This window comes from Prinia subflava, chromosome 3 (assembly GCF_021018805.1).
Source record: "Prinia subflava isolate CZ2003 ecotype Zambia chromosome 3, Cam_Psub_1.2, whole genome shotgun sequence".
NCBI classification, from domain to species: Eukaryota; Metazoa; Chordata; class Aves; order Passeriformes; family Cisticolidae; genus Prinia; species Prinia subflava.
Window position 1 is genome coordinate 68451182 of NC_086249.1, and position 407688 is coordinate 68858869.

Here is a 407688-nt window from a genome sequence, read left to right on the forward strand (position 1 = left end):
AATATCCTGTTGATGAGCTTGTTGAATTTATGAGTGTCTGTGATACAGACAACGGTGCAAGTGATGCCGCTCAACTGGCCTCTTCTCCCCAGGCTACGGGCCGGCCACACTCCCCCTCCTCGCCCCGCACCTCGTCCCCTTGCTGCGTTGGAAGGCTGAATTTTGGGGGAAAGACCCTCTTCCCCCTTTCCCCCTCTCTCTCACATGCACACACACCCGTCCCCGGTGCGTCCTTCCGCCTCTCTTTCCCGACGAGGCCGTCGCCAGCAGCATCCTCCCGTGGGCAGAGCCCCCGGCCCCACCACAGCCTGCGCCCCACTGCGGCACCCATGGCTGCCAGGGAGCGGGGGATGGAGAGAGGGGACGCGGAGCCTCCCCAGAGGGCGGTGGCACCTCTCGGGAAAAGGGTTAGAAGGAGAAGACGATATATACGGTCCAGGGGAAGCAAGAAATTGCTCTCCCCTCGTCCCGCCTCCCCCCCTCCACACCCCCTTCCAGCTCCCTCCGCATCACCAGCCGGTAAGAACAAGAGAAGAGCAGTTTTCAAGCGAATTTCGGAAAACTTACAAAGACGGGAAAGCTTTCCCGGGGAAGCTGATGTGTGCTCTGTAGGTCTGGCACCTCCAGAAACCTGTTGAAAAACTTCTTTCAATAAACCGGTTTAGCAGCGAGTTTGGGTGACCGCTTGCTTTCCTCCCTCGAAAGCTGCCGTGAGCCGCAGGCTGTGTTCGTGGCGGTGGCCCGACGAGAGAGTGCGTGGCTGGCTGCCGGTGCCTCTGCCCCCCTCCCTTCCTCCCTTCCTCCCTCGCTCCCTTCCCTTGTTACCCTGTAACATGGGGGAAAGGGGTTTTGCGGTTCAGAGGCAAATAAAGCACTTCTTAGGAGGGACGGCGACGTGACTTTGAACTTGGATCAGCTCCTCTGTTTCCTGCAGAGAGAGTAGGGCTGGAGCCCTGAAAGAATAGCAGAGAGCGGCCAGCCCGCGGGGGCTCCGGCTGGAATTCACTGCGTCCCCCGAAAGTGCCCCGATGCCGGCACCGCTGAGCAGGCAGAGCGAGGGGCGAGGGGAGGGGAGGCAGGAAATGCAGAAAATTAAGGTAAGGAGAAGAAAGAAGAAGGAGACAAGATAATAAGGGATGAGGAAAAAAATGAATAACAGAGAAAGGAAAAAAAAGAAAGGGAAGGAAGAAAGAAAGGGAAGGAAGAAAGGGAAAGAAGAAAGGGAAGGAAGGAAGGGAAGGAAGGAAGGGAAGGAAGGAAGGAAGGGAAGGAAGGAAGGGAGGGAAGGAAGGAAGGAAGGAAGGAAGGAAGGAAGGAAGGAAGGAAGGAAGGAAGGAAGGAAGGAAGGAAGGAAGGAAGGAAGGAAGGAAGGAAGGAAGGAAGGAAGGAAGGAAGGAAGGAAGGAAGGAAGGAAGGAAGGAAGGAAGGAAGGAAGGAAGGAAGGAAGGAAGGAAGGAAGGAAGGAAGGAAGGAAGGAAGGAAGGAAGGAAGGAAGGAAGGAAGGAAGGAAGGAAGGAAGGAAGGAAGGAAGGAAGGAAGGAAGGAAGGAAGGAAGGAAGGGAGAAAGAAAGAAAGAAAGAAAGAAAGAAAGAAAGAAAGAAAGAAAGAAAGAAAGAAGAAGAAAGAAAGAAAGAAAGAAAGAAAGAAAGAAAGAAAGAAAAGAAAAAAGAAAGAAAAGAAAGAAAAGAACGAAAAGAAAGAAAAAAAGAAAAAAAGAAAAGAAAGAAAAAAAGAAAAGAAAAAAAGAAAAGAAAGAAAAGAAAGAAAAGAAAAGAAAAGAAAAGAAAAGAAAGAAAGAAAGAAAGAAAGAAAGAAAGAAAGAAAGAAAGAAAGAAAGAAAGAAAGAAAGAAAGAAAGAAAGAAAGAAAGAAAGAAAGAAAGAAAGAAAGAAAGAAAGAAAGAAGAAGAAAGAAAGAAAGAAAGAAAGAAAGAAAGAAAGAAAGAAAGAAAGAAAGAACAAGGGGGGAAATGCAGAGGGTAGATATTTGTATGAATATTCACCTTTGTTATTATTTGTTTCCAAAACAGGTTTGAACAGCCAATTTCCTTGCACATATTTGTTCTTTTTCTAATCTCAGATGTAATAAATTCTTTAAATCGGAGAGAGGGGGGAATGTGTATTCAAACGTCTAGTTTTCTATGTGATTTTTTTCACTAATCTGGAGGCAGACGATGCAGGAGACCAAGCTTTCTCTTCAGCTTGGGCTCTCGAAATCCCCAGCAACGGTGGAGGACTCCTCACAGACCTCCGCCTCGAAATCTTTTCAGAGAAGGAAAATAGAATTTGTTTGCGGTCTGTTCCTAGGAGCCTGGGGGGTCAGGACAAGGACAGCATATGCTCCCAAGCTACAGCCTGGAAGGGCAAGATCTGGGGAGCAGACACTCTTGCCTGCAAAGGCAGGACCGAATGACAGCGAGCAAAGAGAAAAAGGCTGTTTGCATCAGAGGTGCAGCTCTGCATTAATATTCTGTTTATCTCCTATTGCCTATTTCAGATTGCCCACTTGTTCCCAATTTACATCCTCACCTTGTTCAGAGACTAATGTCTGGTACCGGCACATTTCAAACACTTTCGGACAGTCTTGGAAATATTTTAACCATTTAGTGACAATGATGGGAAAGACCTTAATTGGTAGGCAGTATTACCTTTGCCTTCCTGCCTGTCTGCCTTCCTGCTTTCCATCCATCCATCCATCCATCCATCCATCCATCCATCCATCCATCCATCCATCCATCATCTCTCCTTGTAAAACTGCTCGGACTCTGAGGGTCTAGGTTTGAGCCTGCCTGTGTCTGATGTAGGATTTAATGCCATGAGGAGACATAGGAGGAATGTCAAAGGGAGAATTTCAAAAAGACCCCCCAAACCACACAAACCCTTATATTTTGGGTCGCTTTTCCGCCAGCACATAACTGATGGGCGTGGAGGCACAAGATTTCGTGCAGGGTGGTTAAGACGGCAAATGTTATGCTAAGGTTTGATTTTTACAAAGCCTTATTTATTGGTGAGCTGCTGGCCCAGAGATGATTATTTTTCAGCCACTACAAAACAAACCGAATCAGGGGCCAGACGTGTATTTACTGGAGGGGGAGGGGAAGGGGACTTGTTTGCTCTCTGTGTGTGCGGGTGCGTGTGTGTGTGTGCCGGCTTTATGCTTTTTTATTCCTGCCATGTAAGGATCCGGTTTCCAAATAACAATGGCAGGGTGAGGTTTTGGGTAGGGATTTTTTTTCGGGTTTGTTTTTGTTTCTTTTTCGAGAAAGGGAAGAGACAAGGAAAACTCCTAAAGCATCTGCTCTCAGACACACATTCACAACACATGCAGATCGCAGATCGACTTCTCTGCTTCCACATAAGTGGTTTAAAAGCCCAGCCAGCCAGGACGACCGTTCCCTCTTATATTTTAATTTTTATTTGATTTGGGTTTTTTTTTGTCCCAGCCACCCTCGCCCTGTCAACGTGACTTTTATATGATTCCCCCCTCGCTCCCTTTATCGATCACGGGCTTTATCTGCTTTAGCCGAAATGGGGAAAGGGGCTGCAGGGGTTATATTTTAAGCCCCTCGCTTTGTTTGTTTGCCTCCCGAGGCAGGATCACATGCCAAAGCGTACATCGATATTTTCCGAGATCGGCGCGCCTCTCCCCGCACCACCCCTTCCCCTCGCCGCGGGGGAGGAGGGCGGGGGGGGTTGTGTGTGACTCCCCCCAAAAATCAAGAAGCCACCGGCAGCGCGGGGCTGAAGGCGGCCACCGGTGCCGAGCGAGGCCGTGCGGAGCGGGGCCGTGCGGGGGCCGGGCGGCCGCGGGGCGATCGGCGGCGGCACGGCGGGGCGCGGGGCGGGCGGTGGGGCGGGCAGGGCTCGGGGCGGCCGCTCCGCCATTAGCCGGTGGCCGGGGACGCCCGGATGGACGGGGCGGCTCGGGCCAATGAGCGGGAGCCGGGAGAGCGGCCGGGCAGCGGGTGAAGGCGGCGTCGGGAGAGGAGCCGCCAGTGCGGGCGGGGAGAAGGAGAGAGGCCGGGGGAGGGAGGGAAGAAAAAGAGGGGGGGGGGGGGTGCGAATAAAAAGCTGCCGCCTCAGCAGCGCCCACCGAAATAAACAGAAGAGCGAAAGGCAGCGAGGGCCCGGGCGGAGCGGGGCTGCAACTCCGCCGCCCCGGCCGCGGCGCTCCGGCACTCCCCGGCCCCTTCCCGCCCCCCGTCTCCCCTCCCCACCCCCACCGCCGCCCTTATTGTTTTTAATCCGCCTCCGGCACCCCCCCCCCTCGCCCCCCTCCTCACGCCCCTCCGCCGCGGCGGGCGGGGGCGGCGCGGCGAGGGGCACCCCCCGGGTCCCTTCGCTCCGTGGGAACCCGCGGCTGCAAGTTTTTCTCCGTGAGAGACACCGCTAATGCCCGGCGGAGGATAAAACGAGGAGCGGAGGCCCGGGAGCGGCGGGGGGCTCGGGGAGGGCCGCGGCCCACGCGGGGAGCGGCGCGGGTCCGGGCGGGCGGGGGTCGGCGGCGCTGACATCCCGGTGGCGGCGGAGGAAGCGGGGGGGCGGCGGCGGCGTGTGCGCGGGTCTGTGTGTGTGAGTGTGTGTGTGCGTGCGTGTGTGCCGCAGGGAACGGCGAGGCGAGCCTTGCCCCCCCTCCGTCCCCAGCCCCGTCCCTCCCCTGCTCCCCCTCCCCTCCCCGCCCCCCGCCTCAGCTCCTTTAATACACTTTGGTTCTCCGCTCGCCTTTGGACTCTGCTCTGCCTGGCTCCGGATACGGCTCCGCCGGCGGCGGCAGCGGCGGCATCGGGCCGGTGCGGGAGCGGGCGGCGGCGGGGGGACGCGGCGGCTGCCGGGGGGAAGCGGAGCGGAGCGGCGGCGGCCCCGCGCCCGGGCGGGCGGGCAGCGCAGCCCGGAGGCGGAGGCGGTAGCGGGGAGGCGGCAGCGGCGGCGGCGGCTGCGTCCCCGGAGCGGCGCGGACCATGCTGCTGGACGCCGGCCCGCAGTTCCCGGCCCTCGGAGTGGGCACCTTCGCCCGGCACCACCACTCGGCCGCGGCGGAGATGCAGGACCGGGAGCTGAGCCTGGCGGCTCAGAACAGCTTCGTGGACTCGGCGGCGGCGCACATGGGCGCCTTCAAGCTCAACGCCGGCGCCCACGACCTCTCCCCCGGGCAGAGCTCGGCGTTCACCTCGCAGGCGCCCGGTTACCCAGCCGCCGCCCTGGGCCCCCACGCCGCTCATGTCGGCTCCTACTCCGGGGCGCCCTTCAACTCTACCCGGGACTTCTTGTTTCGCAGCCGGGGCTTCGGGGACTCGTCGCCGGCCGGCGGACAGCACGGCATCTTCGGCCCTGCGGCCGGCAGCCTGCACCACCCGCACACGGACGCTCAGAGCCACCTCCTCTTCCCGGGCATCCACGACCAGCACGGCCCCCACGCCTCCCAAAATGTTCTCAACGGGCAGATGCGACTGGGCTTGCCGGGGGAGGTATTCGCGCGGTCGGACCAGTACCGCCAGGTTTCCAGCCCCAGGACTGACCCTTACTCGGCGGCTCAGCTGCACAACCAGTACGGCCCCATGAATATGAATATGGGCATGAACATGGCAGCCCACCACCACCACCACCCAGGTGCCTTTTTCCGCTACATGCGGCAGCAGTGCATCAAGCAAGAGCTCATCTGCAAGTGGATCGATCCCGAACAGCTGAACAACCCCAAAAAAAGTTGCAATAAAACTTTCAGCACCATGCACGAGTTGGTCACCCATGTCTCGGTGGAGCACGTTGGGGGACCCGAGCAGAGCAACCATGTCTGCTACTGGGAGGAGTGTCCCCGCGAAGGCAAGCCCTTCAAAGCGAAATACAAACTGGTCAATCATATCCGAGTGCACACGGGAGAAAAACCCTTCCCCTGCCCCTTCCCTGGCTGCGGAAAAGTTTTCGCCAGATCAGAAAATCTCAAAATTCACAAAAGGACGCACACAGGTAATTCGGATTTCTTTCGGCAGATTTCCTCCCTCTGCCCGTGCATATAGATGTGTGTGTATATATATATGTAAACTGTTAGATACTCAAACAGAATGGTGTTAAATTAGGTGAGTGATAAAATAAGCTTCCAGTGGATTTTTTAACCCTCTCCATCACACTGCTGCGTTTGTTTTGGTTTCTTCCCCAGCACCATATACCCCCCTCCATTCCAGATTTCGAAAGGATATTTTACTTATTTGTTTTAATTTGGGAGTGAGAGCTGTAGTTTCGTGCTGAGGGTCAGCGAGTCTTTCTGCAGAAACGCGGGATACAGCGGGAACCAAATTTTGCAGTCTTGCTAAAATACGGGAAGACATCCATCCGTCTATCCATCCACCCATCTGAAACGCCTTAGTCATTTGCTCTATGCAACGTATTTGAATACAATTTAAGGGCTCGTGAGCATGGCTTTTATTTATACCGAGAGAAACTACATAAATACGGGCAAAATCAATCATTAGTCCTAAATCCCGTTAGAAGTGGCAAAAAGTCCCTTTCTGGGAATGCTTTCCATTAAATTTAAACGGTGTGAGCAAGGCAATAAAATTTTCTCATTTTAAAAAAATTGTTTTTAAAGTCTCACTCGATGTGATTTAAGGTGTTTTTGCAACAGTTTATTAAATTATATAATAGGGAACAGAGGATTTGAGGTTCGGAAACTTCCACCCAAATCAGGTGGAAGAGGATCGAGGGAGCCCAGGCTTTCCTGATGGAAAATCGCCTGAGCCGAAGGGTAACAAAAATAAACGCATCCTCCCGCCTCATCTATTATTCATTTACTACTCCTGCCGGCTCAAACCGTGCCAGACTATTTCATAAAAGACGGCCAAATATTTTAGCGACTTCCACTCCAAATATTTACCCGGAGAAAGGCTAAAAATCTCGAGGCCTATTGTTTTCTCAAGTGCTAAGCCCGATGCGAGGTGCGAGACGAGCTTTAACAAGGTTTAAAATTTGAGAAATGTATTTGCATGAGATGCCCGCACTGAAGTCATTGTGTCTGAGCGGATGTCTTTAAGAAACAATTTAGGTGCTAATGGAATCTAATGTTAAATGCTTCCCCCTCCAAAGGCAGGGGAATGTGGAGTTCTCACCTCCAAAGTACTCCCCGGCATTTGGAGTCCTGGCAGCCGGGGGAGAGGAATCCCTATGAAAATTAAATGAAGTATTTTACAGACGTTTAGTTTTCCCAGAGGATGTGCGTTTATCTCGAATATCCATACACGAAACAATATGCTCGGCCTTAAATCTGTCGGTAATGGTTTCCAGTTTAACAGGATAGCGGATTTGGTACCGAGGAGAAACGGCTCGATGATGCTTGCTGCCTTTTTTTTTTTTTTTTTTTTTTTTAATTGTCTTTTTTCTTCAATCTCTTTCGGGGCTGGCTATGCGTGTCGGGAAATAAAATTAGGCAAGATGCCGGGACGGGGATATCCCCGGGGTTTTGGTAGGAAAACCTGCTGGGGGACGGGGGTTGCCTCGCTTCAGCGGCCCTCCGGCGCTGCGGGTACCGGGACACAGGCGGCTCCTTTATTTGGGAAAGTGCTGGACGGAGCGCCTGGGAGAGGAGGACGAGGGCGGGGAATGCAGGCGCGGGGCTGCGCGGGGTTTGCGCGGGGGCGGCCGCGCTCACCCCGCTGCTGCGCCGCTCTCTTGCAGGGGAGAAGCCCTTCCAGTGCGAGTTCGAAGGCTGCGACCGGCGCTTCGCCAACAGCAGCGACCGCAAGAAGCACATGCACGTCCACACCTCGGATAAGCCCTACCTGTGCAAGATGTGCGACAAGTCCTACACCCACCCCAGCTCCCTGCGGAAGCACATGAAGGTACCCGGCCCCGCAGACGGCGGCGGGAGGCGGGAGGGCGGCCGCCCCGCGCCGGGAGCCCCGACGGGGCGGCGGGGGGCGGGCGCGGGGCCCAGGGGCGGCGGAGGGCCGGGCCGGCGGCGGGGGGCGCTCCCCGGGGGCGGCCGCGGCCTCGCCATCCCCCCTCCACCCGGCCGTGTTGCCTTTGCCCCCCAGGTGCACGAGTCGTCCCCGCAAGGCTCCGAATCCTCCCCGGCCGCCAGCTCCGGCTACGAGTCCTCCACCCCCCCGGGGCTGGTGTCCCCTAGCGCCGAGTCGCAGAGCACCAACAACCTCTCCCCTGCGGCGGCGGCGGCGGCAGCGGCGGCGGCCGTGTCCGCCGTGCACCGGGGCGGCGGCGGCGGCAGTGGCGGCGGCGGCGGCGGCCACAGCGGCCTTTCCTCCAACTTCAACGAGTGGTACGTGTAGGGCCCGCCGGACTGCTCTGCACGGCCCCGCCGCGCCTTCCCCGCCCCGGTGGCGGCGGTGGCGGCGGGCAGGAGGGACCGAGCGAGCCCGCCGGAGACGCGCCGGGAGATGCCGCCGCACCCGCCGGCAGCGAAATGACGGCCGAGCAGGATGGGGACAGGGGGCCATCATCTCCCCACACCCTCCCGCCTTCGCGTCTTTTTTTTTTTCTTTCTTTCTTTCTGGTTGTATTTTTTCTTTTTCCTTTTGAAAACATTTTGAACCAGAAAAAAAAAATCCAAAAACTACATGCTGAAAAAACATAAGAAAATTAGTAAATCAACGGAGGAACAGAAAGGGGAGAGAGAAAGGGAAAGAAACAACCCCAAGCGCCACCAACACATCACCCAGCTAAAAGCTTCCCAAGCCGGCGGAAAGAAACTCTCCCTCCGGAGTCTTCAGACAAAAGATCAGAGACTCAAACTCCTCTGGTCCCCGCGCCTCCCCTCCCGGAGCAGCCAGAGCCCTCCCGCCCCACGAACAGTGTACATAGTGGCCCTCTCCTTCCTCCGGCGAGGTGGGGAACGAGGTTTTCCTGGATTCTCGGTGTATAGAAGTTCGTCCCGTTTGTAAACCGCAGATTGGTCCCTTTCTTCTTCCTCTTCTTTTTTTTTTTTTTTTCCTCTTTCTTTTATTCCTCCTCTTTCTCCCTCCCCGAGAAAGTGATGGACTTGTTTTATTTTCTCCTACTCTCCCTCCCCACTTCCTTCTCTTCTCCTTTTTTTTAGTTCATCCCTTGAAAAAAAAAGTAACGTGGAAGAAAAAAAAAATGGTTTCTTTTGTAATTGTGATATCTTGAATATTGTGTTCCTTTTTAAGAAGCAACTTGATTGTAAACTGCATTTCAACTATAGACTGGGGAAGAAATACCGTGCCAAAGTCTCCATTCTGTTATTCACACACACACACGAACAACAACGCTTGTGAATGTATTTTTCTGTTAGCTGGGTTTACATGTGATGTTTTAGTGCTTTTGCAAGTTCAATTTGTTAGTTCCTGTTCGAAAGATTGTGAGGAAAAATAAACGTTGTGCCGTTAGCTTTTCCATAATAACGCCCTTCCTCCTGTAAATACCTGTTACCATATTTATCCATTTGTAATTAAATTATGGTATTAACTTGCTACAGAGGAAACAGTATTTATAAAGAATGTTTCTTAACTATAAATATGTACAATTGTGAGCATAAACTGTTTCAGATTTTTTATTTGAAGGTTTAAGTGGTTTCATCATTTCTTGTGATATGTTTTGAGAGTAATGCATACAGAAATATAATAAAACGTGTTGAAACTGCACGACCTGTTTCCTTTTTATGCCAAATGCTCTGTAAGATCTGCTATAAGGTATGTGATGAGCTGGGCGGCGACTGCAAAACAAATGCTTTTAAAACTTCCGCTGGTTTCTGGAACAGGAGGATTCCTTCCAGCTGGGCTCTCCCGTCCAGAAGAAAAAAAAAAAAAAAAAAAAAAAAAAAAAAAAAAAAAAAAAAAAAAAAAAAAAAAGGCCACAATAGTCCCTAAAACTTTATGAAGCCTCTGTACTGAAAGAAAAGGGTGAGCGAGGGTATGCATATTCTCCAAATGATTTGCAAAGCAAGATCTCCTTTAGTAAGAGATTTACACGGCGAGAGTACATCTTCCTCCTGCTCCTGCCTTCCTGGGGCTCACCCCTCTCTCTCCGGTGCCTGTCTGGCTGGGGAGATCATTGCCCCGCAGGCTGAGAAAGCGGGGCGTTTCGGGACAGAGGTGGAGGTGCAATGATCAGGCTCTGAGCTCGGCTGCTTTGAGCTGTAGATTGTCCTTGCCTCCCGTCTTGTCATCTTTTTGGTAGCCTCCACGCAGCCAGGCAGAGGAGAAAGTTGTGATGACCGAGAGCTCACATTTCCTCTTCGAGTTTTTCTCTCTCTCTCTTTTTTTTTTTTAATCTTTTTTTTTTTTTTTCTTCTTTTTTTTCTTTTTTTCTAAGTCTAGCCCAGAGAGCGGTTTGGGTTGCCAGATCTGTTCAGGGAGGACGCAGGGCCGCCGGGAGATGACTTTCCCGGGATGCTGGCCCGGGGTTTGGCTCCACGAGCGCCGTCGGGGCCCGGCCGGCAGAGCTGCCCGTGCAGAGCACGGACAGCAGCTCTCCGGGCACCGGGACAGACAAGGCGAGGGTGACAGCGGCCGGGAAATAGTGGGAAAAGTTCGGCCTTATCAAGCCACCGAAATACGCCTTGCGAAGAGGCAGTGCTGTGAGCCGGGCTCCGAGCGCCCTGCGGTGGCTGCGCTGCCTTCAGCGGCAGCTTGTGCAGCCCGGGAAAACCTGTGCTCCTCAGCCGGCCAAGCCCATCGCTCAGGCCCCCCTGGGCCAGTGGTCGCTTTGGGTTTTTCGGGCTTTTCCCCGTGTATTCAAATATCGGCAGAGCTGCCTCCAGCCGGTGTGAGGGAGTTAGGTGAGGAGATGAGGATGCACCGGGCCCTGCTCACTTCTGGGGTGAGATGAGGGTTACCTACACCCAGGGGAAGGGGAGGAGGGAGGAAAGGACACCCCCTCCCTCCCGTCCCGCCGCTGGCAAGGAAGTTTAGAGGGGGAGCGGATCCGAAGCTTCCTCGGCGGCTGTGCTCCCTCCAAGCGGCCGTCCCCACGCACACGGCAGCTCCCCGGCTAATCAAACGGCTATTAAAACCTAATTTATGTTCGGTAGTAATATTACGTTAAAAAATATTTATTAAAATCGTTGGCATATGCCGCCTGCCCCTTGGAGACATCCGTGGGAAATGCAGCTGAGAGGATCCCTCCTTGTCCTGCCGGCCTCCCCGCAGCTGAAAAACCGTACAGAGGTCCTGCTTCGGAGCCAGTCCCTGCCAGTCACCGTCAGCCCAAATCCCCTCCCAGGCCCAGGGGCGCACGAGCAGCCCTGCCCAGGGGCCACCAACCCCGCTCCGCCGTCACCTGCCCCCGTGGGCTCAGCTCCGGCCGAGGAGAAGCGCTCGGGAGCTGGGCTCCGCTTCTCCTTCCCCTCGGAGCCGTTCTGGCTTCTGGGGAGCCCAGGGACGATCCTTGAGGGGGGCAAGTGGCCTCCCTCTGGCCAAAGCACTGGTCGTGTGGCAGCAGGGGCAGCCACAGTCCCTCCGGCGGGGATGCCTCTCCTCCGTCAGGCCCAGGGATGCTGCCGTGGCGGCTGTGGCAGTGGGAAAGCTCCCCCCCTTCCCTGTCCTACCCAGACTGACCTTGAACTTGACCCTGGCCTTGGCGCATCCAGCCCGCAGCCCCTCTCCACCCGCCTCCCTCGTGCCCTGACCCTGGCCCGGCCCTGACACGCTTAAGGGAGAGCAGTAAGGCATCGGGTTCAGGGGTTGGGTTTTTTAGGGGGTAGAGCAGCCAAGATCCCTCTCACAGCCTTGTGAAAGGGTGGCCCACTGGCTCCGCAGTCCTCCTCTTCGCCCCTCTCCTTTGTCCACCTCGACACCCTCAGCCCCCAAATCCCTCCCTCCCCCCACCTTTGTATTCTACTCTGAACCTGAACTTGCCAAGTCTTCCTGCCCCGGCCCTGAAGACAACTTGGGAACCAATCTGGAGGGAGGCCCGAGGCTTCCCCAGCGGTCCCGAGCCTGCCCCGGCATCCCACACTGCCCTCATACCCAGCCACAGCGGGCGGGTGCCCCGCGCTCCCCGACCACCCTGCCCCGACGGCTCCGGGTCGCCTCGGTCCCCGGCCCCGGCCGCCGGCGGGCAGTGGGAGGCACGGCACTGCCCGCTGCTGGCATCCCGTGCCCAGCTGTGGCAGCCCCATTTGGGCGGCAATCCTGCTGCGGTGTGATTCTCCCCTTACACCATGAAAAGCAGCATGGAGGGGTGGGTTTAATGTTTATCGTTATTATTAATAATGAAATTCTCTCCTAACTCTTCCTGCGGATCCCCTGAAAAGACGGGTTGATTTCCCTGGGAGTTACTCTCTCCTCTCAAGCCAAAAAAAAAGAGGGTCCGTCCATAAAACAGGCTGTGCTTTGCCCCCCGCACCCGCAACTGAAGGGCAGTTCAGGGCTCTGCCTTCAGCTGCCTCCGCTCTGCTTCACCTGGCTCGGCTGCTCCAGTGGCTTTGGGTTGCAGCCTGTGGTGGCAGAAAAAAACAGAACTCAAACCCAAAGGTAAACCAGCCTCCCAACAAACAAACAGACGTGACAGCAGCCCGGACCGAAATAGAATAAAATGCAGGAGCTCTCGCCCGAACCCGAGCGTGGAACGGCTGCTGAGGCCGACCGTGCCGCCGGCGCTGCCGGTGCCGGCGGAGCTCCGCAGCGGGCAAAGAGCTGCCCCTGCACGGCGAAGCCCCGCTGCCGGTGCCGGGGGGACAGCAGCCCGGGCTGCGGCAGCTCCGTTTGGCTCTGGCCAGACCTTCCCAAACCCTTAGCAGCCTTTTAAGTTTCCCCTTTGTTTTCAGAAACTCGGACACGTTTCCTGCCCGCTATGAAGACATAGCAGGCTCCCCCAAACCTCTCCCCAGCCACAAGTGCACGCTAGACGTGCTCCCGGGCACAGCGAGGTATGTATATTTTTCTATTTGTCATCTTCACGCATGGTTGTGAGGGGTTTTTTTGTTGGTGTTTTTTAATTTCGTGGGTCGCTTTTTTTTCTTCTCCTTCTTTTTACCCCCCTCTTTTTATTTTTTTTTAATTTTTTTTTTTAAATTCCTCTTAGCTTTGGGGTTTTTTTCCCCCCTATTGTTTTTCGGTTTTTTCCTCTTTTCCCCGAGCCAGACGAGCGGGGATGGAGCTGCATATTAGCTGCAGAGCAAGCTGAAGAACTATTGTCCCACCCTGCAGGGCACGGTGCTCCCCTCTGTCCTGAAGTGCAAGTCTTCCTCAGTGCTTGAGGTTTCCTCATTTTTCTTTCTTTTTCTTTCTTTCTTTTTCTTTCTTTCTTTCTTTCTTTCTTTCTTTCTTTCTTTCTTTCTTTCTTTCTTTCTTTCTTTCTTTCTTTCTTTCTTTCTTTCTTTCTTTCTTTCTTTCTTTCTTTCTTTCTTTCTTTCTTTCTTTCTTTCTTTCTTTCTTTCTTTCTTTCTTTCTTTCTTTCTTTCTTTCTTTCTTTCTTTCTTTCTTTCTTTCTTTCTTTCTTTCTTTCTTTCTTTCTTTCTTTCTTTCTTTCTTTCTTATTTATTTTCTGGACGGTTTATCTGTTCTTAATACTTTGCGGGGGAGAGAAAAAAAAAAGGAGAAGAAGAAGGAGAAGCATAAGACGATGGGGTGAGGGAAGACCATCGCTAGCGGTTTCATGTCTTTAATAAACACTTCAGAGTGGCTGTCTAACTGCTGTCCCGAGAAAAGGAAGTGCGGCACCGAACGGACCGCGGATCCCACTTCCTCGCAGCTCAGGAAACACGAGCAGGTTCCCCCGCGTCCCTCGCCCGCGGTCCCAAGTGCTTTTCCGTGAGGAGCGCGGGGGAGCTGGCAGGGACGAGCGGCGGGACCCGGAGCGGAGCCAGGGCTCCTCCACTCCAGCGGCCCCCGGCCGCGCCGGGGCCCCACGCGCGGGATCAGCTGTTGCGTTCCGGAGGGGGAAGGAGCCTCTTTTGGTGTTAAAAAGAAAATAATCGGCCACTAAAGCAGAGGAGGGGGGTGGGGAGTAATTCAAGCGCCCGTAAGCGATTGAGCGGGTGTTTTACACGCGCGGCGTCGCACCTCGCAGGGGGCTGGGGCGGCCGTGGGCTCCGCGGGGGGCACCCGGCGTGACCCGGCCCGAGGCGGGCAGAGCTGGCGGCCCCGGGACGGGATGTCCCCCACACCTGTCCGGGGGTCCGCCGGAACAGGGGCTGGGGCCCTGCACAGCGCCCCGAACGCCGCAGGTCCGTGGGTGGCCGCGGGCGGGGCGACCCGGGGGCAGCAGGGCCGGAGCTCAGCCCCACCCGCGCTCCTGGCCGCGGAGCCCCCGCAGGAGACGAGCGAGGCTGTGCGGCTGTGCGCGGGTTCGGGCTGGATCTCGGTGTACAGCATTTCGCGGCAGGGAAAAAAAAAGGGGAAAAAAAAAAAAAAAAAGGGAAAAAAAAAAGAAAAGGAAAAAAAAAGAAAAAAAAAAGGACAAAAAAAAGAGCAATTTTCATTCCAACTTTTTTCCCCCTTCTTCTTCCTAGACGGCTAATTCCTCTGTGTGGGCAAACACCCCTTCTCCTTTGATTCTTAGTCACAACTCCTAGATTAAATGCCGGTTTTAATGAGAGTCGTGGCTGTGGCCGCATTAGGTGATGATAGTTATGAAGACGATCTGACCTGTTTTGATGAAGACGATCTGACCTGTAGGGAGAGAGGGAAAGGTCAGCCACATGCAGTGGCCAGATTTCTGCTTGTTCCCGGCACATGCTGCTACAATATTGATCCGCGGAGAAAGATAAACATAAAAGATAGATCGTATGTGCTGAATACTAATGAACGTGGCTTCCAGATTTTAATTGTTGTTGACTTCTTATTTCCACCGTAAACATTTGCTGACGTCCGTAGGGCATTTTCCTCAGGTTTTTTTGTTTGTTTGTTTTGATTTTTTTTGTTGTTGTTGTTTTGGTTTTGTTTTTGGTTTTTGTTCTATTTTATCTTATTTTGCTTTTTAAAAATTTTTCTCCCAATCTCTCAATGTGTTTCTTGATGGTAACCTTCCCAGCAAGTTACTTTCCCTGTCAGCCGAGGTGCAACTACCCGAAAGTCACGGCCAGCATCTCCTTTCCAGCGAAGGAAACTGCTCCTGGAAACAGGGAAAGCTCCTCTGAAAGGCAACATCTCGACTTGGGATGCTCCTTTCTGATTCCTACTTCATTGCTTGCTCCATTCCTTTGCAGGAAAACACTGTGGATGTCACTGGAGTTGAGGGTTAATTTCCCCCCCCTGCTCTGCCGGACTGGACTGCTGCAAACGCAGCAGTTACGCTGGAAGAGAGCTCTCCTTTCAAAGCCTCCCCAGTTTCCCAACTGCTACCAGACTAATACACCTACAGGAGGCAAAGAGATGGAAACACGCCGTGTCTCGGGGAGAGAGGCATGGCAGAGGCGCCATACCCTCAGCTGTGCAGAGGAAGGAGGCTCTTTTCCGAGAGTTTTCGCTGCGATACAAAATTGTTGAGATCATTCACTGCCCTGACTTTCTCTTTAATTTTTTTTTTCTTCGAGATGGTCAAAATTAGCTGTAAACTGGGTAAAGCAGTCAATGAAACAGCTATCCCCCAAACACGCGTTTCAAGTTTCTGTTGCTTCGCCAACGACCGAGAGTAAGCACCATCGGCTATATAGTGGCAATTAACTATATCAGCTTCACATTTAAGAAAATGAGGGAGATATTAAACTCTTAATTCCCATCATTACAAATAATTTTCATGAAGGGAACTTCTGAAAGATTTTTTCCCCTCCTTTACACTTCCCAGCCTATTTTTTAACCCCTGAGTGATTTACTACGTAAGTAATTTTAGAGGATACAGTTTACAGCTTGAGTTATTAGACTGAACACCTCTGGCTGACACCACAACACCTTTTTTTTCTGCCTGCAGCTGTGAGTCACAACCCCATTTTCATACCAAACTGCTGCACATTCCTTTACAATATAGGCTTCCTTCTTGCAAAGATCAAACACTCCGCAGCCAACGTGTTTATTTTAAAATACAGGAAAATTAAAACTAAACATGGACTTAAAAGAAAAAAAACAAACGCATAATTTCTTTCCCTGCTGTCTCTCCTACTAAAATAAATGAAAATAAAATTAGGAGGGAATGGAGTAGACTGCTCCAATAAAATAATACAGTGACAGCGCCAAAACAGTTGTTTTCGACAGGAACGATCCCTTCTGTTTCCTGTTATTTATTTATGTATTATTGTGGCTATGGTTTTAATTATATGTGGGAATATCAGGCCAAGATGCTGTAACTGTAACCGAAGCCTCCCTTTAACACACTTTTCTTATTTGTTTAGTACCAGCGCTACAAGGCAAGAATAGGCACCATAAGGAAAATGTTTTCAATATTCTGTTTAAGAGCTTACAACAGGGAATCCCGGAATTACAGGAAAACCTGCAGGCCTGCTCCGTGGAGGTGCCCGGCAGGACCAGGCAGATTTCGTGCTCCTCGGCAGGTTTCGGGGTGGGAGGAGGAGGAGGAATTGCGGGAGAGGTGCCCGGAGTAATTTTTACCCAGCAAAGCGGCTTTTTGAAAGCCTCCTTGCTGTTCAGCAGCACGGACACTAGGATGCTCCTTAATTTTGAGCATGGTAAAGGTAGACTTAATCTCTGCTCCTTCCGGTAGCGTACTGCCTACTCCTCCCTTGGGGCTTGAGAAGGGGGCTTTGCTCCAAGTCTTTTTTCTTCCATCCTCTATTTTTTTTTTCCTGGAGGAATGTACTCGGTGGTGTTTGCGCTGCCCATAATTTCCTCTTGCTCCTTCGCTAGTCTTTCCTCACGTCACCGGAGTGATGGGTGAGGCGGGGGGAGCGGGGCATACCTGCCCACGTTTATTTATCTTTGGTACTCATATCGAAAAAGAGATTACTTTAGAGGAGGAAAAAAAAAAAAAAAAAAAAAAAAAAGGAAATAAAAAGCAAAGCGAAGTATCGATCGCTTTTGGAAACAGATAAAATAACTTCTCCTTTCATCCCTCCAAATTATCCGCGATCCAAGTGGCTCCGAAGAGCTGAGCGAAGCAAGCGACAAGCCCGCACTGCGCTCTGGGCCGTCTTTGCGCAGCGAGGGGGAGCAGGACCAGCCCTTGCCAAGCGGGGCCAGGCACCCCAGGGTCGCTGCCCGGGCCGAGGGCTCTCTGACCGCTCGCCGTCGCTGCCCGACGTGAGCCCATGAGCAAAGAGGAGCGGCAGGGGCTTTTCCCGCTGAAAGCCCTCCCGTGCCGCAGGGATCCTTGCTGCCGTTCCTGGGGCCTCTCTGTCCGCACCCGCCCGAGCTCTCTCCCCTCCGCGCTCCCGCGGCCGCTTTCCTTGGCCACCTGCGCGCTCGCTGCGCGCACCGCGGGGGCGGCCGCGCCGGGACGGGCGGCAGCGGGGCGCGGGGCCTTTCCCGTCTGCGACAAACGACACCCGCCAAGACGGACGGCTGTGGCCACCAAGCCTCCTCCCCACCCTCCTATCCCCCAGCCCTCCCCCTCCCCCCAAAAAAAAAGAAAACAGAGGAGTTCCTCGTTTCCAGCTCTTAGATGAAGTTCTGGGACTTGGCAAAGACAGCGCAGGTATCTACGGACGGCCCGTTCCGCCCGCGGAGGCTGCGGGGTCTCACGGGGGCGTTTCTAGCGTGGTTCCCCCCGCGGGGTTTCCCCTCCACCCGCGCCCCTCAGCTCAGAGGGCAATGTCGCTGCGATCCCTGACGGGACGCGCGTCGTAGCTGCCCGAGGCAGCAGCTCACCTGGCCTCACACCCCCGGCCATCCTGAGTGCCTCCCCTGCTCTCCCGCCACGGGCTGACCCCTGCGCTCCTCTCCGCGTTTTCTGCGCAGCAGCCGCGCGGGTGCCCCGAGGTATTTGGGGTATCTACTGTACGTGGACTGTTGGTCCGGGAGAGGGGTCCAGATCCTGCCCGCCGAACCCTTCCTTTAATGGATTTGTAACAAACTGGCTCAACAGCCCCACGTCTCTCCCTGACAAGGAGCTTCGTGCACACAGAGCTGGCAGGGGTGCACTTAGCGGCTGCCCCGCCCTGGACGGAGAGCCCGGTGCTCAGCGGCCAGAACACGCCGCCTGCCTCCCGACAAGTAGGAGCCTAACCCTTCTCGGCGGGGTTTTAACAAAAAGGGGCAGTTGAGTGTAATTAAAAGCATCGACAGAGGCCAGGGGAAGCCGGGTTCAGGAGGTGCCCTCGCTGCTGAGGGGGATCTGACTCGCTAGTCCCTCAGGGTGCTACCGCCCGCCTGGAAAGGTTCCTGTTTCTGCGGCATTAGGAGCAATGAACGTAAAAGTCAGAGACAGCTTTTGTCCCCAAACCCGATGAACGCGATTTTGCAAAGCAATTAGGAGTTTAATTTTTTTTTCTTTTTTTTTTCTTTTTTCCTTTGGTCGGTTTGTCCTCCCTGGGAAAGCACTGGAAGCGGCTCGAAAGAACGCAAAGGGGATGTCCGTCCTGGCGCTTCCAGGATTCGATCCCCGAGCCCGGCGACACGCAGCCCCGCAGGCACGGGGACAGCTCCCCCAGAGCGCCCAGGCTCTACAGCGGCACTGTCCGTCCTGCTCCCGCTTCTCCCGTGGCGGTAACAGCGGGATGCCTCCGCCCCACGGAGCCCGTGCATCCTGCTGCCCTCAATTTCACTGCCGGACTCCCACCCGGGCGATATCACCCAGGGCCACCGGGTGATAAGTCCCTGAGTCCGCTCCGGTGCACCGGGGGGGTTTCGGGTCGCGTTTCCCTGTGCCCGTCATCTTGGCATTTCGGCATTTCGTGGCGACCTTTAGACGTCCGCCGCACTAGGTATGTAAGGTGCCCTCGGCTTTTGGGGAGGATGTTCCCGCCTCCGGGGCGACTTGGGCAACGAGGGGTGAAGTCTTCGCGGAACGCCTCAGCTCTCGGGAGGTACACGCGGGGCACACGCACACGCTGTGCCATCACTTTGTGAAATGTGCCTGCCAGGCTCCGGAGCCTCCCAGCAACCTCCCACGGTTAATCCCGGCCCCTCGCCCCCTCCAGCTCTTGAAGCAGGAGGGACTTGAACTAACAGGGCTGCGGCTCCCTCCCGGTTTCCGGCATCCTCCAGGGCCCTCTCCCCAGTGCCCCCGATGCCGGGAGCTCCTGGGGGCCCCTGGTTACCCCCGCATCGCTGGGCGGGATCCCGTACGCGCCTTCGGAAGAAGCAGCGGGCAAGAAACCTCAGGGATGTTCGAGGCGGGCTCTGAGGGGCCGGCCAGGTGTCCCCCACCCCGTGTGTGTGTGTGTGTCCGTGTCTGTGTGTCTGTCTGTCTGTGTCTGTGTGTCCGTCTGTGTCTGTGTGTCCATCTGTGTCTGTGTGTCTGTGTATCGGTATGTTTCTCTGTGTGTGTCTGTGTGTGTCTGTCTGTCTGTGTGTCTGTGTGTCTGTGTCTGCGTGTCTGTGTCTGTGTCTGTGTGTTTGTGTCTGTGTGTCTGTGTCTGTGTGTCTGTCTGTGTGTCTGTGTCTGTTTGTGTGTGTGCGCGGCGTTGTGCCAAGAAGCGGTGTGGATGTGGCAGTGGCGGCTGCCGGGGCTCAGCCCCTCTCCCGGGCACGGGCAGGTTGAGAGGCCGTGCCAGTGTCTGGAGGCCGGTACCAGAAACCAGACCATTGGAAACCAGACCATTGATAGCATGCCTGTGAAACAGCGGGAGAAGGGAAGAGGCAGTCTTTGCTACACTATTTCTTATTTTGGTGGGATACATCCACACGCAGGAGCCCTTTCAAATTAATGCCCTTTATCTTACACTTTCAATGCTTTCTAAGGGCACCCATGCAGGCGCATCCCACACAGCGTGTGGGCTCCTCCAGTGCCAGCTCAGCAGACCCTGTGGCATCTCAGGCCCCCAGCTTGCTGGCCCTATCTGCCCTCAAACAGCCATGGAAACCCACACCTCCTTGGAGACACGGATAAGATGGAAAAAAGATGCTCCTTGACACACAAGGTAATGTAAAATGTAATGGTAACCTAGTACTGCAACAGTTACATGGGAAACCCCCCTCATTTCCTTTGTCTGTACAGTGGCAATGTTTTCTTTCCAGAAAGGAGAATAACAAGCAGAAGGCACACATGGAGGTGCAAAAAACCTGCTTTATGGTCAGGTTCTTGCTTCTCAAGCAAAACCGACCAACCACCACTACCAGCCAAAAGAAATCTCATATGTTTTATTTGCCTTCCACAGACTTGTATATTTAGCACATCTTTTATTGCCCCACTGTGCTTCCAGAAAGTTGCTATACCTTAGCCTGAAATCACAGGCTATGGCATGAGCTTTTGGCAACTCCCTCCTGCTACAGCTGTGAAAGGAGGTTTGGCTTCCAGCAGCATTCATTCATCCCACTACTCACGCCAGATATTAAGTGACTAAATCAGCCAAAATGATCAGCTCCCATGTGTAGCACACCAGAGATCTCACCATCTAAGCCAAAATGACACTAACATACAAAACTCCCCCAGCCAATGGCTGGATTTTAATAAACAATGATTACACCATATGCAGCTCATACCAGTTTTGCTGTTATCAAAGAACAGCAGAAGCTATGTGAGAGAATGTAACAGCAAAAGTTCTCGCGTTAGCCCAAGTTAGGGGCCTGAGCATTGAAATTAATGGGTGTGTTAATCCTTCATCTTAATTTCTGCAGGAGATGAAGCAATAAGAAATCACATAGGGATTTTTATCTTTAAAACATGTTCCTTTAATACTCTCAAATAATAATCCTTAAATACATGACTTCTTACCTTCATGGGGTTTAAGTGGATTTTAAATATTTTCTAGACCTTGCACAGTCCTTTTATAGATAAATACCTTTTATCCTCTGCATGTATTTTGCTAAGCAAGTATCACGGTGGGGGTATATCAAAAATATCCAGATGGGCAATGCCATCATCTGTAGTACTATCAGGAGTTGCTGAAGAGATAATTGAGGTGTCAAGAGGCCACAGTGGGGATTGAGTAGCAAGAACTTATAAAATTTAAGAGCAAACAGACCATTTTAATTCAATATTCTTGAATGGGAAAGACAAATAGAAACACCCCAGCAGAACTGTTTTCAAAGAATGTTTTGTATGAAATCTCAATGGTGTTATGGGCATATTCCATTTGCTTGAGAATATTTACTTTTCTGTTGGTTATTTGAGAGTCTTTGATGTTTACTCAGCTGACCCATCCTGATTTCTTGCCCTTTGCTGCCCGTAGGCACCTTTTGTCACTGCATGCCTACATGCTTTATATTCAGTTTCCATACGGATCAGAGTTGTCTCTTGGGCAAGCCAGACAAAATGAAACCTCCAGGTTTATTTCAGCTGATTTGAACTGCTGCCAAGGCAAGGGCCACAATGTCTCAGGGACTGAGTTTTAAAAATCTAGTAAAGAACAGAACAGTCAATTACTATTTATTTCCAGAAGGTATTTCTGCATCTTCTTATGGTTGAATTTTTATGAAGACTCACCCCATCAAATTCTAGCCCCAAGCTGTGGTTTGGTTTTACACATGTCAGGGAGGCAGTTTTCCTTCTAAAAAAAATTTTTTTAAAATAAGGCCCCTGATGGTCTTAAATCTAGCATGATTTAATATTTGATTGTGGTCATTGTGAATGGGACCTGGAGTTTAATAAATAAATAGACAATCAAATTTTTTTCTTTTCAGGATAGGTGTTAGTGAAATGGAAAGGTTTCTATAAAACAAGGACATTACTACTCTGCTTCAAAAATCTATATAAAATACTGAATTTTATAAAAACTCTGCAAAATTGTTTGTTGAGACATATCCTAATTCTGAGTATGCTAAAGAAAACTGAATTTTAGGCTTCTATGTCTATAGAATTAACAGATTAACAAACAAAAAGTCTTCAACCAGTTCTTCCATGTAGATGCCCAAACCACACTGCATACCCTGAGAAGTGGTCTTGCTTGCTGGTTTTGTGAGCAGTCTTCAGTGAAGAAGACAGGTGCCAGCAGGGGATGAAGAGTGACCATCTTTCTCTCCCCAGGAGGTGATTTCATCAGGTCAGGATTAAGGAAAATAGCAGGGCAGGTTGGAATATCTTGCAGGACTGTCAATCTAACATCTTCCAAGAACATTACATTCCCACAAAACTATAAATGAGAAAAAAATGTGCTAACTGCAGCATATGAGCAGAAAACCTATTATGAACCTTTAAAAAAAGAAATCATCTGTCTATTTGGGAAAAGTAAAAAAGTATATGCTTGAAGTTGTTATCATATAAACACATGTCTAGAACATGAGCTTTTCCAGCAAATAAATTGACTAGTCACTCAACATAGTCTCTATGCACTGAAATTTAAAGTAATTAGAGGAGAGTTGCTGGCTGCATTCACAAATATTTTATTTTAATAACACTCAGGATATTTTCTGTCTTTTCAGAGGTACTAGATTTCAGTTTGCTACCGTTAATGTAATAGAAAATTCTGTACTCATTATTAACTGCAACCGCCAACATACAATTTGAGAATTAAAGTCCAGTGTGGATATCTGGTGATGGATGTTGAAAGTAGTTTGTGCTCATACTCCACCTTATAACCCACAGTTATAACGAGTTGGTTTTTGAGGAGACAGAAGGGGACGTGGAAGCTGGTTTCAGAGAAAACCAAACAGTTACAGACATAGCACTGTGTCTGCAATCAGTGGCTTGGTCTGTGAGTTCAGGCTGGTTTGGTCTGACAGGAACAGATAACCGGAATTTAAAGTTTATGACAATGGATTTGATAGTATGTGATGTTATTCAACATATCCTCCTGCATTAGTGTGACTGCCCATTTCTCATTAGGGTCAGAATTAGTTCTCATTAGTAAATTGGCCTGCATGATGCAGAAGTGCTTTCCCTGTGGGCTGAAATGAAGTTCTGCCCTGGGGAGAAGGAGCGTGGGGGTTACTAAGCCCCAGCCTTCTCTACTTGGGGCCCTTCAGCATTGTGCCAAGCACAGACTGGTGAGATCTGAAGCACACCCCTGTCCCTGTGCCAGGCAGGGGTTTGGCCCTTCCGCACAAACCAGCTTGGTGCGCTCTTTGCAGTCCAACATCCCTGTGATCTGTCTTTCTTTTCTTTTCTGCAAAGATACAGAGGCTCAGGCTTATGACTCAAATTGTAGGGGACTCCAAAGAACTCTTGATGCAAGGGGAACCTGCCTGTTCCTATCACCTGGTCATGGGGCTTAAAAGGGACCTAAATACCTGTGTTTCCATTGACACTGTGACTAGGGCCTTTTGTCCTTTATTAAATTTTACCTGAAATTGTAATAGGAAAAACATTAAACTTTTTCTTGACAAGAAGATGGAGGCAGTGTCTGGCTGTGTCCTGCTGGTAGCCAGAGCTCAGTACCTTCCCTGTCCACTTCCCAGGAACCTCTTGGGTGACCTGGTTTGGGTGTCCACTGACTAGCAGGATATAATGACCACTACTCACCTGTCAACATTTCACTGTCCCCACATAAATGGCTGTGCTGTGACAGTCGATGGAAAAATTGCGAGGCTTTAGAAACAGTCAGGGTTCCCAAGCATGAAGGGCCATGAGCCTGTTTTTCTATGTGGGGCTTCCCTCTGGAAAACAAAACCACCTAAACTGGAGAGGCACTCAGTCATCTCTCAGGAAGTGATCAGTCACTTAAAAGATGGAGATCCCCTCCAACAAATTAATACAGCCTTTCTCCTCTGACATCAGCAGATTATCCCTGCGAATACCCATGGGCCCACGGAGTTGGGTAAACTTTCCCTTTCAATGATACAGTTAACCTCAAAGGTATAATTTCTTTGGGAAGACATTTTCCATATTCCATATGCTTTTGGGAACTGTCTTGGTTTGGAAAGACAGGTATCTGTCAGGGAAAACTGGAGTTTCCCTTGGAATGGAGAATGTAAAAACCCCCTCCCTACAAATTATTATGATTTTGCAATTAGGAGCTTTCAGGCAAAAATATGGGAATAGGAATAACAGTTGTTCACTAGGAATATTAAAAATACAAATGCAGTAGTACAAAAAAAACAAACAAGCAAACAAAGAAGTCCTAGAAAACCTTGACAGAGTCAGAGATATGACCTGACACCCTGTTGTCAGGGTGTTGGAAGCAGTCCAAATAAGTCTTCCTGGAGTAACAGATGTGGTTCTGTGGAGTAGAGATGATCCTGTAGAAAGAAGGTTTGGGTGGCGAGTGCTGGCGAGATGAGTCTGGTCTTCCTCCAAGAGTCCAGTGGAAAACAGGCTGCTTGGTGTTCCTACAGCTCAGTTTTCATCTTGGTAGAAATGGTTGGCTCCCCCCTCACTGGATAATGTAATGTGTCATGTCACTGGTGAGACTTAATGGCCCATTAACAGAAGATATCCCTGAGGGTGGACAAAGCTGATGAAAGAGATAAGGAACACTGCCCCACCTGGTTTTAACAGCTGACCTATTGTCAGAAGGCATCTGCCCCCGTCCCTCCTGGAGTTACAAGAGATAAAGGAAAAAAACCCCATCTCTCCAACTGGTTTCAAAAGATGAAATAGAATATACATTTTTTGGGTTACATAACCCAAGACAGGAACATTGTTGAGAAAACACACATTTCTGGGAATCATAAGGCAACGAACACATAACCTGGCTCACACCTGAAATCTGACATATTGTATATATTTAGCTCGTTCATGGGCAGCTTATACAGTAAACACATCAGCAAATGATTACTGGTCTCTATTATACTTAAGGTTGCCAAATATTTTCAATTTAATCATCTCCTTTCCTGTTTTCACGTGATCAGTTTTCAAAAAAAATGTTCCATGGCTTTGAATTTCCTTTCTGTGGCTTTTGCCCCTAAATTATTTTCCTAAGTCTTTTTTTACAGTGCTCTTTCATCCACTTTTGAAGTGGCAATGGTTAAAAAAACCCCGACAAAACAAAAAAACACAACAGAAAAAAAATGATTTCCACATAGACTAAACCTCTCAAACTATGAGAGTCACAGCAAAGTTAATGTGGACATAACCTGCATTGTAGACCAGTGTCCTCCAGTCAGGTTTTCATTAATTTTCCACTAATTTTGACTGTTTAGTAGTGGGAACCTTTAATTTTGGGAAAGAAATTTAAGAGATTTGACTGGAAAGATACTTCAACATAGGTTGTCCTCAGTCTGAAGCCTCCAGATATATTATGCTCATTAAGTGTCCCATTCCTCTGTCTGCATTTTTGTTTCTAAGAGGCAGAGCCTGTACCCTCTTTAGGATGAATAACTTGGAAAGAAAGAATTTACAAGCTCCACAAGTTTATTGGTTCCAGATTTCTTTCCTTTCCTTTCCCCCCTCCACACATAATTTGAGATGCCTTCTCCTTAAAAGTTTAGATAAATATGTTGAAAACATTAATACATCATAAAGGTCAAAAGATTAAACATCCAGGAGTCAGCCAAACTCAAGAACTATTGTAGCAAGACTTACATGATCTATCTCAAAAGACATAGAATATCAAGGACAATTACAAACTTGTCCAGCATTTTGATCTGTTTTCTGAGCTGCCTGTAAGTTCATATCCTGTTTAATTCTTTGCTGAAACATAAACTAGAGTGAAAAGACATTACCATATTACCAAAAATTAACATGAGAGTCCTCTGCTGTTAGTCGGCAAAGAGGAATAACACTGAACAAACAGTGCATTGTGACTGGAACCCTGGCATTTTTCAGGTATGCTTTCAGCCATTGAGAGACTGAGCTCAGAGAAAAAGTCTATTACTTTTCACAGTGGCATAAATAATTTCAGGAAAATAAATTGATGCTCCATATACAGCAAACTGAATGAATTATGGTTCAGGAAATAAAAAACCAAAACAACAACAACCCAACCAAAACTTAAAAAAACAAAATTTATTGTACCTTCTAACAGTGGCTGCCAGGTATGTATATCCAGTTAGCAATGTCTCTACTGATTAGTTCTGTTAATCTGAAACTCTGCACCAGTTGTACTGACCAAGACAAGCTAGGAGGGACTTTGCCATCTCTTTCAACTCAGAATGATGGCTACTCTGCATTCTTCTCCTTTTAAGGACTTCAGGACAGCAGCGTTGGGCCAGCTGTGAGGAACTAATTACTTTTCCCTATTGCGCTGCAGCTGAGTCGGGCTGCACTGGTGCTGTTTTAAAGTGCAGTTAAGCGCCATTTTCTCTCTAATCCTTATTTTCTAATAAAGTGATGGTTAGGACTGATAAATGCTCAGCATGGCTGTGGGTAAAGCCTGAATCTAAACTAAACTTTGTTTTGGGGTGAATCTGAAATTAAAATTGCTCCATGTTTTCCTCACCCCTAAACAGAACTAAATTCTGACTCCCAATCTGCTCTGATGGAGAGCAGCAACAGCAGCAGGAGTCAGAAGCAGACCAGCTGCTAAAAATTAGGAAGGATGAAGAGTATACCATGACAGACATCACCTGGCAGTTGTCATGGGTAGCACTATGAGAGACAGGTACAGGGATGTGATGGTAAAAACCTTCCTTTCCCTCTAAAGAATACCCCAAACTTGTATTTTACAGCTAACGGAAAAGCTATTTACATTTTCCAAACACACCATGGAAGTCGATGTTACTGTACAAACCTGTCTCAGATCATTTATAGGCACACTGGCTTAAGAAAGTTGCTTTAACTAACTCTGAGTAGAAAAAATAGCTTTTTGTCTTCTGTACACCTTTTGCTAGAATGCTCTGTTTTGAACAATGAGAAGCCAGTACAGCTTTTCAATAGTTTTTGTATTTCCCCACTCCACAGCTGCAGTGCCAAGATATTATTTAACTGCAGCTTTTTGTCATTTCTAATGTCATCATTTGGATCTTCCAAGAACCATCTAACTCTTTTCCCTTATCAATTAGGAAAATAACTGCAGACCAGGGAACAGCACAGTATTTGGGTGTATTTTCCCAGATATTCACATTACCTGTGAGTAAGGACTGAGAAATCTATCTCTTCCTCAACTCTGCTTACATCTGAATGAAATTACAATTCCTATTTGACTGTAAGCTTTATTTCTTAATAGTTTTTCTTCCTTCTCGACAATTACAAAAACATAAAGAAAAGGTGGAATTGCTGATGTGAAGCAAAAGCAGTGTAGCATCCGTAGGAAAAACACACACCTTTATATATAGCGGGTTTTAAAGAAAAGTAAATTTAATGAAATAGTTTACAAAATAATAAATGAAACATAATGCAGCTTGTTAGAAAGGTCAACTCTTCTCCCTCACAAATTTTATCAACATTTTCATGCTACCTTAGAAGTGTTGAAACCCTTACATTCCACCTACAAAATCTACTGAAAGATGTAGTATGGAGAACCAAAAAAAAAAAAGTGAATAAAGAAAATCTATCCCTTGGGGCAGTTTCTAAGGAGGCAAGAGCTTCTTTCCTGCCAAGAACCAGTGTCTTCAAGGATCACGCAGCACTCAGTGCCAAATGTTTTATGGCACCACACTCCAGCTGGCAATGGGTTTTGGACCACAGCTTTGGCAGTGGGAGCAGGGTGAGCTGACTGCTGTGTTTCTGAATGTAGCATGGTTCTGATCTGACAACCCTGGTGTGATCCAGAAAGGCATCTTATTACTTCCTGGGGAGGTTTCACAAGCGGATTAGGTGCATGGTCATATGGGGTGAAATATTTAAAATTAAACACTCACATTCAAAAGGTAATCTACCCACTGGCCAATATTGGTCAGGGAGCTCTTCACAGCTGGGTAAGAAATGCTGTGCTTCAGTCCTCACCCCTCGTTAGGCTTAGCAGCCTGATTTGCCCTGGATTTGGAGTTTGAATTAGTTTTCAGAGACAGTCTGACTGATGAGGGAGAAGTTCTAAGTGAGGTGAGCTGAGGGCTGTTGAAGGGTCGAGAGGTACGGCATGCCTTTTTCCTGGGGAGCCTTGTAAGTGGAGAGTGGCTGAGAGGGGGCCACATCCTCTACCCCTGGATTGCGGCAGAGACAGGAATGCAAGAGTTATGAGGCCAGGAGGAAGGCAGGCAAGAAGAAACATCAAATAAAAACCTAGGGGGTAGGGCAGCCAGCCAGAAGAGAGAAGACACCCAGCCAAATACATAAATAATCCTGGGAAGCTAGAGTAGAAGTCAGTAATTCCCCAGTGCCTGCAAGCCTGTGGTTGAGGAGCTGAGACTGGATCTTCTGAGGCAAAGGACTGCCTATAGCCATGTCCTGCAGAAGACAGCCTCCAGCCACCCTGACCACCTTGTACAGGGATCCAGATGAAGAATATTTTTTTACTGAAATCACATTTTTGTGCCATTTTTATCCCCAGTGCAATATCCCCAGGCACAGTAAATAATTCCAGTTTGCCTTATTATACGGCCTACCTGACAAGCAAAGACAAACATGTATTTGAAGAAGCAGAACCAAGAGAGTGTATTAGATCTCCATACCAAGAGTGTCCCAAACTCAGCAAACTTGCTGTCTTTAGTTTAACATGGTGTTAAATACAGAACCTACTCAAATAAGAACCTGGTGCATTACCATCTGAGTAGGTGCAAACCGTGGATTGCATAGTTCTCAAAAAAACCTTTTCATAGACATACATCGAAGTTTTTGGTAGGAGGGGAAAGCTAACACAACACAAAACAATAATTTTGGAAATAGGTGTGAGGTTTATTCCTTCTTTTCTTTAAAGTGATGTGGATAAATGCCAATATTTCTTATATACCTCTAATAAATGGGTGCACATAAACAAAATTATTTCTGGAAAGTTTGAAAACTCCACAGCTTGTAACTCCAAAGAGTCAGTGGCTGTGGTCTTTATACCTTAGCCAGGTATGTACTGAAAGACAGCCAAATGTTTACTTTTGAGATATATTTCCCCATATGCCAAGTTTCCTATCTCTTTCTGTAATGACATTTTGTCACAAACCCCCAAGAACGTCCACCTGAAAAAAAATGCTAAATAGCTGAAATGCCAATGATCTGATTTACCTGCTACAAGTAGGTGATATATGTCTGGATATCTGTCCCAAAAAAGAAGTGGAGGCAAAAACATTAAAATGGCAAGCCAATGCTCTGTCATTGGCAGGAACTACTTTGTCACCAACTGTGACAGAGTTTCCAAAACTTATTAAGACATCAGATGTGTAAATAACCAAGAAAAACACATTGTAAGTGTATTTTATGGAACAAAGATCTCATTGCCATAATGCCTTTAAAAACCTTAATACTCTGAAAACAAGACGTTGTAGATGCATTAACTTAGACCCTTAAGTTTTGAAATAAAGGCAGGGACTTATGCAGACTACAAAAAGTCTGAGAAACAACAGTAATAAATGTATTGGAAAAACAAAAAGCAAGCTGTAATTTTCTGCAATAATCCCCTGTTTCATGTGGGACACACTCTCTGAAGTTAATGGGAATTAAGGTGGATCAACAGAAGGACATGGCCTGAATTTGATCTACAGGGGGACCTTCAAGAGGAAAAGGCTGTTTGTAAAGGAATCAGGCTTGAGACACACCCATTTAAAATGCTGCATAGTATGTTTTTAAGTGGATGTTTACTAAACAGTAACATATTACAGCATAAAAGTCATGATCTAGTCCTGTGAGGTGTCACAAAGAGATGTGACCCTTCACTCCTTTTCCGGCTGGGTCAGAGAGCTCAGTGTTTTGGAGACGCTCTCGGGCACACGCCGTGCTGCAGGGCTGCTAACACAGCACTGCCCCACGGACCTGAGGCCCTCATCAGCATGGTCCTCGGGGAACACAGCCATTCCCCATGCAGGAGAGATCTGTGGCAATCCGCCTTTTCTCAATGCAGATGAAGAGCAACTATTCCCTCTGCTGCACAAGGTACAATTGTCAAGGACTGCTGGGTCAGTCATACCTCAACCAACATCCCTTGGGTTATTCATAGATACTTTTCAATAAAGAAGTATTCTATCAAATGTTATCCTTTTAACTCCCAGACCTTTATTCCATAGAACAGGATAAAAAACTGCTTGCAATTTTTGTAAAAAGAAAAAAAAAAAGAGTATTTTGCACTGTCTCGAGACTTGAGGATTTCTGCATTGTCTTGATCAAAAATCCCATAAAATTTCCATTGAGGAGACTTCAAGAAAGCAGGTGTTTGAGTAGAATAGATCAGGAAGCTGTATGGAATAAAAGATGGTGATAACATGGGCTACAGCTTTGCTACATCAGCTGTAATAAGTTATTATTGACATTTGGTCCTTTAAAACATATTTTCTTCTCCACTGCAGTCTAGAAGAATGGAGTACAAAAATGTTTAATCAAAACTGGAGACATAATACTATATCTTAAGTAAAGCAAATAAGAACAGCTGAGGAAATAAAACATCTAGGTTTAGAGAAAAGTGTGAACTCAATATTCTTTAAAATATGTCAAATTTATCTGTCAATTTCTCAGATAGAAGCCCCCAAGCCATCAGAAAAATAATAAAATTTGGGATTTAGGAACTGAAGCTAGGAGGGATCCAATTCTTGGCCCTTGTGAGGGTTTGATTCTCATAACCTGAGGGTTATGAGCACCATGTTTTCAAACATAATGAAATGTGTATATTACACCAGTAGATGAAGTTTTGAGAAGAGAGTGAAAAAAAAAGCTGGAAAAGAAAACAGACATCAAAAGAAACTTCAGTTCCATGTGATAGAAAACTGTTTGGATACACAGAAACGGTATAGCCACATCTGTGAATATAAAAACAACAGTGAAAAGGACAAATTTTCCATTTTTTACCACCCCCTGACCTGAAGGTACAGTTTGCACAGGAAACCACAGTTGTTCTGGGTTCGTTATGTTCGGGTGAGACTGATGGTTGCTATCCCTGCCCCTCATTCTGGGCTGTTGCCAAAACCAGATGTTCTGTGGGGTGCAGCAGGAGCGGGGCTGTTCCATGAGTGGGGTGGGTGCCACATGGAGCCCAGGGCTGGCCATGACCCCTGATGGATGCTGTCCCATGGGTGCCAAGAGCCCTTGACACTTTTGGGAACCAGTGAACCCGGGAGAAAAGCTCCCCGTGGTGCTGGGCCCAGCCCTGGCCAGAGATGTGGCTGAGATGGGGCATGGCTGGGCCAAAAGAGAATCCTGTGCCCTGGGTGGAGTGGTGTGCATGGAGGTCACTGGGAAGACTGTTGAGGAGAGTAGGTGTTGAAGGTACCCTCAGGGACCTGACACAGAAGTTACAAGTCAAACCAGAAGCATTAGTGTGCTCAGGAATTTGATGCATTCTGGTAAAGGCAGTTTTGGGGGAGGTACTTGAGACAAAATGTGCCTTGCTGTTGTCTTCTCCACTCAAGCACTTGCTAGCACAGCCCAGGAGATTATTTCTCATTATTTCTTATTTCCCTTGATTAGAAAAGCAGGATCTCTTACATCATCTCAAAGTAACAAATACACAACGGCACTGCTGAAATAATAATGTAGGCAAATATTTCCTCACCAGCACAGCAATGCAGGCAAGCTCCAGTTCTTGCCTGGTTGCTCTGGTTCCCAGTCAGAGGACAGTCCACTGCAGCTGTGCAACCCAACACCCAATTCCATGTGCAGATTCCCACTTTCCGCTTTTGAAAACTCAGTCCAGGTTTCCTTTCACTCTGGGGCTTCATGAGCTGTGGATGTGTTTTCAAATACCAAACACACTGACTGCATTTTGGAAGGGTCTCACTGTAAACACTCAAGGAGTTTTTCCTGCAAACTTCATTGTTACAAAATTACAAATGACATGGAAATGAAAACAGGTCAAACCAAATTACAAACATGCATTTTCTGTTAAGAGTCCATTTCTCAATGTATGAACTCATTTTTTGGGAAGTACGCCAAAGCGTTGTTTTGAATTTATGTCTATCTCTACCAACATGGGATTACAAATATGAAAAAGGCACCAGAACTTATTGTAGGCAGAAGAATGCGGAAATGAGGATAAACTTCTGCATAAGTCTGCTATACAATATTTTGTATCTGTGTCTATTAGTGGTTTTATGGGATACTCTGGACATTTTTAATTCAAATCTCTGTCAGGTGTGATAAAATGTCTGGTATTATAAAATGCCAACAATCCAAGTAGCACATGTCCAAGAGGTAAGAAAGATCTCCTTTAATGGCACAGTCATTGGCAAGGAGCCTTCATTAGAGGCTGGTAATGTCCTGCTCCTTGTGGGCACACATTCATCATCTGATTTAGTGTTCACATATAGCTTTGAAGACCATGGCCTGACTACCTTCCTTCCTTCCTAGATTAAAAGTTTCTACTGTTCCATCTTCCAAACTGGACACTTAAAGTTTCTCAGTGGAGCACAAGTCCTTCATTGGCTCTGGACTATTTGTGAGCTCTAACTCCCTCTTGTATACATACAGTCATTTATTCTGAAATGTCCCTACCTCCTAAAAAATATTTCAACTAAATATTACATGTTGTTAAAATATTAGTAAAAGGACTAATATACTAAAAATATCTGTTTTCGGAAGCTGAAAACCACAAAAATACCTGCTGACACATTTTTCCTGGGGATGCTTAAAGCAGCTCAAGAGCAAATTTAATTAGGGTGCTGTAAATTGGAATGACTCTGCTGATAACCGTTCAGTTCTTGTTTCAGTGTAATTGGTATAAAACCTTTTTCTGCCTTCCAAATAATTGTTTTGAAAGTGGAACTTCCATGACTACAAAAACTACCAGCAGAAGCAGAGGAGCAGGTGGAGTAATCTGACAATATATTACTAGACTATACATTACAAACTTCTGTGGAAGGCGAGGTCAGACTACAAGAGACTACTTGTATGATGACATTATTTGCAGAAAGCTGCTGTTGATACCATAACATCAAGCATGGCTGAAGTAAACTTTCAAGTCTAATGTAAAAAGTTTCATTTCTCTTGAGATCTGCTTCTGTAGGGGTGACACTGCAGGATGCCTTGAGGACAATACCACTGTCACAGTATCAGTCTCACTAGCATCTTTCTCAGATAAAAAATGCCTGTCCCTGTTGTTCAGAAAACTGGTATGAGTAATCAGTAAATCACCAAATAGTAAACTGATTTAAGCAAAGGAACTGATGCTGTGGTTTGAGATTTAAAAGAGTTATAAAACACATACCTGCCTCTTCCTACAACTATAAAAGGGCTTTGTGCTGGACAGAAATCTCTCCGAGGGCAATGGACAGCTGGACTTGAGCCATGCTGCAGCATGAAGGGATGGAGTGGTAGAGGCTGTGGTGGCTGGGCCATCACGACACAGAGCTGTGTTCACTTCCAGGTGCATACCAAGGAGCTGTGCTGTCACGTGCCTCTGAGCTATTCCTGCAGTTTCCCTGTTGCTCAGGTCTTCAGGGTGTGTGGGATCCATCCTGCACTCCTCAGCCCCAAGCAAGTCTGGGTGCAGGGCTCATAGGATCACAAGACTTGGTCCTCTAAGAGGAGACATTTTAAGGGAGGTGTCCTCTTGTGTTTATAAAAATACTATTTTGCAACATTTATTACACAGCTGCATGCACTATATCAAGCAAAATAATGTAATAACTATTTTATGTAATACACAGTAAGTATTTAGTATTTCCTATAGGCTTTCTTGTCAAAACCTCTAGCTGATTTTTACTTATATTCTTTGTTCACAAAATAAAGCCATAGTATGGCCAGAGCTGTTTCTTGTAAGGATAAACCAGCTAGCATTTATACTGTATTTTTAAATGTTACATGCTGTTTTGGTTAATAAGTCATGATCTCTATTAGTGAGGGCATGAAGAAAACTAGCCAAACCTCTGTGGTAGAGTACTGCACTGCACACCTGCTCAGCAAGCACCAAACATGTTTTATGTACTTCACAAAAGGATAATATTTTTCTTTTAGCAACATTTTTTGCTTTGACCACAGTGAGTTTTGCTTTATTATCCTGCTGGTATTTTGATATTCAGGAACAAGTCTCAAAACAGTTTTAAAACCTGTTTTAAAGGAGTAATTCAGCAGTAGAAAACAACAGAGCCTCTGTCTACATATATCTTCTGCAGCATTCAGCCTCTTCCCTGAGGTGTTGGACTTCAGACACGTTTTATTAACATTCTGGAGTTGTACCCTCCTGACTAACCAGCCATTAGCTGGCTCACTGATCCTTAACTGCAGATCACTTTCTCTCTTATATAGGCTGCATTTCCCTTAGGTTCCAAAATAATTAGTCTCCCGGCTATGGATGTGATTTCTGTTTAAAGGAAAGCAGAAGAAGCACATCAGCCACTGCTGGCAAGCATCTTTATTCATGCTAAGCTCCTTCTCTGGTTGAGATTCACAGAGCACAGGATTCTAATTCTACTTAATAATTAGACTAATACCAGACATACTTACATTTGCCTTCCAGAGCAATTTTCGACACAGTAAGCAAGGAGGTGCATGCACAGAGCTCCCATAGCAACATGTTATTGTTAACCAAAGTTGTGTGCACAGCTCCATGTGCTAAAAATTCACTGAGGACCAATTCAGCTGTCAGATACACAGGGGCAACTCCCATGGGATGTCAGTGGAAGGCTCAGAGGGCAGAATAACCTTATAAAAATATATTATTGTGTTATGATAATAATCACCCAAAGATCTGCTAAGTCAATACTGTGAGCTGACCTGTTTTGGATCACAGAGATTAATGCCTGTGCCCTCTCTTTTGCCAGAGTTGAATATAAGGGCATTGTCATTACCAAATATTTGAATGCTGTTTATTAAAATGTGCTCTAGGTGTGATACCTGTACACTTCCTTTGTGTACAGGTATCGCACCTAGAGCACATTTTAATAAACATCCTTGGTGCATCCTTATGAACTGTGTGACTGCAAGCATCACTTTAGAGAACGGAAATGGAAAAAACATGCTCTTTATCTCAGACTACTCAAAAAAATACTGCAAGTGATGCCAGAATGAGACAAGATAAGCTCAATGTAAATAATCATAAAATAAAATAATAAAAGTATTTTCTTCCATGGCATATACTGACCTCTTCATTTAGGAAAAGAAAAAAAAGGCAATAAAAATGCTGTGCCTGAGGAGCCACTTTTGCATAGAGTCACAAAAATACAGTGGACTTTCCCTAAGCATTTAATAGTCACTTTTTTTTTGATTGCCTTTTAATAATATTATGCTTTTTGATTTGGCTTCCTATTTCTTGAATATATCAAAAGCAATCTGAGTTGTAAAAGACTGAAAACATTTTACAAAAAGGATAGGTAACTAGTAAGTAACCTTTGCTTCTCATACTTTCTTCATTGCATAATTTGAATGACTCTAGGAATATATTTTAACTTAAGTTACTGGACAACGTGAACCAGTGAGAACAGCCATAATAAGTGGCAGATCCCTGTAGAAGGTACTGAGCAAATTCAGCTCCCCTGCACCCATACACAGAAGTATGAGAGCTATTGCCCTCTTCATGTTTGCATCCTCCTAAGGTAGGCAGGACTAGGCTCCCTCTGTCCCCCTACTAAGATTCCTCTGAGTGATGGGGCTCTGTGCTGTTGCAAGTCCAATTACATCTTCCATTTCTAGGTGCCTTCTTGTATCACAGTCAATCATAGCTGTAAATGCTGAGATTCAGGCTGAGATTACCTTACTTGCAAATACAGTAATGTAATCCATAATAGCAGCCCTACTTTTGCAAAAGTAACCTGGAAAACAACATTTTCTTTTAGAGACACAAAAAGTCCACTGTCTTTCTCTGTATATGTGCATATACCAGGTCTGACATATCTATTTCATACAAGGATGTCTGATTTTTCAGTCAAGCACATGAAGCCAGGGAGGGAGTCTTCTTAATTCCCTGGGAGAGGAGTACTAGGCCAATCTGCATATTTACTTTCTTTCCACCCTTATTTTATTGGATTCTATCTTCCTTGATAAGTCATTTTAAAAGGTACATTTCAGGCATTTACTTTGATCTGTTTTCCTGGTAATTAAATTGCCAGTCTTTAAATTGACAATTTAAAATAATCCTAATTAAGACAACTTCCCCAAACTTCAAATACTGGTTTTGAATTCTAGTGTGAAGAGAATGAATAATGATTCTCTGAGTATTCACTTTAACACTGTCTACTTTTCCACCACAAGGAAATTGATTTTCTCACCTGTCATGTTAACTAAGGGCACAATCCTGCAAATTCTTACTTCTGCAAGTCGGTCTTAGTCAGACAGCAATTTGCTGGAACTAATTACAAGATTTGCTCATGTGAATAAGGATGGCCTGGATAAGATAATTTGGATAAATGTGCAAGTATATAAGCGCACTGGCTAAGCCTGTGCAATGAACATTTCATACATACTGATGCTTAAGAAGCTCTCCCTTGCGAAACAGTAACTGCAGTTCACAAAGGAAGTGGAAATAAAGATTTTTACAGGTTGAAATAAAAATAATTATCATGGACACATAGATATGTGCAGCGGATTGCTGTCAATCTGTATCTGAATAATTTATGATCAGATGATCTGACTGTAAATCATACATAAAAGCCTGCAGTACTTTATTTTAACCAACTATAAGCATTATTGTGTACTGTGCTATTATAACACAGAACACTAAGACAGATGAGCTTATGAGCAACTGTGACGGTCAGGAGAATATGAAAAGTATGTAATCTGAATGCTCAACTACTAATAGTTTACAGAGGCTGTGAAACAATTATACATTATTATGTTTACCTCAGCCTTTTATATTTACATATTGGAATGTATGTTGGAGGGTTTAATTGTGAGGTTGTCAAAAGTAAAAGCACTTTTAGAAAACCAAACCATGCAATATTACAGGGAGAAAAAAAGATTCAAAAGTCTTTTGTTCAAATGGAAATACAGAAAACAACATGTTGTTTAAGCAGGATTTTATTTTCTTCTACTCAAGTGATGAAGAGGCTTTTGTAAAGAAAGGCTTTCATCTTACACATGCAGTACTCCATCACAACATAATTACCCTAATTTGTATTCCACTGTAGAAATAGGCTTTTTCAGCTTAAACAAATTAAGCAACAATCACTAAGTGTACATGATCGGCATTCTTTCAAGTAACCTGTTATCAGCTCCGGCTACAGCTTTATCTTGATAAAATGGAAATCCTTTTCTATTTTCCTACTTTCCCAGCCCCACCCCCCCCCGCCCCCCTCCAGGATTATGCCAGTCAGATTGCATGGAGAGGCACCATGACTCACTGGCTGGAGAAAGGGCCAGTGCCTTCAGAGATTATTTCCTACAGCCTCACTAAATCATTATGTGATCTGGGTGAAATCCTGACTGCTTTTGGGCCCCTATTTAGGAGGGAGCCTAAGTACACACTTAGTTCTGCACATGTGAATAACCCGGCCACACTTACAAGGTCTTTTAAACAGCTGAATGTGCTCTCTGCTGAATAGAGGCTATTCTGCTGCTCTTTTCCTCTGTCTTTGGTTGATATTATGTGTCCTGACAGGACAAGCTCCATCTTTATTTATATTGCTTGTCCTTTAGCTGTGTAACTAAGGATATCCCTGCTTTTTGTACACATTCTTCTAAATATTAATTTCACTCTGATCTGATGGATCACTTCAGTGAGGCTTTGCCTTCATCACCTTCTCCTCCTCAGTTCCTCCAAGGATGACCAGGGTACCTTCTCCACTGCTGGATCTGGATGAGATGAAGTCTCACTGGTGCCCACTTTACAAGGTGCAGCTGTGGAAATGGCATCTGGCTTCATATGGGCTTGTTAAGATACTTATATAAAAAAAACCCAGAAGACAACAACAAAAAAGAGGAGAAATAAGGCCATTCCAGAAGTGTGCTAGGAGGATAGAGGTATCTGTCTGTTCACAAGGCAGTAGTTACCAGAATTTGGACATTTTCCCAGGGAATAAAATGGTCTTTTGTCAATCCTAAAGGAGGCTGACCCCACTCTGTGACCCACCACACAGAGATCTTTACAAAGTAGGTAGCTCTCAGCAGGAACAAGATGAATGGGAAGAGAATGTACCTAGCTCCAAAGAGTGGGAACTATTGCTGCTTCTCCTGAAGTGCTGGAGAAACAGCACATTTGTTGTGATCTTTTCTGACACAGCTGAGATCAGCTGTCAGAAATATGAGAATTAGTGGTGGTGGCTGGGGAATGCTACCTTCCCCAGAGTTCTCCCATCTCCCTCTCTTTCCCAGCAGTCCCTTGCAGACTTCCCTTTCTCCTACAATCCCTACAGTCTGTCAGAGAGGAGCAATCTCAAGGCTGCTTCACGAGGGAAGGTGAGCTGAGGATGATCATAGCACAGGCATGGCAGTGCCCTCACTGTTGGGTGAGGAACACAACAGTTTTGAAGGCAACAGGTCTCATCAACAGTCCAGCAAACTGCAATGGGGCTCCTAAACGTGGGTAGAGGGTGTGGTGCTTTAGGGGAGGAGGCATGAAAAATGAGGTGAGTTTTCAGGGATCATGTAAGCTGAGGGTGGATACAACCTAAGTGAGGCAGTCTCACAGCAGCCCAGTGGGGTCATGACAGCAAAAAGTTCCATTGACAGTCCAACCATCATCAGGCAGAGACAAGTTCATGAGTTGGGTGCAAGGTCAACCCAGAAAATATGAACAATAATTCAGGAACAGGCAGCTCAGAGCAGGCCTAATGACCCAGACTTGAGCTGAAAAGGGATAATTGGGCTGATAACATGGGTGCAGTGAGGCTGACCAGGACAATTAGGGCCCCATCCCAGCCTTGCCCAGTCACCAATTTGGATCATGGATTGAATGAAGAACCCTCTTTTTCTTAGAAAAGGAAGAGAGAGAGCAAGTAGTGGTTGTAGTGCTCCTCCCTCAGTGTTTAACACCTTGTTTGTGCTCTGGAGTTCCTGAAATTAATACCTCAAAATACCTCTTTGTTAACTCCACCACCCTTTGACCTACCAAAATCCTAACTACCAAAGCACTTCCTAGCACCTTATGGTGAATGCTTTGTCCTCCCTTGTCATCACTGGATCCAAGAAGGAATATGAAGCTTCCAATACGAAATATGTGGGTGTTGGGAAATTCATACCAGAGAAAAGTTGTAAAGACAGGGGTCTTAAATAGCCTTCACAGGCAAAGTACAGACCTGCCAGGAGTAGCCTCATGCTTGATACGAGGATTATCACTCATATGTTGTGCCACATACAGAAGATACTAATCATTCTGAGGAAAATGGGATGGGAAAATCCACACAATAGGGACCCCTTTGTGTCAGAGAGCTGTGACTAAATGAATATGCTGCTTGACCTTGAGACTCAGCCTTCTTGATCTCCTTTTTACAAGTTTGAAATTTCCAATGCATCCATCAGAAATTAGAGGAGATGGGTGAGAACATATGTCTTTGCTGCAATAGCAAGACAAGTTGTAACCCACTGGAGATTGCTTCAACTGCCAGTTCTGGCTGCCACTATCAGGAACAGAGCTGAGCAAATATTTCTGTCATGCCTGTTCCCCTCTCCTCCCTCGGAGTTTCACTTCCATCTCTGTAGTTAGGGGTATGGTTGTACTATGTACTCAAGAAGAAAGCTTCTTTTCCTTTCGATCAAACCAACCTTGCTCCAAGCTTTCATGCCATGGCTGGAATTCAAATAAATGATTTAGCCCTGTTGAATTTACTGCCTCTTTTAAGGAATTCCATCATCTCCTTTAGCCTGTCCATGCCCAGGAGTAGCAAATTCTAAAAGCAATCTTAAATTTAAATGTACCATTCTGTTTACTGAGCAGTGAACCTTCAGGCAATAAATACTACAGCAAGAATTCATCAGGACTCTGTTAGGGCTTGACAGCCCCGACAGCCATTGCGCAAATCTTTGTTAGTCCTGACAACATGCTTTTTTTTTTCAACCAAATGAATTACAAATTTGTTTTTAATCTTTGGGGTTACTCCTAATGCCTTAGAAAGAATCCAAAGCTGTTTAAAACTGTATTCACATTACAAGCAGGCAGTAAATTTCAGACTACTAGGCAAGCCCATTGTCACTCAATGTGAACAGCGAAGCATAGAGAACCGCAGAGAAGCAACTCAGCAAAACTTTTGTCCATGTGCTAGAGTTTTTAAATGCATTTTATACACAATGAGTGCTCTGGACCTCTCTGGTTTTAAAAGTCACTTTCCTGGTTCCCAGACAGATGACCTGCTCATCATGCAGAACCTCTAGAGGCATCATTGCATCAACAGCAATTATAGCAATCATATGATTGTGTTAACTTTTCCTTGGTCTTACAAGTGTGACAGCTCCAGGAGTTGTTCAGCAAGGTTCCAAGGCAAAGCTAATTTCTGTACAACACAGTGAATAACACTATGAGTTCGTATTTGCTCAGACTTGTAGAGCCATCGTGGTTATCCTGGTTCTGTAACACTCTTGTCCCAAGGCTCCTGAAGAGGAAGTAAGACCTTTACATTGGCACAGTCTGAGCTCTCCTCAGACTATGAGTCTCTTTCACTATTTCATTAAGGTGGCATATACTTCCAGGCTACACTGGAATACTTTTTTTTTTTGCCTTTTTGCCTTCTCTCTGTGGATTTCAGATTTTCATCCTTTTTCTCCTTAAAGAACTCTCTGGATTTCTGCTACTTTGATGCAGCCTTGCAGAACCCTTCAGTCCATGAAATCAAAGGAAAAACACAATTCCCACAGAGACATCACTTCTTGGTGTTAAAGCAGTTGAGATTCCTGTGCTAACCTCAATTTCATTAAGCAGTATCACTTCATCACATCCAAGTGTGATGCCCTCCCGAAAGGGATTTTGCCATTTAGAGCTTGTGCCATTTAGAGCTACACCTCATGAGCTGCTTGGAATTATCTGATAGGTGCTCTGCTTCCCTGCTGCAGGCTCTGTGCTGACTCCAGCTAGGCCTGAAGCAGGCAGTGTTAACTCCTAGATTTTACATCATGCTTCTGCCATTGGGCTTCTAACATCCTGAGGATGTGAAAAAGCTAAAAGTTATGTTTGATCCAAATCATCAGAGTGGAGGAAGCCAGACATGGTCCCCAAGGACCATGGACTAAAGGACTCTCAGTCTGCTAATGTGTGAGCTCCTTTCTGCATCTTTCCATATCCAGCCCTGTGTTGCAGCGAGCAACTTTGACAGGGTGTTGGGGCACTGAATGCACCAACAGCCTTTAATGTCCCCGATCAGCCTCACCTGGGCCCTTCACCCATATCCTCTGCCCATATCCTGGGGAATCCATTTAAGCTCAGGCCTGAGACTTCAGCCTTGCTTCAAGCTATATTGTTGGAGGTGTATTTGTCTCCAGTCTCTGTTCCTGTCTTCTGGCTGAACCTTGCACTACTGTCATGGCTTTGTGTTCAGCCCTGCCTCTTGCTGCTCCACCTGACAGGAATTCCAGGATAGACCTCCACCCAAGTGGAGGACGTCACCAGCCTTCAGCAGTCTGGAACTGTTGATGGACCTCGCTACCAGCTCCCAAGTCTGCCCACCCTGTTCAGATCCTACAGGATTGTGCCTTGTAGGTGAGAGCTCCCCGAGTCACCCTTGCCTAGGCTTTGAGGCTCTCCTGGGGTGGCTGGGGCCAGTTCATGCTGCCCCCAAAGAGTTGTAGAGACTGAAGGGCTGGTGTGGGTGGAATGGGTGTGGGGGTGTGTGACCAGCAGCAGGAAACTTGGGTTGAGCAAGAGCTGGAAAATCCAAATTTCCCTGAACTCCACTCTTAAACTGTATGGTTGCAGAGGTTAAAGTTGTCCCTGGGGGCCAAGGGGATCACAGAACAAGGCAATCTGGCTTGGGGACGCTACCCCTGAAGCCAGGTAGAGGATGAGGTTAAGCCCCTCTAAGAATGGACTAGTGGTACTTGAGTTGCCTCCAAGAAGCTTCTGAGGCCAGGGAGGTTCAGGACTTTCCTGAGGCGACTTGAAGGCTGGGGAATTTGAATGATGATGCCTAGGTGGTTTGTGTTCCTGGAGAAAGAGAGACCACACGGCATGCAAAGCTTCAAGATACCCCTGAGGCTAGGAGGCCAATTTAAGGATCAAGTCAGCTCTGAAGCATGTGTTTATGTGGTAGGGTCAACCCTGAGGAGCCTTAGCAGGCTGGGGTGTTCCTGACACCTCCAAAGAGCCACACCATACTCCAAAGCCTGGGCAGCTGGGCATGGTGCCCCAGATGGGTAGGGAGCTGTTAGCTTGCACCCTCTCCTGGTTTCTCAGGGTCTGTGGCTGGGCTTTGGGGTCTCTCTGGGGTGCCTGAAAACCCCTCCAGCTCTTCACTCTTTTAGGTGAATCTGGCATAAGGGATCTTTCCTCACAGTCAAGGTTTTTCTGTAGGTACACAGCAGAGATGTAAGGAGATATTGACTAGTCTGATTCTAAGGCTGAATTTTTGTCTCTTGCAGAGTGTTGAACAGAATGCTGATAGAAGAAAAGGCTGTTTACAGAATATATAACAGATACTTCAAAGAATTTTTCTAGCTTTGAGTTCTTCAGGCACATGCTTTTGTGCATAAGGCATTTCATGTTCAGTAAACCCGATACAATATATTCCCTATTAGATGAAGGATTGCAATTGCTCCAGTTTTCTCCCTGGGCTGCAGCTTAAAATTTAGGTGATGATACAACAACTTACGATTTCTGTCTGAATTTGGGGTTATGTTAGAAGATGAAGGTAACTCTCTGCTCTAATGAAAGGATCAAAGAAATTCTCAGTACTCAAAGCTGCAGTTCTCTAGGACCCCCTTAAAATAATGAGAGAATAAGTTGCATAGTGTTCCAGTGTCTTATAAACCTGCTTAAATTTCTGCATATTAACAGCCTCACTAACTGACACAGGAGGGTATATTGACTTATTGCATTATAAATGTGCTTGCAGGCATGCAGAACCATGGTGTTTGTTTTTATCCAAACTCATATATCCTTTAATTATTCTAGATATTTTAGTTTTGCAATTTAATTTTTGAATGTCTAGAATTTCTTTAGCAGTGGTGATGTATGTTAAGTTCTCTTTTTTTTAAAATGTTCAATAGTAGTTGTGTATGATCTTGAGCCATTACATATCTTCCTCTTCTGACAGAAGCAAGATTTTATATGTTGTGTACACTACCCATTTCAAAACAGAATAGGCAAAAAGACTGCTAGTAGAAATCTATCAGAATCAAATAACACCGAAAGCAGAAAACTTCATGTGCAGAGAGATTAACATTTTTTTTCTTTTTTCCCCCCAGTCCCTTCGACTCGTGAGGAGCCTTAGCTTCACTTGGAAATAGGCTTGCATTAGGCCATTTCTCATCAAGTTCTTTATGCACCCAGCTGGCAGGGTCTGTGTGTAATCCCAGACAGTTTCCCTTTGCAGCTGTGGGGGGCCTCCTTTGATGCGCCTCTGTAGGTGGCTGCCGATCCCTCAACTGGGGCTGGCAAACAGAATCTCCTCCACAGAGGAAAAGAAAACACCCCGGTGATGCCATGTGACTGTTTGCTTTATGCCTGCAGGAGGAACTGACGTCAGGTGCCTCAGGATATTGTTCTAATGCAGTAACACGGTGTTGTGGTGTGTATCTGTGCATCTGATACACCTAAGGCAGTGCCTGTGGTGAATGTGGTCAGCCTACCTGCCTTCTGCTCTTGGTCTCTTTTACTTTCAAGGCTCTCCACGTGTACTGAGAAAAAAAATCTGCAGGGTCTGCTTGTGACTATCAAGTGAAAATACAGTGACCTCCTGCAGACATATTAAGAAGAGTTTTCTTGCATTGTTCCTACCTGTGTGGTTGTAGGCATTGTTAATGCAGCAGAGCAAATGCGTAAGTGTGCAACAGAGGGGAACCAATGCCGATTTCATTTTTGCTAGTCGCCTGGGAGGAAAGGGAGAGAAGTTATTTCACGAATCTTTGGTATGCAGCAGAGTTCACAGAATGGTGAGAAGGGACCACTGGATGTCTTCTGGTCCAAACTCCTTGCTCAGGCAGACCCCTACAGCACGATACTCAGGATTGTTTCCAGATGGCTTTTGAGTAACTCCAGGGAAGGAGAATCTGCAACCTCTCTGGGGATTCTCTTCCAAAGTTCAGTCACCCTTATAGTAAAGATCTTCCTCATGTTCAGATGGAACTTGCTGTGTTTCAGCTTCTCCTTTTGCCTCTCATCTTATTGACCAGCACCACTGAGAAGATCCTAGCTCTCTATCCTCTTGACACTCTCCCTTCAGATACTACTGTTCTCTCTCTCTCTCTTTTTTTTTTTTTTTTTTTTTTTTTTTGGCATGGCTTTCAGTTTGAATGTAAATACTGATACAAGATGTTTAAAAAGTGGTGCCAAACAATGATATCAGGCAAAATTTTCAGTATTAAGTGTAAATGCAAGTAGGGACTTGTGCTTTGCTGAGGGCAGCATGAGCTAGGGTACTATGAAAATATCCACATTTGGGTGAACCCAGTGGCCCAGGAGCTTCTGCCCTCCTCTGGTGTCTCCCTGCAGCATGGGAATATGCAGAATGTGATTGTACATATAGTATATATAGCCTGAGAGAATTTATTGAGGACTATAAAAGCATAAAATATAAGGGTTGTTATGTAATGACGTGTGAATTGAGGTGGTGATGTAAGCTGGTAAAACTTGCACTTATATAATCATCTGGCTGTACAGGAAGCACTTTCTTACCTGCCCAAGGACCTAGACTGTTCTAAAGTCTAAGGGCCTTATTCCTAATCTAAATGTGTGTACTGCTCATATACATTTTCCTTATAGATGTAATAATTTTTGCTGTCTTCTAACCCTATCAGGAGCTTATTGTAAAGCATGTCTTGGGTGAACTGCAAACTATGACCTACTCTTTTTTCTTAACTGAGAATAATTGTCTTTCAGCCTCAGAAAATGTAGTTTTGATCTGCTACTGTAGTAAGGAGAGTACTGAAGAGGAGGCTTGGGTCTACCCTCATCTCCCACATCACCATTGTAGGGAAAAAAGTGTAGAAATAATGCTGTTTAAAGAAAAAAAATCCTGTTATTCCTATGCTTTGTGAACAGTTGTTAGGATATCTTGGATTGTGTCTTATCTATGCGTCAGTGCTGTGGGCAGTTTATGCCTCTGTTGTACTTTAACAGAGGTCTGAGATGGTAACAGCGATACTTCTCATGCACTCTCTTCATGGCAAAACCTTCACAGTGTTTCCTGGGATGACGATTTACGTGGGGCTCGCCATCTGTACTCTGTCATGTCCATCAGCTGAGATCCAGCACACCTGCAGCAGAGAACCCGGACTCAGCCGCACAGGTCATTTCAGAAGGAGCTGATTCGGAGTTTCTCACGTGCTAGGAAGTCAAGCAGTAAGTACCTCCTGCAGATGATGAGAAGTAGAGGATGATCAGCATCTCTCTCATGCCGACCGCGCTTGTGTTTCATAGGAAAGGAACTTGGATCAGGCACGCTGTCACAGGTGTGCTTTTCACCCTGTCCCCACGGAAGCCCAGGGAAGGGATGGATCCCTGCCCGGTGCTGCTGTAGCTTCTGGCAGGTGCACAGGAGCAGGCAGCCGCGTATGTTCAGGGTGACGGCACGAAGGTGTGTCAGGGGAGGTTCAGGCTGGCTATTAAGAAAAGGTTTTTCACCCACAGAGTGGTTGGGCCCTGGAACAGGCTCCCCAGGGCAGCGGTCACACCGCCAGGCTGGCAGAGTTCAAGAAGCCTTAGGGCAATGCTCTCAGGCACACGGAGCGCCTCGGGGGCTGTCCTGTGCAGGGCCAGCAGTTGCCCTGGGGTGACCCTTGCGGGTCCCTGTACTGTATGTGTCCCATGGGGGTCCTGTGGCTCCGTGTGCGCGCACAGCGCGCGGCCCCGCCGGCCTCAGCCCCACGCGCCGGGCGCGCACGGACGCAGCGCGAGCGTGGCGCAGGGGCGCGCGCTGCCGCGGCCGGAGCGGCACGCGCAAGCGCGGCCCCGAGGGCCACGTGCCGCGCGCGGCGGGCGCCTCGCGCCCCTCCCCGCCCCCGGCGGGCGGGCGCGCGCCGGGATTGGCTGCGCGCGGCCCGGCCCCGGCGGCGCGGGTGAAAGGGCGGCCGGGCAGCGGCGGCCGCGGACATGGCGGTGGCTCCGCTCCTGCGCTGGGGCGGCCGGCGGGCGCGGCTGCCAGGGGTGAGCGTCGCCTTCGGGGCCGGCCCGAGAGTGGCGGCAGCCTGGGAGCACCGAGCTGCGGGTGGTGGAGGCTCCCCGTGGCTGGGGTCGGATGGGGTCGCCGGGCGGGAGCTGTTCTGTGTGCGAGAGGGCGGGGGGTGGGTGGTGTCTCTCCCCCAGGAGCTTCCCCGTGTGACCGGCGGGGACCCCTGGCTGGCTGAGCGGCTTCGGGGGCTCTGTGTGTGCTGGGCCGCGGCCCCGGGCCGGCGCCGGGAGCGGCCGTGCGGCCGGGGATGGTCGGCGGGTGCCGGCCGGGAGCAGGCGGCTGCCGGGGGCTGTGGAGCCTGGCTCCTGGCTTCTGTGCCTGCGGGCTCCCGGCATCCCAGAGGCCCTTCCTTGGTGTATCCCGTCGGCGTGTTGCCAGGAGACCGTGATTTTTTTTGTTGTTGTTGTTTATTTTGGCTTTTTTCTAAGGGTAATTTTCTGCTGGTGAGCCGGGTTATGTGATACTTTGGGAGGGTGGAGTCAGCGTCCCCGGCGGTGTTCATTGAATGACTGGACGTGTCACTTAGTGCCGTGGTCTGGTTGACGTGATGTTTGGCTATAGGTTTGACTCGGTGATTTCAGGGGTCTTTTTTGAGCTGATTGATTCTGAGGTTCTGTGATTTCAGTTACCTTCTGCCCTTTCCCTCTGTTAAACACAAGCTTATGAAAACTCTGGGGTAGAGGGTGGTTTTGTGCTATTTTTAGTTGTAAAGTATTAGCTAACAGGGAAAGGAGTTGTCTCTTCCCCCCCACCTCCCCCTTTACCCCAGATACTTATCGAACTTGCAGCTGTTACTTAAAGCTTTACTGTGGTTTTCTCTTTCTTGCTTTTCATGGAAAGGCAATAAACTTGTTGCCGAGCCATACCAGTGTTTCTGATGAAGAACTGAAATGATCAAGAAAACCTTATTCCATGTGGAGTAACTTCACTGAGGCACCTGCTGTGTTTTCATCTCTGTTACTTCTACAGATTGTATTAAGAGAAAGATAGTATTTTAGATAAGAACAAACAGCATTTGCACATTGTGTTGTGTAACCAGTTGAATGACACTGCAGTTTGTTTCTTCATGGGAAAAGTAGTGCAACATACTTCTAATTGTTTACTGTTGAAAGAATTTACTTTTTTTTTTTCCCTGAGAAGGAGAATTTGTATAGAGTTCCAGTGGAGAAGAGTGCAATGAATTACAGAAAGTGTTTTGCCCAGTGCACCCCTGAGGGTGTGGGATGGCCTTCTCTCTAGAAATGTTGCCTCCTAGCAATACTGTAAAGAACTCCTCACCTGTTTCTAGCAATCATGTAAAATAGATGGTTTCTGTGGGCAGGGGATTTTGAAAAGGAGTTAAAGAGGAAAAGAGCATGTGTTTTACCCAAGTATTTTTCCTTATGAAATATTTATAAATAGTAAACCTGTTTTCCTGTGAAGGTGTACACAAGAGAAGCTTTTTGAAAACCAAAGTTGTTTTATTGGACGTGACTTCACATTAACAGGGGGCTCATCCTGTTTGCCAACTTCATTTTTGGTAGCCATGAGCATGTGTGTATAGATGTGGAAGGCTTCTGCTCTTCCTACTAAGTTCTAAGACTTTGATGTCAGTTCTTTGAAGCCTCCAGAAGGCCTGTAAAAGGCCTACTGTTTCCTTTTTTCTGACATCTCAAGGGTGTTGTCTGACAGCACCAGTGCATGCAGTATTGAAAATCTTGCATTAGTGGCACCTCTGTAAAACAAAATGTTTTTGTAGCTACTTAGTAGCACTCATGAATTATGTCACTTGAAGTGATTTCTAGCCCTGAAGGTCACCATCAAGACAACAGCACATTGAGAAACCTATAATTAAATGAATTTGCATGGAAATTGCTTTCATAGATTCTTTTATATTTTGCTAACATAGACAAATAATAAATTAATGTCTTCAAACTTGGCTGTGTTCAGAACTCCTACATTTTTTTCAAGGGCTGGTAGCTACTGAGATGTCCATAACTTCATGTGCTGCTTTCATGTGAGAAGCAGTAAAGGACCTGAGAAAGGTGCAGAAACACTGAGCTGGGGATTTGACTCTTTGCTGTGTTTGTAATGTAGTGCCTGTCACTTCTGTTTAGGTTTTATGCAGAACAGGTTCTGCTTAGAATATAACCAAAATTTCATTTTCAGTGCTTTGTACTTCTGGAGCTGTGACAAAACCTGATGTTGAAAGAAGGCTGTAATCAGAGAACGAGGGTGGGACATGGCTTTTGATATTTCAGTTATGAAACTCTTTTGAGAGAGCTGCTGGACTGTTTAAAATAACATAAAACAAAGTGATAAATACTGTACATCATGACTTCAAGAGTAGACTGCTGGTATAGATTTTATCAGTGTAGGTAAGTTTTCTAATCATTGAATTAAACGTATGGAAAGTTTTTCTGCCATCTGTGCACCAAACATTTTAAAGTCATGGAAGTTATCTGTACAGTGGGAGCTCTTTCCTTTCTTCTCTAATGTTATTTTTAGTGTGCTGTTATTCCAGGGAAATATTTTCACCCTTGTTCATAAGTGCAGAAGTATCAGGCTGATGGGATAGCAGGGTTTGTTATCATTTGCCACTAGAGAAGGGAGTTCAAATGATTGCCAATCTGTGGAGATGAATGTAGCCATAAACTTCTGGATTTTAGTGTTTGTTTCTAGCATGTAAACTATGGATTTTAGTACTGACAAACACTCTTAAAGCATAATTCACGTAGAGATTTCTGGTTCCAGGAGTAGCTTTTTGGAATTTGGAAGGCAGGTATGCTGTGCTATGTACTGTGGGCAAAAAGTACAACTTAAAATTTTGAAAGCAAAAAAATTGAGAGTTCAATAAAGTTTATATTGGGTAAAAAATGTCACTCTTCTTCTGAAACACTCTTTGTGTTTTAATTTATGTTGTCTGTCCCCAACTTGCATAGAATGCTCCAGTACTATTTGAGCACTGTTTCACTGTGCCTGTGATCTATTTCACAGGTGCCAGCCAGCCTTACTGGACCTCTTAGAGCTGCTGCCATTAGAAGCTGCTCCAACTCTCTGTAGCTGCCAGGTCTTGATCACACATTGCTGCCTTTGAGCTCCTGCCTCCCTCCAACTTGTGCCAGCATTATGCATGAATATCTTGGATAAGCTGGACTGAAATCTGGCTGAGAATACATTTTTCCCACTCCTTATGAGTTGCTTCTCAACTGGTTGTATTCCCATGCCTGGTTCACTATACAAACTTTAGGGACTGGCACAGAGGAGAAGCTACCTGGATATAGGAATGATTTAGCTTAAAAAAATAGCCTTAGATGGATGAGTGTTTCCTTGTTTGTAGTTTGTATGCTGTGTTGGCAAATATGAAAGAAATTTTCTGTTCTTAGAATTGCGGGTGTTTGTCAGTCTGGTCAACGAGAAGAAACTGTGAAGTGCAGTGTGTGTTACAGAGCCTTGTACCACAGCTGTGTTTGCAGTTGGCTTCAGGGGAATCAGCATACAGCTACAAGGCCGTGGCTGTTCAGCACTCTGAGTATACAAAGGAAGGGAAAGTGCATCCTTGGAGAAAAGAAATACAGCAGCATTTCTCTTCCCATTTATGAGATTTGTACAATATTGTATTACAAAGCTATGTTTTCAGCCTTACAGATTAAAAGTATTGCAGTCATCTGAAGTTGTCTGCTTCCTATGTGCTTTATACCTACTCCATCAGTAGAGTTCCACATACAGGAAATCATGTTGTCAAATAAATTAAAATAAATATTTGGGAACAGTGCTGTGTAATCAAAGTATAAAGAAAGAAATAATCATTTTAGTCAGTTTTGTGGCTGCTCAGGAATACTGATGGATAATACTACATGCAACACAAAGATAAAGAGGTTATTTTCATGGTATCTTACACCTGAAACTCTGAAAGCATAGGGGCAAAAATCTTAGGAGAGGTAGAATTTGTCTAGTGAAAAGAAATGTGCTAGTCTGGCTGTTACTTTTGGGTATTGCTTACTGTATTTTTTAGTAATACTAAAATACACATTTCTTTCCATACCAGACTTCTTACAGCAAATATTGATACATGATGCTTTTCCTGCCTGAAATCTGCAGCTCTGTGTCTCCGTTTCAACACTGAGACCTTTTCTGCCTCTAAAGCTCAATATCAGTGACTTATTTACAAGCTGGTCGGCATGGCAGGGAGATTTCCTTCCGTCATGAGGGCATGTAAACCTTTAAAAACGCACATATAAGCCCTATCTAAATGGCAAGCTAATTTTCTGTTTTGCTGTTGTATGCTGTGTCCTTAAACCACCTCAGAAGGTTTCCTAGGGTTGGGTGCCCAAGAAGGAGGCAGGTTGTCTGTGAGGTCTCAAAGTGGCAGTGTGCAGTGGACATACTGTTCTACAAGGTACTCTGTAGTTTGATTTTTTTAATATGAATTTTTTTATAACTTACAACTATTTTAGCTCAGTTTGGCGATTTTGCAATTGATAAGACAAAGCAGGATGCTTTTCCAAAATATAACTGATACTGTTTTCCAAAAATTTGCTAGATGTGGGAAACACCAAGCCAAATGCAGAAGTCCAGAATTGAGTTCTCGTAAATGAATAGCCTGCATTCCTGGCCTTTCAGGAGTCCAAAGCTTTATCAAATGGAGGTAACAAATCATGACAAAAATAGGTTATATCAGATGACTCTTCTGCACTCTCCTAGTTTTACAAGATGCAAGGAAGTCTTTAGGTCAAGCTGAGCACTCTGGGCTGTGTTCTGAGGAAATGTCTGTGGAAGGTGTAATAGCTAGGGCAGGTGTGGTTTGGGGGAGGCAGCCAATTAAGGATGGAGCTTGAGAGTTAGATTGGCTTTGCTGGGTGGTCTTTAGGGGTTTGATGTAGCCCTTAAAGAACCTACCTATGGCAGGAGCCTGGGAGCCAAGGGGCTGGAGATGCTACCTTCACAGCTGTAGAGTTGGAGATAGCAATCTAGTAGTGTTCCTTTGTGGCTTTAGATGTGCATTATTTACAAAACACTTGTATATTTTTAAGTAATTATTCAGTTGCTCATAGTGGCTAGGAACAGATCTCCAAAGAGATTTTTCTTGAAGTGGGTGCTAGATTAAGCAAGCTCTTAAACCTTAATGTATTTTGGTATAGATGCGTACAGAACCCCTTCTTTTAAAAGCTGTGAACTAGAGTTGGAATTTCACATCTGACTGGAGCAATATACTTGATTTGTTTTAGGAAATTACCCCACAAATACTCAATTCAGGGCTGAACCTGGCTTTCTAAGTGATTTGCTTGTGTGTGTGAGAGGAGGCAGTTAAGTTTTTAAACATAGGTACATAATTAGGTTAGGCTATTACAAGATTTTTATGTGGAATCTGTCTAATTCTGTAGTGTAAAACCAGAGCTGAGTGTGCTTTAAAGTTTTTCCAAGTTTTTTTAATTGCTTGGTAATTTTGTTCTTTCTGCATAAAAAGTTTTAACAGGGCTTTTTTTTTTTTTTTTTTTTTTTTAAGATTGCTAATATTCTGCTGCATAATGCTAACTAATTTCCCACATCATAGCCTTCCCTTCCAGTCTCCTGTGCATAGCTCTTCTGGCTTTTCATAGGCATCCAAAACTAGTTTTGTATTAAAGGTATTTACAAGAAAGTTCAGAAGCTTTTCCTTCCTTGCCTGGTTGTCACCTTTTCCCTGCTAACTGCAAGTATTGAGATTAGCCCCACTGACCCTTAACAAGCACTTTCTCCAATGAATAATATTAACTCAACGGAGAGTTTTTGTGTGTGTCCTGTATGACCTTCTTTAGACTATTTGTGGTCCCTCAAGCACTTCTGTCAATATTGTTTTCGAGGAGAGGGACTCAATGTGCTTAACTGTGTGTATTCTGGAGCAGGAGAGTGGACTCTGCTGCTTCTCTAGGTATCCTTGCTCTGCCCTCTGACAATATGTAGATCACAGTACAGTCACTGAAGGTGTGACAATTGTGCTGTAAACTTGGGATAATGACCAGCTGGCAGGTGTGATTGCAGCTTGCAGAATTCTGTCTTTAACTCCGTCTCTTTTAATGCCTGAAACAGTTTGTACTGTCACACCCTCAGATGAGGAATAATGTACTCCTGCAAAAAAAAAAAAAAACCCCAGCGAAACCACCAATCAAAAAACCAAAGAAACCTCTAGCAGATTTGATTCTAGCATATCAAATGATTTGTGTTTCAGGTTGGTTTGGATTTTATCTTTGAGGAATGAAGTGAAAGAAATAAAAGAAGCAAAAACCCCCACCAAAACAAACAAACAAAATGGAATGGGAAACAACTCAGTGAAACAAGGTGGAATGGTTGCTTTCCACTAACCTTTTTTTAGTTTCAGAAAAATTAAACATATATGAGTTGTTTGGAAGAATTAAGGTGGATTCATAGGTGGATTATCTGGGATTAATTCTGATTCATAGGTGGATTATCTGGGACCAGTGTATGCTATGTTTGCCATTAGCGACTGGCAACTAAACAATTTGTGTAACTATAGTAGCTCTCTGCACGTGAGGTTTGGTTGGAGCTGGCAAGAGATGGTATGGCTCTAAGGCTTCCTTTATGTGTGTTGAAATAATATTGTTTTTCCTTTATAACATTAAAGGATCAGCTGCATTACAAATGTGATGGCCTTCTCAGTCCTGGACTGGTTTCTGCTTTCTGATGCAACATGAGAAGTATTTTCAAACTTGATCAGGCTAGAGGGCTCTATAAGGGAGTGTTCACATTCCAGTTACTGACTAGAGCCACTGTTACTTCAAAATCAATATGAGCTTACAGTAAACTTAAAAGTTTATCAATTTTTGAACTATCTTAAGTTCACTACTCTTGTGGAAGGTGCAAATGAATTCTCTAATTAAGCTCTTTATGTGAACATATGCTTCCTTATTTTTTTATCTTTTTTCTAATGTAGTCCATATTTGTGCCTTTTTTCCCTAGTCTTTTCACAGGACAGCCTTTACTTTGTACTACTTCCTCAGATTTCTGCAGCTTTTGAAAACAGTTCTTTAAGACAGAATTGACAGATTCTGAGTTCTGGCAGTTGCCCTCACTGCTGTTTCATGTTTCCTACTAGACAATATTTATTGTTAGGGCTTTTTATAGTCTTTTTGATTCCAAGTGAGTGATTAAGTGTGACCTTGCCAGAGCTGTCTGTACTGATGCATCTTTGGTGTGGTATCATTTTATCTGTGTGATTATTTTTGTTTATGGCTAACTGCCATTATGTTGTGAAATGACTTGCTTAAGTAATACCTATCTGAATCTCCTTTCTAATTTACTTACAAATCTGGTATCATGTATTTTGTTTTCTTTGAAATAGCATGTGTATACTGCTTTTTCCTGTGTTGTGCAAAAATATTAAACTATAGGAGCTGTCTTGGTAGAAGTTGGTTCAGAGCAGAAGTCTAAGAGAAAAAGACCTCTTTTCCTCAGACTGCTGGCAGGAAGCTGTGATAGGGAAGACTGAGAGCTTAGCCAGCACCTAAAGTCTGTTCTCCCCTCTGTATGGTCCCAGTCTGCTGCCTGCTGTGTGCCTAAGAGTTCCCTAGCAGTGAAGGCCTCTCCCCATCACCACTGTGTACAGACATATGCATGCATGCTCTTTTGAGAATTGCTTGTAGATATTTCTTGGAACAAGAAGGAAAGAAGGTGGTAGAGAGTATATTACAAGAAAACTTATGCTTAAGCTAATGACCTCATATCTAGAGCATCCGAATTGTTTCTGGTTACTGTTTATGGATGTTTGCTTGGAGAAGGGCAGTTCTCTGTGAACTTTAATCCACCTGGTGAGGGAATGAAAGGCTATGGAAGTTTCCTCAAGATGTTAGTGTATGAAATGTTTTTAATTTAATGGCATACTGTAACAGGCTTAACTCCCTGTTTTTTCTGTAGTGGGAAACACTGTGCTCAAGATGGTGCCTTATAACTTCACATAAACTCTACTCATCTGTGTATGACCCAAATGAAAACGTAAGTAGTATGGTGCATGTTTTCTTTTTGACATCTTACTGTAATACTGACATTTGGCTTTTTAAACTGCCCTCTTCTTTGTGCTGCTGCTAACAGTGGTAGTTCTCTTGGTATAACCCATGACTGATATAATAGCATGTTTTTCTTTCTAAACCAGAAAGAAAGTTGCTTTTGCAGGATACATGTCAAGCAAGATTGGATACTACTTTGGGTGTATACCAACAGGCTTAGTAAATGATTGTGAGCTTGGGAAAGTTACATACTGGCCTGAACATGTTATAATTATGAAACAACTCTTCAGAAAAGTTACTAGCTCCTGTGGTGGTCTTAAAGTATTTGTACCTCTGCTAATTGAGCTTGTTTAAGGATGTTTAAGATCCGTCTGAGTCGGGTATGCCTGTGCACTGGGCGGTGGTATTCAGGAGATCTGGCTGAATTTACTGTATAAGCTTGCTGCAGCTCTCAGCTGGAGGGGTTTCTTATCACCTAATTTCCATAGGGTGGTAGTATTTTTAAACTGGTCATGTGATGTCAGGTCAGCCCTGACATTGAACTAAGAGATTTGGTCAAGGGCACCTTGAGTTTCTCTGGAGTATAGCGCAAATAACGTGTTCTGGTCTGTCAACAGCAGTTCCTGGTGGGGTTTGGCAGAGTTCCTTCCTCTCCTCTGGCACCTATCTTCCCCTCCTCAAATTAGCTGATGACTGTGGTGCTAGTAAACTGTTTAGTTGTTGTGGTGGCAATACTTCTCCTTCCTTAGTCCATAGCAAAACAAGCTGTTTGGTGTAGTGGAGGAAAAATAGCTGTCAAATGTCTTTGGGTGTCGTTTAATAAACCTGATATGGTGCAGACTGTCCCTGAAGGAGAGAGTCTTTCTGATTCCTTATCCTACATCTTTCATTTGGAGCATGGGAGGCAGACTAGGGTTGTTCGATTACTGCATTAAACTTGTGACATGTCCTGGAGCTGCATCCCTGTGGTGTGGGGTGTGGAAAGCACTGGAGTGTCACGCAGGATGGTCCATTTCAGTGGCAGTCTGTATTTATATCTGAGCAGGTGCAGTTCCAAAGTGCACCTGTGTGTTTATTAGCAAGGCCCGTGTCAGCAACAACCCTCACTCCTAGCAATGAGATTTGAATGCTGAGCAACTGTTCTGATTCACCATTCTTTTCAGAATGGAAAAGGGTGCAAGGCCTATTGACTTCCAACAGCTTTATCTCCTTCTTACAGGCATGATATAGAAGTGTTGAAGGTACGTTTGCAGCATTAGTGCACTCCAGTGTGAAAGGTGACAGTGAATTTCAGGGTAGTAATAAGTTTTATTTGCTATTCTGTTGCATTGTGGTTGCTACCTAGTATTGAGTGTGTAACAATGTCTTGAGGGCCATGCAGAATTTTGCCAGGTTCCTCAGGTGAGGCTGAGATAGGAGAAGGGGCAAGGCTGGTACAGCTCAGCAGGTGTGCCTGTTACAGTGTCAAACTGCTGGTCTTTTACCCTCCATGACCTAGGCATGGTGGAGCCTCTTTTCCTTATGATTGGAATGAATTTTAAATGGTTCCCTAAGAGATGAGTGTTGTGTTCCAGGTCGTCTATACTGGCTGGCAGTGACCGCTGTAGCTGCCAGCATTGTACCAATATGTACCTGTGCTGCTTCCAGTGCTGCCTGGTGCTACCTGCACCTCTTCCCTGGGCTTGACTGACTTCTAGAGCTGCTGTAGGATTCTAGTTGGCAAGGAGATCCAAGTAATGCTGGTGTGAATAGTCAAAGCATTTTTCTTCTGAACCTGTGTGTGTGCAAGGTAGATCTAGTATAGCATTTTGTTTATGTCATCATTTAAATCAGGAGAACCCTTCTAAAAGCCGGTGATCTCAGAATTACAAGCTCATGGATAAACCATAGTTTTAGTGGAAGTGGAGGAGAAAAGAATGCATGTTTCAGGAGGGAGAAAAATCTGTGTTCTGTTTGTCTCTCAAGATTCTTATTGTTCTTTTAGACTTTTGAAAAACTCCTTATTGCCAACAGAGGAGAGATTGCATGCCGAGTAAGTATGTAACATTTTGATTTTTTGATACTTATTTCTAAAACTATTGTATTTAAATATTGGTAATTGTCACTTCTTATGTGGTAGGTCATCAAAACGTGTAAGAAGATGGGGATTAAAACAGTTGCCATACACAGTGATGTCGACGCCGATGCTGTGAGTACTACTTAATTCAAGTGGTAGATGAGGTTTAGTGATTCAGCAAAGCTTGCAGCTGTTACGCAGTCTTGTTGGTTATTGTTGTAGGCATTGGCAATTCTGAAGTATCTTCCTATGTCCTTTTCCTCTATGTGCTGCTTGAAGTGAGTGGAGATACTGAGGTGGAAGAAGGATTGGACAAGTATTTAGCTTGTTTTTTTCTGTGAACTCTTCAGTGTTTTACTTGTGTAAAAGCTACCTTCCTCTTTGTGTGGATTAAGCTAGATGCACATGCACATAGGTAGATGTGGGCAACAAGTGTGAGAGTGGTAGTGGAACCTAAATTTTGTTCTGCTAATATGCACAAAAAGGCAATGAAGAGTGGATCCTAGAAGAAGATATAATTTTTTCCTGTGTCTGGTAAATCTTTTTCATTACTTCCTATTTTCCAGAGAAATGTCCCCTTCTACCAGGTATGCTAAACAGGCGTAATGGTGCTGTTCCATTTGTTGAGGATATTGATGTGCCTTCAGTATTCATCATCATAGCAGGAAGGTGGTAAAATGGCTTTTTAGACAAGTAAGGTACCTTTCTTGCCCATTTTCAGGTTTTGTAGTCTCTTCATTATAATTCATGGCAACAACAGCAGGATGATTACTTACGTGGTGTAACAGCAAGTGTAGTTGTACTTGCATATTCTTGTTGACTAGAGAGAGCACAGTATTATTCTTTGCCTACAAGAATTGCTACTAGGAGAAATGACTGGGGGTATCCCCAAGTCCCAGAAAAGTTTGTTGAAATCTGGAAGGGAGTTAAACCCCTGTATTATGATTTAATAAGAAGTCACTCAGACAAGCTACCAGAAAAAAAAAGTGTATTTTAAGCAGGACAGGTCTTGTGAAAATAGGTGGTGAGTTACTCAACATTATAAAAACAGACATGGTTGATGAAATCTGAAAGTAGTTAGAACTTAGGTATTTTCAGAGTTAAATGAAAGGTGAGAACTGTTGGAAGCTTTGGACTTTGACACAGCTGTTTTCTGAATCCCTTTGTGGTCCTATTACTACTACATGGCCATCTCAGCTCATATGAATAGGGTGTAGATTGAGCAAGGGACTGAAATGGGACTTTCTGAAATGCTCTACTGATGGATTTTTATGCCAAGTATTTCCTTCTTTGAAGTGAATGGAAAGTACACTTGGTCTGGATTTCAACTGGTAGCCATAACTGGTAATGTAGTAGCTTGTGGGTGCTCAATGGGCTGTGAAATGAATTCTTAATGGATGGATGTCAGATATCATGATAAAGTCTAATTCTTTTGGAAGCCAAGGGTTATGTGAATATGAATACAAACTACTCTGTATGATCTATGATTCCTCTAGTAAAACTGAAGCATGCTGATGGGTACTTGAATTCCATCTTATGTACATAGTATCTGCTGTTAGGATAAATGGATTCACTGCACAGCTTTGTTCACTGGATTGGATTAATCATGAAAATAGACTTAAAAAGCACTTAAAAAAAAACCCCACATGTTTTTTCACCAGTCCATAACAGACTTGAGAAAATGAATTGGTCTTCTCTCTGGTGTGTCTGTTTATCGTGTGGATTCTGCTATAAAGTGGAAACTGTGAAAAACTCTGAAAGCAGTAAGTAAAAACCAAGATTGGAGAACCTAATGAAAGAGTAATAATGGCATGAAAAAGTGCAACTCATCACCTTAGGGAGAAGGGTGTACAAATAGTGCATTATAAAAAGAAAATTGAAAATATGTCTATGCTGCTTTGATCCACAGTGCTGTTTTAGCTTTAAAATACAAATAGGGTCTTTAATTTGTAATAGTTCCCAAGAGAAAGAAAATCCAAGCTGGTAGCACAGAAATGCATTATATACTTGTGGCAGTTCATAAAGATAACATTAAGTGTGTTAGAGGGGCTGCTGACATTTTGAGTTTATGGATGAGAGATGAGGCTCTAACAAATGCTGTAAGGATGATGTAGTGTCTGCTTAGCTCTTTGGAGCCTTACATAAAGACTGACCAAACTTACCTGTACAAGGTTAAGCATTAGCTGTGTGCATTGAAGAAGCTCCAGGTATTTGAAGGAAAATGAGAGGAAGGCTACTTGAAAAATTATTCTATGTACTTAAGGTGGCGTTATTAAGTCTAAGCTAGTTTTTTGGGTCTAATTACACATGTTGTTTATGTCTACCATAAATCCTTCAGTCACTACCTTGTTTGCTTGCACTGGGAAATAGTTTAGTTAATGCTGTCTGTTTTAATGACTTGGATACCTCTAGTTATTCACTGTGGGAATGACCTGGCCCATTGCAGTGATGTATGTGATTGCCATTTTGGATAACTTGGTAGATGAGTCCACAGGCCAAATTCTTTGACTCTGTTACTTACCGTAAAATAACCAACAATAGTTGTCCATAATTCTGTCCAAGGTTTCATCAACAGCATCCTTCTTGGTTGTATTGGTCATAGCAAAATCTCAAATGCTCTGAAGTCATACTCAGGAGCTGATGCAACCTGCCAAAGGAACCTCTGTCCTTATGGAGCTAGGAAAAGCATGTTTGTTCAGTGATGGGGTGCTGCAATTGAGTTGTTAATATTCTTTTGATTTTGTGCTTGACAGGGTATCTCACTCCTTCACGATTTCTGTTGCAAAAACAATGAGTATGATAGGCAGCTCCCCTGATGATGATGGCCATTGAACCAGACATAAATAGATGTAAAGACATGTGGTTAAACTAGGTGCCCATCTCAACACTCTCTTTACTAAAAATAGTGGCACTTGGCTTTAAGTAACCAAAGTAGGTAGGGATATCTTACAAAATAATTTTTATTAACATGTTTAGAAGTAGCACTAACTACAGTAGATAAAATTTATGTTTAGAACTTGGAGTAACCTTTGAGGTGTAATAAGAGCTCCTTATTACATTACCTGTCATTTGTATAGCTACTTACTGAAAAGTAGGTAGCCTGATACTCTTAATATGAATTAATTGTAACTAATATAACTGTGAAAGGAGGCAGTCCAGCTGGTCTGCTACAGCTCTCTGGTTTTGTCATACTGTTTGCAAACACAACGGAGATTGAACAGAAGCAAAGTTCCTTCAGAGTGCTCACTAAATATTTAAGGTGAGAAGGAAAACAGGTATCACAAGATATTTAGCAATTCAGGCTCCTCAGTGATAGCTTCTAATTTATTCCTTATCTAGTGGTATGCATAAATGATTCAAGCAGGCATTTTCACTAATGTTTGTATAAGAATTGTGTGCACAGTCTTAGAAAAATGGTCTTTGAATAAAAGTACTGTAAGACTTGCAAGCGAGTTAACTTGTCCTAGAGCTTTATTTTAGATATCTCTTGGTTGAATATTCAATTTTTAAAAAAATTTTCGGATTACTGAAATCCTTGTGGAATTTGCAGTGCTGAATAGAGGTGGTGGGAATAGACAAAATGCATATAAACTTTCAGTGAAACAGCTTTTCCTTGTTCTTCACACGTAGTTTCTGTGCAGCACCATGGCAAATGCCTTGAGTGTGCTGTTAGAGCAATATCAGTCTGGACATACTTACCATTAATAGATAAAACTAGTAACCAGGCTATAAGAGCACAAAACAATTTTCATTTCAAGGAATTTAAACTTTGGTTTTATGAGGAGGAAGCAGCAGAGAGGACTGTTATAAACTGGGAATATGGCAAAAATGGAACAACCTGATGAGAACCAAATAAAGCCTACCTGGAGAGGGAAAAACAAAAAACAAAATATACTGTTTTGTGCTATTAATTTAAAAAATGACCAAAGATCTTGAAGATTTTTATAGGTGAAAATTGTTATAGTGATAGGGAAGAGAACATTAACAAAATTTAAAAGGAGATGGGTTACTTCAGAGACTTTTGGATACTTCTGTATTAATGCAAATTCACAGATAGCTGGAAATGGTATTAAATGGGATTGAATTGCGTTTAGCTCTGTGGAGGTGGGAGGGCGTGTGATCTGGTGGGAAAAACAGCCTGACAAAATGGCTGCTGAGACCCCCCTAGAGTGTTACAGTTGCTCATATGGTACCGAATAAAATAGGTCATAATAGATGCTTTCAGATTCTGGAAAATAGTGGCTAATACTCTGATTGCATCTGTTATTTTGGGAAAAGCAGAGAAAAAAGTTGTATGCTATTTAAAATGCAGAGATTTGTTGGGTTTTTTTAACTTTGGTGTTCAACTTTCAAAACACTGATTCTTTACATTTGAATAGGTAAAGTGGGGAAGGACCAGTAAAATTCAGATTTTTTTAATTGAAACATCTGGTGGAATTATTTTTGATATGAGAAAACAAGCAAAGAAGTTTTGTCTGAACAAGAGTAATCATATGTACTTTTCCCCCTGAACTGATTGGAATAGAGAGTTAAGATGAAAGAGCCTCCTCAACCATAAATGTAACACTGATGGTGCAAACATTGTCAAGGAAAGCTAGAGAACTATTGTAATGCCTAATGTAATCAGCTAAAAGTATGATAAATGAAGAACAAGCTTTCACTAATTGGATATGAACAAAAGAAGGTATAGCATAAAGCAGTGAATGAGATATAATTTTACTTGGCATTTTTTAACACAGCAGGGATTCTATAGCCATATGAAGCAATGAACTATAAATGACTGAAAAAATCCCATGGGAAAGTAATGTAAACTACTAAAACTTAACAGAGTAGTGGGCAGTGAGTTATACTTCTTTCATATAAGGTTTTTCCTGTCAGCCACTTAAGACTTCAGGTGTTACTGTATTAAATTGCCTGTTCTAAATCTTGTTCTGCCACATAATATAAAAGGAAAAATAATGCAAATAAACTTTTTGATGTAAAAGTAATTGCACAGCATGGAGCTGTTCTCCAGAAACTGTAGCCTTTTGAGTGACAGAAAATTGAAAAGATAACTAGAAATGGAAGATCCTTGGCATTCCTTTCCTAACTTTTTTTAAGCTTGGCATCTGAGACAGTATTTCAGAAGGAGGTTGGGGAAAAATCTGATTTAGGGAAACTGCAAAGTTGATTAGGGTTGTAAGTTTCTATACCATGTCTTGAGTGATCTGAGTGAATTTGAGTGAGATACGTTTTTTTCTGAAAAAATAGAAACTTAGAATTTTTCTGAAGACTTCTCCATAGCTTAGTGAGACGCTGTCAGGTTCTTTTGTTAAGAAATCTAGGTGGCAAAAGTAAGTGTTGGAGGGGAATTTGGCATTTAAGTTTAATCTAAAAAATTGTTTTAAAAAGTGGGGGTTCATCTAAAACTGAGGAGTTTTATTGACTTGTAACTAACTTAGAGGTTTTAACATTTGTCCAAACTCTCATTTGCCTTTTTTTTTTTTTTTGCTGCTTTGTCTTTTAAAATGTGCAAAGCTCTCTTGCATCATCTGCTACAAAACTAGAAATTCAGTCATTTTGACAGCTCATTGTCTCCCAATGGCATATCAGGGATTTGTACTTGGAAAACTTGGAGAGATCTGTTTTGAGTACTTATATAAAAATGAAACTAATATTTTAATGCCTTTTTGAAATACCTGACTCCTGGGCTGTTGTCCAGAGTGTATAGAGTGGACTCTGCCTTCATCTACTGCCTGGAAAAATTTGCTCTTCTTAAGTGGTGGTGTTTGCAAAGTGTGCAGAACGGGAGTGGGCCAGATCATACCAAGGAAATATTAGGGTCAGGTTTGCATTGCTCTTCTGGTCTTCCTTCAGTGTATTTGCCTTTTGTTTCAAAAGCTAGACAGCATGTTTTTCATCTCTTCCTGAGAGTGGATGGAGATAATGTTAGTATCCTGTCCCCATGCTTTATTGAGTGAACTCCTGGGCAGTTTTGTAAAGCATGGGAAATGCACATGGTGGTAATCTCATGAAGGGAAAAACCCCTGTGGAAGGAGTGTGCTTTTGTTCAGAATTGTAGCTTGCTTGCCAAGTATTTTGGTTTTTTTTTTTTAAGTTTATCATTGCTTTAAAACTGAGCGGGTTGCAGGAGGAAGTAATTAATTTTTCATTGGCTCTAATGAAAAGTGCAAGCTTGATATACAATTTTAAAAGTTGGAGGGGCTCTTAGAGCTCTAGAATCCTGAAGTTTCAGCCTTTTAATGTGTTTTAATCAGTGATATGATGATGTGAAATGCATATATGACCTCTGAAACGAGTCAGACTCCTGTTGCATTGTTCGATGGTTAAGCTGAAATGTCACTTTTGTTGGATTCTTGCTGAAACTCTACCACTGAGTAGCAGAGGAAGGATGTAGAATAGAATGCTTTAAGCATCACACTGCAGTGCTACTGGGGACACTGCCTTGGAGGTGGAAAGTATATGTTGGAAAGAGGGAAGTGATACCAGATCTTTCGACCTTTGATGGCGATGGTTATTTAATTACCAAGCTATTTTATCTGGATTTATCTGGATTAAAAATAATTTCCTGTCACAAAGCTCATTTAGGGAAAGTGGCTGTTGTCAGAAGTACTGATCTACCCTTGGGAGAGGAAAGTGTGGGAGCCCAGTCAGCAAAGTTAACTGCAGCTTAAAGATGCAGGTCCTCAGTGCTGTGGAGAGTCAAGTGGTGGCTCTGTGGTGTTATGACTGTCAGTAGGTAGTGGGGAGTAGCAGGAGTGTGTATCTGTGGAGTGAAATGGTTCATACTGAAGACATGGTGTTCTTCCTTTCTGCCTTTCAGTGTGCTTGGTTCTAGTCTGGTGCTGAGGGCTTGTTGTCTGCTTGAGGTGGTTTGCTGTGCCCAAGAGGTATCTGGTTCATGTGCTTTCGGACAGCTGAGTATTAGAGACAAATGGGTTTTAAGTGGGGGTGATTGGGAGATTTACTTAAAAAAAAAAAAAAAGCAGGCCTGATTTGAACCTAAATACTGATGTGTACTGAAGTCACTCTAATTGCTTGCTTGGGACTGCCTTCCTGGTGCCTTAGCACTTCTCTGATCTTGTGCTGGGTTGTTTCCATGCTCTGAATACACCAGACACCTCATTGATCAAAATATTAAGAACTTTTTTCTAGTGACTTTTTTATATTATAATATTTCATTGGAATGTGTGATAGATGCTGTAGCCATGTACAGAAACAAACAGAGTTTGAGTAGGTCAGAAAAGTGACTTTTGTTGCTTTGGTTGTCTGCAGGGCTCTGATGCTGTACCCAGACCTAGGGGGTTTGGAGAGATGTACAGGCATCTCAGTGATCAAGCCTTAAGCTTTAGGCTGAGCAGGGCGGAAGTCATTAGGCTTCACTTGTTCTAGAGATTTGCCTCTCTTGGGCAGCAGTGGCAGAGAGCAGGCAGTTCCTTCCTCTGAGGCCACAGCTATATGCTGAGGGCACTGCCATCAGCAGTTCTGGATCAGTGTCTTCTGCTGCCATAGTTCTGGCTCAGACTTACTGATGTTATTACAATGGGTTTCCCCAAGAAACCAAGGTGGTGTACATCTGTTGTAGCCTGTTTGCTTTGTGCTGATCTCTAGACCTCTTCAGAGGTGCTGGAAAGTGCCGCATGTAGTAATTTTAATGCAATTGAACATTGTCAGTGTGACTAAAAAAAGATAGTTTTAGCATCTTCCTGTGTACGAAAGGGGCTCCAGCAGCATGGTTTCCTGCTGCCTCACCTCCTTGGATACAGACCGTAAGGTCCCTTGGATTCCTCTTTTGAAGCTTTGAGAATGTCCTTTTTCATCACTTCATCCTTTGCTCATGTCCTCAGCAGCGACTACTTCATTGTGCAGATTCATTGCCCCTGTGGTTCATATTGTCCCAGTTGTGCTATTTGTTATCAGCTGTGGTTTGTGGTTATTCAAGGATGCTCTGTTTTCAGGCACTATTCATGAACAATACTATTTGGTAATATTGTCTCTAATTTCTTGTCTATGTGGGTGTAAGTACTGGTGAACAGGCCCCGGACTGAATTCCTTTTTAGTATTTGGATGAGCTCTAGACAGAGGGACTTAAGGCAGGTTTTCTGTGAGTAGTTTCACAAGTACTTAGAAAATGACTTTTACAACTGATGTGCTGTCTACTAAGAGTAGTTCTCTTCCTATCTTTTGTGTACCTACTACATGTGCAGCCTTTTGTTAAATGTTAAATTTGCTGCTTCTCTGTGTGAGAACAGTGGAGGAAAGAAAAGAAAGAAATGTGGATCAGCAAGCTGATGTGACTCTTTGCATAGGTTAATGAATGCTGAAGCTCATGGTATCAGGACACATGGTTGGGGACAAGGAGAATGAATACCTGATTAACCTTTTGAGAGGCAGTGTAATTTAGTGTCTTGAGTTAATGTCATCACGTCCTAATAGTGGATGATGTGGGGAAAAGGGAGCACGGAAGGAAATAGGTATCAGAGATACAGGTTCGCACTATGTGAAGAGCTGGATTGGTGAGCAGAGCCATTTAGAAGATCCTAGTAAGAAGCAATGTATTTAAAACCAAATTCTTTCCTTAGTTGTTAGCTGTATTGCTCAACAAACAGCTGCCAGGCAGTTTCTGCAGATGATTCTGCAGATGAGATCCTGGTGCCATTTTTCTAGGGAGGAATATTAAATAAGAAACTAAATTGCTTATGAGGTGTCTGAAAGATTGAAAAACTCAGGATAGGAGACAGGAAATGAAGACACAATTTGTCATCTATAAGGTATAGATGTGTATGTCCCTTTACCGTTGTTACGGTTTTACCTTGTTCACAAAAAGTGTCTGTCACTTGTTTACTTTCAACAAGCAAACACTATATAAAGGATGAGTATGAGATACTGTTTTACCTGTTACTGCTGAATTGTCTGTAGACAGCAACTAGCATTATTTGATAGCTGTTTGAAACCAACCACCCTCCCAAACCCTTCACGTATCTTGTTTATTATACTGGAAGAATGGTAATCAGTGTTTGACTAGTTGGTGCAAGCTAATAGGCATACTGAGTGGTGACTTGGACCTATAGAAATGCATGTATTCTGGTTAGATATAGTACCTCCTGGTTTCTGCCTCTGTCTTGCTGTGCTAATTGGGCAGTGCTTCAAGTTTTATTCCTGGACTTTAATTGGCTATATAACGTTGCATGAATTCTCACAGTCCCTTTGTAGTTGACGTTTAATGTCAGCTTACCTGTTGACCTGTAATGTTACTGGCCTTGTAAACTAGGCTGCTGACAGTTCTGAAAGTGAAATTGTTTTCAATGTGAGTTTAGCTGTTGACAAATTTGTGACAGCATATCATCTCCCTTGTCTGCTTTTTTTAGCAAAGGAACATCCCTGTCCAGGAAGTGTATCTCCTAGATTGATCTCTTGTAATTTTGTTTGGATGGGGGCCCTGCATCAAAGAGGTATTCTATGCATTTAGTAAGAAGCCAGGAGAGCTTAGCAGTTCTTTGTATAATGTGATTACTTTCTTAAAACTTTTTAATAGATATTTGTCTGTTCTTGAATGATGTCAACACTGTATTTCTAAAGGATACTTTGAAAGTAACATTAGTCAAATATTGGGTTTTGGTTTCTTATGATACTTCCTGCAAAAGTTTTCCACTGCCCTCATTGATTCCTTATTAGGAATAGTAAGAGTAGAAGAAAAGCATCTTTATGTAACTTAGCACGTGCTAATAATAAATCTCTCCAGCAGCCATAAGTTGGTATGAAAAAGTTTGTGGAAGGAGTAGGGCTATGACCTTTTTTATGTCTTGAACTCTAGCAATTGCCTGGTGCTTCCCTCTGAGACTGAGAGCAGGAGCTAGGGGCCCTTAGATGTGTGAGTTATGCTCTGGTCCAGGCACTGAGTTGTATGGGAAGAAACTACAGGGAGATGAGCTGACTTGCAGGATCAGGAAGGACAAACATACTGACAGGCCCTTTGCAGAGAAGCTGCAGAGCCAACAGATTTGCATGAGACAGATTTGCTTGAGTAAGTGGAGGACAGAGATCTTCAGGGGAGGCTGGCTCCTGCCACAAGGCCAGGTGGTGTTGGATGCCACAGACCTGATCATGAATAAGAAGCAGATAAAGTCAGCTCTAGAAAACTGGACGAAATGTCATCATTCCAAGACACTAGTACACATGTGTGTCTTGGTTTGGAAAGACAGGTATCTGTCAGGGAAAACTGGAGTTTCCCTTGGAATGGAGAATGTAAAACCCCCTCCCTCCATATTGTTAGATTTTGCAATTAGGAGCTTTCAGGCAAAAATATGGGAATAGGAATAACAGTTCTTTACTAGGAATGTTAAAAATGCAAATGCAGTAATACAAAAAAGCAAGCAAGCAAACAAGCAAAAGTCCTAGAAAGCCCTGATAGTCAGGCATATGAACTGACACCCTGTTGGCCCAGGTGTTGGAAGCAGTCCAAATAAGTCCCCCTGGAGTTACAGATGTGGTTCTGTTGGAGTAGAGATGATCCTGTAGACAGGATTCAGTGGTGGTGAGATGAGTCTGGTTTTCCTCTGGGAATCCAGTGGAAAAACAGGGTGCCTGGGGTCTCTGGGCCCCCATTTTAATCTGGGTAGGGAATGGTTGGCTCCTCCCCACTGGGTGGTGCATCTCACAATGGGATGATGTAATGTGTCATGTCATTGGTGAGCCTTAATGGCCCATTAGCAGAAGATATCCCCTGAGGGTGGACAAAGCTGATGAAAGAGATAAGGAACACTGCCCCACCTGGTTTTAACAGCTGGCCTATTATCAGAAGGCATCTGCCCCCGTCCCTCCTGGAGTTACAAGAGATAAAGAGAAAAGAAACCACCTCCCAACTGCCTTCTACAGATGAAATAAAATATACCTTTTTTTGGTTACCTAACCCAAGACAATATGGGACAGTGAAAACAATTGAGGAATCTTCTTGAATGGGTGGAGAACGATTTCTTGATGCAAATGATTGAACTAAGTAGAGGAGGTGCTGTGCTGGACATCTTACAAAGAGGGAAGAGGTAATCAGGGATGTGAAGCCTGGGATTACTGTGAAATGGTGATGTTTAGGTTTCCAAGAGGAGTAAGACAAACAGCGAAATTGCAACTATGGACTTTGGAAGTGCAATATTTTTTTTCCCAAACCAAGGATTTGCTTGCTAGAGTATCATAAAAGGCTGTTTTGGAAGTCAAAGAGGCTTGGTAGAGCTTGTTTATACTCAATATAGTCTTCTCCAGCGGAACTTGGGCAGAGTTCAAATGTATAGAGCAGATTAAGGCAGGTGTAGGTTTCCTGGAGATGGAGTATGCAGAGGCATAATTAAGGAAAGCAAAGCTCTGTTGATGCTGACTGTATATTGAAGGATGTGAAGGGACAGGAGGAAGTTCTTGTGTAGAAGCTGAATTTGTGAGGTAGTCAACTTAGGTAAACTACTATTTGATTGAAAAAATTGATCAGCTCTGAGAGGTCCAGTCCAGCTGTAATTGTTGTTCAATTTTGTTTACTGCTTTTTTTAAAAAAGCTCGCACAGTGGGAGAAGAACTTGCGAAGCAGAACAGACTAAATTTATTTCTGTTATATTGGCAAATGGGCAGGTACATGATTAATCAATAGTCCTTGGTTATGCAATGTGAAAGAAAGATGCTATCTGACCGATGGTTTATTGCACCATATTTGATGAGAAGAGGAAGCTTCTTCACTGATAATTTAAAAGCTTATTATGGAACTATGACCTATAATGTTTGTTTAGTTATTTATTTAATGATTTTTAAACTTGGGGGTTGTTATAAATTGCTTGTCACCTGTAGCAGAATTATCAGGTTCAGCTTTGGGGAAGCCTTTTTCACTGAATACTTTCATTGGCATAATAAAATTACCAAAATAATGATGTGATTCTGAGAAGGTATAAAAAGGTAATAATGAAAGTACATGTAAGTCTCCACTTGTATCTTAATTTTAATAATAGTTGTGTGTAAAATTTCAAGAATAATGTCCAGGGAAATTTAATAATAGCTCATATTTATGACAAACTTTTGTTTATAATTTTGCTGATCTTGTGGTTAATGCTTTCCAGTTTTGTATATGGTGCTTTAACTGTTTGAAAACTGTTCAGTTCAACTTTCAGCAGATGGTTTTGTTCCAACATACACAGCTATCGTGCTTAGCTAGCACTTCTGGATGATGCTGCTGGTTTAAGTATTGGAACTGTCAGTCCCCTAGAAATGCTCCTGAACCCAAGAAAAAGTTAATTTGCTGACCTTGAGTCAGATATTTTTTCCTTAAAGGCCTTTCCTCAATATACCGGAGGTGGTTGTATTGCTTGACTAATGTTCGTGCTCTGTGGAAGTGAGAAACTCTACTTGAAATGTGTCAGAGATGAACATGGAAAAAAAAAAAATGGGCAAGGAGGAGGCAGCAAAAAGAAAAAAGCTGTGATAACAAGTTTTAGGTACTGTGACACTTGTGTAGCATTAGGGTTTTGGCAGGTCTGCTGTCTGCTGCAGTGAAGGCTTGGTGCTGGAAGCCTGCCCGGCTTTGCCTGCCTGTTGGCACTCCTAGATCACTCACTTGTGCTGTGAGAAAGGATCCCCAGTGCCTCTGAGTGTGGATGACTTAGTACTGCTTGCGTGTATGCATTTAGCAGCTGCAAACCTTGTGTATGTGGGAGGGAAGGGACTGTGCTTGAGAGGCTGTCTTTGAGTGCTATTGCCTGATAAAATCAGACCCTGGGTTTTGTGAACCTTTCGTTTTGTAAAAGAGTGAAATGTAGAATGGTTGAGCTTGGGCAGCCTCACTGCCTGCCACAGTGAGTGGCTGTGGGGATTTGAAAACCCACTGCTGTTCTTTTCTCTTATGCTTTCAGCAAGATCCTGCTTTGCTTGCTCCTAAATTTTAGGTAGACTAAACTTAACTATTTGTGTTTGCTTGTGTTATTTACTTTAAGCATAGCAAAGTTTTTGAGAACTGTGGAAACCACTGTTGTGTCTCTTGTACTTTTAATTTGAGAAGCCAGTTTTTGGTTTGGTTCTAATACTTGATAAAATCAGGAACTGGTGATTCTCTGTGCAGTAATTAAACAAATTCAAAGCTTTATTTTTATAAGACTAGTGCCAGTAAGGATCTTGCTATTGGATTTTTTTTTATTTTTTTCAGATGCTAGCTTTTATTTGATAAAAGTATGTAGAGGGTCTTTAGGTACCTTAAATAGATTACTGGTCTCTGTACATACAAAGTTATGACTAATGTGGGAGAGATTTTAGATGTATGATTGATAGGGTTTTTGATAATAACCTGAATTTGAATAGCAAATGTAATTTTTATTTTTCTTGTGATAGTTAGTTAAAGTGTAATTTGTATTTGATTTCTACTTGATGAATGTTTTGAAGAGTTTTTATTATCATGCTTGAATAGGGGTTGAACTGAGCCTGAAGTTTTGTCATGTGCTTCTTGTTCAGTGTCTGTGGAGCCCAAAAATTGACAGATAAACTGTGAACTCTGCAGTACTGACACTTGTTGACAGCTGTTTCCCATTTACTCTTTTCTTTTTTCCTTTAGAGGAAGTACTGTAACTCTGCTGCAAGTTAATTTCAATAACTTAAGAGTAAGGTGTGGGATTTTCTTATGTCTTAATGTGTTTAACTCAGTATTCTTCTGATAATAAAGTTTTGCTTCTTTGCTAGTTTTTTTCCTTCTTTTGTGTGGAGAATTTTCCAATTTAACTAACAAAAACTGTAATGGGTGTTTTCTGTCAATGAGTTCTGAAAGCTGTTTTTTGTAATTAGAGTGCTGAGATTCCAGAAGTGATACTACTGTGTTAAGATTTTTTTTAGTAAAGCTCTAACATAAGGAAGCCCATCAGCTGAACCAAAGCTTAGAAGTATTTTTTCCTGCCTTTAGATTTCTGTGAGTACAGCTAACAAATTAACTTTGGTAAATTCATTTTGTAGGCATGCATGCCTGTGTATTCTCTGCACCAATATTCTTTCTGCAGAAGCAATTTCTGTTGTATGCCTTCAAGCACTTAAGCCAACAGTAGCCTTCTCACAGCACAAATAGATCACATGTTCTTTAAGAAACCTGAGGTGTGGTAGGTCTGGGATGAAGGTGGCTGTTTGCTTTTAAGTTTGCTTCTAAAATTTAACTTCTGAGCTTGTTTGGAGTGATGCTTTTGATTTTGTTGCTATTATATTTGTTCACAGCCCTTCTTTAAAGATAGGAAGGAAAACACTGAGGTTGTGTTCAGTGGAAAAAGGTTCTGTTTTTGCTCATATTTCTGCCCTGTTTCATGTGCTACACTGAAGAGGTTAGGTTTTATTTTTGAGCTCTCTTTTTCTTTAGAGGAAAATGCTTTGCATTCCATTTTCCAAGCATGTAGTGGTTCATGTTTCTTGGACAAGTTGCTGTAAAATCTGTTGTACTTAGCATGATTGGTAGGGTTGGTAACGTATGTTTGATAAGCCAAAGAGGTGAGGGGTCTGGGTCATAGATTTGAGAGTAAGAAACCTACATATGTGGTCTAGAAATTGGCTCTTTTTTTTTAGTGAGAGTACAGGAAGCTTATGAAGAGCTCTTGAGTTTGGAACTTTGTAGTGATCCATACTTGCTTTGAAAAGTAGACTCTTGAGTAGTTTGTCTCAGGTATGTAGTGCATCCATACCTAAATTACTTCATTCAGGGTTTTTTATGGTGCTTTGCTTTTGTTGTATTTGCATTTACATATATTTTAGAACACTTAGAACATTTGAAGGAGAAACCTTGGAATTTCTTCTTGAAAAATGTTATGTTAACATTATCTGAACAGGAGCCTGTAAGTTGCTGCCTGCCCTGTGTAGCCCCACGGGGGGAGAGTACTTTGAAATGGGACAAGGGTTTCATTGTGAGCCTGTGATCGTATTTCAAACAGTCTGGGGCAGCGGAGGTGCAGGGAAGTGTGTGTGAGGGTTCCCGCCAAGTTCAGGCACACTGGTGTGGGCAGGCAGCCGCTGGATGCAGGGCCAGTGTGCCTGCAGCAGCACTACCATCCACACCTGCAAGAGAGCGCCCTGCTGCTCTGGCTTGTACTGAGCATTTAAAGGATCTTCAGCCACAAGTAAACTGTGGCATGGTAGAAAGTGCATCTTTGTACTTTCTTTGTTCTCCTGTTGTCTACTCTACATTTTTTCTAGTGTTCTCAATTTCTGATCCTTAGTTTTTGCTGCTTTTTTTTTTCTCCATGATAATACCTAGCACAAGTAGACGTGGTTGTGGAATTTCTTCACGTTTTCCCTCCGTATTCTTTCAGTATTGTTTTCTTTTTCCTTCATTTGTTGTGTAAGTGATGCACCATACATTGAAGAACATGATCAGCCATTGTACAAGTTTAGTGATGGTGCACGATGACCTTGGGCAAGAAAATGGAGTGTATTACAGACCTAGAAGATGGTGGTGTTTGTAGTTCCCTCTCTAGAACAACTTTAAGATTCTGTGCTAGATAGCAAGCCCTGGCCTTTACAGTTAGAGATTGCTTTAGTTATATAGGTAATTGGACTGAGAGAGGTGCAAGGGTGATACTATTTTGGAAGTAGGTAAAGAAGTAATATTTTCTGAGAAAGCAGCTACTACTAGGTTCTTATTTTGCTTCTTGACTGATCACCCCACCCACCCCCACCAGCTATTTATTGAAGCAAGAATGTTATCTTGTATCTGCTTTACATCATGGAAAGTGAACTTTGCATATGTCAATGAGTTTCAAAGCTAGCATTTCTTCTTTCAGACCTCTGAATACATTTATGTTGTTTCAGCAGGAAGGATGCCTTAATTGTCAAACTGAACTTTGAAACTTTAGGTAGCTTGATAAATTTTCTTCTTAAATTAAGAAAATTTACCTGTCCTTCTCCTCCCCTCCAAAGAACGTAGATTTCCTTTTTTCTCGCTTGAACCCTTGAGATGAATTGCCTTGCTTTCAGCATGTCCTTTTCTGCCAGCCTATATACACATGGTAAAATGGATGAATATTTGGCATTTACCATGTTAAAACAAAAAGCCAACAAAATTCATGAAAATCTCCGAGAGCTGCATCTTATCCAGGTGGCCTGCTGTTTGAAATATGACTCCTGGTGTGTATTGTACTCTTAGCCCTAGGATTCAGTAATGAGATTGAGCGGTATCTTGCGTGAGCACTTCTGGATGATTGACAGTGAGGTGATGTGAATCATCATTTATCAGGATATTATCATGCCTACCCTTGATAATTTCTCCCTGCTGTCTGGGGAGGTGGTGAAGACAGATAGGACTTTGTGATGTCAAAGTAATTAGTGTGTGTTGGTTTCCAGCTGAACAAACTGGAAACTAATGATCAGGTAAATGAAGATGAAGTGCATTAGTGTAAGGATGAAGGTGCAAGGACCTTGGGGAAGAGCTTATCAAAATTTCATGGGGGTTATTTGAATATCTTACAATTAGTGCAGTTGCAAGCAATATTTTTAAACTACTAAAGGATACTTCTGCAACAGTCTATTTACATGTCCTTTGTTGATATCTCTTCTAGTGAGAGGGTCAGCACTAGGGTTAAGGACACTGGACTCACTCCTGTAAGGACTGGGAACTCCTTATGATTTTCATAAAATCTAAATAGTCAATTTCCAGCTAATGGCAGCAATTTTCAGTTAAATGTTAAGGCATTTCAGTGTACACTGAAAAGATTAGATTTTTCAGTGACTACTCATTTTAAGGTGGGTGGATTACTATCATTTGGCTTTTTTATGTTTGACCCATGACTGGATCTGTTATATTATTAAAATATTTTACTGTCGCTTGGTACAGTGGTAAATATCTTTAAAAATGTGGACTTCACTACATAATCTGTGCTACTGCAACAGGCTTTTAACAGGCCTGGTAGTTTCTTGGTGCAAGTTCTGAAAATTTTGTGGATGTGCCATTAGTGAAATATTTTTATAACCTGAAATAACTTTGTGTAGGTGTGTACAGCTATGCCAATATTTCAAATAATGCTTAATGTACAAGACTGGCTGAATATAATTGCTGTACCAGCAGCAAGTGATCTGAGTTAATTTTATCACATATTATTAGATATTGCTAATTGTAATTAACTGATTGAAAAGCTATCTGTTTTACATGCTTCCTTTTCAATTATTAAAATGGTAATTTACTCTTTGCCATTTATCAGCAAACTTGCATTAAAATGCCAGTTTCCCAGATACCTCCAAAAATAACATACTTGTGACAGCAAACTTTTGTAATTAAAGCCTCATGGTAAAATAATTATTTTGCCTAATTTTTATGTTCACAGCTTTTTTCTTTTTATTTCAGTCCTTCTTTGGTGGAAGTGAGTGGGCTAGAATCTCTGGTAGGAATTTGTCCGTATTAATATGGCTCATCAGAGACATTATATTTAATTGGAGAGCCTGCGGTATAGTCGCAGGAGGCTGGAGGGAATTATTTAGCATTAGCAATGGCTCGTCTGGGAGTTGTGCACTAATCAAGGAGCTTGTGTGTTAACTGTAGGGATGATGGCAGTTATGACGATTATGACATGTGAGCACATGTCTGAATGAGAACTGGACAGGCAATGAGTTAATCAAGAAATATATTAAATGGCTCCCATGCTGCTTCATTATTACTCTGTAGAGTGTCTGTCAGATTGTGTACTTTAACAAAAAATAAAATGATCTCCAGCAAATGGATGTTTTTGCAGGTAAAGTTACTACCAAATTTTTAAACCAAGAACCTCTTTCCTCTCTCTGTTTTTGAAGCGAATGTGTGCTCTTAAGTGCTGTGTTGCAAAAGATAAAGTGAATGCTTGGCCTGCAGAATTTATTTAAACGCTGCAATCTGCAAGCTTTTGTCAGTGAATATTTCCCACTTTCAACTAGATGTTTTTAACATCTTTCAGCTTTTACATAATTAATAGCTTGGTAAAATATAAAATTTATTGTTAGCAACTTAGCTTCAAGAAAATAGGAATGCTAATATTTTCCATTATTAGGATGCTGCAAAGCTTGTAAAGTAAAGAAACCAAACACAGCACCCTTCAACTGTAACACATGGACTGTTTATGCCAGGTAGACACATTCTGTGCTCAGCATGGTTAGAGGCATCCATTTCCTATCTGTCATGAAATTATCAGTTATGCTGGAAAAATTCATGTTTAGAGGAAATGGAATTAATAAATTGAGTCTACCTTAAAAAAAGTTAAACCCAACTGAATTGTATCAGTAGGCAAATTTATCCCAGAGCTATTGGACAGATGAACATGTGCACTTTTCCTGCTATTGTAAGCACTGCCAAATTTAATACAACTTTCTACCAAACTATAACCTTCATGTATTAGCTTAATTAAAGCAGTATCATGGCTACTACCCAAAGTGTTAACCTGTAGGAGGTTGTTATTGAAATCCATTATCTGTGGAGTCAGTATTAGTGGTCAGCAGCAGCAGAAGTAAAACTGCAAGTAAGACCCTCCCTTGGGTGCTCTGAGCTCAGCAGGTTAAACTGTCAAAGCTTCTTAAAGGATGGATAGTTAAACCCCCTGGAGTTAAAGGTAAACCAATCATTTGCTGTCAGCAGGAAATACGACTTTATTTAGCAGGTTGGTGGGGGAAAAAAACCCAAACCTAAATGCTAACAGGAAAGAGGATTTAGAAGGAACCATTCTGTAAGAGTGTGTGTTGCTGTGCTATGTAGATTCCATGCAGCCTGGAAAGATTTTTAGAATTCCAGGCTTTTTTGAAATAGGAATTTTATATAGATGTTTACGCTAATGGCTTATAAAACTATGCATAAGGTTGGGTTAATTTATTAAACCTGTGAATATTATCTATATGTTGTAAGGAATGCAAAACTTTGTGCCTCTTAAATAGAAACAGTTGTCACCTTGCAGAAATAGGTTTTCTTTCCTTTGGTGTTGTGTAGGTGTTGTCTGTATAGCATGTAGTTATCTCTCATATGTAATTTTACCATATGAAATATATTTAACATTGACCAAATGTGCTGTATTGAAGATCTAAATATGTATTAATAGAATTTGTATGTATAGGCCACGTGTATTTATGATACTGTAATCAGGCTATTCTGATAGTGGTACATTTTGTATAGTTTTTACTTAATCTTCTAAGGTGAAGATCTGGAGCATTTGTCTTAGCACTTCTGAAATTCTTGCCTCAAGACAGAGAGTCCCAGAAGTGATAGCTTGTCCTAGAAGAGTGGGGACTAGGTGGTAGGGGAGTACTTTACTATCATTCTGTTCATTGGAACAAGATCAGTGCTTGGGTGGGTAAAACTTTGTAGTGTCCTGAAAAGAATGCTCTTTTATATATCGACATGTTTCTTCAATGCATGCACTGTTTTTAGACTAATCTGCTTGATGTGCTGGAATAGTACTAAGATTAATGGGATGCAATTGAGGTGAAGGTTCTGCTTACTATCCTTGAGTTAACTTAAGTTGGAAAAGTGTGTATCATAGGAAATATGCTAGGAGGTGGAAATGTTGTTAGGGAAAACACTCAATAAATTAAAAAACCCAAAGAGAATAAAGGATTTTTCTAGAGTCACACGAAAACAAAATTTTTACAATTTGAGTTGTAGCTATGGCAGAACACTGAGGGGGAAAAATTGTTGAAAATACTTCTGTCAGATGATCTGGAAAAGTCTGGGACCACATAAAGTCTGGCATCTGCAACAATGAATGAATTATCCAGTGTTGGTAGGAACTGCGTGAAAACTGTATTTGGACAGTGCCGGTTTCCTTATCTATTCCTGTTTGTTAGAGTGTGCACGATCCTTCCAGTCTTCTTGGGCTGGCTGCTTGTCTGTGCAGTCATTTTCAGGAGTGCTTGCTGCTTTTTCTCTGTTGCGCTGTTTTTATAGACTTCATCTTGACATCTGCTTCTTAAAATCTCAAAGCTGTCTTGTCTTTCAAAAGAAGACTTCTGAGGGTAGAAAACTTAGGATGACTTGTATGTAGAGGACTGTCTTCGAAGTTGTGCTATAACGAATAGTTACTATAAACTGGCAGAGAAGCAATTTTCTTGCAAAATTAACAATTTTATTTAAGAACTAAGCAAAGAATCATTTTAAAGAAATCTAAACATTCACATTAGTGGGATTTTGAAGGAAACATGCTCTACTTTTGTAAATGGCATGTAATAAGTACAAATATTTTGTGAGGCATTTTAAAGTATTTAATTCCTTGTAAAAGCATAAGGTTATGCTGGCTATGATGGTAATGTTGAGATTTTATGATGCAATTTTTGTTAATTATATATACTGCTTTAGTATTTAGCCTTAGTGGAAAAACCCCTCTTACTGGGTACCTAGAAATGGTTAAGGGGTGTGTGTATGTACATATATACATACTTACATGTGCATATACATTTTCCGTTCCGCATATATGTATTGCATAGATGTGAGGAAAAGCTATGTTTTAGGAAACCTGCTCTGAAATTTTGTCATCCTTAAGATATTCTCCTTTCACTCACAAACTGTTTTTTGTTATTTTTTTTGGATTATTTGACACTGTAGAACTTGCTTCATATTATGTCTAGATTAATATAAGTCTAAACTACTTGTGAAAGGAGTGCTTGGGCTCTCCTGCCCCCTCTTATTCATTCACTGTATGGGATCTGATGGTCATGTGGCTGGGAGATGGTTCAACTTGCTGATCTGACAGAAGGTTAATTTCCCCTCCCCTTAGATTACTTTTCCACTGTGTCTGTTCAGTTCATTGATCTGTCTCAGCAGCATTGTAATTGCTGGAGCTGAGTGTGGAGGAGAGTTTAGGGGTGGGATCATCCTTTGAGTGGCATTTTGTATATGCCTAAAGTGAGGCTTATTGTGGAATTTTATGTAATCTCAATATATGGTTCATTTTTAGCCTGAAGTTAGTCCACACTGGGAAGAGCATTACTCACTGTAGCTCTGCATCTTGCATTTGTGATAAAAAAAAAAAGTCAATCTTGCACCTACTGACCCAGAATATGCTGCATTTAGTTGATGTCCACATTTCCCTTTTCACATTTCTGTGAAGTACTGCTGTGTAGTTAAAGTGCCAAGTAGCTGTGAATTCACTTTGCTGTTGTTGTGATCTGTTCTGTGAACACTAGAATTGGTTTTAGGAATCTCTGATCTTAGGATGCTGGAGAAACTTCTGCACTCCATCCATCTGTAGACATCTGAATGGCTGTGTACTGTGTTCACCTGTCTGAAAGGGGAACTCAATCCAAACTAGAGCTGAAAATGCTGGATAGGAGCATGTTACCAGTGCATATTGTGTTGCTTTGTACTGGGGCCGAGTTTAACCTACTTCTTCTGAATCCCAAGTATCTTCTGGAATAGCTAGCTTAATTAAGATATCTAAATATCTACTATATGAAGTTCTGTAGTTGACTGCCCTTCCTACCATGTGATACTGTTTCCCAGATCTGTTTAACTACCAGTTTTTCCATCTCCTACATGTCTTAAACTCTTTAGAAAGCAAAACAAAGAAGCATGCATCAAATGCATTCCTTGGTGAGCTTGTTTTTGGGAGAGGCAGGAAAAAGGAACAGCATGAGAAAGATCTGTCCTATTGCTTTGCTAATGTGCTTAGAAGCTGAGATTCCATTAGGGAAAGGCTGACATGTGGGTGCAGATGTGTTTGAAATGCAGGGAGGCTGCTAAAAACACTGTAGGGCATCACTATTTTGTTAACATCACAAAAAACCTTAATTCTTTTTCTAAAACACCTTAAGTGCGGAATCGCATTACACTGCAGAGATGAAACCGAGCATCCTCGCAGAGCATAGTGGACTGCTCGAAATAAATATGATGAATTGCTCAATTTCTGCAACAGATGGAGACTCTTTATTTGGATAATACATTTATTAAGTGTCTTCCCAAATTGTTAGCGTGTGCTCTGAACAAAAAAATCTCCTATTTGTCCTGGAGACTTGCTCTAGATAATGTATTCCAAAGTAAAAATATGCAGGCATATGAGTGCAGTTGCAAGCTTGCAGACTTTCTTCACAGCACCCCAGACATCAGCAAAGACTGTGTTGAGTAGCTGTGTTGCCTTCAATATTCATTTGAGCAAAGGAACTTGGTAGCTCTTCCACCAAGGGAAACACCAGTGGAAGGAGACAAGAGGAATGCTTTTCCCTCGAGATTGTTAATGTGTTCTGCTACTGATGGAATGGCTTGGAGTTAAAGATTGGGACATTCTGGTTTTCCCCTTCTGATTGCTCTACCTCTGTGAATTGTTCAGTCCTTTTCTCTTCAAGATGCAAGTAAATTTGTGTGTCTTTTTTAGCAGCAGTGTTCCAGAGCTTCATCCATGGAAGAGAGAATGTAGATTTACTTCTTTTTTTAAGTCTAAAAAATTCATGTGTATAAGTGAGAATGCAAAAAGATAAAAATCTTGATATGTGTTGAAATGTGCTTTCTCTTAGTATTGGTTAAAAATGCAGTCTTCCTTGCCTGATTCATGTTGCGTGTCTTTTAGTGAATGCTCAGTTCAACCTGGATCCATTCCTTTTAATTTTAGTAGAAAATTCCGGATTTTTGAGGCCCTTGGTTGCTGAGGTTATTTACTGTCTTCATTTCTTGATCAGTTGGCAAACTTGAAGGGCAAGACTGGGAAGTAAAGGAAAGGATATTATTTTTTAAAATTTATCTTTCTCAGCTAGTGTCCATGAATGAGGGATCTAATCCTGCAGATGCTAATGAATGGGCTGTTTTGAGGGTCACTGTAGACTTGGAGAGGAATGTAAGTAAGTGCCCTTCACCAAAACATGTTTGAAGGCCACTGAAGAATTGTTTTACAGAGTCCTTGTATAACTGTTTGTGGACTATCAAATTAGTTTAAAACAGGCTTGCAGAGAAATCTATTTATATTGACTCTGCAGCTTGACCTGTTTATTTGCATTAACTTTTATTTAGGTTTCTGTAATGCTAAGTAAAATTAAATATAGGAAATATAGGATATTTATGTCCTTCACAGTTTTGTTTTTAGTATGATTTAGACATGTTTCCATTATTTTGTTTTAGGGTTAAGTGCTGTAATGGTGTGGCAGTATTTCTTTGCAGATAGCACTTTAAAGGCTGTATGAATACTGCATACTGTGTGCTCATACTTGTATTACTGGTGTGTGTGTTTTAATGTCAAGCTGCCAAAGACACTTAGGTCAGATGAAAGATGTGTTTTTGGCAAAGCAGTAAATTTGAATCTTTTTTTCGCATCTGTTTGATTTTTCTTTTTTTTAACTCAAGACTGTTCAATGCCACAGGCTTTTTGTTCTGTTTTGTTTCTCTTTTGGCAATGGTGCTGGCAAGGTTTAAGGTGGTTGGGTTTTTTTAGCTACCTTACAAAGGATTTACTCATTAGCCCTATTTTATGGGTTGAGCTAATTGTGATTTGTCTTGCTGAGCAGTATTATGCAGTTTGGGCCAATTAAGTGAATCCACTTACACCAACGGATGTTGTTCCAATGTGTAATATTGATTTGAGCTATAAAAGGAGAATGAGTTGTTTGATTAGATTTCTTTGTCTAAACAATGCTCAATCTTATCTAATGTACCAAACAGAAGTGTTCTCTTCACTGAGGTTGTTTTAATTGCTTCTTAGGTTTGGTTAGCACTGTATATGCAGCTAAAACAGTTTCCCTATAATATGAATTCTGAAACAGCTCAGAAGAATTAGGGGGAAAATGCAGCCTGCAACTCAGTATAACTGTCTCTGCTGCATGAATATCAACTTGTGTTGAGACCTGGGGATGTGTAGGCTGACCTACTCTGAAAAACAGGGACACTGGGGAATCCCAGACACTTACCTCCTCTGAGATGGAGGAAAAGGGGAGTGTGTGTGTGTATGTGTTAATTAGACATTTACACTGAAGTAAATTACATCTGTCACATAAACCTCAGAAACTGCTGAAGTATATAAAATCATCTGTAGAAACTGTGCAGATGATACTAAACACTCTATTAGGAAATGCATGTATATTTTTCCTTGTTGACAAAGTCAGCCTTTACTTTTTGGAGTTAGTAAATGAGAATGATTGATTGTGAAACAAACTGGGGAGAGAAACACTTTTTGTCATGAACTAGATCTATAAGAAGGTAACAAACTTGAGCTGCTGAATAATTATAATGCTAGGGATCAGTAAAATTTCTTGGTGTCTTTGATTGCTTTATAGACTGTATATGCAGTGAAAATAAGTGGTTTACTTCTTTGCCTTAAAATAATTTTAAATACATTCTGTATTCATACTGAGAACTTCTCTGTGTTTAAATGTTGAGAGACGTGCATATTTAAATGTAATTTGTTTATAATGTAGATTTCAACTAGTGATCTGCAGCAGCAGAGTGGCCCTAGAGAAGATTACCTTGATACTGCTGTGTTAAACAGAACAGGAGACCTGTGGGGAGACCTATGTATATTTTATGTAGGAGACCTGTGTATATGTCTCTAAGAGACTTATGTATGTTTTAGGAAGCAAGTTATTAATTTTGATTTCTTGAAATGATTATTTGTGATACAGGTTTAATTATGAGGATAATTCAGTAAATTCATAGTATGGCTGTGCAAGAGAGCACGTTACTGTCAAATGTGTCACTCTCCAGGACAAAGGAGAGCTAACGTAATTTAGGTAGTTTGGGTATCTACTAGTTCTGATTCAGTGCAGTCCTTCTAAATTGGGTTATCTGCAAGGCAGATATTGACTATTTATCCAAAACTTTGGGTTATGGACATATTTGTCTTCTGGAGTATCATGCCAAGCCTGGCACCAAACCTGGTTTATATATCCACCTGGAATATTGAAACATAGTGTAGAAGGATTTCCAAACCCAATTGCTGCTACTGTTATCACCTCTTACTGCACTCTGCACCCTGTGAGCTGCTGCACCTTGGAGTGGGGCTTGAAACCAGTCAAGGCCGAAAATGACACGTCACCTCCAAGGGACTCCTTGCTGTACTTGCCTATTTGCTGGAAAGGTGGTGAAGAAACATGAAGCTGTTCCTGTGTAAAGATCTGGCAGGATGTGCTGATTTGGGTGCCTTGCAGTGAAAGTGGCTCCTGGGCCTAAACTAGTTTTGTAACCAGTGGCCACTTCTGTGCAGTTTGCTTCTGAATGAATAAGCTTGATGGACTTCAGCTAGTTCCTGTGTGCTTGTTGTCAGGAAGACTTGTGTAATGAAATAATTGCTGTACTTTGAATTATTTCCAGTTGACTTTGGATCTTAATCCAAAAATAGTTACAACTGTTTAATAGTGTTCATTCTAATGTTGTTCTGCTAGGACTCCTTGTTAAATCCAGAGTTTTATTATTAGTAGCTTATTTTTCATACATACAGGGTCTGTGATGAACTGGTTGGCTGTTTGTGATTGGTTTGGATTTCCAAAGATGACTGTATTTAGTTTCTAGTTTTTGAATTAGGTTGGGGTTCTATAAAATGAAGATTCAGTAGGTGTTGCTTTTGTTGTTTTTGAAATATAATTAGCCTTTTTGAAATAGACTAGTTAAAGTATAAGACTTCTACAGAAATTAAACCGCTCTTACACACAAGGTATCTTTCCATGGTTTCTAGTAGTCTGTATTCTCTAACATAAGCCCTTGATAGCTGCTTGAGACCTCTCTTGAGGCCCAGGTAGCTCAATATGATTAAAACCTGCAGTATAAAACATTAAGCACTTAGTTTCAACTGTTTTCCAGCCTTTGTTGTTATCCATTCATGCTTGAGATTGCAGGGTCAATTCAGATATTTATGAAGGAATTGCTTTTTTTCAAGAACCTCCTGGGACTTGGTTCTTTGTTTTTGTTGACATTGGGTTTTTTGGTGAACTAAAACAGAAAAGGGAGATATTACACCTCTGAGGTTTTAGCTGCTAGGCACAGGTTTTGAATACCTAGGATTGTGTGATTCAAGTCAAATAATTAATCAATCCTTGAATTTGAAAATCAATATATTTGAAATTTGTGGTGTTTGAGAAAGAGAAGTTGCTGAATTCTTTGGAACTGTCTAGAAATATTGCATTATAAATTACCTTCTGCAGAGGTAAAGGTTTAGTGAATTACTGTTGAAAGTAGGCAGCACTTGCTAATAAGCTGAAAGTTTCAGTTGTCATGTGGAATCAAATGATGGCTTTTGTTATAGTGTTTGCTACTAATTACATTTGTACTATACTAAAAAAATCTATGATGTATTTGTGTTACATGTACTACAGTGCATTGTCAAAGAAATCTAAATGCTATGGGGAATTGTCATTATGAATTACTAAGTAGCAGATTTTCAGTTTATATATGTGCTGGTTTACTCACAATAAAAGTAGATATGAACTCATACTAAAAGTAGATATGAGAAGCCCCCTTCTCATAGATGGAACAGCTGTCACAGGATCCTGAAAATCTGGAGATTTTGAAGTAGTTGAAGTGGAATGGAGACAATTTTTTTTTTTTTTTAGAGATTTGCCTGGTGCATTCAAGGCTGAACTGGCACTGAACTAGAGAATGCAGCAACAGTTGCAGTAAGGTGAACAAGGAGAAATGGATTTACCAGTTTATTGGGTAATGTGGGACACAGAGTTGAAACTCTAAAGAGTTCAATAGCAGTGAAGCATTTCAGAAAGGAGTGGGGGAATATTGGGGAAAAGTGCATAAGATGGTTTATGTGTATAAAATTAATTGGTTTGCAATATCTTCTATGGCTGCTTTTAGTACTGTAGTGGGTACTGTACTGGTGTCTTAGTGCAAGATGTGGGTGTATGGGGGGTTTTCATCTTGATACATAGAAGTAACTAAGGATATTTAGTCCTTTTTTATAAGGAGGCTTTTGGTTTTCTAAAACATACATTCTTAATTAAGCTTAAGCTTGAATGACTTCGTTTAAAAATGTAAACCACATTAGGATTCAGAAAACTTTAAGCATATAAACTGATCTTGAACATAAAGGAGCACATCCTGTTTCTTCAACTTAGTGCTGCAGGAAGGATGACACAGGCTAATCTTGATAGCATTTGATCAAAATAAATTACTTAGTTGCCAAGGTCTAGAAAGCGCTAAAACCTGCTGCATGATAGTCTGTGCTAGTGCTCTAAGATTTGTTTTGTTTTGTTTTGCTCTGTTTATATTGTGAGACCAGTGCTGTGGTGATAAAACAAAACAGTTGTGACTTTGTAGAAGCAATAGTTGAAATGTGAAATGTGTGATGATTCCAGGAGGTTATGTGCACTCTCATATACTTGGGAATACAGCAAATTCAGAAGCTATTTAAGAGATGCCTCCAGAAAGAAACCTGGAATTAGGTGGCAAGTAAATATGCTTCTTGTTGGTAGGATTAACTTTTACCAAGTTCAGAAAAGGTCAATAAAACTGAAGAAAAAAATTAAAATGCTTAATAAGTGACTCTCTGCCTTGTCATATGTTTGTTATATTTACTTGCTACTTATTTCTCATTGTATTGTTCAAAATACTGTCTGCTGCCTGTCAGTGGTTTTTTTTTTTTGCTGGCCTTGTTTCTTCTGAATGAGCCAATAGTGTATCCAGACTATGTAACTTCTAATTACTTTCATGCACTTTTGACAGCCTTCATACTACTTGCAGATAAAATTCCTTTTCACAAAGAACAAAATTTCCTGTTAATAAATGAAAAACATTATGCAGAATCATGGAATACTGTGAGTTGAAGGGACCTACAAACATTACAGAGTCCAGCTCTTAAATGAATCACCCATACAGGGATTAAGACCACAAACTTGGTGTTATTTGCGTCTTGCTCTGACCAACTGAACTCATCTCAGGGTCTTATATTTCTCAAATGTTAATACTAATTTTTCTAAAAGAACTCTATTTTTAGATAATATATTCTTAGTTTCAACTGCTGATGATATCAAATAGTTTTATAAATTAGTAAGCACTGGAAATGTCAAATTGTCATTCTAAACAATTTTTACTAACTACTAACAATCTTACACAATGGCATACTTTCTTAAATATGTACTGAAAGTGAGCTTACCAAAAGCAGAATGAGGAAAAACTAGTTCTTTGGTTTCACAGTTATATGTGTATTTTACTTCAAAGACAAGTATTCTGAACTCTGAAAATATGTTAAAGACCAATCTAATTAAACTTTTTAAACTTAAAGGTAAGCATTCATGTGAGATGTAAGAAGACTTCTAACTTCAAACCTAGCTATTTTAGTATTCTTGGTAAAATGCTGGAGATATTTGTCCCTTTTTTGTTTGACTAAAATATATTTGGCAAATGCATATAAATGAGGATACAATGGATTAGAAGTTAAACATGAGCCTGCTTAAATAATTCTCAAGATTTTCTGGTTCACGTGTAGTGATATTGAACTCTTTAGTCATAGGCTTTAATTTGTGCATGGTGCTGACCTGATGCTGTGCAGGGACACTCATTGCATCCCTTCATTCAATTCACTCTAATTATCCCCAACTTCCTGGGGAGCGTGCTTAGAACTGGTCATGAATGTTTGTTATTAAGTATTAAGATATTAGACTGCCCTGGTTACAAGTAACAAAGTAGTTTTTAGTCTGAATTTACATATAGATGATCAGTATAGGAAGCTGAAATTATATTTGTTTTGATTTTATTTAATCAAATTCAAAATAATGTATTAGAACAATAAAACATTTTGACAGTGACTTAAGCTCAGAGTTAAATGAAATCAGATTTATTGTGCAAGTACTTATATGCCAGTGTTGATAATTTCAGTGTGAGTTTTAGAGTGGTTATGGTATGTAAATGATCTTTGACACAATCAGATTTGTGTGCATGTAACTGGGTGATGTTAATTATTTTTGCTGGGAGCATCTGTTAATGCAGAATATTGCCTCTTCAGGTTCACGTGAAAATGGCGGATGAAGCTGTCTGTGTTGGCCCAGCTCCCACCAGCAAAAGCTACCTCAACATGGATGCCATCATGGAAGTCATTAGGAAAACCAGGGCCCAAGCTGTGAGTCTGAATGTGTCTATCTGCTGCAGCTGTTACGTATATAGAAAGCAGAAAAGCCAGAGTTTGTGTGGTTTTTTTTTTTAAGGTGTGTGTGGGGGAAGTGATTGAATATGCTATTCCAGTTAGTTCATGTCACATGAGTTAAATGTGTCTGAAATCGCTACTGGAAATCAAAGGCTTTGTAGCATCTGGCAGCACTGGTCGCTGATCCTGCAGGTGGCTGCTGGATTCAGCTTTCACACCAGGGAGCAGCTTCAGTTCATTTCCAAATTTGCTGGGGGAAAAAAAAAATCCCAATTAGTTTTGAGTGCTAACCCTTTATATGCCATAATGGCTTTTTTGAATGCTTTACAAAGTGTGTCCAGAAAGGCTTTTGCTTAAACGTCATTTGAATCAATTTCTATACTGTATAAATGTTACTTGTACGAAGGTACATGGTGCATCCCATAATTGTTTTTGTTTCAGAATGTTGACAAAATGCACGTTAGCTTATTTGTGTAAATGTGGGCACGTCTGCCTATTTTCTCTCCAAGCTGGCCAGAGATTCAAAGCTTAACAGGAATCAGTAGGAAAAACTAATATGTAGTCATGTTCACATTCCTAATGTTCTTTGTTCTGTTACTGAAATAAATATATTTTTCAGAGCTATTGTACACAGAGCACTTATTAAAATAAAATTTGATGTGTATATATCAGCAGCACTAATTACCCTTGAACAGTTGGATACAGCAGTGTGATCTCTTTCAAACATGATGTTTTGGTACAATGCCGTTAGGGCCCAGAAGCTTTTTAATGAAGAAAAATAGTATTTTCTTCTCTGAATTTCTGAATATGAAACCCAGTCATTGGCTCTTTAAAAGAGGTGAATAAAATGGCTTATGCTTTGTCTGTCAGAGTAGATTAGATCAAGAATCTTATGTGGCTTGCAAGAAGTAAAATGAAAACTTTCTCATGCTCCTCTGAAGTAATCAGGCTGAATGTATATTGGGGTGTGAGTAGCAAATGAGGCACACAGGATGCTTGACTTAGACTAATGAAGAGAGTATATTGTGCTCTCTAGGCAGGGTCACTAGAAGTAGGGGGCTTATGACTGTGAACCTGTGCACCATTGTTATGGTTAGTGCTGGTAGTATTTTGGGATGCAGAGTACTTTATAGTGGTTATTGAGGAGAGTGTGGATGAGCATATTTGGGGAAATCTGCAATGGAGCTAAAAAGAGCAAAAGGCAAATCACCAGAGGGAATGTCCATTTGCTCTACAAATAGCTCCATTTGCTCTGCAAGCGACCCTGTTCTCCCTAGTTAAAAAAGGAAAGTGTTTCAGAAATGGTAGCTCAACAACTTGACTTTGGACAGAAAAATCAGTGTATTAAGAGGGTTTAAGGTATTCAACATATTTAAATGCTTAGTGGTCTACTTCACTATCCCCAGTATCTGAAAATGTGCTAGCAGTTTTCGTGTCTGGTTTCAGAACTAGATCAGCTTGAATTTTTTCTTTTGTCTTCCAAGGTACACCCAGGATACGGATTTCTTTCAGAAAATAAAGAATTTGCTAGACGTTTGGTAAGTTACTTTTATTTGCTTGGCTGTGACTGATGCACTAGGTGGCACATACTCATTTCAAGGTATCTGAGGAAGCAAGCTACCAACTCAAGGCAAATCTAAAAGATACCTTAATGTAGGGGATTTCAGTATGCTTTCTGTACACTTGGATTTCTTGCATTTTGAGAATGTATTTGCAGCCTGAAATTTCTTTTGGGAGAAGTTTGTAAGAACTTTAACCAGGATGTAAAAGCCTCTCAGGATTTTCACTAATGCCTGGACTGTTTATGGGGCTGCTCTGCAGAATTGGGTCACTGAAATGATCTAGGTTAAAAGTATCTGGTTTTAAGTGATCATTTTGGTGATTCGTAGCACAGCTGGTGAACAGCTGTATCAGCAGCCCTGAGAAGGTGCTGAACTGCACTTTGGGATGGGAATGGAAAGCGCTTTAATAATTGGCTTCTCTGCTGGTGGTATCATGGAGCTGCATTTGCTGAAAGGACCAAAGAGTCAAGAGGGTGCTGTTTTCACTTTGTTGAAATTTATAAAATTATTGTTCAAAACCTCTTTACTTCAGTGAAGTTTTTGTATATCACAAACTGATATGGTCTGATTTTATTTTTTTCGAAGAGTTTTCATGCAGCTGCTTGAAAATGTGAGCAACATTCACAATGTTTGAGCAAAGTCCTGGGTGGATGCTGTATGTGTAGACACTGCAGATTGTGTGTTATTGTCTACTGGTTTTGCTCAGAATAAGGACAAGCACATACTACATTGAAGTTCAAAGTAAAAAGCCATTGCAGCTACCAACTTTGTTATGGAGTAAATGAACCATGTAGCTGAAGAAATAGCTTGTTTTACAGGCAGCAAGATAAATTTGTTTCTGCTTTTGAGTAAAATTTGCACCTTTTTGATTCAGGATAAAAAACTTAGATGAAGAATCTGATTTTTAGAATGAAGATCTGATTTTTGTCCTTAGCATTTGTAGAAAAGCTCTTCCACGTGCCTTCCTTGACTATGTTCCTTTAGGCTTGAGTTCTAGTTGCAATACAGACCCTTGCTATTTAGTTGATTATTTGGTCATTAAGGAGACTATTTGAGAATGAAATCTAAAAATTTCATATTTCCAAGTTGCTGTGATTTTTTTTTTTAAGTCCCTAGACAAAAACAACTGCATGTTCTGTGGGATGCTGAGTACACCCTGCTGGGTGCCGGTGATGTTAAAGTTGAAAGGAATTCTAAACACTTGGTGTTTGCCGGGATTTACCCAATCTGGGGTAATCTCTTACATGTTATTTTCATGCAGTTTAGCAGTTCTTTTATCACTGTTCTGCTCTGTGGACCGGAGGTTCTTTTTACAGAGAAGATTCCTGGCTTAATTTATAACAAACTCTGTTCTCAATGGATTAGACCGACAGGATAACTGGCTTTAGTTGGCAGTTCCTGTTTCTTTAGTAACAAAAAAATTTAATGAAATGGAAGCATTCACTTATGCTATTTTGCTTTATTTTGCTGCTGAATATGGAAATTTGGTAGTTATTACTCTGAACTGGACACATTCTGTAGTGGTGTAGTTTTGGCAATTTTTTTGGCAGGATTAAGCAGAAATGGAGGAAGTACAAACATTCCTGTAGATCCTCTCTACCCTCCTATTTCTTATCTTTTCACTCAGTTCCTAGAAAAGTTTGACAATTTCCTGAAATAATGTGGTGACTAAAAAGATTACAAAAACAAAACGTTTGAACTGTTGGTTGGTGCTGCAGTCTCAAAATAGCTTTAATTATGTTTCAGAAAACCAGTGTGTTCTAAAAATATAATAAAAAAGGTAATGTGATTTTGCTTTCTAAAATGCACTATTTAAAGTCTCAGTTAAGGCATCATTATGCTTCCTTTGATGTCAGTGGATCTAGAAGATCAATCCCCTAGTGAGAACTGGTGAAATGATCTTTTTTTATCTCTAAGGCTGCTTATATTTTTTTCAAGACACTCTGATTAATGCAGTTAGGAGGAAAACTTGCCTGCTGTTTCTTCCCTTTATTGAAGACTGTAACTGTTATGTTGTTAAACTGTTATGAAGTTGCTGAAGATGCTTTTGTTCTGTTTTCTTTCTCCCTATCCCATTCTTTGTGTATATGCTATTTTTTTCTTTTGCAATGAATGTAGTGATGAAACTTATGCAACTTGGGCTCATTTCCTGATATGCATCTGTACTTCTAAAACAAACTGCTTCAATTGAGAAACTGAGAAGGACACTGAACTTCCTGAACTTGCCAGTCTATCTGTAAGAGCAGTAATGAGCTCAAAGCAAAGCTTCATCTTCAATTAATGCATGGAGAGTCAGCTCACATGTAATCCCACTGTGTGTGATTTAAACAAAAATGTTTTGTTCATTATGGTCTGAATGACTCTTGGAGTAGTAAACAGCTATAGACAGTACTTTTGAAAAATTTGGTAGATACTTTTAGAGTATTGAAAATTGCTGGTCTTTAATTGTTTTCTTCTTTAGAAACTTGATTTTGTTCTCTTAAAATGGGCAAGGGAGACACATAAATGATCCTTTATTTCCAAAACAAAATTTCCAAAAAACTATCAGTGAGTGAATATCTGGCATGTTGTTTATCCTGATTCAGTAGACAAATTGGTGCATTCAGTCCTGTCTTTGTGTATCTGTTCTGGTTGCTGTTGTTGGCTGACAGAAAAGAGATCCATGGCATTTATACTGAGTGAGTCTGTCAAAGATTTTATAAATATTAAGGTTAACTTCTTAAAGATTGGTATTTGAACACAGAATCTTTTGATGAATTTTTAAAAGTGCTGATATTACTATGTGGAATAACAAAATATGGGTTTATGCAAGTGAATGTATTTTATTAGAATCAGCAAATTATTTGATACTTTTAGTTTATGCATGCAAATATATTTCCATGCAAGTAATTTCCCTTCTTCAAGGAATAATTGCATGATATTTAGTATTGTCATAAATGTTAAGGTGAAGTTAAAATCTATTGCTGCATTAAAAAAAAAAATGCTAGTATCCTTTGCCAGATGCTATGCAGAATTGCAAGAGCAGTTTGTTCCTTTCCTGCTTTAGAAGAGTTTGCTATTGACCTCTGTATTTAGGTTAGCTTGCCTAATGTTTCCCATTTATTAAAAATTAATGCAGACCTTTTCTGAGAAGCTCTGTCACCTCTTACCTAAAGCAGGTCTTTGGAATTTGGGAAGGAGAAAGACCTGAGACTAAGATGAGCCTTTTGGCTGACCTGTAATTGAAAGATAAACTTTTCTGAAATTTCTGTTTTTCTTTCCTCGCTTGCAAACCTCCAGAGCAGCTTGTTTTGGTGGGGGCATGGGGGTGCTGAGTCAGGTTCCTTAACATGCTGAATAGTTCGGGAGGATTGGCCCATGGTCCCAGTGACTGTGTTTCCTTTTTTTTTTTTTAAGTCTAGGTGAGAAAAGAATGAGAAGAAAGTGAATGTGTGATTGGGTTGCAGTTATTATTCCAGAGTCAGAGACAGCTGCTTGTCCAGCTGATGTTAGTAGCAAGCAGGAGTCTTACTCCTGCAGTTGAGGTTATGTTCCTTTTCTGCTTCCTAGTAATGATTATAAGCTTAAACCTTGATGCATGGTGACTCTGCATTGCAGTTAGTCATAATGGGACCAGTTTTCTTTTTAATTTAAAGAAACACGAATGAACTTCCACTTTACTGACTGCCACGAAAGTCCCTTGGGATCATAAATGTTAAAAATGAAGCAAACAAAAAGTCAGCTGAATTATTATTTTGCAAGCCTCATATGAAAAATATCAGTTTGCAAGATTATAAATCTTCAGACTATTTTAGTGTCTTGTATGTATGTGATAGAGTTCATGCTTTCATAAAAGGTTGTGTATTGTGTGTATTTCCTCCAAGAAAATGATTTAATATGTGCATAAAATTATCTCAAAATAATAGCAGTTTAAGTTACAACTGCAACCTTTATCTGGAATATTCTTTTCTGAATGCAGCCTTGACAATATTCTGATGCTCTTGTTTCTTGGTGCAAAAATAGCCAGCCACTACCTCCAGCCAAAATCCACTCCTTGGGATAGAAGCCATAAACATGGCAAGAAAAAAGCATTCAGTTTTGGAATAAGATATGAATATTTTTGGAGTTCCTAGTGAAACCTGGTTGTATACATCTTTTGTACCTTTCTAGCAACTACTCTTTGACATGACTGGGGGAGAACAAAGCAGCCTGTGCTATTTCTGTTTACCTTTGAACCTAGATTAACATTCTTGGTGGAATTAAAAATCCCAACAAAGTACTGTCTGAAATAAGTGGGCAAACAATGTATATGGAAATGGTTGATCACATGTTTGTAAATGGCTGCTAAGTTTGAGAAGGAAAAGGTAAACCAAAGAACAACTTGTGTCACCTCCTGTAAGGGGACATACATCTCATCTGTGAAGAGCTTTGTGCAGGTGGCTCTGTGGACCTATGCACAGCTAATTATGGGATTCTCACCATTTAAAATGTAAACTCTTACTGGCAGGCTTGTTTCTTTACCATTGTTGTGCATGGGTTTGTTACTTGTAAGCAAATTGTGAAGTTCCTTTATTGTGATTCAGTGGCTGTTACATTTTTGAGAAACATTTGGTATGATTCTCATGCTGTTCTCACATGCATTAGCTTTGTACCCGACAACTCTTGTGACTGATTAGCATTTGTGTTTGCCAAATTGTGAAAAGGTGGTCAAGAAAAGGCAGTGGAAGCTTGGTATCAAGAAGCTGCTTATGGCAGAGATTGTATACTTCAAGGAGCAGGGAAGACAGAGCTTTTAATGTGTGTTTTGTACTCTATGCCGTGCAGGCCAGAGTTTCATTGCCTACCAAAGCCACAATATTTGCTACCACTGCCTGTGGTAGCTTAGGGTGCTTTGTCTGTTGGAGAGTGGAGCTTTTGTCTGTACAGGGTAATAGAGGTTAGGCAATGTACTGGCCTAAACGAACAGGTCACTTGGCTGTCCAGAAGAGCTCTGCCTGTCAGTCTATAAGTTTGCTACTTATTTTGTTCTGGGGCAGGATGCTTCTGAGTGTTACTTGTATTCTTGTAAATAATTCTGAGCAAACTTTTTTTCATAGAAAAATAATCTAAATCTGCTGTGTTGGGTTGGGTGAAATCCATGGGAGAGACAAATAGTGTGTGAGTTAAATCATGGGCAGCGTTTGTCAGACATTACTAGTCCATATGAGCCAGAAAAATGAAATTGAGTCATCTGAACTGTCAGCTTAGCCCATACTAGTGTGGAAGTAGGAAGGCTGTATTACTCCTTTACTGTAGAAAGCTTCAAATACCTTTGCTGAAAGCCTTTGATGGCTTATGTTATGTCATCAGTGTCCTGTTTAAGACTGCTGTGCCATAGAACAAATTGCTGCCAGTTCTACCCTGTTGCAAATTTCAAATAGCAATCTAGAGAACTACTGTATATTGCTAGAGCATTTCTTTCAGGTGCGGGTGTATGCCTAAACTTAAAAGTCTCAGGATGCATATCTACAGATCTTGTGGGTATACACGTATATAACCCATATGCATGTATTTAAAGATGCAGAGGGTAGTGTTTTGTCAAAGATTCATGTAATTTGATAAAAGTACTCTCCTCTCTTTTTATTTTGCCTAAACTTCATAATCCTAATGTTTTTTTCTTTTGATCTCCTTTGTAATTAGGCAACTTCCTATGATGTGGCAGTCTTGACCTTGTTTTTCACTTATTTTTATTTTTAATTTTTTTAACTTGTGTTTTTCAAAGCTGTGTCTTTTCTTCAACTGGTTTAGTTTGAAAGCTGTAAAATGTGCAACTGTCCTTAGGAAAAATAGAAACACGAAACCTCTTGATTTGAATAGTAGTGCCTGGCATCATGAGACTCTTAGTGGATGAACTGTGGACTTGCATGGCTTCTGGAGGAATGATTTAATGCTGTGCATGTGATTAAAGAATATATTAGAGGTGTTTTTGCCTATATGGGCTATGATAAGTCATTTAATGTTTCTCATGAGATGCCTTTCAAAAGCAGTACTTTAGCATGCTTATTAGGATGTGTGGTTCTGCAGATGGATGGATGTATGGACTCCTGATTTGTAAAACTTCATTGTTTCTTGGTGTGCAGTGTCATTGCAATAGTACTGGATACTTCCAGACTTACAGGAATCCTTCCTGTTTCTTCAGAAATGCTTTGTTCTGTTCTCTATTTTTCACTGTTGCTGATTGTGATAATGAAAATGTACTGCTCAGTTTCCACAATTGCAATTATATTAAATGTGTATACTTGTGTCTTTCCTCATTGTAATAATAGAAGACATGCAAACAAAATGCTATATAATTGTCTTCTTACATAGGTAATATTGTTTCCTTTCGCTTTCTGCCTCTTTACTATTGACCTGCAATTGTGCAGACAACTTTGTCTGGTTGTGGTCAATTCTGTCCATTCTGATCTATGGTGATTTGTTAATTTGTCCTATTCTGTATAACTGATGTAAGCTTGTGTGGTAACCTTGCAAATGTGATGTCCTTTTCTGTTTCTAAAATAAGTTTTAAATACCCATTAATAATAGTGGAGTTGGATTTAACATGAATGATTAAGAGATATGTCTTTGAAACAGGAACTTCTATTGCTCTGTGGATTCTAATTTACTTTTGTGACCAGGCAGATGAAGCTTCAGCTTAGAATTCAACAATGTTTGCTTAATAATCACTTCTGTTTTCTGTCTGCTTTTTAAGAAGTGATGTGTTTTATAGTGGTTGATGATCTATGTTCAGTAGATCTTCATTACATATTGAATACTTAAGAGTTTATATGCATTCTTCATAAAATATGCGTATCAAGAAAATTAGTTCTGACTTTAAAGATGAATGCAACTTAGAAAAGAGGGGGTTTTTTGTGCACTCTTACAGTTGAAATACATTGAAGCAATAATGTGTGTGGTAGGATAATTTTCCCTATCACAATGTGACTATTCTGTTCTCTACTGTAGATGAAAACTAATTGCAACAGGACCAAAATCAGTCTACTGAATACACACTTTATGAGCTAAGATGTCTACTTAAAACATGCTGTATTTTTGTACACAAGGGCTTTTGTTATTGACAGCGGTGTGTTACATGAGGAGGGATATGAACATGCAATGTATCTTTTATCCCAAGGCTAGGAGGTGATTACTTTTGAGGGAAGTTTTGAGGAAGTTTTTTAAATTTAATTCTTGAAGCCTGTTTAGCTTGGGTTGACCTGCTGGAAAGCAGCTCTGAGAAGGAGGACCTGGAGGTCTTGGTGGACAGCATGCTGTCTGTGTGCCAGCAGTGCCCTTGCGGCCAAGAAGGTCAGTGGTATCCTGTGGTGCATCAGGAAGAGCATTCCCAGCAGGCTGAGGGAGGTGATCCTGCTCCTCTCCTCAGCCCTGGTGAGATCACACCTGGAGTGCTGGGTCCAGTTCTGGGCTTCTCAGTACAAGAGAGACTGGAACTCCTGGAGTGGGTCCAGTGGAACGCAACAAAGATGATCAAGGGACTGGAGCATCTCTCTGGGAGCTGGACCTGTTCAGCCTTGGGAAGAGATATGGAGACGGGACCTCATCAGTGTCTGCAAGTATCTGAAAGGAGGGTGCCAAGAGGATGGAGCCAGGCTCTTGGTGGTAGAAGTAGGACAAGAGGAAATGGGCAGAAACTGATGGACAGGAAATTTTACATGAACGTAATAATCTTTACTGTAGGGTGATTGAGCACTGGTGTAGGTTGCTGAGAGAAGTGGAGTCTCCTTCCCTGGAGATATTCAAAGATTGGAAGTAGTCCTGATTAATGTGCTCTAGGGGTCCCTTCTTGAGCAGGGAGGTTGCAATAGAAGACTTCCAGTGGTCCCCTTCTTACCTCAGTCTTGTGTGGTTGTTGTGATAAGTGGTAGAATGTAATTGTGTCTTTTGGTTTTGTGACTTAAAAATGACAACACCCTGCTGAGTCTTCATTCCTAATTCACACCCTATAGTTGGCTCTTTCTGATTTCAATTTTAGTGGATTCTGAAATTTGAGTAACTTCTTCACTAGCTTGGAAAAGGATGCTAGCTGAAATATTTTTGGATAACATGCTTCTAAAGATGACCTATTATCCTGGACTGGGCAAATTTTTTTGCAGGGGTCTCTGTTTTTCATGATACATATTTTGATTGTAATCTTATTTCAGGAAATATTTTCTAGAAATTAGGGATTAACATCATGTTGAATTATTAGAACTTAGCTTTATAAACATAAGAATTTATTTTATACATCTGTTTTGTTTGTTGTCATGTTTGTCTTGATTAAAACTTTTGTATAGGTGTTTAATATCTGTACAGTATGTAATGTTGGTCCCGTACTGTAAAGTTTTCAAATATTTTGAATAGTTTCTGCAGCAGAGAGACTTAACTTACTCGTTTTTTTAGTATACTATAGGATTCCTTTGTTTCAGTATTATTTCCTGGGCTGGAGACTGTCATGTAACCTCACTGGGTGATTGTTCTCTGTGGTGTGAACTGCTCCAGTTACCTCTGCATGTTGAGAGATATGCTAATATGCCAGATACAGGTGGTTACTGAAAGTGAATTAAGACACTCTATTCAGGCGTGCCAGGATTAGATATGGTTTTTCAGTCTTTAACGTGTTTACTGACACTTTAACTTCTTAGCCATTCAGTTAATATCCTCTAGGTTGTTACAATATCTTCCAGGTGGTTGCATGTTTTTATTCTATAGTTGTAGAATACATAATTCAGTTGGACCTGGTTTCTACTTTAGCTATCAAATACAGTCTTTATTTCACAGAATGATGGAGATTGGCAGGTATCTCTGGGGATCGATAGCTGGTTCAACTCCTCTGCTGAAGTGGGGATCTCAGAGCCATCACTATGCAGAGCCTGGCTCAGTCCTGTTGGCACTCTCCCTTCGGGCATTTATATACATTGATGAGCTCCCTTTTAGCCTTCAGGTTGAACAGTCTCACCTTCCTCAACCTTTCCACATAGGAAAGTTGCTAAAAAAAAAAATCTATGAACATATCAACATAAGCACTACTTGATAGTAGCATACCTGGTTTGTCAGTTGTCAATGAAAGCTTTTACTGAATTCAACAGGAATCATGACCCCCAGGTAAGAGTAAGAATAGGTTGCTTGCAGCCACCTTATTGTGCTTAGTGGTTCATTTGTTCATTTTGCAAGTCTTTTAAAGAATTTTGCTGGAATTCTTTAAAATTCTTTTAACTCTTTTAAAATACTTCCTGCTCATTCTTACGAATGTATCTGCCTTTTCACTTTGATTCTATTTGAAGGTTTGCTTACAAATAAGCTTTGCCTATTTTCACAGCATAGTTCATTCATTTCTGTTTCAGACTGATTCAAAGTGATCAATAACATTGGTAGCTTAAAGTACTGCATCTACTGAACAATTCCTTCTAAAGTTATGGGGAAAGTCGCTAAAATACTTAGCAGTTGAAATGGTGTCAGCAGTGAAGTTTTGAATTAACACAAGTGTAAAAGTTGATTGCCTAAAGTTAGGTGATGTGTTTTAAGTAGAACCTAGTAAATGCTTCCTTCTCCCTGAAGGCCCACTCGTGTTCAGCTCCTGAAGATCAGGTTACTGAGCTTTGGTTCGACTGCCCTTCTGACTGTGACCAAGAGGTTGCTGCTCCCAGTGGCTTGTTCCTGCCTGTCCCTGTGAGGGGATGCCTTCCTTGGATCTGCTGGGATGAGAGTGACACCTAGTCACTTTGTAAACCTGTCCTGTTATAATTATCTTTGTTTAAACAAATCATATATCCCCTGCTCCTAACTCCCCTCTTAAAGTCTTCAGGCTAGTACAGCTGATTCTAGCAGAAACAAGTTAACAAGTTTCTGCCTTACTCAGAATGAGGGCAAACTCAAAGGGATGGTAGCTTGGGATTGGGGGAAAGGGAGAAAAAAGCAACCAAAGTTGATAAACTTAACTTATTTATAGTTGAACTGGTATTTGGCAGAAACCTTATTGAGAGGGATTAAGTTACTTAATTTAGGCTGGTTTGGGTACCTAATTTAGGTTTTGAAAGTCAGTTCTGGGTGCCATCTGCTTATGATGTGTCCTTATCAAAAATGTTATTTAGTAAATCATTTGAAGAACTTGATTAACCAATTAATCTTTAAATAATTTCTTTCATCTACAAAATATGAAGATCCCCTTTGTGTGTGGGTGTGGTTCTTCATCAAAAATTGTCTCCCCCTTCTCCAGCATATGTTTACAGTAGCTTCTTGCAACACTGATAGTGTGAATTTTTAAAAGCTTTGATACTTGGAGTGAGTGTATAGTTGATAAGGCTTTTATTGCACTATGGAGTGCATCACTGTGAGATGCTGTGGAGGCAAAGGTGTTTTCTGTGACTCTGCAGGCCACTGCTGTTTTGAGAAGATTATTTTCAGGGTCTTTACCTCCCTGTGAGCATAATAGATAGGGAAAAGTTGCTACAAGTTGACTTCCTAACCTTGGGGCTTATTGGCAGCTAATCCTGTTTTATTTGATCACCTAAGACACTTCTAATGTTGTAAAACTGGAAGTTTATGTATGTTGTCTACATACATAAACTTTTATTATTTTATATAATAAAATATATAATATTTTATTATATGTTTATTATTTTTTTACTGATGTCTTGAAAAGTTTAATGGAATATTAAAAATAAGGCTGTTTTCAGTGTGTCCATCATCCTGATTTTTGTATCAGAACTGTGTTGGAAGCACACACCTGCTGAATAGTGTCTCACTGTTTAGAGATGGGTTCTTTAATTAATACTCAGTTATGGTTTTCAGTACACATAGGGTTAAGTGAAAAGGTTGCAGTAATATCTAGTGAGCTTTTTTCCTTTAATGTGCTCATTAGCAGTGGCAAGTGCAGGTTTTAGCACACATCAGTAATTTACATTTCACTGCTGAGTGGCTGCCCTTGTTCAAGAGTTGTTTTTAAGCCTGATGAATATACTTGTGTTGGGAATAAACTGGGTAGAAGAATTGAAAGCCAAATACCCTGCCAGGCTTTTCAGTTGGTGCTAAAGTTTCTAGTGGGCCACTGATTAGTAATGCATGAAGCAGCAGAAAAATGCAAAGATAATGTCTAGAAGGTTACTTCAGGTAGATTTACCCTCAAACCCCTCTTCCTTTGTAAATACTTTTACAATAATTTTCCTCAAAATTTTTCCTTTAGCAGGCCTTTTCTTAATACAAGAATGTGGTACATTAGATGGACATCCCACCTAGTTTACTTATTTAGAAGTGGTACAGAAACTGCACTGCTTGTGCAGTGAGTCCTAGAAACAGATGATCTTACAGGCTGTGCAGTTTTTTCCTCTCAGATCCTGATGATAGGGATCTCAGTGAATATTTGCTCTTGTACTTTCTTCTTTCCTCTGCCTCATCTCCTACTGACTGGCTTGAAGATGTGTGTGGTTCACTGCAGTAATGGCAAAATATGTGTGTTGGGATGCAGTAACTTTGTGGTTGGCGATTCACATGCAAAATAAAGGTTGCTTTTGGAGGAAAATTGATGCTTTTATGTAACAACAGCTTAGTTTGGTAATAAAACCGTATGATTAGCTAAATGTATTCTTGATGGAGTGATATTCTTGCTATTTTCCAAGCTACTCTATTTTCAGAGCACTATGTGGAAACTTATACTGTGAAATTATACTTTCCTTTGTACAGAGGCCTGCATATATTTTCTGTCTGAGAGGACAGATATTGCTGAATTTACATATGTACACAGACAACGAAGCATTTTTATTCCAGATGCCTGTTAGGATCATACTGACATGTTCTTCAGAGCTCTTGGAAAAGAGTACTGGTGCTTACTCTCCCACTACTCTTTCACTCTTAGGTATTGTGAACACTGTTTATATTCAAGTTACTTATTATACAGTTTGGGGATGGGGAATGCATTAAACATTTAGAATGGGGCAAAACCAGCAAAAGATATTCCAGAACATTCTTGTGAATAAAAACTGCCAGTTTATTGTGTAAGAATTTGTGAACCCTTTTATTACCCTATCTGAACATGGGGTGCACATATTTAAATGAGAATGTTTGTAGAAAGTAGAGCCATTTGAATATTTTTCACATGCTGAAAATATTTTCATAGCTGCCTTGGTCAGGTTTGGAATTCCTATTGTTAATTTGCAAAGTAGCTGTTCGGGTTGTCTGGTAAAGCTAAGTCCTTTACCTTTCCTGTGTTAGCATGGAGCTATCTGCAGTTGTAATTCAATGATTGAAATTGTGATTAGACAACAAATACTAGCTTGAGTTAACAAATAGTAAGGTATCTATGGATGTTACTGGAAAAACTTGGTTGTGACCTGCAATTTTTTTCATGGCTTTTTACAAAAAAACTGAGGGAAATTATGCTTTTCTTGTGGAAAAAAACAACTTATGTGAGATACTTTGCCTCATGGTTAGGACACTTGTACATTCTCTAAGAACTCTGGAGATACTTGTGTGGCAAAGCTGTTGAGACTAGCAAACAGTTGAGGTTGCCTCAGTAGAGCTTGCACAAAAGTGGGGAAAACATTTTATCTTTTAAACTTAGAAGGGTTTTAGTTTCTTTTTCAGTCACAACTGAAGTCAATAAAGTATTTGCAGATTATGTCTTAGAACTGGACTGTGGTTCTGAATGGATCAAATGGAAAGGGGACTAAGAGTGCTTTAAATGACAGTTTCTTCTTGGCGGTTCATGGTAGGGCAGGCTTCTGGGCTGAGGGCTTAGTCTCTACTGAATAAGGCCTCTAGCTCTCACCTACTCCTGTCTGGCTGAATGTGCTTCCTGATGGCTACCAGAGCACATCCTGTGGCTCTTGAGGGTGCCACTGCCCTCCCTAGTCATTCAAGCAATGAAGTTGTATCCTAAGGGATTGATTGTTTGCTGTATATATTTGTGTGCAGGATTATGCAGTTGTTAAGGGGAGGGGAACTGTTTGTTTTCTGGATCTTATGACTTTTTGAAGCATTGATCCACATTTTGATTGAGCATCTTTTACCTTCCTGTATATGCTCTGGTAGGAATAGATTATAACTGTGAATGCTGGGGCAAAGGTGTTACCACACTAAAGGTGGTTCTGAGTAGATGAATGATCCTTTGGTCTTTGGAACAGGATCTGATCTCAAAATGTAGGATGTTCCTACAGGTTAGTCATTTAGCTATTTTTTGGGGAGCGAGTTGCTTGTTCTCTTAGTTTAAATTTAGATTTGGCTTTCTATGGAGCAAAAGGCAGATTCTGATCAGACAAACTGGTACGATCCATAACTATATCTGTCTTCAAGATTTTTGGTAGAAGGCATTTAGGGAATTCAACACCCATGCAGCTCATACTGCAATGTTCAAAGGATAATTTTCAAGTTGCTCAATTTAAATAGTTGATATTGTGACATATGTGGTATTTCAGGCATTAATTGTTGTATCCCAAGCTGTGATTGAAAAATTTTAGTCTTTGGGAAGACAATATGTATATGTAAGTTAGGAATGAGTTTAGGAAGCCAGAGAACCATATTTATATGGACTATGGCAATCTCTTATTTTCAGTGTATGTTTTTATTCTTCTTGCAGGAAGAACGTGTTATTTTACAGTGGTACCAAACAGAAACACTTGCATTTTGTAAGATTGGGACTTTTTTCATGGGTTCTGTTTCAATAATGTAGATTAATAATTCCCACAGCAGCCATACTCTCAAGCTGTGATGACTTTTGGTATAGTGGACTATGCAAATACTGTGTGAGCTGTTGCATGTACAAAAGCTGAAAGTACATTATGTCTGTATATGGAGAACATGCCTCTTAGCACAAAAGGCTGCTCAGGAGTCCCATGTGTAAATTTGCTTTTCAAAGGCAGGCAGCAGGTGTGCTGCAGAGTGGTGCTTCCGCCTATCCCACCAAGAGAAGTAGTTTAATTTGCTCAGGCTGGAATTCGGGAAGAATAAGTTCCCTGCCTGGACTTTTGGGCAAGGCATCTTGCTGGCAAGTTGTGCTTAATTTTAAATTCAAAGCCACCATACTAAAATAATATCAGGCTATTTAAAAACAAGTTACTCAAAAGGTTAAAAAATGCCTGAATGAAGAATGAATTGACATAATTTTGACATATGAATTGACATAGTTTTGTATAACATAGTTACTTGCTTGTTTACATTGGACTCCCACCTTGCTTGGAGGCTGAGTATTTCTTTGTGTTCATTCTTCAGTGTTTGGCTTCAGACAGTATTCAAACCTTGCACTGGGCATGTCTATATTTCATTTATCTGGGAAACTTTGTCCATTTCTATAATATTTGTGAATTTATACATGTTAATATATTTAATCTCAAAGTGTCGTGTTGCTCTAGAAGCTGAGCAGGAGAGGATCCTGTCCTGCTACTTCCTTGCATGTTGTTTTGTCTTTCTGTGTTCAAGAATGTCATGGCTCTTCATCTAGAAGGCACAGGAAGATCAGGAGATAAGTGGCCTTATTTGCAGTTATTTCCAGCTACCAGGACCAATTTCAGATAGTCTGGGCATCTCGTGGGTGGAATGTGTTGTGTTCTGACTGTAATGAATTTTCATAGTACTTGACAGCTAGACTCTCCCTAGAACTTGTGGTGCAAATTGAGGTTTTCCATGGCTTATGAACTGAAATGTGACTAGCTTTTTCATGAGAATAGTAATGGCTTTATCTATGATATATCATACTTAGCATGGTACAGTGTTGCTTCCCTTCTGCTTTCACAGTTGCAAACTGAAGCCTCCAAGCTACTTCAGTTGAAAACTGAAGTATGAAACTCCTTTTCACCTTATTGTGGATAACACTTTAAACACGGTTATTACCACTGTTCTTTCTGAACTCTTTTTACTGAAAGTTCTAGCCTTTTGCAGATGCTGAGTGAAATTCCTGTGCAAGAAATCTTTGGAGTGAAGGACTGGAGTCCAGTGAGATAGACTTTGACAAATGTATATTCAAGTAAGAGTTTCCAAAGAGTGAATAAAGGGCACTCTGGGTTCTGCTCTTGTATAGACTGTCTCTATCTTTCTATTATACTTTTTACCAAAATGTCTGTGTGGTAAGAAATGAATGGTTTATCTGCAAGGTTTTGTTTCAGATACGTTAGGTTATGTAGTAAGTTATAATTGTATCATCTTTTGTTTACAAGAGGTTTTGGGTTTTTTTGTATTTACTTATTTCCAACTATACAAAACAATTTTTCAGTCATTTCAGTGCTTGATAACTTTAGGCTTCATTGCCTCTGTACATTTTTCAAATTATTAGTTTCCTAATGCTTATGGCTTTAATTTACCCCCTACTGGTGTCTTTAAATGGATTTTCAGAATTTTGAAAGTGGGCTACTATGGCTGTATTTCAGTTTTGGTCCTGACTGACACAGAATTTCTTAAGTAGCCGCCACAATTAAAGGGGTGGGAGGTTTGAACAACTCCTATAGCAAGATGCCAAAAATTCTCATAAATAAATTTGTATTTGGTTTCTTAGAATGTTTTTGCTTTGATTATTTCTGGTAATTTGCCTGTTGCTTTTGGAGGTGCTTTTCTCTCAGATGGAACTTAAATATGTTAATTTCAGTATCTGTCCTGCTAATGCAATATACTTAATGTTAAAGCATTTGCTTTGTTTAGAAAATAACAGGTACAAATTTGACACACTGCTTGCCTCACAGCACCACAATATCCATAAAGGATGGCCTAAAGAGTTGAGTACACGTATTGTATCCATGGATAATGTATTAATTGTGTGTTTGCACATTATGTTCTAAATATAATTCAGGCTATTGTTTAGCTCCAAGTGCCAGAACTATTTTTCTTTGAATTTACAGTTTGAATTTTCCATTACTTAAAATTGAAGAAGCACTGATAAAATATCTGCAGTATGTTCATACATGGACTGTAGTCTATATAACTTTTAACCATTTAGCATTCTGCTACATTTCTGTGGAAAAAGTGTCATTCATTAGGACTTGAAAATCAGGCATTCTTCTTGCATTTAAAGCCCAATGTTACCTTTCCCTCTCCCTCTTGAATCTGTTTTCTGGTATGTTTTCTTTTTGCCAGTTTCTGCCTACTGTATGGCTTAGGGGAAATAGACAAATATGTTTTAATATTTCCACAGTACAGGAGACTAGGAAATCTGTGACCAAAGTTCAAAACTGATTAAAGAGCAGCCAAGGAAAAGGGGATGGTAAAACCCTACTAACCAAATCTCCCAGAAGTTCTTGTCTGTGTATTAAGATTCCAGTCCAACTAATTCTTAAAAAGCCTGCATTACCATTCAGTGCAGAAATGGTTTCCTTAATCTGTGACTCCATGAATGAAATACTTATATTGCTGTGTAGTCTCAATGTCATGTAATGGCACATCAGTCTTGATAGACAGTACTATAAAAGTACAACTATTGCAACTGGCTTTGAAAAATAATGAAAGAAAACAGAGCCTTTAGGAATAAGAAAATTATTCCCTTTTAAGGAGTTTCTAGTGTAGCATGTTTATATCTTGGTCTGGTGGAGTGAAATAAAATCTGATAATTGTATTCCATTCAAGGAGTGACAAATTTTCTTAAAATATTTGGACTGAAAAGCTACTGCAGGGATAACTTAGAGGACTGGAAATGGAGGTGGAACTAATGAAAAGTCTAGGTAATGATTAGGTTTCAGCATGGATATATAAAACTTTGTAGCCTGTGTTCCTGTAATAGTTGAATGCTAGTGATACAAGTGATGTAAAATAATTAATGTTACTATTAAGAGTTTAAATTTAACTTCTGGTTGCTTACTCTTACTTGAGTGGAAGACTCCTGGTTTGATCTTGTATTTTCCTATATAAGATATCTGGACTTTGGCCTTTGTTACTGTCTTGTAACAAAATTATAAGCCTGAAATTTCTCATTCACGTTGGACCTCATTTTGAGGATTGCTGTGAAAGCTACAGGTATCACTACATTGTAGTAGCTTATGCTAGTTATTCCAAAACAGAGGTTGGTCAGAATGCTGTACTGTTGCAAAGTACAAAAACTTGAACCTCAGTCTTAAAATTGTCACAAAGCTCTTGCCCTATAACTTTGAAGTTAGCTTTTGAGTAGTAATATTTTTTTTGTTTTGAGAATAGAAAACAACTGAGATGCTTTGGTGAGCAGGAAAGGAAATTCTTTTAGGCATCAGGAAGTTGGTATGTCTTGCTGCTTTTTTGAATTGTGTGCTTTAAAGGAATTTAGCATTCAGCTACATTATCTGCATTGTAATAGCTGGTAATGGAGATACTTCCTTAAAACAAGGATCCAGTGTGATCTTCCAGGCAGTTTTGAAACAGCTCAAATGTCATGTGATTTAAAAAAAACCCCACCAGTCTGAACTGTTTATAAACTATAAGTTTCCATTACTAAGGCAGCTGACATTTACTGCATAATAATGTTTATGTATGATAGTTAAGGGTCTTAATTCTACATGCCTTTCTAAAAACTAAACTGGCTTTAAGACAATACGTGAAGTGATGTATATATTCCTTTTTGGATTACAAAAGCATATCATAATATGAATAAGTGATATAAGTATTCGGACAAAGAAAAGAATGTTTAATATATTGAGCATTGTCAAATTAATTTTTCTTTATTGATTAAAATAATGAGGTTCAAATTTCTTGTGGAATTGGAGCTCCATTATGAGTGAGTAAAACAGAAGCTGTCCTTTCTCCAGTATATTCAACCTCTTCCTGAGAAGATGTGGTAAATGGACCATAACTAATCATTATTAGACAGCAGAATTGTAAAATACCTTTAAAAATATGTAGGCTTTTGTAAACTAGTTGAGAGAGAATACATTGAAAGATGACCTTGAGGTTATAGAGTGAATGTAGTTTTAATTTTTGTAAATGGCAAGAGCTCTTGTCTGAACCATTCACAGATCTGCCATGAAGAGATTTGCTTCTTGCACAGAGGTCACTCTGTGTTTTCTGATCTAATGTTAAAGAATAAATAGCAGTGAAGATGTAGTCCTGGAGCTGAAGAAAATTTACTTGGAAGATCAAAGACAGAAATAATTTCAATCACATTTTTGACTGTTTAATGCTTAACTGGCTCTCCATTTTTAAAGTGTAATGATGGATATTGCAAATTATAATAAATGTAATTACCTTACAGTAACACTGTCTGTTGTTGACTGCATCTGTATTACAGCAAAATCCAAAGAACCCAATTATGCACACCACATTCCCATTGTGCTCGATGTCACATGCACATGTGTAGTGAAAAGCTGGTTTATACCTTTTCCCCTTCCTCCAATTCTGTTAGCATCTGAAAGAAAAAAAACCAAAAAGGGGTAAGCTAAAAAAATAAGCGGGGAAGAAAAACCTGGGGTTCCAAATTGAGGAAGACCTTAATACTTGCAACCACAAAAAGGTCTCAGTCCTCACCATTTTTTAAAAAATGGCAACATGCATGCAGTCCTTGTGACTGGGTAAAACAGTAGTTAAAGGTATGGGCATTTGTCTCTCCTCTTTTCAGTTACCTCCTAAGCTTCTGTAGTGGGAGGAGTCTTGTGCTCTGCATTAATAGCAGCTTTTCGACATCAAACTTGTTTAAAATGTGACCAGCAAAGGCCAAGAAGTATGACTCAATATAATGCAATATGATGCTTGTGATACAATGTAAGCTTAAGAGACTACTTAATGCAAATTTTGTTTTGTTTTCTTAAAGCATAAGCTCTTTATGTTAATTCATACAACCCTACTGATTTAAGTACCTGATATCTGTACTGTAGTCCTTAAAATAAGAAGGTATAGTTGCCTGGAAAAGTGACAATCTTGGTTTTGTTTCTGTATTTTTGGAACTTTCCCTTCCTATACATAATATTTTTGAATTCTTTTGGAATGTGTATATATTCAGAGTGGAAAACATTATTTATTCCAGACATGAGTTAATGAGTTCCTTATTTTCACATTTCTTTCCTGTATTGAAAATCTTGGGAGCCGGGATTTTTGTTTGTTTATTCTTCTAAAAGAAGTTGGTCCCAAGCACCAGCTCTAGTTCATAAGTACTTTTCTGTAGGTGAATATCTTCTGTCAAATTATTTAAATTTTTTTCATGGCTAGCTCCCTTGTCAGTTCAAATTTAGTTTTGGGTTCTTAAAAAAAAAATTAATTTCTAATTTGTTGGAGAGATGAGCATCAATTTTACACACACATTTATACATCCATGCTTTAGGTTGTGTTTTTGTTCAAAAAGATACACAGACTGAAACTTGGATAGAGAAAAGGAGTAAATTTAACTTGTCTCCAAGCAGTTGATGAAATCTTTTATTGCAATAAATGTAGAGAGATCATTGTGACATCATATTTAAAATAATGACTTATTTCTCACTGAAAGTGGTGATTCTTACTTACTTTAAAACATTGCCAAGATAATCTTTTACGTTCATAGTATCATGCTTAATTTGTATCCACTTGAGATTGTGACAATTCATGTAGAGCCTGATGTATGAGGCTTGGGGAAGGAGTTCTGCTGATCTGTTTTTCACCAATAGCTCTGCAACTTGTCAAAATTTCTAATTTGGAGCAGGTCTTCCCCATCGTTCAGCTAATTAAAGGCATACTTGTTTTGGAATTGGGAAAAACAGTTATTTTAACAAGTGATTAACAGGCACTGTTAATTTTTTTAGATGTTTCAATGATGGGACCTGTTACTGTTTAGGAGGATGCTACAGAGCTTGCATAGTAAATTCCTTTCTGTCCTAGCCTTTCCTCCTTCTGGGACTCCAGAGTGAATGTTTCAAATCCTGCTCTAGCTCTTGCTGCCAATGGTACATGAATTGCTCCTACAAAGCAAGGAATGGGAGCTGTAATACTACTTATATCTTGTGCACATTTCTGCAAAGATGCAGTGTCATAATCTCTATAAACAAAAGTTTTCCTACTGTGATAAGGAGGTGTTGGCCCTGGTTACATGTTCCTGCCATCTCCCTTGTGCTGGGATGACTACTTATGTAGTCATCTAAAGGAAACTTAAAACTAATCTGGAAAGAGAAGTTACCAAAATGTGATGGCCAAAGTGTGAAAAATGAAAAGCCTGGAGGTCAGAACCCCACTTTTTTGTGGCATAATGGCACTAGATTCTGACTTTGTATCCATGGTAGAGCACTTCTCACTGTTGACAGCTGAATTTCCTCTTGGGCTGAGCCCATCAGAACAAACCTCTTGCTGCTACCTAGTGTCTTGTTAGCAGGTGACCACAAGGATGGTGAAGGAACTTTAAAACTGTAAAATCGACCTTTCAAGGGTTAGAGCATGTTGGGATTAGAATTGCTCTGCCGTGCTGTGCTTGTTCTCTGGATACGTTTGTGCTGTGATGCAGTTGTGGTGCAGAAAGATTGCCTTAATTCAACAGGCTGATTTCCTCTCTAGGCTAAAATTTTGAAATTTAGAGCCTGTAACTGTTTAAGCATGCTTAATTTCAAGCACATGCTTATTTACAGGATCCAGATTTGTTTGTCTAATTACTTTATAGCATGAGTGAAGCCAGACTGTCCAACTCTCAGGCCCATCTGTTGGGAAGGGGGAAGGAGGAGCTCGACTCTGTCTGTTCCAAAAAGCTGTTTCGCCCCTAGTCACCAGATGAAATTTGTTTCAGATTCAGAGTTGGTGGTATTCGGGAATACATGGTAGATACTTTTGTCATAATATGTTATCCTGAGATCAGAATGGTTGTGGTTCATAGGAGCAGGACCACAAGGGCATCTCATGGATTGCTTCATTTTAAGTGCCTGTAAATTCTCTGGTGCTACATATTGGAACAATTTATTGACTTGTTTTATTTATGACACTGAGATAGTGAGAGGTTGTTGTCTCAAAGCTGTAGCATTTTGAATGATGTAATATTGTCTGTCCGTCACATTTTGTTCCATAGATTTAAATATGCCAAATTCTACTGTTACTTCCTCATGCTAGCCAAGAAGTTTAACTTACACATACTTTGAAAATAATTTGAAACTTTTATAACATTCAGTGATGTTTATTATCACATGTAATTCTTTGCCTTCAGTATAAAAATAAAATTAAATGGCCAAATTTGCATGTTTCATTTATGTGAGAATATGTGTGAGTAAAAACAGGGCTTGGTGCAAAACTCCAAATTTATATATAACAGTATACAAGTCCTCTTACTTAAAAGAAAATTATTATTCCTAATTTTATGAAGTTTAGGTATAAAAGCACCTGAACCTTTTTTCTTAATTTTACTTGAACATCAACATTTAAGAGGACAACATAATCACACATCTCTGCCCATAATATCTAACGTAAAGTTCATATAAGTAGAGCAAAAATAGAAATTGGAGGGAGAGCTATGTATATTGATGGTTAAAACATACAGGAAAAAAAAAGGAATATTTTCCGAGAGTAATTTCCAAGGGGAAAAAAAAATCAATGAATTTTTCATTTATATAAATGTAGTGTATTGGGCCTCTCTTGGTGGGCAGCTGTAAGAGCTAGTTATCTTTCATTACAGGGTAATTAATCCACAGTTTTCTCCAAGGAGCTGTGTGTGAGATTTGAATAAGAACATCTTCTATTTGCAATACTACTACATGCATCTTTTTGCGAAGAAGCAGTGAGGGAGACGACACAGTGTGCTTTGTGGAATTCCATGGAATGGTATCTTTGCTGTGACCCTGTTACCTGATGTTATCCCATATGTACACTAGTGCTTGCTCAGCTGATGAGAGGGTGTCACAGAAGTGCTCCATTACCATCCTCTCTCAGATGGTAGCAGCTTCTCCCAACTTCTTCCATGCCTGTGCTGGTCTAAGGAGTTCCCTCTTGTCCCTGCTTGCCTCCCAGCTGTGTTCTCCCAGCACCGTGCTGTATCCTGTGTTGGCCTAACACAATTGGATAAGCTTGCCTTTCAGAGACAGGAACCTTTGGATTTTTTTTTAAAACAATTATTTTGTTGATCTAATGATTATCACTTGTCTGCAAAGCTAAAGGAACAGCATACTTTAGTACAGTGTAGAAATAAATGGCTAGAGATATCAGTACCACCAGTTGTTAGAGAAGAAAGATCAGTATGACAAGCCTTTGTTTCTCTTGAAGAAATGGATGTTGTGAGATTCAGTAGGAAGATACATATCCCTTTATCTCAGACAAAATATGCACGTCTTGTCTATTCTGTGACAAGGATTGTGCTTTTAGTTGCTGTCCCTGTCTAGAGATTGTGATCTTCCTGATATTCTTCACCTAGCTCTGTGGAACAAATGAGTTTACAAGGGAACTCGGGAGACCAGTCCCTTTCTTGAGGTGGCATCAGCTGGAATGGGTTGCTTAGGTTCATAACCAGTTGAGTTTGGAATATCTCTAAGGATGGAGACTCCACAGCTTGTTTCAGCTATGCATTTCTGTGTTTGATCAACATCTTCCAGTATTCCTTGCCTTTCTAGATGCAGCTATCTCGTGTGTCTTATCACCATTGCCATGACAGTACCTTTGTAACTCCCAGTTTTTCCCTTCTAGTGACTGCCGCAGGCACCTCTGATGACAAATTCAGTTTTCAGTCAGCCTCCCTCAGTCTCTCCTGCATGCTTTCCCCCATGTACCCTGTTAAATGTCTGGTGACAGTGTATTTGTTGACAGTTGTCCCTACTGCCGTTAACCCTTCTGGGGACTGTCCATCAAAATCCTCTAAGTGCCCCCTGCCCCTTTAGCTGTTTTTAGCTCATATGGTTCCCAAACTGATGGCTGCACAACTGCTGCTTGTGGCGTGAGAGTCAGGAGGAATTGAACTGTGGGGTGGGGGTACTGACTTTTTGGGTCACTACTCTGTGACAGATTACTGTGACCTATGGGATAGCATCCTGTCCTTGGGTTTTATAATGACTTTATGCTTGAGCAGCTATTGCCCCAGATCTATCCTTCCCTTACTTATGTGATGTTTTTTGTTTTTTAGTAATTGTAGGGTCAATATATCCTGGCTTTGGTGAAAGACAGTCCATTGGTTCAGTGAATTGAAACCTGGTTTGGTGTGGTGATGACAAACAAACTAAACAACAAACAAATGTTTGCCCGTGCACATTTTGTTACTGATATTTACTGCTTCTTTGGTTCTTAAATAATTGTGATTACCCTAACTGACAAAGTGATATTTATTTGTTCATAGTTATGCCTGTTTGTAATTTAATGTTTTTTGAGTGTCAGAAATTTAATGCTGTTTAATGACTCTCTTCTTGTGGGAAAGTAATTCCAGTTTACTAACAAGATGTAGATGCTTCCCTTTTTTTGAAGTGAACTTGATGGTTTGCTGTGTGTCTTCTAATGTAGTTTAGGGAGTCTTTATAAACTCTCTGAAGGTCTTCAAAACAATCTTTATCAAACGTTTGATGACACTAACACTTGTCTAAATATGAGCAATTGCAGCTGTTTGATAGGAATTAAATTAGTAAACTTGTGAGGACAGTGGTGAGGATTTTTAAGTCCACTGGCCACATGAGAAAAGGGCACTGTAGGTCAGAATGACATTACCCACGTCAGGATTTGGTTAGGGCAATGGGCTTTTAACAGTCTTGTTTTCATCAAGAGTGTTGCTTATTCAGTGTCTTTGTCTGTTACAATGTCTGAGAAATGGCTCTTTTTCAATGTAGTTATTAGAGAAGATGATTATTAGGAAGATAATTCTAGGGTCACTTACCTTCCTGCCTGTCAACACCAGGGTTCCTTATGCTTAAATCATCAGTAAATTCAGGATTGTGTGAGCTTGGATATTCATCATAAGTTTTCATTTGGTTTCTGAATGTGCAATATAAATATAATTATAGTCACCTAACTTTGAAAGCATTGTAGAATGTCTGGGAAAATACCAGACAGATTTTTTTCAACACACGGGCATACAATTAATACCCTTTGGCTGCAAGCTCAATGTAACATCTCAGTATCACAGTACTAATTTTTCATTACTCATTCACTTCTAAATATATTCTCATGTTTTAATTATTAATTTGGCCTCTCCTTTGAAAAGTACAAGCCATGGTATTGCTAAGTGTACTTACTGATCAAGCTATATGTTAGTGTTCTCTATTAATTTACAAAGCTTCATGAGCAGCTTTAGGACAGGAGAAATAGTATGGCTGTATTAAGAGTATGTCTTGTGTCCATACATTTCCTTCATTTGCCCTAACACTGGAGTTTTTGAACTGTTTCTTACTCTACTTGTCTTCCCTACTGAACTTTCAGTTTGATACAAAATTTTTTGTATATGCCATAAACTTGGGTCTTTGGTATTGTGAGGTATTGCTTTGGCTAGAATGACGCTCCCCTGTTTTTCACTCTCATCATTGTCCTGTTTTTTCTCCATGACTGCCTGGTTTTAGTTTAGACTAATGTATATTTTTTATTGAACATCTCATGAAGTATTTTCTGCCAAGCTGAAGGCTTTTTCCACACTGAAAGCCAAATGACCTAGAAAATAAAGTGCTGCTAACTTTCTCTGCCGAATTCAACACAGTAATTCCGAGCGCTTTCCCTCCTTCAAACAAATTAAAAATACGGAGCTTGAATCCTAATTTTCAGAAAAGTAAAGAGCTGATACGCTCCAAGAGTAAATAGTACTTGATTGGGTTCTGAAATTAAGTAGTTACTAGGTTTGACTAGTTGTGTCTCAAATGTATTCTTTAATTGATAAGATGGAGTACTTATCGACAAGCAAGGACTCTTTCTTAACCTTGCTAACGTATTCAGGCTGACTTTGTGCAACACTGACAGATTACATTTTAAACTAAGTTTGAATTAATGATTAAACAAATGCTGCTTATACATCAGGCAAAATCTTATGTGGTCATGAAACTGGTGGAACTATTTTGTGTTGCATGAAAAATGAAATGGTCTTCCTGAGGCTGGATGATCGGGAAGACTGAGATTAGCTTGTGTTTGCCATTTCCTTTGTGCATACCTGATTTCTTCTCTTTATCTTCGTGTAATCAGCAGCTATATCCATTGCCAGGATCTAATTGAACTTAATGAAGAAAGAGGTTCTGCTGTTAAGCTTCTGCATTTTCTGCTCTTTGTGCTGCTCACTGGTGCTAAAAAGAGATGAGTTAACATAAACCTGAGTAGGCTGTTTAACCTTCTTTCTCTTCTGGAAATGTAGATGCAATAACATTTGCAGCTGAAAAGGCTCATTCGCAGTTTCTAATGTTTAAGGATGCAAATGAAGCATTTTGTCTTTTCTGTCGCCTGGAGGTGTTAAGCAAGGAAACAGAGAGAGGTTTCTAGGATTAGTTCCACAGATTTCTATTATCATGTAAAAATCAAGGGTGGTTTCAATGCCATGAACTGAAGAAAAGCAATATGGAAACCATCCAGGGAAAATTCTTAAGTTTAGTTTGTTTCTCCCTAAATTTTCTGGGCATTCGTTACTACTGATATAGGTGACTACTTAAAACTCTTTCTAGCATACCAGGGCTAAGTTCCTGTGCCTTGGTGGTGTCTATGTAGCGTTTCATACATGGTGAAGTAATAAATCACTTACAGTGGCATATTATGCAAACTCCTGTATGTTCAAATTTTACAGTTTGTATTTGAGAGATGCTTCTGAACTCAGTTAATTCAATATTGCATTTAGGTTCCGGACAAACGTATAATATATAGACCATCTAGAGCCTTAAATTGTTTCAAAATGAAATTATCAAGTAAGACTTCCAGTTGCTGATCAGATCCATAGTGAAAACTTGTAAATACAGAGCCACAGAGGTGGTGCTTGTTCTCAGGTTCTTGTGCTTTGAGCTCTTGGAAAAGGCTGACTTGGCTTCTTTTCACTTGCAAAGGTATGACTGGGAACTGTGTCTTCCACTTACAAGTTACAATATACACTATGAACTTCTTGGTAAAGGAGAGTTTTTAATTTCAAAATGCAGAATTAAATCAATGCAAGCGCACTTACCCTTTGTACATATAGTCAATGCTAATAATAGTTCACAACTTGTATCTTGTTAGGACATTGTCTACAGATCAGTCTGGTTCTTAGTTTTGACTTTGTAAATTCACCACTTCTGTGGAATTAGAGGAGATTACTTTAAAGTTTATTTAAAAACGATTTTCCCTGCAGCATTAGTGCTTAAGGTGGTGCTGACTATTTGGAGTTATTCTGGCCATTCGCTGGTGTTTATGCAGAAGGTTGTGTACCTTTTCTGTAGTGTACACTTTTTTTGGACACTGGAGTTAAGTTGCTTTAGATTATTTATATTGGCTTGACAACTGAGCCTTTTGCTTAAGCTGAGCTTTATAATAGTCTAACAAACGGAGTCCTCTCCACCTCCAGTATTTGAATATACACATATTACATTTTAAATAACATAATTATGGCTACCTCTCTCTGTATTATATATAGCTATGTGCTGTTCCTGCATTCTAATTCCAGCCTGCTTTAAAGAAGACAGGTTTGGGGCCTGGATAAGACTTGTTTTCATTTAGTCCTGCAGAGTTTGTCTGGCCCTACTGGTAACTGATTAGGGGTTTTCATGCCTCTGCGTATTTGAAACTATACTTTGGAGACAGATAGTAACAGATTCATACCAGGGTTAATTAAATCAGTTAATGTTTCTTAGAATGATGGTTTAAAGGGAGTATATTAACACATCTCCCTCCCCATGGTAAAGGTTAAACATGGAAATTGCCATCAATTGGTTTATTTTCAAGTAAATGAGTGTATTCTAGTTTTCGTATTTTTTTGGGTTTTGCTGCCCAGCGATTTCTTCTTTTCTTAACGTGTGGTTGGAAAATGCTTTAGTGTTCTTTAAATTCAGTTTTAAGAGGTGAGACAAACTTCTTGCAGCTGTGTTCAATTTTAGATAAAGCCTTTTTATTCTGCTAGCTGTTTCTTTTCGAAGGAAACACTTTCAATGTATTACTTTCTCTTACAGTGCATACTCCTGTTTGAGACAGTGAGTACAGATATTTAAAGTGGCACAGTGTAGTGTTGCAGGTAGTGACATAGCTTGCGTGGGGAGCTCTGACTTCTACACTGTAGTGTCTTTTGGAGCCAAGTAACAGTTCTGATTTTGAAGAAGAATTTGGAAGAAGCCACAAGATCTGACAGGCTAGGCAGCACTGTTCTTTATTACCACCTTCCTCTGCGAGTTGCCTCAGGCACTGTTACTTTTCCTACTGCCAGTATATATTTTGCATTTGAGGCTACTTGCTATCACAGTCTACCTGCCTTGTGCTTCTGTAGCTCAAGGTGATTGTAGTGATCCATCTCCTTCCACAGACCTCAAACAAAACAAAAGCCAAGCCTCTGCAGAAATAACTGCAGTAGTCAAAGGCAGGTGTAGTCAGAGAACAGCAGGATGCTACAGCCCTTTCCTCCTGCATACCTGTGTTTTTGCTTACATCACACACTGTCTTCACTCTGGTATAAGCCTGTACAGAAGGCTTTAATTTACTTCAGCATGGCTCATTTTGTAAAAATACTTGTTCTAATGAAGGATGCTACTTGTTTGTGTTGTCTTTTCTCTCATGTGTGTTTGTATAAATGTGTGTGCATTGTAAAGACCTTTTGTCTTCAAAAGTTCTGCTTATTTCATTGTAAACAAGATTAGAGGAATTTCTCATGACTGGATTGCTGGAGTTACTGCTCTTGGTGATCCATAACAATACCTAGGCTTTTTACTGATTCAGGCCCTTTGCAGCTTAAAATTAAACAGCAGGGAATTAAATTTTCTATTTATTGGTACTAAATTTGCGGGTTGATGTCCACACAGATCATTGGTCACTCCTGTGTATGCTCCTAATTCTGAGCCTTCAAGACAGCAGCAACAAGGCCCAAGTGTTTGAGCTGATAGGTCGTTTCTGTGCATCTAGCAGAAAGCTTCAGGATGTTTTTTCATGTCCACCGCATTCTATTGTAGAGCATTTTACAGTTTAGTGTTTCCTAAGTTATTGAGTGGGTGCTTTGTATTATAAATTCTTATAGTAGATTTCCTTGAGGGATTCATTCTCAATGTTGAATCGAGAGTTCCTGAATTCTGAAGTGTTTTATGTACCTGCCTTTTTCAACTGATATCAGTGTGCCTGTGTTGGTGATGGTGTTTGTCTTTTGTTTGTTGTGGGTTTTTTTTCTTACCCTTTTTCCCTGGTAGTACTCCTGAATCTTGTCTGTATTTGGGATGGTTCATCTGGATTTTTCTGTTCTGCTTGGTTTTTTCCTAGGTTGTTTGTACCTCTGTTGGACCTTCCTTTTGCTGCCAGCTCAGCTTTTCAGCCCTGCATTTAGGCCATGTGACTTAGAGGCTTTTTATCCCAGCTGTCTGTTTCTGCCATCTTTGAGGTATACTGCTTATCTGCTCTGCTTTGTATATGTCTGCAGGAAGCTGCACATACAGGTTTGTGTCCTTCTGGTGATCTGTGAGCTGTACGTGGGGGACTGTATTTGTGGATGATCTCAATTTTTCTGGAATACTCTGGCTACCAGACTACTTGTGGCTGTTTGCGTCTCCCTTGGGTCTGCCTTCTTGACTGGTTGTGTGTCAAGAGGGAGGAGTACAATGGTGAAAGAATTAATCAGCTGCATGTATGGATTTCATGGAAACCTTTTCTAGTTTCTCCCGTGAAGAAAATTTGAGGGTTAAGACAGAACTCCTTTGAAAAACAGACCTATAATGAAGTTTCTACTGAAGTTCTTTCTTATCTTTGGACCTTCCATCATAATTTTACCAATAAATACTTCAGTAAGTGTGGTAACTTGTGCTGCCCACACTTGATCTTGCTGTTACCTCACTGCCACAGAATCTTGTTTCTGTTTCTCTTCTGCTCCATAGTTGTTGGAATACTTAACACCACATGTCAGAGTTGTTTTAAGCAATGACTTTGGTGCTTCAAACTTGAGCCGTTCTGTGATTCAAACAGTGCTCCTTAGAGAAGCATCATGTTGGATTTTTACAATCTTAAAACAGTAATGGGGATTTGACAAGAAGAGCAGGTCAATATGGCAGCATGCAGCCCCCCTCCAGAGCACCTCAGTTTGAAGATGTGCCATCCTTCCAAAGAAGGTTCTTATTCCCAGTTGCATGCACCAGCACCTCGTGGTCCTTCCTTGAGTGCCCATTAAGCTTCTCAATTTAGATCATTTTGTCTCATGAAAGTGTTGGAAAACAATTCTTACAGAAAAAAATAGGCCATTATCTGCCACGTGTGTCAGCTGGGTCAGCTGAGGAGTGTTTAAGCCTGCCTTTACAGAAGGGGGAGAGATAGAACTATGGGAAGGAGAGAGAATGAGGGAAGAGGAACTCGGTCCTCAGTCACTTGAGGGCTGTTACTATCTTCTGTAATTATTACTCAGTTTCAACTATCAAAGTTGAAAATGTCATTATATAAGTCTGAATTTGAGAACCTATGTTTCAGTGGCAGCAACAGATTGTTTGGGTTGTCCTGTAAGTTTCATGAGTTTCATTGAGCTCTGTTTTTATATAGAAAAGCTTATTTTCAGTAAAGCAGAGCATCTACAAATACTTCTGAGATCTCTCTGTCCTCTCAGCCATTTCTTCCTCAGAGATGGGAAATACTTCCTTAAAACTAGTCATTTCAGGTACTAGGGAATGAACAAGCACAAAGCCTGCATTATTGTCACTGCTTCTGTGTGGTAAGATAACTATAGGCGCTCTTGCACCTGGAAACAGCTGGGCACTTGGAGTGCTTTGCCCCAGCAGCATGCTGTGAGTGGAAAAATCCCCTCATCAAATGATCCTGAAAGAGAAAACACAAGATAGCAGTGTTTTCGTACCTGACATATCTCCTTGTTGGTTGAAGCTGCTCCTCTTAAGCTGATATTACATGCAGATTCAAATACTTTGGCTCAAATGAGGACACCAAAAACTGTGTTTAATTGCCCATAACTAACATAGTAAAAGACAGAGGATAAGTTTTAGTATCGCTTGTTTTGTCTAAAGCTGAGTTAGAACTGTTCGATAATTTCCTGCAGCTCCAGGAGGCCTGGCAGTGAGTTGGCTGCTTTGCCACAGATTCATAAGCCCACAGAAGAGTATATGTTGCCAACTATACGTGTGTAAAAGTTGTTTATGCAGTTTTCCTTCCTTCATGCTTTCTATCTTTAGTTCTGCTTAGGCTATCACTGAGACTGAATCCACTACTGACTGTATAATACAGTGATTGTGAATGTCTACATTCATAATTTTCAGAAGGAGGTGCAAAGGAAACTCCTCTTCTAGATTCTGTCTCTTCAATTACCTCAGGTCCACAGGAGTTTGTTGGATGGGCAGGTCCTCTCCAGATGTTGAGAGTATGATGACTTACACTGCCATAGGGCTGTTTGGCCCACTCTGTTCCCAGAGCAGTCAGATGTTTGACAGACTCTGACGGTCATGTAAACTCAATCAGGAACTTCCCAAATGGATTTTCCAAATCTTGCCTTTGCTTGTACTTTGACACTGTGTTCGGTTTTTACTTTATTGGGGTCCTGCATTCCCTGAGGGTAGACTGAGGGTTTTGTCTGGCTTAGAAGAACCAACCACCAAACCAAAAGGAGGGGAGAGTAAACTGCTTGCAATTCTTATGGCATGACTATTAGACTTATTGTTACTGCTTTCAAAAATAGTGGGCTGTTGGAGAAAACTCTTCAATATCTACTACTTAAGACAATTAAAATTTAACTTTTTAAGCACAATTTTATTATGAAATTGTTGTTTTATAAATTTTCCCTTTTATTTACCTATACCTTTGATTATGCAAAGTAGAGCAGTGATACACAGATATGACAGGTATGTTTCTAAACAAAATGCTGGTGCATGTTTATGGTGAAACTTGATGTGTTTTCTGCAGCCAGATAATTAATCTTCAAGGCTGAAATATGCTGCTGAATATGTGGAAGAGTAACAGAAGTTTTGAAATAACTTGTTTGATATGCAGTGTGTAAGCTTGTATATGTACAACAGAAGTTTTAGTACTTGCTGCCACACTGACAAGTCTGTGTGAACAAACTGGTGTAAATCTTTGTGGGAGCTGAAGATATTGCCACCACATTCTTTCTTATGGTCTGTTTTTGGTATTATCAGTATTAGGCAGTGGACTTTTGAATGGATTGTTTTAATACATAGTGTGAGTGTGGGCAGTGAAGAAGCTGGGGCACTTTTCTGGTGATGAGCTGAGAAAGTTTGGCAGAAGGCTTGAACAAGCATCTTTGAGTAGTGGGGCATTAAATTACTGTAGCAAGACTTGCAAGACTTTGTTTAGTAGTGCCTTAAACTGACAAAGTCTTCTTTTTATGTGCTTAACTGAAGTTAGTTGCGAGTCAGAGAATGCATGCCTTTCCTGTGTAAGAGATGGTTAGACACACTGCTTGGAAACCAGAACCTCCCAGGTTTTGTTAACTTATTTTTGATTTGTGGATGTTGCAGAATTATATGGTTTTAGGTGTCCTGTGATATCATCTTGAGTTAAACTATTTTGTTTCAGATTGTTGATGGAGAAGTAACTGGCTGTGGTGACTGCCCCAGCTGACTGATGTTATGAGAGAATAGCTGGTGGTACTATGCTTACTGCTTGTTCACCATGAAAGAGCTGATCTGTGGAAGGTACAAAGGTTCAAAGCAATTAAAGCCAAAAGCTGCATATGTAGACAAGTGCAGTCTGTAAATTCTGAGTTATGGAAAGTGCACATTAAAAAAAGACAAAGATGCAGGTTGCAACAGGTGGTATTTGCATTAGAGTAATGTGAATCTGCTGCACATTTTCTGGTACTTAATTTTTAGTAAGTAGTATGGGCTGTATCCATGTGGAATATTAATGCTCTGCAGGATTCATGTAACAAATATATTGGATGCAGAGATGAATTTCTTGAAATGGCCTGCAGTGATCCTTCTCAGCTGGTTCATGAATCTCTCCTGAATGGTACTGTCCTCTTCCCAGCTATCTGGACAGGAGCAGGGAGTGAACTGGACACTTTAAAAGTCCATGCCACAAATCAGGGAGATGAGAAAGTAGGTCAAGCATGGTGTCCCCTGTGAGCATTTGGCTGGAAATTCTTGCTGATGCCATCAATGTAATTTTTACCATCCCCTGTGACCTCCAGTTTGAATGAAGAAATTTTAATTTTCTTTCAGAACAAAGAGAAGAAAAGAGAAATACTGTAAGAGTATGGAAGTAGACTGCAAGCTACAAGTCCAGGATGGTCTGTTATGGCAGCAGAAGTTTTGAACCTGCTATCTTGACCTCCAGAGATCTCATGTTTTTGTTGGTAAACTCTGAGAAGAAAGTGGGGACAGGAATCAATACATGGTGAAGTTTGAAGTGGTATTGGTCAGGATGCAAATGCCAGTGTTGTGGCAGAAGCTGTGGAAACCTGGTGTTGCCAGGTTAGAAGTGATACAAGAGGGACTGTAAGCTCCACTTGTCAAGTATGTAAGCGATCCTTTTCTACAAGGCTTTTTGAGATTGGAATGCAGTCTGATGACAGAAGAGAGCTCTGCCCTACCTCTAGTTGTATACAGGCACCTATTTGTGCCTCTTGTTAAGAAAGGAAGAAGTATCAGTTTTCAGGTTGTTTCTGAAACAGTCAGCTCCAAACTTTGTGTCAGTGGTTTCACACATCAGCTCCTTGCTTTGTTTCCCTTCTCCTTTAAAAAGCAAATTTCTTAAAGTGCCAAAGGATCTGAACAGTAAATAATTATAGATCTGCACCCTTGTTTTGGCACTCCTATCTCTTCCTTCTTATTGCAGTCTTCCCAACTTTGTGAGACAGCTATTAATCAAGTTGTTAATTCCTGAGTTGCTAAGCTAAGAAGCCCAATGCAGTAGAGAAGAGGTGGGCAGAGATAAACCCCCAGATGGCTCATTGTGAGTCAAAGCTAACAATCCTTTGATGTAGCAGAACTGATGCGCTGCATTTGGTTTGGGTGCCTTTGCTCTGAGCTTCCTTGTGTATCTGTAATGCTCACCTGATCCTTTCTGGATGATCTCTAGCACCCTGTTAGCTAGGACAGTATGAAATAATCTACACAGAGCTGCTGGTGTTACACTGGTTCTGCTAGGAAGCTGCTGACAGTGCAAATGTTGACTCCCGAGCATGTTGAGCTCTGTTGGCTCTTATAAGATCACAAATAGAAGGATGTTTTCCAGCTTAAACATATTTTTCTTATATTCTGGGATTGGATCATGTACTACCGTCGCATAAATACACAAAGCTTCAACAAATGACTTTTTCTTGTTAGTGACTGTGACTGTATGGGATGTGTAGCACAAATATGTGACAGAAAAACAAAATACTAAGGTATAAATTGCGATATAAGAAACTGCTATTTGCCATTTTGTTACTTTTGGTATAAAGTTAGCTGCCCATTGGCTAGAAACAAGTTGTTTTTAGACCCTTTACAGGTATTTTAGAGTTGGGGAGAAAAAAAAAAACCTTGGGAAAATTGTGCAAGGCTTGATTTATAACAAAAGATTTTTTTTTTTTTTAAATCCTTACCCCCTCTTTCATCTTCTCTTTCCCCATCCAGTACAAAAGATGTAAAATTTTCAGGGAATAATAATAATAACAATTCTGATAGAATTGCCTTTAACTTACTGTAGTACTGACATGAAGAGATTTAAAAAATGCCTCTATCTGAATAACCTCGCTGAAGTCTATTGTTGGCATAGAGACACAGGAGGAAGAAACATGCAGTTCAGTGTTTTACCTACATATTGATGTTGAAGTATTAAAACATTTTATCTTAACCCCTTTCCACATTATTAATGGAGAAGTTGCCTGAAAGAATCAGGAAATGTTATTTCACTTTACTGCTTTATTTTCAAGGTCTTAAATATGTCGAATAAAAGACTGCATTTCATTGTGATGTTTCATTGAGGTTTGGTTTTAGGGATGCATACTAAATAGAAATTTAAACTGTGTTATCATTTGGCAAGTGCATCTTTGTAAATCACTTTTGGTTATTTCAGTGGTGAATTAACAAGCCTCTGTTTTCTGAAGGGATATTTCTAACTTTCAGGCTGGAGTACTTCCACTTGCAGCTATTTTTCTTTGGCCTGGCTTTTGATTTATACAAATGCTAATTATAGGGCTTTGAATCTTTGTGTACACATAGTTTCACAAGGTCATACACATTTTTAATGAACTGTCTGAAATATTTATATATTGCTCTGTTATGTAAAGAGATCACTGCCAGCCATATAAGTCTTGTTGCATTAGTCAGCTCAAAAAGAGAAAAAAGTTAATAGTAATATCTCTATATAGAAAAGCTGAGTTTTATTTTTTTATCTTCATTGTCTTTGCAGGCATCAGAAGGTGTCACCTTCATTGGACCTGACACACACGCTATTCAAGCTATGGGAGACAAGATTGAAAGCAAATTGTTAGCCAAGAATGCAAAGGTCAACACCATCCCTGGCTTTGATGGAGTAGTCAAGGTGAGAAATCATTTAATTACTGTCTGCCCACTGTAGGAACAGTGTTTAAATCAAAGTACACCTATTGAAGGTCTGATACAGAATCTAATTATAATTTCCTCTTCTTTTTCAGTAAAATATAATTAAAAAATCAAGTACAGTTTTACTAACAAGAGAGCTTTGGAGAAGAGGAGAAAATCCTTGATAATAAATGATATATTAGGAGTTCTTCAGTGGAGTATCTAAAAATACTTTGCTTTAAATCTAACACGAAGGCAGGTAGATGTGTTAAATGTCAGGCATGGATTTGACTTATTTGCACATCTTTACATTTCTCGGGTCTTTTTGTTGGCCAAGACCTTGACAGCTCTGAGTTAAGCCAAGTTTGTTAAACTGTGTGAAGTTTCCATTTTGTGATCTGTTCTGATGGTGCATATTTCCATGTGTTGCAAAATTCAGGATGAGGATGGGATGGGGGGGGATTTGGTGACTATCAGAATTTACAGCTAATGCTCCTTGTGAGGCTTTAGAGGGAATGTCTTCCAACAGTTTTGTAAAAAAAAAAAATCGTTGTTTTTTTATAGTTTGTAAGGTTAAGTAAAATATATCTTAGTTTTTGTTTATTTTCTGCTATAGTGATTGTGTTGGACTTTTACAAGCTTTCCTGTGTGTCTTAATATATTGTCTATGTTAATGTAATTAAGCTTTTTTCTTTTAAAACCTTCCTTGTATAAAACTAAAATGTAGTGCATTATAAAATGTTGACCTCCTGGGTTGAAAATTTTTATGCTTTACATGTCAAATGAGATTTTTTTCAAATGAAGTTTTACTCAAACTTTAAGTTGCATGAACAAGAGTGCAGTAGCTAATCTGGATTTTAAACTCTGGTAAGAGACAAAATAACCCCCAAAACCCAACTAAAAGTGAAAGGTAGAGTTCAAAAGGGCTAAATCTCCACAGAATTACCTGGTCCAGTGAGGTTGCCTGGAGAACTTGGCTAGTGAGAGAGAATGATAAAATCACAAGATAGCTGAGGTCAAAATACCCAAGAGAATTTTTCAGTACTTGTGATGGAAATGTGTGATGTTTGTATTGTCTGGTGGCAGGATAATGCTGCAACAGGTAAAAGTGCAAGGACTTCTTTCTCTTCTGGAGGACTCCATATGAGTTTTGGACTGGCATTCATGGCCATGCCGAAAGTCTGGGAATAGCAAATTGGCAAATTTTAGGGTTTTGTTGCATGTTTTAGCAATCTCTTGTGTATGTGGTCCTTTAGCCTCACAAGATTTAACAGCAGCCAAGCTGTTCTGTGTAACAGTTGCTGTTCTGATATCCTGTGTTTTCTTCTAGAAATCCTGAAAATAACTTTCAGAAAAGCATCTAGCTAGGAGATAACTTTGAATTAATCATTTGAACACCACAAAACATTCTCTAATGCACAATTAAATACTCAAAATACTGGTTTTGTCATTGTATTGAGTTAAAACTTATGTAAGGGTCTGTTATTCTGCTAACAAAGAACCCCAAACCTGACAAAGTAGGATAACGGTTAATGAAGAGATAGACCTATACCCAGTGCAGCTGAACTGCTTTCTTGTATGCACTTGTTTTGTAGACCTTCAATTGCACTGTTTTTGACAATTATCTGAAGTTCCTGACACAAAAAGGAAACTAAAGTGATGTGGTTGGTAATGGGCTATATGCAACAATACCCTTAAACCAAATGAACTGGAATGTAGGACTGAGTTGACAACTCCAGTCCTCTGCTGTTGAAAGGAGCTATGTGGTAGTTGCTTAATCTTGAAGTGTCCATGTCATACCAGTTTCACATACCTCAGCCCTGCATGAGTTCTGATTATCTGAAGAGTGTTAATGAGAGTATATATATATATAAAAAAAACCCCAAACAAACAAAAAAACCCCCACACCCAAACTCAAACGTGCAGTGTGCCCACCAGATAAGAAAAAAGAAAGTCCACAGACATTGCCAGCATTGTAGTCTCCATCAAAAAGTGCAGTTGCAAATTTTAGGTTAACCAGTGCTTTGATTACCAATTATAGGAAATTAAGCTTCTGATAATTGGTGTGCCATACTTGCTGTGGATCTAAATATGTGCCTGTGTTTGTTCTGATTTCCTTCCTGTGACAATGTCTTTTGCTCAAATGAACACCCAAATAATTAGATCATACAGGATGCCTGATCTTTGGTTAGAACTGGATATACTATTTTGCCAATTCAGACTAAAATAGGAAGGACAAAGCTATATGATACCATCTCTAATCAGAGCAACACACAAGGAACTGGAGACTGTTTAGGATTTCTGCCATTCTGTAGGAGACCTATTTTAGTTATGAAACTTGCAAGATCTTTGAGAGCTCTTTTTCCTGAGAAATAAAAATTTAGAGGTCTTAGGAAGGAGTTAGTGTCTGCTTGATGCTTAAGGTGGTTAGAGGTGGCTTCAGCTTTAAAGTGGAGTTTAGTAAAGCTGGAGGAAAACTGCATTCATGCCTCTGACAATGCTAGAAATTAAGACAGATCCGTTGCATGTATTCTGTGTGGATGAATAGTTAAAGCAAACACAGAGTAACAACTTCTAGTGCTTAATTATTCAACCCAGGACTGCACTGAAAATCTTTGTTTACTAGAAGAGTTGTCTTTATCCTTGTTAAATAGTTCTGCAGATACTTAGGTCCTTCATGAATAAAGGCTATTTTTCCTTTCTTATATTGCTTAGCGCTTACACATAGGAGACACTGTAGTTGCTAAGATTTTGCAATAACATCCCGGAGAAGTTGCATGCAGAAGAATTCCCAGTGACTAGAAATTAAATTAGAAATTTAAAGGAAGGAAGGCCTTCAACAGGATACTTAAAGCTGGAAGGATTGAAGAGGGGAATGCTTGGTGTAACAGACACAACTAACTGTTCTTGTACTGGCAAATGCTCTAGCAAATATGAAACTGAGAGTGGAAAGATGTGGAATGAAGAGGGCAGTTTGACAAAGAATAATTTTCTTCTCATCCCTGGTTCAGTTTCTCAGTTGGCTAGGGCAAGGGTTATCCAGTCTGAACATGTAAGGTACCAGAGTCTTGTGCTGTCAAATATAGAGCCAACAAAAACATTCAAAGGTAATTAATTTCAAGATGTGTAACTACAATTAGTTTTTTAAAACCCAGTTGGGAGAGGTAGTGGTAAATACTTTTAATCAAAAGAATTAGCATTAATCAATGTGAGCAATGGCTATGCTTAAGTTAGGGTTGAGATGATGTATTGACTGTAAACAACTAAAGGGGCATAAAAGACTAGAAAGTGGAGGCTGAGTAATGAGCATAAGAACATGCTGTGGTGAAAAACTGGCAAAGGAATGGCAAGGGAAGAATGATTTTTGTGTTGTTTCACCATATACAGCCAGTTTGATTTTATGGCTTGTAGAACACAGCTGGATGTAGACACAGGAGAATGTCTGTGTCTACTTAGTTTCACTGATGTCAGTAAGCACATTAGAGGTCTTCAGCAAGGCTCTGAATTTACTGTAGAAAAGTTTGGGTACCTGTTTCAGCTGAATTTTTGCATTGGGATATTGACATTAGGATCGAGTGATCACTGTTTAGTTGGAGAAGTGAAGAGGCTGGTTCTGGAGACTGAACCGGAGTTTCTCTAACACCCTCAGCCATGAAAACCATTATGCAGTCCTTCATAATGCAACGTTTCACAGTTCTAGGAGTCACTTAATCAGCTTTATCTTGCCAGTCCCCTACATCAAGACAGTTTTCTTTTTCTGTCTCCACCTGCTGGTACCTGGTAGAGAGGCATGCACATGAAAGTAGGAGGTTAGGAATTCTTATGCTAAAGGAGTATTTTATGTCTCTTTAACTTAATAGAATCACCTATTTGTGAAAACGCTATGCCATAATTTTATAACTCTTAGAATTTTTATACCCTCTACCATTATTTGAACCATTTTTATTTGTACAATAAAAGGTGGTGCTAAAATTGTATATTTCTTTATGGTCTCCAGTTTATTTTGGGAAAATGGTAGTGTAGGTAATGTGCTTTTGGAGGAAACAGCAGTAAATCATTGAGGACTTTCGCTTTTAAAAAAACAATTTAAAATGTTTTCAGTACCGGTGCGGTTTTATATATTTTGCACATATGGACGTGTGTGTTTGGCAGTATCATAGCATTCGGTTTTTTGCGCCTCTTGTGCTAATATTGTGTATCTGTCATAAGTTCTATGTACCAAAAAGTTAAAATAACTGTCCTAATTTTTTCTGATTACTCAAACTGCTTCTGTATTTATGTAATCAGAAGTGAAATTCATGATATTTTAAACATACATTCAACATACCTTCTTATGGAAAAAGATCAAAAGACTTACCAGGGATTGCAATATGTCAATTTTTTTTATTATTCGTTTTCCTCTTTAAATCACAGCATATTTTTGTTGTTTGGCTCAGAAATGCTCTTTGAAAGCGAAAATTTGAGTGTGCAGGAATTTTTTTTCCTCGTATCTTAGAGTTTGGGTTCTAATATGTTAGAACTGTAGAAGAAACAGATGTTGAAACAGTGTAAATTAATAACTGTGCTGGGCAGATGAGTAAAGTCTTTTCAAGCCAGAACTAGGACAATTAGTGCTGCTGATACCAATCTGCTTGTTACTTTGACTTGTTGTATGCATGTGTAAAAATACAGTGGCAGTGAAAAGTTCCCCTGTAATGATTTGCAGCTTGTCTTCCTGTGGACTAGTGTATCAGTTAGCCACTTGTTTGCAGGTAACTAAGTGAAAAAAGATTACCCTGTTTGCTTCCCCCCCTTAATTCTATTTTGCAAATATATGGGGGAATTTGCAAGAGAAAAGAAATGTAAAAGTTTCCTTCTCAACTATAATCGTGGCTCTTTATCAGTCATCACTCTTCCTGCATTTTGTTCAAGAGGCTCTAATTGTCTGCATTTGGCAGGTTTAACACTTCCTGACAGAGAGGCTATTAAGGGGAAGTATTCTCGCATAACTGTCACAGGCAGGAACAAAGAACCTTCAAACTCAATGTGTGGAAACCACTAACATTCTTAAATGACCCTTTTCATGCATTTTATCCCTTTAAGCTAAAATTTGGAGGGTGTAGGGTCATAGAAAGCAGCAAGGTGTAATAAAACAGTAAACTCTTGAGGTTTTTTTTTTTGGGGGGTGGGTGGGGGAGGGCCAGTTTTTTTTTTTTTCTAGATTTATCTCTTGAGTTAAAACCAATTGTTATTTGGAAAAATCTCATTAACAGATGTGACTGGAGTAAAAAGACTTAAAACTGATGTTGCTTTCAGGACTGCTTTGAACTTAACAAGCACCGATTTGTGGAGCAGACTAGCTAATGAAAGGAAATTAAATTTTTTGACAACTTCCCCTGCCAGCCCCCTTATTCTTCATGGGGCTGTTACTAGGTCCTGAAGACTTTTAAAGAGGATTTTGTTTTATTATCGGACATAAATGAACCAGGTATGAACATTTCTTATGTATTTTTTTAAAGTTCTGACCTGGGTGCTTTTAAAATGGATTGCCTTGAAAGCTTTAAAAATATCAGGTTTCAGTTTAATGTTCATAAGTCAGCCCCCATAGCTTCAGACACACTTAGCAGCTGGTGGTTTCCAGACATTACTGCCTTCTATACAAATTTTTTAATGTATGTCATGGGATAGTATAAATATTAGCAAATTTGGATGGAATTTTCAAGCTTAACCCATACCACTGGAATTTAACCCCTTTTTCTTTCTAATTTTGTGTAATGGAAACATACTGTTATCAGTGGAAATAATCAGAATTAACTAACTACTGCAGATGAAGTGATTTGGTTATTGAAATGTAAGTAATTCAAGTATTCTGGTTTTTATTCTGCGAGTTTCCCAGGAGTGTTTTTTGTACCAGACTGCAGGAGTATGATACAGCTGAAGTAATAGGGTGGCATCAACAAAAGGATCTGTAAAGTTGGCTTATGCAACTCTTAAATGCAAACAATTATGGGAATCTTCTCCTTTCAGATACAGTTTAAAATGATGCATTTAAGGTTTATTTTGTATTCAGAATGCAGAACTTTCACAACTGAAGTGCTTGTGTTCTTTCTTGAGTAAACAAAACCCATTTGTCTTTGAAGAAGTTCTCCAAGGGTTTTATTTTTTTTTTTTCCCTGAACTTGAATTACTCTCAAACAATAGAGAATCAACTCCCCCTACTGACAGCAACCAGGAAAACACAAGGAATACCTGTGAGGACAGAAACAAGCTGGTAGTGGACAAACTTTAACGATCTGATTTATGGTCCATTATTGATTGTAAGCTTCTAAATTCTAGCATTAAATTCCTACAACTGCAGAAAATAATTTTGCGATCCTGGTTGTGTTTCCTGTCAGCTGATTCCTCGTTGCTTTGAGTTTCTCAGTGCACTAATGATGAGGTAGAATTTACATTCCACTTATGGTATTAATTTTACATTCCTCTGGCTGAAAAGGGTCAGAAGGTTGTAAAATCAAACATTAAATGAATCGGAGGAGACAGTAGTGCAATATATGACTGCCCTCAGGACACAGTGCAATGGCTGATGGGATTAACGTTGGGTCTCATTTCCTGCTTTTACAGGATGCAGATGAAGCTGTCAGAATTGCAAGGGAAATTGGTAAGTTCTTAAATTAGCTATGGTGGGATTTGTGTGCCTCTCAGTAGACATGGTTGACTAAATTGAATGTGTAATAAGTAATCCCTATAGAACAAATAATGTTTTAATAGTTTTTAAGTTCCCTGTTGCCCATAGGGCTGGAGGAATCTAGGCATTAACCCCCTGTCTCTTAAATCATCACATTTGAGCTTTTCAGACTGGACTTTACAGAACAAGTGCAGCCATGATTTGTGGAATGAATAAAATATGCAGTAATGAGTACCTCACTGAAGGAGTTATCTAAAAGTAGATCTGCAATTGGACAAGATAGTCAGAGGTTAGGCATGGTACCCATCTCTTTATATGGAGACTGATACCAGTGATGTTATGATCTTCATTCTTCATCACTGTGTGGACTGCAGCTAGCTTGAATATGATCCAGAGCACCCGCCTTCTGTGCTTACTGGAATAAAGTCATTATTCAGCTTCTGAATATCTTACAGAATGGTGAAAAGAGCAACCAGCAAATGAGTCTGGGACTTATTTTGATGAAGGTTAAGTGTAATATGTGTTTAATGAGTTTTGGCTTTTATTTACTAAAGCGTGATAGTAGTGAAAATACTAAACCATATGCTTGAAATTACACGTTTTAAATGCTTTCTAGAAGAAGAATCTAATTTAGTAAGATATCTGGTTTTCCTTAAGATTTTTCTTTAATTTTCCCTTTGAGACTGCAACCATGAGACGCTATTTAGGTTTATCACAGGTAGATAAACAGCTTTTCACCTGTGTCAAGAGCTATTTCTGTGTTCTTACGTGCCAGATAGAAAGTGGGAGTGCACTTCTACAGATAACTTCTAAGCAGCGTAAGATCTTTCTGCTTTCAGTTTAAGTTGGGGCTTTTACCCTGCAGTGGTTAACTGCCCTGAAAACCCTCCTAGGTTTGTCTGACTTTTAGACTGATATAATTGAAGTCAGCATTTCTGTGAGTCAGGCTTGTGTCCTGGTTGTGGAATCCAGTGATAACTGATCACTGTCATGGGAGCATTACCAAAAGAAAGAAGTTATTAACCAAATGGGAACATTTAGAAAAGAATGGTAAATAAAGTTGGGTTTAGTCCTGCATAAAGACATAATAATGTGATTTTATTTCAGTTCACTTTCACTTCAATAATCTTTCTTGCTCTTGTGTTTTAAAGATTTCCTGCAAGTATTTTTTTAAGCAGTTTTGATGAATGTAAGTCAGAAGGCATGCAGTGGCTTTCTAGGCACCCTTTAAAATACATTCTCTTAATTTTTTTTCTGAGTTCTTCTGGTGTTCTGTTGAATGGTTCCTGTCTTTCATATCAGTAGCACTTTGGAGGTCATTATATCAAGGCAGTCTGAAATCTGTGATAATAAAGTCAATTACAGACAGCTGGGTGGTGCTTTATTTAGATGGAAAATTCTTAAACTGTTTTGATACACGAAGGGTTTGTACTATGATGCCATGTATTAAAAGAAAAATGTCCCTTCTAGCTTTTTCCCCACCCATGTTTTGACAAGTTGATCAATTTGGTTAAGCTTCTGTCTAATTGCAACCACTGACCAGAATAAAATGTAGTGATTTTAATTTCAAAGGATCTGAGATAGAATGAAATTATAGTCTCTTGTGTATATAATACAATGTATTTGTCCTTGTGTATAGAGCGCTTGATATGCAGTGGAATACCTTCAGATTGTTTCTAATTTCACTAATCCAGAGTTTCAGTCATCTAAGAAAGCTTAAATAATTTTTAAAAAAATAGCCATTGGTCAGCGCCTAAAACAGTAAAACTCTGTGTTGCTCTCTTGCTGCCTGTGGTTTTTTTCTGGTTCTCCTGTCCGTTTTTTGGCCAAATATCCAGTAGTAGTGGAGCGTGGTACCTCAGGGTTGAGAACACAGCCTTTACCTGTTTCAGTGACTATTATCTATGGATACACATTTGCTAAGTGTGGGAGTGAAACCTTCTTTTTGCCCCTGATTTGAGATGTTTTCTTGCGTTGTATAGAGAGATTGTGATGGGGAAACTAGACTAAATCAGAAATTGGAAGAAATTCAGGCACAAATTGCTGTATTGGCTCCTTTCTACTGTCTCTCTTCTCTATTTGTTGGTGTGGGCTGTTGTGCTCTTCTGATCCTTTCTGTAGTGCTTAATTACATTGGCCCTTTTCCCATGCTGCTTTTAGGTCTGTTTGTAGAACTGTACATTAAGAACTGTTGGATTCTTAATTCTGAAGCATCGATGAAACTCCAGAAAATTTGACTCTAATTGAAAGAATTGAACAGCTATGGACTGCAGGCAGATAAATAAAACTAAATGGAAGTCTGTGCAAAACTGAAGAGAAGAACAAGATGGGTTTTTTTTGTCATGTTTCATTTGACATGGGTTTAGTTAGTGCTAGCATTTAATAATGGATATTGAAAAGAATCTTTTATTGCCACATGCAATATTGCTCAAACTGGTCTGTGGTCTACTACCTGCGCTTTATAAAAATGGGTAAGTGACATCCAAAAACCATGGTGGCAAAGGGTGGGAGCTAACAGCTGCAAGACATCAAAAGTTTGTTTACTCCTTTTATCATTCAGATTCTCAGGACAGTAACTGTCCTGGAAACAAAGCAGTTCTAACTTATGAGTACCTACTTAGCAGCAAAAGCAGGTTCAGTGATCTTCAAATCTGACTGCTTTTTGCTTTCTTGCCTCCTGAGATCTTTAGACCCATACTTAAGAGCCAACATAAGAATGGAAAACTATAAAACAAGAGTAGGTCTTACTCTCAGGTGGAATTTTAATTTCACATAAATTGGCATCTAATTTGAGGGAAGGATTGAAAATGTAACACCTACACAAAAATGTGTCTGCTTTGTGAGTATTTTCATTGCTGTTGTTGTGGGTACTTAAAAATGGTGTTAGGAGTTGTTTGCATGCCTTTCCCTTCCCACAACTAATCCAACCAATCCATGTGAACATACTTTAGCAATTTTGATTGCTGCTGAATAGTACAAAAGTGGAGAGTGTTGAGTGATACATTCTGATCCCAGTATCCTATACCCAATATATATGCAAAACTTAAATTTTACAAGGCCTTCCTTTCAGTCTTTGGTATTGGCTAAAGAGCTGCTCTAAAGCTTTGTTCAGTGCCCCCAAGAGCAAGGAGTATGTAACCTCATATTTGAGCAAAAGCTCCAGTACCCTTATTTTTAGGGGACTGGCTAAGTTACAAGCATAGGTGTAGAGGTCTGTTGCAATTTTTCCTTCTCAACCAGAACAACTATATCTATTTTTTCAAAACAGGTGTTACTTCATTTTTTTAAAACTTATTTTATTTTCATGTATATAGTGGCTCTTGAGAGTCTTTAACTGCCTTGCCTACAAGCATGGCTGACATATTAATCACTATATATAAAAGGTGTGAGGGCGTGGAAGCAAAGTAGTGCTAGACTTGGCGAATGATACTTGTAACCTATGTATACTCTCTGATAATTTAACCATGTAAGTTGTGATATATGAATTACATACAAAGACTTACCAAGGCTCATTTTCAGCATGCCTGTTTTGCTTTGGAGACTAAAGAACAGTAAATTAGGGCTAGATTCTGCTTACAGAATTAAAATCAGCAAACCATTCAGGAGACTGATATTGTTAGACTGAAATTGGTAGCATAATTAATGATGACTTTTTCAAGTACATGTAACACTAAAAAAAATAGATTAAGTGATGGAAATTGCCTTAGTGCATTTGCCATAATAAGGCTTAAAACAATGCTTGTTTCAAAATTTTACTCTTGCAGCTTTTTGGTTTGGACAGAGTCTCCAGATGGTGATAGTATTGTCAGAGATTCACTAGTGTTATCCAGTAAAATCCTATTTCTTGCATGGAAATTATACGAAATGTGCATTTAGCTTTATTTCAAGATAACCAGTGACTTGTGTAGAAGCCTGGCAGCTGCCAGGGATGTGGAGATGCAGCTACAGCATCAATAAAATCTCTTCTATAGGTATTGCAAATACTGCATTTCATGAAAATTGGGTGAACTTCACTGTTGCTACATGCAATCTAGAGTTATTTTGCCTTTACCCTTTAATCTCTGGGATTGTAGAGGCCTGGATCAAGCTCATTGTTACTCTGTGGTTTATCCTGTACCCTTCCATGGGCACTATCAGATATTTAATAAAATCTACGAGAGACTCTAGAAAGGTTGTTTGTATGTCTCTGTTTGGTCTTAACCTTCTATCTTGTAACAAGAGACTACTTTAGACTCCAAGGCATGGAGGCATTTATAGCCTTGTGGTAATCCATGCCTATAGGAGCTTGGCTTGTGCTCTTCGTATATTTAACTATTACCTCTCTACAGCTTTCAGCCATGTGAATGCTTTACAGCCTGGGGTTTCACAGTCTAATGTGTTAAGTTGGAAAGTATTTTATTGATTTTTTTTTTTCTGTTTCTTTGTTAATTTATTGTTATCTTGCACTGTTGCTGCTTTCCTGCCTTCCAATCAAAAGTACTGTTTCTTACGCTTGTCTAGTGCCTTTTTTTGAGTATCTGTTTCAGACTTTGTAAGAAAACAAATGTTTACCAGATATTGCTGATTTAAATTATCTTCTTCTGAACCTCCTTTCAGTTAGATCACTGTGAGGAGGAGGTGGGAATATTGTATTGCTGTCACTTGACAGAGCAAGAGTAGATCTACATTCCAGAAAGAAACTGTAAATATCGGTAACATGTATGACGGTTGACCGGACCACTTCTAGGAGCTATTTTCAAATTTCTCTTTATGTCCTCTGATCAAAGCTTTTTATAGAATATATCTTCATTTCTCAAGGACCTGTAGACTCTTCTTGGCAGCCGATATCAGCTGGGCTCATTTTGCCTAATGTTGTGATTTTCATGAAACATACTGGAGACCAAAGGCATGAAGAATTTTCTGCTATCCTAGAAATGTCAAAAGCATTTTAATCAGATTCTCAATTTTTAATTTTCTGCATGTTCATTTAGAGAAAGATGAAGTTCTCTGGTATGACAAAATTATTTCAGGAAGTTGCTTTGAATTAAGTGATTTATATTAAAAGGGAAACAATCATTACTAAATCTGCATTTAAACTGTGTAATTTTTGAACTTTCAGAAAAGGAAGGTCCTGCCTCATATCTGTATTACAGTTTCTTGTTCTACGAGTAAGATATTGCCAGTTATGTACAATGCTGACAGATTTATACTCCTTGTTTTTTCTTACTACATGGCAGTTTGGGGAGAATATTTTTTTTGTCAATAAAAGTAATCTGTTTTCTGATGCTATTACATAATATCTAAGCAGCACAGCTCTTGAGCTGCTCTGTTATTTAGAATGTACTGCTCTAGAAGTGTTAAGATATGTATTTGTTTACTCAATCTTTAGACTTAATTTATGAAAACCTACTCATTTTTGCTATTAATTAAAAATATTATTTTAATAAGGAAAAAGCTACAGAGATAAAAGGCAAAAATTTACAAAGGAAAAAGAAATTGTTGCTAAACAAATATCAAATGCTTTATTCATAAATCACTTCATTATTTGGGAATAGTTCATTCAGTGGTTTTTTGGTTTAAATGAGTTGGAGAAGACAGCCTTTCTTGGCTGTAGAAATTACTGCACTGACAGCTAAGTTTTGAAAATAAGTATTTCTCCTCTGTTCTCTCTGCAAACAAAGTGTTTTAATAAACAAAGTTATTGTCTACTGGCTTTATTGGACATGTGGTCAGTTGTCATGTTCCTCTGACCAACTGAACAAAGTTTGAACTTCTGTCTAATTGTTCCCCGCTGTTAGGCTACCCTGTCATGATCAAGGCCTCAGCAGGTGGTGGTGGGAAAGGCATGAGAATCGCTTGGGATGATGAAGAGACCAGGTGAGATGCTGTCCAAAAGCTTGCCTTGATGAATGCTGCAGTTACTGAAGTTCCATTAAGCCGTTGTGAGCTGACAGTTGAGCAGATATGAAATGTTAGACAGAGAAATTGGATATTATTTGGCTTTCTCTCTTTGGCATAGTGAGAAATACACTTTGGAAGTTTGCATGTACCTATTTCTAATTAATTATTGCAAAAACTTCACAAAACATTGTCCATTAATTTGAGTAAAAACCCAGTATTTACAACTGCTGTTAGTCCAGTGTTAGACTGTAAATAATGTTTCGCTGTATGCCTTTCAGAATGCTGATTTATTAATTCTGTGTTAGATAGGATGTTTATTGGCCCTGATTCACAAACATTAATATATACCATTAGTTCTGTTAAAGTTGATGTGACTGATAATTCATGTGTGGAAATACATACGGTGTTACCAGAATGTACTCTAATAAATTGCATACTTCTGTGTTTAAAGCATTTGTATCACCAAACTATTGTACTTTTGTCTGTTTTGAAACAATACACGTTTCAACACACAGATATTTTCATGTCTCTTATTGGTTGTCTGAATCCTGAACATTTGAAGATGCTTTGTTGTTGGCTTGGAATTTTGCAATCCACTCTCTGCTGATGTTCTGGCAACAAAGAGCCTGAATTCAACTCTGTGTGCTGCTGATCTTAGAGAAAAGTGTATTTTCTGATTTTTCAAAACTTGTAGTGAAAAGCCTATTTGATCCATAGTAACCTGAATGTTTTCCTTTCTGCACAGAGTAAGCAGCACATGTACTGGAGTCAACTCAATGTACAACTGAAATTTGCATTAGTTTAATTTAGACACCTGCAAGACTTCCCTGTCCCCTATTAAATTTTTGTTTGTCAAAACCTAAAAATAGGATGAAAGAACAATGAATGTCTAGCAGTTAAATTTTAGATTTAAAGAAAACATGGTGGGTTTATTTGTACCTTGCTCTGTCTAGTCAATTTATATTCAAATCTAAACAGGAGAACAGTGTTTCGTGCATTAGAATGAAGATCTAGAATAACCTGCTTTCTTAAAAGGATACTTTGTTGCTACTGCTTTAGAATCCAAAATTACTGCCTTGATCTTGTTCGGGCAGCAGTTCCATCTGTTGGACTTGAAGGGATGGCATTCATTTCTTGTTCAGTTCAGAAAGGAGTGAAGGAGCTTGATTAAAGTAACTGTTTTAAAGCAGAAGTGGATCTAAAATCATGATTCCAAACTTATTTTGGAGAAAGGCTGTGGTTATAGTTTAGACAGTCACCTGGTAAAGCTGATTGGTACCAGTAGAAGCTATCTAGATAGATTCTTTTACATACATTTGCATATCACTAAATTAATTTAGTGATATTACTTTGACTCAGTCCTATTAATGATAATTTGAACTACTTGCCTTGCTTATGGAAAGCCTTTGAATGATAGAATATCTGGAATTGGATGGGACCCACTAGGATCATTAAGTCCAATTCAACTCTGAAGTATCTTTCAGCCCCACATTATTTGGAGTGGAGTCGTTATAATTATCATCCTCGTTACTTATGCAAGCCTTATCTTTATAGGGTAGTGTTAAATCTAAGAGGTGCTCAGAAGAACACCCAGACATTCAAAGATCTGTACTATGTATTGAACCTAAATCAAGGAAAAATGCTTACTTTAACATTTTTGAATAAGTGAAATTAAATTGACAAAATACTTGTTGCAGGAAGAGGAAAGTGAGTTTTAACAGAACTTGAAGACGAACAGATTTACTTTGCAAGTGAAATAGAGCATTTGGGTTTCTCTTCCAGTCTGTATTTAAGAATACCTATGAGATTGTAAAAGATTTGTTGTACATGTCCATTAGTTGTGTTATGGATCTAAAATTGTTGCTTTTTATGTGTCTAGAAAACATCTGACTTGAGTGTTTTGAAGGTAACTCAGTTATTACTGACAAAATGATATATCTGATAGTTTTAATGCTGCATAAAACTACTGTATAGTAGTATTTAGTATTACATAGACCTGCTGCATTCAGGTCTAGGTGATACTAAAAATAAATAATTTATCTGCAATGGGCAGACTCTGGAAAAACCAATATCTGAATGGCCTTTTGCATTTTAGGATTCATAAATGCAAGGTGAGTGTGAAAATGGTTGGTAATATTTGATCTGTAAACTTGTTTTGGGTTTTGTCTCATGAGATTATTTGAAAATACTACTTGAAAACAAAAGTCTTTATATAGAATCATTCCTGTTTCGGAAGGGATCCACAAGGATCGTGGAGTCTAACCTCTAGCCTTGCATAGGACCGTCGCCAAGAGTCACAGCATGCAACTGAGAGCATTATTCGAACGCTTCTTGAACTCTTTGAGGCTTGGTGCTGTGACCACTGCCCTGGGGTGGCTGTTCCAGTGCCCAACCACTCTCTGGGTGAAGAATCTTCTCCTTGTTTGAAACATACTTTTGGAGTTTCAGGCTAGTTGAAAACCTTTCTTGTTTCAACTGGCTATGCGTACAATACGGAGGCTTAAATGTATGTGTGACATGATGTGGATATAGCCACCAGAAGTGAAAAAGACCAATCTGAGGAACTTAATTGCTATTCTTCTAGAATTATTCACTGTGGTAAACTTGCTGCTTCATCTTTCACTTCCCTTAAATATGCCAAGTGATGACAGTTGTTTTAGATCCTCTGTAATTACTATGTTATTCCACATATAGCTAAGATTTCTGTTAATTTTCAGATAGTATTTCTAAAAGAAATAACTGGTAGAGTTTTGTCAATGTTACAATTTGTTTTTTGGAATAGCTGTTCACGTGCCCTTTACTGTGGAGAGCTGCAGTGTTAGCCCCATCTCTGGGTAGGGCTGCTGTTGTGTTTAAGATCTGGGTCCCTCCCAATTCTCACTTCTGTTGCTATTTTCCAAATTTTAGTCAAGTTCTAGAGTGGAATTTTGTGTACAGTTCAAGCCACTGACCCTCATCTGAAATTAAAGTAGCCCTATGTTCACTCTAATGTAATCCCTAGCCAGTTTTCTTGGTTTGGAGAAGTATAATTTAGCATGCCTTTTCTTCACCTAATAAATGCCCTTACTTCACCTTATAAATGCAATTATATTGAAAGTGAAGGGCAGATTTCTGAAAAGCAGTTTGCCTTAAGTTCCGGATGGTAGATTTTTTACAGCCTGAGAAAGTTCTGCTGTGGTCTGTATCTAAAAGTATTTTTAACTTAGTCACTGATCATCCCAACTCTGGTCTTGTATGTGAACAGCCTCTGTGCTTGCATCCCAGCAAACTTGATCTGAAAGTGCTTTCTAGGTAGAGGGAATGTGAAGTTCATGGTGCAGTACAGCAAAACATGACTAGGGCACGTATCTGACTACACCGCATCTGTATCGTTCCCTCTTTGTGGAGAAATGGAACGCTTCTTCCTTCCAGTGTGCTCATAACAACTGTACCTTTAACTAGCTAACCAAATCTTTGGAGCCTCATGGCTCCAAATGGTGGCCTAGCAGTTCTGAAAAGGAATTTAATTCAGGACTCTATCTTTTCCAAAGAACAGATTGAAATTTTCTGGCAGAGGTTGTGATAGATTTTTGCATGTAAAGGCACTCACTGGATTGTAGGTTCAGTATTGGAGGTCATCATACAGGAGCTATTGGCTCATGTTTTAAAGTCTGTGGATTTACAGATAGAAATTAGTTTCTTTAGCTACTAACTTGAGCTGCAGACATGACAACCTCCAAGTTGGAAATTTGTACTAAATTATTTTTTTAAGATTTACCTTTGAAAAAAAGGGAGCTTTGTGTTAGTAATTCCCCCCTATTGTCTCTCCTTCTGTAACTTTTCTTAGATATTGAAGTCTTGCATGCTTAGTGGGTATTTGTTTTGGAAGTTTTTACCAAGGCAGCTTTCAGCAACAGATATTTAGAGAGATGAAAAGGTTTTGTCTTTTGACCTTTAATAATAGGACTGTTTCTGAAATTCTTTCTTGGTGCTTATGCCAGTTCTGTGAAGAGAAATCAAACATCTGTTCTCAGATTCCAAGAACACCTTATAATTTCTCTTCTGTGGTCTTGTGCTTGGAATGAGTAGCGAGACTGGAAGAAGTTAATCTGAAATAATAAGTAGCAAATCATTCAGAATCTTCCACCTCCTAAAGCAAAGGATATATGAAGTGTGCAGTATAAGGGGACAATGCTTTAAAAGCTCAACAGCATTACCTATTACAAGCCTGTGCATTGAGTTTATTATCTTCCCAAAGCATTTCATTTGGCCTGTGCAAAACCAGGATTGTATGGGCTTGACATCTTTGGTCTGTCCTGCACAGGTATGTCCTGTTCAGTTAAGGGGGAGGAATCTATTGGATGAGTAAAGAACAGTGTTTCCTAAAACCCTATTTCTTAAAAACCCCACATATTCACATACCATCTACATGTGCAAACATATGTTAAATGCCGTGACTGGATAATTTTAGTTGATTTTTTTTTTTAAATTTGGAGTTAAGCTGAAGCAATCTATATTGGTTCTGTGTGTGAAATCAACAACATTTGAGTATCTATTGGCTACTTAACTCATCAGGGTTTTAGAGGGCTTCTACAATGCTAATGGCTATCAAACATCTACTTTTTAACTAGATGGCCCTTCTAATGCTGGCCTTGACAAGAAAAAAACCTGTTCTTTTACTATTTCCTGATTCTGAAAACTGAAATTTTACATAATGAGTAGACTCTTTTGTTAGTGTCTGACTGCCTCGAAAGAAAATTGTTTTAATTAAAGCAGCACTGCTGATCTCAGAGCTGGAGGCAGAAAATTGGCACGGCTGTTTCACTTCAGACAACCACAGGAAGGCTTGTGGCAGCATCAGTAATGCTTTTGTACAACTCAAACTTCAGTGAGTAAATGTACAGTAGGGAGAGAGATCCTGTTTTTCCTCTTTATAACTGTGTGTGTTTCAAGGATCTAGAGACAGCATCTTGTCCAGCTTCATCCTGTGAGCAGCATCAGGTCTTAGTTTAAATTGATTGCTTATAGCTTTGCCTGATTGGGTCTTGCATCGAGATTACACAGCTCCCTAAAAAGCCTTCTCTGCTTCTTCATTCTTTCCAGTAACTATTTTTCTCACATCAATTTGGAAGTAATTTTTTATCACTGGACAATTGGAACTGCACAGTTTTGTAAGATAAAACAAGGTCAGAATATCTGAGACTGTAATTTCTATTAGATATAATTTAAAATGGTTTACAGATGTATGGATGAGATGATTAGGCACTTGTCTTTTTTTAACAAGTATTGCAGTTTAGATTTCTAATTAGCACACTTCCTTCAGTGCAAGAAAAAGTCAATTATGAGTAATTGTGCATAAAACTATGTGACACAAAAATGTTTACAAAACAAAACAAAGCCTTTGATAGAGGAGTTAAAATAGCTGTAAATCAGTTTCAATAAGAAACCCTGTGTATGGCTGTTTGATACAGCACTTTTTTTTTTTTTTTGACAGATCAGGTAGTGCACAGAATTGCTAATTTTGATGTCCCTTTTGTATTTTTACTAGTTAATTAAATGTATTAGTTAAGTTGGAATTTGTGAAATTTGTACATTAGGTGTAATATCTCAAAATTACAACATTGTTGAGAAAATGTGAGGATACACTTTTAAATTTACACATTTCTCTACTTTAGATTTACCTGTCTTGTGAATTTGTGGTCTGCGTTAACTTACATCGAAGAGGTGGAAAGCATGAAAATTTCAACTCAGTTGTGCTGTAGTTCTTATTCTGGGCACAAGTGTCAGGGATGCTGTTTCAGTGGTCAGTCACACAGAAATTTGACCAAGCTTTCCATGTGTATCAACATGAATGGCACTAAAATGCCACTTACAGAGCCTGTAGAAAATTTCAGTGAAGCCTTTGGGTCCCTAGATTATGTTCTGTCTCACTCTGAGAATGGCTGCTCATGAAGTTGTTTGTCAGAGCTTGTCCTTGACCCAAGGAGTATTCTTTCTGCTATTTAGAGGAAAAAAAGTTAATAAATGAACTATCTTGCAATCTGTATTTTGTTTGACTACATATGTAAGAGAATTAACAAAGGGAAGCATACAGAATGCTCTATATGAGACACTTCTAAGGCAGAGAGAAACTACTAGTACAGCTGGTGTGTTCTGTGAGGTCAAGTATTGCATCTTTAGGTTGTCTTTAGTGGTGGAATGTGCAATGTCTGTAATATCACGTTTGCAGTTCTTTAATGCAGAATTAACCAACCTCTGCTGTTCTTGAATATTAAGAGGGTTGTGTGCTCTTCAGTAATGGGGAGTTTCTGTATAGCAAGTACTTGGTAATAACTGGGTCTTAAAATTATTTTATTACTTTTACAGATGAAAATGCCAACAAAGAAAATGAATATGTAATTGTTATTCAGGGTTTTTAAACACACTGACATTATTTGTGCTTTGAGAATGATTTGGTTTGTGGTTGGTTGGGATTCTTTCGTCTTTGTAAGAAAAGCATGAAAAAAGGGATACTCATTGCAGAATGAGCTGCAAATGTTATAATTTGGTTTTTGGATGTGTGTGTTGATCAGTGAAGATTGACTGTTTATGAAATCAGCAAGTGTTCTTTCTTGTATGCTTGAGGACTTTTTAAATACAGATTATTCTTTCTGTTCTCATTATTTAAGGGAAGGTTTTAGGTTTTCATCTCAAGAAGCTGCTTCAAGTTTTGGTGATGATCGCTTACTGATAGAAAAGTTCATTGATAACCCACGTCACATAGAAATCCAGGTTTGTACTATTATTATTGCTACTGTTAATCACTGTGTATTTATTTAATGGGGTTTGAACTCATAAATAAATGAAAGTTCAAAATGTTTCAAACACTCCACTAAAAAAGGCCTAGGGTCTTGTGTTTTCCGGTGTCTTGGGTCATTGCTCAAACTACATAGCTATCATGTACAATACAGCCTTCCTGTTTTTATTCTCTAGCCTTTCTTTGGCAGGAAGACTGTGAGCAGTGCTCAGTTTGTTGGGGGAGAAAAAAAATGTTATAGGGATCTGTCCTGAAGGCTGGAGGTTTGAACTCTGGATCCTGTTGGAGTGCTTGAGTGCAGAAGAGGATGTAGGAGTTGAGGAACTGCCATGCTTGACAATTTGTTGCAAGGTCTAGGTGGTTTTGTCAGTATTTTTGAATTCTGTTCTGAAGTATCTAATTCTGCTTGAGAACTCAAGAGGATTTGTGTTCCATTTTGGGCAGTGTGTGGTTCAAAATCAGGTGTATCCTCTTCAACTTCTGCATTATTTCCATTTCTGTCATTTCTTGGATTTAGAGTTAAGTCAGATCTGCTGATGCAGAACAAAAGTTGTTTCTTTTAGGCACTTGTTTACAAAATTATGATTTCAAAATTTGTGATGTTTGATCTTATGTAGGTAGCTGAATTGTGTTTGTCAATAGCCTTGAGGTATTTCCTGACAAGAAATCTATAATGGAGTATATTCATTTCCTCAACAGAAATTTCCTTTTTTTTATGCAGAAATTTCTCTTCTTTTTGTGCAGAATCTAAACCCTTTCCATGTTGTGGCACATGGTTGTTTGTTTTATTTTTAAATAGTGAAGTAGCTTAATAACTGAGTGAAACAACAGCAGGAAACTTGATAGTGTGGAATGATTTCTAAGAGAGATATATTTAACATTTTTCACTCTGCCAGATGTGTGCCCACAGCCTGATGCTTCCTATGGGGCTAACTTGCATATCATAGAATCTTAGAATAGTTTGAGTTGGAAGGGACCTTTAATGGTCATCTAGTCCAACCCCCTGCAATGAGCAGGGACATCTTCAACTAGATCAGGCTGCTCAGAGCCCTGTCCAACCTGATCTTGAATGTTTCTGGGGATGGGGCATCTACCACCTCTCTAGGCAACTTGTTTTGTTGTTTCACCACTCTTACAATGAAAGATTTCTCCCTTATAGCTAGTCTAAATCTATTATTTTGTAGTTTAAAGCCATTACCCCCTTTCCCTCTTGCTATAGGCCCTGCTAAAAAGTTTCTCATCTTTCTTGTCAGCCCCCCTCTAAATACTGAAAAGCTGCAATTAGGTCTCCCCAGAGTCTTTTTTCCAGGCTGAACTACCCCAGATCTCTCAGCCTTTCCTCACAGGAGAGGTGTTTAGTCCCTCTGATCATTTTTGTGGCTCTACTCTGGACCTATTCCAACAGGTCCATGTCTTTCCTGTACTGAAGACTCCAGAGCTGGATGTAATACTCCTGGTATGGTCTCAGCAGAGAGGAGTAGAAGGGAAGAAGGAGGAGTGAAATGAAGAAATGGTCTGTAAACAGTGAAACAGCAAAATGGAGAAACAGTGTAGAAATTTAAACCCCACCTTATTCTCTATTGAAAAGCCATGGAAAGGTATATAGTGAACTCAGTTTCAGCACTGATCTCAGGGTTCAAAAGTGGTCAGATTGCTAGAGCATCTTTCTGTATTCTCTTGCAATGGCTAATAATTTTTGGCTATGTATGTCTTTTTTCCTTTATCTCTGTGCAGATCAGTATACCTTAAAGATCTCTTTCTTTCAATAGAGTGCAGTACTGGGAGATTAAGCAGGTTCCTACCCATTCTTCAATGACAAAGGTAGATGGGATCGATTCCTCCATACTTCCATGAGTTCAGGGCAGATTTTACATGGTCTTGATTCCTTTGGGTTTAAAAAAGGGTTACTCCAAAAAATTAAGTAGTACTGTATTTAGGAAATGTTGAATAATGTCAGCAAAATGGCTTTGCTATTAATAATGTATAGTTTTATTTATAATGGGTATACAGTGAATGTTGTTTTCCTTAAACGAGCACTTTGATGGTACCTTTTAACAATATCATAGCATATCATTTTAACTTCATGTTCTAATCAGCTTTAGGACGTTGACCTTGGTTCATTTTCAAACTGCTGAATATACAAACAATTTGAGACCAGATGCCAAATATTTATTAATTCAGCAGTGACTTTTAAATAGAACTTTTTTTAGCTTTCTTATATTTCTCCAAAGCATTGGTACTTAAAATTATTAAATAAGAAGTTTCCTGTGTCTAGCTATAAAACAATCACTTTGTAAAACATGAGAAAAGACTAAAACAATTAACAGGAAAATAGAGTCCAAATACACTTTATGCTTGAACTGATTTGAAGTCTTGTTCTCCTGAAGTATCTGATAAAAAGTTTAAAGAGTAAGAGTACATGGAATGTCTGCTACTTGGCCAGACTCTTTCCTACAACCGGAAACAGAATTTAGCTGAATCATGTAGGAGGGATTCCACTACATAATATTTAATTATTTTGGCACGTAGAGGTACGTAGCGTGTACTAATGTCCTAATCATCTAATCCTGCAAAATGGGGTGTTTTCTGTTACAAATGTTTAGATAAACAAAAGCTGTAGCTGGGACAGGCATTTTTAGTGAGATGTGTACTGGAATCTCACATCATCTCAGCAATGATTATTTCAGAATGGTGCAAATGTCTTCTGAGATACAATCGTTTTATGGTTAGTTTCTTTTACTGGAAACAGTGGACACAGAATAAAAATAAAAGTCTAATGTTGCATGTTGTTGGCTTATTCTATTCGTAATTACTTTCTCATAGTAGATGCTCATGCCTGTCTCTGTTTTCCATTAACTAATAATGAAAAAACATTTCTTTCAAGATCCAGGTTGCTGAAATTTAGTAGGATATGAGAAATGTCCTGAATTGAAAAAAAACCCTACTGCTTGGATTGAAAAAATGTATTGTGCTGATCTCCTCTCTCTCTCGCTCTCTCTCCCCCTCTCTGTATTTTTTAGAAGAGGGATATCTTCTTTCGAAGAGAGAGGAGAGAAGTACAATGACCAATTGTAATGTTCGAAGGGTTTGTTTGTTTGTTTGACGAGAGAATTCTGTGGAAAGTTGTAGGCTTTCAACAGTGAAGCAGAAGTGCTCACAAGCAATTATTCTACTTACAGGACAGTGATTTCTCCATCAAGTACCATGCTGTGCTCTAGAGGTACTGCTTTAATACTAAAATAACCCCCACAAAAAATGAGTCCAAAAATCTTCAGATCTCCCAAATGATTTCTTGTAGAGCCCCATGAGTTAGTAGAGCTCCACTCATCTGGATTGGATGGTTGAGCCCTTAGTAGGAAGTACCTGCTTTTCCCCCTTTTCCCCCTTTTCCCCCTTTTCCCCCTTTTCCCCCTTTTCCCCCTTTTCCCCCTTTTCCCCCTTTTCCCCCTTTTCCCCCTTTTCCCCCTTTTCCCCCTTTTCCCCCTTTTCCCCCTTTTCCCCCTTTTCCCCCTTTTCCCCCTTTTCCCCCTTTTCCCCCTTTTCCCCCTTTTCCCCCTTTTCCCCCTTTTCCCCCTTTTCCCCCTTTTCCCCCTTTTCCCCCTTTTCCCCCTTTTCCCCCTTTTCCCCCTTTTCCCCCTTTTCCCCCTTTTCCCCCTTTTCCCCCTTTTCCCCCTTTTCCCCCTTTTCCCCCTTTTCCCCCTTTTCCCCCTTTTCCCCCTTTTCCCCCTTTTCCCCCTTTTCCCCCTTTTCCCCCTTTTCCCCCTTTTCCCCCTTTTCCCCCTTTTCCCCCTTTTCCCCCTTTTCCCCCTTTTCCCCCTTTTCCCCCTTTTCCCCCTTTTCCCCCTTTTCCCCCTTTTCCCCCTTTTCCCCCTTTTCCCCCTTTTCCCCCTTTTCCCCCTTTTCCCCCTTTTCCCCCTTTTCCCCCTTTTCCCCCTTTTCCCCCTTTTCCCCCTTTTCCCCCTTTTCCCCCTTTTCCCCCTTTTCCCCCTTTTCCCCCTTTTCCCCCTTTTCCCCCTTTTCCCCCTTTTCCCCCTTTTCCCCCTTTTCCCCCTTTTCCCCCTTTTCCCCCTTTTCCCCCTTTTCCCCCTTTTCCCCCTTTTCCCCCTTTTCCCCCTTTTCCCCCTTTTCCCCCTTTTCCCCCTTTTCCCCCTTTTCCCCCTTTTCCCCCTTTTCCCCCTTTTCCCCCTTTTCCCCCTTTTCCCCCTTTTCCCCCTTTTCCCCCTTTTCCCCCTTTTCCCCCTTTTCCCCCTTTTCCCCCTTTTCCCCCTTTTCCCCCTTTTCCCCCTTTTCCCCCTTTTCCCCCTTTTCCCCCTTTTCCCCCTTTTCCCCCTTTTCCCCCTTTTCCCCCTTTTCCCCCTTTTCCCCCTTTTCCCCCTTTTCCCCCTTTTCCCCCTTTTCCCCCTTTTCCCCCTTTTCCCCCTTTTCCCCCTTTTCCCCCTTTTCCCCCTTTTCCCCCTTTTCCCCCTTTTCCCCCTTTTCCCCCTTTTCCCCCTTTTCCCCCTTTTCCCCCTTTTCCCCCTTTTCCCCCTTTTCCCCCTTTTCCCCCTTTTCCCCCTTTTCCCCCTTTTCCCCCTTTTCCCCCTTTTCCCCCTTTTCCCCCTTTTCCCCCTTTTCCCCCTTTTCCCCCTTTTCCCCCTTTTCCCCCTTTTCCCCCTTTTCCCCCTTTTCCCCCTTTTCCCCCTTTTCCCCCTTTTCCCCCTTTTCCCCCTTTTCCCCCTTTTCCCCCTTTTCCCCCTTTTCCCCCTTTTCCCCCTTTTCCCCCTTTTCCCCCTTTTCCCCCTTTTCCCCCCTTTTCCCCCTTTTCCCCCTTTTCCCCCTTTTCCCCCTTTTCCCCCTTTTCCCCCTTTTCCCCCTTTTCCCCCTTTTCCCCCTTCCCCTTGTTAGGGAATCTAGCAGTTTTCTGGAGCATCCTGGTGTTACTGCTGCTGCTAAACATCCCCCTGGACAGGCAAGACAGTTCTGGGAGATGCTGTAGTTTAAGAAATCCGAAAGTCATCTCTCTGCTAGACTCCCCTTTTCATTAGAAAGCTCCATACATTTGTGGAAGCACAACAGAATTTTTTAGGAGGGAAAATAGCTGATCTTACCAGAATACCCTGGATCTGATGCTGCACAGTGCACATGAGTTGTCTTCATGAGTTCACTGCCTTGTTTTCAGTCACATCTACCCAGATTTTTCACGCCTTAGCAACCATTGGTGTCATAGATGCAGGAATTCATCTTGCCTAGTGCCATAGTTGCTCTTTGATGCTAAAAGGAATAATAAATAATACAGATTCGTTGTCACAAATGTGAGTAGATATGGTTGAGTTCACACAGTTTGAGGAAGATTGTCTCCTTGTTTTATCGTGTCGGTTTTCAGTGTAGAACTGAGCTATTAAAGAATGAAGCATGAATATTGGCATGGGTTCCCGCAGATCAGAGCAGGAAGATAAATGGAAAAAAATGGATTAGAAGAAAATTTTTATAAGGAAGAAAAGGGAGCAGGTGTGGTCTGCGTTAAAAGAAATTGTTCTAAGAATAAGTGTAGAGTTATCGTCGTAAGATGGGAAGAAGTCTACTCGAATCTTCAAATCTAGTATTTGGTATTTGAAATGGCTGCATCATACCATCAGTTTCATAAAGGGACAGAGTTCCTTTTCTTACTTTCACCTCTAGTTTGAAGCTGAAGAATCAATAAAGAGTTCTGCTATGCTCAACTTGTTGGCTTTTTTCTAGCATGTAATTTATGTAGTTGGATCTAGATACTTGATTTTGTTACCTCTTCCATGAACTGAAGCTGCAGCCAAGAACTGTAGTTAATGATTTTTAAAAGATTTCTTGAAACTACTGCTTTTATTTCCTTTGAAAGTACAGAGGTAGGTGGAAATTTTACTCTCCTTAATGAAGGACAACAAAGTTTCTGAATTTTTTTTTTTCTTCATTAAAGACAGGGCACTGTGGTTTGCCTACTAAGAAAGATACACTAGACATTTTTTTCTGGAAGCTTTTGTATGTATTTCAGGAGCAAAATTTGGCATCCTTTGAGATTTATTTTGTTGATGCGATATTTTGCTTTTGTGTAATTTCGTAATGCAGTGCAATTTTAAATGCTTGAAAATGTAGTTTTAATCTTATTTCAGCCTTTTGTAAGAAGATCCCTTATATTCAAAAATCAAATTTTGAAGTGAGAAGATGTTTTGCTTTGTAGAGACTCTACAAAGCTCTAAAGCTTTAGGCTTTAGAATAGTCCTACTCAGAACTTGAAGGAATGTTCAAGTTAGTATTTCATATTAATTTTCTACATAATCTTTTCCCCCCAAGCTTTATTTTTAGATTGGAAAAAAATCCCAAACCCTAAATGCTGCATAACAGTATTATGTCAAAAGACCATATGCTTACATCTGTTTGTTAATAGCAGTGTGTTATTGTTTCAGGTTTTGGCAGATAAACATGGCAATGCCTTGTGGTTGAATGAAAGAGAATGCTCCATTCAAAGGAGAAACCAGAAAGTTGTGGAGGAAGCACCAAGGTGTGTATATTGGATTCTTGATGCAGCTTCATAGTAACTGAAAGCACTTTTGGAAGCCTGCTGGTTCCATTTATTGTACAAACACAATCAAGTTTTATTCTATTAAAAAGCACAAAGAAATGTTTGTTACAGTGATTTGCAATTCTGATGTTGCTCTTCAGGGTGTTTTGATTTTGCTTTACAGTGTCTTTCTGTTAGAAAACTGGTGTTGTGCAGTTAATTTTTTTTCATGATCTTGTATAAAATGGGTTTGGATCTTACCAATCCACTGTATATGATTTGGCTTTGTTTATATATATGAGATTTTTCTTTGATATTCACTTCTGGATGTAAAAATCAAATAAATATGAAATAAATATGAATTTTACTACAGACACAGGTATTTGACAGAGTAATTGTGTAAAGGCCACATAATACTGTATATTTCCATTTGAATTGGAATATCAAGTACAAAATACTCTGCAGCACTTTTAGTGCCATTCATGGTAGTGAGCTGGAGATCTAGGTGTCTAGATCAAAAGTGCAAAATTATTTTAATGTTACTGGTTTAATGTGAAGCTGAATTACCTTGCTGCTGTGCAAGATATGGCCTTGCTATGTTTTCTGTTGCATAGTAGTCATCAGCGAAGACGTGTATAAAAAGAACAGCAAGAAATTCTGATTTCAAAAAGACAGACACAGGTATATCACTGCCTGTGGGAATTACCAGTGTACTATATTCACCAGCTGGGATGGGTTTGCTGTGTTTTTTTATAGCACAGAACTGTGTGATGCAACAATATGGGATGTGAGGAAAAGCACATCACCCAAATTACATTTCTTTTGAGGTGCCTCATTAGTTAATGTTGAATCATAATTGCAGAACTGCTACTGTTTGGCCTGTACTTTAAATAAATGAACAAAGTTTAAATCCAAAGATACAAATCCACTTATAAATGCTTCCTGCTAGTGCTTGTGGATTTCTTGGAAGCCCTGTGCTGCTTATGCCTAAAGATCTTACTGTGTTATTGTGGAAAGTGAATACTTCAGGTCCTGATATAATGCACATGTGCATGTATGTGTACCTAAGCACTTTAAGAGAGGAGGATCTGCTGCCTCATGAGTATATGTAAGGCAATGCCTGTTACTCCTGCCTGCTCCTTCTCCATGCCTGTGGTCAGTTCAAGAGATGCGATACATCTTTCTCTTACCAGCCAGCTGTGATCAGAGTGTTTTCTTTCATCAGGAATAACAGCCTTCTAACTTTCTTGGGCTTCTCTGTTGGAGTTTTCTCCTTGCCAGTAAGTTTTCTCATCCCCTCCTGTAACTCTACAAGACTGTGGGCAAGTCAGTAACTTCCAAAATTTGGCGTGAAAACTTTACTTCCTTTGTGTTGTTGAATGTTTTAGACTCTGCCAGACTTCTGCTGGCAGCTTTGGAAGCATTACCTGCCTTACAGCCACTTGTACTTGGCTGCAGAATCCATTAATTTTCAAAGGGTTACAAGACTTGCAGATAAGCAGGGCACTAACTTCTGTGAGACACCAGAGAGAGCCTCAAGTTCTAAAGACACACTAAAGCCTCAAGTTAACCCTTCCTGTGAATGATTTTTCAGTCTGATTGCTTAAGGAGTCCTGGGCACACCTCTTCTGGTATGGCTGGATGTAGGAAATAGACTGTCCTTTTTTCTCCTGTTTTAAATGGTAGCTGCTATTAAGAGGTCTGAGATAGGTCAAACTTTTTTAATGTCTTTCATGAAGCCTAGGAGATAGGGGTGTTATGGGTTAAAATGTTGGGGGTTTTTTGTCTTCTGGACAATTTAGGGCTTTTGACATTGGCCTCTTGTCATGCCTTTTTTGATTTTCTCTATTATGATGGCATTTTCCTAAGTATCTAATTTGAGAGACTGAGGGCTTGGAAAGTAATCTATGATTTTCTTAAAATTAAATCTGCAGCTGCTGAGCTTATCCTTATGGATCATTTTGTGGTTTTGTCTCCAGTTTTACTAGGGAAGTTTAGTCTTTTGTTAAAAACAAACAACAAACAAAAAATGCTGTCTTTTGCCAAGAGAAACCCCTTCAGTTCACACACTAATGAGGTTACAATATTCAAGGGATCTCTGGTGTTCATGGTGGTCAGTCCCCCAGATGCAAATAGGAGACCAAAAACTTCACTCATACCCTTTTTACATGGTGAGTTGTCCTCTTTTGGGAAGCACAGACAATACGACACATGCAATCATCACTAGTTTTTTAGTTTGTGGTCGGCAAAGTTAGTGATGACAAAGCTTCCAGTGAGGTATCATAATTTTATCTGCTTTTACTTTCACACATTTTTGGATGTGCTGTTGCCCTCTCATTTCACAGAGGCTGACATTCAAAGAGATAAGTGACATAAGTGGCATTTAATAGTCTTAGTGTTGTTCCTTAATTGAGTTTTTGTTCCTCTACTGCCCGAGCTCTTCTCTGTTCATTGTCACAGTTGCCATGAGAAACTACTTTGGCAAGAAAAAATACAAAGGTGTGGTTGTATTTTCCTGTTGCTGGAGTGATTAATAAGAGATGTTTCCCATGTGGGCAAACAAGGCCTATAAGTCTATCTGAAAATCCACAGATCCTTTAGGATTAATCAAAATTGAATGAAGAAGAGCATTAACTGACATCCTATTCAATAATTGGAGTAGTAACTCTGAGGAGTGCTCTAAAACTTTACTTTGGTGAGCATGTGTCTTATCTAATAATTTCTGAGCCTGTTAGAAACTTCTTAAAGCAGTTCAAATTTGCCTCACTACTATTGTGAAAGAATGGTCATCTGTTCAGAGGCACTGACAATTTAATAAATGTATATCGGCAGGAACTTAGCAGAAAGGTGCGTTATTGAATTAGTCTCTATCTACGGGTTCTTCTTAGAGTTGTTACGCATGTATGTGTGCCAGACTGTGCATTTCCTCTCGCTGTCTAGAAATCCATGAAGGATTTTGGATCAAGAGAAATGTGAACCTGTTCTGTTTGTGACTGTTCATGTGCTTCATAGGTGGGCACCATTTAGATGTGGGGGCAGAACTGCATACTCAAATCCTTTAACCTGTTTATGTCCATGGTCTGGTAGTATATAATGAATATCTTAAAGGATAATGCTTTGTGTAGGTAAGTAATTTTTTTAAACAAACAATATGCTTGGAGCAAGGAAACTGACCTTGACATTTAGAAAACTGAGGTTCACTCCCCCAGCGTGGTAGAATTTTCAGAGGACGTGTAAGGGTTGTTGATCATTTATTTTTTGTCCAAACTGAGTAGTAAATGTCCACTGATGTTGTAACTGCTTGTATTTTTCAAAATCTCAGCTTTGTCTGTGAGTGAAGGTGATAGCTGTATTTTGGGACACCTTATCTGATGAACTAGCAGTGGAGAGGTAACATCTTGCTCATGTGGTTCATCTCCCTGGCTGTAGAAACAAAGTGACAAACCAATTGTATTCCCTTTGATTAACTTTACAATAAGTTCATGAAGGTCTTATGAATGAAGTGTCAGGTCTGATTTATTTTTTCTTTTTGATGCTTTTATTTTGTGAATATTTTTTATGGTACCTTTGTGCTGCCATAGGAGCTAAGGAAAAACAGATGTATGTGTGAGAAAAAGATTTGAAGTCAGGTTTAAAATGCTGTGTTTTCAAGTGATGCCTAATTAGACTGGAGAAGATTTATCTTGGTTATAAAAGGTGCATGGTTAAAAAAGAGAGAAACAGTGTATTTGAAAGGTAAAGCAGTAGAGGGGAATATGAAAACTTTGTTTAATTAACCTAGCCAATGGCAGGGATGTTCCAGTCATTTCAGAGAGTAAAACTTAACTCTGTGGCAGAGATCAAGTTTAGCAATGTGACACCTGTGTTCCATTCTCTGGCTACAGCAGGAGGTGAACAGTGATATCTCAGACTTACATTTAACAAGTACAGGGAAGACACCACTGTAATGAAGGGGAGTAACTGTCTTTCATCTATATGAGAAGTAATGGTTATTCTAGAAACAGAGTATGAAGCTGATATTGAGAATGTTTTGTTCTTCATAAGCCACTCATTGACCTTTCATGATCAAAGTCCTGCAGAAACTCCACACTGAATTACAGAATGTTGATTTCCTGTAATGTATTATCCTCTTACTGAATCAAAATAAGAATATTATGAACCTATTTTACCTTTACCAGTGCCTATTTTTGTAGGTAGGACACAGTTTTTATGTCTTCTGGTCTTCCCTTTCATCTGATGTAGGATCTCATACAGCTTTCTTGAATGAGACTTTACTTCCTTTTTGTGTTAGTCTCATTGTTTGAGACTCAGACAAGTCAACAACATTGTTTGAGTCTCATTGACAAGAATTTTTTTTTTCCTAAATTCTGAAAATGTGTGCCTTATGGTCCGTCAGAATCTGCCTGTGTGGGCCTGCCTGGAAGGACAGAGGTGGGAAATAGCACTTTTCCAGTGAAGAGAAGGATTCCACTGTCTCCTACTTTGCCTAGATGTTTGCTCACTTCTTGTGTCATGTCAAATATGGTTTGTTGTGGCAGAAGTCTAGCTCTTTGGTGAGTTTGGGTCTCAGTGAAAAACACCACAGTAAGTGCTGAAAGATAAGTTCTGACCTGGCATTGATTTCTGTCTGAGTGCAGTCTGGGGCTCCAGATGAAGCTTCATTGGCTTTGAGACCACTTTAGATAGGTGGGGGCTCCTGATTGCTCCTTTGCAGAATTAGAGCCCACTGTTGAAGCCATCTCAAGAAATATGTAGCGCTTGGTGTTTTAGTTTTAAAGAGTATTTACTCTGCTAGACTGTCTATTCCCTTGCAAAAGTACTTTTAAAATGATAGCTGACTTCTGTGCCTAATGTAAGTCAAAGCAAATATAAATAAGTGTATTTACAAGCTTATTTGAGATGAATAGCTACATGTTCTTTCATTGAAAAATCAATGGATCAGATTGAGGGGCAACTGGTTTCAAGGCTTTGGTGAAATACTGCAGGACAAAAAAAATCTATATGTCTAAATAATCTGCACAGGTTAGTCTAAATCTGAATTTATGGTACAGATGAGGCTAACAAGCAAAATGTGTTACTTCCAGAAAGACTTCCACAGTCTTTTGATTCACTGGCCCAGTGGAAGTTGTGGGGTGCTCTCCTAGAATGAGGGACATTGTCATTTGGGCAATTCACAGTGGCTCCCAAGGTAGTAGCTGAGCTGCTCTTTGGGTGCCCTTGAGTGTGTCCAAGATTTGTGGAAAAGAATGTATTGCAATTAATGTAGACAATAAATATGTCTTCTAAGATTGCATCATTTGTATACCTTTTTTTCATTTAATTTGCATTCTTCTAGAGCTCACTAGTCTAAGACTGTTGTGTTCTATTATTTTGTATTTTAGAGAATATGGTTATTTATCCTGAATTTCCTGTACATTGGCAGTAATTGTAAAGCATGCAATGTGTCTACTTAGGAGCAATATAAATGTACAGACATACATTTGACAGTCTTGACATGTTTTCATAACTTTAATAATGATGCTGTCATCTTTTGACCATAGTTTAAACAGAAGATTATGTGATAGAATAATTATTTTTTAACTAAAAAAGTCATTGTTTCTATATTGTAGCACATTTCTAGACCCTGAAACTCGAAGAGCAATGGGAGAACAAGCAGTAGCTCTTGCAAAAGCCGTAAAGTATTCCTCTGCTGGAACAGTAGAATTCCTTGTGGACTCCAGTAAGAATTTCTACTTTTTGGAAATGAATACTAGACTTCAGGTAAGAAAAACAACTCTTCAGATTCAGAAAAATGTTATTTAAATAAACAGACATAACCTTCTCCCATATTTAAGGGTCTGCTCCTGCAAAGATTTAAACATAAGTGTCTTGATGCATGTGAGCACTTCCCAATGAACTTAAAAGATCTGCTCACTGAAAAGCTCTACTCACATAAGCCTGCCTATGCAAGACTTTGCAGCAGTGAGCCCTTGCACAGCACTCAAGTGCATGTTCAAAGCTTTTGCTCTTTGTTACACTTGACCTAAAGACCTTGCAAAAGGTCACTGATAAGTGCCACGGTGAGTTCACAGTAAGTGGCTAGCCACTGTGCTCTGAGACTTTCCTGAAGTCTACTGGTCCCTGAAGTTTCTTTCTTATTTTTTGTACTTTGATGGTGACGATTTGCTGAGTTTCTCTAGGAGGATGATTGGAACTGTATGTGTATATGAGCCTAGCAATATAAACTAAAACCCTAGCAATCTAAATATGATTGAAATTGTGACTTGAATGCAACTGAGTAAAAAAAGCATGCTGACACAATGTAGGGTTTCTGTGACGATTCACGTAGTCAGTAGAAGCTGTTCTAATGTACAGTACAAGTGAACAGATGAACAGTGTTTTATGGAAAACCCCCTCTACCATGTTTTTGATTGTTTGATGGATTTCTGGTCATAATCTAAGAAAACAAATAAGTAATTTGAAGTCTGAATATCATTCTTGAAGACCAGAAGAGTATTCAACTTGGAAGCAAGTCCATACTGTTGCCTTTATCCTTGTGCCATTTCTCACTTTTTAAATAACACCAGAAAGACTGAAATGTGGAATCAAGCACCGGTTTGATAAGCTTCCCATTCTGTTTTAGCTATATTAGGGTTATGTCCTGTGTGCTGCTTGTACATGTGGGCAATGATAGAGCATAAAGAGATCCTCATAGTCTGACATCTTTGCATGAACGTGTAATAACTGGGTAAATTCATGATTTACCTAAGTTTATGCTTTGCATAAAGAAGTTAAAGAGGATTTGGGGCATGTTACAATCTTCTGTGCCAGGGGAAGACTGCTACTAAATTTTTTCTTGCCTTGCAGGACAGCAGTGGTATTGGAATTAGCCATGAGAGTCATTTCACATGCCTTTGGCTAGGCACTATTAGGTCCACCTTAGATTCAGTTTGAGGATGTGGTGGTTACTGGTAATGTACATTAAAATATTTTGAAGAGTTCTCTCACTTTGGTCATGTTCTTTGCCTTCCCCTGTCTTGTAGCTTTTGAGCCAACATTTTTTCAGTGAATCCACATTCTTGTTTACATAAAAGAAAATTAATATATGGTTTTCTGCATAACCCACCAGAACTTCAAAACCAGTTCTTTGCTGTACTGTAATTGACCATGAGTTCCTAAATGGAATTTGTGGTGGAATATCCTTGGACTCCTTTTTGTGGGTTGTTTTTAAGACATTATCTTTGCTGTTTTGCAGTGTCTTCCCTCTGCAATAACCACTGGTACATGTTTGTAGTCCCAGATTTCTAAGGTCTCCACATAGGCAGGAAGAAATCTTTCTTCACAATTCTGTCTTCAAGGACTTACAGACTGCTTTTGAAATATAGCCTAAGCAGTTTAACAATCCCCTATAATAGCAAACTCATTCTTTCCAACTCTTAAAGAAATTTACTAATCTTAAATTAGACTACTTGTTTAGATATTCTCTATTTCTTCTATCCTGATGGTGTATTGTCTCTAATTAGCGTTTCAGCTTGAGTCTGGAGTAGTAATTTTCTCTGATTTTTCCCCAGTCTTACCCAATTGATCTCTCACTTCTCCCAAGTCTCAAGATTTACTTTCTGTTCAGCTAACAATTATGCAACTCATGTATTGTACTTGCTCCCTACTATTAAGAGCCAAGCCTAGAAACTCTACTGAGCTTGTCCAGCTTAACTTCAGGGCCAGGATAGTCTCCAGATATCCCTGTATTGCTTCAGTCTTTTTTTTTCTTTTGCATCTCCTGACTGTGATCAGTGACTAAGAGATTCACTTGTTCTTGCTGAACGCCCCACTGCTGGAAGAACTTTACAAAATGATGGGTGTCTGATCCATAAATGATCCTCTTAAGGTATTTGTCAGTGTGCATTAGACACAGCTACATGTCAACATCATCAGAACATTTCTACTAAATTATGCAGTTTTCTGTTTGTTTTAATGTTTCAGCAATCTCTGATCAGATCCCTGGAACATTTTTTTTTTTAGATACAGACTTCAGAATATACGTGCAAACTTAATTGTGTCCAGTATTTTGCCTGTTAATTTCTCCCCTCCCCTCCCTCCCTCTGCTCTATCTTTTGGATGCCTTTCAGTCTTTCTGGTAAATTGTTTTGCAGTAATCAGAGTTGTATTGTTACTTTGCTGTTTTTTAAGGGGACTCTTTGGGAGTATACCTTTTCTGTTGTATAGTTACACAAAAGAAGTGTAAATAGCACCTTGGAGGAAGTTTATATTTTATTTAGTTTTTGTTTTAAATGTTGCTGCAATACTATACAAGATTGAGAAGCAAAAGAAAACTGGTGAATCAACTCCATTGTGTCTCTTGTATGCTACACAAATTTATTACAGATGTTTTACTGCCTCTAACTGGTTCAGCTAGAAGGGCTTAATATTTGCTGTTGGCAATGTTCTTTCTGTTCTGTCTGCTTTTCTGTCATCTTTCAGAGGCTGGCTGGGAAGTATGAGACGTAAAATTGAGGACTGGATAATTGCATAGTAAAACTAGTTGTTCTTACTTTCCACAAGAGAACAGAGATGTCTGCCCTAGCAGCTACCAGAGAACTTGTGTGCAGTGTCATTTATGTCACTTTTGCAGTGGTTTTCAGGCAGTTAGTGCTGTTGAAATTGAGGCAGACCAGATGTCAAATATCTGATTCTTCATAGCTGCTCGTAGTGTGGTGTTTTTTCTGTTACCTAGTTGTCAGCAACCTAATCAAGGGCAGTCATGGTCCAAAACTTAACAACTTATCAAGAGCTTTGCAATAAATACAAAGTTTCTGACCCCTTAGACTCATAGCCTTTCTGGCTTCCAAGTTATGTCAGAATTTCATAAGGCACTTCAGAAGTGCTGGCTTTCACTAGAAAAGTTTCTTCTTTTCTTCACTGGAAGAATAGATGATGTTTCTCTTGGATTTTATATGAAAGGAGTCTGTGGTCTGTACTTAAGAAATATCTGTTAATACAGATACATGTATGTAATGTAGCTAGATTTCATACATGTGAATCAATTAGTGACAGCAAAGGGAAAATAGCCCATATTTTGCATGTTTGTAGTACCTTGACATGAGAAGCAACCCATGTTAGTTAAACACTGAGAAATGTATGAGTGATGTGAATTGAGCACTTACACTCAATACAATTAGTATGTTTGTGTCTCAGGCCTGTTCCCAACCTTCTGCTTCCCTCATGAGTTGTGGGATTTAAATAACCTGTGAGTACTCCCTTCCTCCTCAAAATGTGACTGAATTTGCTTAATGTAATTGAAAAGATAATTTATGTAGACTTGAGTTGATAACTATGGTAATTTCAGTAGCAGTGGGTTTTCTCTTCGTGTGTCAGTTTGAGTATTTTTGTCACAACTTTTTAGGAAATAAAAATTAATTTTTTAGAATAATCTGATGTGTTTGTGAGAGATTTACTTACCTATGTTTTTAGTTTACAGTTGTCACAACAGTATTTTATGTAAATGTTTTTAAGTTCTGTCTTGGTTTGAAAGACAGATATCTGCTAGGAAGGGGGCAGGACCTCCCTAGAGATGGAGAATTCAAATCCCCTCCCTCCAAATTATTCCAATTAAAAAAAATTAAAGGAGCTTTCAGACAGAGGTATGGGGGTAGGAATAACAGTTCTTTACTAGTATATATGTCAAAACGACAAACAAACAACAACTACAGCATCAATAATAAACAGAACCAAGAACCTTGAGGGCTTTCTTTTACAAAAGCCCAGAGCAGTTTGATCTCGGCGCCCCTGCAGGACTCCGAGAGGCCAAACTGGAAGGGAGGAAAGTCCCGGGCTGGTGGATGAGATGAGGAGCTCTGCGCTGGCAGCTGGAACAGCAGGGGTGTCCCGGCAGGGCTGGGCAGTGCAGGGCTACAGAGTAGCAGGGGAACCTCCAAGCTCCGAAGAAGCAGCGGCGGTGGGGGGGAGGCTGGAGAAAGAGAGCTCAGGATTCCCGGGTACACAGCAGATGACGATAGATTTCCCAGGATGAGGCAGAGGCAGAGGGCAGCCTGACCGTCCTCCTCGGCGCTGAGAGCAAGAGTGCCTCCCCCTCCCCCAGATCTGTCTTTTTGCCTTTCCCAAAGCTCATCATCTCTCCCCTCTGAGGGACACTCCCAGGGACTCAGAAACAATAGGTGTAGCCTTGTGCTGCCATATCCCTCAAGTACTCCTTTTGTTCTGACTAAGTAGTCATCAAGGCCTCTTGGAAACTTATGACAAAAAATTCTGTGAGAAGAAAAAAAAACCAAATCTAACCCCCAACAAGTTCTTTTAAAGTAACTTGATTCTAAGGCATGAAGTAAACATAACCTTCCATAGACCAGTAAAACATTACCCAGTGCTAAGACTTTTGTTTATCAGTTTTTAGATTTTCATCAGATTTTACTGACCCTTTGTAAAATTATACATTCCAGAACTTTGTGCAAAACTGACTGTGACTAGTGTAAAACATGGAAAGAATTTTTACATGCAACGTGTCTTTCCTTCTCATGTTTGTCCACCCATGAAAATATACAAAGTGTGGTTGGAAAATGTCTAAAAGTAGATAGAAATCCTGTTGTAAATGGTTTGGATCTCCACTGCATATGAACTCCTAGTTCTAACAGCCTCTTAATGGTATCTCTATTCTGTTGCTCATCAGGAGCTGGCATTTGCTACATATTTGCTTAGCGAAGGTTAATAGTGCTGGAAAATATTGCAGCTGCACTATATGTAACAGTAACAATGAAATACAAATAGCGAGGTGGTGAGCTGAGTCCAGATTGCCACCTAAAGCCACAGATACTATAGCAGAGCCATGGGATGGCAAGCAGTGATCTTGCTGTCTTGGTTGTGGGTAGCTGCCTGGAGGATGACTTGTGATAGGTGAGCAGGAGTATGGGAGCAGAGAAAGGGCCTGTCAGGAATTAGAGGAGTAGATTTCTATGGTGAGATTTCAAAGTAAATTCTCAAGCTACTGTTTCTGCTGTTTGCTGAGACTCTTCATATTTCTTAATACTGGAATCTTGTTTTACTGTGACAACACTTCGCTTCAGTCATTTTAAATAGTCTAATGAACAGTGTCAGATGGTAAAGACTTTCAATTGCTGCTAACCTGGGCTGAATTTGAACTACTGACCTAAAGGTGAAAGGTCTCTTATCCCATTACCAATCTGCTAAGCCCACCAGAATCCATTCTGCACACAGTTTATACCAGCTCTTCATGGCCATTTTTAGAGCCGAAAGAAAAGGTGATTTTCCTGCCGAACAACACTTCTTCACAGAAGAGGGTCAGCCGACAACAGTTAACCAAATTTTTGCCACATTCTTGCCTCCTAATGCAACTTCCATTATGTATCTACTGGTTGTCCGCTTTTCAGGATTCCCAAAAGAACTACGGAAAAGCATTGCTAATTGTTGTTGACAGAAGAGAACAACATTGTTTGTGTAAGTCATTGAATCTGAAAGATGCCATTAACAGTGCTGCCGAGGCATGGAGTGATATCTTAGAGACGACATTCCCATGTAACTCTCAAAAAATACTATCAAAAAAAGTAGAGAAAGAGGAGACTACTTAATAAGTAGAGAAACAAAAGGTCATTCTTCAAAGGGTACATTAGTTTCTTTGCTTTCGTGCATTTGATGTAAAGCAACCCAAAGAATAGCTGCAGTGTGACCAGAGCCACTTCTTGAATGAAGTGTTCTGAGAAGGCTTTAATACTACAGTAAAAGAAGGAATGACGCCTTTAGGAAAGAAACTATTGGTGTTGTGGATGCTTGTTTCTTTAATTTCTTATGTGGTGTATGTAGTGGAAAGAAAATTGTGTAGAATTACTGAATTTCAATAAATTTTTTTTCAAGTGCAGGATGTTAATTGAGAAAGTTATGTTGAAATTGTGAGCTAATTAACTTGTTGACCTAAAGTGTGTGCTATTTGTCTAAAACACAGATTCATAGGCCACATAAGATGTGTCTGTCTCATACAATGTAGAAACAAATCATTGCAAAAAAAAATTGAGAGCTCTGTCAATGATTATTGGAGTATAACTTCCTATGAAGAAGTAAATACTTTTTCAAAGTTATATGCTACAATTAAAAAAATAGTTTGTACCAAATGTCTGTGCATTATTTTTTATTTCTACATCTTACTTGGGAAACAATAAAAGAAGTCTACATGAACATCTTAGCTGATGGAATTTTTTGTGGTTTCGTTGCCTTCAGTTCTTCAATTGTATACTAATAAATCAGAAAACAAACAGCAAATGTTGTTGTATAGGATGTCTATAGGTTATATGCCAGTTATGCATTCCTGCTTTCCATTCATTCTGTACATTAATCCAACCATGGTCTGTTTTCAGTTGCCTTTATGAAAAGCTGTTTTTTGCTGTGTGCTCCCAAACCCATGTACATGAGAACTATTTTGCAGAAAGATGTGACCCCAGTGTGCTCCTGCTCATAGCAGTCAGGAAGCTTGCATGCCTGAAGAGCAGAACATGTGTGCACCTCTGTTGCTGTTCAGCTCTCCGAAATAGAAACCAGGCTTACTGAAATACAGGGGGCAAGAAGCATCTGTATATTGGTGTGTTTGGGTCAATTGATACTGGATTTGGCTGCAGCAGCAAAGCCTGTGGGACTCCAGGTGAATCACATTTCCTGGAAACTGAGGTGTATGTTGAAAGTTAGTTTTGAGATTATTTATCTGAATGTAAAGGGATATATGACACCAACTAGGGACTTACAGTAGTAGGGGTGACATAGGCTGTAGTTTTAAGTCTACAAAAATTTAGATTTTCTTGGCTGATTTGACATGCTTGAATGTTCCAACTGGTGTGTGAGTAACTTGATGCCTTATACACACAGGGACAAGAGCAGCCTGTGAGTGTCCAGAAGTGTTTGCTGTTAGATCTGAGTACCTTGATAGTCTTGAGAAAAATGTGCCCAGAATTATTCCCCTGAATATAAGGGGAGCAGTCATCACTAATTTAACTCTTAGCTCCAACTGTCCATAAAAACTGCATGACTATTTTTGTAGCTGTGGCTGAACCCCAGTTTGGTAAAGCTTTAAAACCACTGGCAGTCACAGAACAGGGGGAGAATTAGGAACCTTTGCATACTGTTCTGGTGATGGATGCTAACTGGCCTGTGATGTTGGTAGGTTCCCCAACTCTTGTACACCTGCTGTACCATCTATCAACTGGGACATAATTATTTTTTTCTGACAGGCTTTGCCACTAGTTTCTCTTGCTGTATAAATGGGAAGGGGTTAGTGAAGCAAAAACACTTGCAATGCTCATGGGGAGTCTGGTTGCTGTGATATGTCTTAAGAGCAGTAGATCCAGTATGAAGGGGAAGCAATTCCCCTTTACTATATATAGCTATTGCTGGTCATAGCAGGTGTAGCTTTGTGGACTTGAAAGCAGGAGTATAAGTGGCATTTTATGGAGACTTAAGACTTTTTAAAGGAGGTATATATTGTTCTTAAGTGCATTGAAATGATGACTTGTTATAAACTGTTTATGAGCAGACTTGGTATAAGTAAAGGAACTGATAGTAAAGCTGTTACTTTTGGCAGCTAATTAATTCAGAGTCCTTGCTGATCAATTTTTTTGTCTTGTTGAGAAGAAGGTGCCTTGATACAACTATGATTGCTTGCTGCAGACATGTCTGGTTTTGCCCTTTGTGCTGAAGACAGCAATAATGTGTGAATGTAGTCACTATCATATAACCATACTAACACTGGCCCTTTAATGGCTAGGGTTCACTGGCAACATCTTGGATTGGTCGACTGCAAAACTGAGTATGGCCTAAAGCTAAAGGACTCGATCAATTGAGTGAGATTCAGCTCGATTTGTGAGCAAACTTGCATTCATCTCATCAAAAATGTAGTACTTGACTTATGTCCGTAAAATGGCAAGTAAAGACTTAATGGACAAGAGATACAGCATAAAATGAATAGAAGAAAATACAACAGACAGGCAAAATAAAGATGGCACCTGAAGTAGAAAGTGGAAAAGAGGGAAGTGATTGCAGTGTAGCTTTTAAGAGTGATTTTTATAACAGATACAATTACTTTAGTCAATTGACTGTTATAGTTGTTGAAGAGATTTTGAGATGAAAGTTCTTTTCTGTCATATTTTGGTCATCTGATGGTCTTAATGGATATTAAAATGCATTTAAAATGCATGTACCCCAAATTAATGCTATGATTGGAATGGTCTGTGTTATGCCTATATAGTAGTAGTTGAAGCACAGTCCTAATATAAAGTAGGACAACTCCTCCCCACTCTGCCCCCCCCCCCCCCAACAAAACCCTCAACATTTTTTCCTATACATATTTTCTGAATGCTGTTTTGTATGGAGAGACAAAGGGAGTATTTTGAAGAAACAGAAGAAAATATTGACCAAGTCAAAGATCTGTATTGAAGAATGGATTAAATAAATGTTTGTGAGTCGTAAGAACCAAACAACAAAAATATTTTTCTTTTCAGAGACATTCCATCTTATTTTGATCATCAACAATAAAACTGAAAACAACAATGAAGCTATTGAATCTGGAATGCCAATTGCTATCCAAGAAAAATGGCAGTATAACTAAATAATGCAAATGTCTTTGGAAAAATAAAAAGTATTTTAATTATCTGGAATGTTAAAATTCCAAACATGTTCTCAGCTCAAAGGTAATCTTTTAAAACTTAAATTCCAAAGTAGGAAAATAAGTTCTGTTGTACAAATATGAATGTGTGAAGTACCTTTCTATTAAAACTTAGGGAGTTTTAATAGAAACTTCAAGTCTTAATAGAAAATGAATTGCTTCAATTTAACACTGCAGGATCGATGAGATGTTTCATAGATTCTCAAAATACTGTTATTAAGCTTGACATGCTGGAGAGTATCATGTGTTAGGTAGACTCAAGACTGAATCCCAAAGGTACATCCTTAAACTGTTTAATCAGATTCCCATTTCAATGTCACTTTTGTCCTTCAAAGAATAGGTGCTTGTTTCAGTAATGATTTATCATTAAAATTGTGTCAAAACGTCTTAAAATGTTGTTGAAACTCTAAACAAACTCACAGCACACACAGGGCTAATTGTGGATGCCATCTGTTTATTTTTACAAAGCTTTTTTCTTAAAGACCAAAACATCTACTTGGTCTGGTAAGCTACAATGTTGTTACAATGACTGAATGTTTTCCTTAATACTATATACTTGAAGGAAGAAAGACAAGTGGTTTGGTCAGTGACCTTTTCCTGTGTCAGAAAAGGTACATAGTATGACATCTCACAATAAACCATTGCAAAGTGCATTTTCTTGAGGTATTTTCCCCCTTGGAGCACAAACATTTTATAACAAAACTGGCAGTTCTGTCATGATTTCTATATGGAAGGTGGTATAGCTGTTTCTGTGTGAAGAACGTGCTTTCAGCATGCCTACCTTTTACTTGATTGATGTGGTGGTGATCAGAGGAACCACCTTGGTTGCTTTTTACTGTCCTGCGCCTAGTTAAAGGCTTTTTAAAGTTAATCAACGTGCTCGTTTCTCCTCCCATTTGGAGGCAGAAGCGTGTGTGCATGTGTGCGCCCATGTGTGCATGCTCGTATGCACATCCCACGTGAGCGCCAGCGATGGCAATTCCCAGGGTGGCGTCTTCCAAAGCTGTTAGCGGCAATTTGCTGAGCACACAGAGCCACTCTTCTGGTCCAGCCCAGCTATTGTGCATGCTAAGCACTAAACAGATAAGTCTGGAGGGGGGAAAAAAATTGAAGGATCCATCTGCTCACTTCTGCTACACTGCGCTGATGCAAGATTACGCTAATCTGGTTGCTTGTCAGGACAGGTTAGTGAAAGAAGGCGAATGGATGAGATATAGGCTACGCCGGTTCTGTGGAAAATTGGTAGCGGCTCCTGTATGTGCCGTGTTAAGTGTAGCAGAATGGGTTGATTATCAGCTACTTCGAGATTTTCAGTTAAAAGATAGTTATGGCTACAGTGTGAGTCTCTTCAAAACAATATTGAATGGGAAAAGCTTCCAGACAAAGAAAAATTAACTCGTTGCCACCAGATGCATTTGAATTTGTAAAATAAGTGAAAAAAAACCAAACAAAAACACCCTACAAATCTTCCCAGGTCACCTCTCTAGTTTTCCTTTTGCATGCTGCTCCGAGTTATTGTAATCTGCTAATTATTGTTTTGTGTTTTCCATGCAAAGACAGCAGTTGCTGGAGTTTAAGTAGATTCTTTTTTTGCAGAAGAAGATCAAAATAGGAACATTCTTTCTCTGTTCTTTGGCTGGTCGAATTTCTTGTTTATCTGTTTGTTTACAGAGAGGTGCATTTGTTGGTTTGTTTGTTTTGTTACCTACTGACTGACAGTTCTTGACCTTGCAGGTTGAACATCCCGTCACAGAATGCATTACCGGCCTGGACTTAGTCCAAGAAATGATCCGTGTTGCTAAGGGTTACCCTCTCAGGCACAAACAGGCTGATATTCCCATCAACGGCTGGGCGGTTGAATGTCGAGTTTATGCTGAGGTAAATGAGTGGTAGTGGGGAGGAGGGGGTGGGTGGTTGAATTGTGGCGTAATAATACCCAGGTGTGGATAGATGCCAAGGTGAAATCAAGGAATATCATATGAAAGTCATGCTTTTAGAGCATGTAACATGAATGGTTAATGAGGTTTTGTAGAACTGTCGAGTTCTTATTTTTTAATTAAAAATATGGTGTATGTTTCAACATAGCTTTTTCCTGAAAAGTGACAGTAAAGATGGTGAAACAGAGAGGTAAGCAAATATCATAGAAATAAGCCTGCATGTTCAGTTCACAGTTAATGATGCTGGAGTTATCTACCTGAGTTCACTACTCTTTCCAGGTTTCTGAAATGTGTAGTTGAAACTTCTTCACTTAAAAAGACAGATGAAATTTATTGTCTTACAGAATTTTTGTTGTTTTAATAAAACTTTTGAAGAAGTTGTTGAAAAGCCAAGTTACACATCTTCTGAAACAATAGTATATAGAATAAGCATTCGAAGCACATTCCAAAACAGTAACTATAATTATGGTATGACTGTCTGTCTCACCTCAGAGAAGCTTACGAATATTTAAACCCCATTTTCAAGCACCTTCAAGACATTTTGACATAATGTCTTTTTGTTGTCACTTTCAATACATGAAAATGAAAATTTGTTAAGTTAAAAAAAAAAAAGAAGTCATTGAATGACAAAGTGGTTTGGGTTGGAGAGGACCTTGATGATAATCTAGTCCCAATCCTCCTGCCATGGGCAGGGACAACTTCTGCTGGACCAGGTTGCTCAGAGTCCATGCAGTCTGGCCTTGAACATTTTCAGGGATGGGGACTGGAAAATAATGCCTGTCTTCCTTCATTTAGTTTCAGGAACATTTTAAGTAACTCTGCATTTCAAAAGTAATTCAGCACCTTGAGACATTTTTTCCCTTGCTTAACTATTGGGAATTTTGTTACCTAGACCATCTTATTCGATGTTGTGGGTTTTCTTTCCCCTTCATGACATGCACATAACCTCCAAATTGGTCTACTGAATCCAAATTGTACAGACTGTTTTGATAAAGAATAAATATTTGCCCTGTGACTGGCATGGAAGCTATTCTGAGTTTTAGTAGGCTTTATGCTGGAGTAACTGATACTTGGGCTTTTTATTTTGTTCGGCTTAAATCCCCTCACATTTTAAAGTAGTGGATCCAACTACTTGCCATGAATTGGGTTATTCTGTAGGCCATATATTTATTTGTTTTCCTATTAAGTTTGTGTTGGTGTTGCATTATCTACATTAATGTAGGAGGTTTCCAGTGGCATAAAGTTCAGTTTGACTTCTTAAGATAATTGAAATTCTAACTGCCCTTTTTATCTCTGAAAATTTTTACTTACACTGTCCTTTCAAGCCTGGCCTCCTGAATACTTTTCTATCTTCTTCCAAGTGTATCTAATGAAAATGGCATGTTTGTGTGTTTTATTTTGGTATATTGTAACTGGGTGCAGAATACTTTTTTTTTTAACTGACGCAAGAGAATTTAAATACTTCCATTTCTTTATTTGGAGTTGCAGGAGCAGATGGATGAAGAAATGTTCTTCGACACAAGTAATTCTAGGCAAGAAAAGAGAGTCATTCCAGTAGCAGTTTCTTTTATACTTAAGGATTTTAAACATTATCTGCTCCACATCTGTAAAAGCTTAATGCTTTCTCATGTTGAATTTTTTTTCCAGGACCCCTACAAATCTTTTGGCCTGCCATCCATTGGTAAACTGTCTCAGTATCAGGAACCATTGCATGTGCCAAGTGTAAGTAACTCTGTTCTGGTTTTCGTAGGTTCTGAGTGTCTCACATAAAGACTATAAATACTCAGCAGCTTTGTAGACTTTTTTCCAGCTGTTTGCCAGAGTGGGGATGGGACATGGCAGTACCAATTTGTGCAGCCTGAAAAACTGCTTAAAAGTGAACAGTTCCAAACTGGGTCAAAAACGTTCGGATTGGGTATAACTAGAAACCAGTACATGTTGAAATAGTTTGTTCTATAACTTTCAGCTTAAGTTTTTCAAACACAGCTTTAGTAAATGTACTTGTGGTCATTAGAAATGACAGTAAACTGTTGAGTCAGCTCTTTAAGCACAGAGAACTGGGGACACTGGTGAGAAACCGCCAGTGCTTTTGGTTTAGCTTTGTAGACTTTAAAGAAGAGTTTCCTAAAGTGGTTATTACGTATTTCAGGATGCAGCCTAACTATACAGAATAGATGTTTAACAAACAGTGTGTTCTGCTTGATTTAAAGAGCACATACACTGCCTTTCTGTAAAATCAAGGTAGTCTTAAATTGTAAATGCACATAAACATGAATGACACTGTGTCAGTGCAATGATGCAACTGTACCATCTGTGAATACAATTATTCAGTCTGATTGCTTGCACGGAAAATACTGAGAGATTACAGGAGGGATCTTAAATGTGGAGTTGTTATTGGATATATGATTTATTTCGCTTTTTAAATTGTTTTTGCCCGTGTACTTTCCAAAGGGACCTGACCCTTTCTGGTCTTTAAGGCTTCATGCTGTGTTCAAAGCCTGAAAGCAGAAAAAAATTGTGAAGATCTAAAAGGCATTATGTGCTCTTAAAGAGGAGATGAGGGGGAAAAGGTATCACTGGATGTATCTAAACTTCTTTTTAATGAAACAAAGAGTGTATTTAATAAGAATTTATAATGAATACTCCAGTGGTTGTTAGAAGTTTTCACCATGTTGTAATAGCTAACACGATGTCAAACATTTTGCCCTTGCAAGTTTTTGCAATTTGCAATTTTCCAAACGTGAGACCTGTTGAAAGTACAAGTGATAATGGACAAACTATACCCCCTACAGTCTTTGTCCCACCAAATCTTTCTTCAATTAATGCTGCAGCAGGAGTTTTATGTAATAACATTTGCGCTTGTGAGCCATCCATACAAAGAAAAAACAATTAAAATGCCTTAAATGTTCTGCTTACTGCTGTTATTTGCTTGTGTGAATGTTGCATGTCAGCTAAATGGACCACGGAATAGATAAAGTGATTGGGTGTAGGAGAGTGCACACTAAGCTTTGTCTATCATTATTGCTGGGAGCAATCAAATTGATGCCAGCAGGACAGTAGACGCGTTGACAGCTGTAATTATGTATCTCCATGGTGATCACTTTTGGCCTGTCATGGAGGCCCATGAGTCCCCTCCCTTGCAAGCATTTAATCAGATTGGGCTGTCACTTGTCAGGTAGACAGGATGGGCTGGGAGTTGTGCTTAGGGGGAGAGGTGAATTGAAAATGAAGGGTGGGAGATGCCTGATTGCTTCACGTAGTCCATCATGGTACCAAAGAAAGAGATTTTAATTACACTGGAGGCTTCAGAGCAATGGTTTGAGGAGCTCATATGGAGTCTCTAGGCTTTCTCTTCCTGTTTGCTTCCACTGTCATATTAAAAAATAGAAAAACTATTTTTATGTAGACGCATGATTTGGTGTCTTAATACATATATTTGTGCTACCATGAAACTAATTTCTCTTGTGAGAATGTCATGCTGCTAAGAACAAAATTAATATGGCTAAAAAGGTACAGTGTTACAGGCCCATTGTGCTGTGGTGTTTGTTTTCTGCATTTTTGTTTTAGAATTGTCAACAATTTGGCTTGAGAAAAATTAGCAGAGACTTGTAGTGTGTCACAGCAAGTTCAGCTTATGTGTATTACCAAATGTATTGCAATTCATTTCTTCTGTGTCTCAAGTTCGCTCTGATTGTCTACCTTGCCTGGATGTCAGCTGCTCATGCTGGTGGAACTGGTGAGCATAGCTGTGTGAGAGATTTTACCTAGCCATAGGGAAGAATATGGTGACTGCTTTTGTGTCAGATAGTTTGTAATTTCCTTAGAACATGGTGCTCATAAGTACCAATTTTTTTTTGTCTTTGGTAACGAAGCTTAAGACTGGTGACTATGAACCAGCCCCTTATGTGTGATAGTGAGCTTTGATGTTTGGTGCTCCTTCACAACATGTTCTGCTATATCTGCAGAGCTCCAGCATTGCTCTCTGTCAGTGTGAGCAGCAGTCTGGTATTTTAATGACTTACAAGGAAAAGAAAAGTCTTAGACTCAGATATAGCGAAGAATTGAGAAATACTGGAATCTATTTGGGTTCCTAAGTGGAATTTGATACATTGAGAGTTCACTGCAGAACTAAGACACAGATTGTGCTTCCCCACCCCCCCCAAAATTTTTCATTCATTTTGCTGTTGTCCTAATGTAATAACACAGGAGGATAGTACAACAGCAATAAAGTGTTAGGGCTGTAATATGAATGAGCTCTAGGCTGCAGCAGGACCTTTAACTCTAGCTTTTCCTAAATATCTTAAATAGTGAGTAAAAGAAAGGAAATATGTTAAACAGAAGTAAATGCTAGAGGTCTAATACATGTTGCCACTATTTATCAAGTTTAGCACATTATAGTGAGTATCTGTTGAATTAGGGTTCCTTGTTCATCCAATATTCATTAAGTTCTGTCACACCATATAGTTTATAAAATCACCTACTGTTACCAGGCTCTGAAGATGTAAGCACTGCAGGGAGAATTGAAGATAGTATAAATGTATTTCTTTTTTGCTGTCATTTTTTCAGTCATCTTGAATTTATTTTATGAAAATTAACTTCTATAGAGGACTCAGATTTTTTTAAAAGGCAGTTATGCAGTAGTTTAAGTAGTTTATATTCACTGTAGCCTTTTCAAGATATTATAGTTAGGGAAAAATGTGAATTTTGCAGGGGTCATGTACATGTGTTGTACATGAATAGAAACATAGAGCCAGGCAGAGTGTATAGCTGGTAGCCTCAGGAGTCTTAGTTAACTTTAGGGTCTGACTAACCTACTTATTGTGGGTCTGAATGCATCTTTTGTATGTTTTTTCTTTGTTGAAAGATGACATACATGTGTCAGTACTTACCTGTACATATGTAAAGCACCCCTGAACAGTTTTGTGAAGTCACTTTATAGATACTGCTTCAGAGACAAAAGTCACAGTACAGTTCAAGTATGTGTGGAATGTGTATGTCATACCTTGTCTTATCTATGTATTTATTGAGTATTACAAAAAAAATATCATGGGCAGGGGATTTATCTGGAACTGAGTAGGTAAATTAAATAGTTCTGATTTAAATGTGAGAACATGTGCATTGACTTTATACATAGGCAGTCATTCTGTGAGAAAGGGTGGTTTAGCAGCTGGAAGAAAGGAAGCTGAGAAATACCCTGCATGTTTTTTCTGTAATCATGACATGTCTGAACTACCTTCTCATCAGTAGCTAATGTTAAATGTACCTGATGCGAGTAGTGGGGAGCCCAGTTAAGCACAGATAAAGCACATTCAGATAAGATACTATTAAAGTGGTACAGAAGCAATACTGCCTTTACTTGTGAATAGACAAAATAATATGTAAATATAAATAAATGAATACAAAAATATGAATAAGTGAATTTCTTCTTGAAATAAATAAAATGTCCTAAAAACTAGTCAGACAATTTTTCTTACTGAAGAAAGTGAATACACCTGCTAGGGTATCTTTTTATGTCATTTGGATAATAAAGTCATCATCATGCCCTCATGTGGATTCTCTAGACAAGAGGTTCTACATGTGGTCCCTTGATAATTGCCTAAATTAAAATATTAAAGGCCTAACAGCCGTTGTGTTGACCTTTTTCTGCCTTGCTGCAGACAGATGAGCTGCTGTTTATTACAAAGGTTCCTTCCCACAGGTGAAGATTTAAGTGAGATTCCAGGACCCTCTTTCCCACCCCCTTTACAATGCAGTATATCAGAGCCCTGCTGTTTCAACAGCTTTGATTAGAGCCCTCCATCCTTATGATCCCCAGAATGCATTTATCACTCGAGTTATTTTGATTAGTTTAAAAAAATATTTCGGATTCCAGTGCTCAAACATGGCAATTTAATAAATATTTATTCCCCAGAAATTGCTCATTTGAAAAGTTTTGTATGGCTAACCTCATTGTTACAGTGATGAAATCAAACTGAGAGATGAAAACAAGAATCAGCAATATACAAACTAACTTGTTGGCTGGTTAACAGCAATCAGCCTCTTCAAAAGAAATTTTTGAACTCGTGTTATTTTTTTCCATGAATATTGCAGAATCAGAGCTTTAATTGGGGCTGTGTCCTTACAAAGCAAAGCCATGGAAAAAGCTGTGTAAACATTAAAGCCTCGGGGGAAGAGCAGCAACAGAAAAAAAAAAAGTGTTTAACAGTTGAGAGGGTGAGACAGAGAAGGAAAGTGTTACATACATGAAAACCATAGGCTCAGTATTCCTATGGAGCTGATAAGCAGAGCTCCAAAGTTCCTGCTGAATGCTCCCTACTTCTATTCCTACTGAAGCCCTTGGAAGGGCTGTAGCAGAACATGAGGGATGTGATTACATATAGATGCAGAAAGGGTGTGATTATAAGGGTCATCCCTCATGCCAGGTGTCAGTCAGAAAAATAATTACAACTGTATTTTATTACAGGGATTAAATTAGAATTGAATGTGTTTAGAGTTAAAGCAAGTGTAACAGCTGAAATTCTTAGATTTACTGTGTTTACTATGCATTCTAGAGAAAAAAAGAGAATTTTGACTATGAACTCAAGATTACAGTCAAGTTTCTCATAAAGAAGAGACTAATTTGCAAATGTTTTTGCTGGTGAAGAAAAAGGCTTCCCTTCCCTCCTCCCAGATTCTCTGAAAATGAATAATTATCCTAGACTTTCCAGAGGGAAGAATGCATTTGATAAGTTTTGTGGGGGTTATGGTTTAAGGCTGATGGGTAGGTTTGATTCCTATGTAGAATTTTTTTTTCCAGTAATATATAACTATTTTTACTTATTTTTGAAGGTACGTGTTGACAGTGGTATACAACAAGGAAGTGACATTAGCATTTATTATGATCCCATGATCTCAAAAGTGAGTTGATTATTATTTCTCAATATTTTAAAGGTATGAAGTACTGATTTGGTGCATACGTCTTTTAAATGAGAGAAAGCATATTAAAGGATTGGTAAATCAGTATTTTAAAGGTGCCAGGCATAACATCCCTCAAAGGAATATAAAAGAAGTGAAGGAAGATGTGGAGTAGAGGAAATCTAGTGTCACTCGTAAATAAAATTATTTCACCTTTTGACACTGTAATTATTTGTCTTGCAGTTTGTAATTATTAAGAAGATTCTGATTTAAACACCAGCCTTTATTGTCTGACTTAGTTGCTGCCAATCTATCTTTTTAAATATAGCCTAGCCTGGATGTAAATGCCAATAATTCTGGCTTCCAAAAAAACCATTGACAGAAATGCTTGATTGTCTCTCTTTGTGTCTCTTATTCATCAGGAATATATTGGTAAAATTAAAATATGACATGGTAGAGTTCAGACCTCAAGAAAATGGTATCTTAGGAGTTTGTTGGGCATTAGGAATCTGGGGAGTCAGCATGAATATTGAACCTCTCATCTGATTTTCTGAGAGCTTGTTTAGATGCTTTAAGTTTTATGAAGGAAAAGTGACCGGTCTTCTTTCGTTGAATTAAAGTTCAGTGATCTTAGCTTTTTCTTAATGTTTCAGGGAGCCTTTGTAGCACAAATGCAGAAATGGTCAAGAAATGGTTTTATGACTGCAGAAGTTCTGCAGACCTATTTAATTTTTAAATGCTATTCAAATTCTTGAGATAAACATCTAATTTCTAGGTAATGTAAATATCTTTTTTTTTTCTTTAGCTGATTACTTATGGCTCTAATAGAGCTGAAGCACTGAAAAGAATGGAAGAGGCTTTGGACAACTACGTAATCCGAGGTAACTAGAGAAATTTGGATTCCTAGTGTGATAGGCTGTCATCTATTTCAAGAAAACAGCTTGAAAATGTAGTAATTAGCAAATTGAGTAAAGTTCCCACTTCTTAAGTGCAAATTAAAACAGGAGAACCTTGTGTTAATTAAGCTGAGAAGATACATCAACTCTAAAGAGACTTTTTTTCTCCATTTTTCTCTTGAATATTATAGGATAAATATTTAACCTTCTTAAAACACATATTTCTCACTGAATGGTGGCATGTAATTGATTTATGATGTTGTAGAGGGGGAAAAAAAGGCTGCTGCACTGTAAGAAATGTAAAGTAATTGCCATTTTTAGGAGTTTAATACATTGATTGCAATTAAATATTATAACAATGCAGTAGTTGATTGTGTGTATATATATATTCTCTTATTTTCAAGGTCATTGTTTAGGTTTTGGGCAGAGACAGATGTAGGCTGTTGACCAGCATGTGTTTCAGCTCTTGCGTACTGATTGCATAGGAGATGCAGCCATCCTTCCAGGCTTTCCAGGCAGCAGGGGTAAAACAGCCCTGACCACTTCCACTCTTTTAAAAAGTTTTGGTGAGAGAAGTCATGTTTTGTGTGGGAGAAATCTAGATCTTCCTCTGTGTGTTATGGAAAATAGGAAGGACAACTCAGGATAAGGGAGGTAAAAAATTCTGTGAAGTTTCTGTAAGACTTGATTTGGCTTTAATGCTGGGCTGCTGAATGGTACAGTTGCCCTGGCAAACTTGAAAGATTTATCTGTCTAGGGGAAAATGAACATTCCTCTACCACAGTGTAGTTAGATACATGGTAGGATTAGCCATTGTAAATGAACTGCTAACTCAAACATAGATTTATATTAGTGCAACTTGAGCCATTAGACTGTAGCAGTACAATGTGCTGATGTAAACCCCTGCCGTATAACAGCTGAGTAAATTTATATGAGAGAGAAATTTATACTGCTTTAGTTAGACTGATGTGAGGTGGGATTTGTTGGTGTTGTTCTTAATGGAGACAGGCTCTGGATTCACACTCTTGGATTGATAGCAAGTGATGCTAAAAGTATTTTGTTTATGAGACTATTGCAAATGTGTGTGGAGCATTGTCTTTTATTGTGTGCTATAACATGGTATTGAAAGTGATAGTTTGTGCTTAGGTGTTTTACACAGATGTACCTAATAACAGTTCCACATATTATGAATACTTGTGAAGGACATGACACTTTACACCTGAAAAGTATTAATTTGTATTCTTGAGGTTTTTACGGTCTTTTATTAAAATTAAAATTAAATTTTTAAATTTAATTAAAATTAAAATAATGCATGTATCCATCATATCTAATATTTCTGTAGTATTTCTATCTGAGAAAGCTTTTAGTTAATTAAAAACATTTAAAGAGGTAATTAGTGAACTACAGGGGGATTTTTTTTTCCTAAAGTACTTCAAACTACAAAATTTAATGTACTACAGGTTTCAAAAGTAGATGAATTTCAGAACACATTTAGTTCAGTGGCCAGTGGTTTCCATTTGAAAACCACCAGGATTTTTGTGTAGTTTTACACAGCTCGTAGTTTCTTCTCAGTGTTTATTTAAAATGGAACATTTGTGGATATTAAAGTATCTCTTCTCTTGCCTAGTGTGAATGACTCTTGGTAGGGTACTTAGTAGAAACTGCCCAGTCTGTAATGTTCTAAACTCCATTGACATGTGCAGAATTCCTTTTTTGGTCGGTGGTTTGTTTGTTTTTTTGTTTGTTTGGGTTTTTGTTGGTTTTGTTTTTGCCCCCTAAAATCATGGTGTATATTGTTTACTTTACAATGTTGGGTTTCTATGTAAGAAAATATTAAACTACCTTGATCTTAATGTGCCTCACATGAAGTCTTTTCTGACTTGAGTTTTTGTTAGTAGTAAAAGATAGAGAACAATTTTTTACCTAGTTTTGAAGTTACTTGGTTTTATGTTTGAATAGTGAACTTGTACATAACTATTTAGAGATTACCAGTCTTCCTGAATAGTATGCTCCAGATCACTATTTCTCAACCCCTTGTCCCTCTGATTTCCTGGGAAGCAGCATTTATGTTTGCATGGTGTTCTAGAGACTGTGTTTTTCCCTGCAAGTAATGAAGTATCTCTTCTGAGTTACAAAGCATTTTAGATAAGCAATGCCAGCTGAAGTCAGTGTCAGCTGTAGTGATGATGTGCTCTGTGAGAATTTTAGATTTAAAATCCCAATGTTTGCAATTTCTGTAAACAAAGGTGCTTGTTCACTCACCTAGGATGGGAATGGGATGTAGGGTGACTGGGTAACAGGTCAAGGACCATCTAATATGTAGCTTAGGGACTGCTAATGGAGGATGGAGTCTTCCTCATCACTTCTGTGTCACCAGTTCAAAGCAGACAAAACTTGGTAAGGAATTTTAGTCACTACTGTTTTGATAGTTGCTCGCTGACCTGCATGAAATCAGTGGTTTTTATCCAGTTCCTAGAAGACAAATGTCTTCTTGGAGCAAATGCCACTGTACAATGTCATTCATGGCAGTCCCGGCAGAGACGCCAGGACCGAAGCAGCACAGTGACCCTTCAGGAGGTGACTCATCTAGGCTGGGTTGAGGCATGTTGGCAGTGTGAAGGGCAAGGTCTTACTCTGCTGCTCCTTGTCTATTGGCTGTGTGAGAAGACATTCAGTTTCTGCTGTTGTGGCTTTGGGATATTCACAAGTTACCCCATTCCTTTTTAGCTCCATTCCATTTGCAGGGAACAAGTCCCCAGACAAGCCTTTATTGACTTGTTTTCTTTGGCTGGATACTACCTGGCCTTGAATTCATGGTGTAGCTGTCCTTCTCAGTTAAATCTGCTTGACAAGATCATGAGGGAAATTAAAATAATTAAATTTTAAAAATAGTCCAATACTTGCAAAGAAAGTAGGCCTAAACAAAATTTGAGTAATACCTTAATCAACCAAGGCTGCATCATATAGTGCCTATAATAGCACTATCTTCATTAAAAATGTTGACTAAAGCAAATTGAAGTATTTGCAACAATGCTGTGCTCTGAAAATGCCTGCTGTGTTAATATTTTATTACACTTTGGGCTGATGACAACTATACACAGTGAAAAAGGAAATGCTATGATCTGTTCATTGGTAGATGCTAAGAGTATGACTAATTCCAGATTGAGTCAAGATAGAGTCAATCTGATCATGAGAACATAATCTCCATCTTTTTTCCTGTGTAACATCTTCGTTGCTTTGAATGGGAGCAGATGAAAGTCTAGGATAGTGTTTCTTTGAGTTGTGGATTAGATTAAATGATCTCTTGAGGTTCTTTACAGTCTAAATTATTCTGACAGGAACTGACTCGTCCACTGAGAACTGATCTGAATTCAAAATCTCAGCTGAGACTTTGGAATGACAAATGGGCTGATCAGGTAACATTTTTATCTGAGTCCTGCAGTATAGTTAGGGGTGGTTAATGTTAAGGGTCCAACCCAGATTTGTCTCAAGAAAAGACACTTCTTGTTTTGTGCAGTGGTTTCTGGAGAATTTATGAATATTGAAAAGCTCAAGATTCCAGTCAAGCAGAGAGGCACCGTTGCTCATTGGGATGAGGCGTGATTTATTTCTTTTGAGTATGCACTGTTGTTAGTGATTCATCTCTGTCTCTTATGGTACTTTTTTCAGAAACTCTTTGTTTTTGTTTATTCTGGAGGGATTTAATTTGAACAACAGAAATGGGGTATTGAAATAATGCCTTTCATTGTATCTCCTGTGTGTGTAAACATGGTGTTGGTGTGCTTTCCTTCTCAGTTTTTCTTAAGTTTTAATATGTTTTTGTCATTTCTGGTGCTGGACAATCTGTTCATTTGAAGACATATATAAATCCCAGTATGGAGTTCTGGAAAGTTTGTGTATGAAAGTTATTTTTATATATTTAAATAAAAGAAATGGTTATATTTATGCAGCAAGTAGAATACATTATCAATTCACTAGAGGTCTGATTGGACAGATAGCTCATATCCTTAAGTGTGGATTCCTGTAATCTTTCCTTTGACCTCTGCTTTTTATCTTCCCTGAGTATTCAAAAGTAAAGCAATAACATGAAGTTTAAGTCTTTGTATAAAGTCAACCCTTCTCTGTTGAGATCCTGCTTGCTCCGTGGAGAGAGGAATGTATTAAACCATTTAGGAGGAAGAAGAGTGGAAAAAGGAGCCTCTGAGGAAGAGAGTAAGGAGCAGTAGAAATGAGCAGGAAATAAGGGAGCCACCAGCTGCGGTTGGGGGAATCTTCCAGTATGAGGTGAAAGAGCATACAGAAAACTGAAAAGTATTAAAAAAATATGGTGAATGTTTGAGGGGAAGAAAAATGCAGAAGTTAACTCTCTGAGTGGAGACTTGCCAGAATAGTGGCAGCAGAAACTGATGTCTTGAGCTTTTGCAACTGTAAACATGCTAATTTAGGGGAAAAAGGAGAGCTGTACTTAGTGTTGTGAGAAGGCCTTGGCTTTCCAAGAATCACAGAATGAGTAAGATTGGAAGGGATCACAGTGGATCATGTGGTCCAACCTCTCTGCTCAAGCAGGATCATCCTAGACCACAAGGAAAAACATCCAACTCCAGTTTTAGTATTTAATCGTATATTGAAATAAATTAATTTCAGGTACAAAGCTTTTCACAGTTAAATAAAGTAAGCTTTAATTTAGATCTAAACATCATAAATTATTGAGTTATTTAGTTTTAACTTAGAAGATATTTCTCAATGGCAGTATACATGTAAGTTTTAGTAGACTGTCCTGTATCTCCCTGATATTGTGAACAAAACAACCTTTGCAGGGAAACAGGCTTCTTACACACAAAGACAGTGTATAGTGTCTGTTCTTAAAAGAAATGAGCTTTTGTTTTTTTGGTTGTACTTTTAAAAAATGCTTCAACAAGTCATACAACTTTTGCATACTGGTAGTTCTGCAAGAGTATTTTTATTCTCACTTGCGGATTCCCAAGTGTGTTGATGTAGAAAGCAAAACTGGAGAAGGAATGGAAAAAACTTAGTTCAAAATCACTAGAAGGGACCATTTCAGAATGCTTAGTAGTACCAGCTTGGAGCTCCTATTCTGCTCTTGTACTCTCCTTTTTTTAAGCCAGTCACAAGGGAGGGTGTAGGAATGCCAGTGTCTCAGTGAAATGTTGTGGGCTGTACTTTAGGAAGGGTTACAAATTACCAATGTCCTGTGGAGAAGAAAGAATGAAGGGCAATTGAAGTACAGACTTATCAGGTAAAAGAGGAAGGCACTGTTACTGGTGCAGAAGGGGAAATTAAAATAAGATACCTTTTTTTTTTTGCCAGTTAAGTTTTTTGTTTGATTGATTTTTTTCTCTCCCTTTTATTAAGGAGAAAGAACTGGGGTAGTGAAAAACAAGAAATGTGTCCAGTTGAGAAGGCATTGAGAACCAAGTGCTATTATTTCTCTAGATATGAAGTTGTCCTAGTGTTGTATTCCCCATCTTTAGGGTAAAAGGATATCTGAGGAGAGGATGATGGTTGAATGGCCATTTATTTTCTTTCATTTTCCTTGACAAAGCTTGCTTAGCCTTTGCTTCCAATTCTACTGATTCAAGCATTCATATAGTTTGCTAACACCATAGATAAAGGTTCTCTAAGTTCTAAGAAGTTCAGAACCACATGCAGTTACAAAATTTAGAGTTTGAACATATGATTTTACAGTATGATATTACCATATATTATCTCCTTTTACCTCATTTTCTTTCCCCCTTTATCCTGGTGTGAGTTCAGTGAGCTCCAGACTTTTGTATCTGAAAGAATTGTTGTTTTTGATTGGAGTACATACTTAGCTCTTAGGGTCAGTGGTGTACTGATCCCATTTTTTGTGAGAATTTTTTTTTGTGAGAATTTTATATGGATGTTTGTGTATTAGAATTAAAAGCTAAAAGCCCTTTTTTTCTTGCTTTTGGGATGGGATTTTGTGTGCAGATAGCCAGCTCTGAAGCGAGTTGTAGCAAAATACAAGCTTTGAAAGACAGTTGGATGTTGAGGGTTTTAGGGAATAATATGAAAACTTTTGGAATTACAAACATGGAGGCTTGCTGGGTAATAATCGCAGACTTGAGAAGTTCATGTGTTGAAAGTCGTGTTTCCATTGTCTGCAAATCCGATAATGTTCTTGTTTTAAGTGAACATTAGCATAATCAGTGTTTTGTGCTTGGTGCTTGGTGAAGAGCTTAGTTAATATTTTTTATATTTTGCTTGGAGAAATAACTGAGATACCTCCTCAGCTTCATCACGTTTATTCGTATTAAGCATTTAAATTGTTGAGTGATAGTTTAGCTTTGCTGGCTTGTTGAAAGAGAAACCTCTAGTCCTGTACTCCACATGTTGGTTTTGCAGTCAGTAAGTGTGCAGATAAAGTTCTTTCTGTTCCACTTAGCACCATTTGAAATTATCAGCAAGTCTATTCAAGTGCTTATCTACAGAGGGGCATGTAGGACTCCAATTAAGTTTACATGGATAAATGCAGATTTGTGTTTGCAGGCATCAAGATGACAGAAGCTTAATACTGTAAAAAGGCTAATCAACACTGAATATGTTTAGTGTCAGTAAATATTTATAGTGAAAACATTGCCTATGATTTTGTGCTTTGGCATTCTAAGTTCTGATTTTTAGTGAGTAAAAATGTGGTGTGATAGCCTCTTCACAAACCTGTTATTAAACTGTTTTCTGTAAAATGCATTTTATTGTTGTCTTTGGGTTTGCTTGTGAGGACGGGATAGGAGTTAGGCTACAGTATGCAAGTTAATGAAAGGTCTGGTGTACTTGGCAGAGTTTTTAAGGCAGAGAATGAAGAAGGGAAGGAAGCAAGATAGAGACAGGCAGTATGGGGAATAATTTCTTCTGATTATAATTTAATTTTTTTTTAATGAGTGCTTCTTCAAACAGGGGGTTGCTAATAAGCTCTGGTGAGCAGTGTGATTTTTAGTGTGTTCCTGTATTCATTAGGCAATAATGACAATTTAACTAGAAAATTAATTGAACCTCAGGAATATGTGATCTATATAAAGCATAGGAATATGTAGTTTTTAAAAATTTTATTAGCTCTCCATAATTTAAATGCTACTCTGCTTTCTTTTACAAGGATATTCTGGAAAATAGTGTGTAAAAATTGAAATCAAGAAGCATATCTTAAACTGAGCTTTTGCTGATGTAATGCTGTATGAAAACTACAGCCACGTAAAATGAAAAAATAGAGGTACAAAGAATGGCGATTATTATATTTGATTGTATTTTGACTCAGAGGAAAGAAGAATATAACTGTAACTACAGTTCTGCATCAGCCTTAACAATGTAAAAATCGTGATGCTGAAGTGAAATTTTGTTTTCTGGAGGAGAAATAAATTGATATAGTTTAGGATTTTGCTTGTTTGTTGAAAATGTCATGGCTTGTCAGGCTAACAAATGTGATTTTGTTCCTGGCAGTCTGCAGATCTGTTCAAGAAAAAGAAAAATTCTCTGAAAAACCGCTGCAACATAAATACAATATACTTCAGTTTAGTGTCTAACTTTGCATGAAATAAGCACTGCCTGTTAGCCTCTGTTTGATCCTGTGAGAGTGTGAGGCTGATGTCTGGCCAGTGTTTTGGAAGCAGCAGGTAGCCAGGAGCAAGCTGCTCTAGGGGTCCATATTTCTGTAGCCTAGTAGTTACTCACACACAGATGGAGACCTTATGAACTTTGACAGAGGTCACACTAAATTGCAAATCTAAAACTTCTAGACTTCTGAAGGATTACACTGGTAGTTTTTTTTAAAGCCATATGATTTGGTACATCACTAAAAGTATCAACTCAGTCTTGAGAAGCAGATCAACCATGCAGTTGTTGCTCACATAATGATCACAGGGACTGATAAAGATAGCCTTTCATGATACTTTAATGGGAACTTGTTTATTACATTTTTAATTCATGTATGTAAAATGCATTTTTTATATTGCTTCCCAAACACCTAGGCTTGTCTGCTCTATTGAACTTACTAAAGGAATTTTGGAGTTTAAAACATTGCTGAAGCCTCATTTTTTCAGATGCACATGTGGCAGAAATACATAAGAATACTCACAGTATTTTTTTGATTTTAGATCTTTGGGGCAGTCAGTTGAGACACCAAGCTCTGTCATCTGTCATCAGCCATCACCTCACCAGGGATCTTATAGCAGTTTAGAAAAGAAAAATATGAGATGATCTGGTTACACATTGTAGCCTGTTTAAATCCTGGATTCAAAGTTGGGCAGCACTGAAGAACTCCTCCTTTTCTTGATGCTGTAATAGATGAGGTCTCTGGGATATTTCAATTTACTATTCGGATGAGAAATTTTGGGGGAATTTGTAGCAGTTAAAGACAGACATTATTTGTTTCCAAGTTATGTTCATTTAGCATAAGATTTTTAATTATTTTGTTTAGTGGAGATGCAGTGTGCCTTTCATTCGGTGTTTATGAAATCAGGGTCTGTGAATAATTATTTAGGTTGCAAACAGCAAGGATCTTCTTTTAATCAAATGGATAAATTTCTGTCATGTCATCATTGCTCTGCTTGTGTCATTTGCTATTTAATGGCTCTTGATTGAGTCTGAAGCTGTGACTTCATGATTCAATGAGGCTGAGTCTGACTCAGTGCGTTTAAAGTGATTTCAGTGATGGCCACACAGAGAGCTTGAAAATTCACACCAGCAGCAGACTAGTAGGGGAAGAAAGCTTTGAAAGTGTTTGAACTGGCCTGCATATAAAATAAGGAGAATGTTGTTCATGCTTCTAAACTGGAAAAACACAAAAGAAAAAGGAGTGTAAAAGAATCTCCTGTAGCCTCAGCAATTTGCATGCTCTGTAATGCTAGTGTCTTTGCTTTGGTGAGATCTCAACATGGAAAAAAATCCAAATAACCTAATTTACAGCTGGAATACCTGAGTTTGCAATGAATTATTTTAAACTGGAGCTATTAGAAAAAAAGTGCAAATAATTGAGTCATGTCGTCTCTAATCCTGATCATATCACAATGATAATAACTTGTGAGTAAACATACGTGAAGTACAGAATTTTTTGCTTTGGAAAAGATATGGATAAACAGACAAATTTTTGCCATAAACTGTTTTGTGATGTGTTCAGTATTTTATACTTAACATATGCAGCTAAAGCCAAAGTTAATGTGATATGGCAAATGCAATGTGACTTGGAGTTACCTGTTCCTCTGACAGTGACAAAAGAATGTGATTACTTTGTATTTCCAGAGGGTTGAGAATGTGCACAGTTGAGGTTAGATAATCTCTTTCCTATAGGAGCTCCTCATTTATCCATACCTAGAATAAATCAACACCTGTCATGCTCCTGAACTGCATGTCTATTCCAACTTTTCTTAAGAAATATTATTTATGAGCCAGTGTTATTGTATGTAGTCATATTAAGATGGAACTCTTCTGGCTCATCAGAATTTGTGTGATCTCTCTAAAATTGAGAAGAGAATGGAGATAAAGATGGTGGTTTTCTGACCTGTTATCTTAAACTTTCCATAAATCACCTGTATACTATCTCAAAAGAAAGAGTACCTTCTTTTTGAAAATTGTTTGCACTAAGAAGAAGATAATTTAAATGCTCTAGAGAGTTTTTTCTCAAGGATTTTTTACACCATCTTTCCTCTCCCACCTCCTGTAAGGACTTCTTTGTATTTGCTATTTCAACAAAAGGACTTTTAGTGACCATCATATTCAGTGCGAAGCTGCAAGGACTTCTGGCGAAGTGCAGTTTAGCATTAGCAGTAAGTCACTAACTTAGTTACACAGAAGTTATTAAATAAAAAATAAAATCATTAGGAGATGGAAGGAGACAGGCCGAGAAGGGGAATGAGAAAGATGAAGAAATGCAGAAAATAGAAAGTTGCATAATATTCAAAGAAAGTAAAGGATGAGGGTGTCTCTAAAGCTTCTGTGATAAGTAATTCTAAAACTAAGTATTTTAATTAAATAATTATATAATTAAATAAAATTTAATTTTAAAATTAAAATCTTTTCTGTGGGCTATATGCCTAACAAGAGTCACAGAGTGGTGCTAAAGGGGAATCAGAGTATTCAATAAAAGAATTGTCCAGGCAAGGTTGGATAAATACATGTGGGGGAAGCAATACATTTCTTTGTTTTGTAAGTTATACAGGAGTTTATGTGTTACAAATGATAAAAATGTTGTAAAATGGTATTTCAAGTGGTAAAAGTTTTTACTGTATTTCATTACTGTGATTGAGGTGTAACATGGTGCATATCTTCCATTCAGGGTTCAGTGGAATTGAGCTAATATTTACTGTCATGACTAATTTGTCATTTCAAAGGAGATGGCTCTGGTCCTACATCTTCTAGAACTGAACCAAAAGTCTCTTGGTTGCACTTGCTGTCCCTAACTCAACTAGTGTTTGAACTGGGCTTAATGAGGTGAAAATTTCGATTGTTTATATAATAGTTAAACTCAGTGTTTAAAAGGGTTTTGAGGCACGAGTGAAACAAAACTGGTAAATCTGCACTGATTACATCAGTACTATGATATCTAAGCTGTGAACAAATATTTATTCCAGAAAGATAGGAGTTCATATTTTTTAAGTCCTTTCCTAATGTAATTTGTGATTAATATTACCTGATTTTGTATTGATTTGGGTTTTTTTTTGTTTTCAGGTGTGGCTCACAATATTTCTTTACTGCGAGAAGTGATCGTCCATCCACGCTTCGTTCAAGGAGACATCAGTACTAAATTCCTCCCTGAAGTCTATCCTGAGGGTTTTAAAGGTTTGTTCCATTTGGAAATGTTTCTTTTCTTGAACAGTGTTGTTTTGATTATTGCTCCTTTATGTTTTTAGACTGATATGCTCCCCAGTCTTTGCTTTTTCTTCAAATATATCTGTGCATACACACAATTAGAGTTTTTAAATAATGCATAAAGTTGAAATAGTTATTTTTTTTTATTTTCAAGAAGACAAAATACATACTTCTAGTGATAAAACAGCAAATTAAATGCACCCAAAGTCAAGAAAAAACATTTATAGGTGGTATGAAATATGTAAAATAAACATCAGTTCAATTCTGCTATCTGATCATGCTTCACTCTACTGTTAACTATAGTCAGGTAAGATTTCTTTTTACTCAGCACTGTTACTTCTTCAGTAAATTATTGTAGCACCTTTAGAATTGCCTTTTGGCACCCTTTATTTTCACTCTAGCCTTGTCTGGAGGATCTGGCATTTTATCAGAGTATGTTGGTACCCTGGTCTTCATACTCATTACACACAGTAATGGGCATTGTTTTGAAGCTCTTAACTCATACACTAGGTTAAGATAAACACAAATGCAATTATTTCTTTACAACATCTCAAACTACTCAAACATTTCAAAAATGTTTACCAATGGTTACTTGAAAAATATAAGGAAACAAATAAATTGATTTCCTTTCACAAGGACCAGGTTTTAAGAGGTTCTCTTCTCTTAGCCAATCTGCTGTAGATGCTTTCTTGACCTGTGTGGTCAGAGACTCGGTTCTCCCATACAGATCTCCCACCTCAGCTGGCATTCATCAGGCAGAACATCTTTCTTATTAAAAAAAAGACAGTATTTATAGTTCATCATTCATGGGTCCTTTATGAATCCCGTGGAGATTCCTTTTCCCCCATTCATCATTAATCCAATGTGGCAGAATCCTCATCCCACTTTGGAGGCAGCACTGCCAGATTGGCAGTCACTGGACATGACTGGCATCTTGCCAAATTCTAGTCTCATTAAGGAGCAGAACAGATTTTTCTTACCTCAGGACTCAGTGTGTGAGTGTGTGGATGACTATTCTTTGCACCGGAGCTACTTGATATTGTGATGTAATTGACAACTCTGTGTGTGATACAGTTCTACATATGGGATTAATGCATCCTGCTTGTTCCTGGCTCCTGCCTGAGACCACAGGAGCAGGTGTTAGCCACCTTGAGTGGCAGTGGGCTTGTGATGCTTCAAGCTGAAAAGTTCCTTTGTTGTTTTTGCTAGGGGGTGCTTAGCTAATCTTTGGGTAACTCCTCTGGCTTTCATCCAGCAGAGGTTCCAAGGTACTCTGATCATCTGCCCTTGAAGGCTTGGTGCTGCTGTAGCTGGTCTCTCTCCCTTCCCCGACACCTGAATACAGAATCTCATGCCTTGTCTTGCTGATGTTTTTGGGACTCTTCAGTCATTTTCCTGAGTAGATCCAGATCTCTAAACTGCCATGATACCTTCATTTTTTTACTGCTGCTGCTTGTGTTGGGGCAGTTTTTTTGTAAGTTCCTGGGTTGACTTAGCTTGTGAAGGAATCCGGTGAACTTCAGTAGATGTGCAAAGTGAGCGGCAGACTGGGAATGGGGAGAGGGGAAGGGAGGAAAAAAGGCAAGGAGGCAACATGCTAGAGTCACCATACCATATTGTGAGAAGGCAGCCTCACCTGGCACATAACTGGGAATAATAAAAATATAAGGCAAATAGCAGTATTGTGTTAACAGATTTGTAAGGATATGCTTTTTCTCTGGACACCAGAGGACGCAAGAATAGATATTGTGACGCTTCATAATAGAAACTAATGATTGGCACATGTGAAATACCTAGACTTTGTTCTTGCTGTATGAAAAGTCTTGCTCATCTCCTTCCACATATCAAACACAAGTGCACATTAGCCTTCTTAATTATAAATAATGAAACAGATTATGGCATTGTACTTCAAGAATAGTTACTTGTGAATAGTGATTAAAAGCTCATAAAAGAAACTGAGAGCCCTTTTAATCATGTAGTTTGCACTGGATCGAAGCTTTCATGTTAAAAAAAATTGATTACTTGAATTTGAGGATAGTTTTTTAAGTACTTGTTGAAAAATATTTCTACAAATCCAAGGACTCAAATGGGAACTGTTGAAGGCAAGCAAGGATGGGCAGATGACAGCTAGAATCTCAGTAAGAGAAGCAAAGGCAAAAATTAACTTAAGTGTAACGTTTTTAATCACTTAAACTAACTTTTTGATATAAATATCCAGGGTAAACTTTGCTAGGAGGATTTGAAAATTAAGTAGCTTCATATATCTTACTATTGCTAATAGAAGATGAATAGCTGTAAAAAAAGAGCTGTGACAATCTGCAAAATTAGAGCAATGTATGGCCAACATAGATCTGGAAATACGTAAAAATACATGCTGTTGTTAACAGTAGGAATTCATACGAGAAGTGTTCTAAATTTGGAAAACTTAAAAAATAGAAACCTTTTAATAGAGATATGTGTACTATTAATGCTCAACAACCCCATGTGTTTCTTTTGTGACCTGCACAATTGACACTACAGTTGTAGTGATCTACACTGATGATAAGTAATGAATCTCAGCTGTGTTCTCTCTGGTGGCTGCATGAAGTACTGGCCCATTTTGTATGTGCATTCTTCAAGTATAAATATTGAGTCTTAAGAGTAAAATAAGAGATGCTTTGTTTTACAGTCTCATTTTTGAGTTCGATTATAATCATTTGTTAGAAGATCTTTATTCTAAGTTAAGAAAAAATGAATTATTAGATTTATCTTGGGTACTTTTCCATTAACCTATGCGATGCTCTCTTCAAATTACATGTAGAATGGGCATGTTTAGCAATTTTCATGATTTAACTCTTTCTTCCCTTCTTTAAGTAAATATTCGCTACCAGAGGAAGTTTATTTATTGCAAGTTATTTTAACATAATAGCTGTGCTGAAAGTAACCTTGTGCAGAGTTTCATTAGTGTGGGAAAGCAGCTGCTGTCATGTGTTGTTATGAATTTTTTTGGTTTGCTGAGCGTTCATATTAAAGGGTTATCACCGTGGAGGCCTAGCCAGAAAACAGACTGGGGACACAGATCTGGGTGCATCAGAGCATGCCGGGCAGAAGACCCGGTTTATTTACAAAAACCTACTTTTATACTTTTTCTATGAGGCCTGTGGATTGGAGGAAGGCATTCCTACCTCCACACTACATTGGTCTAGGAGGCTGTCATTCAACCTCCCCTTCTCTTGGAGAAAGAGTTCATAACATTGCCAATATTTACAAAACATGGTCCTGTATTTACAATTCACCAGCGTGAGAAACTGCACATTTCTCCTTTAATATGAACGCTCGGCAAACCAGGAAAATTCATGGCAATAGTCATGCCCTTTTCTGTCCATGTCCATGTGTCCAGGATGGCTGGCTGGAATGCTGGCAGGCAGTAGGTGATCTGGGGTGGGTGGGTTGTTGCTCAGAGCACCCATGCATGTTTTGGGAGGTGTGTGGGTCTGAGGGTGGGTGCAGAAACTCTGATCAGGTCAGGTGGCACTGGGACACCTCTCACGGAGTGGCCTCCAAGCACTTTGCTTACAGAATAAAAATGTCTGCTAGGCATGCAGGAGTCAGATGCGCTGTTCTTCTACAGCTTCCAAACAACCTGGGAAGTCCCTGTACTTTCTAGTCTGCATGATGAGAAGGAAATTTCCTGTGTATTATCCCTATTTTATAGGTACAGAAGGTGTATCTCTATTTTCACAAAGATCCAAGAGGAGTCTTGGACAAAAGACAAATTAAAGGATCTTTAGGTTAGTGTACCCTGTTCATATGATTAGTTATTGCGGTTCAATGTGTTTCCCACTTTATATTTTCCTAGTTTTCTTTTTAAGGATTGAGATTTTCTTTTTCTTGATGTTCCACTTTTCCTGGTTATTAAAGGATGTCTGAAATCAGTCACTCTCTTTGGGAGACACATCCTGTGCCAGTGAAAGGTAGGGCATTTTCCAAGAGATTGTCACAGAAGTCACCCAAAATATGTGAGGAAAAAAAAGGAAAAGGAATCATTTGCTTTCCTTCTTCTAGCATGTTTACATCATTTGGATGAAAAGGAAGAACAGAAATTCTGATGGACAATCCTTTATATTTCTAATACAGAAAGGAATAAAGAGGAAACACTTCTCTTCTCTAGAGACTGTGTATGAGGTGGAGACTTTTAGATATGTTGTGTTTATCATAATTATGTGGGTTGGACGAAATGATTACTCTGCTTAACACTTACTAACCATCTCTGGAATACTGTGTCCAGTTTTAAGCCTCATGCATGTAAGAAAGATGGAAATAAATGTGAGTAAGTCTAATGAAGAGCCACAAAGGTGCTGCTGGGATTGGAAAAGATGACCTGTAGGGGGAAGCTGGGAGAACCAGTCTTGTTTTGCCTGGAAGCAGGAAAGCTTAGAGTGGACCTAAGGACAGCCTTCTAGGACCTCGAGGGGGTTCCCAAGGTTATGAAGCCAGGCTCTTCAACGAGTTGCACAGCAGCACAGCAAGAATCAGGGGTCATAAACTGGACATTTTAAAGGTCTCACTGCACAAACCTCTAAGCAATCTATTCTGAATTTGATATTGAGATTGCTTGGTGGGGAAAGGGGACACACTGAATAAACTAAGGACCTTTCAAGCTCCCTTCAACTTTCAACCAATTCCATGATCCTGAGTGAAAGTGCTTTTTAAGGTGAATTGGGACTGCAGATATGACTTTTAAGTTTGTCTGGAGGCTTCTGCTGTTGGAGGGGGGAACGCAACTTCCTCTGTCACTGTTAGAAGATGGAAGATGCTTGCTGCTAAATTCCCTTTATTTTCTCTGCATTAGAGTCTAATATTCGTTTTAACCTTAAGAAGCTACTGGATTATACAAGTTGATTGAACAGTTTACTTTCTTCTTTCTGGCAGGTGAGGCAAAAAACCCCATTTCTTGGTCTGCCACTATTTCCTTTATAATTCAAAATAGTAGAGGCTTCCTTTCTGTATGTTGTAGCATCCATCTTAGAAGTGGCCATGTGTTCTCTGAGACAGACTTCTTCATTACTCTGAATGGTTTGAGATTGCTTATGCCCATCTTTTACCATGCCTGTTTGGATGGAACAAAGCTGTGCTTGACTTCACAAGAAATTAAACCCCTTAATAACATTCAACTGTGTTTTCTGCCTCAGCCTACTTTGTATATGTGCCATTTGTAATGGTTAACTTCAAAATTCATCAGGAAAAACCTCAGCTGAAACAGAACCTAGGAATGTTATAAACATTGCCTACATTGGTGTTGATCTGAATTATGCATTGCACTTTTTATCTTGCCCATTATGCTTTTAATTTTTATTCTTTCCAACCAGAAAACAGTCACTCTTCAAGTATTAAATAACCAACTGGGGCACATAACCAGGGCTTGTTTGTTTTGTTTTTTTCACTGTAATTGATAGTAGGAAACACGTTTCTAGGACAAAATGCAAATGAGACTGTTATGGGAAAAATGACCTTTTATGTAATTTAATTTGAAGTTGGTTATGTAAAGTAATTGCATGAACCTTTTTGACTCAGCTTGGGGGATACTGGGATAATATTGATTTAAGCAATCATAACATCAGGGAAATGAGAGAGAAATACTTTCTTTTCTTGTCTTCCTTCCGACCAGGGTTCTGTGATTTAGTAGTAATGGTTGTGTGCAGTCTAGTTTTAAATAGTATGAACAACGCTGCTTCCACTGCTTTAGTTGTGACTTAATTTTATAACCACTCGTCCTGTTTTGCATTCACCTTATGTATTCAGCTGATAATTCAGTGATGATGCAGAAGTATATCCCAGGTTAAACAGTGAGACTAGAGAGCTGCCAGTTCCACGTTTTATTGTGGAGGCCAAATTTTTGTGTAAGCCATCTCACTGATAAGAGCATGGAAAAGCAATGGTGTAACCTCCTATATTGGAAGTTGAGGGACCTTTGCTACTTACTCATTTTATTCCCTTTCAAGGAAACACTTGGACAGCTGCGCCTGAGGTAGCTTTGTTACTCTTCAAAGCAATCTGTATGGTGAACAGGAAGAGCTGTGTTGATATACCTTTATTGATGGCGAATATTAACTTATTCCTCAAGACACCCCACTGCAATCCTGAGGAGCAGCTTCTGAAGGGAAATAATACTTGATGGGAAAGAAAAGTATTAATATCTGGAATGTTGGTCTATTTCCTAATATAGTAATGTAATTGTAAGTTTGACTTCGAAACTATTTATAATTCAGCTTGAGTGTAGCAGCAGAGCAAAAGCAGACTGCAAGGGAAATGGGACTGGAGTTCAGAGAACTAAGGCAGTATTGACAGCAGTCTGTCCTGTGTAATAAAGGTAGATTCCCATCCTTAAGAAGCAGCCTTTAATCAAACTTCTGAGATATGCCTCCAAGTTTATGCTAAGGACATTCTGTGGTAGGGTTGTATGTTTATTGCCAGGCACCAAAACCTAATTTTGGTATGTTCCTGCTAACAGTTTCTATTCCAGAAATCCTACATTGGCTACTACAGTCATAACTGGTTTTCTGCTTACCACATCTGACACAACTGGTGTAAATAGCATAACTATTCTTTTCATGTTGGCAGAAGTGAGTGTGAATGTTCACCAGTTGTTAACCTGTTTCAACTTACTGACCTTTGTTTGCTGTTTGGAGTTTGATTTTTATTGACGATAGAGGCAGAAAATAGTTTTTGCAGCACAGCAAGCGCGAAAGTAATTATTTTATCCAAGACATAGATCATGCAATAAACCTTTGAAATGGGATCTTTCTAGTTTTACCTTGTTCCTTTATTTTAGTTGGTTCTAATTGTGTGTGTTGGAGCAGGTGGGAACGTGCAGTTTAGGACACACGGTCTTGTCTTGAGTCTTGGGCAGGGAGACTGAAAGGCAAAGGCTTTAGGGCAGATTCCTGATGTGCCTTTAGCTGAGGTATATAAACAAATCATCAGTTTTAGATTCTGTGTTTTGAAGGAGTGATCTCAGAGTTTCTTGACTGTGTGTAAACAATGGGAAAATTGGCTCATCTCAGGTCCAGATAATTGATGTTATTGAAATGTATAATTACATAAGGCTTTTTTATATATACACATATATGTGTGTATGTATATGTACAAACAGTACAAAAGTTCAGTGCTTTTTGAATTTTGCCTCGCAATCAGTTTTTCTAGTAACTGGCAAAGGAAGGATCGAGTTTGTTTCTGAAGCCAGGTTCTCAACCTTTTAGCATTTGTATTTCTGCATGTGTTTGTTGAAGTAAAGACAGTTTCCATTTCAAGGCAGATAAAAAAATAAACACTGAGCAAAGGAACTTGCAGAAATATTCAGCCAAAATATGTTAATGTGGACTAAATTAAAAAGAGATCGATGCAGATTTTCTGAGTTTTGTTATTTTTAAATTTACATTTTTTGGCCTATGACAACTTCTTTGTACTGTTAGCTGGACTTTAATGAATGTATTCCCATCACTGTGGCATGATTGCATTTCTGAGGTGGACTCTAACTAGCCTCTTTACCTAACCCTGTTTAGTATGCCCAGTGAAATGATGGGTTCTGTGCAGAAGACATCCTGTTTTGAAATAGTGACTTCGTTGCTGTAGAGTCTACTCTAGTTCTTTACAGCAGTCTCCATTCTGGATTTTCTCCAGGATCTCATTAGTCTTATTTTATTCTACTGATAGAAATTGTCGCTGGCTAGTAACCAGTACTGTGGAATGTGAATTTACATTACATAGCACTGAAGTGATGGGAGGGTGGAGATATAGAAGGGATCTGTGTAACTGTTTGTCTGCTGCAGGACTGGAAGCAAATGTATCCCCCTGGAGAGAGTTCCTCTGGGAGATAGAGCCTTCTGAAGCTCTTCCCTCATCCTTTCATGTGAAATCTGTACTTGTTCTGGATGTGCCGTGATACGTACACATAGAGCACTTTTTGAGAAACCTGTGTTGTGACCGAGTTCAGCAAAGTCTTTCAGTTCTCAACCTTTATCTTTTGTTAACTTTGTGTAATCCTCCTCTCTTCATTGTGAAACACTCTTGCTTTCACTTGTGCAAAATCTTTCTCAAGGATAAAGTTTGCCTCTTTTCTTCGTAACAATTTAGCTTTGCAGTTCTTTTCCTGTTTTATGTCAATTTTAACTTCCTGGCTTGTGGACTGAGTACTTTGTCTTTTTGTTCTCTCTCACAGAATCAGAGTGGCTTGGGCTTCAAGGGACCTTAAAAATCACCTGGTTCCAACCCCCCTGCCATAGGCAGGGATACCTTCCACTAGAGCAGATTGCTCAGTACTCCATCCATCTTGGCCTTAGGACCTCCAGGGATGGGGCATCCATGACAGGACAACCTGTTCCAGTGCCTCACTATCCTTGCAGTAAAGGATATCTTCCTAATGTCTAAACTCTTCTAGTTTGAACATATTCCCCCTTGTCCTTTAAGATGCTCTTGTAAATAATTCTCCTTCTTTATAGCAGGCACCTTTCAGGTACTGGACAGCTGCACTTAAGTCACCCTGAAGCCTCCTCTTTTCCAGGCTGAACAATCCCTGTTCTCTCCTCATAGGAGAGGTGCTCCATTTCTCTGCTCATCTTTAGTGGCCCTTCTCTGGAGTCTCGCATCATTCTTGGCCACCTATTTGCCATCTTTTCATACCAAATCTGTGTTGTGTGATTTCTGACCTAAAGATGGGGAGGGCAGAGTTCTGTCACATGCTCTTTTAGCCTGTAGATGGACAATTGAATCTCTATTTACCCTTCACTTTCTGGAGCAAGACCAGATTGGCAGAAAACCTGCTTCATATCACCCCAGTTATATCTTTTTGCCAAATATTTATTAGGTTGCCTGCCTTCAGATTATAGACTGCTTTGAGCCACTTTCTGCTTCTGAAGTGTCAAAGATGACATTGACTCCATTAGTTGTGAACTAATGATTACACAAATAGCACTTAATGACCCAGGGCTTACGAGTAGCCTTATCTGCATTTATTTTTTGGGTTTATACTATTGTGCTGTCCCTTTTGTTTGAAAGATCTGCAGCCTTTGCCTCAGATAAAGTACTGAGAGTGTTCTATATTTTGAGTAAGTTCTAATGTACAGATGGATTCCTTACCAACATGAGGCACAATATGTAAACCAGTGACATTTTGGTAACGAAAACAAGATGCTGCAGCATCATTCAGTTTCTTTTCTTTCACTTGTCAAATTGTTTTTAACAGAGATACCAGTGTTAGCAGTTGGACTGATTTGTATGAAAACATGCAATTTAAACTCTGAAACTCAGAGCGTCTGCTATGCTACGCCTCATCTTAATTTAGAGGGAAAGAAATGTAGCTTTCATGTATAAGGACTGAGCAGTGTCTTTACTGGTAGTTGTTACTTTTTGTATCTGTGTTGGTCTATGGAATCTAATTTTTTTAAAACTTCTCTCTGAAAACTAGGACACAAGTTAACAGATCTTGAACGAAGACAACTACTGGCAACAGCAGCGTCTTTGTATGTGGCTGAACAACTGAGATCACAGCGATTTCTAGGGACTCCAAGGTAAGTTCATTTCTACGAACTCAGATGTGCTGATGCATTTTGTTAATGGCATCTTCTCACACACAAGAATAACTGTTGAGAAACTGCATGGTTTCTTAATATTGTCCGTTTTTTCTAAATTCAAATGAGCTGTGGCTTACATTTCCCTACTCGCACAAGTCATACATGATTATTTTTATTCTAAGTATTAGCAAACTAATAGGCACCAAGATGTGTTACAAGCCAGTACAGTAATTAATGCACATCAGGAGTTTCATTAATGCAAAATGTTGCTGCATTAGTAACTAACCACAAATTGAGCATCACAAATTTCCCATGTGCCCATTTGAAGCAATCTAAGCACTTTGGCATAATATGAATATTCAGCTACAGAGCTTTAAAATATTGTAGATTTGTGAGTAACTTGCTACCTTGACGGAGAACCTTAATAGTTTAGGGTCTTAATTCTGAAAACACTTTCAGAGTGTAAAGGTGGAAGGTAATTGATGGAAGAGTCAATTGGTGGAATTATGGTGGTTTTTTTGTGCTTTTTTTCCCCTACTCCCCTGTTTTCTTGAATCATAGCTGCTAGTAACCTAGGCAGGAATGTTAATTGATAAGCAATTGCAGTAGCCCATATCAAAATGCTAATTCACTTCTTTGACTTTTTTGAACATTATGCTTTTTTCCTGTAGGATGTCTAGCTTTTCTTGTCCTCTGGCCCATCACTCTCAGTGCCTTGAGACATTCTGTTAAAATTAACTCAATTTGTGGAGCTTGTTTGTGTAGTTGGTGTTAGCAATGGCTGTATACAGGGAATCCTGGCTTCAGCATAACTCCCCTTGCCTCATGGTTTGGAATGTAGTTGCATATATGTTTGTGTGTGAGGGAAGTCATAGTGCAGGGTAGACATTATTCACATTCCATGCCAGTGGTTTGACAGTGTATTCTATTACTGATTTTACAGTGGTCAGGAATAAATCAAATGTGGTTTCAAGAAGTCTTCATTTTTATTTGTACCCACAAAGATAATTAATACCATATGGTATTAGAAAAAAAGAAAAGAAAAAGAAAGAGACACTTAGGGCAAGCATAACAGCTTTGTAATGTATAGCATATGCAGGGCTGGGTCATTGCTTGCCTTATGCATCTATAGGGGAAAGTAAAGCACCTTTTTATTTTCTTCCACAACTTATGTCCTCCATAGTGAATGGCATAAGGAGCAGAGCAGACACACAGAGGCCACTGTTACCTAAAAAAAGATGAATCAGGGAAAATGAGCAGGAGCCTTGATTGTCATTTTTACTCACCAGAATAGGAAGTTGTCTGGTACTGCTGCAGAGAAACAATGGATTACTTTGTACTTAGAATAAGGATAAGAATTATTAATTTAAGCAGTGATGATCAAACTGAGATTGCATTTCCTGCTCTGATTTGTGATTTATTTTTTTCTTTTCCCTGTAAAATGCTCTAACTAGCTAAAAAGAAAAGAAAAGCAACACTTTTCAGTACATACACTTTCTCTTGCCATGATGGGGTGTACTTATGAATCCTTCAGAAGTCAAGCCTTAGAATTTTCTCCAAGTGATGGCTGAATGTGGTTCTTATTGAATGTGTCACGGTTTCAATACATACATGCTGTTAGATCTACTTGCTTTAATGATGGCAAAGCTGCCTATTTGAGGCCAAGTAAGGACGAGCTAATGGAAGAATGCTTACTGGTGAGTAACTTCTGAAGAAACCAAACCTGATAATGATACCCTTTCCCCAAAATCGTACAGCTTGTTCTAAGGAAAAAGGAAAGAAGCAAAGGCAGAATGAGGTTGAAGGATTGTGCAGTGTTCTCCATTCCTTAGAGCAGTTAGTGGACTCCCTCTAGAGGGGACTGAGCACTGTGGAGCATATGAGTTACTGTAGTCCCATCAAGGATTCTTCACCATGTCCTTAACTTACCCAAACTGCACCTGACTTGTTTTTGAAGGTGTTCCAAATTGGGTTTTTTTTAATGAGCAGGGTTATGGCCAGAGAAAAAGCACATCTTTATTCATAATACTTCACTCTGCTTAAATAATACTTGTAATCAAAAAGTTCAGAGTAGGAACCTATGCTACAACAAATTAAAGAGGCCAGTTGTAATCTTGGGTGCAATCTTTGCTGTGGCAGAATTGGGCATTTGGAGTCTGTGTTTTAAATCCATGTTGGAGGATGTGAGCAAATTAGACAGACTGCGACTGCATGCTCCAAAGTTGATCCGTAACATTCTCCTAATGGGTTGGAGAAGTGCATTGATAAGTTGATCATCACCTACAGAATTCGAGCTCTCTGGCACTATTTACATTGACAGCAATTTTTTAAAATCTGCACTGAAAGCAATCGAGCAATTATTGTGCGAAAAACTACTGAAGAGTAGTATTTTGAAATCATACATTATTTCTTCTAAACTTGTCACAGCTGTCAAACAGACAGTTTTCTGCTAAACTTGAGTTATGTGCTTATCTTTGCTTTAATTTCACAACTGCAGGGGTATTTTGTGTTCCTTTTTTTTCCTGTGATTTACTCAGCCTGTGATCAGGATTGTTATTCTGGTCAGATAGACAGAAAGTACCATGCTTGGAGCTCTTCACAGAAGCTCCAGCTTTCGCTGTCAGGGTTACTGAGACTGTAATCAGATGAGCCAAATTAAGGAACCTTGTTGCAAGCTGCTCCTCCCTTGCTCTCTGTCTTTCCTTCTCCTCCCCAGGTATGCAGGTGTGATTTTGTGTGTAGTTGCATTCCACTCTGGTTCTGCAAAAATGACCTATGGAAACTATTTAAGAATGGTTTACTTTGGATCATTCTGTCAGAAGCAGGTTACTTCTGACAAGTGAAATTATTCTGGAAGAGGTACTAGAGTGGGAATGTGTAGCAAGGAGGGAGATGTGAGCTCATAAAGGGGACTTAGAGGTGGGCCTTAGCTCTGTACCACTAGTCAAACTAGCAGCAGCCTCAAGAGGGGAATTTCTCTATAACTTCTGATATTTTCTGGGATGTGACTGGAAATATGTATTTTGCAGTCCCCTGAGTGACTGAATAATCAACTGTAAGGTTCTTGCTGTAAAATATTTTGATGACCAGCAAGCTATCTCCACCTTTGGCACCCAACTTCCTTCAGCTAGTTTCAGCCAACCTGACCACTGTAGTGGCAGTCTTCATTGCAGGAGGTTATCTAATGTTGAGGTTTATGCAGGCTACAAGCCCAAGGTTCATCTGCCTTTCCTGTGTTTGAATAAATGGTCTTATGATTTGGGTAGGGCACTTACAGGTGAGTTTCCACTGTCTGTATTGTTATATAGTGCCCCTGGCCTCACCAACAGTCTCCTAGAACTAACTTGCTAGGCTTTAGAACAGCTGTTGGAGATCCATGCATGCTCAGATTTACAGGAATGTGGGCATTTACTTTTGTGATGCAATCAAGTATTTAGAGCATTTTCCTCTAATGATTTTTTAAAATTATTTTTAATTTAACTGTTTTTTATTTAACCCATTTTCTTGGGAAAAATTGGATGTGGGATGGTTTGGTTTTTTGGGATTCTTTCTGGTTGGGGTGTTTTTTCAAGTGTTTTTGAAAGACGATTTGCTAATTGAAGTGTTTGGTATTTTGTGAGCCACGTACTAATGTGAATATTTTACTGTGATATACAGATAATAGGAGCACATATTTCCTACAGGAAAGAGCCATGGATGATTAATGATTGTTTCATTGTTCAGCTTTTAGTTATTTTACCTAAGACTTTTCCTACTTACTTCATAGTCCACTTTATTGTGAGACTGGTGCCACCCACAGCTGCTGAACAGATTTACAGCATCTAGTAAAACCCCAAGGTCTTCTAGACAGAACTTGATCTTGTTTCAAGTGGAAACATATTTTGGCTGAAGTGAATCCAGCTTATTTTATGTCTGTTTGATGTAGTTAGCCTTTGAGACCAGAAATGATGTTGTACAGTTGAATCTTCACATTTTGGCTTCAGACTTGTTTTCATTAGTGGGTTGGGAGGGGAATAGGAGAGTGTCTCTCCAGGTGTGGCTACATCACGCTATCTCATGGGTCTACTAATGTGATGTTTATACTTCTAAACCCAATTGCCTACAGCACTTCCTATGTGTTGCTTGTGTTGGCTGCTAAGTGTATTTTCCTAATTTTTCTATGGATTTTACCCTTTCATCATTTATGACTTGGAAAAAAACCAGTGAGGCTGTATGCCCATATTACCTGACACTACACACAAAAAGATGGTAACACACTGGAAATGTTTTAAATTGCTAGCAAGAAAAAAAACACTGAAGGTTTTTCTTGCTTGTGTGTTTAATATAGAAGACTGGATTGGGAGTTTTGAGTTAAACTGTTCTTGTGGGACCTTAGAGGAGTCAGTTGAATTTGGCCTCAGTTTAGAAAAAGACAAAGTGGCCTTAATACTTTACTGCACTGTTGAGGTTTCATAAATATCTGCTTATCAACATGTATGAAGTATTTTGAGATGTAAACTGGATTATGCTTTCTAAACATATTTTCCTGGGAAGGAAAGTTACAGTGAAAAGTTAAAATACAAACAAGTTTTTGTCAAGTTTTGAAATAGCTGGGCTAAATTTTTGTTTTAACATTCTGAAATCTAGGGGTCCAGTGCAGTGTGCATAAAATGACTGGTGAATTGCAAGAACAGAAATAAATTTATTTAGCTTTATGTTTACTAAATTATTCTAGGTTCCTGTCTGGGTTGATTCAGTACAGCTATACTGATGTTTGCCTTGCCATTGCTTGATTATAGGGCAGCAAGGGAGCTGCTCAGAGAGCAATAAAGCCCCACACCTCTCAGGCATCCTTGCTCTCACACAGAGTACACCTATTACCCTGCTGGAGTCTGGGACAGAGCCAGCTCTTTGCCAGCCTAGGGCTTCCCCATATGGAAGAATGGTCAGCTGCCCAATAGGAGAGTTTTCTGGCTCTCCTGCACTGCTGGAGCAGCACAAAATAAGGTTATGTTACGTGAATTTTAGAAAGAATGAAGATGATGTCAGGAAAATTCACTGGTGTCATCTGAACCGGCCTCTTGGAAGGGCAAAGAGTTCTTACTGTCAGCACAGGCACTGCTAAACTGTATCAATTGTGTTGTGTGAATTTCATTTTTATTTCTTCCCAGAACTGCAGTATTAACATGAACAGTTATTGCAAGTGCAGCTAAACATATATACTTCTCTCTATCTTCAGATACCCTCTATACAGAGATAAGCTGCTTTGTTTTCATCTGTTGATCAAGTCAAGCTGACTTGTGGCTTTCTTCATTCCCCCTCTTTCGAGCTATGCAGTCATCCTTAGCCCATGAAAACAACACTGTCTTATCCTTACTGTTCTGGTCCCCTGCTCAGCAAGTCGAGCATTCTTCCCATGATTTACAGTTAGGCCTTTGAAAGCCTTTGGTCTGTTTGTGTACCTAGTGCAGCTTCACACCATTAGTCACTGTGTAATCTTCTCTTTTGCCACAGACTCACAAGGTACTAAGGTCCTGTTCTCCTCTTTTTCATGTGAAATCCTTGTTTGTAATGGGCTTTCCTGGTTGTGGCAACCCTCTTCTCCCTGTAGCTCTTATCTAGCTGTTATCTATGTTGTTCTTTTGACCTCTCAAAAGAATTTACAGTCATTACTGGGTTTTTTGGTAATCTTGCTTAATAACTACAAAACCAGATGCCCAATATAATATTCTAGATGTCTTTAACATCTGGTATTATTTACCCTTCTCAGTTGTTCAGTTGCTTATCACAGAAAGAGGATTATATGTGCTAGAAACAAACAAGTAGCTGCAAATATATGAAAGAGACATTTTTTTGCCAGTTGGGAATGAACTTCTATGGAAAATATAAAAGTTGAAATGGGACATTAAGGTAGCATTTATGACTCTACAGAGTGTATGTATGATATTTTTTTCTTTGATTTGATTAAGTCAATGCAGTCAGATTGATAACACAAGTAATATAAGGTGTTTCTACAGTTGTTTGAAAGCAGAGTCATTGTTCCATATTATTCCTTAAACATCTATTCCAGGAACAGAGCAATCTGTCATGGGAAATTTTCATAGCTTGTCATCGCTGTCATTTGTAGGGAAAACTATATTCTGGGCACTCAGGAATCCACACTTGCTCAGTCTTTAGAGTTGCTAACCATTAGGAAATCATTATGAAGATAATAATTACTTAAAGTTTGAATCTCAATGAACATCTCTTGGGAAGATCCACACATCTTGCTGAGGTGATTGCTGGTGGGAAAGGCATTCACTAAAGTAAATGGACCTGGCTAAGTCCCTATGTTTATTTTTTATTTTCACTGTGTCTTCTGGGAAAACAGCATCTGCTGTAGGAGCTTTAGAGCTTCTGTAGCTACTGTTCACTTAATGCTGAAACTTGAATTTGCATAATATAGACATGTGAATGTTTTCTATTGTGCTGCCAAATTCCTGTCCCTTTTTTAGTTGTTAATCTGGCCCTTTTCTCATCTGTGCTTTGCTTATGACCTCTTCTGCAAGATCCTCTCTTTACAAGACCTCTCTCTATTTAATTTACTTTGATCTTCTCTATAAGCCCAATGATTATTTCCTCTCATGCAGGTTTACACCTCCCAAACCTGTTCTTTAGTATTTGTCTGTGTGTAAAATGTGTATGTGTGAAACTGTGGAACTGACAAGGTGTGTCTTAATTGCCATGTGCTCCCTGGTCATTTACAGGTATTTTTAGGGTATGTTTTTGTCTTCCTCTCTGTATTTTACTGGGAGATTCCAAGGCCAGAAATGAAGCTGTGTAGGATAATTTTATGGAAGGGCAACATTTTTCTTGACTTCTGAGGTCTCTAAGCTCAGTAAATACATCTGTAATTGCATACGCATGAGAAGTTTTGCTGATGTTTCTTTCCTAGGATTATTAAAGATAAGCATGACCATCAGCACCTGACCTTCTGTAGTTCCTTGAGGCACTGGTTGTGTCCTGCTGATTGTTTGTGTAGTGTATAGCTTATTCTGGATGCTGTTGCTATAGAAATGTTGTCAACAAAATATATGGGAAGCAAGTCTCATTCAATATTGTCTGCATACTTCTACATGTATGTGTCTCTATTTGTCCATTCTTTAGCATGCTTGCTTCATTCACATTCACAGAGTCTGTAGTTAAATACAAGATACTGATTGAAGGGATAGGTAGTTCATTTTTACCTTTGTTGTTGAGTATTACAATTTGCAACCATTCCTTTTCCCTTTGATTCAACTGCAAAAGTGGGATGGGACACAGAATGGCCTCATTATTGTAGGAATATTTCTCTGTTCCCTGCAATGATTCCAAAAGCTCTTGCACACTTCATCAGTATTATTGTAATTCTTTGGCTGCAGGATATTTGGCAGCTGTTGCACCCCACTGGCAAATCCTATTCAGACTTCACTTCCATTCACCATTGCCATTGGAGAATTGATTTCTCTCTCCTCTGCTCTAACCTTTCCCAATTCATTTTGGATTGTTCAATGTGAAACATTTTAATTTCATATCATACAGCCATTCAGCTCACAATCCTTTTTTAACCTGTCACCAGGGTAACAGCATAGCATGCTTGCTTTAGGCAATCAAGTTTTTATTTCACATGCTTAATGTTGCATTAAATGTTTGCATTTTATTTAACCCTCTTAAATACTTTAAAATGTGGATATGTTTTGCAGGATAATGAAGTCTCTGATTTTAGTGTCAAGTCTTCACAGAAATTGTCTTACTTAAAATAAAAATCAGAAGATGAATACAGTAATGAGAAGATTATTAATAAAATCCCAAATGGCTAAATGAGGCAAACATCCATAGAATGGTAAAAAATATTTTTCCTCTGGTAAAACCTTCCAGAGGCTTATTATTATAATCTTTAGACCTACACTTTGGGTTTATTTTTACCTGTAAGTGCTTGTATCAAATTAATGCAAATATAGGATTAACCATGCAATAACATGACTTTAAGAAGTGAAATGTCTGGCCTATACGTGTCAACCTACTTCACACTGCTTGCCAGATATGTGTGGAACTGTAAGCTGAATAATAAGTATTTTTTTAAACATCCAAATTAGAATTTATTGGGATGATGCAGTTGATTAAAGAAATACAAAATTTTTAAGTATCTGTTTTTTCTCTAAATGCCAACCATCATGGCATGAAGAATTTGCTATAACCATTTTATTGGAAATAAGAATAATAATAATAAATTTGTTATCATAGATGATTACAAACATAAAATAAAATGGACATTTTCATATCTGAATAAACATTGATTTCCTACAACTAATACTACAGAGCAAGTCCTGACTGTCTTGGTAAAGGAATAGAACAAGCCAGGTTTGCCCTCACTTTTTTTGTTGGTATTAAAGTCTGTAATAGATGTCCTTAAAATACCCAGTCTAAAACTATAATTAGAGGTGTAGTGTTAAAGGCTTTTTACCTGTCACAATCTAGTCTCAATTACATAGGTATAAAAGATATGGGGGGAAGGAGTGGGAAGTATTTAATTTTATAAGTAAAATCTAACAACGTTGCATTCCAAATGAGCCCAGACTTTCTCATTTATAATGAAATAAACCCATAATGAAAGCACTGATAATATGCATGTTAACACTTTAGAACACTAATGTTACAAACCCCTGTTTTCAAAAAAATAGGTCATACATATCTATCGTTGTTTAAAAAAACTAAATGCAGAATATTTGATTATTGTACTAGCCAGTGTGTGAGTTCCTTGAGAAGACAACTGTTTGCTATAGATCAGATCCATAAAGTTGACTTTGTTAGAATTTTTCTTCCAAACAGCATGTAGCTAAGTATAGAAGTATATAAATGAAGTTTCTTCTATTAGTTTCCAAGCTTTCGGTCCAGTTCTCTATTTTCCCAAGTTGTGCTATAAGCTACCAAATATTATTAGCCACCTAAAAAGGTTTGGCAGTTTTGTTACTGAATTTTGCCAAAAGGAGCCAAGCATATGGTAACAGTTAATTTATTGGTTCTTCTAACCTCCAGGGAACTCTTTACAGAGAGCATATTACCTTTTTATCTAACATATTTAAAATAAAAGAGCTGTTGACTTGAAATTTGATATGCCAGTGTAGAAGCTAAACTTTCAGTGCGATTATGCTCAATTCATTCTTGTTTAAGGGTAAGACTAAAAGTGTAAACATACAAGATTGAGCTAAGACTCCTTTCTTTTCAACTTTCAGAGAGGCAGGTCTCTTCTGTATAATTTTACTCTGTGTGTGTTTAAATAACAATACTGAAAAGACATTTTCATTAGAAAAATAAGCCCTACCTTTGTCTCAGAAGACTTGGAGATCTTCGCTTCTGTTTTAAGATATTCCTGCTATGCGCATTACCGAGGAACGATAAAAGAAAAGCACATTTTTCATTTCTTTGTATGTAAGACCACAGGCCTATTAGTTGGTTTGTGACAACGTAGCTTTGTATAATTCTAATGGGAGAATTTTTTGAGAGGCAACATTGCTCATAGTGTTGCTATGTGCTGTCTTGGAGCTGAATCTCATCCCTGATATTTGCACAACTCAAAATCAGTAGTCTACTACCGGCATTAGAGGTAGCCTTCTTTGTTCTATATTAGGTACTATATATTTTTGATTTTGTAACTGGGAGGTATTGTGAATCTTAAAAGGAAAGCTACTTGGATATGTCATCCTATTTTCAACGGGATACTTGGGATAGATGATGCGTGAAGTAAAAAAATTCTTAATACTGATTTCTGTTGTTTCTTCATAAATATTCAAAGACCTGGATATTTTTCCCTGGATCCATGTTGAGACTGCTCAGATTTTTTCTTTTATGATTATGGATGATTCTTTAATATCTTTCACAGACCATTCTTTAGTAGTTTACTTTTCTGTGTAATTAGATGTGGTGCTTGGAGTTTGTTTTGGCTGTGGCTTCCCTTTAACATATATCTTCAAAGTCTGTAGTGTGAGAAAGACTGGGCAGGAAAGAACAGCACAGGACCTCATTCTTTTGAAACCAGGGATGTTTACCCATGGATTTAGAAAGGAGATGACAGGTCTTTATCCTGTCTCTGGTGCTTAGTAAAATTAGTCTTTCTGCAGTTAGAAGTGACATGATACAAATAAATTATTTGCACATTAATTCCAGTTTAAAAAACAAAAAAAAAGCTTCTAAAAAATCTGGGTTCCTAGGCTTTAAGCTTTTGTCTTTACCCCTGTGTGTTCTGATACGTGTTTCTGAATCTCCTCTGTCTGGCATGATGGTGGCAGAGATGGTGACATACCTTGGTGACACATAATTATATTCTCTAGGTCCTGCTGCCCATTTTTCTACCAGACACTGGGATTAAAGCAGGTTCTCATCTGGCTACACCTAGCTGTTAATGTCCTTAGACAACTTTACCCTGTTTGTTTCCTTGAGCTACTGAGAGCACTTTTCTTTAAATACTTTGTTGCCTGCCCTGCTCCCTCCCCTGCAGCAAAGCCTTTGTTCTTGTTACCTGTATCTTCAAATCACAATAATTTTAAGATGCTTACTAATATTAAGTCAAGTTTATTCCTCTATTTGTTGTGGTTTTTTTCCTATTCTTTGGTCTTGGTCATTGTATTAGTCTGCCTCTACTACAGGCTGCCTTTTCCTAGGTCTTAGCATTTGTATTTAAATAAACCCTTTTGAGTAAATAGGCTGCAACTCTGTTTCAGTGATTTCCAAACTCTAGTAGTCTGACAGTCATTTAAGCTTATGTTGGGTAGTGTAGCACCTTTCCACAGCCCACTTCTCTTGAGTTCCCTTAGCTTTCTCCTTCATATGTATCTTCCCAGAAGCAAGGGGTAGCGAGAGCTGATAGCATTTTGCTGTTTCACAATTTAAAAAAGTTGGATTGCAATGAAAAATTGTTGTGTTTAAGGCCTGTAAAGGGTGGAGCATAACTCTTCAGGGGTAACGACTTTTGCGATTTAACGCCAGCCACCAAATATGAAGAGAATTACCTCTACCCTACCCAAAATCAGCACACAAGGCTAGGTTGTCTCACCTAGGAAGGTCCAGAGGGGCTGCGGTATTTTGCATTTTAGAAAAATTATGTTGAGTGTAAACAAGGAAACTTTGGACTGAGGGAGAACATGGATGTTGTGCATGGATTCCTGCAGCAGATGAAGTGCACAGGAAAGATTGGGGCTGAAGGCACAGTTGTGAGAACTAATTCTGAACATCTTCTTTAGATAGCCTCTTTCATCTGCCACATACTACGGCTGAAAGTGTATTTCAGAAATACTTTGGATCTTCCTCATGTTTGTGCAACAGCTTTATTTCACCTTTTAGCATTTCTGTTCAAAATGAGTCTGTCTTTTTGAGTCAGGAAAATCTTAATGTTCTTTTTAGCATCTTTTTGGTCACATACAATTTGTTTGGTCATGCTTGTTTATAGAATAGAAACATTCACAGAAAAATACATGAGTATTGGGTTAATAAGAAAGAAGAACACTATCATCTATGTGTAATTATAGTCATTAAATCATAACTGGATGTGTAAAAGGTAATGTTTAAAGAATTTTTTTCCATAGCACTTTAAAATGTACTTATATAGTACATTTTAATATATTGTGTTATTTATATATTTTATATTTAGGACATGAATTCTTTGCCTACTGAACTGCATTGATTAGTGCTAGTTATCTGGGCAAAAAGGAAAGGAAGGAGACAGAACTTATAGTTAAGTACATTGTAGAAGTGTAACTATATTCTTATACTCTTAGACCTTATTTAACTTTCTACTGTTTATCATTGAATATTGGATTAGGTGGATATTTAGGCCAGTCAGTACAGCAATTTTTATGTCCCCATCCTGTATTCATTGTGATTATGCTAAAATAACCATCATCAAAAAGGTTCATCCCACCTACACAGCCTGGCTTCTCTAACTCTGCCCTTAGTCAGCAGAAAGTTTAGTGGGCAAAAGTTTTTGTATTAGCACTGAGAATGAGGCTAGCTGTTAGCTGAAATGTTGGCTGTTACAAGTCTTTTGTCCTTCACATTCAACCCTAGTTTAATAATTCTCAAATTCCTTCATTCAGGTCTGTTGTATGTAACTTCAGCAAAGTTGGAAGTCTTTCTTATTGTCTTTCTTCTCTTTACTTGTGAGACCATAATATGAACAATGGCAGATGTCTTATTAAAAGGATAAAAATACATAGAGGGCAATAGATATTTACCATCTTTTGAATATGTATCACTCTTAAATAATTAGATGCCTGTGTTTCTGTGGCCTTGAATTGTAATGCCTAAGTAATGTGAAAAATATAGGTAATCATTACCTAAAGATAGTTCAGCCAATTTCAGGTCTAACTCATTGTGAGAGGTACCTTTCTCTTTCCATTAGTTAAGAAGGGAAAGGATGGTTAATATTAGGTAGTGAAAGCTCAGTGGTGTGAGTGCTAGATGTAAGCTGAAGGTGTACGGGGTGGTATGTGGAAGGTAGTGAGAGTCACTGAGCTCTGCTATGTGCTGTAATTGTCTAGACATGACGTGTGGGTGTTTGTTGGAGAGACGCATGTTTTATGTTATCTAATATAATTTTTAATGAACTTCTGGGGGTTTTCCTATCTCTTATGTTTCTTCTCTTTAACTGAACAGAATTAGTGGCATCAATCTGTTTCATAGGAATCTAGTGCAGAAGAAACAGAGAGTAAACCTTTAGAATCCGTGAAATATGCCACATTTCTTATGGGTGGGGGCCAAAAGTAGCTGTCACATTGCCTGTTGGAAACTGGCTTGAGTACTTCTAGCCAAATGCTGTAATTGTATTTACCTGTGGTTTGGTAAAAACATTGTTTATACCTGTGTTGTCACCCAGCACTGGTTCCTGTGCATGGCTTTTGAAAAGCCAGGTGCTGTCTAGAAAAACAGAGTTCCAAATGAATCATGGCTCTTGGCCAGTTCTGTTTCTTACACTATGGCATTAGGATGGCTAGCAAGGAAAATCTGGTCATCTTTTTTCAGGACTGTGTGCTGTCCTGAATGTGCATTCTGTGTATTGCCTGAATTAAGTCTCTTAAAGCACAACAGAAAAATGTGATCAACACAGCTGTATTCCAAAACTGATTTCATTTGCATGAGATGGCTAAGATCTTGGATGGACTCTTGGTTCTGCTGCAACAAGTTTGTGAGAGGTGATAAACTCTATGTGATGGCTGAGCTCTTACAATACTCTGGAACTCTACTAAAATCTGGTGCAAACATTGTGTTTTCCAAGATGCACAAAAACATGAGTGTAATTATGTTTTAAACAATGACCCTCGAGATATTGCATATGTGACAGGCTTTAGAGAAACCAGGTCAAATCACGAGTCCTACAAAGTGTGGCAGAAATTCCATACTTCTGGCAATACAATCTGGTTAGTCCCCTAGTTCCAAAGGGACTGACAGATCAAAAGGGTGAGAGACCTAAATGAAACTGTAAACCACAGGAAAGACAGCATTCAATACAAAGCTCTTAAAAAACCCTCAAAAAGATTATTGGAGATGGTGTTTTCAAAAAAGGTGTGTTTTCAGTTTGGCCAAAGACAGTTTGGGGGTTTTATTTTGATTAGTTAGTATAATTTAAAATTTTTCCTTGGTTTACACGCTATACGCCTTGTGGGCCTTAAAGAAGGCCATGTTCTTGCTCTCTCTGCTATTGCCAAATTTCCTCAGAGATGGATTTATTCTGACATCTTTTCTTTTTCCTTGACTGTAGCAGTTGTCTCTCACTCCTGATAGTGTGCCTCCTTTAGTAAGTCCAGCAGGTACTGAAAAGTTTTACTGTATTGGGTCTTAAAAACTTTGTTCTTTAAGGAAACACTGTATTTCAGTTTGTTGTTAGTGCCTGTGGGTCAGATACATATCTCTGAATAAGAAAGACATAGGTTAATGTGTTTTTTTGGATTAAGTTTGTAAATTAGTGATAGTTGGGGAAATGGCAATCTGTTCAAGAAGGTATTAACTAACAAGATAAAGGCCGCTCAGGCCATTTTTTTTTCAAAATGGAATTTAAAAATTTGATTCTAAAATACGCATTTTTTTCCTCCAAAATGGCAGAACAATTTTTCAAATATACTGCACTTTACAGTATTTTCTTTGCTTTCTGCTGGCAGGAGCTGGTAGGTATTAAACACTTCTTAACATAAATTTTACTGGGGCAACTAAATAAGAGGGGTTGAGCTTGACCCTCTTAAATGCCAGAGTTTTTTTGTTGGTTTTCTTTTCCTGAATATCTAGACTAAATACCAAACTTAGGATTTCGAGGGAATGCAATTGCAGAAATTTTCATTAAGATTAAAATCTTTTCATGTGAATAAAGCATTCTTCAAGAATTAATCTAGCTGTCATTAGAGAGTGTACCAGTACAAGTGTACCGTCTTGTTCATGATGAGGAGCTCATACTCTCGCTGTGTGTATTTGACTTTTGGTTAAATTTAGTCCAGTCCTGTGAACTGAATGCCCATTTGTGACTGGAGTGTGCTGGGTGCAGTTCTGTTTCCTGGTTTCTGCCTTTCTTCATCAGAAAGGGACCTGGTTTGCACGTCCCAAGGCTGTTCTGCGGTGTGATCAAAGCAATCTAAATGCAGATGGTTGGGTTCTCAAATGCTTTGAGAACTACTCCTGGCCTGAGCTGCAACACTGATATTCTCAAAGCCCTTGTCCTGTTACTTCTGAGTTATCATACTCTCCAGAACTTCTGTTACAAAAGGGTGTGAATACCTGAAATTCTGATGGAAGGGATGACAGATTAAAGCACTAAATGTGTTTTAATTCAGGTTTGAGCTCAAGATTAGTAGACAGATTTCACTGCTGGGATGAGTACAGCAACCCTAGCACATTGCCTGGATGTCTCAAAAAAAAGAGAGTATGGAAAGTAGTCTTATATGTAGAAGTAAAATTAGATTATTTCCTTATCAAACTTAGAGGTAATTTTTAATTACTTCCCCTCATTTTCATATTAGTAGGTTAGCATTTCCTTCTGCCTCTTTTTCATGTGGACAGCAAATCTGTAGTATTCTAAACTTAATACAAAGTGAAAAATAGCACATTATTACTAGTAACAGCCCTTCTTTGAATGGAGGTGTAGGGCACAGACTGCCCAAGAGGCAGCTACATCCCAATACCATCAGGTTATATGAAAGTATGGGACTGCTACTGGGTGATATTAACAGATTGCTTTAGTCCTCCCTACTGCTGCATCACAGTGGTTTGTTCTGAAGCTCTTTGCACATAAAAAGAAAGTGAGATAATTATTGTAAGACTATTCTTAAATATCTGCACAATAAGTTTCTTTGTTTAAGGAAATAAGGGAAGATTTGTATAGGAGAAGGCGTTTGCTGTTTTCCTTTTATGGAGTAAATTATTATTATTAGTTTTGCCAAGTGCCCAAAGTTATCTCTTAATAAAAATAAAAAAAATGTTTTGGAAAACAACAAAGTTATGAAATTAAGTACTTTAATAGGAGGAGAAATAGCCCCAACTTTTTTTGATGACAAACAGATTTTTAGATTTTTCTCTCCCTAACAGTTGTTAGCATGCACAAGTCAGTATTGTTGACTGATCTGATTAAAAACACCTGCTTGCAAGTGGTTCCTCCTTTCGTAGATAAAAGATGGTTTAAAAACAGATTAGAAGCACAGACTTGTTAATTATATTAAAAATAAATGTCTTTTCTCTGTACTTGTGAACACTTGATTTGAGTGTTCCTTGCTTCTTATTTCATACATGCTTGCAATGAGACAAATAGCAACATCCAGCATTAATGGTTATGATGTTTGCTTTTTCAAACAGAAACCAATTACTAAAATAGGCCCTAATGTCATAGGAGAAGAAGTCAGTTTTGGGTATGTTTTACATTTATTTATTTGAAACTGTCAAGGTATGCTGTTGCCTGCTGAAGGACTGGGCAGTGTGACCCTTTTGTGAAACTGAGAGGTCTTGGCTTCCACTTGCAGCTCATAGGGTTACTGTGCTTCATCCAGTTTATTAATGCAAAGTGCATAGAAATTTCCTGGCATTGGAACCAAGTGCCAGAATGTTTTGTCCCAAAGAATGCATCACTAGGCTGCAGACCTGAGTCTCCATGAATCTCTCATTCCTTCCTGCCATCCCCAGTGCTTGCCTGGGCCCTTGCTCTTTCTCTTGAGATATGGGAGGTGGATGTGAACCTCTACAGGCTGAGAAAGACTGGTAGCATGGATCTTGGATTCTTTGGACATCCACTCTGCAAACATGACTCTGTTAAATCAAGATAGGCAATTAACAGCAATCCTACTTAATTGACCCAATAGATTTAAAACTAAAAGAGCAATGAAAGCTCTTTCAAGAATCTTAAAATTGTTGTTTGCCTGCATGTTTGGAGGATAATTTCTTGTTAAGACTGTGGAGACACCTTTGGCAGAGGAGCCCCTAGTTTCTTGCCCCTGCCAGGCTGCTGAGGATGCTGGCTGTAAAACATTGGGTTAGGGTGTTTCTCTTTGCAGGACATAAACCTTGCACGTTCAGAGGCCTCCACAGTGGAAGCAGGTTAGCCAGGGTGAGCTCAGGTTCTCTGCAAGATTATTTCCCAGTTAAATGAAGATGAAAGGCATTGAGCCACACTCTGATTTGGGCAGTTAAATTCACCCTAGATTTATAAGAACTAGCTTAACTGTTTCTTTAGCTCTCATCTGGGTTTCGCTGCTGAAGGCACTGGAGGTTTTCATTGGTCACTGGATTGCAGGCTTTTATGTCCATGCAAATTGCACAAATAGCTTCTGTTAAAGGAAAAGGGAACATCCAGATGTATGCTGTTCTGAATCAAAGCACAGTGTGCTCCATAGCATCCTTGTAAAGCATTGCTTTTTATTTTATAGTTTACCTTCCGTGTGATTTCATTTTTTCCTGCGGTCACTATTCAGATAGAGTATAGGCTATAAATATGCATATTTGTTATTGATCTCAATGTGATATGTAAGAAAATGTAATGTAAAAACCTTTTTGATATAACTATTGAGTAATTCTTTCAGTCTTTGTCTGATCAGCTGGCACACAGGCTAGTAGAGGTTATTATTTTGTATGACATATGAAGTACTATAATTTAGTCTAATGATGGTATATTTTCATATTCACAGTGAAAGGGGTACATGTATATGTATGCACATATAAAGCAGGAAGAAGGAAAACCTATTTTTATGTAAAAGGGTACATCATATGTATAGATGGACCAGTCTGAATATATGTAGAAAATGTGTGTGAATAGATACAGAAAATACTTCAGATTGTTGAATAAAATATTCCCAGATTCTTAGGTCCCTTGCACATAATTTTTGGTTCTTAAAATAATCCTGTGAAAGTGCTGCTTTTATCTTTTCTGTGTGATGATGAACTTTTATGTTGGAAAGTGTTGAAAGTACTCAGATACTAAAGCTTAGATTTGTGTTTTGTTTGGCAGTACACTTCTGTTTAGAATTCTTTTAATCTATCCATTCCCTGCTTTTATATTCATCTGATAGTTGAAGGTTCTGTGAAGGATATTTGTTTGCATATGAACTTATTAAACCAATAATGCACAAAAGTGAGATTTACTTCCCTTTTTTTGAGTTTTTTTTGGTTTTTTTTCATCACAAGATAGGCTCTTGTTTGAGTTGTTAAATTTCTATTTGCTTTCTTGTTTTTCGGGGTGGTGTTTTGTTTTTTTTTTGGTTTTTTTTGTGGTTTTTTTTTTTTTTTTTTTTTTTTTTTTTTTTTTTTTTTTTTGAGGAGTAGGGGGAGGGCAGGGAAAATAAGAAACAATTTATATGGTAGATCTAAAGTTTCATTAAAATTGCTTATGCCCTGTCCCAGGCATTTTAAGTGGACCATCTGTCTAAACATCTCTGCATTTTTTTCTGATCATTTCCTCGACTTATTCATGAGCCATGGGAGGGCTCCTTTGTAGTCTCCATGTAGCTGGTTCAGTCTACCCCCACTGAATACATCTATGTGCTTGCATAACATGTCTTTTCACAGTGCTGGAAATTCTCTGAACTTGGTTCAGATGAATGGCCCACTTTCTGAAGGTCTTTTTTTCTCCCTTTGCAAGATTTGTATGCAGAAACTGACCTTGGTGGCTACAGAATCCAGCACATTATTCTTGATCATTTTACAGGCCACCTGCTGTGAAAGTTATGATGAAGGATTTCTTAATGATTCTTTGACCATTAACATTGTTTTAAGTCAATATTTCACTTTTATTTAACTGCTGAATAGGTAATTGCACAATTGAAAAACAGCTTTATGGAGTGTCATATAATGTGGTTTTCAAACACTTGTAATCTTTCAAACAGGAGGATTTGTTATGATAGTTTGGGATTTCTCTGTTTACATAAAGTATTATGCAGCAAAAATATCAGATGTGAAGAGGAATTTTTAAGTGTTTTCCCTCTCAGCATTAGAACGCATACTTTGAATTGGAAGTAAAAAAATCTATACTCAATTTTCTGATCCTTTAGGAGCTGATGACATCCTAACTCATTTACATCATCACTGCTAATCAGAAGATGGAAGTTTATTTGCCACAAACTGCAGAAAATTGTAGTTTTTATTGAGTTCCCTCTCTCTGGTGACAATCAAAATGGCCAGGCCAGAGTTATTACTTGATATGCTTTTGTGAGTGTCTGTTTTCTTTCATTACTTGTTTTTGACTAGAATAGATAATAGTTTAATTAATGTTTTCCATGAGCACAGTAAGTATGTGTCGACCTGAAATATTTATCAGTTGTCTGCTTTCCTCACTGAAAACTTGCAAAGGAACCAGGAGCTTTGGTTGCTGCCTTATTGTCAAGCATCTCCCTCTCCCACACATGACATTTGGGGGTGAAAGGGACATAATACATTCTACACAGACATCATCTCTTGTTGAAGAAATGGCAGTAGAGCTTGAAAATAAGTAAGCAGGAAAATGATGCTGTTTTTCTTGTTGCATTGCTTACATGTTTTTGTAATTGGTGCTTTGGAGTAAAGCCTTTATGACTTAAAGCCAGGCCGTCGCTGCTCAGCTGTGTTCCTGTGCTTGTGATGCTTCCCCTTAGAAGGCAATTTGGAGTGGAGAGGTTCAGAACTGCCCTTTTTTTTGTGGAAGGAGTTTATAACACCCTTCTCCACCCATCTCCTGTTGTTGTGACTGCAGTGCTGCCTTTGCTCTCTCTGTCCCTTTGTGTGTAATGCTCCTGGCAAGGATCAGCAGCACACAGTTCTCCATGGCCCTGCTCCTCATCCACCTGGCAGTCATCTTGGTCTGAAACTTCAGTGTCTTCCTGCAGCCAGTGATCTTTATATGCAAATGAAGTAATTTTGTTGGATGATATGTCATTTGCCAAAACTGGGAGAAAAAAGGGAGGGCATGTTGAACCCTAGGAAAGACCTAGTGTATATATTCCGAATCTAGGGTTGGAGGAGAAGTGCCTTATATTTTCTTTGTCTTTTATGATGGCAAAAATTACACTTTTTATTTTCAGTGGGACTTTTTGTATGACTATAATATGTTGGATTTCAGCCCATTATGTAGAATTTTAGAAGTTCTACATTTTGAGAGTAGCCAGAAGTTTGGGGAGTTTGCTGTGAACTAGTGTGAAATATATTTGGAGTTCAGATGCTTTGTCTGGGAGGACTTAAAAGTCTTCTCAGCTAAGGAAGCAACCTTGGCCAAGAACAAAGATAATTTCCCATGCACTGGGGCTTCTCAGATATTAAAAAAAACCACTCCAAACACCGCAAAACAACAGAAAACCCCACCGCAAATCTCCTTTCTTAGCCTGGTAGAAACTTCTGCATTTCTAAAGTAGTTCATGGATGTGAGCAACTTCCTTTTCATATTCAACAAACTTAGGATTTGATCCTTACTTTTGGACTTTGTAATCCTTATTTATATGAATGTTCCCTATCCGCAAATCCTATCAGAATGGAGTCTACTACAAGATGATTTCTTTGAAAGAAATTTGGTTTAATGAAGAATTAGGATTGTCATGAGCTGATGTGTCTGCCCTAGCCAGTGTCAGTTATAATTACAAAACCACAGGTAAAGTTCATTAGCAAAGCTGAAAAATGTCCCTGTGCAAATGGATCTAGCAATTCCAGGAGGGAAGTGCAACTTGCTGTGTACTTGGTGTTAGATGCAGCTCTGGACCTTGCCTTCCTGGCCACTGGTGTTGGAGCGAGAGGAATTATGTGGCTGTTTGAAACCCAGGCAAAGCAGTGATGATAGTCATGCCTTTCAAGAGGCATGCATCCTGTTTGGAGATACACTTGACAAAGCTCAGCAAGACAGGACTGAACAAAAATAATCCCTGCTGGAGAACAAGACTGTCTTTCCTTTGATGGCCAGCAGCCAGATTCATGAGGTCACTTCCAGTCAAATGCAATATGAAGCAGGGCTGTGCCAGCAAGGCTGTAAGGAATCTCATGACACCAGTGAAGCTGGTCTACTACGCTGAGTTTGTGGTGAGGTCCTAGTTCTAATATAAGAAACATGATGTTGCTATAAACCACTAAATCCTGTTGGTTATTGCAGTGATGTGTCATGGAGAACTTAACCAGGTGCTGCCTGTGTTTCTTCTTACTGGTGCTCTGGAACCAGGAAGTGCAATGAAAACATCTCTCAGCTTGGTGCCTGCTACCTGTGCAGGAAATTCCTCTTCCTCTTCTTCAGGAACTCCTGTGTCTGTCGCGTTTCCTATCAGCCAGTCTAAATGTTTGGTGACATACAGGAATTCCAATCTGAGTTGCTGAGAAATGACATTGCACCCAATAAATCATAGATAATTCCTCAGATTTATTGTTTTGACAGTTGTCACTATATTGAATGGGAAAGGTGACACTTGCCATCGGTAGCACCGGAACAGGTTATTTTCAATATCTGTCTTGTGAACTTTTAGGGTAGTGATAAAGGTGAGCTAAGGTGTTTGGTGAAATTTCATGTAGTCCTTACTTGGCTTGCATCCAGAAGTAACTAAGGATAACTATGCATCTGTTTGTGTCTGATATATTTAGCATTTCCATTTCCCCTTTTCAGGCACATGGCAAGGCACAATTTTTGGAAGCTCCTTGCCTCATTAAGTACTTGAAGTTGTACTTTCTTAAGTTTTCTAAAAACCCAGTGTTCATAAAATAAGTGCTGAAATCCTTAGCAAGTCAGTGTGTTATCCTTGGCTTGGGCAGATAATTCCTCCTCCTGTGGCCTCTGGAGGCCTCACAGATGCTTCTCCCTGTTGATTCCACAGGAAACCTGAGCACTGTCTTTGGTCACCTGAATCCTCTGGAGGATGCATGTGGCATAATGTGTTCACAGGTTTTAAGACTCTGAAGGCTTCAATAAAAGGTGTAGTAAGCGCTATAATGTACAAGAGGTTAATGTTATAGCAGAAATGATCCTTAGAGGAGATGCAAAGGTGATAAAATTATTATACCTATAGATTTCTTACAGAAAAATCTAAATATGTAAGAGTCAGTGTGGAAGAAAAGCTATACCAAAATGTGTTTTTGTTTTAATTGAGTTTAGGTCACACCTTCCTGCCTTCCCTTTAGGCCATGTGGTGCATGCTCATGGTAATATATGGTGACCACTAATTAGAAAAGTTGTAGTATACTTTTAAACACCAGTTGTTGTGGCAAAGTGGAAGAGACTCAAGAAGTTAGAATGAGGAAATTGAAAATGAATATACATTTAAATAAAATAGCTGAAAATTGCATGTTTCTCTCTGAATTGCTGAGAGTGGAGGCTCAGTTCTCATCCTTTGCTGCCAGGTGTGTGCTTTTTTAAGTTGAAAAGATTCAGGTTGCCTGTATTACTTGATAAATGGTGCAGCCACAGAATGCTGCAGGAATTGGTATAATCCTGCATGTGGGCTGTGATGATACATCATTATTTTTCCAGTGTGCTTGAAGGGCTCTGTGGATGAGATACTTAAAAATGTATATTACTTATAAAATTATTTGTATTACTTGTTAGGCGGAATCTTTTGTCTGTAATTGGCTTTTAATTAAGGTTTACTGAGAATGAGATTAAAGAAATAATGATTATATCTTGCCCTTGAAAAGACTGCTCCAGTTATCACTGTTGCTATTCTCCTGCCAACCCACTTTCTCATCTGCTTTTCATCCTGTTTGAGCTAATTCTGCAGCAAGTGCTGGCTGCATTCAAGGGCCTCCTATAACTTTATCAGCATACCCAGTGCGTCAAGGCAAATCTAGAAAGAAAGTAAGAATGTATTTTCTCCTTATATGCTGTCTGACAGAAAAATGTATTTAGTGTATTTTTTTTCAAATATGCTCTCCAACTGTGTCTATAGATTAATGGTATTTTATATCCTTCATGACCATCCTATGAGGCAAGTGCCTCTAGTTAACTTGGGAGAAGCATGAAATCTCTGTTAAAATTTTTTCTTCCACCTGTTTCTTTTTTAGAATTCCTATTGCCAAATCAAAGAGAAGTAGCTGGGAGCTCTCTGTGCATCTAGGAGATGGAACTTACCCAGTTGCAGTTTCAAAGGATGGCTCATCGTTTTCTGTAAGTTCTGCTCATTTTCTAAGAAATTCAGTGCATGAAGGCAATATATATTATCCTTGACACCTGCTAAAATTCTCCATCTTTTCATTGGCTAAGGATGGATGTGTGGTTTGTCTTTAGTAGGCATTGCTGTGAATTACCAAAGAAGACTCTGGCAGTTAAATAGTGCTAATGTCCTGTATTCTCAGGGCTCATGCCTGTGGAACATTTTTATATATAATTGTTTATTAAATTAGTTTCCAAATTATTCTGTTTAGTGTCTTGTTTAGAAGTAGCATCTTAACTCCATTGTGCATATATGAGAGCAAGAAAATAAATGCAGTATTGACAAAAATTGCATTACCTGAAGCTACTGTTTAGAAAAAAACATCTAAGAGCCAAGTGAATTGAATAAGCAATCATACAGGAATGGAATTATTCAGCACTCTGTGGTAGAACTGTATGTGGTCACAGTAAAATGCTAGTGTTTCAAGATGTGCTTATTCACTTCAGATGAATGTGTATAGACTATTGTTTTTCACAAATATTCTAAGGTAATTACTTAAGCACTTAATGTTGTCAGCATGAAAGGCAGAAGGACAGACCATGACAGTAGAAGAACAGTAGTGCTGTGTTTGGTAATTCAACCATTCAGTGGAATAAGGCCAAGAAACAAGCTGGTTGAAGTATTAAGAAAATAAATTTATAGGGAGAACTGTAAATACTATAAAAACTTATGTCTGCTAATGGTGATCCCACAACCAAAATGAGATTTTAATTTTTTTTAAATAGGCAGCTGACTTGTATAGTATTTGTTGACTCTTGAGCAAAAGGTTTCAAAAAGGCTTTAATAAGGCAGATTTTCTTAGTATGGCAATGATACACTCTGCTTGCCGAATTGTTGTTTCAGAAGCAAAGGCCAAGCCTGCATGCAGTTTTTAAAATCTACATAATGCTCCTAACAGGCATCCTGTGAACTTGGATACAGCCCATTCAAACAACAGAATTCCTCTGTCAGATTTCAGCCCAGTTTGGAGTTGGGCTGGCACTGGCTTGTGTGACTGAGATAGCCCTTCCCAGGAGCAGTCATTGCCCTCAGCCTTTCCACCTTTTTTGCTGCAGCCTTGCTGCTGTGTTGCAGCTGCTGTGGGGATGAGCCTGCTGGTTGCTGTGAGTGCTGCGTAGGCCCTGGCTGCTGTGAGCTCAGAAATCTAATTCCCACAGTCAGACTTCTCCAAAGCAGGGAGCTGTTTAGCACAGGCAATTACACAAGCATACATCTGCATATGTGCACACATTTTTGAGGGCTTTGCTTGAGCCCAAACCTGTCTCTCACTCTAAATGGAACTGCTAACAGTTGTGATGTCTTGCAACAGTATGAGAATTACAGCTAGTATAAACCGGTTTGACAAGGTGTATGTGGAACCTGATTTCTGATTATTTGGTTTGTTATTCAAACAATAACAAATGTGAAAGTTTTTTCTCATATCCTTCTGTCCCTGCAGAAAGTTACTGCTGTTACCTTCTACTGCTAGGCAAGGAGGCAGGAGCATCTCTCAGTGGCAGAGAAGGGGTGCCTAAGCTCTAGGGAGAAATTAAGGGTGCCAGGTTAGGACTGGGTTTGTGCCCAAAAGCCTGGGCTGGAGGGATTTGTGACAATTGCTTTTGCATTTTATTTCCACCTTAACCATGCCTGTATACTTGGGGAGATGTAATTCCTGATTTATTTGTGTCTGGAAAGTACCTGGTGAAATAAATCACATTAGGTGGATTTCAGAAGTCAGTTTCACTTAAACGACATACCTATAAAGATATAGTGTATTGAAATTGTGTCTGAGCTTGGGTATGTAAAAAGCAGGCAGCTCTTTTTTAATAGCAGGATTGTTTAAATTTATTTTTTATTGTTATTGGATAAATAGCAGAGGACACGTGATTCTTCATCAATAATTCTTTTTCCTGGGGTTCTCCTGTGATTGTGCTGCAGATAATAGTATGTAGTAAACACAGCACCGTCAAAAATGTGAATTGTTATTCAAAACTTTACAATGGAAAACCAACTGCCTTAAAACTTCAAAGAAGAGAAGTCAAGACTAGGAATGAGAAATCTTGTTTCTGATCAGGAGGTATAATGTACCATCAGGAAAAAAAAGGGGAAATTCAAAGCTGGCTTTATTAATTTTGCTGTCAGAAACACAAGCCTCACTTTTTGAACTTCTGCATTTACTTTTTGCTATTAAGTTGGTGTGACACAGGCTCCTGCCTTTGTGGGTTGTGTCCCCTCGTGGCTTGTGACAAGGATAGCTGAGTCTGTGGTGCAGTTCGCTAGCCCAGTGGGAGGGCCACCTTCACATTCCCCTTCAGAAGTTAACTCGTGCTGCAAACTGTGCTTTGCGGCAGCAGCATTCGCATCCTGATTTACTTTGTTTACCACAGGGACTCCTCCAGCAGTGACTCCTTTCTTGTTTCCCTGTAACTCTGCTGCTCTCACCAGCCAAAAGCCCCGAGCTGGCAGTGTGCAGTGCTCGGCGCTGTGTGCAGGGAGTGTGAGCAGCAGGCTTCTGCGTGGCTCCCGCTGTTCCGCGCGGAGCACTCGTCAGCAGTTTGGGCTATGGGTCATCTGTGGGTTTCTTCGTTTAGCATGAGGTTCTTAATGAATTGTGCAGTGTTAACTGCTCTTCGCTGCTCTTTATTTTTCAGATTTTTGAGTTTTGAAACCATCTGTTTTTAACTATTTTGCTTGTAACAGAGGTCCTTGATGGGGGCTGGCTTTAGGCCACTTTAGCAGCCTTGCTTCCCAAAACTGAAGGATTTAAAGGGGACGTGGTCAAGTGTGAGTGATGGTCTTTGCCTGAAGCGCACTGCAAACAAAAATATTTATTTTTATGGTTCCAGTAGAGGTTAAAAACTTCTGTGAATCCGAATTTGATTTTTTTTTTTTTTTAGAACAGGAGTAACTTGATTTTTATGCTGAAGCCAGCAACATATATGCTAGTACTTAAGTTTATATAAAATTATTCTACTAGAATTTTTAGTACCAGACACTTTTTTCTGGTGAAGCATATCAACATAGCAAATGCTTTTGCAATTAAAAGATTCCAATGACCTGACTTGAGAATTAAAATTTAGCAGCTTTGGTAGGACCTGCTTGCTTGTGTACAAAGAACTTGCCAACTAAATTGATGTAAATGTCATTTATTATTTTTTTCTTTGTTCTATATATTAATTGCTAGAAGAATATTTAAACTAACTGCTTGTCATATATACCAGAGTTTTTTGGAGGACAGATGGTCAGATTCTTAGCTTTGATTAGTGTTCTTCTTATGCTTAACATTTTTTCTCTTGTTAATTGAATTAAAGATCTTACAATCAAGATTACTGTTAAAATACAATTTGAAGGAAGAATATCTTCCTTTACATGAGACTAATGCAAAACAGCAACAAGCAGCCCAGAAGCACCCCTCCCACCAGACTCTGGAATCTTTTGTTTACTTTGATTACAAACATGAGTCTTTCCCATCTTGCCATTTTCAATTGCTAGTCTGGCTATCAAATGTATTTATTTTTTTGATTTCATTGAGTTTTGCTGTTGAAAGTTGGAATCTGTTCTTCCTTTACAAAACTCGACGGTTCTGCAGGGTACTGAAGGGTGAGAGAGACAAAATCAAATGGGAACCTACATGTATTGAGGAAACCTGGTTAGCTGTGTGATTTCCCTGTAGCATATGAATATGACCCTTCAAAACCAGATGTCTGCTGCCAAGGATGGTCTAGTTCCCTGTGATGGTGGCATTGTTTATTCATAGGATGGTTTGAGTTGGAAGGGACCCTAAAGGTCATTTAGTTCTAACCCTCCTTCCAACCTAATTTTAGTTCAATGAGGAACTTGTAACTGTATTCTATGCAATAAACTTAATTCTTGAAAACCTTTTTGCCATTGCCCGTTTTCTGATTATTTGCTACAGTGTAGGAATACTCTCTCTTGAGAATTCTTTATTGATGATTTGCATGTTTTCTCTGCAAGTAGTTGTTACTCTCCTTTTTCATGTTGGAAAACAGTCCTTTCTCTTAGAGTTCTTCATCTCTGTAGTAAATGCATACCTTCCCAGGCCGCTTAGCCTCATCTTCTCATCAGTTTTCAAAGAATTTTCAGATGTTTTCAGTTAAAAAGTAGCTTCTTATCATTGAAGTTGTTTGTTTTTTATTTTTTTTTTAAGCATAAGGTGTCATAGTTCAGAAGTAACTTTGGGCAAATGGAAATTCGATATATTTCTAGAGGGACCTGTATAGGTCAAATGCTAAATAAGAGGAATAGAGAAAGCTAAATTCCTTAATTCAGGTTGTTACTAGAATGGGCTACCACTTTCACAAAACACTGTATCACTTCCTAAATCCAAAGTTAAGAACAGATAAATGTAGTACAGCTATGAAATATTTAGAAATTTTTTGATGCTTGTTCAGTCCAGTCAGAAATGAATGTTTTATGTAATTTTTAGGTAAAAAGACAGGTTTTTCCCCTAATCCTTTTCTTGAGAAGTAAAGAATTTATTAGATACCCGTGTGGGTAGAAAATCAGCCTATGAACCTCTTAAAGAGGTCTTACTTCCAAGAGGAAACCTATTGTATGGTACAAAATGCCAGAATAAAAATAAAATCTAAAGCATTACTGTCATCATTTGAATACATCCTATATGATCAATATAGAGTAGGTGCGTGTTTATGTGAATGCTTTGCTTTAGTTTAGTTTTAGATTCATGTTTATCTAATTATGGCTAAGCTTTGAGTTCAAATATAATAAACATTTAATTTGGAGAACTTTGGTATATTCATTTATTGTAAATTTCATGAGTGATGGGTAAGTTGATTTGAAAACTACTTCAGGAAATGTTTTCATTGTGTTGTAAGGGGGAGGAAAAAATACCGCCCAAAAATCACATGGAAGTATGCAAAGCATCAAGTGGAACAAGGAATAGTATAATGGAAAATCAGAACAAGGATACAGAAAGTTGCTGTAAGCAAGCTTAGTTCACATTTAATTCCTTAAACACAAATGTGAGTGGAGTGGGACAGTAATTCAGTGCATGTTAAGTTCTGTCTTTCCAGTAGTCCGTGTAGAAGAATAACATTGCCCATCTATCACTATAAAATTAATAACCTTGTTAAGAGGATCAATAAAATACCAGAATTATTATTACTAGTATTTTACATTTCTTATGTGCCTCAGGCACATAATAATTAATTGGTCCTATGAAAGAAATATGAATATTGTATTCGTAGGGATGAAATGCAGTACCTGTAGGAATTAAAACAATAAGAGGGGCAGCCAGCTGTAGTATAAATTAACATATATCCCTAGAAGCAGTAGATGAAGCTTTCTGCTTAGACTAGTTCTAAGTATATATTGTTACATGTTATAGATTTGAAATAAAATGTATTGTTCCCATGTCCAATATTAGTTTGAATGAAAGGGAAGTGCACGTGTAAAGGCACTGGTGGGTGGGACAAAATCTGTTAGATAATCCTTACATCTGTAAGCAGAAAACTTTCCCTGCCTTTTTCCACATGGTTGTTTGCATTTTAATTGCAGCATAGCACACAAGCTCTTCATTGCAGTACATGTACAGTTGTGCAAACAAAACTCTGTTACAGAGTGCTATGGGTTATTTATGTATAGAAACTATTGTTGTAAAGATTGTATACCTACTTTCAATCTCTTAGTTCAGGTTCAAATCTGGAGCATTTTCTGTTTGTAAGACCTGTGTATTGTGTATAATGTCATTTTAATGCAATATGCATAATCTAGTGCTGTGGTGAGAGCAAAACCCTAATTTCCACCCTTGTAAAGCACTGGCTATAGGAGTTGTACTCCTCCTTGTTGATGGACTCTGTGGCTTTACAGATCCTGCAGTCCTTTTCCTGTAGTGGCAGATTTACTGTATGGGTAGAGGTTGGCCCATCCTGTCCTGATGGGATGGGGACAAGTGCTCCTGGGAGGCAAGCACTTTGCACTTGAATCTTTCAATCCGAGGAGAGCATTGATCCCTGAGTTTTGACTCTGTGTCAAGTGCTTTAGTTGGTACATTTCTGTGACTGCTGACGTTGTGTTTTTTTAAATGAAAGTGGCCTTGGCCTCAATATCTTGTTGTGAACTCAGTGTTTCTGACATGCATTTCCACTCTGCCTCATTGAGTGTCTCAGAAAGTTTAAGTGCTGGGAATCCCTTACATGAAATAGAAGTAAATATTGTGTATACTCATATAATATCTTTATGTACTTGTGTGTGCTTTGGTACTAAACCAGAGGAGAAGCAGGGTGTGTCTGGATTGTACAGTTTTTTAAAAAAACATTCCAGTTTAGCATGTGTTTAAGTATATGATGGTACATATTTGCTTCGTAGAGAGAGATTGTTGGTGTGGGTTTGTATGTCTCAGATTAGTTTGTTCACATAGTACTCTGTAAACATACAGAGATAATACCTACAAGGTTGGGAATTAAAAATTACTTGAGTAATGTATTCACTGTGTGGCTTTAAATATGCTCATTCCTCTGTGTCAGGGCAGTGTAGTAGCTTGGTTATAGTAGTTTTTGGAGATTTGTATTCTGCTAGAAACTTCACAGTAACATGGTCTGGCGCTGGTATGTAGCCTACATGACGTTTTTAAAAAGAAAATGCAATGAAAGGTCTTAAGTGCTAAAATGCAAAATATTTTAAATGCAGGTATGGTCAATTTGGGTGTATATTTTCCTTGTGTTAGAATCTGACTTCACTGCTTTAAAATATATTCCTTAGTAGGCAGAGGAGGACTTAGATTTTTACAATGATTAATTCTAAATTACCTAATGAAGAGTTTTACCCGCACAGGTGGCTTCATAGCATGAATTCCTGTGGTATGACAATGCAGACTATGTTCTGCCATGGGTAATGATCCAATGGTTCCGGGAATTCCAGTGACAGTAAACTGAAATATAAATTAAAGCTCTGTAACAATACAGAGCAATAACATACCATTTTCCTTCTTCAGAAAATCATGTTTCTGGCACACAGCAGTTAATTATCCTGTCACCCTTTAGTCTTCCTGTGGTGTTTTGGTGTAAGACTGAAAACACCTTGAGGCATGGGTGTTGCTTCAGTTCGTTTGTGTGCCATGCATACTTGACATCCTGCACCACAATAGTCATATAATGATTTTCTAATTTCTAAAAGCAGTGCTTACATGAACATTACTTGGATGCTTTTCTTACCACTGATTTCTCATCCAACAAAACGGGAAATAAAATACCCAACCAAATCCTTCCTACGCCCAGAAATGCCTCTAACATCCCAACCCTCTTCTCAAATTTTGTAGAATGAATAGATTAAAAAATGTTGTGAGCTCCTCCTGCTGGTTCAGTAGAAGCAATAATTGCATTTAAAAGGCTGCTAATACAGTATTAAGAGCCTGGCTTATTACCACAAAAGCCATAGTTAACTCTGCAGCTCCTGGATGCTGCTTCACCTTTAATTCTGTTCTCTGAGCAAATTTTAGCACATTTAATATTCAGTGTAAGACTATTTTTTTGGATCTCTTGATCCTTTAGCATAAGGAAGAACTATAAAGTCATTGCTGTTTTGAGTTCCTTTCTTAGCTCTAAATTTCTTTGCTGCTTTTCCCCCCTTTCCTTTAATTTTTAAGTAAACTAGACTATTAAAATTACTTAAATGTAGCTTTTATGGCTTATGAAAAATAGTGCTCCTGTCATGGATAGATGTGCGTCAGCTGTGACTAAATGTTTTGATGTAGTCTTCTCAAAAGATAGACTAGAAGAGCTTTCCTTTGAAATATGTGAAGCAGTTTTAGACACAGCTTCTCAGATGGATCTAATTAGTCTTTCATGCAGACTGGATGTCCGTTTGTTGCAGCTGAATTCTCATTTCATTCACCCATAACTAGAAACACCTCGCTTCAAACGTGTTTCTTCAAAGAAAGAAGGGTTTAGGGTTCCGTGTTTTACTGCTTTTTGATGTTGGTTTCCCTTTAACTGAGAAGACCTTATGTTTATACAACTGTTATTATTAAGAAAACACAGCTTTGTTCGTGAGAGTTCATTCGGTATCAGTGTTGGCTATTGGTGGCAGTTGGAGATCTGTGGAATAGATCTTGCTCTACAAGACTAGTGGGACAGCTGTATGGCTGGTTACTAAGCTTGTTGTAACAAAGGTTTGAATGCAAGCAGGATATTCTAATCAGACCACGGAACCTGGTTTGTGGGAAGATGAAAATTAAGATTGGAGTACAAATGATCAGGCCCATTGGGGGATAGCAGTGCTGTTTGTTATCTACATACAGTGTAACGTCACCCAAGAGATGCTGTGCTCTGTTCCCCATTTAGGATGCGTTTACATGGCGCAGTTTAGTGCAGCACAAAGAAGCCTGTGCTGACTAACCTTGTTTGGGCAGTGCTGCATTAATGCTGCTGTACTGCTCCTAGTTGGAGTAACTTGTTAAGAGCTGGCATGTGCAACTCCGGGAAACACTGTGTTGTGCCGTGTTGTGACACTTCTGCAATAAAGAATATCATTAAAACTGTAGTGGGAAGTGTCTGATCAGTGTTAAATAATCAGTGTGATACTTGGATACAGCTGTGGTTGATCTTTAAGGAAAATGAGTGGAAGGAGGGCAAGATGTCAGATGCTCTGCCCGTATATATCCCCCACTGGCTGCTTTGTGGACATGATGTCATTTAGACTAAGTGGAGTTTGCAGCAACAGGCTGGTGGTGCTGGCTTTACTTCTCTGCTTTCCAGAAGCGTAGCTGAGCTGGTTTTGCCACCGGACATTGCTATTGGCCTCTCATCTTCCCTGTGAAAGGAGGGGCAGTCCAGCCTTCCTGCCTCAGATGGTGGCACCTAGGACACCTTGGTAAGAGATGGAGTGGGCTGTGAGCAGCCTCGCCTTAGTGGAACTGGCTGCTCTTGGGTCCCTGTTGCTTGTTCACATCAATAACTCCAGCACACTTTTGTGTTTGCTGGGAATCACTTACTGTAATACCTCCTCCTGCCCTGTGCCTCACTCAGTCATTTCCTCCATTTGCCTCTCACCCTCCTTTTTTTCAATCTTCTGTCCACAGAGGCTTCACATTCCCCTTTGTCCTGCCAGAAAGCAGGACTGAGTCTGCTGTGTATTCACTCACAGGTTGGCCAGTCCAGCTATAGGGTGACAACCAAATTGCCCTTGTCTGTCCAAGAGCTGAATAGAAGCACTCATTTTGTCCACTCTGCAGATTTTCATTTTCATAAAACTTAAAGGGATTTTAATATGTCTGGTTAATACTGACCTGTTGGTGGTTCACAAGTTGACAGTGTGCCAGGAATTTATAGGAGGGACATGCAAATAAACTGTACATTTTGTTAGCCTCTTTTTCCTTTTGAGATCAGGCTAAAGGTAGTATTACTGAAAGGGTTAAGAAAGAAGACAAGGCTGTTAGGAATGCAGGAGGAGGGAAATTATTTTGAATTATTAACAATGTGTCACATTGCTGTCTGTGGAGTATCAAGAATAGAAAATGGAATCATATTTAACTAGTCATAATCTATTGCAAATATTTCGAGTTCTGGAGAAAATCTGCATATCTCAAAGACATACAATAAATTGAAATCAATTAGAAACCAAAATAAACCTATAGCTCCATAATTCTAGAATTATTTCAGGTCATGTTGTATGCACCAGTATGACGTATTGATGTTGGCTGAACACTAGATATCACCAAGCTGCCCTATCACTTCCCCTCTTCAGCTGGACAGGGCAGAGAGAATAAGATGAAATATAACTCATAGGTTGAGATAAGGCAGTTAAGTAAACAAAAGTGAAAAGTTTGACATGAAAACAAAGGAAAAGACAAAAGTGTTATTCTCTGCTTTCCATCAGCAAGTGATATCTGGCTACTTCCTGGAAAGAATCCATTCCTAAAAGGGGATCATGCATTGAGCAGCTGTACGTTCTGCCTGTTAACATCTTTTTCCTCGCTGCTACTAATGTGTAATTTTTCAAGTCCTGCGTCTTTCGAGTTTGTTCTGGTTTCATTCTTCTGGTTTCCATTCCTCAGTTGTCTTGCCTGGTTCATGCTCATTGTCTGAGTCTCCCCTTTGGACTTCCACATCAGTTAGCAGTTAGTCTTAGTTCTCTTCTATAGAACTTCTGCATCTGTACCCTGCTCCACAGGCCTACAGGCTTTCATCCATGTATTGGTCCTTATTTTCCAGGGCCTCAATATTGATTTTGCTTATCCCATTTGTTCTACCATACAGTTTGATAGTTCTGTTTCTAATATCACTCTTTGATTTTTTAGGTAGTTCTCTCTTTACCCTCATCCTGTACTTCTAGCTCCTTCTCTTGAGCAATCTGTGCATACTTCACTTGCTTCCAATCTCTGAGATAGGGTTTCATGTGTTTCTGTTACCACTTCCATTTCTTTCCTCTGTTTTTAGTTGTCCTGCTCAGTGAGTTCCCCCCTGCCTCCTCACTTCTTGCTCCAAGTTTTCCTCACCATCTTCTCTGCACTGCCCTCCCAGACACATCTAATCTTTGTCCCAGCCTGCTTTCTCCAGTTGTGGGGCCCTCAGTATCCAGTTTTTGTTGTGTGTGGGTTGTTTATGCCTCTGCTTCTTCCTTTGCTGCTCAGCCCTAGCAGGAGTGAGCACTGAAACTCCAGGGGTGATAGTCTTATTAGTTTCATTCTTGACCTGATATTCCGCAAGCCAAACTCAAAATTTCAGTGGGAACCTGTGTTCCTCCCCAGGCTAGTATATATTAAATGCAAGAAAGAATCTTATAGAACTGTGGCTGTGAAGTTAGTGACCCACAGATATAGATAGGATTTGCCTTTTGAAATGCACAGAACTTGCCCAAAGTTATGCAGGTTGTAGGAGAATAGTAGAGGTGCATTCCAACTGTTTTACTTCCCAGGCAGATTTTCAAGCCTCTGTTCTAAATCATAAAGGAGATGTTTCAGCCTTGCATAGAAAAGTCAATAAAATTTAGTAATCTGGCCAAAAATGTACTCTTGTTCTGTGTCAGAAATAGCTGCATATTTCTCTCTGAAATTTCTCCTCTCTGAAATCACTCCTGAATGACTGTTCAGCCTAAATAGAATCCATCTGAGTTATAAGAAGCTGAAAATGCAATGTGATAATGGACAACTTTGGTACTAAGGCTCTTCCCTTCCCCCTCATTCTGTAGCTGTGTCCCCGCCCCATGCCTTTTGGCAGGCTCTTCCTCTGCTTCTCCCATGCTCCTGTCTTCATTCCAGCCTTGTCTTTCTGTTGTAGATGCCCTCTTGTTTCCATCACCTAACCTCTATCAGCTGTTTCCTTTATTGCTGTAATCGCTGTGTGTTTTCACACAGTGACCTCTTTGTCACTGTTGGAGCAGCCCAGCTGTTTGATGGCAACAGACTAGTTTGCATGCGTTGTTTATCCTGTTTTAATTTAATATTTTCTCCTAGCTGTTAGAAGAGGAGGGAAATAACAATACACCCAAGCCAAACAGGCATCTTGATTTTGATGATAGTAAGGTTTCCATACTGCTAATTTATAACAAACATAATTTTGAATAACTTAGGTTCTTTAGTATTAGTTTTATCAACTAAACTGTCAAAGGAAAGCTACATTGGTGGCAGATCATCATAACAAAAACACAGAATGGTTTGGGTTAGAAAAAGGCCTTTAAAGATCTGGTTACACACAGAGTCACCCCTGCCATGGGCAAGGACATCTTCCACTAGATCAGGTTGCTCAAAGCCCCATCCAGCCTGGCTTTGAACATTTAATATGCAAAAAGCAAGAATGAAGACTGATTTTGTTGTCTAAAGATGAACAGCAATAAATGAAGAGAAAGGTAGAGATAGACAGATAGATAGCATATCCAAATCTCAGAAAACTGGAAACGTGAGCTTCTTTTGTTTAACAGTTAAACAGACCAAGAACAAAATGTCGGGAATAAGATAGCAGCAATTTTCAAGATAAAAAAGAAATAGATGCTCTTCTTTACACAGCTAATGGATGTTTCCTCTTCTTGGCAAAGGAAAACTTGCAAGAAATAGATTGGTTAATAGGAGCATAGGGGAAAAGGCCAAGGGATGATCATTGTCAGTCACAACCAATCAGTCTATGCAGCCAAAGTCTGTGATGAGATCAAGTTGTTTTGGCCCCTTATGTGGCCTACATCTGCAATCCGAAGTGAACCACTGGTGATGTAAAATTGCTCAGGCTGGCTTTGCAGTGTACAAATCTTCATTACTTCTTTTATTGTAGTTTATATAATAAATCCCAATTCCCAAGATGTGGTTTTGCTGTGTAAAATTGTGCTTGGAAAAACTGAAGTGCCATATGGCTGTAAGAATGAAGGCGTTTAGAAGTGTTACAGAGTGGGATCTTTTGAACCTGTTGAACAATTCACATTCCCGACAGAAGCTGGTTCAATAGCTCTGGGTGTGTCCCAGAAAATTCAGCATTAGTAATGCTTTCCAGAATAGGTGGGAAATTGTTTTGAAAATGGCAGTGGGAAGTATGTTCAATGTTGCACAAAACTCTGTTATTTTTCAGTCATTTGGGACTATTAATCTGCTTTCCTAGATCTGCATGGCTCTTTCTGTGGGTATTCTTCAGATGGAATTTTTTAATGGTCTTCATTAGTTTATCATTTTAACAAGTGTACAGGTAGCTGGAGTGATTAGCAGATGAAATAACTTCAGAGTATAAATTTTCATTTGCTCTTTGAGGTTATATTTCATCTCTGTTGTATGCCTTCCTAATTACAAGCTTATTTCAATACTTAAAGTTAGAATTTAAAAGACGTATTATTCAACTTCTCCAGCTCAGAATTAAAAACATGGGCTGACATGTTGTATTATTTCTTCAAAATCTGATAATCTTTCTATTTTCTTTCTCATTTAAGCTTAATTATATTTTAAAAAAATATTAAAGCAAGAATTGTTTTAAGCCACATGGCAAAATTTTGGTGTATTTTTCAATTAAACTTACTTTTGGGTGGATTGTTTTGGTACAACGCTATGCTGTGTTGCATTTTCAGTGGAACGTAGCAGTTTATCTCTGAACCTCCATCAGTGTGTCCTGTCATCGGTGGCAGCACTGAAGAAAGCTCAGTGCAAGTTTTGCAAATTTTGCAATTTTGTCTTGTCTTCAAGAAATGTCTGAAGACTAAATAAAAAGTACAGGTAACTGTTGGAACAATATGATTTAGATACAGCTTTAGTAACTTCAGATAATCTTAGAGTATATCTTAACTGTGCTGGATTTTTAACTTGTGAAGTAGTATCATTAAAACCAAATCTGTGCAAAGCATGTAGAAGATTAATTAACATTGGGAAGAAAAGAGATGTCTGAGCCTTTCACCTGTAAGGTACCCTTTATCTCCAGCTGAGTTTGCCAGCCTTTAATGCTATTTGCCATCTTCCACAATAGGTATCTTGGTATTTTTTTCCACAGTGCCTTTTATACTTTGAATGACTCCTGTAATGCCAGTACCTTAGAATATTATCTTCTCACACTGAAGGGTTTAAATATTTTTTTGGCTTACAAAAAAGGACACATTCATTTAACTGTATACTGCCTTTTACAAACATGTACTTCAGGGGAGCATTGAGAAAGATAAAATGTCTATCCCAGTTTAAGGATGTCGTATATACAGATTCAAGGCCTGTCTGTTACAATTATTTTTATATAACTGTTTTTTACAGAGAGGATGATGTTCATTATTTTCTGCTAAATGAAACACACACAAGGATAGTTCTACATACAGCTTTGCTGTGGTGTTAAGTGCACACTTGTGGTGGTCTTCACAAGGATGCAAGGAGCCATCTTGGCTTCTGCTGTTGGATTGTAAGGAATGAAATGGGTTATTGTAGACAAGGACTCCTTTAATGAATAATGTTCTTATGTGGTGATCATTAGGGCGAGATGGACCTGTGGGGCTGCTTCTAGATGTGATTTAATTTTTTGTTAATGGTAAAGCTGTTATATGATTTGCAGTAAAGGAATGGTGGGATCATTCTCTTTGTGCTTCTGTTTTACATTGATGCTTCTTTTGTGATATTTACATGAATATTTACACTTTAAACTTTACATTTTTGGTATATGTGTGTTAAGTGCATATTGATATAAATGTATGCATCATATTTAATTATATTTTAGCACATTATTGAAAAAGCATAGCATTATTGTGGTGCTTTTTCATAGTATATTAAATCTCTCAGTCAGGGAGAACTGATTTTTTGGTATGCTTTTTTTCCTTTTTTTCTTTTTTTCTCTGGTTGTACCTTTTGGCCTTCCATAAGGAAATATATTTTGTCTGAGCAACCTCTTGGGTTTAGATAACCTTGAGCTTCAGTGCTTGTAGGAATCCTGCCCTGAGCTGCATGCTGTCTGTTAACATCTGTGGAAACCTTATCATAAGCACAGTCTTCTTCTTCTCCTTGTTCCAGTGTCAGGCATCTGTAGTTAAAATCTCCATTATGGTTGCATGCGTCTAAGGCTAAAAAAGTTGTGGTTGCAGTATATCTTACTTTAAAAAAGTGATTTTTGCAAGTCCCAGGATGGCATAAAACATAACAATATTTATTTTTCTGGGATTGATGTTTTTGTTTTGTTTCTGTAAATTTAATGGTAATATGGTTATATTAGATCATTTTGCATTATGTTACATGACAGAGGAAATGGGGCTTTTACAGATGTGAGCTATTGACAGTTTAGGTATCAGACCTAATACAATGAAATGTCTTATTAGGCTCATGGGAGGCTCTAAAGTTCTTGTATTGTCACTGAATCTTCATGGTATGTGCAACTCTATAGTATTGCCAGTTTTAATGGAAATACGTGATCAATTGTTTTAATTGTGTGAGAAAGTATTTAAATCTTCTTTTAGTTGGTTGTTAGTTGCTGATAGGTAGAAGGATTCTAATCATACCAAAGTGTCTGCTCACTGAGGAACCGCTGGTTATCTGGCACTGGTTACTCCATGGATCAGAAGCACGTTTGTCTTGCAGGAAAATCCTGCCCAAAATTTCTCTCCAACTGTTTGTTTTCCCCCCAAAGTGCTTCAATGTGCAAGATCTTGTAAAAACTGTGTAATTCCATATGGAAGAGTACATACAATGTCTACTTTAGTTACAGTATACCTGAGTTACCATTTTTCAGTTCTGCCTGGATTCCTGAGTGACAATGGAAAAGTCAGTGATGAGATTTTAAATTACTTGTAGTGCTTGTACTTTGTTGTCTCGGTGCCAAGGATCAGATACATCCTCATGACTGAAGGAGCTTGTCTGGTGAAGGAGCTGTCCAGTGTCAGCATCCACACATCTCTGTGTATATTTAGGCAAAGATCCCATTTAGTGTAAAGAGCACACCCCACTTGACACCCCGTACTCTGGTCTGGCTTGAGTCCAGTGAGCAGGAGGAAACAGGCTCTGCCAGAGTAAGTATAACTTGGAAACTTCTCCTTTTTCTCTTCCACCTTTCTTAGTAGTGAGTTTATTGCAGTTTCTTTTCATCATTGAGAACTGAAACCTAGTGAACGTGTAATGAGAGCTGCCAGCTTTTTATGTTAGGGAGGCAGGCAGCCCTATGAAGAGAACATGGTTTAAGCTGGTTCAGAAAGGCAGCTTTATCTGGTTTGGGTTGAAGCGTACTACACTGTCATTATCAAGTCTCAGAAACTTTTTTTTTTTGTGGAAAAGTAGGCTCTTAACATGATCAACAGCACAGCAGCAGCAAGCAGCACCTATGTAAATGGCACAGTCTTAATTTAAAGAAAAAGCAAGGGATACCTTTTCATGGAGAGAAATCTGACCATGAAGTATTTACACCAGAAGCTGGCAAATGGATTTTGCACTGAGAAATTGAATTAAGGGAACAGTAACAGTGTGTGGCCTCATTTAGGCAAATCTTAAGCCTTTGGAAGCTTAACAAGAGAGAAAGTGTTTTAAAGTTCCAGGGGCAAGGAGGACTGGCAGATTCCACCACTGCAAATGGTCATGTAACTGTCAAAGTTGCTCTTGAAGTATTGACTGCCAAAATAGTGTATTTTTAGGAAATCTGGGAGTAGATATAGTCTGAGTAGGAGCACTGTCTTACGCTATCCCTGTTATTGTTGCAATTCTGTAAAGAACTTGTAAGACCTTCAGATATTTTCTCCTAAAATTACTACAATTGATTTTGTGATTGGCTAAACTTAAACTTATCATACCTTATGTCCCATTAGGCACCTGTTTTTCCAAGTCTCAATTCAAGCATGTTTGACTGCAGAAGTCCTATATGGAATAAAATGTAGATTTCATTTTTAGGGCTATTATAAAGCAATCACTGCAGGGGAAAAGAAAAAGCATCAGTAAATAGTTGTGGAATTACACCTATTTGGAATCACATCAAAGGATTGATTAATTCCATAAAGTCCACATTTGCTTACATGTCAAAGTCACAGCAATGGATAAAGTAAAGGCTGTTAAACCAGGGTTCCTATTGATATGACTCCATCTTGACATTCTCCTAATCCATGACTAGGTTAACTGGGTGAGCAAAGTACTTCCAACTTCTCTTTTCTGCCTAGTTGAGCTGCTTTATTCAGTATTTCTCTGCTTCTGAATGTGTAAGCTTCCTTTCTGTATAACATAATGGTCAGGAGGATTTTGTAATTTTGAGCTTTATTAACTGAATTAATGCCTTCAGCAAGACTGCAGATACAGAATGTGTGCTTTTACTGAAAGTATGTTTAATTTTTATCACTTTTATGACAGTTCTGCTGTCTTTTGTCTGGAAACAAAATGGATGAAGATGAAAAAATTGGCATATAATGTAATGCTAATGTATCTATATTGTGATTTTTTTTTTTCTTAGTAGCAAGTAGTGTAATGGCTTGATACCTTGAAAGAATTGGAGAATTTGAAAAGAGAGATCCCTCCTTTGTTTTACATTATCTAGCTCTGCTGAGGAAAAAATGTATGAAAAGTTTTCATTGTGAGGTGGGTGAAATTCTTTTTATCAGAGAATATCAGTTCCCAGGGCCTCACTCTTAATGGCATCAAAGCTAATTCAACCTGAACAATCCGCAGTCTATGGGTAGGAAGATCGTAGATTTCTGTAAAAAGATGTGCAAAGCTACAAAATAATCAGATATTGCAGTTATTAACAAAGAGAAGACCTGTACTTAATGCAATAACTGGCAATTTCTTGGACAGAAAGTTCACCAAGCTCTGAATATTTTGAGAGATTCCTTTTGCTAGTTCTGAATATTAATTTTTCCCAGTCCTACTTGCCAATACTATCATTAGACATCACCTTTGTTGTGGTTATAACAAGGAAACTCCCCACAGTGAAGATCAATGCAGAGTCAGGTAATTACAGTTTATGTTAACAAGCTTTGATTATTTTGTAGTCAACTGGTGCTGTCATGCAACATAGAAGTATTCCACAACTTTTTTTAAAAAAATCTTAAATTTTAAGCTATTTTTGTAGAAAATGTAGAGATCATTCATTGTAGGCAACAGGAGTTAGCAGTAAAACCAAATGACGGATGCTCCAGCTCATGGAGTCTGTTGTTGCAGAATGAAGTTGTCTGAACTCAGTTTTCCTAGAAAGATTATTCAGGAATGCATCAAAATTTTTATGAGACTGCTGAGAAATTAAATTCATAAAATATACCTGATTTTCTTATTATGTTATCTTCATGTAGTTATAAAAATTCAGTATTAGAATTTTAGCATTTCATTATGCATTTAGGGCTTTGACAGCTGGTCTTGTTAGTTGTTCAAGGTGTTTTGACCTTTCCTAGACACTTCACCTGTGAACTGTCAGAGGTGTCTGTGTGTTTTAGACTTCATAGCTGGCAGTCATGAGTATGATTGCTTTGAAAATTTGTATAGATAGGTAGACAGGTTTTGTTTCCTGGATCATTTTAAGAGCAGAAAAAATAGGCTTTTTTGTCAACCTCAGTTGTCTGTGCTGAAGGATTTTTACTGTTAAGTTATTGTTTCCTAAGTGTCCCTGAGCTTACTGATTAAGTTGTACGTTCTACCATCTATTGACTAAAAAGACAACAGATACTGTCTAGGTTTACCCATTAAAGTTACTATTTCTCCAGTCCTTCACCAAAGCTTTCCTGTTAGTATGCCTGCAAAACGTTGAACCAGAGGTTAAGCAACAACCATGCTGTGGCCAATTTCATCTTAACAAACGGTGCCATTGCCAAGTCCTCATCAGGCAGACATGAAGTGTTCATTTTATGGGGAGAGGGGATGTGTATGGCTAAGGGCAAAGACTCTGTTTTCATGAAAATAACCTTTGCAGGTAAAAGAGAGGGAAGCAGACCTAAACCCTGTGTTTTGGATATTTTTTACTTAGAGAAATATTCTTCAGTTTTCCTTGAAGAAGGAGTGTTTGACTGTCCCTGGCCAGTAGCTGGGGCAGAAGGAGGATGGTGTAGCTTAGTTCTCTAAATTTGTCTGGTATTGCCGTAGTCTTGGCTGACCATGCGATGATGAACATGACAAATGGTTCACTGTGCAAACCAAAGAACCAACGTAGCTCTTCCGTAGAAGAAATCAGTTGTTCCAACAACAAAAGTTGTTCATCCATCTCTGTCATATGCATGTTGATCTTTCATTCCTTGGGAGGGTCTTCATCAAAATCCAGGATTAACCTTCAGTATATCTGAGTTTCCAGTATCATGCCTGGGCTGAAGTGCTGGAATCTCTCTTCCACATATTGCTGTAGACAAACAATGGCTTGGCTGTTCCTATACAAGCCTCCTGTAGACTAACAAACACTACTAGTGTAGAATTCAGCATGAGAGCCAGCAGCCACTCACCCATCTGCCAGTTTTGTGTAGTGGGAAGTAATTAGAGCCTTTCTTTTGTTGAAGCTTTACTGGTGTAGTGAGGAATACCAGATTCTTGGGGCCAGAGTCTGAATGCCTGAGGAAGAATGTGATGCAGGATGGCCATGGGGCTGGAAGGCTTGGAAGTAAGGGAGCCTTGGCCGGGCTCCTCCTCTGGGACTGCTTAGAGATTTTGCCCAGTGACTGGTTTTGACACAACTGAGTAAACACAAAATTTAGCTTAGGTTTTGTGGTCTTGCAATAAACACTGTGTGCTAAGTAAAATAATTTTTGAGTGATTTATATACTTGGGTATTGCCATTAATCTATGAACGTGAAACACTTGTTCAGCATTAAGTTTTAAGAGTCGCCTGAACAAAATGCCATTTTTACCCCTTAAAAATTGAATGTAGCATCTATTTAAAATATACCTTATGGTTTGTATCTGCTAAAATCAGCTGTTCCACTTCTTGAAGGCTTTCCAGTTCTAAAAAGACCATCTTTTCTGTAGGGGAATGAATAATGTAGGTTAGCTTGTTTCTGTGGGCATTTATTACAGCCATGCAGAACAGTTCCTGGAGAGGTTTTCTATTTCTTATTTAGCAGCAGTGAAAATTGCAATTATTCTATTTACTTGGCTTGCCATTATGGCAAAGAGTAACTCTGTGGACTGTGAGGAGGAAATGTTTATTTTCTCTGGCTGCTCCTTGCATATACTGCTCCAATTATAATTAAATATGAATATTTACTGATAAAATGTGGCATTTCTCAAGTTCAGCTAAACTGATTTTTTAAATCCAAGATACAGGCAAAGGCAACCTGTCTTGTGTTTTGTGTAATGCTATTCATTATACAGAACTAATAGACAGTGTAGTGAATCAATAAAATATCACCATACATGTCAGATGAACATTAAGGCTGTAAATTCTTCATCAGGAAGAATCTGTAGAGGAAAAAGGAAAACAAAAAGCTAGATCAAAAGCAATGTGAAGAATTAATGTGGAGAAGATGAAAGGGAAGGAAACGAACAATAGGGTTGATGTAAGTGGAGGATTAGGTAAAGCAGAAGCAATCATTTTTTATGGAACAGATGAAAATAAATTGAGAATAATTGTTATGGGAGGTGCAAGTGGTGGCAAGTTGAAAATTACATGTATTTAATGGCCTGATGAAAACTAGGGCTTGTTTGTGAATTGTGCCTATGATAATTTCCAAGGAGTAGCTTCTAATACGCTTTGTAGTGTTGAGTGTTGTTGTGTCTGTGGCATTCACACAAGTTTATTGGATTCTTTCGAAAGTTAAAATACTGTGATAGCATTATTCAGCTTTGTTTAGCTCTGGATAACAATTTCATTTAAAATATTTGAAGTCAAGCAAACCTTACATTCACATCTGCTGAATCTGTATACACAATGCTAGGTTAACTGGCTTGCTTAAAGGAGTGTTTACCTGTTTGTAAGCACTCTAAATGCTGTTAATAATGCCTTGGGAATACGGAAAGCCTGTTTTCCAAAACGGTGCATTAAGCTGATGTGCAGTTGTTATGAGGAGTGCTTTGAGAATAAGCAGGATCTGTGTTCCTGTATTCACTGGCTGTCCTGTGCTGTATCCCACTCCATGCAGAAGGCAAAGAAGCTAGAAGCTAGGTAAAGAAGCTAGAAGCTAGATCCGTGGCTGTCAGATGTCAGGATCATCCCATTCTCTCACAGAGCAGCTGTAGTTCTGTAAACTATCAGTGTCCTTCTGCTCAGGAAAGACCACCAAGAAAAATCTAAAGGGACAGTGCTATTTTCTTTCTTGAGTCTTTTTCCCAAAACTATTAGGGAGGCCCTGAGTAGAGGGTGGAGGAGGTGTTTGTTCTTGAGGAAAATTTGTTGTTCATTGGCTTGAAAGATTCTTCCTGGAGAATCCTAATTTTTTCCCCACGATTCTGCCATACTACTCACATCAGTCAAGAGCTATGATGATTACACCTGTAGGAGATTTTGGAACTTGTTATTCCTGACTGTCCTTTGTTTGCCAAAGTTCATCTATAAGTCAACACATTGGACATGGTGGTGCTGGAGGGAAGCAAGTGTGATGTTGTGATATTCTGTCACTAATAATTGGGAGGCTCTCTCTTCCAACGTTTTGCTGTTTTTCATAGCAGTATATTCAAGCTCACTTCAGTCCTTGTTGCTGTCTCTGCTGTTCTCGATTCCTCACCACCTTTTGAATAATGAGGCCTTGAATTACAGACACACGATGGTACCAAGCTCTTTATAGCCCTCTCCCTACCACTTAGGATCTGTTTGATTTTTCTCATGTGTGAAGTTAGCTTTGTTACAATGATTTTCTCAGTAGGGCCTCTGTATAGATGGGGACTATGATTTCCCTGCTCCGAAATTGTGTCCCTTGCCTTTTTGACCTTGTTTTACAGTAGTTATTTTATTGAATCCAAATTTCTTTTGTCAATTGCTGGTGTTTTTTCTTTTGGGGAAAATGTTACTGAACATTTTCCCCAAAGTTTGCAACTTTCTTTTAGGTTTTTTTTTTTTTTTTAAGTTATTGAGCTGTTAAACACTTTTTGTCTTCTACTTAATTTTTTCATTTTGCCTGCTATTTGCACTGTATTATATTTCCTGCTGATAGACTTGCACATAACCTTTCAAGCTATTAAGAAATATTCAGACAGTCTTTTTGCTTTATTTCATTGACCATTTCATAAATTTTCAGTTTCCAGCTACACTGAATCTCTGGATTTTAGATGCAGTCTTCTGAAGGCCTGGATCTCAAAGCATGCCTTGTGTAGTTATATTTTCTCTTATTTTTGGGCTTAAAGCTTGTATGGAGCAAAATCTTTAATGTGGTCTGTTCAGTCTCTGTGGTGCTTCCAGCTGTTTACTGTTATAATGTCAAAGTTAAATCTTCATTCTTAGTGAGAATGAGTTTCTCACTTCTTGAAATAAATTGAGATCGGGTGATTGCTCCCCCATATCCTGTCATTGGAGGTAAACTGCAGTTGCTTGTATGCTGTATGGGTATACTGTCCTTGTGTAGAAAGGTGAGTGATTTGGACTGACTTAACCCCTTAAAAGCAGAGATGCCCCTGGCAAAGTTTAATGTGAATAAGAGAGCAAAATTAGTTCAGAATCATTGCATTCCTTGCATTGAACTCTTCTCCAGTCTCCAAAGACAAGGAGGAATTTCTCTTATAGACTTGCTTGATTCTTTTGTCCCTGAATGGAGCATCTCTGTTCTTGTGCGAGGACCGCTTTAAATGACTGGGCTAGTGGAGTCTATAAGAGTGTACAAGGGTCCCCATCTCTTACACAGGATATTTTCTGCAATATGTGTTGGAGCCCAGACAGATTTACTGGGCTCAGGAATTGGCCCCTCATTTAAAAGTGCTGGGAGAAAGTGGGAAAGTGTTGTCACTTCTAGGACTTTAAATATGAAAGTGTGAGGATCCACAGGTAAACCTCCCCCATTTTCCCGTTTCATTGATGTTTTACAGCTACACTGGAGAGTATGAAGTGATGGCTGCTAGAATGAAAGACTTTGTCTTGTCTTCTAAGTTTTTAGAAAAAGTTGATAGAAAATCTGGTTAAGAAATATTAGTGGACTTTCTGAAAGGTCCCGAAATGTTTTTAGAGGTAGCACCCTAGTACAGTTCTATAAAACACAAGCTTTTTGTGACAAAACCTAAAAAAAAAATTTAAAAAAAAAAAAAAAAAAAAAAAAAAATATATATATATATATATATATATATATATATATTTCCCATGATATTTAAACCAGCAAAGGCAATTGTAGTGTCAGGGTGCCCCTTCTGTTGCTGCCTGAGAAGCAGAGTCGTGATTGTTAGGTATTTTCTGTGCATTTTCTTCTAATCTGACATCTAATTGATATCTAGATCATATCTCCATAATATCAGTGTTGTAGTAAATATGCAGCTTAATGTGTGGTGATTGAATGTTTTATTTTGGACAGTGTAAAACTCACTCTGTTCTTTTTGACAGCCATTTAAAAGACATGTATTTTTGATTTGTCCAAAGTCTGAATATTTATAGGTGATTAAAATAAAGAGGTTGTTTAGCAGGTGCTGACTGCAATTTTGTAGCTGCAGTATCATAATCACTTCATGAGGTTTCTCTGTTAAGGAAATGGTCTTTGTTTAATGCTAAAGGATGTAGGTAATCTGTCTCTAATGCCAAATTATTTCAGGGTGTGCACTTCATTTTTTCCCCTACATTTACGTAGATCGGAAAACTGAATGTTCCAAACAACTTGTGGAACAGTTTCCATATCAACTTTAATGTACTAAAAATGTAATTAAAATTGTTCAACCTAAAACATAAAAAGGAACTCAAATTTAATTTATATGGCTTTTAAAAAGAAAATAGTTTCTTATTTAACAATGGTTTCGTTAGCATGGTGGATTTGGATTTAGCCCAGTAAAAGTCAGTGGCAAGCCACTGTTGCCTATTTAAATGTAAGTAGTTGGAACCATGAGGAAATACTGAATTTGAAGAGGTGTCTATTCACACACATTACTTTTATGCCTTTTGAGTGAATTCATGGTAATCAGTTTGTTAACATAAACAATGCAATCCCATTAACTTCTAAGGTAAATAGCATTAGATGCAAACATCTTTTTTACATTGCTACATGACTTGATTTGTTCTGCATATGGAAACACTTTAAAACTTTTTTGCATTTCCTCTTTTGTGTAAGTGGCTTATGACTCTTGTGATAGCTCATCTTTTACCTGCTGTGTCAGCTTTGCATCCTTATCCCCTGTGCACTGGCCTGTGTTTTTCCCTTTTCTATTTATCACTGACACATCTGGAGTGATGACATTCTTATTCTCTATTCTGCGTTTATTTTAAAGCTAGAGAAGGGGTTTCTAAAGAGGCAATACACTTACCTACTGTGACTACTAATTCCTTACATTTCTTCCTTTTCCCTGTAAGATGGCTGGTGTGTTTTGATAAAAATGAGTATTTTTCTCTTGGTATTGGTCAAATATGCCCAAGAGAGATGATGCAAGCGTGTGGCTGGGGAGCAGGAAATGATGGAATGGGTTTGGTAAGGATTTTGTGATGGTATTACTTCTCACCAGCTTCTGAAAAGTTATCAGATAAAACCACTTGCTTTGGTTATGAAGCCTTGAAAGTAACCAAACAATGGGAATAGATTTATAGGTATTTTTATTGCATCTAGACTCTTCTTCCTCAATGCGTATTTTTAATTCTAAAATGAAAGTCCACTTAAATCCTCTAGCTCAAAGAAAAGGTCTCCTATAAACACTTTTTCTTATACTTGAGGAACATTAGAGCTAGTCTAGCTGTTACAATTTTATTGTGTACCTTAATCCAAATGCTTGGTAGAGCATACAGAAGTGATCTTTTTGGCTATTTGATCAAAGGACATTGCAGATAAGATCAAAAGAGATTTGCCTTTTGAAAGAATCAGGTTTGATTCTATGATATGCTTATTGTTCTGAACCATCTGGGGCAGTCTGGAGGAGATATACAACAGCAAATATTTTGCATGTGAAGCTTTTAGTTGATTTAGTTGAAGTGGTGAATAACCTTGGACTGGGTATATCCAAAGGACTGGTGTTGACCTATATCCTGTTGTGACAGCTGAGAGTAGCAGGTTGGAACTGCTGGATGAAATCCATACCCAGTTGCCCACTGTACTTTCTTCTTGTCACTAGACAATGTCAAATCAAAGACATTTTTTTCTTTTTTTTTTTTTTTTTTTAACTATTGCTTATTCTAGCTGTTTACTAATTCGGAGAGAATATGGACTTGCTGCCATGGTAGTACAATGGGAAAAGTAATTTAAATCAGTGGCAGACTGTGTCCAGTCTGAGCATCCACCCTACATAACTAGGCCGAGGTGGAATACAACTTCCAAATATAATGAAGTGGTGCTGTTCTTTTTTATTGGCTGTTTTGGTGCTTGCCAATTTTGTTGGATCTCTGTATCAAGTTGTAAGTGGTGTGTGAAATACAGCACTTCTCAGCTGATGGATACGATCCTCATGGTTACAAATGCTTTTCCAATTGCTGCGGTATGTTTTGTTTAGATGAGACATGGAAGTCTACCTAATGCATAATGTTCAGTTTAGAAAGAAGATAGAAAGACGATAAGATAGAAAGACGATAAGATAGAAAGACGATAAGATAGAAAGACGATAAGATAGAAAGACGATAAAGACGATAGAAAGACGATAAGATAGAAAGACGATAAAGACGATAGAAAGACGATAAAGACGATAGAAAGACGATAAAGACGATAGAAAGACGATAGAAAGACGATAGAAAGACGATAGAAAGACGATAGAAAGACGATAGAAAGACGATAGAAAGAAGGCCGGTAGGAACCAGTTTTTGATATCTGGGCGGTAGTACTGGGAGTTCATCACTGGCCAGGTTAACTCCCACCCCTCTCCTAATTATGAAAACAAAAATTAGGGACTTGAGACTTACATGTGACTTGTCAGCAGCACATTGGCAATCAATACAGTAATTCAGTAATTCTTGACTCTAAGCTTGAGATCCAGCTTCTGCTGATACAGTCTATTAAAAAAAAAAGGTAGAATCCGTCTTAGCTTGTGTATCCTTATAACATAGCTTTCACAGAATCAAATGAATATTCACTAAATGAATATATGTATTAGGTGAATACTTAAAAAGAAAGAAATGTATTCCAAAATGTGGTTTTTCTAAAAGGGTAGTATGAGTTTTAGTCTGTCGTGTTTTGTAGTGGCACTTTGGTATGATAATGTCATTCTACTCTTTGAGAATTTATACTGTCAAGTGGGATAGGGCTTGGGATCTCTGTGTGCCTCTGAAGTGAAGAATGGAAACTCAGCAGCTCAAAGTCATTTTGGAATCAGGCTTGCTTAATAATTTCAGTATATAGACATGAATCATGACTCAATAGCTACTAAACCAGCTCTGTCTACCTTATCACAATCTATTAATTGATGTGTTTTTAGCTCCCAGCATAATAATCCTAGTCACCCAAATCCTGTCATTGGTCCCTATGCTAAACCACAATTCAAGATAGAAAACAAGAATATCCTCAACAGATTATCCTATCAAACAAGAAAGCTGAGTGCAATGCAGCTTTCAAACTGCCCAGTATGCACATGATAGCAATACTGTTTGAACCACCTGCATGATTTTTCAGCCATCTAGGAGCACTATCTGTAGCCAGATTGGAGTGTGTTTAGCTGGGCAGAGCCAGGGCATTTGTCTCTGTAGAACAAAGTGAAAAGGAAAGCAAGTCATGTTCTTTCTTCTTTTCCACGCTGATCCAATAACAATAGGCACCCATATTCCCCCAAACCTGTACAGCTGTACTTTTTGTGTCTAAAGCTGTTGCCAGCAGATGTCAATTATTTTTAATCACTGTTTTATTTTCTTGATGTATTTTTAACTTCTGCGCACACCCAGCCCCCCCTTTTTGTAGCCTTAGTGGGCTTAGGCAGGTTACAAGTACGAGATGTCATTTTAATAATGACTCCATAAGGAAAACTGAAGGAGTAAAACAAAGCATTTGCTGCAGTGAAGTGTTTTTGTTGCATACAGCCTCTACTAGGTTTTGCAGAGACGATCACTTCCCTGGTGAATGCTCGAAGAAAGCCCTTGCTGATTAGAGGTGATGAAGGCCATCACTTCTCTCTCTCCTTTTGTTTTGATTCTGTTGTTGTTAAGCTGAGGAGCTGATGCCTGTTGTGTGCTCTTTTCCTTGGTCTCTCTGCTGGCATGCTCCCATTTCTAAAGTGAGATCTACCAAAGCAGCTAATGGTAATTTGCATCTATAAGTGCTACTTTAAAGAAAAGAGAGATAATTTCAATGTGTGCACATGTGTTTGATTTATTCTAGTGGTTATGTGCTATTTGCTGCTCTTGTGATTGAGGACTGCCCATTCTGTGAATGTGCTTAATACTTTGAAAACTTGAAAGTTATGACGGCACCCCACACAATGTCAAAACGTGCATTTGAAGTAAAAGCCCAGCAATTCAGCTCATCTGGTCTTGTTCATAGCAGGTAAAAGGCTGCCTTGATGACACTTAGAGCAAATGAATTTCTCTCCTGCAGTCATGCACTGAATAAATTGCTTGATCTAGTTCGGTACAAAAGGACATGATCTATAAATAGTTAACAGAGCTTTCTTCAGGACAAGTGATCTATAGACTGGAACTCTCTCTTGGGGTCTTTTAAAAAAGTAAGTGCTGATATGAACAAAAGGAAAGTTTGTTTAAAAAAAAAGGCCTTTTTAATGAGATTGAAACTCACATACTTTAACTTCCTTTTGAAAGTATCTGGCCAACCACTTCAAAAGTCCAAAAGGCTAACCTTACAGTCACTTGAAGAAAAGAAAAAAGGTCAATCTGCTAATCTGATGTGAATATATTGTCAATAACTGAAAATACAAGATAAAACAGCTGGTTAATTTGAATCAAAGAAATTGCTGTCATATAAGCATCAGTGAATTCAGTTTTTACCGTTTGGGGCTTAAAGGAACTTCTTTTTATGACATTTTTATACATTTGTCGATATACCACACTGTTGGCCACAGGATCTCTCTATGTCCTATATGCTCTTTCATGCACTTTTTCTGGCAACTAATATTTCAGGTTTTTAGACCATTGGTATTTGTGATAAGCAAAATTCTATGACAACTAAGCGTGCTAAAGAAAGCGTCCATCTACCTAATTTCATCGTCATTTTAAGAAAGAAGAAAAATTGTATAAAATCATTGACTCATTAAGGATCATACTCATTCATAATCATTGACTCCAGGATCAATGAGTCCAACCTGTAACTGAACACACATTGTCAGCTAAACCATAGCACAAAGCCAGCTTTTCCGGGAGGCTGCTGTGGGAGACAGTAGCAAAGGCGTTACTGCGGTCCAGGTAGGCAACACCCACAGCCTTGCCCTCATCCCCTAGGTGGTCACCTGGTCATAAAAGGAGACCAGGTTGGTCAAGCAGGACCTGCCTTTCCTTAACTCCTGCTGGCTGGGCCTGATGCCCTGGTTGTGCTGTCCGTGCTGTGTGGTGGCACTCGAGATGATCTGTTCCAAAACCTGCCCAGGCACTGAGGTCAGGCTGACTGGCCTGTCCTTCCCCAGGCCCTCCTTCCGACCCTTTTTTTATCCAGGCATCACACTGGCCAATGTGGGACCGCCTCAGCTAACCAGGACTGGAGATAAATGGTTGAGAGGGGCTTGGTGAGCTCTTCCAGGAGCTCCTCAGCACCCTTGGATGGATCCCATCAGCCCCATGGAGTTGTGAGTGCCTCAGTGGCACAGCAGGTCACTGACTGCTTCCTGCTGGATTGCAGGGGCTCTGCTCTGCTCCCTGTCCCTGACTACCAGCTCAGGGGCCAGTTGTCCTGAGGAAAACCAGTCCTTCTGTCAAAGACTGGGGCAAAGAAGCTATTAACTACCTCAGCCTTTTCCTTGGTTACAATGTTCCCCTTAGCATCCAATAGAGGATGGAGATTTTCCTTGGCCTACCTTTCTGTTGTTAATGTATTTATAAAAACACTTTTTATTATATTTCACAGCAGTGGCCAGATTGAGTTCTAGCTGAGCTTTCGCCTTTCTAATTTTCTCTCTACTTGATTCTTGTACTCTTCCTGAGTTTGCTGCCCCTTCTTCCAAAGGTCAAAAACTCTCATTTTTTCCCCTGAGTTCCAGCAAAAGCTCCCTGTTCAGCCAGGCTGATCTTCCCTGCCAGCTTGTCTTTCGGTACATAGCGATGTCCTGCTCCCGCACCTTTAAGATTTCCATCTTAAAATATGTCCAGCCTTTCTGGACCCTTTATGAATAAAGGTGGTTTCCCAAGGGACTCTGAATCATTAAGTTCTCTTTCACTGAGTTGAGAGCAGTCATCTTGAAAGTGCTCTCTATGGATTTCCCTGCCTGTATGACTGTGCATGTAAATTGGGGTTTTAGTGGCAGTATGCATGCAGGCCAGGATGGTGATGGTGACAAAGGGGCAGGTACATGTTGCTGGTGTGGATGTCAATCCTGTCAGTGCTCCAGGACACATCCAGCACCAGGACCTAGCACTGGCAAGCACAGTGTGTGCATGTATGACTGGGCAGAGCTTAAGAAGCAGAGATACAACTGTGCTTGGAGGCAAGAAGGATCCTTAACTAGAGAGGAGAGAAAACCATCTATTTAGAAATTTGCCATCTTTTTTGGGAAAGCAAATCATTCTGTGCCTACAGAGAAACTGAAAGCTAAGTTTTCCTAAGTCCAAACTAGGAAATCACTTGACCAGGTGAAGATCACTGGCTTGATCAATTAAAAAAAAATTAAAATAGCATAGTATAGTCTCCTAATCTAGGTGGGAAAGTAGACTAAGACTTCTCTAAACAACTGAAGGAAATCTCTGTCATAGGATGTGCTAGTCACGGGGACCCGACATCTTCTGGAAGGGCAATATATGGGATGAATGGTGCAAGTTTTCTGAAAGGTGTTTGGGATAACTGTTTGATACTGGTACTGGATGGGTGAACTGTTGACACACCCTGATCTGCGACTCACTTCCAAGGAAGAACTGGTTGAAGAGGTGATACCAAAGATAGTCTTGGCTGTGACAACCATGAAATAAATGTCACGGCATTTTTTAGGATCCTGAAGGAAGTGACGAAAAAGATTAGCAGGCTACAGATTCTGGACACCAGGCTAGTGGATGTCAATGTATTCTTTACTTATGCAAGGTGCTGCACTTGCGTTGGGACAGCTTCAGGTATCAGTACAGGCTGGGGGATAAATGGATTGAAAGCAGACATACTGAGAAGGATTTGGGGGTGCTGCTGGATGAGAGGCTTCACAGGAGCCAGTAGTATCATGAGCTGCATCAAAAACAGCATGACCAGCAGGTGGATGACTGGAAGGTGATGCTGCCTCTCTACTTTGCTCTGGTGACATCCCACCTGAAGTGGTGTCAACCTGAGAGACCTGTTTGATAAATTGGCATGATTTGTGGTCTAGGGGAGAGCAGTGAATGTCATTTACCTGGACTTTAACAAGTCTTTTGGCGTCATCTCACCTATCAAGATGAAAAGCCAGTTGAGTGGTCAGACTCAGTGGGCCATGGTTAACAGGTTGTACTCTGCTCGGAGATCACCGCAAGGGTCTGGATTGTGACCGGTCGTGTTCGTCAACCGCATCAATACCTGGAGGCAGCAGTGGGAGTGCAGGTCCTAAGAGATACACAAGGCAGAATTGGAGAAAGAGCTCAATGCAGTCAAGGGCAATGCTGCCACCCAGTGGGACCTAGCCAGGCAAGAGCAATGGGCTAATGGAAACTTTGTAACACTGACCAAAGTTGATGTCTGTCTTGTAGGCACAGTATTTGCTGTGGTCTGAGTTTTGAGTGGAAGGATCTGATGACCTCCCTCTATCTACAGGCTACACCTCTGCTAACAGAGCACAGGGCACTGATAACAACTTTTGGTGCCAAGGCATCCTGCTGACTCTGTCACGTCCTGCTGATGACATGTCTGCCCACATCTTCCAAGTCCTTCTCCACAGAGCTGCTCCCTAGCCAGTCAGGTCACAATGCATCTTTCTGATAGGTTCATCCTTCTCACATGTTGGACTTAAAAATTAGTCTTGAATTTCACAAAGTTTTCATTAGCCCCTTCCTCTTGCTTGTCTAGTCCCCCAGGATGACAGCCCTGCTCTCGAATGTTCTGTCCAGTTTTGTGCCATCTGTAAACTCAACAAGAGTATACTGTCACCTCTTCCAGGACATGGTCCTGGAAAATGTCAAACACTTTTGAGAGTTACCAGACCCTGGGTCACTAGCAAATACAGATCAAAGAACACCAGATAAAGCATATACAAGAAGGAGCTTAACTAATAAGAACTGCTCACATGGGAAATCTAACTGGGTTTCTTTGTATTTATGCATAATTCATTTGCATTTATGAATGACAACCTGTGAAGTGCTATTTGGTTGCTGCTGTTTCCTAATGTGGCAAATATGACTCTGATTTTGTTTGAGGTTCTTAAAGACAGTGTGGGGAAGTTAGAGCAAGTTGTAAAAGAAGACCCAATCGTTTCCAAGACAACTCTGCAAATTACCACATGTTCTTGCAGGCTCCAGATAGCCAGTAATTTTCATAAGAAAGTGTATTGTGGTTATTTGCTCGGGAATATAGAGATGCAACATAGTGTCTGAACTCTTCTGCTGACTGTGAAATTCTTTTACATTAAAAACTAGCAAAATATTTTACCAAGTGCCTAGGGTTTCATGTGTCATGCTTCTAAAAGAAGTCTTGGGCTCACCAGCCCCATAAAGATTTTCCTCGCAATCTCGAGGTTGCAAAAGGTAAGGGATGATAGCTTTGATAGAGGACAGTTTTCACTTGCCTTTTCTCTTCCATTCCCATCTGCTTCTCCATTGGCTGGACCATAGATTAGATGAGATTTCCATGCATTTTGTGAAAACTGTTTGGGAACCAAAAGCTGCTTTATCCAGCTCAATTTGGCTTAGTCTGAGGTCACTGCAGGCCGGTACCGAATATTGCTGCCTATGGCTGGACCTTCTGTAGTCACACTGTGCCACAAGTTCTCTGGTCACCCCTTCTTCTGCACGAGAACCAATATCTATCTTTTACCTGATGGGTAAAAATATGAAGACTCACCTTGCTGTTCTGGCGTGGATGGTGCAGTTAACAGTAATGGAAGCAAAGAGTCTTCTGCTTGAGACAGTTACTTTTTCTGCAGAAGAAGAGAGCTTTATGTAGGGTTGAACAAAGTCCTCAAACATATGAGCTACTTCACATTTACAAGAGTTATGCTTGCTGTTATTGTTTCTTCCTTGCAGGAATGATTTTAAGGTTCACTTTGCAGAGCCCTTGCTGCTCACTGGATGTGCCTTAGATTAATGCCAGTTGAAGGGAGTGGAGGCTATGACAGTGAATATTCATATGTATCCTGTGAAGAGTAGTGTCTGTTTTCCTGAAAAGTACATCTTCGTGGGCAGCTGTCTTGATCAGAGAAAGACTTCAGCAAGGCAGGTCTGCAGATTTTTCATTTTGTAGATCTGATTGACTAAGAATGCCATCGCTTCCATTATAGCAAGAGGTAGAATTAAGGGCTGTAAGTACTATGGCTAAGGGTGGCATAGCCAAGTAGTTAGGGCCAGGACTCTTGAGTTAAACACCATGCTGAGAGGCAGAATTGAAACCATGGGATTAAATCTGCAGACTTAAGTTAGTAAGACTCAAGGCTGGCATGAGGAACTTCAGGCATAATGTGTCGAAGCATCAGGCAGGAAACAAATGCTTCAGCTGCCCTCTAGTCTCCTGGAAAACCACCTTCATTTCCAGGAGAAAAGAAGTGACATGTGCCAGATGTACGCGAGGCTCTGCATTAGTAAATTAACAGGGCTGTAACACTCAAGCTTGTGCTGCCTTCTTTAATTGCCTGACATGCACACGGAATGCCAAATTATGTTCTCTAAAGGAAATTGAATGCAGATTATGCTTTGCAGCTCTTTGCACTATTGGTTAGCTGGTACCTATCATGCTGAACATCAGGAACTCACTCCACAAGAGGTGAAGGGGCTGCTACTTGTGTAGTTCAGGTGCATGCCAGCAAAAGTCTGCAAAGTTGTGACAGTGGGGTAAGCTGTTGACCTTCTAGCGTTGTGTCTTGGACTTGTCACTCTTCTTTCTGAGACCTCATTTATGGTAGCTTTTGAATTGGAAATAAACTGTAAAGGACTGTGGCTGCTTTTATCTTTTATGTCCTCAAATAGGGACGAACAAACCTTTTAAAAAAGGAATAATTCATCACCACCATGTCACGTGGCTGTAGTGCAGCAATGCAATCACAGTTACTGTAGACACACATACACATATGTGTATACTTGGAACTGAGTAGTTAAGGATAAAGCTATACTATATGGGTGTGGTGCAAAGCAAAATGTGACCCAGTGCAGGAGTGAATTGATGGCATCTTCTCCCTGCAGTTCAAGTATTAGCATCCATGGAATGGTGATTTGTTCTTGGCTCTCTTAGGAACACAGAAACAAAGTAAGATGGGAAGTAGTCAGTGTAATGTCATTTGTTAATCCCCATGTTCCCCTTCACACCCCAAACCCTTCCCTCAACCCCCAGCTCTAAAGCAAAAAGATCTTGAGTTTATTGCAGTATTTATTATGTTCAGTTATGATATCCATTGCTAGAGGAGGAATGAAGGCAAATGCAAACTTCTGACAAGTTCTTCTACCGTCTTCTCTCTTCCCCTATTTCTACCTGCTGGCCTTGCTAGGCTGTTGGCTGTTGAGCTGCAGAAAGAAGGCTTGCACTATTAGATAAGGTATTGGCTTGATATCAATCCCCATCTGGTTTTTGGCATGCTGTATCCCATCTTCCCCTCCACCCCTGCCTTTTCCTTCATTTGTAGTAAAAGTAACTACATGGTAAATGTTTTATCCTGAGTCCTCATTCATTTGCTTTGATATCTTGACGTCCTGTCTTTGCCATCCTACCTATTGAAGCATAGATAGCCAAATTTCCTTGGCATTCTCTTGGCTTCACATCATCAGTTGGTTACACATGGTGCTAATAATGCAAAGGAGGTGGGGCAGATTCCTGTATAGACCATTAACTTTAAGAGTTGAACTCAGTGATCCTCATGGATCCCTTCCAACTAGGAGTATTTTGTGATTTCTGTGATCTTCCCCAGTTGCACGTACCATGGTGAGCTGCAGGTGAAGGCAGCTAAGACCCTGTAGCTCCATTCTGTGAGAAGACTGCTGCAGTTTATGGGATAAGCTTTAGTTCATACAACCCTTCCCCTGAACCTCTAAATAGAGAAACCATAATAGTGGCAATATATTATCTGCTGGTTTCTCTGTTGCACATAAGCAGCCTACAGTGCCACGGTTTGTTTAGACTTAGCATCTACTTGCTCTTTCCTTTCAGGGTAGTTTCCACCAGAAATATTTTGATACTAATGTAATCTAGAATCAAGAATGGCAAGATTTGTATAGACCCTGGTGAGGGATTTTGGACAGGTCATTTACCACTGTGACACACTTAGTTTACTCCTCTTTTGCTCATCTGTACAGTGACAGAGAGCTAATGATTAAATTGAGTTTGTTGTGGAAGTATTGACTTGCATCCTGCCCCTGAGACATCCTTTGCTAGAACTGTATATAGCAGCTATAGATTTTCTCTGAGGCTGCATGTAAATCCTACACTGCCACAAGCAGTATGGTGTATACTGGAAGGTTCTTTTGGTGACCACTAGCCTGGTCTGCTTTGATGCTGTCTCACCTCTGTCCCTGGAGACACATGGTAAATGATGTTTTCAGACCCAGACTCCAGTGCAGACAGTCTTTTTCTGGTTTTAGCAATAGTGACAGAACTTTTTAAATGATTGCCTTACCAAAGTTCAGTTGGTAATCAAAGACGGTTGAGACAGAGCACTGGATTTGTTTTTCTCCATTTGGAAAGTCTTTTTCAGATGTTTCTCCTGTTCTCAATAAAGACAGTATTTGCTGATACACGTTTACTGAGAGTGGGCTGGGTTCACAAGAGTGTTCCAGCTGCTCTGCAGTGCTCTTGAAATGCAAACCAGCTGCACGTCTGGCTTAACTCAAGCCAGGTTTGTGGCTGGTTTGCATCACTGGAGCAGTGTAAAGTACCTGAAGCATGCCAGCTAATCTGGCCTATTGGTGAACCATTATAAATGACTTGTTTTTCTTCTTGTTCTTTACATATAACTTTATTTATAGTCAAAGCCCATGGAAATTGCGTAAATTGTATCACGAAGGCAAACTTTGTGTTCTAAACTAAAGTCTATAAAATTAGAGTGTTTTTTAAGCCAGAACTTTTTCTTCTTAAGTGAAATTTATTGAATTACACACTGCTCCTCTGCACTTCTCTGTTATGGGTTTTGTCTAAGATGCTTCTTATTAGATCAAATAATGGTAAGTCTGAGACTTAAAAGAGTAGGCTTTATAAGTTTTATTTTCAAAAGATATGCTCAGCTTTTATTCTAAATGCACTGAATTTTTTTCTAGTTTATTGAGAATGTATGCAATAGTTGTGTCGTTATCACTATTGTCTGAAGTTTAGTGATTAGAAAATACTTTGGGGATTTTGAGAGTGGAAGGAAATCGGTCAATCATGATTTTTCTTCTGCTTATAGTAAATTATAGAACTGAAATAATAGTTACCTACCTTCAATAGTATGATGAGCGTTCAAAATATGCCAGAAATATTAATCACCAATTACTTTAGTCCATATGTAATAATCTTTTTGTTAACCATCTCTTTCTCTGAGGCTCTTCTAGTGTTGAATGTGTGATGTGTGTTTTTTAAACAGTATAATACAACAGAAGAATGATAGAAGTGTCATTACAGCTATGCTGATCTACCCTTTTTTCAGAATTTTTGCTCTTCACCTAGAAATATTTTTATATAATGAATATGGTATGATTAAAAAAAAACCAACTTTCTGGGTAAGCATATTGGCATTCAAGTCAGAAATTTTATTTCTCTGATTAGCTGTATATTGAAAGAAAACATGTCAGAATTTGCAAAGTTTTTCTAGACTTTGAGGCAAAACGCCGAAGAATTAATTACTGCCTCATATTAATTAAGATAACAATGCAAAGCCCTTCATTAGAAGCATAGGAAAAGTTCTTCCTTGGTCCTTGGAGAGAATATTATATGCAAGCCCTGTTGTGTGGGTTGCAAGGTGTCACTGGAATTTATATGCATTACTTGTCTAATTGCAGTAAATGTAGCATGTCCAGATAGGTTTAAAAGTTGGATGGCTGTTTGTTACTTGCTGGAAATCACTTGAAACCTTGCTGCTCAGAGGCAGCTGTTCACAGGTCCTTCACCTCTCCCCAGAGATAGCTGGAAGACTCTGTTGTTGGACCCTGTCTTTTATGGCAGAAGCAGTAAACATGACAGGTTGTTTGGGAGCCATCTGTTTTAAAATGGTTGCTGCTTTGTATGCAGTAATGAACTTGAGATCAGTTTTCTGTCTGTCTTCATGGTAACAGCCTTGTTTGGTGTCACAACAGGTGGAAGTTGATGGGATGAAACTGAATGTGACCAGCGAGTGGAACCTGGCTTCACCCTTGTTGTCTGTCACCATTGATGGCACTCAGAGGACTATACAGGTAATCTCACCAAAGCCTCTTTGGGCATACAAATAAGACTGAAACGTGGGGTCTAAACTTGCTGCATCATAAAAATTATGTGATATTGTACAGACAGCAGAATGTTTCTACTTTGAGACAAATTCACTCCCCTAAAGCTCTGGATGCACTTGAAGTTACTTATCTAGAGTTTTGAACATCTTGCTTTTAATGAAAAGTTCCTTATTTAGTCAGAAGTTTACCTCAGCTTATAGGCTCTCTTTATTTAGTGGCTTGTGAGGAGACAGAGTTTCTTAATCATGTAAAAAATAAGAAATGGTTCACTTCAAAAAACCAACCAACCAAAAAAACTGATCAACCAAAATAAAACAAAAGCCCTCTCTCCTAACCTAACTCACAACAAAAACCCACGTGGGATCCAACAGTAAAATTAGTCTCTCCCTCATGTTTGGATTGTGTGATTGTTACACTTTTGGGCCCCTGCAGATTGAAAGTCACAGGGCAGCACATCCCCCATGTAGCGTGTTTTTTATATACTTATAAGAAATATGATTAGTTCCACGATTTGAGAAGATAAATGTAGAAAACATCCCAAACTTATGTGGCTGTAAAAAAAGAGGACTGAAAAGCTTAAAGTGGTTGTATTTTCTTTCCTTCTGAACACTTATGTGTTTGAAACCAACTCTGCACACTAGGAAATGTGTTTTCTAAATGTAACCTCAGTCAGGATTTATATATTTTTTGACAAATCATTTATTTATCTATTGATCCTGGCAATAATGAAAAACATATCAAAACTTACTGAAAGTATTTTCTACATACAACAGTATCTATTTCCTATATATTTATCAGTGATACAATGATCAGATTTCTCATAATTTACAATTACATGTGTGAATTTAGTTTTTAATTTTTACCCCTCGTAAGTTATTCAACTAGAAACACAATTTTTGCTTTGATTTAATTTAAAAGACTGCAGCTTGAAAATAAAAAAATACTGTATCTTTCAAGGTTAGTGTTATCTGAGAGTGAAATTTTCATTATGTTCCCAAGTAAATTCTGGACTTAAATTCTATAGATCTCTTGGGAGGTTTATGCCAGCTTCAAGGAGTGCGTATATCTAAAATATTTTTCTATTTTTAAGTATGTTTTTCTTTTTTACTATTTTAATACTGGTCCATTTTGGTGCCATTTTATAAAGTACATTCCTAATTTGAACAGGAAAAAATACCAATGTACGAATCTTTAAAACCTGCCTGGGTGAAAAGCATTATATTTGGAATGGATAACAGTTCACAAGACCTCATTGCAAACTTTGTGACTGGATATATATATATAACTGATAGTAGTAACACCATTTAGCCATTAATAGTTGAATTGCCCCATAAAATTTGATTTAAAATTAATGATTGTATGATCTGAAGAAGCTTTGCTCTGGGAGGAGCCAGCAGTAGTGTTACTTGCACTCCTGAGTATGACCAAACCCTATGAAATACTGCAGACCTAGCCACAGCAATATGCAATGAGCTGACTGCATAGTATCCAGCCAGCAGAACGTGGAATAAGCACATGCATTGTTTCCTTCTCAGATTTTATCTACCTTTGCTTTTAGCAAAGAAACTCAGTAGCTTGAGAAGTTCTTAATCTTTTAGTGTATATATGTAAATTTATGGGAACCTTAAACTTGACCTCTGATAGTCGCTCACTGGAATCAAAATTGTTTTTTTGGTTATATATTTCTGTAGACTTGCCTCACTGCAAGAACCAAATTAGACAAGTGTATTTCTGTAGGTCAATTTGTCTCCAAAAGCAATTGACCCTTGAGTCTTGAAGTATCTTCTTCCTGCAAAACTTAGCCCAGAGCCATTTAAGCAACAAATATGGATGAATTGAATAATTCCAGCTGTGCTTTATTAATTTGCAGCCAATCTAATTTTTCTTCATGGTTGGTTTCATTCTTCTAAATTTGCTCAACCAAATACGATCTTTGTGTACGTTTTATTTCTTTGAAGGTTTGATTTATGCACCTTTGGCTCAATTTCAGTCTGGCCACAATCTAGCAAAGCACTTAAGCATGCTAAAAGGGAATAAATAATTTTAAAATGTTTTGGTTTGAAATATATTTATGTAAATTATAGTCTAAACATTTAAATTTTTGCATATCTGTTTAAAAATAGGTTATTAAGCATGCGTCTGTATTTTCACAGACTGCAAAAGGCTCAATGAGAATTAGAGCAAAGCAGAGCACCAGCTCTGCTGCAGAGTTATGAAGGGCCCTTGAGTTTAAAACCCATGTTTTCCAGGGCACTTTCTAGAGTGGGGATGTGAGTGCCTGAGGAGAAGTGTATGCCCTGGTCACAGTCTGTCTAGGGCATGCCGGGGCACAAGAAGGATGTGTGGCAGCCCCCCTCCTCGTGCTTTTGTTTCCTGTGTGAGGAAGCCCATCTGTGTGCAGCAGATGGGAGCTGCGGAGTGCCTGGCCAGGTCCCCAGATGAGAGTGGGACCAGAACCTTGGGGTGTACTGCAGGTCCTGTGGCTGCAGCATACGGGCTCTGAAATCATTGTGCTGCTTTGGGTTACTGTGACATCCATGGGATGTTATAGAAAGTGATGAAGTGGTGAAAACTTGGGGTCATTTGAGCAAGAGATTTCCGAGATTCGGTCTCCAGAGATGTGGGTGTGGGCAGACCCCATGGCATTTCTTGTAGCACTCAGATTTCATCATGGGGGATTTTTTGTGGTTGTTTTTAGTAGTTCCTCAGTTAATCTCAGTTTCTCAGCATTTTCTCTACTTACAACTAAACTCTGCCTCTCATTTGGTGAGGCAGAATTCAACACATCCTGAAGTGTAGGATTTTGTCCACCAAGCAAATGGCATTTTTTTGTACAAAAATACTTCACCAAAATGGTTTCCCTTACTTGTTTCAAAAGATGTTAGTGACTCAGAATTTGACGTACACCTAGCTGTATTAGCAATTTGGACTTTGCCTTTGCTGAAAATCAAAGAACTATAGGAATATAGTTGCAATAGAGATTCCTCAGATTTGAAGGGACTGGGTTTTATTTAATTGCAAATGCATATTTAAAATACTTATATATATAAAATAGGATTTTAATATGATATAATCTTTTAGGAAATATTTAGAATAAAAAATAAATTGATAAATGAGGGTCTTAGTGATTCCTATGAAGAGTGAGTGGAAAAGTGGACATTGATTTGAGTTGTGGAAAGGAAAAGTAAGAATTCCAATGGAAACTGGAAGGGAGAATGGTGGCTCAGTATGTTATCCTGGAAAGTAATGACAGTTGGAAGAAAGACAACAGGCACATTTTGGGACAATTAGGAGGACATTTTTACTTCTCTGTCTCTCCTCCCATATACAAGTAAGATAGATTTCACTGGGCCCTGTGCCTGCAGAAGTTGTCTTTGACCTCTTCTGTCTCCCAGTATGAACTGGGGAGCAGGTGGAAGGAAGGAATAAGCTGTCTTTTTTCCATAGAGTTTGAACATCTTTTATTCCTCATGGGAGCTAGAATCTAAGGGGACCTCAAGATAAATCAAGGAACCAAGGATGGTTCCAGCAAATGGGCTTGAACCTAACTGCAGCTCTGTCCTTACTAGTAAGGGTGCAAGTGTGCGCCTTCTGCTAGGACACTGCACAGGAAGACCAGACATCTGCAGGGTGAGCAGGTTGCTCAAGAAAAAAAGTGCATCCAAGGGGAGATCCTCAAAGCAATGAGTACTTGTGTTGGGCAAGTTCTTAAAAACCACCCCACTGACCATTCAGATTTTGAGGCTTCTCTGTGGCAATGCTACATGGACAAAGTTTACAACTGCTTAGTGCTGTTGAATGCTGTGCCTTCATTCATCCCACCATCAAACACTCATGTCATCCTTAAATACCTTTTACTTGCAGATAGTTTCCCGTAGCAAAAGGATGCTGAGCCAGAACCACAGAGTGGTTTAGTCTGAATTATTTGTCACCATCTTTGCCAATACTTTTGTACTCCTTAGTTCCATCATATGCACCCAGCCTTTTCACTTTGCCAAACTGTTGGGCCCATAGCTCTGCTATCTTGCTGTTATGAAACCTTCCACCCTCTAAAGGTAGTGTAGGCATTCTGCCTGGATCCTGGAAAACTTTTTGTCACTTTCAGCAAAGCAATTTTACAATAGCACTGGTGATAGCTCCTTTTTGTATTTCCTGGCTTTCAGAGAATTAGTCCCTGATGAACTGAAGCTCTGTAGGATGTATCAAGAACTCAACTGGACAAGGTCCTGAGCAGTTCAGTATCCCTTTGACATTAGCCTTGCTTTGAACAGGGAATATGTCTACCTGATTTCCAGAGATCCCTTCCAGCAAAACTGTTCTGTGTCTCTTGGGCATCCGAAACTTTACAGTAAAGAGGTCTTTATCAGTCACAGCAAGGTGTAATTAAGAGAGTAATGGAGTTGCTAAACAAGAACATGATCCTGTAAAACTGAAATCATCAGTCTCAAGCTTCAAGTGTTTTTGTGAATGAAATAGATGAAGATTTATCAGGGGAGCTTTCTCTACTTAGTGTTAAAGGGAATTTGGTGATGGCATCACTTATTTTTTCATTTAATTTATTTATTGCATCAACAATTGCAGCAGGAGTAGTATATGCTGCATCCTGGGGTATGACAAATATAAGTGCTTCTCTGATACAATGTTTCTTCAGATTATTATTTTGGTCTATAATAACAGAAAAAATGAGAATGCTGTAGGTTATGAAGTCTTTGTTCCAGGGAAATGTCTGACAGGAGAACAAAGCCTTTGCCCAAGTATTCATTTCCTACAACTCTTTAGAGACTTTTTTCATATGTGTAATTTTTGTTACTTTTATAAGAAAAATTACCTTTTTGTCATTTTGCTGTTTTGAGATCTCAGATGTAATCTGTGATAATGATAGGATACATTATATAGGTTTTCAGTCTAAAGTACCATTACCTCAGAATGCTTATTTTCTTAACCCCTGAAAATTATTTTGGGAAGGTTTAGTGAGCAGTGATCATGACTGCTTGACAGTCCATTTTTTAGTGCTGTGTAATTACTGCACATACTCTGCTGTTGTCCTTCAACCATGATTTCAAAATTATTCTTGCTAGGTCGTCTCCAGAAGAGGGACTCAGAATGATCTGCAGACATTTGGTTATCCTATACCCACACAGCTGTACTTTTGGGTAGAGAAAAGCCAATGTGAGCCCGAATTCCTGATGGCCCACATTGATTAGCCTGTAGCTCACTCCCTGGTTTTTTTTCAGCCTGTTCCAGTTATGGCCAACCTAGCCAAATCTGGTACAGATTTCTTGTCCCTAGTTCAAATGGAGAATATGTGAAGGCAAGGGGAAAATTAAAGGGAATCAAAGCTCCTGAAACTACAGCAAAAGAGCTAAAAGCATACACCACTACCTTTATGAATTCTTTAATGAAAATGAATATAGTTTCTTTTTTTCATTCAGGAAGGAAATGAGTGATCAACTGATATGTTCCATCAATCCCTTTGAAATGGGATTAGTTTTATCCTGTCTTACTCAAGATGTTAATCAAAAACCATTAGTTGTCATGGTATCTTATGCCATATTTTTTTCCTCTTGGAGCTATACATTCTCAAGACAAACAATATTCAAGATGAATAACTATAAGGCTTCTGTATGTGTCCAAGGACCAAAGCATTGTGTTCAGGTGCTGACAGACATTGTAGTTTTATGATATCTAAACCCTCAAAGATGGTTTTCTTGAACGTGGTAACACAATCAGAGAGCAAAGGGGAAGGAAGAGGAGGGACATAAGAAGAGTGAGAAAGGACTGTGGATCCTGGCAAGAATTTTTCTCAGGGCAGCCACAGACGTTACCAGATCTAGAATCACATGGCGGCATTTTCACTGTATAATCCACCCCCCCCCACCACTTATTAGAGCAACATGTATCATGGCATGCCAAAACAAGGGTAAAGCTTCCAGAAGTTCTAGTCATGTTGTGATTTAATGTAGTAATAGCAAAAATTTAGAAGTTCACAGAGAAGGCTAAATGCCTAATTATTGTATTGTTGTAAATCTTGGGTTGAAGTAAATGTCCTTTAGATTAATTCTTTACTAACACCAAATAAACAGTATTTCCTGTGGAGGTTTTTTTTGGGTTGTTGTTTGGGAGGGCTGGGATTGTGTGGGGTTTGTTGTTTGTTTGTTTGGATTGTTTCTTTTTTGTTAGTGTTAAAACCTGTCATCTACTTCTTTGTAACACCTACCTATCTCAGAGGATTAAAGAAACACATGAACATACTTAAAAGGCACTCTCTGTATATGTAATAGCATACCTGCAGTGGTTTTAACATTAAAAAAAAACTTGGCAAAAAGAAGTAACAAGTAACAGTCACATTGGATATCACATAAAGAAATATTGGGAAGCATCTGTGTTTCTGTTTTTCTGTTCATGGGAGGACATCTCCTGCAATTGAATCCCAGGCATTAAGAGAACTCCTAAAAAGTAGTGATATGGTGCCTGAGCCTCTTAGAAACTGCACCTGCACAATTGTCTGTGTGCATTGATGCCCTGTAAGCCACTCACCCTTTATTTAACATCTGTGTTTGTACTGTTTGGGAACAGATTCCATTTAGTCCCTGGAAAGGGACTGAGATAGCTTGCAACAGGTGCCAGGGGAGGCCAGTATTTCAGCATTCTGGCAGGATTCCTTTACTTCAGCACAGTGCTGCTAACATCAGTCTTAGACATCTTTCACAAGTGCAAATGCTTCACACACAGCCCTTGATCATCTCTTTCCCCACTGGATGACTGCTGCCCTTGTAAGAACCTGGGACATGTGGACATGCCCTGAGGAAGAACAACTCACTGAAGCTTCATTTACTATAAAGTGTGAACTGAAACTAGTAATGGCTAAGGGCAGAGCAGTGCACAAAATTAAGTTAACTTCCCATCTGTAGTTTAATGCTTTATGGGGAGAAAATGATGGCACCACCAGTGGAGAATGTTAAATGGTGGAAAAGTAGGGTGATTCCTGAAGTGGAAAGGCTTGTGAGGGTGAACAAGTCTGAAGGTGCAGTGCAATACAGACAGACTCCAGCATACTGCAAAGCTTGGTCACATTGCTAGTCTGGGATTGCATCCCTCGGCTGGGATTTTGCACAGTGGAAAGACAGTGCTGAAATGAAGTTCTGCTTTCTGGAAGAAGACAGAAAAAGAGACTGATAAGGTCAAATTAATCACCCCTTTTTGTTGAGGAGATGACTTAAAGGTTTCGCAGCTACTTCTGCAGCCTTTTCCTCCTTTCTGACCCAACCATGAGACTCCAAAGCTAGGAATTGCATGGGTGGAAGGTGGAGCTTTCCAGATGTCCAAGCATCCTCATGTACACAAAATCTCATAGATTAAGTACAAGCAAATGAATCTGTTAGAACATTACAAGGTAAAATACCATGGGATTTTTTTTTCTGATCTTCCCTGTCATGGGAATAATTTGGTTTTTAATTAAACCTATCTGGGAATGATTCTGGCCTCTGTTTTGTTAGGTGCAGTTTTCCAGAATTTATAAGTATTTGCCAAAAAGTGGATAGCATCCTTCATTTGAAATTCCTGGCATAAGATGTCCAGATTTTTAGTTACTGAGCAGTTGAAATGAAACAATAGGGGCTGGGCTGCAAGAAGTTCTGCATTCTGAAAAACAGCTCCATGCTGGGAAACTACCAGTGTTTCACTCAAATTTTATCTGTAGCCTATCCATAAATTTTCTGGGCTTGTAATTTTGGTTTTGGTTTGGTAGTTTGTTGTCCTGCTGGGAATATAGTCATGCCATAACTTGAAAAAATTGCAAGAAACATTGGCTGAGTGACAATCTGTGTGTTTTCTGTCTCCAGAAAAAAAGAAATGGTCTCCAGTTTTTACTTTCAGCAAATAAAGCCAGTACATAGTAGTTCAAGATAATTGTGTTTGAGAAGGTTGTGTGTTTATTTATCTGATTGTCGTTGCCAGTTCAAATTAATTCTGACTTTGGGGGATATCATTACTTTTTTATTTGTAAGCAAAGCAAAAAAAATTGCTTTTGGTCTGTTGTGTTTTCTTTTTGTATTATTCCTTCTCTGCTGCTGCTCCCTTCCAGTAGCTTGAGAGTCTTAGAGACCAGAAGATTTGTGGAAATTATTCTAAGATCTTGTTGTTGTCTAATAATGTCAGTTAAGAATGCCTCTCAGTAATATATATTTTATGTTTTCTTGAGCTGCTTTATCCTTCTTCTTGTAAAGGTTGTTATCATTTTTATCTGCTAGTGCTCATCCATTGCAGGCTTAATGCAAAGCTGATTGTAACCCTATTGCATCTTACAATGAATACATCATTGATACCCAACTAAGTGGAAATAATTTTCTATGGCAAAGCAGAAGAATTTAAAGTCATCACACTAACCTCTTGTAATTTACTGGGATTTGGAGATTAAAATGATTATTTGTGAAATGACTGTGGTATAGCATACACAAGATAGAGGAGAATCAAACACATTTTGTATGATTGAATACACTTCTCTATTTTTACATGTGTGCATAAGCATTTTGTTTGTATATACATAGCATATGCAGTAGAACATACTGTAACCTGTGTGTGTAAAAATACATATAATATTTATGTAACACTCGCACCCATTTGACAGCTTTGAGACTGCAGATGGGTTTTTTGAAGTTGTGATTTTTTTTTTCAGATTTGAGTTATCTTGTTGCTTTCTCATAAGGAAAGAAAAATGTACTTTTAACTCCCATGATACTAATTAAGTTAGTCAGGAGCTCTGTGCACTGAATCAACCAGAAGAGAAATTGGTTATATCTAAAATTGCGTCATTTATGTCAACAATGTAATTTTACCGTATTGACAGGTAAACACATGGAGATGTTTTGTCTTTGAACAAATGATAAATTTCCCTTGCCTTTTTGGTGTGAACCTCCTAGCAAATAATTTGCAATTTATTAGGAAAGCAATGACAATGCATATAATTAACTATTCTCTATTGTTACCCCTATTTGATTACTTTCCTGCTATCACATGCAATATGAAACCATCTATTACGAGGTATAGAATATGTAAATATCTAACTTCACAAGAGAAACTGGAGACTGGCCCTTTTTCTAAAGAGGTGGGAAATAAAAGAATAATTGTTAACCATGTCCTTTCATTTTCTTGAAAACATCAATTACATTTACAAATCCTAGAAACGCAAGCCTGCCAGTGGAACAGAAATAACTCTTTTCAGAAAAATCTAATCACATCTAATAGCTGAAATTTATTTACTGTAATTTGAAACATTAATTATGATAATGTTCAGACTTCTTTTGTAACACAGTTCTCAAAAGCCTGGCAGTTCTCTTTTTGGTGTTGCTGTAACATTATGTTTTGTGACTTGGAGAATTTCTCCACCTTTCCTTCTTTTTGTTTTTACGCAAACCCATGATGGAAATTTCTTTTTCCCCTCTGTTTCTTAACAACTTTCTTCACCTCCCCCATTATTCCCCCCAACCCCAGATATTAATTTAAGAAATGGGTTTTAGTGCTTGTACTGACTTCAAATGTGATTGACACTGAATGAAATGCTTTGTATTTTGGACACAGCAAACAGTAGCAGCGAGGAACTGCTATAGTGTGATACCAGTGTGCTCCAGCAGTGTCAGGGCAGGAAAAATGCTGCTGCTATCTTTGTCTTATCTTGAGACTGAGGCTTTAAAAGGTGCCTTCTTTAGAGACATACTTATTTAGCTTTATTAAAGTGGTTATTAAATAATTTTTGAAAGGGCTTGGTTTTTGCTATGCTAGCTTATTTGGCTGCAAGTTAGGAAAATCTGTGTGAGGAAATATTTTAATGATTTTCTTTTCAGTTGTGAAAAAGTAAGTCATGTTGTCATGATACCTGGCTTTACTCTGAAAGCCTTTAAAGAAAATGACAAAAAGACTCTATTTTTCTTTTTGTTTTGTTTTTAAGTTGTGTTTTTCTGTGTGACAGGGAGATTAGCCAAAAAAATGGAATTTTTATTAGGACATGAGAAGGTCTCTAATGACCCTTGAAAGCGGACAAAAGGGTAGCACAATAAGTGACAGAACTCTAACAAGGGTGGAGGGCATTCCAGGAAAAAAAGAAATTAAATCCTTTAATTTTTTTCAGCTTGCCATTTTCTGACAGCTTATCAAGTGGTTGGGACTTGTTTGTTTTGGCATGCAGTTCATTCATTGTAGGCAGCCGGTACTTTGTTCTTCTTTGTGGTTTCCAAAACCTGATTGTGTTTATCCTAGACTGTGGGAAAAGTGTATATTCCTGTTTCCTTTATAAAAGTAAACGTCAGGTTTTGTATGAAATTTTATTTCCCATATTTTCCATTCCATTAATCATTATTGTTGAAATATGTCAGGCTCTGGCACATCACCCTTTGTTTTCATATGATTGTACAGATTGCAATGTCAGTGTGTGACCTGTTAATTCAAAAAATAAGCATGTTTGGGCTGTAGTAATTATTACTTCATAAAGTGTAGCTGAGGAACATGCACCATTAATGAAAGGGGACCAGGATTTAATTTATTGCTATTGAAATTGTTTTGGGGGATATCTAGCTATTGTTGTGTAGTACTTTCTCATTTGATCTAGATAAGATAAGACTTAGGGGAGCCATGCTAGGGGCTCTTCATACATGTGGAGATGGCTGTGGAAAGGAAGGGAGTAATCTGTGTTTCCTGGGTGTAACGAGAAAGATGAGAATTAATATGGGTAATATGGGTAATATGGTATACAGTTTGAAGTAAGGGTTATTTTAATCAAATATCAGGAAAAAACTTTCTAATGGTAAAGATGCAGAACACTGGGATAAATTACTTAGGGAGGCTGTGAAATTTTTGTAATTGAAATATTCTGAGAATGAGTTAGAAACACATCATTTGGGAGTCACACTAGCATGTTTTGATTCTGCTGGGAGTCTTAGGCTAGAAGATCACTCAAGATTATTTGCAGCCCTGTTCTTAAGATTTTTTGTCTTTAAAATGAAGATTTCTTTGCAGTTCTTTGCAATAATGCTCATCTTCTCAGATCTGTGCTTTACTACGTTTATGTACTCTTGGCATTGTGTAAAATGAGGGCTGTGTTCCTTGCATTGGGACTTCTGTGGGCCATAGCTTAAATAGTAGGAACAGAATGTGAGAAAAAACTTTTGACACTGAAGGAGAAAATTATTCACAGGAAGAAAGAATTCTTTATGCATTTTGCATATTTAAATTATGTTTAATACTATGTGAAACCACTAATATATTTTCTCTTGCATTGTCTTGCGACTTACTGACAATGTAATATTTGAAGACTCTTTAATAACTTCAATCAACTCCTGAACCACAGTAGGTGACCAGACATTTCATAAGGTCATTTTTTTTTCTGTTTTCAAAGTAACATCATTGGAGGTTTGCATTTTAAAAAGAGATTAAAATGTCTCTCATTAGGAGAGAATGAAGATAATGCTAAATGTGAGTAACAGGAATACAGAATTACAGAGATGGCAGAAGCCTCATTATTCATGACATTCGAGCACAAGGTTGGTTGTACTTGGCCATATTTGCTTTCATTGTCCTTCAAAAATAAATTTTATTGAGTTGACTGACCAAAATCTGAGAACCAGTATGATTTAGACTTTTAGTACTTCTGTTGAAGGAAATTATTTTATCTGTTTCATGTATAGATGTATGTATTCAATTGTTTTTGATTACTTTACAGTGATGTGACAAAGAAAATAGAATGGTTGCAAATTTTGAGTTGCTTTAATCAATTCTTACATTTGTGTTTTTCAGCGGATTTCTCGGAATGCCTCTGGAGAGACAAGCATTCAGTTTCTAGGCACAGTGGTAAGCATGTAATAACTGTGTATTGAAAAGAGTTAAGTTGGCAGAAGAATATAATGTAAACAGAAAGTAGCTAAATTACACTTCTAGTACATTTACATTTGTAGTTACGGGGGTCAGTGTTATGTGTAAATATTCTGAGTTTAGCAGGTGAATGTAGGCCTAATTTCCAAGGCACAGTATCTGTATTCTACCTTTCTATTGATTCAACTCTGTATATGTATTTCATTTAGAAAGGATCTAAAAGCAACTGATTGTAGTGTAGATTTGTAAGCTTATTGCAGTATATTGAGGGTTGGTGCACATTGGGATCAATCCCATTCTTCCTCACATCAACTTGCTGATCTCTATTGCTTCACTGTATCACGTATCCCTATATCCCAGAGTAATTATCCCAGTAAACGTCTTGGGAAAAGCTGTTTAGTAAGGCAAAGTGTTCTGTTCTTTTCTCACTCTAACCAGATTTGGTAGCTCTGTAGTTCTCTCAGATTTTGTTTGCTGGATAGAAGTATGCCTAAAATCCAAAACAGATTTTATATAATTAGACAGAATTTACTCTATAAAATTGTTCTGTGGAGCAATCATGTATAATATACGAGTTTTGTGTTAGGTCATGGATGTTTATAAACATACATGTGATTGAAGCAACTTCCAGTTCTGTGATTTGCATGCTTAAAATACAGCCATTGAATTTTTCTATATGCATCTAAAATAATTCTGAAAATAAAATAAAATTTAAGTATACTCAAAAGTAGGTTGTCCTGCTTGCTGCCAATAGATTTCACTGTAGTGATACTGAAATCCTAGTGAAATCCAGTGAAATCCTAGGAATGAAACATTGCACTTAGAATTTAGTCCTAAAGTCTTTGTGCACTCTTTGTTTTGAACACAAGTGGATTAGGATTGCATATGTTCATGCTTTCATTCTACTTGTGATTAGTTCTTCTGCAAGTCCTACTTGCATTGGTTGGTGAGGTCTGACATGGTAAACTTAACAAGAATACCTTGCATTTATGTTTTTACCTTACATGTTTGTTTTTAGAAATAAAAAGTGCCCCTACTATTTTTTACTTCTATAAATACATCTCTGTGTGTGCATATTTATTTGTCTTAATTGCAAGCAGAGTTGCAGTAGCATAAAGACATAAAAATGAAGTTTTGTTCTGCAGTGTTGTATTTAGGATGATGCTCGGGCTCTGGAGTTGCAACCTGTATATGTGAGATTGCTGCTAGGTGGCTGATCAGATAGTGTTTGTGTGAGAAGGAAATAATTACTGCAAGTAGATAGGATATAAATACAAATGCAACTTGATAATACTGACTAGATTTTAATTGATTTCTCTCAAAGTGGGTGCTGTAGCAGGGAAAATTCTGATTGTGTATTTAGTGACGTTAAATATTAAAACTGTTGTTCAAATTTGATGTGAAAATATTTTGTATTCTTTTGTTAGAAGTGCCCTGAAATCTCACTTACAGACCAGAACTCATGTTCTGGGCCTTATGCAACAGGAAAAGATGATAAAAGAGGGAATAGAATTAATGTGCTTTTAGCTTTAAAGAAAAGGTGATGAAACAGCTGATGAACTGTAATATATGTTAGATCTTACTGACTAGCTCGTGTATGTTTATTGAATCCTAGTTATTTGGGGAAATCAAGTATGTGATTACTACTAAAATTCTCAGGAGGACTAAACAGAAAAGCCTTGAGATTTTTTTATTTAATATAGATTATGCACATCTTGCTGCTCAAACCCAGAGAGAGAACTTCAGCAATCAGGGTAGAGAAACAGTAATGAAGTCTGCTTCCCAGGGTTTGTTCCAATACCAGTTTTCCCATGGAATCCAATCTGTGCCTGTGCTTCTGTCAGTTCTTGTAGCCCAGTGTCCTCCTTTCCGTAAGTCCTTCTTTTTCATTTGTCTGTCACTCGTTTAGCATCCTTGTACTGTTCTGATTTAAACTTAATATGCTCAGTTTAGGTAATGGGGGGGGAAGATACAATGATATCCACTACAAATTGCTGCACACGTAGATACACAGTCTGTGTGCATATGTACATATTCACATACACAACTGTAAATGTTCAAACAAAGAAAATGTTATCTTAATGAAGGCCCTAGAAATACAATTTGAGGTCACCATTACTTATCTCTTATTAAACCCTTGCTAAATGTAGTTGACTTAGGAAGTGTTTGAAAGGAAAATATAACAGCAAAAGACTCTTGATTGCTCATTGTTATTATTATTGTTATGTATTGTTATCAACATAATAAACAGCTTACGAAGTTACTTCTCTATTCTTTTTTAGTAGCAAACATAAAGGATAACTCTGAGCATTCTGTGTTCCTTTTGATCAGGGCAAATGTTGATGGCACTCCAGTGGTACCAGGCAGCATGGTGCCATGGAGTGTACAGACCACTGACCTGTCCAGCAGAATATATTTTTAGAACCAGCTTGGAAGAAGCACAGTTTGCCTGGCCTGGCTGATGTCAGGAAGGCATCAGCTTCAATAAATGGCTTCACTTGATTTTTTGACATTGGGCTGTAGAAACAACTCCGCTGCTGGACTTTGACAAAACACACGTCCCTTCTTCAGGAAGGCAACTGACACTCTGAGGTGAAGTGAAAGCTGTGCTTCTCTATTAGAAATATCCTGGCTGTTCCAGTTAGTTAGGTGGAGGACAGAGAAGACTGCATTGCAGATGAAAGACAACAGTGTAATATGAATTTTGCTGCATAACATATGGTAAACATCTGGACAGTGAGATGAATGTTTCTGTTAGTGTAGCAGCATATTTCTGTTATTTTAGAGGAGAACAGGAAAAATCATGTTGCTTTCTCCAGCAATATCATAGCTTTGAGTGCATACTGTTAGCATCACTTGGGGGTCTGCATGGATTTGTAATAATGCTTTTGTTTGTTTCTGATCATGTGTAGAAATTCATTGCTACTTGAGCATTTCTCTTCTCTCCAAATTGTAGTGGCATTAGACAGCTTATTTTCTCCAAATTGTTTCTTGATAGAGGGTTGTGAGTTTCAGATATGAAAGGGACTCATGCTTTTGGAAGATGTACTAGGATGTTTCTGCCTGAGGAGCAAGCAACTTGTAGCTGTAAGAAATAGTTGTTGAATGAGAAATTGCACTGTGAGGATAACATTTTGAGTCTTCACTAAATTATTGCAGAGGATATCCTGGGTTATTGCTGTAATTGACATTTTATTTGAGTTTTTGCTCATTTGTCCCCTCTGATGAATGTTACTAGATGTGGTGTGCTGATGGAGTTCTGCTGTTTGGCCACTTTACACTAGATTTTGTTCAGATAGTGTATTTATTAATACCATTACCATAACAACAAGTAACCTGGTTGTGCTATATATTGTACAAAGAAAAAAGAAGCAAGATACTACATGCTTCAGATTAATGTCCAAAACTGTACCCAAAATCAAGAGTGCAGGAAATAAGGAAACAGTCCTTTATGGGGTGTCTTCTTGTGTGTAGACATCTTACAGAAGTATGTTTGTAAAAAATGTAGAATCACAGAATTGCTTAGATTGTAAAGATGGATGATCCAAGATGATCAGTTCTAACCATTAACCCAGCATTGTCAAATCCATCACTAAACCATGTCCCCAAGTGCTATGTCTTCACATCTTTTAAATACCTTCAGAGATTGTGGACTACACCACTTTCCTGGGCAGCCTGTTCAATGTTTGACAACCTTTTCCATGAAGATTTTTTTTCCAAATATCCAATCTAAACATCCTCTGGTGCACTTAAGGCATTTTTCTCTCATCGCTTGTTACCTGAGAGAAGAGACCAATCCCCACTTGGCTACAACCTCCTTTGAGGCATTTATAGGGAGTGTGAAAGTCTCCCCTAAGCCTCCTTTTGTGCAGGCTAAACAAGCTCAGCTCCTTTAGCTGTTCCTCACAAGCCTTGTTCTCTAGATGTAAAAATCATATAAAATAGATACATAAAATCTATAGAAAACCACAAAGATCTATACACAGAGCTTCTGCTTCAGCCTATGCAATTAAAAAAAATGGATGTTTGAGTACTCAGAAGACCTCAGTCCACCCTTCATTCCTGTCTTTCTAATTACCCTCCATTTTCTGTTGTGTCTTTTGTCTTTTCGTTCCACCTTCTGTTCTCTTACGTGAGAGGAATGTTTTTGGCTGGCCCACTGCTGGCCCCAGTCATTTGTTGGTTATTCAGGCTGCTCAGCTGGACTTCAGCAATGAAATACGTCTGAGCAGGCAGCCTTTAACACTAAGAAAGCTGCGAGTATATAGAGAACTGCAGATTATTGTGCAAGCATTAAACGTATTCTAGACTGTGTGTAGAATGTGAAATAAAGAAGTTGTGTATGTTCAGATAATGAGCAGCCTGGCTCCATCACATCTGTAATGCCATTGTCAGCTTTGGATTGCAGGCCATACTTGACAGTGATGCTCTGCTGACCCAGTGGATCACTTTCCTGGGACAGTCCCTATCCTCTGTTCTTCATTTATGCCATTTCTTTGATCTTCTCCAACATCACAGCAGAAATATAAATAGTTTTTTTTTTTCCTCTGAGGAGTGATGAAAGAACATATACATGACATAGTGCTCAGTATATTACTTAACAATATAGGGGAACACAATATAGGAACACACATGGAACAGATTGGAATTAGTCTGGCTTAAGAGTCAAGCCATCTTTAGGTGCTTTCTGAGTTTCCTAGCACTGTTTTCTTGATTCATGCATCTCAGTGGGGGTTTTTCCATTGCTAATCGCCAATGGAGTGCTTTTTGCCACCTTTGATTTACAAAATATTTGAAGTTTTGCTGTGGTAGCTTATGCTTGCTTATGATTACTGTTAGCCTGTTGATACTACATCTCCTTTTCTTCAGCCTTTTTGCAGACCCATTTAAAATAGTCCCGAGACCCACTACTGCAACCAGAGCTACAAATTCCAGGTTGAGAATACTGGATTTAGGAAATGTAGTCTCTGTCAAGCCCTGGCCATACTTTTTAGCATAGCTGACATATATTCTAGTGCAGTAATAATCACAGTATTAACGAGTTTTGGATTTTAGCTTCTTCCAGATAGACTGGCAAAGGGAAATTCCGTATGCAGTCAGGGTTATTAGTTCTGTATCCTGTTCATGGCAGTCAGAAATGGAGAGCTTTACGTAAAGGCAGTCCTCAAAATCTTTGCCTTTGCTCCTGTCACACTGTATTTTCTTATTTCAGTTATGTATCTAAGATAATCTTAGGATCTACAGGCCAGTATACTAACTTTTCTCACTGCTGATTCTCCCTTCTTCTCCCTCTTGCCATGGCTTATCTGCTTTTGCTTCAACAGCAAACTTCCAACTTTTTGTCCCATTACTGAGGCTTACAGATTGTCCTGAAACCCTTCAGTCTGTGTATAATCTCATCAGCAGACAGCTTCCTCCTCTTTTCCTTCTCTCTGCATTCTTATAAAGCTTTGGCAGTATGAGCCTGATTCAGCTCACAATGGCAAATGTTTAACAACCTGCTTCTTTCACCCTTAGAAATGGTAGTTCTTAACAAGTTCTTTTCTTTCTTTATGCTTTTCTTTCTATATGCAACACTTCTGAAATTAGATACTGAAGATTTATGCAGAGTTTCAAACATCGGTTGAGGACCTGCAGAGGTTACAAAGGTGGTATTTATTGGAATGTGTAGAGTACTAACCGCAAGAAAATAAATATAGGCCAGTAGGTGTTTATTTTGCAAGCTAATGTCTTTTTTTAAATGGTTTTTTTACCCTTCCTATTCACAAGCCTTAAGATTAGAGTCCCTGCTGATCTAGAGGGAATTGTATTGTTGTATAGGTTTTATTTTTCATCCACGTTCAGAGGCACTGTGAACCACACTGCTTCTAGTAGTAGAACTATCATCAATGGCATTTCAGTAGTGCAAGAGATGTCAACAGAAAAAACATGCAATTGTTTCTGGAAACAGCAGCTTCCTTTTGAACGTGGATGATGACAACCCTGAGGCTGGCAGCAAGGTGCTGCAGTATTCTGTGGAAAGTGGGTAATTCACACAACAAGGATTTCACTTGTGAAAGTAGTGACCATCATTAGGACTCAGCAGTGAGAATTGTTCCAGTTCATGAGGTGTGAATGATCAGGTGCAGTCACACAGCTACATATGCTGTTCACATTTCAATTCTCTGATATATATATTATTTGCATGTTTTAAAGCAGAAGGTATGGTGAATGTATTAAAACTGTCCACTGGGAGTAAACTCAAAAACATCCGAGCAATCTAGAAATATCAGTGTTACCAAAAGCCATATCCCTACAATCAAAATAATCAGACTATTTTGGAAATCTTGCTCAGGATTGCTTTGGAAGGAGAAATAAGGTGCTCAGAGCTCTTTCTGAATTTTGCTCCTGTGACTTAAAAGAAACTATAAGTGCCATAAGTTCCCACAGAATATCTTCTTGTAGTCTTGGCCTGAGATCTCCTTCAACAAGAGGTAGTGGTGCTAAGGTGAAGCTGAAGATGCTTCAGGTGCTTGTTTGATACCTAATTCACTGCTGCCAAATTTCCCTCAACTGGACTATAGATTTTGGTCTTGTTTCTGTAACAGAGCCAGTGCTCTTCAGAAGACTTGTGAAAACATAGCTATGGTACTTGTGGTGGATGCACTTAGCTTTTCTTTGAATCAACTTGGCTGAAATTGATCACCAGTTTAAACAGTGTATGTGGGTGCAAATTGGATAAGGAGTTGGGAATGGGGATTGAGGTGCAAAAATCTGCATTGCAAGCATTGTGTTCTTACAAAACCAGGATGGAAATAGGCTACTGCAAATAAATTCTAATGTTTTGCTTTTTATTTATTCATTTTTATCTTTATAAAAGATAAAATCTTTATAAAATATAAAATCTATATTTAGATTTTATCTAAATCTTTTATCTAAATTTATTTTATCTAAATCTTTAAAAATCTTTATCTATATCTTTTATTTTCTCTGTTGTCAATTAGAGTTTTAATTTGCAGAAAAAAATACATGATGACATCACAAGTAGGTCAGGATTTTCATGAACGTCCATAATGTTGGTGGATTCTGTAGTGTGTGTGCTATCTGTAGTATAGTGGTCTTTGTTTATAATAAATGAAGCCTCTCATCCCTCAGAAATAAGGAATGGAAAAATTAGGATTTTTGATTTTCCATACTTCATTTGACAAGTTCCTTACTCACGGAGCTCAGTAACACTTTAAAGTCAAGGACTGAACTTGACTGGTTACTTCTTGGAAGACAAGTGGACAGCCCACCCAAAGATGTAACTCAAGTGATTTACTTTGGCAGACTATGATTTACCACTGAAATAATTACTAATTGCTTAATTTGGCCAAAGAAGTGTTGGTGGGGTTTTTTTTCAACTGTATCAAGACTGTTACCTCATAGTGAAGATGAGCATTTTCTTATGAAGATGTTTATTAAACATATACGTTGCCCATGTTTTTGAACAGCCTTTTGATGTCTGCAACTTTGGCATATACCCAAGAACTGTTTAGGAGGTATTAATTTATATGACTTCGAAGCTTAACCAGGAATCTTAATGAAACAAAGGCATGATGAAGTTAGTAAAGCTAATTTAAGTCTCTGAATGTAAATTTTAAATGAAGTTTTTATTGATAATAAATATACTTTGTTTCTCATTAGTCTTCTAGGCTTCAGCGGTAATATCAGTAAAATAAACATGTTTTACAAAGATTTAACATTAAAAATGCTATTAATATGACCCTTGGTACACCAGCACAATTAGATTTCAAAGTGAGCATTTAGGATGTAACAGCGATTAATGACAACCATCGAAAACAATTTTGAACTCCATCAGTTTAACTCAGGAGGGTAAACTTAATATGATAATTTATCTAGTTGAATTGTATCAGCTTAGCAGGAAAGTATGCAAATATGTGACCCTTACCTAGAATCTAAATGGATGCTGTGCTGATAGATTTATCAGTTCCATTAAAGAACTTTAGGGAACTTTGGAATTTCAGCAATTGTTCCCTTGGAGGTTGAAAACCAAACCTGATCTCATACTGGGACCATTCTGGTCTGCATATTTCCATAATTTGCCTTTGCTACTAATATGACAGCAAGACGCAAATAACTGTTTCTAATAATATCAAATGGAGTTGTGGAGGACAGCATTTTAATGTAGTAAAAGACCTCCCCGTGGGGTTGTTATTGCCACTATAGAACAGCAGTTACACAGTTGCAACAATAGTCTCTTAATTGATTCGTTTAATTAGCAAGAGATGAAGCTTGTGCTGCATCTTGTCATCTGTTATCATGGGGGTGGCTACAGAGAGAATCTCTGCATTTGTCACTCTATACAGTCAGGTTTGAGCAGAGTAAAAGGCATTGCACCTATAGAGGTGAGCACTGGTGAGAGTGTTTTGTGAGTGTGCTTTCACTCAGGTTTTCAGTGTGTGGACATGTCTGCTTTAAGAATCTGCATGGTCTCTGGGGGAGAATTTATGACAAAGCATTGTTTTACTGGGGGTAAATCTTAATCCAGCCATGCCAGGCATTTCTAACCTAAATATGCAAATCTAAGCATTATAGGAATGGTGGATTATTTGGGGCATCACTGTTGTAGACTAGATTTACTTGGAAGAAACAGGGTCAGATTAGTGAAACCAGCCATCTGCCTTGTGATTGCTTTTTCATGGCATTTTTGTCTCCAGACAAGATAAACAATGAGTTACATGAGCACATGGGTCCATGGTAGGGAGCATGTGTAAAACAGGGAGTTTTTTCGTGGTTAGTTTTCCCCAGAGTAGTTATGAATACAGATAGAGTGCTTTGCTTGTTTCTGTTCTCTGAATGAAGTAATTTTTTACTGAGATCTATTTTATTTACATTTTACGGGTATGTAAATAAATATATTTTAAAGACATGTAAATATATTTGGAGCTTCAGTTTCATTTTTCTCTTTTCCTTGGCTTAGCTTTGTCTTCTGTTCAAGGTTATTCTTCCTTATGGAAGGAAATATTTCTAGAGGAGGACAAGCTTCTTGTTAAATGCTAATTAAGAAAATGAAGGTTAAGTTGGCATACTTCCATTGTCATAACACTGACCTAAAATAAAGCATCTCTTACTAATCTGAAATAAATTAGAGGGGGAAGCAAGTAATTCTGTGCACGTGAAACACTTGAGATGTCATCTCATGGCCTGTTTTTTAAATGACTGTGCTTTGAGGGTTTTTGTTTGTTTGTTTTTAATTTTCCACTTGTGTGCTGTGGTGTTGGACATGCCATCTAATTTTGGAATACAATGATCCTGTCACTCTGTAGCAATATGCTGTCAGAGAAGGCATGCTTTTTAGGACAATTTAAGTGAAGATTTAGCCCACTTATCATTAAAGATCCCATGGTAATTTCCACAAGGTTCTGAGATTGCTTCATATTCTGAGAGTCTTGGCCAAAGTCCACTTTGTGTAATTACCTTCTGTCTGCACAAATCCCTATTGCAATTTTAGATGTGTTTGGTATTTTTCACTTCCTGTCCTAAATAGTGAAAATATTGCTACATACTGCTCATAATTACTGTGGGTTATAGCCTAGATTCAAATAGAGAGATTACTTAGTGAATTTTGTGTTCCCATTGTTAAAACTACAGAATATGTGACAAAAGATGAATAAACAGTAGGATATAAATTAAATCCAAAAACTGATGGAATAACTCTAATATTTTGACTGCATTTTGTCTGTCTCTGAGCTATCTCTACTGCTAGTACCATCATTGAGGGAAAGACCAACTCTCAGACCATGTCAGAGGTTAAACTTAACAGACTGCATGGTTCTTTGAAGCAGGTCAGAAATCAGTGTGGGGCTCTAAGTGCTGTTGTCCTGTGCTCAGTTGACTTTTACGTGGATTTCATACATTTTTGTTCCCACAGCTGAGACCCTTAACTGGTTTCAGTTCCTCTTTCTGCTTGCTTTCATGAACTCCAGAATGTATGCTCAACCATGCTGTCTTTAAAATAGTCCACTTCTGTGTTGCCTTGTTTGATAGAATTTATTGCCTCTACTTGAAGTTAGTGTTCCCATCACTAAAGCCTTACATTACTTTGTTGTATGCCATGTCAAATCTTTTTGCTGATATTTCATTTCCTCTTTCTAGTAATCCTTTCTTTGTTTCTTCTTTCATATTTACCTCCTCCATCTTTTCTCAGATTGCTTCTCTTGTGTGTTTCCTGTGTCAGACTCTTTTAGACATACTTGTATTAGGGGATTTTTTATTTTCTTTTTTTTTCCCTCTAGAAAGATACATGGGTTGAGAAGAGAGATAATAGTATTAATCTGACATTAACTTTCATGCTTTCATATCTTTCGCTAAGTAGCATTTAGGAGAAGAAGAAACTTCAGAAAAATTGCAATGCATCACCAAGTCGTATAGCTATTACTATAGCTACTACTTAACATATAGGTATTAGAGATGGGGGGGAATACCAGGGACTCTTGTAACACAAAAGTTGTTCCTTTGTTTATTCATTTTCTTCGTAGCGTGTAAAATCTATATTTTGAAGCGCTTAAAATTTCCCTGGTGTTCATTTAAAGCTCTTTGCAAATAACAGGGGAATTTATCATGCAGGAACAGTTTATTTCACTTTTTTATGCAACTAAACTTTCACATAAATTCTGTGTAAAGTACATTGAAAATTATGTGAAAGATGTTTTAAAAAAGGTTCTGTGCATCCCTGCTTATCTGAAGGACAGCAATCCATGCTGCTGCAAGCACTCACCTGGTGCAGGCAGGCAGTCTCCATCTTCGTTCCATTCATGCTCTTGGATATTTATAGTCCTTGCCCACAGCAAGGCACAGGAAGGTGAAGGACAGAGCAGTGGTAGTAGGAAGTATCATGCTTTGTGTGACCATCTCCCAAACACCACTCTTGTGTCTTGGAGAGGTGCCATGTTGGCAGGGTGCACAGGAAGTATTCGCATAGCAAATTGTGTTACGAGCAGCAGAACCACAACAAGGTTCTTCCTGCATCTAATGGTGTTTGATCGGGGGAGAGAGAGAGAAGAGGGAGGTCAGGGCAATGAGGATGAAAAAGAAGGGCCCACAGTATTGTAAGGACAGTGAAAACAAGCTACCCCTGTGCCAAAGACCTTCAGCATATATGACAGAGCAGTTCTGAGTGGGCCACAGGAATGTTCAATCAAGGCCAAAAAGCCCTGTGGGTAGGAAAGCTGTGGTAATGTCCCGTGTTTCCACCATAACTCCTTCTCCTCCCTGCCTTAGAGCAGCTTCTCTTGACATGCCCTCAGGAGCAATTTTCACTTGCTGCTTTTATATGAGGAAAAACAAAGATGTTTGAGATTTAAAATACTTACATTAGTGTTCTGTTACAAGTTCTTTGGGCGTTCCTTGTTTTTGTGAGGGTTTTCTGTTGTTATGGGGTTTTTTTCTCCCTAGATTTGTATTTTAGTTATAAAGGCGCTGCAGGGAAGCCCTCCCTTAGTCTTGCAAGTTCCAAGCCCACTGTTAACATTTAACAAATACTCAGCAAGCAGAACAACCCAATGTGCTCACTGTATCTAAGCCAGATCTGGACACTGCATCAAGAAGATCCCAGCTACGTTCTGACAGGCATTTGTTCCACAGCCTGATTTTGACACATTGACTGAGAATGAGAATACATGATATGGGAATAGCCTTGTTTACAGTATCAAATGGTGGCTTTTATGAGCTACAAACTGTATTTTCCTGTAAAGCAAAATACAACTTTTGCGAAGTTACAAAGCGTCTCAAGATGCTAGAGAGGCAGTGAATTTCTCCACCCTTAAAATCATGCTGCAGGCAAAATGAAAACACAGAACATTAATGTTGCATAATTTATCTTCAGTAGCCAAATAGAATTGCAGTGTTACATGTGGAGTAACTGTACAAACACACCCTCAGAGAGGCCAGAGATGGCTCTTACAGTCATAGAATGTTTGAGGTTGAAGCAAGCCCCCTACTCCTTCAAAGCAGGGTCAGTGAGAACAGACTCATCAGGGCTGTGTCCAATTGGCTTTTGAATATCTCTATGAACTCTGTATCCTGACAATGTGTTCAGTAATTTGCAAATTCTTGGCTGTCCCCAGGGCACTGGGCAGTGACACAGAAGTGATGCAGATGAAGGAAAAATCAGGACATGCAATTCCAGGTCTGTGGTGTAAAAGAGAATAATCATTCTTTACCAGAGCTTGTGTGACTGCACTGAGCAGTATACAGTTGAGGAGAGGTCAGAAGCTCAGTTTCTAATCTGAAAATGACTGAACACTTGTGGTGGAGACATAGGTATACAGCAGAATGCAGTAGAAGTATTGTATTCAGGAGGAGTTTTCAAAAGCCCATAACTGAATGATCCACCCTCAGTGGTTCATCTGCTGAGACCCTGCATTAGCAGTGGTGAATTTTGAGTCCAAGACTGATCCATTTGTATACTTTTCAGGTGGCTGTCAGTGCTGCAGAAGCTCCTCCACCTTTGTGCCAGTTCTTGAAGCGTTTTTCAAACCCATGTAGTGTTTGTGGTGTTTCAGTTTTGGTCATGTGACAGTTGGCACTAATTGGTTCCAAAACCATTTTCAGCATCATGAGACTTCTGGGAGGCCCCTCCAGCTGTAGAGAAAACAAACTGCTATTCTGCTTCTGATTTTCTTCTTACTGGCTTGGTTTGTGGTTCACAAATTCCACTCCCATTCTGCTGGAATTATATTTGAACTGACATCAGTAACATGAGAGGTGTAACAATTTACCTGAGACACCTCATTTGGAAAAGGATTATTCTCACTGCCAGATGATGTGTTGTTTGTACAGCTTGTGTGCCTATGCCTATGCCTGAGCAGTTAGCCTCAAATTACTGACACCTCTGTTGAAACTGGGCACTGGCTGCCAAAGAGTTTGGATGTGCTGGGGCTGGAGAATAGGCACCCCAATAGCTAATTGTTGAGTGAAGGTAGGGGAGTCTGAGCCAAACTGACTTCCTTGGGCTTGAAGGAGGCAGGGTGGACTCCTGTTACCATAGATTCCCTGCAGTGTCTTTCTGGGGAGGGAGGGAGGGACGGTGAGAAGATGTATTCTTCAACTACTTGAGGTTGTAGTGGAGATACCAGGTTGTTGGAACTCATTTTCCATATATAAATTTTGATGAGCAGAGTAAAAAAGCATCTGAGATGGAAGTCAGGGCTGAGGCTGTGATTTCCACCAATTTTCATGTATGACAGTGTGAGATGTCTAGCGTGAGCAAGTCAGATGCTTGGTTTTATGCACAGACTGCAAACTGAATGGCATATATTATTTTTTGGCTTCACTACAGACTGTAAGACTCTCCAGGCCATTGTGGCTTCTCAACAGCAGGAGACAGCAGCAGAGAAGTTCCCCTGCAGAAAAACTGTACAAATGCAGCTGCTTCCTAGGAAACTCCCTGCCACAAGCATGCTTAGCATAGACCTTCAAGCCTTTGCAGGAGTGTACGTCATTCTCTTGTGTCCGAGCTAGAGCCACCTCTCAGTACCTAAAGGATTTGTCTGTGCCTGATAGCTCAGAACTAGACCTCCAGGGCACAGTAAGCCAGCACTGTGCAGCCCTCCTGAGCTCAGCCTGGAAGTGCTCATGTTTTGGTTTCAATCCATTTTTCATTTTGCGTGAGAATTTCCTCATGCAATATACAGCTAAAAGTGATTTTCAAGTACTTTGGCTTTGTCGTGTTTTTGTTTTCATAAAAGCACCCCCATGCTTTTATGTTTGAAGGCTCTATTAGTGTCCATAACAAAGAGAGAGTAACACAGATGGTAAACATTTTTACCCCAGAACACCAGCAGTGAACACCATATCACTGATTTAGGAGTCTCTGTACTGTGCTTGCTCAGCTGTACATAATCGCTCTCATTTCCTTCCCTTGGGTTTCTGGCCAGCTTAGGGAGACTTTCCTGAGTGCTCAGTGAAGCCTCCCTGGCATTGCAGGGCTATTGCTCACTTCTCGAATGTGTCTCTTTACAGAGCAAGAAGCTCCACACTGGAGCTGGTGTGAGCTTTTCACTGGTGTGTTCTCTGATTTTCAGAAATGTATGTTCACCAAATGTACAAGGCTAAAATTAAAATTCTTTTGTGTGAGGACAATATCTGCCCTAGCTGCCAGGCAGCCTTAGTGCATTTGAATGCCTCCCTGATACAAAAGATAATAAACCTTTGGGAACTGTGATTAGCCCTGCTAGGGTTTTGTGGGATAGTTGCCATGGTAGAAGCTAGTGAACATTTGGTACAAAGCAATAACATTCTTAAAGTTTCAATTTTCATTCTGGGAATGCTGATAGAAAGATGAATGCTATGAATAAGGGTTGTTGGTTCTCTGTAGTAGTTCAAATAAAACTGTAAAAAAGTAATTTGGTTTGGTGCAGCATTTTACCAAGCCAACTAGCTGTGAGGTTCTTAGGTTCTCTTCCTTTTCACTTTTTTTGTACAAACAAAATAGCAAATGTAGGCTCTGTCTATCAAAAATGCATGTAGCTTTTCTTTTGTACTTGGATGAGAGAGATAAAATCAAACCAAAATTTCACATTAGCATTCTGCTTGTAAAATAAAACAGTGTCCTTTGGGCCAGAGGAGTTGGTTTGGTTTTTTTTTTTTTTTCAAAATAAGCATGCACTAGAGTCTGTGTAGTGGTGGCCCGTTTTGGTGACTTGTTTACTGGTGTGCCTTTCATATCCAAATTCTCGGCTACAGACAAAGCGTTCAAATACTTTTTGTCAGAAAAAGAAGATCAAAATTGTCTGAAATTGGAGCCAAGTTCACATTCTCTGGAGTACCATTTCAGCCTTTGGGAGGACTGTCTAGTGCAGAGTAACTGAAAACTCGAGCTAGCTTTGTTTGAACAATCTAAACTTAAAGAAGAGACAGCAAAACAAATACTTTTTAATTCTTGTGCTTTTTTATATTTATACTGGCAGTGGTGTCTTCCTCAGATAAAACGTTTTGATATTAAGCAGTTCCTCTAATTTTACTGGGCTCTGTTTCTTTTTATGGTAACACACACTGTGCAGGAAGGTCATTATATGGGAGAAAAAAGCTGTCAGCATAAAAGAGAAAGTTAACATTGCACATGTCTTTGTTTATGGGGTTCTTGGAATGTGCTGTGACTTGAGCCAAATGATGGCTTAAACTGTTCTTTTTAATATGCTGGATGGCCCCTCCCTCTGTTCTGCCACTAACAGGCACTCCACCTTGCAAGTACCCACTGCAAAATTATCTGTGAACTCATCTCAAATGTTTCCTTTGTATGTTGCTAGTACTTGCTTTAGAGACCATTTAAATTTTTAGTAAAGGTTGGTGGAATGTGGTCGTGATTGCCTTCAATTAACCTAACTGTTTGTGATGAGAACATTGATATAAATAATTGAAACATGTATTGGTTGCATATGCAAAATCAGTCTAGGTTTGTGCCAGTCTGTGTTGCCTGATGACCGTACATCACAGGGAGCCTTGCAAACTGCATTGGTGATTTTTATCTCATTTGGTATTGCATTAACATCTGTGGCACAAATGGCCATTTATCACATGGTAGTTTTGTTTGAGTTCCAGAAGAAAGATGATAGAAAATGCAGCTAGTCTACATTTTTTTTACTTCCATCCCCCAACAAGTTTCATGTCTAAGGTTAAATGAAGGCAAAGGGGTAAAAACATTGAATAACTTTCAGGTTACACAAGCAGCAATAAATTCTTCAATTTTGTACCTTAATAAAAGTGGAATAAAACCTTGTATTCTCTAAGCCAAAACTACTGCCTTTGGTTTCATTTTGAAATGAGGTTTCCTCATGAAATGACATGAGGCTGATCAGATGTTAGCCATCTTAGGGATTCCTACTGAACTGAGTCCTGCAAAGGAGTGAGGAAGGAGCCCTAATGACTTGGAACATGAGAGATCAAATCAACAATTAAAGGATAATAGTGAATTGGGAAGGAAAAGGAAGATGACTAGCCAGGAAGGATTAGCCTGAGTCAGGAACAAATTTCCTGAAATTACTCAAGCAGGTGCTTAAAGGGAGGTGGGTTATTCTCTTAAGGTGTGATTTTTTAGGAGTGTATGAGCCAACTACAAGCAGGTCTGAAAGCCATTGAGGAAAAAACTCCATTGGGGAAGAGAAGGATACTGCCATATAGGGTCAGAGAGAAAGCAGTGTACTCCTGAAAGATAATAACATTTCTGCTCTTCCCCGTGAGAGGCAATGTGCATTGTTCTATGAAGGAGGTTAATGTGCTAGCCCACTGACCTTTTCCAGTGGGGAAAAAAGGGTGTTTAAAGAGCTAATATACATATTTTCAGTATGATTTCTTAGTATAATATCAGTAGATATTAAAATCAAGACTTGCCGAAAGGAAAACAACAGGTATAAACTGTGGCAAGTTTCACAGGGAAAACCAGCATCTTTTATTAGACCAGCCAATGAGGTTGTGAGGAAAAAAAGCAGCACCTACGTTCACAGCCTGTTCCCTGCTGCAGCTTCAGTGGGGAAATGGGATAAAGATTTGTCTGAGATGTTTTCACAGGCTCCATCCCTGTACTTTGATGTTGGGAAGCTGGAACCAGAGACAGGGACAAATCAAACCTGGGCACAGGTGAGGCGAGGACTTCCAGTTTCTGCTGTGAACAGTTTGTGTGCCAACTGTCAGTGCAGGGTCAGCATTGTTTCATGAAATGGCTCAGCATTAACAGATATTATAGGTGCCTGTGTTTAGACATTACAGCTACCTGTGTTTCTTTTTATTAAAATTGTCTCAGATCGATTTTGTGCACTTGACTGTATGCATGCCAGCCTCGTGAATAAAAATGAGGATTTGGTTTTCTCATTTTCAATGTGTTTCATTACACTGGATTCCTTTACAAGCCAAGCTGGTATTTGTTTGCCCGAATTCATCTTGGAGTTGTATGGGAATGGACACCTCAAATGCTAATATCTGATTTTTACACACACTGTAACATCTGTGCTAGTTTTGTGGGGATTAGGATTCTAAGGGCGGTGATTTTGTTCAGGAGCAATTACACTAGTGTTCAGTAAACCTGAGATTGTATATTTTACTATTTATAAAATATTTGTCAAAGGATTATCCATTTAAGACTTCACCACTTAAAGGAAGAAGGCAGAGTTTATTTGGATGTCAGAGGTTTCACCAGACTGCTATCTTCTGGACTCAGTCTAAAGAAAAGGAGGGAGACCTGCAAATACCAAGCATCTAAAATTCCAGTGTATTTTATTGGACAAGGAAACTTTATGTTAAAAAAACATGTACTTTGAATGATTTCCAAAATATATTGTTGGATTCAAAGTTGTGAAATGTGATTGCTTTTACATCCTGACAGAGCCACAGGTTCTGGAGTGGCTTAAGAATAGTGAAGACCAAAGGCCAGGTTTTCAGAGGCAGCTTAGTGCCACTAAAATTAATGCATGTTAGGCACCTAAATGCCTTTGAATCTGACTCTGAGCCCATAGTTTTTCTTGCTGTTAATACTTAGGACATTTCTTTATGCCAGCCCTTTGGTTCAACTCAAGGAACAGGAGAGGGATTTCCTGTGTCAGTCAGCAATGTGCTGTTTAGCACTGGAGCTAACCCCAAGCACAGGGCTGGGCAGTGCTGCTCTGGGACTCACTCTACATTAATATTACTCTAGTAGAAGTCAAAGTTTAATTGCTGATGTGACATTTGACTCCATTCTACAAATAAGTTCTGAAGTAAGGAGGGTGTCAAAGAACAATTTCCCCTTTCCTCTCCCCCATTTTTTCTTTTTCTCCTGTGTTTCAGTGTTCCTCCCAAGACTTATTTTGAGAGAGTAATATATATCCTAGCAACATGGACATCACTGTTCTGAGCTTGTGTAGTCATAGTTGTATGGGTAATAATACTATGCTGTCTTTAAAGGAAGGAGCAGCCTTGGAGAGTCAGGCTGGAAAATAGCTAAAATGTATCATTTTTTCCCCATCAAATTATAAACCTGTACTGTGCTTGCTGAAAGCACATAATGAGTAGAAAGTGAGCACTAATCTATTTGGCTCTGTCTGAACCTTCATATTTCTATTTATCTCAGTGGGAGTTTTTAATATTCTACTGATGTTATTTTATGTTTTGCTGACTTTCAGGTTGAGATATTGTCACTTAGAATCATGTTGACTGCCTGAATGCAAAATCAGACTTTGTGAAAATTAATAAAATCATGCTATTATGGACCTTCGAGATGGCACTAGCCGATATAAATGATGTCTGAAAATGATGTAATGAGCTAGTTTTGCCATTATTTCATACACTTGAAAGGGTTTTGCAAAGGTATATGCATATTAAGGATCAGATTCTGCTTACATTACTGGGAGAGCATCTCTAATTGATCTAAGCAACAGTACTAAACGCATGAATGAAACTTCTTTCCAGTTGCTACTTCATTAATTGTAAATTACTTTTGCCTGATCCCCAATTTGCCCTCTGATTTCCCCTGGATGCCTGTCTCCTCCCTGCCACAGTTCCAGACTGTGGTTACTGAACATGCAGTGGCTTTGCAGCTGATTCAGTCAGGACTGCAAAAAAGTTCTAAAGATGAGCAAACCTTGATTTGGAGTTTTGACACATGAGGACACATCCCACTGATTGTGGTGTTGAAGAGTAGAATGTGCAGTGGTGAGGAGTACAATCTATGAGCTAAGTAAACTGCAGATCTTATTGGCACTTCCATGCATGGCTGGAAAATGCTTTTTAAAGTAACAGTAAAAAACCATTTTGTTTATCACCAAACTGGAAACACAAAAAAGGAAAAAAATTAATTCAGCATTGTAAATTAAAAATATATTAAAATCTGCTATGTAAATACATTTAGTTATTTTGTAGTGAACGGTCTTGGAGACCGTTGAATGGTCTTGGAGAAATAATGGAAACCTTTTATTAATACCTTCATCTTATCCATCAAGTTCCTTATTCACTTTGTGCATGTGCTGCCAGATGGTGAGTTGAAGTCCAGGCTCAGATTTAAACACTTGGTAGAAATGAGGCATATTATGGGGGAATTCATGACTGAGATTCAGTTCTACTTGGAGATGTGAAGACAAATAATGGATAGACTTTCAGATAGGAAGAGTCCTGGGGAAACAAGAGCCTACAACCACCTTCTCCCTTTGATTCAGTCTTAGTGAGTTTTGAAGTGAAGCAGTTTCAGGGGAACTGCAGAGTTTTAATCATGGCTGGTTTTGAGATGACTCAAAATAAATCTGCAATTTGTCCAAACAACTTATGAGACTTTTAAAAAGATTTAGGAATGGAACCACTGAAGTTGTCCATTCTGAAGTGACCCCAACTTATCAACTTCATCTTAGACCTGATAGAGAGGTTGCTGACACATTTAAGGCCCTTAGGAAAGTGCTACAGTGAATGACTCATCATGGCCGTATCCTTGAATAAAATACTGACATGCTTTTATGAACTGAGATCTGTATAGACATTTTTACTTGGTCCATCATTTAGCTGCGTTTATTATTGCTTTTTTTGCCTACTCAAAGCCTCTTTGAATGAGCTCATGTAAAGGAAAAGAGGACAAGCCCTCCAGTTCATGTACTGCTTTTCTCAGTAGTTTCCATGTGACTAAGGATTCACAAGTAATAGAATTATGAATGCCCAAGGAATCTTTCTTCATTTCCAGCAGTTGATATTCAGAGTACTTCAATTCCATAGAAAGTCTGTAAAATCTCCAGCAAATTATGAGCTTACACTGGTTTTCTCACCAGAGAGAATCCTTCTTCAAGTTCTCCAGTACTTCAGTGGTTGCCACAGGTACAAATTTTGCAAGTGTGTGTCATTCATCCATCTTCTTGTTGCTATGTCCTAATGATAAAGGCAGTAACATGGCTAAAGGCAAGTTGATGTCTTCCAATATGTAAGAAAAATGATTAAAGAATGGATTCTTTATTCTTCAAAAGTCAGGACTGTGGCATTGAATAAGTCTACCAAATTTCAGCTTAGGCTAGTGAGGAATACAAAATGTTTATATGCAGCACGGATAAATTAAGGCTGTGGTTGATGGTGGCAGACTTCAGGTGGGAGGCATCTAGACCACTTCTATAGAAAAGAAAGAATTTTATTGGAGGTTAAAACCCACACTTACAGTTCTTATATGTGCTTTAAAATTCTTTATAGGTGTTTCTGGAAGGTGAAGTTGGTTAAAGCACGGTGTTAGTAACACCAAGGTCGTGGGTTCAGTCACATTTTGAGGGTTGGACTTAATGATCCTTGTGATGATCCTTCCAACTTAGGATCTTAATGATTCTAATAATCCTTCCAACTCAGAATATTCTGTGATTCTGTGAAATGCAAAAGTATGATATGTAATAGGAATATATTGTCAGATGGACAAATGTCTAAGAGATGAAGAAGAAGATTATTCAAAATTCTTAGTGCTTGGTCATCACTTGTGCGTGTGCCAGGTTGTACTTGAAATTACAAGGCAGAACAAATCAAGAAAATGTGCCTACTCAAAGAAAAGTGGCTTCTTTTGCATGAAAAAAGGCTGGGTCTGCTCCTTAGGTAAGAAATTAGTCAGGAATTGTGTGTTCTGTTTTTGTGATTACATTTTCAGATGTGGTAGATTCCTCTTGCATGCATGCATGCAAAGCAGTGGAAATTGCAAATTCTTCTGTCTTTCAGGAATCAGGGTATCAATAGTTCTCCACTGTCTCATAGTTGGAGTAAATTAGTTCTCTCAGAAGAGAACTGTTAAAACCTTTTCTAATATGATTTTATCTGCAGCTTGCCAGTGACATCTTTACTATGCAGACATGCATGGTGGCCCAGTGGGAGTTTCAGTTCACTTCCGATTATTTCCCAGGCTTTGGCCAGGGAATTTCTCAGGCTCAGACAGTTCTGAGCAGTCGTTTCAGAGCACTTCTCTTCTTCACTGCACATCAGTGCCAGATTTCCAAAGATGCAAATACAGCACAGTGTGTGACAGTTCTGTCTCTGTAGCCCAAATACATGTATTTGAAAAGGCAATTCTCTCTGTCTGGTTTTGAAACTTCCAATGATACTACAGTGATGATACAGAGACAAATTAGTTCTTTGAACAACAGAGAGGGAGAGAGATGAATGTTTTAATCAGAAGAACAAAGGAAAACACATGTATTCATTAGTAACAGGGTTAATGGGGAGAATTTACTTTTTTAAATTAAAAAATGAAAAATTAAGTCTTCCTTTTAGCTTGTTTCTTTTTAAAATGATCTGTTTGCATCATTATTTATTAATCAATCCTATTCTGTGCACAAGGAACTTATTTATTGTATTTATATAACATTGCCTGATGAACAGGGTGGATGCTTCCAGTTCAGTGATATTGAAGTAGTTTGAGTTATAAATATTTTTAATGATCTTGTTGTTGATGGATGGATTATTCCTCTCAGCAAAGGCACAGACTTACCCAAGTAGCTTAAGAGAACAATTTGAGTGTCAGTTTCACAAGTGAAAAAAAATCCAAAAAGGAAAAGGAAGCAATTCATTCGCAACGGGACATGGTGCAGAGGAGGATAACCTGCCTTCAAAGATTTTTGTTTCGAGTATTATAATGTTTAATAAATAGTTTACTTCAAAGGGCTTTGCTGGAGAAAAAAAAATAAAATAAGCAGCTTTCCTGCTATTCTTGTTCACTGGTCCAGTGTTGCTATAAGTAGCTCATATCCTGTCCTCTGTGGTCTCAGGTGGTTAGCTTTTGTTTGGGAAACTGAAGCTTCAACCGAAAGAGCTGTGCCTACCAGTTAAATTATTAGGTAGTTGACAATATGTCTTGAAAATCAATGGAACTCATTGTGGAACTTGGCGGGGTGACTTTGGCAGGGGAGGAGGGGTCGTGGTATTATTTTAGGTGATGAGCAAAGGCAACAGATCAGATCATGTAAAAATAGAAGTTGCTAAGAAAGGCATCCAAAATAGGTTCTTCACTTTCATCTGCCCCCACCACACTTTTTTTTTTTTTCAAGCATTGTTAAACTTTCATAGAATACAAGATATATTGGGAGGTCATTTGATCTGTTCTCAGTATCATGATTAGCTATAACAAACCCCATTCTTATTTGAAGTCTTTTTGACATGTTTTGTATCCATTTCAGTATTTCTGTATTGTTTTGTTTCTGCTAAATGTTGTACTTTGTGTTTTTGTTCCATCAAGTTAAGAAATGACTCAAGGTTTAAAGGAAAAGGTTTAGGTGTTTCCCTAATAACAACAATAATAATAATAATCTTAGGCTTTCTAGTTCTGGGCATATGAACTAAGCTGCTGTTTTCTTCCATTGTTTTTAATTCTGAGTTGTTTTAAATCATTTGAGGGAGTAGTAGTAGGATATTGCTACCATTGTTCTAAAGCCTCATAGGGTTGAGGCACTTGCCGGGGGATGTTTCAGAGACACGTTCTCTGGCCCAGATTTCAATGACTTCCCTATGAAATATCTTGTATTTCCAGCCATGACAACTCCAATTCAATGAAATAAGAAATACTCTCCTCATGTGATTTTTGTGAGGAAGAAGTTTTTGTCAGTCAGAATTGATGGGATAAGGAGGAGAAGTCTGAGTGTAAGGACAAACAAGTTCTCCAGAAATAAGATAACATAATCACCTGTAAGGAGAGCTTCAGACAGGCAAAACACAGCCTTTCTCCAAGACCAAGTACATGTAACACTGAGCTGTCTCAAAGTCTGCTTTTTTATTCAGTAAGGTATGATCTACAGTAACATCCTTAGTTACTCTGGCTGGAGGAAAGCTGTTTTTACCAAATAATCCACACACAGGAAATAGAAGTGATTCTGATGATATTTTAGAATTTCACCTCTGATTCTTTTGGGTCTTTATTATTGATCATGTATTTTGTCTGTCATCATCTGATGACCGTGAAATAATTTGTCCTCAGAACATGTTGAGTAAGTGTAATTGCTTCAAATCAACCTTGTTCAACTTACAGCTAATGAATAACTCTTACAGACTAATCAGTGCTATAATGGTAATTAGTAAAGCAGCTAAAATAACTGGAAATTAAAATGATTAAACTTGCCTGTTTGCTATTTGATGTTGAGCAGTGAGTAAATGTTGAATCAGAAATCATATGGGGTTCACTTGTGTATTTATGCCACTTGGACAAATCCTCTGCACTTCAGACAGTAGTTTGAAGGGAAGACATGCACTCTGGTGGTGTCAAAAAAGTTCAAGGATTGTGCCTTGTATCATTAGGGCCCCTTCAGCCCTGTTCTCCTTCACATGCTCCCATTCTGCCAAGTTCTTGTCCCATTCCTACAGGCTCTGCCTTACTCAGAAGCTGTGTTGAAGTTTTGGGTGTGTGCCTTGTGGATGAACCCTTATCTGCTGCCTCCACAGTCCTGGGTTTTCCACATCTCCGGTCCAGTAATGGCTTCATCTGGATAAACTGCCTGTTGGAAATTAAGAAGCTGTTTGTCTTTTGTCGTAAGCAAACTCAACTGCCATGGAGGGAAGACATGAAACTCCTTCCCAACCATCCACCAGCAAATCTATGACACAATGACTTGCCTCATTTTTTTTTTTTTACAGAGGGGCCTTTTGTGAATGTTTTTCCCATTATCCCACTGTGAAAAAAACTATATACCTGTGCTTTCTTTTCAAGTAGAGTGTAGTTCTGTTTTTCTGTCCTGTGATTTTTTGCTACTGTCTCCTGACTAAGGGACGGCATTTTTCAGAACTGAAAAAAAAGGTCTGATTTTGACCTGTCCTAATGGAAATGACCAAATATTAGACATTGCAATTGGAGATTGCTTGGAGATTGCTTTCTCTCTCAATAGAGAGAATCAGATACTTGCAGGAATGAAGGGCTTGCAGTGCTTCTCTGTTTTGTCTGTAAGGGGTGGAAGTTTTCTTGTTCAGACTTTGGTATCTAACTTTCATATGTGAGATGTATCCCGGACACCTCTAGGAATCTGACAGCCCTAACACAGGACCTACAGGTGCACTGGGGTTTGCTAGAGCAACATGCAGAAGCCAGCTAGGTCACCTTAAAGCATCCCAAATGGTAATGGCACTTGAACTTTACCCGTAAAGCTGAGATGTTACAGAAAATTTCTCTTCAAGTGTGGAATTCACTGGTAGCATTACCAGCAAAATTTATTTTTACTGTGTAATGTACTATCTAATACCTTAACCGAATAACAAAACTTCCTTTAGAATGCCTTTCAAATGTATGAGAAGAGAAAGCCTTGTTTTGTTCCATGTTTCATGTTGCTGATCATAATAAACTCCCTTCCACTTAACCCCTCCTGCTCAATACATTCTTTCCTGTGCAAGAGGAAGACTCACAGCTGTAAGATAAAAGGTTTTATAAACCTTGAAACAGAAATAAATTCTTACAAGTATACCTACTTATGCAAATGTATAAATATAAATTGTACATACACACTGTGGATTTCTATGCTTATGTTATAAATAATGTTGTTTATACAGATTGAATTTAGGTAAAAAAGGAAACAGTTTAATGTAGATATGAATGAACCAGATGATGTTTGCACTGTGTGTTCATGTAGTACACTTCTGCTTGTGATAAAGAAGCTTAGTTAGTTCCCACCCCTCCTGCCTCAATCTGTAACTTTGTTGATGTGAATGTTAAATGAGTTAGTGAAATTATGAAGCCAATTAATAACTGGTATTTCAAATTTAAAAGTCAGATGTTGGGAAGATGAGGCTGGGAGGAATAGGAACAAAAAGAAAAACCAGCAAAGATAAAATATTCTTGGTTGGTGGTTGTTGACTCCTACACTAAGTTGCCTTACTGCCCCACTATCAAACCTTCTGTTTTGTGGACTCCAGCAGTTGCAGTAGCTGTCTGCATTTTACTTATGCTGTACTGAGTATTGTTCATCATCATGGGCATCTGAAAATGAATTATGGAAAATTTTCTTCTGCTTGTGGTTTAATACTACATGGGAAATAATAATATAAAGCATAGATTGTTAATTGCAGTTCAGTTTTATATTTATTCTGTGAAGCTAGATATAACATTTGTTCTATTTCAGTGAGAGTTGTGGGAGATTATAGTTGTCACAAGGATGTTTTTATGAATTGCAGGTAAAAGGGAGGAAATGTGGACAACAAATACTGGCTTGCTGTATTTTTGCAAGCAGAAGCAAAACTGATAGATGTAATATGTGAGCAGGTTTTTTTTTAGGAAAAGAGCTACTCTAGATTTTCAGGAATTCACAGTTTTTTTCAAGGAAGGCAACTTAAATCTTAGAACATATGTACAAAAAAAGCTGTGAAGTTGTAGTTGACTTCTGAAAGATGTGAGCTGTAAAGATTGTTTATACTTAAAATCACTATTCTCTCTCTCTCTCTCTCTCTCTCTCTCCATTAACAAATGTTCCAGTGTTATTCTAAAGCATTCTGGTTTTGTTTTCCAGGCTCTTATGCAAAGAATGTCTGAATATTAAATCGATAGTAAAGCGTGTGCTCCAGTGTGCTGTGGAAGTAAGCTTTTCTTCAGTGTACGTCCTAGAATTTTCTATAAGTGAAAGCAGGATTGCTCAATATGTATAAAGGTTGAGGAGGTGGCTAGAAAGAAGTGATACCTTGCTAGCTGGGAAAATGACTGCTGCATCATGACTTCAGAGTGATGCAAGCTAGGCTGAGTTAGTCTAGGAGAAATGGGAAGTGCCTTAACAAGATTAAAAGCTGAAGGGTTATGGGGGTTCAAAGATACTGACTGTAAGGGAGAAAGAGCAACCAGAAGACTAGCTCCCACTGAAAGGGAGTGGTCACAGACACCCTTATCTCTAATGTTTTCTAGAATCATCTTGTCTCACATTTTACTTTAAGTAGCTGTAAATGAAATGACTTCGCTGAAGTCTCTATTTTTAGTTAATTTTGAGGTTAACGGAGTTGTTTGGTCAATCTCGTTGACATTAGCTTTGTTTTCAATGTATGTAAAATATAACTTTAAATGAATCTTAGCTTATATTAACTGATATTACATTCATATTTTTCTAAATGAAAAATGCTGTCTTTGGATGTCTTCCCTAGAACTAAACATGTCTTTCTTATTCTGTTTTGAACAAAACAAATTGAAATTTATGCAATGTGCCCTTCAAATAGAGGCTTGTCTTTCACATGATACTAATATGATGCCCAAGAGTTCAAACATCCATATTTTCAAGAAATGCTGAGAATCTTTTAACATTTCTTTCTTGAGATTTCTTTTTTTTTTTTCTGTTGACTGCCTCATGTAGCATAACCTTGTCAGAAGTTCAGTGATGTTCAGTGTGCAGTGGTGTTGCCTGGTAATTTTTCAGATTGTTACTGTACAGGTGCTGCCTATTAAATTCAGATTGTCCTTATATGAAACCTAAAAGATGAAGTAAAAAGACAAAAATCGGCTTTCACTTCAGTTGCAATTCAGTCACACACCAGAAAACTCACATTTCTGGGTATTGATTGTGTTCATTTACCACAGGAAAGTGCATTCATTGATAACTACCTGCTGGTATTGAATCAATTGTATGTGAAACACGGGGCATTATTGTCAGGTAGGGTAAATAATATTGATTCTATTTTAAAATGAATACAGCATAGGAGAAATTAATTTGATTCAATGAAGTCATTAAATTATGTTCTATCAACTATATAAACAGTGAAGGTCATGTAATATGATATCATGAGGGAAGTTAGAGCTGCAAGTTTTAGCAAGGTTTCCCCTCCATCTACTGCAGTAGAGATATTTTAGTTTTGTTTTGTATTAAAGGGGAAAGAGAAATCCAATGCCTGTAATCGATCTTAAGGTAGGATCCCAACTGGTTCCTAGTCCTCTGACACGCCTTAAGTGGAACTACAGTCAACTGGCTGCAGCAAACCAGGCTCTTGGTCATGCTGTAGGTCAGCAGTCTTGGAAGCTTCAAATATTACTGTGACTATGGCCTCTGCAGTCAAAAGTCCTTATCTTCCAAAATGACCAAATGATCAGAAATGGGAGAAGGGAGTTGTGTTGATTGATCATCTTTGAAGCCATTGGCTCCATGAAAGAATAGCAAGGAAGGACAAGTGCAATAAGCACAACTATCACAAACATGAGTCAACCATGAAGATGGCTTTGGATTGCTCTTGCATTTATTCCTTTGAAATGAAAATCAACTGTCTTACAGAGAAGGTGTTAAACAGCAGCAGCTAAAGCACTGAAACTGTGAAACATAGAACCCTTTTTTGGATTACAGCTGACCAGACAACTGAGATTTAGTGACTGATCATGTACCTCAAACACTGTCCTCATAATCTGCACAGTGATCTTGAAGTCTTCGTATATGAGCAAATAAGTTACCGATTATCACATACCACATGAAGAGAGCAGGAGACACAGAGAATTCTGCCGGTGCTCTGTGACCATTGTCTCATTTCAGATATTTAGTAACAAATAACTTGCAACCAAGCTGTAGCTGGTTGTGTCTAGAATTTGATATTTGGAAGCAGTATTACCTCAAAAGAGCTGGAGCAATAAAAAAGAGTTGTCTGTATATGAAAAAGGGGTGGAAGATGTGAGCCATGTGACTGTAATTGGTGGATACAATTTCATAATGAGTGAAATTTTTTGTAGAAAGTAATATATAGAGAAATGAAGGTAGGTAGATAATTGTCACTAATCAGTGTTACAGAAATAAAAAAAAAGTGTGATACACTTCTTTGACAACAGTATCTCAGTATCCTGTATACAGATGTCTTTAAGCATCAGACTTAAAGCTTCAGAGCAGTTCAAGTGCCTATTTTGGCACCTACAGCAGGATTCAATTACAACTTATGTGTCTGAGTCCAAGAAAGTGATCCAGGAGGTTTAGGATCCAGTAACCTTCTGAGTCTCCTCAGGACACCTAAAACAGATTTCACAGCTGTCCAATTAAGGGCACTTGTGTCTTCTCAGCAACCCTGCTCTGCACTTATCTTCCCTGTGCTGCTGAAACAAAGTACCTGGGTACAACTCAAGTCTCCTGAGGGAATAGTCTTTGGAGAACATCTAGCATGGATGGGCAGAATTGAGTCCAAGCCAAAGCCTAGCCACGATGACCACACTTATGAAAATTCATAGCAGTAAAAGGCAGAGATGGTCACTTTTGCAGCTCCCCTTGCTGCTGAGAGCACTTGCCTACAAGACTGTGGGTGGGAGTTCTGTGCTAAGTTCCACATGACAGAATTAAAATTTGCTCTATCCCTGCAGTATGTTGTAATTGCCAAGTCTTAGAGAGAGAGAGAGAAACCCTGTGCTTGAGACATTCTGCAGGGAAAGCAAATTTTGATCCTCATTTTCAGAACTGTTTCCCCATGTCAGACCAGGTAGCTGGGCAGAATGCAGTTTTCTCCTCTTCCCAGCTGAGTTCCTTAGCCTTTAAGGCACATAACTAGTTTTGTTCTTCCCTTGTCCTGTTTTTCCACTCATGAATGCATAACTGCCTGCCTTACACAGCAGCAGTGGTCTTCTCTGAGTACCTTGTAGTCAAATTTGTAAATATTTTAATTATTGAGTCCATTTTGAAGTACAGAGTGCTGACCTGTATCTTGACTGCCCTTCACCACTCTGCTTGGTATGTTGGCAGTTTTCATCTACTGATGAAAGCACCCCTTTATTAGCCAGACCAGTACTGCATTGTCAGCCAAATTGCAGCCATGTTGGATATAGTTAAAATTTAAAGAAAAGAAATTTTTTTTGCAATGTGTCTCACTTTAAAAATTTATTAGTGAATAATGTTAGAAGAGTGATCTGTTAAACTTTGATCTTATCCCACTGTGAAATGTCCTCAGTTCTATTTCTTTGCAGATTTGACAGACAAACTGGGAAGCTTTAAAACATCCAGATAACCAGCATGTTTCTTCCTAACATTATACTCAGTAGTGAGAGTATTGTGATGGATAAAACCAGTGCTAATTAATTCTAGTCTTAAAACCCTTTCCTTCTCTTCATCCTCATGTTACTCTACACAGAAATACTCAGGAATATGCCCTTCTCAGCAGCATTCTTTGTTGTTCTGAGTTCCCTTTCCTGTGCCCAGACTAGGTTTATGTAATTATTGATATGCAGACTCACTCCTGTTGCTATTTATGCCAAGTGTGATGAACTGGTATGTTGAAAATAGATATCTAACTATGGATGTGTTACCCTACTATATTATTGCTGCTAAAATTCTTTCCACTTGACTGGTTTTTACCTTGTGGGTAGTGGATCATTCCGAGTCTTCTCCCAGAGTAGAGAAATTCATGGATTAACACCAGACTTAGGAAGAAGTTAAAATTTCTGGTGAATAGTGCTTTTGGTTTTTTTGAAATGAACAGCAGTTAAAAAAGTGCAACAAAATTTTCTAGTGATTGAAATAAGTGCACTGCAAGTTGCATTTCACCTTTTAAAACAGCAGAGATATTAGCCTGGTGATCCTGGAAAACAGCTTTTGGATCTAAACCATGGTAGCTCCAAGTGTAATACTCCAGGTCTATTGTAGGTTGTCTGAGCAATCATTCTGTTGGATTACACTCAGAAAAATGCTGGTGCAAGGAATAAACATAGTTTAGATACATAATAAGATAGAATAGAATGTGTAAAATGTGGGCACCTTAGTCTGGTAGGGAGGAATCTCTGCTCATGGCAGGGGGCTGGAACTAGATTATCTTTAAGATCTCTTTTAAACCAAACCATTCTGTGATTATGTAAAAATGCATCTCTAAAAAAAATCCCATAATGGCAATTGCAAATATATTTCCCATGGCATTAAAAAAAAAAAATTGTTCAGTGAAGTGGCGAACTGATAAAATATTTATTTAAAGTCCGTTATCTTTGAGTTTGATTTGCATTTAAAGAAATATTCCTAGGTTTCTTTCTGTACTGTTTTCATTGGATAGTCAGAGAGTTTTACATGATCCTCTAATTGTTGTGTAAAGAATTGAGTCAGTAACAGAGGTGAAATACAAAGATCAGTACACTCTGTAAATGTTTCACAAAGACTCAGTTAAATTAAAAAGTTAAACACTAAATCACTTTAATCAAGAACTTCAAAATATTGCTGGGAGGACAGAGGTTAAATCAATTATGAAGTAATGGCCGAAGTCACACACTAGTAACTTTGGTGGGAGTGGCTATGAGTGATTAATTGAGGTGCTCTAGTTTGATGGTAGTTTGGGTGATTGCCTTTTACTGCCCTATCAAGCATATTTCACAGGATCACAGAATCTTCGGGGTTGGAAGGAACCTCTGGAGTTCATTTGATCCAACCCCCCTGCCAAGTCAGGGTCACCTGGAGCAGGTGACACAGGAATGTGTCCAGTGGGTTTTGAATGTCTGCAGAGAGGGAGACCCCACGCCCTCCCTGGGCAGCCTGTCCCGGTGCTCTGCCACCCTCAGTGGAAAGAAGTTCTTCATGTTGAGGTATTGAATACAGTAATATTCATCACTTCATCTCCAGTCCTAACTCCACTGGATAATGTTGCTGCTCACTGAAAAATGAGTCCCAGGACTCACTTCTTACAGGAGTCTTAAGGGTTTGAGCTAAAACAGCTCAGTCATAAGTTGTTTAATCATAGAAATATATAACAGTTTGGGTTGGAAAGAATCTTAAACATCATCTCATTCCAACCCTCCTGCTGTTGTTAGCGTAGGAAAACATATAACCACACGAATGCGATCATATGCGGTTCTTTATTCAAGCGCGCGGGACACAGGGGTGATGATACACCCAAATCTGATGTCTAAAGGATACAGAGTCGATTCGTGATTTTTATAGTTTAAATTATACACATGTTAACTAACCCCCACCCCTAGATACTGATTATCCTATTCCTTAGTTACTATCTTAAATCATACCTACGCTTCTACCCTGATCCACACTTGATTTGGTTAAAACAATGCTTCTCAATTATCCCCTGAGTTGCAGTCACACTTGATTCGGTCATTACAATAGCATGGAGCTGTTTGCAGAAGCTGACGCTTGTTCCGAGCTAGCTGCGTCAAGTTCCAGTTGTACGTTCTCTACTTTCCTCCCCCTACACATACCTCAACCCAGAAATTATATTTTTTTAACCCTCCACCAACACTGTGGGCAGGGACACTTTCCACTAAACCATGTTGCTCAATGTTCTGTCTAACCTGGCTTTGAACACTGCCAGGGATGGGGCATCTGCACCCTTTCTGAGCTGCCTGTTCCAGTGTCCCACAACCTCACAGTAAAGAATTCCTTCCTAATATCTTATTTAAATTTACCCTTTTTCAGTTTAAAGCCATCACCCTTTCTCATGTCTCTAGAGGCCCTTGCAAAAAGTCCCTCTCCAACTCTCTTGTAGACCCCTTTATGTAGTAGAGGGCTGCTAGAAGGTAGAAGTGGCCCCTAGAGCAGAACTGGACCCTGTTCTCCTGACACTGGGACTTGAAGAAGGAAATGTCTGTATTATGTGGTACTGAGGAGGTACAGCAGCAAAGCTCCAAATGTGTATTTTGAACCAGGAGGAAGATAGAATACAAGTACCTTCAGTGCTAAGTGACAGATGACTGGGGATTTGTATTGCCAGTTTGGATTTAGGTGCTTCAATTTTGCTTAAGTGTCCTACTTTAGGTATTTTTGAACCTAGCCCTCAGATAGTAGCAAATGTCATGGAAGGTTTCAATTACAAAAGCACTAGTCTGTGACATAAAAGAGAATTTTAAGTCCTACTTGAACAGTTTTGCTAGTAATCATGGATGCAATAGCATGTATTTCTAAATTACAAAGGTTAGAGAATGTGCATCTATTGCTAATGCATTTATCCTTCCTAATGCCATGAAACGATCTTTGGAAATTTAATGGTAGGAAACAGGTATCACACCAGTGCTCTGCTATGGCTGAGACTTTCATGATGATTTAGTATCCAGAAAAATTAAAAAACCATAACTAAACCCTGTTTTATTACATATAATAAAATGTACAGATTTTGTGTGGATTTTCATAGTCCTACTGTCAGTCTTTTATTTTATTGCACATTAAATAAAAATGAATTATTTTAAAACTGTGGAATGAAAAAGTAGAGTACAATTAAGTGTTTTTTCAGCAGCCACTTCCTGAAGAAGATAGTAAGAAGGAGGGATTCATTTTTCAAACAATTCTTTTCCAGGCAGATATGTCTCTATTTATGTGCAGTGTAGTAATTAACTTAGTTCTTACTGAACTGAAAGTTCTAACTAAAGCGTCTTGGGTGATACCATGAATTGAGTGAAATTAGTGGGACTACTGACAAAACCAAATCCAGAACAAGATCACATTCCGGATTTAAAGCCTCTCTATCTCTAACCTGGCCAGTAATGCTACTAAGCCCCCTAAATCAGTAGTCAGGCTGTGTAATTGCCATGGTGTGAGAACAGAGTGTCTGTCAGGAAGACATATGGAAGAGATTATCACACCATTTATGTAAAATTGCACCATCTTGGATGACTTGAGCTCTCACACATGTACTCCTTTCTCACAGCTTTCCCTCAAGACCATCTAGACTACTGTTCGGAATTTTGAGTTTGCAAAGCCTTACACATGTATCTGAGCTTGCCCAGATTCAAGGGGCTTCATATTTAAACTTTACTAAATCCACATTTCAATCCAGAGTGGATTAAAATATACTGAATCAAATGTCTGTAAAAAGGCCTTGGCCTCCTACACACATTTTCCTCCAGTTGTGGATGTCATTGTCCTACCTGCTGCACAACACAAAACAGAAAGATGCTGTGGCTTACCAAGTAGCATTTGGAAGTTTTCCAAGGCAAATTAACAGACCAAGCTCTAAGCAGTGCTTGCCCAGCCATTAGAAAACTTAGTAAGCTGTGAAAGAATGCAGTTTGCTCTGCAGTTTTCTCCCTGTGAAATGTACAGACTAAAACCATTTTTGCAGTCAGTGGGAATTAAGGTCTATCTAAATGTTCTCTGTGGTTGTAGCTATCCTCACAGCGAATGAAAGACCTCCCTCTGCTCTGCTTTTTCCTCCATTTAAGTGAGTGCCAAAAGTAGTGCTGAGCTTGAAGGGAGGAGTCAAACATTTATTGTATCCTGGCCACCCAGAGGTGGAAAACATTGGTGTCTACAAATGAAGAAGCATTTGCTTGACCTTTCTGTAAATTAATTCTACTCAAAGGTTGGGGTTTTTTTTCAAGTGAGGATATGTTTTGCCCCAAATCAGATAGTACTTTTCAAAAAGTTCTTCCACACTAAACTTTCTGAATAGCTTACAAATTCGTAGTTAACCAAAAGAAATCAGGGTGAAAAGTAGTAAATATCCTACAAGTTTTGCGACTGTAATTGGTACTTCAGTTTTACACATCTGGCTTTTCCCTTTTTATAAGTAATTTTCTTGGTCTCTAGTCAGACCAGACTCTACATATTGCTTTTGTGAGCCTTGTGCCATTTATTATCAATGGACTTGCTTTTTATTGTTGTGAGAATCCCTTACTCTGAGTTGCTGTGTCAAGACACAGAACCGAGCTCGTAGACACCTGTGGCCAGTGCAGCTCATGGCAGCTTTTATTAGTTGGGGACATCTGTGTAACTCCTCAGACAGTGAACTCCAGGACAGCTGAACCAAACTTCTCTCTGAAAGAGGTAAAGATGTAGTCATAGGTGATGATATTACCTCTACCTCTACAGTAGCTTTCCAAGGGTAAGAAAAGGAGCAGGACAAGTGGCTACTTATGAGGCAGCGTGTTTTTCTTTTCAGAATACCGAGCCTTTCTAGCCATGCTGTCTGTGGTACAGCTGAAATCCCAGGACAAGCAAATATTATAGTTACTGCAGGTAACTGTAATAACTATAGTTACACGGAGGTTCAGAGTATCAGCACAGTTAATCTTGCCTTGCTGCCACTGGGTCTGTGCCTCACTATTTCCTGCATGCATCCTGTAGCAGTGGTCACTTCAGTGCTTTACTTGTTTGTTTGTTTGTTTGGGGAGGTTGGTTTGTGCTTTGTTTGTTTGTTGGGTTTTTTAGGGGGGTGTATTTTCTCGAAAAATGAAACCAAAACCCCATCCCATTTTGCAGCCATCTGGATGTTCTCTGCTACACAATGCAGAACCAATTGCATAGTTCTTGTCAGTGGTTACGTTTTTATTGTTACATAAAATAAATAGGTCAAATGTTCTTGCCCATTTTAAATACTTGTAGAAATAAGATTTATTTTAAAATTAATACCTGTTAAGAACCTCAGTATTATGTAATAGGGTTAGTCATGTTTAACCACACTATCTGTACATAGCTACAAGATATATTTTTCTTACTCTAGATCATATTCCATGTTTTGGGGGTATGGTTTTGTAAACACTTAAGCATGTGATCTGCCTTATACTTAAAAGAAGCCTTGATGGCTGTTGTTAGTCTGGTTACATGGGAAAACTTAGGCAAAAGCCTGCAGGATTGGGACACATTTCAGAAAACAAGTGGTTGCTTTTTCTTGTGCTTTTCAAGATATTTTCATGCTCTTTTTCAACTGATTTTATCAGAGAGATAGAAATTACTACTTAATTAGTAGTAATTCTGGTGTTTTGAGACAAAAAACAAGTCACTAATAATATAACCAAGCCATTTTCACAAAGTTGCAAGTGCCATGGCCAAAACTCTTTTCTAACCAACCTGCAGATGAGTTGAGGCAGTGGTGTGTGTTTTACCTATGTTCCACATGTGCTACTCAGGCCAGCTCCCCGGCTTTGTCATAAAACAGCAGATTTAAAGTAAATGTTTGAAGTATAGGCTGACCGTATTTGAAGCATAAGGGTGATGAAAGTGATGCATTATGTCACTGTAACATATTGACATTATCAATTATGTGTTATTAAACAGCTTAGCTAACTGAATGATTTACCTTGTGTTTAACTGCCTCTTTCAATTAAAAGTAGCAAATGCTGTAGAACTGGGGCACAGTCATAGAAACCATATATTTTCTCCTGTTAACACCAGCGCTGCTGACATGCAAGTGATGGGAGTGTTGGCATTTTGCTTCAGGCTCTAATGGGCTAGTTTAAATGGCCTAAAAAAAGTGATTAATGATTAGGAACAGGACTGTTATACAGCTTCGCAGCTCTTTTCTTCAATGCATTTCCATTTACGTCAACCAGCCACACACTTGGGACGTGTTATTTCAAAGTAGTCAGCACAGAGACATTTTTCTACTACCATTTGTTTCTATTTCTTAGGTCCCTTTGGTTGTCCAGATATAGCTAGTTTTTCCTTAAAGTTGTAAGCTTTAGTGATAAAGGAGGATATCCTCAGACTAGTATGTCTGGTGACCAATTCTAAAACTGTGGCACTCTATTGTCATTTCAAAATATCTTTGCCATCACTCTGCTTGCTCTTCTTTGGTTTATTTTGTTGGAAATAATCGAAAGGTTCCTCTCAGAGTAACTGAAGCACTTCATCAACCAGTACATGATTCTCCTCTGCTATTCACTTGATTTTTGCAGCAAGCAGTAATTTGTACATTAGTCCTGCTTGTTTCTAATGGGTAACTGTCCACCCCTAAGCCCTCCCTTTATTTACATGGATACACATCTACATATATATTTATGTGTGTTTCTTTGGGAACTGAGATCAATAGACACTGCTGCAATACTCCCACCTCCAGTAATAATTAACACTTTAACCCCTCTCGCTCCAAGTAATAATTAGGTGCCATGAGTAGGAAATACAAGTGGTTCCAAAAGAAAATTAAAAACAAGGCTGGGAAATCTAGCATCTCACTCTTTTTAATGAACCTTAGGAGAGTGAGCTGTCTAGCAGACATAATGCATTCTCTTTGCTCTTTTAAGCTAAGGCAATATCAAACACTGGAGTAGAGGGGATTGAACACTCAAGGGGAAGATACCTTGTACTTTTTGAAAGTTTATTTCACTGTACTGAGATCTTAGAGCTTGTGGCTGAAAGACAGCACTTGCTCTCAGGTATGATATTGCAAGAGAATGAAATACATTCTCTTAGAACAGGACATTTGTGTAGTATTTTAGTTGCTAGCATTTTATTAGTGATCAAAGAATGAAGCTAGGTCTTAGCTGTGTACAAGTTCAACCAAGTTTTCTGAACAAGAAACTTAAAAAAGAGTTCATACAATAATTTGGAAAGCAGAGAGGAAAGGTGGGATTTAGGTTTGGAGTGCAGTGGTGTTGTCTCCAGCAGGTATACTAGAGGCACTCTTTTGCAGAATAAAAATGATGCCAAATAGATTTGCAGTGTCTGTGGGGGAATAAGCATGGCTCAAAGGTGAGCATGGCACCAAGTTGGCTTGTCCTTGAATGTGGTGTTCAGGGTGGTATTGTAGCTCATCTTCCTTTTTTAATACTATTTTTAGGAAACTAAGGCTGAGGCAGGCATGCTGAAGGCTCCATGTATGTGTTTGTTCTCTGGCTTTGCACTACCTTTGACTCAGCTGATGGACTTCAGCCAAACATATCAGAGAAGGAAGAATCCCAAAAGCATTATGGTCCAACCTGTTTCTTGAATAAAATGTGTCCATCTGGAGTAGGAAGCTGCAGCTCTCTGTGGTAGGGAGTGTGGTCAGAGGGTTTGGTTAAACTCGAGTTTTTTAAGATGGGAGAATTCAGACTGGGGAGTGCAGCTGGGAATATCCCCAGGGCTGTAATGGTGTTTTACATGACAAACACCTACAAACCCCATCCGAGAAAAAGCAGGCCTTGATAATCCTGGTGCTGACACTACTGAGAGATTCTCCTCTTGTTTGTGTAGTACACGGAGTGGGATTCATATGAGTTTTCTTGTGTGCATATGCACGGGCCAGAATATGAATATTTTTTGCTACAGGTTTTTAAAGTTGCTTCCCTTATTAGATCATTTAGCTTATCAGTAGCCACTTGAATGTCTTGGTTGTTTTGTCTATTTATTTATTTTTAAAATTTATTTTCTTTTATTTTTGCAAAGACATTTTCTGTTTGCAGAGCCTGCATTTCCAGTCCTGGGTTGAGTCAGGGAAACATCTGCTTTGCATAGTTTGCAAGTGTTATTTATTAACTCAGGCCCCCCAAACCCGGGCAGTGTGGTGCCTGTTCCCAGGCCGGGCTCAGCCTGCTACTTGTTTTTTGGAAGCATGTGTTGAAGTTCATTACTCAGATTTCTTCTTCAGTTTTTTGCTTGGCTTGGATTCGCTTCTAAGATTCTGTTCTGAAACGATGCTGTGAACTATATAATAAAAAAAAATATATTTTTCCTTACGCATCCGTGCGGCACCTTTCCCCCTGTAGTTCATAGTAGTATGCTTGTGGGCAGGTTTCAAAGGAATCTCATCTCCATATGGTTTTACCCGATAATCCTTTATCCACCATCTTCAGCTCTCATTCCGTTGCTTTCTTGCCTGTGGCTACGTTTCTATCTCTGCATCAATTAGCACAGTGATTTATACAACAAGCAAGCAGTTTAGAGGTAATGGTACACAATTAACATCTCATTCCACCATAAAGGGTATGCTAAATACCCCAGTCACTGCTTTCTCTGCCTGGAATTGAAATAAGTGTTTGTCCTAATTCATATGCTATCTGATGTGAAGTGGGCCTGCTTTGTACGGCACTACACCATTAATCTAATTATAGATAGCTGCAAATGAAGTGCTGTCTGAGCACAGAGACTGAAGAAAATAGCGCTTTTGTCATTTAGCATGACTCTGTGAAGCAAGATCGCACTTTACACGGCAGCACGGCAAAATGGGAATCTGAATAATATTGCTGCCTGTTGCATCTTTTCTAATTACAACAGCATTGTAAACACAACCGGGCGCTGATATAAATAGAGCTGTAGATACGCTGTCATGTGGGTTGTAGGAGAAAATCCTTAGTGTGCTGTTGTATTAAATGATGCATCCTGATTGACAGCTACCTTGAGACTGCGCTGATGGAGTTGTCAAGGCCCGCGCGAAGGCGCTGCTCCGGCGGCGGCAGCTGCGGCCGCGCCCCGCGCCCCGGCCGGGAGCACAGCGCCGCCCGCCCGGCCGTCTGTCTGTCCGCTCCCGTTCCGTCTGTCCGCTCCCGTTCCGTCTGTCCGCTCCCGCCTCTGCCGCTGAGGCGCAGGGAAGCTGGTTTTTGCATGGCTTTAACCCTTGGTGCGTTTCTCTGGAGTGTTAATTATGTATCACACAAGGAATGGAAAGTGGGAAATGTGGCTGCATCGCAAGTCTAATTAAGTTTCTGCTGCTGGAGTGTGTACTGCATGGTGGTGAGGCTCCTCTCGGTTTTCTTTCCTTTTTGCTGCTGCTAGAGGCTCGTGATTTTTTGTGACTGTTTTGAGATTTTTCTTACTGTTATTTTTTTCGTCAGCTGTCTCTGTAGCAGTTTGAGTGTTTGCTCCTCCATCAGACTAAAAGTGGTGTTATTTTGTGCAGGTGTTAATGGCAATCCTCACCACCACCCCGTGGAAGCAAATTAGCTCTAGAACTCAGAGCTCCGAGAAAAAAGCCTCTGTGACTTGCAAAATGCCATTTATCTCCTTGTCGAGTAAGGAATCCTTGACTCTCAAAGATGATGGTGTCTGACACCGTCGAGCAGTATGGAATAAATACATCATTTTTCTGCTTAGATGCTGTGGAAATGGTGGAAATCTAAGCATGGGTATGGTCGTGATGTTGATGTGTATAATGGTTAATAAAAAAGGCAGCACGCTCATTGTGCTTGGAACTGGAACAGTGCTCGGTATTGCTTCCACTGAGTACAGAATGATATACTCGGTGTGAATAGATGACGTCAAACCACGGGTGACAACAGTGAAGCGACTTGAGGCAGGATGTGGATTAGGAATGCTGAAGGGAAATTAGATGACCACAGTTAATACATTTCACTGGTTCCAAACCCGAGACTGTGAGGCTAGTGAAAATAATGAAGACACACAGCAGACAATTTCTCTACTGAAATCTGAGCTATGTAAGATTTTCACCCTTCTGACCACAGGAATGACAGACATTTGAAAAGCATGGCTGAACATTTAGGTAAAGCATACTGAAAATCAACATCTGGTCGGCAGTCCAAACACTAACGTAAGTAACATATGGGTAGTGATTACTCCATAAAATTTCCAATGGAGTTTGAACATTTACAGCTTCTGGGGAAATGAGTTTCAAGTGTACAGGGAAGATCATATTTAATAAACCGATGTGAGGTGTAACAGAGTGCAATTTTGAGCATTTTAGTGAAGATTTGCAATATTCTGATGTATACGCTAAGGGAACCATATCTGTGCAACCTACAGAACTTGTTTTTAAGCACGGATGGGGTGAGATGTGCCCTGGCCATTTTTTTTTGTATAATTTTTTTTTTGGTATCAGTCTACTTGTCTACTTGACTTGGGGGATCAGTAGGGAATGTACTGACCAAAAATAACCCCACACAACCCAAGTTATAATTTTCACTGGATTTGCTTTCTTCTCCTCCCCGCCCCCAGCTTGAATTGCTATTACCACACCTTTTTGTGTTCTTATTTTTGTCATGGAGATTTGGTTTTAAGAGGTAGTTTTGCATTACATAAACATCCAATTCATTTAGTAGACGAGGTAGGACAAGATGCTCTTACCCTTAGAAAGCTATTAAGTAACATCACTTTTCCCTACTATATTTGTGTCAACTGACTGGACTCGAGTGGTCTGGTGGAAAAGTAACACCTGTTTTGTGCCATCAAAAGCTGTATTTCTCCTTTTGGTACTGCTTTTATTGACTTTGGCTGGCAGAGTTGGGCTTTGAAACCCTGTGGAGTGAAGCAGTGGCTGGTGACAACTACTCATCAGCACAGATCTGATGGCTAGCAGATTTCCCCACTCTCAGAGTCCACCTGCAATCTATTTATGACTCCAACAAATGTTTCTTCTGGTTTAGGCCAGTGGAAACCTCCTGGTCTCTATTTATAACCCAAACTTAACAGCCTTCCCCAATTTACGCCCCCTTCTTTCTCCCATCTCCTCCTTCTGAGCATAAAGGAAGAAAATCAGAACCTCATCCGCACTTGGTTAGAAGCATATCAAAACTTCTGCTTCCTATGTTCAGCATTGTTCTCGCTAAATCAAAGGCATAGCAGCAGCGTTTGTCATGTAATGAAAATATGTGGTATTTTCTTAATTGTCTTTGTTGTGGCAGCACTGTTGGGCGTTGTTTGACTTGGTCTTCCAGAGAGTCCTGTGGCTCGCACCGAGCTGCAGGCGGCTCCCGGGTTGGGTGAGCAGCACCCTGCACCCCACTCCACAACTCATCTCCGGGGATAAGTAGCAGCATCACAAAGGGATATTTATGCAGGTATTTAGTAGGGTCCAGCCAGCAGCAGAAATACATCAAAGGTAATCTTAGAGAAGGAACCTTTCTTTGCGGCTTTGTCTTTTTATATTCTGAAAGGTCATTTGTGAACCAGCTGTGCCAAAAAAGGCCTTTCCCCAGAAGTTTACTGTTGTTATTTTTTACTTTTTGATTACAGTAACTTGCTTATCCCCCAAACAGACTAAAGAACAATAAACAAATACAAAAGGAAAAGGAACAGCTCATCAATAACAAAGACCTGCATTTTAAAGCTTTGAGAGTACTGACTCTTACATCTCACTCCAAGCAAAGCAGGAGTCCTGCAGAGAAAGGAATCTAAAAGATATGAAAATTATAAAGATAGTAAAAACAATGTTTGGTAGGGATATTTTAGCTTGGTGTGGAGAACTGAGCTTTAAAGTGCAGCATACTGAGGAATGTGTTTTTCCCCCACTGTTGAATGTTGTGAAGTGCATAGGGAATTCTGTATTTCAACCCCTGTGAAATACTGTAACCTAGGTGAATGCAGAAGGTCTGGCTTTTCCTTCAAGTTCAAATTTTGAAATTGGGCAGCTCAAGAGTGTTAATATGGCTTAAAAAATTAAATGGCATCTAAACGTAATCCTTTGAAATAACATCAAAATAGTCTCTTGCAAGAGGCAACAATACAGTCCACAAATATAACTTATTTCTGCATTCTTCCTTTTTGTCTTTTTTTTTTTAAATTTATTTTCAAACTCTGAGTACAAAGAAGACACCAACCATGGATACTGAAACTGTGCAATTTGTTGTAATTATATTCCCCCCCATAGATTTAATGAAGGACTTTAAAGTACAATTTATCTTTGATAAATAGTCCCTCTACACAGAATGTTTATTAGATTGACAGCAGAATACACTCTGCAAGCTTTTTTTCCTTGCCACTTATGACTCAGATGAATTTTAATAGGAGTAAAAAGCTTTTATTTGCACAGTAATTTCACTTAAGGATCATATCCTTCAGAAACTGGCAGACACTTGTATGTCTTGATTGCAAAACAGACACTCAAGAGTAAAGAAACATGCACAAGATGTTATTATTTGACTTGTCACACTGCCGCGGTTCTATTTGCAGCCTGTGTCGCCGGTTCTCCCGTAGGCATCGTGCGCCCTGTCCCCGCTCACGGAGCGTGTGGCGGTGCCCGCTCGCACACGTGCGCCGCGCTCCCGGGGCGGGAACCAGCGCGGTGCCCTGGGCTGTGCTCCGGGGTGGGAATCCTGAGCGCCGCACTCCGAAATGCCATGATGATGATGCCGGCGGGAGGCTTGGAGTTAAAGCCGCCTTCAGCATACAAAATGGTGCTGCTTTCCCCGTGCCACGGCAATCGTCAGCGAGGCACATGGCTGGGAACGGGTCCTAAAATCCTTGGGTGCCACTCAGAGCCTCAGGGAACATCGCTGCGAGGTTTTGTTTCACCTCCCGGGCTGTGGTGTCAGGGTCGGTCCGTGTAACCATTCGCCTCTGTTCCTGGTTAGAAGCGAGAATTTCTGAGTGAGCGGCTGCACTGTTGGTCTCACAAAATATTGTGTGTCCACACAGCATTGATGGAGGATGATAATCCTCTGTTAGCTTGTTTTAATTCGGCTTTGAAGGCTGCATTTTAAAGATGTCACTGCAGAGTTAATCACCTTTTGCGTGTATTTCTAAATAACTTGTTCTGCTTCCTGCAGAAGCAGAAGGTAGAGTCTCCCTTTACCTTCACCATAAGGATATCGGATTTTTTCTGTCCACGTAAAAATGAAAAGTAAAGACATTTTATTGTTAATAAAACAATAGCTAATTGTTTTGGAGGAAAACATACTGTTCCGAGCAAGGTGTTGAACTTTACATCAGCAAAATACGCATTTGAATTGTAAATGCCGTCCGCCGGATGCTTATGATGAAAACCTTTGTTTAAATTATTGATGAAGCGCGGTGCTGGCCTTGGCTCGCTGTGCCCCGGCGAGGCGGGAGTGTCACACAGAGACCTGCTGCCATCTACTGGCTCCGTGCGCTCCCTCCCGCTGCCGGCCGTCCGTCCGGCCGTCCGTCCGTCCGAGGGCAGGGAGCTCGCCGGGCGATGGCGAGTCCTTCAAAATGAAAAGACCTGGCCCCGAAATCACTTCGGGCAACATTTATGCGCCTTCAGAAAGGTTTCGCTTAAAGGGATGCGCTCACCTGAGGGTCATCGTATTCCCCTCTGTTTTTAATTGCTCTAAAACATATTAGAGAAAACAATACTTCCTCCAGATAGGTAATGGGTTTTATTGCAGATTAAGCATATTCAATGCAACAACGTTTGACTGTTCTGCTTATGCGTGAAAAATAAGTATTGAAATTGAATTAACAGGTTTTAATTGCAAAATCCGAGCAAGTTACTAACTTCAAACATTAAATGCATGGTAAAAAGAAATGTTTAAAAGGTAAACATAATGTTTAAGATCAGTCATGTCATTGGAAGTCAGGAAGACTTTCCCAAAAGGTCAGTTTCCAATTCATCACTGGACTGAAAAAGAATCCCTCAATATTCCTTATCCACCAAAGATAATAGGCAGCAAGCATAAGGGCATTTTTGTTTCTATATTTGCATCTCCCCTCTCTACCCCCAATTTTAAAATTAGTCCATCATCTCTTTACTGTACTTGTTTCTTTGGTTTTATGTGCCCTTTGCTGCAGACTGGGGTTGCATATTTTTCTTTCTACATCCTGAAAATGAAACTGAATAAAGATTTCAAACAGTGTTTTTTAGACACTCCTATGAAGAACATTTAACAGATGTATTACATAAAAACATGCCATAAAATAATGCAGGTTATTGACTGGAATCCACCAAGGTACAGTTTTCTAAACCAGTGCTCTTCCTATTCTTTAGTACAAATTGCAAATACTGACGAAGGTTGCTGCGGAGCTGAGCAAGTACATGCCAGAGAAAGCAGCAGAGGACACCTCCAGCATTTTGAGATCTCCCATGCCTGGAACAGTGGTGGCAGTTTCTGTCAAGCCTGGGGACATGGTAAGAAATGTGATCTATATATCTGCATTTTCATTATATATCCCACAGAAATTTTGCCTTGGTGCAACTGAAAATCCCACAGGTTTGGTGTGGGTTTTTTTTGTTGTTGTTGTTGTCTTAGTTTAGTTTCTTTTTGTATTTTAAAATCACCTGTAGAATAAAGTGTGCTGAAGGATGTGTGCTGTTTTTAGTTTGAAAAATAAAAACTGGTAAGGAAAACAAGTTCAAATTAAACTGGCTTTAAAAGGAAAATTTTCAGCCTGGTACAAGTCCATAGCAGAAACTCAAAGAGATAGCTTGGTTTTGTATCCCAAATACCTTGAGGGGCAGGACAGGTGCAAGGGAGAAAATGGTGAGTAAATTCACATAAGTATGTGTGTATGTATGTATGTATGTGTATGTATGTGTGTATGTATGTATGTATCTATCTATCTATCTATCTATCGATCAGCTGTTAGTGCTAGCAGGAGGGAATTGTTGATTTTCTGCCCTGAAGTAATGAAAATATTACCAGGAAAAAAGGGACACAGGACAGATATTTAACTTTTTTTTTCTTTCTTTCTTTCTTTTTTTTTCTTTTTTTTTTTTCTTTTTTTTTCTTTTTTTTTTCAAGAAGCCCTATGTTATCATTTTGCAAGGCACATGAGTTGGGAATTTTATGCTGGGAATTTCCAGGCTCATCTGGTAGTCTTCTTGTCTTGCAGAAGGAATAAACTTGTCATACACGAGGGCAAGGGATTATGCTGTTGCTGATCTGGGGATTTCCAGTGCTCCTTACCCCACTTGAGTTGGAAACAATTTTTTGTTTTAAACACTGACTTGAACTCAGCTTTATATGAAGTGCTACCACCTTGTATCATATGTTACTTCTAAGGTCGAGGCCCTATCTCTCATAACCATTGAAAACAAGGGAGTGATTTCAGATACAGGAATGTTTGAATCAGATTGTGCATATTAATTTTAAAGTGCTGTTGTCAGTTAAATGATACCATAAACATGTATGTAGCTTCAGCCACAGGGTTCATAATTTATGGCAATGAAACCTAGATTTTCTTGAAAGATGAATCAAAAATGGGATCAAGATCTGAAATTCAAAATCAGCATTGCACTTATTAGGTGGCAGTCATCGATCATGCTGGCAAAGTGCTTATATTTTGCTATGATACCACCTTTGGTTTTAAAATATATGGTTGTTTCTGTCTGTGTACAGTGAAAACAGAGTCATCATATTAACATAAAAGATCTGTAGGTACCAATGTTTGTAGTAATGAAATAAAGACATTTCAGAGGAAAACAGATCTCTAAGTTATGCTGATAAGAAATTAAACATTTTTTTAGTTTCTACACTTAGCTTTCTTGTTTATGATCTATACTGTGCACACATAGTTTAGATACTTTAAAACAAAAGAACCGTATTCAATTAAAATTATTCTTTATGTCATGACGGACAGAGGAATCTGCTTTCTTTGTCTAGGGCAATGCAAGTGGCTGAATGAGGGAGATCATAAGCAAATACTTTTCTTTTTGTGAAGAATTAATGGAAATATTTTGAAGTCAAGGATTTTGAGACTTTAAATATTTGTTTAGTATTTATTTTTTTTGTTAATTCTAAATGTTACCAGCCTTCTTGCCCTGAAGAATAGTTCTTGTTGTCTTGAAGGAATACAATCAGTGGAGAAGGAGGCCAGAGCCTAAGGGATTTTAAGTAAATAAATAAATGAACCTCCCTCCACAAATCTACAAGTGGTGCTGTGCATCACAGCACAAGTTGTTAAATAATGTGTGTGAGATTTTTTTTGCTCTTCTCCTCTCCTGCAGCTTTTTGCTGAAGGCACTGAGTGGCAGAGCATTTGAACAGCATAATCTATGTTCTGCTGACCTGAGCTTGTCATTGCTAATTGTGTGGCTTTAATTGCAAAAAACACATTTGCGTTATTGAAAAGGATTTAACTTAAATCCTTCCTTTTCAGGACTAGTGTCAAAACGTTAAGAAAAAAGCGAGCCAGCGAGCGAATGAGGGTAACATCAGCTCTCGGCACTGAATAAGCAGTGGGATGGTGGGATTCAGATTACGTGTCTTGGCTGTCTGTCAGAAACCAGCTCACCCACTACAGCTGCTGAAGGCATGATGGGCAGGGAACTGTAGCTCCTTGATAAATACAGCTCTTTTTGTTGCACGGCTTGGGAAAAGCCTAATTTCTTTAGTGCGCTGGAGAAATGGGAATTTAGGCAGCTCCTATTCTGTGTGCTTGCCACTGGGTTTGGCAGCTCAAATTTGCACGGTGTGTGAAAACAGCACAGCTGAAAAATGGGACAATGTGAGGTAGTTGTCCATCCTTCCCCTCAGGTGTTGCTGCTGCTAGCTATAAAGCTGTCAGGTTATAGCTGCTCTGAGATTGTCTGCCCTGGGCTGTGAGCTGTGAGCTGTGAGCTGTGGTCTCAGTGCTGCACAGTCCCTGTGCTCAGAGACGTTCTCGGAGCGATCAGTAGCACTGGGAGCTGAGCTGTCACCCCCTCCTTCAGGTGTAACTTTACAAATGGTGAAAAAGCGCCTAGAGAGGGTCACCTCATCTTTGGCTGGCTGGCCGCGCTTGCACACTCATGTGTTGCCCACGGTTCAGCTCCGGGCACTACGCCCGGTCAGGTAAAGCACGTGGCGTTTGTTAGACCCTCTCCGTGTTCCCGTAGCCAAACGAGAGGGCAGTGCTGATCTCTGGGTTAGTTTTCCCCACTCGATGTGTCATTGTTTTTACTTGAAGCATAGTGTTCTCTTTTGGCTGCTGTTGCTGAGAAATACTTTGGTCTGATGAAGCCTGATTGAAGATTGTGTGAGCATCCTCTATCCGGCTGGTCTGATAAGCAGTTTTCAATTCATTTTTTGCCAAAAGATATTGCATATGCAAGGAATTTGTTTTCTTTTGTCTGTAAGATGATCTGTAGATTTTAGTAACACTGTGGGGAAGTGCTGTTTGTCATTTAGAGGGAAGCAGAACTTGTGATGCTGCCAATTTCTTTAGGTTTTTAGTTACTTTCTACTTTCTTTATTTCCCTTCATGTGATCAGAAGACTGTAATTAGTTGTCACTCAGTTATTCCTGGAAGCACAATGAAGGCATTCAGAAGCAGAAAGCAACATAAACAATGAAACAGAAATCTGGCTGACTAGAAAGAAGGTTAATATTATTTAGGGAAAGATGATTTAAATTTAGATTACATTCCTCATGATAACACAGTCCCATTAATATAGAAAATATACCCCTTGTTGGGGAATGAGGGTGTTTGTGCATTTGTTTTCTAAGTAGTTGTTAATGATCGTGTGTATTAGGATGAAATTTGGTTTTGGGAGAATTACTTTTTGGTTCCTCATGGTGCCATGGGCCAGAGAAACCACTGGACTTCAAGAGTCCAGACAAGTAATTCACTCAGTTTTTGCTGACCCTGGTGGCAGCACAAGCTGGCCCTGGTAGCACACAGCAGGATTTTTATGCCAGAGTGTGGAGATGGCACTGCACGTTGTTCTAATCTCACCACAGCCACCACAAAGACAGCACCATAAAAGCTACCAAAGCTGCACAAACTCCTTTATTTCCTCGGAGGGCAGGACTTGAAAATACTTCTTTGTGTTGAGTTGTTTGGCTTGGTTTTTGTGTGTGTAGGATTCTGTGCACTGAAAGTGCAGGAGTGGGGAAACATCTAGATCCTACTGGTTGCACAGGTAAAGCAATGTTGTTGTTCCTAAAGCAAACACACCCAAAGTGTTCCCACTACTGATTCCAAATTTGGTAGTCTGAACTGTCCACAGCAACAAAGATCTTAGCTGTCCTGATTGCCTTGCAGCCTTTGCTACATTTTCACCTATGAACATATTTTTTGCTTTTTCAGCTTTCTGTCTGTCAGGAAGGCAAAGGTGTTTTAGCTGTATGTTTCTGTTGGTTGTTTTTCCTTTTTAGTAACATTAACCAGGACAGGTGTCATTACTAAGCTAAGCATTGGTCAATAAGCTAATGCCTAATACCTGCAGCCTAAATCACTTTAATGATTCCCCCCACACTTCAATGTAAGAGGAAAGCACCTCTGGGCAAACACCCCAGTGTTACTGAGTCTTTTAGGACTACAGCCAAAAGAAGAGGACGATTAATTATTTTCACCAAAGTTTCTAAATGCCCTCTCTTTCCAGCAGATTAAGATTAGTTCACGTTTATGGAAGTTATAGCCATTTTTAAAATGTACTTTTCTCATATACAAATTCCTTATGATTTCAGATTGATGCTAGTGTAGCCATGGGCATTAATACTGCATGGGATGAATTTTTTCCTACCAGAATGTCAGCTGTTTAAATGTAGATGCTAATTGTCTCAGTAATTTCAAAACTGGGTAACTTGAAAGTTGCTTTTTTTAGTTGTATAACCTACAAAAGACATTACTGTGTTTCCACCTTTTAAAAATAATTAAGAAAAAGGTTTTAAACTGCATTCCTCTTTCAGTTATGCTGCATGCATTTAATTTCAATTTCTCTTGTTATTCTTTAGAAGAATAGTTAAAAAAAATATCTTTATTTACGATTTTCCATCTCACAAGCCCTGGGAAGTTTTTGCTGTGGGAAAAGATGTTTTGTTTGACCTCTACTGCTGAAATGCTCACTGCTAAAAACCAAACCCAAAGAGCTTTCTAAATTCTGTTTGTCACTACTTCATTCTTGTGAAAGAAAAGGTGAAGTTTTAAACTTACTGTTGCCATCAGGCAGTAGTGTGTTGCTTAAAGTTGTATTTGCCATTCAGATCTCAAAATCTTAAGAAAAATATTTCTCTTTTTTAATCTTATACTAATTGGAATTTATAGCAGAGAAACAACATCCAAGTTAAAATAGTAAAAATTTATTTGCTTAAGTTTCACATTTTATTTGGTTAAATATGGTATCAATAATTTAGTAAGATACTATGTAATTCAAATACTACTCTTCTCTTGTGTATGGACATCTTTTGTCTTTCCTTTTTCTTTCCCTTTCCCTCCTTTCCTTGCTCCTGTTCTTCAGAGCAAATATAAACTGCACTTGTCAGTTGAAGGGAATTTACGGACTTGACAAAATATACTCACAAACCTTACATAGTTTTTTCATGATTCTGTGCATTTGACAATTTTCTTGGGATTTATCTTTTGGGGGAAAAAAACCCCTGTTGGTAAACACGAAATGAAAACTTTTTAATGGTTGTATAATTTTCAGAGTAAAACTGTTCAAATATTTCACCATTCTTATTATATGTGGTCACAAGTAATAATTCTGGTTACACTGAAAAAATATTAACTATAATAATAGTATTTTTTTAATATTTGACTTAAAAAAATTACTACATATTTTATGCAATTGCACAGTCTGAGATTCATGTAATTAAGAAGAAAATCCTATTATGAAGAGTTAGAAATAGTCAATATTATTAGAGTTTTCTGCTAGGGGAAAAATGTTACCAATCCTTTGAGATGCAGTCATACTATTTTTTTTTACTATTATTTTGGTGTGCTTTGCCTTTTCAAGTAATGAACAACTTTTTAGCCGTTACTAAAAAATTGATTGCTACAGATTGGGCTGAGTTAGCAGAAGAATAGCCCCAGAAGTGCTCTGCCTGCGTATCACTTCCCCAGCACCCTGGGATGGCAGAGGCAGTTGGGGCAGTGTGTTTTGGATAAGTGGGAGTGCAATGACCAGGGCTGATTGCTGTCAGGGGGACATCAGTGACCTTTAGTCAGAGGTCAGAAGATGTGGGATGTGCTATTTTCAGATTCATTCGTTAAAGGAGTGTGGCAAAAAAAGTTTAGTAATGATTTGTCAAGTACTATTAATTGCTGCTAATTATATTTGCAGTTCCGTAGCTCTGGTTTCAAAGTTAATTTGGAAAGAAGAGAAAACTTGCACTAATTATTTTACATGGTAATGGACAATGCCAAGGAATTGCAATTGTTGCTCATCCAATTCCTCTTGATTTGTTTTCTTGTTGGATGCTGGCTGCCAGATTGCCAGCAAGTCAGAGCGAAAAAAATCTGGGAAGGGAATGATAATAGCGTGGACTAAGTTTAAACAAAAAATAAACAAACAAAATTCCCAGTATCTTCATAAATAGTGGATGCATACTTAATTCACTGCCCAGTGATTTTGTACAACCACAAACAAGATGCATGTTTGCAATTATTTTGCAGAAGGCTACAAGAGAGGATAACTCTCTTTCATATGGCATTATCTTGCATTGTCTCTTTTCACTTAAAAGGCTCAACAGGGACTTAAGCTGCAGTATGGTGGAAATAGTGAGAAATGTTTACTGGTGTCTTCCCAAAGATGAGGAAGGAGATACCAATAAAACACAACTCTCACTTCACTTTTAACCAAATCCAAGCTCGTATTTGCTCAGGGCTGTTATTGTTTTTTTCCACTTCAGCTCCAAGAGCCTTAAAAATGTTATGCATCAGAGCACCTGTGTTCTAAATATAATGGTCTTAAAAATGTAATTGAGGGATTTTCACTTTTGTAGGCAAATCAGCAGGGTTGATATTGATCCGTCTTTTTAGGGAGCCACAGTGCACCAGAAGGTGATACTGTAGAGGGCCCCGTAAACCCTCGGAGCCTTCTGTCTAATTTGGCAGAAAAACACAGAATGTCGGACAACAAAAGAACGATCTGATTCCGTAAGAAATCTTCATCCCTCCCACCTCCTTTTCACGAGATAAAAAAAAGAGACTTAATTTTTTCAGCTGCACACAATGATTTGGTGCTCACTCTTGCATTGAAACAGTTGCTGTCAAAACAGGCAGGAAACAGTTTTCTTTTAATTGCTGAAATCATTCGGAAGTGCTTCATGCACGGCTTCTATACAGCAGATGCTGTGCATTAATTGGCCTGTGTAGGGCTGACCCAGGGTTCCTTGCAGCGGGCCCAATTTTAGGCAGAGGGTTTAAATAGCTTATTTCTTATTTTGTATAACCTGGCGCACATTATGAGTGCTCCTGCACGTGGGGTATTTCATGGTCTGCAGTTTCTAATGTCATGTGGGTTTCAAAACCTGTGCTTCTCTGGTAATGTACTAGCAGCAGGTAAGCTCTAAATACCATCCATCAGGAGCTAATTTTTTATCCAGATACTCCAATGACTGATGAACCTGTCTTTTGTATGAATGTTCAGCACAGGAGAAAGCCATATGCCCCTGGCACTGGTTCCTATGCATTCTTTACAGTTTGTAGGGAGGAGATTAAGGAAAAAACAAACCCTTACATTTACATGTCTTTCATTTATTTAGCAGTTAGCACTTTCTAAAATAGCTCTATTTTTTTTTTTTTAACAGTGAAAGGAGATTTAGGTCTCTTAAAGCAATTTGACTACCACTACTCATTTTCTTTATCAGGAATATTACTGCACACCCTTAATAGGGAACCTTGTTTTGCTACTCCCCGTCTGTTCAAAACAGACCTTAGCCCATTAGAAGGTCCTCCCTTGTGTGGGAAGACCACAGCTGTTACTGTAAATCTCATCCAGTAACTGTATCACCCCCATTTTGTGGCTCTGAAGGATGAAATTGAGAAATGGAATACTGTGCAGTCATCCTTTACATCTCCAATTTTAGGCCTTTGCACATCATTTTCATGCTTTTATTCCAAATCAAACAACATTAGTGAGCAACACCACTCTGTGCTAAATGCCTGGTGCCTGAGCAGCACCTACAATCTTTGTTTTTGGAGGATTTAGGATTGGGAGGCAAGTTGGGATTTTGTTGAGGGTGCTTTTTTTAAATTTTATTTTTTTTATTCACTCTTTTCTCTCCCTTCTTCTCCACCACCAAATCTTTCCCAGTCCCCAGAGTTTGTCAGAAGAGGAAATCCAGATGGTAGTGAGGTGCCTAAGATGGAGGATGCTCTGTTATGCCTCCACAGAGGAAGTGGGAGCTCAGCACGGCTTACAAACACAACTTTAAAAAGGCTTCTGTTTCTTTAAATCCTTCTGAATAAAGTGGCTCTAACTTCTTGTGAAGGATATTGGGGGCTTTAATCAGAAATAAGAAGTGGTTTAAATCATTAGCACAACAAAGCAAACTATAAGCTTGAAGATAAAAGTCTCAGGGGAAAGAGTCCTCTGAAAATAAATGGGACTTGATAGATTTCCATATCATTTATAACTTCCCTTAATTACACTTGGAAGACTTGCCAGTAAAACTGGAAAATTGGCAGCCTATATCCATTATAGTAATTTTGCCGACCATGGCAAGCAGCTGGCTTTACTGGATTTTATTTCCCATCACTCACAATTAATCATCAGCTGGAGATGTCTGAAACTCCTCAAAACGTAGCAATACTGTGTGACATTCAGGCCTCCTTAAAATGCTGAAATCTGCTGAGTAAATGGGCCGAGTTCCCCTTCCAGCGAACTCATTTTGGAGCGAGGCAGGCTGCCGGTTAATGAGTGCCACTTCGATAATCGGATGCGAATGTGAACCCTGACCTCATGTCAAAGGAGAGGACGCAGCAAGCTGGATAAAAGATCGGTGATTCAGATCTGCAAACTTTACACCAATTAGACAGAGAGCGGGGAAATACATCAGTGCCCATTGGGTTCATCAGAAAGACTTGTGGGGCTTGTGACCATTTTGTAAGCCTAACACGGGAGACGTCCTGTCACAATCAGTAAGTCTCCGTCCGGTGACGCACAAAAGTCTGCAGAAAGTGTACCATATTCACAGAGATCCCGCGGCAGCGCTGCCCTCGGGTGTGCGCCGCCTTTTCGTGCTGCTGAGCTGTGAAGAGCCCTGTCTCTGAGGGTGGACGGGCTCTGTGGGCCTCGTGGAGGTGCAGTGAGAGCAGGTCGGCGTTGCTGCCTCTCACATTCCGCTTCCACCCTGTGGCTGAGTCGCTTGGATTGGAAATGACCGGAGACAGTTCCCTGTCCCGTGTGTAACCTTTAGGCCAGCGGGGGGAACAGCCCCGTGCAGGCCCAGAGTTACTCAAACAGCACCACTCCCTGTTCCCAAATTCACGTTACCATTGTCAGCAGCATCGAGATGTTAAGTACCTTCCTCTTTAGTGATCTTTTTTCTTCTTTTTTTTTCCTTTCTCTTTTTCCTTTTCACTCTGTGGAGAACAAAACTGAACAGCTACTTTGAACTGCACCATGCAGAAATAAACTGCTAAAACACATATTGCAGGTCTAGCAGTTAATCACTCATTTATTTTGATATACCAAGCAACGTAAAGGTCCATTTATCTGTAGTGTAACTCTGTGAAAAAGATACCTGAGATTCATTTCTTTTAAGAAAAGGAGTCCTTTTACTTTACTTAGTTCAAATAAATGAGATTTTTTTTGTTTGATTTTAGTTGCCTGTTTTGACAGATTTGGGTCATCACTGAGACCTCTCTAAATGGAAATGTAAAGATTGTGGTTTTCACTGGTTTACTATCCACTGAAAGAAATAAATTATATAATGAAAATACAGCATTAAAACTGGTCCAGCTAAATCCTTAAATAAGTTAGACAGCAAGAACTTGTACACATCTCTGCAGTTTTCATTTGCAGGCTAAATGACAGGCAAAAGGATATGTGCAATTATAGAATGAAAGAAATTGGACAATGCCCAAAAGGTTGAAAATGAGGAAAGAGAGATACAAGTGCCTAATTTTAGGATTTGTCACTTTTCAACACAATGAGTGGAGCTGTAAAGGTTTAACATAAGAACAGTAATTAAACTTCTGTGCTTAAGTGACACTTGCGCCAAGATAATTTTCAACAAATTGCACATCATCAGAAGTACTGATACGGCATTTTCACATGTGGTACCTGCTGAAAGTGCCTCCTTCCTTTCAAATTAGTAAGACTGGATGTTAACTGGATACCTCAACTATAAATTTTGTGGGTTGAGGGGCTTATTTCCTTCCCAGACACTGTGTCCTTTGCCATCAACCCAGCAGGCATTATATAAAACACAAAAACTTTATTTTTGAGAAAGAGGGGAAACTGAGAAGAAATTCAGATTAAGGGCTATTTCCATCCCACAATCACTTACACCTCCTGCCATTTTAGCACCATCCTTTAGATCTACTGAGACAATTCTGTACTTTTCCCGTAGATGTGTTTCCAGAATTCTGTTTAGATAATTGCTGACTGGTTCATTTGCACACCATCCTCCCGATAAAGCCATGGTACAGGTAAATGTAACTGCTCAAGGAGGGAGTTTCTTGTGGTCTTGTAATTAGGCCACTGAATTCAGATCTGTCCTCCTTAGCATCTCAATCTTCAGCAACCTCTAGAGGCCTGTGTTCTTGGCTCTTTGATAGCAGAGTTTAACCAGAGGGTGGCAAAGTTGTTTCTGAAATGCATATTTTAATAATAGCATTATCAAAAAACCCTCTTCTAACAAACTTTTTTGCCTGTTTTCTTTTCCTTCTCTTTGAATCCAAAATAGATATTCATTGCTTTGTCATAACCTCAGAAATGTTTGGAAAGTTTAGAGCAGATGGAAGAAAAGTAATGAGGTAGGGAAAAGGAGAGGAGGAGAAGAAAGGAAAGGAAAGGGACAAGGCTATGGGCAAAACAGCAGCTGTGGAAGGAAGGAGACAAAAGATAGGGAAAGGGAATAGAGGGGAAATACCTGGGGACAAAGAACAAATCTTTGATACTATTCACCAAATTGGACACCTGCTAATGACTTAACTGCTTGCCTGAAGCTCAGGATGGAATTTCTGCAAGGTGTTGGGTTTTGGTTATTCTCTGTATCCAGTTAGTATCCCATATTCCCATAGCAAATGCTTTCCATATTTACCCTCCAAAACCTCTCATACCACTGTTGCCAATCTGTTGGAGAAAGGGTGTGTAAGCACCTTTTAATGTAATGGTTTTTGTTTTGCTCAGAATCCATAGGCAGAGATCAGTGCTTTTCAAACAGTTAGTGAAAAAATAGCTTTACTTACATTTTTGGAATGTTCTTCATGCAATGTACATTTGATCTCTGACTTCACATCTGTCTGTTAGTATATTCCTCCAAAGTGGTACACACTTGTCCTTAAATATGTATTACTCATTTTACATATAATTAGAGAAATATATCTATGTGTATGTATGTGTGTATATAAACAAACATTTTGTTGGCACTGGCACATATAACAGTGCGTAAACCAGATTTCTGCAGGTTTCACATTACCCTGTTTAATGAAACTTGGACATCAGAGTGAAAGCATCCCAAACTTGCCGGGATAATGAGGGAATAGCAGACTCCATCTGCAAAAGAGCCCAATGAAAAGATTTGCAGTGGGCACTCAGAACCAGGCATCACATAGGAGTGCACAGGTCCTAAATCCTGGCATGTAGGTCCTGGCACCCTTCCTCTCTGGCATGCATCACCTTTGTGGAATGACCAGCTGATCACTGGGTTACACTGCGTAAATTCCAAATCCCATTTTGCCTCTCGTGTTTAGGCCACCTCCACAACACTGTCAAGCCTTGAGTGGCAGTTTCCTCTGCACAAGGTGGTCCACTGGGGAGAGGATCCAACTGGGAGGCACAGGGAGCCCAGCAGAGCAGCCCAGTGGGTTCCTGGTGACCTTGAGCTTGCACATGTCTGTTAGCAGCACACAAACAAACAGAAAGAGGAGGCCTCAGTGTTTCCTTTGAAGAGCTCTGAGCTGTGGTGAAAGTGATGTGTTTGTCTCCCCTGTGGATGAGAGCTGGTGGCTCCTCACGGATGTGCTCCTTTCTGTCAGTCCAAAGTCATCAGGCACCATCAGAGGCTGCCATGTACAGAGGTGTGACATTCTCCTCGGCATCAGCCCTCTGGGTATTGCTGGATCTTCCAGCCCAAGCTCCCTCAGACACCTGCCAAGGAACTTCTGGCTTCTGAACCAGTATCTGTGGGCCCTGCGCCAGCGAAGCAAAGCAGAAGTTCCCTGGCCAAAAATGCACAAATTAAATTTTGCTCTGCATTTAACTGATGTTGAACTGTGGTGGTGTCAGGTGTGGAATGTGAACTGTGGAAGCTGGAACTGAATGGATGGGATGGGAGAGGAGCCTTTCAGGTTTGCCTGGGATGATAGTTTTAAGCAGGTGATTTTTTTTCCCCCTATTTTGCTGCCAGTTTTGTGATTGTCATTTTTGTTGTGACTGTATAACTGGCTGACTTGACTTGTGACATGAAAGTCTTTATAGCATTTAACAAAATAATCCTTTTATTTTCCGTAAGAATCATCACACTTAGAACATTTCAAATCCTTTATCCTCATTTTGTACTGCTTGAATTTCACCAGGTTTCGGAAGGTCAAGAGATTTGTGTAATTGAAGCAATGAAAATGCAGAACAGTATGATTGCTGCTAAAACAGGCAAGGTAAGCCACCTTAGGTCACTTAAAACCATATGCAACTTGTCAAACAGGATAGAATTTAAAAAGGAAAAAAGGAGGATTCTGGTTGTTAAGGAATTAAGTCTGATTGCTGTAAGTTTTTCAAAGTGAGGTGTCTTTAATTTTGTAACATTTGCATCTGCTGTGAATGCTATTAAGTAGTTCCGAGCCTTAGATAGCACAGCAGGAAATAGTTTTACTGGCTTCGGAAATTCATACGACTCTCTTTCTCCTAAATGATTTGTTTTCTGTGATGTTACAATGCCAAGTTGAATTGAAAGGTGTTGCAGACCATTTCTCCAAATTTCATCTTCCCAGAGAGCAACTGAAGAAGAGAGCTCTCTTTGCCAGTTAATTATTTAATGGCAAATAATTTGACATTAAAAAAATCCCACCCAGAACAAGGCATAGAAAGTGCTTTTGCAGGAGGAAGAAACCAGCAATTTTTTATTATTGTGACTGTTAAATGTCAAGCCTAGATCTGCATATTTGTTAAGCTTTGCAAGGCTGTGCATTATGCTATCCTGCTTCTGAGGGATCAACGACGCAGCCCTGGAGCTGGGACTCTGCTGCAGTGTAGGATGTGCCAAAACGAGCACTCTGGGCAGGGAACTGGTTAAGCTTATGTGACAAGGGCACGCCCTAAACCCCAGCTGGTTTGAGGACTGTCAGACCTCAAGGTGGGACTTCAGAGCATCCCTGGCCAAATTATAATTCAGAGCCTGAAACCATCACCTAGACGTGGGCCCCAGATCCATCCCCTCCAGTGGGAGAGCACAGTCTGGGTCTGGATTATATATTCTCCTCTACTGCATATTTCCTAAGCTGCCCTAGCCCATCTCTGCCCGGGGCCAAGCCCCTGTGCTCCCTCTGAGGCACAAACCCCAGGGCAGGAGCCCTCAGCCCGCATGGAGGCAGCAGGGAGTCTGACTGTGCGGGCAGGGACGGGGTTTGCCACTGGCAAGGTTCGCTGAGATCTCAGGGTGGCTCTCAATGCCAAGGACTGTTTGTGTGTTTACAAGAAAGGCTTTTTTGGCACAGCTCTAAAATTGTCACCGAGGCTGGGTCCCAGGACTTGCCTCTTCCAGTGCATCCAGTGCAAAATTGGGTCTCAAGAGAAAAAAATACTGAGAGGATTATGTTTCATTTCCTTTTGCTCTAACACTGCTGCTTTATTATTTTATTTCACGCATTAATTTCTACATAATTTATTTTCTCACTTGATTAATATTTCCAAGCATTTAGGTTTTTTATTTGTTTAACCCCTTATTGCTGCTCTTTGCTTCCACTGGTTTTAACTAGTATTTGTAATTAAAATGCCATTCCCTCTCTCACCCACCCCATTTATTTTTCACTTTAACCTTCCCTTTCCCACCAAGGTGTTCTGCAATCCGTGAGTCTGTTCCCTACTGTCCTGCTCATACTTCTCCTAATAATAAATTATTACCCCCTCACTCAGTACAGATGCCACAGAAAACCCGTGTTTGGTTTATTAATCCTCCAAGGTGGGATGTGAAAGGTGCACAGGCCATTCAGGGGGCCACGTGTGCGCCTTGCAATGTGCCCTTGGTGCGCACATTTTAATAGCAAGCACATTATTTGACCTTTTGATTGTTAAGAATTTGAATAAGCACAAGTTTTGGGTTGTGTAGAAATGAAGCTGCTAAACAGAATTCATCCTGTTCTGCAGTGCAGTCATGGCTCTGAGTGCTAAAATAACTTGGCCTCGCCACAGGAATGGGATGTTTGGCACAGGCTCATAGTCCATGTTTTGATGCTTTGAAACTATGTTTTGAAACTCAGTTCATTTGTCTTCAGCTGGAAGACTTTCCCATTTTCATTCCTGACTTGAATTCCTTTTCTGTATCAAACCCCATCTTCCTGTTTGTAACTGTGAGAAAAGTGGTTTGTTTTTATCTACTTTGAGCTTACTCCAGCTGCAGGTGGTTTAAAAATGAGAGAAAGCTGGAGAGGAACTGGTGAGCCTCCAGTCCCCTACAGGACAGCTGCGCCTGGGTCCGCACAAGGAGCCGACCCCGCCGCACGGCAGAAATTGCTGGGGAGTTTGAAACACTGGTTAGCTCCGATGTTTGCTGAACCCTGGCTTTGTAGAAAAAGAAAAGTAAAGGGTAGAATGTTTTTCACACTGCTTTCATCTCCTAGAAGATTGAGGCTCAGCAATTGGGTGTGCTGCCCAGCTACTGATTTAGAAATAAAGCCCTTGTTTGTCCGTATCACGCTGTCTTTGCCCGTGCTCAGCATCATTCCTGGAGCAGTGCTGTCAGTGTGCCTGTCCTACAGAGGCAGAGATGTGCCTACAGCTCATGTGGCTTCAGACTGTCAAACATGGACACGGGCAACAGCTCCATCATACCTGCTACTTGGGGCATGCTGTGCATTTCCTTCAGGAGCCCAGGGTCGTGTTTGGATGATTAAAATGAGCTATCTGCTGAATAAGGATTTGGGCATGGCAGTGTGAGCTCTCAATTAATACTGGAAGCAAACTCTATACAGCTTCAAATATTTTCTATTGCTTTGTGTGCTGAAAGGGAATTCAAACACATTGCAGCCTTTTACAGAGGAAATGAGGACTAGTGTAAGATATTGGTTTTAAACTTCAGGAATCTGCATGGGAGTATGTAATTCATCTACAGACATAGCTGCACTTATTTGACAGTGGTAGCCCTTTGCCAAGTTCACTTATGTTAAAGGATCCCAACTGAGATTTGAATCATCTATCCCAACTCTCTGGAGATTGAGAGAAACCTATTTCATGGCTGCAGTTCCAAGATTCTGCTATATTTGAAAACTGTAATTAAAGAAATGGTGGAACATTTCATTGCAATGTTTCAACATGAGTATTGAAGAATCAGCCTGTCTTCTATTTAAAACAAACAGCAGTGCAACCAGGTGAAAAAGGTACTTTTTAATTTTAAAAAGTGGCCTCTCTGTCTGACGTTCAGGTCTTCAAGCATCTCTGCTGTGAGCAAACCAGCTAACGGTCAGTGCCTGGAAACCCTGATGGGTCGGACACCGTTTGTCAGGCACTGGCACTCAAACCCCAGCTGGGCTCTGAGCACTGGAGGCCGAGCACTCCTGAGGCCCTTGGTGGACCTGTGTCCCTGGGGGTGCTCAGGCTGCAGTGGCCAGCACCCCGTGCATGCAGATGCAGCGCTCTGTGCAACACCAGCCATGTCAGCCAAGCCATTTATTGCACCAGGCTGTCAAGGAAGGGTTTAAATTCTGCTGTTTCTGTGCCCTAGGTGAAAGCTGTGCACTGCAAAGCTGGTGACACCGTTGGAGAAGAAGATCTGCTGGTGGAACTGGAATGAAAGGTTGCCTCTACACTGTTGAATTAACTAAGCATTTATTATTATCATCTGTAAAGTAACATTAAGACATTTCAACACAGAAAACGGACAGTACTACGCACACGATTTTATACAGGCATATTTACTGTATCAGTGGTTAAGACAGCAAACACAGATGTTAAATCTTGGCAACAGATCCCAGATTTTTACTTCCAGAAATACTTGTACATAACCTTTGTAATGCTTTGATTTTTCAGGATCAAATAAAATCAATAAAATACCATTTCTGCTTTGAAACAGGAAAAGCCTCTTTTTAAAAAAAAAATAAAAAAAGAAAACACAACAAAAGCCAAAATCTGATTTGTCTTCTCCACAGCAATGTCCCTGGTTTGAGGCCCCAGCCAGGCTGTACAGAATGGCTGGCAAGAATGAAAAATTAACCATTGAGTAAACTGAGCAGTTCTCCTTTACTCTGTGTAAGTGCTGCACAAGTACCACCAATGGCTTCAATTCTGATCAGATTGATTTTGAATTAGGATATATATTTATTGAATTATTAACTAATAATAAATTATTATATAATTATTTATATATTTTAAATACTTATATATTACTGTATTTTTAATGCTTTGTATAGATTAGATTTAAATTACAGGTTAGTGGCTTTATTTTGCTAGTGCAGACATTTGTCATGTATTTTCATTTAAAGTTGTAAGGGAATTGTCTTTTTTTATTCAAACTCCATACTCCATTTCCCCGCTCTGATCTTCTTGATACTGATGACTGGATGCCTTTACAGAAGGAGCTGGCACTGTTCTCAAAGCTCTTCAGCTGCCCCAAGGTACTGCTAAGAGCATGTGCTGCCCCTCAGACCAGGCCTCCTCCTGAATGCTTACAGGAAAGGGACACAAAGGGACCTTGACCACTGCCCCAGAGTGGAGTGGGCGTGCTCTTGTTTTCTTGCCTAGATGTGCAGAGTCCTGCTACTTCCCAGAAAGAAACCCTGTGGCCAGAGGTGTCTGGGCCCTTTACTGGAAGGTGAAGGATGAAAACAGTTGGTGACAGGGCTGATGACTCATGTTCAACCAGGAAAGTTTGATTCTGCTTGAAGCTTCTGACTGAAGAGGCATTCTTCCTGTTATTGAGACACTGCTAATTAACTACACCACATGGCCAAGGGGGAATGTGTAGCCCAGGGATCTGCTTAGGGAATTAGTTTATAAAACTCATCAAGATGAGTAAGGAGAGTGTTTGGATGATACCTGCCTCCTGAAAAATTAGTGCTTTTGCAGCTGGAGAAACTGAGGCAGAGACCCTGCAGATCTCCTTACAAGTCTTACCCCTTCCCAAAGGAGCACAGTTCAGTATCTGCAGGTTGCCCTAAACAGACAAGTATTGTAAAGAGACACAAGTATTCTACTATCAAGTTACTTGTTTTGCTTATTGCAGCAACATAAAAGCTTTTCTAAATGAGATGCAGCAGTGCCTACTGCTGCTAAGTTTAGGCTGAGTCCCTACCCGGATCTCCTCGGGCCATCACAAGGCTACTGGCAGTGAAGCAAAAGTACAATATTGTTCTTAATTGTATCCTTGCTGCATTTGATGGTACTTTGGCTCACTGCATGGCATACAATGCCTGCTCCCATCCCTTTGGCTACTGTACAGTCTATCTGTGACAAACATTGCAGCTGAAGGAAAATATAAGGCACAGGGGTGTAACAAAAGAAAGACATGATTTTCCCATATTGTACAGAAACCAGCACAGTTGGTTGGGTCAGGGGACAACAGTCTTTTTTACATACTCTTTTCTCAATTTAAATGTTGCAATAATCACAATACAGGTCCTTTGGATATTTTTATAATGTATATAAATTTTTTCCCCCATTAGAAAACTCAGTTTGCATATGGCTGCAAGTTCTGCATTAAAATGCTTGGCAGAAGTCTCCTTGACAGTAAGTGCTCACAAGGGCTCCAGTGTAGGTTTGCTTTTCCTGGTCCCCAACAGCCCCCACATCCCCCAAAACACACACACACAGACACACACACCCCAAAATCCCACAGTCATGCAGTGAATGGAAGTGGAACCCAAAGTGCTTAGAATGTAAAATTAAAAATACAATTTTAAATGTAACTCTCTTATATTCTCTCAGTATTTCTTGACAGTGCCTTTTAAAACTAAACATAGTTTAAAAATACACCTTTCCAGTTCAGAAAAAAACCCATTGCAATGCAGAGTAAGAACAATCTTTACACTTCCTTTTTCTCCAGCAATTTCCTATTTGTCTAGAAGCACCAAGTTATCTGATCAGCTTCATCTGTTTACATGCAGTAGCCTACTAAACCCATTAAAGTCAATATTCAGTCGGAGTTGTGCTTTACCTTGCAGACATTTAAATCAGTTTCAGATATTAGTGCAAGAAAATTTGTCAGTTCAGGGAAAAAAAAAAATCTGTTCCTCTGCCTTTCACTGACTTCAATTATTATGCACCAAGGCAAAGGGGAAATTGGAGGGAATAATTAGACCCCAGACCCAATGTGCACACAGAGTTTTTTCCACCTGGTGCAAACCCAGTTACCTGCAGCAGGCTGGGGGGGCAGGAGGACACTGACTGCCTGGGAAGGAGCCTGCAGCTCTGGGCCTACAGGACTTCAACACTAGCACCAAGGCTCCTGGGTTGGGAAGGTTACAAGAGCTCCTGCATTTTAATAACAAGGAATTACAGCTTTCCTGGAAAGGTTACCGAGCAACACCTGCTTAGCACTATGTCTTCGGCCAGGCTGCGTCACCCCCCGTTTCTATTCCCGGCTTTCCCGTAGCACGTAGGAGAGGCCGTGCTTCCCCGAGGAGTCGTAACTGTCATAGTAGGGGAGCCCGACCCACTCGGGCGGGTACGTGGCCGTGCTGTACACGAAGCACTCCAGCACGCCGTCGGCCGCCCGCGCCTCTCCCGCGCCGCCCTTCCCTTCCCACTCCACCACCTGGATTCTCATCAGGGTGCGCTGGTACATGTCTGGGCAGCCTTCGAACTCATCCAGAAACTGCAGCATCTGCTCGTCGACAGAGTAAATCTCCCCGGCAATGTGGTGGCCTGTCCCCGGGATGTTCAGCATGTAAGGAATGTTGTATTTCCCTGCAATCACCAGCGGGTACTTCTCCACCGTGCGGCCCCTTCCTTGGAATTTGGCGAGGCCTTTGGCCGTGTTGATCATGTGCTTGTAGTTGGGCTGGCCCTTCTTGAGCGTGCCGTAGACGAAGACACGCGCCATGGTACTCGCAAAAGCAGCTGAAAGACAAAGCAGGACGTCACCCACGGGGCCAGTGCCTGGAGAGCCATGGCCCTGCCGAGACACCTCCTACACAAAAGGCTGTTCGGGCGTGTGCAAAAGGAGTCTCACAGTCCTATACCACATTTCAGTATCATAGTTAAAGTACCTTGGAACTTTTCAGACAACAGCTACATTAGTGAAAAACAGAGCAGGAGAAAGTCAGCCTTTTGCAGTTCTTTGCTGTAACCAAATTACATTCTCTAAGGAATCCCAAACATCAGCCAACACATCCCTGATTCCCAGGAAAAGCTCTAAATCTTTCTTAATTTTTCTCTCTCTCACCATTATGGGAGCTATGCTGCAGCTCCCCAAAAGCAAGTGTAATCTGATGTGGAGTCATTCCATGGATGTGCTGCTGGATCTGCAATAATGCCAGCACTCAGGTCCTGCGTGGTGAGTGACAGACAAATGCTGAACAGCAAGCTGTGGGGCCAGGGGGAAAATTGGAAGCCAGGGCTGCTTGCAGAAAGACCAGTGGTAAGGCCAAGTTCCTCCCCAGACAGACACCCCAAAGTGTTAAATCACCTCAAGTGGCTGGCTGGCACATGTGTGAGCCCCCTCTTGAAAACAGACCCTGAATGACCATTTGTTTTACCTGTGAGCATGAAACACTCAAAATTGGTTCAAATGGGCTAAAAGACTGGCCTTACTGAAACATAATGGTGGGGGAAGGTACCTTCATAGTTCCTGCATTATTTTTTCACACTGTGCCCTGTTTGTGCTCCATCATTTCTGCAGGGTGGAAGCAGTTCTTGCACTGTGATGTTTTCCCCCATTTTACCTGTGGTCACTGACTGGGCAGAGCCTGCCTCAGCCCCAGTCATCTGGCTGGGCCAGACACCCAACATTACAGGAGCCCGTACAGCTCCTGTTGGAGAGAGTGTCATTAAATAATGTATTTCAAGTTTGAGAAATATTTTAAAACAGACTGGAAGTAGAAATTGAATCTATTTTCTGCAATTAACTCTTATTTTAGTAAACTGTTGGGTCAGTTATCCAAAAGGGTGTGTTGCTGGCTGAGAACAGTGCTATTTAAAAATCCTCAGTAGCTAAGCAATTTCCCCTTTGGTGAAGGAAACAGTTTTTCTCTGTATCAAAATACAGCTTTCCAGGCAAAACCAGTGTGTGCCTTCATTTACTGGCAAACTGCTTTCACTTAGGGGAATAAGAACACACTGATTTTTCCCTGTATTTTATCAGATATTCTTCAGAGTAATTTATCCTTCATGACATAAATGAGTTTTTTTCTTGGATGCAGCTCATTCCCTCACAATAAAAAGAGCATTATTATTCAGTCAGCCTGAGTCTCTTTTATAAGAAAAATCATTACCTTTCAGATTGTGTTTTGAATAACAAACACAGATCCTTCAGGAAGAAACTTGTCCCCATGGGGATTGAGAAAGGATCAGAGTTAAGTATTGAAACATGCAATTAATTCCCATTAGGGGATTAGGGCACTCGTGTTCACTTTGAATCAGAAAAATGAATTGTGAATTAAATTGTTCACAACCAAGAGGTTACTTGTCAGAGTTAATAAGTTAAAAAATAAAAAGGGAAACCTAAAACGCATATAAAAAGCTCTATGGTGAGTGGTGCATCTGTAAGAAAAAGATACGCTTCATTTCCATTAAACAAAAGCCCTGTCCCTACTGTACAGCTGGAGATAAGCTTCCAAAAAGTTCACAGAGAACAGTGTCACCATTTCCTGAAACTGGTGAAAACAACTTCCCTGTTTCTGATGGCACAGCAGCTGGCTGTTGGGAAACATCACCCATTTAAAGGAAAGCACCCATCATCCCAGTGCAGGGTCCACAGAATTCAACAGCAACAAAGGAACCTGCTAACCCAGGTTTGGGCAAGTGTTTCTGATTTAGCCTTTGAGCAGATGGATTCAGCAGGCAGTACAAACAGAGATGGAGTGGGAAGCTGAAGTTTCAGCGACAGCTCCCTGTGGCACTTCTGTGCCCCACAGCGGCCCTGTTGCTCATGCCGGATGGGCTGAGCACAATGACTTCTTCTATTAAAAAGAGCAACAACAAAGCAAAGCCCAGCCCTCCAGCCAAGGAGGGATTGGAATAAACTTGGTAATAACATTTCCTGATCACTGCTCCATATAAATAAGACATACACAATTTTCTGCACAATAAATCTGGTCTCCAGTGCACCCTGTGCTGTGTTGCAGTAAGGCTGTAGCTGTAGTAGCATCACTTAAAGCACTCGCAAATCCCGGGCTTTTAAAAGAGTTTTAGCCACCTTGTGGCAGGAGAGCACAGAGCAGAATTTTCTGTGAGGGTCATTTCACAGGCTTCCACTATGCAGCTGAAAAGAGTTATAGATGGCACCCCCTTGCTGAATCACCAACAAGAAGTTGCATTTTCTCACTTAATCCTGTTTGACACTTCTTACCGTCACTAAACCACCTGAGAGGAAAAGAAAACCTAAGAAAAACCAAACAAAAGCTGCCCAGACTTATACTGAGTATTAGCTGCCAGGACAAAACAAATCCATTCATAAAGTACTTTCATGAAATATTCATACCAGAATCCTTAAAATTTAATGGCATGGGGAAACATGAGTGAAATTTGTATGCCACCTCTGCAAATGATTTCTTTTAGCTATGAAAGATGACCTGCCAGATTGCTTGTGGGATCTGTAACTAGTTGCTTCATCAGGCAAAATGCAAAGATCAGAAAACAGAGGAACTATTTCAGCATCACACAGGTATGTGTTACTGGGTGAAAAGTGGCTCACAACTGGTGCCACCCAAGGGTGTCCAGGTTGCCACTCGGCATTAGAGCTGGTAGGGCGGCAGCCCTGAACCCACATCCACCCGCACCCACCAGTGGAGTTCTGGGTCAGGGCTTTGGTTTTCCCTCTCCAGGTCCCACAGCACCAGCAGGGTGAGAGAAGGGTAGATGGCCATGGGGCCAGTCACTGCCTCTTTCACCATGCACTCACAGATGATGCTGCAAACAGGATCTTTGCTCCCAGGCTGTGCCCAAAACAAGACCTTGCTTCCCAAGTGGCAGCAGCAGCAGTTTTGGCAAAAAACGCCTTTTTTTTTTTTTTTTTTTTTTCACAATTCAGACAATTACAGGACCCTACCAGCTTCTGTTAAAAATAAAGCAGGGCCCCAGAGCCATGCATTACGCTGGCTCCAGGGCTGTTTGCAATCATGCTCGCAGTGGGTTTGGGAGAAAAAGTTTCAACAAAATAAAACCTAACTCAGAGAGTATCCATTTCTCTCACTCCATACAGTAACATTATTTTCCCTTGAGAAAAATTCTCTGCATTGGCTCTGTGACCAGATATAGTTACACATTAATTCTTCAGAAGTTTCTTAAAAACTGTAGGAAACAGGTGAAAAAACAAAATGCCTTGAACTTTAAACTTGAGCCCAGTCTGTTTGAATGAAGGGAGTTTTAAGGTCACTCTTCACTCAATGCTAACTTTCAAGAAGGACTAACATGCCAGAGAGGACTCCTGGGACCGCATCCTGTTGGTCCTTTGATGCTTTCATTTTGTTGCTTGCTATTTTCTTTATAGCACAGACAAGGGCTTCCTGCCTGGGCCGACCCCTTCCCAACCTTGCTGAATACCTCGGAAAAAGTTTATGGCAAGACACCTTTCTTACATTAACCACAGAGGCACCAGTGAAACGATGGCTCCTTTGAAATCAAGAGGTTATGGTCTCCTCTCAGCGGTCACCCGCTCCGAAACTGTGAGGTGCTGGTTTGTGAAAACAAACAAGAGTATTGGAGTAACCAGGGCCATGCTGGATGCTACTGGGCACACTACCTGAAACTCCACTTAACCTTCTTTGCAGATTCTTTTCATTTCTTCCTTGGATAACTCACATCCCCAAACCAACAAATAGTTCTGTTCTTAAACTGGAGTATCTTGTGAGTCTCTGCCACGAGGCAGAGTGAGGATGCCCTTCCTTTGGACAGGCATCAGTCACTACACTGCTCAAGTGCTTTGTGCCCCTTTGTCATCACAGCAAACATTTGCCTTTTGTCTGTTTGAAAACACTCCAAATCCCTTTCAATCTTACTGCATAGAGAAAATGTGTTAGATTGATTTTTATTACTTACAGAAAGAGTTTAATTCCCAAAGTGACTTTTAGAAGGTCTCAAAGTGACAAACAGATAAAACTACCACATGCAGAAAGATGCGGGGGATGGAATGCAGAGTACATGCTGGACACATTAGACATACATTAAGAGGCTAAATTTCTAAAGTGCAGAGACAGGAGGGGATTGTCAGCGCATCAGGACAAGAAAAGGCAGATGAAAAAACCAGAAGGTCAGTGGATGTGGACAAACTGAACTGAGAGGAAGGAGGGGAAAGCTGTCACCTTAAGAGAAAATTATAATAGTAAGTATTGACTGTTTTGTCCTAATATTAAGTCATGTTGTACAAGTTTCACTGAAGTCTTGGGACCTCAGTTCAGGAACCTGTGGACTACAAAACTATTTAGGAAGAGCTCAGGGCAGAGCACTGAGTCTAGAATTGTTTTACTTGGGCCAAGAATGAACCAGCAGGAGCTTAAATAGGAGATGATGAGATAGGGTATAATCACCTAAAAATATGGGTAAGGTTTTAAGAAGAGACAGTAGATTCTCTGCATACATGAACACAAAGCCAGCCAAAATTCTTTGCATGGACTCATTAACATGGATAGGAGCAGGTTTCCATTTGTAAGAACAGACAGGCATGAGAACAACCGTAACAAATGATCCCCAAAAAACCTGAGGGCCCAGTCCCCTCTGTCTTAGGGTGGTCAACAACAGATACCTCAGCATCACAGCACAAGAACCGGGCAAGGCAACATCAGTGTATTTCCAGACTCGGGTCCAGACTCTCCCCAAGTTAAAGTGATGAGCGCTGTGCTGTGTAAAGGCCTTTTCTTCCTGTGAGCTCTCACGCCTGTTTTAGTGTCAGCAATGGCAGCAGCAGCATGGAAGGCAGCCCAAGGCTGTGACTGCATGTGTGTGCATGAGGCCAGATTACTGTGGGGTCTTTCCCTGATTGCTTCATCTTCCTGAGTCAGGGGGCTCTGTGGACCTCCTCAGTGCCACCAGATACTTTTCAAGTGCTTACTCTCTTGATGGCTGACAAGTCCACATATTTTTAACAAACCAAGAAGCACTCTTTACTGATTCTCCTAAGGTTTTCTGACATAGGGAAACTAGAACTGAAATATTTAAGAATAGATAAACCATGAATTTATACAGGGAGAGAAACCATGTTTCCTCCTTTGTTCACACGACATTCTCCCCATGCTTTTTGGGTGTTATTGAGCAACACACTGATGTTTCAGAAGAACACAGCAATACCTCAAGCATCTTAGTCTTGAGTACCAGCTGAGGTGTGTTTACTGAAAATCAATAAACAGTGTGGAAGCATTGAAAACTGGAACTCTTGAAAACTTGTCCAAACTACCATGGATGCTACAGTTATTCTTGTCTTAGAGAAATGCAACAGACTAGATGGCTTCTCAAAATCCCACTCAAGCATGGTGGGTTGTTACAATGCAGTTTTAAATACACTACAATTAATTTAAATTATATATACAAAAATATCTCTTCTTTGCACTTTTAGCATAGGTGCTTACACTGTTGTATCTACACAAAAGGAAGGAAAAAAACAACCCACAAGAATGGAGCATAAGCTTTAAATGCCAGACTGCTGTTAGAGGAAAAATGTGGAAAAACAACTTTTGATAGGGCAGCCCTGCTATGCCATGGTGAATTTGAAGTGGTTTCCATCATTGAGATGCAGAGCAGAGCCCAGAGTTTCAAACTGCCAACATCCTGAAACTCGGGACAGAGCCTGCAGCTTGGATGGGTTCCCTGCAAGGTCAGCACATTAATTTACATGCCAATACCCGGAGCGGTCAGTTCGCTGTTTTGGACCGAGAAGATCATCCCAGCCTGTGGAACACGGCAAACACTTTGAGTACCTAAGCATGGGAATGTATTTTTCTACACTGAAAGGATGGTGAGAGAGAGAACGGGAAGAGAGAAAAGATGGGGGCTTGTGTGGAATCGTGAGGTGCCTTTCCACAAAGGAAATGAGGGAACAGCTGCACAATGATCCTCTGTGAGGAGGGGAGAGGTGCCCAGGTCACGGCCCGGCCCCGTCCCTTGGGAGCGCGACTGAGCCTGCAAGGGAGATGTTTACAAAGCCCCATTGGTGAGCAAGAGCATCCTCCCACTGGCAGGGGCCTCTGGCTCAGGGAGCCATCTTATGCCTTTGCTCCTCTCCATGGAGCCATGGCAGGGGCTGCAGGCAGGATGGGCTTTGCCCAGGAGAGACCCAGCAGTGCCTCTCGGGCCTCACTGGCTGGATGTCCTGACAGAACAGAGGAAGCCCCTCCAGGCAGCAGCTCCATAGCAGGATGTCTCCCTGGGATGAGTCAAGGTGCCTAAGCCCTGCAGCACCATGTGGAGAGGTCAATGCAACACGATGCTCCTCAAACCTTGCTAAAAACCAAATGAGAGCACAGATGTTCAGGAACAAAATGTGCTCTGCTAAATGAGCCAAACAGAAAAATCCAGGTATAAATCTGAGAACTGTGTCACATTACACTGTAGTATTTTTCCTCAAAAAATGCATACATACTCCAGTCCAGCACGGACTAGCTACTAAAACATAAACCTTTGACCAATGTGGCAGAAATTAAACATCAGAAAAACCCAACAGACTGGTTTTTTTCAACACACGATTCCTGGGAAACTATGGGCTGCTTTAAACGGTCAAAGAAAGGTAATTCATATGCATTTGCTGCAATCACATATACACACACAAACACTTGTGAAGTGTTAGTGGCCACCGGAAAAGGAGAAAGGTTAAAACCAGCTATACTGGAGGAGCCACCAGATCTAAATACAAACACAATTTTAAATATTTCACCAGAAAGGGTATGGATAATGTGGGATAATAGCCAAGGACATTTGCTCTGAAGCAGGGTCATACAAATTTTGTGAGGTTCAGAAGTAGTGTACAATAAAGTATATCTATACATGCAGAAGTTACACTAACAGTAATGCTTTTTTATTTGTATGAATGCCAGTAGGTAGCAATGCAAGGAGGAGAGCCCCTCCTTGACATTTACAGGACCAGAGCTGAAGTTACTAAAGCTGTATAGAAGTAAAAGTGTAGCTTTTTTTTTGTCCTAAAGAAGGAAGTCTTATATCATCCTTTCAGTCTATGAATCAAACTTGTGGAAAAGCATGGGACATACTAGTAACAAAATAAATCAGCTCAAGGCTCAGGCTGCCCAGGAAACTGGTGGAGTCACCATCCTGGAGGTATTTAAAAGATGTGTAGATATGGTGCTCAGGGACATGGTTTAGTGATGCAGTTGGCAGTGCTGGATTAACTGTTGGACTCAATGTTAAAGGTCTTTTTCCAAACGAAATAATTTTGTGATTCTATTCTAATTCACTATAGATACTTCACTTGTCTTACTAATTAAATGTATATGCAAGCCTTACATTGGTAAGCTATCTGGCCAGTGTTATTCAATAAGAAGATTTTTAAAGTGAATTTCAGCTTGCAACTTAATACAAATCAGAAATAAAAACCCGATCTGTATCTCAGCAGTGTATCTCTTCCACCATTTTCTAATACAATAGAAGGCAAGAAAATACAAACCAAAACAGGACATGAAATCAAACTACAAAGAACCACAAACAGATGTGTATAATTAACTTAAATCCCACTGAGGCATATAATTTCTCTTTAGAAATTAGTAACAAGTTTACTACAGAACAAGTACATCACAGATCATCATGAAAAGAGAATTAATGAGCTATTTCGACTGTCCTGGCCTTGATTTTTGCTCTCTAAAAATGACTTGCAAATTCCTGCAACGAAGTCTGCAACATACCTTATGTCCTTCTTCAGCAACAAGGAATGCATCCTTATCCCAAAGTAAATATATTTACTGGCCTCCTATCTTCTATACAGAAGAAACAAATACAAAAAAGCCTGAAATTGCACTTAGCAAGGCACTGGAGTATTTGCTTTCAAATTCATAAAATGTACTGACCAAACTCTCAAATATCCTCCTGCCTGGTAGAGTCAAAGCAAGACAAGAAATCTCCAGTTTGTATGTGTCCTATAAAGGATGTGTTGAATTAAATGTTTATTTTCTGGTAAAGTGTGTTTTGGTCTCTGATGCAGAAACAGGTTCTATAGTCTAATACAAAATTTAATGCAAGTCTGTAACATCTGTATTTACTGAAAAATGAGGAAAACCAGCTATACAACCCCTTAAATCTTCTCATGGAGCCACAAGTGTCTCATGAGAATTACTGATGGAAATAATTCCCTACTTCTACATATACATTTGCAATAGCAGATAAAAGCTATTTTGGTTTTATGATGACACATAGAATTTACTCTAATTCAAGGTCTCCTTGCCAGTTTTCCTTCCAGAATGCTTGGAAGGAAGCTTTAATGAAGGGCATCTTATAGCAGGGGTAAGACTGTAACAGGATTACATAATATTCATCTTAATTTATAGGAGTCAATTATTTACAAATAAAGTATTTACACAAATGAAAATGGCTTTAAACAGACTCTCTTCAGTGACCTTTGAGAAAGAATTTCTGATAGTAACTTGATGAAGAAAGAAGAACAGAATTAAGTACTGGAAGTAAATGAGAAGGGGATTAATATGCAGTGTGGTTCTGAGTGCAAAAACGCCAGGCCAGGGTCGTTAAACAACTGACAGTGATAACACAGTGAACTTGGAGTTCATTATTTAATAATCAGTGAAAACATCTCCAGACCAATTAATAGAGAAGAACTATCTATGAACAAGGAGTAAGTTAAGGGAAGATTATAATGGACTATATTAAAATAAGAAGTAATAAGCACAGACAAAAGTTACCAGTCATATTCCTCAGGAGTAAGTGTTGTTTTAGTTCTTAGTGATCTTATTGCAGTAATTAGCTGTGTGCCTACCACATCTGTGTGTCATGCATCCAGAGGAGCATCATTTTATGCTACAGCCACATGAGATGGCCTAAGAATGGAAGTAATTGAAGTAAGATGGCTTTTAATGATACAAAGTGCAAGAACACGTGCTTGGGGACCACAGACAAGAGCTTCTGGGGTACTCATTTGAAGGCAATAAAGGAATGAGACTCTCTCAAGCTGGAAGGGATACATAAGGTTCATGGAGTCCAACTCCCTGCTCCTCACAGGCCTGCCTAAAGCTAACCCATATGACAAAGAGCATTGCCCAGACTCTCCTCTATCTCTGACAGGCTTGGAGCCATGACCACTTCCCTGGGGATCCTGTTCCAGTGGCCAGTCACCCTCTCAGTGAAGAATCTTTTCCTGATGTCCAGTCTGGACTTCCTCTGCGTCATCCCATTTCCTCATATCCTGTCCCTGGTCAGCAGAGAGAGCAGCACCCGCCCCCCACTGCCCCCCTTGAGGAAGCTGGTGGCTGGGATGAGATCCCCCCTTGGTCCTCTCTCCTCTGAGCTGAACGTGCCAAGTGACCTCAGCCACTCCTGGTGAGTCTGACTCCCCAATGCCTCTCACCACCCTGGTCACCCTGCTCTGGACACACTCCAATGGCTTTTGTGAAGGATTTTACTTCTACAACCAGGTGATTTCCATCTGTGATACATTTCTGCATCATCAGAGCATACAGAGAAGTTCAAAAGGACCTTTTAAATTTTTTAAAAATAAAATTAGCTTTCTAGACACGTACGTCTTCCAAGTTACTTTGTGTGCACATCAGAAGAAACTCACATGCCTTAAGGCACTGAAATATCTAGGAGAGTGTCCAACTACACCTATCCATCAATCTAGAGTTTGTGCTGAGAAAACTGGCATGAATTAGGCAATATTACAATATAAAATGTTCTGAATGCCTCGAGCTACATCTTAAGATGTAGCCAATTTAGGACTGGAGCAGGTCCCAAGCAAAGGTGATTAAGCCTCTATTACAAATTAGCATATCCTCTGACTAGCTTTAGTATCTCCCCACGACAGCCTCCTCACATACCCCAAATATGGGCCAAAATTATGAGAAAAGAGGATGGCTAAATTGGCTCCATTAGCTGTCAACAGAGCAGACCAAAGGGGATGCACAGAACTCAGCATGGAAAGGGAATCTGACACTGTCCCCTGTCCATACTGTGGGACATGAGGTAGAAGTGACAATGGATCACTATTCCTGCCTTCTCAGGGTATAAAAACAATTCATACATGCTGCTATTTTACTGGGATCCCACCTTTCTAAATAGGTCCCAAATATCCAGTAGTATGTAGAGTATCCTCCAATTCACTTGCTCATGCTTTTTCAAATTTCAGTGTGAGTGAACAGGGTAAGTAGGACAGGAACATTAAGTCCCAAGATTTCTCTATCCTTCTAAGTGAAAAGTTTCCTCTTGAATTCGGATCAGCAGACATTTTCAACACACACCTCTCAGCACAAACCGAGACACAGCATAAACCCAACTGCTCTTCCTGTCAGCAACTTTGCTCCTACTACAATAAATTTACAAGCACCATTTATAATTTATTTTTATGCCACAAATAAAGAGAGCAGCCTCCAGTAAAGACAATCAGCACCACACTTTTAAAAACAGACTGAAAGGTCTTGGCTCATAGCAAATACAGCCTGGGAGTTTCAAGAACTAGTTCTGGATAGACACTGGTACACCCTCACACCAAAGGCATTTGACAATGAAAAACTGGAATAAGAAGAGACAATTTTACAGATTAACCAAAAATCTTGTTTTTGGTGTTAAAGTGATGCTACCTGAAAAATAGTGAAGATAAGCATTATTCACACAATACTGAAAATGCACAAAACCTTCTTAGTCCAACTTGGCCATAGGAAGTTACATTTCAGCTCTTGAACAAATCTGTCACTGCCCTCCCAGTGCCACTCTCCCTACCCAAATACTGAGCAGTACAGCAAACTTGGGCAACTCCCAGTGCCCACACACAGGAATAATGTTATTATTCTGAACAACATTTCTCTCAGACTTGACAGTATCTAGGGACATCTGGAAATCTCAGTTAATTTCACTTCTGCATTCCTTAAGCAAACACTCACTTAGTGATGCTAATTAACTGAGGGAAAATTAAATAATATAATTAGAGAGCCAGATGTAAACCAAGAAACAGTATATTACTTAAAACACAGAAAGAACAGAAATCATATGACATTTTAATTTTGTCTTTTTGATATGATTTAAAAAGACAGGTAACAATCAAGTAACTTCTGACTTTCAGCATGTGAAGATTTCTTCCGAATTAGATAAATGATTGGCAAATTTCAAACCCTCACTAGCTCACCATTTACACCACAATAACTCCCAATTAGTAAAGGCATGCTTCTGAATTCTTAATGCATTACATTTTTTACTTTCAACACCTGGTGTCACCAGAATAACATCATATATTTCTAAAACGCTCTGCAGTGGTGTGTGTGTGCATGCTTTGATTTTAGAGCAGCAATACTTCAAAGGAAGTGAAATTGTAGAAAATTATGGCAAGTCATGCACAGAGATTATTTTTTTTGTTAATTGATATATTATGAGTTAACTGACCACGACAAGTCATTTAAAAAAATGAGGCTCATGGTGTCTAAAAGCCTTCATCCCTTAGACAAGGTCAAAAAAGGCCTGAACAAAGTGAAAATTTTGCTGTATTTCAGTATTTCAAGCAAGCTAAATCCTAAACTTTTTTTTTTTTAAAAAAAGCACTTTAACTGGTGATTTCTGCTACAGCAGAATTTTGCTAATTGCAATCAATTTTTGTAGGGGCTAATCACAGCCTTTCTGTCCAGTGTAGGGCTGCATTAATTGGTTATTATTACAGTTCCCCTAAGAACAGACAGAGGGGAGCGATTTTGATTGATTATTGCTTCAAGCTCCTTGGATCCCCAAGACACTAAATAAAAAGTTAAATATCAAAGAAGATTTAATTAATTTCTCTCCTTCTTTCCACTCTATCAGCAAAATAGAGCTGATAAAAATTGACAAATTAAAGGGAAATGAAAAGAGTCAGAACGGGTGACCCTGTATTTTTTTTAATGAGAAAGTACATGCATCTATTTGCTCTAATCTTTAGATAATGGGCATAAGAAAATGAAAACTTCCTCAGCTTTTGATGCTTATTCCAAAGCCCAAATGGAGTTATGGATGGCAGTTAGATTTCTGGTATACGATTTGTGTTGTGTTTTTCTTTTAATATAGCATTTCAAATAAATCAGTGAAAGAATCCTAAACTCTTTGGGAAAATATCATAAGCTTGTTATACAAGAAAAATAGAAAATACTGTCTTATACAAATGCAGTATTTCAGAATCAAAAGGTTTAGGAGTCTCTATTTTGGCAGAAAAATCTGTATCAGAAAACAAAGGAAGACGTGATCAAGATATTTATAATTAACTTTGTAAAATCTTCCTCAGACTTACACTTGGACTAATTATGCATGGGTTTCCTGCAGCAGACTTTCCAGAAGTCATATTGTCTTTCAATACTTTTTCAGTTAAGTCAGAAGCACTTCCATAGGTATAAGTTTTCAGGTTTTAGTGCAATCACTGTGGACTTTACAGCTAGAAGAGAAAAGCTAACTCTGATACAGGCATTATTTTCAGGTGAGTGCATTTCTAGGATCCACAGACAATGTTTGGAGGAGATCCCTATAGGCCTGCACAGCATTGACTACCTCTAAGCTGATCTGTGGGGCCAGCGTTTTGATGACAGGATTCCAAATCCCCTAAAAGGAAGATAGGCAAGCAATACAACCTTGACTAATAGTATCAAATAACATCAACCCATATAAAGAATAAAACAGTCACGGAAAGCAGGAAAAAAGCTTAAGCCTGGGAAAAGGGATGCAAGTAATGAAGAAAAAGCAGCTCTTCTCCTCAATGTTTGATTTAAACAGATGTTAACATGAATTAGTAATTTTGAAAAGAGACAGCCTAAGTCTGGTGGGTTAACCAAGTTAGACAAGTTTTACAGGCAGGTTTTGTTTATTATAACACCACCACTTGCTTGCTTCAACATTTCAGAACAAAAAACCACCCATACCAAAAAACCCCACCCCAAACCAACCACAAGTAGTTTTCTGTAAAACAAGGTGTTAATTATTTTAAGACTCCCTAGCCCCTTATCTCTTTTTAAAAGGGAAAAATAATAATAAAAAACTATCTTAGAGGTTCCTTTTCTCCCAAAAGATACAAGTATTCAGCGGTCACTGACTCAGAACGTGCTTATACGCACAGGAGCAGAAAGACAACTGGTAAAATAACAGACAGGTCACAAAGGTTTATCTGGAGCTGCTCAGCAGAGAGGCCTGACGTGTCCTCTACCAGAAAAGACTGCCCAGGCAGACCTAGGGGACACCACCTGGATGGAGATACACACCATTTCCATTATCAGCTCCTATGCAAGAAAGAAGGAATGCAGTCCTTCTAGTAACGAAACCTAACATTTAGAATGCATACAGAGGCAGTTTCCCATCTCTACCACTAGCAGGATGTGCAGATGCTGAAAAGAAATCATCTGTCTTGACCCACACTAATTACTTTGTCTTGACCTTGGTAGAACTTCTGACATTGACAATGCTCATGATACTCCCACAGGCTAGCTAGAAAAAATATGATTTAACAGCAACTGTTGGTATTTAGACAAAAAAACCCCAACCCCCCAAAATTGGTTAGAAAGACTAGTTAATATTTATCAGAGGTTAACCTCAAACTGGACATAAGCTCAGGATTTGTTATGTTAATTCCAGTACCAGGGAAGCACCAATAATGAAAATACTGAATGATGTGCACAAGACTAATGAGAGTCACAAGGCCCTGCACAACTGCTGCTCTGCAGCAGCCTTTCAGGCGAGGCCAGAACAAAGTTCTAAGACTATGCCAGGAATAACCAACCACATAAACAAAATCTGGGGAAAGATTGGTGTAACAGCATTTCTGCAGAAAGAAATTTGACAGTTATAATGATCATGAACTCAACAAGAGTCAACAACTGGTAGGGCTGGAAAAATATCCTGCTCTAATCCAGCCACAAATTGAGTAGTATGCCCAGCTTTGAGCACTACACGTAAAGAACAGTTGGACAGAGAGAGCAATCACAGGTCAGGAAAACTAAAACCTGCAGAAGAAAACAACAAAAATAAAGAACCTGTACTGTGATCACTTCTTTTAGAGAAAATAGCATCCTGCCTTTAAGAATATGAAAGCACACTGGAAGAGAAAGAGGCTGTAAGCTTTTTTCCACATGAGCTTTGACACAAGATCCAATAAGCTCAAATTCTGAAGATTAGAAAGACTGTCCACCTCCTGATAAGCACAGTGCCTAGGAAGAACACAGATAACTAGGAAAGTTAGGAATCCTTCATTACTGTATATTCTCAACAGTAGGACAGCAAACCTCTGTCAGAAATAACTGCTGCTGCCAAACATGCCTTTTCCCAAGGAACTGGATGAGACACCCTCTTAGCCCTCATTTAAAAGTAAACATAAAAGGCAATTTGAATCATATGCTATACATAGAAAAGAACACTGGACTCGTGGAGACTGCTAGAGACCAATTCTTAGGTCTAGTCGGTAGATTCCTGCGATCTCAAGGAGAGGTTTCTAGTATAGATCCCACTCCATGTCTCTTTATAGATGATACATTATTCAATTACTTGATTTTTGAGATTCACTTTCCTAAACAGAAATAATCCTGAAAAGCAAATGAAATGTTGGATTCCCACGCTGTCTTACTCCATGCAGTGCCTCCTAAATACACTCAGAGATACAATCCTGAGGTGCTACACTGAATGCTTTCTGACCCCATGAATCTTGCATTGCTTTCTGCACTGTGATCTAGCTTCAAAAGTCCAAACAAGACCAAATGGGACATGGGTTAGAGCCCTTGGGACAAAGGGCATGAATCTAATTTTTCTACTTCTTAGAGGATCACAGAATCATAGAATCTGCTCAGTTGGAAGTGGCTGATGAGGATCCTCGGGTAAGTCTCCTGGCCCTGCACAGGACACCCCAGCAATCACACCATGTGCCTGAGAGCTTTGCCCAAATGCTTCTTGAACTCAGACAGGCCAAAGACTGTTGTTAGTCCTGGCAGCTGGCTTTGGTTGGATCTGGCACACGCAGGGTATGAGTGGCTCAAAGGCAGAGCAGTGCCAGCCCAGCTGTACAGCCTTGGCTGATAAAAGCACTGAAAGAAGGAAAAGTGCAAGAACAACCAAAGCCTCTGACTCCACAGCCTCAAGAAGAGGTGCACAACTCACCTGTACCATTTCCACTCTGAAACTTCTGCTGCCCAGGTAGAAAGCAACACACACTTATGTCTTGAGACTTCCAAGACAGCCATCCTGGTTTACATATTATACATAAAGGCCACTATAAATCTGAGTCCACAAAATAACCCTTCTGATTGTTCTATTTTTTATCTCAAAAACTGTTTTTAGGTCACAGATATGACACATTTTAATGCCAAGTAGTTCTGAAATAACTGTGATTAAATAAGGATCTTTCAAATTTAAATTATATTTTATTTATAGGCATATAAGTTTTATTTGTTCTATTGATAGTATGCTCATGAGATACATCATTTTGATATGGAACCATTAAAAATCTATACCCTCACATAGTTTTCCTCTAAGCTGCTAGTGTGGCAACTGTAGGTAAGAGACACTGCTATTTTTCTAGGCATACAATAAACAACCTTACACACACATTTGTTTACCCACTGCGTATGTGATTCACAGGTAAACTGCTGCACATGCATGTGAGTGTAATCCACAGCAGTGTCACAGGTTTTATCAAGAAGAACAATGTAAGATAGTACACATTTCTTAGCTAAGTGATTGTATCATGGTAGCTCAGAAAACATGCTACAAAAGCTGCATCTGCAGCAGCTTTGCCCACAAGACAAAAATAAAAAGAGCTGGGATCCAAGCAGAGCTGTCTAAGTAAACACTAAAGTTGTGGGTGCTGTTAATACTGCAGAGTGTTCACAGATACCAAAAGTTGGTGGTTATTGGGGAGCTGTTATGTGTTAACACTGGCTAGATGTTAATGTACCCATGAATATATGTTTTTTCTTTAACAACTACTGTGGGATGTGATCAGGAACAGAGCAGAGCAGGCTTATATCTTGAAAACAAAAAAACCCTAAAACTTTATTACATTACATAAGAACAGAGACAGAAAACTCTTAAACACACAGAGACAGAAATAAAAACTTCTCAGAACATTTCTTCTCTTTCCTTAGTTTCTACTTCTCACACATTACTCTCTACAGACTAAACCTTTGGGTTTTAAATCAAACAGTCACTATTCAAAAAAAAAATTAATCTTCAATTCAGCAAGGGAGAGAGGAGTCTCTCTCGCACTACAGACTGTTCTTCAGAAAACATGGGTCCACCCCTTATGTGTTTCCATGTCACCCATGGCACCGCCCAGAGAAGTCTGCCAGGGTGACACTCTCTTTTTCTTATGTTCAGCGCTCTCACTGCTGTCTATAGGCTGAAGCTGCATACAGGGCTCTTTTAAGGATGCTTGCATGCCGAGCTCTCCCTGTTTTTCTCTTTGAGGCCGAGGGTTTCTTTTCTGAGGGCAGAGAGCACTACTACACTATCTTCTTCTCTTCTCTGTTCGATTCACTGCAACAAGTCGAGCTGGCCACATCTACTCTAAAATGCAGTTTATGTTCAAAAGAGAGTCAAATTCAGTCTATGGCTAACATTATGCAAGAAAAGTCTAGCTCAGAAAGCTACTCTTCTCATTTTTTGCCTATCTAAGATTTTTCATCTTCTTTTATCATCTCGGTCTCAGGCCGTTTCTCTCTCTCTTCTGAAACTACTAGTTATGAGAATCAATGTCTAAGAAAAGTTTCTTTCTGCCAAGCAAGGGTTAACAGTTTCTAGCTCTCGGCAGGGCTGCAGGCTCAGGCACTCCCAGGCTGGGCAACTCCCACGTGGCTGGGCACCTTTTCTCAGAGGCGGGGGGGTGGGGGTGGGGGGGTGGGGGGGTGGGGGGGTGAGCACACACAGAAGACACTTCTACAGTTTTCTACCTCTCTATCCTAGATGGAGCAGCTCAGTTCTAGAGTCTTCTACCTCTCTATCCTAGATGGAGCGGCTCAGTTCTAGTGTCTTGTCCACTCTCTTCTCTCACCCCGGGGCTCCGGCTTACCTGAGCCCGACTACGTGTTTTCTTTCCCCTACCCAGCCTCGTGGCTGGGCAGGAGAAAGAAGCCTGAGACGTCTCTCTGCTTAAACCGAAATCTAAAAAGAGACCGAATCCCCCTGGAGTCTTGTTTTTAACTCTTTGTGTCCTCAGAGGCGTGTCCAAACCGCTGAGTGACTAATCTAAGTGCCAGCAGAAAAGCTGATCACTAATTGGCTTGTCTACGTCCCCCTGAAAAAATTCACCTCCCCCTGCAACCACAACAGGAGCTTATTCCCATTAAGAGATAAGAATGATCAATCTTAAGAGTGATTGTTCTGCTGTCACTGAAAATATTTCCTAACACTTTTCCCTAATTAAACTCCCAAAGCATCACTGTTACCTAAAGTCAAAACCCAGCTGATAATGTAGCTGTGCTGATGGCTTAATGGGCTGGCACAGAGATCCACAGAGGGGTGGGGCAGATGTCAAAGAAATAATCCGTCTCATATATAATCTCAAAAATCAGCCCAATAGATTAGGTTTTGACGTAGCTAATGTCAAATCAAATTACCTAATGTGGCAGGAGGGTCATGAAAGACAAATTATCCTAAAGGCAATGTCATCTGTTCCTTACTTCTAGATCACACCTACCAGGTCTGGTGTCTGATGCATTACTCTCCAGACCCTGCTTAAAATCTGGTTGCAACAACACTGATGGTCAGTCTCAAAATCTCCCCAAAAAAGTGCCCCAAAACCAATCAAAATCTTTGACAAACATAGGTCAATCATAGACTTGATAATTTTCTCAGTCTGTCATAAGACTGAGAGCACAAAGTTATTATATCAAAAGAATAACCACACTTAAAATTCAAAACTGAACTGGATCACCACGTGAATGAATAAACACTTCTTGGGTTCACAATAAGACTGCAATGATAATAAACCTCTGCTAAAGACAGCTAAAACACAGAGCCTGATTTGAATTTCCACCTAAACCAATACTGAAACAGAAGTTACAAGTAAGACATATAGACTACAATATGACAAATAAAAGAGATATTTTTTTTTGTTATACAGAAATTAGGAAGAAAATTTTTAAGTTCATCCTGTACAAAACTGAAGACACTTGATGCCCTCCATTAATATAGTAAACTGTCACTAAATGTACTTAATTAAAAGATATAACTACTAGCAGTAAAAGAACAGACTAGATGAACAGATGGATCTAGATATATTTTGACCTAAATTTCTTGATATTTTGACAAGATAAATGAAGGTAAATATAAACAAGAAGAGGAGGGAGAGGAATAACCAGCCAGTCAGTAGATCTCAGTAAGGAGTTTCATACTAGAAACATGAAAAAACCACTATGAAATCCTTTTCTTTCTCTGCTCACCTGCTTGTCTTCTCACAGATGTTTTGTTTCTGTTTGTTCTGAAGCTTCCCATAACCACTTGCATATTCACCTTACCGAGACATTAATCATGCCTGGAACCCAAATAATGAAATAAGGCCCACTGCCTTAGGACAATTCAATCAAAAGAAATAAATCATTAACCTGTTATATAATTTAAATCTCTTAAAGGCTGATTTTCTTTTATGCTCATTCTCTCTCAAATTTGACCCCTGCTACAGGTAACAGTTTTATCTACAGAGTCCACAGGAAGCAGAGATTCTTCTTTCTGAGCCCTTCATCTCACCTTCCCTTTGGGCACTCTCTCCAACCAGACAGTTCCTAAGTATGTAACTGTGTATTACTTATCATATTTGAAATGAGCTTCAGAAAGCTTCAGGAAGATGTGGCCTGTGGCTGGACTCATATCATGAAAGTTTTCGTAGCAGGTATACTTGAACTACATCGCAGCAAAGACTACAGCCTTGGAGCAGGTCAGTGGTTTGATGTGTGAAATGTGTGAAATGTGCATGGTAAGCATCCTACTGGGATTTACTCCCTACGTCATTTTCAGCTAAGGCAAAGTCAAGCCTGGGGCTCCACTCCATAAGCTGTGTTGAAACATTCCTCTCCATTCATACAGCTTCTCAGCTGTTTATACATTTTAGTAATATAGTGCAGGCTCAGTACAATCTCATCTAAATTTAATTTAGTTGCCCTCCTATGCCCACATCCCATCCTAATACTTACCAAGCATGATCTCCACACCTCACAAGCAGCACCTGACTTTCGAAGCACTGCTTCACAGTACATGAAGCCACACTCTATATGTGTGGAGTACTCCATCTCCTCTCAGTGAAAACATCCTGGAACACTGAGCTCAGATTCCTACTTACTCATTCCACAGAAAATCTAAGTTTTGATGCTTCACTAAAAACTGCCTCAAAGAAGATCAACAGCAACTGATGTACACTCAAACATATCTGAAAGATGACATTCATTCCAAGATTATGTTTTCTACACAGTAATTTTTAGTAATCTTTTCCCCTCACTTTCCTAGTCTCTGTTAGCTTGTCCCATCCTCTTCAGAGTTCTTATTTTGCCAGAAATAAGTGTGGGCCTAAGATGTTCTTCAAGCCACAGTTTCTGTTGAGCACCCGTGCAGGTATGCAATCAGGGGAATAAAGAACTCTAATATCTATTATCCTCCTTCTATTCCTGTCAATAAATACAAGACCATCACATCTCAGCTGACAATCATGGCAAGTATATTTTTTTCCATCCCTCATCTGATCATCTGCACCAAACTACTATTGCCAAAAACTTTTTTCTTCAGTTGTTTTCAGGTCTTCAACCCACATATTCTGGCGAGTTTCTCTCTCAACTAGTCCTATCTTCTGATCTTTGAGATAAAAAATCTGAATCTAGTAATTTTCTCTTAAATTTGTTACTATAGATGCTTATGTTATGAAGCTCCTTCTCTAGATTCCTAACATTTCTCTCTTTTTTCATGAGTTTTCACAAAACCCATGAAGGAATTACCATTTTTCCCCAAGTTAAAACACTAACAAGAACCTGTTGCCTCACTGTAGAATAATGTCCTCTCAGTCCATGTGAGCCGAGTTGGCTAAATCTCCACACTGAGTGCGTATTCCAGCACTCACTCCACATATTGCCATCATATAGTTTTTGTTATCCCTTAAGCAGAGGGAAAATACATAAAAACAGAGCAGAGCCTGGCTCCATCCTCTTGGCACCCTCCCTTCAACACTGATAAACATTGACGAGGTCCTCTCTTAGATGGTTCTTCTCTAGGCAAAACAGGCCCAGATATGGAGCGATACAAGAGAGAAATTATAGAAGATTTGAGTCTAGATCAGGTGTAAAAAAAAAATTTGGAGAAGAGAGAAGTCTTTTATACTAACATACCAAAACACTACTGAAACTATGCACGATATTTTTAGCAGAAAGTAACATAATGCCAACAAACATTCCTAACACTTCTGGAATACTAAGTAAACAGCTGTTTCTAGATACATGATGAGAAATGACTATCTGCATCTGCTTCCTCACTAAAAGGAGAGCTACAACCCTGACTGCTGTTGGAGCCAAGACTCAGCCAGAAGTGCGGTACAGCAGTCAAGATGACACTGTTTGGGGTTCATGCTTCCTCTGACATCTCAGTGATTTACCTTACACATCCTTACCTTAAGATTCATGAATAAACCTTGCTGAACAAAGCAGGCAGCCAAGGCAGCAAGGACCCTGCACTCTGTTAATAGGAACACAATCAGCAGATTACAGGGAGTGACAGTCTTCCTTTACTTGACACTCACTAGACCACACCTACAATACTGCACCCACTTTGGGGCCCAAAACAAGAAAAAATATGGACAAACTGCAGTGCATTCAGACAGTCATGGGGCAAGAGTACTTGCCTTGTGAGAAGCAGCTCAGGAAGCAGCCTTTTCAACTTGAGAAGAGATGGTTTTTGATTGACCTAATAGCAGTCTTCCCCCACCTGTGGTTATCTAGGAAACACAGACAGGGTCTTCACAGCAGTGCATGTCAGAGTTGAAAAGCAATAGGTATAAAGCAAAATAAGAGAGGCACCCTTGATTCAAGGAAGAGGGTTCTCATGATACAGACAAAAATTGAAGTAAGCTGCCCAGAGGTGTGGTGTAGTCTCTATCCCTATAGGTTTTCAAGACGCGTTGGATAAAACACTGAGCAACATGGTCTGGCCACACAAACAATTACTTGCATTGAGTAAGGAGGTTGGACGAGTGACTCCCCATGTCCCTTCCAACTCGAATTTTGCTGTGATAAAAGTTGTGGGCTCCATCAGGCTAGACAAAGTGAAGGGAGAAAAAGAAGATAAAGAGACTTGCAGTTACTCTAGTATTATATGATAGCACATCTTTTCCAAATTGAAGCATTGTTCTAATACAGCTACTCTCACACAGCTGAAGCCAGGTGGGGTGATCTCCCTTTTATTTAGTAGCAACACACAGCACTGAAAAAAAAGTAATGCTTGAGGGAAAGGATGAGAAAAAGCAATTCTACATGACTGAGAACTTCTGTCAGAATGTCAGCAATACAATGGTAACTTCTGGCTGTTAGTAAAGGTCATGAACAATTACAGTCAAGATACTGCAGAGAGGTGGTTATGTAGGTAATTCCAAAGGTAAAGAGGTGTCTTGTAAGACAGAGAAATCAGGAGTGACAGTGATATTGAATATGTTTTCTCAAGATGTTAAGAGCGAATAGCTGACACACTTAAAGAAATCACAGTGGACAAGAATCTTAATGTAAAGGCCATTCTTCAACAACACTGTAATGGTAAATCAATAGGACATGATATTATCCTGGTACAGTCCATCCTTCTTTAACATTAATTGGAAGTAGGGGAAAGAGAGCTGTATCTGACATGGTCCATAAAATGCAATTAAACCTTTGCAGTGAAAAAGAGCAAAAAAATTCTGGATAGCTATGGATTCTGGGTTAAGACCAGTGATTTACTACTGCCTGAATAGTTCAATTTCTAAAGAAAAAAGATATTAAACATCCTCTTTAGAGAGACAGAATGAAAAGGGTATTACATTTGCTAACTCAATGACATGACTGGGTCCATCCATTTCTCCTGTCTCTTACTCAATTATCTATGTAATACTTACCCTTTCTGTCAGAATACTGCAATATATCTATGAAAGATGAGAAAACAAAAGGTGGCATCAGTTCATATAGAAAATGTGCTCTGTTACAGCACACACTCTCTGCTTAAGAAGTTCACATCATTTAAAATGTCATTCAAGTTTCACATTCAATTCTACTTAAATCAAAGAGTTATGAAAATTATTTGACCAGGTTCAAGTTCAAAGAACTTTCAGAGTATGAGAAACATACAAGAGGACTTGAATAGGAAAACTGCATTGCTCTGAAAATGAAATTGTAAAAACTAGAGCAAAATGTAGTGTCTTTTTCTTCTACCAACAGTAACTATTGACAGCATTCCTGATTGCACAGAAAAATAATTTGGCTAATCCACTAGAGAGTAAAAGTGTACCAGAGCTAGCAGCAGAAGGCAAATGCCACAATATACCCCTGGAATTCACTCTCTTATTTCACTCCAGGACACCCTCATGACTTTACCTTTGTGCCTGTACTTACACTTCCATATTCACAATGTAGATCAGGCAGTCACATAACCCCATTTCCCTGAAGTTCCCCAAGAATAAACACAACCATATAAACAAGAGAAGCAGAACTGGCAAAACCCATGGTTCCATGAGCAGTCAGATGAAAGTAATTTTCAAGAGGAAACTTCCTTTAAAATAGACAGTGGGGTTACTACTGGGAGTTACGAGAATGTACAGACAGACTTGGAGGAATGTTGGTTGGATGGGACCTTTGAAGGTCACCTAGCCCAGCCTCCCACTCAGAGTGGGGCTAAAGCCAGTGCTAGATGACATTTTCCAAGGGAAGAGGCTGTGCTCAGCAGAACAGTGGGTGGCAGAGACAGCAGGATGCCTGGTGCAAACCAGGCCTTGCTTGTGCCCTCTACTCTCTGGAGGCACCTAGATTTCCATGTCAAACATCAGCCAAGGAAAGCATGAACTGACATGGTAAGCCTTTCTAAAGGATAAAAAGGAGATGCTGCAGTAAATAAAGCACTTCAAGCAATATTTCTGTGCTGACTGATAGCAGAAAATGAGCAACAGAAAACTAATCACACATATAAACTCACCAAAAAGAAAAGCTATAAGGAGCAGATGACATGACACGTACCAACAACACGACAGGCTTTCTTCCATGATGGAGCGAAGCTGTGTTCAGTACTCCAGTGGTCTCAAAACAAACCCATGAACAAGCTCAAAGAAACTTGCTTGCAAAGCTGATGGCAGAAAACCACGCTAATTTGGAAAGTGAGGAGCAAACAGGCTGCAAGAACCCAAGGAAAATGAAGTGTGACGCACATATCAAGTAGTTAATATTTGTCAGCAGACGGGTGCAGATTTAAAAACATTGGCAATGCACGGAAAGGCCATTTTTTGTTTTGTTTAACATGTAACCTCTTTGAAAAGTCAGGTTTAGAGACAGACAGTAAAAGAGACATCTGTTCTGTTTAGCATTTATTTAACCATAGCAGGAGAAAGCTGTCCTACACTAAGGTAACAAGACATGTTAGTATTCCTGTGACTTTGGCAGTTATGACTAAGTCAGGGCAGGAGATGAGTACCGGTTAAACATAAATATACTGCAGAGACATAAGTTTTTAAGACTTCTCTCAAGAGGAGGGAAGAAGAATGATGAAAATTTGCCCATGTTTGGTTCAGAGATGTGATATTTGAAGCCTCTCTTAATGGCCTCACACAATGAACAACATTAATTGTCAAGAAATTGCTTTTCCAGGTTGACTGCCTGCTTAAACCAGAGAGTATATAAAACAAGTCCGCTCTTCACAGAGCTCTACACAAAACAACTTGGTCATGGAGATATTTACAGTTGTGCCACTGTATGTTCAACTCTATAGAAGTTGCTACCTTCATATTTTCAAAGCATGGCAAAAATTACAGAAGCAGGAAATTAAAAAATATCTGAAGCAAAAATGAGGAAGTTAATTGTCTGGAATTAACACAGATATAACTAAATGAACCTTAACCCAAATCCAAAAGACTTATGTAACTCTGTAATGGAAAAGGATACAGAACAGGTGGCAGACCAAAGTATAGCAAAATGAAAAGCCGAGGTAGATTTAAAAAAAAAAAAAAAGGACCCCCTCAAATATTCTGGTCCAAGCAATGCAGGCAAAAAGATAAGTGCTCTGAAATGTTATTTTGTAAGGATATACAGTCATGGAATGTTTTGGATTGGAAGGGGCCTTAAATGATCTAGTTTCAATCCCCACCGTGGGCAGGGGCACCTTCTGCTAGTTTAGGCATTGAAATACCCATCACTGACGCATTACAAGGGCAAAGCTATGTTACTGAAAGTAATACTCGGATCATAAAGAACATTTCTGTTTGGAGGATGCGCCCAAGCACAGGCAGAACGCAAGGTAATCCCCCCCTTGGCCGGTCCAGCGCCAGGGGCAGCTGCACCTGTACCCAGCTGTATCACTGCCGGGCCGCCCCTCGCACGCTGCGGCGCTGCTGCGCCCTTGTGTCCCACGGGCACCCGTGTCCCGGCCGGGAGCCCTGAGCCGCCCGCCGGAGCCCTGCCGCCGGCAGGGCCGGGCCGGGCCGGCTCCCACGTAGCTTTCGGAGCGCGGCCCGGGCCGCAGGGTGCTCCCCGCAGGGTGCTCCCCGCGGGCCGCGCCGGCCCTCCCGCGGGCCGTGCCGGCACCTCCGCGTCCCCTCAGCGCTTCCCCGCGGCATCACGTGTGGCGAGGGCGGACCGGCCCCGGCCCAGCCGCCCCGCCCCGCTCTGCCCGGCGCTCTGCGGGGCACTCACTCGCCAGCTCTGCCACGGCTTTCCCGCCTCCGCTCCCGCCGGCGCCTTCCGCGTTCTGCCCGTCCCGGGGCGCCTCTCCGGGGAATAGGCGGCGGGGCGGAGCGGGCCGTGGGGCGGCGCCTGCCCGCGCTCCCTCCCCTGCAGACGGGGCAGCGCGGGGCCGGGGTGAGCTGGGTTGAGCTGGGTTGCCGGCCGGAGCCGCCCCGGCTACCAGAGGGACGGGTCGTGCTTGGCGGGAGCGCGGACAGGGAGGCCAGGCGGGCGCGGGGCCGGCCGAGGCGGACACCCCGCGGCCGCTGCCAAAGCAGGAGCAGCGCCCGGCGCTCCCGGGAAGGGCCGCTCCCGAAACCCGCGCCGGGGCCTCGCCTGCAGGAGGCCGTAATAAATGTGCGCCAAGCAGTGCAGCGTTTGGCAGCCAGTCTGGCCTTTAAAAAACCCTTATTGTTTTATAAACGCTGTTGACTACTCTGTAGAAGGGGTTTTGGCTGCAGGCACAGATTGAGCCTGCTGAAGCAGGAGTTTTAAACTCTGAGGGTGCCAAGTGCCTGTTTACCACCTTTGCGGGCAGCTTCTAGTTACCAGCCAGACCGCCTCAAGCTGGCTCCGCGGAGATGAGTCTGCTCTTCAGCAAAGCATGTTAAGGTTCCACACGGTAAATCACTTTAAAGTGAATGCATTGGCAGGAGGAATAAGAGTGAGATACACTTTCTACTGGTGCTGTAGAAAGGGTCCTAGGGGTCCTGGTCAATGGCAAGTTGAACATGAGTCAGCAGTGCTCTGGCAGCCAGGAGGGCCGAGAGTGTCCTGGGAGACATCAGGCACAGCAGCACCAGTGGGATTGTCCTGCTCTGCTCTGCACTGGGGCAGCCTCGCCTTGAATATTGTGTGCAGTTTTGGGTGCCACAATATAAGGAAGATACTTAACTATTAGAGTGGCCAAAGGAGGACTTTGAAGATAGTAAGGAGTCTAGAGGAGAAGCTGTATGAGGAGCAGTCTGTTCAGCCTGTATAAGACTGAGGGGAGACCTCAATGCCATCCACAATTTGGTGATGAGGGGAAGCAGAAGGGCAGATACTGATCTCTTTTCTCTGATGACCTGTGATAGGATCCAAGGGAATGGCCTGAAGCTGTGAAGTTGTGTCAGGGAAGGTTTAAGTTGGATATCAGAAAAAAGGTTTCTCAGGCAAAGGATGGTTGAGCCCTAGAACAGGCTCCCCAGGGAAGTGGTCACAGCATCAGCCTGACAAAGTTCAAGAAGCGTTTTGGACAACACTCTTGGGCACATGGTGTGACTCTTGGGGATGGCCCTGTGCAGCGCCAAGAGTTGGACTTGGATGATCCCTATGGGTTCCTTCCAACTCAGGATATTCTATGATTCTCTCTGGAGCATACAAGTACCATTCTGTAGCCTGGTTCTTGGGACAGCAGGTGGTACTTTGGTGTCAGTCCCTCCTCCTTGACTAGTTACTAAGTGAAAGCCAGTTGTATCTCTTATAGACTATACACTTTCTTACCCAATTACCATTCAATTATTCTATTCCACCTGTAACACTGGGTAGGACTGTTGCAAAATAACATACATAAATATGATTATGTAAATAGATGCAAAAATTTTCTTAAGAAAGGATGTTCTTTGATGTTTGCTCTTTGTATGCTTTTAAGCCTGATCAACAAGAAGGGATATTCAATCTGTGAAACAGATAACAGCTAACAAGCAAGTTAACAATCTTAAGTGATGTCCAGGTGTTAGAAAAACAAACTGCTTGGTAGAATTGCCTTGTTAGGGTTTAGGGCTTGAAATGCTTCAATGATCTCAGACCTAGGAGAAGGTTAACAAAGCTTGGGAAGAAGGATGTATCACTGATAGTGGACACAAAGCATGTGGAATTTACAGGCCACAAAGACATCTGGCAGAACTCCCAAGATAAAAGTAGACATTAATAAACCCAACCCAGCAATAGTGCTGAAATCAGCTCTGAGTGGGAAAATGATAATTCAAGCAGGGGAAGATTGTGGCCACTGGCTTATGGGCCACTGACCCAAGAAACCCACCAACCCCAAAGAAGAGAAAAATTGAGCATGGGACTAATTAGCATGAGAAGCAAGAGAATCATTAACCAATAAAAGAATACCAATTAATAACAGAACTAGGTAATTTACAGCAAATGAACACCAATTCCTTTGTATGCTAAATGTATAAATAGTAAAAAGTTCTGATAATTAATGTGTGTAATTTTTGCAATACCATTGAACAGCCGAGGATTGTGCAACTTTGAAATAAATAATCAAGGTCTCTCTTAAGAGTGTCGTTACTGACTGACTAGTTGCACACTGGGTAAAAAATCTGATTTTGGCAGAGAAGGCCACTCAGCATTTGAGGCAGTAGCTCCTGCTTTTTATATGTTATTGGTTTAGAGACTGAATGAATTAGTTAAGTATTCCATTGCCTTCCTCAGGTGCTGTTTTTTGTTTGTTTAGGCACACACATTCAACATGAATGCACTTGTGCTGAATCAAGATTTGGAACTGTTGCTCTAAGAGGAAGAATGTCTTCCTGTATGTCGCAGGCCTAGTCTGCCAGGCCCATTGGGTTTTCTTCCTAGCTTGTAGCAGAACTCTGAATGAAAAACTTACTACAAAAATAAACACCATTGTCACAATTAAAATTTATGCCAAAAAAAGATAGCAAAATGCAGATTTATTTAATGGCTTCATTACAAATGTATTTACTTCCTGCTCAGCTGAAAATAAATTGGAACATATCACTGGCAATCCAAATGATTAACACGACATAAAAAAAGTTCAGCTCAGAAATCATAAGCTACCAGTTTCAGTACCTGTAGGGATTTTTCCTAACAAAAATACTTATATTAAAAACCCCTGAACCACTTGACATGTATCATCACTGACACACACTGAACACCCATGCCACAACACAGCAGTGCAACTTTCTAACACACAGTAATCAGTCCTCCATTGCTCCATAGTCCATGCAGCTGTGCACATCCTCTTCCTTGGAGAGATACACAGTCCTTTTTCTTTAAAGCACAGGGTTCAGGCTGCTGTGTTTATAACATTATACCTATGTACAACCACTTCACATAATTGTGGAGCCCAGCACAGTGTGTGAAGTGCCCTTTTGTGAGTGGCACCTGCTGCTTATGGTGTTCCATGACACAAATTTGGCTCCCTCAGCTTTTACATCTCAGAAATCCAGCCATGTGATCTCACTTTTGCTCCTTGCAAAATTTAGTCTTTTCTAGTTGAACATGCCCTCATTAACACACATTTGGTAGTGACACACCAAGAGCTGTGAAAGGGAGCACTATTCAGTGAAAGGGCCGAGTTGAGAAGCACATGAGAATCTGCACGTAATGACAGGTATGTGAATGTACCAACACTCATGTGAAATATGGGACACAGGCAGGAACCAGCAAATAAATATCAAAAGATATTGAAACAAAAAAACCCTCACCATACTGAAAACACAGAGTGCTATCACATTGAACGTTTTAACAGCTACAGCTTGAAATAGCAACTGGAACTTAAGGAAAAAAATATACATCTCACTGTTGCAAATTTACAGTTGCTTTAAAATCACTTTTTAAAATAGGAATGAAGGACACCAAACTTCAATTCAATAAGAAGTTGTTACTGTTCATTACAGAAACATTAACAAGCTAGCAATTAATTGAACAGGATGTGAATGTTGTTTTCACACACAGGGATCTGATGTTCAGTGCTTTTTCAGTCATGTAAATTTATCAAAGGTAATTTGCTTTCTCCCATTCCCTCATCCAGCTACTCTCTGACTCTCAAGGCAAGTACCTGCCAGTTTGCTTCAATGCCAGTCTTTTTAACACTCTTGGTGCCAATAATATATGAGAATTCTAGAGGAATCAGATTACTTCATGTATGGGACCAGATTACTTCAACTGAAAGCAGCAGTGAGATTTTTCTTCATGTATAGGAGCTGATCCCTTTAGTTACCCTTTGAAGTTAGTGAAGATTAATATCTCCTTCAAGTATGACTTCTCACATCCTAAAGATTTTTTCCCCAGTGACTATACAGAGAAACTAGGATGAATAGCTCAGATACAGGTATCTGAAATATGAAGGAAAAGGTTCCCAGTGAACAGGCTCAATATTTTTAGCAAGCCATTCAAAAGTATTATAGATTTTTATTTCTTAGTGCCCATAAACACACACACAACCCACACCTCTTAAGTTTAAATACTATGAAATTAAATAACAGGAAACTTCATGTACATGGGGTTGATCTAGACACAATAAAAAACAATTAGGGAACTTCACTGGAAGTTTTTGGTGAAAAGAGACTAAATCCATAGTAGTCATTGTGACTTTTCCTGGCTCCATTGTGTGCATTAAATCATTCTGTATTTCTCTCCTCTGAACTGTATTAGAACAAGCAATCTTTCTCAAAAAGAAAAAAAAATAGGAACTACAATAAAAAAAAGAAGAAAAAAGGCTTCTTAATTTCCCTAGAGAATTGAACAGGCCAACTGATAAGGAAACTTTAATCTTCTGGAATTAGCAATGGGAAAAAAATCCAGCATGCTGGAAAGATAGACAATATTTGTAACTACAGTTATGTACAAGCCCTCTTTTTCTTCACCTTTTTCTCTTTGAAGTTGAGTGTTCTGCACTGTTGCAGGAGTCAGGTATGAGGTATGAAGAACCAATAAAAAGGTTAGCATTATAACCATTTTAATAAAAGCTACTGCACTGTTTGCACTTTCAAAATATTTCTGAAAATAAAGTAAAAAAATATTTCGTATTCTTAAAAGTCTTAAGGAAGTTTTTATTACAAAAGCAGTCATCTTTGTGGCTTCTTTTGAACACAATTCTGCCTCAACTTTAAACTCAGACATATGGGTATGCTTCATATTACCGTCATACAAGTAATCACATTGAATTTTTATGCAGTAAATATTATATAAAACAAAGAATCCCTCACAAAAATATATACAGATAGCCAGAAAGCTAATCAAGAAGAAATTATGTTGTCTGTACTGAAAAGTAAACACCATTTTCAAATACTAACAAAACATCCAATTTGCTTGTCTGTCTCTTCTGTCTTAAAACTCTTGAATACAAGGACTTCCACAGAGGAATTTCTACAACTTTGGTTTATAATGACCTAGAAATAATTTATCCCTCATACATAATATTGATCTAGTGGATATCTTTAAAGCTGAGATGGAAAGCAACAGGGAAAACTACCTATGTGGACTTTATGATGAGAATAATAATTTAAACTCAGGATGTCATATTCCAAATATACAGAAAAGACCTATAGTAAACATATTTATCTTCTGCAATAAATTGGCTCATCCAGCCAGATCCCAACTCTTTAAATTCCTCATGACTGAAGCAGCTACGTGTTCTCTCTATCTGATGAACACTAGGCTATGTATGGAAAGCCTTAAGAACCTGCTGTTTGTACTGAAGGGTGTATCAATTTCAGCACCTTTCAGATACAAAAGTTGGTACTAAGCTATGCTGGTCATTGGAAAATGATTAGCCATACTGGTGCAGTGTTCTGTTAACCAGATACAAAGAGCATGCTTGGATCATATTCAGAAACAAATTTCTGAAAATTTTGTCCAGAAAGCAGAAGAAATAGGGACAATTGCCACAGCTTTTTACCCAATGTGAACTAATCAGTCCCGCTGACAAACAGGCTATATTTGTAGGAGAGGAGCACACACATACCTCTGGCACTTTGACTAAAACCAGTATATAGCCATGTTAGTTCATTGAAAGCCAAATTTGTGGACAGCACCACACTGCCACAGCCGTGCTGGCTAGATCTACAGTTAGTGTGGTAAAAATAGTACACTGAAGTACCTGCATGACCTGTAGTGCCCAAGCTAGCTTTATCAGAGGATGCTTTGGTAGTTCTGCAGTACTGCAGTGTGCTCTGTAGACACACCTATTTCTTGAAACAACTGTAATTTCCAAGCAAATTCATAATGTAAAAGTAGCCTCTGGGAGGTTCAAAACATGGTATAGATGTAAAATGGTTCTCTGGTGGTCACATGGCATCCTATCCTGTGGCAGGAATTTCCCTGACACTTTAAGTGGTTCCACACATAGGTGAGTTGTGTGTGGAGAATGCTGAACAGTCTCACAATAATTGAAGGATGAATTAGGAAAGCTGCAAATACTGTGCTGATCATTTTCTCCCACAGGACATGGATGGCAAAAATAAAAGGAATATGAAAAGACAGATAAAGTTCCCCAGCTTTCATATCCAACAGCAAACTTCCAATCTTAAACAAACAAACAAACAAACAAAACCAAACATCTCAAAAAACCCCTAAGAAATTGGAAAAACCAACCACCACCAAATAATCAGACATGTGACTGCTTCCTGAAGCAGGAATGTAAATATTAGTATGTGACAGACAACTCTGGACAGCCAGAGTTCAAATGTGTATTAAAGCATAGCCCCTTTTGAGAGGTAACAAGGTATCAACATAAACCTCTGAATCATTGCCCATCGATGTGCTCAGTTTATGCATTAACAGCTACGCTTATTTATCTGCCCTTTCAGCAAACACATGAGCCATGGGAGACAAAGGTGAAGCCAAGTTCTTTCAGGTAACAGATCAACAGCCAAGGTCAGGTCTTCTGCACAGTTACTTTTCCACAGAAATTCTCTCTTTATTCCCCAGCAACATAGGAGCTGAAAGGTGCAATGTCCTTAAACAGAAAGCACAGAATTGCCTGAGAAGACAGCAATTAACTCCTACAGACGCTGTACTGTATTTAAACTACTGATTTGCCACAGGAGCTAAAGCAATTCTGACTTGTTGCCCATGCTGTCTGTGGTAGATGAGGCTGCCTGCAAGAACAGAAACTCTACCTGACTCTGTTGCCTCACCTTCTTTTCATTAGCTGCTTGCTAAAATCTTCATCTTCATCTAACAGTATTTTCTACACTAAAGAATACCTGAGCAGTACACTGGCTGACAGACATTTATGGTCAAATGCTTGCCCTTACTTACTCCTATACAAATCTGACACTTCACAGGCTGGAGACAGAAATGAGCACAAGGGCTTAACTCAAATTGTATGAGTAGACCGATGTGCTGGAGAGAATTCATTCTTACACTGGCTCTGCAGGACTGGCACTGGAAGGCAGTAATAAAACTGAAATGGACAGGTATTTTTCATACTTGAAAAGATCAGGATTTAAACAGGAAATTGCACTTTTACGTATCACTTTCAGAAATAAAACTGCCTCCTGCTATTCATCCCGCTATTAAAAAGTCAGATGAAGATATCAAATTACAAGTGTATGCTGTGAAATTCCATCTGCATTGCTTTCACATACCTGTAAAAATGTTCTAATGGACTTTAAAAGCAGTTCAAGTAAAAATAAAATGACCCCTCAAGCTGAAATGTTAGTATCTGTAGGAGGGCAAAACTGGACATTCAAATATGCGGTGCTGGTGGTGTTGTTTTTGAGAAATGATGACTGAACCCTGTACATGGCCAAAAGTACCCATGTAACAATTGTCGTAAACAGCGTGCACGGGCAACCTGAAAAGGAACATCAGGCACCGCCTTTCCTTTGCAACTGCTCCAGTTTTCTTCTCAAGAGGTTGTAGTTTTCCTTGGTTCCCGGTGCCATGGGATCAAGCTTCAGAGAGACTTCATAGTGCTTCTTCGCTAAGTCAAGGTTTCCCCAGCGATGATAAAGCACAGCTGGAACATCAATGGGGAATTTCATTAGCAATATTGTTGAATAATGTGCAATCTTGCCAATCACTTGGAGAACAACATTGAAGTATTTGTTTCCAGTGAGGGTCTGTCACTGGCTGGTGGCACAGTAGCTGCTTGTTCTGTTGCCAACTGCAGGAGCAAAGCCTGGGAGCAGAACTGGCATGGGAATGATGAAGGAACGAATTATAATGGAGCCATAAATGGCAGCTCTTATCTGGTGAGCTCATTGCGGGTTACAAGCATCGCATAAATGAAGCAATTTGCAGACACTAAAGTACAGCTACCTCTGGGCTGGATTGTGCAGCCCTCTTGATCTGTCATATCGTGTGACAGCTTTTCTGGCTTTAGTGCCCTGTTCTTCTGGCTGGCAGTTCTTCTAGAAAGTAAAATAGAAAACTGCCCAGCAGGAAGAAGGCTCAAAAGATTGCTTTTTCTTTTTAAACACAATGAATGTGAAGCAAATAAACAGTACAACTGATAAGATTTAGAAAGGCTCTTACCCAAATTACCGTGATAACTGGCAGCGTTTGGATTGGCTTTAATTGCCTTGAGGAACAAAGCTTCAGATTCCTGAATAATTTAAAATACCAAGTCATCAGGAAAGTCCATTCTCATATATATATATAAAACTATGCCAAATTTACCCACCACTGTAATTACAAACCCTCCAAAACTATATCATATCTATATGATACCACCATATAAATATCCTGAGCATGCCTGATCCTGTAGCTCAGGTAGCTACAGGCCCCTGAAAACAGTAATAATGCAAAAAATAAATGCCATGTTTTCACAGGCTGCTGTTATTTTAGCAGAAATTTATTAAGCACTAGTGAAGTTTGCTCTTTACCTAAATTACCTTTTTTAATAGTTATAGTATTTTCAAACATTACCTGCTGAAATTTTCCCTACTTGTGCAATCAAATCAAGGAAATGTAATTTGGTATCTAAGCAAACTGCTTATAGACACTTTTCCTTTTACAATAGTTTTAGCTTTAAAAATGGGGGCATTCCAATAAATCCCTTTCAAACAGATGTTTCAGTGTAGTTCCTCATGAAGAGTAGCTGAGTACCTTTTACTTAAAAATCATGCCAAATCATATCATGTCATGCAACACCCTTCACATTTTCCTCACCAGTTATCCCCTCTGTATTACAGTTTCCAGTGTGTGCTCTTAAGACTCTTGACCATCTGGGTACTACTCAGCTCTCTCACCTAATATTCAGAGAATAACTTACCGCTAAATTTATTCTCTGAGTAAAACTATTCTATTTTTCCAAACTAGCTGCTAATATTGATACTTTTTCCCCAGAGCATATTTCCTGTGCAAGTCTAAAAAGTAACACACCCCTCAATCCAAATGGAGCATATTTACTCGCTGACATGCAAGTTTACCTAAACTTGTGAGCAAATTTTTCATAGATTTCTATGCTGTGCTGTGCTTTAGGGAAAGTGGCTCATTCAGTTTCAATGCAAATGACCTGAAGATAAAATTACCTCAATGTGGTAGGCTTTCATCTGAATGCACATACTTGCTGTCTGAGGTATGTGAGAACAGTAACATGGAGAAAAGTCCTTTCCTTTGTGCTAAGCTTTCACTACTTAAAATATAACACAGGCTCTACTGAAAAAGAAAACCTGTCAGCCAGAGTTTTGGTTCCACCATCTTTTCATGTCAAGCATGAAATAACTCTCTGTAAGGGTCCCTCCAGGGGAAAAGAAATTTCTGATGTCAAGATTGAGTCACTCAGCTCTGAGTGACTTAAGAGCCTCCCCATATGTCCAAATTCGAACCCAAACTAAAAGCATTGCTGTGCACAGATGAGGCTGCCATTCTCAAGCCAGGAGAAACTCTGCGGAAAGTGCCTTCATCTCCACCCATCGAGGAAATTACAAACCCCAGGACTCTCACAGCTAGCCCAGTGGAGGGCTGTGAAGATGATGAGAGGACTAGAGCATCTTTTATGAGGAAAGGCAGAAGGAGCTGGGCCTGCTCAGCCTCAAGAAGAGATGACTGAGAGGGGACCTCAGTGATGTCTAAGTATCTGAAGGGAGGGTGCCAAAAGGATGGATCCAGGCTCTTCTCATTTGTGCCATGCAACAGCACAAGAGGCAATGAGCAGAGACTGATGTGCAGGAAGTTCCACCTGAACATGAGGAAGAACTTCTTTACTGTGCATATGACAGAGCACTGGAACAGATTGACCACAGAGGTTGTGAGTGTTCTTCCCCAGAGATATTCAGAACCTTTTTGGACATGATTCTGTGCAACCTGCTCTAGATGAACTTGCTCTAGCAGGGAATTGGATGAGAATCTCCCGACGTCCCTTCCAACCCCAACCATTCTATGATTCTGATTTTGTTTCAGAAGAAGGAATACTTCTCCCAACAGGAGTTAACAAGGGAACCAGATGTCTGCAAATTTGGAGTATATGACTCCATAGTACAAGTTTTAGCATTGCTTTCCTATTATACAAGTGGTTGCTTCAGCATTCTTGTACCCAGACTGTTAAAATTGCATTGGTCTCTTTGAAACCCATAATATCTAGTGACTTCATTCATGGTTTGGATGATGGGACTGAATGCAATTTCAAAACATTACAGATAGCTCCTAAGAGGAGGGAGTGAGAAATACACTGGAGGGGAGAACAACTATTTTGAGGGACCTGGGCAGAGAAACAGAGTAGCAGGAATCACAGAATGGTTGAGGCTGGAATGGACCTCTGGTGGCCATGTGATTTTGATAAGCACTTCTGAGACCACACCTGGAGTATGTGTCCAGGCTGGGGGTCTCCATTACAAGAAAGACACAGACACCCCACAGGGAGTTGTGCAGAGAGCCACCAAGATGGTACAGGGCTGGAGCACAAGGAACAGCTGAGAAAACTGGATCTTTTCAGCCTTCAGGAGAGAAGATGAAGGTGCTGCCTACAACTACCTGATGAGGTAATACAAAGAAGATGGAAACAGATTCTTATCACATATCTGTGAGATGCTATGAGACATAATGGATGCAAGCTGGCATACAAGAAGTTCCAATTAAAGGAAGCGTCAGTTTTTTCATCATAAAGTTGGTCAAGCATTGAAAGATACTGTCCCAGAGAGGTTATAGAATCTCTATCCACAGAGATATTCAGGATTCACCTGGAACTGGCCCTGGTTTGGGTTAGGGGTTGGACTGGATGACCTGTAGATGTCATTTCCAGGCAAAATTATTCCTTGATTTCCATGTTTCTCAGTCCCTGAGAAACATACTGAAACTCAAACATCTGGCAAGCAGTGCAAGATAACCTCCTCTTTTCATACAACTCTCCAGTCCTAAAAATCAACAGTGGATTGGCACATGAAAGCATGTAGTGATATTAAGTCTCACAAAGTTGTGTTTTTTCCCACTCTAAATTTTACTATTTTGACCTAGTAAATATCTTTTTTTCCTCACTAGGCAGGTTAACAGCAATCAGAATGAAAGATATGCTAACCATTTCATTCAGCCTTACGCCTAAAAGTTGCCACCTACACAGAGGAGAAGCACCTAATGTATAGCTTTTTATCCTATCACCTCTGAAGCACAATTGGACAACACATGCAATGCACTTCCAGATAATTTAATGAAATAGATATTCAAGAGCTGGCTGCCATTACCATAAATCTTCAGCTCCATGCTGAGAATATTTTTATCATCACTACTTTGCTCAGCAGCTAGTAGAAGCATAGTGGTTGATTAAAGGCTATTTAAGGTGCATCATACTCATATTACTGTGGATATATGGAGTAAATATACATTCCAGTACATCAGTGATATTTCAAATTGCTGCATCTTGCCAAATCTTTAAGTATTGCCAAGAAACTTGCAGCTTGCATATACGAAAGGCTTGGGATAAGCAGACTGCATTCCATCTGCTGCCAAGGCCACAAAATTGTACTCTGGCTTTATTTCAAATGCAAAAAATGCTGAATGGTTTCAATTTATTGCACTTTTTACAGAAAAAGCATAGATGTATATGTAACAAAAATATAGCACACATCTTTTTCAAAGAACTAAAGATAGCTTGAGCCTTCATCAGTTGAGATAAAACACGTATTTGAAGGAGAATCTAACTTGGTATAACAGATGTTAATTAAAAAACCCAAACAAAACCACAGAAACAGCTCATCCTTTATGTGCTTTTCTGTCTGGAACAATAAATCATTCATCACTAGATACAAACAAAAAAATAAAGGCTTTTTTTTTTTTTTGTGATGTAGGAAATCTATCTTCTGTTGAAAATCAAAGTGCATTTGAAACAAAAGGAAAATGTTGTGTGTTTATTGGAAGGAAATCTCTCACAATATAATAAAACCTTTTTCACTCAATGTCTTTTAAAATGAGAGATAACAGAAAATCCCAGAATAAACCTTCGTTTGCAGCAACAGAACCAACATAGTAGCAACTTTTATACAGACACATAACGAGTGATCTAATAAATTAAATGTCTGAGGTTATACAACACATCAGACACAGCTAGGCAGCAGTCTGAAAATTACCTCCATCACCTTGACAGTCTCCATCCCCCATTCCTCCCCTCCCATTCCATTCAATAAAAATCCTTGAAGAGCCTCTCTGTTTTTACATGGTGAGGGGGTGGACAAGAAATTTGAAATTTTCATGCCTTTTTTTTTGTCAGTAAGCATTCTCCCATTACAACCAAATCTGTATCTCCTCTTTCCAGGCAATGGCAAATACAGCTGCTGAGATCATAACCTTTTTAAGTAAGCCCACTTTCCAATTCCCTTAATTTGCTCTCCCTGTTATAACCCATCAGTTTTAAGTGACTAGTTAAACTCTGCACAAACCCTCTACTCCATATTGAACTACTAAAACACTCACTGGCACTCTGCTTTTTTTCCTGGGCTCTACTATTCCTTTTGCTTTTTTCAGAATGTAGGCTTAAAAGCTGCACTTTCCCCTACTCTTACTTCTATTTTGTCTCCAACACGTTCTCCTGCAGCATAACAACCTTTCAGGGCTGGCAATCAAAACCACTATCTTCTTTTTTATTTTTTAAAACTACTAAGACAGATTTGTCTCTCCTACACTTGGAAAAGTTTTCTAGCTTGTTTTCAACTTATTTTTTTCAACTTTATTTCATTATAAATGCTCTTTATTCTGTCATGCTACATATTCTTCCTGATGAATGACTATAAAATCCTCTATTCTTCCACAGGCCTGACTCACCAAAATAATTCTAGCAATTACCTCCTCCATAATCTCATACCTCATGCGTTCTGGATGTTAATTTGTATCCTTTTGGAACTTTGTTAAACCAACGTAAAATATATCTTTTATAACAGTCTCAGGAGGAGAGAGAAAATAATTAAGAGTGTCCAGGAAAAAACCCAGCCAGTCTAGAAAAACAGTAACAGGGTGTTTAACAGCATCACTAATGCAAACAAAAGCCAGTGCTGGGTTGTCACAGGCCCTGGTCTCACATGTGGACAGGTCAGGACTCCACAGGTGAACAATACTGTGGAATATAAGCAGTCACACCAACTACTGGACAAATGTATCTATTTTGAGAATCATGGACTTATTAAAGTTGGAAAAGACCTTTAAGATCATGAGGTCCAACTGTAAACGTCGCACCACCAGCATGTTCACCATTAAACCATGTCCTCAAATGCCATATCCATACATTTTTGAACACTTCCAGGGATGGTGACTCCACCACTTCCCTGGCAATCTGGTCCAATATTTTACAACCCCTTTTGTGAAAAAAAATTCCTAATATCTAACCTAAACCTTTCCTGGTGCAACTTAGTCCATTTCCTCTTGTCAAGTTTCATATAGAATCTTCTTACTTTGTATATAAATGAGGATGTCTCTGCAGTGCTGTTAACATTATCACTATTAAAAAGACAAAAAACCCCTTAAAAGCCTAAAAAAAAACCTAAAAAAGGTTCAGTAAATGTTGTTTTCCTAAGGAACAACAAGAACTTGATTATTAAATTGTCACTATCACATATATAAATAAATCACTAATTATGGAGTCAGTTTAAACAACTAACTATATTAAATGTGTATGATTTATTTTCTGCCATCTTATACAATTCCCTTTGGAAAACAAGTCATTCTCACCAGTTTCATTACATTTAGTACTTGCAAATAAAGGAAGCTAATGCTGAGGTACCACTCACACAAGCTGGTCCACTGCATCCAAGAGAAAGTTCAATACACAGCAATGTATGTGCTTTCTCTCATAGTATTCTGAGATCACCCAGGTATCCCATCCTCAATCTGGGGTTAAATTCAGATCGTGTTTGAAGCAAATAGGTTAGAATTCTTATCTGTATATGTGTATATTCACAGAGTACATAGCAAAAGCACAAGGACTAGCCTGTCCTGTCTAATTTGAGTTCCTGAAACAAGGTCTCTAATTCAGTGCAGGCTCTCTCCCTCAGCAGTGTAGCAACACCAGACCCTAACTGCCCTCTAGTGTGCTCAAGAGCCTATTTCTCTCCACTGACCACTGACAAAGTGTAGGGCAGCAACATTTGTGATCCAGGCATCTAAAATAAGGAGGGATAAACTCAAGACAGAATCACCCACCAATACTGTGATAGAAAAGGGCATTGAAACAGATATTCAATTTTAAACAGATTATCTAAGTCATAGTCCACAATGATCTCCTCAAATGATTTCTACAAAAAACACAGATGGAGTTTAATTAAGGGGAAAAAACCCAACTAAACCACCCCAAAGCCCTAGAGTCAAAAAGTTACCTACTCTAGTTACCTACCTTATATTTTTGTGATTTCCCCAGTACATTAGCCAAGGAAAACATAAGGGAATGATCATTAGGTATTAATTCCAGGGCTTCTCTTCCAACTGCTTCCGCTTGAGCTAGATTGCCTGGGAGCCCAGGTAGCGGAAAAAGAGAAGGCATGTTTTAACACAGCCTGATTAGTTGCTTTTCATGCTGCAAGCACACATATTTTACAAAGAGCTGACTGCATAATTTTTTAGAGAAAACCAGGTATCACACACACACACACACAAAAATGTAAAATCCTGCAGCCTAAGGCAGCAGAATATCTTCATTTTGTTTTCAACAGATAACACCTTCAGAAGAACAACAAAGCTGAGATTAAAAAGTTCTGGAACTTAATCTATAATACAAACATGCTTGCACAGTGATGGCATTTTAAGTAAGTATCGGAAATTCAATTAATGGGCTGGATTTCAAGTTATGCTTTAAAATCACCGAGTTTGAAGGCATTCTTATGTTATTAGAGTGTCTGGGTAGCCAAAGAAGAGGTAGAGATCCTTTTAGATAAAAACAGATAAAAGTTTAAGTTTTTCTAGACACTGAATTATTCATTAAAACATTCAAACAGACCTTTACCTGTGTTATCAAGCAATATTATCATATTGTTCCAAGCCAAACTGTGCTCTGGTTTCAGGACTGTAGCATTCCTCCATGCATTCAATGCATCTATATGGCGATTCAAATCTGCATACTAAAACAAAAGAAAAATCCATGATTTTGCTATTACTTGCTTTACTTTCCTATCATTCACTAAAGACACTGAAGAGTTGTTAATGTCTTGCTCCTTTCTAGTAGAATTTCTTTTTATAGCCAAGAATAAATGTAAAAGGAATACTCTTGTAGAATGGTAGATAAGAATGCTATATACTAATTTTCCTTTTCTTTGGAAGTGAGGCTTGTCTTCAAATATGCATGTACTAATAGAAAAAGGAGAAGAAACAGCATACAATTTAGAAATCTACACAAGAGAATTAGTAAATATTTAATGTACATATTTCCAAAAAGTCTAATTTGAATTTTTCGGCATAGTTCTACCAGCTAACAATATACTAATGAATGCAAAACAGTGTAATATTGGGAAATGATTTATAATACCTTTTGGGAGAAAAAAAACCCTGTATTTTTGTTTATAATTCTTTATATGATAAAGTAGGATTACCAGAGGTTGTATGAAAGAAAGTATACTGGGAAAGCAATAGGAAAAGCTACCAAAAGTATGAAATCACCCTAAAATACAATATAAGCAAACTGGGATAACTATGAGCTTTTAACGTTACAGCATATATATATTTATATATATATATGTTTATACACACAGAAAGACACACAGCTTCCAGTCATAGCTATCATTTATTCAAAAGCACTTACCAACCGCCCTAAATTGTAGTAACAATCTGGATATTTTTTTCTGTGTTTAATTGCTGTCCAATAGCTTTGCTCTGCCTCTTCAAACCTTCTTAAACTGTTCTGCACTATTCCTAGATTCATCCATGCAGCAGCAAAATCAGGTCTGCACAAATTGGGAAAAAACACCAAGAGAGAGGACAATTAAGCATTTGAAACACAAGATCCTATTGTATCATTTTGGCTCAGTTGGTGCAAAACACTGCTGTAGCATTGGTCTAAACATACTGTATTTGTACAGCTAAGGACAGCAACTCCTCTGCTTCATGGAGCTCATTTCTTTCTTTCAGAATATTTCCAAGGTTGTTCATGGCATGCACATATTTTGGATTCAACCTAAAATTTAAAATTTAAGAGATTATTATTATGTATGGACATGTATTAATATATGCAAATTGCTAGCTCTGCAATGCTGCAGAACATGAAAATGAATACCTAAGCATTTTCTTCATATTAAACATGAAAGCAATTTTAGGACAGATCATTAAAGCAGGAAAACTTCTAATACCTTACAGCTTCTCTGTAGTATTTGATTGCAGCACTTTGATTTCCTTTGTCAGCCAGGTTTTTGCCAACATTGTAGTGCACCTGAAAACACAGATGGATATTCCACCAGATGCCACACAGTCAGATATTTTGTGGAACCAAGTAGCTAAAAATTATTTCTCCAAAAAGAGACAGTCAGCACTTCTGTCATTCACTGCTGGCTTTTGGTGTAGGTTGATATTTAAGATTGAATAATTCATACAATGAAGACAGTAAGACAAAATCTGAGGTAGAGATTGGCTTACCTATTCCACCTATTTAAGAGAGATTATTCACTTCCTAGTTATACTAATGAGGCCACCACACCTTTCACAAGGCACTTTGTATGGAGACCTCCTGCTCTTAGTTTCATTTATTTACCAGGTAGGAGAAAGTTTGACTTAAATCAAATCTATCATAATCTGTCATAGCAGAAGGAACCCTACAGCAATGTGTTATACTTTGTTTTCATTATAGCATAAACTAGAAGAAACTCAACATTCACAAAAAACCCAAACAAAAGGTAACAGCCAGGCACAGTTATTGTCTTAGGACAAAAATGTATCAAAGAGCATTTCTGAAATAATATGTATAGCAACATGTTGAAGACTGCCCGTTAAAAATGAAGAATGAAGGAACATCTAGAGCTTTCAGACTACAGAGAAAAGATGCATGATCCTAATTTGTGGCAAGAATAAATAGGAAAAATATATTTCAGGAAAAATCTGAGTTGGAAGACATCTCAAATCCCACTTTAAGACAAATCTCAGGAGACTATGTTACTGGAAATCAAATTGTATATACTTCATCTAAAATAAACACATATGTTCTTCCCAAACTTTGAAAATGTAATTTTAAAAGACTATACAGGAATGACTTCGGGTTGAAGTCCAAAAAGATAGGTTGGTAATGCACTTAGATGAGCCTAATTCACCTTCTGCATTCAAAAAAGGATCTTATCTGACGTGTCCATTAACTGAAAAATCCTAATGGCAGCTGGCACAGTATCTGGGACCTATTGATCCAGCACACACGATTGTTGGAGCCTAGTTGTTATGGTATTTAATTGCTAAATTTCATCTCTATATGATTGTACCTATGCAGTAACATACCATCAACAAATGAAGTTAAGGACATTTTCAAATGGGAGAAAAAGTATTTTCACTGGTTTTAAGGAGTGCAGAGATACTATAAAGCTTACTAAACAGGCACAGAGGCAGCTCCTCACACTGTGAGATATAAAATAGGACAAAAATTCAGCATCCCATGAAAGGAGTTCTAGCACAGCTTCCATGAAGAAAAAAATCCTGGCACTGTACTGTACATTCATAAAAATAAGACAAGGCCCATGGCAAAGAAGCAACAGAATGGTACATTTGTATCAAGAAATAACCAAAAGAAGATCCATTGACAGTGTCAAAAAATACAAAAAGATACAGCAGCATTTTCCCAGGAGTCAAAGTAAAATGAAGTACCCTGAAAGATGTTTCTTAGGACTAAATTCTATTTATATATCTCTTCCAGAAATTTTTCAGAACACTAACATTCTTACCAAATTGGATTGCTCTGATTATATATGTTGAAGTTCACATATTTAAATTTTACCTAGATAAAAGATAAATTGTGGCGACACAGAAGAAATACTTAAAGATTTCACTGAATACTGGATTTTAGCCCTTGAAGTACATAACTTTACACTTCAGTATCAGCAAACAAAATTATATTTAACTTGATTCAATTTCATTTTTTAAGAAGTTTTACAAAATGAAATTTGAGTAAAGACCAGGACAGAGCAGATGAGAAAAATCTTGGTGTACACCTACCACTCGGTTTTTCACATGTCAGCTATCTTGTATCAGGAGTAACAGCACTTCACTTTCTATTTTTCACAGGTTTTTTTTTAACATGTAGTATCTTCACATCCATTTTTTTCCCCAAAAGTACCAGCAGCAAGAATATTTTTCTCATGTAAACAGAATTGTGCAGTCTGAAGAGAACTGTGAGATATCGATTCTCTCGAGTCAAGCCATCAAATGAAGCATTAAGTGCACTTGTACGTTTTATGAACGGAACTAAAAAGATGTACAGTAAAAAACAGTTAAAACTGACAGCACAACTATTTAAAGAAACTATTAGCGTTTTCAATGGTGTATTTCTTTTGTCCTCAGCTATAGCTCCTGTGTGAAAGGAAATGATGTTTCTATACAATACCCCCAAATATGAAGGGCTCCTTGCTGTAGGTAAGTTTTCTAATTTCCCTTCAAGTGAAATTGTAGCTTTAGTTCCTCCTAAATATGGTGGTGACAAAGAAGGGAAGAGGAAAAAAGCCCAAACCCAAACATACCAAACCAAGTGCCCAGCCTCCCATAAATATCCAATGACAAATCGAGTTCCGCAGTGGCTTATAAGATGCAGTAATGTCCTGCTCTTAAGAACAAAACCAGCAAAGGATTTCCAGGCATATACAGTCATCTGAGAGGTGCAGGTTACTCCTGCCATGCAGCTGTGTCTCTCACTTCAGTGGCCACAGCAGAGAGGTGCCAAGGTGAGCCTTTAGCTCACTCGAAGCAGGCCTGCAGTAAGCACTGCTGCCTGCTGAGCACCAGGCTGTGACTCCTGCACGACACGGGGACACAAGTGTTCCTGGGCACCAACGGGTGGGAAGAATCTGCTCTTTCATAATGAGGGGCCAGTGATTTGTTTAAAATTTCACCTCTAGAGGTGTGGTTCTTCTGTTTTTGACAGATATTGTGCATGCCAGCCTGGGAGGGAAGATTTTCCTTTCCTGGTTAAACATTTAAGAGTCCTTCGTTATTAAATGATTAAATATTAACTGGAAATCATGTATTACATTATATTCAGATGATCCTTTATCAGTCTTAAACAGGCAATTACTTTACAGTAATAGCTCTATAAGGAGCATTTCTCAGGGATGCATAAGAACACAATATTCTCCAAAATCTAAGAGATCAGATAAAAAGACCCTAGGGGAGAACCTACTCTTTCTCAACTGGCATGTGTTGTTTAAGTTAACATAACCACGGCACCAGAGCCTCACCAAGGAATAGGCTCTGTGTAGTGGTCTGTTCAATTCCTCAATCAGCCTAAGAAGCCAGTATAAAAAAGAAAAAGCACTGTATATTATTCTGTGCCAGATATACGTAGTACTTGAACTCTTATTTAAATGTTAAATTTAAACAAGAAGAGAAAAGAAATATATTTTCCTGTACAAAAATGAAATTATTGCCAGACTGTTTTTGTGGGTTTTTTTGCTTTTGTTTTCCCTCAAAACAGAACAGGAAGAAACTGAAATGTAGTATCTTCTGGGAGGTTCATCCCCCCAGTTGGAGCGTTACTATTATCACCAATTTCACTCTCTCTTCCTAGCTGCTTATAATCTTTTTCAGCAAATATGAACATTTGCTGAAAAGGATGAAAGCAAAGCACAGATGTCAAAATTCTCCACGAACATGCAGATGCCTCTGTTAAGTGCCAGCTCCTGTCATCAATCTTCTCTCTCTTCTACTGCTAAAACTCTGTTTTCTAAATAATAATAAAACAAAGCTTTTTTCATATTCACATCTTGTTTGCGTATCTAACGTTGTCTAAAGGTTCTTCTGCATGACTGTGCTTGTATACACAAAAATTGACATCTAAAATGGTGGCAAAATACTGCAAATAGCTCATATAAACACAGCCCACAGCACTCAGAAAGATAGTCCCCTTTTAATATATAGCATAAAGGAAAATATCTCAATATCTAAAGGAAATGCCCTCTAAATCAGCTTCCTTAAGGATCAAAGATCAGTTCCTCAGGCAGCATTAAATCTTGTTCTGTAACAAAGAGGTTTTACAGGATCTTTTAAGAAAGTATAGAAACCAATCTCACAAACTTATTGTACCGTTTCAGTATTAGCATAGCTCATCTCTGACAAACTTGTATCTATAATGACAACAGTTTGCATAATGCATAAATTTCAAAGTTACTTACTCTGATATGTCAAGGCAGACAGTAACATTTGTTGGAAGTATTTTAACTTCCTTGCTTATTATTGCAGAAAAGTTGCTACTGAAATGGCTTTTCAAAAATTATGTTTATTAATTTCTATCCTTTAAAGAAAAGTCAGTAGCAAGGAGAACTAGAATAGAGATTACGTACAAAAAACAATTTACAATACTTTAAATTCAGTTATTTCAAACCTAGGAAAAGAAAAATGCTGGCTATTTCCCATGTAACAATATAACTGCAATTATTTATTTAGACAATCAATGAGAAGAAGTCATCCAGGAATAAAGACCATCTCTGGATTCTTAACTGCTATGACTTTTCTAAAAGCTGAGAAAAAAGAACTCAGTTCTTCCAACAGTGCAAACATTTCCAACAGCAAAAAAACAAGGCAGCAAGATGAGCATTTTTGGGAATGATCTTTAAAATTAAAAGAAACAATGTGTGATGACTTCAGAAGGTGAGGAGCAATCCAGCAATATCTAGAAATAGCAAGTAGCAGCAGGACAGGGTCAAAATCTCACATAATCTTATGTATCCACATCTGCTTTAGTTGTCAGGACTTCTTTTATCATCAGTGGAGAGAAAGACAGAAATCTAGGATACAGTCCTTCTGACTTATGTCTCTCATTTAGTTCAAGGTGAGGAACTACAAGCTAAAAGAAACAGTTTCTTCTCCCCATGACAAGAATCCAATCCACACAGTATGAAAAAAGGTGGTAGGAAAAATGGAATCAATGTGCAGGCATCTCCTGTTCAGCTAAGGAGAATATTGCTAAATGTATTAAAAACATGTCCTGTTTCAGTCTAATGACCTTTGAAACCTGAGTGCAGGGCCAAACAAGTTCAAATGTGTGACATGCTCCTGGACATGTTTAACCGAGACCTGTAACATACTTGTTGCTCTTTCTTAAAAAACCCCACCCACCTAGTATGTATTTTTTTAGTATTTAAATATATATATACACACACACACACACATATTTATATATATAACATATTTTTTATATATATAACATGTATTTTAAAATATCATAAATAACATTTAAAATAAATTTTTAAATATTTAAAACATTTAAAAATCTGTATTGGGAACTTTTTCAGAGATCAAAATATTTGTAGCTTCATTATGGTACCTGATTATTTCCAATAAATTTTAAGCTCACTGGGCAAGGTTTATTAAAGTTGATCTTAAATGTCATCCTCTTGAGTCAGATGTGTTACCACTCAAGGCACCAGATTCACTACTGTGCCAGACAATCTCATTTAATGCAGTTTCCTCATTTTTATCTAAAGATATGTTTAAAGAAATGAGTCTTGAAATTAGACAAGGCAGTGCTGTTGACTACTTGTTATTTAGAATTAGGGTAAGTTTACTCTATGCTTCCCACGCAGACAATTTGGAATTGAAAAGAGCTGTACAACAAAACATGAACAGCTTTTTCTGCTAGTGAGGATTTGAGATTTTGAGATCCTGCTACATAATGGCAGTAAAGCATGGCCACATTACACATATTTAATATGTTCCAAGAACAACAAGAAAAAGCTATTATCTATGTGCCATTCTTTGGTCTGCACCAGCCTCCCACTGAAATAAATGGGTCACTGAAAGAAAGTCCTGTGGAGTCATTTTTCAAGGAAGCCTGCAATTTCAAGACAACTGAAGATCAGAACAAAAGCTGGTTCAAATTTTTACATTTACTGTTGTCAAAATTTAATAAATATAGCCGAGTTTTGTGTGAGAGATAGGCTCTCACACATGGACTCTCTAATGTTCCTGCTTAGAGAAGCTCCCTACTATTGTGATTTCAAAGTTATATCCTTCAGCAAGATTGGAATGTGAGCCTACAATCCTTTCCCTGTTCACATCTCCACGCTTTCCACTTGCACAAGCTGTCACCAGCAGAAATACAGCTCAGACATGTCTACAGTGCCCAGTGTTGACAAACACAAGCTCATTTTGCCTGTACATTCATTGGCTTTAAACCAGCTGCATTAGTTCAGTAGCTTGTGCACAGCTTATCGGCTCAAGTGCAGTACTGTGGGAGCACAGCCACACGGCTTCCCAGCCAGGCATGGCTGGAGTCCAAGGAGCTTGGAGCACAGGCAAAGAGTGGGGATCTGTCTAAAGCACTCTTCCCATGGCAGATGGATGGAGTTACACACAAAGAAAACAGATTGCATTTGCTCCATTTATAGCATGCGCTTGTCATCCAGAAGACAAGATATACTGAGGTCATCATTGAAAAGAAGATGGTTGCCTACCACTGTCACACAATAAAATACAACAGCTCTTTCCTATGTATTAAAATCTCAGACTACTGAAAGACGCCACCATGTTGTAAATATTGGCCATTAATACTTTTTTACAGCTCACTGTTGCATATTTGTATTCCAGTAAATGCTAAGTTTATCATTCCCTTTGTGAAGCTGAGCATTCACAGGTTCCTTTTTAAACCTTGTGTCTTGATTGGTATTTTCTAAATACCACTCTAGATTACAGGAATCTATTGTTTAAAAACATCAATATATTTTTATTGACAATGTACAGTCCCACTCCCAGGCTCTTCAAAGAGTCTCTTTACTAAAATTCAGACAACATCAGGGCTCAGTGGTGTGCTCCAACAGATCCCACTCTTGGGTGTCAAAGGACTGCTGTGGACATCACCTCTGTTGGAGGCTGGAGTCAGTCTCTGATGCTGAACACTGCTGCTCAGCTCAGTGAAACATCCAGTCATACTATCCTACTTGTTCCCTCACTAAGCCTGCAGGGAAAATTGCAGTTTTCCTCAGCGTCCATGTCTGAAGAGTCTAGCCCACTCAGCTGCTGTAAAAAAGCAGAAGTGGGAGCAAGATTTTACTCCCACATCCCACAATTGCACTGATGATATGCTGCTTTGTCCCTCAGCTGTGCTGGCTTTATATACCACTGGAAGGTACACAGAAAGGATTCTAAAAACAGCATGGACATTTTTCAGTTGAATACATTGCTACAACTTACTAACCTTGTTTTGATATTTTTGTTGCAATAACTTACAATTATACACACAATTCTTCCAAATAGATTTTATTGGCAGTACATCCAATTCGACTTGATGCCTTTCTTGAAGTGCGTTCTCCCCTCTCCTCACCTCCCCACTCCCACATCCAAGTTATGAATTACAATATTGTAATTTGCACTTTCTGGTACTTTGACTCTGCTACCACGGTAATTTAGATGTCTGACCTTTCAATGTCATTCTTGAACCAAGCAAGACTGTGAATAACACTGTAGCACAATATATTAACTATGCATAACACCTCCTTGACCCCCAAATTTCAAAACACTTGAAAAAAAAAAACAACAAAACTTAGAAGTCCAGGCATGACTTACTTTTGCATTCAGAGGGCACACAGACAATGCACTCCTAAAAAGCTGTTCTTCTGACCTCCACTGGCTGCTGCGGAGCGCACAGCGCATTACATTTATCAACAGGATTCCAAGTACTGCCACAGCAAGAATTTTCTTAAGGAAAGAGAGCCAAGTTAAGAAACAAATCATGCAATTGAACAGCTTCATCATCAACAATTTTACTGATTATTTTGATGGTACCTTTTTCTTGGCTTGCTTACTCAAGAGACTAAATCCATATGTAAAGAGAATGCAGTATCCAATACTGGGGAGGTAGATGACTCTCTCTGCAACGACAAATCCTACTCGGAAGAACAGATTACTTGCAGGAAGAAAAGGGATAATAAGAAATCCAAGTCCCAGTGTAAGGATTCTGCAAACAAGAAAGATTCTCAGATTAACTACAAATCTTAACGAAAGTACCTTTTCCACTTAACATAAAAACTTCATTTAAACATTGTAGAAGGATGTGCATATAGAACAGGGTATTCAAGCACAGCCTTTGAGAGCCGCTAAGATCAAATTTCAGTGAGGCACTTAAAAAGCATTGCTATAATTTCCAGAAAAGCAATATTCATGCTTCCAGGCCAGAAAATAGCCCCATTACATATTAATTACAAAGCTCCTATTTAAAATACAGAGGCAGGAAAAGTAATGGTGAAAGCTACCTGTCCATTTTTGGACCTTGTAAGACAGTAATGGGGGCAAAAACGTAAGTCACTGTTAAAGAAGAAACTTAGGTGCACATTCAACTGAGAGGGTGGTTTTTCTCCTAACAAACACATCAGTAGTAGAATCCATTGTGGTTAACCACTTGAGAGTTAGTAATCTACTCTCCTTCTACAGACAGAAGAGACACATTACCTTTTGAGAGCAATCTTCCATTTTTGGGTACCAGTGTTAGCATCCTCAGCAAGTATAGACTCAGCTCTTTAGGGACTATACAGAACTCAGACAAAAGACTCTAGGTACCTCTCTTTTACAGAGTTGACATAAGGGAATAAGAACTTCAGGTCCATGTCAGATATTTCTTACAAAGGCAACAGACATGGTAATTTTCCGTTCTAATTTATTACCAAGGAATCTCTACACTGTAAGGTAGATGCATCCTCCTGGTCTTTTCTCCTCCTCACGAGTCTTAGGCCTTTACTATACTTTTTGTCTTCACTTTTCACTAAAAAACTATTTAGCAATAAAGGCTTAGTGAGTGCATTTTTACTAGAAAGTATGACATCCCTTTCAGCAAGAGTTCCACCCCCTCTTCAAAATGATTTATCTGTGCAAATAAGTATGGGAACAGCAGAAAGGCAGGCGGGTGCACTGTAAACATTTGAAGGGATGAGAAGGAAGAAAAGAATAAGAAAAGATTTTGTATTCTGAACAACAGAATTACCTATGTTGGTGAAAAAAGGAAGACTGGAAAATGTGGGCCCTGTCTGGAAGCAAACGGGAATCCTGGCTACCCAGGACATGGAGAAGGCTGAGGTATTCAATAACTTTCTTGCCTCAGACTTCACCAGCAAGTGCTCCAACCACACTGCTCAAGTCACATAAGGCAAAGGCAGAGACTGAGAGAATGAATTTTTCTGCCTGCTGTAGAAAAAGGTCAGGTTCAAGAACATCTAAGGAACCTGATGGTGCACAGCTCCATGGGATCTGGTAAGATGGACTTGCAGATCCCGAGGGAACTGATGGATGAAGTTGCTAAGACAGTGCTGAGCTCCTACACATCATACTTGAGAAGTCATGACAGTCTGCTGAAGTTCCCACTGTCTAGAAAAGTGGAGACATAACCCTCATGTTTTGAATAGGGAAAAAGGCAGACTCAGGAAACTAGGTCAGTAGGTCACCTCTGTGCCTGGCAAGATCATGGAGCAGATTCTCCTGGAAAATATGCTAAGACACCTGGAAAATAAGGAGGTGATTGGTGAAAGCCAGTCTGGCTTCACTAAGGAAAAAAAGTGCCTGACTAATTTTATAGTCTTTTACAATGGAGTTACAGCTTTGCTGGATAAAGGAAGAGCATGTGGTATCATGTGCAAATCATCTGACACTGTCCAGCATGACATCCTTGTCTCTAAACTGCAGACATGGATTTGACAGCTGGACCTCTTGGTGGCTAAGAAAGTGGCTGGATGGTTGCACGCCAAGAGTTGCAGTCAATGGCTCATGCCCAGAGTCCAGTGACAAGTGGTATTCCTCAAGGGCTGGCATTGGGACTGGCACTGTTTAACATCTTTGTTGGTGACAGGATGGTGGGACTGAGTGCCCCCTCAGCAGGTTTGCCCACAGCACCCAGCTGTGCAGTGCAGTAAACACACTGGAGGGAAGGGATGCCACCCAGGGGGACCTGGATAGGACAGGTGGGCTGATGCAAACCTCATGAAATCCAAGTGCAAGGTCTGGTACTTGGGTCAGGGCAATCCCAAGAACAAAGATGAGCTGGATGGAAAATGACTTTAGAGCAGCCCTGAGAAGAAGGACTTGAGGGTGTTCAGTGATGAGAAGCTGAATATGAACCAGCAACGTGCACTTGCAGTGCAGAAAGCAAACATATCCTGGCTTGCATCAAAGTAGCGAGACAGGTGATCCTGCCCCTCTACTCTGCTCTGGATCCTAGCTGGAGATCCTAGCTGGAGGGCTGCATCCAGCTCTGGGGCCCCAAGATAGAGGGGACATGGACCTGTGGAAGTGAGTCCAGAGGTGGGCCATGAAGATGAGGAGAGAGGTGGAGCACATCCCCTATGAAGGTAGGCCAAGAGAGTTGGAGCTGTGTATCCTGGAGAAGAGGAGGCTCCAGGGAGACCTTCTAGCAACCTTCCAGTGCCTAAAGGGGCCAACAAGAGAGCTGGAGATGGGCTTTTCAAAAGGACACGTAGTGACAGTGCCCCATTCTTGGAAGCACTCAAGGCCAGGATGAACAAGGCTTTGAGAAACCTGATCTCATGAAAGGTGTCCCTGCCTGTGGCAGGGGGACTGGAACTACCTGACCTTTAAGGTCTCTTCCAACTCAAACCATTCTATGATTGAGCAGTTGAAAAATTTTAGGGAACTGAAAAATTAAGTTTACATAAAATCCATGAGAACAGAACCTGCAAAGTTAAACAGAAGCCCTTAGTGAGAAAGAACAGTTTACAATAAACTTTAGCTCCTTTGGGTAATGTACAAGTTGTTTTCTGAGTACATACTATGGGTCACGCATTTTGCTTTTTAACTGCATGACCGTGGCCAGTATTTCTACCTGCTTTCAAAGTACATCTCTCTTTCCTTATTAGGAGAAAATTAAAGGAAATGATGACTTGTAAGAAGTAAGGGCAACAAACAATTTCCTACTGTGTTTTGAGCACATATTACTTTTTACCACCTACAGTGTTAAGGATCTCAAAATACCATTTCAGAAGAAAAAATAAAGCAGCCATCCATGCCTCCTCCTCCAACTCTGTTTCCTACTAGTTGGTGTACAGTGATGGACCCAAATTGGGATAAAACCATAATGACAGCTATAAATATTTATTTGAACTGCATTTGCTAGACACTGGTTCCACTGAATTGTTAAAATTATCAGTAGTGGATTTAACAAAATAATACTGTACTCAAGTTGGCCAGGCATTTAAAATTCATCACTGTCTCTTACCTTCTCTTATGGCTGTCTTCTGAGCACAGAGCTTGGCATATCAGACCAATTAGGCAGAACCAAAGTGCTGCTAGTGCAATTATCCTCCAGTCGCTGACGGATTTAATGAGGGGTATGCAGCCCATTGACCAATCAAAACACAGCCACCAGGGACACAACAGCAACCATGCATTCAGTGAATAGTAGTAATTATAGTTTATAGCCTGTCAGTCAAAGAGAAAACAAACATTTATTTGATACTAAACTAGGGGGGGGAAGGGGGGCAACTTTAGTCCTTCCCTCTTCCCTCCTTTCCCTTGTAACACAATAAAGAGGACATGAATACTGTTAGACTACAACTATTTACATATCCATTACTATTATAGCTGTGGGATTCATTTTTATTTTTTCTTTTAAACATAGCTAGGTGGCTCTCTAGCTCAGATCAGGAAAATGCAATTCTGTGCTGTCCAGCCAATATTCATATATAAAAAAGAACTATCTCATACATCAGGACAAAACATCAAAAGACATCTCCCACTGTCTTCATCTTTCATTCTCCATCTCCAGAAAGATCCTTAATGCCACCAAAGGTATATAGCCAAGACATACTCCAAATACACCAGAATAGAACTTTGTGCTATTTTCTTTAGTTGTGAAAGAAGGTAAAAAGTCAAACACAGTATATGGAAAAGGGATGAAGATCAGCAAAAGCTAATTTCTTGCATGCATGGGAAAAACAGTGAGTAAATGGAAAAGTACTTCAATGTGCACAGTGCATGGTAAATTGAATGCAAAGAATATACACGGTGTACTATTTAAAAAAATGCAGAGAATCATCACAGCAGCACAAGTGAAGGTGACTCATCACACATCTTAAGATGTAAAAACTGCCCATTTTATTGTTTCCTAGAAGCACAGAAAACTCAATTTTATGACAAGGACAAATATTCTGAGCTGTCCAGAAAAAAGCAACCTCATAACTTACTCTTACAAACAGACTGTCAGCAAATGAAGCTGGGTTGTCTACTTCAGTGAAAGCTGGTGGTCCTGTGCCCATAATCCTCCAGCGGATATAAAGTATGCCAGCCCCTCCACACATCAAAAGAGTTATCCTGAAAAGCAGCCCCTTCCTTAACAGCCCAGCATTCTACAGGAAAGAAACAAAGAAAACCACCTCATGCACAAACAGTATTTGTTCTCTTACCCAACACATCCAAATCCTTTTCACCTCTATCTCAGAAAGAAAAAGCTATTCCTGTGCATTTTTGCTATTAGAGCTGGCATTTTAATTGGAAAGTATTTTTTGCAAGCATTTTAATTTCCTTCTAAATCAGTAAACAAAACTTGTTAGTTCAAGAAGACTCTCTTCTACAAATCCTCTGTAATTATACAGCTGATGTAGTTCTACATGGCAGTTTCTGACAGGGAATTTGAGCAGGATACAGCCTTTAGTATAGAGCATATTAAATTATTTTATCTTTTCTTTCTAAAATGGAGGATAATTACTTTGGGGACTTTATTTTAAATAGCTATTTCCATCTGTCTGCTTGTCATGGAAAATTTTTGTCCACTTAGGTATCTTTAGAGGTAAAATTACAGGTATATACCAAAAAAACTGCACAGTTAGGAACGGTGAGAATTAGAAACTGAATTAAAATTTTCATACCTAAAAACATGATTAAAAAACTAATGACAGAGAAGCACCCAAATAACTTACTTCAGGGTAAATTACCCAAGGTCAGAAAAAGTATAAACTTTGTGTTTGATCTACATTAACTCAGTTGGTTTACATGATGCATTTAATAATATACACTTCAGGGTGTAAAGAAGGCAATTCACATAAAATAAAAATAAGTGATGGTCTAGACAGTAAATCTGACAGACTTTTATATCTTTTTCTCCAGAATGTATAACACTTTTCTCCAAGCACACATCATTTTCATAAATTAAAACAAACAAACAAACAAAAACTAACCAAAAAACAAACAACCCAAACCAAAAAAACAAACCAGTGTACATTGTAGAGATTCTTCAAGCTTCACCAGTGGAGACTGGAAACAGAATCATCAGTAAGTATAACAATACACCAGTCATAGCTTTAGGATGGCACAATAATTTTTATTACCTCTTAGTGGAATATGCTCTTTAGCAAGGATCACCATAGTTGTTTAGGATATCAATATCAGCTATGTCTGAAGTTTAAAAAAATAAAAAAGCTGCCTGAACAAAGACAGACATCAGTACACTGGCTGAAGATATTTATTTTCTAAAAGGATGGAAAAATTAAATTAAAAAACAATTTTCAGATTGTTTTTTTAGTATTTGTAATTGACAACTGAGTCATGATAAAATATTTAGTGGAATACCTAAGGATAAAGCAGTCTGTAATTTTGATTTTGCATAAGCTGGCCTTTGTGCTCAAATGATTGCATCCAACCTGGACATGTCAGTAACCAAACTTACAACAAGGAAGATTTAGAAATGGTTTTCCTATAAAAAAGATTTTGGAGAAAATTGTACTATGAAAAAAACCACATATAGTGAAAATTTATAACTGTTTTATGACAGATTAACAAAAAAATCTCTTATCCCAGGGCTTCATTTAATTTAACAATAGATGCAGCATCTTAAAGACCAGATTTCACAATTGCCACAAAATCTCTCAGTGGGCAGAATGTGAAAGTGGAAGAAGTGTTATTGTATCCCCTCTGATTTAGAACTAACTGAAATCTGGCATGAAACTGAAACCTGTCTCAATCAAGAAGAAAAGAAAATGTTCTTACTGGAAGAGTTTTTAGGATCTGCCTTTCTGACATTTCCTAGAATCACAGAATGGTTTGGGCTGGGAAGGGATGCCATGGGTATCTTTTGCTAGATCAGTTTGTGCAAAGCCCTGTCAAGTCTGGCCCAGAACACTTCCAAGGACAGGGTATCCACAACTTCTCTGGGTAACCTGCTCCAGTGCCTCAGCACCCACATTGTGAAGAATTTATTACTGGTCAAATCCTGGAACTGGCTTCCTAGAGAGGTGGTCTCCCTGGAGCCTTCTCTCCTCCATTCCAGAGGGTTACTAGATTAGTCAGGCACAATCTGCCCTTGGTGAAGCTGTGTTGGCTGTCTCCAGTCACTTCCCTGTCACTCATATGTTTTTATATAACTTCCAGAGGATCTGTTCCATGATCTTACTGGGCACTGATGTGAGGCTGACTGGCCATTTATTCCTGAGGGTCTACTGATTACCTTTTGTTTCCAGCACTTAATTCTGAACTAGTTCTTCTTTGGATCCCTACAGCTCTAGATGACTCCCTTGTCATATTCTAGGTGACATTAGTCTCCTTATTCAGCATAACTCAGCAGCATTCCTATTTGCTGCCTGAAACACTCTGTAGTCCTCACTTAGCCCTTCTTGGTCAAATCTATTATTTCAGTTCTAGAGAACCTACTTCCCCTGACTTCCCCTGCAGCTCCTCATTCACTCCTTGCAAAGGAATTTAAAAGCCTCACAGGACTTGTGCCACTCAGAAACATTAGTGAGACTCCTTTACAGTGAAACCACCAACTGAAGCAAAGTACCAGGAATCTTCTTTTGCCTTGATGGATGTTGGATGAGAACCTCAGCTGTTCAAGAGCAGTGATGTTCTAGTAGGTTGTAGGTCTATTTGGCTGTTATCCCTCATTGATCTGAGGCTGATTGTTTCTGTTATTTGCTTGCCAGTGCCAATACTAGGTGCCAGACTCCACTTGAGACAATACCAGATAAAGTGACATCAATGAAAGTCAGAAAAATCAATCCTTAGCAACTATCAGTGCTTACACAACTTTTTCTTTTAAACTCTAAAGCTACTAGGACCTGTTAACATAATACATTTTTAATGTACTTGTCTAACTATGTCATTGAGAATCTGAATAAATCTCTCCCTCTCTTTATTCTGACCAAACCCCATTCCAAGTACCATTTCAGGCGTGTAGTTGCTGACACTGGAGAACTTGTTGCATCAAGCAGTTCCATACAACGTACAACATTTCCATGTTTCGTACAACATTTTTAACATACTATTGAGAAAATTGTGGAAGGGATTTCACTGTCCAATGCAATTCTAACAATACCCTGTTACTACTCATGTTGCTGCAAAGATGTCACAGCACATTGCCTTACTAGGCTGACTAACAATACCTTTCTGGGTTAGTTTGGTTTTTTTTTTTTCCTTAATTCTCAACAACAAAACTTCCAATAGCTGAATCTTTGTCTTTTAGGACATAACTGTCTGAATGGCCAGAATGAACAAAATGTGTAAGAATGAACAAAACATCCAGGACTCACCTCCAATGCCTTGTCCTTATACAGTAACTTTCGAATGAGCTCCAAAAGATTTATCTTGTTAATCACCAGTGCATCAAACACTGCATTCAAACCCTGAGGAACCAAGAGAAAAATAACAGCATAAGATGAAGCAGCTAACCAAAAATATTTTCTTTTAAATACATCTTGAATTGCACTTCTGCCATGACTTACTGTATATCTTAATTCTGATTCCAAACAAGTAGAGAGATGCATTGGTACTAATGATGGCAGAATGTAAACAGAGCTCAGATGAGTTATTCTCAAATGTTATTCTTAACATTTTACTGTAATGGGAATTCTCCTGCCACATGGAATAATCCTTCAGGGAATACCATGCACCAGCAAGCTAGATAACATATGCATGCTCACAACAGAAATCTGCTCTCCAAATGTTCTGCAGTGTAAATGTTGCAGTCAAAAGGTAAAGCTTCTATCAGTAAGGTGGAGTTTCTTTAAGCCTTCTACTTATTTTATCTTTGGACTTCCAGGTTTCAGAAATTTTGTTTTTAAAGGGTACAGGCTCAGAAAGATTTAACAGAGATACCAGGCTTGCTTTTCTTGCAGTTACAGCAATAAACATAGTGCAAGTTGCTGGGAAAAAAAAAGAAAAAAAAAGAAAAAAAAAAAAAAAGAGTGCTGTATGACATCAGCCACTGCACATAAAACTAGAACATATTCCGTGCTTTGCAGGACTACACATAACTACCTCCAAGCAGGCAAACAAAACGTATAAATGTGTCCAGGGGTAATTCTATTGAAGTTACTGGCAAAATCAAACCTTAGCATTTCCGCTTCAAAGTTTCAGCATATCACCATGATAATTCTTGAGTATTTATCTTATATTCTAATAATTTCAGGAATTATCTCACTGTTCTCAAGACCAAACAGAAAAAAACCAGTAAAACTAGTTCCAGGTGAAGTAAAGAGCTGGTACACTGGGAGGCCACAGGCCCCTCACTAATGGTGAAAGGGAAGGGACAGAAGATAGGTTAGAGTGTGGCTTGGTTCCATGTAGAAAGGCCACTTGGCAATTAAAAGTCTTTTGGCTCACTCACATGGAGATAGGAAGGCAAGAATTCTACTGAAAATCACATCCAGCCTCCAAGTAATCTTTTTCATGGGTGATTTAGCCCTTTATCCCTCTGACCTGTGCCCCTTAGCACAACAATAAATATAATCATCCTAGCAGTGCAACAGCAAACAAATAAAATCCCAAATCCAATAATAGTTCTGCGTCTGCTAGCCCAAATAGTTACTTCATGCTGCTAGAGTAAATAATTACACCACGTTTTAAGACAATTCCATATGTTTTCCTTACAGACACATTTGAAAAAACACATCACTCTACAAACATCTATCCAAAAAATGTCCCAAATCAAGTTTTCTGTAATTTCTTTTCCCTTTTCTTCTAGCAAGGACAAGAAGGTCCTTGCGGCAAAGAATTTTCTGATTCTGTTGCTTATCTATGTCAGCTAAAGCTACAAATTTGATTTATTAGTAAAGATATATGGCTATATAAATGGCAAAAATCACAGATACAGCATTTCAGGTGGCCAGTTCAGTCACTCAAAAGAGCATTGTCTTCCTTGAAGTTATAAAAAGCCAGACCACAATAAACATGAACAACAACTACATCTGTTTCCACAGAGAGATCCTTAAATAAGGGAGAAAAGGAAGAGATGCAGTAAAAAAAAGTGCATAAACAATGGCCCTAATTATAATTACACTGTTCACAAAAGCAAGGGAATGGAGCTTTTAAAAATGCCCTCCTCTGGTTAAATCTTTGTTCATGAGCCTTCAAGGAGAAGTTTGTAGTCCTGCTACCTCAAGAATTATGTTCAAAAACAAGGGCAATGAAAGTGAAGCCAGTGCTGCAAAACCTTAAAACTTTGCAAAAAATATATGCAATCTGCTTACAAAAGTTAAAGCGAAAAACTCTAACAGATTGGCAAAGACACAGTTAAGACAGATCTACTATAATACTGCTTTTTGTCAACATTAACTAGTTTTCTGAACAGAATAAAAAGGTGTGCATGTCATTAGCTGTGGAGGAGATTCATTCCTGTAGACCTTACAACTACACCTGACAGATGTTCAGATCAAAATTCAGTTAATAAGAAAATTCTTACCAGTATTGTAATTCCTTGTTCTTTGCACAGCATGGCTATTGCACCTAGGCCAACACTCACCAGCACCCAGAATACAGAAAACGTATGTCCTTCCTTATCTGTCAAAATAAAGAATGCCATATCTTTAGGCATTTTACAAATTTAAGGGGAAATTAAAATAAGAATTTAAAAAATAAACAGCATTTAGTATCGCAGTCTTTTCTATCAGTCAAGATCTGGATACACAACTTAAAAAGCACAGGGCACTTCCTGCAATATGCTGGCACTTGTCCCTTTATTGCAGTCATTTTCTGTTCTTGGAGACATTAGAAATCTCCCTATTTGCTCGATGTTTTAGCCAGATTAATTAGAATGGCAGAAGCTTCACATAATTTTCACAATTTGTCATCTGCAAAGGTTAATTCCCAATATTTAGACACATTTATCATCCTTAGCTAGAGCTCTGTCATTACTGGCCACTCTCTTCCAAGCTACCATAATAAGAAATTCTTTATAATAGTTACTCGTGAAGTGTCACACTCACAGACTGTTTTAACTGCAGTCTGGACTACAAAGGCACAATGAGCTGCTTCTCCAGGGCTGCAGCATTTAGCCAGTACCTCATGTCATTTTATTATCACTGCAATAGAATGCCATGGAGCTCAAAAATGTCAGCAGCTGAGCAGAAGCAGTTAGTCCTTGCACTCAGGAAGCAGTTTTACAGCAGGGTGAGGAACTCTGGGGTTAAGAGATCAAGAGCAACTACAGCTTCTACTCAAAGAAAAAGTCTTTAAAGACTGTACCAGGTAGCTGATTTTGGGTACTACAAGCAGGCATATCTGAGATGAATACAACAATAAACCCTACTTCAGCCAAGGTACTATCACACACAGAATACACAGGTACTTCACATAAAAACATATCTGTCACAACCTCTACTCCATAGGTGCAAGCAACAGAGGGAAGCACTCTGCTCATTCAGAGGCAGTTGCTTGATTCAAGTAACATGGGCTCTACAGGCATCACAAGAATCAAACTTAGCATGTGAAAAAACAAAGTTGAACTCTGCATTCATTGACTGAATCCCTTTCCTACTTCTCTTGATCTCTAGAGCAGTTCTCCTCTACTGCTAATGCACCTTTGACACTCACTGCTTAAAGAGAACTGAAATAATGGTCTATGAAAAGGGTAAATGGCAAGATTAAGATTAATTTCACCAGAGGTAGGCATCTACACCTAACTAGTACACTAGGCTTCTTTTATAACTGGCCATGAGAAGCTGACACCTTTAGGGATTAAGTTATCTAATTAAATGCAGCTGAACACCCCTCAGAGAAGTAACTCTGCCCTGATGATACAGGGAAACCAGTACACTACCTCCAGTGTTGCTGGGGTCAGATACAAATCAAAACCATAAGTGAGAAAAGGATCTGCTGACATTGGTCTCCTCTTTCGTTTTGAACCAGACTACTTTGTAGCAGAGAGCTCCAAACTTTTAATACAAGTATGCTAAAGAGGTTTTGAGGTTACTTCTAACACTCTTACCTAAGACTTCTAAAGCTTCAACAGAATGAATACTAAGATGTTTGAGATTCATCGTTGCAATACATAGAGGGCATTTGATCCTTCTCTCTCTAGTTCAAATTATGTCTCCAGAGGTGAGGTAAGACTTTACATTAGAGGTGAAAATGTTACAAAGATAAAAGAAAGCCTTCTTTTAGGAAAGAAGTCATACACATCTGAATAACACCAAAACAGAGCAAGAAAATACAAAATACATAATGACTAAAGAGACATTGGAAGTAAAAAAATTAAAATGCAAAGGGAGAACACCTGCCCACTTCAGTTATACAGAAGAACAGCTGAGGGTTGTAAGTTATGGAGGAAAGAGCTTAAAAGTTAGTTCTATGAGTATTACTAAGATAAAAAGAATTCTGTCTAAATACATCTCTTCAAGGAACTCTTAAAGTTTTCAAACTTTGCAGTACAACACACTCTTCAGCCAATTCTTGAAAACCGGTTTTGTTTTTTTGTTTGTTTTGGGGTTTGTTGTTGTTGCCTTTATTTTTTAATGTAGAAATCAATTAGCACAAAGAATGCACGGATAGAAGGCAAAGTTATTGACTGTGTTCACAAAATGACCATCAATCATCCTTAGTAAGTGTAAAAAGGAAAATAGTGAAGACAGTCGACAGACTTTACTGTGTTTATGGAAGTTGACTTTCTTCCATTGAGAGGTTTCTTCTCAGAATCAGATTCTAGTGGAAAGGAGTCAGGATAACTAAGCACTTCTCAGAGAAGCAGTATTCAGTACACAAACACAAATTATCTTAACACAGAAGATAGTGGGAAGTATATATAGTAAGAGACCAGCTGGCAATTCAGAAGTGCTTTTATGATTCAAAATATAAGAGTAATGGTAAAAAGGGAACTAGGTCAAATCATCAACAAGGACAAATGCAATAGCAGCACATTCATACAGAAAAACTAACACAGAAAGTTCACACTGCAAAATGAGAAAAGGTAATGTATGTAAAGAACAAAACCCCACAATTCCACAGATATATTAGTAAGAAGAGTAGGGAGGAAAGAGTTACTCCAATAGTCATTGGGAAATAAAATGGACAATGCCAGGAAAACAGAAGTGTTCTGTGCCTTTTTCCTTCATTTTTTCCCAAAAAGGTCAGTTGCAATCAGATGGCAAATACAGCATCAGCAGAAAGGGAGGAAGAACAAACACAAAAATAGTGAACTACGAGACACAGAATTCACAGAGAAGTTAATCTGTTTTAAATTATGATTGGTTACATTCACTTCAACAGGCCCTATACAACCCAGAGTAACCTCAACTGTTACCTCTGAGAAATCAAAAAATATATGAGAATCCAGAAGTTTGAAATAAATAAAACAATGCCTACATGTCTACTTTTGAAAATGAACAAAAATATTAAAGGATAGACTATAGACACAAAGCTAAGCTGACTGGTCAAAATTACAAAAACATCACTACACCTAGACAAAATATTTTCTAGGTGATACTCTAAAACATGAAAGAATATGATTAATTGTTTGCTAAGTATTTTAGTCATTTACATAGAATTAAGTATAACTTTTGACTTAGACAGAAAAAAAAAAGTCTTCCTGATAAAAGGTAATCTGTAAACATCCTATACCTTGACTTTGCAAAGGCATGAGAATACCGCTGGAAGCAGTGTGAAATATGCCACAAAAATATAGGCTGCATGAAGTTGTTATAGAATAGGTACAAATAACAGCTGGAAAACTACAGTAAGACTGTACTGGCAGTCTTACTAGCTTGCTGCAAAAAAAAAAAAAGTAAAGATAACACTCTGTACTGGATTCTTCCTTTGTCCTTACTTCATTTGGATGATGGAGTAAGAAATATGCTTATTAAGACCAGAAGTGCTGCCAGGCTGCAATGGCCAGGCAGCATACAAAGAAGTCAGAATTCCAATGACAAACTGGAAAAAACACAGAATCATATAATAGCTTGGTTTGGAAGGGCCCTTATGGATCATCTGATTCCAAACCCCCTGCCATGGGCCGGGACCCCTTCCACTAGACCCGATTGCTCAGAACCCCATCCAATCTGGCCTGGAGAAATGGTCTAGTCAAATAAATCTGAAGTCATTCAATAGGCACACAATCAAAGTTGTGCATGAACAAGTTTGTCTTCTTTTGAACATCCCAAGTCTCAGATGAAAGAAATGTCTCAGCTTGCCCAGCAAAGTCAAGCTTAAGCATGGACTCACAAAGATGATAAAAACACACTGTGAAAGAGAAATAATGAAGGTCCCAAAAACTGAGCATCAAAGACCTGGACTTCAGTAAGGCCTTTGACACAGTGTCCCAAAAGATGCTCACAGAGAAGCTGTTGCTGAACAGGCTGGACAGCGAGGTGGACTGAAAACTGTCTGAATGGCTTGTCCAGAGGGTGGTGGTCAGTGGCACAACATCCAATTGAAGGCCAGTGTACTCAGGGGTCAATACTGGCTCCAGTCCTATTCAACCTCTTCATTAATGACTTGGGTGATGTCACCCTCAGCACATCTGTTGAGGGCAGCAAGCCGCGAGGAGTGGCCGATACATCAGAGGGTTGTGCTGTCACACAGAAGGGCCTTGTCAGGCTGGAGAAATGGTCTGGCAGGAACCTCACATGGTTTAATGAGGGGAACTGCAGAACCCTGCAGTAAAGCCTTCTGGACAATTGGCTCTAGGTGACCCTGTGTGGGCAGGTCAGCTCAGGTGATCTCAAGGCCCCTCCAACTTCAACCACTCTGATTCTGTAAACAAGATCTCCTCCTGAAAAGCACAATCTCTGTTCCTTTGTTTTCTTTTGCAGGCTCAAAAACTCAACAGTTATACAGAGAATTGTAATATTATCAAAATCCATCAGTGATTAAATCTCAAAGAGAAAGAATTTCAATTAAGAAACATTTTATTTCATGCTTGTTCCTGGGTCAATATGCAGAATACCTCTCCATCCCCACCACCCCCTGCCTCAGAAATCTCAGTAAACTAGGCTGGCAAAATAGATACAAAATACCATCATTCAGCAATGCTTTCAATTTTATCTTTTTTTTTTTTTTTTTTTTAGCAGTGATTTGAAAATGTAAAGCACTGCATAAGTGCTTATTATGAGATATACACATGCCAACAGAAGTAATCAGTCTAACAAAGCATATTCCCTTAATATGGCGCTGCTTCCCACCAGAAAAATCTTGTGTCAGAAAACGAAACCAGCCTTTCATTGGCACCTATGCCTGGTTAAAACTGGTACACCACATTGTGAGTGGGCATCTTGCCACTTTAACAGATGGACAAAACTGTAAGCATGCCAAAGAAATAGAGTGCTTGCTTATTTTTTTTAAGCTGGAAAAATATAGTGTTTCTACACAAACTCAAAAAGCGTTGCTCAGATGGTCCCCCTTTAGGAGTACATGAAGTCTGAAAGTTGAGAGGATTCAATAAAATACCTAAGTAATCCATAAACAAGCCATGAGAGCCCCTCCTTTTAGACTGCTAGCCTTGAGTATAAGCATTTCTAGAGCAAGGATGAATACATAAAGTGTTTTATAGTGTAGAATTGACTCATCCTAAATTTACGAGCAACACATTGACAGTGCGCTTAAACACTAATCCTATTTCAAGAGACCTTATTTTCTGGTGTCCTAACTCAATGAAAACAAACTCCTTAGAAGTGAAGGATATGAAGAAAATGCTACATTTAAATGACCAAGCTTAGTTTTATTGTAAAGCCAAACTAACACTCTCCAAAGCAATTACTACTACACTTAGGCATTCAGCATTTCCTTCCTCAAACCCAGCTGAGCACTTTAAGAGTCAGCCAGGTGACATCCTGGAGCAATTTAAGGAGTCACCATCTTCAGGTGAAACACAGCAATTGATTCTGTGAAAGCACCTGCTCCTCTGAAGGTTGAAGCAAAGTAAGTTATGTTGAGCTCCCACAGGAAGTTTTAATTTCTACCTGAAATAGATCACAAACACTCTTATATTCTATTAATGTGCCTTGTCTGTGGGGATGGTGTCTTCCAACTGATCTGCTACAAATATTCTTCTAACCAAGGGCTAAGATTTTCCTGCTTGTGAATTGCTAAGCAAAGGGGGAAGAATTAGCTAGTCTTAAAAGATCACATAAGAATCCATTGTTAGAATTAAATTAAGCCTAAGACCTCCTTGTGTATCTCCAAATGTACATACCACTGCAGCTCAGCTCAGGGTTTCACTTAATGATATTACAGTAGGAAATGCCATTCCTAAACATATCCAGCCATCTCAAATTCATTACCTGAAGGCCACACTGAAGGATGCATCTATCCCCTGAATTACATCATCTTGGAGAAGTGAAAGTTAGCATTAATTCTAACAGAAAATAGGTCATTGTGTTTCCTCAGCCCACTAAAATAATAAAATTGTTAGGTTTTTCACTTACAACTATTCCCTCTCAATGTGTTCAAATATGAATGGTAGGGCACACAATTGAAAAATCAGGGCCCACTTGTTTAACAATAGTAAATATCTCTTGACCAATTGCACAACAGCTAACAATTCCCCATATCTTGACAATGATCTCTTTCACATAGGAGACTTAAATGTTTCCATTCTGTAGGAAAACTTCCATAATATAAACCTCCAATATTCACAAAACTCATCGCTACTTTGCATGCTTTACTAAATTAGCAATGAACTAGAAGATGATTAATTGACATCTACATAGAACAAAACAGAAACACACAACCAGAACAAAGTAACTTTTACATGTCATAGCGTATGAGCAAAGAGTTGATCCTGTATTTAATATCTACACCAATATTATTCACATGGAGCAAGTCACGAACTCCTCATTTTATGTTACTTAGAGATCGCCAATGCAGATGGCAAATACATGCAACTGGATCACTGTCAAAACTGAAGACAAAGGAAGGCAAAAATGAACACTACAGCAGTTTTAAATTGCCTTATGAATTCCCAGAGAAGCTGCATTAAAATTCAACAAAGTTAATAACCCACAATTCCCTTCAGAACATACCTAAACAGTTGTCAGCTCTTGCTGTCTCCAAAGCCTATGCAGTGGATTTGTCCCCACAGTTGTGTTTAAAATAGCAGGACAGAATGAGAACAACAGATTAGTTCCTTGCAATTATAAATGTTATCCTTTCAAAGATGCTAACTTCAAAAACGGTATACTGGGAAAAAGTAACAGAACTGTAGAACTTCAGTAAGACATAATTATAGCCCACATAATTAAATCCCTATACTTAAAAAGAAAAAAAAGTTTCAGATTCCGGCTAAAAGAAACTATCTACCCAAAAATCCACTGAAACCACAAATAAATCAGGTAAACAAGCTGCAGTATATCTTGAGCTTTACAAAAATCATTATTTTCCTTTGGAAGTTTTCCAGCCTGACACTGATATTTTTCTGATCTCCTGACTGTTTCCACAATTACATATACTTTCCCCATACTAGTTTCAAATCCTCCTCAGACTTTTTATGAGTTTCTACTCCCACACACACAAAAAATTATAAATCTTTATATTCATTTTCTCAAGTGAAAATAAGTCTCTCATATATGATTTTTGACCCCTTTTCTTTAAAGAATGACAATTCATAAACTGTCTCTAAACTATTGAAACATAAACAGATTTTTTTAATTCAGTCATACACAAATTTCACATTGCCTTGCTGCAAGACTAGTCTAGTTCTTCATTAAAAACTTAGATAATCTCTCTGATAATAGCACTGGGATGCTGCTGGTAACCAGACAATATATGTTACTGACTCAACCATATCAGTAGCATCACAGGCTTTTCAGTGTTTGTTTTACTCTGATGCTCACTTAAAGTTCATGAAATAAAAATAAACTGGCATCAAACATGTCTTGGTAACCATAATCTAAAGACAATACAAATGCAGTCTACAAATCTTGATGGTCTTAAGGAGTTGTACCGTCTTTTAAATGCTCCAAAATTGTCATGCTACAATGTGTCTCTAAGTAAAAAAAAAAAAAAAAAAAAAAAAAAAAAAAAAAAAAAAAAAAAAATCAACCTTTGATAATTCTTCTCCTACTCTTTGTAAAAATTTGGTGAGCTAAGCTCTATATAAACGTGACAGCCAAATCCAGGAACAAGGACACACGCAGTTGACCTACAGTTTAGGGCCATGCTTGCCTTTAACAGACAAAAAGCCCAGCAGGACAAAAGGAAAAAGGATCTTAGAATAAACTAGTACAATCCACTTTTGTGTAGGACCACCATAAAGTATCTCTATTTGATTAGGAACAGAAACCTGATACGGAAAGGGTTTTGGTTGTTTTCTCCTTCTCTTTCTCACAAACAAAGACTATTTCACAAAGATAAATTACCTTCTTGGTCCGACCTAGAAAATGATGTAGTAACAGCTACATGCTCTAGAACTACCAACATGCATTGGCAGCATGTCTAGTTCTAGACATTCTGGATGATGAGAATTTGACATCAGAAGGACATTCTATTAGACAAGAAAGTGCTTTTTCTATGCTGCTTAGGATACATTGTCTAAGTCTGCTTTTTAAATTACATGTGCATATTTTTAAAATGCATGTTCTTATATTCACAGTGAGACCAGCTTACATTTGGGATTGACTCCCTCAATCTATGCAAAATCAAATTCAACTGAAGTTCTTTACTCCTTATTTAAGCTATTATTTGAGAGTACCTAGAAGAACTGTTCACAAAAGAAGGAAATTCATACCAAGGGTAAAACTTTTTATTTACTTTGCAAACCCACTGAAGAGTCATATTCTACCACAGCCACTTCCCCATATTTGGTTACATTTTCCTAAAGCCTCTCATATGAAGAATCACAGGAACAGCACAGTTTGGATCCAGAGATCACTGGGTCCAATCTTTGTGGGAAAGGGGCCTAGATGAAATCACCTAGAACCCTGTCCAAATGCATTTTGAAAATCTCCAGTCGTGGGGACTCTGCCACATCTCTAGGGAGACTGTGGCAGTGATTGATTGTTCTTGCTGTAAAAAAATTCCTCCTTACATCAAGGTGAAGCCTTTCCCAGCACAACTGCACCCATTGCCCTTTGTCTTTGTTGTGTAGCTCCTTGTGAAGAGAGAGCCTCCATTCTCTTTGTAGCTGCCCTTTCCAATCCAGAGATTCCCCTTTCCCACACAAGCACTCATGTTAGAACAGCTGCAGGTCAGACCAACCTCCCCTCCACAAAGGAAAAAAAATATAAGGGCAGCAAGTAAAATTGCTTGTGGTCTTTGGTGGAGTTCAGCTAGATGATAGATGATACAGTGGTGAGCAGGACTGCTGTTTGGAGGGGCTATGACAAGCTGGAGGAATGGGCCTCATGAAAATCAAACACAACACCATGCAACAATTAAGGCCTGAGCAGCAGCTCTGCAGAAAAAGGTCTGAAGTGCCTGGCTGATAAGCTCCTGGCTGATGAGTCAGTAGTGTGCCTTTGCAGCAATCAAGGTGAAAGACTCAAGTATGTAACTTGGATACAAATTTTTGTGCACAGAGAAAGTCTAAACTTCCTCAAGAAGTTGCTGAGGGAAAAGAAGGCAGTGGAGGTGACAGTAAACACTGAAAAGTGACCTGAAAGACAATGCTGACAGACTGTAATTTTCCTTGGCAAAATTGCTTAAAAGACATCTGCTCCCCTATTATGATGTAATACTCAATAAAAATCAGTAAGGGCTGCTTAGTGTCTTGTCTTTGCAACATTCTCCTTCTGTATCAATGACAAATTTCGGTCCAAGACTATTACCACATTGACACTGATCTCTAAAAGCTATTAAACTGGCCTTCACAAGTTGAAGAGCATCCTTAACCAGAATACACATCCTTAAGCGTTTTCAAGATGTCCTCTGTAAGAAAATAATTAGAGGGTCCTATATAGTTGTCTCCAGTGGTCATCCTAAGAATTTGGCTCTTGAGTTCTTCAAACAAAGATTATTACCCCTGCCATATAAGCCTACCTGTCTACCCAAGACATTGGAAAACAGAGAAGGCAATATTTTGATTTGTCTATCTTACTCTACCACTAATAAAAGAAACATCATAAGCACAATCATATCCAATAAAATAGGAGAGAAAAGAATACACAAACAAGCCAGAAACCAAGGCAAATTTTCATCAAAAAATCATTAGCTCAGTTGAAAGAAATTAAACTTACTCAAAGAGAAGAAAAATATATTCAAAGTAAACAGGAATCATCCTAAGTAATATTTGAAATGGCAAGATAAACTTACTATATCAGCAACAGAAATATGCACAATAGTTCCAGACAATCTAAACTGAACCAGCAGGAGCTGTTCACAGCATCACACAGCTCACTGTGCATTAGCTCACTCTCCTCAGCCCACACTGAGGTCTCTGTGATGCCAAACTATGTTGTTAGGCCAGATCACAGTCATCTCAGGCACCTCTGAAATACCCTGCCAGCTCTGGTTAATCATTACAGGCCATGCCCACTGAACAACAGACAAGCTCTTCACAACACAGCTCCTTGTGAGTTCACCAAACGAGTCCTGTATTTCATCTGGTCGAGCACATTCACACCCCAGACTGCATGTCCTGCCTAGCTTTTCACAGTCTTTCTGGTGTGCTTATTTAACAGAGCCCCCAAGATAATTTCTCCACAACTGTATTTGAACTGCCAACCTGCACTCAGATCAAATAGTACCAGAGATCTGAAAGCTCACTTGAAAAAACACCTTCCAAGGAATTGTTCATGTTAAACACAGCTGTCTTACAAAAACTCTATGAGTAACACTATATTCAGCATCATATGCCAGCACTTGCATATTGCAGGAATTTAGAAGGCTTAGTCATAGGCCTAATTCTTTGCAATTCATTAAAAATACAAGTAACATTCCAAAAAGTTGACTCCCATTTAAGACATCCCAACATAATGGCATAAAGAGTAGTAAAATATTTAAGCATATACATTTGTAGGTTTGATTTATTTCTAAAATACTTATTAAAATACTTCATTAAACTTCTAAACAATAAAACATTTAGCAGATAAGCCTGTCATAAAGCGGACCTTTCTTAAATTAAATTCAATGTTTAACAAGAATTAGGAACAGCAACCTTTTCATAATTTCTAACAATAAATCGCTGCTAAAGCAGATTTTTAAAAAAAATATATTTTGTGAGGGTAAACAAATCAATCTGACATTTTAAATTTTGCTATACTTCACTGAGATGTACAAATAGTGAAAATATACACAATAGGAAATTAAAGGGGCAAACAGAATGCTTACTTTCTCTAAATGCTTTACAGTAGCCAAGGAATGACAACAAGAAGAACAGGGCACACAGTAGGTCAGCTCTGCCAACAATCCCAGCAACCTTTCAAAAAAAAAAGTTTCAAATTATCAGATTTTTATTCTTAGAAAACCTGAAGAAACACATACAAAATGAAATATATAATAGAATATAAGCATGTATCACATTTTTTCTTTAACTTGGTTTACTGGATTAATTATATCTAGTTTTTAAGATGCATCCTACTTTTTATTTATTGCTTAGTATCAACTACATAAATGGTTTGGCTTTGGCTTATGAAAATTTTAGTTTATGGAATTTTTTTTTAAGAAATGAAGGAGAACTTCACTGAATAAAACTTAGCCTCTGCACAATCCCATCTGTTTTTAGGATCAAGTTGCATTTCAGCAGAACACTTAGAAAACATGAAAATATAAACCAGTTTGAGTTGGAAGGCACTTTAAATACCATCTCCTTCCAACTCCCCTGCCTTTCACTAGGCCAGGTTTCTCAGAGCTCCATCCAGCCTGGCCATGAACACTTCCAGGGATGGGGCATCTACAAGTTTTCTGGGCAACATGTGCCAGTGCCTCACCACCCTCAAACTAAAGAATTTCCTCCTAATATCTAATCTAAATCCACTCTCTTTCAATCTGAAGTCATTACATGGCTTGGAAGCCAAACATCCTGAACCACAATTAAATTGGCAGCTCTGCTGAAACACAAATCAAAACTGTTCACTTTCAGCAGACAAGCCAGCCTTCAAATTCCAATCTGAACACTCAGAATGGACAAATAGCTTCCAGCTTGCAGATTCAGGGAAGAAAAAAAAATCCCCCTCTGGCAGTCTTTTGTGTTATATTAACTGACTGCATTAGAGCAACCTCCAGCTGCATCCTAAAACAGAAGTGGTACTAATGCAAAAGAAGATGAGAAGCACATCCTGGGACCTCTGCACTCAAGATCTGTGCCAACCTGTCTAAATCAAGTGCAATTTCAGGACTATCTGTAAGCTTTGGTTCAAGCCCCTAAACTGTATTTACAATAATTTGCTGAGACAGAACAAGACACTTTTGGATCTTCAATTCTCAATTACACAAGTGTCAGGATAAAACTACAAATTTTTTGTGAAAATCATGACATGGAGCTGGTAGGGGACTGTCTAGGTCCTGATGTTGGAATCTTACTAGAAGATACACCCAGAGCAAGGATCATGGAAATGCACTTTATTTTTCAGTCTAGCTCTGCTTCCTGGAGTGCTGAGTTCCATGTTTTCAGGAGATGTACAGAAGCAGGGCAGAAGAGCTACAGGTCTTCTTTTGAAATTCACCTTTTGTGATCATATTTCAGGACAAAAGCAGAAACTTCTTGTATTGTATACCAGTTGTTCCATTTTGTGTGTGGAAAGAAAGAGGAAAGTAAAAAGGGCTTTTGTGTCAGGGTAACATGATGGAGCAACTATTTCTAACTAATATCAGAGAAAGAGAAAGAGAAGTGTAGAGGCATGAGAGTATGATTCCACTGCAGAGACTCTCCCACTTTTACCCTTCACTTGAGCACTGTAAAAGAAGAAACTGTTGGACTCCTCAATTGAGTTCAGAAGAACTTCTTGATTTATCTACACCTGTGCACCTAACTTCTCTGCTGCTTCTTCTTCTACCATACAAAGGAATTATGAGAATTAACTCGATAGCTGGGGAGTGCTTTGAAAGGTGAAAATAATGAAGTGTCATTCTGCTTCAGGAATCGCTCCTCCTAAAGAGTTAAAAGGTAAGGTGAGCTGACACAATTTAAAAAATAAATGTCCACTTGTTACAGCAAGGAGATTAGGGGCCTAATAATGCACATGGCCTCAGATGACTTCAATAGCAAAATGCTACCTAAAATGCAAGATAAGGCATCTATATTCTGGTAAGAAGGCAAACAAAGGTAAAAAACAAACCAGTTTTAAGTTAGTATCAGATATAGTTTTATGTCCATGATTCACTTAGTATTTCATCACTGAAGTGTTCAAAGAATAGGCCTTTTTTAGAGCTGAGAACTATAGCACAAGGGTATTTACTTGTACATAGAAAAACTATAGTGTTTTCCTTACATAGGTACTGAAAGCATGACACCTTTCAATATCTGTTTTACACGACAGTTTGTTTTGCTGAATAAACCAAAACCTAAAGCAGCAAACAGATGGATCCTTCACAATTTTATGTCAAAATATGTCATCTCATTTCAAAACCAGAATGTCGGATACTTAAAACTCACAGGTTTAAAAGCATGAGGAACGCTTTTTAAGAGATGCTGCCAGACACACACTCATCCTAGAACTGTAGCAGTATAATGACTTCTTCACTGGAGCAAGATTTATTATTCACCACGTAAATGATGCGAGGCTTTTTTGTTCATTCCTGGATTTTAGATGATACTTGAGCATGCTACTTTTTCCCCCCTTCTTCCACTGTTTGCCTGAAACATTTGCAAGTCTTCAAATATGCAAGCGGACCACATCACTTGTAATTTATTTGACATGACAAAGGGCTTATTAATATTCTCATGCTGATTTAAATATATTTTAGAGTCAAATGAAATGAAGAATAAATTTATGGATATTGATAAAGGGGTCAATAATAGGTCTGCTACAAAGTTAAGACTCAAATGAGATTTCTCTTTACATGTCAGAACATCAAAAGCACTGAAGACTTGTTTCACTTTACTCTGACATCTAAAACTGGTTTTGGAGAACAAATATGAGGGGCCCTTCTGACACAGTGCACTCTCACAAAGAAGTTATTGTGCAGGCGAGTGAACACCAGAGAATGATTGTCAAGATGTTTTAGCCACACTGCCAGAAAAGGTGCCAAATTACTAATGCAAAACTTTGCACCATCTCTAGGTCTTCAATACATGCAAGGTCTCCAGTCAGCTTAAGGCACAGCTTTCAATAACTTTTCCTCCACTAATCGTGTGCAGAGCAAATGCAATAAGCCAAAACCATGGCGTATTGTAAATAAATGAAAAACCAGTGCCACATATCTGGAATGTGCACTGTAGGATTCACTGTTGATTGCTAGGACAAAATCAAAACTAAAGATAGTACTTTTTCTGTAGCTCAGACCTTCCAAATTCTAACAAACCCCCCAAAATTTCCATTACGGTGATAATTTTATATTTCATTTATTCATTATCACAAGATCAAGAAATCAGTAATGACATTCAGCAAGCCCACTAGCAAAAGGCCATAAGATTTTCTTAACTACGAGCACAAAAGAGCTTTTTAAGAACCATCTCCTCTTCACAGAGTTCCCACACAAGGACTTTATGTTTTGGTCAGATTTTTTAACTGATTGCTATACATGTGCCATGCTTCTATTCTGCATCTTTACAACTTTGCTTTTGCCTGCACTATTAAAGGGCCCATTACTGTCAAATTTGTGTTCCCCATGTACATAATTACAGACTGTGATTGAAAAAAAAATCCTTTAATCTTCTCCTTCCTATTAAAAATATAAACCCAGTTTGATCTCTCATGAAACAGGATGATTTCCAGCCCTTTAATCACTTTCATGGCTCTTCTGAGCACTCTCCATTTTTTCCAGTGTTGTCTTTGCAGCATGGATGCAAAACTGAATGCAGTATTTTAATAGTCACATACAAAGTTCATAGAGTGCCCCTACTCCAATTTTAAAACTCTTTGCTTTTTTTATCAATGCAAATAGAAATGAAAAGTAATTAGGGAAATCCAGGAGGTGGGGAAACTCTGTAGCATAGTGCTATCCTCCTTTAGTTATTGTACTGGAATGATTTATCTTCCTTAATAAGGTCTAGCCCGGTGGAATTACAAGCACTGGACGTACTAAGCATAATATTTGATTGTTCTATTAAGACATGTGTCGAGAGAAGTGTTAAGAATATATAAAAGCAATCTGTAGAGTATAAGGCTACACCAGAATTAATTAGTCAAGATGGTGAAGAGCTTCTAAAATAAAAATCTCGAGATAATGATTCAATACTTACACACTCGGTGTGCACTGGATGTACAGCAAAGAGCAAAGCAGCAAGAAGAGAGGACTTGGGAGCCAGGTTTAGCCGTCTTCCTTTATTACTGAATTGCAATCCACCCAATAATATGGAAAACACATCAACCATCAACACTGAGATAGCACAATGCAGTATTATATTGATGACATGGAAACCAACTGGGTAGAAGCCTCCAGCAAAAAGGTAATTAATTCTATATAGAAACAAAAATATTAAGGCTAGGAATTACTACAATGGTTAGAAAAATACAAACAGAAAAACTGAACAACCCCATAGCAGACATAAGCACACAAAAATAAAGCAGACATCTCAGTACAGGTGGTGTTACCATTTAGTCACCACAAGAAGATGGGAACAATATCCCAGTCTTCAGGCCAAGGTATTCATAGGGAACATCACATGGATATTGTATCTATCCTATCCAAACACACACCTTGGTACCATAATCATTCCAATAGTTACTGGCTTTTGGCCAACAATGTAACTTCAGTGTTGCAACACAGGCGTATCCTGGGGATAAATAACCCAGCACACTGAGGGATACCCCTGGGCTTAAGAACAGCCAATTTGATGAAATTATGTTAATTAAATCCACACAGTGAGGAAACTAATGTGCACTGGGACTATGATTTCCACGGACATATTCTCTGAAAAAGGTCCTAGCACGTGGGTACAATCAGTATCCACACAGAAAGTAGTCAGCAGACCTTGGTAACTGATTTGTGAGACTGGTTAGGGAGAGGAGACATTTCACACAAGTATTAGAATCAGAAGGAGGAGTAAGTGAAAATTCAGTCTAAATCCCTATTCAAGACAGCAACTCTGCAGTAAGATGGAGAATGAGAAGAAAAGAGGGAAACACTCTGCTATTATCCATATGCTTTTATCTGTAGCTGAGGTACACAGAAACTTAGTTTTAATAGGGGATTTTACACTGTTCTTTTGGTTAATCTGCATCTGGCATAAACAAAACCTATTTAAAAACTTAACCTATTATAAATATGATACACATAGAGGTTGGAGCTTAGGGAAATTAAGGAAACCCATTTCTTACTTGTGAAAATAGCATTTTATGGACCATCTCCACAGGCTCATCTATGTTTTCAGATATAGTAATGATTGTATCCCAATTCACTCTTTAAACAAACCAGAATGTTATTAGAGATGGAATATACCACAGAGACAAGGGAAAAAAAAAATGGAAAGCATATCCTCCTGTGTAATGCCCTGAAAGCTTTAACAGGTTTAGGACTCTGATATGTTCTACTCAGTTGCTTATTTTTCTTGATGAAAATGTGAAGAAAGCCCAATAGACAGTGAAGCCCACAGTGCTAGGTACTTAAAACACTGACACTACACTAAAGGGTCAAAGTTTTTACTTGAATATGAGGACTAAAAGTGGGAACACTTCTGCACTTACTTAGTCCCTGGCTCAGAATGGGCAACTTCAGAACGAGCCAAGTCCCCACTGATACCATTGAGTCACAAGGGGAAAATAAAGAAATTAAGACTGAGTCCTCAAATATTCTCTGCATTACTGTGCCAGATTTCTACATGGTCTACTGTTTGCTCAAATCTTTGTGCAAAAAACATGAGCTAAGCATCCACAAAAGTAATCCTCTTAAACCTTTAGTTATTTGACAAAACCAGCAAGTTATATATAGGCAGACATTTCACTAGATTCTCAGACACTCGAGTTAAAATATTGGAATGAAGAGGTGGGAAGACTATACAGTAAGCTGATGGAAAAAGGCCACACTACCTTGATGCTATTTATAAAATAAACCATTTGACAGGTCAGCAGGAAAGCAGAGAACAAAAACTACAATAGCAGAGTAAGTGGCAGCATGGCTAAGTGAAGGGAACATACACCTCCTAGTTCCTTGATGATGTGACATACTAAACCATACCCTCCCTAGTACCAGGTATAGAAGAAGGGAAAGAAACCATTGGAAAATTAAAACACCATTTGAGATTAAGGTAGTGAACTCAAAAATTGTATTCTGGAAAGGTATCCAGTTGCCCTCCAGCTACTTTGTTCTTGCCTTTTCTGTTGCCTCCCCCCTAAATTCAATTGAGTCAATATAGGTTAAAAAATAATCAGACCTCAAGCAAAAATACAAATCTCACCTGAAAGTTAGGACAGTTAGCGGTCGATATGACTTATGACTGGTATTGCTGCTGAGTTTGCTACCCCAAAAGTCATGATACCACAGGTCACCAAGTGGGGTTTCTGCCCTGAGGTCCTAAAAGAAAACAAATTACCAGATTCGTGAAATTTTTCCTGTGTTCAAACCACAAACAAGTTCTGACTAATACAAGCTCACACTAAGGGGACAGAGCAGGAGTTTTGTTGGCTCATTACTGACATTTGACCCATGGCACCTAAGTTTGCAATGAAGGTCACATCTTGAGTGCCTGTCATTGCAAAGGCCACGATCCTGGATTCTGTAAGCAGGCATAACTACATGAAATTTAGAGCTATATTCACATCAATTTATAATCTGGTCAATAGCCGAGATATGAAACACAAACCTCCTTACCTTATAATTTTTTGTAAAAAGCCTTTGATTTTAGGTGTAGGTTATCTTGCAGAGAAGGCAAACTACAAACTGCTGAAAATAGCCATTTTTTATCAGTGCAGCAGCATAACTACTAACGAAAGCATGAAATCAAGGAAACTAAAGGTAGGAAACACCAATTAGCTCTATTTGAAGCCTTGCTTTGCACAGGACTATTCAAATAGTTGACATTCTTTTAACTCTTTATACATGAAATCAAGAATCAACATCTCTATATACTGCTCTAAAAGATTAAAAGACAGAAAGGTAATGAATTATTTTAATTTGAGGTACAATAGGGACCTATTAAAAATAACACTGTAAAGAAAAAGTCCTGCTTGCTTGCTCTTCCCTTTTATCTCAAAGCCATATTGATAATGAAAAATCCAAATAATGTAGGCTGTTAAATGGAAAGCATACACTTTGGAGGAAAAATAAGGATCTTGCTAGCATCTGCCTCAGTCTTCTACGAGGAAAAACTTGGAAGTTCAAACTAACATATACTTGCTTTTCTTCTGCTTCCCTGGTGCAATTAAATACGAATTTATACTATGGCAAGGTACGTGCAGGTTAAAGACATTTGAGACAGAACCTAAGAACAAACCTGTACTAGTCAGTACTATTCCTGCAATCAACAAGTTACTCTACCCCCACCTTCTGTCTAAGAATTGAGACCAGTGAATGAAAGGAGGTGAACAAGACACTGCAAACACAAGTAGACAAACAGGCTTGCTAACCCCATGAAAGGTCTTATAAACCCTGATGTCTCTGTCTTATTATTCCTACAACTCCATCTACTTACAAGATTCCTGCATTGCAATTGCCTTGGTTTATTAATTCTGGTTCCTCTCCAATGCTGCTACCATCTCATTAGCTTCTATAGTATCTTGAGCACTCCTGGGGTCTTCAGTACCTTCTGTCTCATCCTTAGCTAGTATTTTTGGCTTGCACATACTCCCAAATTACAGCCCAATTGCTGGACCCTAATGACTGGCTGCTGCTAAGCTGAACTTAAAATAACTAGTTTTTTCTTACTTCTTTAACAAGAATATTCTTTAACATAGTCTGACTTTCCAACCAAAAATACAAATTGAAATAAAAATGCAAGAAGACATTTATTTCTATCACTTGATCAAATTTGGCCAGTATTAGACAAATGATTTAAAAAAAATTAGGAAGGGGAAATAGGCTGAAGTTCCTAGCACACAGTCAAATGAACTGTAGTATTCTCCAGTAGGTTACTAATCAACACACAGAAAAGAGAGCAGGGCTAAAACTGCAGTCTGAAAAAACCTAGACTGCAACTGTCAATTAAGGCACTCTCAGGGAAATTCTTAAGAAATCAAGACTCACAGGGGATCCTACTTAGGCTTAAGAATTACCAAGGTGAAAAATTTCTTCACGTTCTCACAGATGTTTCTACTGCCAAGTAATAGCTAGAAAATTCTATCTTCTCCCAGGACTGTAATTTTAGCCTTAGGCACCTAAATTCCTGTTCCATTCTTTATTGGTGTGCACAAACCCTAAAGGTCATAATTTGACTCTCAGATCAGGAACGTACTCAACCAGCAGCTCACTAAATCAATGCAGCCAGCTTTTCCAGGGGCAAGGTGGGACAGGGCTGTACACCAGAATCTATTGAAGTCTTTATACTCTGCAGGGGACAGTTGTCAGAGGGTGGTGTGGCCCTCAGACTGTTTTTCCAAGCAGCAGCACTGCTCCTTATGTACATAGGGTCTATGAAAGACATACTTTGATAAATGTTAGTACTGAAAAAGAAAAGTGTGTCTTCCATGTCACAGATGGTCTTCAATAACTCGAGATGAGAAATGCACAAGGCTTGATTTTTCGTTCCGCTACAATCAGCCTTCTTTTGTCTTCCATCGGAAGAATGCAGGAAAAGCTGAATGCATGGAATTACTTAGTGATTAGATTACACTTCCATATGACCTAAAAATCTTCAATCATGTATCCTGCCCTTGTATCCAAGTTCTGTGAGAAAGTTTCTCACATTAAGTTTCCTATTTAGTGACCTTACCCTAAAATAGGAACGGTTTGCTCCAAGAGACACAGCTGTTTAAAAACTACATATGATCTTCTCTTTAAAAACCAAAAGCAGCTATCAAATAATCTCTAAATATTTGATTAGCAGCAGCTTACAGACAGCAGAGTTCAAGATTTGAAGAAAGGTCAGTTTTTTCTATATAAAGGCTTATGGAAATGACATATTGTGTCTGAAGCTCTGCTTAATCCAACTGTTTGTCTTGCCAAGTTAGTAAATAAATAAAGACAAAAGCCACTGTTGTGTACCAGTTAAAATGCTGCTTAAAATGATAAGAAAACATCTGGAAAACAGCCTTTAACTCCAAAAAAATTTAATAATGGAATGTTCCATGATATGATAGGCAGGGGTCAACTAAACGTGTATCTTTTGCTAAAACAACAATAAAAGAAACAAAACATTGGGATGATGGCACCTAGTAAATTAATAGAAAGGGCACTGGGTGGTACCCAAAAAAATACTACAGTAGCAATGCTCAGTAAATCTGCTGCCTTTCTTATTAAATAGGAATAAAATATACTATGCTTTGTTTAATAAACTGTGCCATTGCTAGATAATCTCCCTCCCCACTAAACCGGTAAACTCATTGTTTCTGCATTTTTCTTGAGGATTTTGAATTTCCATATATCCATATGACCCCTGTGTTAAAATGATGTCACAAAATCCTCATTTAGTTTCTAGGAAATAATAGAGGATTTTGATATGAAAAATAGAATCAGCCTCACAGTTTTTCAAACACACAGACTACATATGAATTAATTTATTTTAGCAGTTGGTCAAGTTTCTCAGCATTGCCAACAGCTAGAATCTTGGTGCAAATTGTTGGGTTGCAGAGATAATTGAAACATTTTTAGAGTAAAGACTGAAAGAAATGGAGAGAGATTACAAGTGTGGAAATTGCACATTAATAAAACAACCTGATTTGTTTCAACATCAGTCTTTTGTTCATTCTCTCAGGAAATTAAAATATTATAAACGGGTCCTAAATAAAACTTTGCAGAATGAAGCATTGCCAGGAGCTGTGCAATCTAAATTATAACACTACTTTTTAAAAACCCAAAACAACTATGCGATAGGTTCTTAATTTGTCTACAGTATTCTCTTGAAAGCTTTGAGATTTATTTCCAAGCTGACAGATGTATTTTTCCCCCATTTATAACTAAAGGTATGATGACTTACACATGCATAATAGAAATTTGTCTAAGGAAACAGTAATTCTGCGTGATTCTAAAAGGCACATTGTGATAAGTTGCCTCTATATCTTGTGCAAGGAAAAAAAAAGTGAATTATGTTCTGCTAGCAGTATGAGTCTTCAGTATCCTCTTTGTAAAACCCCATGGCTTCAGGAACACTGAACTGACAGATGAATGTGATTATTTTTATCCTGTGCTTTTCTTTCTAAACATTTAACAAGCACCTTCCAGAACAGCATAAAAGCTGTAACACCAATCCCCATCCATGGGCACAGGCTCACTCACTGCTACATGTGATCCTGTGAAGCATCTCACCAACTGAAGACACTCCACTGCTCAAAGCCAAAAGAATCTCAGCTAGAGGTTTGTTTGAAACTACAGAATCACATGTTAATTTCTAAGCATTTTAAAGTCTGTTCATTGCATGTATGGTCAGCTTTAAAATGGAACACAAGAATACTCCACCTCTATCTCAAAAAAATACTGTTGTCACAGGAACTTTAAGGGGAGGAAGGAGGGAAAAGGGAGCTTTGCTTGCTCCTGTAACATTTTTATGGTATAAACTACACCTGAAGACCTCCTGCACCCTACACTCTCACTGATTTAGGAATGAGCATAGAATAGACCTACTGGCAGTCTTGATGTACAGGTACCCTTAAATCAGCCTTAACTTTAAAAAACACCCAAAAAAACAAAATGGAAAAATGAAATTAAAAAAATAAATAAATAATACCCAAAGGAGAAGCTCTTTACTAGGCTAAAACTTTTGGGCCTGTTTAAATCAACTGTTGCATTATTTCTTTTCCTATTACCATTTATGCCAAAGATTGTGAGGAAAAGAAAAGAGACAAACCTTATTATTGATGATGGCTTCAGAATCATCAAAGACAAAATCTCCATCATAGCTGTTAGCAAAACAGAGGAAGGAAATTAATGCCACAACCATTTTAGCCCAGTATGATGGAAGGAGGAACCATGATACGTCATGGTCCAGATTAGGTTCCATTTGTGCCATTCTGTGAAATGCTTGTTCCAAGCTGGGAGCTTTAGCATTATGTTGGTTGAAAATCTGGAATAAACAAATACAAGTGCATGGTTACAGCTCTAATTCACTAAAAAAGAATTTTAAAGGAAAGCTGGCTTTCCAGGGAGAGGAGATGAGGTTTCATATAACCTTACATTTTTTTCTCTCAGTGCCTCTCATAGTTACTGGAACATACCTAAACATAATTTCATACTTCAAATGAGGAAGTAAAGGCAGAATTTCTCACAGTTGGAGCACAGAGATAAATACGAAATATTGGAGCACAGAGATAAATAAGAAATCCTTAGATGCTAAGGTAAAACTTCGGCATAGATTCTAAACACTTTCTGAAACCTAGATCAAATCACTCTTTTTCTGTTTCTTACTGGTCTATTCAAGCAATACAAGCAAATGCATCGGAGGGACTGTGAAGTATTTATAAAGTTCTGTAGAAAATGATAAACATTATAATTTCCTTCCACCTTTAAAAAGCAAACATTGTCAATCGCCAAAAGAGGTCAACTCCCTTCAGTTAATCAAATTAAAGGACCTAGTCTTACACATTCCCCCATGCAAGGAATTCATACAAATATCACAGATAGACATATGGAGATAGCAGTTAATGGACTAGGCCCTAAATCTCAACAATTCAAGCAATGAGACAACAAGACCCCTAGAACTGAGATGGGACTAGTGTTCACGAGATCACTCTGCACACCTGCAGTGCAGTTGAAATTCCACAGCTGTATTCCTGGGCTCATGAAGTTGTTGAGGCAGATGAAAAATATCCTGCAATCCAAGCACACATACATCAGTATGGAGGCACTAAGGGTGGAGGTTTACATCCATGAGCCACCTTTAATCGGATGGGTCTCTCTGGATGCTCCACAGCCAGCCTTCCATCTGGAATACTACTCTGCTTCCACTTCTCAGGTGCTCAGACACTACTGTGAGTGGGCTTTTTATCAAGTGCTGGTATAAACGGCAAGCAAAGGAGGTTATGAATGGAAAACTGCAGTAAAAGCCAGGCAGAATATGATTTTTTTATTTTGTAAGCCCAAAGAATGATAGACACATATATTAGCCTATCTTCAGTTTCTTCTTATTTATTTGCTTATTAAATCAAACTGTCGCATTCCTGAAAATGTTGCATTTATTACCTCCATATAGGAAAAACAGAAAATCTAGAAAAATCACTCCAGTGCACCCCTGCAAACACTGCATTCAATGTCTCTGCACGGTCTAGGAAAACAGCTCCAATCATCTGGCTTCTGGAACAGAGCTGACCATTAGAGCTGCTACGGCAATTGCTCTTTTTGCAGTACATTCCGGTGCCCGCATATTCTCAGTTCCTGCACACACGTGCGCAGGGACAGGCAGCACACCCGGCCACACCAGTGCCCCTCCTCGCTTTGGACACCATATGGCACTGCTCCCAAATTCAGATCAAGTCAGTAACCTGGAGCTGTGCAACCTGAGCGGCTGGAGCTCCCTGGCTGAGCAAAGCAGCTGCTTGAAGAGCAAAACCTTTTCTCAGAGTAGTTCATCCTTGTGCTCGTAGTTTGACGGGAACAAAGAGAGAAAGCGTGGCTGTTAACTGAGGGAAGCGCACGGCGTTGCTCCCAACAGCACGGATACAGCATTAACACGCACCACGCAATTAAAATATTTAATCTACTCAAAAACCATTTCGCCCTGAAAGTTTTCTCCCATTACGCTTGCTCTATTTATCCGGCGCGCAGCTGCTGCCAGCCCTGTTCCCCGCGGTGCAGGAGGCCGGTCCATGGGCCTCCCTTCCCCGGGCGGCGCGGGGACCGCACGGGCGGTGCGGCACCCCCCGGGACCGCCGCCTCCCCGGAGGGCGCACACGCAGCGCCCGGGGCACGGCAGAGGGAGGCCGCCTCCCCGCGCCCTCTCCGGGGAACGGCGAGCCCGAGCCGACCCGGAGCGCCCCGCCGCACACCGCAGGCACCCCGCGGCGGGGCGGGCACGGTGCCTCCCGCCGGGCAGCGCCGGCGCCGCGGGGCCGGCTCGCACCGGGGTGGCGCTGGCCGTGCGCGGAGCCCCGCAAACTTGGGGGCGTCCCGGGCACCCGGCGGGTGGTCCCAGGGAAGGAGACCGCCCGGGAAGGCGGCGGCGGCGGCGGGGTAAGGTTCGAGGCTGGGGCGCAGGCGAGCCCCGCCGGGAGTTTGGCGGTGGCCCTGCCCCGCTCGCCGCTCCCCTTTTGTCCTGGCAGCGACGGCTCCGCCGTAGGGGGTGGCCCGTCCCGTCCGGCCCTCACCCCCCCGGGCCGGTCCCGCCAGCGGACGGGGCCCTGGCGAGGCCCCTGCTCCCCCGCGCAGCGTTACCTGCGAGGACACGGAGCCCGAGCGGCATCTCCCACCCGGGAGCGAAACTCTCCCGCCCGGCGAGCCCCAGCCGGAGCGGCCGGCGGGGGAGGGGCCGCGGTGGCTGCGCCTCCGGGAACATCCCCGCAGCCCATTGGCCGCCGCCCCGCCCCGCCCCTCCCTGGCCCCGCCCCCCCGGGGCAGCCCCGCCCTCCCATTGGCCGCGGCCGCGGTGACGCGCAGTGGGCGGGGCCAGGCGGGCGGAGCCGGGCGCTCGCCGGCGGTGGCAGCGGGGCCGGTGTGGTCGCTCCCCCTTCATCCCGAACTCCGCACCCCGCGCACGGGCGGGGCCCGGCGGGCTCCCGGCAGCGCTCACCGTCGCCTGCGCCGCGTTCCCGGAGCGCGCC

The 407688-nt window shown here is 39.7% G+C and overlaps 4 protein-coding genes and 1 long non-coding RNA gene across 6 annotated transcripts; 2 read left to right on the top strand and 3 right to left on the bottom strand.

The window, feature by feature from the left end:
• The first annotated feature begins 4819 nt into the window (after positions 1-4819).
• Positions 4820-9377, top strand: ZIC2 (Zic family member 2). Its single transcript, XM_063392366.1, has 2 exons — positions 4820-5959; positions 7661-9377. The coding sequence occupies exons 1-2, from the start codon at positions 4957-4959 to the stop codon at positions 8269-8271; spliced, it is 1614 nt and encodes a 537-aa protein (XP_063248436.1). The 5' UTR covers positions 4820-4956; the 3' UTR covers positions 8272-9377.
• A 36426-nt stretch (positions 9378-45803) lies between these two features.
• PCCA (propionyl-CoA carboxylase subunit alpha) lies at positions 45804-321257 on the top strand. Its single transcript, XM_063392367.1, has 24 exons — positions 45804-45941; positions 53857-53934; positions 55930-55977; positions 56065-56133; positions 84855-84968; positions 86477-86530; positions 120803-120934; positions 127534-127570; positions 133375-133453; positions 140125-140227; positions 146669-146763; positions 152373-152523; positions 163148-163291; positions 164998-165072; positions 170179-170247; positions 171050-171125; positions 181836-181946; positions 191419-191521; positions 213977-214079; positions 250002-250100; positions 261918-261971; positions 305145-305285; positions 317549-317626; positions 320905-321257. Exons 1-24 carry the CDS (start codon positions 45888-45890, stop codon positions 320971-320973), a joined length of 2136 nt encoding a protein of 711 aa, XP_063248437.1. The 5' UTR covers positions 45804-45887; the 3' UTR covers positions 320974-321257.
• GGACT (gamma-glutamylamine cyclotransferase) lies at positions 320992-349462 on the bottom strand. The gene is made up of 2 exons (XM_063392368.1): positions 349310-349462; positions 320992-324236 (listed from the first exon to the last, which is right to left on the bottom strand). Exon 2 carries the CDS (start codon positions 324217-324219, stop codon positions 323749-323751), a length of 471 nt encoding a protein of 156 aa, XP_063248438.1. The 5' UTR covers positions 324220-324236; positions 349310-349462; the 3' UTR covers positions 320992-323748.
• Positions 345295-347798, bottom strand: LOC134548647 (uncharacterized). Its single transcript, XR_010079844.1, has 3 exons — positions 347645-347798; positions 346534-346560; positions 345295-345387 (listed from the first exon to the last, which is right to left on the bottom strand). It is a non-coding gene; the product is annotated as an uncharacterized LOC134548647 (long non-coding RNA).
• A 2531-nt stretch (positions 349463-351993) lies between the features above and the next one.
• On the bottom strand, positions 351994-407422 carry TMTC4 (transmembrane O-mannosyltransferase targeting cadherins 4). 2 transcript variants are annotated; one of them, XM_063392369.1, is made up of 19 exons: positions 407303-407355; positions 405673-405743; positions 404784-404999; positions 400245-400360; positions 398091-398307; positions 394079-394166; positions 383286-383383; positions 381136-381228; positions 377800-377961; positions 376833-377035; positions 373400-373571; positions 373181-373312; positions 365785-365864; positions 365505-365612; positions 365241-365382; positions 364449-364563; positions 363843-363955; positions 357566-357635; positions 351994-357047 (listed from the first exon to the last, which is right to left on the bottom strand). In XM_063392369.1, the coding sequence occupies exons 3-19, from the start codon at positions 404943-404945 to the stop codon at positions 356896-356898; spliced, it is 2223 nt and encodes a 740-aa protein (XP_063248439.1). In that variant the 5' UTR covers positions 404946-404999; positions 405673-405743; positions 407303-407355; the 3' UTR covers positions 351994-356895. The 2 variants fall into 2 exon arrangements, with proteins under 2 accessions (XP_063248439.1, XP_063248440.1); XM_063392370.1 differs by lacking the exon at positions 405673-405743 and having other exon boundaries at positions 407303-407422.
• Positions 407423-407688: the final 266 nt, after the last annotated feature.

Coding starts and splice junctions, on each gene's coding strand:
- GGACT (XM_063392368.1), bottom strand. CDS start 324,219: ATGGCGCGTGTCTTCGTCTACGGCACGCTCAAGAAGGGCCAGCCCAAC.
- PCCA (XM_063392367.1), top strand. CDS start 45,888: ATGGCGGTGGCTCCGCTCCTGCGCTGGGGCGGCCGGCGGGCGCGGCTG. Junction 84,969..86,476: donor GGAAAACCAGGGCCCAAGCT/GTGAGTCTGAAT, acceptor TTGTCTTCCAAG/GTACACCCAGGATACGGATT. Junction 120,935..127,533: donor GCTTTGATGGAGTAGTCAAG/GTGAGAAATCAT, acceptor CTGCTTTTACAG/GATGCAGATGAAGCTGTCAG.
- TMTC4 (XM_063392370.1), bottom strand. CDS start 404,945: ATGGCACAAATGGAACCTAATCTGGACCATGACGTATCATGGTTCCTC. Junction 398,308..400,244: donor CTAACTGTCCTAACTTTCAG/GTGAGATTTGTA, acceptor GTTTCTATATAG/AATTAATTACCTTTTTGCTG. Junction 381,229..383,285: donor AACAAGGAATTACAATACTG/GTAAGAATTTTC, acceptor TTGGTTCCTCAG/GGTTTGAATGCAGTGTTTGA.
- ZIC2 (XM_063392366.1), top strand. CDS start 4,957: ATGCTGCTGGACGCCGGCCCGCAGTTCCCGGCCCTCGGAGTGGGCACC. Junction 5,960..7,660: donor TCACAAAAGGACGCACACAG/GTAATTCGGATT, acceptor GCTCTCTTGCAG/GGGAGAAGCCCTTCCAGTGC.